Consider the following 466,380-nt stretch of genomic DNA (forward strand, 5'->3'; position numbering starts at 1 on the left):
TAAAAAAATAGTAAAAGTCAATCGAATTGATTCAAATTTGAAACTAATGTTTATTGATAGATAAAGTATGATTGCATGTATTAAAAATTAATAAATCGTTATAATTAGACCCTCATTCCCAATTACAAATTTTCATTTACATTTTTTTAACGATCTAACCGGCCGATTTTTTCCAAGTGGTAATTAAAAAAAAAAATTATAAATAGTGTTAATGAAAAAAAATTCTTATTTAAATTTCAAATTTGTTCTAGGTAATAATTTTAAATGACTACCCATGCTCGCCACAACAGCAGGGAGTTGTTCTTCAGATTTGTTAATTTTTTGTAATTTGTAATGGCGCCATGCGGTTTCTTGAGGGTGACGAGGTGCTGATGATTATTTATTGCGATAAGAATATTTTGAGTATCAAGTGTTATTTTAAGTAGTTTCGATGAGTTATTCGAAAACAGGGATCCCTGAGGGTAATAACTTTCTTCATTGAATAACGAGTGAATGAGTGAATTTTAAATATTTATTATCCCTGTATTTCATGTTACAACTAATACAGATGCAATAATAACAGCTGTTTTACGTGATTTTTATAGCTGATTAATATATGTTTTCTCTATCTAAGACCACTCTACGACCTACGAAGTAAAGACGGAAATCCCTATAACTCTCTCTAGGCGATGCTTGAGCTTGCCGCTAGGGCGCAGGTCCATAGAGTTGGAGAATGTTTTTAGATATTTTGATTATTTTCTTCTAAAGATCCAAGAAAAAGGACGAAATAGGGTATTTTTTAAAGTAACCCTGAAGTTCTTCAAATATTATGAAATGATTCACGGGTCATCGTGAAGGGCAATGAATAATAATGGTGTAATTTTCAAAAAATTGTACCTAATAGAACATTCGCAAATCCCGTGTGTGTGAAGCACGTATTCAGTAGGGAAACGGGGAAAATACCTAAAAACATTCTCCAACTCTATGGACCTGCGCCCTAGCGGCAAGCTCAAGAATCGCCCAAGCTGTTCCTCTCAGGTTTATGGGACCGATTTCAGTCTTTAAATTCTTAGTCTCTGCTAAGACTATGACATAATGTGTAAACCACCAAACATGGAACAGTTGATTAGAGATGGATTCCTATATTATTTCATTTTAAAATAAGATATTAAATCATTCATGTTTTCTTTCAGCAAAACAGTTTGTCTTTTTTGGGCCTTAAACGTTTGACAGATTTTAGGCTAATCTCAATAGCGAAAATGAGAATCGATCCGACGACTCCTATTCCCAGCAAATAGAACGCTCCTTGCAAGCTATCCAACGAAAAGGAAATGAGATCGTTGCTGGCTTTCTTCGGGTTCCACTTGCCCAGTTTTTTGGCGAACATCGTCGTGTGGTGGTCGATCAAGCCGGATTCGATCAAACGCTGGATGCCCTTGTCAAAGTGCGGTTTCAGCTGAGAGTTCTTCTGCAAACCAAAAGCCACCCAGGCCGGCATGATATTCTCCTTGATGAGGTGAACTCTTGGTCCGGCGGCCGTCGTCGGGTACATGGTGGCCGCCATGTAGAGAAGATTATTCAAATTGGACTGGACGGCCGAGGAGCCGGACCCGAGTGACACGAACATCCCCGTCAGGTTGTAGTTGGGAATCAGGTCCTCTCCTATCTTCCTCTCCAGCTCCTTGGTCGAATTGAGGAGAATAGACTTGAGGAAACCGCCAAAAACCAGTTTCTTTAACGAGCTGTCGACCAATTGTTGGAGGGTGTCGATGCTCGGCGGCGTGAACGGAAACGTCATGTAGGAAATGAGTCCCGAACGGTAGCCGGTCGTCAGGATGAGAGCACCGAACAGCCACCAGATGATGAACATCCGGTTGGCGTTTGATGTGATGTTCTGCGGCTGGACCTGCATGTTGGACAAGTTTCCGATGACGTAGAGGCAGCAGAACTGGAAATCAGCAAAGACGTTATTTCTCGTCGTCGAAGGAGAACTTTGTGACGAGTAATTTGCCACCAGGTAGAGCATGATGACCACGACGACGGCGGAGGCGATGGTGGCCATCCAAGTGGGCCAGGTGAAGGAATAAAACAGGGCCGTCCATTTGGCGTAGGGCTGTGTAGCCGGAACGAGAAACGTTTCGTAGCCAATGTTGTAGACTTCGGTGTAGCTGATGAAGGGTGCCCGGATGCTGGAAATGTAGAGTCCTCCAACGGCGAGGTCGACTTCCTTCCGGGCCAGCATGCCCAGCAATCCGGTAAAAGAGAAATGGCCTTCGGAACCGAATATTTCGCCCCACATTTCGTTGGGCGACGTCTGGACAAAGTCGTAGGTAAAGTGCAAATGATCGGCCAAGGATTCCATGACGGACGGCTCGATTCCTCGAATCCTTCCGTCGACATCGATCACGACGGATGGCGGATAGGACAGCGTGGCAATCAGCAAATGTCTGCCCAGTAACTTGACCGATTGATTTTTACCCATTTCCGTGCTCACTTTGGAATGGCTTCTGATTGTCGTCAAACTCGTTTGATTGTTGACCGCCCAGGAATAAAGTTCCAGGTCTCTGCCGATTTTCTCCAGCAAAACGAACAGTTTCTCGTTCTGAATGGCAAACAGGAGACGGCGAGTTTCCTCGGCGGAAAATTTGGCCACAACGACCAATTTGTTGACGTAGAAATTGCTCTTGATTTGTCGGTAAATTGAAATTACCTTTTCAATTTGCCGACTGAAAATCACGACATTTTGGCACAATGGCTCGGAGATGTTCCAGCTAAAGTTCTTCAGGGATGAAATTTCCAGGAGGATAACAGAATTTGATTGCTGATTAATTTCAATGAATTTGTTCACCAATACATCTTCTTCGACAGCCTCTTCTCCGATTGAAGGACCGAATTGGTGGACGACTATAGTTGCCGGACATTTGGAGTCGATCATCAGCAGCTCGGAAATGACTTGGATGGTTCTCTGGTCATCGCGAGAAACGGCCAGCGGGATCGGCAGGATCAGCAGCAAAACCGTGTGAATTGGAGACAACATTCTCGGTGCTGAACCAAGTGCCGATTGCGAACGAGTTGGCGTCGGGCACAAGATATAAATCCCTTTCCTTTTTGGCGTCGGCTTGCACAAACCACATTCTCTATTTTCTGTTTATGACAGACAGCAATGACGGTCTAATGAGAAATCCCAACTACTAGTTAACATTGGCCAAGTTTGATCGGTTGAGATAGTATGTGGGCAACTTTGGTGCGGGTAATCTCGAGAGATGAGAAAGGGGGGAATAGGAGCAACTGACAACTTCAAAAATTCAGACAGACAGGTTATCAAAACTTCCGATCAACAACTTTCAGCAAACGGAAATTCACTGAAATTAAGTCAACTGCTGCAAAGTGTGGCACCCGTCTGTCAGTGTCGCTTTTACAAAAAAAGGAAATCATTGTTGAAATCGGTGGCAATTTTCTCTGTTTCCTTGTTTGTCGTCATGATAACGGAAAGTTAAAAAGACAATTTGAAATTGAATTTCTTTAGGAACGCCTCTAGACCAATCATCAGTTACAAAAGAAAGGGGGGATAACAATTACTGCGCTAAAATCGTTAACGACGAGTATTTATAGCCAACTAGTCATGGCTTTTTTTAAGCAATCCAATGATCGATCCGCGCGCGTTCCAAAGGCTAAATCTGTGATGAGATCTACGATTGGTAAGTTTGATCGGCCGAGTTCGTACATCGTGAGCAACTTTGGCGTGGGGTAACATCGAGAAATATGAAAGGGGGAATAAGGGCAACTGACAGTCAAATTGAGACAGTAAAGGTTATCAAAACTTCCAGGAAACGGGGATTCACTATAAAGTCATCTGTAAAGTGTGGTATCTGTCTATCAGAGTGTCGCTTTCAAAAGGGAAGTAAATTGAAACTGATGCGACTACTGTGTTTATACCTTGTATCGCCATGGTAACGGAAATATTGAAAGGGATTTTTAATTGAATTTCTCTATAGAGCAATCGTCGCAGCAAAAGAAGGGGAATAGGGGGAGAGGGGGGCTAGTTGGCAGGGTCACTTTTTGTGAATTTATTTGAATTTTTTGACCACACGTTTTGCAAATTGAATGATTGAATCAGATTCAGATTTCAATTCTTTATGAATTGATCGTATTCGTTTACAATGTTCATTTACACGAAATTGTTAAACTGCAAAAAAAAGTCTGCCAACTTGCCCCACCTACGGGGTAAGTTGGCAAGTGACGATTCTCCATTGCTTCAAAATTTCTAGGTCGAATTTTGAAAACTTGCAACCAGCATCTCGTGAGAAATCTGTATGCCAACATGCCCCTCAAAATTTCTGCCAACTAACCCTTTCGGTGCTTTTCGAACAAATAAATTGATAACTAAATAACTTTTTCAATGTAACTAAATGTCGGGTTTATTTTAAAAATAAGAGAAACATTAATTCTTGTTTGCTTGGGTTTTCTGACACTCTTAGAGTTTTATACTATGAGAAAAATGAAAAGTGCTGAGAGGCCCAAAAAAAACTTTTTGCCGTTTTTTTTTCTTTTTGCTATAACTCCTGTTGGGGAAGTCGTATACTTTTGAAATTGTGTATGAGTAATCTGGGTGTCGTCTTACATATTTGGTGTAAAAGGCTTGATTTGTTTTGGTCTGTAAGGGGTCTAACTAGCAAAATGCCAACTTACCCCACCTGCCAACTAGCCCCCCTCTTCCCTAACAGTTATTGCGCTAACGTCGTTAAAGACGAGTATATTTATAGCTAACAACGCAATGAATTTTAATAAACAATTCGCAGATCGATCCGCGTTCGAAAGGTAAAAAAATGATTGACGACTATAATTGAAAAATAAAAGTCCGATAGGAGTTTTAACAATGAGTCAACCACTCAATGAGGCCGGATTTGGGGGATTTGGAGGTTTTTGACATCAGTTTTCTTGCAAACCAGACCGTTAAAAAAAAACTATTTTCTCAGAATGAAAGATTTTGCCCCCTCTACAGATATCTCGCCCCGTTTTTCGATCTGACCTTTATTATTAGAGATATAAACGTTAAAAAATGTAGAAAATTTTACGCCATTTTCTAAAGATTTTCGCCATAAAAAACTTAATTTTGCCACGCCATCTAGCGGCCGATTTTAAATATGCAAGGAAAATTCTTCTCGGCTATTTAGAATTCTTTCAAAAATAATTTAATTTAACAATTACAAAGTTGTACAAAGTTGGTATTTATTTTGTTGATTTATATTTTCTTTCCCTCGCATTTTTTAAATCAGCCGCTAGATAGCATGGAAAATGAAGTTTGTGATGGCAAAAATCTTAGAAAATGGCGTAAAATTTCCAAGATTTTCAATCGTTTATACCTCTGCTAATAAAGCTCAGATAGAAAAACGGGGCGAGATATCATCATATCTTTAGAGGGGGCAAAATCTTTTAAATTAGTTTTTTTTAATGGTAAAAATTTTCAAGAAAACTGATGTCAAAAATTCGAAAAAACTGTACAATTTCTGGTGGGCCTCTTTCGGCCCCTTTAGTTTTTCTTAAATCGTTAAAAAACTACGACAGCTAGAAAATTGCGGATTTCAGCATTTGGTTTTCCACAAAATTCCAAATAAATTGGTTTATTTGGGGATTGGCTGCGATGCCTCAGTCACCGTTTCCCAAAAAATGAAAACCCAAAAAACCCCCAAACCGCAGCCTCATTGAGTGGTAGACTCATTGTTAAATTAATCGCATTTCAAGAAAATTAGCAAAGCAGAAGTTGAACTCAGCAAAAGGATCGTCTAATTTATAATTATTAAATATAATTATTAATTTAGGGAATTTTAGATTCGGCGCATTTTCATTCGGTTTGACAACAGTTCTCCGGCGAAAGTCATCACGGAGATGAGGACGCCAACCACTAGCAAAAGGAAGCCGCCCTGGAGATTATCCAGGGAAAAGGAGATCAAATTGTTATTATTTGTCTTCGGATTCCATTTGTCCATGTTCTTGGCGAACTGCAGCCGGTGATAGTCGACCAGGCCGGTCTCAATCAAGCGCTGGATTTCCTTGTCAACGTACTTCTTCAACTGGGAATTCTTCTGCAGGCCCAGGGCCACTCCGCTCGGCATGATCGAGTCCCTCATCAAGTGAACTTTGGGTCCGGCCGCCGTCGTCGGGTACATGGTGGCCGCCATGTAGAGAATATTCTCGACGTTAGACTCGGCGGCCCACAGGCCGGAGTCCACCTGCACGAACATGGCCGTGAAATTGTAGCTGGCGATGATCTCCTCTCCCAGGATTCTCTCCGTCTCCGAGGTGGCGTTCAGCAGGTTCTCCTTCATGAAATCGCCAAAACTCGTTTTCTTCAGCGGACTGTCCACCAGCTGCTGGAACGTGTCGATCGGAGGAGGCGTGAAGGGAAAGGTCATGTGAGATATCAGTCCCGAACGGTAGCCGGTCGTCAGGATGAGCGTCCCGAACAGCCACCAGATGAGGAAAATTCGATTGGCGTTGGAGTTGATGGTCTGCGGCTGCACCTGGACGTTCATCAAATTGCCAATGACGTAAAGGCAACAGAATGGCAAACTGGCAAAAACGTAATTTTCACGCGACGACGAAATCGACTGCTGCCAGCCGGCCACGAAGCGCAGCATGACGGTTATCGTGACGGTGGAGACGATAGTGGCCGTCCAGGTGGCCACAGTGAACGGGTAGAAGAGGGCCGTCCATTTGGGGTAGGGCTTTGGAGCCGGGACGAGAAACGATTCGTAACTGAACTTGTAGATGGTCGAGTAATCGATGAACTCTTTTCTTTTGAGGAGGAGATAGAAATTGCCGACGGCCATGTCGGCCTCTTTTCGCCCCAGAATGCCCAGGAGTCCGGTTAAAATTAAAGTGCCGTTGTCCAGGGTGACCACGTCGCCCCACATCTCGTTGGGCAGGGCCTGTATGTAGTCGTAGGTGAAACCCAAATGTTGCGACATGAGTTGGACGAGGGCCGGCTCCACTCCGGTGATGGCCGAGGTTTGGTCGTCGATGATAGCAGCCGGGCGGCTATCGATGGCGGCAACTTTCAACTTCCGACCCCTCAATTTCCCTTTGAAGTTGAGCAACAGATCATTCCGGTTAACAGTCTGACGAGGTTTCAACACGATTGAATGGACGACATCGTCGACCGTCCAAAAACGAATCTCGACCATCCGCCCGGGTCTCTCCAAAACGGCGAATAGATTTTCATTCTTGGCGTCGACTACGACGGCGTCTATCTCCCGAGTTGTTCCCTGTGTAAGGACGACCAGCGCAGTGTGAACATAATAAAGATCTTTGACTTGGCGATAAAGCGATTGCAATTTCCTGGGTTGGTCGGAAACGATGACGACGTTAGAGCACACCGGTTCACTTTTCGGCCTAAGGTCGAGACTGCCGCTGGACGAGGTCTCCAACAGCGTCAGAGGATGCGGGTAGTCTTTGACGAGCATGTCGACCAGGAAATCGTTGGCATCGGCGTCCTCCGGTTGGGCGGAAGAGTCCAAAACGACGACAATCGCCGGACACTTGGGTTCTTTGAGGGCCGAAATGACTTCCATCACTTTTCGGCGTTCGTCCAGCCGCCAAGACGCGGCGACACGGCCAAGCTGCAACAGCGAAAAGAAGACCAGAACCTGCAGGAGCGCTTTCAAATTCGACATGTTGACTCGGTTCCAATCGACGGTTGAATGTTTGCGGCCTGTGAGGATATGTTGGTGAAAGACTCACTTATATACTGTAGTTGTAGTTGGCAGAACGTAGACGGGAATACGTTAAAATGTTTCGTATACTGTTTCAACTGACTTGATTGGTTTATTCCAGGTGAGTCTATTTATCGAATATTTAGAGGGGCAACGAAACCGGATTTGTGTACGTTAGATCTGTGTGAAAGTGAAATGTTTTTATCAGATAACAATGGGACCAACATTGTCCATTTTCTGTTGTATAGAACTGCGCTACATCTCAATTTGAATACGGTATAAATGAGCAATGAAATCAATGGATAGATTGTCTTTGTTCCGCTGGATGTATAATAGCCTAGTCTGTATTGCGCGTTATACTACGTACTACGTATATGCGCATTACACTATAATACTATGGAGATTAGTTTTTAAATATCAATTGGTTCTCCAGGAACTTGACGCATGCAAATGAGCTGCTCTCCCATTTCTTTTCTTATATCGCAAATGCCAATTATATACTGTGTACGTGTACGTGCGGATAGTCTGGATTTGGAAACTTGTCGAATTGTTGAACTGGAAAGCCGTCCTTGTACATTTAAGGACAAAATAACGAGATATCTGTAAATTCCCATTTTTGGCTGCGAAATTAATTTATCCGTCGAAATCTATCGCTGCCCTAAACTTCCATCTGAGTAGGAGAAACGGGATATGAAATGGTGCGTGCTGGACACAGTAAACTATGTATAATATTCCCCGCTGGTCGGCTATATACTAAATATAGAAAGCGGAAGAGATTCCTGGATTATCCAATCATATAGCCATCCAGCGAACGACAGCAATCTGCTATATAAAATATAGTCTCGATTTCCTGCTTTTCACTTTTATTGTTGGCAATTGCTGCGTATACAGCGTGTGTATATGTATACATACGCAGGCCTATATAACGTCCACTTCTTGGCGGAGTGAAATGGCCGGATGTGTGGGTAAAGCAACAATTGTTCGCCTCCGCTTCGACCGCTATAAACGGGAGAAAACCCACAATTATGTATAGTTTTCACGCACTGAAATATAAAATTGCATAGGCTCTCGCAATTGTATAGCAGTTCGCTTAATAATTTACTTGTTTTCCATTTGACGTTGTGCGCCAATGATATAGTCCAAGATCCTATACAAATTCCGTCCCTATATCCGCACAATTTTGCGAAATAATGATTATACATTTGACGAATGAAAAAGGCTAAAGTGCAAATAATTCAGTGGCGGGTTTATGTGTCATATATACTCGTATCATCAACACGGAAGCCCAGAGCGCTGTAAGCAGGGTGTCAATTTTATTATATTTACATTTTGTCATTATGGTTTATTTGTTTGTTGCGCTAGACGGATGATTCACCTGTCATCTGTGTGAGTCAGCTGCGTGTACACAGTAGCTGTATAATCTGGCAGACATAATGCGGTTAATAATTATGTTTTTGGTCATGGTCCGCTGGCGCAATTATTCCTATTATGTGTCGGGAGAAAGTTCCTTTTTTTTTAATGATTCACTTTCCCTGTTGAAGAAGTTATTTTTACAAAAAAAAACATTAAACCCTATTTTGGAGCTTTTATATCTTCTTCCTGGCTATCCCTATAATAATTGTCTAGCTTTTGTATAGCCTATATTTTATTATTCCCACCATTTTAAAAACTTTCACTTCGGATGAGAAAGAATCGGTGAAAAGGCAACGGAGTAATTCGCTCTTACAACTGAATTTGTTAAGAATTCTACTAGTTTTAAATCACTTTTCTTTTTCTCTGACATTCCCTACGATAGGTCCCTATACAGATCGATACGTTTGACTTGTGTTTTATACATTGTCCAGCGTATACGCTCTCCCAATTACAATGAAATGCGTCAACCGTGACCGAAATTTAACGAGAAGTTATGAAAGATTCACGAAGGAGATCCCTCCTACCAGATTATTATTATTGTATGGGAATTGGGTATAAAATGACTCAGCATTCTCTATAGGCACTGCGCTGTCTCTCTGTCTTATATTCGGCCATCGATCGTGTTGCGTTCGTCGTTTTGTTTCACTGCACGGAATAACCAACAACTATTGAACGAAACGGAAAACAAAAAATGCGTCCTTGTTTATTCCGCATTCTGCATATGACCTTATTTACCGACTTGTGTAGCCTACGCAGTTGATAAATAATTCACGATAAGTTCTTATTACGCCTTTTACTCAATTGCCATTTCTTCTTCACGCATGTCCAGCAAACAATGGCCTGACATTTACTCCATCCAAGATATGCGCAGCTCAGAAAGCTATAAAACGGACGTGTTAGTCCACTCGGTCGACCATTAATTAACACGGACCTGTTTCCTGAATTTTTGTTATTATTCGCCATGATTTTAATTCGCTGGTTATTTATTTTGGCCGTCAACCCGTCGACGATGGCCCAGCAACTCGTTGAGGTGATACTCGACATTTCCGAAAATTCCACTTGTCCAGGAATAGTTTTAGCCCTTCCTGGCCAAGAATGGACAGAGAGGGAAGAATCTGTGCTGGACGAGTTGCTGAAAAACAGGTTGAATCGACCCGTCACTCTGTTACCTCATCGTGAAAATTGCTGTCCAGAATTGAGAGAAATCGTCTGCAGCGACGCTGTTGTTGTTCTCCTCCGAAACCGGACGGCCGAGCTCCCGTCAATCTACCGCCAACTGCGCAACTGTTTTCACCTCAACAAATTGATCGTGGCCATCAGCAATTCCACGCGTCAGTCCGGCGACAAATTCTTACAAGAGCTGAGGAACGAGCGAATCTTTTTATTAATCGAGTCCAGCAACTTGACACAAATTCTCAAATGGTCTGTCAGTCGTGATGGGGTCGTCATTCAACAGCATCCGAAAATCGACCAAAGTTATTCGGTCGATTCGTTTAAATTATCCGGGCGGCATCTCAAAGTGGCGACGCTTCACCATCCGCCGGCCGTCGTGATCCGCCCGTCCAACATCAGTTCAGAGGTCACCTTATCGGTGGACGGAATCGAGCCGTCCGTTATGAAACTGATAGCCGACGCATTGAATTTCACATTCGACTACGTCGTAGCGCCGGCCAACGAAATGTGGGGCGAAATACTGACGGACCAACAGCCAAAAGCCAGCGAGAATCAAACGGTCCGTTTCACCGGAATCAGAGGCATGTTGGTGCGACGAGAGGTCGATTTGGCCTTTGGCGACTTGTACGTCATACGAAATTGGCTACCTCACATAAGCTACAGTCAAATTTACAAGATGGACTACGACTGTTTTGTCGTGCCGGGCCCCAAGCCGCTGGCCAGCTGGATGGCCGTCGTTCTGCCGTTCTCCGTCAAGACCTGGCTGGCCACTTTGGCTTCGCTGGCCCTCGTCACTGTCGGACTGGCGGCCATTTTCTTTCAGCCCAATCGATCCGCCAGCCTCGGCTCCTCGTTCCTCTTCGCTCTGGGCCAGCTGCTTTGGATCCAGCAGCCTCGATTTCCGGACGGAAAGGCCTCGTCGGCCAGCCTCTTTCTCATCTGGTCGTGGCTCTTCGCCGCCACCATCCTGTCGACCGTCTACCGCTCGGGCCTGATTTCATTCCTGACCCATCCGTTCGCCCAGCAGCCCGTCAACACCATCCAGCAGCTGGTGGAGAGTCCGCTCAACAAAATGATGTTCTCCGATTTCTACAGAACGGTCCTGCTCAATTCGACGGACCCGTTTCGTCGCCAGCTGGGCCACCAGCTGCGGACGACCGACAACATGAGTCAAATGCTGGACTTGCTGCAGACCGGCCACTGGGCCGTCGATTCGTCGCTGGACAGTTTGAATTATTTGATGAACAACCAGCAGACGACGCTGGGCTTGCACGTCATGCAGGAAAGACTTTTCCCCACACGTTCGTCGTTCGGCCTCCAAAGGGATTCGCCATTAAAGCCCAGAGTCGATTCGGTGCTGCAGCGGCTCATCGAAGCCGGGCTGGTCGACTACCACCGCTCCTATTCGAATCAACCGTCGGCCGGCAGACGCTCCGTGCTGATGGATGGGAAAAATAACAAGACGGCCTTGGCCAGTTTCTCGCTGACGAATCTGCAAGGTCCATTCTACCTGCTGGGCATCGGCATCTTCGTCTCGACGCTGGCCTTCGCTTCCGAGTTTTTCGTTTCCTTATTATTCACCGGAAGAAAGAAATGAATAGACGAATTAAAAATGGCTTATAATGGCTTGTTCTTATGATTTAATTCTCTTAATTCTTTTATCTATAAACGGGCGAAATTTTAAAAATGCTTATCGTCGCACACGAGCAGTCAACGCGCATTTATTATGGCCGCCAAGGTTGGAATCTATTGTGTGTTGTGTTGTTTGGCTGGGAGATATAAACAACGACATTTGTTTATTTTAAAAGATAACACGGATAAGGCAGATGGTTCAGCAATGTCGAAAGTTCAATTGTCCTTTTTATTTTTATTGTTTAAAATTTAAAAAAAAACCAAAGTAAACGTCTCGGATAACATTGTGTGAAAAATAACTGATTTCCCTCTCCTTTCTAGTTATTTTAAAATAAATAAAACTATTACCATAACACATTCCGGCTATTTGCCATCGCAGTCTGGGCCAAGGACGTTGGCTATGAACACAATAGAAAACGAAATACGAATTTTTTTATTATTTTTCCGAACACAAAAAGAACCTGACCTGTCCTAATCGTTGGGAGATTTTCTTTATTTTTTCTTCTATTATTTTCTTTGGTTATTTAATATCCTCATCCCACTCACCTACGCACACGCGAGACCAGCCCCCCCTGAGCACCCCCCTTTGCAAAGTAGTATATCTCGTCCCCTTCACTGATGTTGTGGGACCTGTGGGGACCGTAGAGTGGACCACCTTGAGATCGCCTTATATGCCAAGGCGGATCTGTTGTAGAGCTCTGCATTTTTTGAAAAATCGAAATGGGGAAGTCCATTTTATTTGCAAGACAAGGTTACTTATGTGCGTGCATACCGAAATGATCAGTTGACCCTGCGCTGCTGGGTGACCAACAGTCCAACCTTGAGCTCTACATCCGTTTCCATTGAGGCCGCTGACCAGTTTCAGATGACCGAGAAACGGTTAACTGGAAACCCTTTTTTTTGTTTTAATTTCAAATCGCCAATTTTCTCTTGGCGGTTTTTTTAGAAATGCGATTTGAAAAAAAGCGGGAAATTTGAATTGGTTAAAAAAATTGGAAATGATGAGAAAATTGTCAAATTATACCATCAGGCGATATATCATCTCGCCAGATGCAAATCATATGCGAAAAAAGTTTGGACGATTTCACTCTTAGCGGTTCGACTGGAAACATTTTGAAACCGAAAATTTCAGCCGTGTGCTGCTGGTTATTGTTCCTGATGCTTTCGACTGTAGTATTGCTGCACGTGTTCCACATATGTGTGCGTGTGTAAGAGCAGCAAGGGCGGCCTTGATCGACATAATACCCACCCACCTTCCCCGGCTGGCTAAGGAAAAATGAAATAAAATATAACAAAACTGGAAACCGCTAATCACGTTCACGTTGTGGACTGCGAAAAACCGCTGGCTCGTGAGCGTTACACGCGTAAACCTGATTTCACTCTCTCGACGCAAGTGTGGAAGTTTGTTCTTTCCTTTTTTCCACATTTGTGTTTGTATTTCATATCGATGGCTGGCTGGCTGCAATGCAGCCCCATTAACTTTGTTAGTTGTTGTTGTTGTTGTTGGTTGTGTCAATTATTAGTTTTGAGCGCTTATATACTCTCTACTGGACAAAACCGATATATGCTGGCCGGCTGCGTGTCATCACGTCCCCAAGGAAAGTGAAACTCGGCCGATGATGGAAATGGCACACAATAATGACCGGTATGTCCTATTACGCTATTATAATGGGCAGGGATAAATGATGACGCAAAAAAAAATTGGTAGACGTTGAAAAATATGGAGAAATAAATACAAAGGAGGAATTAATGATCACCTTGAATTATAAGCTGTCATAGTTATAGGCATGTATAATACCCCACGATCTCATTTGGGAATGGCAGTGCCAGGAACAGGTCTCCCAACTGGGTAATACGGCGGCATTCATTTTTAATCTGATAGATAATACGTATGCACAACTGTCCTACCTATCTAGTCTGTATGCAGGTATGATTTTGCACGTATGTACACATAGACTATACAGAGTCAAAAAAAAGAAATAAAAAAATCGTGGATGAGAAAGTGACCGACCTCGCCCTCAATTCCCTCGCCGTCATTCAGTCCGAAGTGCTTACTGCTTATAGTCAAAAAGAGCTCAAACAAAAATAATAATATCCTTCGCTGATTGTTACGTGTGTTACATCCTGCTGTGTGACGTTTTCCCTCTAACCCCCGAAAAAGGACAAGACAGAAATAAAAATAAATGAGGTTGTTGTGTCAGAAAATAACAACTCTATTGAGAATTAGTCAGCGCTTTTGATGGTAAAAATTAAATGCTGTTTGGGGTTAGAAGAAAGCAGATTTAATGTATAATAATAATAAGTATAGGAAAAGCAATGCAAGTCAATTTCGCAACCAACTTGGCGATGTGAGAATTATCATACCTGCAGGGAAAAGTTATTAGAAAGAGATGCGCGTTCTGGTTTAGTATAACCAACGTCGAAATCATTCGGTTTCCCAATTTTAAATTTTGCTTTTTTTTTTATTTTTTACGTGTGGCATGAAAAAGATACGGGCAACAATAGACAGTGTATGTATATACATGCAGCAATAATAATAATCCGAGAGAGTGAAAGTTTCCTTTTTTTTTATTTTATTTTATTTTTCTGGGCTTTTTATATTCTACATTCGTCGTCGTGTCCGACGTCGTCGCGTATCGGTCTTACTGGTTTATTCATTTCTCTCGTTCTCTCTCTCCATGACCGCCCGTTCCGCTTTTCTGCATTCTTCATCATCAATTTGCTTAGTTTCTTTGTTTCTCCTCTCCGATTTCTGTCCATAAAACAATCGAGGCGGACGCCTTGTTGAAATATTACCTCATTTCTCGATTTGTATGAAGATTTCATTTTTTTAAATTTCCCACCCTTTTCCGTATACCCTTTTTTAATTCCCACAAGTGTTGCGTTAACTATAATATCGATCTACAATTTTTTTAAATCCTAAAAATTAAAAAAAATTATAAATTTCAAGTTTTTAGTTGAGCTCTACACTAGGGATACCTGCTCACCTGTGTGCACAAGCGCAAGTAATATGGACTCGACCAGACAACCGAATTTTGATTTGGACTTGTCGCCGAGTCTGCTTTCGTGTGGATACGCACGTCTATAAGAAAAGAAGGAGAATGAGAGACACGTCGGATGATGGAACGAAGAAAAGGAGATCGAATAAGAGAGAGAGAGAGAACTGGGTTCCCCGTGTCGAGTGGTGCTCGGCATTTCATCGCCATTCAGTTGGAGAATTTCAGTCGAGTCGGTCGGTCGGTGTAGTTATAGCACACGCCCAGTCTCTCTCCCGCGACTCTCTCTTTCCACTACGTGCGACTACCACCTTGCCCAGCATTGAGTCACCCGTCGTCATTTCTTGTGTTATCAGCTGGCCAACAGCACCTCGTGTGTTAAAATTCACTATACATTGTGCTTGTATAGTTTTAATTGCATTACGTCGAGTTGCCAAAGAGTTTGCCAACAACCAACGGTCGACTGATTTTCTCGTCCATCTCAGCACACACAGCAGACGGCAACAACAACTGTACAGCAGTGTCAAAAGGGTTAGTTAATACGTTCACGTTGACAGCACCCAATCCAATTTTTCGAACTCGTACAAGTGCTGGCTATTATTATCGTTTATAATCTAATCTCTTTATATTTTCTCTCCCGAACGAGTTGCTATTGTTGTAAGTTTCTTTGGAAAATTTTTGGTTTGGCCCATTGGCCAACAGCTGAGCTATTGCAGAGATTGGCTCATCTTTTATCTTTTGGTTATTTCTCATTTGATTCGGTTGGATGAGATTTACAATCTAACGTGAGAAGAAGTTGGTTAATAGATTACGGAGTTGCCAACACGAAAGAAACTAACAAATTTTGATGAATAAATCAGCAAACAATCGAAAATTTAAAAAAACCGGCTTTCACTTGATTGTGCTCTCGCTGGACCCTCATCTATCGATTGCATTGTCGATTGTTTTTTTCCCCCATCAAAAAATGTGTGTCCAGCTCTCCCGTTTCCAGATTTTTTTGACATTTTCTACTTATGCTAACACTGAAACATTTCTCATGTCATTTAAGAAAAAAATAACTAACTTTCGTTCTTTCACGTGATTCTGTTGACAGGGCGAATCGACCAACAACATTTCGGAATAATAATTTATCTCAAACGTCATCAGCAGCGCAGTTTCATTTCAACTTTGACGCTGTGTACGTCCGTGTTTGTTTGGTTGTTTGTCTCATTATCGGATAGCGATACGAGACGAGAAGTGGTTGACCCCGCAAGTTCGCAATGCGACCTCGTAGTGGATTCGTCTGCCAGCAGCCGTAGCCGTTATTACTGAGAACCCGTTCGATCAAATTTATCATCCGCGGAATAATCATCGTTTTACAACACATAAGTGCGCGCGCCAAATTTGAAATCGAATCGAATCGAACGGACGTCATGGAACACTCGGCTCTTCAACCGTCTGCCCATTTGGCGTTGGTGGAATTGGCCGCCGGCGCTGCGGGATCTTCATCGTCATCGTTCGCCGACAGGCCATCCAAAGTCAAACTCGATGGTAACAAGCAACTTTTTTTATTTAATGTTCACGTGTTCACATATTTCACGTTCTTGCGTCATGTGGGCAAAAAAGTGATGTGCTTCGCCCTCTGGTGGTTTTTTGTTTCTATTTTCGGGACTGCGGCGCGTGACGTCAATCGAAATCGACCTTCAAGGCTGAGTTGCAAGTTGCATCAAACTGTTTTCCCTAACCCACCAACCCAAAAAAAATTGAATTTTTCGATTTCTTCTTCTCAGCGGGAATTTCAAATGTTTTAAAAAAAGCGAAATTATTCATTTGTTTTTTTTAAGACTTTGCCTATCTGGGCCGGACTAGACACATATGATCTAGTTACACGACCGATTTAACGGTCAAAGACACTTTAAAAAAAAAAAAGAAATGCTGACGTTATCAATACAACATGTCCGACCTAGCGGATGTATTTTATAGACTCACGCGACGCGTGTTGTTCTCATGGCCTTTTTTTTTGTATTTTGTTTCATTTTATTTTATTTTATTTCTTTCTTCGGGATTTTCCAGACGCTGCCGCTATTCATCTGGGCGTGAACGGCAGCGGCGGCGACGACCCTTTCTTCACCAGCACCGCCTCAAGGTTAGACCTGGAGCCAACAACAGCCGGGCCTCACGAACTCAGTCCAGGTAAATATCTCTTTTTCTTATTCTTCTTCTTTTTACTATTTCTTCACACATCTCTTTGGAGGCCCTCCGTGTCTTTTACTAGAAGTAGAAGGTGCGCTTCTTCTTGATTATTTTTCATCCGGACGGATGGATATGACCGCAGCACGGCACTCTCTCTCTCCCTTTCGGCCGACCTTGAACACGGAGAGGGCCGCCGAGAGAGTTTGTTTCTAGTTTCCAGGGGGTTGAGAGCGGCTCTTGTGTGCGCGCCAGGTTCAAAAACAAAAAAAAAAAGCAGATGGGAAAAACAGAAATTTCAGAAAGGCGAATGGTAGTGGAATGGCGGAACGAAAGAAGAAGAAGAAGAAAAGGGAACTACAAACATGGATGGCCCTCCCTTATATGCGTTTAAGTGGATATTCGAATAGAGGAGAGAGAATACAAGAGTGGTGCACGACTGGACTGTATAGAAATACGTTCAAACAATTCAAAAAGTAGCAAAAGAAAGAGAGAGAGATAGGTGCTGACCTACTTTAGGTTATATACTCCCTGAAAGTGATTTTACCTTTTTGGTTGTTAGTTGGTTAACTCTGTCCATTTCAATCCGGGGGGGATGTTCGAGGAGAAGAAGAAAAATGGGGCCGTTTGGTTTAATTTGTGCTAAATCAGCTGACACTTCTTCCGTTTCAATTCAATGGTGAAACAAGTGCAGAACACGCGGGGTCCCGCGTGATAAAGTGTCCTATTATTCCCGTTATATATTTAGTACGTGTCGACTTTCTCCTTATCAATTCTTGGGTTGGAAAAAATAAATAAATAACAAAATGAATGGAAAAGACTTTGTCGCTTAAAATGTTTTAAGTGGAACGACTGAAAATATTTTTAAAATAAATTTTTATTATTTTTCAAAAAAATTTGATGGTGACGCAGTTGAATTGGCCGGAGTCATCGTAGCGGCGGCGCTCATCACGGCGGCTCTCATCGGCTTCGGCATCTGGATGCACTTCCGGCGGAAGAAATCCAAGAGCCAAGAGCTCAACTCGGCCAGCGGACGGATGAACGGCGGACCCAATCACCACCCAGTGGCTCCTCAAGTGTCAGTCATCAGCATGGAAACGGACGTCCGACCTGCCGGTGAGTTTGCCAGCCCAAAATCCTCCAACTCCTCCAACTCCTCCACCATGCTGGCCAGCAACTTGTTCCGTTCCCGTATCATCGGTTAGTTCATTTAGTTTATCAATTTGATTTGGTCGGAGGCCGTTCGTCCGCGCTCGGGACTACCACGGAAGTGTAAGATGATTTCAAAAGGCTCAGCTGTTATTCACCAAGGTCAGAAGGAAACATAAACAAGACGATATAGCTGCAAGGTCAACAATCAAATAAGAAAAAGAACTGGACATCTATCCGTTTTTTTTTTTCTTCTTCTGGCCTTTGTTAAAGAATAACAAGAGCTGCTGGCCTTGGGACAACGGCTGCTTTGGTCCATCCAGTTCAACAACAACAGCTCAGGTAAAAAAAAAAAAAAAAGGTGCCCGACAGGCTGATGCAAGGGCTGCTGGCCAGGAGTTGAGCCAAAGTGAAAGGGGAATTGATTTCAAATACGGAACAGGGTCCAAGGACGAAAAACGTTGACCCCGCACACAAATTATATTACCTGAGCCTCTGGTACACATCGATATAATAGCGGTTAAACTTTAAAAACAATAAAATAAGAAATTTGACATTGAAAGTCTACTCACAAGAGAATCAAATTAATTCTGGGGTCACCTTGGTACTGGAGGGAAACCGGTTGCACCGGTTCCGCCAATTTATTAATTCTGTAACATTTCGTGATGTAAATTTTTTTTTGAATTTTTTTACAGTTATAGAACGAATAAGTGTTTAACCTTGTTGCAGGCTAAACCATGATATAATTTCAAATGTAATTATAATGTGTAAATTTGGGTTTTTTTTTAATTCTTTAGCCGTTCGACAAAATAGTTACGGCAGCACGGGATACATCGGGTCCCTGGGCCCTTACCGCTCGGACGGCGTTGGCCAGTCGGAAGAAGATGAAATGGGATCGTTCACCGATTACGGATCGATCGTCGGCTCGTTCCCGCCGTCGCCGGCTGGATCCTTCCGCTCGGCCATCGATGCTCCGGGATTTTCCAGGTGAATTTTTAAAAAATCTCAAATGTCAAAATTTGAAAATGTTTAATTCATTTTTGAATTAATTTGATGACAGATCTAGAGCGGGAACGGGGACGTCGTTTGCCACCGTCATGTCGTTCGGTTCGTATCGTTCGAGGGCCAGCAACACGGCGTCGTTCCACACTTGCGTCGAAGAGGAATTCTCGTGAAATCGACGATGTTCTAACCGTTCGTAAATTGAATTTTCCCGCGCGGAAATAGTGGCGGGAAAAATTCGAAAATTCGAATAGAGAGTTCACATCGCGTTTGTCTAGTGGAAGGAATGATTCTGCTATACGGAGATTCAATCAGTGTGTCGTCGCGCGTGCCTAATAATTTATAACTAGTGTCCTTCAAATATTGAATTAATTATTATTATTATGAAACTATGGGGGGGTTTAATATTTCTATCATCGAAAAATAAGTCTTCCAAAAGCTCAGTGGCTCTTTCATGATATTTCGTGGGTTAATTCTCCTCCATTCCGACTCGACCGCTGTCGTGTGCCAAAAGTTATCAGACAATCATCAAAATCATCGACTGTTTTCTTCTCTTTGCTATTCCTTGAATTCCCTGCGATTCGAATTTAAAGATATTATTCATTTTAGTGGCTTGAAAGTGACGTGCAGTTAAAGCAAACTGGTGTAATGTGAATCGGTACAAGGGAATCGGGTGAAGTAGAACACAAGAAAAGAAAAAGAACAAAAACAAAAGCCAAACGGACCCGCGACTAATTTTCATTTGGCCGCTGGTGGTGACCGCAGAACGGCCGTGACTGGTTTGATCTAAAAATAAGACTCGGGGCGAGAGTGTGTGTGTGTTCGTGTTACACACACACACAAACTAAATAAGTAACTGGGAAAGTTTCGTGTATTTTCTTGTTCAAACCGAATGCTGGACACTTTTTCTTTCTCTCTCTCTCTGGTTGGTCCGTTTTTCTTTTGTTTTTCGCTCCTTTTTTTTAAATTGTGATGAAATGATTGTCCTTATTCTCCCACATTAATGAGATCGTTCCTCTCTATTGTTTTTTTTTTTAAACCTTATTACATCTTTCTCCCAACTCCACACCATCGACTGTTAACTATTTTTCTCGGGTTCGTCCTTCACGTATGACCAATTTTCTTTTTTTTTTGCTCAAAGTTTTGTTTCTTTCATTGGAGTTTATTTTTATCCATCATCAACATCATTTTTTTTTTCGCCTTGAATTATATTCCTATATACTGTCATTCCCCTCCCCCCCCCCCCCCATCATTCCGGTACGGATGAAAAATAATGGACGATGCCATCGTGTGTCAAAGTCTCCTGCGCCCCCCTTACCCATTTTTGCGTGTGTGTTTTGATATCGCCGCTGGCTAGTTCCCGCAGAGCACAATACAAATATAAAGCAAATGATAATAAATATCTATAGGGCCTACCGATTAATTAGATATCCATTTTTATTATACTGATTGGAAATTGACGATACAGACGCACACGAATTTAAAAGTGTAATGTGTAAGGGGGAAATCACGTGTAAATTGATTGGTTTTGGGGTATTTATACTTGGGTTTGAAATTAAAAAATTGAAATTAATTATTGTTCAGAATTGAATGAAAAAATTTAAACGGCCGAAACCAAAGACGGTTTGCTGGAAGACCTGCTCATTTTCTGCGGATCGACTCCGTACTGATCCATTGACATGTGGCTGGAACGGTGGTCATCCGCATATCCAGCATCCGAATTATACACTATTCACAGAAATAAATTGAATTAATTCAACCATTCCAAAAAATAAAAAAATAAACTGTCTATAAATAAACACTCACTTCGAGGGATATTAGGTGGCGGTAGAGTTGGCAAAGCTGGCGGAAGACCGACTTGGTTGGCCGGATGCAACTGGGGGTCAAAGCTGCTCTGACCGTTGGATTGACCTTTTTGTTTTGTCAATTAAAAATTTTAGAATTTCATCATGTTGTCATTAATTTGTATTACAACTCTGCTAGCGTTATCAGAGCTAGTAGGGTGTGGAAAATGAAATCAAATAACTGATGACGCCATCCGTTTGATAAAAAAACAAAAATAAGCCAATCTGGTTAGAGTTTTCAAAGCTGATATCGTATCAGCCTTTTTTCCAGACAAACAACAACAACAACCCTCCGCAGCTTTCACGACCGGTTGTACCATACAGTTTTCGGCTGGAAAATTAATTTAAAAAAAAATATCGCCGAGTCGGGTGAACAAATCTGTACTGCGACATTTCCACGAACTGTTTTTTATTTACATTTGGCGACTCGTATTTTTCCCCTGGCTCTTGTTTAGACTTCCATGAAGGAAGTGAAAGTTGGCCGGAGATGTTTTAAGAGCTTTGGCGAACCGTATATACACACACAGGCATCGTTAAATAGATAGCTGGGGAAAGAAACAATCTGCGATAAAGCTGCGCTGTATGGATGAGACTATGCGCATAGATCGTCGTCCGTCTAGCCGGGCGTGCATATAATTTTCGTTGCCAAAAAAGGGAAGGAAATATCACAGTGGTATTATAGCCTCAAGACAGTTTTACCTGGTTTTTTTCCTGATAATTATTTAAACAAGATGCGTCTGATAGCTTTCACTTTTGACCGGCGGTTAAAATTTTGCCCATTTTTCTATTTGGTGGAAAATGGAAAAAGTAAATTTCATACCGTCGTAACGAGGATCGGTGTAGACGAAACTGTTGGAATCCCGCCACTCTTCGTTGACTCTCAGGCCGGCTCGCAGGGTGTTGGCCAGACTGGACTGGGCAGACGACGGCTGATGGACCCCATCGGCCCTCTGCTGTTAAGTTGAAGCGACAAAAACGTTCAAATAACGAATGAATTTGACAATTTGAATTTGAACTCACATCGGCGAAGACGGACAGGTACGAATTGGTGGGCGACGACTTGGTCGACGGGCCTACCGGCGGACGGAGGGTCACGTCGGTGTAATAGTACAAATTGGTTTCGGATTGCGACAGCGGCTTGTTGTTCGGACCGTGAATGTACGAGAAACCTTTGCTAGTCACTTGGCTGCTGACCGGCCGGCTGGACACCGGATTGGGCTTGTACGGTCGCTCGTAAACTCTCGGCTTTGCGGCTCCATCCGACCTGCGAAAAATACCCGCGAAAATAGTTTGAATTTAAATTTATTCAAATGTTAATTTGGTTTTCTTTATCTTTACTCGTCGTAATTGTCTTCCAGTCCGGCCCGCTCGATCGACATGTTGCTGCTGTTCAACCTCAAAATGGTGGCCAGTTGTAAGTCCATCGAAGGTGCCCGTTTGATCATCTCATCCGTGCCTCTTAAAATTTAAATAATCGCAAATGAAAATCTTCGCCTGGAATTAAATTCAAAACTACATTTTTTTTTACCTTTCGGAATAAGTTTCGCTGCGCTGGCCAGTCGTCATTCTATCAATGTCCTCTCGACCGAAGTAGATACGCTCCGAGCCTTGAATGGACCCCGGCGCTGGATTGGCCTTTTTCTGCCGGACTTCCACTTGCGGCTGTTGTTGCGGGCGGACTTTGTCGGAGGAAGATGACGACGAGTGACTTTCCCGTCTGACGGCCGGCGGGTCTCCACCGTCACGGTGCATGTCCGACGATGTCCACGACTTGACGGGTGGTGGCGGCGATTGGTACCTGGTGACCGGAGTGTCTTCCGCCCGTCTGGTCGCCGTGTCGTTGGACGAGAACAGATTGCGCATCTTGCGCTGGGCCTGTCGCTTTCTGCGCTTGGCTTCGACTGGGCAGCAACAGCGGATGAGAACAATGATGAGGATGATGACAACCAGGGCGATGAAAGTGCCGATGATGGCCCACAGTCCAGCCGTGGATAACCCGCCGGTCGAAGGAGTTGGGCCGGCCAACGAGACGACGTTGGAAACTTCGCCGTAATTGACCAAAGCGTCCCGGCCTTGTACCCGGTACTTGACGTACTCGCCCTCGTTGACGGAAGGCACCTCGACCGTAACATTAACTGTTCCGTCCACTATGGCCAGAGATGGATAGTCCGTCGTTACGGTCTCTCGTGTGCCGATGGATCGTTCCAGCCGGTAATATGTAACTGGATAGAAAAAATCAATCGGGTGTAATTATTAGGGAAAATTAATCAGGAGAGAAATTTAACACGGACCGAAATCGCCCGTTCCGTAATTGTCTTTGGAGGCGGTCCAGCCGAGGACGGCCGTCCTGCTGGACGAATCGTAGGAGAGGATGGTCAGATCGGTGATGCGCTGCGGTGGAATCAGGTCGACTCCGTTGGTTGGCACCGTCGTCAACTGAAAGCTCGGCCCGTATTCGAAACGGTTGAATTGGATGGCGGCCGGAACAGGATCCGACATGGGTATAACACTTCCGGTCGTCGGTTGTCGGCTGTACACTCCTACAAAAAGACAAGTTTGAAATTAAGTTTTCAGTTTGAATAGTAATTAATTGGGTTAGGTTACCGTTGTCGACCTCGGCCAGGCTGTTGACGCCGTAGGCCCAGTAGTAGACGGAATAGGTGAGAGACGTATTCGACGGCTTTGTCATGAAACCGGAATATATTCCGTCACCGGACGTCACATCTAATAAGTAATAATTATGGGTATAAATTGTTTAACAATTCAGATCTGCTGAAATGTTTGGGGTTGTACCTGAAATTCCCTCGTCCATCAAAGGGATTTCGGCCAGCAAACTGGAAGTCGATCCGGCACTGTCGCTGACGTAGACAAAGGCCGTGACATTGGCTCCTCGAATGGGCTTACTGTCCTGCGTCAGCTGGGCGTAGAGGCCGACCGGTGCTTTAGTGAAATCTAACGGCTGATTATCCAGGGCGCTGTTCCACGTCCGCATCTGGATTTGAGACGAATTGGCAGATTCAGCCCAGATGTCCAGTCGTTTATCCGACAGCTTGTCAGAAGTGTCTTGAAAAAGGATTTCAAAACGCCACAGGCCCTGCGAAAAAAGAATGAATGAGAAAAACGAAATAATTTCCCCGCGAATTTTGTTATAGTTTTCGAATTCAATTTTGTAATAATACCTGCGGAAATGGTTCGAGCGCAGATACCAGAGTAAATGTATACATATTTCCGTAATCGTAGTAGTCTGTTGCTGGGATTCGCAGTCCGTCCGGTTGAATGAGGGAAAACGAATCGATGTTGAGAGCATTTTTATTTGCGTCGAGGTTATAGAGCGAAACCAGCAACCTGGACGCTGGGCTGTCCAGGTAAAATGTACCCGTCTTGTTTAAGTCTAATTTGGACGAATTCTGAATGACGGACTGCTCAAAAAGCTATTCGAATAAAACAAAAATTACTTGTATTCTTTTAAATTTTGTAATTTACTTCTAGGGAAATTGATTTTACTTTGGCTCGATGAGTTCTCGTTTTGCCGTAAATGGACTGAAGGATATTGACCGCCCATGAGTAGGCGCTCTGTACGCGGTTGTTGATGACATTCGGCACGAAATTCGAACTGCCGTAACGAGTCAGCTGGGCGATGTCCACCTTGGTCGTCGACACTCCGAAATGAACGAGATGGGCGTTGACTTTGTTATCTTCGTACGACTTGACCCAAGTGCTCAGACTTGAAAATGTCTGAACGGCCGTTAAAATGATGACGTCCTGCCCGCTATAGGCTCTCTGTTACACAATCGAATGAATTATTTACCAACCCATTACAAATTGACAATTATATCTATACCGATTGAGCTCTCGACAGAGCATCGCCAAATTTATCGGAACTGCTAGCAGTATATTCCCAATCCCCGATTTTGGATAGCAAGTCGTTTTTGATGACACTGTCCAGCACAACCGGCGGCTGTAACTCGGTTACGCTATCACCATTATGGACGTCGATGGACAGCCAAATGGGGTCCAAAAAGAAGCTGACGAATTGCATCAGAGACGATTTGGCTGTCTCGAACTAACGCAAACCACAAATGTAATAAGTTCACTTGCTTAAAGTTACATCAAGTAAATTCAATTACCGATTTCGCGTCCTTGAATGAAACCATATCGAGGACGACGTGGTAGCCGCTGAACGGGTTCTGGATAACGTTGAACGTGATGTCGGCCGAAGCGTTAGCCGGCGTGACTCCGGGACTGAATTTAAATCATTCAAAAAATTGTCACAAAATTCTAGATTTAATTTGACAGAGTTTAAAAAGTTGTTTTTTCTTACTTGAAATCAGAGTGCTTGTAAATGACTTCGGAGGCGCTGAGACGGCCGCAGTGATAACTGAGTTTGCTCGGCACGCTGTCGTCGTGATTTTCCTTGGTACAGAACTTCTCCATCTACAGGCAGACAAAAGAACTTCAACTTTTTTTTACAGCATTCAAAATAAATGGTTTCTCCCGCTTGTAAAAATTATTACGTGATCCAAATCCGGGCGATACATCAGCGAAGACCGGATGTCCGGATTGTTGACATCAGCGACGAATTCGCAAGTGGAATCGGCAGTTGAAGTCGATTGACAATTTTCACTGCAACAAATATTTGATTTCCATTTTTTTATCGCCATCCATTATAACGAATATTGCATGAATATATACCTGCTCCAGCTTCCGGAGGGCGTTTTGAGATCTGAGCAAGTATTGGGGCGCAAAATCTTGTCGGAATTTTCCGTTTGGTACGTCAAATAACCTGACGGGTGACGTTGGTCGCTTGGCATTCCGCCCTCGTCGAACACGCCGTAACGATAATGAGCCCATTCTCGTGCCATTCTCATTCCTATAAATTACGTAATCTTAAATTTTTAACTCATTCAACACCATGGGGAATTTCGGGGAAATAAATTTGATTTAATTTTTTTACCTTTGGCTAAAACGGTGTCGCTAGTGACAAACGACGATGGCACGTTGATGGGGAGGCCGGACTGTTGGCAGAGGCCATACTGGAACGAGTGCGGCTGCCATCCGAAGACCGGGTGATCGGGCGTTATCCGGATGTCGGCCCGATGACTCCTGGCCCACGGCAAGTCGCTGACATTGGCCGACGTCATCAGTGGGCTACAAAGAGGATCGGCCGCCCAGGAATCGGGAAAGATGATGGTGACATTGCCAAAGTAAGCCGGCCGTTCCAGGGCTTGAGCGAAGCTCTTGGAAGTGCTTCGAACCATTTCCTGCTCATGTAACGCACGAGGGTTGGCAATGCTGTTTAATGTATGCTATACCCTTATCATTCTGCTATACCCCGCATTTTTTACCTTGACGGTGTCGAGTCCTTCCTGGCAGCTGGCAAATCCGGAGTTTTCTTCGATGGAAACGACAACGTTTTGGTAGCCATCCCTGGTCAGAGTGACGTAAGATGACGTCACATCCGACGTGGCGGGTAGGACTAAAGCCAGGGCCAGAATAACGAGTAAACCTAATCCAGTATTCCGCTCGTCCATTTTCCTCCGCAGCGAATCAGTTTAACACTTGATGAAATGGCGCTTGTACTAAATGAATCAAATGAATCAATTATATTCGACCAATTTTTAGATGGGAATCGAACGTTTCGATCAATGAGGATTTAGTGGAGAGACAGACACAAAACCCAACTGCCGTTTGAATATTTCTAGATCAACTTACGTGCTGGACGCCACTCGTCTTATCGCCTGATCGGGTATTTTTTATCTCGTTCACATTGTGAGCTGTCTCTTAATCACGAATTCTCAAACTGATAAGGATTTTGACCAACACGCCAGAGAGCTCTCCCTCACTGATTAATACACCGCGGTACAATTGTTTTCCTTATACAATAAGATATCAACTCTCGCTTTATAGGGTCAGTAGGCATGAAAGAGAAGCGGATGTTACGGGAACCTTAATAAGTTAAACGTGAAATGACCAAATTGCCATAATGATTGTGTGCTAGCTGGTATAGGATAAATCAATTCAGCAAGGATTCCCCCGCTACTGAAATGAGCAAATAAAAGGAGAAAAAAAAATTTAAAAAAGGAAACAATTATTCACTGCGAGCTTAAGTAGTATAGTATAGTTTTAAAATAATGTTATAAGTAAATACTTACTACATCTGTGCCAAAAGTTGTGATTTGTAACACTTTAACAAAACTCTCCTATTTCTGTAGCCCGGTTAGCTCAGTTGGTAGAGCGCGGGACTTTTAATCCTGAGGTCAAGGGTTCAAGTCCCTTATCGGGCGGTTACTTTTTATAAAGTTACAATTAAAGAAAATGCTAGAAGGTGCTATGAAGATCTGAAAGAAACGAATTTGCTATTTTTCTTCTTGTTTGCAAAGAAAACATATGAGAAGAAATGTTGATCGAAGGTAGAAGAGTGATTTAGGGCCGTCTAGCGATCATTGAAAAAAACTTAGTTGATTCTTGCTTGCAAAATCGTGTATTCAAATGACTCCAAGTCTGAAATTTTTTACATCGAAAAAAAGATCGGTAGCGATTGAAATTATTCCTACAAAAAGAGAATGGGATTTCACTGGGAATTGGGATGATGATGGGCAGAGTATAGTTTACAGGAGTCCGCGAGCTCTCAAGTCTGCGAGCATCTTGACGACGTGTTCGGGCATCGGAGGAGGAGTTGGCAGGTGATCGCCAGCGGCCTGGAATCCGTTTTCATCGGCGGTCCAGTTGATGGAGAGGACAACACCGTCCGGAGAAGTGTAAGAGTAAGAGCCCCTGGAAACGGTGCCGATATCCTCGGGTTTAGGTCCGACTTTCTTTTGGTTTCCGCTCTCCTGGACTCTGGTGCCATCAGCAGACTCGAAACTATCAAAGTTGAATTCATTATTGGATAATTTCAGACAGATGTGATGTAGTTGGTAATAAACATTAAATAATATTACTCGAAAGAGTAGCTGCCATCGGCGTTCATTTCGCTGTTGGATGAGATAATGGCGATGGGTTCTCCCTCCGGAGTTTTGATTCCTGGACGCTGGGCTTGGGGTGAAGCTTGAGGACGGCGTGGGGCAGTCAAAGTGCTCTGGGGGCGACGCTGGGGTGCGGCCAAAGCCACGGCCAAAAAGGCGAATAGAACAATCTAGAATGAAAAGTGTAGAAAAATAGCTGACTGTCAAATTTTGAACCGATGCGAAATATTGCTTTATATAGTTAAATCAACTTACGAATTTCATTTTTGATGAGGATTGAAGTTGTCTTGGAGAGGAGACAGGAGATTGTGATACCATTGGCTCATCTTCCTCGGTCTTTTTATACCGCGCGCCTGTCGATTCCATTGGGAGATTGTTCGTGATCTTCAGGATCACGACTATAGATCGAGTCATCTTCTCATCCCCATGGAGGCCAAACACACCCCGTGACTCTGTTCCGTATATTACAGACGCGAGTGAAAGTACTACTAAAAAAAAAAACGGGTTTACTTGTACACACGTTATGGGAATCACATGCACATTTCCATCAAGTGTCTTGCGCGCACAAGGCGGATGAGCGGTTTTGAGAACTCAGTTCCTGATTCTCGGAATCTTTATAGTTTTGTTTTTATTTGATTACACGCTTAAACTATATACGGGAGGATGCAATCGCTTGACTTTCTCTTTTGACTGTGCGCATCCTTGAGTTTTTTTAAGGTCTCATTTTGTCTCAGTGCATAGCAGGAATAGATATTATAACTTGATGTGAAAATGTCATCAAAGCGCTTCCTTATTCGGTGAAACAGCTGGGAAACAATAAGCGCTGGCTTTGTATGAGAACTTGCCGTATAGTCAATACAGCTGATTCTTTCTTATGACTATAAAGAAGCTCGTCGTTGAAAGTGAAAGGAAATTCACGAGGGCAAGTTTTCTTTTGGAAATTGATGCGAAGCACCTGGTGGTCAGGAAATATTCCTGGGAACAGCATCATAGTCATTTGAAGTTGAGATAATGAAAAATATTCACACCCAACCCCGATTTCAAAGTGAAGGGTTTAATGACGACATTATACTGCATGCAGGTATTACTATCTTCGGAGAGTGGGGTGTAGGAAGCAATTTCTGTGCATAAGGGCTTTGCGCTTGCTTTAGATTTCACTCTCTCTCCTTCTGTATGTTCTTTAGACGTGAAACTATCCTTAGTTACTCAACTCAAACGCCTCAAACGTCCAAAAAAGGAATTTATAAGATCTGTGAATTAAATTGTTTAATAATTGATCATTACGAAACGCAACAATGTGAAACTGCATATTTCGTAAGGGCTAGCAGCTAGCTTGTTGCCATTCCGGTTTCAGCTAGACCTTTCAGGTGAATCTATACCCGTGAATTTCCTGTCAAGTATAAATAGTGGTAAAAATGGCTTCGAATTAAGGTTGCCAATCAGCAAATGGCTGGAAGAGAAAACAAAGGATATGCGTAAATGGAATTATTATACTGATCCAATATAATGGCCATCATTCAAATTCTACCAAACCGATTGGCTCGTTCATTTAGCGTGAAAACCAGCAATATGGTCGTGAAATAGTTGAGAAACAGGTTTGACAGCGTATATTATCCGATATGGCATCACCGTGAACGAAAGGAAAAGGCAGAAAGTGAAAAAAAGAGAATGCATGTTGTTTGTGTGTATTATTACGCGCATAAGGCCAATGCCACTCAATGCCAATAACTTGGAGAGAGATCCGGTCACTGACAATCGAAAGTAAAAACCTACATGCGCGATTGAATTGACTATTTTTCCAGCCGAGAACATATACCGACCATTAGCTTTATCGCCGGCCCATTTGTAGTTTTAGAACTTTTACCAGCCGACAAAGAAACATGTATAATTCGTGACGACGACACTAAGCCACTAGGAGAATAACTTGACTAAATATAGATTGAACAAGTTAACTGTTGTAGGGTGTATACGTTTAGGTGACTTAACTGCACATACGTATACATGAGTAATAAGAGTTACGCAATGCGCATTCTAATATTCAGAGGCACGCTGTCACACTTTCTATGATTAATTGCACACGTGTTGGGTTTTCTTTATAAGTTAAATTTTCTAAGAATAGTACATATGTAAGGCTGTATCATACGATCAATCAACATACGGTAAATTATTCCATTAACAAGGTAATCCCTTATCTATGCCTATAAATAAATTCGCAGACAATAATATTTACAAGACAGGTTTACGTAATAGAATTTAATCAGCGCAATCAACACATTTTATGCTTTGTCAATTCAATAATTTGCTTTTGGATGACTAAATACGAGAATAGCTGGTTGATCGCAATTTCCAGAAAAGAAATTATAAGTGAAAAATTTCAGATTTTGATGTAATCTTGTTATAGAATGTGTATAATTTGTAATTAAAAATAAATTCAACTGGAAATTGTGCCCTACATGTCAGTCGATTGGTGAAATCCGTTCACAGCAAATTTTCTATCACTCTGGAAAAAGTTCCTGTCCTACTACGAAACCTGCCCAGCGAACGGGTTCCTTTTCCTGTCGAAATTTCAGGTTAAGAAAAATCTCCGTCTTCCTTCTAGGAGATTTGAAATAATTATCAATGTCATACTAGTATTACATTAAAATTCCTGTTTTCAAAATTTGCCATTAATTTCCCGTTTCGTAGAGTTCGAATAATTTACCTATCAGCAGCCACTTCGCTATATTTAGTCTTGTACGTATGTCTTGTATATGTCTAGACTGAGACGTGGTCACGTGGGTTATTTATTCCTGTTTTATAGGAGACAAAATAATCCTTTCACTTACCAGTCATCACATTCCGTAAAGCACACAAAGAGAATAATGTAAATTCATGCTGCGTATAGCCTCGAGAAGAAGATATAGGTTGCATAGCAGAAACTCCCGAATAAAAGATGGTATATACACTGGCCAGTACAATCTCTTTAGCTAATCGGCTCATATAAAAAGACACTCGAGGATGAGCCAGAGCCATCACAATCCTTTCACCCATCTCCTCGAGCACAGTTATAACTTTCAAAAAATTCAAAATGAAATTCGTAAGTTTTGATTTCATTCATTTTCATTGATGACGATATCTATGGCAGCTTCATTTCAATAATGTTGTCGCTGATTTTATACAGATCATCGCACTCGCTTTCTTGGCAGTGGCTTTGGCCACACCCCAGCGTCGCCCTCAACCCCAAGGGCTTTCCGTTGTTAAACCTCCGGCCGGATTCAAAGCTTCGCTGGGCAATCCCATCCTGATTGTTTCATCCAACAGCGAAATGAACGCCGATGGCAGCTACTCTTTCGAGTCAGTAATTTTCAATTTTTCTTTCTATTTCTATCATCACTAATAATAGCGCTCATTCAATTTTGACAATTTGCGAATTTGGCAGTTTCGAATCCGCCGATGGCACCAAAGTTGAGGAAAGCGGAAACCAAAAGAAAGTTGGACCTAAACCCGAGGATATCGGCACCGTTTCCAGGGGCTCTTACTCTTACACTTCTCCGGACGGTGTTATCATCAGCGTCAACTGGACCGCCGATGAAAATGGATTCCAGGCCACCGGCGATCATCTGCCCACTCCTCCTCCGATGCCCGAACACGTCGTCAAGATGCTCGCAGACTTGAAGGCTGCCGGTGTTCTGTAAACGTGCCTATTTATAGCATGTTGAATACCACTTTGTTACCTTATTCCACTTGGCAAAATCCAATTAAATGTTTACGGCTTTGTATCTTCATATTTTTTTGTATCGGCTGACTGTAAATAATAAATGCTTTTCAAGTAAAAAAAAACAAAGTTCTGGTATTTTCACTGTTCACACAATCGTATTTTCTGCAATTTATTTCGTTTGTATTTTTTATATAAGCTCAATATTTGTCCCATGATTTATTTTTCCAATCGATGCGTCTTGGAGAGTTTTGTTTATCATCATCAGACTCTCTGGGTTTAGCTAATGAAACCAAAACAATTATCATTATTGCATGAAAAGTTTATGAAATTTCAAAGTCTCTACGTACGTGGAGAAAAAGAAGCAAAAAGAAGTTTCTCAATGTTGAGGAAGGAGGCCTCGACGGTAATGGAAACCACAAAGGCCAGTCCGAAGACTGTGACGACGATGCCCAAATATGTCGTCAGTTGGCTGTTGAAAGTGTAGTAAACGAGCTTGCGATTGGAGGCGTAGAATGCGTCAAGATAAGCGAAATGAATGAGATAGACGCAATAACTCAGTCGGCTCAAAGGTAGAAATCCTTTCCACGACAGCAGTCGGTTGATGATGCCTAGCGATAAAGATTTGTATATATTTATTGGCGCCATATTGTTGCGATAGCTCAATGCATTAGTTTAAAAGATTCAAAATTTAAAGTAAAAAAATTTAAAATTTAAAGATTTAAAAGATTAAATCGATTGAAAAATGTTACCTCCGTAACCTTTCGTGCAGGCATAGACGATCCAGGCTACAGCTGCGGCCCATGCCGTTCTGTGCAGAGATCCGTAAAACAAACTAACTGTCGGGTCGATTGCCGGCACAGCGGTTTCATCCAAGTAAGGAATCAAACCGTAAATGACGGCCAAGATGATGGCCGACGACATTGTCCAGAAGATGACTAATATTATCTAATAGTCATGCAAATAAAATGTCAATTAATGCCATTAAGCCGTATTAATTATTACCAGTGCGTGTTTATACCTTGGATGTCCGCTTCTGTGAGTCTTTGGTGACGTACAAGAACCAGCCAAGCCAGACTCCAACGATGTAGGGTGGAGCCCGAGTCCATGGCTTGGTGTAATAATACTCGGCGTCCAGACCCATTGCGATCGTATCCATTCTGAAAATTGTAAAAATAATCAAAAGTTGTGTAAAGATTCTATGTCCGTTAGTGGGAATATTATTTACGTCCGGGTGGGCATCACCGTAGGCATCAAATCAAACACGGCGAAAATGGCGAAATTGGCAGCGATGGTTCCGATAAATAAAAACCCGAGTAGAGGCAGTCCAATTTTCTTCCATCGCCACATCAAGTAGATGACAAGAGGTGAGACGATAAAGAGTTGCATGTCGAGCGCCAAATACCACGTCTGTTCCATACACTGTCCGAGAAAAAAATACATTTAGTCAAACGAGTTTAATCAAATAAAACCACAAATAATAATATAACTCACCTGAACGTTTATGTCGGTCGGGAAGAGATTGTTGACTGCATTGACAGCACAAAATATTATTGCGAGTTTAGTCCATCAACTTTACAGTAGCGTTGAGAGTTATGCATAGAAGAGTTGGACTCACTATAGAGAAGATGCCACCACCAGTTGATGCGACAACCGTAAGCCGATGTTTCGATGTTGTACCAGTTGGGCCCAGTCCCCATGTACACGATCAAAGTGGCAATGAAGCCAAGAACGATGGCGTACACAGGCGTCAATCTGAATGAATTCAAAAATAAAAGTATTATGGGAAATGGTCGAGGAATATTGTTTAAAAAATTAAAGAGCGCAAACCTGAGATATCGGTGAAGATAAAACCATCCAAAATTGAATTTTCCTTTTTTCTTGTCCAGCTCGGCCAGCAAAAGGAACGAGACCAGCAGGCCAGCCATCAATAGAAAAGTATCAACCGATATGGTGGCGTTTGAAATACCTTGAAACCACCATTTCATAGCGTCCTAAAAAACGCAGGAAATTCAAACAATTTTTTTGTTATTCATTTCAATTTGATCCATTTCTATCGACTCACGTCTTTGACCATGCTTGGATTGACTGAAAAAGATGCCGGGCCAATAACCCAAGTGTGACCAATGACCACCCACAGAGTGGAGAGAACGCGGATGCCGTGAACGCACGACAAATTCGTCGGAGATTTCGAGACTTTCATCGACAGCAATTTGCGTCCGTTGGTCAGCGCCGAGAAGCAGTGCAGGTAACTGACGATCGGTCCGTCCTTCTGGGACTCGAAAGGTTCATCCGCCAACATGCGCCAAGCGTCGTGAATCGTAGCGGCGACAACCACCAGGCCCAAAAGACTCAAAACGACTCTGTTGATAAAATAGAAAATTAAAACATTTGCCAAATTATAACCGGAAATGGATTGATTTTTACATGACAGTGATGTCGGGGCCGTCAAAAGACGGCGGATCCTTGTTGTCTTTGAAGCAGTATCGCTCGTCAGTCACGGTCACGATGGAGTAATTAGCAATGATGTAACTGCCGACCAGTTCGGCGACGGCCTGTCCCAAATCGTCGGCGCTGCAGGACGATGGCAGACAGAAACTGATACTGGGGAAAACGTAAGTGATGACGTCCGCCGTCGCCACTTTGGGCTCCACTCGTCCGGCATTTGGCGACAGGAAACCAAGCAACTGCAGAATTGTTACCAAGTTGGCGCTTCGCCCTTCGACGTCTCCTGATGCGGATGGAGACCATTCCGACAGGAGAATTTCCGATTCGTTCACCGGAGCCGCTTTAAAGTAAGCGGTGCAATACTGGCCGTCGAAATCTGGCGCTCGAACGGCCAGGCACTCGTCGAACAATCCGTCCGCATGCACATTACCAGCTCCGTACAAACCAAGTGGGACTTTGCCGGACGATTCCTTCACTGATTGGAAAAGAAAAATGTCAAAAAATTAGTCAAATTCAAATGATTCTAAGCCGCTAGAACTTACTCTGCATAGCCCATGCACGCCGGTAGAGATTGTGAACGTATTCGATGCTGTCGTTCTTGCACTGCTGACTGATGTTGCTGGCCACGGCCGTTGGGTAAGAGGTTGAAACCAAATTGACCACCAAGTCGTGCAGCCATTGCTGGATGAGGCTCAATTTGCTATCACCTTCTTCGGCCTGGAGCTCGTCTATTTCAGCTGATGTCAGTTTCAACCACGTCCGGAATTCCTCCTGTCTAGCGATGCCTTCGAATCGACTCGAAGTCTGGCCAGCAACAGACGTGCCAACGGCGAGAACAGCTATCAAAAGCCAACAATTTTTCATTGTGGATTTCGGTCTTGAGCTGAGAGCCGAGCTAAAATGCACAAAAATCAGCAATGATCAATTGTTTTTGCGTAGATATTAATCCCGTTCTATAATACGTCAATCTGATGTCGGCTGCAGAACACTTTCACCGCAAACTGGCCATGAGACAATGATTGATATAGCGTCTCATTGTCGATACCTATATTGCAGATAAGAATAGTTATAGTCGTTCAAGTACACTTTAGACGTGCACTGATAAATCGTGTCCGAGGCGGTTTGGGTCATTTCGAACACATAGGGCATGCACTTTGCGTTAAAAAATAGTTGGAGATATCGCTTCGACCCTTCTCACCAAAAACAAACACGACCAAACACATTTGGCGGTCAAACCCGCTCTTGAAAAACCCAACGTATAGTCAGTTGTACGTGATTGAAAATAGTTCCATAATTTTATTTTCTAAACGACCGTGGTTTCACCACCACTAAACGCTTTGAACGACGAGATAACGCGTGATTGCGCGTGATTCAATTCAAACAATAAAGAATCATGACGATGTGTGTTAGCTGCCTAATTTCAAAAATACCGATAATCTTTTTTAAGCCATGACAGCAGCAATCTACCAAATGTTTAAAGGTCCAACTACATTACCAGGAAGGAGATTTCCTAATTGTACGCTTTCAGAGGTTACAGTTAAAAGATAATTGCAATCTAAGTTGTGAAACAAATAAGTGGTTACAGGCTAGTTGGCAAATCATTCCAATGTTGGTAAGAAAATCTAAGCATTTAAATTACAAACAATGGTATATGTTTGCAAAGTAGCTGTTGAAACTACATTCATTAATTCACTCATCTTGCTCTTCAACTTGCAAGAATATGAACATTTTAATGTTTTCCATTTGTAAAATCAACACGATTGTTTTCCACAAAAATTGTGATATTTTCCTGCCAACACTGGAATTATTTGCTGACAAACAACTAAAATGTTGGTTTCACAACTTAAATCATTTGATGATTTTCAAAAATTAAAAAATTTTGGAACTTAGGTAAAGAGAAAAAATTAGGAAATTTTGTGCTAAGACGACGATGTCGAAGGTTATGGGGTGCCGTTGTACCTTTTTAACAACAAACCTATCATTTAACATCAATCTATAATTAAACAAACTACATTATATAAACACTTATCTACACAAACATCAAAGGGTAACATAGCGTCAAACCTGGAATATTAGATTTATCAAATCTAACTTGCAATCAAACCTAACCTTAAAATCAAATGTAAAATAATAGCTCCGTAAACCTGCATCAAACCTATTATCTATTATTCAATCGGGCAAATTAAAAAATAAAACAACAATTCAGATCGAGATTCAGATATAATGTAGCCTATACTAACCCCGGAGCATTAACAACTCATATGGGATATGGCAAATGGTTTTGCCTCCATTCTTTTCTCCCCGCCCCTTTTTTAAACTTTGTCATCTAGCGGTCAGAATCACGCAACACAAAACACCAATTGTGATGCTGTTGCACTTCTAATTTTGTAATTTAATTTCTGTACTTGATTTTCATTATATTTCATGCCATTACGTTATATCTAGAATGGCGATCTACCATCATTCCCATTCGCCCCCATCATTTTTACGAAAAATTATTTCAGATCGTATACATGTACCAGAAATAAGGAATCGGGAAATTGACTGGCTTCAGGCCGAGATCAGGGACAACTTTTTAAGTAGCAAACAAGGTGCGTCAGTCATATCAAACAAATTTTTTTTATTTTTGAAAATGCACTGGTGGAACGTTTCCCGGGATTCGCGCGTGTTGGTTCACATTCTTTTTAATGTGAAAATTATTTTCTGATAACGAATAAAAATTTTAAATCCACGTTCCCAAATATATTTTGTATCAGAAAATGAGCGTGATATAAAAACGAATAAATGCAACCAATATGCGCAACTGTGATGGGACAATTTCTCCAGATTTCCGATGATAGCTTTCGATATCGGCACGGCAAAAATGCATGAATGCATTTTCCTACAATTTTGTGGAATTATCTAGAAATCCTGCCATGTTCGTTCGTTTTTTGTTTTTGTTGGAGTCCTCTCGCTGAGTTTCCACGTTTATTTTAATTCGCCCTATACATGAGCGGGACAAATTTTGCTTGTTGCGGACGGTTGCGTAATATATAATATGAGTAGGCTACTACGTGCGCATGAGTACTTCTGCGGACTTCTGTTATTTTATGATGCCTCTAGTGGCCTGACAGAGAAGTATTCTACAAAGCCAATGCGTCTATTACCCAACAAATAAACGCTTTTCTGATTCCTTAATTGTTTTTCAAACTTCAATTACATTACAATTTTAATGATTCTTTATTTCTAATTTTTAGCTTAGCCTCTACACTTCATTTGTTAATTGATTGATTCAAGGAATAGAATTAAATATTCATTTTCAAAATGTTAACCATATCCATTTCCTTTAAATTGTTATTAAAATAAACTGTTTGATTACATGATTGATTAATTTATCGCAATTAATTTATCTGTTAGATTGCGAATGATGTTTGATTTAATGTTAAGTTTGCCAATACATGGTTTATTAAATAATAGCTTACCTGATAGATTGATTGTTTTCTCTAATGTTAATCGATAGATGGTTTGATTAATTTTACATTTCATTTTGTATGTTTTATTTGAATTAAAAGAGTGTTACCTCGGCGTTATTGGTGTTTAATGAATGTTAAATGAATGTTAGAATTGTGTAATGAATGTTAGATTTCTGTTAGAATATAAGGTCACGATTGATTTAAGTTATTATAATGTTTAATTTATTGTTTAATATTTCTTTGTTGGTAAAAAGGTACAACGGCACCCCATAGAAGGTGTTGACGATGGTTGACGACAACGAAGATGTTTTCGCAAATGAACGCGATTACTTCTCAGATTGGTTTTAACATTTAAAAAATTCTTCAACAATACATTTAATCCCTTCAAATTGAATTATACATTAAACAGCTGAATTTCGAATGTCATCATTGTTGTTTGGCTTCAACTTCAAACAAAAAAAAGCAGACGATACTACTGCTAAACATCAAACATGATTTTGGCTCTCTATTTTGATTTTTGAACTTGAGATGTTATTTTTTTAAATCGGCAATCGCACCATAACACGAGATACGTAGCACGACTTGTGTGTCAATCAAGGATATCTCAAACGACATACGATGATAGATAAGTGTCTCAAACTTTTAACCGTTTTTGCTTTTACCGGTAAAATTCGTCATTTTGAAAATATTTTCACGGGGTTGCTGTGTGACGCGACATTATGACTCATTTGGGGGGTTAAAGTATACAGCGTCATTTTTATTCGATTAAAATTACATTCATACACAATTCTCAAACATTCTAAATTGCACGTCCATTAAATATTCATTTCCAAATGGATTTTTGAGCCGGGGCTGTCTGCTGCTGATAGCTGTCGCTCTCGTATTTGGACGTGCTGTAATAATTGGAATTGTCGCTGTAAGAGTTCTCGGCCGGCTCGTAGGAGACATCAGCCCGGTAGCCGTTGTGGTCGGCCTCGTAGGTGACGATCTGTTTGCGTCCGTCCGGCAAGTTGACGGTGTACTTTCCGCGAGTCTGTTGGTTCTCGTGGGTCTCGCTGCGGGATTGCTCGTTGCCATAGTAATCGTTGACGTTGAACTTGAACGCGTAGTTGTACCATCCCTAATTTTATTTTAAATCAATTAGTTTAATAATTATGTCAGACAGTAAAATGTAATTTGATTCACTTACATTGTCATCTCCCTCGTAGTTCTCGGGGTAGTACGACGGAGTGGTGTAGCCTGTGGTGTAGCTCGGCTGCTGGTAATAGGTCGGCTGGGTGGTGTAACTAGGCTGCACGTAAGGCTTGCTGGTGGTGTAAACAGGGGCTTCGGAGTAGTAAGGTTTCGGGGTAGTGTAGTAAGGTGCCGCAGTGGTGTAGTAAGCCGCCGGAGTAGTGTAGTAAGCTTTCGTTGTGGTGTAATAAGGCGCCGCAGTGGTGTAGTATGGTTTGGCCGTGGTGTAGTAAGGTGCCGGAGTGGTGTAGTAAGGTGCTGGAGTGGTGTAGTAAGCTGCCGGGGTGGTGTAGTAAGGTTTGGCCGTGGTGTAGTATACTGAAGGTGGGGCGTAATACGGTTTAGCTGTTGTGTAATAGTTCTGCGGCTGCTGCGGTTGCATGTAGCCGTAGGAGCCGGACACCGGTCGGATGGCCCACAAGGCGGCAAAGTAAACCTTAAATAATTAATTTCAAAAATTAATAACCTATAAGAAACAACAAATATTAAACAATAAATAAAAATACACACCAAAGCAGGTAAATACATGTTGTTCAAAAAGTAAATCAAGAATCAAAATGAGGAGAGCACTTGATAGTTGCAACTCTGAAGCGGAGAGCTGAATGATGATCTCACCAACTCACTCGTTCTTTTTATATCCATCATGAAACAAGTGAGCAACGCTGAAATAAGGTAAAACCATATTTTAGAAATCCTTGAACTTCAACAGGTCAAATCTTGTGTTATATTCTTCTGTAGTTCTAAATGCAACATCATCCCATATGTCCATGTTGAATGTTTAAACTTAATTGGGTGGCTGTCGAGACCATTTTCCATTGTACACCGAAGTTGTGTCTGACACCATCCGGGGGGATTTCAACCACATACAACACGTACCAAAATGTCCTCGTTATTTATATTAACCCTGACCAGCTTAAGCGGTTAAACCCTTATATTGTCCCTCATAAAGCCTTACCGTAACACGCGCTAGTCGTGTCCTTAGAGACGATCTGAAATTGTATTTTCCCCTTATCGATAAATATCGACCAGTCACAAGGTATTACTTCTTAGCAGAGTTAATTGGATCCCTAGATAACTAGATTCAACTCCGTCATTTTTTGTTCTGCGTCTTGTGTATATTAAACTAAATCAAGAATATCGCCAAGTTATATTATTACAAGATTCAGACGTGTTGGACGTTTCATTATTGCTTTCAGGACGGAGGTTTACATCTTCTTCTGGATGAGTTGCGGGTGAGTTGTCGATGGTTGAGTGAACTACAAACGAGCTTCGATTAACGTCGAAAACGAAGCTATTAAATTGGTTGTTCTTCGATCGATTTCACCTTGCGACTCTTCGGACTCTCCTTTTTATATTCAACGAAGTTAAATATCCAATAAAATATTTAGTAACAACATGTGTCCATCAACTGCCGTATAATGTAAAATTAGTTTTTACTTTTGGGTTTCGGTGAAGAAAACAGCAACTTTTCCAAATTCAAAAATGACGCCTCGATTGCGACGGACGCCAGAAACGCCAGGGCGAAGCAGAAAACCAGGACGCCGAAACAAGTGACGACCGTTCCGAACAGGGTGTAGTAGTATTGCTTCCGCATGGCGGAAGTGAAGACGGTCAGGAAATCGTAGTGGACGAGGTAAACGCAATAAGTCAGCCGGCCGAACGGCATGAAACCCTTCCACGACAGAAACCGATTGACAAAACCTGAAAAATTGACAGGAATTAAAATCTTCTTTTCACATTTTTAAATTAATTAAGTATTCACCTCCGTAGCCGCGGGAGCAGGCGAAGATGATCCAGCCAATGACGAAAGCCCAAGCGGTTCGATGAAGAGGCCCGTAAGTCATGCTGACGGCAGAACTAATTTCGGGAACTTTAGACTCGTCGACGTAGGGCGTCATGCCGTAAACGATCGCTAGGCCAGCAGCTGTCGACAGTGTCCATGCCAAGGCTACCACCGGCTTAAAATTTAAAAAAGGAAATTTTTTTAATGAATTGTTTTTTAAAATTATAAATAATCTGCTTGTATACTTTTGATAGTCGAATCGATGATTCTTTAGTGACGTGCAAATACCAGCCGAACCAAATGCCCACCAGGTAGACGGGCGCTCTAGCCCACGGATCGACGTAATAGTGTTCGAAATAATCATTTGAAGAGGCCAAATCTCCGCTATATAGTATAACATCAATCGAAAATCAATTCGATTATTTGGTTGGCCAATAATCAATTTAGTAAATATAGCAAAAATTACAGGCGCGAGAAAAATATGGTTGGCGGGAGGTCGTAAATGGCGTAAAGGGCGAAAACAGCTGCCTGACAGGCCAATCCAACGAAGGCCAATCCGGCAAGCCCAAATTTCTTCCAGCGCCAGAGCGGATAAATGAAAAGCGGAGCGACGATAAAGAGTTGCATGTCCACGTCCAGGTACCAAGTCTGGCCCATACACTATTAAACCAAGAAAATGAAATAGTCTTATTCTATAATCAGAAAAGAAATAGTTGTCTGAATTTAATTTTTGTATACCTGAATTTCAGGGTCCATAGGGAAAAAATTGTTGACTATTAAAATCAAATGAAAAATAATTGTTTAGATTTTTACAAAATTAATTAGCAGTCTTGGTAATCGGAACTTACTGTAAAGAAAGTGTCTCCACCAAGTGATGCGACATCCTTGTGATACGAGAGTGACGCTGTACCAATTGGGTCCGGTCCCGGAGTAGACCATCAGCGTCGCAATGTAGCCGAGGATGAATGCGTACACGGGCGTCAATCTCAGATAGCGGTGCAGGTAGTAGAGGCCGATGTTGAATTTGCCTTTGGTGCGGTCCAGCTCGCGGAGCAGGAGGAACGACACGAGTAATCCGCTCATCAAGAAAAAGGTGTCGACGGAAACTGTGCCGTTGGCGATGGATTGCATACCCCAACTGTAAGAATCCTGTGAAAAAATCATCAAATCAATTCTAGACATTAATTCAATTTTCTTCAAGATCTAACCGTTTTAACTGCTCGGGGATTCATCGTTTTGTAAGCGCAGAGAATCCAGGTGTGGCCGACGACGACCCACACGGTGGAGAAGAGACGAATTCCGTGAATGCATCCGAAATTATCGCCCGACGACGACGTCACTTTCATTGACAGGATTTTACGACCATTGCTCAGCGCCGAAAAACAGTGCAGGGCGTTGAAAGCTTGGCCGTCCGTCTTGGCGTCGAATCCCGTCCCGCAGTACATCCGCCAGGCTTCGTGAATGGTGGCCGACATGACCAGCAGTCCGATGGAACTCAAGACGACACTGAGAAAATCGAAAGTTGAATTATTGCGAAATTAATTAAGATTGAAATTATTTCGGTCTTTACATGACGGTGATGTCCGGGCCGTCGAAAGATGGCGGATCGACGTGATCAGTGAAACAGTACTGCTCATCCGTCACGGTCGCGATGGAATAGTTGCCGATGACGTAACTGCCGACCAGTTGGGCGACGGCTTGGCCGAGATCACCTGAGCTGCACGACGACGGTAGGCAGAAACTGATGCTGGGCAAGATGTAAGTGCCGGAATTGATGCCGGCCAACTTGGGTTCAACTCGACCCGCTCCCGATAGCTGTCCCAATATCCCAAGGATTTGGAAAATCGTGATGAAATTGCCACGCCCTTGCTCCTCGTAGGATGGTGGAGGAGGCGGAATGATTTCAGATTGGTCAACCAGTTCCGGCTTGAAATAGACGCTGCAGTATTTCCCGCTAAAGACCGGAGCGCGAACGGCCTGGCATTCGTCGAACAATCCGTCCGCGTGAACATTGCCGGCTCCAAACAATCCCGGTGGAAGTTGGCCCGTCGATTCAAACACTGATGAACAATCAATTAAATGTATAGTAACTTTGGTGTCACTTATTTCTTTAATCTTACAAATAAAAGCAATAAGAGATAATAGAGGCTATCGTTTGGTATGTATATGGAAAAAAAGGTCGTTGTGCATTTTGCTTTAATTGGGACATCACGCCAGGACTTGTCGGGACATGTTGACCGATAAAACGGCAGGTATTAGGGTCGAATGCCTCAAACGATTTTGAACGAACATTATCGCATCAATTAGCCAGCAATTCTTATCATTCACCTTAAACTAAATCTGCTGGACATTTCTTAATTAGACTCTAATATTATACTGTCAGATCGCTTCAATTATTTAGTTTTTAGCTATCAAACTATATAAGGTATCACAGTTAATTAATGACGATAAAAGGCTCTTACTCTGCAATGCCCAGAGGCTCCGATTGGCGTAGAGGTTGCGGACGTAGAGCTGGCTGTCTTCTAGACATTGCTGGCTGATGTTTCTGGCCACGGCGGTCGGGAAAGCGGAAGCCTTGAGGGCCGAAAAAATTGTTTGAACGGCCGACAGTGCGTCGTATCGAACGCCGGACTGGTCGTCCAGTTTCTCGGCGATGGTCTGACTCAAAATCTGCCAAATGCTGTGGTGGTGATCAGCTCCGAGTGAATCGACAGGACTCAGATTTATTAACTGCTGGGATCGGCCTTTTCCTGCCCAGAGCAGGAGGCAGCTGGAAATCATGATCATCCAAAAGGAGTTCATGGCGGAAGAATAACGATTGATGGTTCTCGGTGCGCTATTAAATCTTCCGCTCTGTGAGACTACAATTTCCAGCAAGGGTATTTATAAGCCGCCGGTGTCTGTGGACGGACTTATTTTTACCCGATTATCTTTCATTCAGATCTAAATGGGAGCACAGTTATATCAGTCAAAAAATGCATTGCACCAGCTCGCGCAATATATTTTCCCAAATCTGTGTTTGTTGTTTTCATTTTTTATCTGATGAAATAGAGTGTTCTCTACAAGACGTCCAGTCCAGTCCAAACTACAAGGGTTAAGCTTGTATTTCATTATTGCAACTTGGGAACGAAATCTCCCAGTCGAGTCTAAGAATAACTGAAAATAATAAGGTTGTGACGTCACAATGTTTGCTGTAAAACCCGGATGCAGAGATTCCCTGTTATTTAATTAGAAATTAATTCATAAGATGGTCTTTACCGACTGTTCCGGTCTAGTGAACCACAAGAAAAAGAGTCGAGAACCCCTTGGTAGTTCTTTTTGCCATGAAGTAAAAAATTTAATATTTCAATAAGATATATAATATTTTCTAAACCACAATTTCACATGCCTCTATGGCGCAATTGGCTAGCGCGTTCGGCTGTTAACCGGAAGGCTGGTGGTTCGAGCCCACCTAGGGGCGATTTCTTTTTTGGCCTTTTTTGTGCGCCCTAATAGTGTTAATATCACTCCTTAAAAAAATTATTAAAAAAAACAACGTAATCATATAGTTTACTTTATCGAGCATACATTGTATGCATATTACTGTAAAATTTACAAATTTCGAAAGACGTTAAAAATGTCTAGCGTCTTTTACACATTTTACAGCACCTGAAAATTTTGATTTGATGATAGCCGCCGAAAAACTAAAACATCACCCTAGATATCTACAACGCCAACGCCTCCTTCAAATAGCCGAGATTACGACCGAAGTGATCAAACCGACCATCGGAGTACACGGCGGCAACCCCAGCAACGGGCAGAAGGTGATGAAAATCACCAATTGAATGTGCATTTCACCAGCTATTTATTTTCCGCAATCTGGAGTGAAAACCTTAATTATATGTTTACAGTATGTTTTCAAACAGAAATAATCAACTTTAATGAATCAAGTGCAATACAATAACCAACCCTGCAATGCCTGAATTATGTATTATTTTTAAATATAAAGAGCGTAACAAAATCAGAAAATTAGCTAATCTCTTCCAGAAAAAAACGGCCGTATGCAGTTCTCATTCTCATCGAGTTTCTCTCCTACAGTACAATGGGTTTAAATGCAGTCGACTGAAGATCCCGAATTCGTTTCTTCTTCTTCAACAGTCGGTTTTTTTAATCCGGTTGGTTCAGTCTATTTGCCTAATTCATTTGAGGCGATTTCGACGACTGATGACGAACGGCTTCCGTGTCGGTGCTCAACTCCGGCGACGTAACGATCGAGTTGTTGCTGTTCAAAATACACACAAATTATGCTGGTTAAAATTGTGCAAAATTTAAAAGTTGTTGTGTTATACCTTTGCTCGCTAGAAGGATTCGTTCCAGCGCTCGACTCCGACGGCATTGCAAAACCCACAGTGTCTTTCAGTTTGATTGAGACGTCTCTGTTGCCGCAAAATAGAATGCAGGTCACAAAAATATGCAAAATCTGAAAGTTAATCATGTTCATACCTCATAGCCCGCTCCATGCTGGATAGACGGGTAGAAAGATTTACTTCAGATCCTGAAAATGATCCTCTTTCTTGCTCAATTCCAGCTACTGAAACAATAAAAAATATATACAATTAGTGCACTTATTAGGGAGTCGAATATTATTTGGGTTTACCTTGCTGTTGTTTCCTCGGGGAATCATTTTCTTTCTTGAAGTCTCCAAAAGTTGTTATTGTACCGTCGGTTAAATGCGGATATTCAGAAGTTATTCCAATATAGTAACGATGTCGCAGCTCCTCTTGATCCAGCAAAGAATTCGATTGCGCTTCTGCGGAAAATTTCTGTAATTCTTCTCTAATTTTTTGGAGGCGCTCTTTGTCAGCTGAAAGTACCGGAAGGACCGGAAGAGGGGCACTTATTGCCGAAGGATTACCAATATATGCATAAATGGACTCAATTAGTGGAACTGGATAGAATTCGGCTCTCAACACAAACACTTTGGCTCGATTTCGTTTGTTGGTTGCCGTAAGCATCACGATCTCTGCCATATCCAACATTTTCAATTGGATGCCTTCGATTAGCCAAAAAATCTTCTCCATTTCAGAACTTCGATGAATCTGCCAATCCATCATACCATGAAGTAAGTCGGTGATTTGTCTGGCTTCAAGTGTTCGCTCGGGAGTAGTCTCGTGAAATTTCTTAATTTTCTGCCTTAGGGGCTCCAGCAAATAACAGAACTGGTACATAACGTCTTGGAATTGAGGAAATATTTTAAGATGGGCAACTTTCAATGCGCCATTTCCATTCAAGATCCGTTCAAGCTTGATGTCATGCATTTTCCTTATCATCTTGGCATCAATATCCCTCTCTATCCGAAGTCGAGATTCCATTTGTTCCGGGATGCTTCGTAAAGTAATTTCAATAGGTTTCCAATGACCGTCTTCCTTATAAAAACTCTTCGCATCCATGAGATATTGAATGAATTGTTGGAAAGATCCCTCTAAAACGAGGCCAGGATTGAGGCTGCTTAGGATTTCACATTGAACCTTGTCTAATGCTGCAGGTAAATCTGGACTAGCGTTATTAAGACCAAATACTTGATTGAAGTATTCTTTGGCTGCCAAGTAAAGATTTCGTTCCGCGTTCTCCTTCGTTTCGTGCTGGCGGTCGATGGTTCTTTGTAGGCAACAGATAAATTCGGCCCCGTAGACAACCTGCTCCACCAAATGAGTTGCTACACCACCACTTTCCATCTGGTATTCGTTGAGTTTCGAGTCGATGAATTTTGGACAAAGAGCTTCGATTCGTCGGCAGACTCGGAAAAAGAAAGTGACTTGAGCTACGAAGCGAGCTTGAGTGACGCGAACATTTTCTTTACTTAAATCCAATTCAACATAATCGCCGAACCAAAGTTGACCCAAGTTCGCAGACTTTTTGTTACGAATGCTGATCCACAGGTGCGCATTGATACCTAGGGCTTCGTACTCCAAACTGATCGATTGAGGCAGGTGAAACCACTCTGTTTCGGGTGTCAATTTCTTGGTGATTAATATGGATTCCTGGGGCACTCGGACATTGCCTGTTGAAAATCGAACAAACAAATTTTGTTAATTGTGAAATGTGTAGCTAAAAATCCACGCATGATCACTTACTACTTTGTATAGTACACTGTACTTAATTAATATACCGTAAGAGGCGTAATAGTTTCGAATACGATAAGTCAGACAACAAATTAAGACAAGCAGACAGAATAAGATCTGCTGAACACTCCTAGATAAAAAATCAATACTTGATATATTTATACGAGAACTTACAAATGGAAATGGCGTCGGAATGGTAGTTGTAAAGGTTTCCGACTTTCACGTCGCGACCAAGAGCAGATAACCGAATTCGTTGGGAATCCATTGACTCAGACTGTCAGACTACACACCGTAAATAAATTTCGACTCAACTGGGCACCAACAACGTGCGGAATGGCGATAGCAAAATTTTAGTTGTGTATTTGAGCGGCAAATTAGACAATAGATGTGTGCTGGAATAAAAATTAAAGCAAATAGTAAGCGTTGCCAACTATCACGAAACTATAGCCGTAACATTGATTTTTTTAAATTGAACCAATTTTACACAACTTTATTATTTTTTCGTAGGTGATTATAGCCAGCAAAAACTGTTTCTCGTCGTAACGGAAAAAGAAGGCGATTTCACATTTTTACTGAAATAAAGGATAAATTATGAAAATAAAATAAGAAATAAAAATTTACGGAAAAAAGAAACAATGATAAAAGAACATATCATATCAGATTCGGCTGTATAGGCTGTATAGTGTATACCGAATTAAACAGCTCAAATTAGGCTATAACGGTTCCGCCCTTTTTATTGCGTAGACCACATCAAGAGACCGGCAAGACAAACTTTATTTTATTGAAGAGCAATACTGAATTACTGATATACAATAAGAGCCTAAAGTTGCTGTAGACTCTCTGTACTTTTCAAAAGTTTTCTTTTTTTATTTATACTACATGATCTCGTCAAACATTGTCCAGGCTGCATATACTGGAATGGAAAATTAAATTGAGTTCTTAAAACTTTCGTCAAACGTCGAACTCTGCGAACGATTTTGTTGTAGCGCGGAATACTGCTGCCGGAGGGAAGTCCGCAAGGGGTTTGTCAAAATCGATTCAATAAACAAACTTGAAACTTCTATAATTCGTCTGCTGGGAATAGGATTTTGACAACAGCGTAGAGACTACATATAACAAAGATTCATCGATCCAGTTACACGGAAGTTTAATTTTAAAGAGCGAACCTTCTCCTTTTTTATTTTTACAGCAGCAACTGCGCCGCTGTGTATTCTGTTATTAAATCACGAGCCCATATTATAAGATGTTACGCAACCTGTTGGAATATTGAGCAAACATTCAACTGCGCCTGTCTCGTTGCGGATGCTGCTGCACTGGGAGCTGAATTAAATTGCGCATTGTCTGCATTCAGTTACGTATCGAAGGCTCGACCAATTCCAAGGAATCAAAATGTTGACTCGATTTCAAAGCGGATCTCAGTCTCCATCCAGCGTCAGATCCGCTTACGAGCTCTATAGCTGCGGTATTACATCAATTTGAGTTCATTTGAGTGGTCACCCATAGCGATGGTCCCTGCGAATAATTTGAAGACAACACGTCAACTCGTCATCAGTTATCCCGGAATGAAGAAGTTATCCATCAAGATCTTTTCGGCGGCCATCCTCATCTGTGGCATGGCTTCCATCGGCATACAAGTATAGGCAAAACGCCAAAGCGATTTTGCATATTAATTTTGTCTATAATTAATTCATTATTTTATATTTGCACGTTGAATTCAAGACCGTCACCTTGGTGATATTCTTGGAGACGTTTGATCGCTATTACGTCTATTTTCCATCGGACGTCGTCGGCCACGGCATTTGGGGCGGTATGCTCTACTTGACGGCTGGCAGTTTTGGATTCGCTGTCGCCTTCATGAGGAAGAAAACGTTGTAAAATTTCAATTTAAAAATATCTGATCAAACTTGTGGTTTGAATCAAATTGTCAATTTGTTTTACAGGCTGGTGGGAACCGTCGTGACTTCGTCTTTATCGATTTTCGCTTCGTTCTTGACGTCTTTGCTCTCAGCTGGAGCGGCTTCGTCGGGCGTTTACAGCTCTTGCTACCGGAAATTCGGATACTCCAATTCGATATGTTTGTTTGATGATTAAAATTTTTGATTAGAATTATCTATTGATTATAAATTGTACATTTTGATTGATATAGGTGACACTTGGCTGGGATTGGAATGGGCGTTGATGATGTGCGGGATTGTGGCGTTTATCAGCTCGACCAGTCTGACCATCCTGGCATCCGGCTCTCTCTGCACTTGCTGCCGGAAGCACAACACTATCGCGGACATGGTAATGAAGTTATTTCCGTTTCAAATGAGTACGCGGTCTATTGATTTACTTGGCAATTCGGCCATTTCTTTCACAACTGTTTTAACAATTTGGGAAAACGGACGGACACATCCACTGCCCACAACTTGACATAAATGATGCAGCAAGAATCGGTGGTGACTTTACAGGGTGTCTACGTCGATCAGCAGGTTCCGGCCCAACAACAAGTTTAACACAATATACCAGTCAGAAGTCTTAACTCAAAGAGTCTTAATCACCGGAAGAAGATGGACAGTACTGAGCAACACTCTTCAGATAATTTTTAATCCATTGAATTTTGCTATTGTATTAGTGGTATGAGCCTATGTTTGTAGAGTGTAGATTGCTTATTCAAGCCTGATTATAACTTTATAATTAAAATAGCTTTTTAGAGCCGGCTGTTAAATACTTTAGGCTAGATTTTGTGTGTGTTTTGTGACGATTCAAATTTTTCAGGTGAATCGGAATAAAGAAATTCGGTATGAAATTTGAAAAGTCGTTTTTAACTTGACATACTTTTCGTTGATGGCACTGCAACCACAGTGACACAATTTCTGACTTTGTGCCTAATAAGCCCTAATTGAGCGGATGTTCGCGGATGTTCAAAGCGATAAGGAATGATACATTAATGGAATAAGCGAGGCTCTTCTGTTGTGATAAAACCTGACCTTAGACAAACCTGAGCGCCTTTAAGAGTTAATAAGTCATATTTTCAAGGCCGCATTCTTACGACATTAAGAAAATCATTTGGACACTCTCCTATAAAAGTCCTGAAACCCTAGTTGGGTTTGAACCATCGACGCTTGCAGTCGCCTTGCGGTCTTATAAATTACATTTAACTCAAATAAATTGAGCAGCTGTAACCTGAACCAAATTTTAAATTGTCAATAAAAAAATGGACAAAACTAAAGTTGAAATTGTGTCTCCGGTCAATCCGGAAGGAGGTAATATTCTATGGCAGCCAGTGGTGATGGTTCCTGTGGACACGCCCGACCGTCCAGCGCTCAATTATCCCGGAATGAAGGTGACAGCCATCAGGATCTTTTCTGCTCTTTGCATCTTCTTGGGAATTGCATCCATCGGAGTGCAGGTAATAATTAATTAATCAGAGTTTGAATTCAAATTTTTGTGAATGGCTTTTCTATATAGATAGCGGCCTTGGTGATTTACGCAACTTCATTATTCAATCATTGCGTCGTAACGCAAATGGATGTTGTGGGACACGGGATCTGGGCTGGTGCATTGTACTTGACTTCCGGCAGTTTGGCAATAGCGGCCTCTTATAAACGGACCCAATCGATGTAAAAAAAACCTTTTTCTCCTTTTTTTATTGTTAAATTTAATTTTATATTAGCAAATTGGGAATGTCATTTCTATACAGCATGTTGGGCACTGTGGTGTTGGCGCTGCTATCGATTTGCGCCTCGATAATTGCTTCGACGCTCTCCGGAATCGCTGCCGCTCACGGAATTTACAAGTCCTGCTATTATCACTCTTCATCTTTGAGCTCGTTATGTAAGCTCTGTGATTCTCAGATTATTTTGATTGGAGAAATTCAAGGAATTTAATTAAAAAAATTTTTTTTTGGGGGGGGCGGGGGTTGGAAGGCGATTCTTGGATTTATTTGGAGTGGACTCTTGTGTCCATCAGCGTTCTGGCTTTCTTCAGCGCACTGACTTTAGTTTTCTTAATGACACTGGCACTCTTCAACAAACGTAAAGGCTCTACAAATGCGGTAACATTAAGTTAATTTTTCCCTGCTATTTTATTTGATTATTATTACATGTTTTTTATGTTATCTTCCGATTTCCAGGACGCTAACGTTGTACGGCCTGCTAATGGCACCAATCAGACAATCTATTTAAAAGCGCAAGCGACAAACCAGCCATCACAACAACATTACCGGCCTGTAGCGTCAAATTTACAAGTCGTTTACGTCGGTCAGGAGAACCCTAAACAACTGGAATCGGTGCAGCTGGTCCCGATCTCCGTTCCAGCTCGGCCAGCATCGATGAACGACGAAACCGTGAATAATAAGCCAGCATCAACCAAAGATCAGAAGAAAACTATTAAAATAACCAGCAGCACTGCGCAAACTAACAAATAAATTATGTGGGCGCGACTAATAGGAAGACTATAATAGAAACATAACTATAACAATATGTAAAACAGCATTCGCTTAAATACTAATAATATTCAAAGGAAATCATTGCACTAATATGACAACTCTTCATGTCGTCATGCACATTATTATACATTACGTCAGTCATACACCGATAAAAAGCTGATTGAATATATTGGAGTTGCACCTAGTCATCCGACAGTCTCAAACTTTGCTCGTAGGCTACTTGATCAGTAATTGCAGCTATTGGTGGCATTACTTAATCATGCATCAGCTAATAGGCTAGATATCTGTATCAGTCCTTTGGCTTTGGGTATCTATACTTATTTTCCCCTTGGCTCTACTTTGAACTCGATCCAATCAAGGTGTCGAGTGATCAGCCCAAATCAAAAGTGGGAAAAAAAAATAAATCTTTTTCATTTGTGAAAAATGAGCGACGCCAGCAGGAATCGTGAAGCGTTCTCGCAACAGCATCAGGTGGTGAAAATAAACAACCAACTCTTTCCTGTCGCTTACTGTCTCTGCTTCTTATTGGGTTTTGCGTCCATCTTGATACAGGTAATATACGTGATTGGTAGATAGTTTAAAGCATTAAACAAATTTCATTCTTCAACATTTGTTTGGTATAAAATGAAAATTAAATGAATTAATCTGAAAATATTATGCTGTGTGTCAAGATAGCCGTGCTGGTGATCTCAGGTTCACTGCACTCGTATGTCCCCCATGGCCTCCACGACCTCGGCTTCGCAATCTGGAGTGGCGTCTTCGTCTTGTTAGCTGGCTGTTTCGGATTAGCTTCGACTTTCACACGAAATAATATGCGGTAGGCCAATAGTCCAATACATACAAGCTGGTTTTCCCATCATTTATTCAGGATGATATAAGGCGTGAGTGACTGAATAATGAACTCATTTAACAAATTTTTGCGGTGTACGTGTAAAATAAATTTTAGTTGGATCAAGTTTACTCTCCTGATGTCGACGTTTTCAATCGAAGCTTCGATCTTCGCCGCAACTCTGTCCGGAATGGCGGCTTCCAATGGCGTTTCCACTGGCTGCTACGATTCAACACACGGGGAATTATGTAATAAGACCCTCAATAAGGCAGTTATATAATAATGAATCTTTTTTTCGTTCAAATTGAAAAAACACACATTTAGCATAACTGAGAGTGATGTGATATTAATTATATTTGATTTTATGATATGTACAGGCTCAACGTGGATAAATTTGGAATGGAGCCTGATGGCAGTATGCGTATTGGCTGCGATCGATTCAATAGTTTTGATCGCTTTGACGTCGGATGTCTTTTGTTGCAGTAATGATAACAACGCAACCGCGACCACTGTCGGTCATCAGGTATAGCATTACATTCATTTACTTAAAAACAAACTCATAATCCATGATCTATTACCTCTTTATCTCGTTCCTATTTTTAAATATGTTCATTTTTGAAAATTGAGCAAACTATAATAATGCTATAATGTATAATTGTAGTCTACTGACCGCTTTATTTCATGATCCATTTCAGGTAGTCATTGGGACAGGGGACATTGAGAATGGAAACAGCCAACAACCGGTTGATGTCAAACAACCGCCGACGATGCAATTAAATGCGCAACAGCTGGTGTCAACACTTCAATTACCCTGATATCCGTCTCACAGCTGATTCAGAGTCGACAGACAACACAACCGGTTTCAGCAACGGGTCCCTCAGCTCTACCGCAAGCGCAACAGCACGTAGGCCTACTAGCGAGCACTATATAGTCACTAGTCATAATGGTTTTATAATTAAATAATCTATATAAATAATATCCGAATTTCATGCTGCTTGAATAAACGCTAATTATACAACGTGACTGCTGTTATGCATACGAGTGTATTTTATTATATAAATTATATTCTATGGACGTGGCTCGAAAAAATGACAAAATAAGGTTTTTTTTACTTAGATAGACCGGCTATGCTAAAATTCGACAACTCTTAATAATTTCGTCCATCAGCAATCAATATACACTGATAAAAAGAAACTGATTAAATATTGGAGTTGTGCACGTAGCCATCCAACAGTCTCAAACTTTGCTCGTATTTTATCTAATTGCAGCCATATTGTTGGTATTACTTAATCAGGAAAAATATCTGTATCAGTCTTTTTGTATCCATGTAATTTAGTGTTTCCGCACTTGGTTCGACTTTGAACTCAAAAATATAATAACGATGTCAAAATAAAGACGAACCGTTTTTTTATTTTGTTTTTCATTTGTGAAAAATTGAACGACACCATAGTAATATATAAATCATCAGCATTTGTAATAGTCTGCGATTTTTTAAAAGTAAGTAGTAAAGTCGTCAAGGAGAACAGCTGGAATAGCGTGCAGTGGTCCCTATTATCTCCACACACAGCAAAAATTCAATATAAAATAAATAAAAAACAGCCACCGTGAACTACGAAATCACGAATTTTCAGTTGCAGATGAGTAATAATTCGACAGCCAAAGCTCAGAGGAAAATCAAAGTCGTCATTGATGCGTAAGCTCCGCAAAATATACATTCAGTAAAATTGACTCATATTAACCGACAAATGTTATCGTAATAACATCTCTCTCAAACGGACATAGTTCTTAATTTCGTCATATATTCCATGATACGCAATTGCTCTCATTGCTCACAAAAATCCATCGATAAGCTAATTAAATATCGTGTCAAACTTTATCAGCAGTGTGTCAATACATTATCTATAAGCGGTATGTAGATATATACTTAATCGGGTCTCTTGGCCCAGCACTTTGTATATGACCGCTATACCCCGTGTTTCTATGCACTAAGTTCAATTCAATACAAAGGAGTCTGAACGTCCAAACAGCTTTATAGGCTACTAGTTCTATATTTGTGAAAATGAACAACGCCAACACAATCCACGTCATGTTTTCCCCAAAGGAATTAAAAAACAGCAAAATCTTTAACGCTACCTGCAAGATCAATGTGCCTTTGGGTCTTGCGTCCATCTTCATTCAGGTATATATATTGCGTAGTAACTAAATATCAAACGTGAATTTTACTACACTTAATAAGAGCTAAAAAAAAATTAATTCGTCTATCCATCGGTTTGTCAATCATAATGATGAGTGCAGTTATCCGCCTTGGTGATCTCAATTTTTCTGGACTCTTACATCCCTTACGGCTTTGACGACATCGGCTTCGGAATCTGGGCAGGTGTTTCCTATTTCATGGCTGGCTCATTCGGAATGGCTGCCAGTTCCAAACAGAGAAAATGGCGGTATGATATGGAAACTGCTATTGGTATAATAGCCTAGCACTTCAACGCATTATTTTGTCAATCAAATTGTGATTATCGATTTGACATAACATATTAGGTTGACGACGACCATCCTAGTGTCGGCGTTTGCATTGGGCGCTTCCATCGTCTCCGCTACTCTGTCCGGAATGGCGGCTTCTATGGGCGTTCTACCCGGTTGCGAGAACTCAGAATACGGGAAAACATGTAAGGTGGCATGTTTATAATATGTTAATTGTTATATAATACTCATCAATTTAGCCATGCAAAAGATGTTATATTATAGACTTTTTCTTGAATTATTGTCGTAATTCTTGTATGTGATTTTGTCAAGGATTTTGTGTTGATTATACAGGCGGGCCGTGGGTAGGTTTGGAATGGAGTCTGATGGCAGTCAGCGTATTGGCTGCGATCAGTTCAGTCGTTTTGATCCTTTGCGCATCGGATGTCCTTTGTTGCGGTTATTATAGCAGGCATAATATCGCCACGACAACTGTCAGTCGCCAACAGGTAGCATTGCATTTACGTTCATTATAATACTGCTAACATTTTTTTTTAACTGGCCATTTTATTTCATGGTTCATTTCAGGTTGTACACTTTGGAAGTCAGCACCCACAACGATCGGGACACTTCAAGCCAGCAGCACATCAGCCTGTGTCATTGAATGTGCAACAGCTACCAACATTTCAAGTATCCTACGTCCCCCAGATAACCCAGCATAGTCAACCGCAACCGCAACAGATTTTGGTAACGGCTCCAGCAGTGGCTCCAGCAATCGCACCAGCAACGATTCCAGCTCTACAGGAAGTGCAAGTTCATCAGTAAAAATCGCAACATAAAATATGATTATTCAATATTTTTTTTTGTTGCGGAATAAACTTACGTAATGAATGAATCGTATAGCTACTATGCGGAAATTGGTTGGCATTATCAGTTTCTGATTTTTTAGAAATTAAGACGACGACCGTCAGGGGCTAATCGTATGACGAGCGGACACAACTTCGGAGAGTGAGACCAACCAGTCGAGAATACCGGGGTTACGATAACCGTCGTCTGATAGACTGTGAGACGGTGTCCTACCAAGTGTCCTACACTATATACTATAGGAAAAGAAAATAGATTCAAAAGAAATAAAAGTATTTTAATTAACCCTAAAAGGGAAGGTTTTGGGAATGATATCTGACTTGAGGTCACGCTCTTACTTCATTGGCTGCCTACTGGGCCTTAATTCGACCGTCTAGTGTTACCGAGTGAACGACAACCGTCGACTATCGTCAGGGGCTAAGCGTAAGACTAACAGACACAACTTCAGATTGTGACCAGCATGTCGAGAAACCGGGGTTTAATGGGTTACAATCCTTATGATAGACGTCCTTTATAGCAACAGGCCGTCTAATAGATCGGGAGATGAATTTAGAAGTGAGACATTTATTTTGATTTATTCTTCTGTGTTTGATTGTATATTATTGATGACTGTATATTGATTTGGCATATAGTTCAGACATACATATATAGTAGGAGTATTACAGACACAGGGAATCGAACCCGGGACTATTTGATGCGATGCGAAGATGATGACCGTTGATCGTTGAGTGCACATCTCGATGTGAATTTAATCGAGCCAGAATTTCTTCATCAACTTAAGTCTATTAAGTTTTCTTTACTTTCACTTTCAGTTTTCAACAAGCCTCTATGGCGCAATTGGCTAGCGCGTTCGGCTGTTAACCGGAAGGCTGGTGGTTCGAGCCCACCTAGGGGCGGATTCTTTTTCACTTTCCTATTCGCGAAAGAATTGTTCTTAAAAATTTATTCGATGCTGCATTTTACGCTATCTAATAAATCCAAACATTTATTTGTTCCAAAGACTTAGTTTCACAGAACTAGCATTTATTGCAAGCAGCCTTTGCATAACTATAACACCAGTTGCTGGCATATGGGCAAGCCCGTTGTATTCGGCGTCTTATACACTATTAAGAATTTAATTATTTTTTTCTTGTCATATTCCTCCTCTCCGGCACCACAGGACAGCTCGTCATCAACCTAGAAGTTCGCATGTCATTTTTATTTTCATTATCGTGTTCACTAGCATGTGATCGTATTTCTCATTTATAGCCCAAAACGATTGGGAAATTCAAACGGAAAGATCTAGACTGTTGTTATCAATATGAAATCGATAAAGAAAATAGTATTCGTTTCATGTGTCGCTAGATGAACCCTGATGTATTGATAATCCGTAATTTCGACGCCACGCATATGCAGAGCGCACACAAGATAAGATAGAGCTGATTGAACATAGTGCACTCTACCTCCGCTCTACCTTTATCACCGCCAAACAAAAGCTCTTACTCATTTTCATTTTCAAACATTTTCTTTTCCCCCCAGATATAGCGAAGCCATTATTGACGACGGCGAACGGTTTTCACCGTATCAAGGCTCTCAATTTCAACGTAATTCAACTGAAGGTCACTCTCAGTTGTTGATCAAAACGAAAGTTTGTTTCCATACAGTCGACATACTTTTATTTGAATTGCGTCTTCCCATAGTGCGCAAAGTTATTCCTCCAAATTTGTGTCAGTAATTTCTGTGTTTTCTTCTAAACGCTTTGTTAACGGACATATTTAAAATAGAAAATGAAGAAGCCCGTAATGGTGGTCATCTTTTCCGTGTTCGGAATCATCTTCGGAATGGCATCTGTTGGCGTACAGGTACAACAACACACAAACCCAATCACAGTCAACTATTGAATCAAAATAATAATAATTCCATTTTTTTTTCTTATTTATTTGAAAGTTGGCAGCTCTGATATTGTACACGAGAATCAGTGAGTACGTTGAAGTTGGTTACGATGTCGTCGCTTGCGGAATCTGGTGCGGGTTTCTCTACATCGGAGCCGGAGCCCAGGGCCTCTACTCTTCATACAATCGTCCGAAAGCGTAAGTATAATGTTTCAAAAATGCCGCTTTTTATATTTGAATATCTAATAATACTAATTTAGATAATTTAAATTCGGACAGTTTGATGTTGACGGTGTTCACGGCAGGCATTGCAGTATGCGGGGCCCTTGTGGCCTCCACTCTGTCCGGCTTGACGGCCGCTTCCGGTTATACGTCCGGCTGCAGCGCTTACCATTATACTTCCTCTTGTAATTTCAAAATATTATTACATAATTCCCACTTTTCCTAGAAATTTAACGATACAAATCCAAACGCGATTTTCACAGGTGTACCTTGGAGAGAGCTGGAATGGTCGCTAATGACAATCAGCATTTTATCGGGATTAAACAATATTACTTTGATGTATTTCGCTTATGCAGCTCGCAAGTCGAGCAAGTGCCAACCAAGATCATTTCAAACTAGAATAAATACTATTGCTGTGAGTACATTATCATTTTTATAGATAAAGATTTTTTTTTAGCTATTTTAAAAGTAAATTCGATTGCTGATGAGAACATTTACTTTTGGGCATTTTAGGTCGAAGGAGAACCGCCGGGTCCTTATTCCGATTCCAGGAGAAATACTAGCAGGCCTCAATCTGGTGGCAATAGAGAACCTGTCATTCAGTATGCTGACATTTAACAGCGCTGATTTTCAATTCACATTTTGTTTTTTATTCGCAAAAATTTCACGGGCGTAGTGTAAATATATACGACATCACATTATTCACCAGCGTTTAACCGCGAAACAAAACCGACGACATAAAAATGGTTTCCGGTTTTTTCTTGTTTCAATTTGACGCTAGATTTAAATTACAATATGATGCAGACTGTTTGGAATAAATATTGAACTAAATAGTCCGAATAAATATCTTATTTGTATAGAAAACGACATTTTTCTTTTATAAATTATTTCCCTTGTCCAGTTGTCCCTCACGAAAGCAAGATTTAGATAGATAAATAAAAAAAATATAGCTATACAGAAACAAATGCGTATCAAGGAAAATATAGTTATCGAGCTGTCCACAGAGTTAATGTTTTTTTTTCTTATCGGCCAATCCTGACGCAGCACTAATATTTGTCGCGCCGGTCAAATCATGTATTGATATTATTTAGTCATGCACATTTTTAACGTCTGTGTTATCTCTGATGTAGACTCTATTAGGTTGATTGGAGAGTGTCAAGGCGTATGTAACCGAGCGTAATTTTGATTTCTTATACGACGCTCATGACGCAGTTCTAATGAAAATCCTGATGCGCGTCACGCGGGATGACATTCAATTTGTGTGATGATTCATAGAAATAAAATGGACGTCATACCAAAAGGTATGGAATATTTGCTATTACTGAATATTCTGAATAAACGGCAGTAAAAAATAATTTGTAATTTACATAGCAAGAATTTTTAAAAAGTTCTTCAACTTATTTGAAATGTTTTTAAATGTCTGTGTTTTAAATATGACGATATAGGCTAGTAGACCGAAATAGAAATCAATTAGTACCAACGTTCACAACAGGAGATAAGAGATTTCACAACTAAATTGTTGCATGGAAACGGACGGAGAAGCTGCGATAATGGGGTTTGACGCAACCTGGAGAAGGTGTAGACTCTATATATTTGAACCATATGGGCTATAGCTTAGTCTTTGTGTCACATTATTATCTAGACTCTGCTGTAGGCGTGTAGTCGCGTTCTTTTTTCTGTCAATTGCCCTGCTGCTTAACCTTCGGTTTTATCGTTTGAATTTAAAACTTAACTTGAGAAATCCATTCGAGCTAAACCAGAAATTCATTTTGGTGTAAAATGAACAGACCCAACGAATTTGTGAGTGCCGGCTACCCCTCAGGTGATGGCGCAATCGTTTGACAGCCGGTAACGATGGGTCCTAATGGTCATCCTAATAATAATGTGGTAACGGACGGCCGCAAACCAGCAAGGTATCCCGGCATGCCGACCATTGCCATCAACATTTTTTCGGCTTGCTGCATCTTACTGGGCGTTGCTTCCATCGGCGTACAGGTAAAACCGGGTAATACAACATTTTTGTAAAAAATCAAAATTTACTTTTATTATTTTTTCACCGTGTCATTTTAAGATTGCGGCGTTGGTGATCTATGCCGAGTATGTGTACAACTACATTTATTTCTCTGCCGACGTCGCCGGAACCGGAATCCTGTCCGGTTCCTTCTGCGTGATAGCCGGAAGTTTAGGAATCGCTTCCACCAAGAAACGGACTAAATCGCTGTATACTCATAATTTGATTTCCAATTTAACGCCAACCCTTGGCCAATCGTATCAATATTTTAATATGAATTTAAAACAAATTGATTTGATTGAAGTCATATAATTTGGTTTCAATTTCAATTGACAGTTTGGTGTGGGCGGTGGTGATGTCGGGGCTTTCGGTTGCCTTTTCCGTTGCTGCCTCAATCCTGTTTGGAATAGCGGCTTCTGAATGGAATTACTGCTACTATTACGTGTACCTATGTAAGGCTTCTTATTTATTTCCACTTGTCAGATAATATACCTTCATATGTACCTTTTTTCTCGAGACAGGTAACACTTGGGTTTCTTTGGAATGGAGTCTCATGGGGATCAACATAGCGGTTTCGATCGATTCAATTGTTTTGCTCGTTCTGACGTCCGTGTCCGTTTGTTGCGGCAGACGCAGTAACAGCACCGCCAGGAACAATCAGCAGGTAGCTAATGGTTGATATTTGCGCAATAAAATGTTACATCTGTCATGATTCTATATATTCTAGGGAATGTTCTATGGAACGGCAATGGGCCAGCAGCCGGTCTACTTCCAGCCGCAACCAATGCAGCAGCAGCAACCGAATTACCAAATGGCCTACGTCCCTCAACAGATTCCACAACAGCCTCCTCAAATGCATTTAGTTGCGGCCCCAACGGCTCATCAGCAGCCAATGCATGAGAAACAAGCTCCAGTTGTACAGCAGCAGTCAAAAGCAGACTAAAATCCGGATGTTATGGTGCATCCAGCCAAATGAGCGGATTAGATTATTGACGAGTTTCTCTTGCTGTGCGCTTCACAAATCATCATAACAAAATAAAACACCGTCGTGTATTCGCAATCATTTTTCTTCGTGATCGCCCTCTTTCGCATGTATAGAGGATACACCCAAATTTATGAGCAACTCAGACGATTTAATTCATTCATCTCCAAATATTCGAAATTTGATTATGAGTGTATTTAGTGCAGTCGATCGAAATATTGAAAAATATTCAAATGACGTTTCACACAAGGAGAGATAAAGGGATTGCACCGATACATTGCTGCATATCGAATCGGACGAATAAGATAAGCTAAGTTTGCGATAAATATGGGTTTGGACGCAACCCGGAGAAGGTGCGTTATGTGAACGCTAAGATGCTTGTCGCTATCTGATGGGCTCTGTGATCTTAGACTTGTCCAACTGATTCCCTAGTTTGTAGTTGACGGTCAACTAAGCTTGGAGAAAATCGAAACGAAAACAGCTCAACAAGAAATTCATTTTTGGGACAAATAAAATGAATAGACCCAACGAATTCACCAGTGCCGGCCATCCTTCGGGTGATGGCGCAAATGTTTGGCAGCCGGCGACGATGCTGGACCCTATTCATGCTGTGAAAACGGACGACGGCCGTGTCAAGTATCCCGACATTCAGACAACTATTATCAAGGCTTTCTCAGTTATTTGCATCATAATGGGCGCTGCTTCCGTCGTTGTGCAGGTAAAACATTTTTGGAAAAATAAAAACGAGTGTAAATAAGTCTAATACAATTTGAATTCAAATAGCTGAATTGAATATTATTATTATTTTTTTTTTTTTCACCACCCGACTCACAAGATTGTGGCGTTAGTGTTGTATGTTGCAAAGATGGACGGCCTCGTTTATTTCGCTGGAGACGTTGCCGGCGCCGGAATCTGGGCTGGCTCCTTCCACGTGACAGCCGGAAGTTTAGGAATAGCCTCCACCCAAAAACGGACTAAATCGCTGTATAATTCATTATTGATTCCCTTATATTAGACACCAGCACCGAAATGTTTGGGCTGATATTCATTTTCAACAAAATTGATAAAATTTTTTTTAAAAATTATTATTACACTAATGTGGGTTTCTGGAATGACAATTGATACAGTTTGACGTGGACCGTGGTGATGTCGGGGATTGCGATTTTCTCTTCTCTAATTGCATCAACGCTGGCTGGAATAGCTGCGATTGGTGGAGTTGATTATTATGCCTGCTACTACAATCCCGGAGGGAAGATCAGTGACACATGTAATGCTAATCAGATTTATCCAAAACCTGGTGTAAAAGATACGTCCCAAGATGATGATTCTATTTTTATTCTCGAGACAGGTGACGCTTGGATTTCTTTGGAATGGGCCCTGGTGGGTATCAGCGTAGCGGCTTCGGTTAGTACCATCGTTTTGATCGTTTTGACGGCTGTACCCCTTTGTTGTAGCAGCCAGCGCCATAACAGCGCCATCAAAAACAACCAGGTAATCTTTTTTATTTTCTCTCAGATTTTAAAAAGCTGAGCTTGTTTAATAAAAACGGGTGGTGCTGTGATCCATATCTTCTAGGAAATGTCTGATGGAACGGCAATGGGCCAGCAACCAGTCTACTCCAGCCGGCAACAGCAGCATCAACCGCAGCAGCAGCAGCAACCTCAGCAGCAGCAACCGCAGCAAGCTAATAAAAATTACCAAACGGCCTACGTCTCGCAGCAACAGCCTCAAACGCATTCAGTGTCGATCCCAAGAGCCCAGACAATGCGAGAGCAAATGAGGGCTCCTGCTTCAGTTGCCCAGCCGCAGCAGCAGCAGCAGCAACCAAAAGGCGAATATAAATTAAACTCTGCTGGATATTTTTAATAAGGTTTTAGTCCTATAAGCGAAATATTTCATTGTGTCCTTATATAATATCTATCAAAATAACGGAAACAAAATAAAACGCCACCGTGTATTCGAAATCAGTGTTAACTTCAAATTCGTTTCGATGCTGCTGTCATTGCGATTGATTTCATCATCTTCCACGATGAGCTGGGCATTTTATACGAACTTCATTTTATCAACTATTATTTTGTATCCATTTATAACCTCTTATGATTGATTAATAACACAATTGGCAGTTTCATTTGTATGGCAGCATCCCCCCTATTATTAGCGCATAGGTTTGATTCAATTGGCCTCTTTTTATCAAATTGTTATCGATTCATGAGTGGAATCATGACCGGTTCCGAGCCGGCAATCGGCGCCATCCGCTTGCTCCGGCCGTGCTCGGCTTGTTGGTGCTCGTCGTGTTCCTCACCTTCCGGCACTTCCCACGACAACTCGTCGTCAAACAGCCGATGACGGGGCACTTGGTCGAAAATGGGCAACTTCAGCAGAATTCCTAATTAAATTTAAATTTCAAAAAACCGCTGAGTAAATTATTGATTTAAAAGTTGAGATTGTTGTACCAGTGAGAAGGCCACCGACAATGGCTAGGGCCAGGGTTGTCAGAAGGGCGTAGATTTGATAGGCCGCCTGAGTGGTAGCCGACCGGCCCAGTCCCGGCTCCATGTCGGGAAATTGGCTTTTCAGTTGGTCAAAGTCCGTCGAGTTCAATTCGGGCACTCTGGCCGGAAACTGACGGAACAAACTGTGGCCGTACTCCTCCTGAGTGGCCATCGCGGCCGTGATAGCACCGACGATGCCGGCCATCACGCCCGGCATCCCGTGTAAATTGTGGACGCCGCAAGTGTCGTGAATGGCCAACTTCTTGTTCATAGCAGGCTGGTGATCAAATTAAAATGTGAATTAATTATAATATTTTTATTTTTTAAAAGAGTTTAAATATACCGTAAGGAACCGATAGCCGAGAACGGAAATAGCTCCGGCAACACTTCCGACCACCATCGCTCCCCACGGATGGATCATCATGTCGGCCGCTGTTCCGATGGCCACTCCTCCCGCCAAAGTCGAATTTTGAATGTGAACCTAAATAAGGTTAAATTTAAAACATTTTGGTAATTTTTGAAATTTATATTTTGATTATTATTACAGATAATCATACCATGTCGAATTTATTATCTTTGCTGACCAAAGAGGAGAGGGCAAAGGCCGTGACGCAACAGGCGGCCAGCGAGTAATACGTGTTGATGACGGCTCGGTGCTGGGCGTCGCCTTCGGCCAATCCAGAGTTGAAGCTGGGCCAAAACAACCACAAGAAAATGGTTCCTGAAAAAAGGCGGGAAATTCAAATTCAAAAATTTGTTTTTCGATTCATTCGAAGTGCCAATATTATACCGATCATGGCGAACGTGTCCGACGTGTAAGTGGGTCCTTCCTTGTCCGAGCTGTGGTCCCTCCTCAACACGAAACTGACGGCCAGTCCGAAATAGGCGCCAAAAACGTGAACGAGCATCGACGCTCCGATATCCGAAACCTAATCGAATTAATAAATTAAATGAAAACAATTGGCCAATCAAGTCGAATTTCAACGAATGAACCTGGTAGATCTCCAGTCCGAGATGTTCATTTCCAGCGAAGATGATGATCTCGATCAGGGACATGACGACCAGTTGGAAAGGCGTCGTGACGCCGAGGACGGCGCCGAACGAAATCAAAACGGTGGCCGAGGCGAAATCGGCGTTCAACAAACTGATGCGTCAATCAAATCATCTTTTAAAATGTCTAGCATATTATTCCTGATTATTTACTTGGTGATGCTGACGTGGATCGAGCCGGCGCCTTCCAGCCCGTGGAAGAATCCTTGGCAGAGCGTCGCCCATTGCAGAGTGATGGCGGCGATCAGGAAATTAAGTGCCACGGCGCTGTAGCCGTACTTCTTCAAAAAGGTCATCAAGAAGCCGAAGCCGATGAAGATCATGACGTGAACATCCTGGAACACTGACCAACCAAATCCACAAGCAAATCAAACGAATTACGTCATAGTCTAAATTTAGGCCCACGCCAAATCAGTCAGCAGCCCCAACTGGCAACCGATTGTGACAAAATAAGCGATTTGCAACTAACGACTTACTGGGATAGTAGTGGCCTAGGGTGTTGACGTCATTGTCCGAGCTAGCGTGATGGCCGCTGGCACCTTCCGCTGTCTTTTTGCCAGCCGCGCTGCTATTCCCGGCGCCTTCCTGGGAGACGGGGGTCTTGTGACCGCCAACGGCCGGCTCAGCCGGCGAGTCGTACTCGACGAAAAAGCCGAACAGGACGATCAGGACGGCCTGCAAGAAGAGCAGGCACGGGAAATGCATCAATCGCCTGCGCCGTGAATGCTGGCCGTCGTCCATTGACATGTCCAGTTGATTTCTTTTGAATTATTTTAGCGCCCAGCAGCCAACGACGACACACTTCCAGCAACAGCCGAGTCTGGCGGACTACTGAAACCCCGCCAGGGGTATATTAGATGCTGGGCGGGCGACTCGGACAGCAGGGGCGACCTCTAAACAACATAACCGGTTGCTGATTGTTGTTTTATGTCATTTCTTACAATAAAAGGCGTCGATATCATATCCAGTCTAGTCCATGATTACCGTTGGGTCTGTTGTTCTTTTGGATTTGTCGTGTTCGAACGACTCCAGGTCCGCCATTTCCTTGTTTTCTATCCAGCGTCCAGCGCTACACATATACGCCCGCCCGGCCCGCATTGCTTAAACACGCGCTAGACTGGAGCTGCCGGTGTGTTTATCACACGGTATATATCTCATTCAGGCGCGCTCAGGTTCGATCCGGATAATCAGATAGTTGCCTATTATGTTACACAGACACACCAATAATTGAATAGATTTATGCAAGGGCGCGTGACTATGTATCCCGCACGGCCGACGCATTCTTGATGACCTTCCTGTTTAATACACGCAAGTCCACACACACACATATACTCAGGAATGTATACACACCAACCAAAAAATAACGAGCTGAAGTTGAGATTGATATCAGATATTACGAACGGTCCGGAATAAATAACGACAGGGGGGGGGGATGGAGTCGTGCCTTTGGCGACTAATGAACTTCTGCATCCGGCATATCTCGTGAGTTTTGAGTTTTTTTCTTGCTCTGGAAAGCGGTTCGTGCTGCGCACTACTGAACTGAACATTCCTGAAAGTTGAAAGTTTTGGGAAAGATTTCGGATGGTCATCGACCGGATTGTATTATTTAGTGTAGTGTCCGGCATCTAAAGAAACGGTCAACAAACCGCGTAGAGGGTCTGCAAGGGTAGTTGATTGGCCCTTAAATGGTTCTTTCCTGTTGATTTCAGTCCCAGATTAAATGGGCGTGTCTTTTTGTTTTTCTTTGGTCCCATCAGTGGCCCGATCGGCGCTTGGTATTATAGAAAGCGTCACGTGAATGAGTAGCTATTCTCGATCTAGCCTGTTTGTTATTTGTTTGTTATTGTTTTCGAGCCCAGCTAATAAAAACGGCTGCTAGGAATGATCAATTGTGGCGATTCTCATCTCGAGTTGAAATATCCTCATACTTTGTTTCTATCGAATTTGTTTCGTCTTTCCTTGAATCGAATTTGTTGGTTTGTCCCTCATCGAATTAAAAAAAAAAATTCATTTCAATTTTTTCATTTCTACGTTTCTACTAGTGGATAGGTAAAAATCAGAAGTGATAACAAAAGGGTGATAATAGAGTAAATCTGAGTAAATCATATTTTGGAGCAGCATTCAAAGGGGAGTCTCTCCTAAACTTTTGGCGCGGTGAACCATCGGCGTCGACGACGCCGTGCGGTTCTGATGATGATCAGCCTCGGGCACTTCCCACGATAACTCGTCGTCGAACAAGTGATCCCAAGGAACTTTGCCAAATATTGGCAAGCGTAAAATAAACCCTAATTTGAATTTAGAAAAAAATAATAATCAAAGTGATTGTGAAATTATTTGAGTATTTAAATTATTGAATTACCTGTCACGAGTCCACCACTAATGGCTACGGCCATCGTCACAAAAAGGGTGGCTATTTGGTAGCCTCCTTGCATGGAAGCCGAACGGTCCAGTCCCGCGTGAAGGTGTTCGACGTGATGCTCCAATTCAATGAACTCGGGGGTGCCGGCCAGAGGTGCCCGGGCCGAGAATTGCCGGTACAAACTAATTTAAAAAATGACAGAATATTAAATCATCATTTGTTGGAAAGATGGGAAATTAAAATTTCCTACCTGTAACCGTATTCCTCTTGGGTGGCAACAGAGGCCGTAATGGCCCCGACTATTCCGGCGATCACGCCCGGCATCCCGTGCAAATTGTGGACGCCGCAAGTGTCGTGAATGCCAAGTTTCTTGTTGATCACCGGCTGCGCGGATTCATAATTTATTGATGACAATAAAACGTGAAGATGGATGCGGCATTAATTAGGCTAGAATTCAAGTGACTTTGGCTAAAAATTATGACTGAATTTATACCGTAAGATATCGATAACCCAGAACGGATACCGTTCCGGAGATGCTACCGACAATCATGGCACCAAATGGGTGGATCATCATGTCGGCCGAGGTACCGATGGCTACGCCTCCAGCCAGAGTTGAATTTTGAATGTGAACCTGGCAGAATGACAAATTCATTTCTGATTTGTCAAATCAATTTAGCGAATCACCGCCCTCCGTCACGCTTATATACCATGTCAAATTTTTGCTCTTTGCTGACTAAAGCGGATACGGCGAAGGCCGTCACGCAACAGGCAGCCAACGAGTAATACGTGTTGATGACGGCACGGTGCTGGGCATCGCCTTCGGCCAATCCAGCATTGAAACTGGGCCAGAACAGCCACAAGAAAATGGTTCCTACAATTGAAAGAAAACCAAAAAGAATTCAATAAAGGTGCAATTACAGATGAAAACTGATCCGGAATTTTACCAATCATAGCAAAAATATCCGAATTGTATGTGGCGCCTTCCTTCTCCGAGGAGACGTCCCTCCTCAATACGCAACTGACGGCCAGGCCAAAATAGGCGCCAAAGACGTGGACCAGCATCGACGCCCCAACATCTGAAATCTGTAAAATTCATTCGAACGACATTCACATAGACGTGATTGAATCATAAAATAAGAAACTAGTCGATCTGTACCCTCAAGACTTCTAATCCCAGATGTTCGTTGCTAGCGAAAATGGCGATCTCGCAAACGGCCATGACGGCCAGCTGGAGCGGCGTCGTGACGCCGATAACGGCGCCGAACGAAATCAAAACGGTGGCCGAAGCGAAATCAGCGTTCAACAAACTAAATTAAGAAAAAAAAAGTGCTGGTGCGTTACGTCATCCATAGCCTACAAGAACTAAAATACTAGTGTTAAATGAGCTTGCTGATATAACGTGTCGTTTGCATTATTATCACGCAATTTGTGCCATAAAGTTTTTAATACTTTTACCCCAACAAAGTATAATGCACAATTGCACATATGATATCACCATCACAAATGCGAGATATTCACTGGGTAGAACTAGAACGGTACGCTCAAACTACACCAATCTGGTTGAGCGGAATGGATACCTAGTTATGGAGACGTAAATCTTCTGTCCGTCGAAAGTGTGGTAAAATCCTTGGCAGAGAGTGGCCCACTGGAGGACGATGGCGGCAATTAAGAAATTAAGAGCCACGGCGCTGTAGCCGTACTTCTTCAAAAAGGTCATCAGGAAGCCGAAACCAATGAACATCATGACGTGGACATCCTGGAACACTTCGAGGCGATAAATTAAGCTAATAAATATCTGACTCGATTGAATAAAAGCTATAATAATAATACTAATAATTCTTACTGGGGTAGTAGTGGCCGAGATTGTTTCCCTCGTTGGTGGTGGCGTTGGCGTCAAACGCCCTGGCACTGTGCGCCATGGGGTCGTACTCAACAAAGACGCCAAACAGGATGATGAAGACGACCTGGAGGCCCAGCAGAAACGGAATGTGGCGTCCGTGCGTCAAGAAACGCTCGTTATTCCACGACATAATTCTTTTTCTCGGCGGCCGACTGATTGATTAATTATTTGAAAGCAACACAATGATCTAATACCGATGCCAATGATCTACTCCTGTCACGATCAAACACTCACTATCCACTGCTCCTGCGAAACTAAATAAAACTACCGAGTTAGTTTACAACGAAGGTAATTATTACCTAGCGGACCCGGTCACTCGGTCCTCCATTTTCTGGTGGTGTGAAATTAAAAAACGTAGATAATAACATTACGCGATAACTCGAACTACATTTTAGTGTGTGGTAAAATGTTGAAAAAATTTTTAGACTTTCAAATGCGACCAGAATGCGACTAAAACAAAAAGAAAACCAACTTTTTTGACTTTACGACAGCGAAAGGACGTGTAGTACAACATTTACAGCTGTCAAAAAATTTAGCATTTAGCACCTACGCTGTTGAGATAAGACAGGTCTTAACGTGACGTCATTCAAAAGCGTGAATGAGTTTGCACAGCAAATATAGTCACGCTATCGCCATTCGTTCGTGACAGGTATAATGGTACATCCGTCGGAAACAGTTCGAACATAAATTCTCAATGTCCCCCAGTCGAATATTAAATACCTGGAGCAATCAGCCTAGTGTGGTATATACATATATGTAGTTTGCAGTCGACTTGAGTTTCGTTCTAAAAATTGTTGATTTGTCTGTGCGCAAATTTTAATTTCGCTTCTTTATTAACTGCGGTGGAAATGATTACATAATAGTGCTGGTGGAAGGTGTCGCGCATGCGTTTAGTGAATTAGTGTGCGGTGTTTTTGTATTCGACTTACAGATTAATTGCGGTATTGAATTGCGACGCGCTGTCTGCCGTCGAGCGGAAGACAAATGAAACATGAAATTGAACGAGAACTGCAACTGGGAAAAATGGCAACCGCAAATTTCTTTTCCCTTTCTAAAAATTGCCAGTCCGAGTACGGATTTCATTTTTCAATTGAACTGTTGTGAATGAATATAATTAGCGATTAAAGTATTCTCATCTCATGTCCCAAAAGGCCTAGAAAGAATACAAAAGGCAGTAGACTTTTCTTTTCTTAAAGAATAATCTGGTTGGTTTCCTTCCTCCCCATAACTAGACAATTAAAATAACCACAATCACGAAGATTACACGCATTGTAAATCACATGGTAGAACATTATAAACAGATCGACACGACGTTTAGATTTCTCACACGTTTTTTTTTTTTTTTTTTTTTTTACTTTTCTCGTGACAAATATACAAGTTAAAAACTCAACGTAAAACAAGCCGGGTGAAGGCGAAATAATTTTTGAAGGTATTCAGATGTGGGTGTCTTCCACACCTTTTCCGTGTTGAACCATCGGCGACGACGAAGTGTTGTGATTCGCAGTCTTGACCATTTGCAGATGATGCTCAGAATCGGGCACTTCCCACGATAACTCGTCGTCGAACAAGTGATCCCTGGGCACCTTGCCAAATATTGGCAAGCGCAAAATAAGCCCTAATTGAATTTAAAAAGAAAATTCCAAGTTATTGCAAATTATTTGAATATTTGAATTATTGAATTACCTGTGACTAGTCCGCCACTAATGGCTACGGCCATCGTCACAAAGAGGGTGGCTATTTGGTAGCCTCCTTGCATGGAAGCCGAACGGCCCAGTCCCGGGTGAAGGTGTCCGATGTGATGCTCCAATTCAATTAATTCGGGGGTGCCGGGCAGAGGTGCCCGGGCAGAGAATTGCCGGTACAAACTAACCAAAATTAAAGACAGTATATTAAATCATCATGTGTTTGAAAGAAGATGGGAAATTAAAATTCCTCACCTGTAACCGTATTCCTCTTGGGTGGCAACAGAGGCCGTGATGGCACCGACTATTCCAGCGATCACGCCCGGCATCCCGTGCAAATTGTGGACGCCGCAAGTGTCGTGAATGCCAAGCTTTCTGTTAATCACAGGCTGAAATTCACAAATAAATTTTGTTTAAAGAAAAACGTTGACATTTGTCCATGAATGAAATAGAATTAAATCATACTGTTAGGTATCGATAACCGAGAACGGACACGGTTCCGGCAATACTTCCGACGATCATGGCTCCGAATGGATTGATCATCATGTCGGCCGCCGTTCCAATGGCCACACCTCCAGCAAGAGTTGAATTTTGAATGTGAACCTGGCGGGAAAAAAAATTTCATTTCTAAAACAAACAAAAAATTATATCACTCAACTTGGAAATTACCATATCGAATTTGTGTTCTTTGCTGACTAATGCGGAGATGGCAAAGGCTGTGACGCAACAGGCGGCCAGCGAGTAATAGGTATTGATGACGGCCCGGTGTTGGGCGTCGCCTTCGGCCAATCCGGCATTGAAACTGGGCCAGAACAGCCACAAGAAAATGGTTCCTACAATTGAAAGAAAACCAAAAAGAATTCAATAAAGGTGCAATTACAGATGAAAACCGATACGGAATTTTACCAATCATAGCAAAAATATCCGAATTGTAGTTGGCGCCTTCCTTCTCCGAGGAGACGTCCCTCCTCAATACGCAACTGACGGCCAGGCCAAAATAGGCGCCAAAGACGTGGACCAGCATCGACGCCCCAACATCTGAAATCTGTAAAATTCATTCGAACGACATTCACATAGACGTGATTGAATCATAAAATAAGAAACTAGTCGATCTGTACCCTCAAGACTTCTAATCCCAGATGTTCGTTGCTAGCGAAAATGGCGATCTCGCAAACGGCCATGACGGCCAGCTGGAGCGGCGTCGTGACGCCGATAACGGCGCCGAACGAAATCAAAACGGTGGCCGAAGCGAAATCGGCGTTCAACAAACTGAATTAAGAACAAAAAAAGTGCTGAATTTACACTTCCACTTTCAACTTCAATTTTTATTGCTTACCTGGTAATGGTGATGTGAATCTTCTGTCCGTCGAAAGTGTGGTAAAATCCTTGGCAGAGAGTGGCCCATTGGAGGACGATGGCGGCGATCAGGAAGTTGACAGCCACTGCGCTGTAGCCGTACTTCTTCAAAAAGGTCATCAGGAAGCCGAAACCAATGAACATCATGACGTGGACATCCTGGAACACTGCAGAAAAACAATCGATAAATCAATCCATTTCCTTCTCTCTCTCGATTGAATAACACGGTGCCTAACAACAATGATCTAACTTATTAATTCCTAATGATTCGTACTTGGATAGTAGTGGCCGAGGCTGTTGCCCTCGTTTTTGGTGGCATTGGCGTCCTTGTCAAAGGCCCGGCCGCTGTGGGCCTCTTTGTCGTACTCGACGAAGACGCCAAACAGGACGATAAAAGCGATTTGGATGCCCAGTAAAAATGGAATGTGACGCCCGTGCATCAAGAAATGCTTCAACGACATTTTTGCTTTTTTTGTTTTTTGGCGGTCGATTTGAAAATGTTTAAACGCTCTTTTTTAAAAAAATCGAGAGACGGTCGCTCAATGCAATCAATTAAAAATCGAATCAATCAATGGCTGCAAGCATCCGAGTACTAAATCCCCGGCGATCAATGGCGGCCCTTTCACTGCGTCCGGACTGGCGGTCTGATCGCGGCTGTAGACCGTTTCTCGTCCGGCAGTCCTTTTTATAGTGGGTAACACGATGACAGATCAAGCCAATATATATACACACACACACACAGTTACACACACGCACCACACCCAACCCCTACCTCTATGCCGTATTCAAGCGATTGGATGCTGGCAACCTGGGGGAAATTCCGATTAAATTCGGTTACTACGCAACCCGTCATGTCGCATGAGCTAATAAATAAATCAAAGTCGACCAGAATGATATACTACCCACTAAAAGTAGGGAGAGCAGCTGGAATGTTTTTTTTGTTTTTTTTTTAAGATTTCAAACGTAATGCGTCACGATTATTGATCGCATCAAATGACACGGCACGACGTGTAGGAGAGCGGATAGGCTAAAAAATTTGGAAACTTCAAACTTGTTCCTAATCGCCTAATCGGACACAATAATGGCGTTTGTAGTTAGATCAAACTTTGCAACAGACTGTCAGTCTGGGGACAACGAAACAAATGTGCGACAAAAGAATCAAAAGCGAATTTTTAAAAGAGCCGTGGAGGTAAGGAGAGAAAAATCAAACAATCAGGTGGGCGAACAGGTTCATTTGCCAAAGAGGAAGAGTCAAAAACCGTGAAACAACCAAATCGGCCATTATAGTTTAGTTTATTTTTTTTTCCCTTGGCCTTGAGCAGTTTCATATTTTTACGTCATTTCTTAAACAATGTCAAAGTTGGTTGTAGGGTGGTTGCTGCGCGGGATAAGAAGGAATGTTGTCGATCTGTGCCTGTGCATGTCATTAGACGCTAGCCAGCCCCCCCCCCCTCCAGACGTCCATTAGTTGAAAGCCGATCCAAACAAAGTTGTCTGTCGTCGAGCGGAAAATTAAAAAACAAGAAAGTTGGCTGTTTTGTTCGGCTCGAGCGGAACGCACAGATGTGATTATTCAAAACTCGACGGTCCTGAATTGCTGATTTTTTTTTTGTTTGTTTGTTTTTTCTTTCTTTCTGACGCGGACGTTGACCGTTTTGCATCGAATAAATTTGGTGTGAGAACCGAGACCCAGCTGGGCTCAGCTGGGTGAGTATAGGGACCTCCCGCGTTCATTGATCAATTATTATGTAGACGACGACGTTGCAATCTGAAATATCAAAACAGACAACAACAACAACAAAGAAAAAACACGTCACAAGTTGCCAATTAAAAGCAGGATGTCTTGTTATCGTTGGAGATAATAATCAGCGGGGATATTACACTGGCTGGGTAGCGCATTCATTAATGAAGCTATAAAATAGCACTGCCGTCAGCAGTTTCGGTCAGTTATTTATAGGACGTGTGGGAATATCAGCGCGAAATTACGGAATCTGATCACTGATAGCGCGTGACGACAGGACACAATCCTATAACTAATTTGCGGTTAAATTTATTTGGTTTTGGGAAGATCGTACCACAGTTCAATCAGGCGGTCGCTCTAATTTATTGTTAACAACTCGTTGATTTCTCCCAGACCGGACGACAATTTTTCTGAGATAATTTTTTCACGTAGACTCTATGAACTTGTGAACTACTAAATTTAAAAAAAAAATCAGCTAATGAATTCCGAGATAATGCGTCACTGTATGCGACATCACACAATATGCTCCTGATTAAAAACTGATCGCATGATCTGGGCCGTGCGCTTTTTATCCAATTAAATTAACATATGCCGTTCGATGGATTTCCCAACACTTTTTCCACTGGGATCCCTTATTCCGTTTAGAATTCTGTCAACAACAACAACAACCAAAATAAAAAAAAAAGACTGAAAATCAAAACAACCAGTATGAAACATTCATATTTCTCCAATGGCCGTCAAGAAAAAAATCTGTCAGCGGTTTGCGACTGCTGTGCGGTTCGAACCGCTTCCGCTTTTAATGATGGCACCCGAGCGTCTGCTGCGGGTGCCAACCGGTTGCGTGAACGTCAAATAATGACACAATATATATACTTATTAGCATCTGAATCGCGTTCGTTACCATTTGGGCCGTCCGAAAACCAAAACATTTGGAAAAATAGAAATCAAAAGCGGTTGGCATACAAATGATATGCCCAACAACTGGAATTCCCTTGATTTGTGATCGAGTCACCTGACTAGGAAGTCGCATCAGAATTGCCGTCATTTTCCTCGAGCCGTCAGACTAAGAAGAATAGATATATTGAGCGGCAACTAAATTCTGGATGAATACGTTGCTGAATCCAACTATATGTATGTGTCGTATGTATTTTAATAAGAAAGTTATATATTTTCGTTTAAAATTTAGTAAAGTTACGTCATTTGAAAAAATGGCGAAACAAAAGCGCGCAATTTAGATATTAGATCTAGTCAAACGACCGTTTTGGGTTTGATTTTTTTATGTTATTTATTTTTTGTATTCGATCGACCTTGAATGCGATGAAGATTGTGATACAAATCGAACCAGGAAATTCAAATTGGCGCTGCTGTTTTCGTTTTCCAGCGCGCTGAACCGAGGAAACTATTGTGTAATCAACGATCGATCGATTCTCAATGGAACGTGAGTGATTTGATCTGAACGTTTTGAGCGGCATTTGAAATAAATACTGAACGTGCCGGGTAGCAATAGAATTATAGAAAAATTGTTGATCGTGAAATTGACGTTATATAAGAGTTTTTTTTTTCAAATCTGCGCGCCACATCGTCTCCGCGCTTCGGCAATCCGAACTAAACGGAACAGGTAGACAAAGAGAGCGATCTCTCTTCACTAGATGGCAGCTACAGAAAATTTGAGTTTGAAAGAAATACTAAGTTATTTGTTACGGCACCGCGCAATCATGTGCTTTGATAAGAATAAATTATTAAATTTGAGCTCTAATCTGCATTCGCTAATCAATTTCTCCTTCCTAAACCAATGCTAAACCAATGTCATTTAACCAGGGACCTCGCAAACCAAAATTTCCTCTTAGAAATTTGATTAAATTCAGATGCCTATAATAATGATTCGGTTAAATATGATGGACTTTAAGTCAAGTATTTGTTGCCCAATTTTTTTCGAAAGATAACGGGGAAAATATAATGCCCCTAGAGTCCCATCTTTATCACGGTAAGATGTGCCATCCGGAACTGTATCGCTTAGATTTTCTAACTGTTCAAACAATTTCTTATTTACTCGCACTGTACATGACAAACTGAACAGTTGGATGTTATTTGATTGTTAGGTGTGCCACGTGCAGCACGTTTAGGCCACAGCAAATAACAAAGTTCTGATTGAGTGAAACTTCACGAACGTGTATAATGAGGGCATTTGTGATAGCGCTCGCCAAGAGCCTTATGCGCATCATATCAGACGAATGCTAACGGAATGCTATTCTGACACCAGGTTGATAGAGTCTGACAGGAGCGTTGGGAATTATTGAGATTAAGATTCAAGGCTTGACCGCAAGAGCCCTTCTTCTCTGCTATACTTTCTTGACAATCAACATGTTGGTTTAATTTTCGAATACAAGACGTTTAGGTTTACGTCAGGAATTATAGTGCAACATATTCATGCAGACAAAAAATGAAATTAGATTGACTTACCTATATATTCCTATCGTCAGTGATTTCAGTTTGTCTTATATTTTTATCGATGAGCTCAACATGAGAGTCGGTGGTCTGCCAGCATTTCCATTACAGGCCCTTATCACATTGTGTAGCCAGCAAACAATAAAACCTGAAGCATCCGTTTCTAATCAACGTATCAATCAAATCTGATTATCAAACTCGATGCGTTCATCTCGTTAGTCAATCATCCGTCTTTGGCGATAAGTTCATGTCAGTTCTCTTCTTTGCATCTTGCATTGACCCCAAAATGAAAATACAATTTTAAATCAAGATTTGGCAACTGCAACTGATGAAATTCAATTCTATTGATATATCTACTGTATGCAGTGCGCTATATTCGGGAATCGGGATAACACAATAAGAGGGACTTGCATGTATTATTCGGTTCAACATTGGCATATGCAAAGGTATATATGCGAAAGTGACTCCAAAAGTTTAGGTTAAAAAGCAAAGTGAAAAGGGGAAAAGATCGATACACATTGGAATGAAATCCATCAGCAAAGACTTGGTAATAATAAACATCTGCCAATACTCTCGGGTCCGTTGTTTAAGGCGTTTAAGGGGTGGTGTACACCTGTTCTCCGGCGGTCCTGTAGAGCCAGGCGTAGTAGACGGAGAGGCGAGTAAAGACGCTCGAATCAGCTGAATCACATATTGGGCTGTACTTGGACAAAACACCGACAACAATAGTGGTTTCAGCATTAGCCCCATTATATGTTTGCACCAATGGAGAACCATCGTCCAAAGCGCAAGGGGTCGGTTCAGCAGGTCCGGATGGTAGAGTCTCATCTTAAAATAAATTAATCAGTTGTTAATGATGGAAGGAGAGATTAACAAAAAGGTCTCTTATTAGTCTATTACATCACTTGCTGTGCATAGCATCTGTTACTTAAGTACCTGGTATAGTTGCGGCACAAATCATCGAAGAAATGGTAAATTCTTCTGAATTATAAGGATTGCAAACTGGATTGTTTTCAACCATTTTAACATCTGCATAACGAAGTCTGGGTGAAAAACCTCCGCCCAACTTTATCAAATGTTGTCAGATGGATGCATAAATTGTATAGTAAAGGAGAAAATTAAACATATGATACCACTGTTGCTCCCCATCCTATGAAAGTTCCAGTGGGAGTATAACCCTCATCAGTGAAGACTTCGTTGAACTTAATTAAATCCCTGGCTTGTGTGTCAAGCGTAAATGCATTCGATAGCTGAAAGAATAATGAACGTAAGTTACTGAACTGCTAACTAATCAGAACGATATCAACGGATCAAGTGAATATCGGTTGTTTAATAACGAACCTCAATGAGAGCGATGTCGTCTTTTCTTGTGACATTATTGTAAGTACTATAAGGAATAACTTTGAAAACTGATTGCCTCTCTTCGGTTTTTTCTGGATCGATCAAGTTCATCTGTCCGGCAACCACTGTCAGTCTGCTTATAACCTTACTAAAAGAAAATAAGTTGCAATAGAAACAAACGTGATAAGGGGAGAATCAATCAATTACAAAAAATATGCTCACTTCTCCATACAAGATGCGCTTGTGACAACCCATTTAGGGTTGTAGATGAAGCCTCCACAAAAGTGATTGAAATCATCCTCAATGGAAACCACGTAGGGAAACTGAGTTACTATACCATCGGGATCTGGTGTAACAGGGGTTCCTCCGATGATGCGTCCGTTGAAACCAGGGGCTCCTAAATTTCCCAGCATTATTCATTGATTGAAACAAAACAAAATTAAGCAATATACTCAAAATTCAAATTGATGAATAACGTACCAGCAACGAAACCAATAATAACGAGAAGGAAACACGCGATAGGCTGTTGCATCATGATGGCTATACCGCTATACTGTTCTCAGATCGCGTTGGCAACTGATTCCTGTCCCCAACTGACGGTTCCTCTAACATAAAAACAAACAACCGGCCAACTCCAAAGGTCCCACATTTTGAACGAAAGTGATAAAACAACAAAACAAATAAATGGTGAACCTGGCTGGAAGTAAACGTTGCGAGCCTGTGAGTTTCATAACGAATAACGTGCGAGCGATAAGCGGTATCTCTTCGATAGCCTGATTGACATCTGTTGCCCAACTCATATGAGAAATGGACTTGGAAATGGAATTTTCCAAATGGGAAATATGGGGAAAAAAGAAAACCCTCGGCTCCAAAATTTCAAGTTTGAAAAATTCCCCTTAATCGTTCACGGATTGATCTTTGAAATCAAACACATTGAGTACTTGCTGACCCTCTCAAGTATATGAGGACAGGACAAATACAGGTTATGCAGCCCAGATACGACGCGGGCTTGTAAATATATCGGACAAGACAAAAAAAATGTTTTAGAGCTTTTAATTAAATATTCGAGTCAAATAAATAAATGCATTTTTACCAGTTGCAGGTCAGTCGATAGAGATAAGGAGGAGATACTGGCTCCATCAATCCACCTAGTACATCCCTATACAAAGTCCTCTGACTGACATTATTACTGCTGCACAGTTCAGTACGTTTTGGTGACGTGATAAAAAGATGAATCTGCATTGATTGATGGACATACGGATTTTGAATAAATTTACCTTAAATCCGCATAAATCCCGCCAATTAAAAAAGGGACGATATAACGGTATCTCGCTGAGCTCTTCTTGGAAATTTTAAATTTCCAAATCTTTATCTTGCTTATGCCATCCATGCACTTATCAATGATTCGATTTCTTGCTCCTTTTTTAAATTTCATGTTTGGACTTATAACGTTCGAAAAACAGACAAAGCAAAATTTCAACTTTGAATTTTGAATTATTTCCGGGTCCAATCAAATTTTCTGTTTTAGATTCTAGCGTTGCATAGGACTCATTCAAATACAAGAATGCATGCAAAACAGTGTATACAATCTCAGGCTGAAATTAATTCATTTAAAAATAGTCAGTGGGAATCGTCGATATATTTATACTTGAAGGTGACAAGGGGTTTGAAATATAATTGATAATTAAAAATAAGTCTAATTCATTGCATATTATTAGCCTTGATTATATTAGGCACCTATTTCTATTCTATGGAGTTGGCCGAATTGGCTGTTGACCGGCTGTGTTGACCAGCCACGAGTAGAAGACGGAAATCCGGGTGTAAATGCCATAGGAATCCGTCGAGCATCCGTCAGTTCTGGACAAGATGCCAACTGCGGTGGCAACTCCGCCCACATCTTGAACCATCGGGGACCCCTCGTCGTATTGACCAGGAGAACCAGCAATATCGACTCCAGAAGGAGGAGCTATAATGTACGAAAGACACCAAGCTTTTATACTTTTCTACTAATACTATACTAATCACAAAAATAATTGAAACTAACCTATGGTGGTGGCGACGGGATTATTCGAAGAGCAGATCATGGTCGCAAAATTAAACTGAGGACTTGCGTATTCGCCACAAGGTGAATCCTTCGTCATCAGGTTCACGCTGACCTCTCCGGAGCGAAGGTTAACTGATTCCAATCCTCCGTCCTTTGTCCGTTATGTTCAATTAGTTAATAAGAACACAAATATTTAGCTCTAACTTTTAACTTGATGAGCTTACAAAAGTTGCTCCCCATCCCATGACCACCACAGGTAAACTGTTGTCCAGTTCGTTGTAGGCGACGAAATCGACATTGACGTAATCGAATACAATGTCGGCTGTAAGCTATTGGAAATAATGCAATTTTTTAAAAGATATTTTCCATACTAGCGAAATGTTTTCATATACCTTGAGGAGAGCGATGTCGTTCGTCTTGAGCGTGCTGTTGTAATTTGGCCCAGGTGTGATGGTGTAAACACTCATTTTTTGTTCATTAGGATCGAGGTTGATGGCGCTTACCTGACCGACGACCACTTTCAATTTGCTGGCCGTTTTCCTTTGAATCAAATTAACATGAATTTATATAGTTTCAGGTTAGCGCAATATTATTTGATTTGAATTTATTATAGAACTTCGCTCCTACATATATAGTGCGCTTACCCGACAACGCAGAAAGCTGTGGTGACGATCCACCTAGTGCTGTAAATAAATCCGCCGCAGAAGTGGCGATCATTTTCCGTGATGGAAACTACGTAAGGGAAATCTCCGGAGGCAGCCACTTCTCCGCCAAAGATGCGCTCGTTATCGTGCAGAGCTGCTGGCAGTCCTTTACAATCAAAAAATGAATAATTAGAATTTTGGATATTTAGGATATTTAATACCTGTAACAGAGCAAACGACAGCAGCGATTAAGAGGAGGACAGGCTTCATGGTTGTCGTTGTATGCAAACAGCGTTTGTAAATGACTATATAGCCCTGTTTGGCTTAGCTCTTATCCCTATTAAATAATGTTGCTTATCCCGAACTGTCAACGGAACCGATTATCCCCAACTTATGGCTCCTTTATAACGCTAAGACAAAACATTGTCAAACAGAAGAAAAACCCCAAAAAACAGGGACCTTGGGGAAAAAAAAACTTAAATTGACATAGGCTATATTGCCCAACTCTTATAGGAAATGGGAAAATAAGAAATTGGATTTTCCAAACTTGTAATATGGGAAAACATAATCCGAGTTATGAAAACAGCCCTCAATCATTTACGGATTTACCTTTTAAAAAATAAAAGGCACCGAGTCCATGCAAGATCTTGTCAAGCGTACGTGCAGCTTAAATAAGCCTAGATACCATGGGCTTTTCATTTATGGGCGTGAACCTCTCTCCAATATTTCCTTTAGGGGAGATACAGCAAGTTGAAAACCAAACAATCGGTGAAACGTGATATTTCTAAATGTTTATTGACGTCTTAAGTAAAAATTTCGAGCCCATTTGACTACTATATAGAACATTGTCCATGGTAGACATCGACTTGTATCAGACGGACACGGGCTGTTGACCGGCGGTTGCTTGTAGCCACGAATAGAAATTCGACAGTCGGGTGTAGACACTGACAGAGTCCAACGAGCAGCTTTTAGCTTTGGACATGACGCCCACCGCTATGTGCTGGGTGCCGATAACTTGAACCAGAGGAGACCCTTCGTCGTACTGGCAAGGAGACCCAGCGGAAACTTATTGAAATAATTGAAAAAAATGAAATAAAACAAAATAGATTCGTCGTTATAAAATTATAGCCTATACTTGGTGGATCGGTAGTAGTATCAGGACTAGCGCAAATCATAGAAAAAAGTTTAAATTCCGGTTCGGAGTAATCACCACATTCGGTCGTTTCCGTGATGTAGACTTCTCCGCAGCGAAGTTCAGTAGTTACATTGCCTTCTTCCTGTTATGTTTTTCAAATTAATATTAAAGCCGATGGTATAATCTACAGAGCATATAAAAAAACATATACATTTGTTGCACCCCATCCGATGACGGCAGCTCTCAGATCGTCCGTATTTACTTCGCTATATTTCACGAAATTGGCATTGGAGTCAAAAACGATATCTTTCGTCAGCTAACAAATTGTAAAAAAAAAAAAATATTGATTATAGTTGACTTTAATCGCGTGATTCCCCATGAATGTATAACCTTTAGTAGGGCGATATCATTGAGCTGGAAAGTGCTGTTGTACCCGTCAAAAACATAGACGTTGTAAACGGGAACACTTTGGACATCGGGCTCTTGATTCCAACCCAAACTTCCGGCCGCAATTCTCAGGGCACTCGGTAATTTACTGAAACCAAAAAATGGCCGAGTCTTTATGATTTTTGTGGTTGTATTATTGGCCATTGCTGCTTGAATCATACCCCGCAACACAGGACGCTGTGGTGACGATCCACCGGTTGCTGTAAATGAATCCGCCGCAGAAATGGCGGTCGTTTTCAATGATGGAAACGACATAAGGAAATTGTCCAGTTGTGGCCAAATCTCCTCCGACAATGCGCTGATTTAGGACCGACAGTCCTATATAGGATAGTCATTTACAGAAATATAATTAGAATAAATTCAAATTTTAAAATGAAAGGAAATATTTCTCTAGCGGAATAAAGACTTATACCTGTTACTGAGCAGGCGATGGAGATAAGGAGGAGAACGTGCTTCATGACTCCAATCAGTTAGTAACGGCGTTGATTAATGCTGGAGATTTATCGACCCACATAGCTACAAAGTCCCCTGATATTACAACTGCTGCAGCACTAATTTTAAGTAACGCGATAAGACGATAAATCCGGTATTGATTGACTGATGTATATTGATTTTGTAAATGATGAAATAACCTTAATTCCTCAATAAAAAAATTTTAAAAAAATCTTAGTTAAAGGCATCTCAGCTCCCTATAAGCTTGATATTTCGAAATCTTTATCTTTTTGGTGTCGTCTATCTAAGACTAGTAACCGTCGAAAGTAAAAAAAAAAAACAAAGAAATCAAATTTAACTTTGAAATTTTGATCTGATAAACTCTCATGTGTCGATTTTATAGTGTTGCACACCTAGGTGGCGCATTCTTTCAAACTGGGATTAATATATTTTTTAATAAGTGATGTCAACAGAAATCTTTAGCATAACTAATCCAGGTCAATCAAGGTAATAGTCAATGGGAATCAGCGACGTTTCATTTATTGGTGCAAAAAAAAAAAAGTTGTCAAAGGGTTTGAAATGATTGCCCATGTCCGTGTATAGATTAATGTTACATAAGGGAGAAGATTTTTTTCTTCACATTTATTGTACATTATTAGCGTGTTGGCCTTATACTGGCTCTGTTGGCTCTTCCGTTGTTGGAGCTGGCGTTGGCCGGATTGGTTGTGGACCGGCCGTGTTGAACAGCCACGAGTAGAAGATGGAGACGCGGGTGTAAACGCCATAAGATTCCGCCGAGCATCCGTCAGTCTTGGACAAGATGCCAACAACGGTGGGAACTTCGTTCATGACTTGAACCAGCGGTGAGCCCTCGTCGTATTGGCAGGGAGATCCAAGAGGACTTTCAGTCGCATCAGGAACAGGAGCTATATTTGATATAACACAGAAAATATTACGAATGTACTATGACAAAGCTTTGGAAATCAAATTCGTTGGTTTAAAAAATAGCGAAAACTCGCCTAGGGTGCTGGCGGCGGGATTATTCGAAGCGCAAATCATGGTCGCCAAATTAAATTCAGCCTCGTTTACTGCATAACTTCCACAAGGTGATGTCGCAGTCACAAGATTAAGGGTAACCTCTCCGTAGTGAAGATTAACCGATTCCAATCCTCCGTCCTGTACATTACAAGTTCATTGTTTCAACATTATTTTCCAAGAAATTAGCCAATCCGACTCGGTAACATAGCTTCAATGTAAACTTACGAAAGTTGAACCCCATCCCATGACAACTGCAGGCAAATTATTGTCTAATTCGTTGTATGCGACGAAATCAACATTGACGTAATCGAAATCAATGTCTGCTGTAAGCTGGAATTTATAATAAATTTGATTACGACCGATTTCTAAACCTTTAGTACACGCATATTTGGTATACCTTAAGGAGAGCGATGTCATTATACTTGTTTGTGCTGTTGTACTGTGGCACAGGTGTGACGGTGTAAACAGCCAACGTTTGCTCATTGGGATCGGCGTTGATGGCGCTCACCTGGCCGACGACCACTTTCAATTTGCTGGCGGTTTTCCTTTAAAATAAATAAGTGGCCATGCATAAGTTTCGTTCAGGTCTTAGCATAATATCCGATAACATCATTTTAGAATTATTATTAATTTTCTACATATAGTGCCTACCCAGTAACACAGGAAGCTGTGGTGATGATCCACCTGGCGCTGTAAATGAATCCGCCGCAGAAGTGGCGATCATTTTCAGTGATGGAAACCACGTACGGGAATTGTGCGGATGTAGCCGTACCTCCTCCAATGATGCGCCCGTTATCATACAGGGCTGGCAGCCCTTCACAACAAAAAATAATTAAAAAGAAAATACAAAATGGATAAATTTTTTTATGTTGAACTATGGAAAACTAAACTCTATGTTGAACATGTAGTGATGCAGCCTATACGTGTAGAATGGGCTTAAACGCTTACCTGTAACAGAGCAAACGACAGCGACGAGAAGGAGAACAGACTTCATGTTGGTTCTTGTTGAATGCAAACAGCGTCTGCAAATGACAATAAGAGTCCTGTTTGGTCGAGCTCTTATCCCCAAATAATATGTTACTTATCCTAAACTTTGAACAGCTCTCTGATTATAGTGATGTGATCCTGATAGCGAGGCATCGATGGCAGTTAAGCATTTTCTGTATTTGCTTGATTTCTGTATTTTCCCAGTTTTTCAGGTATTTCCAAATTTCTTGTAGTTCGACCATCAATGAAACACAAGGGCTACATAAGCCAATATTGTTGAATAAAACGTCATCTCACAAAAAATCCAAGATATTTATTATGATGGCGCCTATATACAGTATACATAATCGTCTATAGGAAGTTCTCTGGGTTAGTCTGTGCTGGCGACCATATCATGCAGCCGATCCTTTTCGAATTCATTCAATGATGTATCGAAACCGACTATGTTATTTAGTTAGCGTTGTGAATTTGTTATATATCTTCAGCTAAAGCGAAAACTGTCTTTATTGTCATTTCTACTTATATGGTATACAGTATACAGGCTATTGATTTTAATTACTAACATTTTTGTTAATTTTAAATTCCACTTCCTTTATTGTCGCGAGTCCATAATAATCAATCGTTTATTTGTGTATTTATATTCAAGTACATAGTATTATTCTGCATGGCTACTTTGTCATGTGTCTTGGCTCTTTGTTTTTCCCTGTGTGTCGCGGTTATATAATAAATGCACGTTGATACTTTAAGGTCGTGTCGGCTGAAGACCTGCCGTGTTTTTGAACCAATCGTAATACACCGACAATCGGGTGAAAACACTTTTACCAGACGAAATAGCACAGCTCTCCGTCTTGGAGAAAATGCCGACAGCGGTTGTGGTTGTCGGTAGTGACAAATCATTGGGATCATCAGGAATCTCTTGAACTAGCGGAGATCCTTCGTCGTATTGACAAGGGGATCCACTAGGTTCTGCACAATGAGAGAAAATAATCAAGTTATGTTAGGAATGAACAAGGATGAAAGCAAATTAAAATTTTTTAAACTAATTGTTTAAAATGCTACGGTAGGTTTTTTTTAGTTTTTCCTTTTTAATTACCTTCGAGAAACACACCAGTGCACATCATGGTCAAATAATTAAATTCCGTATTGGAATAGTCTCCACAAATCGCTTCCGCCGTCATTGGATAGTCAACAGCTGTGGCGTAGCGAAGGTTAACACTTTCGGCACCACCATCCTGTTTTTAGATTTGAATTACTGTTACTCATTTTCCGTATAATAAGCGCTCCTTTTCTGAGTGAACAATGTTTAAGTTTCATTTGATTAAATGTTGAGGTTTATACATACAAAACTCGCTCCCCATCCCATAAATATTCCGTTTCTTGGCTTAGCTAAATCCTGAAGTTCTGTACCATAGGGAATGAAATCAACATTGTCATTGTCAAACAAAATATCTGCGGTAAGCTGTTTAATAAATAAGATTTATGGACGATGAGAAGAAATAATTTCACTTATTCTGTTTTGATGGGCATATGTTTACCCAAAGGAGAGCGACGTCATTCAGCTTATTCGTGCTGTTATACTCTGGAAAAATCGTAATGGTGTAGACGGCCATTTTCTGCTCATTGATATCTGGATTTATTAAACTCACTTGACCGGCAACGACATTCAATTTAGTATACGATTTCCTAGACATTGAATAACGAGAGAATAATTTTAGAAATTTGCAAAAATGTGCTGGGATATGGTGTGGAAAATCTATCGGAACTAATATAAATTAAAATACCCGTCGACGCAACTAGCAGCCGTGACGATCCAGCGTGAGCTGTAAATGAATCCGCCACAGATATGACGATCATTTTCAGTGATTGAAACCACGTACGGAAATTGTCCTGGTGAAGCTGTGCCACCTCCAGTGATCCGGCCACTCAACGAGGCGGAAAGACCTTAAAAACAAACTCATTTAACACTTATTTTACGCCACTCATATAACTTTGCCCCTTTTAATTGTAATAGTTTAAAATTCTTCCATTTTTCTTTGCTGTGGTTATACCTTACCTGTAGCCGAGCAAATAGCTGCACTGAGCACAACGAAAATGAGCTTCATGCTTCCATCGATAACAAACATCATATTTGTAAATGACATTCGTCCGGCTTGGTGGGTCTCTCATTCCTAAATAATATCGTTTACGCTGGACTTTGAACAGCAAAATCTGATGGTTCAGATAACGAGCAATGCCACTTATCCTCAGAAATTCTTTAAAATAATTCATTAAAATTTACTTTTTGATTAAAACGCTAACCAGTCTTACTAACTACCGCTAACTACGGTGATCTGGGCACTGTAGGCCGGCTCATTAAAGTTACCAGCCATCGTGTTAAAAAGCAAAGTAAAACTCAAACTGTCAACCTTCATCTGGATTTTCCGAATTTTTGCTCCACACGCAGATCTATTTTCGGATCGTGTGTATTGGGCGAAACAATTAAATATGCTAGGTATAAGATAGAGTTCCATACAGTTCAATTGAGCAATTTTTCTTCATGTGGAATTTTTAAAAAAATAATAAAACAAACTGAGTATAAGCTACTATATATTCTTCTACTAATTAGATACGGGGACATGATGGGCAGCATATGTTTATTATTCTTCTTGAGTTATCCAGCGCCTGTCTATATAGTTATCTCACATTCACTACGCATTTGGGAGAAGGACGAGATACGTTCCGAATGTTCAAAATTTTTTTTTGCGTCTCCTCTCCCTTTGTTTTAATCAGCGGGACGAAGCCAGAAGGCCCTATACCCAAAACTGTCGAAACAATCAAAACGAATATTGATTTTTGAACCATTAACTCCAAGTGTGTTAATACGTAAAATGTGGGATCTTGTTACATGAAATTATTTTTGTCATTTGATGGATCGCTTAATATTTGTTTGGATTGATTATACTTTTGAATGATAAGGATATTTATACCGTTATTGATATTCGTTTATAATTATACTGTATACGTGGTTGCTTTGCGGTAAACGCCCACCCTAACTGTAGGTAATACAATGCAGTCACTGACAAGTCTAGGTTATAATATAGTTAAGATAATATAGAGTTTTGTTTCCCACAGATTATTTAAGTGAAGACCGCAATAAATATCATAGAAGATTTTAAACATTTGTCATTATGTAATGGACCACGGACGGCATTCCCTTATTAATTAACGTGTATTAAAAACTCCAAAATATTTTTATCGGATACCCTGAGAGCGGACTGCGCTGTTCGCCTGCCGTGTCCAATAACCAAGAGCTAAATTCGGATGTCATAACTTGCAGCGCAATTAAAAAAAATTTTGGGCAGATAAACCCGAAAGCCTGGACGATCGAGTTTGCATATTCTCTACACAAAAGATCAGGAATATATTTTTTAAAAAAATTGACTGAGATATTATGTGTTGCATGCGGTTGAAAGGTTGTCGTGATGGAGAATTTTTTTTTTTTTTTTGCTCTCTAACCAAAGATCGAAAATCTTACACGCTTGTTAGGTTGGATTTGTTATCAATGTGAATGATAAGGAAATTTATATAAGTAATTTGTTTACACATATGTCATTTGTTGATAACTACAATCTCTTATAAGCGGTCTAAATCATGCAGTATAATATTTCTGAAAGTATCTCTACAACGTAAAAATGACACAATTTCAGAACTGAATAGCATCATAACCCGGGTTTACAATAAACAACATATTTCAAAAGACACTTAATCCAATATTTATAAGCTGGCAGCGAGCAATAAGTCTAGAAAATGTTACGTAATACCAATTTTTTGTTTCTTAAAATCTAGTTTGACTTCTTCAGGGCTTTTCTTATCTGAAGGGGCGGTCTGGTGAAAATGGGGGCCTTTGTCGTCGTGGGCGGAAGAGTAAAATCTGGTGGCAAGGTAATGGGCTCCCTAGTCGTTGGTGTCGGAGTCAAAGTAGGCCGGCCCGTCGTCGTACTGGCTTCCGTCGTCGTACTACTCATTCCGGTCGTCGTGCTACTCATTCCGGTCGTCGTGCTACTCATTCCGGTTGTCGTACTCGCTCCCGAAGTTGTGCTGATGGCCGCTGTCGTACTGGTACTGCCCGTATTAGGGTCAGTGGGTCCAGCCGAGGTTGTTGTGAGGCTATCCACCGGTTGCTGGCCGGCCACCTGCAAAAACCAGGCGTAGTAAACGGACAGACGGGTGTAAACGCTGGGCAAGTCGACGGAGCAGCCCCTGTTTTTCGACATGATCCCCACGGCAACGGGTTTACCATAAAATGTTTGAATCATCGGCGATCCTTCGTCGTACTGACACGGAGCACCGGCGTCAGCTGTCAAAATAAAAAACAATCAATTGATAATCGATTAAAAAATTGAAAAGATTTTCCTTAAAAAAATTACGGGTGGCAGCGCTATTGTCTGCGCAGAACATAATTCCAGTCTGGAATTCTTGTTCGGTGTAATCACCGCAAGTCTTTGCATTGGAAATACTCATGGAAGCGTAGCGAAGTTTCGTAGATTCGAATCCCCCTTCCTGTTTTTGCAATCAAATCATTTGGCATCAATCGTTAAAATGACTATAATATTTCTCAAATGAAATGAGACTCTAACTAAATACCTGAGTGGCACCCCATCCGATCGTAGTTCCCTCCGGTTGAGTTGCATCCATCTCGTCGTAATTGATAAAGTAAACTTGATCAGGGGTACTGAAACTAATGTTCTGCATCAGCTGTGTAATAAAATGTTACAAGAAATAGTAATAATTTAAACGAACAAATGGAAACTATAGATTATTTGCAAATTGGATTTTTACCTGAAGAAGGGCGACGTCGTTCATCTGAGTGGTGCTGTTGTACCGATCGATGACGTGAATCTGGTAGAGGGAAATGGTTTCCTCGTAAGGATCGACCACGGTGAGTTCCTGCTGGCCAACGACCACTTTCAGTTTACTCGCAGATTTCCTAATTAATAAAACGACGTACAATTTTATATTTATTTCCTAAGTTATTTATTGTTTAATTTTACCCTGAGACGCACGAGGCTGTTGTTACGATCCATCCCTGGCTGTAAATAAATCCTCCGCAAAAATGACGGCCATCCTCCGTGACGGAAACGACGTAAGGGAATTGTCCAGGTGAGGCCAGCCCTCCGCCAGTGATTCGCCCATTATTATTCGCTGGAAAGCCTTGAATCAAACGCAATTTTATTTGATAATTTCAATGATGTAATTAAATAAAAAATTTTCATATAAAATATAGCCATACCCGTGGCAGAGCAAATAAAGACAGCAAGGAGGAGAACGTAATAATTACTCATGATTGTGCTCTCACGAACTACACTATGAGGCGTATTTAGTTGTTGCCTGAGCCTCAAATAGTTTGGCTTTTTGTCTCCCGTCTATAAATATAACAATCATTATTAGCTCGTGGGACGTCATTTAGTAAGCTGATAGGCCGTGATTGATGTATTTGAGCGTCTCGAAGTCCCAACTCCACAAGTTCGTTCAGAGCTACACAATTGTGTTGCAGCTTATAGGATTTTTGCCCCGTTAATAAACAAATAAGCAACAGTCTGATAATGATCAGTTAACCGTTTAAAAATCCAGTTTCCTTGTCACGGGTTCACAGCATCAGAACCTGAATCTACAAGTCAATAAATGTGTTTGTAAATATTGGAATAAGAATGTCAGATAGTTGGAGTCCAATATTGAAGAATCTTTCTATAATGTTTGCTATATCTTTATTGTGTCGCTACCGCAACCCTTTATAAATTTGGATTTCCGAATCATCATTAAAATTCTACGTTTTAATAACAAACGGTGAATTTCTTCATTTGAATTAATTTACCACGTGACAATTTCGATAGTCGATTTGGTCCATTAATCGACTGACAAATTGTCTGAAATGTTTCGAGTTTTACGTAACCGTTGCATCACAGATTCACAGGTCTAACATGCGTATAGACTTATTGCACCGGGCCTGTCAGAAAGTGTGTACGTGATCGTCTTATCCTTCAACCATGAAAACATAATCTCCGTTCGAACCAAGTGATTGCATCTCTGTCGACAAAAAGATATACCATAAGATCTTTGTTGTGTTACGTCACTAACATGTATAGCATTATTTACCTTGCAATCGTTGATATCGATAATATTTACCTGCTGGACGTTCACTCAAATACATTCAACAATATTCACCATGACCTAGTGCATCTTGTAAATAGACTATGCCTATAGAGAACCTTCCTTGACTTAAATGTAACTTTTGAATTATTATCGCATAAAATAAATACTCTAATCCGATTTAATTAGATTTTCTATTGTGCATAACTGCATATACAGCGCAAATAATTTAAATAAAAGGAGCAATTGCTTCTTCTGTTGGAACAATAACTTCTTCAGTCACGAGTTCAGTCGTGATCTCAACCGCCTCAGTCGTAATAATCACCTCCTCGGTCGTAATGGGGGCCTCTGTTTGGGGTTCAGTAGGGACGGTGGTTTCATCCACCGATTGCTGGCCAGCCGTCTGCAGGAACCACGAGTAGTACACCGACAGACGGGTGTAAACGCTGGGCAGGTCGACGGAGCAGCCTTTGTTTTTGGACATGATCCCCACGGCCGTCGATTTGCCCTGGACGATTTGTACCAACGGTGAGCCCTCGTCGTATTGGCACGGAGCTCCACCAACGGCTGATTGGTCGATCCAAAGGCACAAAAATGAGTTATCTAACAATTTGAGCATAATCAATTGTCTCAAAAATGATTTACCGCTTGTGGCACTGCTCTGTGCGCATAGCATGGTGGCCAGCTGGAATTCAGAGCCGGTGGCGTAATCGCCGCAAGACGTTCCCGTTTGGATATCCATTGCGGCGTAGTGAAGTCTCGTCGATTCAAATCCACCATCCTATTTTTAAAAACACCATTTGTGATATTTCTGAGTGAGTATGCATTTAATTTAATTAGACCTGATTGGCTCCCCAGCCCATAACGGTAGCCTCAGGATAGTTGGGGTCAACTTCGTTGTAATTAATGAAATAAACTCCGTTCGGAGTGCTGAACGTAATATTTTTAGTCAACTGTATCAAATTAAAAAAGATTTTAAAAAATAATTATAATTAGATAACAGAAACAGCTGAGATAAAATGAAATAATTGTAGGTTACAGCCTATACCTGAATGAGGGCAATGTCGTTGGCCTGATTGACGGCGTCGTATAGATTGAAAATTTTAATCTGGTAAATCGAGATGATTTCTTCATTGGCATCCGGCTTGGTTAAATCTTGCTGTCCGACGACGGCCCTCAGGGCGCTGGGAATTTTACCGGAGACGCAGGAGGCCGTCGTGACGACCCACCTCTCGCTGTAGATGAACCCGCTGCAAAAGTGGCGGTTGTTTTCCGTCAAAGAAACGACGTACGAAAACTGGCCGGCCGAAGCGATGTCACCACCTACTATGCGCTCATCGTAAGTCGGCGCTCCTTTTTTGATTCGAACGAAATTAAATTTTTAAAAATTAAATTTGATTAAATTAAATTAATTATTGAATGCAAATTATTTTTGGGACTATAAAGAAATGAATTAGAGTCTTTTTATTATTACCTGCGACGCAGTAAAAGATGGCGAGAAGTACGGCAGTAGTTTTCTGCATCATATTGCTCCGGGTGTGTAATGTGACTTGTCAGATGTGAGAGTGACTGGTGCACTTTGACGTTAAACTTCCGCTATTTATCGTCTCTTGTTACGTGCGTCTCTAAAGCCACTAATTAATTTTTTTTTAAGATAACAAGGGGAAACAAACAAGATGAGTTCACGGTTCACGATTGACGTAACGGACATTGTGACATCATGATTTGGATAACTCTGATATAGGCAGTATGTGTATGCCAACGAATGGTGCAATTGAATTGTGGCCCCCAAAAACAACAATGTAATGTAACACTTTCCAACCGCTCCTGATAGAATATCTCGTTGCGATAAAGGTTTAACATGGGATGGGTAAAATATCAGACTCACATTTTATGGTCTCCGAATTGCGCATTTCTCACTATTATACTTAAAATTTGGGGTCAAAAAGGAACAAATAGTTAAGAGAAATTTCCACTGGATTCGGTTTTTGTGCATGGCCAGCACAGAACAAACTAATATCGTTTTTTTTTAACACATTGAATTGTCGAACTTGTGTAAATTGATCGTTCGACCAATTAGTCAGCACGTCTTTGTGCGTGTTGCAACACGACTTCGGCTATAGATGACGTTGTAGCCTGCCATACGACCCTGCCGGAGGGTTTCAGATTAATAAACGTTTCATTTGCGAAGATGGCGACTTGAACTGCTGGTGACGAATGGGAGGGAGAAGGGAGAAACGAAGAACAATTCGATTTCAGACATGGATCGAGGTGGACGCTTCAATAAAGCTCGTAAGCCGGTTGGCAACAACAAATCTAGATCGGATGAAAGTAATTGGCGTCGTCCAGCAGTTAGAGAAGATGGAAAAAAGAATGACCAGCAACAGCCTATTATTAGGTAAGTATTATCACAATAATTCAATTTAAAGAAAATGGGTGAATCTTTTTAAGAATTTGAACGATTCAAATTAGCGTAGTCCTATCTTTAACTTATTTGTCGTCTGATGTTATAACGAGCTAAATTATTACGTATCAAAATTTTATTCAGATACAATTCAGATGATTACAGAGTTAGCAGTAATGTTAATAGCTATTAAGACAACATTCACACACACCTTATGAATTTTGATTCTGGTAATAGTTCGGGATTTTCGGGGGAATTCGTACGAATCGACCCGGAGGCCAAATTCCACGAAAACGAGCAAGTGGAAGGCGTCCGTTTGGTGACGGATTTCGATTTGGTCCGTCAATTGCACGTCCGTTTGGGAGAATTCGCCAAGGGACCGACTGACTTTTTCCCGGCTCTGTGGCCGGTCACATTGTCCAATGAGAACATACATTTTCTCGCTTCGGAATCGTACGACGTCGTGCCCAGAGCCAACGGCACGCGCTACCTTCTCTACGTCGACTTGGCCGGTCAGATTTACTTGGAGAACATGAGCCAGCACATCTTCCGGTTGGATGACGATCGCTCCTTTCAAATAATCTCGTCCGACGGTCGCCCAGTCACCGACACCGTCCTCGACGGAATAATCACCCAAGAAAAATGTACTGATAACGGAAAGTTAACTTTTCTAATTCACGATGCCTTCAGATGTAACGGGGTGGACTTGGTAGATTTAAATATTCGCGCCAGAATTAATGTCATCCAGGTAAATAAATAAAAATTGTGTCGCTATTACGTCGTTAAAATTAATTATTTTTTTCCAAAGGAGGAGATAATGAAGCAGCGATTGGATAAACCAATGGAATTGGACGATAAGGAACCTTTTAATTTGGATATTGTCGACTGCAGAGACGCCCGTTCGGCTGAGGATTTTTTGTCCGAAGGATTCGAGGATCTTTTCAAATATTCCTTCCGCTGTTTGGTCTTCTTTCCGAGAGAGAAGGTCAGTTTTTGGACGTTTTAAACTTTATCCACTTTTTATTTCTTAAATTTTTTTGCCATTTTGATCTTCGAATCGCCAGGGCTATAAATGCGGCACTTGCTACGACGTGTTTCAGTGGTCAGAAAAAAGTAGCCACACTTGTACTTTCCGTTTGAAATTTCCCGAATATTGGCGCTCCGGAGAGTAAAAAAAGAATAATTATTATTTGCATTTGATTAATTAATTTTATGTTTTTTTTTATCACTGGATTCAGCAGTTTGAAAAGAGCTGAACTGCATGCGGTGGGTGCGCACAGGAGTGAAATTTATTTCGCTACCATCGAGCTGACGAAAGAGCTCCGGAATTTGGACGGCCGGATAATCGAGTGTCGATTCGCAGATCGCCAATGGATTTTTGTGAGGCAGCGCAACGATCGCCATCATCCGAACGGAAGGAATGCGATATTCAGTGAGTTGATTTTGGTTGGATATACTTTTTAAAAAATCCGCCGAAACGGCGAACTAATTAAAAGTTATTTAAATTTGCATGTGGCGTTATTTAGACAAATTGAAAGTGTTGAAGAGCCCAATAACTCGACAGCGTTTGGTTGCGGCCTTGGAAGAGTTCAAGTAATTTTCATAATCAAAATCCGGAATATTAATTTGTGTTACGTATACTTGCTTACACCATTTCCTATGAATATTGTGATGAGTGTAAGTTATGGAATTAAAATAAAAAAATGTAATCGTGAGTCGCAAGTGAATGTTAGAATAAGACATCTCAGATTACGTTGTTGGCTATAAGCGCCTAGCGGTAAAGAGTACGAATTGAAACCATTTTCAATAGTACAGCCTATTAATTAATTCGAGAACAATTGTCTTTTAACTTTAAAATTTTTCCATTAGCTACTATAACAATCAAATAACAGAAAGAAAAAAGAAGATTGATGTTTGCGCTAGAATTACTTTTTTTCCTGGCTATAATTCTAACCCAAATATTACTAAACCTTTAACGGTTAAACAGACACCAAAAACGTTAAACAGATAATGAGATAAAAAAAAAACGAATACTCCACCATAGGTGACGAACTCGTCAAGCTACGCTAGTTCAATTAAAATAACTAAAAAACAGGACATTAGAAAACTACATTTGACTTAGTAAAGGTGGCTTTGATTAGTCCGGCGTCACAATATTATTAAAATCTCGTCTGGAGGGTGACACATTGGTCCGTCTTCAGCATTAATCATCCGGACGGTGCGGCTTTCATCCCTTGGCGCAACCAAAATAAAAATGTTGAACAATCTCTAGTACTAGACAGCAAAGATACGAGGTGATAAAGTGCGGGTCCGTCGCCATGGAGACAGTAAAAGCGGCGCATCAATCAAAACATTTTACAACTAAAAATACCAAGTTGCCAAAACTCACTAGATCGCTCCAACTCCCATAACATTTTATCAGCTTTCCTGACTCGGAGATTAGCTTTATTGCCAATTAGCATTCTCGTTACACGCGTATACTGGAGTATTGCGGTTGGCTAAACGATTTTATTATCACGGGGGAATTAGATTATTTATTATACACGGCAATGACATTTAAAGACACTGAAAATAAAAATCTAGTTTTGTGGTCCACTTACATCAGATTCTGCCACAGCAATCGAATAGCGAGGAGGTCTTTCTTCTTCTTCCTGGCGTCGAGAAAATAAAGCCAATCGGGATAATATTTCCATTTTCGGTCGGTGCGAGGAAAAGAGGTGGATGCCCGTGGACGAAATCTGTTGAAATGAAATTCAAAATTTTACTCATATTTGCCGTTAATTGTACTAATTTTACGATTCTGGTCCTCATTACCACTGTTCTAGTTCCGGTTGAAAGATCCGGTGTATCTGCTGGCATGTCGATCGTAGAAATGCGGATGGTGGAAGAATGAAGATTTTGCGTTGCCGACTGATTGGCACAGCAAAGCGGATTCGAAACTAATGCCACAACGAAACTGCTGATGACGATGGCGACAATGTTGACAATCATCAGAGCCAATTGAGAGGCCGGCCTGGGGCAATCTCCCACAATGTATACCCCGTCTTTGTGATTTTCGTATGAATAGTACGGGTCACAATATGTGTAGCCGGCCCAAGACAAACCACTGACTATGAAGCCGAACAAGATGGACAGACAAGAAAATGCCATAACAAATGACAACCTGAAATATTGTCAAATCAAATTATCTTTTGCCATTACATAGTATTATGCCTCGGATAGTTTGAAGGTTGATTTCATCAGGTTACCTTGTGCGCGTCGGGCGATAGGATGCACCGAATCCCAACAATCCTGAAACCATGTGAATGCTCGAACCCCAGATGCCTTGGCCGAGGTACGGATAAACCACCTGCATTACGTAATATATGGTAAATTATTATCTGTCACTTTACTCACTTGAAATCAGATTTTTTTAATTTTCGTCAGTTACCTCTAAGCCAATGCAAACGTTGTAGAGCAGGATGTTGAAGACGGAAAACAAGCGAAGTAGCCCCTCGTTGATTTTCAGATTCTTATTTCCATTATTATCCGCCGATTCGTTGTTATTTCTTTGACGATATCTACCTGCGGAACTATTGACAGGCCGCATTTGGTGTTTTTCTTTGGGGAACTAGAATGGAAACAGAATAATTAATTAAGGTAACCACAACACGTTCTTACTCGTATACTTTCACTACAAAGTTGAAATCTAATACCGTATGGGTCGTGTCCGGACAGCGAATGAAAATGTTGCTCGGTGGACTATTTTTCGCTCCCGCTAGTTAACCTTGCGCACAGGCCGATGCGCACAATCGGGTTTCCACAGTTACCATTCATACAATGTCACAAGTTTTTCCCTAAGCTAGTTGTGAACTGTAAATCCCTGTAATTCTCTGACACATGATATAAATTTTATGGCTAGAGTTATTAAGATCCCGTGGAAAGATAACACGGATGTGGGTTGATTGTGGGTGGAGGTGGGACAATAGATGCAATTCCAACATTACTTCATTAATTAATAGCAAATCGAGTTATTATGATTGTTAAAGCTTATGAATTTCCTCTATTTCTCTATCTACAATTTCTCTATTTACTCTATTTCTTGGGCGGTGGGGCAAAAAACGAGGTTTTTCCTCTCCAACAGCCGAAAGGGAAGAAACAGATTAAGAATAAGAAATGAACTCGCGCACCGACTTTAACTAGAAAAATATCTTTCATGCGAAATCTAAGACAACAAAGTTCGAAAGCATTCCTGCACCATTCTTTTCGAAAAATATTCAATCTAATTTCACGATTCTTACAATATTACGTCGATTAATTTGTAGTTTCAAAATAGTTGAAGGGCAGGGCACATTTATTTTTTAAATTTTGAGTCACGAAAATTCAGCAAATTTCGAGTTTTAAGATTCCGAAAGAGTTAAAAACAACAACAACTGAAGTTTTTAAATATGAAACGCGCTGATAAAATAGAATTCCACAAAAAAACAAAGGACAGGGCACTTAACGTCCATATTTTAGGAATTCCCATTTGGTATTATCCAGTGGGCATGCATGACGAGTAGTCAGCCAGCGAGAAATACAGTGGAAGTGGTAGGCATGCTGAAATATTTGTAAATCAAAAGAATTTTTTGAACATGCTTTTTATCCTTATAGAACTAAAAGAAATAAAAATCAATATTCACATACGTTGCAGGCACCCCAGGCAACTGTGCATTGTTCACGCGTAGCAGAATCCTGATTGGCTTGACATTCAATGCAGAGGTCCATAATGTGATTACGACAGATAGCACAGTTTTCGACAAGAATATCTAAGAATAGAGAGTAGAAGGTGTCTGAAGCTTAAACCAATTCAAATAAAAGTAGTCAATAGGAATCAGCGGTCTATTTCATTTATTCGCATTTATTGGGCCACGAAAAATATTGTCAACGGTTTTGCAATTATTGCACATGTCATTGTAGATATTGATGTTGAATTAGGCATGAAGAGAATGATTTCTCCTTCACGGCTAGTGCAGATTACTAGCCTTATTTACGCCTCATCCTCATACCCTCTGCTGTCGTTGTCGTTGTTGGGGCTGGCGTTGTTGGCCGGATTGGCTGCGGACCGGCCGTGTTGAGCAGCCACGAGTAGAAGATGGAGACGCGGGTGTAAACACCATAAGACTCCGCCGAGCAACCATCAGTCTTGGACAAGATGCCAACAACGGTCGGAACGTTGTCCTTGACTTGAACCAACGGGGAGCCCTCGTCGTAGTGGCAGGGAGATCCAACAGGACTTGAAGTTGCAGTAGGAGGAGGAGCTATACATAATAGGTAGACCACAGAGAATATTACGAATGTGACAATCAATCTTTTAATAAAGGTGATTCATTGGTTCGCATATAGTTTGATGCAACTAAAAACAAAATTGTGGAAACTCACCTAGGGTGGTTGCGGCGGGATTGTTCGAAGCGCAAATCATGGTCGCGAAGTTAAACTCAGTTGTGTTGTAAATTCCGCAAGATGAGGTCGAAGTCATCAGATTAAGGGCAACCTCTCCGTAATGGAGATTAACGGATTCTAATCCTCCTTCCTGTATCCATTAAAAGCTCATATAGGTTCAACATTCTCAAAGTAAATATAAATCAGCAGGTTCAGCAGCTTCGCTTATTTAAAGTTAACTTACGAAAGTTGCGCCCCATCCCATGACTACCGCAGGTAAATTGTTGTCTAATTCGTTGTATGCGACGAAATCGACATTGACGTAATCGAAATCAATGTCGGCTGTAAGCTGTAAGTATTTATTAGAAATTTGATTACGACCGATTTCTATAAACCATAGTAAGCGCATTTTTGTTATACCTTAAGGAGAGCGATGTCACCAGACTGATTCGTGCTGCTGTACTGTGGCACAGGTGTGATGGTGTAAACAGCCAACGTTTGCTCGTTGGTATCGGCGGCGATGGCGCTCACCTGACCGACGACCACTTTCAATTTGCTGGCGGTTTTCCTTTATAATAAATGATTGTCCATGCATAAATTTCGTTCAGGTAATAACATAATATCATCGGTGTGTTATTATTAATTTAGTGTTATTATAAATGTAGACTGCCTACCCAGCAACACAGGAAGCTGTTGTGATGATCCACCTGGCGCTGTAAATGAATCCGCCACAGAAATGGCGATCATTTTCAGTGATGGAAACCACGTACGGGAATTGTCCGGCTACAGCCAAACCATCTTTGGAGTTGCGCTCGTTATCATACAGGGCTGGCAGGCCTTCACGACAAGAAAACAACCAATGAAAAATAAAAAAATGGGCAAATGTTTTTAAGATGAGCTATGGAAAAGTAAATCTATGCTGGACAAATATTAATGCAGCTCAATAAGTGCTGTAGAATGGGCTACCTGTAACAGAGCAAATGACAGCTACGAGAAGAATAACCGATTTCATGTTGGTTCTTGTTGATTGCAAACAGCGTATTCGTAAATGACAATATAGTCCTGTTTGGTCGAACTCTTATCCCTAAATAATGTTGCTTATCCTAAACTTTTGATTTGATCCTGATAGCAGCAAGGGATCGATGGCAGTTAAGCTGGGTTTTCTGTATTTACCGGTTTTAATAAGGGTGTTTCCAAATTTAAACAGTTTAAACTTCACTGAGAAACAATGTTGGATGATTGACTAACAGGACTGTGTAACGTTTAAAAACTACAAAAAGTGCAGAATATTACGGAATATCGTTACACTGGGGTTGAGGTGTAACACGAGTGTATTAGGACGTCCACACTTGAGGATGTCAAGTAAGAGAGAGATACTACAAGAGACATTACACGCCTATTTATGGTAGGTGAACAGCAAGGTTGAATCATCGAGTGATTTCGCCCTTGCTGCTTCTATGAATAATGAAGATAATAACCCTTATGACTTGACTTATTACTGAGCAAGGCCGGTTGTATGAGTACATCCGCCCTTGCTTGTTTCTACGAAAGAGAAGATACACTTAACCTTAACCATTAATTTACTACAAAGCAAGGCCGAAAGTTTGAGTACATTTGCCCTTACTTGTTTCTTAGAAAGAGATGAGTGCGGGGTGTGTCTCACTCGTATGTCACGTAATCTCCACGTTAATTTTATCCAACTTTCCGCATATACGTTCGTCTCTGTTCGGATCTTCACAAACAATTTCTTTTTGTTCTTTTTAAAATTTATTCACATGTTTTAATACAAAACTAAAAAAAAACACAGTCTATGCCAATCCTTCTAAACCAACAGCGCACATGATGTCGGCGTAAATGATTAATTTTCAAAAGAACTTTTTGAGTCAAAAAATACGACCACGAGTCCACGTATTTACCACTTATTTAGAATTCATTATTATTTATTTATTTTTATTTTAGCTTTTGTCGGCTTTTGTATCGGTAGCAATTTAATATTAGGCTAATAGCTTGCGGTAGCAGACGAACCGCGTCGGATACCAACTGCATACATGAAGCGGAATGAATTTTTTCTTCGACGTTCCAATTTGACAGCGTTTTTAATCTTGATGCTTCAATTTTGATCGTTTTGTCTATTGCCTTTAAAACTGACTGGCTGTTGGCCTGCCCTGGCGAGCAACCAAGAGTAAAATGCGGACAGGCGAGTGTAAATGCGGATTTTGCTTCAGGGATACCATTTCCGCAGATTTGTCGTCGTATCAGGATCAACAAAATCATGAACAAGTGGGGAACCTTCGTCGTACTGACAAGGTGAACCGCCTGGATCTGAAAAGAATTTTCAAACAATGAAACCTATTAAGGAATAACTAAATCATTTAAGAAATTCACAAACACTCAATTATAATTCTATACCGGTTCTAATAATAATAGGCTATTATGCTGGTGGCCTACAAAATCATTTTGGATAAACCTGAAATAGAGAAGCCTACTTTTTTTTGAAATTATAATTTTGGTTGGTGAAATTTGTTTCTTTAATGTAGGCCTACCTATTTTAGACGTTAATTCTATAATATAATAATATACGTATTCTAATTAAATTCTATACAATATTATCATGCTCGTTATACAATAAAATTAGCCTATGCTGATTAAAGAAACAAGGGATTGGCAACTAAACTCGGGCCTTTTACTTTTTCTTTTACCTCTTTGGTGTCATCAAGGGATATATATGGGATTACCGCATTCTGCTTCTCCGTATTTCTCATAGAAAAAGGCTTAGTTGTTGAGCAAATTTAGGCAAGGTGGGCTATTAAAATTGAGCTGTTAATGCCAACCCCTTAATAAAACTAAAGCATTAAACATTTGTTTACATGGTGCTGCAGTGGGTGTGCCCCCAGCGCATATCGTGGTCGTTAAATTAAATTCCGTGATAAGAAATTAACCTCCACATGACGTTGAAATATTCATCGCTATTGGTATATAACCGCTCCGTAATTGAAGGATTCCAATCCCCCTTCCTGTTCGAAATTGTTAATAATAAATATAACTCAATAAGAAAACGTGAAATTGATTAAATGTATAGTTTTGTTATTAAATTTTTTTTTTACATATGAGAAACTTGCGAAAGTTGCGCACCACCCCATGACTAGCTATAGGCCAAACTTCGTGCCGGCTTCTTGGTATACGATGAAATCAACATTGACGTTATCAGCAAATTGAATATCCGCAGTTAACTAAGTTGAAAATAAAACCATCGATGAAAAGTCGAAATTAGGCCTATTAACCCCAACATGTAAACATTTTCGAGATTTACTCTGATGAGAGCGATATCATTCAGTTTGTCCGTACTGTTGTATTCTGGGAAAGTAGTGACGGTATCGACGCCAACTATCTGCTCGTTTACATCCGGGACTGTGGTGCTCCACTGTCCGACATAGATTTTCAATGCGCTTACTGATTTCCTGGTAACGTAAAACACGCTTAATATTTAAAAAGTGGAAGAAAAGTTATTTTTTAAGTAAAACATTTACCGTTCAAGACAGGAAGCTGCTGTGACGACCCACTGTGAGCTGTAAATGAATCATCCACCGCAGAAATGAACATCATTTTCTGTGATCGAGACAACGTACAGGAATTGTCCCTTTGAGGCCAAACCTCCACTGGCAATGCGTATTGATTCTAAGTGTAGAGCCCTATATTAAAATAAACTTCAATTTACATTTGTAAAAGCTGACGATCACTATTTCAATACCGTATGTGGACCATCAATTAATGTCGTCCTTGCTAACACCTAGAATTACCTGTAACAGACACAGAGCTGCAGCAAGTAGAACTAAAATGAACTTTATTCTTCCCATGATTCCATCGGGCGTAAGCAGCGTATAATTTACAAATGACATTCGTCTCTCCTCGGTTTCTTATTCCCAATAACATTTTTTTTTTTTACGCTGAACTTTGTGCAGTTAAATTGATAGTTGAGATATGATCGAGAGGTGATTGAGTTTATATCTTACAAAATATATCACATGTTATTACGTAAAGAACTTATTGTGAGACTTTCTCGAAGGATTTTTGGCTCATACAGATCCATCACCATTGTGGATCTGAGCCTGAAGGTTCAGTCGAAAGAAATATCTCTCGCCTGAGCTAATATAACCTCACGCTTGCTGTAATTTGTTAGTTTCAAAACATGTTTATATGGATAACAAGAGTCTCGAAAGTAAATCTCGCACGCTTGTTTTGTTAGGATTTATTATCTATGCGTATGATAAAGATTTTATACCTTTATCAGTATATTCATTTTACACACACGTCATGTTGCAATTGTCTATCTCTTAAGCAGCGTAAACAATGCGTTACAATGCTTCGGCAAGAACGAAATATAAAAAAAAACAATGCAATTCCGAAACTCAATAACATCAAAATCCAGTAATTTTTTTATCAATAACGTATACAACAAAATCCAATATTTATACGGTAAACTGGTAGAGGGCATGCAATAACTCTAGAAATTTTTTTTAATACGTTCAACACCACTTTCTAGTTTTTAATCTAATTTGACTTTTCTAATGGTTGAATAACTTTATTAAGAGCTTTAATCTGAAGAGGTGGTCGGGGGAAAATGGGGGCCTTTGTAGTCGTGGGCGGAAGAGTAAAATCCGGTGGCAAGGTAATGGGCTCCCTAGTCGTTGGCGTCGGAGTTAAAGTGGGCCGGCCCGTCGTCGTACTGGCTTCCGTCGTCGTTGAAGTGGCTTCCGTTGTTGTAGCTAGTTGTAGCTTCCGTAGTCGTCGTACTACTCATTCCGGTTGTTGTGCTACTCTTTCCGGTCGTCGTACTCGCTCCCGAAGTTGTACTAATGGCCGCCGTCGTACTGGTACTGCCCGTATTTGGATTAGTGGGTCCAGCCGACGTTGTTGTAAGGCTATCCACCGGTTGCTGGCCGGCCACCTGCGAAAACCAGGAGTAGTAAACGGACAGGCGGGTGTAAACGCTGGGCAAGTCGACGGAGCAGCCTCGGTTTTTGCATTTTGGACATGATCCCCACAGCAACGGGTTTACCATAAAATGTTTGAATCATCGGCGATCCTTCGTCGTACTGACACGGAGCACCGGCGTCAGCTGTCAAAAAAAAACAATCAATTGATAATCGATTAAAAGTTGATGTGATTTTCCTTAAAAAAATAATTATTACGTGTGGCAGCGCTGGTGTCTGCACAGATCATAGTTCCAGTTTGGAATTCTTGTTCGGTGTAATCACCGCAAGTCTTTGCATAGGAAATACTCATGGAAGCGTAGTGAAGTTTCGTAGATTCGAATCCTCCTTCCTGTTTTTGTAATTCAATCATTTGGCATCAATCGTTAAAATGACCATTATTTTTCAAATAAAATGAGACTCTATTATACCTGAGTGGCGCCCCATCCAATCGTAGTTCCCTCCGATTGAGAAAAAATTTTAAATTAAATACGTATTCAAATCCACCGTCCTATTAAAAAAATTCCATTTGTGATATTTCTGAGTGAGTATGCATTTAATTTAACTATACCTGATTGGCTCCCCAGCCTGTAACGGTAGCCTCAAGATTGTTGGTCAACTTCGTTGTAATTAATGAAGTAAACTCCGTTCGGAGTGCTGAACGTAATATTTTTAGTTAACTGTATCAAATTAAAAAAATAAAAAATAAATTAATTATTAAATAACAGAAAACAGCTGAGATAAAAATAAATAATTGTAGGTTACAGCCTACCTGAATGAGGGCAATGTCGTTGGCCTGATTGACGGCGTCGTATAGATTGAAAATTTTAATTTGGTAAATCGAGATGATTTCTAAATTGGCATCCGGCTTATTTGAATCCTGCTGTCCGACGACGGATTTTGTCGCTATTACATCGTTAAAGTTAATTATTATTTTCTTTTTTTTCAGAAAATTATGAAGCAGCGATTGGATAAACCAATGGAATTGGACGATAAGGAAGCGTTTAATTTGGATATTGTCGATTGTAGAGACGCCCGTTCGGCTGAGGATTTTTTGTCCGAAGGATTCGAGGATCTTTTTAAATATTCCTTCCGCTGTTTGGTATTCTTTCCGATAGACAAGGTCAGTTTTTGGCGTTTTAAACGTTATCCAATTTTTATTTCTTAAATTTTTTTGCCATTTGTTCTTCAAATCGTCAGGGTTATAAATGCGGCACTTGCTACGACGTGTTTCAATAGTCGGAAACAAGTAGCCACACGTGTACTTTCCGTTTGAAATTTCCTGAATATTGGCGCTCCGGAGAGTAAAACGAAAAAATTATATTTGCGTTGAATTAATTATTTTAAGTTTTCTTTTATGTTCATTTTAAATCACTGGATGTACTAGGAGTTTGAAAAAAGCTGAACTGCACGCGGTGGGTCCGCACAGGACTGAAACTTATTTTGCTACCATCGCTCTGACGAAAGAGATCCGGGATTTGGACGGCCAGATCATAGAATGCAAATTTGCCGATCGCCAATGGATTTTCGTGAGACAGCGTAACGATCGTCACCATCCGAACGGAAGGAATGCAATATTCAGTGAGTTGATTTTGGTTGGATATACTTTTTTAAAAATCCGCCGAAACGGTGAACTAATTAAAAGTTATTTATATTTGCACGTGGCGCATATTTAGACAAATTGAAAGTGTTGAAAAATCCAATTACGCGGGAGCGTTTGGTTGCCGCCTTGGAGGAGTTCAAGTGAGCTTATAATCAAAATCCGGAATGTTAATTTGTGTTACGTATACTTGCTTACAATATTTCCCATCAATAATCTGAGGAGTGTAAGTTATGGAACTAAAATAAAAAAGTGTAATCGTGAGTCGTATAGGTGAATGTCAGATTACGTTGTTTGCTATAAGCGCCTAGCGGTAAAGAGTACGAATTGAAAACATTTTCAATAGTACAGCCTATTAATTAATTCGAGAAAAATTGTCTTTTAAATTTAAAATTTTGCCATTAGCGACTATAACACTCAAATAACGGAAAGAGAAAAGAAGATTGATGTTTGTGTTCGAATTACTTAATTTTCCTGGCTATAATTCTAACCCAAAATTTACTAAACCGTTAACGGTTTTAACGGACAACAATCCCGCTAACGAGGGGTTGTCAACTCGATCCGAAGGTGTACGGATCTTAAATCCAAAAATCAATTTTTCAGATTTTTTGGATTTTTTCAGATTTTTTCAGATTTTTCAGATTTTTTCAGATTTTTTGATTTTTTCAGATTTTCTACGATTTTTTGGATTTTTCGGGGGATTTTTAGATTTTCTTAAGATTTTTTCGACTTTTAAAGATTTTCGTGATTTTTCAGGATTTTTAAGATATTTTGCAAAATTTTTTTAAATTATGTAATAAACAAGTTAAAGACAGAATCCTTTTATTAAGTTTTTCATTTCCATAACACTGATATCGGAAGAAAACAAAAGTTGGGACTCATTATTTATCACAGGGGGAGGCAAACTACATATATAATTACTACAGCAATGATACCCGTGCGCAAACATTGGCTGCTCGATAAGTCTTCCTGTTAATTGCTGGTTGACATGATCAAAACAATACCAATCACATTGAGCACCCACATTTTTCTCTCCGTCCCAGTTATAAATGATTTGCTTCATCTCATTTTTCCCCCCGGACATCAACATAAAAGAAAGTACACGTCCCACCAAAACTCTTTGTTTCTTTTTTTTACCTTTACCAGTTACATCACTCTTAAACATACACCAATCCCCAATACGAATTTTCCTTTTTTCCGGAAAATTTATAATCAATTTTTGTGCAAGTAAGAAATTTGAGCTCTGAGTAACTCTTTTGAGGCGATCGTTACTCTGTTTTTTAACTCCATTTTCACAAAGCCATACTATTGTCTGCTTTTTAAAAGTTACTACGGCCCCATCTTCTCTTGTTATTACGATAAAAGGACTAGACAAAATCTCTTGGTCAGTATCACGAACTGGCTTTTCCTTTTCGCAATATTTTATCAGTCTGCTTTCTAACAAGGAACTGTAATCTGTAAGCTGCGCGCCTTCAATTGATTTCAATAAACTCTTTTCATAGGAATCAATGAAATTAAAAGTATCCTCTCCTTCGCAAGCAACTTCTTCACATTCATCAAATTCAAAAGCGTCATCATCAGTAGGGGCTGGCGCTTCCAACGACTCGCTTAATTTAAAGGCTAAACGCGCGTCAAAATTGAAAATTTTGTCATCTGAGTCGCCTAAACAAACCCCCAGTGCTTCCAATTCCATTTTGGCGTCGACCCTAGCCTTTTCCATCGTATTTTTAATTTCATCCAAAGAAGGAAGTGTGTCGCACAGGTATGTTTCCTCCGACAGGCTGCCATAACGTTCTTGGTTTTTAATATGCCTCGGATACACAATGTTATCAGCTGAACCGAGGGATGTTAAACGAATGTGGGCATCAGCCTTCCTACATCGGTGAATTAAAAAATCGAGCAATGTAAACGTCAATTGGGTGCTCCCAACCGGTGAAAAAGAGCGACAAGCCTTGAAATATGACTCGCATGGCTGACTAGAAAAAAACCAAGGTTTGAACAGCTGTGGTGTGTTGTCTTTTCCTAGCCTGACTATTAACATAATTAACCCATGAGCATTGAGTTCAGAACATAGATATGCATTGGGGGTAACAAAATGTTTACCTTTTCTCGTTTTTTATTGTTTATGTTTACCTCACATTTTTTAAAACAAAATCTGAATTTGTTTTCTTTGGCAAGGACTTAGAAAAAAAAACAAATTCAGATTTTGTTTTAAAAAATGTGAAAAAACTCGCATTTTTTACAGAATCTAGGCATTCCATCTAATTCCCTTTAAAAGTAAAGAAAAAACAAGGAAAAATAATGAAAGATTTATTATGATTTACATAGATTTGAACCTCATACTTCTCTTGTGGGAGTCCACCGCTTTAACCACTAGACTATCAATCGCTTATTTCCAACTGATTCTGACCATGGCGCAATGCAAGTCAGACGCACAGGCATCCAAACGGTGGAAAGATGGTTTGGAAAATGGAACATCTCAAGATAACTTTTGGCCCTCTGGCTATGAAAAGTAGGGGATGGGAAGGGGTAGGGGCTGGGAATCATTCGGCAACACAGGGATAGCCAGCCTATAGGCCGTTACTAGAGTAGGCCATGATTTCGACTTTTCGAGTTTTCGACTTTTCGTTTTCTCTTCCAAGTACAGCGTTGCAAGCTAGATGCAACGCTGAGATCAATTAAGAAAATAGAAACATTATTTCTGTTTATTTGGCAATTTGCATAATTATAGAGTGAATTTTAAAATATAATTGTATATATTGAATTATCCGAGTTCGATTCCCCAGGTGATCAAAATTAATAAATTTATTAAATTACCATTTCCATTCGGCATTTCCCAATACCAAGATGGCGGAGATGTAGGACATCATATTTCTTTGACTTTGAGCATGGTCATGTCATTTTATTTTCTCGTTTCCGTGCTGTTTTAAACGCTTGAACCCCAGATGCCTTGGCCGAAGTACGGTTGAAACGCCTGCGTTACTTATGGGTGAATTACTATCAGTCACTTTATTACTCACTTAAATTAGGATTTTTTATATTATTTTGCTTCCACTTAAAACTTGTGCACATGCCGATGCGCACTTAATCAGGTTACCTTCACACACCTTAACACATTTATTCTTATGCTTTATGTAAATCCCTTTAATTTTATGACTCACGAAATATTTTTATGGTTCTTCTTTGATTCCGTGGAACAAAGAGCATACGAGGAACAACATATAGCATGTGAGTATGTAATTACCCCTTTCAACTTTACGCAATCAATACTCGTGGCACGTTCGAAACAAATTTTTTGCGTGTAAACTTGAATTTAAATATTTTTCAAAATAATAACACTGCTGTCAAACTTCCGCAAACTTCCTTCGAAATTTTTTGAATTTCTGTTAACTATTTCATTGTCAATGTGTATCGATCGATTTCTTTCATTTTACACGGGGGGAGGAAGGCGACTTGGCATAATTCAAAAGGGTGGGGGCGGATAACTGACCCGTTACCGATTTCCCGGGTTCTTGCTTTGTTTTCCAGACTTAATTTGAGAGTTGATTATTTTACTTTGCTTTGGTTGAATTGCTTTTCTTTCAGTTTTGTGGTAGCTCCGAGACAGGGTGGCTGCTGGACGAGGACTTCACAGAAATTCGGCTGAGTAAATTCATTCACTTACGAACTCGACACAAATTGCAGAGGTATGGTTACGTAATTCCCGCTATAGCAACAACAGAAAGAGTAAAGTTGAATTACATTTGACAGAGAGCCATAAGTGAAGCCATGGGTCGTCGTATAGCCAAAATGGCAGCCCTAGGGCGTCATTTCGAAGTGGGCAACTTGTACAACTACCGCAACGACATTGTCATACCAGGTAAAATTTTGATTACATTCATTGTGATTGATTATGTAAACTTGTTGCATCAATAACTTACACTCACTGGGTCTTGGTGTTTTTAAATCTAGATTAATTCGAATGTTATTTTTAAATATTTGCCAAATTGTAGTTTATTAGTTATTGCTAACTTGATTGCGTACTTAAGTTATTTTAACATTTTAGCAGAATGGTTACATCTTTGGCTAACGAAGGTTTTATTGTGTCATAGATCAATGGACGAACGAAAAGTCTTTGGATTCGAAATTAGCCATTCAAGTCTATTCGAATTTCAAATCCAAGTTCATTTGTTTCGACTCGGAATCATCCGTCAGCCAAAAATGGGAGCACATGATGGGCATCGACGAGCATCTCCAGGCCAGCGTCCTCTCCGGCGTCATCGACAAATTCCGCGGCGCCAGCAACTACCTGAACGACCGACCGCAACAACCAGCGCCAGCCACCCGCACTCTCGTCTGCCGTGTCAAATCCCGCAAAGATTGTTTGGACCTGCAGGCTCTTATGAACAACCAGGAGGATCTCGCAGCTCATTTCAAAAGTGAATCCATCTCCCGCGCTACTCATCTGGTGGTGGGTGTCACCTACGGGGCCGAAGCTTATTGCATCCTGACTCACGACAAGAAAGAAAATGAGAATGTTGACCGAGAAATAGCCGAAGAAATCCTGTTCGAGATGGCGTCTAAAATGAGAAACGCTTTAGGAGATGATCAAGATTTAGAACATTTTAAGAAATTGTTTGACGATGAAGAAATGCGACAGCTGGACGGCGTCAAATGTCGACTCTACGCTGATTTTCAATCGCAATCGGTTCGCGAATGTTGTGTCTTTGACGCCTACAAATTTTGCTTCAAACTGGTCCGTCAAGCACAAAATGGCGTAGCCGTTCCGGTCGCTGTCCGCCTCTTTCCTCTCAAATTCATCGCTGGGCGAGGAATTCAGCCGCTGGATTACCGAGACGTCGACGCCGATCTGGTGGTTCACTGCCGCCGCATCCTGGAGAATCTGGAGAGAATCGTCGTAACGGCGGATGCGATTCGCTCGACTAGTAAAATAATCCGCCGGGCATCTTTGCGATATTTTCGCGAGGCCGTCGCTCTATATCAACAACTTTTGAGGGCCAGTTTGAAGAACGGGATTTTGAAGGCCCGTGAAATTGGCGAAGGTGACGACGAAGAAGTTGAAAAAGTGATTGGAATCGCCCAGAGTCATCCGCTTTTCAAGCCTTGCCGACTGGAACGGTGGATTGGCTACAAACAATCCGAGTCAGAGATGGTCGAAATGATGGCCAGCGTGAAGGGTGTGGTCTTCTTTGCCAGCCGAAATCAACTGGAGAGAGAAATGGCCGACTCCTTTGGCAAGAATTTCACCCTGGTGTTGAGAGTTCCTCCGCTGGATGAGAAGACGGGCAAGATGCTGGAAGCCATGCGGAATTATTTGGACGGTTGTACGGAATTGATGCCGGCCGGTCGTGACGATGAAGACACGGACGAAGAGGAAGATCATCAGCTGGAAGAAGACGGAATTCCGTGGCACATGATTCAACGGAAGCGGAAGCAGGTGGTGGACAAGATCCGGGAATTGGCCAGTCACGTCGAAAATAACAAACATTTGGAGGATCAGGTCCAGTTCTGCATCACTTCCGGAGAGCCTGGCAAAGGAGGTTGTCGCTATTCCATCTACGAAGGTGACCATCTAGTCCAGGACAATCTTATTCACTTGCCCAGTCCACCCACGGATTTACGAGTCCAACTTGTAACATCCGGCGGCGGAAAAGTTTCTCAAAAATCACCATCCTTCAGCATCGAGTGGAACTGCAAAGATCCTGGTTATCCGTGTCAATTTCTAGTCGAGTTCCGGCCAAAAGGAAGTTGTGACGAGTCGTGGATGCAGCGGAAGACCACCCTTCCGGGCGAAAATCAAACGACCGTCAGCTTCCAAAGCGGATCGGCTATGGAAATTCGAGTGGCGGCAGAGACTTGCATCGGCCGCAGTCAATTCTCCAACGTCATTCACACGGAATCTGTTCATGCGGATGAAAATGATGAATTCCAGAGCATCAGCGGTTCAACTAGTCTGCGGAGTGGTGATTGGTCGAACAATTTAATGCAAGACGCCAATCCTTTTTTCTCATCAAGTCCTCGACGTCAGGAGCAGCAGCGAAGAAAATCCTCGTCTACTCCGCGGATCGCTCAACTATTTGCGGAAGAGTGCAGCAAACAGAGTCAACTCATCAAACAAGGAAGCCCGAACGTTTACCTGTTGAACGCCAAGGAAAATTCGACGGTCGCCGATTTCCGATGGTTCGACGTTGGCCGGACGGGATTGACTCCGCCACCGATGGATCACCACGATCACAAAGTAATTATCCTGATGGGCGCCGCCGGAAGCGGTAAGAGCACGCTCATCAACGGGATGATCAACTACATCCTGGGCGTCGAGTGGAAAGATCCTTTCCGGTTCCAGTGCGTCCGCCAAGACGATTTGAGAGTCCATCACAGTCAGCCGGGATCCGTGACGGCCTACACTCTTCGCCACCAGGACGGAATGGCCGTTCCGTATTCCATCACGATCGTCGAAACGCCCGGCTACGGTAACACGAAAGGCGCTCGACGGGACAAGGAGGTGACCCGCAAGATCCAGCGATTCCTGACGCAGGAGAAAATCCGAGTGGATCAAATTCACGCCGTCTGCTTCGTGGCCGCTTCCAACGACATCCGGTCGACGTCGATGCATCCCTACATCCTCGACTCGGTTCTCTCGCTGTTTGGCAGAGACGTCAAGGATAACATCCGCCTGCTGGTGACATTCGCCGACATGGCCCATCCACCGGTGGTCGAGGCCTGCGCATCCGCCAAATTTCCCGTGACGTCGGCCGGCGGAATCGCCTACAGCAAATTCGACAATTCCGTTCTCTACGCTTCCAACGAGCAGCAGGACGAGGACGATTTCTCCTTCGACGAGCTCTTCTGGCAAATGGGCCAGGAGAATTACCAGAAATTCTTCGCCGTCCTGGAGAAGATGAGCGGACGGGATTTGGCGTCCACCCGGGAAGTCATCCAGAGGCGCCTCCTGCTGGACCAATCGCTGAAAGACATCGAAAGAGGATTGGAAGTCTACCTGGTCAACGTGGAGAACGTCCAAATGTTCCGCCGGAAGATCAAAGAGTACGGCGACAAGATGGAAGCCAACCGGAATTTCGTTCTGGAAACAAAAGAAGTGCGTCGGGTGAAGGTGGACTGCGACCGGGGATTCGTGGCTTACAACTGCCGCCATTGCCAGAGGACCTGTGAGGATCCTGTCCGCTCCATCAACTTCGATTACTTCCGCAAGAGCAAAAAGCAGTGCTCACACATTTTCTGCCCTTGCCCGGCCTTTGAACACGAGTACCAGCAATTCCAATGGCGACAGGTGTCGGAGAAAGTGAGCACGATCCTGCCGGAAATGAAGGCCGAATACGAGTCGAATGGCAACGACAAATTGACGACCGAGAAGCTCCTGATGGGCTGCCTGCACGAATTGAAGATGACTAAAGCGAAATTGTTTTGTCTTTTGGCTCGGGTGGGTTCCAGTTGTCTTTTGCTGGAGGCGACAGCCCTCCGATCCAACACTCTCAGTCTGGCCGACTACCTGAGTCTGATGAGGAGCCGAGTCGCCGAGGAGCTGGCGCCCGGCTACTTGACTCGCTTGGAGATTTTGAAGGAGCTGCAGCAAAGTCTGGCCAGAAGAGCGTCCGAGAGCAACGCTCTTGAGCTACACGCCGACAGTCCAATCAACCGCAATCGGAGGAAGGCGAGCTGCCAATTTGGGGAATGGCAATCCGTGGAGACTTTTGCCAATTCTTTCGCCATTGACGAATGCTGGTCGTAGGGCTATTTTTCGTTTTGTTTGCTTGTTTTTCTCTTCTTATTTGTGTGTTGTTATGCGGGAGAAAAATAGCTTATAGGTTGCAATTTAGCTTGTCAACTTATTGTACTGATTGTCTATAATTTCAAGTTAATAATATAATGAGATTATGTTGCAAAGGTGATTTGATTTATTATTGCGGGAATCATTTTTGAAATGTGATCCCTTGAAATACTACTTAATAAAACTAATTGGCGACAATCTAATAAACAGCGATTATATTCTCAAAGTTTTCATATCACGTCCATTTCATTGATGTCTTAGAGAAAAATAATTGAATGCAGTTTGTAAATCAACGGTTATGGATACGAAACAGATAGATTGCATGTTACTTCGTAAGTTATCACATACGTGATAGGTTGAATATCTCAGACAAGGAAAACTTTATTGCGTCACCACATACAATGTTCAAACACAAAAAAGGATAATTTAGAAAAAAATTTAGGTATTGAATTAATTGGAAGCGCGTTTTCCTGTGCTATATAAGATATAGACTCGAACTCGTCTTGTCGTACGGGATAGAGTACGCGTGAGATTTGACCCGCACGTCAATAACGATTCCGCAGGCGAACGCGCTAACCACCACACCAAGCGTGTCTGTGTTCCACTGATATGTATAAGGATAACTATTCAATCAGCATTGGGTTGATTTATTTAGTTTTCGCTTCTGATTAATCTGATTAATTTTATCAAAACACACTTATTTTTCATACTATTGCCCCAACTACCTTTTAAAAAATATAAGCAGATGAAACAAATATTTGAGTAAAGCAATTAAATGTATTTTTCGTCATCTTTAATTTTGTACCGGAACTACACCGGAAAAATAAATTAATTGCATTTTCAAATAACAAATATCCCAAAACAAGAAAAAAATTTACTTAATGGAACTATGGTTATAAAAAAGTTTTACAAGAACCATGATTTGAACCACTTTCACTTTGCAGCAAAATGGTTTGCCCCATTCATTTTTTTTGCCATTTTGTGTTGAATTTGGGCAAACCGAATAAATTAATCATACTCGCAATAAATAAATCAAATAATTAAGTATGATGTTATCAAATTGAAAGTGAAGTTGACGATAAATGTAAAAACGGTTAAGCGATTATCGAATCATACACCGATATAAACTTTTGCAAGGTAGTCTGGTAGTGTCGACTGCTGACTCTGCTCGCGTGGCTCTTGTAGTTGTAGTCTTGTTTAAATGTTTATGCTTAACTTGCTGAAAATTCAAAGAGGAAAGTGAAAACCACGAAATTCATTCTAGTTTCTTGATAAGTACAAAATAATTAACTAATAAATGACAAGCAAAAGTCATCTCGCACGTATCGAATCAGTGATTGGCATCACTCGCATGGGCATTTGGTGTGGAATATTCCACAAAATTGAATTAGTCTTAAACAGAACGATGCAATATTTTTTGGTGTTGAAAGGTAATGTTCCAAAGATAACATTTTCTATGCCTTAATTGAATCCCCTTTTGCCCATGAAAAGAATCAATCAGAATCAATCATGTTCTTCGGGTGAACCTTCAACTTTGGGTTTACAAAAAAAAAGTCGCTTGCTTGAAATTTATTAAAAGTAATGAATCTGACATTCCAGTCATCATCATATTTTTGTTGAAGGTGAAAAAGACACTATCCACCTTCTGTGGATGTTTTTAGCAACACAGATTGATCCCGTTTGTAAACAACTTTGAATATTCTTATTCTTGCAGTAAAAAAATAGATTTAGGTTTTCAACTTTCAACAACTCTATAGGTGTTAACGTAAAATGCTAGAAACCATGGTGTTATAGGTTGAGAGGTACCTCCACTGGGTCCTTCCCCGTTGTGCCCAATTATACCATTCTAGAAACTATTTAACTGCTTCCATTTATCTCTTCTCATTTCTCTATTTTGATGAGAGGAATTATGTTACTGGCTATCTAAATAGGCCTACCTGTAGCAGTCTTTAAGCATTTTCCCCCCTATCCCTTTGCCTGTGTTAGTTTATCATGCTTGCGTATTCGTTAATTATTTCATTGTTCTTCCCTACCGTCATTTACACGGCCAGTAGAATGTGCCGACATGCACTTGTCGAGAAATATCAGTTGAAGACCTTCATGCCTTAAAAGGAATACAAGAGATAATATTCAATTCGAGTATTGAGATAATCATGACAACTGGAGTGTAATAACTAAAATTCTGATTGTTTCACCCTGTTTACAGTCATTTCATCAACTACGGCGGAGGCCAACGGAAGATTCCACAGCTGTGCATCGATTGTGAGAAAATAGGCGGGTTGAGGGTGAGAAAATCCATTGGAGCCGGCTGTAATCCTACCAGTGTCAAGGTTAATATTTTGATGACTTAATATAATAAGTTAATAACTGTTTTCTGGCCTCATCTGCAGTTCCCATTGCAAGCACGTAAAATTAGTTTGATTTTCCAACTCATTGATTGACTCTTGAAAGAAGATGGCATTTAATTTTTTGTTAACAAATATTATTTTTAAATCTGAACGGACAGCTGCATGGCTCGCCGATCCTTTCACCGGTTATCGACGCGCCTTGTTGTGTTAGTAACTCTGATCTAAATTTTCCTGTAAGGATTGCAACATTTTATTCAACAGTTCGTATCATCTGCTAGTCTCACACATTTTATTGGTTTCCCTCTTCAGTTCTCTTCCTTTGACGCCTTCGCTTTTATTAGACGTGACAACCTTCGTCGACATGCAAGTGGCCGGGCGTGTCCTAAACTCCTATTAACTTGCCCGTCAAAAGAACTGATTTAGCCTACTGACAACACTGACCAAATCAGCATCGCTTCCATTATTCTGATCAAGGTACTTGTTCTATATTTCTTTATAGTTTTCTTCTTGCTAATTACCATAAGTTTAACCGGAGTGATGCGTTGCTCAGTTTATTACAGTATGAAATTATGAATAAAGAAAATTAAGGTTTATCTAGTGATACAACCATGGAGTTTAACCGCAGATCAGGGGTACTTCTTGTTCTGATACACCAGTTGTGTTTAGTTTAATCTTTTTGTTGTAATGAAATGAAATTAGAAAGGTAAAGTATATCGGCGTTGTGCAACAGTGCATCCGTATTTTTTAATTGCGTACGAGAAAGAACTCAAAGCATGATACATAATTGATTGCTTTGTTCAACACATAAAACACCAGCGAAAAAGGGTTGCCTTCGCTTATCTTTGCCACTGCGTTTTCAAACGATTGGTTGTGAGTAGGATCGACTTCGGGGGCTTCGATGAGACTAATTTCACTTGCCGAGACATTCGTATTCTATAACAGAGACCCGCCCAACCATCTTAAATCTTTAACCTTATTACCCACCGGTATCTCGACATGAGTGGTCCTCTATCCTTTGCCGTCGTTCCACACGGTCGACCCAAGGCCACCCCCTTCTCCATTATAGTTTAAAATTGCACGCTTAAATGAAATGTTTTTTTTTTTTTTTTTTTTTTTTCATTTAGTCACATTGTCCAATCTCCTTATAAAAATCGGGGTTTATTAACAGTAGGAACATCCAATTTTGTTACCAGTTTAATTGTTTTTCTTTTTTCAAAGAAAATTAATGTCACATTTTTATTTTTCTCTCTCTTCTTTGAAATGTCACTCGTTTCGTTTTGAAATAAAACGCCCTTCAGTTGCTTCTTTTGTTAGCCAAAAACCTGTGGGACTAATTCGACTTCTAAATTATCGAAGCGTTTGCAATTCTCGTGTTGGAACCAGGAAAATTTTGACAATTGTGTGCCAACTGTCTATCCCAGGCAGCAGTTGCTGTAGCCCAGACCCCAAAATGAGCATAAGCATCGTTTCCATCGTGTTTTGAAAACAAAAACTGCGCACTTAGTTTAGTGTATCCGCAAAAAGGCAAAACAATAAAACCCCTTTAATATGTGGGGGTACAAAGCCCTTCGTATCTATACATACGATTACTACATAGTTCCCTCTAAGTGCTATTCTCTAAAACACTACTAAAAAAGGGTCCTTAGTAGCACTTTAGTAGTACCTTAAAATTTCGAGTCTTGCAAATGGGAAACCTTTCCACCAATGGGAGCGAGACTTTTTTCGACTACGTGACACGACACGTCGATCAAACGGGTGACTATTCAAACGGGTTCTGCTTCTTCTCTTGAATCGATAGAAAACTGGGCGCTAGTTTAATTATCGATATAGAAAATCGTGATGGGTATGAAAGGCGACCCTTTTGGCGTTCAAATCCAACACTCGAAAATCTTCTGTCGAAAATGAAATCGTTTCCAATTTTCTTCCTTCTACTTGTCTCATTCGGCTGTCGCCGCGGTAAGTTGTCTCACAACTGTCATTTTATTTTAAGCTTCTAAGCTCTTTTTTAAATAAATGTATTCCGACCAATTTAATTGTTTCGAACAGGAGGCCCAACTTACCAAGCAACGACCGTCCAGAACGGGCATGTCGAATAATCCTTCAACAAGCCACAACTTTGCCGTCATTTTAAAAGCGGAAATGGCCATTCGATCGCTTCCATCCAGCGGCAAGGGTAAGTTGAATTCAGTTTATTAGACAGTTGTGATTTTTTAAAGGCTACTTTTAATGTACAACTTCATTTGAACGTGAATTTTGGCGGAACATTTGGACGTTCTCCACGTTGACCAGGTAGACTTCCAATCCTCTTTCGATGTCATTCAGCGATTGGTCCAGCAGGAGGCGCCTCTGGATGACTTCCCGGGTGGACGCCAAATCCCGTCCGTTTATCTTCTCCAGGACGGCGAAGATTTTCTGGTAATTCTCCTGGCCCATTTGCCAGAAGAGCTCGTCGAAGGAGAAATCGTCCTCGTCCTGCTGCTCGTTGGAAGCGTAGAGAACGGAATTGTCGAATTTGCTGTAGGCGATTCCGCCGGCCGACGTCACGGGAAATTTGGCGGATGCGCAGGCCTCAACCACTGGCGGATGGGCCATGTCGGCGAATGTCACCAGCAGGCGGATGTTATCCTTGACGTCTCTGCCAAACAGCGAGAGAACCGAGTCGAGGATGTAGGGATGCATCGACGTCGACCGGATGTCGTTGAATGCGGCCACGAAGTAGACGGCGTGAATTTGATCGACTCCGAACTGTTACTGGAAAACTGAAACTTAACTCAACTGAAGACTTATTGGCACTTCGCCGCCCGTAAATATATAAGGGGACTGGACCTTTCTGCCCACATGCCGCCCACTTTCTTTCATCTATTATATATTCAACTCGTGCGGACTCATCCTTTATTTTATAACTGGGCGTACTATGTGTGCGGGCTTTGAGCGACGTTTGACTGAAATCATACGGTGGTTCAGAGCGAATTGAATACGAGGCCGCGCTGTCCGAGACCAAGTCGGCGATGGTAAACTGTTGGCAGCCATCCGGATGGCGCGCTGCGAATGTGATCTATGATCCCCCACCATATAGAACTTCTCCGTCGTCCATCCAGCGCCCAATGCCACCACGTCCGCAATCGTGTAGACTGCTGTAGAGAGTAATTGTATGCGCATCTTGTATTGAATTCGAAAAGCGTTTGATTGTAACATCTTTTTTTCTGAAATGTTGATGTTTGTGAAAATTTCCGGTTTTGTTGTTGTTGAGGATTATTTGACTCATCACTCTATCAAGTATCAACTCGGCTTTTTTCCCCATCATCGGCGACCGTAAAAATCGGCCAACGGCAGATATCCCGCGGAGCCGATCCGCACATATCTGATAAAACAGCAGAAAAAATCCAATAAAACAAAAAAACAAAAACAGTGTGTGTGTGTGTGTGTGTGTGTGTGTGTGTGTGTGTGTGTGTGTGTGTGTGTGTGTGTGTGTGTGTGTGTGTGTGTGTGTGTGTGTGTGTGTGTGTGTGTGTGTGTGTGTGTGTGTGTGTGTGTGTGTGTGTGTGTGTGTGTGTGTGTGTGTAATGGTGAAAGGTGGGCGCGTGTCAACTGTTTGGACGCAGTTTGAACGTGATATAATTATTATTTATTGATCTAAAAATATCGATTGACTTGTTGCTTGTTGGACGGTTTTATTTAGGTGAAATTTATTTTCTCCCTTATTTTGATGAATTGAAATTTGTGTGTGTGCTTATGGCACTGCTCACATTTAGAAAGTGATATACTCTGACCGATTTCCAATCAAAGTTACCTTCGTTATTACTTATTAGATAATTCCAAAATTTCGATCCTAACTTAATAGGTAGAATTATTATTATTTATATGAGTAATTTTTACCTTGCGGCATCATTATATTGCGGTATTATTAGTCCGTCGCAGATTAATCCAAGAACCCTTTCAAAAATAAAAAACCCTAGAATAATTCGAATCGTAATTCCGCGCCCTTGATGTAAGTCATTGGATGCCGACCGCTAGATGGTGTACTGACTCGTTGTGTCGTTGTCAAGCGCATCCTCTGCCCTCTAGTGTACGCGTGGGAAAAAATACGATAAATTTATTTTTCATCGCCATTGTTGTTTGTTGATTCTTGACTTGATTGTTCTGCATGCGAACTGTGAAACAAACACAAAATTATAGCTAAAATGTTGACTTCTGTAAAACGTGGCATAACTGAAGTTATTCCTATAAATTACCCTTTTGGAAATACCCGAAGTCGAAATGTGTTGCAAGACTTCAATTGTGAACCAGGTGGTTTTAACCCATGCGATTCATCCTTGAAGGTATTAAACTGGTAACTGCCAGCAGAGTAATCAATCTGTTTGATTGATAACTGATTACTGAGTTTTACCATTTGCATTTAGGTTCTCTTTCTGGGCAGTGGTGACCTGAGGAACACTCTTCAGATTGCAGAAAACGAAAATTTCAATCACATGCAAATCCATTTAAATGACCTAAATCCATCAGTGGTAGCTCGGAACATCATTATTTTGAAAATAATATCAGCCCCTGATTTCAACCCTGAAGATGATGAAGACTTTGCTTTCCTTTGGGATGTTTGGTATAATCTTGAATGGCCAGAAGTCACCCGTAAGCGATTTCAAGGAATTTTGAAGGACCTGTTGAATGGTGTGTTCCCTGAAAATGTCTCAGTCCCCAAAACTAGTCAGTCTGAAATATTAAAGAAAGTGTGGAGTACTTGGCTTTCTGTTTCGTCAAAAACTGAATTTGAAGCTATTATTTTTATGAAAAAAGTTGGCTTAGAAAGGTAAACATTTTGGTTCAAGTTTATGACTAGATTGATGTACTAAATTATATTTTCTTTTATTTTCCAGGGAACTGTATATCTGTAAAATATGGGGCCTCAAGAATGAAGGAGAAATAGAAAACGCGATGAACGTTGATAGCTTTTCAACGGTCATTGATGAATTAGCTTCTAACCTGGAAAGAAGTATTGGGATTGAATGGTTGAGCGATTCAGCGAGGCAGAATATCCGTGAAGAAGCTAAGCGCTATTTTGAAAAAGGTAGCTGTCGACTTGAAAACGATATCAAGATCGTTTGTCTTAATCCAACAATGCTTGACCACGCAACACTCCGCTGGACACTCCATTATTCCCTTTGCCCATTTGACGGATACTTGCCGCTACTGAACGAAGAATTGGACACTTCAAACAAGAGAAAGATGATGATAATTTCCTGCCAGAAAATACTCAAAAACCATCTTTCTTTCTATCGAAAGCGCCTCGTCGACGGACAAACCTTTGAATTATTCTTCTACTTGGAGGATGCCATAGAGTTCTGCTATTCTGAAAACGTCAACAAGTTCGACGTCATTGACTGCTCTGACATTGCAGATTATGTTGGATTAGTGAATTTGATCCTCGCATGCAGCGGGAAGTTGTCAGATCACCCATCTGCAATGTTGTTCACCGAAACTTTAAATTGGTTCCCACTTGGAAAGGGATCTGTGAAGTTATACGTCGAGAAAGCCCTTTGTTGTCCGTTGAGCATGATTCCAACTATATATGGATTGCGTCTCAAAAGCCGCATCGAACTAGGATTGCCTGAATTTGTTGACTTGCGACGTCCGATGTCGCCCCCTGTTTACCTTTGCTGGCTAAAAGCACGTCCTTTTCATAATGTTGCCATGTCATCATCTTCAGCACTCAACGGATTCCTGGATCAGTTAGCGAACGTTTGTTTTGTTTCGAAATTCCCTTTTCGAATCACAGGTTGCCCTCCTGAATTCCTAAGTGGATGTGGCATGGTGCTGTATACCCCGCAAACATTCAGCTACGTAGTGAACTCGATGATTCAACGGCTTGGAGGAGACCATTGGCTGAAGAAAGATGTCAGGCCGGAGGAGATGCATCCCAATTTTGAGCTCGCTAGACGAACACTTGATGCTTGGAAAGATGGCCAGAAGATTCTTAAGTTATCCGCAAAGATTCCTACTTCGTCCTCCAACAAATTCTTGCTTCGTGCTTCTGTACGAGCTGCTGTATCAGGAGTTCCAATACCTCGATTGATACTCCTGCCGAAAGCGAAGCAAGGGAACTGTTCTGACTTTTCTGGACCAGATGTCCATTTCATCGACAACTTTCAATTGGAACTGGAAAATTCCTCAACCGGATTCCAAGACGTTTCAATTTCCTTTCTCCTAATTCCTCATCACGGGCTCGAAAAAACTCATCGTGCTATCATCGTGGATATACCGAACGGTTCAGAATTTGTCGTCTTTGAGTCGTTTGAATCAGTGCAGATCGAGGACTGGAATTTTCCTTATCCGTTTATGCCTTCGAAAACCGAACTTGAGCTTCACTCTCCTGAAGAATTGAGCATGAAGGTCGACAGTTGCGTCGAGACAGAAGATCAGTTCCGTCTGAAAATTAACATTACCTCATCCAAAAATGTCTCGGGTGGGTTTTTGAACTTATTTGCCATTTCGTCTGTTAATTTTGTTATTTTATTTATTTTAGGGTTAAAAGTAGCAACAAATCATCAGGCGCCTTGTGAATCCTGTCACGAGATTACTTTGTCACTGAACCAGCCGGAAAAGTACAAGCCGTTGTCGCTGTCATTTCCGTATCCGATCCTTGTCGATGACATCCACGCTACCCTTCATCACAAAAGCCGCCATGTTGATTTAGTGTTAACGAAAGCATTGTGGGAACCATGGCCGTGTGAATACGAACCTGCTGCCGATTTGCACAACGTCTTAGATCTAGATCAACTAAAACCTTGGAAAGAAGAAGAATCACTCCGACCGTCCTTGGAAAATCACATTAGAAGCCAGTTCAACATTAATCATCTAGAGAATATTTCGCTGATGGAAAGATCTCCTTTGAATGCCGTTCGTTACGTTATGAGAGTTTTGTTTTTGGATCCCTCTCGTTCTCGTTATGTCATCATCCAACGAATGAATGCACCAGCACCCGACTGGTTCTTTCTAGTCCATGATCCTGTTTCAACAACTCCGACGGGCAGACCAGTCCTTTTGCTTTCGGCTTTTGATTTCCGATTGGCAGCAAAACTCATTGCAGACGGCAAATGGACCCAGAAAAAGACTGAAGAGAATTTTATTCGAGTTTTCCCTGGCGGCGAGGAAGCATTGATCATTCCGATCCAAACGACTGAAGATTCGCAGCTTTTGAGATTCGTCTTGCGGCTCAACAGATCCAAGATCACACCCAGCAAATGGCAGAAAAAAAACCTTACACTGGGAAAAGGCAGTCTGTGGATGGCTACATTCGTCTCACCACTTTACAGCGACAACCCACACATGGATCTCCGTTCTTCTGATGCTTCAAATAGATCGACTCTAGGAGGATCCGTGAATGACAACAACTGCTGCGCCGCGTGCAAGAAAGTTTCCCAAAGTCTAAAACGCTGCAGCCGTTGTCGAAGCACTGTTTATTGCTGCGTGGAATGCCAACGTCAGCACTGGGCTCAGCATAAAATGGATTGCAAGAAAGTTTAATTTTGGATTCAATGGATGGACTGTCCCACTAGTTATCTTTAATGTTAGTCTTTCTTGAGTTTCCTGTTTAATTCGTTTTCCTCCCCAAAACTAAGAGCTGTTTTTTCATGCTGTCTAATGTTTGGTTGTATTTTCGAATACAGAAAAGAAAACAGTTTTATCGTTTCTTAAGGAAGGATCCTCTCTGTTGCCGTCTCATAATTTTTTTTTTGTATTTTCCAACGAACAAGAGATTTTCGGTCCGTTTGGGTCCATTTCTCTCCTAGTGTTCTATTCAGGATTTTTTTCCTTTTCGACAGAGCCGCTACTGCGCTGAGGTGAAACATTCTCTCATCTCCTTTTCCCTGCATAGGGAGCAAGGATTTCTCTTTCTCGACTGAACAAACATAAAGATCTTAATAATCAACTCAGTCACCTTTCGTAATTAATGAATATGTAATTACCTGTTGGTTTCGGTCCAGTATAGGGTTCCCAGTAATGAGTTTCAGTGCGGCGATCAAACGATCCAATTTCTTCTGAGGATACTCCTGGAGAAAACTCTTCTTCATAAAAGTCGATTATCCGTTTTCATCCTTGCTAGCTCTCTGGAACGTGTACAGCGACGATTTCAAGGAATCGTACAATTGGTGAGTTGGACGAATTTTTTCCGAGCTCCAACAACTAAAAACAGCGAACACATTCGTAATCAGAGACCGGATCTTTGCCATGTGTTTGAAAAGTCTGACACTTGGTCGAATTACCCTTGGGATCTATATATACATATGAGCGTGGAAAAATATGAAATTATATAAGTTGAAATAAAAAAAACACTAAATTAATAATTGGCACCGACGACGTTTGTGATTTGTGTTGGCATCAATTGAAAGAAGAAATTTAAAACAAAACTATTTAACCTCAATGGTAATTGTTTATGTTTATTCTCTGATTTGTCGACAGTCAATTTCTGAATTTACATTCGATTTTTAACTTAAACAATCAAGATTTGTAACTGCCTTTCTTCATTAGAGGTTCCGAGGCAGCCGCAGTCAAATAAGGTGGCGGAGATGGATTGGCAAGGCTCACCGGATCGGTGCTGGATGCTGTGGGGAAATTCGACGGTGCGGATGGATGTTGATCCGCCTGCCATTGCTGCTGCCCTTGTTGGGTCACCGGTTGCTGTTGGTATGGTATAATAAGCCTTTGATACTTATTTTTTATATTATTATGTTTCAATTTCTGCATACCCCTGCCTGGAGAGGAGTTTACTTGGGCATAGCCTCCTTTTGAGAATTAATTTCCTTTTCAACAGATCCGCTACTGCGCTGAGGTGAAACATTCTCTCTTCTCCTTTTCCCTGCCAAGGATTTCTCTTTTTCGACTAAACAAATACAAATTCTGATTTAAATCATTAATCGTCATTAATTTGCAGTAACCTTTAGTAACTAATGAATCGTTAGTTACCTGTTGGTTTCGGTCCAGTGTAGGGTCCCGGGTCCCCAGTAATGGGTAGGCCATTTAGTTTGAGTGCTGCAATCAAAGTGGAAAAAAGAAATCTGAGGAAAAAAGAAATTTAATACGGACCGCCTGTTCCGTAATTTTCTTTGGGGGCTGTTCAAAATAACAAACTGACTGAATTGTTGCGTTGTCGCACAGCCGCAAAGGTCCGTAGAGGGAGGCGTATACGTTACTAACTTACTATACGTATAACAATAATTTGCTACGCCAGAAAGAACAAAGAAAAGAAAATATAAAAAAGGAAAGGGTTAAGTAAGTAGGATAAAGTGTGGCAAAAAGGGTGAGAGTCTGAAAACTACCAGACATTACAAATTTTTTTTAAAGACGCAATAACACCAAATTAAAAAACGACACTAAACTTATTTATATTTTTAAAAAATGTGTGGCATTCAAGATTTCTATAAACTTTCAGCTTGTTTTAATTGCGGCTTAAGAATAAAATATTTTGAAAAATTGTTTGTTTATGTTACGATATGTTCTGCTTCCAACCGCATAAATTTCGTTAAGTAATACTCAGTCCAAATGACCCTTCTGTTTTATCGTCCACCGAATGCTGTACTGTAATCACACGAACCCAAATAGCAAACGCAATTGCAAAACTTTGGAAAAACCCAAATCGAATGAGCGTGGAATCATATTTCTTTATGAATAAATACGCAATAAATTGCAGTTTATTCCAAGATTTTCCCAATCAATTGTGCGGCGCAGTCGTGTCTCAATAAAGCTTCCGGTCTAAACATACTGATTTCTCAATATTGCAATCTCTTCAGTTAGGAATTGTGTCTGTCGATAAATTATTTGTTCGCAAATCTCTCTAGATTTTATTTCCCATAAAAGAAAAGTTTTGACCGGTTTTGACTTGGGTTTTGAATCCTCAAAATGCTACGATTCCAATCAAATGCAAACTCGCCATCTTTATGGCTTTTGCGGTTTGCTACTGCCATTGCCAATGGATCATCAATCCTGACATTCTTTCTTCTTGGGCGAAACTATAAATTTCACCGCATACGTTTAGTTCTGTCGAGTATGGAAAATTTCTCATCGAAATTGACGAACACGTCAATAATCAGAAGCCAGTATCGACGACTGCCAACGAGAAAAAATATTTCTACTCTCTAAAGTCTCTAATGATACTCTCCGGAACTCCCGCTTTGCCGCATCCGATTCTCCAACTGACGATTCCAGCCTGAATCGCCCGAATCATTGGGGATCTTGCAAGCGACTTGCTGACGAGCATTGGTCCGCCACTACCACCCTGCAAATTTATAACCGCGAACGTGCCATTTCCTTGGTCTAACATTTGATGTGTTTTTACACTGCAAGAATCTTTGCCGGTCCAGCTTGAAACTTGTTTTGACGGGCAACACACTCCGTAAACCTGGAAAACAAAATTGATCGATCAGACCGCAATTGCATTATACTTTTATACGTCATACGAATATTTTTCGGTCGTCATCGGTTGGTGTCTCAATCAAAGAAAAGAATAGAAGCTATTTGTACGTAATCGCCACCCGTTTGCCATTTGTTCGACATATTAATAAAATCGTATACGTTACGTCATCCGAATATATACGTAGGCCTACAGGTAATCGACTAGGCTTTTCTCTATTGCTCGAAACAATTTCTTTTAATAGTCTCTAGTATAAACAGTCATCAGCTGTTTTCCATTTGTTTCGACGTAATGGCAAGTAGCTACCGCGCGTATACTGGTAGCCTATGATATCAGGTTTATTCGGCTGGAATAAACTGTGAACAGGTGCCAGCAGGAATAAACTGTCAGCCCTTTCATTCCGGAGAGCGTGCATGCTCTGAAAGAGTTTCAGGTCTACTAGAATTTGTGAATGGGTGTGTTGTGATTAGCCTATTTATATTTTATTGAAAATACATTTTATCTGATATCGATAACAAAAGTTACAAGGAGTTTGTTCAACTGCAAATTTATTTTGTATTAATCGGTAGGCCTACCGTAACGATCAGAGTCTCGCAAAGTAGGTATTTGGGGCACAGCACGCTTTTATTGTTATTGTCAAATGCAAATTATCATTGCCTTTGCCAGGCGCAGACTATGTCAGAATAAAGGGTCAACGTTCTACTTATAGTCCCAATCCAACTTTTTCAGATTCCAACAGGCTTTAGGAGGTTCAATTTGTATGTGTCAGATGTCGGAAAATTCCTGATTGTTGTGTCGTCGCACAGTAGCCGCGAGGGTCTGTAGACGCAAATTTGATGCGCCAGAAAAAAAAACAAAAAACAAAAAACAAAGAAAAGAAACGGTTAAATTGAAAGGGTTAAGTAAGTAAAGTGTGGCAAAAAGGGTGAGAGTCTGAAAACTACCAGACTATTTTTTTATTTACTCAAAAGACACAAAGACAAAAGACTCAATAACACCAAACTTTCAAACGATAAACTGAATTTAGTTTTTTTTTATGTGTAGCATTCGAAATAACTGATGGCTGATCGAATAAAAGTGTAATGAGGTAAGAGATGGATATATGTATTATTTACACTTCGACACGCATAAATTTCATCAACAAACGGCAGGCCGGCCGTCTGCGCGCCTGCCGGACTATCAAATGACTTTTCTGTTTTATCGTCCACTGCCGGATGCTGGACTTTAACACGCAAACCCAAATACCATATGCGATGCCGAAACTTTGGAAAAACCCAAATTAAAGGAAGTTGGAATCATATTTCTGTTAAAACCTGTGACGCAGTAAACTGCGAGTCCCCATTCAGTTTCAAACATACGTTACAATCAGTTGATTCGATAAGACTACACATAGTAAAACTGACATCTCTCAATATTTCAATCCCTTCGGTTTATTGTGTCTGTTCCCGCATATTACATAAATAAGGTAAGCCATTTTTTTAATGAAATTGATTCGCATTCTTTTATGGTTAATCAGTTAAATTATCTTTGCAAATCTCTCTATTTCCCACAAAATCAAAGTTTCGATTGGAAATGGCTACGATTCCAATCAAATGCATCTTCACCATATTTTTGCTGGCCGTTTGCTGCTGTGATTGCCAAACGGACAGTATTTCTTCTTCTTGGGCGAAATCAAAAATCTCACCGGAAGCGCTAAGTTCTGTGGAGTATGGCAACTTTCTCATCGAAATTTACGAACACGTCAATAATCACAAGGCAACGACGACTGCCAACGAGAAAAAATATTTCTATTCTCCAATTGCTCTTTTGGACCACAAAAGTGCCACTAGTACGTACAGCAGGCTTGCTAAACAACAAGAGATTAGATTTCGTGTGGTTATGTGGAACGACAAGGTTCAAAATGAAGTTCTGAAACACTTGAATAAAATCACCGGTCAAGAAATACAATCCGATAAAGTGAGAATTCTTCCGTTGGAGAAGGTCATTCTTACTAGCAAAAGGCCAACATTTTTCATCACAGACGTCGCAAACCAAACAGGCAAACATCAGCTTCGATTGCGTCACTTCCGGTCAAATAGTCACACATCTTTTGCAGAAATTTGCGGAGAAAAAAGAAGTTTTCTTGACGGCCAATGACGAGAAGATGATGCTGGTGGAAACGGCCACCAACATCCGAATGGAAACATTTGATGACTCCGAGGTCGGGTCTCCGGACACGGAGTCTCAAATTTATAATATTCTAAAGGATTTAATGGTCACGTCCAGGACGACCATTAAGGATCAAAGCGACAAGTTGTGGGACTCTGTTTTCTGGCGTGAGGAAAATTACCGACCGGACAGGACGACGAAAACTTTGATTGAAATTTTCGACATACTGGACGCGGAAACTCAAAAGAAACTGGTGGATATGTTTCAAAAAGCGGAGACTTCGATTAGTAAATACGATAAAAGAAGAGGGGAACATTTACGTCGTGAAAATAGTAAATCAAACGAAAATGAAAGAAGATCACAGGCAATGGATCAAGAGGTATCCAGCCGCAATCAAACCGAAAAATGGGAACTTGCAATAGGCCTAAGTCAGTCGACTGAACAAAATAGAAATGCAGAGAATAAAGAAAGAATTCAACACAATTATGACTCCGACAGTTGGGCTGACGTGGACAGAATCAGTTCAGCCATTTCAGGGAAAATGGCAAACGATTCCGATAGTTCCCGATGGGTCGAAATGTGGAAAGAAGACGTGGAAAAATTATTACAAGAAAGTAGAAACTACGTCCGATGGAACGGAGAGAAGTTCGTGCCCAAACCCATGCAACTGAGCAAAATCAATTTGGACAAATTTCGTGACTCCCAATCGTTTCAGGATCGTACCGTCCGTGTCCGTTACACCAACGCAGAACTGTCGGTACCGATCAAATTTATGGAACACGCTGAATTGGTCGTCACTGACGAATGGAACAATATGAAGGATGAAATCAAAGGTAGCAAACTCAAATTTCAAGACATTTGCTTAGGCATTCCCGAACTATTTGTCTTAATTTTATTTTTATTTTTTCATTTCATTGCAGCCACTACAGCTCTCTTAAAAGCAAATGTGATGAACCTGGTAAAAACAAATACTGAACTGGGGAATGTGAAGAATAATTTAAATGACACGAGCATTTATTTAACTAATAAATTCGACGGTTTATAAAATTACTTAAAAATTGGCAGAATCTGACTGTGAATTAGACCAAAAATGGTTTGCAGGAACTATCCAGGAATTGGAGAAAACGAGGGCCAATGTCAATGATTTATCAACAAAATTAAACAGTATTATATTATTCTTTCGTATTACTAGCCCCTAATAGCTATTTATTAAGAACAGAAAAAGAACAAAATGTTATTATATCCTTGTTTTCGATAAATTTAGCGACAGAAAAAGAGATGAAAATCATGACCGGAAATTTGCCAACGGAACTCAAAGGTAAATCAGATATTGAATTTAATATAAAGCAGAGGAGAAGAAAATAAATAAAAATAAATCTTTTTTAAAATATCTATGAAATAAAAATAATTAATAATTCCTTGTTATACATGTAGCCTAATAGATAAAACTAACATAATATTCGTTAATTTTCTGAATTTGTTTGTTTCACAGCAATTACTAATCAACTCAAAACCACCGAAGACAAGTTGAGAAACGAACTGAGAGGTATTTTTTTTTCTGCAAATAAATAAAATTCTTTTAGTGTGATCCAATGAAATTGTTCAGCAACTTCAAGTCATTTGGAAACTACAATAACAACCAATTTGAACACAACGAGGACGGAACTGAGAAGCACGGCGAATAATGTCATTATGGATCTGACAACAAAATTAAATAGTAAAATTATAAATGAGAAGTTTCTTTTATACGAGAGGAATAAAAATATTTTTATTTTTTATCAATAGCCAGGACGAGTGAAATCGTTGACATTGGTAGAAGGCCAACTTCCTGTTCGGATGTGCAGCGAATGGGGCATAAAATTAGTGGATTCTTTTTAGTGGAAGGATCGAAGAAAATGGAAATGGTTTTCTGTAACTTTTATCCTGATCGAAATGGTACGACTTGTTAACGTTTACTGGTTATTAGCTAATTGTCTATTTAATTATTATTTTTTATTTACAGAAACACAAAAATGGATCGGATACGCCGACGTCAAATCAGCGCCCGTCCATTTCTACGTCCAAAGAAATTCTTCGTTCTCCACGAAAAACACTCCAATTCCATTTGAGTTGGTGCGGGTGAACGAGGGAAATGCCATGAATTTGCTAACGGGGAAATTCACGGCACCGCGAACGGGAATTTATTTCTTTTCATTCACGGGAACAGGAGATTTTTTTAGCATTGCCCAAATAGGAATTGGTCTTTATGTGAACGGGATTCAAATGGGGTCAGGTAGAATTCAAAAACAGAATACCAATGGTCATCAAATGGCTCCGTTGAGCATACAGTCGACGCTGAACTTGAAGACGGGCGATCAAGTCTGGGTGCAGAATTATCATACGCCAACATCATCATTAGTTAATTTTTTGCAGGACAACAGTGTTGAGCACCTCACACATTTCACTGGTTTCATGTTGGAGGAGGAAATTGCCGCGTCCCTCTGATGATGAGATTTGTGTTCATCCGAAATGCGCAAAATGATAATCGACTGACAAATGCGGACAAATGACAATTGCAAATGAATTTTCCGTTGGGTAATAGGAGAGGGAATGGAAGAAAACGAAAAAAAAAAAAATAGATTCTAATTCATTGAGGGATGGAATTCGTTTTTTTAAGGGCTTTTACTTTGTATGCAAATAGGCAATCGGAATACACACAAAAAGAGTTCTGTCTATGAAAATAAAGATGCATAAAGTAAAAAACTGATTCGCAAATTGATCAAAACAAATAGAGGTGTAAAATATCAACTATCAAATTCATTACTCAAAGCTATATAATCGAGTTATCTCTCATCTGCTAAGCTTTCATCAATGCTTATAAAAATTTATTTTGTAGCGATTTCTCATATTTCAAAAAGGTTGCCGCAGTTAACTTATAAAAGTTAACATCTACATAATTTTTAGAGGTTATTCTTAATTGCTTTAAGTGCGATTTTTCCGTGCTATATCACACAATGGACCCATTTAAAAGTCACAATCGTATAGGACATATGGACTTATTCGTATCAAGATTTAAGTTGTATAATTTGTAGTTGCAGTGCAGTGATCTCTATATGGAATGTCAATGCAGTCCGAATTGCAGTGGTTATAACCTGCCGTAATTGAAATAACTTTCTCCGCAGGGGTCCTTTTCAGTAAGAAAGCAAATTTACTACGCCAGAAAGAACAAAGAAAGCAGTCAGGTAATGGGTGTTAAAAATTAAAATAAACCCCATAAAAAAGAAAAGGGAAAAAGGAAAGGGCTAAGTAAGAAAAATGTAGCTAGAAAATTATTTTCAAAAATGAACCTGGTTGAAAAACTAACAAAACAGAAGTATAGTGCTGTAATAACGCGTGTTCAAATTGATAAGCCAATAATATAGAATATGATTTAACATTCGAAAGTGAAAAAAGTCGTTCCGCTTATCCCCTACCACCCCCTGATGCGTTTCACTGGCCTTCTGGAGATGTTATCTGATTTCCTGAAGTCTTCAGACGGTGTTTTTCCCGATCCAGTTCATAAAAGACGTCACTCTGGTGTACACTCCGGGATATTTCGCTTGGGCGCATCCGATTCCCCAACTGACGATTCCAGCCTGGATCCAAGGGGATCCTGGGGACGACTGGACGAGAAGTGGACCGCCACTGTCACCCTGCAAATTTACAGCCGCAAACGTGTCATTTCATTGCTGGTCTAGTCGTGGCAGTAACATTATTAATTTATCCTTACACTGCAAGCATCTTTGCCGGGATAAGCAGCGCACAGCATGTGATCGACGATCCCTCCAGGAGCGTCACTCCCGTAGCTGCTTTTGCATTTTGAATTGGCAATGATCTGAACGGTGACTTGCTGCAGCGCATTTGGCTGAGATCCACCTGTGGAGAGAAATCGATTTCATTAAAAATCATTCAAACTCGATATTAGTTCGTTGGCAGGTATTATGTAGCTACCTTCTTTCAGGGCTCCCCATCCTATTACCGCTGCATCTTTGTCGGTGTATTGGTCAGTTGATCCTGCTGGTGGCAAGCAGACAGGTGAAATCTTGGACGTGAATAACACGGGAGACTCCATCGTCAAAATGGCAATGTCGTTGTACTGCGAATTTTAATCGGAGTTCAAAATTCAATTAATTCATAAGATGGTTTTTATTACTCACCAAGGTCCTCGAATCGAATCCTTTGTGTCGGGTCACGCGACGGACTTTCTTCGACACTTGGGCGTCACTGATCGGTTTGAGAACGTGCATGCCCAGCTCCACGGTCAATCGTGAAACGTCCCACGAAGACATACTGAACGATCATTCCATAAATATTCAATTTTTAAAAAATTATTGAATTAATGTGCTGTCCTTACTGAGCTACGCAATGAGCCGCTGTCAGGATGTGAGTCGGAGACATCAACGATCCACCACAGAATTGACGGCCGTTGTTCTTCAGTGCCACCTGTATAGATTAATTAATATAGATTAAGAACAATTATATTTTTCGTGATGGATTTCAGGAATTCAATTTTGATAGAAACTGACTATGCCAGGCCAGGAATTCTTAATGGCTTCGGTACCACCAACGATCTTCTGTTCGTTAGTGTTCAATGATCTGAATGGGCCTGCACCGCAGCCGGTTTGTCTGTCCATAATAATCATAGTAGTTTCGGCTTCCGGAGATACTCCTTCATTTTTTCGATCGATCAGACTGTCAATGACTACCGAGTCGATATTTCGAGGTTGCATTCTTGAGGCTGCTGGCTGTGATGGGCAACACACTCCATAGACCTGGAAAACAAAATTTATTGATATAGTAAAATCACAATGGCAAAAATTGCATGAAATTTATGTTAGGTTTAAGTCATCCGAATCTTCCGTAATCGACTATTAGACTATATTTATACTCTGTTGCTCTTAACAATTTTGTGTAATAGTCCAATATAGTCATCACCTGTTTGCCATTTGTTTGGACGTAATGGCAAGTACCGCGTGTACTGGCAGCCCACAATTTCGAATTTCTCAATTCGGACAACTTTAATTCCGGGTAACAGGAGCGGACCGATGTGCATTTGCCAATTTCACCATCCGTCGTATAGCAGGAATTTTCAGCTGCCAAGTCCGTGTTGGAGTTGTGCAGAAAATTCTGCGCCTTCTTTAAATAAGTAAAAAAATGAATAATTATTTTAAATTGAAGAGTGAAATAAAATCCTTGTTAAAACCAAATAACAAATAAATTTAAGACTGAATCCAAGCATTAGAGAGAAAATAAAAGATTTTAACTTACGGCGACTGCGGCATAGCAAACTGCAATCCAAATGATGGAAACTGTGAGTCCTTTCATTCCGGAGAGCGTGCTCTGAAAGAGTTTCAGGTACACTATGAATTTGTGAATGCGAGCTGGCATTCTTATATTGCCCCAAATATAATTTATCCATCGATAACAAAGAATTGTTGTTGCCAAGAATTTGAGTTTGTTCAACTGGATGCCAACTGCCTGGCGCAAGTGGCAACGATCAGAGTCAACAAAGTATTTGGGGCAAAAGCTTTTATTATTTATGCAAATTGTAATTGCCTTTGCCAGACGACAACTACGTCAGAATAAAGAGTCAATGATCCACTTACATTCCCAACCTTTTCAGATTCGTAACCAACAGGCGCCCATATAATTAAGGTTCAGGTGTGTATTACTTATATATATGCGCCAGATGTCTGGCGTTATTTACAAATAAGCGATTTCTCCGTGATAGTCACCAACAAATGGGATCTTTATGATCCATGAATCCGGGTGGATGTTGATGTTGATCCGTCTGCCATTGCTGCTGCTCTTGTTGGGGTACCGGTTGCAGTTGGTATGGCGAGTAGACCACCGTCGGGTGAGACTGAAGTTGTGGCTGCTGTCCATCCGGGGGAATGACCCACATGGGCGTCGGTTGCGGCGGATTCTGAACTACCAACTGAACTGGGACTGACGAGTCGGCGGACAGGCAACATTTACAGACGAAGACTCTACTCAACAAAACAATGACGATAACATTGTTAACGAAAGAGACGAGGTTGACGATGGCCAAGACTAGCTGTTTAACTTGAAAGTAACAAACTCCTGCAATCAAGAAATTTCTCATCTTTATTGAATGTCAATATTTCCAAATACCTAAAAATCTTATGGATTAATAATACCATTATTCCCAGAAGGACTCGGAAAGTAAGTCGTTGGGCACTGACTGAAGCCTTGAGCCAAAGTTATACATCCGGAAATGAGAGCGAAGCAGATTGATAAAGAAGAAAAAACCGTCGTCGAAATAATTCTAGAATATCACAAGCAAAATTAATTAAAAACAATTTATTACTAGTCGATTTTGTTGTAACGAAATCAAAATGTTGTTTAGAACTGTCTTTTAATGAGCCTCACATTGGTCTTGTTGGCTTGTAGGAAGCGCTGAAGCCGAGTAATCCCGCCACGATATACGTGATCGATCCCCACTTATTTTGGCCGATCAATGGTCTCCAACTATCCTATTTATGAATGAGATAATTCAATTATTGCATAAATTGTTCAAAAAAGTTGAAACTTAAAAAAATCAAGAATAACCAAATTCAAAATATAATTACGGAGGCAACACGCATACCTCCAGAAAAAAACGTTCGCAAAGCGAAGAAATCAAAATGTTGATGATGGAACAGGTCAGAAGAAAATTCGATCGGATTTTGCCCTGGGATTTGGGTGCAGATTCTGGGTCTGACTCCATTTCTGTTGATCAATTTCCAAAGTGCTTGGACTTGGACAATTTGGGAATTAAGTAAAACGCTTCCTGTTTACGTATTTATCCAGGTAATTGGCGATAATAAACAGAATATGGCTGATTATGGCTATACACAACTAAATATCTTCAAGTCTTTACACTTTCTAAATTTTCACTTTCCTTATGGCTGAGGGCGTACAACTGTAGACGACAGCAGTTGACTATGCAAATGTTGTGCAGTCGACAACGGTTGTGATAAACAGAATGGGTGAACTGGTGCGTTGCCGCACAGACCGCAATGTAAGGGTTCGTCGACTTCTTAATAAGGCGAAATTTGATACGCCAGAAGAAACTAAAAAAAGCACCATGAAAAGGTAAGGGGTGTTGAAATAAAATAAGAAAAGAAAAATTGAAAATTGAAAAAGGCTAAGTAAGAAAAAATGACAAAAGGGGTAAGAGTCGGAAAACAACCAAATTGTATACTTTTTTTTAAGGGCGTATTAATTTCGAGTAGTTTCGTTTATCATTTCTCACCACCAAACAACAAAAAACAAAGAAACAAAGAAACAAAGAAAACACGGCTATGAAACCTCAAAACCCAAATAAAAAACAAAAATGCGTTGTTGCATTCACGCGTGCGCAAATTGGTAGGCAAATAATAGCGAATGATTCGACATTCAAAAGTGAAACGAGTCGATCCGCCAGAACCGCGCATCTCCCCCACTACCCCCTGCTGCGTTTTACTGGACTTCTGAAGTTCTGATTGAATTCCGTTGCACTTTCCATCGAATAGCGTATAGTTGAATTCAAATAATAATTTATGCCATTTGACACTGAATAAGAGCATTAGAATTTCAAACCATAAGCTTAACCGCAGCTAAGGCATAGCAGGCGATAGCAGGCTGCAATAATCCCCACAATAATCCAGAAATTAATTGTGAATCCTGTGTTTAACGAGTAAAATCAGCGAGCAAATTCGTATCCTAGGACCCCTGACTCATACCTAGGTACCAGATGTGTGACAAGTCTGGCCCTTGGTGGAATTTACTCTGGAATCAGCATGTTTCATGCAAGTGTAGAAGAAAATTACGTTGTTTAAGTTGAAATAAAAACATTAATTTAATAACTGGGGTCAACGACGTTTAGGATTTGTGTTCATGGCATCAATTGAAATAAGATATTTGAAAAATCTAATAACCTTATTGGTATAACTTTTTATTCTGATTTGTCGACAGTCCATTTCTGAATTTACATCCGATTTTTAACTTATACAATCAAGATTTTTATTCTTTAGAGGTTCCAATAATGCAGCCGCAGTCGAATAAGGTGGCGGAGATGGATTGGCAAGGCTCACCGGATCGGTGCTGGATGCTGTGGGGAGATTCGACGGTGCGGATGGATGTTGATCCGCCTGCCATTGCTGCTGCCCTTGTTGGGGCACCGGTTGCTGTTGGTATGGCGAGTAGACCACCATCGGGTAAGACTGAAATTGTGGCTGCTGTCCATCCGGGGGAATGACCCACATCGGCGTCGGTTGCGGTGGATTGTGAACTACCAACGGAACTGGGACTGACGAGTCAGAGGACGCGCAACATTTGCAGACGAGTTTACTCAACACAACAGTGATTAAAATGTTGTTCACAAAAGAGACGAGGTTTGCGAATGTCAAGACTAACGGGTTTACTCTGAAGAAACAAACTCCTGCAATCAAGAGAATTTCTCATGCTAATTAAATGTAAATATTTTCAAATACCTTCAAATCAAATGTATTAATACCATACAATTGGCCTACCAGGATAATTCTGAAAGTAAATGCAGTCCCTGAAGGCTCCAGCCCAAGTTATACATCCGGAAATGAGAGCGAAGCAGATTGATAGAGAGGAAAAAACCGTCGTCGAAATAATCCTGAAATAAGTTAAGCAGAGTCAAACGATCGGTTATTGCTAGCCGGTTTTATTTGATTGAAAATGTCTATGTAATCAAAATGCTGTCTTTTCATTCGTCTTACATTGGTTTTGTTGGCTTGTAGGAAGCGCTAAAGCCGAGCAATCCCGCCACGAAAAACGTGATCGATCCCCACACACCTTGGCCTGCAACTAGTCTCCCTGCCTTTAAATGCAATATTCCAATTATTACATAAATATAGTCAGGCACATGAAACACACTTGCAATGAAAGAAGTGAAAAATAACCAGTCAAATACGGTATAATTACGAAGATTTACCTCCAGACCAACGCACAGTGGAAATATTAAAATGTTGACGATGGAACAGATCAGAAGAAAATTGGATTGGGATTTGACCCGTGATTTAGGTGAAGATTCTGGGTCTGGCTGCATTTTTGTCTAGCCTTTTTAAGTCGATTTCAATCAATATATAAATAATGCGCTTTCTACTATGAATCTATATTCGGCAGTGAAATTTAAGACAGATGAAAACCTAACAAAAAATACGCCACTGTGGTGAAATATTTACGAATTCTCAACGTGTCGTATGGCTCAATCGCTGTATAGATTTAACTGAGTGTAGACGACTCTAGCACTCTAACGACAACGGACAACGGTTGTGATAAACAGAAACCTAATTGTTGCATCTAATCGCACAGCCGCAAGGGTCCTTTTATTCGTCGCAACGCAATTTGGCATCGCCAGAACAAAGAAAGCCTCGTGAAAAGGTAAGGGGTGTGTTGAAATCAACAAAGAAAAGAAAAGTTATAAAAATGAAATGGTTAAGTAAGACAAATCTGAAAACAGGGTAAGAGTAAGAAAACAGCAACCAGATCAAATCCAATGTATTGCTCAAGGACGAATATTATTGTAAGACACGCGCATTATTTCGTATCCAATCGATCCCATCTAAAAAGTCACGTCGCCATCGCCGCTCAATTGTCTGCCCATGTCCGGGTGGACGGACCAGTCGAGCGGGACCCGATGAAGTTCAGATGAATTTCTCGGTGAGATCGTTAACCTTTTGCTGCTGTCCGAGCATTCCATTTCTTCGTCTTCGCTCGAGTCGTTTTTCTGGACTTCCAACGAGTCCGCTCTCGACATTGAGCTGTAATCCGTTTCCCGCAAAATGAATTCATTCATTCAAATCCGCTTTAAATATATCAAATTAGAAGATGAAATAATGGAGTTACGATATTTACCTATCTCCTGTTACCGGTTCATCGCTATGATTGCTGGCGGGGGTATTGAACATCTGGCCATCCGATTGAAGATCGACGGCCGAATGGGGAATGTTCAATTTGATTGGCCGGACACGGGACAAGTCGAAATCGATTCGCTGCTGATGGACGGGCCCGAAAATGAGAGCGACGCTGTAGAGGACGTCGGCCGACCAGTGTCGAGGAATACGTGGGTAGATAGAAGGCTGGTAGGAGTCGGGGAAAAGTCCGACGCGGTGGAGAAGATGAAGAAACTGCTGGGAACGAAGGGCGGAGTCTTCCAGTTCCGTCCACGGAACAATCGGGCACGGAACGTTCATTTTCAAGCTGAGGCAAATGATGGCATGGCGGAATTCCTGGCCAGCATAGGTGTCCAGACGGGCCGAACATGAGGTTAATAGACACGATTGGATCCAATCCAGTTGTTTCTGGAATCCTATATTCATAAAATAATTAAGTGAAATAACCATCAAGAATGATTCGAATATTTTTTTTTCTAACCGGATTTGACGAGCTGATCCCGGAGTGATTCAATTTTGCTGCGAGGTTGTAATGATGAGGCAGGATTGTTATAGATGTTTCCTGGTTTAGCCCGGGAAGTTTCCGCTTTCTCCGATGACATCACCACTGGTTCCGGCGATTCCATGGCCTGGCAGCCGTTGGCTTCATAATGGCGCATGAATTTGTTGACGATTAATTCAATCAAATCATTCCACTCTTGGCAAATCTGAAAAACAAATCATAATAATGGGTAAAACAAGTGAAGTGGCAATGGAATGAACAAACGTTGAATCCCTCTTCCCATATCTTGCCGAGCGGACGCAAAATGGCCGGATCGCACAACAGGTCGGCCCGACCGCGATAGACGCCAACGTGACGCAACAACGGGAAGACGCAATCGTTCAAAAACGGGTCGTTGGTCCTGAAATCATCTAGGGCCGATCCATCCTGTCGTCCGTCCGTCTCGTCCTGCTGCTCGTTGGAAGCGTAGAGAACGGAATTGTCGAATTTGTTGTAGGCAAGGTTGTAGGCGATTCCGCCGGCCGACGTCACGGGAAATTTGGCGGATGCGTAGGCCTCGACCACCGGTGGATGGGCCATGTCGGCGAATGTCACCAGCAGGCGGATGTTATCCTTGACGTCTCTGCTGAACAGCGAGAGAACCGAGTCGAGGATGTAGGGATGCATCGACGTCGACCGGATGTCGTTGAATGCGGCCACGAAGTAGAATGCGTGAATTTGATTGACTCCGAACTGTTACTGGAAAACTGAAACTTAACTCAACTGAAGACTTATTGGCACTTCGCCGCCCGTAAATATATAAGGGGACTGGACCTTTCTGCCCACATGCCGCCCACTTTCTTTCATCTATTATATATTCAACTCGTGCGGACTCATCCTTTATTTTATAACTGGGCGTACTATGTGTGCGGGCTTTGAGCGACGTTTGACTGAAATCATACGGTGGTTCAGAGCGAATTGAATACGAGGCCGCGCTGTCCGAGACCGAGTCGGCGATGGTAAACTGTTGGCAGCCATCCGGATGGCGCGCTGCGAATGTGATATATGATCCCCATTGATCCCCCGCCATATAGCTCTTCTCCGTCGTCCATCCAGCGCCCAATGCCACCACGTCCGCAATCGTGTACACTGCTGTAGAGAGTAATTGTATACGCATCTTGTATTGAATTCGAAAAGCGTTTGATTGTAACATCTTTTTTCTGAAATGTTGATGTTTGTGAAAATTTCCGGTTTTGTTGTTGTTGAGGATTATTTGACTCATCACTCTATCAAGTATCAACTCGGCTTTTTTCCCCATCATCGGCGGCCGTAAAAATCGGCCAACGGCAGATATCCCGCGGAGCCGATCCGCACATATCTGATAAAACAGCAGGACAAATCCAATCAAACAAAAAAACAAAAACAGTGTGTGTGTGTAATGATGAAAGGTGAGCGCGTGTCAACTGTTTGGACGCAGTTTGGACGTGATATAATTATTATTTATTGATCTTAAAATATCGATTGACTTGTTGCTTGTTGGACGGTTTTATTTAGTTGAAATTTATTTGTCTCCCTTATTTTGATGAATTGAAATTTGTGTGTGTGCTTATGACACTGCTCGCATTTAGAAAGTGATATACTCTGACCGATTTCCAATCAAAGTAACCTTCGTTATTACTTATTAGATAATTCCAAAATTTCGATCCTAACTTAATAGGTAGAATTATTATTATTTATATGAGTAATTTTCACCTTGCAGCATCATTATATTGCGGTATTATTAGTCCGTCGCAGATTAATCCAAGAACCCTTTCAAAAATAAAAACCCTAGAATAATTCGAATCGTAATTCCGCGCCCTTGATGTAAGTCATTGGATGCCGACCGCTAGATGGTGTACTGACTCGTTGTGTCGTCGTCAAGCGTATCCTCTGCCCTCTAGTGTACGCGTGGGAAAAAATACGATAAATTTATTTTTCATCGCCATTGTTGATTCTTGACTTGATTGTTCTGCAATCTGCATGCGAACTGTGAAACAAACACAAAATTATAGCTAAAATGTTGACTTCTGTACAACGTGGGATAACTGAAGTTATTCCTATAAATTACCCTTTTGGAAATACCCGAAGTCGAAATGTGTTGCAAGACTTCAATTGTGAACCAGGTGGTTTTAACCCATGCGATTCATCCTTGAAGGTATTAAACTGGTAACTGCCAGCAGAGTAATCAATCTGTTTGATTGATAACTGATTACTGAGTTTTACCATTTGCATTTAGGTTCTCTTTCTGGGCAGTGGTGACCTGAGGAACATTCTTCAGATTGCAGAAAACGAAAATTTCAATCACATGCAAATCCATTTAAATGACCTAAATCCATCAGTGGTAGCTCGGAACATCATTATTTTGAAAATAATATCAGCCCCTGATTTCAACCCTGAAGATGATGAAGACTTTGCTTTCCTTTGGGATGTTTGGTATAATCTTGAATGGCCAGAAGTCACCCGTAAGCGGTTTCAAGGAATTTTGAAGGACCTGTTGAATGGTGTGTTCCCTGAAAATGTCTCAGTCCCCAAAACTAGTCAGTCTGAAATATTAAAGAAAGTGTGGAGTACTTGGCTTTCTGTTTCGTCAAAAACTGAATTTGAAGCTATTATTTTTATGAAAAAAGTTGGCTTAGAAAGGTAAACATTTTGGTTCAAGTTTATGACTAGATTGATGTACTAAATTATATTTTCTTTTATTTTCCAGGGAACTGTATATCTGTAAAATATGGGGCCTCAAGAATGAAGGAGAAATAGAAAACGCGATGAACGTTGATAGCTTTTCAACGGTCATTGATGAATTAGCTTCTAACCTGGAAAGAAGTATTGGGATTGAATGGTTGAGCGATTCAGCGAGGCAGAATATCCGTGAAGAAGCTAAGCGCTATTTTGAAAAAGGTAGCTGTCGACTTGAAAACGATATCAAGATCGTTTGTCTTAATCCAACAATGCTTGACCACGCAACACTCCGCTGGACACTCCATTATTCCCTTTGCCCATTTGACGGATACTTGCCGCTACTGAACGAAGAATTGGACACTTCAAACAAGAGAAAGATGATGATAATTTCCTGCCAGAAAATACTCAAAAACCATCTTTCTTTCTATCGAAAGCGCCTCGTCGACGGACAAACCTTTGAATTATTCTTCTACTTGGAGGATGCCATAGAGTTCTGCTATTCTGAAAACGTCAACAAGTTCGACGTCATTGACTGCTCTGACATTGCAGATTATGTTGGATTAGTGAATTTGATCCTCGCATGCAGCGGGAAGTTGTCAGATCACCCATCTGCAATGTTGTTCACCGAAACTTTAAATTGGTTCCCACTTGGAAAGGGATCTGTGAAGTTATACGTCGAGAAAGCCCTTTGTTGTCCGTTGAGCATGATTCCAACTATATATGGATTGCGTCTCAAAAGCCGCATCGAACTAGGATTGCCTGAATTTGTTGACTTGCGACGTCCGATGTCGCCCCCTGTTTACCTTTGCTGGCTAAAAGCACGTCCTTTTCATAATGTTGCCATGTCATCATCTTCAGCACTCAACGGATTCCTGGATCAGTTAGCGAACGTTTGTTTTGTTTCGAAATTCCCTTTTCGAATCACAGGTTGCCCTCCTGAATTCCTAAGTGGATGTGGCATGGTGCTGTATACCCCGCAAACATTCAGCTACGTAGTGAACTCGATGATTCAACGGCTTGGAGGAGACCATTGGCTGAAGAAAGATGTCAGGCCGGCGGAGATGCATCCCAATTTTGAGCTCGCTAGACGAACACTTGATGCTTGGAAAGATGGCCAGAAGATTCTGAAGTTATCCGCAAAGATTCCTACTTCGTCCTCCAACAAATTCTTGCTTCGTGCTTCTGTACGAGCTGCTGTATCAGGAGTTCCAATACCTCGATTGATACTCCTGCCGAAAGCGAAGCAAGGGAACTGTTCTGACTTTTCTGGACCAGATGTCCATTTCATCGACAACTTTCAATTGGAACTGGAAAATTCCTCAACCGGATTCCAAGACGTTTCAATTTCCTTTCTCCTAATTCCTCATCACGGGCTCGAAAAAACTCATCGTGCTATCATCGTGGATATACCGAACGGTTCAGAATTTGTCGTCTTTGAGTCGTTTGAATCAGTGCAGATCGAGGACTGGAATTTTCCTTATCCGTTTATGCCTTCGAAAACCGAACTTGAGCTTCACTCTCCTGAAGAATTGAGCATGAAGGTCGACAGTTGCGTCGAGACAGAAGATCAGTTCCGTCTGAAAATTAACATTACCTCATCCAAAAATGTCTCGGGTGGGTTTTTGAACTTATTTGCCATTTCGTCTGTTAATTTTGTTATTTTATTTATTTTAGGGTTAAAAGTAGCAACAAATCATCAGGCGCCTTGTGAATCCTGTCACGAGATTACTTTGTCACTGAACCAGCCGGATAAGTGCAAGCCGTTGTCGCTGTCATTTCCGTATCCGATCCTTGTCGATGACATCCACGCTACCCTTCATCACAAAAGCCGCCATGTTGATTTAGTGTTAACGAAAGCATTGTGGGAACCATGGCCGTGTGAATACGAACTTGCTGCCGATTTGCACAACGTCTTAGATCTAGATCAACTAAAACCTTGGAAAGAAGAAGAATCACTCCGACCGTCCTTGGAAAATCACATTAGAAGCCAGTTCAACATTAATCATCTAGAGAATATTTCGCTGATGGAAAGATCTCCTTTGAATGCCGTTCGTTACGTTATGAGAGTTTTGTTTTTGGATCCCTCTCGTTCTCGTTATGTCATCATCCAACGAATGAATGCACCAGCACCCGACTGGTTCTTTCTAGTCCATGATCCTGTTTCAACAACTCCGACGGGCAGACCAGTCCTTTTGCTTTCGGCACTTGATTTCCGATTGGCAGCAAAACTCATTGCAGACGGCAAATGGACCCAGAAAAAGACTGAAGAGAATTTTATTCGAGTTTTCCCTGGCGGCGAGGAAGCATTGATCATTCCGATCCAAACGACTGAAGATTCGCAGCTTTTGAGATTCGTCTTGCGGCTCAACAGATCCAAGATCACACCCAGCAAATGGCAGAAAAAAAACCTTACACTGGGAAAAGGCAGTCTGTGGATGGCTACATTCGTCTCACCACTTTACAGCGACAACCCACACATGGATCTCCGTTCTTCTGATGCTTCAAATAGATCGACTCTAGGAGGATCCGTGAATGACAACAACTGCTGCGCCGCGTGCAAGAAAGTTTCCCAAAGTCTAAAACGCTGCAGCCGTTGTCGAAGCACTGTTTATTGCTGCGTGGAATGCCAACGTCAGCACTGGGCTCAGCATAAAATGGATTGCAAGAAAGTTTAATTTTGGATTCAATGGATGGACTGTCCAACTAGTTATCTTTAATGTTAGTCTTTCTTGAGTTGCCTGTTTAATTCGTTTTCCTCCCCAAAACTAAGAGCTATTTTTTCATGCTGTCTAATGTTTGGTTGTATTTTCGAATACAGAAAAGAAAACAGTTTTATCGTTTCTTAAGGAAGGATCCTCTCTGTTGCCGTCTCATAATTTTTTTTTGTATTTTCCAACGAACAAGAGATTTTCGGTCCGTTTGGGTCCATTTCTCTCCTAGTGTTCTATTCAGGATTTTTTTCCTTTTCGACAGAGCCGCTACTGCGCTGAGGTGAAACATTCTCTCATCTCCTTTTCCCTGCATAGGGAGCAAGGATTTCTCTTTCTCGACTGAACAAACATAAAGATCTTAATAATCAACTCAGTCACCTTTCGTAATTAATGAATCTGTAATTACCTGTTGGTTTCGGTCCAGTATAGGGTTCCCAGTAATGAGTTTCAGTGCGGCGATCAAACGATCCAATTTCTTCTGAGGATACTCCTGGAGAAAACTCTTCTTCATAAAAGTCGATTATCCGTTTTTATCCTTGCTAGCTCTCTGGAACGTGTACAGCGACGATTTCAAGGAATCGTACAATTGGTGAGTTGGACGAATTTTTTCCGAGCTCCAACAACTAAAAACAGCGAACACATTCGTAATCAGAGACCGGATCTTTGCCATGTGTTTGAAAAGTCTGACACTTGGTCGAATTACCCTTGGGATCTATATATACATATGAGCGTGGAAAAATATGAAATTATATAAGTTGAAATAAAAAAAACACTAAATTAATAATTGGCACCGACGACGTTTGTGATTTGTGTTGGCATCAATTGAAAGAAGAAATTTAAAACAAAACTATTTAACCTCAATGGTAATTGTTTATTCTCTGATTTGTCGACAGTCAATTTCTGAATTTACATTCGATTTTTAACTAATACAATCAAGATTTGTATTCTTTAGAGGTTCCAATAATGCAGCCGCAGTCGAATAAGGTGGCGGAGATGGATTGGCAAGGCTCACCGGATCGGTGCTGGATGCTGTGGGGAGATTCGACGGTGCGGATGGATGTTGATCCGCCTGCCATTGCTGCTGCCCTTGTTGGGGCACCGGTTGCTGTTGGTATGGCGAGTAGACCACCATCGGGTAAGACTGAAATTGTGGCTGCTGTCCATCCGGGGGAATGACCCACATCGGCGTCGGTTGCGGTGGATTGTGAACTACCAACGGAACTGGGACTGACGAATCGGCGGACGGGCAACATTTGCAGACGAGTTTACTCAACACAACAGTGATGAAAATGTTGTTCACAAAAGAGACGAGGTTTGCGAATGTCAAGACTAACGGGTTTACTCTGAAGAAACAAACTCCTGCAATCAAGAGAATTTCTCATGCTAATTAAATGTAAATATTTTCAAATACCTTCAAATCAAATGTATTAATACCATACAATTGGCCTACCAGGATAATTCTGAAAGTAAATGCAGTCCCTGAAGGCTCCAGCCCAAGTTATACATCCGGAAATGAGAGCGAAGCAGATTGATAGAGAGGAAAAAACCGTCGTCGAAATAATCCTGAAATATGATAAGTTAAGCAGAGCCAAACGATCGGTTATTGCTAGCCGGTTTTATTTGATTGAAAATGTCTATGTAGGCTAATCAAAATGCTGTCTTTTCATTCGTCTTACATTGGTCTTGTTGGCTTGTAGGAAGCGCTAAAGCCGAGCAATCCCGCCACGAAGAACGTGATCGATCCCCACACACCTTGGCCTGCAACTAGTCTCCCTGCCTTTAAATGCAATATTCCAATTATTACATAAATATAGTCAGGAACGTGAAACACTTGCAATGAAAGAAGTCAAAAATAACCAGTCAAATACGGTATAATTACGAAGATTTACCTCCAGACCAACGCACAGTGGAAATATTAAAATGTTGACGATGGAACAGATCAGAAGAAATTTGGATTGGGATTTGACCCGTGATTTAGGTGAAGATTCTGGGTCTGGCTGCATTTTTGTCTAGCCTTTTTAAGTCGATTTCAATCAATATATAAATAATGCGCTTTCTACTATGAATCTATATTCGGCAGTGAAATTTAAGACAGATGAATACCTAACAAAAATACGCCACTGTGTTGAAATATTTACGAATTCTCAATGTGTCGTATGTCTCAATCGCTGTGTAGATTTAACTGAGTGTAGACGAAAACGGACAAGGGTTGTGATAAACAGAAACCTAATTGTTGCATCTAAGCGCACAGCGGCAAGGGTCCTTTTATTCGTCGCAACGCAATTTGGCATCGCCAGAACAAAGAAAGCCTCGTGAAAAGGTAAGGGGGGTGTTGAAATCAACAAAGAAAAGAAAAGTTATAAAAATGAAATGGTTAAGTAAGACAAATCTGAAAACAGGGTAAGAGTAAGAAAACAGCAACCAGATCAAATCCAATGTATTGCTCAAGGACGAATATTATTGTAAGACACGCGCATTATTTCGTATCCAATCGATCCCATCTAAAAAGTCACGTCGCCATCGCCGCTCAATTGTCTGCCCATGTCCGGGTGGACGGACCAGTCGAGCGGGACCCGATGAAGTTCAGATGAATTTCTCGGTGAGATCGTTAACCTTTTGCTGCTGTCCGAGCATTCCATTTCTTCGTCTTCGCTCGAGTCGTTTTTCTGGACTTCCAACGAGTCCGCTCTCGACATTGAGCTGTAATCCGTTTCCCGCAAAATGAATTCATTCATTCAAATCCGCTTTAAATATATAAAATTAGAAGATGAAATAATGGAGTTACGATATTTACCTATCTCCTGTTACCGGTTCATCGCTATGATTGCTGGCGGGGGTATTGAACATCTGGCCATCCGATTGAAGATCGACGGCCGAATGGGGAATGTTCAATTTGATTTGCCGGACACGGGACAAGTCGAAATCGATTCGCTGCTGATGGACGGGCCCGAAGATGAGAGCGACGCTGTAGAGGACGTCGGCCGACCAGTGTCGAGGAATACGCGGATAGAGGGATGGCTGGTAGGAGTCGGGGAAAAGTCCGACGCGGTGGAGAAGATGAAGAAACTGCTGGGAACGAAGGGCGGAGTCTTCCAGTTCCGTCCACGGAACAATCGGGCACGGAACGTTCATTTTCAAGCTGAGGCAAATGATGGCATGGCGGAATTCCTGGCCAGCATAGGTGTCCAGACGGGCCGAACATGAGGTTAATAGACACGATTGGATCCAATCCAGTTGTTTCTGGAATCCTATATTCATAAAATAATTAAGTGAAATGACCATCAAGAATGATTCGAATATTTTTTTTTCTAACCGGATTTGACGAGCTGATCCCGGAGTGATTCAATTTTGCTGCGAGGTTGTAATGATGAGGCAGGATTGTTATAGATGTTTCCTGGTTTAGCCTGGGGAGTTTCCGCTTTCTCCGATGACGTCACCACTCGATCCGGCGATTCCATGGCCTGGCAGCCATTGGCTTAATAATGGCGCATGAATTTGTTGACAATTAATTCAATCAAATCATTCCACTCTTGGCAAATCTGAAAAACAAATCATAATAATGGGTTTTAAACAAGTGAAGTGGCAATGGAATGAACTAACGTTGAATCCCTCTTCCCATATCTTGCCGAGCGGACGCAAAATGGCCGGATCGCACAACAGGTCGGCCCGACCGCGGTAGACGCCAACGTGACGCAACAACGTGAAGACGCAATCGTTCAAAAACGGGTCGTTGGTCCTGAAATCATTCAGGACCAATCCGTAGCGATTGAGGATAACCTTCGAGCAAAATTGTTCAAAATGCCCGCCGAAATCCAAGTTGCAATTGTACGTCGACGGCTGCCCGGCTGCCCGTTCCAGTGTTTTCAAAAGGACGTGGTTGGTTGTGATGACGTCGCCCAGGTATTTTTTATTCTGAATTGCCGGATCGAATTGGCGGAGTTGAAGCAACGGCAGTTGGCGGAGATCGTTGGCGTTTGCCAAAGAAGCGCGAAATTTGAAAATATTCATTTGCTCTTGGCAATAAGATCCGTCGGCTTTTCCCACGTAAGAAGAACGCGCTTCCAGCGCCAGAAGGCATTCGCGGATGGCTTTCACGCCGAGTTGCATCCGCCGCAGACCCGGCTGCAAGTCGGCGGAGTTGAGCGAGTTGATTTCGAATTCTTCCGACTCGCTGGCGGATTCCCAGATCAAGTAGGAAATGATGTCAACGCAAACGACGTCTTTCAGGTGCTTGAAGATGTCCAGTTCTAGATGGGAAGCGATGGGTAGAAAGTAGGAAATGAGCCAAAGGAAATAAGATTTATCGAACATTGGCAGCTGAGCTCCTTGTTCCAGCAGACGTTGATAAAGTTGACTCACTAGAGCGTTGTAACCTGTTTAGGAGATTTTAAAATGACCGAAAAATGGATTTCTTTTGTTATCAAGGTTTTAAAAAAATAATCAATATTATACCATTCGGTAGAAAATTGATGGTAAATTCCTTTAAGAGTTGGGAAATTTCGTCTTCTGAGGGCGTGTAATTCGGGATTTTAGACTTGGTTTGAATGTGGCGGGCTATTGCCCGACTGCGCCGGCTGGTCAGAATTTTCTTCCGCCTCTGGTATCCGGATTGAAAATCCGGAATTTCTTCTTTATCAGCAGTCTTCATGGTAGCCATCAAATGCCTATAATAATTTGAATTTAGAATTATTAACAACACAAATGCTATCTGTCCGACCCACTTCTTTTTTGAGCGGAACGTTCCCGTAGTCGTCGGTTTACGAGTCCAATAAAATTTGCCGGAAGTTTTGTTCATTTTGTTCGCCGTCTCCGTTGCGGAATTGCACGATGAAGTTTGAGAGCAGTTGCCTGAGTCAGTCTGTTGAATTCGGAAATTCAATAAAATTTATAGCTATAGGCCTACTTAGTAACTAAATTAATTGTTATTAGTTAGCGATAATGATTAAAATTACGTCGTCATCCGAAGGAGATGGAAGCGGAGTTTCGCTTGGCATCTGCTCGCTCGACACAAGTTTCTGGATCTTCTCCGGCGTGTGGTCTTTGAAGATGAGTGTAATCAGTTGGGCGATTGTCACGATCCATTCGTCCTGCGTAAATTGCCAAAAATCGCATGTGACGTCCAGTCAGACACCGCCCCCACACCAACTAGAATTTCTAGTTATCGGTACATAACCAAGTTTGACACCCCAAAAGTTATTTTAAAAAATAAAAAATTCAAAAAAAAAAAAAAAAAAAAACAAGCGGAAAAATTATGAAAACTAATTTTCTGAGAAACGGCACACAAAATACGGGTAGAAATAGAGCTGGAAATAATACCCGAGATATTTTTTCATAATTAAAAAAAAATGAATAACCGTAAATTTGATGACTGAAATAATATCGATATTGAAATTGATAGAAATTTATGTTTCGACTATTTCATCGACACTGAACACTTTTAGAGTGTCAGAACTGCTTGGCTCATGGAATAATACACAATAATAAAGATAAAGTCAATTTCAACCAATACCTTTTGAAAGCAGGTCAGCAAATCAATGAGAAGTAGATCCAAGCCTTGGGTGAGTAGGTCGGACAGAAGGCGCCGCTGTTGCCAATGGCCGGGCGAGGCTGCTGCTGCAAAATAAGTAGCGCTATCGCCAACTGAAGCTGATTGGTTAGCACGAACACCTTCTGGGGCGTGTACGATGTTGCGAATGAGCAATAGGAAATAACTGACCGATTCGCAATCGTCCTTCGACATCGCTTGCTGTGGAACCTATAATAAAACATCAAACAGCAATTGAAAAAGCTACTGCTGATCATCGGTTCGGTCTGAAATAATTTTACATTTGCTAGTAGACAGTTGAGATGTTCGAAAATGGATCGAGTAGCCAACGGATTCAACACGAAAGTTTCCTTGGCGACATAAAGGAAATTGGTTAGTTCGTGGACAAAGTGTTTAGACATCGATGTCTCATTTGGTTGCTGGACGATGCTTTCCCCGCTTACTAAACATCCAACGGGTAAAGTCATCTGAACCAACAGTCTGCAATTTTTAAATAAAAAAACCATTTTACATTTTCCTTCCGATATTGTTGTCAAGCTATTTGACTTATAATACTTGATTGTTGAACGGATAATGTTTGGCTGATTAACATGGATCAGAATAGGGATCAGATCCTGCAGGAAAAGTATGAATTTAGTTATCTCCCAATCCAGTTGGAAATAATAATGAATACTATTACCGTACCTTATTGAAAAAGTCCATAAAGATTAGAGCGCGTCGGAGTGGATAGGTGTGTGGACCTTTATCGTTCAGTTTGGCATTGATTTCATTAAGGCAATCTGTCCACCAGCAACAAAAACATGAGAATGTGTGTCTATGATTATTCTGTATAGCTTTGCGACTGTCAAATAATTAGGTTCAAATTAGCATCGCACGTGACCCTTATTGATGTCGGAGTGTGTGTCCTGTGGCGGACGTGACTTGCAGAGCGTAAAAACGTGATTGGCGTGAATAATAAGTGGTTGGACTCGGTGATTGGAGAGTTGGAGACAAATAAGGACGAAGGAATACGGCTTGCGTGATTTCCACTCTCTTTTAACACAATACTATATCGCCATATTTTTTTTCCAAACTCTACCCGACTGTAGGTCTATCTTACTATATATTCTATACATATCTTATTTTTTCGGCCAACGAAAGGAAATAAATTTTAAGGTCGACCGCTGTTGATTAGAAACAGGGTCAATGACAATCAAAGTATGGCGAGGAAATCTGTAACAACGCTCAATGAGCTTTCAGATTTCATCAGGATTTTATTTCTCCAATTAAACTGTTGTTTGTACTCACCCAAACATTCGTTGCTGGCGTAGTATTTGCTGTTGTGGAAGGCCCCGAGTGAGACGAGGGACAACGACGGAACATTTCCGCTCAACTTCACCCATTCGTCCATTTCGAAGTCGACGCAAGATTGACGATATGCTGTAGGCTTTGTATATCGATGGTGATTGACTGCGAGCACGTAGGATTATAGCCACGTAGTTCGTTCTGTGTATAACCACGACGAGGACGAGGACTGAAAATGAGAAAGAGGGAAACTTGAGAAACTCCCTATTAGCTCCTCCCGCTTGGGCCACTGCGCACAGGTTACAGTGTACAAAAATAGACAAAAAAAAAATGACAGAAAACCAGTTTGTCTTTATGCGTACCCATCCAGCCTACGAACGAGTTCCTTGAGCTGGCGGACTTGTTTGATATCCCATATAGAAGAAAGACATTGTCATGTATACCTACCTGCATGGTTTACCAAACAAAGAAGTTCTTGGGCTGTCCTCGTTTGAATTTTCGAAATTTCAATTCATTAATCTATTTCAATGAAATATGTAGATGTTCGACGCAATTGAATGGATCAAATAAATTACCTAGTAGTCCCTGTGGGCTTTTCCAAACTTTCCCGTTGCATCAGTCACCCGCGCCAGGTCTTTACCGTTTAAGGTATTTTTGTGAAAGTCTATTATAACCGATTTATTATAATCTTGCTGGTTGAAGTTATTTTAAAATACCAATGTTTTCTTAACGATTGACCGGATTGAAATTCGCATAGAATATTATTATAAGTCGCCTGAACGCGTCTTCAAAGTGAAACCGCTGGCTTATAAAGCGAAATTATTCCGAATTTTAATTGTCAGTTTTCTACGAAAATAACGGTGAATGTTGAACAGCAGCGAGTTTGCAATTAGTTTGCTTTTGTAAGAGCGCGGTTCCATAAAGAAAAGAGGACCTTGTTAAGGGGACTTAAAAAACAACTTCAATGACAAATGATGTCAAACAAACACACAGTTGAGAAGGAACTGGAACGAGCGAATCGGAGGAAACCGTGAAAGGTTTTTCAATCGAAAACTTTTGAATTCCACGTAGAGCTGTGTCTAAATTCATGAGAAAGACAACAGCTTATATAAATCATTTAAAATTATTATTTCAAAGTTCATATCAGTGCATACAAGCAGTCGATTAGTATTAAACCGTCGATTAAAACGCAGGCCTATCATCTAATGTTCAAACAAAAATTCACAAATGGCGGACTATAATGTTGTCGTTCGATTTCCATTTCTCTAAAAGAATTGCGTACTTTTTTCTCTTACCTCGGGAATAACATAAAACAGTTTGATAGAAATGTAAATTCGGTGTGTTCAATCCAGTTGGGCCGAACCAAAATGGAAGAAAAAGGAAGCTCAATTGTTAAAAGTCGACAATTAGCAACAGTAAAGTGTAAACCTAACCAACTTTTAAAAGGCTAGATTATTGGTCTTATATTAAGCAGTTATTCCTGTTGTCAACTGCATTACATCAGACAATGTTTTATTCAGACTTATATGGCGTTAGATAACCAACCCTTCCTTACATCGGTATCCCATATATGCCCTTCTACTTTTATGTAATAACGGCTGGAATTCTAGAGTCGTCAGTCCAGAGGGGTCGTCTCAATTAGTTACGTACGTGAACTTGGAGGTCGATCCTGCTCAATACAATGAAATGCAGATGCAGAGAAACCTGCTAAAATCAGAGATAACACCTCCCTTTCCAAGGCCATTTCTTAGTCGCTTATGAAACAGGTTCACACAGAAATTTTACGTCATATCTAAAAATAAATGTTGGTTTCTTTTAGTTCCAAACAAAAAATTTATCGTGTGTAAACAATCAAATGGTGCACAACTAGGCATTAGGCTATAAAAAAAGCAAAAGAAACTGCATAGAATCGTTTATCCTCAACGATATGCATGCGTGACCTACGTTACAAATAAGCTTATCCATTTAAAGTTCTTTTTATGAGACAATTCAAATTGAATTTGCGCCGCAAATGAAAATAAGGGTTTCTAAATTTTATATTTATATTGCTTCCTTACTTTTTAAAAATTCGCGGCAACGTTCGACTTAGGTCACGTCCAGGACGACCATTAAGGATCAAAGCGACAAGTTGTGGGACTCTGTTTTCTGGCGTGAGGAAAATTACCGACCGGACAGGACGACGACAACTTTGAATGAAATTTTCGACATACTGGACGCGGAAACTCAAAAGAAACTGGTGGATATGTTTCAAAAAGCGGAGACTTCGATTAATAAATACGATAAAAGAAGAGGGGAACATTTACGTCGTGAAAATAGTAAATCGAACGAAAATGAAAGAAGATCACAGGCAATGGATCAAGAGGTATCCAGCCGCAATCAAACCGAGAAATGGGAACTTGCAATAGGCCTAAGTCAGTCGACTGAACAAAATAGAAATGCAGAGAATAAAGAAAGAATTCAACACAATTATGACTCCGACAGTTGGGCTGACGTGGACAGAATCAGTTCAGCCATTTCAGGGAAAATGGCAAACGATTCCGATAGTTCCCGATGGGTCGAAATGTGGAAAGAAGACGTGGAAAAATTATTACAAGAAAGTAGAAACTACGTCCGATGGAACGGAGAGAAGTTCGTGCCCAAACCCATGCAACTGAGCAAAATCAATTTGGGCAAATTTCGTGACTCCCAATCGTTTCAGGATCGTACCGTCCGTGTCCGTTACACCAACGCAGAACTGTCGGTACCGATCAAATTTATGGAACACGCTGAATTGGTCGTCACTGACGAATGGAACAATATGAAGGATGAAATCAAAGGTAGCAAACTCAAATTTCAAGACATTTGCTTAGGCATTCCCGAACTATTTGTCTTAATTTTATTTTTTCATTTCATTGCAGCCACTACAGCTCTCTTAAAAGCAAATGTGATGAACCTGGTAAAAACAAATACCGAACTGGGGAATGTGAAGAATAATTTAAATGACACGAGCATTTATTTAACTAATAAATTAGACGGTATATAAAATTACTTAAAAATTGGCAGAATCTGACTGTGAATTAGACAAAAAATGGTTTGCAGGAACTATCCAGGAATTGGAGAAAACGAGGGCCAATGTCAATGATTTATCAACAAAATTAAACAGTATTTTATTATTCTTTCGTATAACTATAGCCCCTAATAGCTATTTAAGAACAGAAACAGAACCAAATGTTAAATTATATCCTTGTTTTCGATAAATTTAGCGACAGAAAAAGAGATTAAAATCATGACCGGAAATTTGCCAACGGAACTCAAAGGTAAATCAGAGGAGAAGAAAATAAATAAAAACAAATCTTTTAAAAATATCTATGAAATAAAAATAATTAATAATTCCTTGTTATACATATAGCCTAATAGATAAAACTAACATAATATTCGTTAATTTTCTGAATTTGTTTGTTTCACAGCAATTACTAATCAACTCAAAACCACCGAAGACAAGTTGAGAAACGAACTGTGAGGTATTTTTTTTCTGCAAATAAATAAAATTCTTTTAGTGTGATCCAATGAAATTGTTCAGCAACTTCAAGTCATTTGGAAACTACAATAACAACCAATTTGAACACAACGAGGACGGAACTGAGAAGCACGGCGAATAATGTCATTATGGATCTGACAACAAAATTAAATAGTAAAATTATAAATGAGAAGTTTCTTTTATACGAGAGGAATAAAAATATTTTTATTTTTTATCAATAGCCAGGACGAGTGAAATCGTTGACATTGGTAGAAGGCCAACTTCCTGTTCGGATGTGCAGCGAATGGGACATAAAATTAGTGGATTCTTTTTAGTGGAAGGATCGAAGAAAATGGAAATGGTTTTCTGTAACTTTTATCCTGATCGAAATGGTACGACTTGTTAACGTTTACTGGTTATTAGCTAATTGTCTATTTAATTATTATTTTTTATTGACAGAAACACAAAAATGGATCGGATACGCCGACGTCAAATCAGCGCCCGTCCATTTCTACGTCCAAAGAAATTCTTCGTTCTCCACGAAAAACATTCCGATTCCATTTGAGTTGGTGCGGGTGAACGAGGGAAATGCCATGAATTTGCCAACGGGGAAATTCACGGCACCGCGAACGGGAATTTATTTCTTTTCATTCACGGGAACAGGAGATTTTTATAGCATTGCCCAAATAGGAATTGGTCTTTATGTGAACGGGATTCAAATGGGGTCAGGTAGAATTCAAAAAGAGAATTCCAATGGTCATAAAATGGCTCCGTTGAGCATACAGTCGACGCTGAACTTGAAGACGGGCGATCAAGTCTGGGTGCAGAATTATCATACGTCAACATCATCATTATATAATTTTTTGCAGGACAACAGTGTTGAGCACCTCACACATTTCACTGGTTTCATGTTGGAGGAGGAAATTGCCGCGTCCCTCTGATGATGAGATTTGTGTTCATCCGAAATGCGCAAAATGATAATCGACTGACAAATGCGGACAAATGACAATTGCAAATGAATTTTCCGTTGGGTAATAGGAGAGGGAATGGAAGAAAACGAAAAAAAAAAAATAGATTCTAATTCATTGAGGGATGGAATTCGTTTTTTTAAGGGCTTTTACTTTGTATGCAAATAGGCAATCGGAATACACACAAAAAGAGTTCTGTCTATGAAAATGAAGATGCATCGAGATGCATAAAGTAAAAAACTGATTCGCAAATTGATCAAAACAAATAGAGGTGTAAAATATCAACTATCAAATTCATTACTCAAAGCTAATCGAGTTATCTCTCATCTGCTAAGCTTTCATCAATGCTTACAAAAATTTATTTTGTAGCGATTTCTCATATTTCAAAAAGGTTGCCGCAGTTAACTTATAAAAGTTAACATCTACATAATTTTTAGAGGTTATTCTTAATTGCTTTAAGTGCGATTTTTCCGTGCTATATCACGCAATAGACCCATTTAAAAGTCACAATCGTATAGGACATATGGACTTATTCGTATCAAGATTTAAGTTATATAATTTGTAGCTGCAGTGAAGTGATCTCCATATGGAATGTCAATGCAGTCCAAATTGCAGTGGTTATAACCTGCCGTAATTGAAATAACTTTCTCCGCAGGGGTCCTTTTCAGTAAGAAAGCAAATATTTACTACGCCAGAAAGAACAAAGAAAGCAGTCAGGTAATGGTGTTAAAATAAACCCCATAAAAAAGAAAAGGGAAAAAGGAAAGGGCTAAGTAAGAAAAATGTAGCAAAAGGACGTAAGACTGTAATGCAACCAGACAAAACCAAATTTTATTTTTTTGAAGGACGCATTAACTTTGAGAGGAAATCCGTTTATTGTCTTGATTATTATTTTCAAAACTGAACCTGGTTGAAAAACTAACAAAACAAAAGTATAGTGCTGTAATCACGCGTGTTCAAATCGGTAAGCCAATAATAGCGAATGATTTAACATTCGAAAGTGAAAAAAGTCGTTCCGCTTATCCCCTACCACCCCCTGATGCGTTTCACTGGCCTTCTGGAGATGTTATCTGATTTCCTAAAGTCTTCAGACGGTGTTTTTCCCGATCCAGTTCATAAAAGACGTCACTCTGGTGTACACTCCGGGATATTTCGCTTGGGCGCATCCGATTCCCCAACTGACGATTCCAGCCTGGATCCAAGGGGATCCTGGGGACGACTGGACGAGAAGTGGACCGCCACTGTCACCCTGCAAATTTACAACCGCAAACGTGTCATTTCATTGCTGGTCTAGTCGTGACAGGATTATTTTATTTATCCTTACACTGCAAGAATCCTTGCCGGGATAAGCAGCGCACAGCATGTGATCGACGATCCCTCCAGGTGCGTCACTCCCGTAGCTGCTTTTGCATTTTGAATTGGCAATGATCTGAACGGTGACTTGCTGCAGCGCATTCGGCTGAGATCCACCTGTGGAGAGAAATCGGTTTCATTAAAAATCATTCAAACTCCATATTAGTTCGTTGGCAGGTATTATGTAGCTACCTTCTTTCAGGGCTCCCCATCCTATTACCGCTGCATCTTTGTCGGTGTATTGGTCGTTTGATCCTATCGGTGACAAGCAGACAGGTGAAATCTTGGACGTGAATAACACGGGAGACTCCAACGTCAAAATGGCAATGTCGTTGTACTGCGAATTTTAAACGGAGTGAAAATTCAATTCAATTGATTCAAGACAATTATTACTATACTCACTAAGGTCCTCGAATCGAATCCTTTGTGTCGGGTCACGCGACGGACTTTCTTCGACACTTGGGCGTCACTGATCGGTTTGAGAACGTGCATGCCCAGCTCCACGGTCAATCGTGAAACGTCCCACGAAGACATACTAAACAATCACTCCATAAATATTCAATTTTTAAAAAATTATTGAAATAATGTGCTGTCCTTACTGAGCTACGCAATGAGCCACTGTCAGGATGTGAGTCGGAGACATCAACGATCCACCACAGAATTGACGGCCGTTGTTCTTCAGTGCCACCTATGGATTAATTAATATAGATTAAGAACAATTATATTTTTCGTGATGGACTTAAGGAATTCAATTTTGATAGAAACTGACTATGCCAGGCCAGGAATTCTTAATGGCTTCGGTACCACCGACGATCTTCTGTTCGTTAGTGTTCAATGATCTGAATGGGCCTGCACCGCAGCCGGTTTGTCTGTCCATAATAATCATAGTAATTTCGGCTTCCGGAGATACTCCTTCATTTTTTCAATCGATGAGACTGTCAATGACTACTGAGTCGACATTTTGAGGTTGCATTCTTGAGGCTGCTGGCTGTGATGGGCAACACACTCCATAGACCTGGAAAACAAAATTTATTGATATAGTAAAATCACAATGGCAAAAATTGCATGAAATTTATGTTAGGTTTAAGTCATCCGAATCTTCCGTAATCGACTATTAGACTATATATATACTCTGTTGCTCTTAACAATTTTGTGTAATAGTCCAATATAGTCATCACCTGTTTGCCATTTGTTTGGACGTAATGGCAAGTACCGCGTGTACTGGCAGCCCACAATTTCGAATTTCTCAATTCGGACAACTTTAATTCCGGGTAACAGGAGCGGACCGATGTGCATTTGCCAATTTCACCATCCGTCGTATAGCAGGAATTTTCAGCTGCCAAGTCCGTGTTGGAGTTGTGCAGAAAATTCTGCGCCTTCTTTAAGTAAGTAAAAAAATTAATAATTATTATAAATTGAAGAGTGAAATAAAATCCCTGTTAAAAACCAAATAACAAATAAATTGAAGATTGAATCCGAGCATTATAGAGAAAAGAAAAAAATTAACTTACGACGACTGCGGCATAGCAAACTGCAATCCAAATGATGGAAACTGTGAGTCCTTTCATTCCGGAGAGCGCGTGCTCTGAAAGAGTTTCAGGTACACTATGAATCTGTGAATGCGAGCTGGCATTCTTATATTGCCCAAAATATAATTAATCCATCGACAACAAATGTTGCGAAGAATTTGAGTTTGTTCAACTGGATGCCGACTGCCTGGCGCAAGTGGCAACGATCAGAGTCAACAAAGTATTTGGGGCAAAAGCTTTTATTATTTATACAAATTGTAATTGCCTTTGCCAGACGACAACTACGTCAGAATAAAGAGTCAATGATCCACTTACAGTCCCAACCTTTTCAGATTCGTAACCAACAGGTGCCCATATAATTAAGGTTCAGGTGTGTATTACTTATATATGCGCCAGATGTCTGGCGTTATTTACAAATAAGCGATTTCTCCGTGATAGTCACCGACAAATGGGATCTTTATGATCCATGAATCCGGGTGGATGTTGATGTTGATCCGTCTGCCATTGCTGCTGCTCTTGTTGGGGTACCGGTTGCAGTTGGTATGGCGAGTAGACCACCGTCGGGTGAGACTGAAGTTGTGGCTGCTGTCCATCCGGGGGAATGACCCACATGGGCGTCGGTTGCGGCGGATTCTGAACTACCAACTGAACTGGGACTGACGAGTCGGCGGACAGGCAACATTTACAGACGAAGACTCTACTCAACAAAACAATGACGATAACATTGTTAACGAAAGAGACGAGGTTGACGATGGCCAAGACTAGCTGTTTAACTCGAAAGTAACAAACTCCTGCAATCAAGAAATTTCTCATTGAATGTCAATATTTCCAAATACCTAAAAATCTTATGGATTAATAATACCATTATTCCCAGAAGGACTCGGAAAGTAAGTCGTTGGGCACTGACTGAAGCCTTGAGCCAAAGTTATACATCCGGAAATGAGAGCGAAGCAGATTGATAAAGAAGAAAAAACCATCGTCGAAATAATTCTAGAATATCACAAGCAAAATTAATTAATTACTAGTCGATTTTGTTTTAACAAAATCAAAATGTTGTTTAGAACTGTCTTTTAATGAGCCTCACATTGGTCTTGTTGGCTTGTAGGAAGCGCTAAAGCCGAGTAATCCCGCCACGATATACGTGATCGATCCCCACTTATTTTGGCCAATCAATGGTCTCCAACTATCCTATTTATGAATGAGATAATTCAATTTGTTGTGATTTCCTTCCAACTCAAGCGCACCCAAGTGGTGTTGCTTAACCTTAGTGTTGCTTAACCCCATTCCCGTTAGATGTCTCATGGAAGATATAGTTGACGTCTGCTACCTGTCCATGTGACAGTCCCTTCACTCTCTTAAGAACCGGTCATAGGGTAAGACTTATCTAAATTATATTATGTGTCATCCATGGTATCTGTAATACAATATCTTGTCAAATCACGCTCGTTGTCTAATGTTCAGTCACAAAACTCAACAGGTTATGGGCCCAGAGTTACGTTGCTGAACACTGACTGACAATGGCCGAGAACGAGATCCAAGATAACCAACCTTTAAGGGCAATTGCCCACCTGCCAAAATTCGATGGCACCAACCACCGAGAGTGGAATTTTGAAATTGATTTAGTCTTCCAACACCATGACTTGAAAGACGTAGTGTTGGGTAATGAAGTACTCCCAGAAGAGGTAACAATCTCACTCATTCTATTGCTTTTGTAAATATTTCAGCTGTATCGTTCTATCAGCACATGTCTTATTAAATGTTCAATGCAGTTTGAGGAGTGTGATTGTCGTATGGACAATCCACTTAATCAGAACAAACAGCACTTTGCATTCAGCCTTAACGCTGCCTTTTTAAATATTTCTCACTTGAAAAACTGATATTAGTCAGCCTCCATGCTGCTCATTTTTCCAATACTGCACTGCAGTCACTGAGAAGACAAGACAGTCAGCCTTAACGCTGTTTATTTTTTACTGCTCTTTGCAAACTTAAATCAGTCAGCCTTCATGCTGCTCACTGCTCAGCCTGCTCGATTGCTCTGTAATTATTCAGAGACTTTGTCAATCAGCCCTAACGCTGCTTACTCTATTGTTCAATGTGTAGTCACATCAACAAGCTTGCATGGTATCCATTCCATTGCCTTTTTTTTTACACAGAACAATCTAATCAGCCTTAACGCTGCAGTTGATCTCTACACATATATGTATAATTGCATTCAATATGTATACTTTGTTAATACTCTTATGTTCATCATATTAACCTCATATTTCCTCTATTGTAGGATCGAAATGAAGCTGGTGAATTGCTGAATGATGCAGCCATAAGGCTATGGACGAGGAAAAACATCACCGCTATTAACTTCATATTTGCCTCAATTACAAAAAAAATGAAAGAAAACTTATACACTCCTGGCCTCAATGCGGCACAAATATGGGCGAAGTTAAATCTACAATATCAGCTCCAAACCGAAGAACAGCTGCATCTTCTATGGCAACAATACTACGACTTCAAACATACAACTGGTACCTTTTCTTATATCATTCATTTTTTTCCCTACTGATCAAGTTTCTCTCCTTAACAGGAGACGATATGAGAACCATGATTCAGAAACTCTCAAACATAGCTGATCAGCTAAGAGAAAGAGAACAGATCTTGCCTGAAGTCCAACTTGTCTCCAAGGCCCTTGCAACACTTCCGGAAAACTTCCGAATCGTCAGGACTGTTTGGACCAGTCTCCCAGCGAATGACCGGACTCTTGACCATCTACTGCAGCGACTCATAACTGAAGAAAGCGTTCTGAAGTCTTACCAAACAAAAACGGAACACAACAATGAAGCTGCATTCACCAGCCGCCAAAGATTTAACTCTGGTCGCGGAGGATCTGGAAGAGAACGTCATGGGGTGCAAGGTGGCTTTGTGGACAAACGGCCACGTTGTGGCCACTGCAACAGCCCAACCCATGAAGAAAAGGTCTGTTTCCAAAAACACGGCTACCCCCCAAACTGGAACACCACGAAAAGAGGACGAGGTAGAGGCAGAGGTGGGGGCAACCCATCCAATTCATCCAACGCCCTATTGTCTTTATCAAATCTGGATCCGAGAAGTATACTGACATTCCTCGTGGACTCAGGTGCTTCCAAACACATGAGTGACCAAAGAAGCTTTTTCACAACCTTCAAACCAATCAAAGCCGGCACTTGGTCTGTTAAAGGTAAATAATCAAGTTTTTTTTTGGCCAAAAGGAACGAGCTTCTCATCTCAAACCTTTTCTCTCTCATCCCAGGCATCGGAGACTCTGAACTGGACGCTCTAGGCGTCGGCAACATTGACGTTATTGTAGAAGTTGATCAGACAACAACATCCAAGACATTAACGGAAGTTCTATATGTCCCTGGACTTGGCTCAAACCTCTTCTCCGTGAGTGCAGCAACTGCCAATGGTCTAATAGTCACATTTGACGATAACAAGGTATCATATTATCCTCAGAACCAGTTACAAAACAAACCATTCACAATTTTTTTTTGATCTTTCCCCAGGTTCTCTTTAAGAGAAACGGCGAAACAGTCCTCACCGGGGAGAAACAAAACGAGACTTTATTCCAACTCCACATGAAACCTGACATTCATTCGACCCAGAGTGACAACATCCAACCTCTCACTCTCGTCGCGCTTGGAGCAGATCTTCGAGCATCAATCATCACGTGGCATCGCCGCTTAGGTCACTTAGGCTACCACACACTCCTGAAGATGGTAAAAGAAGATCTGACCATTGGATTAAACATCAATGGAGACCGTGACATCCCAGCGACACTCTGTTCCAACTGCGAGCTTGGCAAATTTTCCAGAATACCTCTGAAAACGGGAAGGAACAGAGCAACAAGGATCGGTGAACTGACCCACTCAGACGTATGGGGTCCCATTGCCACCACAAGCATCGGAGGAGCCCGTTACTTTGTCACATTCAAGGACGACTATAGCGGATACACGACAGTCTACTTCATGAAAAGGAAGAATGAAGTTCCGGCCTTGATTCGACTTTACCACGCTCTTCTCTTAAACGAAACCGGCTTCTACATGCTCACACTTCGTTCGGACAATGGCAAAGGAGAATATGTCAACAAAGAAAACGCCGAGTGGCTCGCCCAACATGGGATTCGTCATGAAACCAGCGCTCCTCACACACCAGAACAAAACGGCTCAGCAGAACGTCTCAACCGGACCCTCTTAGAACCAGTCCGATGTATGATAATTGAAAGTGGCCTACCCGCCTGCTTGTGGGCAGAAGCCATCTCATACACCACCTACATAAAGAATCGGGTCCTATCAAGAACTGCCCAACTCACCCCCTACGAGTACTGGAATGAAAAGAAACCCGACATGACTCACATCAGGATATTTGGATCAAAAGCCTTTGTCAGAAACCCAACCGTCTCATCAAAACTAGAACCTCGTAGTCAAGAAGGTTTTTTTTGTCGGTCGCTGCTCAACTCAAAACGCATCTAGAATCTACATTCCTACAACTGGAAAAATTGTCGTAAGCAAAGACGTCAAAATCGATGAAACCATTCTTTACCGTGACCATATAGCAAAGGATCTACTACCATCAAAGGTTCGTTCACATACATATTTCCTCTTATATTTCCATATATACATATATATTCTATGTATATTCATATGTACTGCTATATATATTTCTATACATGTTTCCATGTTTTGTACATATAGTACATATATATACATATATATATATATATATATATATGAATATATGAATATATCTTTATTTCTACTTATATACATACTCCTTATTATTCATGTAAAATAAAATTTTTTTCTCTTTCTTCCCTTCAAAGGAGCAATTACAGCTCGCTGAAAGCAACGAAGAAGCATCAATGGACACAAGAGAAACTGACGTCCCGATCACCGTAGAAACTCCCAACGAAGAAGAAGCTTGCCCAGTATCTGCAATCGAAGACGAAATTCCCCTCATCACAGACGAAACACTTCGCGAAGGGTCAAACCTTCCAACTGATCCCCTGATTCACAACGAAGTCACTCAGGAACCTGGAATGATCATAGATCAAGATGCTCACGATGCCACTCCAATTGCAGCAGAAGTTCCACAAGCCAACAGCGTCGATCAACCACGCCGGTCAACGCGCATTAGAGAAAGACAGATCCAGTCATTCGCCAAAGAAGCCGTTCTTTCTAATGACGCAGCCAACCAAAATCCAACGGAGCCTGAAACCTATCGTGAGGCAATTAACTGTCCGGAGGCTGAACTATGGATTGAGGCGATGAATGAAGAATACAACTCTCTAATCAAAAACAACACCTGGACACTATGCCGACTGCCACCCGACCGAAAGGCAATCGAAGGCAAATGGGTCTGCAAGTACAAGCCCGGTTTCAAAACGACTTCCCCACGATACAAGGCAAGGTTCGTAATCAAAGGATTTTCTCAAATTCACGGCATCGACTACACCGAGACTTATGCCCCAGTTGCAAAGACCTTCTCCTTCCGAATGATCATGGCCATTGCAGCAGAAAAAGATCTTGAAATGATCCAACTCGATGTAAAAACCGCATTTCTCTATGGAACACTGGAAGAAGAAATCTACATGAAACAACCCGAAGGTTTCATCATCCCTGGAAAAGAAGAGGAGGTGTGTCGTCTCGTCAAAAGCCTCTATGGCTTAAAGCAGGCCTCCCGCGTTTGGAACGTAAAATTCAATGAATTCATTGTAGCCTTTGGTCTTGAAAGATCTAAATGTGATCCCTGCATTTACTACCGCCACCTCCGTCCGGGGGAGCCAGATGAGGAAATAACATTCTTCATCCTGTACGTAGATGACGGCCTGATCCTGAGCAACCAAAATGCAGTTCTGCTGAAAATGATTGAATTCCTTGGCAAAGAATTCGAAATACGCTCTCTTCCAGCAGACCGATTCATTGGTGTCAACATCGAACGCGACCGCACTCATCGGACTATTCACCTCTCTCAACCAGACTACGTGAAAACCATTCTAGCAAGATTCGGCATGACAAACTGCAGCTCCATCACCGTTCCAGCTGACCCTTGCGTTAAACTGTCGCCATCCATGTGCCCTCGCACTGAAGAAGAAAAAGCCCCAATGATCAATGTTCCTTATTTGGAGGGGGTCGGCTCCCTAATGCATCTTGCTAATCTGACACGACCAGACATCTCATTTGCCGTTGGACAGGTTTCACGTTTTTCCCAAAACCCTGGCATGGAGCACTGGAAGGGACTGAAAAGAATCCTGGCCTACCTGCGCAAAACCGTCAACCATGGACTTTTATTTGGTGGTGGCAGCAACGAACTCTGTGGTTACGTCGACGCGGATTATGCCGGAGATCTGGAGAATAGGCGGTCAACATCTGGAGCAGTATTTATCCTCAATAATGGTCCCATCTCCTGGCACAGCCGTCGCCAAACCTGTGTTGCTCTGTCCACCACAGAATCAGAATTCATCGCAGCCTCTGATGGAACAAAGGAGGCAATATGGCTAAGACGTCTGTACGCTGAACTAGGTGGTGCCGATCTAACCGTTCCTTTACGTTGCGACAATCAAGGCGCCATTGCTCTAATTCTCAACCCAATATTCCATCAACGCACAAAACATATGGACGTACGCTTCTTCTTTGTACGCGATGCTCAACAGGAGGGCAAAATTGATGTCACTTACATCGAGACAGAACTCCAGTTAGCCGACATCTTTACAAAGGCCCTGCCGACTCCGAGATTCGAGATAATGCGCCACAACTTGGGTGTTAAAGAGCTTAATATTCAGAATGCCTAAATTAAGGGACGATCAAGTTTCCTCATTTGTCATGAAGTTTCATATTATTCAAATGCCTTTGAACTGCATCCTTATTTACAAACCCATTGAGGGACGTTTCTTCTTCCTTGCCTTTGAATTCCAATATTCTTGTTTGGGGTGCGCTTAACTTGAGGGACGTGTTGTGATTTCCTTCCAACTCAAGCGCACCCAAGTGGTGTTGCTTAACCTTAGTGTTGCTTAACCCCATTCCCGTTAGATGTCTCATGGAAGATATAGTTGACGTCTGCTACCTGTCCATGTGACAGTCCCTTCACTCTCTTAAGAACCGGTCATAGGGTAAGACTTATCTAAATTATATTATGTGTCATCCATGGTATCTGTAATACAATATCTTGTCAAATCACGCTCGTTGTCTAATGTTCAGTCACAAAACTCAACACAATTATTGCATAAATTGTTCAAAAAAGTTGAAACATAAAAAAATCCAGAATAACCAAATTCAAAATATAATTACGGAGGCAACACGCATACCTCCAGAAAAAAACGTTCGCAAAGCGAAGAAATCAAAATGTTGATGATGGAACAGGTCAGAAGAAAATTCGATCGGATTTTGCCCTGGGATTTGGGTGCAGATTCTGGGTCTGACTCCATTTCTGCCGATCAATTTCCAAAGTGCTTGGACTTGGACAATTTGGGAATTAAGTAAAACACTTCCTGTTTACGTATTTATCCAGGTAATCGGTGATAATAAACAGAATATGGCTGATTATTGCTATACACAACTAAATATCTTCAAGTCTTTACACTTTCTAAATTTTCACTTTCCTTATGGCTGAGGGCGTACAACTGTAGACGACAGTTGACTGAGTCGACAACGGTTGTGATAAACAGAATGAGTGAACTGGTGCGTTGCCGCACAGACCGCAATGTAAGGGTTCGTCGACTTCTTAATAAGGCGAAATTTGATACGCCAGAAGAAACTAAAAAAAGCACCATGAAAAGGTAAGGGGTGTTGAAATAAAATAAGAAAAGAAAAATTGAAAATTGAAAAAGGCTAAGTAAGAAAAAATGACAAAAGGGGTAAGAGTCGGAAAACAACCAAATTGTATACTTTTTTTTAAGGGCGTATTAATTTCGAGTAGTTTCGTTTATCATTTCTCACCACCAAACAACAAAAAACAAAGAAACAAAGAAAACACGGCTATGAAACCTCAAAACCCAAATAAAAAACAAAAATGCGTTGTTGCATTCACGCGTGCGCAAATTGGTAGGCAAATAATAGCGAATGATTCGACATTCAAAAGTGAAACGAGTCGATCCGCCAGAACCGCGCATCTCCCCCACTACCCCCTGCTGCGTTTTACTGGACTTCTGAAGTTCTGATTGAATTCCGTTGCACTTTCCATCGAATAGCGTATAGTTGAATTCAAATAATAATTTATGCCATTTGACACTGAATAAGAGCATTAGAATTTCAAACCATAAGCTTAACCGCAGCTAAGGCATAGCAGGCGATAGCAGGCTGCAATAATCCCCACAATAATCCAGAAATTAATTGTGAATCCTGTGTTTAACGAGTAAAATCAGCGAGCAAATTCGTATCCTAGGACCCCTGACTCATACCTAGGTACCAGATGTGTGACAAGTCTGGCCCTTGGTGGAATTTACTCTGGAATCAGCATGTTTCATGCAAGTGTAGAAGAAAATTACGTTGTTTAAGTTGAAATAAAAACATTAATTTAATAACTGGGGTCAACGACGTTTAGGATTTGTGTTCATGGCATCAATTGAAATAAGATATTTGAAAAATCTAATAACCTTATTGGTATAACTTTTTATTCTGATTTGTCGACAGTCCATTTCTGAATTTACATCCGATTTTTAACTTATACAATCAAGATTTTTATTCTTTAGAGGTTCCAATAATGCAGCCGCAGTCGAATAAGGTGGCGGAGATGGATTGGCAAGGCTCACCGGATCGGTGCTGGATGCTGTGGGGAGATTCGACGGTGCGGATGGATGTTGATCCGCCTGCCATTGCTGCTGCCCTTGTTGGGGCACCGGTTGCTGTTGGTATGGCGAGTAGACCACCATCGGGTAAGACTGAAATTGTGGCTGCTGTCCATCCGGGGGAATGACCCACATCGGCGTCGGTTGCGGTGGATTGTGAACTACCAACGGAACTGGGACTGACGAGTCAGAGGACGCGCAACATTTGCAGACGAGTTTACTCAACACAACAGTGATTAAAATGTTGTTCACAAAAGAGACGAGGTTTGCGAATGTCAAGACTAACGGGTTTACTCTGAAGAAACAAACTCCTGCAATCAAGAGAATTTCTCATGCTAATTAAATGTTAATATTTTCAAATACCTTCAAATCAAATGTATTAATACCATACAATTGGCCTACCAGGATAATTCTGAAAGTAAATGCAGTCCCTGAAGGCTCCAGCCCAAGTTATACATCCGGAAATGAGAGCGAAGCAGATTGATAGAGAGGAAAAAACCGTCGTCGAAATAATCCTGAAATAAGTTAAGCAGAGTCAAACGATCGGTTATTGCTAGCCGGTTTTATTTGATTGAAAATGTCTATGTAATCAAAATGCTGTCTTTTCATTCGTCTTACATTGGTTTTGTTGGCTTGTAGGAAGCGCTAAAGCCGAGCAATCCCGCCACGAAAAACGTGATCGATCCCCACACACCTTGGCCTGCAACTAGTCTCCCTACCTTTAAATGCAATATTCCAATTATTACATAAATATAGTCAGGCACATGAAACACACTTGCAATGAAAGAAGTGAAAAATAACCAGTCAAATACGGTATAATTACGAAGATTTACCTCCAGACCAACGCACAGTGGAAATATTAAAATGTTGACGATGGAACAGATCAGAAGAAAATTGGATTGGGATTTGACCCGTGATTTAGGTGAAGATTCTGGGTCTGGCTGCATTTTTGTCTAGCCTTTTTAAGTCGATTTCAATCAACCTATAAATAATACGCTTTCTACTATGAATCTATATTCGGCAGTAAAATTTAAGACAGATGAATACCTAACAAAAAATACGCCACAGTGGTGAAATATTTACGAATTCTCAACGTGTCGTATGTCTCAATCGCTGTATAGATTTAACTGAGTGTAGACGACATCACGACAACGGACAAAGGTTGTGATAAACAGAAACCTAATTGTTGCATCTAAGCGCACAGCGGCAAGGGTCCTTTTATTCGTCGCAACGCAATTTGGCCATGGTTGAATTTGGCATCGCCAGAACAAAGAAAGCCTCGTGAAAAGGTAAGGGGTGTGTTGAAATCAACAAAGAAAAGAAAAGTTATAAAAATGAAATGGTTAAGTAAGACAAATCTGAAAACAGGGTAAGAGTAAGAAAACAGCAACCAGATCAAATCCAATGTATTGCTCAAGGACGAATATTATTGTAAGACACGCGCATTATTTCGTATCCAATCGATCCCATCTAAAAAGTCACGTCGCCATCGCCGCTCAATTGTCTGCCCATGTCCGGGTGGACGGACCAGTCGAGCGGGACCCGATGAAGTTCAGATGAATTTCTCGGTGAGATCGTTAACCTGTTGCTGCTGTCCGAGCATTCCATTTCTTCGTCTTCGCTCGAGTCGTTTTTCTGGACTTCCAACGAGTCCGCTCTCGACATTGAGCTGTAATCCGTTTCCCGCAAAATGAATTCATTCATTCAAATCCGCTTTAAATATATCAAATTAGAAGATGAAATAATGGAGTTACGATATTTACCTATCTCCTGTTACCGGTTCATCGCTATGATTGCTGGCGGGGGTATTGAACATCTGGTCATTCGATTGAAGATCGACGGCCGAATGGGGAATGTTCAATTTGATTTGCCGGACACGGGACAAGTCGAAATCGATTCGCTGCTGATGGACGGGCCCGAAGATGAGAGCGACGCTGTAGAGGACGTCGGCCGACCAGTGTCGAGGAATACGCGGATAGAGGGATGGCTGGTAGGAGTCGGGGAAAAGTCCGACGCGGTGGAGAAGATGAAGAAACTGCTGGGAACGAAGGGCGGAGTCTTCCAGTTCCGTCCACGGAACAATCGGGCACGGAACATTCATATTCAAGCTGAGGCAAATAATGGCATGGCGGAATTCCTGGCCAGCATAGGTGTCCAGACGGGCCGAACATGAGGTTAATAGACACGATTGGATCCAATCCAGTTGTTTCTGGAATCCTATATTCATAAAATAATTAAGTGAAATGACCATCAAGAATGATTCGAATATTTTTTTACTAACCGAATTTGATGAGCTGATCCCGGAGTGATTCAATTTTGCTGCGAGGTTGTAATGATGAGGCAGGATTGTTATAGATGTTTCCTGGTTTAGCCTGGGGAGTTTCCGCTTTCTCCGATGACGTCACCACTCGATCCGGCGATTCCATGGCCTGGCAGCCGTTGGCTTCATAATGACGCATGAATTTGTTGACGATTAATTCAATCAAATCATTCCACTCTTGGCAAATCTGAAAAACGTGAAGTGGCAATGGAATGAACTAACGTTGAATCCCTCTTCCCATATCTTGCCGAGCGGACGCAAAATGGCTGGATCGCACAACAGGTCGGCCCGACCGCGGTAGACGCCAACGTGACGCAACAACCTGAAGACGTAATCGCGTTCAAAAACGGGTCGTTGGTCCTGAAATCATCTAGGGCCGATCCATCCTGTCGTCCGTCCGTCTCGTCCTGCTGCTCGTTGGAAGCGTAGAGAACGGAATTGTCGAATTTGTTGTAGGCAAGGTTGTAGGCGATTCCGCCGGCCGACGTCACGGGAAATTTGGCGGATGCGTAGGCCTCGACCACCGGTGGATGGGCCATGTCGGCGAATGTCACCAGCAGGCGGATGTTATCCTTGACGTCTCTGCTGAACAGCGAGAGAACCGAGTCGAGGATGTAGGGATGCATCGACGTCGACCGGATGTCGTTGAATGCGGCCACGAAGTAGAATGCGTGAATTTGATTGACTCCGAACTGTTACTGGAAAACTGAAACTTAACTCAACTGAAGACTTATTGGCACTTCGCCGCCCGTAAATATATAAGGGGACTGGACCTTTCTGCCCACATGCCGCCCACTTTCTTTCATCTATTATATATTCAACTCGTGCGGACTCATCCTTTATTTTATAACTGGGCGTACTATGTGTGCGGGCTTTGAGCGACGTTTGACTGAAATCATACGGTGGTTCAGAGCGAATTGAATACGAGGCCGCGCTGTCCGAGACCGAGTCGGCGATGGTAAACTGTTGGCAGCCATCCGGATGGCGCGCTGCGAATGTGATATATGATCCCCATTGATCCCCCGCCATATAGCTCTTCTCCGTCGTCCATCCAGCGCCCAATGCCACCACGTCCGCAATCGTGTACACTGCTGTAGAGAGTAATTGTATACGCATCTTGTATTGAATTCGAAAAGCGTTTGATTGTAACATCTTTTTTCTGAAATGTTGATGTTTGTGAAAATTTCCGGTTTTGTTGTTGTTGAGGATTATTTGACTCATCACTCTATCAAGTATCAACTCGGCTTTTTTCCCCATCATCGGCGGCCGTAAAAATCGGCCAACGGCAGATATCCCGCGGAGCCGATCCGCACATATCTGATAAAACAGCAGGACAAATCCAATCAAACAAAAAAACAAAAACAGTGTGTGTGTGTAATGATGAAAGGTGAGCGCGTGTCAACTGTTTGGACGCAGTTTGGACGTGATATAATTATTATTTATTGATCTTAAAATATCGATTGACTTGTTGCTTGTTGGACGGTTTTATTTAGTTGAAATTTATTTGTCTCCCTTATTTTGATGAATTGAAATTTGTGTGTGTGCTTATGACACTGCTCGCATTTAGAAAGTGATATACTCTGACCGATTTCCAATCAAAGTAACCTTCGTTATTACTTATTAGATAATTCCAAAATTTCGATCCTAACTTAATAGGTAGAATTATTATTATTTATATGAGTAATTTTCACCTTGCAGCATCATTATATTGCGGTATTATTAGTCCGTCGCAGATTAATCCAAGAACCCTTTCAAAAATAAAAACCCTAGAATAATTCGAATCGTAATTCCGCGCCCTTGATGTAAGTCATTGGATGCCGACCGCTAGATGGTGTACTGACTCGTTGTGTCGTCGTCAAGCGCATCCTCTGCCCTCTAGTGTACGCGTGGGAAAAAATACGATAAATTTATTTTTCATCGCCATTGTTGTTTGTTGATTCTTGACTTGATTGTTCTGCATGCGAACTGTGAAACAAACACAAAATTATAGCTAAAATGTTGACTTCTGTAAAACGTGGCATAACTGAAGTTATTCCTATAAATTACCCTTTTGGAAATACCCGAAGTCGAAATGTGTTGCAAGACTTTAATTGTGAAGTAGGTGGTTTTAACACATGCGATTCATCCTTGAAGGTAACTACCAGCAGAGAAATCTGTTTGATTGAAACTAATTTCTGAGTTGCACCATTTGCATTTAGGTTCTCTTTCTGGGTAGTGGGGACCTGAGAAACGCTCTTCAGGTTGCAAAAAACGAAAGTTTTAATGACATGCAAATCCACCTAAATGACCTAAATCCATCAGTCGTAGCTCGCAACATCACTATTTTGAAAATAATATCAGCACCAGATTTCAATCCAGAAGATGATGAAGACATAGCTTTCCTTTGGGATGTTTGGTATAATCTTGAATGGCCAGAATTCACCCGTAAGCGATTTCAAGGAATTTTGAAGGACCTGTTGAATGGTGTGTTCCCTGAAAATGTCTCAGTCCCCAAAACTAGTCAGTCTGAAATGTTAAAGAAAGTGTGGAGTGCTTGGCTTTCTATTTTATCACAAACTGAATCTGAAGCTAGTTTTTTAATGAAAAAAGTAAGCTCTGAAAGGTAAACATTTTTGTTCAAGTTTATGACTAGATTGATGTACTAAACTATCTTCTTTTATTTTCCAGGAAACTGTATATCTTTAAAATCTGGGGCCTCGGGGATGAAGTAGAAATAGAAAACGCGATGAAAGTTGATAGCTTTTCAACGGTCATTGATGAATTAGCTTTTAACCTGGAAAGAAGTATTGGGATTGAATGGTTGAGCGATTCAGCGAGGCAGAATATCCGTGAAGAAGCTAAGCGCTATTTTGAAAAAGGTAGCTGTCGACTTGAAAACGATATCAAGATCGTTTGTCTTAATCCAACAATGCTTGACCACGCAACACTCCGCTGGACACTCCATTATTCCCTGTGCCCATTTGACGGATACTTGCCGCTACTGAACGAAGAATTGGACACTTCAAACAAGAGCAAGATGATGATAATTTCCTGCCAGAAAATACTCAAAAACCTTCTTTCTTTCTATCGAAAGCGCCTCGTCGACGGACAAACCTTTGAATTATTCTTCTACTTGGAGGATGCCCTGGAGTTCTGCTATTCTGAAAACGTCAACAAGTTCGACGTCATTGACTGCTCTGACATTGCAGATCATGTTGGATTAGTGAATTTGATCCTCGCATGCAGCAGGAAGTTGTCAGATCACCCATCTGCAATGTTGTTCACCGAAACTTTAAATTGGTTCCCATTTGGAAAGGGATCTGTGAAGTTATACGTCGAGAAAGCCCTTTGTTGTCCGTTGAGCATGATCCCAACTATATATGGATTGCGTCTCAAAAGCCGCATCGAACTAGGATTGCCTGAATTTGTTGACTTGCGACGTCCGATCGGGTCGCCCCCTGTTTACCTTTGCTGGCTAAAAGCACGTCCTTTTCATAATGTTGCCATGTCATCATCTTCAGCACTCAACGGATTCCTGGATCAGTTAGCCAACGTTTGTTTTGTTTCGAAATTCCCTTTTCGAATCACAGGTGTCCCTCCTGAATTCCGAAGTGGATGTGGCATGGTGCTGTATACCCCGCAAACATTCAGCTACGTAGTGAACTCGATGATTCAACGGCTTGGAGGAGACCACTGGCTGAAGAAAGATGTCAGGCCGGCGGAGATGCATCCCAATTTTGAGCTCGCTAGACGAACACTTGATGCTTGGAAAGATGGCCAGAAGATTCTGAAGTTATCCGCAAAGATTCCTACTTCGTCCTCCAACAAATTCTTGCTTCGTGCTTCTGTACGAGCTGCTGTATCAGGATTTCCAATACCTCGATTGATACTCCTGCCGAAAGCGAAGCAAGGGAACTGTTCCGACTTTTCTGGACCAGATGTCCATTTCATCGACAACTTTCAATTGGAACTGGAAAATTCCTCAACCGGATTCGAAGACGTTTCAATTTCCTTTCTCCTGATACCTCATCACGGGCTCGAAAAAACTCATCGTGCTATCATCGTGGATATACCGAATGGTTCAGAATTTGCCGTCTTTGAGTCGTTTGAGTCAGTGCAGATCGAGGACTGGAATTTTCCTTATCCGTTTATGCCTTCGAAAACCGAACTTGAGCTTCCCTCTCCTGAAGAATTTAGCATGATGGTCGACAGCTGCGTCGAGACAGAAGATCAGTTCCGTCTGAAAATTAATATTACCTCATCCAAAAATGTCTCAGGTGGGTTTGTGAACTTATTTGCCCTTTTTCGTCTGTTAATTTTGTTATTTTTTTTATTTTAGGGTTAAAAGTAGCAACAAATCATCAGGCGCCTTGTGAATCCTGCCACAAGATTACTTTGTCACTGAACCGGCCGGAAAAGTTCAAGCCGTTGTCGCTGTCATTTCCGTATCCGATCCTTGTCGATGACATCCACGCTACCCTTCATCACAAAAGCCGCCATGTTGATTTAGTGTTAACGAAAGCATTGTGGGAACCATGGCCGTGTGAATGCCGACCTGCTACCGATTTGCACAACGTCTTAGATCTAGATCAACTGAAACCTTGGAAAGAAGAAGAATCACTCCGACCGTCCTTGGAAAATCACATTAGAAGCCAGTTCAACATTAATCATCTAGAGAATATTTCGCTGATGGAAAAATCCCCTTTGAATGTTGTTCGATACGTTATGAATGTTCTGTTTTTGCATCCCTCTCGTCCTCGTTATGTCACCATCCAACGGATGAATGCACCAGCACCCGACTGGTTCTTTCTAGTCCATGATCCTGTTTCAACAACTCCGACGGGCAGACCAGTCCTTTTGCTTTCGGCTTTTGATTTTCGATTGGCAGTAAAACTTTCTGCAGACGGCAAATGGACCGTGAAAAAGACTGAAGAGAATTTTATTCGAGTTTTCCCTGGCGACGAGGAAGCATTAAACATTCCGATCCAAACGACTGAAGAGTCGCAGCTTTTGAGATTCGTCTTGCGGCTCAACAGATTCAGGATCACGCCCAGCAAATGGCAGAAAAAAAACATTACGCTAGGAAAAGACAGTCCGTGGATGGCTACATTCGTCTCACCACTTTACAGCGACAACCCACACATGGATCTCCGTTCTTCTGATGCTTCAAATAGATCGACTCTAGGAGGATCCGTGAATGACAACAACTGCTGCGCCGCGTGCAAGAAAGTTTCCCAAAGTCTAAAACGCTGCAGCCGTTGTCGAAGCACTGTTTATTGCTGCGTGGAATGCCAACGTCAGCACTGGGCTCAGCATAAAATGGTTTGCAAGAAAGTTTAATGGGATTCAATGAATGGACTGTTCAACTAGTTATCTTAATGTTTGTCTTTCTCGAATTGCCTGTTTAATTGTTTTCCTTCTTAAAACTAAGAGCTGTTTTTTCATGCTGTCTAATGTTTTTGTTTAAGTTAATATAAACAAGATAATGTTCGGTGTATTTTCGAATACAGAAAAGAAAACAGTTTTATCGTTTCTTAAGGAAGGATCCTCTCTGTTGCCGTCTCATCATTTTTTTTGTGTGTTTTCCAACGAACAAGAGATTTTTTGTCCGTTTGGGTCCTTGTCCATTTCTCTCCTAGTGTTCTTTTGAGGATTCATTTCCTTTTCAACAGAGCCGCTACTGCGCTGAGGTGAAACATTCTCTCTTCTCCTTTTCCCTGTAGGGAGCAAGGATTTCTCTTTCTCGACTGAACAAACATAAAGATCTTAATAATCAACTCAGTCTTCTTTCGTAATTAATGAATCTGTAATTACCTGTTGGTTTCGGTCCAGTATAGGGTTCCCAGTAATGAGTTTCAGTGCGGCGATCAAACGATCCAATTTCTTCTGAGGATACTCCTGGAGAAAACTCTTCTTCATAAAAGTCTATTATCCGTTTTCATCCTTGCTAGCTCTCTGGAACGTGAACAGCGACGATTTCAAGGAATCGTACAATTGGTGAGTTGGACGAATTTTTTCCGAGCTCCAACAACTAAAAACAGCGAACACATTCGTAATCAGAGACCGGATCTTTGCCATGTGTTTGAAAAGTCTGACACTTGGTCGAATTACCCTTGGGATCTATATATACATATGAGCGTGGAAAAATATGAAATTATATAAGTTGAAATAAAAAAAAACACTAAATTAATAATTGGCACCGACGACGTTTGTGATTTGTGTTGGCATCAATTGAAAGAAGTTTTAATCAAAACTATTTAACCTCAATGGTAATTGTTTATTCTCTGATTTGTCGACAGTCCATTTCTGAATTTACATTCGATTTATAACTTATACAATCAATATTTTTATTCTTTAAAGGTTCCAATAATGCAGCCGCAGTCGAATAAGGTGGCGGAGATGGATTGGCAAGGCTCACCGGATCGGTGCTGGATGCTGTGGGGAGATTCGACGGTGCGGATGGATATTGATCCGCCTGCCATTGCTGCTGCCCTTGTTGGGGCACCGGTTGCTGTTGGTATGGCGAGTAGACCACCATCGGGTAAGACTGAAATTGTGGCTGCTGCCCATCCGGGGGAATGACCCACATCGGCGTCGGTTGCGGTGGATTGTGAACTACCAACGGAACTGGGACTGACGAATCGGCGGACGGGCAACATTTGCAGACGAGTTTACTCAACACAACAGTGACGATAATGTTGTTCACAAAAGAGACGAGGTTTGCGAATGTCAAGACTAACGGGTTTACTCTGAAGAAACAAACTCCTGCAATCAAGAAAATTTCTCATGCTAATTAAATGTAAATATTTTCAAATACCTTCAAATCAAATGGATTAATACCATACAATTGGCCTACCAGGATAATTCTGAAAGTAAATGCAGTCCCTGAAGGCTCCAGCCCAAGTTATACATCCGGAAATGAGAGCGAAGCAGATTGATAGAGAGGAAAAAACCGTCGTCGAAATAATCCTGAAATAAGTTAAGCAAAGTCAAACGATCGGTTATTGCTAGCCGGTTTTATTTGATTGAAAATGTCTTTGTAATCAAAATGCTGTCTTTTCATTCGTTTTACATTGGTCTTGTTGGCTTGTAGGAAGCGCTAAAGCCGAGCAATCCCGCCACGAAAAACGTGATCGATCCCCACACACCTTGGCCTGCAACTACTCTCCCTACCTTTAAATGCAATATTCCAATTATTACATAAATATAGTCAGGAACGTGAAACACTTGCAATGAAAGAAGTGAAAAATAACCAGTCAAATACGGTATAATTACGAAGATTTACCTCCAGACCAACGCACAGTGGAAATATTAAAATGTTGACGATGGAACAGATCAGAAGAAATTTGGATTGGGATTTGACCCGTGATTTAGGTGAAGATTCTGGGTCTGGCTGCATTTTTGTCTAGCCTTTTTAAGTCGATTTCAATCAATATATAAATAATGCGCTTTCTACTATGAATCTATATTCGGCAGTGAAATTTAAGACAGATGAATACCTAACAAAAATACGCCACTGTGTTGAAATATTTACGAATTCTCAATGTGTCGTATGTCTCAATCGCTGTGTAGATTTAACTGAGTGTAGACGAAAACGGACAAGGGTTGTGATAAACAGAAACCTAATTGTTGCATCTAAGCGCACAGCGGCAAGGGTCCTTTTATTCGTCGCAACGCAATTTGGCATCGCCAGAACAAAGAAAGCCTCGTGAAAAGGTAAGGGGGGTGTTGAAATCAACAAAGAAAAGAAAAGTTATAAAAATGAAATGGTTAAGTAAGACAAATCTGAAAACAGGGTAAGAGTAAGAAAACAGCAACCAGATCAAATCCAATGTATTGCTCAAGGACGAATATTATTGTAAGACACGCGCATTATTTCGTATCCAATCGATCCCATCTAAAAAGTCACGTCGCCATCGCCGCTCAATTGTCTGCCCATGTCCGGGTGGACGGACCAGTCGAGCGGGACCCGATGAAGTTCAGATGAATTTCTCGGTGAGATCGTTAACCTGTTGCTGCTGTCCGAGCATTCCATTTCTTCGTCTTCGCTCGAGTCGTTTTTCTGGACTTCCAACGAGTCCGCTCTCGACATTGAGCTGTAATCCGTTTCCCGCAAAATGAATTCATTCATTCAAATCCGCTTTAAATATATCAAATTAGAAGATGAAATAATGGAGTTACGATATTTACCTATCTCCTGTTACCGGTTCATCGCTATGATTGCTGGCGGGGGTATTGAACATCTGGCCATCCGATTGAAGATCGACGGCCGAATGGGGAATGTTCAATTTGATTTGCCGGACACGGGACAAGTCGAAATCGATTCGCTGCTGATGGACGGGCCCGAAGATGAGAGCGACGCTGTAGAGGACGTCGGCCGACCAGTGTCGAGGAATACGCGGATAGAGGGATGGCTGGTAGGAGTCGGGGAAAAGTCCGACGCGGTGGAGAAGATGAAGAAACTGCTGGGAACGAAGGGCGGAGTCTTCCAGTTCCGTCCACGGAACAATCGGGCACGGAACGTTCATTTTCAAGCTGAGGCAAATGATGGCATGGCGGAATTCCTGGCCAGCATAGGTGTCCAGACGGGCCGAACATGAGGTTAATAGACACGATTGGATCCAATCCAGTTGTTTCTGGAATCCTATATTCATAAAATAATTAAGTGAAATGACCATCAAGAATGATTCGAATATTTTTTTTTCTAACCGGATTTGACGAGCTGATCCCGGAGTGATTCAATTTTGCTGCGAGGTTGTAATGATGAGGCAGGATTGTTATAGATGTTTCCTGGTTTAGCCTGGGGAGTTTCCGCTTTCTCCGATGACGTCACCACTCGATCCGGCGATTCCATGGCCTGGCAGCCATTGGCTTAATAATGGCGCATGAATTTGTTGACAATTAATTCAATCAAATCATTCCACTCTTGGCAAATCTGAAAAACAAATCATAATAATGGGTTTTAAACAAGTGAAGTGGCAATGGAATGAACTAACGTTGAATCCCTCTTCCCATATCTTGCCGAGCGGACGCAAAATGGCCGGATCGCACAACAGGTCGGCCCGACCGCGGTAGACGCCAACGTGACGCAACAACGTGAAGACGCAATCGTTCAAAAACGGGTCGTTGGTCCTGAAATCATTCAGGACCAATCCGTAGCGATTGAGGATAACCTTCGAGCAAAATTGTTCAAAATGCCCGCCGAAATCCAAGTTGCAATTGTACGTCGACGGCTGCCCGGCTGCCCGTTCCAGTGTTTTCAAAAGGACGTGGTTGGTTGTGATGACGTCGCCCAGGTATTTTTTATTCTGAATTGCCGGATCGAATTGGCGGAGTTGAAGCAACGGCAGTTGGCGGAGATCGTTGGCGTTTGCCAAAGAAGCGCGAAATTTGAAAATATTCATTTGCTCTTGGCAATAAGATCCGTCGGCTTTTCCCACGTAAGAAGAACGCGCTTCCAGCGCCAGAAGGCATTCGCGGATGGCTTTCACGCCGAGTTGCATCCGCCGCAGACCCGGCTGCAAGTCGGCGGAGTTGAGCGAGTTGATTTCGAATTCTTCCGACTCGCTGGCGGATTCCCAGATCAAGTAGGAAATGATGTCAACGCAAACGACGTCTTTCAGGTGCTTGAAGATGTCCAGTTCTAGATGGGAAGCGATGGGTAGAAAGTAGGAAATGAGCCAAAGGAAATAAGATTTATCGAACATTGGCAGCTGAGCTCCTTGTTCCAGCAGACGTTGATAAAGTTGACTCACTAGAGCGTTGTAACCTGTTTAGGAGATTTTAAAATGACCGAAAAATGGATTTCTTTTGTTATCAAGGTTTTAAAAAAATAATCAATATTATACCATTCGGTAGAAAATTGATGGTAAATTCCTTTAAGAGTTGGGAAATTTCGTCTTCTGAGGGCGTGTAATTCGGGATTTTAGACTTGGTTTGAATGTGGCGGGCTATTGCCCGACTGCGCCGGCTGGTCAGAATTTTCTTCCGCCTCTGGTATCCGGATTGAAAATCCGGAATTTCTTCTTTATCAGCAGTCTTCATGGTAGCCATCAAATGCCTATAATAATTTGAATTTAGAATTATTAACAACACAAATGCTATCTGTCCGACCCACTTCTTTTTTGAGCGGAACGTTCCCGTAGTCGTCGGTTTACGAGTCCAATAAAATTTGCCGGAAGTTTTGTTCATTTTGTTCGCCGTCTCCGTTGCGGAATTGCACGATGAAGTTTGAGAGCAGTTGCCTGAGTCAGTCTGTTGAATTCGGAAATTCAATAAAATTTATAGCTATAGGCCTACTTAGTAACTAAATTAATTGTTATTAGTTAGCGATAATGATTAAAATTACGTCGTCATCCGAAGGAGATGGAAGCGGAGTTTCGCTTGGCATCTGCTCGCTCGACACAAGTTTCTGGATCTTCTCCGGCGTGTGGTCTTTGAAGATGAGTGTAATCAGTTGGGCGATTGTCACGATCCATTCGTCCTGCGTAAATTGCCAAAAATCGCATGTGACGTCCAGTCAGACACCGCCCCCACACCAACTAGAATTTCTAGTTATCGGTACATAACCAAGTTTGACACCCCAAAAGTTATTTTAAAAAATAAAAAATTCAAAAAAAAAAAAAAAAAAAACAAGCGGAAAAATTATGAAAACTAATTTTCTGAGAAACGGCACACAAAATACGGGTAGAAATAGAGCTGGAAATAATACCCGAGATATTTTTTCATAATTAAAAAAAAATGAATAACCGTAAATTTGATGACTGAAATAATATCGATATTGAAATTGATAGAAATTTATGTTTCGACTATTTCATCGACACTGAACACTTTTAGAGTGTCAGAACTGCTTGGCTCATGGAATAATACACAATAATAAAGATAAAGTCAATTTCAACCAATACCTTTTGAAAGCAGGTCAGCAAATCAATGAGAAGTAGATCCAAGCCTTGGGTGAGTAGGTCGGACAGAAGGCGCCGCTGTTGCCAATGGCCGGGCGAGGCTGCTGCTGCAAAATAAGTAGCGCTATCGCCAACTGAAGCTGATTGGTTAGCACGAACACCTTCTGGGGCGTGTACGATGTTGCGAATGAGCAATAGGAAATAACTGACCGATTCGCAATCGTCCTTCGACATCGCTTGCTGTGGAACCTATAATAAAACATCAAACAGCAATTGAAAAAGCTACTGCTGATCATCGGTTCGGTCTGAAATAATTTTACATTTGCTAGTAGACAGTTGAGATGTTCGAAAATGGATCGAGTAGCCAACGGATTCAACACGAAAGTTTCCTTGGCGACATAAAGGAAATTGGTTAGTTCGTGGACAAAGTGTTTAGACATCGATGTCTCATTTGGTTGCTGGACGATGCTTTCCCCGCTTACTAAACATCCAACGGGTAAAGTCATCTGAACCAACAGTCTGCAATTTTTAAATAAAAAAACCATTTTACATTTTCCTTCCGATATTGTTGTCAAGCTATTTGACTTATAATACTTGATTGTTGAACGGATAATGTTTGGCTGATTAACATGGATCAGAATAGGGATCAGATCCTGCAGGAAAAGTATGAATTTAGTTATCTCCCAATCCAGTTGGAAATAATAATGAATACTATTACCGTACCTTATTGAAAAAGTCCATAAAGATTAGAGCGCGTCGGAGTGGATAGGTGTGTGGACCTTTATCGTTCAGTTTGGCATTGATTTCATTAAGGCAATCTGTCCACCAGCAACAAAAACATGAGAATGTGTGTCTATGATTATTCTGTATAGCTTTGCGACTGTCAAATAATTAGGTTCAAATTAGCATCGCACGTGACCCTTATTGATGTCGGAGTGTGTGTCCTGTGGCGGACGTGACTTGCAGAGCGTAAAAACGTGATTGGCGTGAATAATAAGTGGTTGGACTCGGTGATTGGAGAGTTGGAGACAAATAAGGACGAAGGAATACGGCTTGCGTGATTTCCACTCTCTTTTAACACAATACTATATCGCCATATTTTTTTTCCAAACTCTACCCGACTGTAGGTCTATCTTACTATATATTCTATACATATCTTATTTTTTCGGCCAACGAAAGGAAATAAATTTTAAGGTCGACCGCTGTTGATTAGAAACAGGGTCAATGACAATCAAAGTATGGCGAGGAAATCTGTAACAACGCTCAATGAGCTTTCAGATTTCATCAGGATTTTATTTCTCCAATTAAACTGTTGTTTGTACTCACCCAAACATTCGTTGCTGGCGTAGTATTTGCTGTTGTGGAAGGCCCCGAGTGAGACGAGGGACAACGACGGAACATTTCCGCTCAACTTCACCCATTCGTCCATTTCGAAGTCGACGCAAGATTGACGATATGCTGTAGGCTTTGTATATCGATGGTGATTGACTGCGAGCACGTAGGATTATAGCCACGTAGTTCGTTCTGTGTATAACCACGACGAGGACGAGGACTGAAAATGAGAAAGAGGGAAACTTGAGAAACTCCCTATTAGCTCCTCCCGCTTGGGCCACTGCGCACAGGTTACAGTGTACAAAAATAGACAAAAAAAAAATGACAGAAAACCAGTTTGTCTTTATGCGTACCCATCCAGCCTACGAACGAGTTCCTTGAGCTGGCGGACTTGTTTGATATCCCATATAGAAGAAAGACATTGTCATGTATACCTACCTGCATGGTTTACCAAACAAAGAAGTTCTTGGGCTGTCCTCGTTTGAATTTTCGAAATTTCAATTCATTAATCTATTTCAATGAAATATGTAGATGTTCGACGCAATTGAATGGATCAAATAAATTACCTAGTAGTCCCTGTGGGCTTTTCCAAACTTTCCCGTTGCATCAGTCACCCGCGCCAGGTCTTTACCGTTTAAGGTATTTTTGTGAAAGTCTATTATAACCGATTTATTATAATCTTGCTGGTTGAAGTTATTTTAAAATACCAATGTTTTCTTAACGATTGACCGGATTGAAATTCGCATAGAATATTATTATAAGTCGCCTGAACGCGTCTTCAAAGTGAAACCGCTGGCTTATAAAGCGAAATTATTCCGAATTTTAATTGTCAGTTTTCTACGAAAATAACGGTGAATGTTGAACAGCAGCGAGTTTGCAATTAGTTTGCTTTTGTAAGAGCGCGGTTCCATAAAGAAAAGAGGACCTTGTTAAGGGGACTTAAAAAACAACTTCAATGACAAATGATGTCAAACAAACACACAGTTGAGAAGGAACTGGAACGAGCGAATCGGAGGAAACCGTGAAAGGTTTTTCAATCGAAAACTTTTGAATTCCACGTAGAGCTGTGTCTAAATTCATGAGAAAGACAACAGCTTATATAAATCATTTAAAATTATTATTTCAAAGTTCATATCAGTGCATACAAGCAGTCGATTAGTATTAAACCGTCGATTAAAACGCAGGCCTATCATCTAATGTTCAAACAAAAATTCACAAATGGCGGACTATAATGTTGTCGTTCGATTTCCATTTCTCTAAAAGAATTGCGTACTTTTTTCTCTTACCTCGGGAATAACATAAAACAGTTTGATAGAAATGTAAATTCGGTGTGTTCAATCCAGTTGGGCCGAACCAAAATGGAAGAAAAAGGAAGCTCAATTGTTAAAAGTCGACAATTAGCAACAGTAAAGTGTAAACCTAACCAACTTTTAAAAGGCTAGATTATTGGTCTTATATTAAGCAGTTATTCCTGTTGTCAACTGCATTACATCAGACAATGTTTTATTCAGACTTATATGGCGTTAGATAACCAACCCTTCCTTACATCGGTATCCCATATATGCCCTTCTACTTTTATGTAATAACGGCTGGAATTCTAGAGTCGTCAGTCCAGAGGGGTCGTCTCAATTAGTTACGTACGTGAACTTGGAGGTCGATCCTGCTCAATACAATGAAATGCAGATGCAGAGAAACCTGCTAAAATCAGAGATAACACCTCCCTTTCCAAGGCCATTTCTTAGTCGCTTATGAAACAGGTTCACACAGAAATTTTACGTCATATCTAAAAATAAATGTTGGTTTCTTTTAGTTCCAAACAAAAAATTTATCGTGTGTAAACAATCAAATGGTGCACAACTAGGCATTAGGCTATAAAAAAAGCAAAAGAAACTGCATAGAATCGTTTATCCTCAACGATATGCATGCGTGACCTACGTTACAAATAAGCTTATCCATTTAAAGTTCTTTTTATGAGACAATTCAAATTGAATTTGCGCCGCAAATGAAAATAAGGGTTTCTAAATTTTATATTTATATTGCTTCCTTACTTTTTAAAAATTCGCGGCAACGTTCGACTTAGGTCACGTCCAGGACGACCATTAAGGATCAAAGCGACAAGTTGTGGGACTCTGTTTTCTGGCGTGAGGAAAATTACCGACCGGACAGGACGACGACAACTTTGAATGAAATTTTCGACATACTGGACGCGGAAACTCAAAAGAAACTGGTGGATATGTTTCAAAAAGCGGAGACTTCGATTAATAAATACGATAAAAGAAGAGGGGAACATTTACGTCGTGAAAATAGTAAATCGAACGAAAATGAAAGAAGATCACAGGCAATGGATCAAGAGGTATCCAGCCGCAATCAAACCGAGAAATGGGAACTTGCAATAGGCCTAAGTCAGTCGACTGAACAAAATAGAAATGCAGAGAATAAAGAAAGAATTCAACACAATTATGACTCCGACAGTTGGGCTGACGTGGACAGAATCAGTTCAGCCATTTCAGGGAAAATGGCAAACGATTCCGATAGTTCCCGATGGGTCGAAATGTGGAAAGAAGACGTGGAAAAATTATTACAAGAAAGTAGAAACTACGTCCGATGGAACGGAGAGAAGTTCGTGCCCAAACCCATGCAACTGAGCAAAATCAATTTGGGCAAATTTCGTGACTCCCAATCGTTTCAGGATCGTACCGTCCGTGTCCGTTACACCAACGCAGAACTGTCGGTACCGATCAAATTTATGGGACACGCTGAATTGGTCGTCACTGACGAATGGAACAATATGAAGGATGAAATCAAAGGTAGCAAACTCAAATTTCAAGACATTTGCTTAGGCATTCCCGAACTATTTGTCTTAATTTTATTTTTATTTTTTCATTTCATTGCAGCCACTACAGCTCTCTTAAAAGCAAATGTGATGAACCTGGTAAAAACAAATACCGAACTGGGGAATGTGAAGAATAATTTAAATGACACGAGCATTTATTTAACTAATAAATTAGACGGTATATAAAATTACTTAAAAATTGGCAGAATCTGACTGTGAATTAGACAAAAAATGGTTTGCAGGAACTATCCAGGAATTGGAGAAAACGAGGGCCAATGTCAATGATTTATCAACAAAATTAAACAGTATTTTATTATTCTTTCGTATAACTATAGCCCCTAATAGCTATTTAAGAACAGAAACAGAACCAAATGTTAAATTATATCCTTGTTTTCGATAAATTTAGCGACAGAAAAAGAGATTAAAATCATGACCGGAAATTTGCCAACGGAACTCAAAGGTAAATCAGAGGAGAAGAAAATAAATAAAAACAAATCTTTTAAAAATATCTATGAAATAAAAATAATTAATAATTCCTTGTTATACATATAGCCTAATAGATAAAACTAACATAATATTCGTTAATTTTCTGAATTTGTTTGTTTCACAGCAATTACTAATCAACTCAAAACCACCGAAGACAAGTTGAGAAACGAACTGTGAGGTATTTTTTTTCTGCAAATAAATAAAATTCTTTTAGTGTGATCCAATGAAATTGTTCAGCAACTTCAAGTCATTTGGAAACTACAATAACAACCAATTTGAACACAACGAGGACGGAACTGAGAAGCACGGCGAATAATGTCATTATGGATCTGACAACAAAATTAAATAGTAAAATTATAAATGAGAAGTTTCTTTTATACGAGAGGAATAAAAATATTTTTATTTTTTATCAATAGCCAGGACGAGTGAAATCGTTGACATTGGTAGAAGGCCAACTTCCTGTTCGGATGTGCAGCGAATGGGACATAAAATTAGTGGATTCTTTTTAGTGGAAGGATCGAAGAAAATGGAAATGGTTTTCTGTAACTTTTATCCTGATCGAAATGGTACGACTTGTTAACGTTTACTGGTTATTAGCTAATTGTCTATTTAATTATTATTTTTTATTGACAGAAACACAAAAATGGATCGGATACGCCGACGTCAAATCAGCGCCCGTCCATTTCTACGTCCAAAGAAATTCTTCGTTCTCCACGAAAAACATTCCGATTCCATTTGAGTTGGTGCGGGTGAACGAGGGAAATGCCATGAATTTGCCAACGGGGAAATTCACGGCACCGCGAACGGGAATTTATTTCTTTTCATTCACGGGAACAGGAGATTTTTATAGCATTGCCCAAATAGGAATTGGTCTTTATGTGAACGGGATTCAAATGGGGTCAGGTAGAATTCAAAAAGAGAATTCCAATGGTCATAAAATGGCTCCGTTGAGCATACAGTCGACGCTGAACTTGAAGACGGGCGATCAAGTCTGGGTGCAGAATTATCATACGTCAACATCATCATTATATAATTTTTTGCAGGACAACAGTGTTGAGCACCTCACACATTTCACTGGTTTCATGTTGGAGGAGGAAATTGCCGCGTCCCTCTGATGATGAGATTTGTGTTCATCCGAAATGCGCAAAATGATAATCGACTGACAAATGCGGACAAATGACAATTGCAAATGAATTTTCCGTTGGGTAATAGGAGAGGGAATGGAAGAAAACGAAAAAAAAAAAATAGATTCTAATTCATTGAGGGATGGAATTCGTTTTTTTAAGGGCTTTTACTTTGTATGCAAATAGGCAATCGGAATACACACAAAAAGAGTTCTGTCTATGAAAATGAAGATGCATCGAGATGCATAAAGTAAAAAACTGATTCGCAAATTGATCAAAACAAATAGAGGTGTAAAATATCAACTATCAAATTCATTACTCAAAGCTAATCGAGTTATCTCTCATCTGCTAAGCTTTCATCAATGCTTACAAAAATTTATTTTGTAGCGATTTCTCATATTTCAAAAAGGTTGCCGCAGTTAACTTATAAAAGTTAACATCTACATAATTTTTAGAGGTTATTCTTAATTGCTTTAAGTGCGATTTTTCCGTGCTATATCACGCAATAGACCCATTTAAAAGTCACAATCGTATAGGACATATGGACTTATTCGTATCAAGATTTAAGTTATATAATTTGTAGCTGCAGTGAAGTGATCTCCATATGGAATGTCAATGCAGTCCAAATTGCAGTGGTTATAACCTGCCGTAATTGAAATAACTTTCTCCGCAGGGGTCCTTTTCAGTAAGAAAGCAAATATTTACTACGCCAGAAAGAACAAAGAAAGCAGTCAGGTAATGGTGTTAAAATAAACCCCATAAAAAAGAAAAGGGAAAAAGGAAAGGGCTAAGTAAGAAAAATGTAGCAAAAGGACGTAAGACTGTAATGCAACCAGACAAAACCAAATTTTATTTTTTTGAAGGACGCATTAACTTTGAGAGGAAATCCGTTTATTGTCTTGATTATTATTTTCAAAACTGAACCTGGTTGAAAAACTAACAAAACAAAAGTATAGTGCTGTAATCACGCGTGTTCAAATCGGTAAGCCAATAATAGCGAATGATTTAACATTCGAAAGTGAAAAAAGTCGTTCCGCTTATCCCCTACCACCCCCTGATGCGTTTCACTGGCCTTCTGGAGATGTTATCTGATTTCCTAAAGTCTTCAGACGGTGTTTTTCCCGATCCAGTTCATAAAAGACGTCACTCTGGTGTACACTCCGGGATATTTCGCTTGGGCGCATCCGATTCCCCAACTGACGATTCCAGCCTGGATCCAAGGGGATCCTGGGGACGACTGGACGAGAAGTGGACCGCCACTGTCACCCTGCAAATTTACAACCGCAAACGTGTCATTTCATTGCTGGTCTAGTCGTGACAGGATTATTTTATTTATCCTTACACTGCAAGAATCCTTGCCGGGATAAGCAGCGCACAGCATGTGATCGACGATCCCTCCAGGTGCGTCACTCCCGTAGCTGCTTTTGCATTTTGAATTGGCAATGATCTGAACGGTGACTTGCTGCAGCGCATTCGGCTGAGATCCACCTGTGGAGAGAAATCGGTTTCATTAAAAATCATTCAAACTCCATATTAGTTCGTTGGCAGGTATTATGTAGCTACCTTCTTTCAGGGCTCCCCATCCTATTACCGCTGCATCTTTGTCGGTGTATTGGTCGTTTGATCCTATCGGTGACAAGCAGACAGGTGAAATCTTGGACGTGAATAACACGGGAGACTCCAACGTCAAAATGGCAATGTCGTTGTACTGCGAATTTTAAACGGAGTGAAAATTCAATTCAATTGATTCAAGACAATTATTACTATACTCACTAAGGTCCTCGAATCGAATCCTTTGTGTCGGGTCACGCGACGGACTTTCTTCGACACTTGGGCGTCACTGATCGGTTTGAGAACGTGCATGCCCAGCTCCACGGTCAATCGTGAAACGTCCCACGAAGACATACTAAACAATCACTCCATAAATATTCAATTTTTAAAAAATTATTGAAATAATGTGCTGTCCTTACTGAGCTACGCAATGAGCCACTGTCAGGATGTGAGTCGGAGACATCAACGATCCACCACAGAATTGACGGCCGTTGTTCTTCAGTGCCACCTATGGATTAATTAATATAGATTAAGAACAATTATATTTTTCGTGATGGACTTAAGGAATTCAATTTTGATAGAAACTGACTATGCCAGGCCAGGAATTCTTAATGGCTTCGGTACCACCGACGATCTTCTGTTCGTTAGTGTTCAATGATCTGAATGGGCCTGCACCGCAGCCGGTTTGTCTGTCCATAATAATCATAGTAATTTCGGCTTCCGGAGATACTCCTTCATTTTTTCAATCGATGAGACTGTCAATGACTACTGAGTCGACATTTTGAGGTTGCATTCTTGAGGCTGCTGGCTGTGATGGGCAACACACTCCATAGACCTGGAAAACAAAATTTATTGATATAGTAAAATCACAATGGCAAAAATTGCATGAAATTTATGTTAGGTTTAAGTCATCCGAATCTTCCGTAATCGACTATTAGACTATATATATACTCTGTTGCTCTTAACAATTTTGTGTAATAGTCCAATATAGTCATCACCTGTTTGCCATTTGTTTGGACGTAATGGCAAGTACCGCGTGTACTGGCAGCCCACAATTTCGAATTTCTCAATTCGGACAACTTTAATTCCGGGTAACAGGAGCGGACCGATGTGCATTTGCCAATTTCACCATCCGTCGTATAGCAGGAATTTTCAGCTGCCAAGTCCGTGTTGGAGTTGTGCAGAAAATTCTGCGCCTTCTTTAAGTAAGTAAAAAAATTAATAATTATTATAAATTGAAGAGTGAAATAAAATCCCTGTTAAAAACCAAATAACAAATAAATTGAAGATTGAATCCGAGCATTATAGAGAAAAGAAAAAAATTAACTTACGACGACTGCGGCATAGCAAACTGCAATCCAAATGATGGAAACTGTGAGTCCTTTCATTCCGGAGAGCGCGTGCTCTGAAAGAGTTTCAGGTACACTATGAATCTGTGAATGCGAGCTGGCATTCTTATATTGCCCAAAATATAATTAATCCATCGACAACAAATGTTGCGAAGAATTTGAGTTTGTTCAACTGGATGCCAACTGCCTGGCGCAAGTGGCAACGATCAGAGTCAACAAAGTATTTGGGGCAAAAGCTTTTATTATTTATACAAATTGTAATTGCCTTTGCCAGACGACAACTACGTCAGAATAAAGAGTCAATGATCCACTTACAGTCCCAACCTTTTCAGATTCGTAACCAACAGGTGCCCATATAATTAAGGTTCAGGTGTGTATTACTTATATATGCGCCAGATGTCTGGCGTTATTTACAAATAAGCGATTTCTCCGTGATAGTCACCGACAAATGGGATCTTTATGATCCATGAATCCGGGTGGATGTTGATGTTGATCCGTCTGCCATTGCTGCTGCTCTTGTTGGGGTACCGGTTGCAGTTGGTATGGCGAGTAGACCACCGTCGGGTGAGACTGAAGTTGTGGCTGCTGTCCATCCGGGGGAATGACCCACATGGGCGTCGGTTGCGGCGGATTCTGAACTACCAACTGAACTGGGACTGACGAGTCGGCGGACAGGCAACATTTACAGACGAAGACTCTACTCAACAAAACAATGACGATAACATTGTTAACGAAAGAGACGAGGTTGACGATGGCCAAGACTAGCTGTTTAACTTGAAAGTAACAAACTCCTGCAATCAAGAAATTTCTCATCTTTATTGAATGTCAATATTTCCAAATACCTAAAAATCTTATGGATTAATAATACCATTATTCCCAGAAGGACTCGGAAAGTAAGTCGTTGGGCACTGACTGAAGCCTTGAGCCAAAGTTATACATCCGGAAATGAGAGCGAAGCAGATTGATAAAGAAGAAAAAACCGTCGTCGAAATAATTCTAGAATATCACAAGCAAAATTAATTAAAAACAATTTATTACTAGTCGATTTTGTTGTAACGAAATCAAAATGTTGTTTAGAACTGTCTTTTAATGAGCCTCACATTGGTCTTGTTGGCTTGTAGGAAGCGCTGAAGCCGAGTAATCCCGCCACGATATACGTGATCGATCCCCACTTATTTTGGCCGATCAATGGTCTCCAACTATCCTATTTATGAATGAGATAATTCAATTATTGCATAAATTGTTCAAAAAAGTTGAAACTTAAAAAAATCAAGAATAACCAAATTCAAAATATAATTACGGAGGCAACACGCATACCTCCAGAAAAAAACGTTCGCAAAGCGAAGAAATCAAAATGTTGATGATGGAACAGGTCAGAAGAAAATTCGATCGGATTTTGCCCTGGGATTTGGGTGCAGATTCTGGGTCTGACTCCATTTCTGCCGATCAATTTCCAAAGTGCTTGGACTTGGACAATTTGGGAATTAAGTAAAACACTTCCTGTTTACGTATTTATCCAGGTAATCGGTGATAATAAACAGAATATGGCTGATTATTGCTATACACAACTAAATATCTTCAAGTCTTTACACTTTCTAAATTTTCACTTTCCTTATGGCTGAGGGCGTACAACTGTAGACGACAGTTGACTGAGTCGACAACGGTTGTGATAAACAGAATGAGTGAACTGGTGCGTTGCCGCACAGACCGCAATGTAAGGGTTCGTCGACTTCTTAATAAGGCGAAATTTGATACGCCAGAAGAAACTAAAAAAAGCACCATGAAAAGGTAAGGGGTGTTGAAATAAAATAAGAAAAGAAAAATTGAAAATTGAAAAAGGCTAAGTAAGAAAAAATGACAAAAGGGGTAAGAGTCGGAAAACAACCAAATTGTATACTTTTTTTTAAGGGCGTATTAATTTCGAGTAGTTTCGTTTATCATTTCTCACCACCAAACAACAAAAAACAAAGAAACAAAGAAACAAAGAAAACACGGCTATGAAACCTCAAAACCCAAATAAAAAACAAAAATGCGTTGTTGCATTCACGCGTGCGCAAATTGGTAGGCAAATAATAGCGAATGATTCGACATTCAAAAGTGAAACGAGTCGATCCGCCAGAACCGCGCATCTCCCCCACTACCCCCTGCTGCGTTTTACTGGACTTCTGAAGTTCTGATTGAATTCCGTTGCACTTTCCATCGAATAGCGTATAGTTGAATTCAAATAATAATTTATGCCATTTGACACTGAATAAGAGCATTAGAATTTCAAACCATAAGCTTAACCGCAGCTAAGGCATAGCAGGCGATAGCAGGCTGCAATAATCCCCACAATAATCCAGAAATTAATTGTGAATCCTGTGTTTAACGAGTAAAATCAGCGAGCAAATTCGTATCCTAGGACCTCTGACTCATACCTAGGTACCAGATGTGTGACAAGTCTGGCCCTTGGTGGAATTTACTCTGGAATCAGCATGTTTCATGCAAGTGTAGAAGAAAATTACGTTGTTTAAGTTGAAATAAAAACATTAATTTAATAACTGGGGTCAACGACGTTTAGGATTTGTGTTCATGGCATCAATTGAAATAAGATATTTGAAAAATCTAATAACCTTATTGGTATAACTTTTTATTCTGATTTGTCGACAGTCCATTTCTGAATTTACATCCGATTTTTAACTTATACAATCAAGATTTTTATTCTTTAGAGGTTCCAATAATGCAGCCGCAGTCGAATAAGGTGGCGGAGATGGATTGGCAAGGCTCACCGGATCGGTGCTGGATGCTGTGGGGAGATTCGACGGTGCGGATGGATGTTGATCCGCCTGCCATTGCTGCTGCCCTTGTTGGGGCACCGGTTGCTGTTGGTATGGCGAGTAGACCACCATCGGGTAAGACTGAAATTGTGGCTGCTGTCCATCCGGGGGAATGACCCACATCGGCGTCGGTTGCGGTGGATTGTGAACTACCAACGGAACTGGGACTGACGAGTCAGAGGACGCGCAACATTTGCAGACGAGTTTACTCAACACAACAGTGACGATAATGTTGTTCACAAAAGAGACGAGGTTTGCGAATGTCAAGACTAACGGGTTTACTCTGAAGAAACAAACTCCTGCAATCAAGAGAATTTCTCATGCTAATTAAATGTAAATATTTTCAAATACCTTCAAATCAAATGTATTAATACCATACAATTGGCCTACCAGGATAATTCTGAAAGTAAATGCAGTCCCTGAAGGCTCCAGCCCAAGTTATACATCCGGAAATGAGAGCGAAGCAGATTGATAGAGAGGAAAAAACCGTCGTCGAAATAATCCTGAAATAAGTTAAGCAGAGTCAAACGATCGGTTATTGCTAGCCGGTTTTATTTGATTGAAAATGTCTATGTAATCAAAATGCTGTCTTTTCATTCGTCTTACATTGGTTTTGTTGGCTTGTAGGAAGCGCTAAAGCCGAGCAATCCCGCCACGAAAAACGTGATCGATCCCCACACACCTTGGCCTGCAACTAGTCTCCCTGCCTTTAAATGCAATATTCCAATTATTACATAAATATAGTCAGGCACATGAAACACACTTGCAATGAAAGAAGTGAAAAATAACCAGTCAAATACGGTATAATTACGAAGATTTACCTCCAGACCAACGCACAGTGGAAATATTAAAATGTTGACGATGGAACAGATCAGAAGAAAATTGGATTGGGATTTGACCCGTGATTTAGGTGAAGATTCTGGGTCTGGCTGCATTTTTGTCTAGCCTTTTTAAGTCGATTTCAATCAACCTATAAATAATACGCTTTCTACTATGAATCTATATTCGGCAGTAAAATTTAAGACAGATGAATACCTAACAAAAAATACGCCACAGTGGTGAAATATTTACGAATTCTCAACGTGTCGTATGTCTCAATCGCTGTATAGATTTAACTGAGTGTAGACGACATCACGACAACGGACAAGGGTTGTGATAAACAGAAACCTAATTGTTGCATCTAAGCGCACAGCGGCAAGGGTCCTTTTATTCGTCGCAACGCAATTTGGCATCGCCAGAACAAAGAAAGCCTCGTGAAAAGGTAAGGGGTGTGTTGAAATCAACAAAGAAAAGAAAAGTTATAAAAATGAAATGGTTAAGTAAGACAAATCTGAAAACAGGGTAAGAGTAAGAAAACAGCAACCAGATCAAATCCAATGTATTGCTCAAGGACGAATATTATTGTAAGACACGCGCATTATTTCGTATCCAATCGATCCCATCTAAAAAGTCACGTCGCCATCGCCGCTCAATTGTCTGCCCATGTCCGGGTGGACGGACCAGTCGAGCGGGACCCGATGAAGTTCAGATGAATTTCTCGGTGAGATCGTTAACCTGTTGCTGCTGTCCGAGCATTCCATTTCTTCGTCTTCGCTCGAGTCGTTTTTCTGGACTTCCAACGAGTCCGCTCTCGACATTGAGCTGTAATCCGTTTCCCGCAAAATGAATTCATTCATTCAAATCCGCTTTAAATATATCAAATTAGAAGATGAAATAATGGAGTTACGATATTTACCTATCTCCTGTTACCGGTTCATCGCTATGATTGCTGGCGGGGGTATTGAACATCTGGTCATTCGATTGAAGATCGACGGCCGAATGGGGAATGTTCAATTTGATTTGCCGGACACGGGACAAGTCGAAATCGATTCGCTGCTGATGGACGGGCCCGAAGATGAGAGCGACGCTGTAGAGGACGTCGGCCGACCAGTGTCGAGGAATACGCGGATAGAGGGATGGCTGGTAGGAGTCGGGGAAAAGTCCGACGCGGTGGAGAAGATGAAGAAACTGCTGGGAACGAAGGGCGGAGTCTTCCAGTTCCGTCCACGGAACAATCGGGCACGGAACATTCATATTCAAGCTGAGGCAAATAATGGCATGGCGGAATTCCTGGCCAGCATAGGTGTCCAGACGGGCCGAACATGAGGTTAATAGACACGATTGGATCCAATCCAGTTGTTTCTGGAATCCTATATTCATAAAATAATTAAGTGAAATGACCATCAAGAATGATTCGAATATTTTTTTACTAACCGAATTTGATGAGCTGATCCCGGAGTGATTCAATTTTGCTGCGAGGTTGTAATGATGAGGCAGGATTGTTATAGATGTTTCCTGGTTTAGCCTGGGGAGTTTCCGCTTTCTCCGATGACGTCACCACTCGATCCGGCGATTCCATGGCCTGGCAGCCGTTGGCTTCATAATGACGCATGAATTTGTTGACGATTAATTCAATCAAATCATTCCACTCTTGGCAAATCTGAAAAACGTGAAGTGGCAATGGAATGAACTAACGTTGAATCCCTCTTCCCATATCTTGCCGAGCGGACGCAAAATGGCTGGATCGCACAACAGGTCGGCCCGACCGCGGTAGACGCCAACGTGACGCAACAACCTGAAGACGTAATCGCGTTCAAAAACGGGTCGTTGGTCCTGAAATCATCTAGGGCCGATCCATCCTGTCGTCCGTCCGTCTCGTCCTGCTGCTCGTTGGAAGCGTAGAGAACGGAATTGTCAAATTTGTTGTAGGCAAGGTTGTAGGCGATTCCGCCGGCCGACGTCACGGGAAATTTGGCGGATGCGTAGGCCTCGACCACCGGTGGATGGGCCATGTCGGCGAATGTCACCAGCAGGCGGATGTTATCCTTGACGTCTCTGCTGAACAGCGAGAGAACCGAGTCGAGGATGTAGGGATGCATCGACGTCGACCGGATGTCGTTGAATGCGGCCACGAAGTAGAATGCGTGAATTTGATTGACTCCGAACTGTTACTGGAAAACTGAAACTTAACTCAACTGAAGACTTATTGGCACTTCGCCGCCCGTAAATATATAAGGGGACTGGACCTTTCTGCCCACATGCCGCCCACTTTCTTTCATCTATTATATATTCAACTCGTGCGGACTCATCCTTTATTTTATAACTGGGCGTACTATGTGTGCGGGCTTTGAGCGACGTTTGACTGAAATCATACCGTGGTTCAGAGCGAATTGAATACGAGGCCGCGCTGTCCGAGACCGAGTCGGCGATGGTAAACTGTTGGCAGCCATCCGGATGGCGCGCTGCGAATGTGATATATGATCCCCATTGATCCCCCGCCATATAGCTCTTCTCCGTCGTCCATCCAGCGCCCAATGCCACCACGTCCGCAATCGTGTACACTGCTGTAGAGAGTAATTGTATACGCATCTTGTATTGAATTCGAAAAGCGTTTGATTGTAACATCTTTTTTCTGAAATGTTGATGTTTGTGAAAATTTCCGGTTTTGTTGTTGTTGAGGATTATTTGACTCATCACTCTATCAAGTATCAACTCGGCTTTTTTCCCCATCATCGGCGGCCGTAAAAATCGGCCAACGGCAGATATCCCGCGGAGCCGATCCGCACATATCTGATAAAACAGCAGGACAAATCCAATCAAACAAAAAAACAAAAACAGTGTGTGTGTGTAATGATGAAAGGTGAGCGCGTGTCAACTGTTTGGACGCAGTTTGGACGTGATATAATTATTATTTATTGATCTTAAAATATCGATTGACTTGTTGCTTGTTGGACGGTTTTATTTAGTTGAAATTTATTTGTCTCCCTTATTTTGATGAATTGAAATTTGTGTGTGTGCTTATGACACTGCTCGCATTTAGAAAGTGATATACTCTGACCGATTTCCAATCAAAGTAACCTTCGTTATTACTTATTAGATAATTCCAAAATTTCGATCCTAACTTAATAGGTAGAATTATTATTATTTATATGAGTAATTTTCACCTTGCAGCATCATTATATTGCGGTATTATTAGTCCGTCGCAGATTAATCCAAGAACCCTTTCAAAAATAAAAACCCTAGAATAATTCGAATCGTAATTCCGCGCCCTTGATGTAAGTCATTGGATGCCGACCGCTAGATGGTGTACTGACTCGTTGTGTCGTCGTCAAGCGCATCCTCTGCCCTCTAGTGTACGCGTGGGAAAAAATACGATAAATTTATTTTTCATCGCCATTGTTGTTTGTTGATTCTTGACTTGATTGTTCTGCATGCGAACTGTGAAACAAACACAAAATTATAGCTAAAATGTTGACTTCTGTAAAACGTGGCATAACTGAAGTTATTCCTATAAATTACCCTTTTGGAAATACCCGAAGTCGAAATGTGTTGCAAGACTTTAATTGTGAAGTAGGTGGTTTTAACACATGCGATTCATCCTTGAAGGTAACTACCAGCAGAGAAATCTGTTTGATTGAAACTAATTTCTGAGTTGCACCATTTGCATTTAGGTTCTCTTTCTGGGTAGTGGGGACCTGAGAAACGCTCTTCAGGTTGCAAAAAACGAAAGTTTTAATGACATGCAAATCCACCTAAATGACCTAAATCCATCAGTCGTAGCTCGCAACATCACTATTTTGAAAATAATATCAGCACCAGATTTCAATCCAGAAGATGATGAAGACATAGCTTTCCTTTGGGATGTTTGGTATAATCTTGAATGGCCAGAATTCACCCGTAAGCGATTTCAAGGAATTTTGAAGGACCTGTTGAATGGTGTGTTCCTTGAAAATGTCTCAGTCCCCAAAACTAGTCAGTCTGAAATGTTAAAGAAAGTGTGGAGTGCTTGGCTTTCTATTTTATCACAAACTGAATCTGAAGCTAGTTTTTTAATGAAAAAAGTAAGCTCTGAAAGGTAAACATTTTTGTTCAAGTTTATGACTAGATTGATGTACTAAACTATCTTCTTTTATTTTCCAGGAAACTGTATATCTTTAAAATCTGGGGCCTCGGGGATGAAGTAGAAATAGAAAACGCGATGAAAGTTGATAGCTTTTCAACGGTCATTGATGAATTAGCTTTTAACCTGGAAAGAAGTATTGGGATTGAATGGTTGAGCGATTCAGCGAGGCAGAATATCCGTGAAGAAGCTAAGCGCTATTTTGAAAAAGGTAGCTGTCGACTTGAAAACGATATCAAGATCGTTTGTCTTAATCCAACAATGCTTGACCACGCAACACTCCGCTGGACACTCCATTATTCCCTGTGCCCATTTGACGGATACTTGCCGCTACTGAACGAAGAATTGGACACTTCAAACAAGAGCAAGATGATGATAATTTCCTGCCAGAAAATACTCAAAAACCTTCTTTCTTTCTATCGAAAGCGCCTCGTCGACGGAAAAACCTTTGAATTATTCTTCTACTTGGAGGATGCCCTGGAGTTCTGCTATTCTGAAAACGTCAACAAGTTCGACGTCATTGACTGCTCTGACATTGCAGATCATGTTGGATTAGTGAATTTGATCCTCGCATGCAGCAGGAAGTTGTCAGATCACCCATCTGCAATGTTGTTCACCGAAACTTTAAATTGGTTCCCATTTGGAAAGGGATCTGTGAAGTTATACGTCGAGAAAGCCCTTTGTTGTCCGTTGAGCATGATCCCAACTATATATGGATTGCGTCTCAAAAGCCGCATCGAACTAGGATTGCCTGAATTTGTTGACTTGCGACGTCCGATCGGGTCGCCCCCTGTTTACCTTTGCTGGCTAAAAGCACGTCCTTTTCATAATGTTGCCATGTCATCATCTTCAGCACTCAACGGATTCCTGGATCAGTTAGCCAACGTTTGTTTTGTTTCGAAATTCCCTTTTCGAATCACAGGTGTCCCTCCTGAATTCCGAAGTGGATGTGGCATGGTGCTGTATACCCCGCAAACATTCAGCTACGTAGTGAACTCGATGATTCAACGGCTTGGAGGAGACCACTGGCTGAAGAAAGATGTCAGGCCGGCGGAGATGCATCCCAATTTTGAGCTCGCTAGACGAACACTTGATGCTTGGAAAGATGGCCAGAAGATTCTGAAGTTATCCGCAAAGATTCCTACTTCGTCCTCCAACAAATTCTTGCTTCGTGCTTCTGTACGAGCTGCTGTATCAGGATTTCCAATACCTCGATTGATACTCCTGCCGAAAGCGAAGCAAGGGAACTGTTCCGACTTTTCTGGACCAGATGTCCATTTCATCGACAACTTTCAATTGGAACTGGAAAATTCCTCAACCGGATTCGAAGACGTTTCAATTTCCTTTCTCCTGATACCTCATCACGGGCTCGAAAAAACTCATCGTGCTATCATCGTGGATATACCGAATGGTTCAGAATTTGCCGTCTTTGAGTCGTTTGAGTCAGTGCAGATCGAGGACTGGAATTTTCCTTATCCGTTTATGCCTTCGAAAACCGAACTTGAGCTTCCCTCTCCTGAAGAATTTAGCATGATGGTCGACAGCTGCGTCGAGACAGAAGATCAGTTCCGTCTGAAAATTAATATTACCTCATCCAAAAATGTCTCAGGTGGGTTTGTGAACTTATTTGCCCTTTTTCGTCTGTTAATTTTGTTATTTTATTTATTTTAGGGTTAAAAGTAGCAACAAATCATCAGGCGCCTTGTGAATCCTGCCACAAGATTACTTTGTCACTGAACCGGCCGGAAAAGTTCAAGCCGTTGTCGCTGTCATTTCCGTATCCGATCCTTGTCGATGACATCCACGCTACCCTTCATCACAAAAGCCGCCATGTTGATTTAGTGTTAACGAAAGCATTGTGGGAACCATGGCCGTGTGAATGCCGACCTGCTACCGATTTGCACAACGTCTTAGATCTAGATCAACTGAAACCTTGGAAAGAAGAAGAATCACTCCGACCGTCCTTGGAAAATCACATTAGAAGCCAGTTCAACATTAATCATCTAGAGAATATTTCGCTGATGGAAAAATCCCCTTTGAATGTTGTTCGATACGTTATGAATGTTCTGTTTTTGCATCCCTCTCGTCCTCGTTATGTCACCATCCAACGGATGAATGCACCAGCACCCGACTGGTTCTTTCTAGTCCATGATCCTGTTTCAACAACTCCGACGGGCAGACCAGTCCTTTTGCTTTCGGCTTTTGATTTTCGATTGGCAGTAAAACTTTCTGCAGACGGCAAATGGACCGTGAAAAAGACTGAAGAGAATTTTATTCGAGTTTTCCCTGGCGACGAGGAAGCATTAAACATTCCGATCCAAACGACTGAAGAGTCGCAGCTTTTGAGATTCGTCTTGCGGCTCAACAGATTCAGGATCACGCCCAGCAAATGGCAGAAAAAAAACATTACGCTAGGAAAAGACAGTCCGTGGATGGCTACATTCGTCTCACCACTTTACAGCGACAACCCACACATGGATCTCCGTTCTTCTGATGCTTCAAATAGATCGACTCTAGGAGGATCCGTGAATGACAACAACTGCTGCGCCGCGTGCAAGAAAGTTTCCCAAAGTCTAAAACGCTGCAGCCGTTGTCGAAGCACTGTTTATTGCTGCGTGGAATGCCAACGTCAGCACTGGGCTCAGCATAAAATGGTTTGCAAGAAAGTTTAATGGGATTCAATGAATGGACTGTTCAACTAGTTATCTTAATGTTTGTCTTTCTCGAATTGCCTGTTTAATTGTTTTCCTTCTTAAAACTAAGAGCTGTTTTTTCATGCTGTCTAATGTTTTTGTTTAAGTTAATATAAACAAGATAATGTTCGGTGTATTTTCGAATACAGAAAAGAAAACAGTTTTATCGTTTCTTAAGGAAGGATCCTCTCTGTTGCCGTCTCATCATTTTTTTTGTGTGTTTTCCAACGAACAAGAGATTTTTTGTCCGTTTGGGTCCTTGTCCATTTCTCTCCTAGTGTTCTTTTGAGGATTCATTTCCTTTTCAACAGAGCCGCTACTGCGCTGAGGTGAAACATTCTCTCTTCTCCTTTTCCCTGTAGGGAGCAAGGATTTCTCTTTCTCGACTGAACAAACATAAAGATCTTAATAATCAACTCAGTCTTCTTTCGTAATTAATGAATCTGTAATTACCTGTTGGTTTCGGTCCAGTATAGGGTTCCCAGTAATGAGTTTCAGTGCGGCGATCAAACGATCCAATTTCTTCTGAGGATACTCCTGGAGAAAACTCTTCTTCATAAAAGTCTATTATCCGTTTTCATCCTTGCTAGCTCTCTGGAACGTGAACAGCGACGATTTCAAGGAATCGTACAATTGGTGAGTTGGACGAATTTTTTCCGAGCTCCAACAACTAAAAACAGCGAACACATTCGTAATCAGAGACCGGATCTTTGCCATGTGTTTGAAAAGTCTGACACTTGGTCGAATTACCCTTGGGATCTATATATACATATGAGCGTGGAAAAATATGAAATTATATAAGTTGAAATAAAAAAAAACACTAAATTAATAATTGGCACCGACGACGTTTGTGATTTGTGTTGGCATCAATTGAAAGAAGTTTTAATCAAAACTATTTAACCTCAATGGTAATTGTTTATTCTCTGATTTGTCGACAGTCCATTTCTGAATTTACATTCGATTTATAACTTATACAATCAATATTTTTATTCTTTAAAGGTTCCAATAATGCAGCCGCAGTCGAATAAGGTGGCGGAGATGGATTGGCAAGGCTCACCGGATCGGTGCTGGATGCTGTGGGGAGATTCGACGGTGCGGATGGATATTGATCCGCCTGCCATTGCTGCTGCCCTTGTTGGGGCACCGGTTGCTGTTGGTATGGCGAGTAGACCACCATCGGGTAAGACTGAAATTGTGGCTGCTGCCCATCCGGGGGAATGACCCACATCGGCGTCGGTTGCGGTGGATTGTGAACTACCAACGGAACTGGGACTGACGAATCGGCGGACGGGCAACATTTGCAGACGAGTTTACTCAACACAACAGTGACGATAATGTTGTTCACAAAAGAGACGAGGTTTGCGAATGTCAAGACTAACGGGTTTACTCTGAAGAAACAAACTCCTGCAATCAAGAAAATTTCTCATGCTAATTAAATGTAAATATTTTCAAATACCTTCAAATCAAATGTATTAATACCATACAATTGGCCTACCAGGATAATTCTGAAAGTAAATGCAGTCCCTGAAGGCTCCAGCCCAAGTTATACATCCGGAAATGAGAGCGAAGCAGATTGATAGAGAGGAAAAAACCGTCGTCGAAATAATCCTGAAATAAGTTAAGCAAAGTCAAACGATCGGTTATTGCTAGCCGGTTTTATTTGATTGAAAATGTCTTTGTAATCAAAATGCTGTCTTTTCATTCGTTTTACATTGGTCTTGTTGGCTTGTAGGAAGCGCTAAAGCCGAGCAATCCCGCCACGAAAAACGTGATCGATCCCCACACACCTTGGCCTGCAACTACTCTCCCTACCTTTAAATGCAATATTCCAATTATTACATAAATATAGTCAGGAACGTGAAACACTTGCAATGAAAGAAGTGAAAAATAACCAGTCAAATACGGTATAATTACGAAGATTTACCTCCAGACCAACGCACAGTGGAAATATTAAAATGTTGACGATGGAACAGATCAGAAGAAAATTGGATTGGGATTTGACCCGTGATTTAGGTGAAGATTCTGGGTCTGGCTGCATTTTTGTCTAGCCTTTTTAAGTCGATTTCAATCAATATATAAATGCGCTTTCTACTATGAATCTATATTCGGCAGTGAAATTTAAGACAGATGAATACCTAACAAAAAATACGCCACAGTGGTGAAATATTTACGAATTCTCAACGTGTCGTATGGCTCAATCGTCGTATGGCCGAATCGGGAATGTTAAATTTGATTGGCCGGACACGGGACAAGTCGAAATCGATTCGCTGCTGATGGACCGGCCCGAAGATGAGAGCGACGCTGTAGAGGACGTCGGCCGACCAGTGTCGAGGAATACTTGGGGTGATAGAAGGCTGATAGGAGTCGGGGAAAAGTCCGACGCGGTGGAGAAGATTGAGAAACTGCTGGGAACGAAGGGCGGAAACTTCCAGTTCCGTCCACGGAACAATCGGGCACGGAACATTCATATTCAAGCTGAGGCAAATAATGGCATGGCGGAATTCCTGGTTAGCATAGGTACCCAGACGGGCCGAACATGAGGTTAATAGACACGATTGGATCCAATCCAGTTGTTTCTGGAATCCTATGTTCATAAAATAATTAAGTGAAATGACCATCAAGAATTATTCGAATATTTTTTTTTCTAACCGGATTTGACGAGCTGATCCCGGAGTGATTCAATTTTGCTGCGAGGTTGTAATGATGAGGCAGGATTGTTATAGATGTTTCCTGGTTTAGCCTGGGAAGTTTCCGCTTTCTCCGATGACATCACCACTGGTTCCGGCGATTCCATGGCCTGGCAGCCATTGGCTTCATAATGGCGCATGAATTTGTTGACGATTAATTCAATCAAATCATTCCACTCTTGGCAAATCTGAAAAACAAATCATAATAATGGGTTTTAAACCAGTGAAGCGGCAATGGAATGAACTAACGTTGAATCCCTCTTCCCATATCTTGCCGAACGGACGCAAAATGGCCGGATTCCACAACAGGTCGGCCCGACCGCGGTAGACGCCAACGTGACGCAACAACGGGAAGACGCAATCGTTCAAAAACGGGTCGTTGGTCCTGAAATCATCTAGGGCCGATCCATCCTGTCGTCCGTCCGTCGGTCTCGTCCTGCTGCTCGTTGGAAGCGTAGAGAACGGAATTGTCGAATTTGCTGTAGGCGATTACGCCGGCCGACGTCGCGGGAAATTTGGCGGATGCGCAGGCCTCGACCACTGGCGGATTGGCCATGTCGGCGAATGTCACCAGCAGGCGGATGTTATCCTTGACGTCTCTGCAAAACAGCGAGAGAACCGAATCGAGGATGTAGGGATGCATCGACGTCGACCGGATGTCGTTGAATGCGGCCACGAAGTAGACGGCGTGAATTTGATCGACTCCGAACTGTTACTGGAAAACTGAAACTTAACTCAACTGAAGACTTATTGGCACTTCGCCGCCCGTAAATATATAGGGGGACTGGACCTTTCTGCCCACATGTCGCCCACTTTCTTTCATCTGTTATATATTCAACTCGTGCGGACTCATCCTTTATTTTATAACTGGGCATACTATGATGTGTGCGGGCTTTGAGCGACGTTTGACTGAAATCATACGGTGGTTCAGAGCGAATTGAATACGAGGCCGTGCTGTCCGAGACCGAGTCGGCGATGGTAAACTGTTGGCAGCCATGCATCCGGATGGCGCGCTGCGAATGTGATCTTATAATCCCCCACCATATAGAACTTCTCCGTCGTCCATCCAGCGCCCAATGCCACCACATCCGCAATCGTGTAGACTGCTGTAGAGAGTAATTGTATACGTATCTTGCATCGAATTCGGAAAGCGTTTGATTGCAACGTCTTTTTTCGTAAATTTGATGTTTGTGAAAATATCTGGTTCGTTGTTGTTGGGGACTATTTGACTCATCATTCTTGTCAACTCGGCTTTTTTCCCACCCATCGACGGCCGTAACAATCGGTCAAAGGCAGATATCCCGCGAAATCGCACATATCTGATAAAACAGCAGAAAAAATCAAATAAAACAACAACAACAAAAAAAACAGTGTTTGTGATGGCGAAAGCCTGAAAGGTGAGCGCGTGTCAACTGTTTGGACGTGATGATATAATGGATTCTAGACTTCGTCAGGATAATTCCCTCGACTCTTTTCTTAACTTCTTTTTTTCTCTCTCTCTCTCTCTCTTGCCTTATTTTTGTTTATTTCTTTCATCCTTTTGCAGATATAATTCGATTTCGGAATTTTACAGACACACAAAAAAAACCCCCAAAAAACAAACAAACAAAATTTTAGTTTTTTCCCTTTCTTTAATTTTCTTCTTAATTGTTATTTTTCTGTTTTTATGGTCTTCCGTCTTCCCATAAAAAGCATGTAAACACTAAACAGTAACTGGTTACTGGTCTATTTGATAGAAGTTAGATGTCGCTAAAATCGCATTGTTTTCGTCATGAAACATGGATGGTAGAGAGGTATGATAAAGTTGAATGTTGTGCATGCGAACTGTAAAAAAAACACAAAATTATAGTGAAAATGTTGACTTCTGTACAACGCGTTATTACTGAAGTTATTCCTATAAATTACCCTTTTGGAAATACCCGAAGTCGACATGTGTTGCAAGACTTTCATCGTGAAGCAGGTGGTTTTAATAACCCATGCGATTCATCCTTGAAAGTAACCGCCAGCAGAGTAATCTGTTTGATTGATAACTAATTTCAGATCCCTAATTTCTGAGTTGCACCACTTGCATTTAGGTTCTCTTTCTGGATTTTGGTGACCTGAGAAACGATCTTCAGATTGCAAAAAAACGAAAGTTTTAATGGCATGCAAATCCACCTAAATGACCTGAATCCATCGGTGGTAGCTCGTAACATCACTAATTTGAAAATAATATCAGCACCTGATTTCCCCGAAGATGACGAGGACTTTTCTTTTCTTTAGGATGTTTGGTAGGCCTATAATCTTGAATGGCCAGAAGTCACCTCTGTAAGCGATTTCAAGGAATTTTGAAGGACCTGTTGAATGGTGTGTTCCCTGAAAATGTCTCAGTCCCCAAAACTAGTCAGTGTAAGGGTTATGAGATGCGCCTTTCTATTTTGATTTCGGTCAAAGTTGATCCAAGTGCCTTTCTCTTTTGTGACCTGTTGTGACCTAGCCTACCTATTTCCTTTTCTCTTGACCTATTATTTCTCACTTTCCCTTGACTTGTTTTCGGTATAAAACCAGACGTAGAGTCTCATTCTTTAGTTCAGTCTTTCTGCACCCGTCGTAGAATGTCACTGTGTAGCCCAGTGTCTCACTACTGGCTCACTTGTCGCACCTCTTGGGTTTATTCTTCATTTCATTATTGTTTCCAGCATATTCATGTATTCGCCCGTCTCATGCTAGAGAAGCCTTGCGCTTCGCAGGTAGGCACGTAAAGCTAATGTTAACAATACAATTCTTTTCACCTTTAAATTAATCTTTAATTTGACGATTGATCGGAAACAGCCACACGGCCTATCCATTCAATTTGTTACATCAGTCTGAAATGTTAAAGAAAGTGTGGAATGCTTGGCTTTCTGTTTTGTCAAAAACTGAATCTGAAGCTAGTTTTAGGTAAAATTTGTGTTCAAGTTTATAACTAGATTGATGTACTAAACTATCTTCTTTTATTTTCCAGGAACTTGTATATCTGTAAACTCTGCGGGCCACAGCAATGTAGGAGGAACGGAAAACGTGATAGGCCTAAACGTTGATATCTTTTCGCCCAGGTGTCCACTGAAAAACCACCGACTGAGTTTGAAGAATTTTCCATTTTATCTTCTGTAAAAACGGAAATCTATTTCGATAAAATCGTCGTCACAGGAATATCGAATAATGATTGCGGGCGAGTTGTCGGGCGTCATGGGAGCAACGCCAAAAGGATTGAAGAGCAATATTGGGTTAGTGTAAGTTTTATCAACGGTAAACTATTCATCAGCGGAGGAGATACTGAGAGCCGACTAGCAGTTTGTAGCGACGTGATTGACAATTTATCAGTCTCCATCGAATGCCCTATAATCAATTTAAGAAGAAACATCTTTTCCGACGGATATCCGTTGAGAGAATTAGCTTTTAACAATGATGTTACATATATTTATCGTCCGTGTCGAGAAAATAAGTACGTCACGATCTGGGGTACGCTAGCCAATTGCCGAAGAGTGTACAAAATTCTTCAAAACGGAACTCGCTAGTTTTTTATTTTTTTTTTAATTATTGAAGTTGATTCTGTTTACAGAATTGAAATCGCAGTCTGATTACATGAAAGCCCCAGATTTTCATGTCATATTTTATGTAACTTGATTCTATTTGATATTCTCTAAATTTTAAGCTTATTTCTAGATTTTATTCTTATGGGGTAAATTTCCACAAAAATCGATCATTTTTTCGATTTTTGATCCCTTCCCCCACCCAAACGCCCCATCGCCCATCGTCAAGACAAAGTTTTTTTGACTTGACTTTGTGGTGCCTTTCATTTTAAGAACCTAAAAAAAGTTATGCTTATGGGGTAAATCTGTGTCATTGTGGCTCCCGGACTATAACTGGCACGCTAGGGACTGCAACTGGCCCAGTGAGGAGCAACATGGTTTTCTGGCTGGTAAATCTACTGAAACTGCTACCCATTCACTTACTTCTTTTGTTGAAAATGGTTTCTCGATCAATCACTTCTCTGTTGCCGCTTTCCTTGATATTAAGAGTGCCTTCGATTCTGCTTGGCACCCTGCCATTATTGCTGCTCTGTCTAAAAGATCTTGCCCCCAATACCTCTTTAAAAAAGTAAGCAGCTTCCTAGCCGACCGCTGTGCAATTCTATCTCATAATGGTTCGTCATTTGAAAATAGAGTGGAAGTTGGAAGCCCGCGCGGTGTCCTTTCGCCGTTCCTATGGAACGAAAGATCTCGTTGATTTTACAGAAATCGAAAGAGCTCAACGAGATCTTTCAATTCCTGTAAAAATAAAAACTTTCTGACTTCAATTGAAGGAGTTATTAATGATTCAATTTTTTACATTATTAGAGGGGGGGAGACAAGCTTACACACTGAGACTTTGGGCTCTTCGTTTCGTGATCCTTGTGTCACAAAGAATGCTTTGATGCGAAGAAATGGATTTTATAACGTTTTTTTTTTATGTTTAATTTGTAAATGTCTATTGACCAATCCTCGACGAGCATGGCGACGGCCATTTTTTTACGCGGTTTTTACAAAGAGATATGAAACTTAGGGCTAGGTTATGTTTTAATTAATATTTTTGATTAATTTATCAATCATCTATTCATAAAAGGAAATAAAATGTACGTTAGTATCAAACTAACCAAAATCGCGACCTTTATTAATGGTGAACTTGAACTTGTTTTCTTGTGTCTGCAATCATCTATTGTTAATCAATCATCTACTTGTAACAACCCATCTGTTCAGTACGTTATGCCCGAATAATTAAACGCAATTAAACAAATACACAAAATTGGTGAAATTTATTTTTATTTCAGTGTACAATAATTGATTGTACAAATTTTAAGCCGTCTCAGTTGAACAATTTTGATTTTGGTGTTCTTGTTGACTTCCGCTGTGTCTGTTTCGTTGAGGCAACATTTTTTGAAATAGCGCGTTTTTTTCGTACTTGTTTTACTTTCGATACACTGCTTCCGCTTTTGTTCATTGAAAATGGAAGCGGATGCAGAATCCGACGACGTCAATACTGCATTGAAAAGGATCATAGATTATGATACAAGAATAAGGTTATAAAATACTACTTATAAAAAAATACTAATATAATAATACTTATAAAAAGACTAAATTAAACTTGCTTTACCTCCATTTTCCGTTCCTCATTGTCCAGTTTCAGGGGTTGGTAGTTCGGGTGTTTCACTGCGAATAGTGACAACTGAAACGGGCGGACTAGTAGAAGACATAAGAACTTGCGTTTCACTCAAAGTTACAGGAAGGAACGACGAAGGATTCGAAGTGGTGTAAAAAAAAGAAAAAGAAAAAAACGGCAAAATTTCTCGTCTCTGAACAAGAAGTTGCTATGCCTACCACTAGAGAGACTCATCATTCGGAGAAAATTTTGCCGTTTTTTTCTTTTTCTTTTTTTTTACACCCCAAAACTTTAACAAAAAAATAAATTGAATAACTTAAAATTTAGATAAACTTAGTCTTCATCTTTTAGTAAAAGCTAGAAGTGCGTAAGTATAGCGGTTATTTTTTAATGATTTTTTAAAAACAGGGCCCTTTTTTTGGTAGCGCCATAAGAAAAGCACGGCAACTGCCCAAAGTTTCGCTCGGCGAAGCGGTTACGCATGGCGCCAGTTCCAGCGGGTGGGGAAATGTACATAAAGGGGGGGGGGCGTATTTTTTATCATGTTAACAGTTATATAGTGACCCCCCTCCCCAAAAATCTTAACACTACAGCAACTAGGTTGCTAATACAAAAATAAAAACTAAAGTCGCGTAGTGCCATAAGACGCCATGTAAAAACGGGCGTAGGTAGCCGGTAGGTACTGTAAGAAATCCAATTTTTCTAGGGGATACTAAATTGTGTTACCTGTTGCAATTTCAAGTAACAGCTGTCCTGATGATGGTGGGGTAAGTGTATTAATTGTGAGTGAAGGTGACACACCCAATTCCCAGGCATCTAGTAGATCTATAAATAATTGTCAAGTTTGTTATAGGCTATTTACTTAACTTAATCAACAATTTATGCATAATACCAATGAGATGTGGTGGTGGGAAATATGTGCCATGTTCACTTTGTGTGAGTGTAACGGTAACAGTACTGGACGTTTGCTGTGTTCCTGGAATCAAGTGTGATGAAAAATGTTGTTGCTCAGGTTCAAAGGACTCTTTGTTCGATGACTCCACACCACCAGCTTCTGACTCTTTGTTCGTTGGCTCCACACTTTCACCTTCTGAACCTGTGTGTGATACATGAACACCGACAACTTCTTTTTCTTTGTTTAACTCAACATTTTCAGTTTGTGGTTCTTCATTTTCAACATCAACATTGGCCTTGGCTGGATTTTGACGTATATCTAGGAGAAATAGTTCTATTATCTCTCTATAATTGAATAACAAATTTGTCACCATGTACCTTCTTTTAATGAAAATACTTTTCCCAATGTTTAAGAAAAGATTGGGTTGTTGGTTTCGTTTCACTATTTTTAGTCTCTTCACCAAATGCTCATGTTGCACAACTTCCCACAGTAACATTTGGGAAATACCCAAAAATGAGTAATTCAACACCGGCGTCTCTGGCAAGCTGGTTAACCTAGATTTTTAAAGTAGATTATTTCGTATTATGTAAACTCTATTTTGTTCCAGCTTTTATTTAATTACAAGAAACATGATTCGAATCATTTTGTGCTTGTTGTTGTTGTAATTCTTGATGATCAGTGCAGAGTTGCCAAAGTTTAAAGTCCGTCAATGGTTTTTTCCAAGAGCAACGGAAAGGGGTTATTATAGAATTATTGAATTAACATAAATTTATAATATTACAAAATATTATAAAAAATATTCCGTATTTATTTAGTTTAAAAGTTTGTAATAATAATGATTAACAATTAACCGAATACAAACTAGTCCATAAGCATCGACTAGTCCATAAGCATTGACTACTTCATAAGCATCGACTAGTCGATAAGAGTCGATTACCACATTGTCCATTGGTTAGCGAGCAATTTTTCGCACAATCTAGATTAAATTAGATCTAAATATTTATTAACAAATGCTGTTTACGTTTTAATTAAATAAAGCTTCAGTTATGTCTATTCCTGTACCACTTTTATAAATGTATCCTAATCCTAAGCATCACTATTGTCCAGCAACCAGCACCAAGTGAGAGTATCGCCTTTTTTAAAATTTACCTTTAAAATCAAGCGTTCATCAACAATACACACGAGAATTAAAAATTAATTTATTCTGCACATTCAAACCCTAGATTCAAACGATTAAATACAATAATCATTACAATAAAAATACAAGCTAGCATTCAAAAAGGCACACTCTAATGAACAAGTCGGCTCTTATAGAAACTAGTCGATAAGAGTCGACTTTCCTCAGTAGAAAAAGCAAAAATACAAGCTAGCATTCAAAAAGGCACACTCTAATGGAGAAGTCGACTCTTAAAGACAGTCGATAAGAGTCGACTTTCCTCAGTAGAAAAAGTGACGGCGCGATTCGTCGCTAAGCATAGACGAGATAGTGCGAGACCATGTTGAACCTATCTTGGATTTTTTATTGATGCCCAGTTAAACTGGCAACAACATATAATTCAAAAATGTGCTTCGGCGAAGAGGGCTCTGTTCTCTGTTAACAATTGCTTGCGACTGACATGGGGTGTCGATAGAAAGAGGATTCTCTTTCTTTACGAAACAGTGGTTGAACAGGTTCTTTTATATGGCTGTAGCATCTGGATTTCTGCTCTGCGTAAGAAAAGTTTGATTAAGAAACTGCGCTCCTTCCAACGCTCAGTGGCGCTTCTCGCCACACGAGCGTTCAAAACTGCATCTACGCTCCCCCTTCTAATTTTGTCCAATCTACGACCTGTAGAGGCAAAGGCTTTTGAGTAAGCCTCTGTTGCTTTGCTGAGTCAGTCTCATGCCACAAATTTTTCACCTTCTTCTCGCCGTGTCATTAATAAAAGGCTACCCTTGCTTGTATGCTCTCCAAGAACTGAGCTGATTACGTACCCCCACCTCTCTAGTCATCCTCCTTGGAATATTGAACTTAGTCGCATAGCCATTCCGTCTGATGGTACAGTCTCTCTCTATCCTGTTCATAACAGGGTGCTCCGTTTTTATGTGGTTGCTTTCCGCGACGTCAAGCACTGTAGTTTCGGTGTGGTCTGTTTCAATGTCGACGGTTTGGTTTTCTCAAGCTATGGTCATCTTTCACTAGAATGCTCTTTACGTAGAGTTAGCGCTTACGCTCTTAACTCAGCCTTACTTTTTGCTCATGAAGTCGTTGGCTCTTCGTCTGACAAAATCTTTCAATTCTTTGTTCCTACAGCTCCTTTCTTTTCCTACCCTAACAGGAGGCTTCACTGGCTTCATGATATGGAAATCAAGAATTTCTCATTGCTTGTTTCTATTCAATCTTTATCTACAGTGTTCACTGGCCTGCGCTCGGAGTCCGACAGATTCAAGGCAGCAGTCTTGCTTGCCAGACAAATGCCAGTGAGACTAACTTTTCCGAATTTTCACACGGTGGCTAAAGCCAGGTCTCAAATCACTCAATCTCTAAGCTCTGAGTGGGATGAGGAATGGTTATCATCCGCGCCAACTTGCACTAAATTGTTCTTTTCTGATGTGGCATCCGCACATGTAATTGGGGATTTAGACTTGAAACCTTGGATGGTGCAAATCATCACTGGTCACTGCGCCTTAAATGCGCATCAATATCGCTTCGGCTTTCTTGCTGATCCTGCTTGTCGTTGTGGTGATCAGTCAGAGTCCGTGGAACACTTCCTTTTCGTCTGTCTCCTTTATGATCGAGCTGGTTTCAAAACACAGTCCTTGGCTGAGCTTTCCTAGTGGCCGCCTCCACTGCATTCCATTCCTCAGAGTCCTATCTTGTGGGATGAATTCACGCGTTTTATTTCTCGTAGCAAAAGGCTTCTTTTTAGCCGTGCTCGCGTTAGGCCACTTGAGTCTTTGAGCTGATTTCAGCAACTAGAAATACTGCTTCTTATATTTTTCACGAAAGTAATTATGCCCTCCATGTCAATAATTCCCAATAATGTCTTTCTTTCTTCTTTCTCCTATTTTATTTACACTCCTCATTCAATGTCAGATTCCCCGCGACCCCCATGGGACTTCGCGTCTTAGGAGATGACGCAAAAAAAGAGAGGGGACTTGCTAAAAATTCTTAGACGCGAAGTCCCATGGGGGTCGCGGCTTCTGTTATCCTCGAGTCTCATGATCTGAAATTATTTTCCCGTGTTAACGGATACGGCCGAACTGGAAAATTTTAAAAAATTATAACTAATTCACGCACACTTTGCCCACGCTGAAAATTTTTATGCTTATACAGACTATAGGTCCCTATATGAGTATTAAATTTCAGGCCTCTGCCTTGTCCGAGATTTTTGCTAGGGCCTTGAAAAGTTTTAACCTTTAACTTAACTTAATGGTAACAAATTAAAACAAAATAAAAGTTTGAAATACACCATTCGAAAGAGCGAATTTTTTCCTGTTTTTTCGTTGATTTTGTTTTTCCTTGCCGTGAAAGGAAACGGTAAAAAAAGGTGAAAATCACGATTTTGGTACAAAATTTTATTGCTAAACCAGAAACTTTGAATTTGATTTTCAGCTTCCGGTTTGTTTAAAAAAATCTGATATTTTACACAGTGCATGATTGATGTAAAAGGAACACACTGTAAAAAAATCAGACATTTCTATTTTTCCGCGACGAAAAAATTCGAGTTGGGATGGAATGACCCAATAACTATTTTTTTAAAAAAATCAGCTGCTGGAATTTTAGGGTGTTACCTGAAATTCCTTCGTCTATTATAGAGATTTCTGCCAGCAAACTGGAAGTCGATCCACCACTGTCGCTGGCGTAGATGAAGGCCTTGACATTGGCTACAATTTCAGGAAGTATGAACCTCTCTTTAACGTTTCAAAACATGGTTCAATTTCAATGGACAATAAGAACTCCAATAATTTTGAGTTCTACTTCTACTGTTGGTCATGAAAATATAATTAAAAAATTATTTGAGTTCTATTGTTGCGTAGTGGAGTTCTATTGTCGGGTATTTATAATAATATTTAAAAGGAATAAGGAGAAATAATATTTAAAAAAGGAATTCTTATGTCTTTGGAGTTCCACTGTCGTTGGAGTTCTACTTTCGCATACAAAGAAATTTTTAAAAATTATTTACAATTTTGGGGTTCTACTTTCGGTTTGGTAGTACATCGGAAGAACAAAGGCACTGTGTAAATAAGGTAAGGGGTGTTGAAATGAATAAAGACAAAGAAAAGAATATAAGAATCAAAGGGCTAAATAAGAAAAAAAAAATTTGACAAAAAGGGGTAAGAGTCGGAAAGTAATTAGATCAAACCAAATTGTAAACTTTGTTGAAGGACGTACTAACTTGGATTAATGTTGTTTATTATTCGAAAAAAAGAAGAAAAAACCAAAAACAAATAAACAACTCGGCTGTGAAACCACTAAAACCAAAATAGGGTGCTGCATTCACGCGTGTGAAAATTGATAAGCCAATAATAGTAAGTATGATTTAAATTCGAAGGTGGAAAAAAGCCGTTCCGCCAGTGTTCCGCGCATCCCCTACCAGCCTCTGCTGCGTTTTAACACTGGCCTTCTGAAATTGTGGTCCGATTGTCTATAAGGTCTTTACACGGTGTTTTTCCCGATCCAGTTCGTGAATGACGTCACTCTGGTGTACACGCCGGGATATTTCGCTTGGACGCATCCGATTCCCCCACTAACGATTCCAGCCTGGATCCAAGGGGATCCTGGAGACGACTGGACGAGAAGTGGCCCGCCACTGTCACCCTGCAAATTTACAACCGCAAACGTGTCATTTCATTGCTGACAGGATTATTTTATTTATCCTTACACTGCAAGCATCTTTGCCGGGATAAGCAGTGCACAGCATGTGATCGACGATCCCTCCACGTGCGTCACTCCCGTAGCTGCTTTTGCATTTTGAATTGGCAATGATCTGAACAGTGACTTGTTGCAGAGCATTCGGCTGAGATCCCCCTGTGGAGAAAAATCGTTTTCATGAAATCATTCAAACTCGATATTAGTTCGTTGGTAGCTATTATGTACCTTCTTTCAGGGCTCCCCATCCTATCACCGCTGCATCTTTATCTGTGTACTGGTCATTCGATCCTAACGGTGGCAAGCAGACAGGTGAAATTACAGACGTGAAAAACACGGGAGACTCCATCGTCAAAACGGCAATGTCGTTGTACTGCGAAATGTTTAATGCATGAAAATTCAATTCCATTCATTTAAGATAGTTTTTATTACTCACCAAGGTCCTCGAATCGAATCCTTTGTGACGGATCACACGACGGACTTTCTTCGACACTTGGCCGTCACTGATCAGTTTGAGAAAGTGTATGCCCAGCTCCACGGTCAATCGTGAAACGTCCCTCGAAGACATACTAAACAATCACTCCACAAATATTCAATTTAAAAATAAAATTATTGAAATAATGTGCTGTCCTTACTGAGCTACGCAATGAGCCGATGTCAGGATGTGAGTCGGAGATATCAATGATCCACCACAGAATTGACGGCCGTTGTTCTTCAGGGCAACCTGTGAATTATTAATTAATATAGATTAAGAATCAATCATTTTTACCGTAATGGATTTCAGGAATTCGATTTTGATAGAAACTGACTATGCCAGGCCAGGAATTCTTAATGGCTTCAGTAACACCGACGACCTTCTGTTGGTTAGTGTTAAATGGTCTGAATGGGCCGGAACCGCAGCCGATTTTTCTGTCCATAATCATAGTAGTTTTGGCTTCCGGAGATACTCCTTCATCTTTTCGATTTAGACTGTCAATGACTACCGAGTCGACATTTCGAGGTTGCATTTTTGAGGCTGCCGGCTGTGATGGGCAACACACTCCATAAATCTAGGAAACAAAATTAATTTATATAGTATGATCGCAATGGCAAAAAATGCATGAAATTTATGTTAGTTTACGTCATCCGAATCTTCAAATACGTAATCAACTATCTAGTTGATCGTAACAATTATGTGTAATAGTTCAAAAGTCATCACCTGTTTGCCATTTGTTTGGACGTAATGGCAAGTACCGCGTGTACTGGCAGCCCACAATTTCGAATTTCTCAATTCAGACAACTTTAATTCCGGGTAACAGGAACGGACCGATGTGCATTTGCCAATTTCACCTTCTGTCGTATAGCAGGATTTTTCAGCCGCCAAGTCCGTATTGGAGTTGTATGGCTGCGCTACTCTGTTTAAATTCAGCGCCTGCACCTTCTTTTTTTTAAAGACTCATTTGAAACTCAAGTTGGAATTAAATAATAAAAATATTTTGACGTAGAATACGAGCATCAAAATTAATTTTAAAAAAAGAAACATTACCATCGCTATGGGATAGCAAATTGAAATCAAAACGAAAATTTTGAACCATTTCATTTCGGAGCGTTCCAAATGCCAGCCAAAGGCAACTACGTCCCAATAAGGAATACACCGTTCGGCTGTGTCTTAGCGCTGTTTTTATTCCATAAAAACATCAAGCAGCTTCGTAACTATGGGCCCCCAGTTAAGGTCTATGACCCTACCTACGTGCCAGATGTCTGAAAAGTCTGGCACTTAGTTGCATTTATCCAAGGACCTTTATGACTCTTTGCAAGTGTGAAAAATATTGAATTTAATGTTGAAATAAGTGAAAAATAAAAAAATAACGTTAATAATCGGCGCCGTTTGGTGATTTATGTTGTCATTAATTGCGAATTAAAGAAACTAACCTCAAAGATAATTGTTCACTTATTCATTTTAGTTTGATCTTTCATTTGCAACAATCGAGCAGCGAGCAGCAGATTCGAGACTAGAAACCCAGTTTAAGGTCTATGACCCTAAGGTCGATGTGCACATCGACAAAGTGCCAGACTTTTCAGACATCTGGCACTTAGTTGATATGTTTCATGAAAGAATGGCCAAATGTAAAATTCAATAAAAAAAAACTTTAAATGAATAACTGGGGTCAATGACATTCAGGATTTGTGGTGGCGGCCATTGGCAGCATCATTTTGGAAATTTAAAAACTAACGTAGTAGGTAGTTGTTTATTCCCTCTTGGCTTCCAAGAGGGTCGGGGTGTTATTAGGGCGGGTTTTGGGTGGGTTTTGGGACAATTTGCGGGTTTCGTGCAAATTGTCCCTTGGATCCTGTCCGTGGTGGGCAGGTGAAGTCAGGCTTGATGAGACGGACAAGTTGACACTAAAATAATCCCGATCCGTTCAGCGGATCGTGACCGCTGTCAATTAAACCGTTTTTTTCGTTTTTGCGGTTTGGATTGGGGGAAGGGGCCAATTTTTGTGGTGGAGGGTGGGTGGGAAGGGGGCTGGTTTTCTTTGAGGGTGAACCGCTTTTTTCGGTTTTGCGTTTCGGATTGGGGGAAGGGGTCGATTTTTGTGGCGGGGGGTTGGTTTTCTTTTAGGGTAGTGGATGGGAAGGAGCTCTTTTTTGCGGGGGGTTGTTTTTTTTGGAGGGCGGGATAAGACGAGGAGGCGATTTTTCTACTGCCCCCCCCCCTTTTAGTTAAAGTGTCGTACTGTCGTCTGCTTTCGATTTGTTTTGTTTCAATCCGTGAAATCTATTGCCATGCCGGTCCGACAGGGCAATAGCCATAGAGAGCTAATGGTAATACTTTTAGATTTATGTTTAAATCAGATGCATAGGGTAAAATTACAAACAAATTTATGACAAAAGCTTTTATCCCTGAGGGTAGTACTTGTACTACTAAATGCTACTAAATGCGGGTGTGTGTGTGTGGAGGGGGGGTGTGGGGGAGTGTACGCTGTTCTGGGCCAGGCTTCCAGAACCTTTATTCAAAATCAGAATAAATTTATAGAAATCTAAACTACCCTACTAACACAGCGATGTACCATGGATATGACTGAAGCGTACTCCCAAGGATAAGGGAGATACAAACAGCATATCCATGGAATACTTCATGTTTATCCTTATTTCCCCTTCCCCGCACGTACCATTTGTATGTCCCTTGAATATACCGGTTTGTGTATACACAGTATCCTTAAATAACATCCATCTTTGGATATGATTTCTGTCAGAAATCCATATATAATAAAAGAACAAGCTTTTGGGGGAGGAGCCTGTGTCTGTCACGGATAATGTGTCAACACAGGCTCCTCCCCCAAAATGGAACATGCCCAAACAAGCAATCTTTGATGACGCAACTACCAGCATCACCACCAGATGTCTATAGCATCGCCGTGATGACGAAATCTTCAAGTAAGGTACTGAGCAGATTTCCCACGATAAAATCTATTACGGGCAGATGATTAAGCTACAGAAAAGCGAATAGCAAAACAGTCCGACTTTACGCTAGACAAAAGTTCCCCGGATTTGACCGGGGCTCAGGTTACTCGTTAAAAGATAAAAGTCTACCCCGAGACTTGAACTACTGACCTTCAATTCCGTAGCTCACCTCTCTAACCATTTGACCAACTGTTCGTACAATTTAGGAACAAACGTTTGGTAGTAATAGAAATTGAGATATTTTTTAGCTTTTTCGTCCACTGTGTACCTAATATGGTTATACTGTGATGCACATTCTGTGTATGTACCAAATGGTATCACAACAAAATCATACCCCCGAGTATATTACTTTTATGTACAATCAGTATGTTAATGAATATACGCTGGTGGATCTACGATGAATATTCTTTATTTGATCCCATCCTAGATCCGAATAAATTTATACCTACGCTATACTACCGCCCCACAATTGCGACCTGGATCTATCCATCCCATATTTATCTACATCTTACATAAAGAGGATGGGCCGTGTTAGTAGGGTACTGCTTCGATTTTCTTCAAACTTTTTGTGTAAACTTATATTAATTTATCTCAGCGTTTATTAGGTAAGTTTCAATTCAATTGGTAATACTAAATTTTATTTAATTTTCTGCGGATTCAGTCATTAGCTTTTTGTGACTTAGGACAACCACAACATCAATTCGATTGTCTGTTTTTTTTTTTTTTTTTTTTTGTTGTCTGATTTACCAGTTACCGAACGTCGTCATCATGTTGACATGGTTAGCTTGCAATTTGTAATTATTAAAGTAACGCATAATTTCAACATTCCTGTTTCGATTCTTAGGCAAAAGACTATACTATGGATTACCTTATTCATGATTGTCATTGTAATTGTTTCGCATAGCTAAATGCTTCATGAAGGGTAAATCAACGCAATATCATTTTTTATTTTGAGTTTTCTTACATATTTTGTTTGCCTAATTAATTTTGTTGTGACGCCCAGGAAAATGACCATAAAATGGGTTTGCTTGATTTTCATGGTAGTGCACTAAACCATTTCTGTGAGTGATATCAATACCATATGATGAGTAGTCATCATGCATGGTAAGCACTGAAATAATTTACCATATTTGTAATGCCCTAACGATAAATTTTATTTTGACTGTTAGGCTAATGATTAGACGAAAACATGGATATGTATCGTCCTCACCTAAATTTCGATGTGCACATGTCTGTTTCAGAAAGAAAGTTAAGGACAGGAGAAGATGAGCGCATTTAGCTCAGGCATACCAGTGATTTTATATCTACGTTGATTGCATCTGTTGGAAAAAATGGAAATTTATTTAACATTTGATTTTAACTGAATAGTCGTATGCGTAATATTTTTCAAATGCAATCATTGATGTCATAAAATCTTCGAGAGCTGTGCTGTATCACGACAGAATTGTTTACCTAAACCACATTTTGACTTGGCATTGTTGTAATCATTGTAAATTTTTTCATTTTTTTATATACCACCGTTTTAACTCTTCGTGTACTCGCTTTTCCGATTGCATAATACTTAGCACAAAAACAATTCTGTAGCGGTAAGATCCTCTTTTTTCGGGCTTTTTTTGGGGGGTGAAGGGGGTATAGGGGGTAGATATTTATGGACTTCAGTGTAGTTATAGCTTGACTCGCCCCGGAAGTATTCGTTCCGTGCTGTCTGTCAAACAGGTTGATTTACTTCGAATTTTGCTAAAAGATGCCACCAAAATCAAAAGAGTGTTTTTCAAGTCCAAAGGATAAAAAGCGGAGTAAAAAACGTCAGCAGCTTAAAGCTACCAATTGTGAACAGAATAACATTATGGATAATAATCTTAGAATTGCTCAACAAAATTCTTCCGCACTACAGATTCAGACGATTAGTTAAATGGAAAATTACCTTAAAGTCAAGTTAAGGTCCTTAATAAGGGATAAATTTTCCCCCTTTTCTTCTTTCGCCTTTCGGCCCTAAGGGCAAAAGAGGGGGTATAGGCAGCACGAAAAAGGGGGGAAATTTATATATTTTTTTTTTATTTATTTTTAAGGACCGCCCACCAAAAATGGCGTGGGGTCCGTTTTAAAATGAGGGGAGCCTAACTCCACTTTGAAGTGAGATTAAGGGGGAAATTATTATTTAAAAGATAAACAAAAAATACCATGAGAATCAACGTGAAAAACTGATTCTAATGATATTTTTTTCAAGGGAACCCCTTATTCATGCATCAACCCTATTGCTGCATACAAGCGCACAGCCGCAACCCGTGGAGGTAAAATCTGTTCAGGAATGCATTTTTACTCCATTTAAAACGCGTGCAATTTGGCGGGAACGCGTTTCAGAACTGAAAGTAGATGCTACAAATCATAGTTCAAGAACGCAGTATATATGACCCAATTCTCTATTTCTGAGCTGGATTTGGAGTCATTTTTTGAATCCGTTCAAAAGTGTTCACTGAACACAAGAGTTAAGAAGAATACTTAACACAAAATAGGTTGTCTTTGTATTAAAATTGCTATTCTGACATAGAGGACTCGAACTCAATGGTAATTTCAAGAGATTTAATTATTACAACGGGTGGGTAGGGTCGTAGGGACTCGAACCTAAGACCTTTGGTACACCATCTCAACACCTTACCCATTACACCAACAGTTAATTGAACTTAATCGAGATTCCTCTTTACTTATTTTTCGTATATTTCGTGGTCTAAAGTAAAAGTACAATTGATAGACAGAACTAAACGTAATATATATACATAATGGTAATAGGCTATAGTTTTAATTATCGCTAATGCTATATGCAGCAACAGTTAACCCTTATTCCCCATGTATGCGAGATTGACTCGCTGTTTATTAAGAGAGAGATAGAGGGCAAGATAGAGGGGAATTTGGAGTTAGTCGTCTTACTTTGGAGTCATCTGAAGAAAAAGTAAATTCCCATGCTTCTCCTAGGCGATGATCGCACTGATGGTTGGCAGTAGACACGGCAGCCATTTGTAATAGAATTAATATCCATTTTTGAATGTAAATTTTTAACTAAAGCCAAAGAAAACTTTGGCGCCGAGCTCTTTTGTCGTTTTCCTTACCCTTTCATCTAAGTTTTGAAACTATGTTAATGGAACGATTTTTAACGATTTTGAATTGGATTTCATTTCTGTTCACATAAACGGAGTATGATGTCGGACAGATTCTTCCTCCACGGGAAGGGTCCTTAACGCAATTTAGCTTCGCCATAGAAAGAACATACATAGAAAGCCTCGTGAAAAGGTAAGGGTGTTGAAATCAACAAAGAAAAGAAAATGTATAAAAATGATGGGGTAAAGTAAGAAAAATGGGACATAAAATAAAAGGGTAAGAGTAAGAAAAGAGCAACCAGATCAAACCCAATGTATTGCTCAAGGGTGAATATTATTGCAAGACAAGCGCGATATTTCGTATCCAATCGATCCCATCTGAAAAGTCGCTTCGCCATCGGCGCTCAACTGTCTGCCCATGTCCGGGTGGACGGACCAGTCGAGCGGGAACCGAAGTTCCGATGAATTCCTCGGCGAGATCGTTAACCTGCTGCTGCTGCTGTCCGAGCATTCCATTTCTTCGTCTTCGCTCGAGTCGTGTTTCTGGACTTCCAACGAGTCCGCCCTCGACATTGAGCTGTAATCAGTTTCCCGCAAAATGAATTCATTTATTCAAATCCGCTTTAAATATATCAAATTAGAAGATGAAATAATGGAGTTACGATATTTACCTATCTCCTGTTACCGGTTCATCGCTATGATTGCTGGCGGGGGTATTGAACATCTGGCCATCCGATTGAAGATCGACGGCCGAATCGGGAATGTTCAATTTGATTGGCCGGACGCGGGACAAGTCGAAATCGATTCCCTGCTGATGGACCGGCCCGAAAATGAGAGCGACGCTGTAGAGGACGTCGGCCGACCAGTGTCGAGGAATACGTGGATATAGGGAAGGCTGGTAGGAGTCGGGGAAAAGTCCGACGCGGTAGAGAAGATGAAGAAAATGCTGGGAACGAAGGGCGGAGTCTTCCAGTTCCGTCCACGGAACAATCGGGCACGGAACGTTCATTTTCAAGCTGAGGCAAATGATGGCATGGCGGAATTCCTGGCCAGCATAGGTGCCCAGACGGGCCGAACATGAGGTTAATAGACACGATTGGATCCAATCCAGTTGTTTCTGGAATCCTATGTTCATAAAATAATTAAGTGAAATGACCATCAACACTCTCGTCCTTTTTGGGCGTACAAAGGGTGTACATACTTGGTGTTAAATGAAAGTGGGTACAAGCTTGTACACCCGGGTGTACATAAGGTGTACATATTTTTTTTGTACACCTTTTGTATACCCGGCACGAGGTCATAACGTCTTTGTTTTATCAAATTCGCGCGACCACCGTTTTTCTCACCCATCCCCCACTTTCAAGAATGAAAGGAAAAAATTTTTGCTTCCCTCTATTTTATCTCTATTAACCTTTACTTCATTTAATCTGATATTTTCCTCCTTCTCGTTCTGTAATTTATGGCTTTCTATTGTCTTTCACCAATTGCCATTAACGTATCTGCTTTTATCGGGAGTCGAACCCGGAACCTCAGATTTACAAGCCAGTATTTATCCGCTGTGCCACCAGCTATTGATATCAAGTTGGGAAGCTTGTAATACCAATTAATTCTTAGGGCAGAGAAAGAAACTTCTAATTTCAAGATTTCAATTGATTGCAATCATTGTTGAATTAAAGAGCTTGCTAACAATATATTAAGCCAACAACTTATCGAGTTTTCATCTAAAAGCACCATTGAATTTCGGTGATGGGACTTAGAAACATTTTTCGTTTTTAGCCGCCATTATGGATTTCCATCGCGCGGCTTTTCAAGAAAGAACTTGAGATTAGGGCGGTTAGGGATGGGAGAGAAACGAAGAAACGAAGAGAGAAAAAAAGATTTTTGGGTCTCTTCCTTTCGCTTAAAGAGTGAAAAACTCGAAAAAACCTAATTTGCATACTTGTAAAGGAGGCGTACAAATCGTTTTTTCCTTTACAGTATATACAAAAGGTGTACAAAAGGTGTACAAAGACGAATTTGTACACCAGCTACAAATATGTAGCCTAAAAAAGGACGAGAGTGAAGAATTATTCGAATATTTTTTTACTAACCGGATTTGACGAGCTGATCCCGGAGTGATCCAATTTTGCTGCGAGGTTGTAATGATGAGGCAGGATTGCTATAGATGTTTCCTGGTTTAGCCTGGGGAGTTTTCGCTTTCTCCGATGACGTCACCACTCGTTCCGGCGATTCCATGGCCTGGCAGCCATTGGCTTCATAATGGCGCATGAATTTGTTGACGATTAATTCAATCAAATCATTCCACTCTTGGCAAATCTGAAAAACAAATCATAATAATGGGTTTTAAACCAGTGAAGCGGCAATGGAATGAACTAACGTTGAATCCCTCTTCCCATATCTTGCCGAACGGACGCAAAATGGCCGGATCGCACAACAGGTCGGCCCGACCGCGGTAGACGCCAACGTGACGCAACAGTGTGAAGACGCAATTGTTCAAAAACGGGTCGTTGGTCCTGAAATCATTCAGGGCCAATCCGTAGCGATTGAGGATAACCTTCGAGCAAAATTGTTCAAAATGTCCGTCGAAATCCAAGTTGCAATTGTACGTCGACGGCTGCCCGGCTGCCCATTCCAGCGTTTTCAAAAGGACGTGGTTAGTTGTGATGACGTCGCCCAGGTATTTTTTATTCTGAATTGCCGGATCGAATTGGCGGAGCTGAAGCAACGGCACCTGGCGGAGATCGTTGGCCTTCGCCAAAGAAGCGCGAAATTTGAAAATATTCATTTGCTCTTGGCAATAAGATCCGTCGGCTTTTTCCACGTTAGAAGAACGCGCTTCCAGCGCCAGAAGGCATTCGCGGATGGCTTTCACGCCGAGTTGCATCCGCCGCAGACCCGGCTGCAGGTCGGCGGAGTTGAGCGAGTTGATTTCGAATTCTTCCGACTCGCTGGCGGATTCCCAGATCAAGTAGGAAATGATATCAACGCAAACGACGTCTTTCAGGTGCTTGAAGATGTCCAGTTCTAGATGGGAAGCGATGGGTAGAAAGTAGGAAATGAGCCAAAGGAAATAAGATTTATCGAACATTGGCAGAGCTCCTTGTTCCAGCAGACGTTGATAAAGTTGACTCACTAGAGCGTTGTAACCTGTTTAGGAGATTTGAAAAATGACCAAAAAATGGATTTCTTTTGTTATCAATAAGGTTTGAAAATAATGGCAATGATCATATCAAGTATTGTACCATTCGGTAGAAAATTGACGGTAAATTCCTTCAAGAGTTGGGAAATTTCGTCTTCCGAGGGCGTGTAATTCGGGATTTTAGACTTGGTTTGAATGTGGCGGGCTATTGCCCGACTGCGCCGGCTGGTCAGAATTTTCTTCCGCCTCTGGTATCCGTATTGAGAATCCGGAATTTCTTCTTTATCAGCAGTCTTCATGGTAGCCATCAAATGCCTAAAATAATTTTGAATTTCGAATTATTAACAACACAAATGCTATCTGTCCGACCCACTTCTTTTTTGAGCGGAACGTTCCCGTAGTCGTCGGTTTACGAGTCCAATAAAATTTGCCGGAAGTTTTGTTCATTTTGTTCGCCGTCTCCGTTGCGGAATTACACGATGAAGTTTGAGAGCAGTTGCCTGAGTCAGTCTGTTGAATTCGGAAATTCAATAAAATTTATAGCTATACTATATGAAACTAAATTAATTGTTGTTAGTTAGTGATAATGTTTTTATGTTTATAATTACGTCGTCATCCGAAGAAGATGGAAGCGGAGTTTCGCTTAGCATCTGCTCGCTCGACACAAGTTTCTGGATCTTCTCCGGCGTGTGGTCTTTGAAGATGAGTGTAATCAGTTGGGCGATTGTCACGATCCATTCGTCCTGCGTAAATTGCCAAAAATCGCATGTGACGTCCAGTCAGACACCGCCCCCACACCAACTAGAATTTCTAGTTATCGGTACATAACCAAGTTTGACACCCCAAAAGTTATTTTTAAAAATAAAAAATTCAAAAAAAAAAAAAAAAAACAAGCGGAAAAATTATGAAAACTAATTTTCTGAGAAACGGCACACAAAATACGGGTAGAAATAGAGCTGGAAATAATACCCGAGATATTTTTTCATAATTTAAAAAAAAAAAGAATAACCGTAAATTTGATGACTGAAATAATATCGATATTGAAATTGATAGAAATATGTTTTCATCGACATTGAACACTTTTAGAGTGTCAGAACTGCTTGGCTCATGGAATAATACACAATAATAAAGATAAAGTCAATTTCAACCAATACCTTTTGAGAGCAGGTCAGCAAATCAATGAGAAGTAGATCCAAGCCTTGGGTGAGTAGGTCGGACAGAAGGCGCCGCTGTTGCCAATGGCCGGGCGAGGCTGCTGCTGCAAAATAAGTAGCGCTATCACCAACTGAAGCTGATGGGTTAGCACGAACACCTTCTGGGGCGTGTACGATGTTGCGAATGAGCAATAGGAAATAACTGACCGATTCGCAATCGTCCTTCGACATCGCTTGCTGTGGAACCTATAATAAAACATCAAACAGCAATTGAAAAAGCTACTGCTGATCATCGGTTCGATCTGAAATAATTTTACATTTGCTAGTAGACAGTTGAGATGTTCGAAAATGGATCGAGTAGCCAACGGATTCAACACGAAAGTTTCCTTGGCGACATAAAGGAAATTGGTTAGTTCGTGGACAAAGAGTTTAGACATCGTTGACTCATTTGGCTGCTGGATGCTTTCCCCGCTTACTAAACATCCAACGGGTAAAGTCATCTGAACCATCAGTCTACAATTGAAAAATTAAACATAGAAAACCATTGTACATTTTTTACAACCCCGGTACCGTTATCAAGCTATTTAATTTGAGTTATAATACTTGATTGTTGAACGGATAATGTTTGGCTGATTGACATGGATCAGAATAGGGATCAGATCCTGCAGGAAAAGTATGAATTTAGTTATCTCCCAATCCAGTTGGAAATAATAATGAATACTATTACCCTCGCTATTACCGTACCTTATTGAAAATGTCCATGAAGATTAGAGCGCGTCGGAGTGGATAGGTGTGTGGACCTTTATCGTTCAGTTTGGCATTGATTTCATTAAGGCAATCTGTCCACCAGCAACAAAAACATGAGAATGTGTGTCTATGATTATTCTGTATAGTTTGGCGACTGTCAAATAATGAGGTTCAAATTAGCATCGCACGTGACCCTTGTTGATGTCGGAGTGCGGACGTGACTTGCAGAGCGTAAAAACGTGATTGGCGTGAATAATAAGTTGTTGGACTCGGTGATTGGAGAGTTGGAGACAAATAAGGACGAAGGAATACGGCTTGCGTGATTTCCACTCTCTTTTAACACAATACTAGGCCTATATCGCCATATTTTTTTTCCAAACTCTACCCGACTGTAGGTCTATCTTACTATACTATATTCTATACATATCTTATTGTTTCGGCCAACGAAAGGAAATAAATTTTAAGGTTGACTGCTGTTGATTAGAAACAGGGTCAATGACAATCAAAGTATGGCGAGGGAATCTGTAACAACGCTCAATGAGCTTTCAGATTTCATCAGGATTTTATTTCTCCAATTAAACTGTTGTTTTGTACTCACCCAAACATTCGTTGCTGGCGTGGTAGTTGCTGTTGTGGAAGGTCCCGAGTGAGATGAGGGACAACGACGGAACATTTCCGCTCAACTTTACCCACTCGTCCATTTCGAAGTTGACGCAAGATTGACGATATGCTGTAGGCTTTGTATATAGATGATGAGGAACGCGACTGCGAGCACGTATAGAATTATATAGCCGCCTTGTTCGTCCTGTAATAACACGAGAATGAGGACTGGAAATGAGAAAGAGGGAAACTTGAGAAACCCCCTATTAGCTCCTCCCGTTTGGGCCACTGCGCACAGGTTACATTGCACAAAAGTAGACAACAACAAAAAATGACATAAAACCAGTTTCTCCTTATACGCGTATCACTGGCCTACGAATGAGTTCCTTGAGCTGGCGGACTTGTTTGATATCCCATATAGAAGAAAGACATTGTCATCTATTATACCTACCTGGTTTACCAAAAAAAGAAGTTCTTGGGCTGTACTCGTTTTAATTTTCGAAATTTCAATCCATTAATCTATTTCAATGAAATATGTATTAGATGTTCGACGCAATTGAATGTATACAATAAATTATAGTCACTTTGGGCTTTTCCAAGCTTTCCCGTTGCAGTACCCCGCGCCAGGTCTTTACCGTTTAAGGTAATTTTGTGAAAGTCTATATTATAACAATCTTGCTGAGTGAAGTTATTTTAAAATACCAATGTTTTCTTAACGATTGACAGGATTGGAAATTCGCATAGGATATTATTATAAGTCGCCTGAACGCGTGTTCAAAGTGAAACCGCTTGCTTATAAAGCGAAATTATTCCGAATTTTAATTGTCAGTTTTCTACGAAAACAACGGTGAATGTTGAGAAGCAGCGAGTTTGCAATAAGTTTATGCTTTTTTGTAAGAGCGCGGTTCCATAAAGAAAAGAGTACCTTGTTAAGGGGATTTAAAAAACAACTTCAATGACAAATGATGTCAAACAAACACACAGTTGAGAAGGAACTGGAACGGGCGAATCGGAGGAAACCGTGAAAGGATTTTTCAAGCGAAAAGTTTTGAATTCCACGTAGAGCTGTGTCTAAATTCATGAGAAAGACAACAGCTTATAAATAATTTAAAATTATTATTTCAAAGTTCATAGTGCATACAAGGGATTACAAGCAGTCGATTAGTATTAAACCGTCGATTATAAGACGCAGGCCTATCATCCGATAATCAAATGAAAATTCGCAAATGGAAATACTTTTTTTCTCTTATACCTCGGGAATAACATAAAACAGTTTGATAGAAATGTAAATTTGGTGTGGTCAATCCAGTTGCTTGGGCCGAACCAAAATGGAAAAAAAAAAGGAAGCTCAATTGTTAAAAGTCGACAGTTAGCAACAGCAGCCTAACCAACTTTTAAAAGGCCGAAATGTAGGTTATTGGTCTTACATTAAGCAGTTATTCCTGTTGTCAACTGCATTACATCAGAAATGTTTTATTCAGACTTATATGGCGTTAGATAACCAACCCTTTCTTACATCGGTATCCCATATATGCCCTTCTACTTTTATGTAATAACGGCTGGAATTCTAGAGTCGTCAGTCCAGAGGGGTCGTCTCAATTAGTTACGTACGTGAACTTGGAGGTCGATCCTGCTCAATACAATGAAATGCAGATGCAGAGAAACCTGCTAAAATCAGAGATAACACCTCCCTTTCCAAGGCCATTTCTTAGTCGCTTATGAAACAGGTTCACACAGAAATTTTACGTCATATCTAAAAATAAAAGTTGGTTTCTTTTAGTTCCAAACAAAAAATTAATCGTGTGTAAACAATCAAATGGTGCACAACTAGGCATTATAATAAAGCAAAAGAAACTGTATAGAATCGTTTATCCTCATCGATATGCATGCGTGACCTACGTTACAAATAAGCTTATCAATTTAAAGTTCTTCTTATGAGACAATTCAAATTGAATTTGCGCCGCAAATGAAGATAAGGGTTTCTAAATTTTCTATTTATATTCCTTCCTTACTTTTTAAAAATTCGCGGCAACGTTCGACTGGTTTTTCTGATGTTCACCGCCATCTATGGTTAATATTATGTAACAAACCCAGCAGACGCCTTTTTGAAAACGCCAAGTCAGAAGTTACGACCAGTCAGCTTGAAGTCAGACTCAGAACCGTCGAGTTAGAAACACAGAACTTCAGTGAATTACACTGTTAAAAATCAAACCATCTCTTAATAACAGTTCAGTCATGGCAGATGTGAAGATCGAAAAAACTGACTCCACCACCGAAAAGCCAAAAGTAGATTTAGGTCTGCTCGAGGAAGACGATGAATTCGAAGAGTTTCCAGCTGATGGTAACATTTCTTACTACCTAGCGAACTTAAAATTGCATTTAAACTTAATTGCCTGTACTTAAAACACATGTTCATAGTTACATGTACCCATTGAATATTGCAGATTGGACTGGCAAAGAAGAAGATGCTGACGATGTCAATGTCTGGGAAGACAACTGGGATGATGACAACGTTGAAGATGATTTCAGCCAGCAATTGAGGTTTGAATACTTGTAGAAATTATTAATGACTTAATTTGGTGTAACCATAAAATCTTTTTATTTATTTCATAGGGCTGCTCTGGAGAAACAAGGCGTTAAAATGGAACAGTGATCATTAAAATAACACACCCATTTTATTGTACCACTGTTCACTTAAAAATTGAATACAATACTGTCTCTTTTGTATTTAATTATCTTGGCATTTCTTTTAGAAATGTTCTAGAATTGGATTTGCCAGTCAATTAGTTCCTTTTAAGTTATAATGGAATCCTTCCTAAATTTTTCTAACAAGTTTCTAATTGAATCCTGTCCCAGACAAAGTTGCTCAATCTGTAAATATCTTCCTCTAAAATGGGACTCCCCAGCATCATATTCCATACCAATGAACCATTCCCAAACCCAAATTTATTTTTTAATTATCAACAGTTTCACAACATTCAAAGCAGATTGGCCCTATGGCAGTCCTAACCGCTACCGCTAGGGTTCTGATTTATTTATTTTTATTATTGTCATACTGTCATTTATTAATTTTAAAACTAACATTACCACAGATTGACAGATTTTATTCAATTCAAGTAATTACTAGATTATATGATTACAACGTTGTCCTTATGTCAAATCTGTTTGATTGTTTCGTAATCGTAAGTTCGTAACGATTAGTAGCTAGCAGACATACATTGAATTTTATCCGTTTTCCTCACCAGATCAAGACGGCATTTGAAAAGTGTAAACAAACTGCCAAGGCCTAAATGGTTTCAATTTTTGACGATAGCTAGAGAAAAAGGGTAAACAATTAAAATAATAATATGGTGAATCAATCCAACATAAGTATATTTTAGTGTTAAAAGGACAATGGATGGGATTTGCATTGCAACTGCAACTGATGCCAATGAACTCCAATCAGAATTGGATGATGATGGAAGGCCTAAAAGTACCAGTAGTGATACATCCATCCCACTGTAAGTTACATCTTTATAGCAATTTGCAGTAGACAGGGACTTCAATTAATTGTAACCATATTTTTCTAGTGAAGATGATACCTTGGCTGACACTGTCAGTAATAAAAAACTAGTTTTAGTTCCCAGCACAATGTTTGAATACATTGGACCTGTCCCAGGAAAAGACATGTCTCACTTCAAATGCTTACTGGGCTGTTTACCTACATACAATACCAACGGTTCTCTGAAGTACATCTCTTGCTCGAACAGCTCAAGATTCAATATTCGTAGGCATGTGAAGGTAGATGCTATTGTAAACATGTTAAGAGTTTCAATTTCAATATAAACTAATTTAAAAAAAAACTTGTTACCTTTTAGTTAAAACACAAGGCTAAGCTGAATCAGTTTGATAATGAAACAGCAAATTTACATGGATATGCAACTGCCAATGAACACCAATCAGGATTGGATGATGATGGAAGGCCTAAAAGTACCAGTAGTGATACATCCATCCCACTGTAAGTTATATCTTTATGGCAATTTGCAGTAGACAGGGACTTTATCTAATTGTAACCATATTTCTCTAGTGAAGATGATACCTTGGGGGACACTGTCAGTAATAAAAAACCAGTTGTAGTTCCCAGCACAATGTTTGAATATATTGGACCTGTCACAGGAACCGACATGTCCCACTTCAAATGCTTAATGGGCTGTTTACCTACATACAATACCAACGGTTCTCCGAAGTACATATCTTGCTCGAACAACTCTAGATTCAATATTCGCAGGCATGTGAAGGTAGATATATAAATAGATAACAAAATGTATTTTATTATACATCTTAGAGTTTCAATTTTTAATAAAACAAATAATTCAAACAATTTGTTGCCTTTTAGTCAAAGCACGAAGCTAAACTGAAGCAGTTTGATAATGAAACCAAAAATTTGCATGGAGAACCAACAAAAAAGAGGAGTAAATCATCATCTCAGAATCTGAAACAGAATTGTCAAAAGAATGATGACATTCCTAGTAAAACTGTGTCCTGCCAAACAGAATTTGGTGGTTTGGGATCTAATGATACCACCACCAATCCACTGTAAGTATGCAAACATATAGCTACCGAGTACCGACTTAATTTTAACTGCTAAATAATTCTTTAATGTTGATACTGTATAGCAAAGACAAAGATCACTCTACCAAATCCATCGGATTCAAGAAACCTATTAAAGTTCCAAGAACAATGTTTCAGTACATTGGCCCTGGAAAAGGAACAGAAATGTCTCTATTTAAATGTTTGCTTGGATGTTTACCAATGTACAACTCCAATGGCACAGAAAAATATATTTCTTGTGCCAACAGTTCACGGTTCAATCTCCGCAGGCACGTCAAGGTTGATGCTCTCTCTTTAGTCTTTAATCTACAGCTCATTTGAAGTTTTATGGACAAGGTTAAAAAAGTTTGATTCATTTTTTATTTTATTTTTTTTCAGTTCAAACACAAATCCAAACTGCATCTGTTCAATGAAAAGTCCAAGCGGCAGCGTTCTTTGAAAGAAGATCTCACAGACAAACAGAGCGAATCTGCACGGTTTCAACTCAGACAAATGCTCAACCAGCAAGAAAATCCGCTTCGAGACAAAACAGTCGGGGTACGTGTCGTTCAACTATATACTAAAGACGTTAATTATGCATATGTTTGGTATTCTAACCGTCTATCATAAGAGATTTATTAATTCAAGTATTTTTTTTTTTTACTTTAGGAAACTCCCCATAAGTCTTTAAGTATAACGGAAGATTCGACATCTTCCGCTAATTCACTGGTAAGTTGTCGACGCTCTTAAAAGAATCTGTTTCAGGTTATTATTATGTACTCTTTGATATTGCAGGTTGAAACAACCAGAGATAAAAACCACTCCGTTATCGAAAATTCGCCTTTACCTTTTGTTGATGTCACGGATGTAAGTTTCACAATCATCCCGCTCTTCGTTGTCCTATTTTTTAAAATTTATGCGCTGGTTTGCGATTAACAAGTGCTGTCTCAGTATCTTCAGATGACCCTTGATGTTCAGCCATCTTCGGCGAGAGGTGGAAGTGTACCTTCTTTTCCTAGTCAACAGGAGGCTGTAGATCAAAGCGACTCCGCTTCAGAAAACCTATCGATCTCATCGAATCTTGTACGCCGAATGTACTCTTCTTCTTCTTCGTCGAAAGTATGAATAGTGTTCGTTTTTTATCGATCAAGATGTCAGTAAATTCAATTGTGTGATTGACAGGAAAAATCCACCGGGACAATAGCCAACAAAGATAGTAGTGGTGTTTCGAGGTTAAGTCGATCCTTGTCGACACCAGAAAACGAAAATGTAAGAAATTTTATAAGTGACTTTATAGTAGATACATAGTCCAATGTTAAACATTAAGATCAAAATTTTATGTAGCCTTTGCAGTCCTGTCAAGAAGCCAAACAGACAGATTCACCTTCGAGTGTTGATATTGACTATTTGCATTTTCCTCGTGCAATAACGGTAAATAATCGCTTAAGTCGTCGCGCCGCCTTCTTTATGAATATCAGCATTAATTTTCCACTTTGGCTCATAGGTAGATCCAGTTTTCCAAGATGGTATAGATGAACCAGACCCACCAGTGAATACACCGACAGCACTTTTTCGCCATTCGTCTAGGTCCTCGCAAGCCATTACAAAACAAGCTGTAAGTTGTTCCATGACTGAATTAAATTCCTACGTAAAGTTTCACGGTGTAATACATTTTTAATTATTAGATAACTACGAAAGAACTTTCAAAAACAGTAGAAGGCAGAAGTATAAAAGATGGTGCACAGTTGAACCCTCATCTAATAAAACCTTCTGCGCTCCCTCTGAAAGAGTACGTGATAATTTTAACTTTTTGAATTTCAATTATTTCGAGGTGGTCTAAATGAAACTAAAATCAAAATTTGTTTCCTTTCTATTGACAGGTTGAAATTATCGCCAAACGAATCCACTGCCTTTCAAGATAAATTTGGTAATCATGTCTACTGGCTTCAGCTGATCAAGCGGCCTAGACTTGTTGGCAACTCTGTTCTGTGGAACGATGTGTACCAGGAGCTTCAGCCAACGCGAATCGATACCGTTCCGGGCAAATGCGAAATCAAGTTTCGAACATTTTTAAATGGAAATGTCATCACCAAGTACTACAAACCAGTCAAGTTGAGTCAAAAAGCGAGTGACGCCATCGATAACTACCCGTTTGCCGCCTGGACACCGCTGATCACAGTCTCAACCGAAACGATTCACGTTTTAAAGCTCGCTCGCATCACGGGGATCGACGATCCAATGCTGCCGCTCATTCCAGAACTGATTATTTCTTGACAGTTGTTCTTAATATCTCACCCGGTTGTAAAAATGTGGATATTAAACGGATGATTTCGTTAAATTAAATACGAATTCGCCCAACTCTGCCCTCGGCGGGGTAACGCAATCTTTTTTTTTTTTTAACTATTCTTAATTTGTATCCGGTGCGGATTAAAGGTAATTTTGTCCCAATTATTTTTCTCAATTTTTTATCTAAGTTTAACTCATTAATACTTGGGTAATTTTCCTTGAATCCTCAGTTTAACGCCTGTACCTAATCTTAATCTGTCATCCTTTCAAGAAACAGGCTCTGAGATCAGTCGACAAAATCTTGCGCACCTGCTTCCATCAATACCCATTCAATCATTTTCTTCTCTGGCCACATCATTTTAGCTAAAGCCTCGCAATTGCAAATAGATTTTTACCTGTAATTAGTAAAATCCCTCGTCCTCATTAAGCAGCATAGTATGGGCGTGGCTTTTAAGACAGCTTATCACCTTTCAAACTTCCAGCCCTACGCCCCCACTGCACACGGATCATTTTCGACTGGCTTGTTCTACTAAACTAACACAGTAAGTTGCAACTTGTAGGAAAACTTGTCCGTCTCTCCAGACCAATTAAATGGGACAAACTAAAGAAATTATTTTCTTCTTTACTCTTAATTGTTTCTACCTTTTTGAATAGCCACGCTCTCATTACCATAGCTTGAATTCTTGAACCGGACCTGTTCTTCCGTGCCTTGAGGTGATTTTGTTAGGGGCTGCGTGTTAGTGCGGCGATCTTGTAGCGGTTCGCTTGAACTGATTTCAATGGATGGACGGAATTCGCTGAACACGTGTTCTCCATTTCCTTCCAGGTCTTCCAGCCCACTATATAGACGCGTCCAGGCAGAAGCGGTACGTACCTGAAACAGCGAAACAAATTCGGTTTCATTCAAGTGAAATGCAATTTATAGATCCCTAGGGTAGGGTCCAACCATCTTTCCTTTTTTTATCACTTTATTGTTAACTGAATTGGGGGGATGAAAGTTCCCCCTACTGAATTCTGTCCAACCCCCCGCTTGTTTTTCTTTCACAGGCTGTTCCGACCCCCAACTGGCCCCCACCTGAAAAAACACAAAACAAAACAGGATGGAAACAATTCTGAAAGGCTGAGCAGCTGCTATCGAGTTACAATCTCCTGGAGAAGGTCAGACCCCATACTCTTATTGAACCTTCGCCATTAAAAAACCGAGTTTCAATTTTCAATTTTCAAAATTTGAAGGACGCCATTCAGACGGGCAAACATTTGTCATTTTTTGAAAATCTTTTTGACAACTCCTTTATTTCATTAGTTTTCGCAAACTTTTGGGCCATTTTGGGTTAACTGAATTTTGTCTTTTATTTTCCCTTCTATGAGATTTCGTTTCTTATTGGTTCAGCCTGTAGTATAGACATTTTATAAGCCCCATACGGGGTCGACGAGCCGACAGTCCCATAGCTACCGTAAAGAAACCCAAAGCATTCCTTTTTTCTAGGGGGGTACGACCCCTAGTCTACCTCGCTTCCCGGCAGTTGAAAGTGTGTCCGATTTCAGTCGTAGTGCAGACGTCCAACGTTCAACTGCGTCGCTACATGTCTCAGGATTCGTTAACTACTCACTTTGGATGGATTTCCAGTTTTGGTGCCTGTAGATAACGGAAAAATTTGTGATTTCATCATTGTTCTATCTAGTAAGTGAAAATCCTAGTTTCCTTAATTACCGTAGTGGCCATGTGTGTTAGATAAAACAAAGCGTGTTGCAATAAATAAGCGATCCATCATACAACACGATGACAGCAAAGACAAAAGAAAATTCTTTGTGGATGCTGCAAGACGTCCGTCATTTTTGACAGTTGCCGATTTTGTGTTTAGTAGAGAATAGCTTTTCTTCTCTACACTGTAATTTTTTTTTAAGTTAAGTAATCTTATACTTTGAAGGCCTTTGTTTTCTAAAATAATTGCATTGTTTAGTGTCCTCATTAGCAGCATAGTTTGGGCGTGGCAGCTTTCAAACTCTCAGCCCTACGCCCCCACTGCACTCGGATCATTTTTAACTGGCTTGTTCTACTATAACTAACACAGTAAGTTGCAACTTGCAACTTGAACTTTGCAACTTGCTTGAATTGAAAAACGAAAAGTGAATTTTCTAGATTGTGGATAAAAAACGTTTTTTTTTTTATTGTTGTGTGATCACAGATTCCGGACATTCCGATTCGAGATGGAAAATATGTGCATCATCAAGATTGCGGATGAGAAGCGTAGGACGCGAACTTTGATCCAAGGGTCGGTCAAGAGCACGCTGGAGAAGCATTTCCAGATGGAACAGAGGCCGTCGCTGGAAACCATCGCCAAACTGGCGGCGTGTTTACGAATTAAAAAGAAAATCGTCCGCATTTGGTTCTGCAATCGGCGATACAGGGAGAGATACATGAAACCGCTCACACCATCAAATACTACATCGGTCTCACCGATTCCGGCCGAGATTGTGGATCCTCTCGATTCCGCCAACTTGTCGCCAGTTCAATCAACAGGTCCTTATCATCACCAAAATCACTAAATATGAACATTGTACTCAATTTCTTTTACTTGCAGCTGAATTGTCTCCGAGTGTCCAGGACTCGCTTCGGCCGAGTGTCCAGGACTCGCTTCGGCCGAGCGTCCAGGACTCGACTGTTTCGTCTGGCACTCCCAACAAAAGGGCGGTGCTGGAAGGATCGCCAAAGGATGCTCTGGAGAAACACTTTGCAATGGAACCCAAGCCGTCACTGGCGACCATCGCTTGGTTGGCCGATTCTCTGCGGATGAAAGCGGAAGTAGTGCGCACCTGGTTCGGCAACCGACGCTGCAAGGAAAAACGAATGAAGAAGTTTACCACTTTAATGACGCCCATGAGACAAACTCGACTGTCAGCTTCACGAGTTTTGAGGAGCGGCGACATTGCGGATGAAACAGCAGAGACGTCTCAATTTGTCAATGGAAATAACTCGGCAGGTTAGTCATTCACAATCTCAGCTTCGTCATTGAAATAATTCTAATTATCTTTTGAATGTTTAGCAGATTTGAGCGGTATTGGTGTGGATCCTTTGGAACGTCCTTCATTAGACAACGTTGAAAATGAAATTTCTTTAGTTGGTACGTGGAAACGATCCTTCTCACAACTGTGACGTAATATTACAATTATTTTAACAAAAATTCCAATAGAAGATCAAACATCTGGACAAGCAACTGCCGAAACCAATTCAATAAGTGAGGAGACAAACAATGAGCTGCCTGAAATGGAATACTCTGTCGAATCGCCGGAGCAGGAGGATTCGACTGTACCGTCTGACGTTCGTTTCACCAGCTGTCAGCCCCGTCAGTTCAAGACGTCCAGGAAGAGGACGTTGATCGAAGGATCGCTCAAGGATGCGCTGGAGAAACACTTTGACCAAGACCCCAAGCCTTCGCTCAAGGCGATCGTCTCGCTGGCCCGTTCTCTCCGTTTGAAAGCGAAAGTGGTGCGCGTCTGGTTCGCCAACCGACGACACAAGCAAAAGTACTTGAATCCAATCGCCAAATCAAATAGGCCAGGAAATCGGGCAGCTTCACAGCAAGCTCCGGTCCCTTGCCCAATCGCGGATGAAACCGCCGACACTGCTATGAGGGATCACGATGGGTCTGTTAACGAAAACAATTCTTCGACAGTCGAACAAATAACTGGTAAGTTGATTTTCATCAAAGCGATCCTCAAAGATTCTCCTGAGAGTAGTTTCTAAATATTTTTGAAATTTTCGATAGATTCTGATCAAAATGACGAATCTATTCCAGCAAGTAAGCCTGAAACTGCAATGCCTGAAATTATCAGCCGTTCTTCAAATTCAACTGCTCCATCTGAAACCGCCGCTATTAAAAGAACTTCTGGTACGTTTTGGATGACACATCACACGATTTTCGCTTAAACATTAAATATTTCTTTCAATTAGGAGGTTCGTTCAAAAACGGTAGACCGTGGGGTCCTCTTTCACGTCGTCGACCAGTGATTGAAGATCAAACTGAACAAGATGAAATTGAAATTACGGAAACACTTTTGGAGTCGACGAGAAAACTTTGTTTCGCCGAGAGGCTAATCAAAAGATGCAAGAAGATTGGCAACCAGAACGAGATGGATGTGTACGCCATCCCACTCATCAGATCGACCGAGTCTGATTCCACTTTCGAGCGGTTCTCTTTCGGCCTTGCCGATGAGCTGGCAGAGCACCGGACGGTCCTGGTGCTGGGCGCCGACGGATCGAATCGGTCGAAATTCATCAACGGGATCGTCAACTTTATCTTTGGTGTCGAGCAGGACGACAGTTTCCGTTTCCAGCTCATCGACGAAGAAGAAACGAACGGCGTCAAGGTCTACGACATCCACCACACCTTTAGCTTCCGCGTATCGTATTCCATCACTATCGTCGCCGCGCCAAGTTACGACACCGTCACCAACGACTCGCAATATTTCAGGGACCAGAATGTTGCGAAAATGTTGCTGGGCGCGATGGAGAAGGACGGAGGCATCCAGCAGCTGGACATGATTTGTAATGTTGTCACAGAAGCCGTCGTCGACCAATCATTCATGTCCATTTTCGGCAAGGACATGGCCGGAAGCATCTACAACTGGCAGCCGTTTAACCACCTGGGTGACACCTGCTCATGGCTGGAGGTGATCCAGCGCTTCTGCACGGCCCTGGCCGACAATACCAATCCCAAATCGCTGTCGCTGACCAAACAGGTGCTGCAAGAGCGGAAGCAGATGGAAGCGGTGACGGACGGACTGGAGTCGCTGGTCAAAATCGGCCACGGCAAGATGAAGGAGGTGGACAAGGCGAAGCAGATGATCGTCTTTTGCGACTCGCAGATCCAGTCGACGGACGAAGAGGAAGACGAGTGTTTCGTGGTGGAAATGAAGAAGAAGGTCGAGCTTCCGGCCGGAGAGTGGGTCTACAACTGCAACCGCTGCTACGTCACCTGTCACGACGCGTTCTTCAAGGAGGAACCGGTCGAGGACGGACATTTGAATTCGGAGGATCTTTACGAGTCGACCGTCACCGGCTACTGCTCCGTCTGCCCGGATCAGTGCAATTTGATTATGCACTCGAACCAGCCCTACCGCTGGGTGTCGGTCGAGAAGGTGACCAAGGTCTCGCCGGATCTCGGCAAAATCCAAAGGAACGAAGCCGAAATCAAGTGGAAGGACATCAAGTCCAAGGGTCGGGATCTCATCAAAGTGCTGGAAAAGGATCTGGCCGCAAACGGCAAGGTCGTTCTGGAACATTTCGCAGCCACCTGGCGGTGCATCCAGCGGCTCAACAGGATCGCTCTCCGCGGTAACTCGTTCCTGACTCGGAAAGTCTTTGACGTTCTCTACGACGCCGAACAGCTGATAAAAGAACTCGGCTTCCAGGACGGACTAGCAAGTTTGAAGAACTAGACGTTATGTAATTATTTGTTGTCTAATTTTCCGTGTATTAATTGTACAACTTGTAATAATGATGTTGGCAACTTGATCAACCATTCAGAAATCATCGGTCTCTCTGTATTTTTAAATTTTTATTATTTTTTCAAAAGAAAATGAGCGCATCAAAGAATAAACTCTGCATCTCCATGTTGCCAAATGTATTTTTTGATCAATTTCTAATAATAACTGGTACAAGTTTTTGGTATCCCTTTTGGAGACCAAATATAAATTAACAATATGATAATCTATTATAGCAATTAGAAACCAATGGTGCGGACTAAATTTAACCTCCAGGCACTCCGGGCACTCCTGGACTTCCGGGAACTCCATTTTGACCTGCCGGTCCGGCCTCTCCCGGTATTCCATTCTCACCCGGCAAACCTGAAATTCAAATTGGTATTCAACATTGACAAAATGTGACGAAATTTCAGCTCGACTAATAATTATTGAGCTTACCTGGACTACCGGGCGATCCCGGTGATCCTGGACTGCCAGGGGTACCTCCTGTGCCTGGCGTTCCTCCAGTGCCAGGAGTTCCTTCCGGACCAACCGCTCCTGGAATTCCGGGCTCGCCAGATTCGCCAGGAAGTCCAGGAGTGCCTGGATCTCCGTTATCGCCGGCCGTTCCATGTAGGCCGTGAAGTCCCGGATCTCCGCCTTTAATTTTTTTAATGGTTTAAGTAAAATTTAAAAAATTGACTACCATATCATAAAAGAGTATTTAGATTTACCTTTTCCGTCCGTTCCGTCTTTACCGGACGTGCCACTTGGCCCAACAGGACCTTGACATCAAAATCTTATATGTAGACCAATATTATTTACTGTCATCTTATTAATCTATACCTTGAGCTCCTGTTTGTCCATCTTGGCCTTCTTGTCCATCCGTACCATCTTGACCAAATTGGCCGGCTGTGCCGTCACTGCCGTCCTTTCCGTCTTGCCCCGGTGGCCCTAAATCAAATTTCCGATTATTTAAGTTGTCTGCTAGTGAATGAACATCAATTAATATCCTTTACCTGGCGGTCCCGGAGCTCCGTCCTGTCCATCTTTTCCGTTTTGGCCATCTCTGCCATCCTGGCCGTCCTTGCCGTTTTCGCCCGACTGTCCCGGTGGACCTTGAGCTCCATCTTGCCCGTCTCGCCCATCTTTTCCATCCTGCCCATTTGTTCCAGACAATCCTGTTTCGTAATTTTTGTTTAAATTTTAACAGCTGTGATGGAATTCTGATTAAAATTATAAATGATATTACCTGTCAGGCCGGGAGCTCCGTCTTGTCCATCTTTGCCATCCTTGCCTTCAACTCCATCTCGCCCGTCTTTTCCATCAGTTCCGTCTCTCCCTTTTATCCAAATTTTAAAATTAAAAAATTGACTGGAACAAACTAACAGAGTCGCGAATACCTGAAACGCCGGGAACACCCGGCGGGCCTTGTGATCCTTGCACTCCTGGCGGACCCTGAACGCCCTGAACGCCGGAAGAACCCTGAACCCCTTGCAATCCTTGAGGCCCTTGCACGCCAGGAGGTCCTAGCGTGCCGGACATTCCATCTCGTCCGTCTTTCCCTGGTGGCCCTATAATTAATATTCAATTGATGCGCTTTTACAGCAACCGTCAATGAAAATTAATTTTGACTTTTACCTGGTGGCCCCATTAAGTTGAAGAACCACGGCAACCCAGAGCCACTGGATTGTTTCTTTTTGTGATAATAATGCTGCTGATGATGATCCTCCTCATCGTCTTCATCCCGAACGATACCGGAAGGTTTGCGATTTTTCGGATTGGGCTTTCTTCTTCTTTTAGTTTGGTTATTAGCCACCGGCCAGACGGGCCTCCTGGCTTCGGCTACTCCGCCAGCATTGAACGAATTCAAATCTTGGCGCTCCAATTTGCTATCGTCGTCGTGTCCTATTAGCGGATAATTAATGCGCAATCCGGCGACGCTGCTCTTCTTTAAAGCCACCAGACCCGTTTGACCCATGGACGACAGTATCCTCGACCATTCTCCTTTACTTTTGGATTGTTCACGGCTGGAAACGGGACGGCGATGGCCTAATCAACTGAGAACAAATTAGGCCCAGCCAAAATTTAATAACTTTGGTGTATCCACACATTGCGCAGCCATGTTGGAACTCCTACCGTAATTGACGATGACCCGCGATGGATGGTCCCACATTTCGTAATGAGACCGGACTGGTGGCGGCCAAGAGTGAAGCGATGGATATCCATCATCGTGAAAATAATTCGGATATCTGTAAACTCGTCTGGATTGTAATTGCTGTCTGTAATAGTGTCCCCTATGTTGCTGCTGGTAAGGGAAATAAGAGCGACTGGACCGAGTCAAATGAATTGCCCGGCTGTCAATAACTGTCGAGTTGCCCGTCGGGAACGCCAAATAAGCCGCTACCAAGTACACTAAAGGTCCAACAACAAACTGCAACACGAAAAAATAACACAAAGGTAATCAACTAGACATTCATTGATGATAAATGTACTCAAGGGGAGGAAAATAATGTCGATTTACCAGAAACTTCATGTTGTTGGCGATCACTTGAGCAGCGAAAATAAAAGATATTCGTCCAAGATGTTTTCGATCAAGTCCAGCAGATTTATCACGTTGCAAACGCCATCACTACTACTGGCGCCCAGCTCAGTTCGGGGACTGATGTGAGCGCACTCACGTCGAGTTCAAATAGAAAGCGCTAGACTAAAGCGTTCACCTTTATTATTTTCTTTTTTTCTTAACAATAAGAATCCCGTAGGTATTTTTGTTATTTTTTTACTTCTTCTGAGCTTTCGTAAGTCCCCGAAGGCGGGATGCAAAGTGGGTTAGGTCAGCATATACAACAACGTCTCTCTCCCGCTGCACTGTTCACAATTTTCAGCTTTGGGCGTGAACTTTTTTTACAAACTCAAAGCACGGACCAACTACCTGGCGTGTAGCCGCATAACCTTTAACCGTTAAGTGAACGCAAGTCCTAATCGACATACAGCAAAAACTCAAGTGCGCGTTTCTTATATTTGACACGAAATCATTTTTTCTTTCAAGTGACATTTGAATTCCCGCGCGCAACTGGTCGTCGGACCCAAAATTGGGATTCTTTTCTTTTACAATTTTGTTATTTCCCGATTTTAAGAATTATCTTTCCGCAAGAGCGTAATAAAATGCCATTTGAGTGTTTCCGCGATTGCGGAAGATCTGATACCTTGCAGTTTGTATTTTCATCCACGTTTGGTCAGAAAAGGAGAAGCTCGGAGAGACTCTTAAATAATTTGCAGACTCTTAACATTGGGCGGGGACAACGCAATAAATATAAATGCAATGGCGATTTGGCTGCGATTTTGCGATTGTGGACACGCGACCGAACACGACAATTTCATTTTTAACGAGCGGAGGAAAAAAGGATGCGCGTGAGACGCCTCTCGTATTTCATCGAAAATTCCGAATGTTACACGAATTACATTTTTACTTTTATGTCTATGCAACACGTAAAATCGCGATTTTTTGTTCAGCTATTCTGTCCTGTTTATCCATGTCCTATTTCAGAAGGATGCGCATTTTTGAAGGAAAACAGGATAAGGGGGAAACAAAAATGTTGAAGGTTCACTCACCGTCCCCCGCTGAGCCCCAAAAGCGAATGCCGTCACAACCGAGAATAGGAAGACAAAAAAAAAAAAAAAATAGTCGTACCGTATATTATTATTATAGTGAATGATTACAGGTGAAATAGAGTTGGATATACACACGCAGGTAAACTGTATAGACCAAATATAGCTTGTTGCGGTTCAAATTTTAAATATCGTTGCCTACATATTATAGCGCTCAGAAGAAGCGAGTAAATAAATATAGTGTTTAATTTTTATACGTTTAATAATAAATTGTGAATTATGTTCTACTAATAAGCGAACTTGGCGTACCCAGCGAACCCGGTGAACCTAAACTGTTTATTCCCTTTTTAGTTTTAGAATTTCTTTTTCCGTGTTTGGCTATTTTTATTATACATCGTTGCCGATAGAATCTGCATGTAAATCGTCAATTTTGATTTACTTTTAGCTTGTATGCCCATACACCTGCACACACAAGAACATTGGGCGGGTTGAAGTTAGTATATAGAGTCTAGACAAATAATTGTCGGAGAGAATATTAATGTAGGGGGCAAGGCAAAAGGTATTTTTGTAATCAAGTTATGGCACGGGAGACACAGTCGGATGAGAGCAAAGCTCGCCGCTATTAATTCATTCAAACAATCATACCGAATTTTTGTCGAAAGATCTGGCTGATTGTAGACTATACTCTTTGCATAGCAACTGTGATGCCCACCCAGCAACCGGTATTTGATTGTTTATACCAGTTCCCGGATTGGAATCAGAATCTGCATATAGTTGTATACCCGTAATTTAATTCTGAGCTCATCCCGCTTGGAATATGGAATAAAGCTGTATATTAAATTGCAGATTCAAATCGGGCTGTATAAGAGGTTTTATTAGCGCAGGCATATCAATTGCATTGCAAATTTACGAAAAAGGAAATACACAAATTTCCCCGCTGCTGTGACCTGAAATTGACACACCTCTGCTATACGCAACGTTAGTCCCTAATAATAAAGAAAGAGGAACCGTCTAGCCGGTAGCATCAGTTTTATTAGATAACGTAAAATTATAGTATACAATCGCTATATAATACCCCAAGCGCAAGAAGGTCTTTCAATCTATCTTTTATTTGGCGCAGGCCACACATGAGAATGGAGAAGAACATGTATTATAAAATATCTTCAAAGGCAAAGTAATATTAGTACTAGAGTATATAGCTATATAGCATAGACAACTTCATACGGGTGAATGATTCCAGGAAGCGCTAGAGTGTAGCATTACAAGCGTAATGTCTCATGCAAATTTTATTTTATATTTTTTGAAAATACCAGACGCTATATAAACTCATTGACTATATACAGAAGAACTATAAAGCTGTAAATGTGAATAGCCCCCCCGAAACTTATATAATATGTATAGGTTTAGACCAAATCTGCACTATGTGTGCTCAGTGCTGCATCGTCACCATTAAAATGCGCACATTTTACACAAATGACAGTTAGACGAATTGACAAGAGCGGGAAAATTCCCGCGGGATATTTGTTTCACCCAATGCTCCCATTCATCAAGATATATTCTAGAGATAAACACAGCACGCAAAGCTCTCGCAATTTGTTCGAGTCACCGGAGCTTGTCCGAAATTGACTACAGGCGATTAATATCAGACGTATGGGTGTGTTATAATTTATTTTATTTTTTGAGTGGGGTTTCAGGAAAAAAGAAACAGCCTGAAATATTTCACGGTTTTCCTCTTCAATCTAAATGTCATCCTCCCTTTTTTAGAGTGACTGATGATCGAGGCTTTTCTGCATGGGATAACTGTAATGCGTTATACATAGTGCTGCGCTATCGCTATATAGAAGTAGCCTTTTAGAAGCAACCAGCACAGTCCATTTATTCTTCTATACAGCGATTTGATTTTTTGGGTGGCTCAAAAATAGAACCTTATCTATCGGCATTCCGATTGGTTTGACATTTCTTCTCGGATCTCGGATTTTTTTTGGTGAATAGTTCACGTCGAACGCCGCATTGTGGCTTCTTTTTAGAAAGATGCTGCTGGGTGCTGCTGTATAGGGTTAGATAACATTTTCCAGATGGCGACAAAAAACATACTGCACATCTGAAATTCCAATCGCTTTATAATAACTCTTCCGAGCTCTGTAATAAATCGAATTATTCCCAATAAATTTATGGACTCTGATAGCAACTTGGGCGTTTGATTTTGAGACTGGATATTATTAGTCTATAGGCGGATTTATATAAGAGCATGCTATGCATAGCTGGATCTAGGCACAGCAGATAATGATGATACCAGCATCTCCACGATCTTGGAATAAGATTAAAATAGCAATTTGTTACAAGCTCAACGAGCCCCCCGTCGAAGATGACGCAGGATAATTATTATTATGATTCTCCCGCGTGATTCCCCGAACTCAAAAGGCATTGAGCGTAATTATCTCTCTAGTCTAAATCGGGTATAGAGACCCATTTTTGGTCGCTGATGGGGGGTCGATGGCCTCATTTATTATACAACATTTATTTTCACATGTCTGTGTAATTTTCGTGCGTTTGGCACAGGCCAACGACTTTGAGCGCGTAATACGTAATATAGCCCAGTGACTGCTCTCAGGTGCTGTCTAGAGTAGTCTAGACATGGTTTAACACAGTGCTGCTGCTGCAGTCAGAAAAATGTGAAGAAACTGTGCTAAGGTGTGATTGCCAATCTATTACACAAAATGTATAAGGAGAATGTGTGCGTGAGAAAAAACTGGGTCTTATCATTTTTATTATTCAAATTCCGTGTGTGTGGATGCTCCCGGCCGCGCCCGGCCCCACATAATAAAAAAAATTGAGTGAAATTGTTTTTTCTACCTCTTTTCCTTGGCTAAACTGTTTTTTGTTTTGTTTTTTTTTTGTTTTTTTTTTTTTAAATTCTTGGTTCTGTACATTTCTATTTTCTGTGCGCAAGTTATGTTTGTCTACTCACCATACACAGTTGAAGGGGATTTGCTGGAATTTTATACTTATTTTGCATTCCAGGTGGTACGCCTCTCTCCAACAAATCACGAGAAAATAATTAAAAACTGCTGCCATACGTCCAGTAAAATGTAAATAAAGAGGATGCAGGAATCAAAGAAAAAAATTAATTATGTGTACCGAGTTGAACCGAGAAATGAAATAATCGCAATAGCTGACGTAATATATATAACGCTACTTGAGAAAAAGTGAATTTAAATCTAGCGAGTTAAATGAGCTATTAAGTTGTCTGCCAGCAGTATGAATAGTTACGTAATAAAATGTGTAGTAAATGTCAAGCGTAAATACAGAATTTATTATGACATTACAAAATGGTAAACCGGGTGCGGCCAAAATAAGGATTTTCGAATGGCCGCGTAACGTGTATATCGCGTTTACGGTCACGCCATTAACTTTCATAATAGTCTCCCATTACGTATAGATTATTGCCAAGCTTATGGCTATAGACCTATTGAAAATTGCCCGTGAAATTTTGGTTTTCTTTCCTTTCTCTTCTTTATTTTATATTCACGTCACGTTTCATATTTTGACGTTGAAAACCTCATCCGAACATCCGATCGGCTCCAGACGGACCATCACTTCTATAGACAGACTATATTATTATACATGCATGCGTCTATATTAGCTATATTACCATGAGATACGCGTGATTTTTTTTTCACAGTCAACGGGACTTTTGAAAGGGTCGGATACTGCCGTTTACTTTTCGCACCACTTTGTGCAAAGCAAATATATTTTTCACACTAAAATGCGCATGTCTTTTTCTATTCAAGAATTGGCTATACATATGTGGGTAATATAGGCCCTACCTAATATAATATACGTAGTATTGTATAACTCCCGCGGCGATATATAGTCGAAAGAATGACAGCTCGCGGCAGACGGAGTCAGAGTGAATAATTCTATTTGATCCATCATCACTATTGCCGCAATTGATATCACGCTGGTCTAAAAGCTATATAGGAGCTTTGTATAGCTAATAATAGAGCTCAAGAAGTTCTCACAGAAAATTGATTGGGTTGAGTTGTTAAGTCGATTTCGTCCTACCACAGGGGGGTAGTCAATTCAGACTGTTCAATTTTCAGCCACAGTTTGGTTCTTATTCTTATAAGTAAAAATATCTGATTGAAATCGTCCACTGACGAACACAATTTCAAAATCGTTTCGTGGTTCGGGTCGAACACTGACTCACGCTAGGCGACCCTTCCCTATTCCGAAAGGAAATGAATACGTAAAAAAAAAGTTTAACATTCCCAGAAAGTAGAAAAAAAACAAAATAAATGTTTCCGTTATTTATTTATTTCTTTTTTGCAAGCAAATCTGATCAAATAATGTATACTACGATTATCCACAATGACTTGCTATCCGTTTTGGATTTTATTTTCACATCTCCATCTTAGTCAGAGCGATCAATTACCTACACATAAATATTGATACTCCCGGGCAATCAACCGCAGGTGTCCGCTTATATAGAAGAGTCTCTTTATACAGAATGTTGATTTTTAATAAAATTCAAAGACAGCAAGCGAAAAAACTTGAACTTCGTCCAATAGTGCTGACAATCTTCTATTCCTCACAGAAAAATAAATAGAAAAAATAAAACCAGGTTGGTCAAGGGGTCGGGCAATTCAAGGCATTTTGAAAAAAATAAAATAAATTAAAAATAAAAAAAGATATCAACAAAGGAGTTCCCCTTTTTGCCCTTTGAGCTGGAGAACTTGCCAGAAAAATATGCAATGCTCCACTGATGCTGCCCATAGCCCATTGGGTTTGGTCGAAAGACAAATGCTGTAAGAACCGTCAGGTCATCATCTGCTGTATCACGTTCTGTACATGGTACAGTGCAAATATCATTGAACATTCAGTTTATTATGAAGTCCGGTGGCCTCATACATGACGGCATGAATGTCCGCAAGACATATTCAGGACCTTGTTATTTTTTGAAACACGATTTGTCTGGTTGGATGACGAATCGTCACAGCTAGCATTCCCCCGCAACATTCTTTATTAACCACGTCACATTCCTGAAAATTCCTCAGATCTTTATTGCATTTGGTATTATACTTCAGACATCACTTTTGAGTCCGAGTTTTTTTTTTCTTTTAAAAATCAATTTCGCTCGCATTTAGATTTGACTTCCGTGCTGTGTCTATATATGTTGACCAGCACTTGGCTCACGATGACTTGGACAGATTGAGTGGCTTTCGAAGGTTCAAAGTGCCTCCTGGAAAGCTAATACGAATATGTGCTACCGTAACCAGATAATATAACCCCAAAAGTGTTATCAAATATAGTTTGCACGTTCAAACTTCCCGCTCACGCACACACTCCGAGTCCCTATATAGACTGGTGGTTAGTATATAAGAGCTAATATAACTGCTATAATAGGAAAGCGGAGAAGATAAGCCGGAATGCGGAATAAGACCGACCGAAGAATAATAATGCATTATTTGGAAAAGAAATATATAAAAGAAACGATATAATAAACTTGAAAAGGATTAATATTATGCACGACGTTATAAAGTGATTCTATTTAGTGACGGAATAATGACGGATTAGTCTGGGAAATTTAGAAGAATATAATATAACTCGTATTTATACACAAATATCATTACAGCAGATTGTAAATGCGCATATGTTTTCGCTAGACGTGATGAGATGAACTGATGCGTGATTAGCATATCATTTTGGAATTGTGCTGGTATATTATCAAATTCATTCGAAAAGCGATAAGTGATTCCAAAAATTTAGAAGAGCACTTTAAATTCCTTGTGTTCCTTTATTATCAATGTTTCGGAAAACATATATATAGGCTCATTTAAGAATTTTTCCGTTTATTCCTGGATAACTGTAATAAAACATCACGGGGAAATTATATGCAAAAATCTCATAACAATAATTCTCCGTTGTTATTGTGAACGCAAATTCCATATTAGATTTGTCTCCTCGACTAGACTAAAGCAAAATTCATGTAATCATTCATCATATTCTTCTGTTTCGCATACCCAACGGTATATTCGCAATTCGCATTGCATTTTTATAGAAGCCAAAAGTCTTCCATCAGAAGAATCGCCTGTGCCTGTGTTATACGCCGTGGATCTTCATTTTTTTCCCACGTTCAAAACCACCGTCAGTTACATTCGTGCAGGTGTTGGCGGACTCTTGTGATGACGTATGAAAATCGTTCACAGCCAACTCGGAATCGCGCTGATTAGCATCTCGTTTTGGACTGGATTTATTTGTCCGTTAATTATATTCTGTATCCAGTGTAAGGCAGGTCAGCTATGTAACATTTAATATCAAAACGGGTATACACATCAGCATTTAGCGAGGTTTCATCGCTGTCCGTTTATGGTCCAAGGCAAAAGGGCAACATCCGAGCGTGAACTCTCCGGGAAAAAAAAAAGAAAACGCCGAGTGTGCGCCGGTTTGGATTTCTCTGTTTTTATTTTTCGGTTTTTTCATGCTACATATACGTGAGAAAGCAGTCTGTCTGTCTAGCAAGGTCGCATAAATTAACATAAAGGATTATATCTCTCTCTCCCTCTCTCTGCGGGCCCGACCGCTGCTGAATAACGATCAAACACGCATCGCTAGACGAGTCCGCAAAACATATCACTCACAGTTTCACTATATAATATCGGGAAGGCCGATCTTTTCGGATCTTTTTTCATTCGCCCAACTGATTGGGCCATCAAACCGATTCCGTTTCATTTCCATGCAAGTCCGGAGCAGAGAGCTAGTCCAACGGTCAAAGTAATGCCAGCCGCACCCATCGCCATGAGAGAGAAACACACAAGTTGGATGGTGTCATGACATCGGTTTGACGTTCGGATACTTAATTTCTTGAGGTGTACAAAGAAGCGACCGCGCCTGAGATGTGACCCCGCGCCGTATTTAATATAGCCCGCGTGTGTAGATTTTTTTTCTTTTTTGGGGGGCGCTGTTGTTGGTCCCCGATGAAGCAATGCCTTGCGCAAACGTCGCCAATGCGTACGTGGTCGTTAAAATGTGCGCACTCTTTCACGGTCAAAAGTTGAACGTCAGTTTGGTTGGATTTTGGCCAGTGTATATATATTCCATTTGTATTTCCTTTCAATTATTATCAGCACATTCACATCTTTCAAATAAGTGATGGTACGAGTATTAATAGACAAGTCTTAAAAAATCATGTTATGTGTTTGGAAGGTTGAATTGCTATCTATAAGATTATGGTCCTTGGGCTATTCTTTTGAAATGCCACTTACTTATTTTATTGGAGGTGATAAGACATTTCAAAATTGGCGGGTGAAATCAAAGCGCGAAAGAACATGAATTTCAATTTGTATTACATGGTTGGAATAGATCATAGAACATATATAATGAAAACATCAAATTGACACTGCCCCCCGTAAAATTATCATCTCCCAACATCGCCCGTAACCGAATAAAACAAATCGACATTTTCTTTAAATGCGCGAAATTATTAACTGAAATAAGTTGTTGAATTTTTTATTTGAATAAAAATCTTCCGACAATTTATCTTCCCGTTGCTCCAGGTACTCCCGGTACTCCGGCTGCCCCAGCAGCTCCCGGCGTTCCGGGAACTCCAGGCGTTCCAGCTGAATTTGGGTAAATATATATTTTTTTATAATCAAAATCTTTTTTAAGTAATATAATGTCGAATTGATTTTTACCTGGTCCACCGGCGCCAGAAGATCCAGCCGCTCCAGCTGCGCCCGGCGCTCCCGCAACTCCTCCTGGCCCAGCCGCACCGCCTGTTCCATCTTGCCCGTCTAATATATTATGAAAGAAAAATAAATGTGTAAATTAAATAACACTTGACAAGGACATCGATAACAATTTATACCTTGCCCAGCTTGGCCGAATGTTCCTGGAGTTCCGTCTTGACCGTCCTTACCCGGAGGACCTATAACAATAATATTCATGTCAATAAAAACGAATTAAACTATAAGAGCATCCCAATAAATCAATAAATATTATTACCTGCGGGTCCAGGAAGTCCAGGCGTACCGTCCTGCCCATCTTTGCCATCGACTCCATCCTTTCCGTTTTGTCCAGGCGTACCGGCAGGACCTTCATTAATTTATAAAAATATATATATTTCAAATTAAAATTCGAATTAAATTCAAATTTTACCGGGTGGGCCGGATGGGCCAATCACTCCATCTCTTCCATCCTGTCCGTTTTGTCCGGGAGTCCCTGGAGGGCCTAATATATTAAAGCAGTGCTTTGATTAAGTCTTATTTGTTAAATGCAGCAAGAAAATGAAATTTTTTTTTAAATGTCTCAGCACCTGCCGACCCAGCAGTGCCAGGAGTCCCGTCCTTTCCATTGACTCCATTCGTTCCATCTTTTCCTCCCTCTCCTGCATCGCCTTATTATTTGAAAAAAAATTAAAAAAAAAAAAAAAAAAATAGTTACAAGGTATATTAGTCACATATACGTATTTAGTAAGCCTACCTTTGGGACCTTGAATGCCTTGTGGCCCAACAGCTCCTTGAATTCCCTGGACGCCTTGGGCACCCGGCGTTCCGGTAGCTCCCTGTGTTCCCTGGGCACCATTAACGCCATTGACTCCCGGTGGCCCTAAACATTTCCAAAGATAACAGAACTATAATTTCAACGAACTACATTTTTAAACATACCAATCGGCCCTTGCGGTCCCGTTTGACCGATTGGACCCTGCGCTCCGTCCGTGCCGTCTTTCCCGTCGACGCCGTTGATTCCGTTAATGCCATTCAGTCCGTCTTTGCCTAAAGCGAAAAAAAAACCCAAAAGTTATATCTTGGGAATAATAAAACAATCAACAGGGACGATAAATATTTGAAATATAAGACAAACCTTGCGGCCCGATGGGGCCGGGCGGACCCGGAGGACCGATTAGATCATACATCCAAGCCGCTGGCACTTTGTCCTTCTTTCCAGGCTTAGGATACCCGTAATAGATTTGTCCAGGTTTTTCACGATGCTGTCCTCTTCGCGATTGGACGTCTATAAATAATAGCGAAAAAAAAAATCTCATTGAAATCACCAATCAAAATTGAATAGCAAAATAAGTTCGTTGTTTATATTATACTCAAGTCTTCGGTTGCGTCATTTTTACGACCGCCGATTTCCTTGGTCGGAATAGCCACCAGACCCATTCTCGCCAGAGACAACAAGTTGCTCTGTAGATGGTCAGGTAAATCGAACCTGTTGTACGCATCCCTTAACCTGTCTGGACGTTCGTAATGTCTGCCTTGGTAATAAGGAGGAAGTTCTTCTGGGTCAAACTCCCAAGAGTCTTGGGCTGGGGATGGCCAATAAGATGAACGCCACTGCTGGTGAAATGCTGGCCTGCTGAACGACGGGTTAAGTAATTCGTCCATTCTGTCGGATTCAAGGAGCTCTTGAAAGTCTCTTTGCGTGGCGGGTTTTAGGATGACGGCAACCGGCTTGTACCAGCTCAATTCGTCGTCGCTAGTCGCATTGATGGCGGACTCTTCCGGATTAACATTTTGTATCAGATCCGTCGGGTAAGAAAGAGACGTAGCGGCCCACAAAGCGAGAACAACCGGCACCTAAAATTGTGATTAAAATTTTCATTTTAATTCAAGAATAACACATTTTAATAACAAATAATAAGATGAACGAAGAAAATTTGTTGACCAATGTGTTCATGGTTAACTGGTAGATCTGATCGGAACACACTTTAAAACTGAAAAGAAAACCCAACCGAGTGGATGGTCGGTCGACTGCCCGAATGCTGAATTTGAATTGCTTTTTTCTTATCTCAGCAGGGAGAAGCCGCAAGAGAATAGGGCGGGACTCTGTTTTGTCTGTAGGCGGGACATTTCGAAAAACATCCGAACCATCTTCCACCGTTGCGTCGCCCAACATTCGCGGGCTATAAAGCTATTTATAATTTTGTTGTAAAAAGAACAGACGACCAATGAATCTCCTTTTTTTTAAGTTTTGATAGACAAGAATTTATTTGTCAGTTAAAAATGACAATTTTTGGCACAAAAATAAATTTCCGAGAAATTATACATGTCGACTTTACAGGTTAATAAAGTTTGAAATGTTTCTGATTCATGACTGAGCAAAAATTTGACGTGTAAGGTTTGTCAGGATGACTATGCGTTATATTGATTTATTGTAGAATATCAAATAAAGTCGTAGAATGACACGAGTTATTTGTACCAATATCCTTTTATATCCTCGAAATTTGATTATTGTTAACGCTAACCTTGCTTATAAGAATCCACAAAGTTTTATTCATCGAATGTTTCATGTTTATACGCAGGTGTATATATGTCACTGTTATCGTGCTGTTCATTTGTTTCAACAGAGTTTTTTATTCAGATAAATATAAGTTGAGTAATATTTCCAATCATCGTCTCTGCTTTGCAATACAAAAATCAACAATGAAACAAGGATTAAGACATTTATTTATTCAACGACGTCCTGCGGCTCCGGGGGCTCCCGGTGCCCCTGGAGATCCAGGTGCACCACCTGTACCTGTGAGTTTCGAATACAAAATTTCAGTTGAGTTGAATGTCGCCTAAAACCTTCAAATCATCGCTAACCTGCAGTTCCAGCTGCTCCTGCCGCTCCAGCTGGCCCAGCCGGGCCAGCGGCGCCTGGATCACCCGGTTCTCCTTGCAATCCAGGTATTCCAGGAAAACCTGGAATTCCACTAGTTCCAGCCGTGCCCGGAAGACCAGGAATGCCTCCTAATATGACGCAAAATAAATAAACCCGATTTCCCGTTTCATTCAAAATAATTTCAATGGAATATTATACCTGATCCATCTTGACCTGGAGTGCCACCAGTGCCAGGAGTGCCTCCTGGACCGACAGCGCCTTGAGAACCAGCTTGCCCGTCTTGTCCGTCTTGTCCATACTTCCCAGATTGCCCAGCAGTTCCAGAGGTGCCATCTTTTCCGTCCTTTCCTGGAGTACCTGCACGCCATATAAAAATGATTTATGTTATGACTCGAAATAATAAATTTTTATTGTTTTCAGCTAGTAAATGGTTACCAGGTGGCCCAGGTAATCCTGGTTGGCCATCTTTGCCATTTTGGCCGTCTTCGCCGTCTTTTCCGTCCTTTCCGTCCTGCCCAGCAGGTCCTTTTAAAAATAGAAGAAAACGTTTCCCTCAATTTGTATTGGCCAATATATATGGTCTGTAAAATTAGAGAGCTATTATACCTATAGGTCCTGCAACTCCTGGTTGTCCATCCTGTCCATCTTTTCCGTTCTGTCCAGCGGTTCCAGGCGGACCTTTTTCAAAAATAATTTGAATTTTGTCATTTTGGTTTCTCGAATTTTTAAATTTACCCGCGGGACCAGGCCCTCCATTTGTGCCATCCTTTCCATCAGTTCCGTCAGACCCGTCTCGTCCGTCCTTGCCGTCTTCACCCTTTTCCCCTAGTTGAAATTGTTAATGGTGCAAGCGAAAAAAAGAAATCTGTCATAAAAATCTTAATCACCGATTACCTGGTACTCCTGGTGGTCCTAGCGGCCCATGCAATCCTTGAATTCCTTGTTGTCCCGGTGGACCAATGGGGCCAATACCTCCTGGTTGCCCAGTAAATCCATCACGCCCATCTTTTCCGGGTATACCTTAATTTTTTTTTTGCAATACCATTTTATAGTGTTGAATTCACTCACGAATTTGTTATGTTGACATAACTAACCGGGATCTCCTTTAGTTCCCGGTGGACCAGCCGCACCAGCTGTTCCGTCTTTGCCGTCCTTTCCGTCTCTCCCGTCGACTCCGTCAAGCCCATCAGTACCTTGAAGCGTTAACATCGAACAATATATTCATTTTTATATTTGGTCTTTATTATTCAATCATTTTTGTTATACCTGGCACTCCCGGTGGCCCTGCTAGATTGATCAACCAAGGAATAATAGGGCTTTGTTTCTTATTCTTATCCACAGTTTGGGGCGTTCTCGATTGAGCTATGCCACCTGTAAACGTGTCGAAAAAAAAAATCCACAATGAATAATAAAAGTTATCTATAGGCAATCGTTTATTGTCTGATGCTGTATACCAACCTGACGCAATCGGTCGCCCGTTTATTGAATTGGAAACTGCATTTAAATTTCTGACGGCTTTCTTTGGCAAGTAAACGGCTCCTGTCTTCATTAACGACCACATCATTCGCGACCATTGGTACTCGTGAGAATCGTAGTGGTAAGGTCGACCGGAAAGAGCGGATGAAAACCGTCGATTGCCTTTATATATATACTTTCAGCTGAATAACTCAACTCTATCGACTATTTAGCTGGAAAGTTTCGCATTTTACCGTAATGAGCCGTGTAATAATTCCGCGAATTCGACGACGACCAGCGGGGCGGAGAGCGATGCCATCCAGATGCTGGCCCGTAATGCGGAAGTAAATCAATCTGCTGGTGCTGAATGTTACCGACTGCTCTGCTTTTAGTCGGTAACGGGGCGAGTATCATTGCGATGGGAGCGTACCAACCGAAATTGTCCTCGTCTGTCTTGTTGTTTAACAGCAGTCTCTTCTCTTGTCCGTTTTGGAACGGTCTCGGGTAGGCGGAGGTGACCACAAAGATCGCCAGTAGTCCGGAAGGCGAAACCAGTGCCTGTGTTGATGGAAAACATCGGCAACAAACAATTTTTCAACAATTCTGAAAATGTATATCGATAATTAATTCACCGTGAATTTCATAACTGCGTTTCTACCCGTGCGCCAGCCAGCAGGGAACTGGCACCAAGAGCGGCTAGGACAGGGAATACTCAAACTCTTACTTTCTTCTTTCGTATATACTTCAGGGCATAAAAATGGGTGGGACTAAGAAACACGACTATACGGCTACCAACCGTTGCCTCATGAAATCTTTCGTTGAAATTCAAACACGAATATTTTGGGTAACTTACATGAAGCTGCATCTAGCGGTTGTAAAGGACATTTGTCCTACCTTGGAAGCAAATAAGCAAAGCATACCCACATTTATAATAAATAGTACTTAAATTTGTTTTTACATATTTGCTAGGTGTTAATTATTTACGATTTTAGGGAGGAGAGGGGCTAGTTGGCAGGTGGGGTAAGTTGGCGTTTTGCTAGTTAGATCCCTTACAGACCAAAACAAATAAATCTTTTTTCACCAAATATGAAAGACAACACCCAGATTGCTCATACAAAATTTCAAAAGTATACGACTTCTCCAACAGGAGTTATAACAAAAAGAAAAAAAAAAAACGGCAAAAAGTTTTTTTGGGCCTCTCAGCAATCAGCACTTTTTATTTTTCTCAAAGTATAAAACTCTAAGAGTGTCAAAAAACCCATTAGCAAAAAAGAATTGATGTTTGTCTTATTTTTAAAAGAAACCCGACATTTCTAGATTAAAAAGTTATTTAGTTATCAATTTATTTGTTTGAAAAGCACCCTGTGGGGTTAGTTGTCAGAATTTCTGAGGGGCATGTTGTCATAAAGATTTCTCCCCAGATGCTGAGTTGCAAGTTTTCAAAAAACGACCCAGAAATTTTGGAGCAATGCAGAATCGTCAGCAGCCAACTTACCCCGTAGTTGGGGAAAGTTGGCAGGCTTTTTTTTAATAGTTTTTCTCAATTTCACAATTTCGTGTAAATGAACATTGTTAACAAATACGATCAATTCATAGAGAATTGAAATCTGAATCTGATAAATTCATTCATTTTACCAGTAGTGTACTCAAAAAATTTAAAAAAAATTCAGAAAAATGCACCTGACAACTAGCCCCCCTCTCCCCTACTGAATTCTCTTGTTTATGTTAACGGAACCGTCTAGATATAAAAATTCTGGGTTACGGTAGACTCATTTATAACTTTTTTTTCAAAAATCTTGTAAGAAATAAATGTTTTGTAATAGTGAAACAATCAATAAAGCACCTTCAAATTGATGGAAGTGGTGTTTTTCGGCACCTGAAGGAGTTTCTATCAACCCTTGGTTCCATTTCTATTCCTACATGAATTCTGTTATGAAATCGTTGCTTCACTTGAAGGTGAATCATCAATTAACATATCTTGTAAGGAATAAACGTTTTGTATTAGCGAAACAATAAAAGTTGCAATTTCAAACTCATTGTAGTTGTGTTTCACAGCTCCTGGGAAGAGTTTCTATCTTCCCTATGGTTTGTACACCTACCGAAAATTTGGGAACGCGCGAGAGAACCTTATGGAAAAAGGCGTTTTTCTCGGCGTTCCTAAAAATCCAATTTTGATCGGATTGCGACGAATTTGTTTTTGGCCGTAGCCATTATGAGTAGCATTAAGCTGATTTTTTTTTTAGAATTTTCCTATCAAAGGAAGGGTAGGTTTTTAATCGCGCCCTAAGTTTGAGAACGCTCCGTAGAGCTACATGCAAATTAGGGTACTTTGATTGGGAATAACTACAGAATGGGTTAAGGTAGGAAGACGCGGAAAAATGTTAAATGAAGAGCTTCTCAAGCTGAACAACAGTCTCCATTTTCAGATTTTTCGCGTCATATTTAATGTAGTCAATTGTAAATTGAAAACAGTTTTTATTTTTTGGCCCGTTCCCTTTCCCCCCCCCCCGTATTTCCACCCCGCGCGCCTTTTTCTCGGTTAAACAGAGAAAACGCGCGCTTATGAGGGGACAAGAAATAGTTTTAGAAAAATGGTTCATAGAAAATCTATGGCACGGTATTTGGCTCACACCTATTTGATCGAAAATATCGAAAATATTTTTAAAAATATCAGTATTTTTAAAAATCAGACCATAGAAGAAATCAAAAATCTTTTGAAAATCTTTTCAGATGGGGAGTGAAAGACAAAGTAAAAAGTTAAAAAAAAAAAAAAAATTAAAGTCAAAAGTTAAAAATCAAATCAAAAATCAAATTCACTTTAAAATTCATATTCAGGTTTGGTTTGGTATGGGATGTCTTGTCTCGACATCTGGTGGAAGGCAGGCGAGTGTTGCCTTTCCCGCAGAATGATCGTCTGCCAAAACTGCCGGTTAGCAACTCGCCACTCGCCTGCCTTCCACCAGATGTCGAGACAAGACATCCCATACCAAACCAAACCTGAATATGAATTTTAATGCACCTTCAATAGACATTTCAAGTCTATTGAATCAATAAATTCATAAAGCAATTCATGAAGAAATAGTTTAAGAAAAATGGTGCATAGAAAATCTTCAAGGAACTGGGAAACAACACTTTTATTACTTTGAAGTTGCTATAATGATGATTTTACTTGTTATGACCATTTCTTTATTACAGGATGTGTAAATCGATGTCCAATAGTCATAGGTTGCATTGGCGTTGAAGAAAAACAACAAAACAAAACTGCTCAAAAAATTACCATCAAAATTTTTCAAATCGTGCTGGATACCTTCCCTATTTTTTTTTAAAGGATTTATCGATCTGAATCGGTGTGGAATACCCTATTCTAAAATAAAACCACAACATAACTCTTTATAAATTATAGGTTGCATTGGCGTTGAGGAAAAACAAAAACTGCTCAACATTTTTCAAATCGTGCTGGATATCTTTCCTATCACTTATAAAGGTAATTATCGTTCTGAATCGGTCTAGAATGACTTATTCTAAAAAAAACCACAAGATAACTCGTTATAATTCATAGGTTTCATTGGCGTTGAAGAAAAACCAAAAAAAAAACTGCTCAAAAGTTTACCCTCAAAATTTTTCAAATCTTGCTGGATGCCTTTTTATTCACTTACAGTACCCACCAAGCTATAAGCTGGTACACCCCCCTTTTTTCAGTGCATTTTTATGGCACTACGTGTATTAGAAAAAGTGCAAATACTCACCGAATGGCTTTGGCTAGATTTGTTTCTTTTTTTCCTGAGTAGATTTAATGATGATCTACATTATTTACACACACAATATTGTCGTAGGATTAACCCCCATGGCGCTACTGTATCCTTCACTTTATTAAGTACACCCCGTTTTCCCTCATATTCGCTGTGTTAAATACGGCGTTTTCGAAAATATACAAAATTTACTAAAAATCAAGCTAAAATCTGTTTCTTAGTGCCAAAAGATGCACAATTCTTCATTCTATACGAATATAAGAAGGATTTACAATAAAATCAACTCCGAAATTTTTGAATTTTCTTCCCTAGTTTCTTTTTCTATAGAGTTGGCTAACGTCCGAAGTTGCCAGTTCGTTGGACGTTGACGATTGGTCGGTTCACGTCCAAAATCCAAATTTTGGACGTCAACCGTCCAATCGTCAACGTCCATTCGTCCAAGTCGAACTGGCAACTTCGGACGTTAGCCAACTCTATTCCAACAAGAATTCCCTTGGAATTCATTCGATTAACACATCCTGTAAAAAAGGAATATTTTGGATTAGTGAAACCAAAATAGCAAATTCATGTTCAGCAAAAATGGTGTGACCCAGCTACTGAACTTATTTCTATCTTCCCTAGTTTCTATTTATTTATTTATTTCTTATCTTATTTTTTTCTTATTATTCTTATTTTTTTCTGAACATTCACTTGGGATGAGGGACGTCACCATCCCGTTGTACATACCTGGGATATCGCTTGGATAACGCGTCTTAGTAGGGTTAATTCGATGTCCAATTCACTATATGAATGATTGATTTTAAACTTTTGAAATAGTGTATTTGACATCGAATTAACATATTCTGTAACAAAAAAATTGTTTAAACTTGTAAAACAATTTATATCGTCATTTCAAATTCATTCAAGTTGTGTTTCCACTTCCTGGAAGATTTTCTATCAACTCTTATTTCTATTTCTTTTCCTTCGTGAGTGTCTTAATAGATTCATTGATTTTATTGGCTTTTTATAGTGTATTGGACATGGAATTAACATATCGTGTAACAAGAAATTTGTTTAAACTTGTAAAACACTTTATATCGTCATTTCAAATTCATTGAAGTTGTGTTTTCACTTCCTGGAAGATTTTCTATCAACTCTTATTTCTTTTTCTTTTCCTTCATGAGTGTCTTAATAGATTCATTGATATTTAAGACTTTCAATAGTGTATTGGACATCGAATTAACATATCGTGTAACAAGAAATTCGTTTGAAGTTGTGTTTTCACTTCCTGGAAGATTTTCTATCAACTCTTATTCCTTTTTCTTTTAAGCAATTCATGAAAAAATAGTTTTAGAAAAATGGTTCAAACAAAATCTTCCAGGAACTGCGAAAAAACACTTTTATGAGATTGAAGTTGCTATAATATTTTTTCACTTGTTTAAACCATTTCTTTATTACAGAATGTGTTAATCGATGTCCAATACACCATTTCAAGTGTATTGAATCAATAAATTCATAAAGCAATTCATGAAGAAATAGTTTTAGAAAAATGGAAAATAGAAAATCTTCCAGGAACAGCGAAAAAACACTTTGATGAGATTGAAGTTGCTATAATATTTTTTCACTTGTTTAAACCATTTCTTTATTACAGAATGTGTTAATCGATGTCCAATACACCATTTCAAGTGTATTGAATCAATAAGTTCATAAAGCAATTCATGAAGAAATAGTTTTAGAAAAATGTTTCATAGAAAATCTTCTAGGAACTGCGAAAAAAAACACTTTTATTAGATTGAAATTAATATAATATTTTTTTTCAGTTGTTAAAACCATTTCTTTATTACAGGATGTGTTAATCGATGTCCAATACACCATTTCAAGTGTATTGAATCAATAAACTCTTAAAGCAATTCATGAAGAAATAGTTTTAGAAAAATGGTTCATAGAAAATCTTCGAGGAACTGCGAAAAAACAATTCTATGAGATTGAAGTTGCTATAATATTTATTTCACTTGTTAAAACCATTTCTTTATTACAGGATGTGTTAATTGATGTCCAATACATCATTTCAAGTGTATTGAATCAATAAATTCATAAAGCAATTCATGAAGAAATAGTTTTAGAAATATGGTTCATAGAAAATCTTCCTGGAACTGCAAAAAAACATTTTTATCAGATTGAAGTTGCTATAATATTTATTTCACTTGTTAAAACCATTTCTTTATTACAGGATGTGTTAATCGATGTCCAATACACCATTTCAAGTGTATTAAATCAATAAATACATAAAGCAATTCATGAAGAAATAGTTTTAGAAAAATGGTTCATAGAAAATCTTCCAGGAACTGCGAAAAAACACTTTAATGAGATTGAAGTTGCTATAATATTTATTTCACTTGTTAAAACCATTTTTTTCTTACAGGATATATATATCGATCGATACACCATTTCAAGTCCATTGAATCAATGAATTCATAATACAAATGGTGAAGGAATAGTTTTAGAAAAAAGTGTTCATGGAAACTCTTCCAAGAACTCCGAAACACTACTTCAATGAGTTTGAAGATGCTAAATTGATTGTTTCAAGAATACAAAACATTTCGTTCTTACACGATATGTTAATCGATGTCTAAGACACCATTTCAAGTCCATTTAATCAATGAATTCATAATACAAATGATGAAGGAATAGTTTAAGAAAAGAGGGTTCATGGAATTTCTTCCAGGAACTGAGAAAATCCTACTTCAATGAGTTTGAAGATCCTATATTGATTGTTTCACGAATACAAAACATTTGTTTCTTACAGGATATGTTAATCGATGTCTAATACACCATTTCAAGTCGCTTGAATCAATGATTTCATAAAACAAATGATGAAGGAATAGTTTTAGAAAAAGTGTGTTAATGGAAACTCTTCCAGGAATTGTGAAACACTACTTCAATGAGTTTGAAGATGTTATATTGATGTCCAATACACCATTTCAAGTGTATTGAATCAATAAATTCATAAAGCAATTCATGAAGAAATAGTTTTAGAAAAATGGTTCATAGAAAATCTTCCAGGAACTGCGAAAAAACACTTTTATGAGATTGAAGTTGCTATAATATTTATTTCACTTGTTAAAACCATTTCTTTATTACAGGACGGCCGGAAAATTAGTGTCGTTTCTATACGCCCCTTAAGGAAAAAAGGAAGCAGAGCGCCAGTGGTGTATAGAAACGAAACTAATTTTCCGGCCTACGCCAGCTGATAGAGGTTGTAAACCGTAAATGAAGTCTTCTGCAGTCTCTTATTTCAGAAACTCGGGAAACGAGTAAATCTGGGAAAATTCGAAAATAATTCATATCATCATGAAAAACTGACAGTAAATTTATGAAAGGGTATTGTATACACGGTTTGAAAATAAAATTTCTTCTAGAAAATTAAATATATAAAAAGCAATATGAAAAGCCCATTTGCGCCATAAGACAACACGGGCGGCGTCGGAGTGATCCGATACTTTGTGCGCCACTTTTCTAGGCATAAAAAATAAGGGACCATGTCCGGGACTCACTTGCCACGCTCGAAAAAGGCCAACAAACATCGAACTCCAAACTAGACAGGCTTGTCTTCCAAGCTCCTTCCGGATACAGACACCGAGGACATGGACACAAGCCAACCAGAAGAGACAAGACCAGTAGCCACTGGCACAAGACCGGCCGTCACCAGCAAGAGCACAAGAAGTGAACCTGCACCTGATCCAGCAACCAAAAAACTTAGAAGTGGCACAAGCACCCTACAAACAGCCAAAAAATGATGAACCTTAAACTAATTCAATACAACGCAAGAAGTCTCACAAAGTCTAATTTAATAGAATTCAAAGCACATTTGCACCTTCACAAACCCCACATAGTCACACTATGCGAAACGTTCTGGAGAGATTCATTCAGCGTAAAATTCAAACAATACTATGCAGTAAATAAAAATCGCGTTGGCCAGGTAGGAGGAGGCGTGGCAATATTAATTCACTAATCCCTCCAGTTCAAACAACTTCAGCTGCCAGACCTGCAAACAATCGAATCAATAGGGGTATCAATAACCACAGAAAACAACGGCAGAAATGAAATGTTAGACATCATATCAATCTACATACCAAATGGCCAGGCGTGCGACGAGGATGAATTGACCCAATTGCATAGATTGACCAGCAACAACACCATATTCTGCGGCGACTACAACGCAAGACATGGCCTATGGGACACAAGAAGCACCCATCCCAACCGCAGCGGAAGAATATTAGCCAACCTCCTAGAAAAAGAAAACAATATTATGTTAGCCACTCCACCCAACCTTGGCACAAGACAATGCCCCAGCACACTAAAATTCACCACAATAGACCTCGCAATAATGTCCCCTCACCTAGCCGCCACAGCAGAATTGAAACGAGGACCCTTTATAGGCAGCGACCACCTCCCAATTCACATCCAATTAGTTACCAAAGCAATGCAATCTTCTAATCGACCACCCAGCTGGAACTTCAGCGAAGCCAACTGGGAAAACTGGGACACGAGTATAAGGCAAACCATCGAATTGACGGATTTTCATAGAACAGGAGACCCCTCACGCAAGTATCAAATATTCATTAGTGCCCTCCACTCAGCAAACACAGCAAACAATATTAAAATGAAAAAAACATCCAACCAAATGAAAGCGGAACCACAAAGGGCGTGGTGGACCAAAGAATGCAAAAAGGCAGTAGCCCAATCAAGAAAAGCAAGAAATGCATACGATCCTGCAAGAGGGGGAGTCTCATGTGAATCAAATAAAGCAGTATGGAGAGAAAAAGAAATTCAAAAAAAGAAAACCATCATCAAAGCAAAAGAAGAAGCACTGAATAAACAAATCAACAGCCTAAACCCCAAAAGCTCCCCAACAAAAACCTGGGCCTTCACAAAAGCCTGGACAAGAGGAACAACTCCTCCCGACCTCTTCTCTTCCCCCATAAAAGACCCCAAAACACGCCGACTTTAAAGAAAAAGCCAGAATACTAGCATGCCAATATGACCACAGCGACGGAATCCTCCCCGATAACCCAAGATTCGAGCAGTACATCAGGAAGCAAGAATCAAAAACGGACTCAAACGGCCTAAACACACCAATCACAGAACGAGAGCTAAAGTACGGCATGGGCAACCTGAAAAGCAACGCAATGGGTCAAGACAAAGTGCATAATCTAATGCTTAAAAACCTATCAGAAGACAACAAGAAGTACCTACTAGACCTCCTGAATTGCATGCTCGAATCAGCCTATGTCCCAGAGGACTGGAAGAAAGCAACAATAATCCCGATTAGAAAACCCGAAAAACCAGCAGAAGAACCCGAATCTTATCGACCAATATCACTAACCTCCTGTCTAGGCAAAGTAATGGAGAGAATCATCAATAGAAGAATGGTGTGGCTACTGGAAAGCAAAGGCCTAAGGCTAAAAACACAGTCAGGATTCAGGAAAGGAAGAAGTACCATGGACAACATCATCGGGCTACAGCACTATATCAGAAAAGGATTCAACAAAATAAACCCTATGAACACCTACGCAGTATTCCTAGACATCTCAAAGGCTTTTGACACTACCTGGATACAAGGCCTACTGTACAAACTAAGCGCAAAAGGAATAACTGGAAAAACACTAGCATGGTTAAAAAACTTCCTGACAAACAGAACATTCAATGTCCAGATAGGACAGACCGTCTCAGAGGACCGAGAGCTCAAAATCGGTGTCCCACAAGGATCCCCCCTTAGCCCGCTACTCTTCTCAGTTATGCTTTTGATTTTGGATTTTTTCATAATTTTTTATTCATCCTATCCCTCTTTTAATACCCTGTCTAACATGGTACAGGCGTCTGTCCAATATTACCCCGGCCTGGTAAAAAAACACGAAAAAATTCAAACCTCAATAACTTTTATACTTTTAAAGGTACGTAACTGAAAAAAAAATCATGGGTGTGCGTGTTTTTGTAAAAAAAATTCTCTTTCGCGTAAGGGGATGGGAGATATGGAGGAAAAACGGGAACTGTCCAATATGGGTCCGGTCTCCCCTACTTAATAACTACCAAGGCCGAAAATGGATCCGGGCTAAACCCAAAGAGAAGTAGGCTACACCCCCTTTCAAGGGCAAGATGTGGGGGAAACCGGTGAAAAGCCGGAAAACGGTTTGCGTTTGAAGAATTATTACACCTCTCAAGTGCAACCACGCCGACTTCGGGAGTGTCTTTCGGCGTGATTGCACCATTTGCCAGGCGCCAGACTTAGATATTCATAGGCGTAGGGGAGACTGGAGTAAAACGGGACACCGGGTCAAAAGGGACAGTGGGGGGAAAAATAGTAGATGTTAATAAAACTGTAAAAATTTTTAGTATGTTATGTAAATCTGTATAATCTAATTTGGCATGAAATTTGGTTGGTTTTTGTCAATAACTGCATGAGTTATTGACAAAACAAAAAAAACGGTTTTTTTTTAGAAATTTTTGTCTCCGCCATTTTATGTTTGAAGAAACAAATAAACGCTAATGGCATGTAAATTTAATATGGAAATGAAGCTGATTCATTTCTTGATCGTTTAAAACAGAAATTATAATTTTAGATCGATTAGTTTAGACAGTATGAACTTTAAAAAAAAAGTGTCTAAACCGGGAAATCGGGACAGCTGTTTTTGGCTAATTTGGGACAGTTACGGACCAATCAGCGTACAGCATTTTTAAGAGGCTCGATTTCGTTACCTAGCAACGCAGGATGTCCTACTGCTCCATAAGGGTTTTTGTATTTATAAGAAAAAAGGTTCATTAACACAATAATCAATTTGAAACATTTATAAACTCAAAGAGTATATGCAGTGGAACACTTTTTCAATTTTTTTTAATTTTATTGATGAATTTTAAGGCGAAAACGGAGGACGTCCCTCATCACCCACCCCAGTGTCCTCAATTACCCCCCAAAATAGGCCCCTCCCACAAATCTGAGGAAACTTTAAAGGTATTTTATGGGGAAATGGTTCATTATAAAATTATATAAAAAATATGGGGGGTTCATTACAATATGGAATACATAAAAACAAAATTTTAAAGAAATTCAATAATTAGTTTGGGAGATATAGGGGGGAAACAAAAACCGTCCCGTTTTACTCCAGTCTCCCCTAGACACCGTAGGGGCGGTGGGGGCGACCGCCCTCACCGGGAAATCCTCCAAACATTGTATTTTTTTAATCAAGTTAAAATAATTACGCTTTTTCGTCTTATTAAAACATAAATATTAAAGTAGACGTGTTGGCTATAACAAATTTAAACTGGCAACCCTGGGACACCTATTGTTTACTTATTTACTTCTCTTCTGCTCTTTCAAATTTCTAGAGTTGAATAGCACAATGCACGTGAAAACTACGTTGTGTTTCAGTAAATTTGTGGCTGGCCCCCGCTCCACCCGGGATTTAGAGAACTCTACGCCAATGTGGATATTCGGACTCCCCGTATCATAATTAATCACCATCAGTATTCCAATCGTAGAATACTCGATTGTGCACGACGACCCCGCTGTCTCTCGTAGGCCTACTAATGTGGAAGATAGTAGATAGCTTTTCCGCTTCGGCTGCTCATAGTGCTCAAAATGTCTACCAGAAGGTAGCAAATGCGCAACAACGCAACTGTTGATCGTTGCTTGACTTTAGCAAAATACTCATTACAGAATAAAGATTGAAAATTATTGGTCACTGCTAATCTAAAATATGAATCATAAAAATCTAATGCTTGTAACTGTGTAGGCGTGTACACTGTAACTGCAATGTAAACAAAACAACCAATTTATTAGCACTCTTCTTTTAATATTCACATTTTCAGTTTTTCACGAAGCAGTGGATTTCGGCATAATTTAGTACATATAAAATAAATTGATTATTAAAATGAACAGCTTTGCAGTTGCATAGCATCACTTTCCCTAACTCACTTTTACATTCTCAAAATATTAAATGTATCCCATTTCAAAGAGCAAATACAAACTTTTTTAGATTGCTATGAGGCTAATAAGCCAATGAACAAACAAATCATTAAAGTTATAACAGCATATAATAGATAATTGAGAAGACATTCTATTTCAGATTTATATTTTCTTATCTTTCAAACCATAAAATCTGATATGTTTTAAGGCAACAGAAATTTCTAAATGGATCTAGTCTTCATAAACCCAAACTTTAGCAGCTGGCTGCCATGAAACAAGTTCTTCATCCTTGAACCACAAGGCAATTTCCTTGTTTGCACTCTCAACAGAGTCAGATCCATGCATGATGTTCCTAATCAAAAGTCAAATGTAAAGTATAGTCTTATCAAGTATCACTCAGAACTAGCCTTACCTGCCAACTTGAACACAGAAATCTCCTCTGATGGTACCAGGCTTGGAGTCAGCAGGGTTGGTCTCTCCCAACATTTGACGGCCAGTCTTAACAATGTTCAATCCCTCCCAGACCTGAGACGTACATTGCATGTATTAAAATTGACTGCTAATTGAAGTAACAAAAGTTTACCATTGCAACAACTGGTCCAGATGCCATATACTTCACCAAACCAGCAAAGAAAGGGCGGCCAGACAAGTCAGCATAGTGTTTCTGCAATAGCTCCTCAGTAGGCTATAGTGACATACACACAAAGATAAAACACAATTCAGAACAAATGACACATTTTCTTGACATACAGAACATAACTACTTTACAATCATACCTGCAGAAACTTGAGTGCGACCAATTTGAAACCTTTCTGTTCGAATCTTTTGATGATTTCACCAACGAGTCCTCGTTGAACACCATCAGGCTTGATCATCAAGTAGGTACGTTCTTGATTTCCAGACATATTATTGCAATGGCCTGAGACTTGAAAGAAAGAAAGAACTGACTTATCTTAATGTCACAAGGTGAATGAACGTGACTGCAAAAAGCAGACGTGTAAGTAAACTTTTTACATTCTTCGCCTCCCGCGGTCCCGCCCAGCGGCTGCTCTCCCGCGAATTTCCGACATCTATTGGGCAAGAAATCAACTCCATTATCATTTGACAGAAGGTGTTTACTTCGTGTAACGTGTAACCTTGAATTTCTGCTTCGGGCGGTCACTTGAAGTCGTTTGATTGTTGTAGAATGTCTTTGTAAAATAGTCGATGTAGTCATCCAAGTCGTGACAAGAGCTGTTTATCGAACTCGCTTTTGTCTATTCCAGTTTTGAGCTTATTGATAGGCTTCATTTATTTGGAACATGGAGGTATATTTCCGTTGTGTTATTCAGTTATTTTGTGTTAATTCCATTGAAATCAGCGATTATCGATTAAACACGTACATCTCCCCTGAGACTTTTGTTGCACATCTAAATTAATTGTATAGTACCGATGATCTTATTTACTTTTTCAGGGTATTGCTGATGTGTTTAGGTGCTTTATTTGCATGGACAAATTGAGGGATGCAAGATTATGTCCACATTGCTCAAAACTTTGTTGCTTTGCCTGCATTCGTCGGTGGCTTGTAGAACAGCGCTCACAATGTCCTCACTGCAGACTTCCACTCAGACCTCATGAGCTTGTCAACTGTCGATGGGTTGGAGATGTTACTCAGCAATTAGAGAGCCTCCAGCTACAAAGTGCTCCTTCAGTTACACCATCCAGTTCAGTGTCAAACAGTGCCAGCACCACTGATTTGTAATTTTTTATCTTACATGAAAAATTAGAATCAACATGTTAATAATTAATGAATTAATATTTAAAGGTGTGATATGCACAGTGAAAAACTCTCAGTCTATTGTGTCACTTGCAAGAGCTGTATTTGCCATAAATGTGCACTTTGGGAAGGTACTCATTCAGGCCATATGTTTCAGGTAATTACAATTTTGTAGGATAAAAATTAGATTTGAAATTTCAAAATAATATAATTTCTTCTCTTATCAGCCTTTAGATGGAATGTACGAAACTCACGCAACTAAAATTCGGGACGGAATTGCCCAGCTAAGGAGAAGACTTTTAGAAATAAGCATGATCGTTCAAGATGTGGTAAAACATTAGTTTTCATAACATTGCCAGTATATCAATCTTTTTTTTTTTTTATGTTCCTCATTCATTAAAGGAGCGTAACGTCGAAAGTGTCCGAACAGCGAAAGATGAAAAAGTGAGTGAAATACGTCATGCGGTAGAATTGATAGTATCTCGTCTAGATTCTCAGCTACGAAGCAAACTCTTGTCCTTGGTGGGGCAAAAGAATGTTCTGACTCAAGAAACTGACCATTTGGAAGCATTGTTGCAGGTAGATTTCTTTACACTAATGTCTTTAAAATTTTAAAAAATGTTTTTATCACTTTGCATTTAAGGAAACTGAAGCAACACTGCAGAATGAATCCAAGAGTCAATTGATAGCTAAAAGTGGCGAAATCATGTCTGCAATGGACAGAGCCCAGCGTCGAGCCTTGAGCTCTTTCACTTTACACCACGTCCCAGCAGATTTCCAAAGCGAAATCGTTCCAGCTTACAGCACTAGCATCTTTACAATTGAAGATTTCAGTAGAATGAGGAATAATGCGGATCCTATTTACTCACCACCACTAGTCGTCGATGGCCTCAAGTGGAGACTTAAGGTTGAATCATTTTCCGACTTTCTCTTTGTCAACTTACTACATTTTATAGCTCTTTTGCTCAAGGTTTACCCCGACGGAAATGGAATCGTTCGCGGCAATTACTTGTCTGTTTTTCTCGAACTCACGAGCGGCGTATCGGAGCCAGCCAAGTAATCAAGGGCGTAATTCAACCAGCAACTATTAACGAAACTTAAACCACCCTTTTACAATAGATACGAGTATAGAGTAGAGCTGATTTATCAAGGGCCGAATAATGCGAGTGGTGGTCTCTCCACAAACCGTAATATTGTACGGGAATTTGCCAGCGAATTCGATGCCGGCGAATGTTGGGGCTATAATCGTTTCTTTCGCCTCGACCTCCTTGCTTCCGAAGGCTATCTAAGACCGGAAAGTAATTCTCTCATTCTACGGTGAGTAACTTTTCTTATTCTTTCGGAATAGATCTTTTAATTCATTCCAGTTTGAAATTCAATTGTTCTGCAGATTTCACGTCCGTCCACCAACGTATTATCAGAAATGTCGTGACCTTCAGCGATATCTTTCCAGCATGTTGCAAAAACATGCTCGTTATCTAAACATCATAAAAGATTTCACCGAGGTATTGCGTGTTCCCTTTTTCGTTTTTTCTGTTGACTTGAAAATTTTATTATGGACTACAGGGTAGACAAGACCAAGAGCTTGTGCAAAGCGAAGGGGAAGAAAATGGTGATGTGCGCAATCAAACCAGTTCTGTGACCTCGTCAGTCCCAGATCGTGGAGCCACAGTTTGTCTATCAACGCAAACCTCCACACTGAACACGTCAATAACAGAAAACGACGAAGTTTTATTAACCGACGAAGTTTTTGAGAGTACCTCACCCTCTCAACGCTTGCTCAATTTGACCGATAGCGTCCGTCGATTGGCTGGCGGGTTCCAAAGCACTAGCGTGCAGCCAGATGACGAATGGGTTTCTACTAGCAGCGAAAGCGGGACCCCGGTATTTTATCTTTTTTTCTCTTTTTACCCTTCCCATTTACAGTATACTCGATCCTTTCCTACATGGTCATATAAAGTCACGCCCTTTGCATAAATAACTTGTTTTTATATGAATTGTTCTGTTTGTTTGTTTGTTTTTTGTATATTCTAGAGCCTTGGCAACGACAATGTTGTCGATGAAAACAACCTCAGCGAGGGTGAATTAGAACTCAGCGAAGCTGTAATTAGCGTGAACCAGTACATAATGCAGCCCCGCTTTGCTGGCGCAAACCATTTCGATCGCAATGTCTCGACGTCCAGTAAAGACTTAATTTTCGAGACGGGAATGAAAGGATTTTTAAAAAATAATTTGATCTATAACCCTGCCAGGTATTCGGGATGGAGACTTGACTTACCCTTTGATGGATCAAACGTTCAGAGAATTGAACAACGCCACCATGAACGGGATAGCGTCCAACGTTTCAGTGTACGATTTCCTTTCGCAATAGATTATTCAGTGTATATAGTTATCATGGATAAAGAGATTTATAACAAACAATATACCTCACCAACAATTGTTGGTTTTAACTAAAACAGGCATTCATTTGCCGAGCGTGATTGGGATCAAGAAACCTTGGAAATGTCTTCTATCGTCCCGGAAACGGAACAACCAGTGAGGACGCCAGTTCGAACGACCAGGTTGAGGAGTCCCCAGTCTCACCAGCGGAAGAATCGACGAGCTCGTGACAACACATTTCTGCTACCAAGATTAGGTACCAGTCGTAGGCGCTCAATCTCACCGCCCCGTAGCCGTGCACCGATTCCCAGTCCAGCTCCTGCCCCACAAGCAGCAGCCAATTTCTCTGCCAAAAGTAAACAAGTTCGAACAAAAATTAGCGATTGTGGTTAAAGACTTATTCCTATCGTTTTAGGCAGTGCCGCTGAAGAATAAATAACTTCACTCATCAGTGCAGCAGAAGAAAGAACAAATTAAACCCATCCACACTTCTGATTTTAACCGACTGTGCTTATGCACCTTATTTGTTATCCCTCTTATTAATTATTATTAATTAGATATGCGAATCTGAAAATATACACCTTCAAATTCTATAGCTTAAAATAATATGACGTATAGTTAGTTTTTCTCTTATTTACCTCACAAAGATGGTTTCACGGCACGGAGCCGCTTCCAGTCGACTGCCGACCTTTAAGGTGAAATGCGATTTCGAAACAACAGCAGTCACAGGGTTGACAATCGATCGGTTGTGATGTGTCTCTGCAGCCTTTGAAAAAAATACAGGAAGTGGTCGTGCCCTATACGAGAAGGTTCAAGAGGCTTAACTTTGCAAACTTAATTATATCGGCGGAGAAACGCCCCAAATGAAAAGTAACATAATACCGCATTGCAGCAATTCATCATAGGCGGGCTGCAACAGTTGATTCCTGAGTTGCCGCAGCAGACATTGGTTGAATTGAAACAATTTGAACAAATATCACAGAAGCAGTTTGTCGTTGACTCACTCGTCGAACAACAAATCCTTACAAGCCACTTTTGCAGAACTATTCCTGTATACGCACAAGGGTGAATCCAATCAGCGGCTAATCTCCGCACGCCAAAGCAGGGCAAAGAATCGATACTTACCAACGAGGACGACAACAACATAAGATGTTATGGCTAGCGAAATGACGGCGGCTAAGGGTAGCGCAAGATCGGTCCGGTTTGCGTCGGTAAGATGATTACTACGGGTAGAGGTAGGTGAGTTCATGTCCTCTTCGGGTCCAATCGGCGGAATCCTGATCCACCGACTAGCTTTAACACCATCGGGTTAAATGGTTTTAAAAGCAGGGCTTGGACGAAGCCGTGGCGACACGGGCGATACTGAAAATATATATAGTCGACCGAATCGCTGCTGTTTCCTTCCTGGTTGCCATGCCACCATATAGCCCTGGTAAACATCAGTGCGGGCTACGCATGTCTGGTACCTGGTACCTATATACTGTTTCCAAGTGGCTTTACATGCACATGCATGATCAGCCGTGATCATTCAGACGATCACAGGATTGCATGAACCCTAAAGTTCTTTATTTTCTTTTTCTTGCCAGGTTAGTGAGAAAGAAAACCAATACCATTAACACTGCAACTTGACACGAAAGTAGTAGCCAGTAAGTCAAATGTCAGGTATCCAAATAACGAAGATTGTGGTATATTAGACCATTCTCCCTTATTCAGAATCTGTATTTTTATCCCAAGTTAATTTCTGGCATTGAACAATTCAACCAAGGCTTTCGCCTCTTTTAATTGTATCTGACAACGCTCCTTCAGCGCTTGGCCAGTTGCTTTTCTTAGTTTCACTTCCAAGTCAGCTGCGGCAATCTTGAAACCAGGGACGTTATGAAAAACGCGGACGTACTTGTCGCCGGTCGTCAAGATAAATCGCGAAGTTGAGTCGAAGCGCAGTCGAGTAATAGGAGCTAAAAATACAAATTATAAAAATGAAATACAAGAGTATCAAATGACACGACAAGATTTAAAGTTTAAACTGCGAAATTGGGTTATTACCCGCATGAATGTCTGGAATGTGAGCCAATAACTCGGCGTTGGCCGTGGAATAAATGTAGAGAGAACAGTTGGAGCCAATTGCCACGACTCTGCCATCTGGGGCAAGGGCGACGCGTGCTGGTTCATTTCCCTCGCTCTTCCATTTGCCGGAAACCACTAAAGTAGCGAGTTGTCCTTGACGATAATCAACTAGTGAAAGGGGAGTATATGGTGTTAATAACGCGCAAAGAGTAAAACTGTAAAAGGGGAAATAGCAATCGCTTTATTACTGTTGGTGTTGTAGAGACGCCCTGTTCCCAGACGACAACGGCGAAAACATTAAAGAGCAAAGTTAATAATTTGTGTGCAAATTTAATAGATTAATGGATTAAACAAGTCCTTACATGTTCCGTCCTTAGAAATGGTCACCATACGTCCGGAATCGGGGCTATAATCAAAGCTGTAAATACCGGAGGTGTGACCAGACAATTCAAAAGCACGATTCAACTTTTCGAATTCACCAGATCGGGAGAAAACAACCTCCCATACTTTGACTTCCGGCGTGAATCCTGCAAGGGAGAGACGATTAAAATAAAGGCACGATGCAATTCACATCAGAAAGGGGCTTGCGAACCGGATGTGGCAACAAATCGGCCGTCAGGAGAGATCTTAGCCGAGTAGGTTTCCATTTGATTGGTTATCACAGAAGCCAATAAATTCCCTTTCAAATCAAGAACGTCCAGTTCATTTTTCGGTGTACACGTCATGATGAAACGCCCCGTGCTGGCGACGTCAATGGCCAAAAGGTCAGCTTCCCGAGTCTATTAAAAATAGAAAAAAACCCAATGTTAGTTGCAAAATGAAAAGTGAAAGGGAGCCAGCCATCAATTACGTACCTTTTCAAATGCGTGTGAGACTTGAACAGAAGGCAGTCCTCCGGCCTCGGGCTTTTTCAGCACCTTGTAGATTTCGATATTGTTACCCAAAGCGCGGACCGTCAGTAAAGCCTTGGAGTCTGGGCTCCAGCGAATCAGTGTGGCGGAATCATATTGCACGTGAGCACGAACCGTCCGGATATCCTTCATATTGAGTTCCATCACGGTAGAGTCCAGTCTGCCAAAGTTCAGTTTCCATAGCATCAGCGAACGGTCTACACGAAGAAATGGAGGGTAAATAAATTATCACTAACCAGAAAGCATAGCAGACAACAGATTATACAAGAAATTAATTATTAGTTAGTATACTTAAATACTATGGGGAATAATAATAATCGAAAACGTCCAAGAATAATTCACGATTGGAAAATCACGAGTGTATTTTGAGCATTTGCGCTTAGCTTGGTTGGTTTAAAAAGAGACAATTAACAAGATTAAGACAATGAATCAATGATAAAGAATAGTATAAATACGAAGATAAATACGAGGACAAATGCGATTGGCAATTAAAGAACATTTCAGCGCAAATGCATGAATGTAGAACACTTTGACTTTGAGTAAAGGAGTGTAGATACATGATTGAATCAATTATAAAACGACAAGGAAAAAAATTGTGCCATTTTGAGAACTTTGATTCTTAAGGCATGTGTTCAGATCTATGCCGCGGTCGCAATTGACAGGCGGCCTTCCATAAAACGAGCTCTGCGCATGCCCGTGCATCTTCGAAGCTATCGTGGCCGTTATGGCCTACCTGTATGTGTCGCTGAAGGTAGGTGGCAACGAGCGACTTGAGCGAGCGGCGAAAAGGGAAACCGAAATAGTGAGGGAAAAGGACGGCAGTATCGATTATAACAGAGTGGAGGATACGCAAAGCACGAAGGTCATTTTCGAGTCCGTGTCCGATGAGAATGGTTTGAGAATAAATGAAGCCAAGCAGATCCCGTTGAACGTCACTGATTGTCTTTGTGGCCTTCTTGAGGTCTTGTTCGCATAGGCCGGAAAAACGCGTGTTGTAATCAATCACCCGGTGGTGTGGTTTCACCAAAGCTTCGTAAACCAGACAGCCGTCGATACTAATAACTGAAACTTTGCATACTTCCAGGCCACGGCCAGTGTAGCACATCTCGCAGTCCAAGGCGTATATTGAATGACATTTGGGTCCGATTCCGGGTGTGGTGCGGACGTAGTCTGTAAATGGTCCATTCATTCCAGGGCTAACGCCATTCCAGACGTGGAGATCGCCGGATGTACACCCAATAGAACCTTCATGTCCAGGACAGCAGGTATAGCCGTGGCTTTCACCTGGAGAACAAGGGCGCTTCCATTGACCCCAATGATATATGCATCTTTCCTCCGTTAGGTATTCACCGTCCAATGTGACAAAGAAGCCCTTTTTACATCGAACGCAGCGTTTTTCAAGGCTAGGACTCAGCGGTGGTTTCTCTTCGTACGGATCGCTGTGCTCGGAACTGTAAAGATGTTCAGCCATTTCAATTATTTCCGGTTGATGTCTAAATGCACGCTTCACGTCACTCCGATAATACGTGACGTTCGCTTCAGGAGTCTTGTAAATGATTGCTCGATTGGGGTAAAATGAACTTTCAACTGGATAACCCAAATTGAGCAGCTGGTCATCTAGCAAGACATACTGATATAAAAAGGAATAAATTTCAGAATTCTTCATTTGCAGTCTGGTGTAGTATTTCAGGGGAGTGGCTCTTCTCATTCTCTGCTTGCTTTCAACAGTTTTGGTCGGATGTTCTTTCTTCTTGTTCCCAGCTTGAGTTTTCTTCATCCGATTTCTTTTCTGTCTTCGACTGAGTACACAGCCAGAGTCTGTCTCACTAGGGGTTGGAGTCTCAACCATTGGTTGGGAGACAAATACTTCATCTAGTTCTAACTAACATTACACTTTGCTCAAACAACACTGCAAAAATAAAAAATTACCTTCAGCACAAGTGGCAAGATGTTTCCCATTGGCACTGAAGTCCATATCAGTGATAGCACCAGTATGGCCTTTAAGTGATGTCAGCAGCCATGAGTGAGTGAACGTAGATTTGGAATCCTTGGAAATAGCAACAGCTGGTTTCTTTTTCGCTGGTTTCGATTGGGCCCCTGATGATTTCTTTCCATCTTTTTTACCTCCAGCAGCTTTTTCACTTTTCCCTGTTGAAAGAAAAATAAATCAAGTTAATAAAAAATTCTCAACCTCAAACCATGAACAAGTTTATTGACCTTTAGTGCTGGATTCGGAGGACTTCTTAGTCAGAGACCACACTAAAACGGCTATCAGGGCGCCGATAACTAACGTCAAAATAACAATTCCAAAATCAAATGCCATCTCATTGCTTTTTAATTCTCTCAATATCCTGGTCTAAAATAAATTCTTTACACCGGTAATGAAGAAGCCTTTTACAATCACACGTGTACTCATACACGTCTCTGAGCAACTACAGACGAAAATTATCGGAATAGCGGGAATACATAGGAATGTGAATACATTATGACACCAAGGTTAAAACAAGGAGGAACTTAGCTGGTAGACAGCGCCTCTGCAGACATCCCCAAAGGGCTTCACGCGATTAGTTCGCTTAATCCTCGCGTGCACAGAGTTATGGCGCTGCCGTGCTTCAAACTTAGACATTTCGAAATTGTTCTCCTTGACTTTGCTTCCGTGTTTGACAGCAGTGCATACGTCACTGGAAAAATAGTTGCCGGTTTCTTTGAAAACAAGCGTGAGTCATTGAACACAAGCCACAACATATTAAAATGTTGGTGGAATTCCCAAGAAAGATAACAAATTTTTTTTAAGGATGCTGTATTAGTTTCTATAGTAGCGAAATCGTACATTATTATATTCATTTATATCGGATTAAATTGGATAACACCTGCGGAGGCAACAGTAGGCTAGTTCTATATGACTGTTACTCGCTGCTCTTAAATAAGGCAGGGCCATTGATAAAGATGTTTTGAAAATAAAGATTTTTCTTATTATTCATCTACGTCGTCCAATTTCATGCGATCCAAGTCTTGACCAGCGTCGTCAACAGAGTTGCTTCCGAATGTTTCGAAAGCAACGCTATCCATACGGGGCAACTTCTTGGGATTTGGCTGAAAACGAGAAATAATCATGTTAGCAAATTTAACATAACTTAAACTAGAAATTGATGTAATACCTTCGGGTGCATCATGATAATCGGAAGCTCACCAACCAATTCACCAGCCAGAGCACCAAGGAACAGCCTGACTTTAATCAAGTAAGTTACGATGATGCCAAATCCATCGCGATCGTCAGGGTTAGCCATCCTGTTAAATGGAAATTAAACGGGTTATAACAAAGAAACTAAAGATTTAAAAAAGAAATCTGTAGTACAGAGTAGTCGAGGCAAGTTCGGTATCTTCATCACGAAGACGGCCACCGAGAGCGACACCATGTCGGTCCGCAACGGCCGCACCGAGACGTGGAGTCAAGGTGTAAGTGCGATGCAAAGTTCCACCTGGGGGGATTGGGCAGCCCTCACTGTGCAAAGGAAATGATTAACGATTTTATTATGCAAATGTCTAAAATGTTAAGTGATTTCTTACGAAGTATCGAGAGTGACTACGGGTGTTTTGTATGACCCGTGTTCAAAGAGACACACGTCAATGCATTGGAGAACTTGGGCACGGAGTTTCTTCACAGTTTTATTGCTGCGATTCTGAATGACGACATTCACCGCAATAGGGTCTCCATGGTGATACAGCTGTTGAATAAGAAAAGTAAAACCGTGAAAGTTCAATAACATTGGTATACCAATTTATTTCAATTACCTGTTTGTCCAAGTTGATTTCCATCTCCAAGTCTCCTGGACTAAGGACGAAATCACGACGTACAACCGTGCACGGTTGACGACCCTGTTGACCCTGAGACGGGGCAAATTGGATTACCCGGATACCCATCGAGATGGAGCTCCTGTAAATGGAAACTTGGATTTAAAATTGTTTTAGGTAAATCGATTTGTTTTTTCAAGTAAACCTTTTGTGAGCTCTATCATCCATTGACTCTCCGACAAAGATCCGCAGAAAGTATTCAACTCCGCATGGTTTTCCAGAAGCTTCTGGTCCTGGTTGGAGAGTAACCGAAGGTGGAGCATTTTTCGGCAGTTCAAAAATGAATGGAAAAGCATTGCTGCCTAATTTTTTGATCAAACGCTCCTGTAAAATATTTTTCAAGGTAAAAATCATTTCGAAATACACCCAGTGCTTTGTATACATTTTACCTGCATTTTGGTGAGGTCACTCTTTTGGCTGGCTCGAATCTCACCCGAAGCCATGAGCAAGTCCTTTTGGAACTCCAAACCCATGACTTCATCTTCCTCACGACCATAACGGAAACTGCAGACGATCTGGCCAAACAATTTCCGGCCTTTCAAGTACTCGGGATCAATCAAGGCGACGCCATCTGCACAGTAAGAAATAGGATTAATTCCGCTCGTTTTTTCCGACACGATGGGTAAATGCTTACCAACAGATTCGATTTTGGTGATGTTATCGATGTAATCACGCTTGCCCAGGTAAACTGTGACCTTGCTGTTGGGCGAAGTCTTCTTGAAAACTTTCAGAGCGTACACCATTTTTGCTTAGGATGGAGTTTTTTTGCAGGAGCGAATGATGAAACAATGGAGCGGGATGTGAGTATTTATACTAGGCTGTGCCCAGCGCTAGGTAAATTGGATCAGGTTCAGTTGGTTCGGTAGTAATGGGATTACTTTGATCATCTCATGTAAATACAAAGCAGTCCACTGCGTCGTGAGCAGGTCCTCACAATAAATACTGCAAAGTTCAAATTTTGTAAGGTTATTTGTTTTGAAAGTGAAAATATCACGCGCTGAACAGGAGCACAGCAATTTGTTTCCTGAAAGAAAAATCATTAACACATTAACATTATGTTTCAAAATTTTAAATTTAAAAGGTATTGAAGTGGTAATTAAATGGATGCAACGTTGCAGTCTGCTTTAGGATTTACAAATTATAAACACGCCTCGTTGGAACTTGAAAAGGCTTCTTCAACTTCCACGTGACTATGTAAATCGATTAAAGTACTTTAGGCGCAGTTCCGTAGTAAGTCGGGGCAAAGGTGGTCAATGTGGCTTCGTTACAGCGCAGCATGCAAATGCTAAAAATCAACACGGAATAAAACTATGCTTTGCATCGGACGTAAACCATTCCTTGAGAATCAAAAACTTATAGTACGCAATATCACTTCTATGATTCGATTACCTTCATGTAAACCATATTTACTTCGTGCAAAAACTTTAGAAGTGCAAAACCCTAAGCGAGTCAGAGTTTGGTATTCACTTTAAGCAGATTTGTATGTACCGCCACGGCATTTTTGGAGAACGACATGAAGTTTAGTTTCATTAAATGTCCGAACGCCAAACAAAAACTAAAATAATTACAAAAATAGTTATTCATCAATATCAGTATGATTAATTTAAAGTAAAATAATTATTTTTCTATTTTTGTTTATCTGTCAAAAAAACAGGCTGGAAGTTTTGAGTATCGATCAGTAAAAGTGTGTTTAGGGACGTACTAGTATAAACCAACAAACGCTGCCTCACTCGCTTTCTTCCTTCAGAAATTTTTTTCTCGTATTCTGCCATTTTCCTTTCATCAGCGTGAGAATGGTAACATTTACGACGATTTCTCCTTTATATCATAGATAATTATTGAAAAAAGTCAATTCCTAGTACAAATATTCATAGAATAAGTTACATTTTAATTATTTCAATCGCTTGTAATTGAAAATTTTTGATAGACCCATGTTCTTTCGAGTCATCCACGTTTGTTAGGCCGGTCATGTGAAGGTTCTAAACATATTTTTTCTCTCTTTTAGACAAGCAAACGCCGCAACAGTGGACGCTCCAAGCATGGCCGTGGCCACGTTAGTGCTGTTCGTTGCACTAACTGTGCCCGTTGTGTCGCCAAGGATAAGGCCATCAAGAAATTTGTTATTCGTAACATTGTAGAGGCTGCTGCAGTTCGTGACATCACTGATGCCAGTGCTTTTGCCTGTAAGCATTTTATTGCATATGGCTACATACCTCTTAATGTTACGTTGACTGATGATCTGTTTCTTTTACAGCAATTGCTTTGCCCAAGCTGTACGCAAAGCTTCACTACTGTGTTTCCTGTGCTATCCACTCCAAGGTAGTGCGCAATCGCTCACGCGAAGACCGTAAGATCAGGACTCCTCCACCAAGGTTCCCCAACCGACCTGTAAGATATTACAAAATATTGATTTGTTATTGCAAAGTGGTTCATTGTTATACTTTTGCATTACAGGATAACAGACCAGGACAGGGAAATAACGCCGTCCAACGTCGTTAAATTTTCTAAATGTGGTCAGATGACTGAATACATTGCATTCTGATCATGTCTTTTGTTTTAAACCACTGTCTTTACTTTGGGTATCCAGATTAATTATATATTTAATTTTTTCAAGGTTGTTAATTCAACACTTCTTCAATTAGAAATTTTGCGTTTAGAACACGTATAAATTAAGTCAACTTAAGACTTTGTACTTAAGAACATTCTCATGAAATTTCATTGTTTTGTTTAACAGGTAAAAAAAAACATGCTAGTTTAACATTGTTTTACGGTGTTTAACAGTGAATCATTTTAGTTCTAAGAGCAAATTTTGCAGTAGCGTCAATTACGCTGAACCCGAAGTAAATGGTGAAGTGTAGCTGTGTAGGCAAGCAAGCAAGAGCAAATGTTTCACCCATGAAAAAATGAAACGGTTACCATTGACCTTGAACTGAATTTTGTCTCAGCACTCCCTTCCGACATAAAATGGATAGTTATGGTGTAGAGTATGGTAACATTACATAGTAAACAATAGGAAATCTTCCTAATAGTAAATTTAAATTACAAGTAAAACTATCTAACAAGATATTTCACCAATAAGAAAAGCGCATTGTTTTTACAACAGCGAATGTGTCACAGCTTGCAAACCTCTGTTTGACCTCTAGAAATTGCCCAGGCTTGACAGTGAACGCCTCTTGCACGATTCCGCTATCCACCCAAGACCGCTCAATCCGCCCATACCTGCAAATAGTTGAATTGAGAAGGTTAATAGGTTTGAAATTGCGAAATAGAGGGTGGTATCTCAAGAGAATTAAAATATTTCTAAACCAAATACGCTGTTCTCTTCGATTTGTAGTTGCCCCTTTACCCCTATAATAAATTTTAAGATGAAAAATTATGAGAAAATAAAACTTAAGGTACAACAGGGTATTTCACAGAACAGTCATATGAAGCAGGATATGCGTTAATCAGTAAGACAAAAAGATAACACAACAATTTAGAATAAAGACGGCATCAACGAGCGTTAAACAATAAGTAAAAACAGAAAGCATGATTCTTGATTACGCAACAAAGGGCAGCTGGTAGATGGTTTAATTTCTTTCATCCAATAAGAATTACACGTTTTCGCGCCTAACTTCATTCTAGAATAAAGGCCTCAACACACTTCATTTCCGTTTCCGTTTTCACTATTTAGAATTGATCGAACTGTCGTCTTCCGTAGAAAAATTACTAAAAAATTTTATAACATTAAAATTTGTCATTTCTTACGGTATATTACGGCGATTTTTAGCAAAATTGGCGATAAAAATTATCGAAATAAGATGGAATAGGGGGCGTTTTAGACACTGAATAGCCGAAAAGAGCTGCCTGGCCTTCAGTACAGATCCTCAAAGGTATAAAACACATTTTCGGCGCCAAAATGTTGTTAGTCTTCGAAGCAACTCCGACTCGCGAGTACTTACTTTTAGTCACTCTTTTAAAGAACGATTTTGATAAAAACTTACTGAAATGTCTTTCCTTTCTCAACGATTCGACAATCTAAGAACATCTGACAACAAGGAAAACCGTACTAATAGTTCTGGTCAAAAGATTTTAAAGCCACATGACGAAAACGTGTCGCCTACCAAACTGACCACTGTTGAGGTAATTAGATTTTAACATCATGCATTGTACTCTACTTAACTCTGAATAAAATTTCTTTAGAAATCTGTGCAAGTGAGAGATAATGACCAGAATGAACCCCTGCTTCGCCCTAACCCCAGCCGATTTGTGCTATTCCCCATCCAGTACCGTGATATCTGGCAAATGTACAAAAAAGCAGAAGCTTCGTTTTGGACTGCTGAAGAAGTTGATCTTTCAAAGGTATCAAATGTGGATGTAAAATGAGAAAATCTGTAAGAAATTGTAACAACGTTAATTATTCCAGGATCTGAAAGATTGGGATAATCTCCAGCCTAATGAGAGACACTTTGTGTCTCATGTACTTGCCTTTTTTGCTGCTTCTGATGGTATTGTCAATGAAAATCTTGTTGAGAGGTTTGCTCAAGAAGTCCAGGTAGGCAGCTTTAAAAATCCTTTGCAAGTTGAATGTGTCTTAAAGAACATTTTCTCTACAGGTTCCTGAAGCTCGCTGTTTCTACGGTTTCCAAATTGCCATGGAAAATATCCACTCAGAAATGTACAGCCTGCTCATTGAAACTTACATCAAGGATTCCGCTGAGAGGACAAGGCTTTTCAATGCTGTAGAGACAATGCCTTGCATTGCTAAGAAAGCTGAATGGGCAATGAAGTGGATTGGCAATAAAGATGCACCTTACAGTGAAAGAATTGTTGCTTTTGCCGCAGTGGAAGGAATTTTCTTCTCTGGATCCTTTGCAGCTATCTTTTGGCTTAAAAAACGAGGGTTGATGCCTGGCTTGACCTTCTCAAATGAACTGATCTCAAGAGATGAGGGTTTGCATACTGATTTCGCGTGCGTCATGTTCAAACACTTGGGTAAACACAATTAGCCAATTATGATTTAGTAACTTGTTGCTTAAACGTGTTCTTCTTTTACAGTCAACAAGCCTCCAAAGGAACGTATCATAGAGATCATCAACAATGCCGTCAAGATCGAACAAGAATTCCTCACAGACGCACTTCCCGTTGAGATGATCGGAATGAACTGCCGATTAATGCGACAGTACATTGAATTCGTCGCTGATCGTCTGCTGTTGGAATTAGGATGCACGAAGGTAAAACATTTACTTAGATGACTTATCGCAAATACTTAAATTTTTTGTCTTTAGATGTACAACGTGGAAAATCCCTTCGATTTTATGGAGCACATTTCGCTGGAGGGTAAAACAAATTTCTTCGAGAAAAAAGTAGGTGAATACCAGAAGGCTGGAGTGATGAACAGCAAGGGTAATAGTGCACACGTTTTCACCCTCGATGAAGACTTTTGATTCTGGCGGCAATATCGACCAAGGATAATTTACACAAATAGATTTTTTTTTTTTAACGAAATGCATTACATCCCCGTTCCAAATTTTACTTTAAATATCCGCTCTCAATCTCGCCGAGTTCAGTAGCATTTTGGAAAATCATACTGTGGTGCTGCCAATTGTTCATGTCTGTTTCTAATAATACAATTTTGACGTATTAAACAAAATTTGTGGAAGTGTTTGTAATTTATCCAACATAATGGAAAATGTGTCAGCGTCATAATACGCCCGTCGTCCAATATCAACACAATTTTACAAATAACATCACATTACTCGTTTTAAAGTAACAACTTAATTGATAGCAGTTATAGCATTAAAATCCCATCGATGTGACCGAATGTCACTGGCACATGAGCCATTATTTTTCTTCAAAAGAGGCTGGAACTTATTTGCCTTTGGTCGGGAAACTAGCCAAAGATTGTCATGGCATTCTGGTGTGCCAAGCACAACCAGAGGTTGCACAGTTGAAATTATTTACCTAATTCAAACTTTGGGAAATGTATCGCTGTCTTCCTCGTCGGATGCCGAGAGTAATTTGTCGAACCCAGTTTCATGGTCTTCTTCGGGAATCGATAACGGAACTCGCGAATAGTTTTTAGTAATACGTGATCTCACCTAAGACAACCATAATTGTTAATAAAAATGACAAAAGTTATTCGTAGATAAAAAATAATACCTGAACTGCCAGCACAACAATTATTCCAGCAATAAAACTAGCAGCCATTCCAAATAACCAATGAGAAGCACTGAGGAAGCGGCCTGGTTCGACATTGTCCTTGGCTCGTGTTCCCCGTCCTTCAGATTCTTTGACGAATTCGACCAATGGGATTTCCACTATTCTCGAACTAGATACAAAAAGCCCAGTTAAATAATGCTATATACATTAAAGTCAAAACAAAGAAAATTACTCGAAAGAAGTGAGGATGCAGGTGTTGTTGTTCCAGACAAATCCGTCCGAACAGGCTAGACAGTTGAGCGCACTTCCTTCGCACATTTGACAAGAGGCGTGGCAACGGGCACAGAGGAACTGGTTCATCTTGGCAGGCGTTTGATATTCCGTTGCGATTAAGGAGCCCAATGATATGTTGTAGTGCCCCAAATGACACTGAGAGAGGCAGTGATGCTGCAACCAAGAGAAGCCATTCGCGCAGTGCGTGCAATCAGTGGCCAGCGGTCCGCTGCAGGATGCGCAACTTCCATGACAGCGCACACAGACTCCACGATCGCTATAATACCTGTACAGAACAATTGAACCGTTTAGTGCGAGTGCAAATAACATTGGGAGCGGATTTTAATCATTACCCGTCTTCGCAAGAAGCAAGACATTTTCCGTTTTGTAGTTGAAGTGTTCCTAAGCATTCAGTGCAATGATCCATACTGTCGCACTGAGCGCAAGCCTGCGGACATGGCCGACAGAATTGGATGTGTTTCGAGTCCTCAGATCCGGCCTCGTCGAAAGTGCCTTGGGGACAGACCTCCAAGCAGGAGCCGAGATGCATGGTACGGTTGGAACAGTGAGTACACTGAGTGCTGGATGAACCACTGCATTCACTACATGATCCATGGCAGGGGTAGCACTTGCCATCAACAACGTATTCCCCTGCAAAAAACAAAAAGATGAAATTTTATATTTCATTCAATTATTAGTTCATTTGAAAATACCTTCGGGGCAGACATTAGTCGATGGATTAAGACAAAGAAGGGTGGACGAGTCCAGGACCCACTGGTCAGCACATTCGCTACAAACAAGACCAAAGTCGTTCTCCTTCAGCGAACAGGCTTCACAACCGGGAGGGCACGGGAGACATTGTTTGCTTCCGGGTGCTCCATGGCTCCAGAAACCGGCCGGACAATGTTGAACACATGATCCATTAAATTCCGAGAAAGATTCGGCACAAGTGACGCAATGGTCATCATGGGGACCCCGACATGTGGAGCAACTAGTATCACATGGTGCACAAGCATAGTCGTCGGTCTCGTAGTAGCCGGGCAGACAAGACGGCAGGCATTGGCCATCGTGAATAACGAAGCGGAATTCGCAACTAGAACATTCCAGGGCGTTGTTGCACGTATTGCACTGCGGCTGGCAAGGAATGCACGTCATCTTTGCTTCATCTGTACAAAACAAATAACCCATCCAAATTAATCACCCACATTTTTATCTAGAAATAAAGAAAACAAATACTGTACCTAAGTGGTAGCCATCAAGGCAGTGTTCCACGCAAAGGTTCTTGTCTATCATTTGATTGAATGTCGGTGCGCATGATAAGCACTGATGGGGTTCCGGTCCAGTGCAGTTATTACAGGATGCGTGGCAAGCCAGACATACCATTTCGGGTGAGATGTAATATCCTGTAAGTGGGCAGGCATCAACGCAATTCCTGTCAAAAGGGAAACTTTGTGTAATCAAATCTCTTAATGACTCGAGGCTTTTGAACAAGTTTGCGTACCCGTCGTGACTAAACTTTGGGCAATTGTTTTTGCTCGCCGCGTTGGAAGAAGGCGTGGCCTCCATCGCAGCGCTATAAGTGACAGGTTGGCTTCCAGCAAACTGGAGGAAATCTGGATAGCCCGTGTTGGGGAAGTATGACGGGCGGAATCCCGGGTTGCCTGGGAAGAATAACTGGCTACCAGGTGCGTTCGGAGCTCGGCCGACGCTTTTAAAAGTAGGAGCCAAAGGTGTGGCCACCGAAGGCGGGGCCGACAGTCCGTGAACGTCTCGACCGATGGTCGCTGCCCCGCCGTTAAGGTTTGGGAAAGTAGGACGAGGCGTTTGAAGTGAACGTAGGCGAATAGGATTCGTGTCTGTTCCGTAAAACACAAGTTGCCATTTTTTCAAAATTCCTGAAAAACGAAAGGGGAAATTTTTTTTAGGACTTTACGTCATCCAACAAAAATAAATTGAGAAACTGCGATTCTTACCAGCTTTGTTCACTCGTTTAACTCCGGCATTCAAAATCTCAAGTTTCCATCTTCCAGAAGCCCTTTCACCCCAAAAATGGACGCTCATAAATGGCCAATCGTCAAAAGATGAATCCAACACGTCTCGAGGTCGTTCAAATAAAAGCACCGACTGGGTTCCAGACGGCGAAGTCAATCTATGGAAAAGAAAAGGCCATTCAAATTAATTATTCAGCACGTACGACAGACACCAAGGGTCACTCTTACCGAATCCTCAGATTTCCACGGGGAGCGAACCGGAGAGAAATTCTGCACTGGACGTGTTCCAAAAAACGGATCTCGTGAGCGGATCCAGCGCAGGCATCAGTTTCTACCACAACTTCTAATTTTTGTCCAAAACCGCTCGGAATGAGACGGTCACTTTGATCAGCTGGCGTCTGACAGACGTGCTGTGGGGGCACATTGGTCCACTGTTCGGCCAACGTCACCATGGCTGAAGCATCCATCAGACCGTAACCGAATTTATGGCTCACTGTCGTAAAAATATAAATCAGAATCTGTAAAAAGAAAATTCACTACAAGCCATCAATTATCTAACCTTTCTTGCCAATGCCATTAGTAACCCAGCCGTTATCATGGAGCGGATCTGGCCTGGACGTAAAGACGACCAGGTGCTGCATATCTCTCCAGGTAAGGTTGGAATTAGCTTCGAGGGCCAAGGCACAAATACCAGCTGCTAGAGGAGCCGAAGCAGAAGTGCCAGTGTGGTCTGAAGTGCAGAGAAATTCGGGTCTTAGTGAGCCATCCATATCGACCGTAGCGATGGATCGATCCACATCGGGACGTCCCGAGCTGTAAGTAGTTGCCAAAGTAGATGAGCACTCTTCCAGATACCAAGGCTTGAACCTGTGTTGTTGAAAAGTCTGTTTGTTAACAAAACTACTCGGAATAATTAAACGCGGGGGGGAGGGCGAATAGGAACCTACCCTCCTTGAGTTGCGCTCGATATCGACAAAGTAAAGATAGAGTTTGTGTATCCGTCGCAGTTACAGGAATCATCATGTCGACCTCCGTTACCCGAAGCCCACACAAAGATGGATCCTCTACCTTTCCGTCCCTGGGAAATGTCAATTCATATGCGATTAAATTTCCATTTTCTAAAAAAAGAGCTGAAAGGATAGTAGATTTAATTACCTTCATGATCCCGTTGATGAAGGCACGTTTGGCAAGCGGTCCAGGGCCATCGACCGTCTTGCCATCATCTTCGGGTCCCCACGATGCGCTGTAAATGTCGATATGATCAGGATTAAGGCTGAGTGCTCGTGCTTCGACGGCGTCATTAACGGTGCCGTCAAGCATCCGGACGCCACCAATGCTGGCATTAAAGGCTATGCCAACGCCGCAGTAGGAATTAAAAGCGACGGCGGCTACTTCGCCGGCGCATCTCGTCCCGTGCTTATTGTCGCCATTATCTCTAGGCATCGGGTCGTTATCGTTGTCGTTGATGTCTGAGCTGGCCAATGGATCCTAGCGATTTAACCAGAAAAAATTACTAATTACAATTTCCAAGAAACTAGCGGCAAATTGCTATATAATTACATAGTTCTGGGCCAGATCAGGGTGATTGGTTTGAATGCCGTCATCCAGGATGGAAACGACGATTCCTTTGCCTGAATAACCTTTGCGCCAGGCGGGTATGACGTTCATGTCGAATCCTTCCTGGCTTCCACCATGCTATATATTTAAGAGAAGGGGGGAAATTTAAAATACAAAACAAATAAAACAGATAAGTGGTTGTGTCCAATGATGAAATAGCGATAATCAACTAGACAAAAAAGAATCGAATCGAGTTTCTGCTCTATTTGCCGTCCTTGAAGGTGTTCCGCTTCGAGAACCTTGAACACCATTTTAGTGTCATGCAAACATTCAATGATGTGTCCTTCTGCTTGTATAAATAAAAAAACGTTTCTGCCAGATCAGCTTTCCCGCACTCGATCCGTGTAATTTCCCGGTGCTGTTTCCCCCCATCCCGTCCTCAAATGTTCAATTTGATTGAAGCTCCTGCGACGACTATAGAAATTGGAAGACCCAAGAAAACCGATGGCTATTGGAAACCTCCCCTCCACCGTGAGCTTGCGTGTTTCCTGCCCTTTGCAGGCATTGGACGTTACGTAAACTCAAGATCGGCAGCGGGTGGACCTTTCGACATTTCATGGCGTCCATGAATAAACATAACACAACTACAGCTACTCATGCCAGAATGGTTTGTATGCATGCCCAAGGTGGGCCGACCTTGGTGGCAACCAGTACGAGGAAAACCAACACACACACACACACAAAAAAGACGCCATGAAAATTTAAAAAAAAAGTTATAATTATGATGATTTAAATGGCGACTTACCAGATACCATTGTTCTCGATAAAATGGATCGGGAAACTCGCTGCCTTTACCCAAGGCGAAATTGCTGATACTCGAACGTGAAGCGAAATCACGCTTGTACCGTCTCCTCTCGTGCTGCTGTGCTACCCATACAACCTGCAATGGATAAAACAATTTGAATGGACCAATTAGAATTCACCAAGTTTCTAGGCCGGTTGTTGTATATCTAAAGAAAGTGGGGCTGTGTCACACATACCCCCGGTTCGTTGACGAGCTTTTCGTGGTGAAGGCCGCTCGGGTCGGCCGACCGCTTGTGGACATGATCGTGTTCGAATAAAAAGTACCCATCCAGAGAACCAACCTGTGTGTATATGGTAGAAAGGAATATTAAGTATATTCAGGTAGTTGAGAGCCAGACTACTGCTGCTATATGAATTAAACAGGCTTTCAAGGACCCCCCAAAAGGAGATCTGGTTTACAAGATATAGAAAAACTTGTTGTAGGACCAGTGTTAGGTTGAAATTTAGAAAATGACAGTGGATGGACTTTCTCCTTTCCAATGATGAATACTTCAAATGAAAGTCTTTATATGTAAAAGAAGACAAAAAAAAAAAACCCATTCAGAGAGAGCTCCAGTCTGAGCACAAGACTTTCCCCACTTAAAAGCAAAAACTTGGAAATTCAAGAACAGCAGTTTCTATATGCTTGGCGTGAGTTATTACCTGGCCCAGGCTTCTAAAGCCATGTTTCTCTGCAATGAGCTGGACTAGCACTTCAGAAGCATTTGGAATGTTCACTGCAAATTGATTATTGTACACCAAGTCATTTGATGAGTTTTCCACGATTGAACTAGCACTGCAGTAGGAGAAGTACACGATAACCAGCAAAATCATTTGTTCGATCACAGACATCACTGTTGTATCACAAGTTCTCTTGCAGTTGAGTCTGGAAGACATATTCCCTCCAACTGAGATTTTGTGGTCAGTCCCACCGAGAAGTAGAGTCCATTGGTAGCCTGAAACGACACAAAATGGAGGGCAGCATTTAGAGAAATTGGATCAAGCAGATTTCAATAGTTCCAGGGAACTTTTTTTCTATACTAAAAGGCAGCTCAAGGCTATAGGATACAATTATGTTTTTTGTAACAGGGCACTTGTGTGTGTATTGAGCACGAGAAACTTTCACTTTTCTCCCTGGAATGGATAACCCCCCAGCTGCCAACATCCTACACAATGATCGACACACAAATGTATCATCATCTGTCAGCCAACAATCAGTTTCCTAATCTGTTATGACAACATTAGGAAGTGTCAACATCTCAGCAGTTAGTTAGCAACGGCGTCGTTTTTAGACTCGATCTAATTGTTTCAAATGTTTTTTCGACGGCAAATTGCTGGCGGTTAGTCAATAAAATAGTTTACCTTCTTCGCTGACGAGAAGATGTAGTAGTAATTTCGGCAGCCAAAGAATCGAAAAATCCTTTACACTGCTCTAGTTGTGTTGGTGGTGGTGCTCTGTTGTTTTGACGTGTACCTTCAACTCTACAGCGGGAGTAGAAAGTTTTCCAGAACTCGTCGAACACAGATCTCAGCATGGACTGAGAAGAGAGAGAGAGACTTTATTATTATTCGTTTCTCTCTTCTTTCGTCCACCAAAAACTGAAGGGGAAAAAAAAAACAGGAGAACCCTGCAGCTAAAGTAGACCTTCACTTTCCCAGTGTATAGCAGACAGCAGCAGAGCTCGATGATGTTGAAATTGCATATACACAACACGCACAGTTTACACACACAGACGTGGTTTTTTTTCTTTCTCCCCCCCACCGTTAAAAGCGCCAACTGCTGGCCACTTTCACATGACGTCACAACCCCCTTTAACAAAAAATAAATCCGTTCACCCACTTATTCATTTATGTATTTATATTCACCACACATTTTGTTATTATTATTATTACAAGGAAACTGCCCGACTGTGGAAATCGAATTGGCGTTAAAAAGTAGTTTATTATGTCGACATAAACAGATATTAGTAGGTCAATTTCAAATGTTCTGCTCGACGGTCATTATATGAAGGTATATACCCAATGGCACAGAACCTACTTTCACGCGCCACTAGAAAAGCAAGTGGCGATATTAATGATTGCCATTTGTTACGGCTGAGAACGCACAAGTCATGTTTTAAAAAAAAAATGTTTATTATAACTCTTTTGTTATGGCAGCACGTATTGACACTTGTGCAACCCGAATGTCGTCACCACCAGGCGCCAGTGTCTTACCCTTTCGTCATTTTTGTTTATGGACAACCACACACAAATATGGACTGTATAGCCTACACCACTAAATTAAGAAAAGCTCTTGTATCTGCTGCTGTCGAAAGAATCTTCTGAAAAAATATATGTCGTGTCATGAAACTGGATTACTATATCCAGTCCCGACGAAGCTCGCCTTGTAATTCTAAACGTTTGTCCTTTCATCTACATAGACTATAGAGGCTATTATAATGTATAAATATATCTGCTGGAGTTTTTCCTTCGTTATATACATTACTAAAAGGATACTGTGGATATGTGTGTACTCGAACGTGTCATTCTCAACTTTTATTGGTATTATTTACAGTGGCATTATTATGGCTTTATTTCCTGGCGTCTTCCAGGGTTTTTCCCAGGCACTCTCGTGCTAAAAACTATCAAAAAGCCATGGAAAAATCGCTCTCTCCGTTTCACTGTGCAGTAGTATATATTTACACAGTTGTATTATATATCGTCCGACAAGCAGTATATATCCATATCAACTATAAACTAGAAGCTGCTGGATATTATTCGTAATATAAGAATGATTCACGGTGTTCTTTTTTGGGGACGTTGGATTAATCCGATCGTTAGAAATCAAAGGAGGTTCTAGAGATGATAATCTTCTTTGATCGATTGTTAGCATTCCCCCCCAGTCTCTTTTTTGGCAATAGACACGAATTAAGAACGCCGGAACGTTGATGAAACAATCGGCAAACAGCCGTCGTCTATCTATCTGTTCAGTAGAGCAAAGGAATAAAACAAACGAAATAAATACAAAACTCTATATACACACAAAGAAAGCTGACTTTTTTAAAAGTTGTGTTGTCTTTTCTCTTGGCTTGTCAGAGCGTGACAACACGACAGGGAATTTCATATAATGGATATATATATACAGTGATAGAAACATTCGGCTGTCGCAGTATAGTGTCGCCCTATTCTTCTACATGCCTAACCGACTAGAACTCGATATTTCTCTTCTCTCTCTAGTTGAGTTATTTGCTGCTATTTTCATATCTCGAAAGAGACGGGGGGAAAAATCATATCGAGAGCTAAAAATTATGCGCAGGGCCTTGGGCACATATCAGAAAGGTTTGTCCGCCCTTTTATTCCATCATCACGCTCGCCGGGAGCTGCTGCAAGAAGCGGATATCCTCGTCTATATACGCGGGAGGATGGCATCAAACAAAAGAGAGAATGCAAAATACAAAAGAAAGAAAAAGAAGAATACATACACATAGAGGACAGTGTCTATGTACAAGCAAAAGAGTCAATCAGATTCCGGTCACGCGTTCGTTTTCTCCCGCTATTCCGAATGCCAACACGTAGATACATAAAAGAAGTCAAACTTCCCCCAAAGGCATATAGATATCAGCCAATATAATCTTGTATAGGGCAACGATGAGACCTTCTTTTATATATATGTCATCATTTTCTCTTCTTATTTTGAAATTCTTTCCAAGCGATTCCCGTCGAGCTGCTTGAAATTCTCAAACCGTAGAAATGGTGTGACGAAATAGCTCGTGCTGCTGAATGTACATATCGAAACGCTTCGTTAAATTCTTCACGTTTTCCAACCTTTTATTTATTATTTCACGTGCAGATTTTTATTTTTTTTTTTTTTTTTCGGGAGGGAAATCACGATGCGCTCCATTCGGCCGCCACAGACATTTCTTCTGGTATACGTAATAAAATGAAGGGCATTTTCATGTCGGTTTCATTAGTACACACGATCAAGGACGCAACTTTCTCTCTAGACTCTCTCCCTTATTATTATATGTACTAGGGTACATACATTTTCATTCTCTCTTCTTTGTAATTTAAAACCTGAGAAACTAGTGAGAATATGCCCGTCCGGTTATATTACGTAATTGCATTAGGACAAGGACAAACGTGATGATGGCACATACAAGCCCAGGCACTCACTCTTCCTTTTTATATTTCTATTTCTTGTATATGCCTCATCAAGCTACACGCTCGGATTTATTTCTTTCCAGCTGCGGTTTTTAGATTGTCAGAATATCAAGACGGTGTATCAATAACTTGGTAATCCTCGCATGGATCCCATCTAATCCTTCCTGGTTTTGTTTGTGGCCGGGGAGGAGGGTTCTCAGTTTTTCTTTCCCCGCAGATGTCTATAACCACACACGTCACATTTTCCTTTCAGGGCTTTTTTTCTCTTTTAAAAATGTATAAAAATAGACGTCGCGGGTGTTTATAACGCCGGCACAGATCGATATTACGTTGTGTGTGTGTGTATACCAAGGATATATAGCTAGGAGATACGTTTAGACTCGAGAGGGAGAGCCCTTGTCTGATACATTCTCCTCAGCAGTGTAATAACATTTTCCATCCGGCACAGTCTCTCTCCTATTATTATATACTATGGGAGCTGTCGGCGCGCATCTGTCTAATGCAGAACCCCCTCCCTCTCAGCTTCTTTAATACCATTCCCAATCATCCCCTTTGATTATGTCTGTGCTCGTCGGCTTTCGGCTTGGCTGATTGCTACTGTCAAACGCTCATTTACGAGAGATCTTTTTATTCGCTCGTCTTTCTCTAGTGACGACAGAGAATTTGTATGGGGGGTAGTTACATATAGTGTCCAAGAACATTGGAAATCAATAAATCATGGCTAGTTGTTGGTTTGAATGATTTACACTATAACGTTTTTGAAAAAAACAAGCAGCATCTGCTAATAATAAAAGTTGAAGACTTTTGGGTGCTGGAACCGACCGGAAAGATCAATACGGTCTGGCCTGTGCCGAAACTTGAAAGGAAATGAAAGTCTGAAAAAGAAAAGGGTGGGGGGAAAATTATATAAAGAACCGTCGGTGGGAGCGAGATATAATGCCATATATACTAGTAGTAGTAGTAGTATATGTCGTCGTCAGCAGACGAAGTAGATCCTACGGAGTGAGTCACCCAGGCCCCCCCCGTCACAGTTTGTGGCGCGCAGGATCGCCCTTTTCCTCCCTCCTACACCTCCCACCCTCTTCATGGGTGGGATTCCTCTCACCCTCTCTATATATAGTGGGGGGTAGGGGGGGAGGCAAGATGGACGTATTGATCGGCGTCGACTCCCGTTATATACCATCGACTGGTCCCGTCTGTGCTGTCAGGATAAGGTGGGAGGAGCTTCCCAGTGGTGAGGAGGGGGGAGTCCTACGATGATTCACCCCATGAGGGAGTCCAGGTATCGGCGGACCAAAGTCCAACGTGTGTTTTACTTCTTCCATTCTCCCATCATAGCGGGTCGTGTTCCCGGCCGTGGCGGAAGCCGCAGTTTTGACATCGCCACTTTTTCGGACGATCCTCATCATTCATTCACTCGGTCCGCAGTAAGAATTATTCATTTTGTCCTTGTTTCACTGGAACTGTACTAAACAAAAGGATCGTTTTGGTTGTTCTCAGAAATTTTTGTTCCGCTTCCGGCCGAGGATTTTGGTGTGTACAAAAGTGAGAAACAACAGGAGGAGTTGAGGATTGCGAAAAAAGCGGATGGCTTCCGCCGTAAGGATCCGCTATGTTTACGAGACGTCGTTTTTTGACGGACGCAACGCCGATTGGACGTCCCAGCAGCCGGAGGAGGACCCTAATCCATCGGAACAAGTTGATTCTGCAATAAATCATCCGATCGTGCGGAAGATCCAGCAGGCCGTCATCAGAGCCAGGAAAGCGGTAGTGGCTTCTTCTTCTTCGTCCAGCAGCAATCCAAATATTGACATGACTGCCGGCCACTCGTCGCTGATGGAGGAAAGAGAACAGCAGCGATCGCCCAGCATTTCCAGCTTGCAGACCAGCAGCATGTGCAGTTCGGAAGAAGCCGATCCGGACGGCCGGATTCTCCTCAATCGTTCCCGATCCCTCCAGCAAACGCATCATCTTTTTCATCATTCGGTTGATTCGCATCATCATCATCACCGAGGATTCTCGCTCCACCTGTCGCCAAAACAAAGGACCAAAATTAGCGAGGCCGTCCTGTCGCCCATCTCCGACAAATCGGAAAACGAAACATGTCAAATGCTCACGACATCAACAACAACAACGCCGACAACAACCACACAAGTTCCTGCAACCACGTCGGCAGTTGCGTCGTCGTTCGAGTTCAATTCGGTTCTCAGCCATCGACGACGCCCCCCTCAATCACTTTTCCCGAGCATCATCAGCAGTCGGCCCGTCGGCGGAAGTGCCGGCGGCGGTTTCAACAGCTCCGACAGCGGGATCTCAATCTCGGCCAACTCTTTGGTAACCAACGACTCTCACGAAGCTCTGCAACCGCTCCACAAGCCGCCGCTCCACCTCTCGCTCGACAATAGTCACGGTAAAAAGTCAAATCCGTTTATCTTCTCTTATTCCTTAGTCTATCCTTGGGGCGCACGTAACACACAAAATATCGATTTGCCGCTCCAGTGAAACGCGGGAATTTTAAATTTTTCTTTGCCTAAATTAAAATTCAAATTTTTGAAAATTCGATTAGAATTTCTTTCTTCAACGTCGTCCGATCCGCCGGAAGAGAGTCTTCCGTTTCTCATGCCTAAATTACGTCGTGGAACCAACGACATCCAGAACGGCAGCAGCGTGTTGAAGCCGCAATTCACGGGCGGTACGGGCGGCGGCGGCCAGCGTCAGCTTTCACTCACGCTGCCTTTCCCTACGCTGCAGAGCCTTGCGTTCGTTGCGCCTGCCGTCGGCTTCAAGGACTTGGTCGACGACACCATTCCCCTCAACATTCAAAGGTAAAATAGAATTTAAAAAAATATCACAAACAATGAGCGCGGAAAAATAAGAAATCTGATTTTTTCCACACGACCCCCCGTGCGGGCAATTGAATAAAAAAAATTCCATCCGTCATGCCATTTTTGGTTAAATTTCGCTAATGGTTCGTGACGAATTTCATTCCTTTCTTATTTTTTTGTGTACTTACAACAATATGCAGTTGGTATCACGGTTCCATCACGAGACGAGATGCTGAAAAACGGCTAAGACCTGCGCCGGCGGGTTCGTTTCTTGTCCGCGACTCGATGGCCAGTCATGACGACTACTTTCTAGCTGCCAGGTACGTAATTAGGACACGGGATAACAACAACAAAAATAAAAAAATAAAAAAATAATAATAAATAAGCTTGGTCATTGGAAAATAGCAGTTTCGGCAACTCTCACCTATTTGATATTCTGACGTGATTATTTTCGGCAGAGGTGAAAATGGTTTCCTACACGTCCGTATCTGCTGTCACAACTTGAGGCCTGGTGAAGAAGTAGAAGAAAACGATCCCGTTTCAACTGGTCAACATTTCACGCTGGCCACACTGCCGGACCGTCGTTTCGACTCGGTGGCAGCGGCCGTCAATCATTGTGCCAATATCGGTGTCTACTCCAGGCACCTTCCGCCCGTCATTCTCAAATATCCTTTGACCGAAGAGTCCGTTTAGATGAGTGCTATATTTTTTATTGATATTCATCATTAGACGACAACACAAAACACACACACACACACGGAATGACAGGGCCCCCTAAAAAGTAAACTGATGGGAAAAGAAATAGTTTTTAAAAACGACATAACGTAATTCGTAACATATCAAAAACACGGAGAATGTATTATTAGGGCGTGTCTGCGGTATATACCTGTTGTGTTGGTTTCCCCCTCGTCAATTTTCCCTTTATTTTTTACGGGTCACACACATTTTTTCGAACGTGAACCTATTCAATGTAAACCACTTTTATTTTTATCGGTTGTTTTGTTTGGAGGAGAGAACCAGTAAATAAAAATTTGAAAACTACAAAACAAAATATAGAATGGGAAAAACCGGGCCTGTCCAATCATGTCGTCGTCCGTGCCCCACCCTTATCCGGTCTATAGTTGATGTTGTTAATGACGCAAAATGTTGATTAGAATATAAGAAATAAAAACAAAACAAAACAAAAAATTATTTCAAATGAAATTTGCCTCAATTTTCTTCGTCCGAATACGAATGGCGAGTTAACTTTAATCCAATCAAATCCTTCCACGAAAAGTTGGGGTTTTCGGAGCGAAGTTGGTTAATGTCGACGGCCTCGTCGCTATCGTCCAGCTGGTTGCTGCCACTCATTGTTGCTTTTTCGTGCTGACATGTGCGGAAATAAAAAATAAAAAACGAGTGGGAGGTTTAAACATCGGTCGATGATTTTGTGGGATCGATCTAGCATACGGCCTAAATGACCCTGTTGTGCTACGTCTATTATAGTGGAATATATATACGTACCGAGCGGGAAGAAAGCCGGTTGAATGCATCGTCATAAATCCTGGCGCCATTCTTCCGGTATTCCGGCATAGCGGAAGTGCCGTGCAGGACTAACGTGGCGTTAACGATGCGTCCTGACAATAGGCTCGAATTCTGGCTCGACTGCAACAACAACATAATAATAATGAATCGCTGCTGCTGCTGCTGGGCTGTGCCGTTTGGCCTCCGAAGGGAGAAATAACAAAAAAATATTCACCAGGTCGGTCACGATCAATTTCCAGCGACCTTTTGACATCTCTCCCCAGGTGTGCACAGACATGAAGGGCCAATTGACGTAGCCCTGTTTTGATTTATCCTTGGGGCGCTGCTTCACCAATTGCGTCGAAGTGCCTGTTGTTACATCGCAACATTGAAAATTAACATATTCTAAAAATTAGGCCATTGATTTTGACAAATTTGGGCTGACCTGAAGGTGAGATTAGATCGATTTCCAGTTGACCTCGAACTGGATACTCGATGCTGACAATCACTTCCACATGTTCAAGGTAATTAACCTCGTCTAGCGTGCCGGAACACCCGTCGCTCTCGAATTCGACGGTACCCCATTCTTTGTTGGTAAACAGCACGGGCAAATTCCTGCGGGTGAACGAAAATAAGAAAATAAAAATTCATCTGAGAGAATTGGCAATTTTTTACCCGTTGAACGAAGGAGTAACGCAAATCGATTTTTCTGGAACAGTGCTCCAGTTGATGGCCGCCCTGACGTATTTGGCTGCGTTCATCAACCCAAATCCGAAGCGGGGGTTTACACGAAAACCGGCCGAATTCTCTTGCCAGTCAATATTATCCTATTTTTCAAAAGATTTAATGGTAATAAAAGTTAATTCAGATTTCCAACTTCATTTGTTTGTTTTTTTACCGACCTTTAACGGCCCGTACTCACTCGTCCATGGAACCAAATGCTGGACATCTCTCCACGTTAAATTTGAACTAAAAAAAGAAGTGACGGATGATTTATGAGCGCAGTTTTTATCGCTAACATAATAAAAAATGAAAAAAATGTTACAAAACAAATTACTTGGCCTCCAAGGCTAACGCCACGATTCCGGACGCCAATGGCGCTGCTGCCGACGTTCCTGTGTGATCCATCGTGCACGTGTCGTTCAGATCGACGGTAGCCTGTCAATTTACCATTGAGATGTCAACAATTCCCGCGGCGGATAACACGTAATAAATCTTGGTCGCGGAATACGTGTACAAATCAAATTTACGATTTTCTGGTCGGTGTAAGCGCCGCTCGAGTATGTGACTGCCATGGTAGAGGCGCATTGTTCTCCGTACCACGGGAAGTCGCCTTGCTCCGATACACTTCCAATGGATAACGTGTAAATGGACGAAACATATCCGTCGCAGTTGCAATTATCTTTGACTCGACCGCCGTTTCCGGAAGCCCAAATGTAAATCGCCCCTTTACCTTTCCTACCCTGCGTTGAATGAAATACGGTTATATATGATTACGGTCAATGTCTGGGGCTTTTCGTTACTTCTTTCACTCCGCGGTAGAAAGCTTGACGGACGAGTTTTCCCGGTCCTTCGACCGTTTTGCCGTCATCGCTGGGACCCCACGAGGCGCTATAAATGTCGACCATTTCCAGTGCGTAAATGAGCGACGAAGCCTCGACTCGGTCGCTGACTGGGCCGTCCAACATGCGAACGCCGCCGATGCTGACGTTAAAAGCTACTCCCACACCGCATTTGGCGTTATTGGCCTCCATGGCAATTTCACCGGCACATCTCGTCCCGTGGCTATTGAAATAGCCTCGGCCGTAACGCGGACTAGGATCCGGATCGTCGTCATTCATGTCGAAGCTTACTTTGGAATTCTATATGCATAAAAGAAAATGAAATAAATTTCCACTCCGAAAATTTTCAAACAAATTGTTCCTACGTAATTATTGCGGATGTCAGTGTGGGTGCCCTCTAGGCCGTCGTCCAGTACAACAACCGTGACTCCGCGACCGGTGTAACCCATATCGTAAACAGGCAAAATGTTGAGATCCAGCCTGGGTAGAGCGGCATTAGTTCGGGTATCGTGCTGTATATATTAAACCAAATTGAGTTTACTCATCATTTCATTAAATCAATTTAACGTACCATATACCACTGATGATCCCAAAGTTCATCATTAAATCGATGACTGGACTTTGATGGCGCTTCCATGTCGGATCGCTTTTGTCGAATGTGGGGCTCATCTGCATCTAATTTTTTGGAAAATCAATTGAAATAAAATTAAGATTCGATCGCAATGTTAATAAATTATTGCGTACTTTCGTCGGATTCCCGTTTGACGCGAACGAGTGGTCGATCTTCTTCATTTGTCACCGATTCCTCAGCCGTTTCAAAAAGACGATCATCGGGAATGTAACCGCGTTTCTGCCTCCTCTTTGCGTATTGCTGCTCGGCCCACATGACGCGCACGTCATCCGCCAGCTGTCGGGACACATGGGATGACTGTGCCCGTCCCCGTCTCGGGTGATCTGATTTGTGCAATCGGTACAAGTCGGGGAAACTCTGGACCTGTACGGAATGACGCATTACTTTGACGAAACGTACAGGAATTCTTTAGACATTACCATTCCATGGATTTCGAAACCCATTTCTTCTGCCAATTTGGCAGCGGACTTGGCGCCTCCAGTTATTTTAACTACCCATTCGTTCGTGTAGCGGGAAGTGCCAATCAAATCTTCGTCGTCGTGGCCCGTGTGTCCATGGTCGTCAAACTCGTCCCCCGTACTCCGGTGGTAACGATCGATTCGGTTGATGAGGGAAACGGAACTAGCTTCGTCGTAGATGTGACAATGGACGGACACAATGTCAACGAAAAGCACGAAAAGTATCAACATGATGTTCGGCCCGATGACATTCAAGTTCTGAATAAATTTCATCTTGGCAAAACTGAATTCGGGTGACGAAGGACGGGGTAAAAGTATTGGGCACTCACGTCACGCAACACCTGTTGTAGACATTTGGGTAAATAATGGAAAACAAATAAAACAGACGTCGACGTACATGCAGCTGACGTGACGTCGAGTCTCTTACCACTTTGTCGCAAGTTGTTTGCAAGTCCCCCATATTGTACAATTCTGAAAAATAAGTTGCAGACTGCAACTATAAAATTGGACAAATGACCGAGCGACCCCATTCGATAAGACTGCTGCGACGATGACCCCCACACGTTGAACTTGTAAAGACGATGACTATAGGGAAAATTCAATGAAATCTGTAAATGCTTATTTTTCATGTATAAATCACGTCTCCGATTTCCTGGAGCAGCTTGATTTTAAGAGCAAATCCATAACATTTAGATCACAATGACAAGGGACATTTGTTGTTACAACAAAGAAGGAGAAGGATCTTTTCAGTAGACGTGCCTATTACTAGTCTTACCTCTGGTTATTGTGAAGTTTCGGCAGACGATGTAGATCAATATCAACAACCAGATCTTGAACTTTTGTTGTGGGGGAGTATTAGAATTTGTTAGATTTTAATCTTACCACTGACAACTGAAAAACAAAAAATTTATAAAAATTATCTTAAACATTTTTTGGTTGACAGAAATAGCAATATAGCTGAGAAAGAATAAAGTAAAGTAAATCCCATACAAAAGTACAGAAGAAACCAACTTTTTTATTCATACTGATCAAGTAAACATGGGTCACCGAATATCTTCTTTTTTTTAATTACTAAATCCTACTATAATTACATCCTAATAACGTTAGAATTGATATAGCAGGAAACAATTAAGAGATTTGCTTCTCTATGACTAATCTTTGTGGTTCAAACATGTCTCCAATGATCACCTGAATGAAAAAAAAGATTATTTCATTATTATTAGTAAACATTTCAGATATCTTATTTTCGTCGCAGGGACATACAGCTTTATAGTTAGTAGTAAAAATTTTGCAAATTAATCATACTTGTCTTTTGATGGTAGCCAGGTTCTTGTATCCATCAGCTACTTGCTTCTTTACAGCTGTGGCATCTGTTAAGTTTTTATTTTCATGAAAAGCATCTCTTACACGCATGAGGGCATATTGCCTATTTCAGATTAGATTTTTTTAAAGGTTAAGGAACTCTATAGAATATAAAGACTTCAAATACCTAAAGTTATAGGAAGAAAACTTTGAAGATTCTCTTAGAAGTTGCTTATATAACTTTAAAATTTCCATTCTGGTCGCTGCCATTGACAATCGTCGTAAATAAAGTAGAGAGCTAGAGACCAACTGTTCCCTCACATGTAAACCATGTGTTTACGATTTTTCTCAAAAGAAACTAGTACTGAGAGCATGGTCTCCTCACTAGATGGCGTTTAAGCAGCAGTTGTCAAAATTGTTTACTGTTTTCCACTCTATTTGAACAATATCTATTTAACTGTTTAAATAAACCTTTTCGTTTTTAGAAAACGAGAATATGTGCTTGTGTGTTTTTTAAATAAGAAACCCGTGTTGAATTACTTACTAGAAATGGGAAGAAAATGCGTGGCGATTGGTTGCAACTCATCAATGAATGGGAAAACCTCCATCATGTTTCACAAGTGATTTTGTTATTATAAAGAACATTAAGAAATAAACTTACGAATTTTATTTCTCGTTGCATAGGTTTCCTTACAGCGACCCTAGTAGAATGCTCAAATGGCTTGAATTATGTCCACCAGACTTGACAACTGACAAAGGTAGAATTCTTCTTTGTTCTAGGCACTTTCGACGGGACCAGTACCTCAATATCAATGCTAAAAAACCAAAACTAGTACATGATGCAGTTCCATTCAAGAAACGAAATCTCACCGATCCCCATCTTCCAAAAAGAACAGAAAAATCCGGGAAGTCTACTACTATCAATTCAAAAGAACTAAGTGGCATACAGCCTTTAGGAGTGAATCCATTGAAAAAAGACAGTATAGAAGAAGTGGGAAATGATGAACTGTCATCTGAAGAAAGTATAGAGGAAATTTCTCAGGAAGAAATGGAAGAATCACTCACAACAGTAGAAGTTGAAATGAAGGATACTGACTCTAATGATTCCTTTGACTATGTAAAAGATGACCTTGTTAAAAATATCCTTCCACCAAATCAAGCAGTTATTTTGGAGAATATTCGCCTAAAATTGGATAATGGAGAGCTTCAAACAGAACTGGAAAGTTCCAAACAGCGCTTGGCCTTTCTAGAAAAACAAGTGCACAGTTTAAGCAGATTAACTGGAGAGTGTGAATGTGTTTGCAGTTCTTGCACCAACAGCAATTGATCGACTCGTCTGAGAGCTTTTGAGGCCTTTTTATTGAAACTCAAAACGTCAAATTTTGTAAATTTCTCTATCTGAAGAAAGTCAGTGAAAATGAAATATATGAAACTACAGAAATTAATTTGTTGTGTGTGTTTCGTCCTTTTTCATTAAATTTATATATTGCAAATTCAATTGTAACAATCTAAACCAAGCAATTGAGGCAGATCTTGCATGCTATTAATTTATCACACTTTAAATTCAACGGCGTTACTAGTCAAACCTGGATACATGGCCAGAACGGGGGCGACTTCCTCTTGCAAAAATTCATCTACTTGCTGCGGAGCCCTACCGATGAAAGTGGCCGGGTCTAGCAAACCCTGTATTTGATCATGGATCGGTTGAAAGTAACTGCACTGAGCGATACGTTGAACTAAATCATTATCGCCTCCTTCCTGTTTCACCACGTTTCCGGCTTGCTGGCTTAAAACTCGGATTTGCTCGTGACATTCCTGTTTTGTTAATCGTGAATATTACAAAGTTGAGTTACCTTCATCATCTAAAAAATGTTCAATTGGGAGTACCTGACGATCTCCGCCCGCTTTGACCATCGCCACGATTACATTTTCCGTAGCCATGAACGGAAGTTCTTGTTTGATGTATCGCTCGATTACCTGTAAATAGTTAACACCCCTTTTAATGTTCTGAAAAGTAGTATTAAATGTGGATGGTAACTTATAAATTACCTTAGGATAAACGACAAGTCCTTCGGAAATGTTCTGGACCATTTGTAACAGAGCATCAGCAGTTAAGAAGGCCTCTGCCAATGTAATTCTTCTATTGGCGCTATCGTCCAAAGTACGCTCCATCCACTGGTTAGCCGCCGTATGGAACGGATTGGCCGCAAGCGTAATTAAATGCCGGGCAAGAGAGCAACAACGCTCTGATCTCATAGGGTTTCTTTTGTAAGGCTGTCATAAATAATTATCGTTTTAATAAAGCAAAATTTATAACTTAAAAATCATGTTAAAGAAATTAACGAACCATGGCAGTTGAACCAACTTGTGACTTCTCAAAAGGCTCTTCCATTTCTTTCCTCGAAGCTAACAGGCGTATATCAGTGCACATCTAAATAATGGAGTTCAATTTCATAACGTTGAAAATTGATATTATTGAGAAATCAAGACTCAAATACCTTGTGAATGGACGCAGCCAAACTGCTCAAAGCAGAGACGCATTCTATATCAAGTTTCCTTGTGTATGTCTGCCCACAAATGATAAACGACCGGTTGAATCCGGCCATTTCTGTCACTAATCGATCGAGCCGTTTAACTTTTTGATGGTCCCCTACGATTTATTATGAAATGATCTATTATCTATATATTATATCTGGTCTATTAACTAAAGGATATGGGTTGAAGATAATACCTTGAAATAACTGAAGGAAAGACGCTTGCGTTCCGGTTGTTCCCTTGACTCCACGAAATCTGAGATTGTCTCGTACACCACGAATGGCCTTTTCGTCCATGAGTAGATCTTGAATCCAGAGACATGACCTTTTCCCAACAGTAGTCAGCTGTGCTGCCCTAAGAAAAACATTAATTTAATATGATTTTTATTTCAAATAGATGGAAATTCAAAAGAATATTTTATACTGAAGATGTGTAAATCCTAGCGTAGGCATTGATTTGTATTCTTCAGCAAATTTTGACAATCTGCTAATGCTCTGGGCTATTTTAGGGAGGAGAATATCAAGTCCATCCTTGATGACAATTAAATCCTATACAAATCATTTTGAAAGGGTCAGAATTTGGTACAATTCATACAAGGTAAATTTCTTACTGTATTGTCTCCCACATAGCATGAAGTCGCACCCAAATGGATGATTGGGCTTGCTGTGGGGCACTGCAATGCATAGACATTAAGATGAGCCATGACATCATGCTTTATCTTTCTTTCTTCCGCATCTGCAGCTTTGATGTCAACATCATCGACGTGGGATTCCATTTCAGCCACCTGAACATCAGTAACTTCTAAACCTAAATCCTAAACATAGACTATCATTAAAATCAAATGTTCCAAACTGACTTAAACCTGAAATAAAAAGATTGGCATACTTTGGAAGCTTTGGCGAGATAGACCCACAGTTTCCTCCAAGTGGCGAACTTTTTCCTGTCGCTAAAATTGTACGACATTTGGTCGGAGGCATAGCGAGATGACAGAGGGTTTCGGAACGTTGCATACTCATCCATTTCACTCTTAATAAAATTGGGAAACTGAGTCGGATAGAAACTACTTTCCAAATTTCGTGCACTGCCAGTACGAATAACTCGAAAAGTTATAATAAGTTTAACACACTTGCCTGCACGAAAGGATCAAAGAAAAGACTGTTTTCGACTTTTCGTTTTCGTCTACTTCTCGACAGGGGTGTCAAGTCGAACGAATCTTTTTTAATTGCTAAATTTCTAGCACATGCAATTTTGCCAAGTTTGTTTTATAAATTTTATTTATGCTTTATAGCTTTTATATTTTTATTTAAATTGATTAAACAGCGTAGACGGAAACCCAAGCAAGAATGGCTATTTTGAATAAAATGAATCAAGTATTCAAGTTGTAGTCAACGGGGGCTACTGTTACTGGCATAATCAGTTCCTTCGGTTCTTGGATTAGATCATTGATCATTTTCCCAAGTGTCCCACGAAGCAGAATTTGGATGAATGGTTTCCACAATATTGGTCCCCGTTTCCGCAGCAATCGTCACTAAAGCCACACCTGTTTTGGGGACGACGGCCAAAAGTTCTCCGACGCAATTTCCAATGGCTGCTGTGGAATTGTTGGCTGTTGTCATGGCTTCGTTCCCACCTTTAGGATCATCACAGGCGTAATGCACCAGTCCTTTGGCGTGGCCGACAACAGGAATAGAATTGGTAATGTGATTCAAATTCTTGTTGCTGTTGCTCCACAACTGAGAGGCAGCTTCATCTTCTCCACACAGTTTGACGACTCCAGCTGCTGCGTGAGAGATGACCGGTGTCGAAACAACAAGGTCCTTGGTCGTTTCATTAGCACCTGAGAAATTGCCAGTAGCCACTTGACAAGTGATTTTAACGGGACTCGTAATCCACTTGACGGCCAAGTCCATTCTAGAAAGCTATTTGAATTTATTGGTTAAATTTTTCACGAAAAATTAGATCGTGTATTAGAGACCAACCTATATGGATCAAGCTCCAGCAGAAAATGTTTTTCTAATCATAAAGTAACTTGATGACATATTATCGAAACATCGTTTTGTTTATCCAAACATCTCATTGTTATCTGAGATCTCTTTCAGCCTTAAAATGCGCACGTATCTAATCAGCAAGAGCGACAAGGAGGACAATGTCGCATTGAAACGTTTCATGTTCATACGGGAGATAATAGAAAGTTAAATAACAACCTAAAAGTAGTTCCTTTTTCGTTCAACTCCATAGTAACACAATCACAATGATATCGCTAGTTCTCTTTTCAACCGCTAGTTTCAAACTCAAACTGTTATGATTTTAAGAATTCCTCAGTCAAACATTATTTCAAACTTCGTTTAAAATTAAAGTATATCACTTTAATTAAATGTCTCTTCTGAAAAATATTGGAATAAACAAAATGAATCGATTTAAGTTAAATAAATGTCTGAATTAATAATAAAATTTGGGTAAAACCACTTTAAATCACGCGCAATGAGGTCTGCCAACGGAAACACGCTGCACGAAAGCAATATAAAGGGTGCTGTTCTGGAGTAAGAATCAAAAAAGCTTTCGTTAACATCAAAATGGAAGGTCACACTTTAAACCCTGCAAGATGTGTTGCCTTTGTTTCATCTCTAGTTCTGCTAGGCTGCTTGACAGGCTTGATAGTGATGTTGGCCACTATGCATCAATGTACATCGTTATGCCCAACCAGCCCAGACAGCATCAAACAACCTGATGTATTGGGAAATGTGGTTGCCCCAGAGCAACCGAACCCGAATCAACCGGAGCAACCAATCCCTGTCGACGGTACCACCAACAACGTCATTGAAGTCTCGATAACCTCAATAACAACTTCTGAAATTTACAAACAAGAGAAATCCCCCGACGGTAAAAATGTCGCCTCAGATTCTAACGCACTAATTGTGTTCGATCCATCGCCGGTCAACTCCGGAACGACCAAGAAGTGAGCGCAGCCTCGGCTTGATTGATGCTAACTTGATTGAACAACGCATAATTTAAATTTCTGATATGATGTCAAATTTCGTCCAATAAAAAATATTAAAAAACCAAAATGTTTTCAAAGAATCTTTTTATTATTATTGTTGTTCTGAACGATAGGTGCGAATTTTAATTGTCTGGCCTGCAAAATTTGAGTTCATCCTTTCCATATAATAATCATTTCAGGCCTATACACGCGGTCAAACATCATTCAAATAATTCACAATCAATATTATACCTAAAATTATGTACACTTACACACACGGTATATAATTCTGGATTGACGTGGGACAATTTTTTCCAAATTAAAAAAAACTCACGAACTTATCATTTTGAGTCACGATATTATTTTCCCTTTTTAAATCTTTCTAGACGGCCGTGATCCTTCTGAGCGAGCCGTCGTAATTGGTACCGGAAGAATGACTGCGCTGATGCCTCGGGTGAAAAATCACGGCATCTTCATCGTCGTCGTCCAAGTGATCCCTGCTGCGACGATGTTGATGGCTGCTGCTCATGTCCGTCCGAGCCGTGAATTCCTCGTCTCCGGGAGTCGTCACGGCAGCGCTGCAGAGCGTGCTGGTGGTCACGTCCCGCGGGAGAGTGTTGCAGACATAGGGCGGCATCTGTTGGCGGCAATTGTTGTCGGCCGGAATGACGGCCGGCACCGTCACGTGACCGGCCCCGTGACACTGGTAGCAAATTGTCGTCTGCTGTTGGTGTAGCTGTACCGCGTTATTGCCTCCGGACGATCCGGCCGCGACTTTGTAGTTGCTGTTCTCCGAGTCGGTGCTGAACTGGCGCCGATCGTGGACCAGCATCCGGCTGAAGGCCGTTATGTCCGGCATGTCACGCTCTTGACTTTGCTGCTTCTGGTAATTGTGGTGGCGCCGGATGGCCGACAGCGGCGGAGCGGCACCAGTTGCCGGACTGTGAACGGTCACGTAAGACGAACGTTCCGTTGCAAGAAGCTGCTGCTGCTGGTAATGGACGGGGCAATCTCTCGGGTATCCGGACGTAACGGCCGGTGGCGGAGTCGGAATGGAAACGGATTCGTCATCGATGGAAGCCACTCCGCCGCCGATGGAAGAGCAAGGGCACGGGATTTTCACGAAACCGTTACACTGATTCGTCGGCTGGAATAAGGATTCGCTGGGATGATGATGGTAACAATGGGGAAGGCAAGCTGGCGTTAGGGGGTTGGTCATGGGGTGGTGGTGATGGTTCATCTGTGACGGCGGGGGAGGCGGAGGAACAATGGCCAGAAGGTGACCGTGGGCTGCCGTGTAACCCAAATCGACTGGCGTCTGGACCAGAGCTAAAGTCATTTTCCGGTGCATTTCCTTTTTGGCAATTCGATTTCGGTGCCAATAAATGAACAGGAAAATGGCAGAAGTACCGGCTACCTGTTTTATCCCAAATAAATATTTTAAGGTATAATTTAAAAAATCAATTGAAATGTTTAAAATGATGGTTGTGAAAATACCTCGCCAGCTAAGAAACCGGTGACTACCAAATGGAAACTGTAGCCGTAGGTGTAGGTGAACATTGGCGGTTGTAATGATGAGCTGGGCCTTAATTTACTTCCTATTTCAGCCGTGAAAACCGAAACGTAGACAACCAGACCGAGTAAAAGTAACAATCCTGAATAAAAATTAAACAAAAAAATTAGATCTGATCAAAATTAAAAATAATTCCAATCGAAATAAAATACCGGAAAGGATAAAAGTGACGCCGGATAGAAAAGTGCAATAGCGTCTCCTGGGTGCAAAGTGGCCGAGGAAACAGGAAATCTCTCCGACGACCAACAGAGCGGTGGCCATGAAAAAGAACGGAGCCGACCTCAAGACTGCATCTGTTGAAATCAAAATAAATAAGTATTAATGTATCCATTAGGATCGGGAATAATAATAATAATAAAACTTCTCTTACAAGGGATTGAGAGTGTCGAGTCATTGGGATCGGGACTGTACTCTTCCGTTGGGAAATAATCGATGTTGAAACAGTAGCGTTCCGTCTCTCCAGCTGAAAGAAAAGCCCGCGTCATTTGAATTCAATTTGATGGTCTTAAATGATTTAAGCGAAATGTAGTACGATTGGTGTAGCAAAGAGTCCAGAGTCCGCTGACTGTGAATTTGGAGAGGTACTCGAGTTCGGGATCTCCGGTTCGGTTGAATTTCGGGTTGGACATTTTCTCTTCGCTGTAGAGCCAATGGCCGGTGACGAGTCCGATGGCGACGGTGACGAACGCCATGGAGGCCGACAGCGGAGTGAGCAGCCGGAGTAGGCGGATGGCCGCATCCAAATCGACAGTCATGCTGCTGAGACTGGATGCTTGAGAAGATGATCCAATCCAACTCCATCAGCTGTCGACTTCCACCTCATATCCTTTTCTTGTTATGGGAGGAAAGATGCAATTCCTGAACATCAAACACAAAAAATAAAATCTATTGTTCTTTCTTTTTCCTTCCACATCTAATCTATATCGCTATGTGCAGTCTATATATATAATTTGATCCAGCATGTGCGCCTTAAACGCCAGCAAACGGAGGAGAACCGAAGAAGCGTGGGAAGGCGACATCATGCGCATAGAATGAACACGTACACAACCGACCAGCAGCAGCAGCACACCCAAGTAAGAGTTTTCTAAAGATAAATATAGAGAGAAAAGAATAAAGGGAGAAAAAGAGAGAAAAAAGCGATGCTAGCTAAGACCGAATCGAGTGGAATGATTGCAACGAGAAGCAAATCAATCAGTTCGATCGACGACGTAGCTATAAGTCAATCGTCGGCTCATATCCGCTCTCTTCCCTGCACTGGGACACACGCTCGAGCGCATAGAACGAAGAGAAAAAAAAGAAAAAGACTTTTGTGCAATAGCTTACGTAATAATAAGAAAATGTGAAAAAATAACCTTTGATATAGACTGGGTGCTATTTAGGCCCCGGCATTTAAGAACAAAAGTTAATTACTGGAGAAGACAAAAGGGTGTGATATTGTTTGCTCGTTTCCATGGCAACGAGAGAATCAGGATATTCCGACACTTGAAAACAAATAAAACGGACCGTGAATGATGTCGAAATTGAATTTCGAGAAGATTGACGTTGGTTATAAACGCGCTGATCAATTCCTATTTTTCTTTTTTCAAAAGAACCGCCCAAAATATCTGATGGCAGACCCACATCATTTATCACTCTGCGCGTCTTTTGTTATTACATTTATTATATGGTCATCAAAAGTGATGTTGCCGCTATTACACGGGCGGGAACTGCTGATGGCAGTGACGCAAAGTATATCTTATAGTGCGGGAGAAGAAGAAGAAGAGGTTGGAGGTTAAAGCAAAATCAGCGCGGCGGTCGCGTGATTAGATTCGTCGCCAAGAGGCCACGTTTTTTCTGTGTATTTTTCCCTTTTTCTTTTATATTATTTGACCGAATCAGGCACGTAAAAATAAATATCTAAATAAATCCCCCCCTCCCCCAACCCCTCTTGTCCTACGGGCAAACGGCGTTGAATGCGTAAGACGACAGCACACGCGGCTCCCGCACCGCCGAAGCTTCTCGTTAGCTCCAATTACTCGCAAGAGTTTTTCTCTTATTCTTTTTCTTATTATTTAGACTTTTTCTACTGTATTTCCTTTCTTATATAATAGATCACACTAAAATCTAACTCTAATAACAGGCGCATAGAAAATTTAAATGAATCAACTTACCCAACATCGGCTAGCTCGCTTGTGTGTCCTGTGTGCAGAGATATGATGGATTCCAGTGGCTCCTGTATTATTCACGACTCAATAGAATGCCGGGATGGGTGGTATAAGAAAAAGGGGGCGCGGTCACTAGTAGAGCACGTCTGATCACGACGACGGCTAGCGACTGAATGCCTCGGTCAAATCGGGATGAGGGGTAACTCTCTGTTATAGGCCTATCCAGCACGGGGTGGTGCCGAATAGCTCGGAATCATTCTTTTTTTTCTATATATAATCCCGAAAACTATAATGAGAGTCAGACGAGTCATTGTCAAAGTGATGGTAATTACATGACCGCCGGATGACAGGACATGACTGCAACTCTTAGGAGCCGAGCGCTCACATCATTTTCTCGCCTCCCCCTCTACACATGGAAGGAGCTAGTGAGGCCATAATAAATAGCTCTCAGGAGCAGCAGGAGCAGCAGCAGGAGAATTTTTTAGCCTTTCAAAGTTGTCAGACTTCAACCGGATTCGTTGCTCGTTGATTCGATCTAGTCTCGGGGAGCGGCGGGCGTCTAGTCCCGGCGGCGACGTGGACGCCATTCATCACGCTGGAAAATGCAGGCTGGGGTGTGGCTGGGAGATGGGGATATGACATTGTTTCAACTCCCATCAGTTGATTCAATCCTTCCCTTAAGGCCATGAACAAAATGGAGAGAAGAGAGAATCCTGTGTATAGTGTCTAATATTAACTCAAATTGTTGAATAATAAATCAAAACGACGAGAGAGCTAGTATATACTATTATACCCTCCGGAGTTTCATTACATCTTTTTGGACGATGGAGTTGTAACTGCATCAGAAAATTGTATACGAGGAGCATTTTCTTATGTGGCGTACCAAAGGATCGATCCTTAATCCTTGTATTTATTCCGGGAAAGATTGCGGAGACCATGGACTTATTTTTCTTTTATCTGATACTTATTATAATCGACACGATTGGGTGTTAAATGAAATTGGGTACAAATCTGGGGGAGGGGTGTACAATTTTCGAAGGTCGAAATGGTTTTGTTTGATCAAATTTGCATTATAAGAACAACCTTGATTTTATTTTTCTCACCCATTCCCCTGTTTCGAAAATGGAAATAGAAAACAATCGGTTATGAATCCAAGCCTTTTTTAAATTTTTATTCTAATTTTTAGCGGCCATCATGGATTTCCATAGTTAAGGGATGGGAGAGAAAAATATTCGATTTCTTCTTTTCGTAAAAAGATGTACAAAATCTGCAATTTGCATATTTTTTACAGGGGCGTAATACTAGTCATTATTTGGTACTACAAAGGTGTGTACAAAATTACACCACCACCAGAAAAGGAGGTGTAAACTGAGATGCGTAAACCAAACAGTTTCGTCTTTGGCGATTCTTTTGACACGTGGATAAATCACTCGGCTCGTAAACTTTCTATAGTAGACTGACTATATGGTATATTGTACACACAGAAGAGTATTGACACAGTTGTTCTCCCTTACTGCGTGCTGTTTACCCATATAACAAGAGCAAGTTGAGTGGACGGAATGACACGAACGAAAACATAAAAGAGGGATCCCATTTCTCGGCTATCATAAAATCAAATGTTATCATTTGATTTGATTGTTTTTTTCCCCCCAGTAATAAACAATCTAACGAGGTTATCGAATAAGTTTAGAGTTGATGTCTCCCACCATGTTTTCAATGAACGTTTATTACACTTGGCCGATAGAGATTTCGGATTTATATGATGCGGCCAGCAGTTTCTCTCTATTTATAGCGACGACTTTGATTCTATTCTTCGCTTGATATTCGCCAACTTTCGAATCTTTTCTCTTCTTTATCCTCGGTCGTCAATGGATGGAATATAAAGGGTGGACAAAAAAAAATAGGCGATTGCTGGGACACGGCCAGAGATTTGCCTCTACACAGTAGAGCCTCTAATGCTCTTTTTTTCTTTTTTGGGGGAGCTTGTTATGTCAACGGCTACACACAGAGACTCTCTCTCTATAGAGAAGAGATTGTATGTCTAACATATTGATCAGCTGGTGCCAATCTTTTGAGAGAAAAAAGCTTTTGTTGCTTTTAGCCCGGCCGAGGAAAATGATCAGGATTCTTAAATCCCTTCTTTGGAATATAACGAGTCATTATGCAAATGATGCCAACAGTATATACTATACATCTATATACGTCAAAGGGATTAGAAGTTTCAATCAAGTCACTTAGATATTGCTTAGGGGATTAATCAAATCGATCAAAGATCTTTTGTGCGTTGCTGCAGAGAGCTGGAAGAGTAGTAGTATTGTACATCTCCCTATTCCGTCCGACTGTATATTCATCGATCGGCACACACAAAACGGACTGCAACAAAAAAAAAGAAGAACCATCACACGAGTTTTATAGGTTTACACAAAAAGATAGAGGAGGAAAAAATCCCGGATTTTCCACAGATAGTAGGAACAGCAGCAGCAGTCATCATCGAAAGTTGCCACCATTGAAGCCAGGCCAGAATCTTGAACGAGTACAACTCCCGAGGGCTTTTTCACGCACACAAGGGGAGAAAGAAGATTTTTCTTTTATTATTTTTACTTGATCGATGGATCCTCTTCTTCTTCTTTTTCCAGTCTTTTAGCCACTCAACAAGCTTTTTCCTGTCTAAAAGTTGTTACGGTTTATATTCTTGTCTCCTTTTTCTTCTTATTTCTTCGACAAATTCCGAACCTAATCAAATGCGTGCGGATCAATTCATTCGATCGAAATTTTTTTATTTTGAAGCGAAAGAAAAGGATCGGCTGGATACATACATCGCTCTCTATAGGATCATTTTCTCCATTCCGATCGGATGGTTCTCCCTCTCCTGGATATATCATCACGCTCCTTTCAATCTGGATTCCGTGATGTGAAACAAGTTCCCCCGGTCGATATTTTGCGGGATTTTCCGCTAATTAGCATAGCACATTATCTGTTCAAGGTAATTGGAAATTCGATCGACCACGTCTATTTATTTCATCAGCCCTTTTATAGCTGAGATATATACACATTCAGGTATATCTAATAATCTATTTAGGAAAATGAATAATAACTCTATATTACTTAAAAAGGAAAAGCGATCCTGGTGGAACTAGGCAACACGTAATCGGCTTGAGCTCTGATGTGTGTATGGTCCGGGTTTAGCAGAGGACGATGTATATACATGCATGGTATAAATCTCAACAGAAATATACGTTCGATAAAAATAGATATCAAACGGAAATCAAAGTTAAGTGCCGTACCATAAGCCGCTCAGCGCCGTATATTTATAGAGCCTATGTATAGCGCTAGGGATCAATGCGATTTTCTCTCTCTTGTATAATACACACACACACGCACTAATGATGCTCCTGGTGATGCATCAACGGATTACAGTTGCACCGGACCCTCTAATTGGACGACTCTAAACCGCAACCTTTTTCCTTATTTATTCCAAATCGTGAAAGAGAAATACATACAAACAGCAGCCAAAAGTTGCTATTTAGCCTGTATGAATATAAGATTTTGATATTCCAAATTGAGTTGCTAATGAAAGTCAACAAATTTCCGCACTGGGTTTTATCACGACTAGACACATGCACGGGAGGGTATAAAATCGATGGATCGATGTGTGTGTGTGCTGTTCAATCGCCTGTGCAACATTCGATGGGACAGTAAATTAAATTTCATCCCGTGCTGGATATTAACTTTGGCCCCAAAAAAGGATTTGAGATCTATTAAATGTCGAATCGAATCCATTCACACAGCTAGTCGAGTCTCTCCGGCAGATAAAAACGTCCATCCTGTTGTGCTGCTGTCTAAGGACCCTGGAAAGAATATTCCATAAATCACAAAGTGAGCTAGAGCTAGCCCCATACATATAACAGATAGGACTTTGCTGGCTGGCTGGCTGGCTGGAGGAGGGTCTAGTGAACTCTATTCCCGGTTTTTGATAATAGAGAATCTAAGAGAGGGAAACTCCCGCCGTCACTTTTATACAACGGAGACTCTTGAGAGAATATACGCCCCAGCCATTTTTGGGTTACCAGAAGAGCTGCTGGGTAGTAGGCCAAGGCAGGCCAAGGTTGTGATGATGCTGCTGTATCTTTCCTTTTTATTTCTTCTTTCTTCAAGAAGAGGTGGACACACAGCTTAAGGAATAACTATATAACCGTAAGAGAAAAGAAGACAAAAACAGTTTCCGTGAGCAGAGAGGGAAGTATAAAAAGAGAAGAAATATACGAGATGATGGGAAAAGAAAAGGAGGAAATGATTGGATCGGTCGACTTTTTTCCCGTTTTTTTTTTATCACGCTCAACGATCGATGCTGCTGGTCGGCGATGGATGACCTCCAAAACGGCCCAGCGTCAAATAGCCATTTTATATTTAGAAATATACAGTTATTTGAAAGGAAAAAAAACGCTTGACTCGGCGCAAAATATATCTTTTGAATTTTAAAATTCGCGCCCACGCGCCTCTCCTCCACACTCTCTTCACCACTCGTAACACACATAGTACTCGTCGGTCAATTTTTGTGTGTATAGGTATACAGGAGAAACCAATCAGCGTTGAGAGAGCCGGCCACTTTCGTGACGTGGTCCATTTGCTGTGATGAGATTCTCCACTTTCTCTCAATCACCAACGCCGCCCTTTTAACATTTCTCCCTTTTTTGGCTTTTTTCCATTTCGCCCCAGTTCTTTTTTTATTATTATTATCGGACTCACGAAAATCTTAAATAGTTCAACTTCTAGTCCTCCACACGATTTTTTCTCTTTTTCTAAAAGAAACGCGTCAATAGTTTCACATATCAGATCCCGGAGGGAAGAGACGAGTTACGGCAGTTGTGAAATGTAAAATAAACTTTTGATATCTGATTTTTTTTTCTGTCGGTCACGCGTGACTGTTACGCTATACGGCCTCTTTCAAGTGAATTGGATCAATCAATATTGGAACTGGCTATTCCCCCCCCCCCCGGCCTTTTTTACATAACTGTTGGAGGGGAAAAGAAACTCATCATCTACCACTCCAATCGAAATGAAAAGTTCTCCTGGAGAAAATAAAATAAAAAAACGAAAGAAATGTAAGTCAATAACATCAGTCGAAGAGAGATCAATCACTTACTGTACATTACATATCGATATGCATAAATAATATCCTACAAACACCATCAGGCACGTGTGCTGTGATATGCTGCTGTGTTGTCCAAACTCTTGACGAAAATTTCGAATAACGCGCGCGCCGGAGGGGAAGTAATAATAGCGTGACTTCCGCCGGATGTCAAACGCGGACGGCTTATATTCATAGGAAGTTCAACCGTTTTCTTTTCCAATATAAGATAGCTACATCCAGCAGTATATAGACAAACTCTGATCAAATATTATTTGATGGATAAATGATTAAAAAAGACCCGCCAATTTTCAAAAGTTTTGTGACAGTTGACGTCAAGTTCAAATGTTGCCACACATCAACTTTTGGCAGACGAGGGGGGGAAATAATTTCAGACAAAGTTTGTGCGAACTCGGAAGAGTTTTTCCTTCATCTGCTGGAGACTTTTGTCGGAAAAGTTAGACCCTCCGGTTTTGAGACTCTTCAGCAGCTCTTCTCTTTTCCCTCCTGTGAGAGACAACAACTCAAACCCCTCCTTTAACCATCTTACGTAATATAATGTTTCTTTCACGCCAGAAACAACCAGTTGCCGTTGACATCAGCAAAATATAGCCCAGATATCATCATCGATTGATTTTAATAACATTTAACTTAAATCGCGTACAATATGAAAATTCAGTAGACCGCGTTCATTTCAAATTTTGGCGGGCTCCATTGAATCCCCCGGGCCATAGAATTTAATGGCTTTATATATAGTTTTGTTTATAGAAAGGAGGAGGCGTGGCTTGGAGATTATTTAATGCATGATAATCTCGTAAATCAAAATTATAGCGTCAAATCATCAACTCAATTTCAAAATGTGTATACAGTACGAGCGCGCGCGGGGGAGAGAAGATGAAGATAATTTATGCACGTCACGAGATATTTCCAACGTCCGGGACATGCAGAGCTGTTGGGCTAAAAAGGCGGGGGTGGGCGTGGTTAAGTCAACACCCATCCTATTATATCAGATGCCAGTTTAAGAAGGAAAGAAAAAGATGGGGCCGTGATTGGACTCGATTTATACATTTCATAGTGGACGCGGGAACCCGCAAGAGAGATGTATGATCCAGCATACACGCGGGATTCTCATATCCGCTCGGGATTTTGGGGGGGACCGACGCTATAGAGCGTCTTGTACATAATAATCGATGCGACCACACCAAACATCTGCTCTGCTCATAGAAATCCCCCACACGTCGCTGTGTGTTGTGTTTCCCTTCAACCGGTTCTGATGTTGTTGGACGTAGGACAATTTGTCGAGTCTATCAATGAACGACGCCATCGGCTTTTTTGGCTGTTGATGATTTTTCAAATAAAAATTCTGCTTAAGTTACTGTATGGAAATGAGGATGATGAAGTTTCTTCATCGACATACTGGCAAGATGATAAAATAAAGACATGCCAAAGCCCTTTAGCGTCTAAAAAACGCAAGGGGGGAGGCGTGAGTGGGTGACGATTTGAATATTTTAATTCTTGCGAACCGCGCAGCACGTGAAGAGCACGTTCAGAGTCTACCTCATATTTACTCTTGAAAATATTAAGTTTATAACTGGGTCTATTGTCTTTAACACGCTGTCAATTTCACGCCGTCGGTCGACATGGAAGGATCGACGCTGCCTTGGGAATCGCTGGATCCCGATCATTATTTCGGTTTGAATCGATTGTCGTGCCATCTGGTGGGCTGCTGCTTTTGTCGTCTGCATTTGGCCATTTTCCATTTCCGTCTGCTCTCGGTTGAAAACATGTTGTGGGACGATGTCATTTATTTATTTCTTTTGCTAGCCACCATCGGTTTGGGTGAAGTACTTCGACGTTTCGACAATGCAAATATTAAACAAAGTATTTCTACTGCCATTGGTTTCGCCATAGTCTTCATAGTTTCAGGTTTTCACACCTTGCACTGCGTGCTGACAGCTGCTGTCAATGCCTTAATTATTCGTTACGTCTCACCAAAGTAATACGTTTTGTTTTCGAAAGTTAATGAGTATTAGATTTTCTCTTAATTTTGTGCATATCTTAGATTCTGTCATGGACTCAGCTTTGGGTTTTCGTTCACTTACATTCTCTTTTTTCGGTTCACAACTGTTTTTGGTCTTCCTGAAGTCCCCAGTCACACCAATGCAATTCAAATGCTCCTCACACTTAGAGTAGGCTTATTTGTTCAATGATTTTATTTTTCAAAGATCTATTACGTTTAATTTGATAATTAATTTTTACCTCAATTATGCTCTTCAGATGGTTGGCCTTGCACTAGAAGTTCACGAGACAGCAAAAAACAGGAGATTATTGAAAGAATCAAATTCAGCTGATAAAAAACAAGACAGCATCACTGATGTCAAACAAGTTGAACTTGTGCTGGAGTATCAGGGAGTCAATCCCAGCTTTCTTGACGTGTTCCACTATGCTTTCTGTTATATTGGAGTCCTCACAGGTAACAACCGTCCTGCATTATTTTTTTTTTTGTAACATGATTTCATAATGAATGTGGTAGGTCCGTATTACAAGTACAGAACATACTGGGACATGCTGCATGCCAATGACACTCAAATTTCTTTCTTCAATCACGCTCGCCATCGGCTACGATATGTGCCGGTCTATGTCTTCTTTTTCATCCTCTCTAGCTACTATTTCCCCCTTTCGGTAACAAACACTTAGTTTTTTCTCCTATGCTTGTTGAATATTATTCAAACAGTTTTTAAAATTTTTAGTATGCGACCACAGAAGAGTTTTTTGCAGAACACTCTACCTTCTACCGCATATGGTACATGACACCGCTCTTTTTCAACTTCCGAATGCGTTTCTATTCTGGATTCATTCTCTCTGAAGTGGCATGCATTATGGCTGGATTGGGAGCTTATCCAGAGGAATCGCAGCCGAAACCAGGAAATGGGCCTACCGCTTTGCAGAGTTTGTGAGTACTGTTATACTCCCTCGTGATTGGATATCATTTACGGATTTATCTTATTCAGGAGCAAAAAGGATCGATCCTTGACGACGTACAATTTTGAGACCGTTCATAATATTGATGAGTATTCGGCCGAGACGTGTGACGTAAGAGGAAGTATGAGAGCCTGGAACATGACGGTGCAATGGTGGCTCGTTGTCAACGTTCACCGGCGTTTCCCTGTCAAACCGCTGAGGACTGTTGTTACAATGTTGATTTCCGCCTTTTGGCATGGCGTTCACTCTGGCTATTACCTGTCGATGTTGACTGTTCCTTTCATCTTAGTGGCCGAAGATGCCATCAAAAAGAAACTTCGACCCATTGTGGTGAGTTATTTCTATCGCATTTTTTGGTTAGTAGCTTCTAATGAGTTTTCCTTTTTTTTTCTTTTCCAGAGCCCAAAGATCTTCAACTTCGGAATGGGATTCATGAAAATACAATGGTTCTCCTACATGGTATGACTGCAATATGCACTTATTGACATATCTTATTAATAATTCTTTTGATTAATTGATTGTATATTAGGGAGTGGCATTCTCCTTGCTAGCCATGGACGTGACACTCGCTTATTGGAAGTCAATCTATTTCATTGGTCATCTACTCGTCCCGGTGTTTTACTTAGCGTGCTTAACGATACCTACTGCCAAACCCGTCAAATCAACCGAATAGATTGTGCAGTATTAAAGCTAAAACATTGATTGATTTTTGTTAAGTTTTTCGATCAAATTGGCCTGCCTAAAATTGAGTGCAAGGAAACGAAACTGTTGCTTCCCCCCATGCAGTCCAATCAATGTTTAGGAAATATATACACGGTTACATGAATACGCTGAGACTTTGTTCCTAGTATCGCTCCGTTGTTTGGCACTCGGACTGGGCGCTAGTTGCGCCACCCCCGAAAGATCTTTTATTAGCTCCTGAGCGAGGTGAACTCAACTGTCTTTAAGACTGAGGACTCAGTTGCAACTGGCACGCTCTAGACTCCGGCCGCCGATCTTTTTTTCCCTTTCTGTTGTTGTCATCAGTTTCTGTTTATCCATTTTGTTTAATCTAATTCGTTTCAAAGGAAAACATCACAGCCATGCCGCACACTGACGGGGCAGGTCAGAAGCACAAGCAGCAGCCACACCACCACCACGGGCAGCAAAAACATTTAGTCCCCCGAAGACGGAACACGGACATTGAGAACGCAGCGCTGTCCAAACGGCAGAAGGAATTGATGCGCGAACGACGAATTCTCATTTTCATCACTTTTCTCTGCTTCCTGGCCTCGATTGTGAGTATTTTTTCCCCTCCATCCATCAAACTATAATTAATCCGCATTTCTCTTTTGGCAGTTGTGGATCGTATCCCTGTCAACCGATTTCTGGATTATTGTCGATTCAGTGCCCAAGAATAACACGAATTCAACGGGCGTTTTGAAGAGTCATTTGGGTGTGTGGCGTGGTTGCATCACAAACAGACAGCAGAGATTCAACGAGTCAGCAGCAGCTACCGGTAAGTCGCAATATAGGATCCTAGTTGAGAAATCATTTCAGACAACGGGGGACGACCCGCTCTGTGTCTCTCCCTCCTGGCAGTTCAGCTATGTCTAAGGAAACCTCTGCCAACAAGACTCAAAGACAAACAAAAGTTTTCTTTTTTCCTCCCCCCAACCGACAGAGTGGAGGGGCAGAGGAATGAAAAGCCTGCAGTTCTGCAGACTCCTGGATGCGTCATTCCTTCTAAGTAGCACAGTCGACATTTAGACTCTCTTGTTTGTCCAGGACATCTGCACCGTATTTTTTCTGGTTGGGTGTAACACAGTGCGACAGGCGTCGTAATGAAAGACACAAAAAAGTATTGAAAGATAGTGACTTATTGTTGTTAACACGGGACTGACTTTGTCGACTCCTTCCGGTTTTCCTTGCATCTCCACCCCTCCGGTCCCGGTTTCCTAGTTCTTTTCTATTTATAAAAAAAGACAGAGTCTCTCCTGTTTTTCTTCTTTTTTTCTCGACTTTTAATGTTTGCCTTTTCACACTGCCAGTTGCTGCGAGTGTTTGCACAAGAAAACACAAGTTGTCTGCCTCGTTTACATTAACTGGAACGCGTCGAGAACAATTTTGACAGTTGGCCGATCCTAATAGTTATTCTCCTGTCAGAAATGTTGATTTCAGCGAAAGAGACTTTTGATGGATGTTTTTCGTACATTTTAGTTGGTCTCCCTTTGTTTCTGTTGGACCCCTTATCGACAGATTAAGCCGTTGTTCATATAAATCACGGGACGCTTCCATAATGCGCTCTAGTTGCATCCATTCCAGCGTTCCAGCGTGTCATTTCCAGGCAGGGAAGGGGGGAAGAAAAAAACGTGTAGCGCAGTTGTATGATCGAGTCGTAGCGACTGGGCATTTTGCCAAGAACTTCTACCTATGTATATCTAACTCGCTATTATGAACGATGTGTTTCTTTTCACAGATGGCTGCTCGTATCACAATCTGGAACAGGACGATCATGAACTCAGGGCTAAGCCTTCCGTCGCTAGAACAATCATCGGTATTTCTGTAACCATTTCCTAATTCGCATTCTTCACTTTTTTTTATTTCTGTCCTCTCGTTAAATCCAAGTTGTTCTCTATTCAGTTTATTCCGAATTTTTTTCACTTTTTAAAACGTGTCTAATCCGCTGCGGAATTGTTGAATCCCTGCAGATTACCGGCGGACTATCGTAGCGCTGGCTGGACTATCACTTTTGTGTCACATCATGTCCATCTCGTTCTCCATGTACACGTTTCGGAATCCGCGCTACACTTTCAAACGACTGGCTGGCTGCATGCATTTGATTACAGGTTCGTGATATTTATTTAGTTTCTCTTTCTTTTTCTTCTTCTCCTGGCGTGGAACCAATTCTTTTGTGTTGTGTTGATAGCGGCCACGACGTTTGTGCTGATTGAAGTGGTGTCCAACGGGGCGGACTTTTCGAGGGCTCATCTGCTCAGTATTTTCCCGGAAGCTTCGGTCTGGTATCACGGGTTCTCCTTCTACCTGGCCTGGTACGTTTGCTTTCAATACGGCGTAGCCGGCCTGACTTTCCTGATCTGTTCGCGCAAGCGAAAAAGTCTCAACATCATGAACGAAGATGGGACAATGTTGGCCGATGACGAATATCAAGTCATGGGGAGGATGTAGAAGAACGTGGGGGAAACTAAACTGCTGCTTCATCCGTCGCCGAAATCATTCTATTTAAAAATTGATCATTTTGCAATAACTTTGGAAAGATTTTGTTTTTAACCCGAAATGTTTCTTATTCATATTACTATACCCTAATTTCATCTATGTGGAATGGAAAAATTGTTATTTTTAAAAACCCCGCCTGTTGTGTGCGGGATTTGCGTTTTTATTGCCTAAATATTTCGTTGGTTGCGAGTTCAATTTTGGCGAGTTGCAACATTTTTTTTTTTTTAAATAAGAAATTGAATTTGATTCAAAGTTGAAAACGGTGTGACTTATCGGGTGTTTCTTGGCGAGTTATAAATATTTATGATCAGGCGGTTGTGCCTGTCACCAAGTAATCTCGGGGATTCACTCCAGTGCCGCCTAATTTAATTGCTCTGCCATTATCGTGTCCGCTGATGTATCACAGCTCGCCGCTGCTAGCCAATAAAATTCTATATAAAGACATCCTCGTGACGTCACTCTTTTTTTGGAATTTCTCGACTGAGTCATTAAAAAAATAGATTCTTTTTAAAAAAAGGAAATAATTTTTTTTTTTTCCAACTCGGTGCCCAATAACTGCTGCATCATCAGTGTGAAACGTAGTGGTCTCGTTACTAACACACTCGGCATTCCAAAGGGTTCAGTCTTGGTATTTTCTCAGATCCGACAGCTTTTCACTTCTTCGCGTTAATAAAAGCCCCAAAAAATCCTAAAGTACACAGTTAAAATCGCGCCGTTGATGGCTAAATGTTTCAGTCGGGCCATCGTTATTTTGGTATACAAGCAATATTGTTGGCCGCAAAAGTTGATTAACATTCACAGCCACATTAATTTGTAATTGAATTAAACCGTTGCCAGAACACGTCTCTTTTCGTTAAAATTGTTCTCGTTTCTGTTGGAAGCCGTGTCTCCGGTTTCTGTCAATACAGGACGACTAACAAAGTCAATAATTGAAAAAAAAAAAAGTGACAAGTAAATTAAATAAAAAGAATGAAAAACTCGTTCTAATGTAGTTGCGGTCTAGTAGACGCATAATATCTTAACATCCAGCGGTCATGACTTGCTTTTTCAGGAAATTTTTTTAGAACAATTTTGTCTGCCGGCTGAGATTGTGTGGATTGTCGCCCTAGAGCATAACCCCAAAACCTGTTTTTGGGGCCAGATTCAATGGGTCACTGAAACATGGCGCAGCAACCCAAATGTTTTTCGAAAGGCTCAGTGCCTAGCTAGAGTTGTCAGTAATTCAACGTGGATTAGGAGAAAGCTCCGTGTGTGTCGTGCGTGATACTTTTGTTACGTAGCGGGATATATTGCTGTTATCTCAAGTCATCCGGTCTTTGGTCGAAAAATTCACGGTGCCAGCAGAATAAAAATAGTACTACTGCACACAGTGGATAACCAAATAGTAATGCTGTCGGTAATTAGTTACCTCGTTGTATCCGCGGCAGTAGGATGGATAGTTTACTGGTACACTTTGATCCGCACTCCTGCCAACTATCCGCCAGGTTTGTTTTTTGTGATCATGCCACAATGTTAACCTTTCATTTGAATTAATGTGTTCTTTGTTAATGCTTATAGGTCCACCTGGAACACTGAGTTTCTTTTCCCTTTACAAAGACAAGGAGCCTTCCTTAGCTAAAGCAATAATAAAAATGGCTGGAGAATATGGTTCTGTGATCGGTCTCCTCCTCTGGCATAGAAAGTTTGTTTGCATCTCTGGCCATCAAGCAGTTGCTGATGCATTAAGCAATCCAGCGCTATCAGGAAGACCACTCTCTTTTGATTTCCTCCTCCGAACCAAAGGATTGAGTCGCGGTGATTTTTCGCATTCAATTTTGCGTTCATTTCCTTATCTTTAATTACGTTTTTGTTACTTTACAGGAGTGTTGATGACGGAAGGCGAACTGTGGAAGGAGCAGAGACGCTTCACTATCAAACACTTGAAAGATGTTGGCGTTGGGAAATCCTCTCTTGAAGGCATCATTTTAGATGAAATCCGAGATCTTGTAACTGATATCAATGTAATTTGATTACTTTCCCAGTTATCGTTCCAGCCGTCTGAGCCATTATTCCGTTTTTGGGTGTGTTCCAGGGTGTTGTGGAGTGTTCCAAAGATGGGAACATCATGTTGGACGATGTTTTTACCACTTCAGTTATCAACATCTTGTGGGTTATGGTCTCCGGTACAAGGTTCAAGAGGGGCGATCCGCAGATGGATCGACTTACGTCATGCATGAACGGTTTCATGCGTTACAGTAACGGCGGTCCGAATTTGTTGACTGTCGTGCCGTTTATCCGCTACATTGCGCCTGAATTGAGCGGATACAATAGGCTCATGCAGTACATTGGACCCATTCGATCCTACATAGAAGTGAGTGCTGACAGGATACATGCCTATAATAAGACATAAAGAAATTACTATTTTAATCGATTTAAAATTTTCATTTTAGGAATTAGTCTCGGAACACCGGAAAACACTCCAAATCAATTCACCCCGCGATTTCATTGACCTCTATTTGGAAACTCTGATTGAAAAAGAATCATCAAATAACTCATCTTTCCATAGTTTCCACGGTAGGAAATTAGAATTTTTTTAAATCAAAAGATTTAAATTTATTCAAATTATTTTCTTGTAGAGGAAGAGCTGCTAGGTATCATTTTCGATATCTTTGTAGCCGGTTCAGAGACGACAAGTCACACCCTCGGCTTCGCTTTAGTATTCATGATAATGCACCCACATATTCAAAACAAAGTGCAAGAAGAGATTGATGAAGTACTTCATGGTGGAACTCCTTCTTTGACAGATAGGGGAAGGTATTTTTGTCGACACAATTTTTCCCCAGTCAATCCGTACAAATATTCGTGAAACGTAGGTTACCATTTACAGAGGCTACACTTCAAGAAATCCAAAGGCTGGGCGTTGTAGCGCCTCTCACAGTCCCTCATGTCGCATTACAAAACACAAAATGTCAAGGATATCACATTCCTAAGGTCTCAGTTCAGTTGATAAAAATTCCAAAGGTCCAGCAACATCAGTTTAATAAATATGTTATTTTAGGGAACTTTGACGTTCATCAATCTCTGGTCGACTAATATCGACCCACAAGTTTGGCCAGAACCGAATACGTTCTTACCAGAGAGGCATTTAAATGACGCTGGCAAATTTGTCAAATCAGAAAAATTATTAACCTTCGGCCTTGGTGGGTTGTCGAATTTCTAAGTTCATATTTAAATCTCTTATATCTATTTGTTTGATTTTTTCAGGAAAAAGGAGCTGCATAGGTGAAACTTTGGCCAGGAGTACACTTTTCCTCTTCTTCGTTTCTATGATGCAACATTTCCGCTTTGAATCACCATGGAACGATGTAGATTTAGAGTTGCAACCTTCAATTGAACCCATTCCTGGCTTAACTTTGGCTCCTCGTCCTTGCCTTGCCCGCGTAGTCAAAAGAGCTCTTTAAATAGCATATAATTAATTATAGAACAACTAAATTGTGGTTTGCGCAACTCTCAATGTCTATTCCAAAATCTTTGTTTTATTCATTTATACACAATTTTAAAAATAATATCAACAGCATAGATTTCCAAGCAGGTATTAACTCTTAATTGACTTCCAAACAAAGATAATAATCATTTGTAATATTTTAAAATGAATATTTTTATGGACGGATATCAGGTATCAGGGAAACACTTCCGTGGGGTTCTCCATCCGCAAGTAAGAGAATCCTATTTGTCCAGTCGTTAATGGAGATTCTCTTCCTTCGGTCGCTTCGCTGATTGTTGTGATCGGCCCGTCATCAAACACCTCTTCTAGATTGAGTGTATTCTAAACAGACGTGGAGAAACACATCAGTTATCATTAGTAGCCGCGCTATTCTCTAAGTACTTTATTTTGATAATTGTGGCGATCGTACTGCTCGTTCTTCGAGGACTTCATTTGACCAAATGGCACCAATTAACAGCTTTGCGTGTACGATGTTGTAGGCGATTCCGATGACGGTGATTAAACAGAGGACGGCCGAACAAATTGCGTCACTAACACCTGGAACATTCATTCAAGATTTCAATTACATAGGATCAAAGCATTCGGATATTAGTAGCCAAATTACAGGTCGGTCTCTCGCACGATTTGCAGCAAAGTACGAGAAGTGCGCCCACTGAGATAAGTCCCAAGATACCGAGTACGCAATAGCAAACGGCAAGGACAGCTGACGCCTTTAATCTGAATAATAAAATCACGTTACCGTTCAGATAAACAGATGGCAGTATAGTTAACATTTTGTTATTTACAATTTGATACTTCTGTTCTTTTTAGCAGCTTTTGCGATGAATGCTGAGATCTGACAAATACAGATGGATGGAAATAGTCCAAGACATAAAAACAATATGTAGTCTCGGCTGGGATCCATAAAACTTGCCAATATCTTCAATGACAACAACAATTTCATTTTTTTAAAATTATCATTTTCCTCTTAAACTGAGTTTTGTGTGTTACTTGCCGGAATCAGAAGAACGAGCGATGGGAGAGTAATCGCACTGTTGACGGTGTACATGGATTTTAGTATTCTTCTGACTCGATTATCATTGAAGTAAACATCGGTAACTTCTCCATTATTGGTTACATCTTCTTCAGTGAACCGTATCATTTTTACGCTATAAGTAAATTACACGGTGTGCAGTGAATTTTTAAACTGGGTGATACAACAACCAAAAGAAACACACTGGAAGGTTCCACTGAATGGTGCCGACAAACGACGACGACGAATGTTCGTTTTTAATGTTTGTGTTCGTCATATTCGTGCGTATACTGTGTGCAGATAGTAACTTTTTTGAGCGTTTCTCATATAGAACGATAGGAAAGATAGATAAGAAAATAGTGCGATTGGTCAGGTCAATAGGTTTGATGCGCGATCGTTTCTATCAAACCAGCTTTCACTTCAACGTCTACTTTCTAAATGTGATACTTAAAAAAAAAACAATTCTTATCTCAGGCCGGTCAATAAACGTTAGGTTTGGAGATGTTGTTAATGCAGAATTTGTGGTGAATATGTTCAAGCGGTAATTAAGCCATTGGATATCAATTAAAATTGGTTTCGTTAAACAAATTATGGATAGGGCTACTATTTATTTTTAAAACAAATCACGAAACACGGGAATGCGAATCACGTTATCGGATTGCGCACCATTTTGGCAACGCGGGACTTTCCACATGCTTTTACCGTAGTCTGCTTGTCCAGTGGATTTTCATTGCTGACGTAAGAAACGCTGCTGTCCCGGCATCACCTTATTTTTTGGATAATCCCTCACATTCATTCTTTCTTCTTAATACGTTAGGTAATTTAGGAATAGAAAAAAATTCTAGCTTAGAGAACATAATCTTTAACGTGGAGGAAAGCTGTAATTTCGCTATCTAAAATGTCGGTATTGTTCACTATCCACCTAGGCTGCCATCGTGAAAAATGCCCTTATTTTGTCGGTACTACGGTCAAAAATATCCAGAAGTGGATGATGTAGTGATGGTGAATGTGAGATCCATTGCTGAAATGGGAGCTTATGTGCACCTACTAGAGTACAACAATATTGAGGGCATGATCTTGCTCTCTGAGTTGTCCAGGAGGCGTATCCGTTCCATTAACAAGCTCATCAGAGTTGGTAAAACAGAACCAGTTGTAGTTATCAGGGTTGACAAGGAAAAAGGTTTGTTTAATTTACTGTTTGGGTTGTTTCTTTAAATAACCAATTTTCTTCATGTCACCACAGGTTATATTGATCTGTCAAAAAGACGTGTTAGCCCTGAGGATGTAGACAAATGCTTGGAGAAGTATTCCAAGGCCAAGGCAGTAAATTCAATTTTAAGACATGTTGCTGAACTCTTGAAATATCAGACTGATGAAGAGCTTGAGGAACTCTACAGAAAAACAGCTTGGCTTTTTGAGGAGAAATCCAAAAAGCAATCTTCTTCATATGATGTCTTCAAGCAAGCTGTCAAGTAAGTTTTTTTTATTCAACCCCAGTTAGTTTTGTTACATTACTACATTTCACAAATTTGGCACACCTTGTTCCTGTGCAGCTTCTATGCAAATCCCTCCATACGGTTCAATGGCCGGTTCCTAAAATTTCAAGAACATAATATTAGTTTATTTTGAATATAGTGATCCTTCTCTTCTTGACGAATGCGGCTTGGATGACAACACAAAGGAAGTGCTACTGGGAATTATTAGGCGGAAGCTGACTCAGCAAGCTGTGAAAATCCGAGCTGACATCGAGGTGGCCTGTTATGGCTACGAAGGAATTGGTGCCGTTAAGAAAGCTTTGAAAGCTGGAATTGCCTGCTCCACTGAAGAGATTCCTATAAAAATTAACTTGATTGCTCCACCACTTTACGTCATGACTACGCAGACGCCTGAACGTCAAGACGGACTCAAAGGACTAGAATTAGCCATAGAAAAAGTGAAAGAGATAATTGTTGCACTTGGTGGCGTTTTCAACATTCAAATGGCTGTAAGTTCATCTCTCGTCTACAGATCAACAACCTAAGTATAACGCAATTTCTATTTTAACAGCCCAAAGTTGTTACTGCTATGGATGAAGCTGAATTGGCTCGCCAGATGGAGAAGGCTGAGTTGGAGAATGCTGAAATCGCAGGTAAGGATGGAGTCGGATGTATAATTATGAAAAGAATCTATATAGCTGGGCACATTTATCAACAGGTGATGACGATCAATCTGACATGGAAGCTGAGGGAGCAGGAGCCAATGACGCTGGAAGCGGAGAGGAAGGTGGCGAAGAAGGCGAAGCGGAAGAAGAAGAATAAAGATATACCGCACTCTTATTTTTTACAGACGATGGAAATTACTGCGCTTGGCGCAACTCCGCTCCGATTACACAACTTGAGTGAAGATTCTTTTGTATATTTTTTTAGCAGTACCTAAATCGTATGATGATTTTCCCGATGTGGTCACCCTGGGCGGCGTATTGTCCGGCTTGTTCAGCTTGATCAATTTCAAACACGCGCTCAATAACTGGTTGAAGATGTCCTTTGTTGACTAGATTTGAGATTTCATCCAAAATTGAGGTGGATATTACGGTCGAACCACAAATGGAACTCTAAGAACAGGTGGAAGTTAGTCATTTAATGCTTGGAAGCTTTTCAGGAGCTGGGCTGGACTAACCTTGAGAAATACGAGTTTCATTCGAAGCCACATAGAGTAGAGTGATCCGTAAAACAGGCCATATTTGTCAGACGCAGGTGGGGAGGCGACGGTTGAAACTACCAAACCTCCTTCTCGACAGAGGACACGGCACGAGTCGTGCAAAATCGAGCCAACGGTATTGAGCACAAGGTCAAACTTAGGAAGAGACGACAGCAAAGAATCAAAATCCAAATCATGGCCATTATGAAGAATAAGTTCATCTACACCCAATTGCTGGGCGGTAATCATTGCCCGTGAACTGACAGTAGCAGTAACATGCCCACCCCAGGCTTTCAGCAACTGCACGGCGATACATCCTACCGGGTTGTCAACACTGTGTACTAAAACCCTGTTGCAAAGGTTGTTTTTAATAGCTTTTCTATGTTAATAGCTTTGGTGACACTTAAGGAAGTTGTTCATACCGTTTATCCCGTGTCGTAAGCTCGTTGAAGGAAGCCTGATGCACGAGTGCATTCCACACAATCGATGCCGAATACGGCAGTGAAGCGGCAGCTTCATAGGAGAGTTTTCTGGGCTTTTTAGCCACCCATTGGGCAGGTATTAAAGCGCATTCAGACGCAGTTCCACAAGCGTAATAAGGTACAGCGGCATACACCTCGTCTCCAACGTCCAAGTCCTGAACTTTTGAGCCTATCTCGACGACTCTTCCAGAACACTCCCTACCTAAAACAAATGGAAAGAGCAAATTCTTCCCATGTGTCTGAATAATAGTAGTAAATAATAAAATGGTGATAAAGAAATTGTAAAAAGGTTTGAAGTATACTTGATGATAATGATGATATTGGCTCCTAATCACTTTTCCGTATCCAAAGGTGATCTTGATGTCAATGGGATCAATGGAGGATGCTTTAACTTGGATCATGACATCTTCAGCCCCACAGCTATTTGGAGCTACCATGTCATCAATCATAGCAATTGACTCTGGAGCTCCAGCATATGAATTACAAACTAAAGCCCTCATGCGTGTAAGGGGCTTGACATTCTGTTTGATTTGTATCCCAATGATGAATCCAATAGCAATTCCAGACAAGAGAAAGTAAATATGGCTTTGATCAACTGCTGACAAATACTTCTGAATAATCTGAAAACTCAGCATGGATTGCAGATGATAGAGTTTTTGTTGGATATAATCTAAAACACTTTCGAAAAATTGACCCATTCCATTGTACTGAACAGCCAGAGACTGTTTCAAACTATTGATCCAAGAACGGCAATTCTCAAGAAACCAACTCCATTGCCAATTGGCCCAGGTATGGAACGGAATACCTGAATCGCTTGATCCCACTAAATTAGAGAAAGCTGAACTGCTTTGATTTGATACATAGTTTAAGGCATTTTTGGCTAACCGTGTGCTGTTTTCAATATAAGGCGAAATCGTATGCTGCGTTTAAAAAAGAATTCTTTTAATATTTATCTTCAACAACCAATTCAACAACAAGAGAAAATCTTACCTGCAAATAATCGAACCGCTCGCCTATTTGAAAGGTAAGCCTGTCCATTCTTACGCAAATTTCTTTTTGGCTTAATACGAAGAATCCACAATTGAAAAGGATAATTTAATTAACATTTTTCGTAAATCTTTTAAAATCAAAACAAACGAAGAAAAAAATAACGTGAAATAACGTGATACAAAACATATGATGGCTCTAAATATCGATCATTTGTTTTTTCTTGTAAATCGATAAGATTCCGATATGCAAATTTTTTTCCAATTTTAACACTAATAAATTAAAGTGAATGCACGTTTGCACGATTCGGAAAATACAATTGAATCTCAGGAATAAATATGGGTTGAGCTCACGAAAACGCTAGGTTTAAATTGCGCGCGTTTTATAGAGCGGATAGAACCCACTTGACATGTACATTTCTGTATTTAAAAAAAATTCTAAAAGATAAATATTATTTTTCCTTTCTTTATTCTCGAATTAAAAGTCAGAAAGGACGTTACCAATAAACAAGGACCTCCTAGTCCTAGGCATTACATGATATTTCCGGATATTTCGGTGCTAAAACTACTAGCGTTACGGCGGACGATAAATGCGCTACCTGTATTGGAAATCGAATAACTTATCCTTTCCCTTTTTTTCTCGGTATCTTTCTTTTCCACGAACATTTTCTTTGCATTTGGAGAATCTCATTGAAAGGAATACGATGTAAATTATATTGCTTGGGTTATGGGCTGGGGTGCTTAATTTACTCTTTATTGACGGAGAAAACGCTGGCTTAGCACAATCTCGAAGGCCAACAAATAAAGAAAGCTATAACAAATGTTTTAGTCTATTAAATTACAACCTATTTTCGTTTCCTATAGAATTCGTGTAAGTCGGTGCAATAGAGATACATCCGTGGGTGTTATCAGTCTCTCGGAAATAGACAGGTGGATCAATAAATGGATCAATATTTTAAGATATAGCAACTAGCAAGCAGCTAACTTGCGGTACATGCATGAAAATAGATGCAAGGGAGGGGAGTACGAAGTACGACGAGAGAGGAGGCCTATATCCGTAGATGGTTTCAAAAGCGAATTGGCAGCGTCGCACTCGCAGAGTTAACAAAAGTGTACGACGGCTTTTGTGATTCATCGTGTAGACTACTCGCAGGTACGGCCTCGATTTTAACTTTGGAATTTGTTTAAAAACATTTTGTGAATTAACACTTCGGTTGTGATTTGTCGTAGTGGAAAGGGAAATAAGGTTGTTAGATGAGCATTTATAGTTTTCGGTCCAACAGTAAATATATCTCGTGTCTTGCATCCAACGAGGGTTTCACAAGGGGCTTATGGAAACGGGCGCGGGCGATGATTGTTGCCGGCGTCCCCCCCTTCTTTTTCTTTGAGCAAAGATGGCGTCTCTGAGCCACATGGCCTATCCTTTGTATTGTTCTTGATGTCGAAACTGCGATTTCAGAACATTGCTCAACGTCTTGCTGAAGCCTTTTAATTGCAATCCATTTTAATTTTCATTGTGCTTTTTATTATTTGGTGAGGAATTCGGGTATTCACACCATCAATTACAACGTTTATAACTCACGTCGTAGTTGATTCTGAATGATTTGTGTCGTTGAATTATTTGAAGTGTAGAACATTTTCGTAACTGGGTAGTAGATAGGTTCATCAGTTGTGTGGTTTATTGATGTTACCTGTAATTTAATGTAATTTTGTCTTTGCAGAATTTCTGTACATAGTTGTGTGTACATACAAATCGGTAATTGGTTTGGGGCACAACAGTACTAAACCAGTGGCAATCTTGTACGAATGAGAATGAGTTCAACAGCTAAGAAAGGGGATAAAGGCAAGTCCTCCACCAATGCTTCTCAGACTTTATCCAAGGACACAGCATCCCATTCTTCCTCAAAGATGGCAAATTCCAAAACTGGAGAGTCAAAAAATGATTCCAGCAAAGCAGTTGATCAAATCAATCCTAAGCTTCTGGTAAGTTCGATGCCTACAGTTTTCATTTAAAATCTGTAACTGGTGCAAATTTTTTTTAAATGTTTAGCCTACTGCTGAGCAACTTCGTATTGCTCAGATGATCAGTGACAGCAGAAAGGATGATCCAGAACTTCCAGAAAAAGTCAACAAGGTGTGCAGTTACATTGAAGAATGTATTTTGTATTTTCTAACTCAGTTCTTTGTGTATTTTTAGCTGGTGGAGTTGACCAACTGCAGTCCTGATGCAGCAATCATTGCTCTCCATGATTCAAATAATGATTTGGAACATGCCATTGCAGTCCTCCTTGATGGAGAAACTGAGGTAGTTACTTTTGTGAAAAATAAATTAGTGAATATGTACCAATTTGATCAATTTTAGGGTGACTGGGAAGTGTCAGGGAAGAAGAAGAAACCCAAGCAGTCAGCTCAGCAACCAGTAGGTGGTGATGGAACGGAGGGTGGCAGTGGAACAGGAGCCGGACGTGGAAGGGATCGCGAGAGGGACAGGCCAAGAAGCAGTCGTGGTGGCCCACCTAGGCTGCGAGGACGCGGCCGTGGTCGAGATAACAAGGAAAATGTGGAAGAAGGTGATGGGGAATTTGGCGGATCTCGTGGAAGAGGATCTCGTAGCGGCCCACGTATGTCAAATGGACCTGGAAGAGAAGGATCTAGTGGTCGAGGTAGTGGTGGTGGTGGTCGAGGTGGTCGAGGAGGTTTCCGCCGAGGACAACGTGGCCCTGCCCCAGTCGCTGATACATGGGAGGAAGGTGCCGAGTACTCAGCCATGACAAACGTTGAGCCTTGGGGAGTCGACTTTCCATCGGCAGAAGATTGGGATAACGAAGAATACATCGGTTCATTGGTTGAAACAAAGGTGTTTACACCGTCCCAATCGGCTGCAGCAAATGTTCCAGCACCAACACCCGTTATTCCCGAACCTACGCCGCTGACGAACGGTTCAACATCAATTTCTAACGGCGGCGGTAGCAGCAGCAGTAGCCATGTCGAACCTGTTGTTCCTGTTCCTGCTCCTCCACCTCAGGTTCAATATTCCACCATCAACAACAGCGCGCAACAAGGCATCGACTTGAATGCACTGCTCCAAAAGACGTCTGGCGTCACAGTGGCTGGATCGTCGATGCAGCAACAATTCCTACAATATAGCCAAGCAACTGATGCACTAAAAGCTGCTATGGGTGTTGGCGGAGTTCCTTCATCCAACATGAAATCCGCGAAGCCTTTGCGAGCTAAAATCCCTCCACCTTCTAAAGTATGTTTAATTCCCATTAAGTAAATTTGTAATTGAACTAACGGCTGCTTTATTGTTCCTTGTGCAGATTCCTCTCTCTGCAGTTGAAATGCCGGACGATCCAATTGTTTCCGGACTGGATGTGAAATTTGGAACCCTTGATTTTGGTATCGAACCTTCCGGTTTCGATATGAACATCGACGTTTCGATGATTCCTTCATCCACAGCGAACATGAATATGTCGAAGCAGCCAGATCATCATCAGCAACAACAACAACAGCAGCAGCAGCAACATCATCATCATCAACAGCAGCAGCAACAACAACATCAACAGCAGCAGCAACAACATCAACAGCAGCAACAACAACAGCAGCAGCAATCGAAACATGGACTTATGTCGAAGATGGAACAGCAGTACGCCAGTAATGCTTCTGCTCCACAGCCGCCTGCACCTTCAACATTGCCCAAACCCGATTCTTCTCTAGGTGGTTTTTCCGCGTCGTCAGCATCGGCTTCTCAACAATCGATGGCGACGACATCCACTCAAGTAAAATCGACCAATAGTCCAGCGTCGTATCCATACGGCACGTCTTACGCGCCTCCCGGCGTGAATAGTGCTTCTACTCAGGCAACGACTACGGGTGTCTCTCAGCCGGCTGGTGCTTATCCCTCCAGCAGTCAGACAAGTATGTGCCTACCTGAAAATGAATTCCTGTATTTGCTTGGCCAACATTATTTTAATCCGCATATCTACTTTCAAGGCGGTGTGTACAGTAACAATTCATCCAACTCGGGATATCAAGGTGCTAGCAGTCAAACCGCTTACGGTTCTTATGCCCAGCAACAGCCACAACAGCAACCTCAGCAACAACAGCAGCAGCAACAACAACAACAATCTAGTTACCAGACGTACAACAACAAATTGAGCGCTGCCAGTAGCTTGAATGATGCATCGAGCTCCGTCTCTTCGCTAAGAGGAGACATGCCCAGTGCTACGGCTGCGTCGGCTTCTTCTAGGCAACCCAGCGCTGTAACGTCTGCAGCTACTGCGGCAAACAAGCAATCGGGCACGACGCTTGCTGCTAGTGGTTCGGGACTTCCCAACATGCCTCCTGGTGTGCCAATGCTTGGTCCTGGCAGTTTCATCATGGGCCAGGCTCCCGGTCTGCCCTATTATGCCGCCGCCGCTGCTGCTGGTATCCAGCATCAACAAGTGTACAGTCTTGAAGACATGCAGTATCGGTATCCCCACCTAGCTGCTGGGTACTATGATATGGGCTATCAATCGCCTACCAGTTTGGGCGGAGGACGCGATGGAACTCTTGCTTCGTTGGCTTATGCCACTGGAACCGACGCTAAGTTCTCGCGCAATGAAAATAACTCTCCAGTTCCTACCTCGCTATCTCAGGTTAGTTGTTAGTAGTGTATAAATTTTTTTATGAACTTTGATACTTATTCCCATCTTGGTATGAACAGAATGCTGCTCAAAGTCATGGCGGAGCGTTTATTACACCGGCCGCCGCAGCTGCAACTCCACTTACTCCGGCCTATGCTTATTACTACAGTGGTGGCGTAATGCCTGGTGGTTACCAGTTCAGTGCTCCTGCCTTGTATCCGGTTTCAGCTGCCACATCGGGTCACGCTGCTAGCAACGCAGCTCAATATGGCAAAGGTGGTTTAAGCGGCAGTGGTACTGGTGGTGCCCAGTCTGGTCAAACGTCTGGGGGAGCCACTGCTGGGGGTCCGTCAAACGCTACTGCATCTGGATACGCTAGCTATGGTTCGACTTATGACGATTTTTCCAAGGCAGTGTACAATTCAGTAGGCGTTGGTAGCGCTGCTGGACAAGCGGGGAAGATTGGCGGAGTCGGTGCTTCGACTGGCCCCTCCGTAGGTGCCACTGGATCTGCCGATTTGGGACCTAACGTTTACGGCAAGACCCACAATCAACTCGGCAAGATAAATGTAAGTTGAAGATTGATTTGCTTTTTTCGCTTGCAACTCATGACATTGACCTCTCGCTTCTTTCTCCTTTTTTTTTGCCAGACGTACGATAAAACGGGGGGATTCCATACGGGTACTCCGCCTCCTTATGGTATGGCCGGAAATGCTAGTGCAGCTCCCTTGGGAGTAGGCGTGAGTGTGGGTGTTGGAGGTCCATCTCCGTATGGAGCCCAGCATATGTTCATCCCAACCCTTGCGCCTCATCAATCTCAGCATTCGCACATGATGCATCAGCAACTCCATCAGGTAGTTATTCTCCTGTCCGTTTCGCTCACGTTCCCTTTATACCGCATATGGAGTGTTGTGAATATAAGTGGGCTTACTTTTCTTTTTTTGATTCTTTTTGAAGGACTCAACCAGTGGACCCGGACAGCGTTCTCAAAGCGGCGGCCAACAGAACAAACAAGGATCGAAACCGAGCTACGGAGGATCATATTGGGGCTCGAACTAAAACGCATTTTAAAACCGAGAGAAAATCATGGGAGAAAACAAAGTATTATCGACTCTCTAAATGCTTAAGTTTCATGTCGAGATTACAGACTCCCTTCTCTTCTGTCCTTTTTCTTCAAGGGTTACGATTGCACCAGTTGATTTGGGATGAATTTGAGCCCACTTGGAGGAATACTTTTTTATGTTTTTTTTTTGTTTTAGGTTAGTGAACCAATTTGATGTCGTTTTCTTCCTTTCCCTCCGCTCGTAAAGTAAATATCGTGCGAAATCCCCACGAAGGAGAAAAAAATAAAAAATGTTCTTTTCCAAATCGAAATCTATTTCTTTTCTTAAGAATTCTTTTTTTAAGACTGACGTTTATTTCTTGATTCACTTGGAAGGAGCTACTCTTTACGGTGTCCTTCTTGATCATCTTTTCCCGTCGTCTCCAATTTTTCTACTCGACAACTGTAGAGCCTGGAAACGTCTTGTCCTCATTTATGTTCCATGTAAGATGGCGGTATATTCAAACTAAAAGATTTTCGATTTCGCTGCTCTCTCATGTTGTGTAATTCCCTAATATCACACAAATAAAGAGCCAGGTGGCCACAATCCGTCTGATGGAAATTGTTTCAACGAGGTGTGGTCAGTGAGTGGTGGACGTATTTGCAGCTCTCTGACACTATTTCTTTCAAAGCATCTTTAAGTGAGAAGAAGCATACAATTTTCATTTGATTTTTATTGTTCCTCTTCAACACTTGTATGAGCTCAGGAAGAAAAACGAGGGGAAACGGTGCGAGAAATCTTTTTACACGGGGGTTATCCCACTTTTTCGAAATAGAATGAGAAACAGATGTATTTACAATTTTGAATGGTCACACCATGGACTGTGCCCATTTTTTTTGCTGTACACTCAATCAGGACGACATTGCTGAAAAAAGAAAAAAAAAGAACGAATATCAAGAGCCACGACTCGGTCAAAGAGGTTGAGAAAGAACAGCCCAAGACTCGGAACGATCACCCAATGGAATAACAAGCCTCCTGGTATGGCAGTCGTCGAACGGATCATTCAAAGTCATGGCAGGTCTATGATGAGTGATGTTTGTTTTAAATAAAAAGTCGAATGATTCGAACTTCATTCACAGACTCGGTCACAGGCCAGTCGATCACACAATTTTGTGCCACTGTTATAGTTTGTAATGTTTTTATTTTGTTGTTGTTTTACTCCATCTCTACTCTCAGTCGGAGTCCGACCCGACCGTGGCTTTCCTTCTCTTCTTGGCCGTCCGCTGCTTAATGATGATCTCTTCTTCGCTGCTCTCGTCTTCGCTCTCCTCCTTGTTCGATTGCTTGCTGTTGCGGTTCGAATTATTGGTCGTCACTCGATTGCCAGTTCGTTTATTTCCTCGTCCGGCGGGTCGCCGACTACCACTACTCACTTCCGGCTCGTCGTTTGTGTCCAGCAGCGAGAAAAGGTCACTGAACTTTTTCTTTTGCGAGTCGTTACATACTTGTTGCACCTGTTGTAGCGCCTGCTGCATGCTCTCGTGAGCAAAGACTTTGATCTCTGCCGGCTGCTGTTTGCCATCTAAGTAAAGAGAAAGCAAGTGTCAGTACCACCAACCAACATAAATTCAAATCAATTCAGCGTGCTGTGTTTTACGAAATTCAGGAAAAAAGAAACTTACTTTTCGTCAGCAAATTGGCCGTCAGGCATGTTCTCAGTATTTCCATGTGCGTCATCATCAATTCAATAGAAGAATCAATGCCAGAACCAGGGGTTGGTGTAACTTTGAAACCAGTTGCAGCAGAAAGCGAGTTCATCGTTGTCCTCTTCCGCTTTCCCGGCGAATTGCTCGACGAAAGACCCCCGGGAAGTGAATTCATGTTGAGCGCCGAGTTGAACTGATTGGCCAATATCTGTGCCAGTAGTGTTGACGATTCCATCGACCAATGAGATAGCAACGCAGAGATGAAGCTCTCGATTGGACAACTCAGCAGTGCCTTCATAAGGTCGTTATTGGGGCGCTCGTGTTTGATCATCGCCATGAGCGCTGTGAGTGCTTCGCAATGCTGGTCTTCCTTAAGCTTGGGAAGCAGAGAGAGTAACATTGATAGAGGTATGCTGTGGGCCGCCACCAGCTGCCATAAGGCCATCTGTTCAAATGTCTCCCACTCAAGGCTAGATACTGTTGATAACAAATACATCCATTTTAAGCAAGACTGTAAACCGTTTCAAATGGAATTCGCTGATTTTCGACTTACCCAGCAACTCGATGACGGAAGGATCTTTATCAAAAAGAACCAGGGCACCAAGTAAGCACTGAACCACGAGTTGGTAGAGCTGCGTCCCGTCAATGTTTGATACGTATAGATGTAAAAGCTCACTATTGTTGCGACTCTCGTCTGGGAACTTTTGAAACACGTCCACTGCCATGTAGCAGAGTAGATTGACGTCATCATCAGCACAGATCTTCAAATCTTCCAGCAAACAATGAGCTACTTCCATATCCCGAGCTTGGCAGACTTCTCGATAGGAAGCAAACTTGGATTCGCTGGCTTTACTGTAAATTCGCAATGATAAAAAGCATTACAAATACAGCACTGGAACATCCGTTGAAGAAAACAAAACCAATTGTTTTTACCTTGCTCGTAAAAAGTATAAGAGAAAATAACCCGTCTTAGGCTGGAGCTTGTACAACTCCACTAGCAACTCCGTTATTGGAGACCGACTCTTTGAATCATCATCAACCATCTCTGCGAAGCAACGGAGTAGGACGAACATGGGGCGTGATATGCTTTCTTCCATGGCTCTACAAAACACGTACAATTAATAACAGTATTATGGAATAAATTGTGAAAAATAAGCCAAACTCACTCTGAGTTGATCTGAGACCCTGTGAGTAACGGCGTTGTACTCAGGTCATGCAGGAATATGGCATGCAGACATTGAACCAACATTTGAGCTTGGTCGCTTTCAAGAGGATCTTGAGAAATCGACTGGACCAGATTCTCCACAGCAGAGCAACTGCAAATGTTTGAGTAAAAGTGATGAATAAAGCTTGAAATTTCTTGGCATAAGCGTTAGCAAAGTGATTACCGTGCTTCAATATCCGATTCAGAGACGAGCATTTCAACGTAGACCCGTACATCCCCGTCGAGTTGGGCCACAGTGTTGGAAATTTCAAGTAATTGAGGAGGAATTGTTCGCACAGAATTGGTGGTCATCTTGCCTCTCATCTTTATCTTGGTGGCTAAACAGGTATGCAAAGAAACCATTAGAACAGTAATAGGAAGGGGAAAAAAAATATGTTGCCATAGTGAAAACATGACACTTACCAATAGGAATGTCATCCTGGTCCTCTTCCTCGCTGAAGACTGGTTCGTCACTGAGATGCGTATCGGAAGCCGGAATGAGGGAAGGAGGAGCCAGTACAGATTCACTACTGCTACTGACAATCATACTGTCGCCGTCCAACTCTTTAAAATCCTCCGTTTTAACCCCGTCAGCTGTTGGCGGACTGCTGTTCTGCGTTGCTCGGCAGAACTCGGGAAACGATTCTTGAATGAGTAGCTGGAGTTCCTTGTCCAGCTTTGGGTTGTTCATAAGTGGGGAGAGAGAGGGTAACACTCGTTTTTCCAATATCTGGCGCAGCGACGTCAGAATACCCAACCGGACTTGATTAGCCATTGGCGGGTAGAAATTTGGAATTATCTAAAGAAGAATGGTTTCAATTTTGAGTATTGTTCAACAAACGAATTTCGTACTTTCAAGTAAACTTACCCTACAAAGAAAATCCAGCAATGTGGCAGTAATAGCAGGGTGAGGCCTCATCGAATGGTACATGACTAATATGGCGGGCTCTGTAAATTACAAAGAGGGATTGTTAAAATAAGACATTTCGGTGTTTTCAAGAAAAGCTTTTGTGGTGTTTACCTATATTCATAATGTTATCACGTTCACCATCGTAAAACAGCCAATCGTAAAACAAAGCCATTTTGGCGTGGGCTGCAGCAACCGGGTGTGTGCAAGTGGTGAGGAGCCAACCGAGGACGGCCCATCGGGGTATTATTTCCGAACAGAGGACTTCGTTGGACGGGTGAATAACTCCCACGATGAACCGAATTAGATCGCATCGAAGTGATTGCGACTCGGGTGTCGACAGGTACTGGCGTTGAAACCAATCCTGGTAGCGTTTCTGATTACCAAAGCGAACAGATGACGTCAAAAAGATTATCTTTTTCTCCATGTCGGGAGTGAGGCGGAGATATAGGAAACGACGCGACGTTCGAATCTGCATAAGCTGAGACAGACCAGTAAAAGTTGGTAAAAGGGCTTTAGGGTTGTGCAGAATGTCCCTCCATAATAGCTCAAACTCGGGGACGCGGGCAACATGCTGAAGAAGTCGGACCAAGTCTCTTCCAATGGCCATACAATCACTAAATTTTTCTCTCAATAAGGAGATGCAAAAGTTTATTTCCTTTTGCCGGATGAATGCATGGGTTGGGTTAATATGATCTTCAATCAATCTGAGGTAAGTGTAGACCACAGAGGCAATGAGAAATGGAAACTTGTCAAGCCATACTCTGAAATGAATAAACACAATCAGTAAATATATTTTGAAAATGTTTGGTAACAAAACCTTTTACCTCTGGTCAATCAATAACTCCATCAAAGTGTCAGCAAGCCAAATGTTTTTTGCTGCCACATCACCACCTGCAATCTGCCTCATTAGATTCCAGATCACCATGTCAGTCCCAGTGACATTCGCCCTTACTAGCTCCTTGATGAGCCAAATTAATTGACTGCGTACTGAATCCAGTAGTCTGGGAAACCTTTCAACCACTAGTTGAGTCAAATGAGTCAAAACAAGGGCTAAACCATCCCTTGAGACAAATGACAGGTCACGGTAGCTCTGTTAAAAAAAGGTGATTGGTTTTGTTTTGTGTACTTACATTTTATAGAGACTGATTAATAAACTTACCCTTGCAGCATTTTGTTGGTCAGTGAGAATCACATAAACTAGACCAACACACACATCTTCATGAGTTTTGGCATCCTTGCACACAGCACTAGTGAGAGCATCATGAGCTTCTTTCTCTGATAAATCATTTATCAGATTTTGCACAACTCCATATGTACGATCGCATTTCTAGAAAAGAGAAAAACAAAATGGGTTAGTAAAAAAAACCTGGACAAGATAACACAAGACCTTAAGGCCAAATTAAATAGTACCAATCATACAGGGAAAACAGCGCTACAAGACTATGATACTAAGAAAGGTTTTACTGGAGTTAAATTAAATAAGGCGATTGTTTTCCGCTGCATCTAAACATGATTCAAATTCAGCGGTTTCGTGACAACAGCGCCATCTAGCGGCAGATCAATAAAGCTATGCATGTTTCCGCCCAAGATGGCGGCCACCTAAGTTGGACCAACAAGAGGAGGCGACAAGACGACGTCAATTGAATTAATTTTTACCTCATCCCAATCATCTCGGCCTTCGACAGAAGTTATGTTGAAGATTCTCGATGCACTGGACCGAACCTGGTCCATCACTATGGGGTACCCGACAACGGGGCAAAAAAATAAGCGAAATCAGTCTGGAGCCCCCCTTGTGTACTCGTCCACGGCCATAGGCATTATGCGAGTTCTCTCGGCTTACAAGAGAGTAGGCGACTTTGTCGGTTGGGGGAAAAGAAAAAAGTAGAAACGAGCAGAGAGAGAAGAGGGTGGGCTATAGGGGTTGGGAAGAGCGCTCGTCGTCTCAAGCTCCGCCCCTTCAATGGCTGCTGCGCCAGTGGTGGGTCTGCGACGGCTCCGAGAACGAACCTACACGGTTGAATACTTATATTAAGGCCCACTTCGCCACTTCAATAGAGACATCTATAACAAATTATAAAGAAAATTACTATATTTTGATTGTCTTAATTACATATTACGTTTTAGATGTGTTATCTGTTATCTTTGATTGTGGTAGTAATTTACAAATGACTCTTTTGAGCAATTGAACGAAAGAGAACAGAATGTGTCTGTCCGTTCGTAAATTGGTGGCGCTCGTTGACACACTCTTATTAAAGCAAGCCGATGAAAAGACTTTCTTTGCTTGTTTCAAATATCTTGGTGAAAGAAGACTAAATGCTCTTTCTTCAACAGCAGAGTAAAAGGCACAAAAGTTAAGAAGTAGGCAGGTAGTACTTGCTGATAGTGGCACGGCTGCACCGTAATAAAAAAAGTGCACGAAAAGAGGAAACTCGCCGAGAGAACTTATGACAAAAAGAAAACGAAAACCAGATCGCATGAATTTGTAAATGACCCTAAGGCTACCATGATGTGTATGTTGTTGTTTTTTACGCTAGATTGCATATTTGCAATTTCTGATTAAAGAATTCGTCAATTATTCCAGAGCTTAGTATTTGTTAATCCAAGTGGTTGAAAAAACCAAGCTCTTTATACGGTCGTTAGCTTAATGGATTTTTTAAGACAAAGGCAGGAAAAGACTGTCATTAGTTTCGAACTGATAAAAATAAAATAATTATATTTTTTTTCGTTGAAAATATGTGTTGACAGTAGCACAGAGGGCCGGATCTAAGCGCTATTGCTTTCACTCAGTGTGAGCATTAGATCTATTAAGGTCGCAGTTGAACCGAGTGAGTAGGTTTGTTAACTCGGACATACCTATTTACTGAAAGGTAAGTAACCACATGTATACCAATGACGTGCCACGTAGTGTATTTCTGGACCAATAGAGAGCACGGCTGAGGGTGCATTTGAGCAGATAGTTTATCATATCTTATTTTTCAATCTAAGAAAATAATATTAAAAAAATACACAAAGAAACTTACCACTAGGATTTATGAAATATTATTCAACATTAAAATGATACGCTTGGAATTTATTACCCCTTAATTGCAAATCATTGCGCCACATTTCATCAGCACTTTTAGAGCAACTTTATAAATACAGGGACTACATACTCCATGTCGTCAGTTTTCCCTTCCTCTTGTCCCGGTCGCACGTTTTTACCAATTCCTATTTAATAAACCCTTTTGAGTTAAACTGCCAATATTCATACTACTACAAGCATGGCTGAAGTTGTCGAAGATATGAAGGGACTTGCTATCGGTACGATAACGTCTAAGAGTGCATGGCGTTCATTTAAAGACTGACAGCTAGTCGTTGTTGATTCTTCAACTTCTTCATCGTACATTTTTGGCGTAGGTCCTGGAGAAACTTATACTTCCGAGAAGCACGGCAGTGACGAAAATGGTGAGGGCACACAGGAAAAACCCTATAAAACGGTCCTTGAAGCTTTACGCCGTGCTGGACAAGAACCTTTCCCGGCAATTTTTGTTGATGGCAAAACAGAAGATAAGGTATGCATGAATAATGTTACTTGATGGAAATAGATTTTGTTTACTTTCGTAAAAGTTTAAATGGTGATGTATGAACTTAATATTTAATAATCACATGTTTTGACAGAAATACGAGCCAGCATCTGCATCATCTATGAAGAAGATGATTAAGGTGTTCAAGATAGAGCAAAAGAAAACCAATGAAAAGGCAAAGAAGGAGGCTGAAGATGCAGAGAAAAGAGGAAAGAACTTGGAAGAGGCAAAGAAGATTGTAATTAAAGAAGATGCCTCTTTACCACCTGCCCAGTTGGCAAAGATTTCAAAATTGGAGCCGTTTAGAGGGCAACGCGTCAAAGTATTTGGCTGGGTCCACAGGCTACGACGCCAGGGTATTCATTGTCTTAAAATAATTTTTTAGTTATTAATCTGATCGCTTATTACAATTTTCTATACAGGAAAAGCTTTGATGTTTATTACACTGCGAGACGGAACTGGACTCCTGCAATGCGTTCTTTCGGATCAGCTCTGCCAGACCTACGATGCGGTTACTCTAAGCACTGGTACACGGCTTTGTTGGTAAATGCAATACCTAGTGCATGTTAATCTATACGTATGTGATGTTGTGAACAGAGTCGTCCGTGCAGCTATTCGGCACATTGAAACTCGTGCCGGAGGGTAAAAGCGCTCCGGGAGGTCATGAGTTGAATGTTGACTACTGGAAGCTTATAGGATCGGCACCCCCTGGAGGAGCTGAAGCTTTACTAAACGAAGATGCCCATCCGGATGTTCAGCTCGATCAGAGACATATGATGATTCGCGGTGAAAATGTAACCGCACTTTTTATACCATGAAAAATGCTATTAAATAATATTGCAACATTACTTTATTTTTAGACTTCTAAAGTGTTAAGGCTTCGTTCTGTAATTACGCAAGCCTTTAGAGACCACTACAGTTCCCGCGGCTACAACGAAGTAGCTCCGCCCACGTTTGTGCAAACTCAAGTTGAAGGTGGCTCCACTTTGTTCGAGTTAAACTATTTTGGGTATGAAAGAATCAACACTTTATGTGCTATTCCTGCATTGTTCATTCTCATTGTCTTGCATTTCATTAGTGAGAAGGCGTACTTGACCCAGAGTTCTCAGCTGTACTTGGAGACGGCAATTCCAGCTTTAGGAGATGTTTACTGCATCGCCCAGTCTTATCGTGCGGAGCAGAGTCGGACACGTCGTCATCTTTCAGAGTAAAAAATTGTGTTTAATCCACACAGCAAGGTCAAATATTAAAATATTTTTATCACTTTTTTAGGTATTCACATGTTGAAGCTGAATGTCCCTTTATCTCATTTGACGACCTCCTTGATCGACTTGAAGACTTGGTTGTTGACGTCAGTGAGCGCGTCATGGCATCGCCGTATGCCAACCTCGTTCTCGAGTTGAATCCCACATTCGTCGTTCCTAAGAAACCTTTCCGACGCATGAACTACTCGGAAGCTATTGTGTACTTGAAAGAAAATGGCATCACCAAGGAAGACGGCTCCTTTTACGAATTTGGAGAGGTATAACAAGTTATTTCTAGACCATAATTTAGCCATGAGAAATTATTGCGAATTTGTTATTAGGATATTCCTGAAATGCCTGAGCGCAAAATGACGGATAAAATCAACGAGCCAATTATGCTCTGTCGTTTCCCTGCTGGGATAAAAGCTTTTTACATGAAACGTTGCCCTGAAGATCGCCAACTTACTGAATCGGTATGGCCTAATTTTTTTAAAATTCCCATCTGAATTAGGGATTTGAAATGAAAATTGTTTATTTTTAGGTGGATCTGCTAATGCCAGGAGTGGGTGAAATTATCGGCGGCTCCATGCGTACCGACGACCACGATGAGCTAGTCGAAGCCTTCAAAGCGGCTGATATTGATCCTACTCCATACTACTGGTACATTGATCAGGTATGTTGACGTTTATTTATATCTTGTAACCCAAGAATGTTTACATTTAATGACTCATTTTTATTTATTTATTATAGCGGAGATTTGGAACATGCCCCCACGGTGGATACGGTCTGGGCTTGGAGCGTTTTCTCTGTTGGATGCTGAACCGTTACCACATCCGCGAAGTCTGCTTGTATCCTCGTTTCTTGGAGCGCTGCAAGCCATAAAGTAATGTTCATCACGCTCTGATAAAAGGAGTTGGGGAGAGGGGACATCAACCCAGGCATAAGCTGAATATAAACAATGAGTAAGAAACGACTCATTCTTTATAAATGATCAGAAATGGGGGGAATACATTATTTGGATTTGTTGGTGCGGGAAATACACACTCGTTCAGCAGAAGCAGCCGCACGACTCTTCAGCTTTATGTCTTAAGGGAGTGATGGCGAGACATTGTTGGATTGCTCGGGTGAGTTGTTGTCTTTAGGAGACGGTTCCGCGCGGTCTTTTGATCTCTTGGCTTTCCTTTCCATCCCTTCACAAACACTTTTTCGCTTCCCCGAACTGTAACAAGCAATTTATTGTAGTTATTCTCCTAGTTAAGACTTTTAATTAACGAAATTTAATTTACCTTGTTCTTGAACTGACGTCTCTGCCGCTTGTTAGATCGATGCCACACTCGACGGATACGTTTTGCTCCTCGGTTGCATTTCGCATTTGAACTAGCCCTTTTAACAGTCCGCTAAAAAATCCTGGTGGGGTCAAGTGCGGATAGTAAAAATAAAGCGGTGTTGCTAAGAGTAGACTTTGCACGAAGCGGACATCAGTCATCGAAGACGGTATGGCAGTAGGTGCTTCACCTCGTCTGACTAATTTTTTCGTCGAATTCTCCATCTTTTCAAAAATTGGAACTGGTTGGAAACTTTGTTGAAATGGATGATGTCTCATAGGCAACACCAACTTTCAACTGAGCTCAAATTGAGTCCGTTCTATAGAGCATATGTCCCTGATGTAGAGCGCGCGCAATCTCTTCTGATAGATCCTTCGTCACTCACTACCAGCCTTGTTCTCCCCTTTCTTTTGTGGGGCGCAATTAATTGTTCAACTAGGGAGTCGTATAGAATACGGATCTTGAGAAGGAACACGGGTTTGTAACGTAAAGATCCCTTGCTTATATCACAATGCTATATTTTCAGTATATTTTTAGTTAAATTTAATGTCTTTTTCTTAGGTAAAATTACTAGAAATACGCATAAGAAAAATTGATATGCCAAGTCTGTAAATGTGGCGAATCGAAACATTTGTGGATGATTTAACAAAAGTTGGTTGGTTCCATGCGGGCTGGCTCGAATCTCCTTTGTGTGCGATAGAGAGGCAGTGGGTTCTTTTCAAATCCCCTTCTCTCAACCCCTTGCGTGAAAGCGGCCGAATGAGGCAATTGAAAATTAATCCGTCATTTTCTAGCTGCAAGGATTTACTCCCCCCTTTGCTTCTTCCACCAGCAGTACAATAAAGCTCCTTTCTTGTGCGCAACGGATTCATTAGAAATTTTTCTTTGGAGTGATTACACCGACTGTGAGCATTCCCTTTAGATTACCACAAGTTAAAATCGATGATGGAAAATCACGAATAACCTGTTTAACGTTTATTTATAACTTGATTAATTTTGCACAGCGTCATATACATATTGGCAATGATGAAGCAAAAATGTTTTGCACGAAAATATTATGAGAAGTAAGGTATGGATACAAATCCGATACAAATCACGCTAGGAATTGAGCACGTCAAAAAGATACGTATCACTGTTCAAAACCTTACTATATCGACACAATAGTTCTGCACTTACGGACGAAAAGTCAAGGAGATTAATTGTTGAACGAAAATGAAAACAAAATTTAACTGGTGACAGCATAGTCAAAATCATTTCATCATCCTCGTGGCAAATATTAAGGAATCGTCAAAGATGCTCTTGACTTGATGAGGGAACAAAGTTGGCAGTGGTTGAATCTACATTACTGCGCACGATTGAAGACTCTTTCTGTTGGGCATGGTGGCGCCAACAGAAGAAACACGGTGAAGCTAGCAAAAGTAACGGCGATGTCACGAGAAACAATACACCGAGGCCCAAAAACGCGGATACCACCTATCAGAATGAAAAGATTGGCCTTAAAAGATACGTCCTTCATAAAGTAACTTTGAAAAAACATTTTTTACAACTCCTACCTGTGTTCTATGCCAAACGACTGAAATTCTGGAATGGCCCAAACGACTCCGACACGGACCTAAATTGGAAGTAGGTATAAACTTTCTACTGCAAACAGATGGAAGAGTAATAAAGTTTACATACCTGAGTCATAGTGTCGCAACATAAAATCGTCGTCGAGAGAAGCTAAGCAGAACCAGCAGAAAACGTGTCGGCAATTTTTGCACATCATCTGAGCGCAACCATCGTCTCTTTCGATGGGAACCTATAACGAATAATGGTGTCCAAAGGTTAACAAGCTGAACACAAAACAATTTTCGAATAGTTTAACCTGGCAAAATGGGCATCGCTTAATGTGGCCATCACGTTCAAGCAATACGATCGGGTCGTCCTGCAATCACAATTAAATTGTCAGTCAAATCAAGGACATACCAATTAAATCTTTTGTATATAATTACCGGATCGTGCACGTTTTTGTTCGGATCTGAGAGTAATCGGCTTAGGGACGGACAAGGTGAGTCAATGTGCCAAGGAGTTTTGCATTGCGAGCAGAAAGAAAATTGACAGGAGGAGCACACCACCGCTTGATTGCGTTGATTGCGGGAGATAGGTAACAAGCCGAAAAACTTTCTCTTCGTCTTTTTATGAGAAACTTCTTCTGTTAAAGTACATACAGTTTCACAACCGGGGCGTGGGCACCACATCAATCTGGGATCGACTGCAACCTCTGAAATTATAAAGGATATTGTTAATGAGTTGAATTCTTCAAGGAACATTTAGCCAATTTACCTGTGTTGAGTTGCAGCCTCAAGTAAAGGGGAAACACATCACTGGGTACCAATTGTCTCACCTTAGATATAAAAGGTATTGAAAATTTAACACCCCTAACAGAGCTTGATCAATTTCCAACACCTACTTCATTGCGAGTGAGTTGACTGGACCCTCCTTGTTTATATTTTCCTTGTTCGTTTAGAGAACAGTGGGCATCTGGGCAACTTATAGGGACATTTCCACTCCTAATACTGCAGTGAGCATACATCTCCATGCACTAAAATATGAACAGTAATAACATTAAGCTTTCCACTGCAGAACTTAAAATCAATAAAAACCTACCTGCTGACAAAATCTACAACCACAGGATTCTAAGGTAAACCACTCATTAGGGACCTGCAGACAAAGAAGACAAACCAGATCGTCTTGAAGGATATCTTCCATAGTCTCCATCTGATCCTGACTTTGTTGATTGATGACTAAGCCTGTGTGATAGAAATAGCCCATATTAAGCAAAGCTTACAGTAAGATATCAAAATTGTGTTATTACCTCCTTGTGAATGACTAGGCATGCCTTCTTCATACTCACGAGGCACAACATTGCTTACATTTGGTACTAACTGGTTTGAACTTCGAGCTGGCTTCCTTTTTTTTAACCATCCTGGCCAATGCCATTTTTCTGATTTCTCAGTTTTACTGGAATTTAAGGACTGGTGATGTCCAATGATTTTGTTAAGCCCTGGCATTTTGTTACTCATGCAGGTTACTTCTTGATAGTTCTGGGCACTCCTACAGTCTCTTCTATTTGGTTTTATATAAAAGCCAAGGTCAAATAGAACGCAGTAATTTTCCTCGCGTGGTTTCACAGGATTCACAAACACGAGAAAACAATCGCGTGATTGGGGGATGTTTAACGAATCAGCAAGTCGTCCTTGGGGAGATAAAATGGCTCAGAATCTGTCAATTCTGAGGAAACAGAAAAAATGGGTATGTGCACACTGCACAAAAGGTACATCACGTATTAGCAACCACACAGCAAAATGTTTTTTTGACACGAAAATAAAAAATGTTTAAAATTGCTTACTAGAAATGCTCGTCATTAGGACGCGTGTGTCAAAAAAATTTAACTTTCCCCTCTAACTACATTCGGTACTGCGACTGGTAACCACCTCTGACTAAGTAAGATTTCGTTTTCCAACTGAACTGCTAGTGGGTAGTGCTGACTTTATGCGCGGCCAGCTTTACTTCAGGGCAACTCCGCGATACGAGCATCGATTCAAGGAAAGTATCGATTAAAACGCCCACTGTTTGTCTGTTATGTATTCCCGGTTTTTGAGTCGTACTAGGCTAGCCTGCTTTAACATTTGATATTAGTTTTCTTCATACAGATGATGCGATTCCAACGATTCCCCTTTCCGGTTATGCAATCAGTGAATAATTTTTATTTTCTCAACTTGACGATCTCAGTTGAACAAAAAGGCATGATTCACGTGATCAATGCATGGTAAAGTCGCGGACTTTTGCGGTGTAAATCGTTCAAATTTCAACAACGGCCTCTTGAGGTGCAACAAAAAGTATCCAGTAACAAAGTTTATCATTCTCTTCTTTCTAATTTTTTTATTTTACGCAATCGAGGTGTGTGACACTTATTAAAAATGGGTGGATCAAAATGAATGAACGTTGAAAATGCGGAAAAAAGTAATTCGGAGCGATTCGCAAATTTCATTTGGCATTGGGGGCACTGGCATCTGGATAGTGTTTCTGGTAGGCTCGGGCAATGTCTGGATCAAGCAGATGGACACCATCGAGTTGATTTCCCAGGGTAATCCTAAATATCATGTAACAATGTCATTTACTTGCACGTGATAAAATTCTCATTTCCTTACTAGCGTCCATGAAAAGCTAACCACAAAATATTAGAAGGAAAAGAGCAAAAATACTACGTCGGGCGTCAAATAGGCAGAACGGAATTGAAGGACAGTGAGTACGTAATGCATGAAGGTCAAGTAAATGAACACACCAATTTGGCTGTACGTTGTGAGGCCTTCCAAACAACTCGATTTTGCGCGTTCCGGGCGAGAGACGTTCAATAATGCCATACATTTCGTCTGGTTTGTGGCTGGTTGCCCGCACTTCGGCCACGATGACGTCACAATCCAGTCCGCGGTTCAGCATTCTGGGATTACCCTTCATACCTACCTATAACCAAACAAAAAACCAGATACGCATGTATTGGAAAGTACGTTCGTAGAATATATACGTAGCTACTAACTAGCTTAGTAGAGTGATTAAAACGCAAGGTGTAGTAGGGTGAGAAAATACGTCAATACCAAGCAGTGTTCTTTCCCATGGTTTAACCAGTGTCCTGTTCGACCTGTTCGAATAATCCTTTGTAGCTGGTTTGTCTTGACCCAAATGATTTCATCGACCCGTTCGTAGCCCCATAGCTGAAGGCACTAGAGAGAGAGAGAACATGCGTGAGTCACTTGGTTGATTTTGCTACATGTTGAACAACTATTTTAAAAATGTAATGATACCTCTCGGCCCAATTCCATGGCTCGACCAGTAACCCAGAGGAATATCAATCCTTCATCTTGAAGGATAGGAATGCTCAGTTGTCTCATCTCGTCATCAGAAAGGGTTCCATATGGAAGTTCCATGTGAATATCCCACGGTGGATCAGCCATGATAACCGAAAACTTACCTGAATCATAAATGTAAAAAAGAGAGTATTAAAAAAAACCATGGGACCTGTACATAAGGTTGCATATACCTAAAATGGCCATATCCAATGACCGTAAATCACACTGAATCCACTGAGCTGGGTACAGGACAGTGCTTTCACCTCGCGAGACCACTGCCTGACCGAGCAAGGAGCCGGGTTCAAAATCATCCTTTGTTTTAATGGCTTGGTCAACCTCGTAATGAACCTAACATTTTCCAGAAAATGAATTTAAATGAGAAGGTCTAGGGGGAATGCACATTGCGCAACAAGCTCACGTATTTGCACGTTTCCATATGAAAACAGGTATTCAAGAAAGAACAATCTCCAAGTGACTCGTCTGTGTGTGACTGTATAATTTTACGAAAATGAAGCCGATGGCAATTCCATTTGCTTTCGAGACCGTCATCTGATTCAGACATCCAAACTTTACGGCATTCATCTTTAGTTCCGTGGGCGCAAAACTCTTTAACCTGAGCCCCTAAAGAAAATTACTAATAATCAAAGTAACAAAAAAAAATTTGTCGCGTAAGGGTCAACTAACCTCCTTGTGAACGGAATCTTTCTGCTAAGGATTTTTCTTTGACAGTTGGTTTCGACAAAAGATCCAGAATTTCTTCACCCATTTTCTTGTTTTCTTTTTCTCGTGTCGACGGAAGTGATAACAAGTTCTAAGGAAACAACAGTTATATAAGTATTAAAACAGTGAACATATGTATTTTACCATGACATCATCATTTTTGGAATCTTTTTTCTCTCTTTTGGACTTTGATAGATCTTCTTTCACTGTTACAGTTTGTGCTGGTAAAGCTGACTCTTCAGCTTCCACTTCATTTTCTGTTTTGATGCAATGATTAGATTGCAAAGAGTGGAAAGTAGTATAAATTAACAGAATATTACGCTTTCGTTTCAAGGATATGGAATTTCCTAGCTGATCTTCAGTAACCATAGCAACAAGACGAGCATGCTCAGCATGCGTGATGGTAAGTACTGGCTGATTTTCCTGTATGCCATCTACAAGTCTTTGAAATGGAATAATACTTAATATGGATTCTCAATCAAATGTGTACACACAACACAAACCTAATAAGTTCTTGAGCAGCAAATTTTTGGAGAAGATTACTGACAATTGTGTGTGAAACTATATATCCAATTTGAGTGGAAACATTGTGGCAAATGATTCTGGAATCTGAAGGTAAGGAAAGTGTGGCATCGGTTAATATCCTGAGAACACAATTTTCAATATCTTTGTTGGCTTCTTTGCTGGAACTTGACAGATTTATCTCACATGCTTCATCTAGAAAGAAAAGAAATGTTGACATATCAGAATCATTGTTCTAGAACCTCATTTACCTGAAAATTTTTGATTGCTATCTGTTTTAACAGTTGAAGTTGAATCGCCTCCTCCAAGGAGATCTTCTCTTTCTTTTCTTCTCTTTTGTAACCGTTCTCTAAGTTCATTTCTTTTTGATTTGACAGCTTGAATCTCCTCCCACGCGTCAGACATTTTGGAACAAATCAAAATAAATGTGAGGGATTATAAGAACAACAAAACTTCTCAAACAAACCGGCATATGAAAGAAAATGTCAGACAAGCAGCCAGATTGTTTTCATTCTGCTTTCAGTGTATATTATTTTAGACGGCCGCTAGATGGCCTTTTCTGGAAATTGGCAAGGGCAGCAAATATAAGTACAAAAACGGATTAAAGATCCATGTAATTAAAAAAAATTAACATTACCATTCACTAGGTAACGTAAACCGATCCAATTTGCATATCATATTTTTATAAATAAAAAGGTGGCACTAGTGTCGGTTCGGGAACTTTCGTTTCGTTCACGTTGGTTAGAAGTCGTCTGCTAGGACGTCCTTCCTCGTGTCGTGTTGGAACTTTCAAGTCACTAGTCACATCCAGTACGTCAGCCGGTCTTCTCCTTTAATTTCAGTCCCGATCAAAAGTAAGTTTCAACAAAATGTCTGGAAACCAAGAACGTACCTACTTGATGATCAAGCCCGATGGTGTCCAGCGAGGACTCGTCGGTGAAATCATCAAAAGATTCGAACAGAAAGGCTTCAAATTGGTCGCACTGAAATTTGTCCAGGTATGTGTGAATCACTTCTTAATTATAAGGAATTGGATCTGCCATTAATTCTGATTGTTCTTTAACTTGTTTGTGTCACTAGCCTACTGAGGAGATGTTGCAGAAACACTATGCTGACCTGTCTGGCCGCCCATTCTTTGCTGGTTTGGTGAAGTACATGGCATCTGGACCAGTTGTTGCAATGGTAAAGAAATAATTTTTTTAGCTGCAATTAACTGTTAGTTTAATACATGTAATGTACTTTCAGGTCTGGGAGGGTTTGAACATTGTCAAGACTGGCCGTCAAATGTTGGGTGAGACCAACCCTGCTGACTCCAAGCCTGGTACCATCAGAGGAGATTTCTGTATTCAAGTTGGCAGGTAAGACTAGTTTTGAATGATAACTTTACACCACATATTAAATTTTTCTTTTAATTAGGAACATCATGCATGGATCTGACTCTGTTGAGAGTGCCAACAAGGAAATTGCCTTGTGGTTCAAGGATGAAGAACTTGTTTCATGGCAGCCAGCTGATAAAGTTTGGGTTTATGAAGACTAGATCAATTGAAATATTTAATGGGGGCTGAACATATCAGTGTTTATTATTTTAACTGAGATATGAAAATATTAAACTGAAAATATTGTCCTAATAAATTTCCATCAAGATTGTCATTAAATTGAATTTATTCTCAATATCATTTCTTTAACCTGAGGCCCTAAAGAAAATTACTAATAATAGTAACAAAAAAATGTGAGCAACTACAGTACCCACCAAACTATTAGGTACACCCCCCTATTTTCAATGCATTCTTATGGCACTACGTGTCCTAGAAAAAATGCTATAACTCTTGAACCGCTTGGGCCAGATTTTTTTCCTTTTGGCCCTGAGTAGATCTAATGATGATCTACATTTTTTCTACACATGAAGTTGTCGTAGGATTAACCCCCACGGCGCTACGGTATCGTTCAGTTTATTAGGTACACCCGTTTTCCCCCCATATGCGCCGTGTTAAATACGGCGTTTTCCAAAATTTACAAAAAATACTAAAAATCAAGCTAAAATCTTTTTCTTTGTGCCAAAAGATGCAGAATTCTTCACTATACGAATGTAAAGAATAATTTACAATCAAATCAACTCAGAGAACCCTTCCCTATGCCTCAAAGTTTTCCACTTCAAAATTTGTACTTTTTTCAACAAACTTGCACTTTCGCCAGCAGAGGGCGCCCAATTTCGCCCAATTTTGAAGTGGAAAACTTTGAGGTATAGGGAAGGGTTCTCTGAGTTGGTTTGATTGTAAATTATTCTTTATATTCGCATAGAGTGAAGAATTCTGCATCTTTTGGCACAAAGAAAAAGATTTTAGCTTGATTTTTAGTATTTTTTGTAAATTTTGGAAAACGCCGTATTTAACACGGCGCATATGGGGGGGAAAACGGGTGTACCTAATAAACTGAACGATACCGTAGCGCCGTGGGGGTTAATCCTACGACAACTTCATGTGTAGAAAAAATGTAGATCATCATTAGATCTACTCAGGGCCAAAAGGAAAAAAATCTAGCCCAAGCGGTTCAAGAGTTATTGCATTTTTCTAGGACACGTAGTGCCATAAGAATGCATTGAAAATAGGGGGGTGTACCTAATAGTTTGGTGGGTACTGTATGAACTGCAGAGAGATTTGACTTTATGCGCGGCCAGTTTTTCAAACTAAAACAAGCAATAATTATAAACTGTTTTTAATTAATATGTATAATTTATTTTTATTGATAAACTCTTTTTATATTATAAATATTTGTTAATGTCGAAATTGACTGATGAAGAATTACGACCAATTGATCGAAAATATTTTAAAATAACAGTATTTTTTTTAAATCAGACCATCAACGAAATCAAAATCATTTTGAAAATCTTTCCAGATGGGGGTGAAAGGTACAAGTCAAAAGTAAAAAAAAAAATCAAAATTTTAAAGTCAAAAGTTAAAAATCAAATAAAAAAACAAATTCACTTTAAAATTCATATTCAGGTTTGGTATAGGATAGGGCTGTTCGACATCTTTTTTAACATTTGTTGCCATTGTGGCAACGCAGCAACTCATGTATTTTTTGTCTGCTCCGAGTGACTTGTGTAGTTCTGCAAAATATGAATTTTTTTGAAAAATAGTGATAGAAAAGGGGGTTGTTTTGAAGTTCTGATATGTTTTCTTTATATATTAGTTCGTTATAGTGTTAGTGTTTAATTATGTCTCAGTCTAATTATGCCAGTGGTTTTAGTATTGAGGCAAAAACACGTTATTTAGAAAAGATACAAATGTTTAACAGTGATTGTCCATATTGTATTCCTAATTCTCTGTGGAAACACGGCATCAAATGCATCAAAGGTGGTTTCATTTGTTATGATATTTTGATCATCTGCAGAACTTTATCTACTTGTTGTTACATCATTCAAGGATGGGATTGGATGAGAATCACTTACAAATGTATCTTCAATTAATGCCACTTCTTCATCTAAATTGTTTGAGGTATCTTCAGTTGCAGTTTCTACATCTATCAATGGAGGTGTATCAGCCTTGTCAACTCAAAAGCAACATTGTTACGTACTTGCTGATCACCATCTGTAATGACAAAATAGTTCATTCATTAAAACAACATATAGGAATGTTTCTTACACATAAAATGAATAATGCAATTCCTAGAAATTGTTTCGTGTTATTTGATCCCAAATTTATAGAGGGTGCCCGATCAACATGTTTTTTTGTAGAATTCTCCACTCGGCTTTCCTGTAAGCATTTCACAAATGACAAATTGTAAGATAATAATCAATAATTGTTAGTATTAACCTACAAATACCTGTAACGAACACACATACAGATTTTTCAAGTTGGTGTCGATGATATAATTCATTCTCTCCAACCACAAGTCTCGCCTTACACCCTCCTTTGGTAAACTATACAGTTTTACACTTGCACTTTTCAGGTTACGGCAATTTGACACTTTGCACCTTCTACTCACAGAACCTTTTTTAGTATTCATTATGCAGAATACCTATCAATCAGATAATTAAAAATTTGGTGATTGTTTTAATCTAAATACAAACTTTCATATTTCACAGAATAAACAAGTCACTCGTAGCAGACAAAAAATACATGAGTTGCTGCGTTGCCACGATGGCAACAAATGTTAAAAAAGATGTCGAACAGCCCTATAGGATGTCTTGTCTCGACATCTAGTTGAAGGCAGGCGTGACTGAGGCAATCAATTAAATATTTTGAAAAAAAGCAGATTGGAAAACGAGATTTTCCTGCGTACCGAAAATGATCAATGGGACCTGCGTTTTCCATTTTTTCCCTCAATTTCAGCATAAATTTCGATAATTTATTTTACATTGATCAGTAAATTTTGTTAAAGATGAAAAAATGACACTTTAATGTTTAACATCCACTTTTCTTCCTTGACCTTTTGAGATTTTCATCCGACCCACTGGCCACTAGTACTGCTTCACTTTGGGTGCGTTTACTTGAAGACACTTCATTCCAGGGTAAGGAAGCCAGGGCAAATTTAGTGGCCGCAATTTTTGTCGATTTGAATGTTGGCCCGGTTCCTTTGAAAGATTGTATTCCGATTTTCATCGAAACATATGCAGATTCTTCCATCCGCCAGTGATTTTTCGGTGCTGTTGTGAAAAATGGAACATATTTAAATTAATATTACATTTTATAAATGATATATATAAACTTTTAATTCATTGCGCTTACGTGTAGATTATTTGTTCGCCGCGAGCATTTATAAAACATAGGCTTATTGGACATCTGGGATTGTGAGTCGTGAAATTATCTAAAAGGGACATTAAATTCATAATATATTTGAAGTTAATGTGAATATCACTTTAACGACATAAAAATATTTACCTATTGTTAGTTTCATTATTGGAAAAAAGACACGGCGAAAAGAGTCAAAGTGTTCATCGCAGTCAACATAAACAGCCGCTGCAAGCGCCACGAAAAGATCCGCATAAACCTTCGGGTATTCGATTCCAATAGCAATCCTTTCACCTGGAATAGCTGTTGGGACCAGGATTGGAATCTAAAAACATACGTATTAAAATCAATTAATTTTTAATCATGGGACACATTTTATACATATATGTCAAGTAAAATATCTATAAATATGATTACAAAATGTTAAAATATCATACCCGCTAAAAATTCAAAATTTCTTACGTATTCGTGCGGGTATAGGTGTCCGTTTAGGTCTTGCAGTCTCAAGAATTCCTTTAAAGCCAGTACATTCGTCTTATTCATGTTGTGGTTCAGATGGACATGCAGTCCCATTCTTACTGCTAGCACCGCGAAAGTATCGTTGCAGGAGGTGATCATGGAAGTTAGGTTAGCCAATTCACCTGCTCCATAAGTAGGGCATGTTGTGTAGCATATTGCCATCACCAAGGCGCCTAGTATTTAAAAAAAAAGAAAAAAAACAATGCAGTAAAATACTATTTCGGGTGGAACAGAAAACAACAACAAATTTTTAATTACCCAGTAATTTGTCCCCCAGCGTCTCCAACCGGTCACTGTCTTCACTTGGAACCTTGTTTGGTTTTGTAGAAATGTGAGTCAGAGCCAGTTTTAGATGTTCCTTTTGTCTGAACTCGTAACCAAGGGTGTTTTCAATGACTGCCAGCGCGGCATCAGATTCTGTTACAGGATTTTCTGCATCAGTGGCCAGGATCTCGGGGTCCGGAATCGGAACGGCTCTGTTTCTTGTTGGCTCTGATTTCAAAGGTTTTCATTCCTTTTGCTGCTTGGAGTTTGAATTCATTGTCCCCGTCTTTAATCGTTATTTCAATCGTATCATCTTCAGGCTCAGATTCTTCAGTTGGTTATCGGATGTAGGAGAGGGAATTTTTCTGAGGTTTAGCGGTTTACTAAATATGTCCTTGATTTTTGGACTGAATTGATTTCTGGCTCTTGGGGACCTTGATCTTTCTCTTTCTTGGCTAGACGATGGTACTGGGTTGGTCTCGATGTCCTTTTCTGATTCGGATGAGCTGTCGACTACTGTCCATTCGGATTTCCACAAATCTGGTTTTGCTACTTCAGCATTTGAGTTTGGGAAGGGTGTTTGTTCCAGTGAAGCTCTTTTAGATGCCGTCTCTATGGATTTCTGGATGGAGTCAACCATGGATTCGATGGTTTGTTCGATGATTTCAGGGGTGGGGATACCTTTGGATTTCAGTTTCTTGATGGCAGCCTCTACAATCTTTGTTCCAGGCCGCTTCTTCTCGGATTGCCCATTTGACATAGAGTAATCCGATTTCAGGCATAGTTGGTCCGTCCGAGTTGCATTTTTGGGGGTCTCCGAGTGTGTTGTGTGAATGTTGTTCGTCTTCATGGTCTGGTTTGGCAATGCTCCTCGTCAGACATTTCTGTGCTCGCTGTTGTGCGATATCCGTCCAGCGAATCTTCTTTGGTCGTGTTAAGGAAAGGAAACTGTTGGAGAGAAAAAAATATATGTAAGAATCTAGACTAAACAAAAGAACCTCGACTTCTCTCTCCTCCGCTCACCGGTAGGAGGAAAAAAGATGCAATAGGAAATTCGATTACTCCTGGCGAGGAGAAACAACTAGGAAAATCAAAATCTAATATCTACAAAATCTAAAATCTACGGGTGGCGCTGGATATTTATAGAAATCGATCAACTCCTTTGAGTTTTCTCTCTCGGTGGCCGGCCGGCGTGTAACATCCCAATTTGTTTCTTTTTAAAAAGTCGTCGTCGTCGTTGTCGGTGGTGCTAAATAACTAGATAAATATAGCGCCTCTAGCCATTGCCTATAAGGTGTGATGACCAATCACTCACGGAGCCGAGAGCTTCTTTCTTCTTTCCCTGCAAAAATCTAACTAGAAGTAGAAGAATCTTTTTCTTTCTTTTTGTTGTTGGTTGATCAATGCCATTTAGTTAGTGTGGCTCTTTTGGCCGAAAGTGTAATCATCGTGTCCCGGGGAATTGTCAGCTGAGCGACCTCGGCTGCTGCTGCTGCTGCTGCTGCAAGCAAAAGGAAAAAATCGGCAAAGAACTAAAAGTGAGCCTCAAGGCGAAACAGGCGGGGAATCATATGAAAAAACACATAAACGACTCAAAACCGGAAAGTAGATATGTTGCGAATTCCGATCTAAATTGAAACTTAAGTTTCGCACACTAAAAATCCTTCACAAGAAGGAGTGTATGTTTCATATGGAATTGTAATGATAATTTAAAAATGTGTTGCCGTCAGAACGGGCCTCCGCCTCCATCTGTTGCTGCAACATCAACTGCCACAGAAACAAATGGAAGAACTCCAAATTTTTGTGGCCCACCAAATGAACAATAAACATATATTTACACACGAAAAAGTAACTAAATTAGCTTTAATTTAAAAAAAATAATCTAACAAATTTGTGTCATTATTTTAGGAACTCGTAATCATCTCTTCAGCTGAAGGAGGCCGAGCCTTCGACATCGATTTCGATTGTCCAAAGATTTACGCCGATGCGTTTGAGGCGCTGATTGGGGCGTTAGCGTTACAAATTGATTACGAACGAGAGGACACCTCCCATTCTCTTCTCCCCGTTCTCGCGCTACAAAAGTCTACAGCCATACTGCGTTGCCAGATAAAACGGCAAAAGAAAACAGATCCGAAAGAGCCCCATATTATTTTAGACCATGGTGTATTAGTATGGTGGGGGAACTTTTGTTGGAATCGGCTATCTCGAATGAAACCAGTTTCCGGACAAGAGGCGGAGCTTAGTGAAAAGTAAAAATTCTTAACAGCCAATTGCAGGGCTGGTCACCTATTGTCGGTGCCCTCTATGAACCAAAATACTAATCTTTTGTAAAATAATTCGTCTGTAAAATAGTATATATATTTACATTTTCGTGTGCAGACAGAAACCGATTGTCGGAGTGGTTAGCGTCACGAGCTACAACTCTTAGGAAGAAAGGTTCGAACCCTAATTACATCATTTCTTTTTTTCATATTTGTTGTCTATTAATTTTGAAATAATTTAAGCTGGAAAAATAATACTTAATTACTGTTATTGACTCATTTTTTACGATTTTATAGCTTTATTAAGTACATAAGCAAAGTGCAATCGGACTTAGAAAATTTTCAAACCGTTTATAGCTCATAGTTCATCCAATTGTCCACCAGGCAGCGCTGATCATAGGCGACCACTGGCTTCAGCCGAGATAGCCGATTCCAACCATAAGTTCCCCCACCATACTAATACACCATGTTTTAGACGGTCGCTAGATGGCCTTTTCTGGAAATTGGCAAGGGCAGCAAAGTACAAAAACGGATCAAGGATCCATGTAATTAAAAAAAATTAACATTACCATTCACTAGGTAACGTAAACCGATCCAATTTGCAAATCATATTTTTATAAATAAAAAGGTGGCACTAGTGTCGGTTCGGGAACTTTCGTTTCGTTCACGTTGGTTAGAAGTCGTCTGCTAGGACGTCCTTCCTCGTGTCGTGTTGGAACTTTCAAGTCACTAGTCACATCCAGTACGTCAGCCGGTCTTCTCCTTTAATTTCAGTCCCGATCAAAAGTAAGTTTCAACAAAATGTCTGGAAACCAAGAACGTACCTACTTGATGATCAAGCCCGATGGTGTCCAGCGAGGACTCGTCGGTGAAATCATCAAAAGATTCGAACAGAAAGGCTTCAAATTGGTCGCACTGAAATTTGTCCAGGTATGTGTGAATCACTTCTTAATTATAAGGAATTGGATCTGCCATTAATTCTGATTGTTCTTTAACTTGTTTGTGTCACTAGCCTACTGAGGAGATGTTGCAGAAACACTATGCTGACCTGTCTGGCCGCCCATTCTTTGCTGGTTTGGTGAAGTACATGGCATCTGGACCAGTTGTTGCAATGGTAAAGAAATAATTTTTTAGCTGCAATTAACTGTTAGTTTAATACATGTAATGTACTTTCAGGTCTGGGAGGGTTTGAACATTGTCAAGACTGGCCGTCAAATGTTGGGTGAGACCAACCCTGCTGACTCCAAGCCTGGTACCATCAGAGGAGATTTCTGTATTCAAGTTGGCAGGTAAGACTAGTTTTGAATGATAACTTTACACCACATATTAAATTTTTCTTTTAATTAGGAACATCATGCATGGATCTGACTCTGTTGAGAGTGCCAACAAGGAAATTGCCTTGTGGTTCAAGGATGAAGAACTTGTTTCATGGCAGCCAGCTGACAAAGTTTGGGTTTATGAAGACTAGTTCAATTGAAATATTTAATGGGGGCTGAACATATCAGTGTTTATTATTTTAACTGAGATATGAAAATATTACACTGGAAATATTGTCTTATTAAATTTCCATCAAGATTGTTATTAAGTTGAATTTATTGCTAAAGTTACATTATTAGATATGGGTGCTAGTCCTTCTGGTGTAATGTGATTATCTACGAACACCCATTTATATGTATCGAATTTTAAGACGTCAATTAGATTAGATGGGGAAAGTGAGAAAACATTCAAGTAGGCCGATCGTTGATGTACAGAAATGATTCGATTCCTGTGATCCGTGCAAACATATTAACAACCACAAGATGGCTGAACTACCCAACTTTTCCCTGTAAATGATTATCTTCGTGCAAAGGGTATTAACTCCTAGGTACTTTTGCTCAGATTCGTACAAGCCGATAGACGCACGAAGGGCATAATCTAATTAATATTCTTGTAATCGATGGTCACAAGAGAAACGAAGGTAGTGCGTCGAGATCAATGCCCTCCCGCTTGTTTACGATAGACCCTTCCGAATAGCGTCGATGACACGGATATTATGGTATGACTTGACTTCTAATCGACTTCTCTCACTTCAAGACTACTTTTTCTTTTGAACACGCGTCACAAGAATTTTTTAAAGCTGATTTGACGCTGTTTTTCCTTGTAAATTTGACCTCATTTTCAAAATTGGTGTAGTTAGTTACGCGTTCACAGATGGCGTCGAACGGGACATTTCTTTTTCGCCACCACCATGACAGTAGTTATTCTAAAAAGAAAATCTACTAGATGAACTTTAGTTGATTAATGAATATGCCTTATACGGGTGAACACGGTTGGCGGAGTAGTCGAAAGTCGAGCAATAGAAAACGCCCGTTCACGAAAAGAAAGGGCGATTGTGCGGTCCGCGTCATTCTCCCCTCTCCATAACTGGTTTTCCCGACTCAACGGTCAAATATTTTTCTAAGCCAAACTAGTTATTATTATTCCGTAGGCCGGTTCTGGTAAAGACTGTTTTGACTGTTTAGAAGAAAACACAAATGGAAATTGGAAAACAGAAAATCTAAATTAATAATAAAAAAGTAAAGCAACAAAGTTGACTATTAATTGAGCTACTTTAAATCATAGCGTTCACAAGTCACGCGAGAATGGAAATAGGGAATCGTGTAGTAATCATAATCTATCACCGATAGCATTTCAGAAAAAAATAAAAAGTGCCGAGAGGAAGTGGGTAGAAGGAGGGTTGATGAAAACGAGGACAAAGGAAAATAACCGGGGAGAGTAACCCGCCATTTTGGAATGAGGGAGGGGACACATCGGAATAGAGAGGAGGTTTAAATAAAACAAAGATCAGTCACTATCGAGTTCTGTTAAATTATTCATTCCCAGCGCCACAAGTGTCGGTTCTGCGAACCAACCCGTAGAAAAGAGTAAGCAGACCGGTTCGTGGCTAACGGATATTTGCAGTTGCGCTGGTCGGCCGCTAGACATGAGCGTTGGCTTGAGAACGGTCATCTCTATTTTAATTCTCCCATCCCCGTTGATCTCGCACAGAAAAGCTTTCTTCTACTCCTGTGTCTGGTAGAGAACTGTTGAAGAGTAAAAGAAGAAAACGAAGAAGAGAAAGAGAAAGAAGAGAGAGAAGGGGAAGAAGAACAGCGTCAAAAGTCAGAGAATCAGTGTGTGTGTGTGTGTGTGTGTATATGTGTGCGTGTAAGGTCTTGTTACCCTTACGAAATATCCCGGCCGACAGATTCTCACACAAGTCGGATATTTTTCAGTAAAAAAATAAAAATAAAAAAAAAAACCTTCCGTTCTCTTTGACTGGACACGATAAGCGTCGCTTTGCCATTTTGGATTTTTTTGTGTGTTGTTGATCCGTTTTTCCAGCTGCTTTACCTCTCGGTTCGGCGTCGTCCGTTCTGTGTGTGTGTGTGTGGCCCCAATTTCTGGATAATCCTCCATTTTTTAATTACGGATAACTCGATTGACATAACGAACGAGGTGAACTATTTTCGGGTTCTTTATCATAACTTTTTTCACCTTTTGGCAGGTGTGTCTGATGTCAAGTGTTGGTTGGGGAGAGGGTAGAATGGAGTGAAAGAAAGAGATGAAGAGGAAGAAGAAGAAGAAGAATGAGGGGATGGGGATGTTGTGAATTGTACAAAAGATAAAAGTTGATAATTGTGTGTTGTGTCAGTTTCTCCTTTCTTATATGTAAACTCTTGTGTTTTCCTCTTTGCAGATGGCTTTGGGTATAGGGGACCAGTTTTGTTTGAGATGGAACAATTACCACTGCAATATGACGTCAGTGATAAACCAGCTACTGGCTGAAGAGGCCTTTGTCGATGTCACTTTGGCCTGTGATGGTGCCAGAATCAAAGCTCACAGAGTATATTGCCCTCATACATTTCCAATTTATCGCTCAAGGTTTACTTATTCGTTGGCTTGTTGCTCAGGTTGTTCTGTCAGCCTGTTCCCCCTATTTTCAGCGTGTGCTGTTGGACAATCCTTGCAAACACCCTGTGCTGATTCTTCCTGTGGGTGTGGGCCATGCTGATTTGAGAGCCATTGTTGAATTCATCTATAGAGGTGAAACCTACGTAACCAGGGACCAGCTCTCTTCAATAGTTCGAGTGGCAGAACTTTTGAAAATCAAAGGTATGCAACGTGAAATCATTTCATGGCTATTTTTTAAATTAAAACTCAAATGTCATTTATTATTTAGGGTTATGTGAAGTGTCACAGCAACAGAATGAAACTCAAACAGTGGGTTCTGTGATGTCACACACACTGCCACTCCCACCTGTGGCAGATCACCAGTCTGGCCCAGGCCCGGGAAACAATGGCAACTATACTAATGTGGTCAACGATTCCTCAATGACTACTGTGGCAGCTTCCCTAGGAGTACCCAACAACACAGTTGTCTCAATGGCAACAATGACCCAGCCCATCAATCAGTTAATTTCGCCGGGACAGAACAGTGGTCAGGGCCAGAGGCCTTCGTACTCGCCGTCCTACAGGGGTAGGCCTAGAGGAAGGAGACCTTCCGGTTCTTCTGGTTCCGGTCGTGGAGGATGGACTGGAAATAGTGGAGAGAAAAGGAATGCAACAGCTGCCGGGCTTAACTCGGGTGGTGGCGTACGACGTCCAACTCGAGGAACCTATCGAGGCTCCTGGCCCAGTCGATCGCCTTCCAAAACGTCACCCACAGGTTCCAATCAGAGTACTGTACAGGGCAGCAGTAGCCAAGGTAACGATCGCATTTGCCTAGCGTAGTTTCAGTAGTTAAAATCAAACCATATTTGTGTCATTGTGTTTTTCTAATTGGGTCAGATTCGGTCGATTTAGTCCAAGACAACGACTCGATGATGGTGCAAACGCCACAATCACTACAGGGTAATCCGGGCGGAGGAGGAGGGGGAGGTGGGGGCGATGTGGGCGGCTATCACGCCAATCCTTCAGCATCGAATACCCCCGTACATTCTGCACCCTCATCACTTGATTCACAACCGCAAACGACAAATCTCTACGACACGAGAGGTTACAACAGTCCAGTGGCACTTGACCATTTGCCCAGTCCATGGCAGCATCACCTGAGTCAACATGCATCTCACGCTCACAACTTCAGTCCGGGGAACGCCGGCGGCAATTCATCGGGTCAACAACAGCAGCAACAACAACAACAACAGGACCGTTCGTTTAAAACGGAGCCTGGTGGAGGCCACGGCGGAGGGGAATTTCCTCACGCATCCGCCGTTCGGAGTGAAGCGTCGGTCAATGACTCTGATAGGGTAAATTCATTAGCTAATTCGATCTAAACTTTCGGTAATCTAATCGAGTTTCCCGTCCTGTTTAGAACGGCCATGACGATGGAGGAGGGTTGACGGTGACGCCGGAAATTTTGGGCTTAATTCCGTCGCACATTACCATGCACGGCCATCACCCACATTCGCATCAGCAGCAACACCAGGGACACCATTCAGGTGGCAGCGGTCAGAACACGACCGACGGGCCCATCGGCAATAACAATGGAGACGCTGCGAGTGTTGCTGGCGGTGGTAGCGACGGCGGAGCGTCGATGAATGCGGTCAACGATGCTCCGACTAAGAAAATGTACACACCGGAAGCCATGGAAGCAGCCCTGGACGCTTTACGTAACGGCAGTATGAGTTTGACGCGGGCGGCCGCCGCCTTTGGGATTCCATCCACAACACTATGGCAACGAGCCCACCGGCTCGGCATTGACACACCCATGAAGAAAGATCCTTCCAGCAGACATTGGTCCGAAGATGATCTCCGGCTAGCGCTGGATGCACTCAGAGCTGGCAGAATATCAGCCAATAGAGCTTCCAAGGAGTACGGAATTCCTAGCTCTACCCTGTACAAAATAGCCCGAAAGGTAATTGAATTCTAATTGCATTTTACTTATTCAATATGATATTTTCATTTGCAATCGTCGATCAATAGGAGGGAATTAAATTAGCAGCTCCATTTAATGCCTCGCCGACGACTTGGAGTCCTGATGACTTGGGTGTGTTCCAGCTGTTTCATCAAAAATTTAGATTCTTACTTTATTCATGGGCTTTTTATTGATTAAAAAGGTCGAGCACTTGAAGCAATTCGAGGTGGCATGTCCGTCCAAAGAGCAGCTACACAATTTGGCATTCCGTCCGGGACGCTTTACGGCCGTTGTAAGCGGGAAGGCATCGAACTAGTTCATAAGGTAAAGAGCCTTTTTTGTCGTTTATTAGCTTTATCGATTTATTTTTCGTGGGAATTCATTTCTTTTTTATTCTATTGCAGCAAAGTTATAGCGGGGATCGACCGTGGTCCGACACGAACATGACGGACGCTATGGAAGCGGTGCGGCAGGGGGAAATGTCCATTAATCAGGCAGCCATCCACTTTAATGTCCCTTATTCGTCACTGTACAATCGCATCAAGAGGATAAAAGCGGCAGAAGAGGCCGGCGAAAGTTACGAAGCAGCTCTGGCCGAAAGTGGGCCGCCTCCTGACGATGGTGATGTGTAAGTGGCTCCTGAAATTGATTTTTTCCCTCCTTCATTATGATACATGTCCCTTGTTAATTCAACAGGTACGACGACGATTTGGACGAGGACGATCCTATGATGATTGCGGCCGGCAGTGGCGGAGGAGCCAGTGGTGGAGTGACTCCTTCGCCGACATCACAGGGTCACGCTCCTCAGCACCAGCAGCAACAGGGAATGGGTGGCGAGCCGTCGCCTTCTCCGTCGTCCTACAACCCGGGCGGTCATGTTTCTCATACACCTTACCTGACGAGCCACGTACCTGGTCACGTGACGATGACTTTGCCCGTCATGTCGACCGGGCCCGTCCCGCTCACAATGGACTATCAAGCCTACGCCCACAGCCAGTCTCACGCCACTAACTCGTCGAGCCAATCGTCCGGTGCTGTCACCTATCCGCAGTAAATTGAAATTCGAGTCTCCCGATCAGGGCGGGGTCACCAACAATTTCTTTTTTTTTATTTTTTACGTTTCTCTACCCCCCACCTACACACACTATATTTTTTTAATACCAGGTGAATGGTTCCAAACAAATGTTGTGCATGTGTTGCATCTACGTATATCATTTCCGCTCCTTTTTCCCTTTTTTTAAAAAAACAACCACACACACGACACATTCGCTTCCGAAATTTAAGAAAAATTTATTATTTTTGGAGGGTTACACTGGAACTTGTGTCGATCGAGTTTATATATAATATAATATATAAATAATCGAGATGTGAGTATGGGTTCAATCACGTCTTGGTCGATTTTTCGCCTCTAATCGATTGATTTAAAAAAGAAAAAACGAAAACAAAATTATTTTTTTTCCACCATTTTGGACGAGAAAAAAAGCAATTATTTGTTTTCCGTTTTATTTTATCGGAATTTATTCACCTTTTTTTTACCGCCATGCGGAAAAATGGATTTACTTTAGTTTTCTTTTCAATTGGATCTGAAGAAAAAAAAAGAGAAAAATATTTGAAGAGTCGAGAAAAAACTTGTTTTGAGTGTGTGTGTGTGTGTGTGTGAGTTTGTACATGTGTGTGCGTGTTTGATGAATCTCCTATAAAAGAAAATAAGAAAGCAATCATTTCTACTCCCGGACCCAGTTCCCACCCCAATCCCCTCCACATTTTAATTTCAATATTCAAAACACACACACACCTTATCCTCCTTTCTCTTTCCCGTGAACAAAATAAAAATAAAAAACACAAAAAAAATTATGTTTCCGTACAAGAAAAGGATGAAATTTAATAACGCGCGCGATTGATTGATTATAGTGAAAATACACACAACTATTTTTCTGTTGAAAATGTAGATGGCGTCCAAAGAAAGTCTTTTTCAAACGGTCAAGGCGAAATAACAAATTTAAATTTAATTCTAATTGGTCCTGGAGGCTTAATCGTGGCGGATTTCGTTATTGAAGTAATTATCTGTGGGTTTCATGCAAATGTTTACTTTCATCTTGTCTAAGTAGGTGAGACGAACAATTTGATACTAAAATAATTCTGATCCGTTCAGCGGATGTCAAACGCGGACGAGAAAACCGCTTTGATCGTTTTTGCAATTTAGATTAAGGGGGAAGGGTTTGATTTTGAATAGTTAAAATTGAGAAAAGTGTCGTCTGCATTTATTTACAAAGTTTAAGATAAGGTTCAAAACGGATGATTCAATATTCAGCTAAAGGTAAAATTTAATTTGAAATGATTAAATGTATTGCTAGTTGTCACAAGCTTTATGTAAGTCAATCTGGAAAGTATTTGTGCTGAAATGTGAAAACATTTTGGTAAACCAATCTAAGTTGTGAAAGAACATAATGAAAGTTGTTTGTCAGCAAATCATTTCAAGTTTATTAGGAAAACAATCATGTAGATATTAGAAAACATGGTAAACATCATATTTCATTCATATTTTCACAAGTTTTCTTGGAACTGTACATCATGCTGCAGTATTAATCATTGTTATTTAACATAAAGTAAATAAGTCAACAAGTTTCACTTTGCAAATGCAATTTTAAACATTTTGCATTTCTTGGATGAAGAATGACTTGCCGACAAACAACTTGTGTTTCACAAATCAGATTATAAAATGATTATAAAATCAAAAAAATGTTTAAACTTTAATTTCTATCAAAGCAAAAGTGCAACTAGAAAATGTTATATGAGGGACCTACCGCGGCACCTCCTCGTATTAATTTTTCTTCCCCTTGGAATTCTTTAAGTCTCAAATGACCGGACAAGCTTTCGTCTAAATAACTCAAGGCGTGTAGTACAACCTTGATTTCGACTGACGGTTGAGTGATTCCTCGTAGGCAGTTTTAATTACAAATGCAGATCGACTTTCATGCATCATCCGACCGTCATCTGTCATTTCCGTTGCGTAGTCCGTACAGAGAGAGAGAGAGAGAGTGTTATTAGATGGTGCATATGGTCGGAGGAAAAGCTTTTTCAGGGGGGGGGTTTATATATATGTGTGTGTAAAAGGGGGGAGGGTGATGGGGTGTATAATATTATATCACCCCTCGACAACCACGAAACCCCGCCCACCAGTTAATAAAGTGTGTGTGTGTAATCAAACAGCAGCAGTTTCTAACCGTTTCCGTTTAATATATCGGGCGTCTTCTCATATGGTTTCCAGATTCCTCCGACCAGCCTGGTTTGATCCGTCTGCACACACACGCAGCTTTTTTGTCATCATGTGTCAAAAAATTGATAAAAGAAAGAAGAACAAAAGAGAAGAAATGTATACACATATATAAAGATAAGGCACTTGACAAGCTTCGGATCAATAAGAAAACTTTTCCACTATATACGTGGTGTGCGGAGGCTATAGAAATAACAATAAATAAATATCTACTGTATATACACACACACCCTCCGCCCCCCCCCCCCCCTCCAAGTCTGTTCACGTAAACACGTCTGGAATATAAAGAAAAAAAAAAAAAAGTTTCGAATGAATTGCGCATGCGTTTATATCTCCCCCTCTCTCTCGTTTTCTTCTGTCATTGCCGAGACAACAGCCATTCTCATTTGAATATCCCAATTCTTTATTCCAACGCGCCAAGCCGGAGCAGAGAGCTTGGCTTGGCCGATCTTCTTTAATGCGAATGGTGCTGGGCCCTGCCCGTGTGTCAGCTGATGAATCACCTGTCGACTGTAAGAGTCTCAAACATATACACACTAGACGTATATAGCCTATGGCCATACGTCTCTCACATGTATAGTGGCTAGCCTCGCACAGTTTTTAATCAACTTGATTACACCAGCTGGATGTGCCATACAGTTTGGGGGAAGAAGAAGTTTCTTTTGTTGTACGCTGCGTTCATAAATCAAACGTCACGCTCGCATGAATTTAAATCCTCTTGGCAGCCTGTGGGACGAGACCCAATGACGCGCTATTTATATAATACACCAACGACGAGAGATGTGACAAAAGACGGGCTAAATGTCCTATAAGACAACATTCGTCTTCTCTTTATGATTGTTATAAGAAGAAGAAGATGAATCGCAATCACGCCGCGTGTAACAAAAAAAGTCTTTGTGCAATGACTGCAATCATTCACGTTGGGGTGTTATCGTCCAACTGGGGGACTGACGCGCTGTCTACCACCGCAGCGAAACTTTTTCTTTGTCCCAGCAGATCAAAAGAGATGAGGGGAAAATGTTTTTTCGACGTCTATAACTTAGACAAAGTATAGAGCCGATACTACTAGACTGGGGCTGCCAGCAGAAGAAGTTGCTGGTTCTCCGCCATTTTGAACTACGTGATTTCAAGTTAAAGAAGAAGAAGAAAAAGCCACAAAAGGAGAGACGGGAGTTTTTGTTTATTATCGCACTCGATACGACGGTTTTGACAAAAACAGGTAGCGCTTCTTTCACTCACGTAAATAATAAACAAACGGCAGCGGGGGGGGAGAGAGAATTCATTTTCACTATTTCAAACCGAGCCCCCAATGCTGATGATGGAAATGTTGTACACACACACACATACAGACACAACAGACACACACACACACGTACAGACATGAAATTATTATTATTATTACAACGACGCAGATTCGTATACTTATTTTTTTGTCGATTTGTTTTTGCATAATTAATTCATAAGCGCTATGTAAAATATAGAAAATATAAATATCAACAAATGGCGCACACACTTGGACACGGTGAAAATAAAAAATGTTGTTGTTGTTGTTGTCTACCTGGTCCAAAAATGTTTTCCAAAAAATTTAAAAGAAGGGGATTGCGTGACTAGAACTGAGGAGGCAAGAAGAAGAAGAAAGATTACAAGGAGCCACAAGATAATATTTATATAGACAATCAAGTTAAAAAATATTTATATTATGTTATAGTTTAAGTTTACTATTTATATATATATATGTATATAAGGTCGTTGAGTTCAGCGTTATATTGTCCATCTGTGTGTGTGTGTGTGTTGAGAGAGTTTTGAAGGGGTTGTCCAAAAGTGTTGACATAGCCTGCGCATCCTCACACACACACACACACACAAACAAAACGCATCTCCGATTTCTTTTCTCTCTCTCTAGCTGGCCACCACAAAATATTAACCAGAATTGTATGTGTGTGTGCAGTCGACGAAGAGAGTTGACTCCCCTGTTGATGACCGGATCATCTTCACCTTTTTTCCACCGAAAAAAATGTTTTTTTTTTTGGTTATAAAAGAGGAGAAGCTTTTGAGTTAATCCGTCATTAATGATTGGACTTGAACTTGAAAAAAGATTAAGGACACAACTTCTTCGATTCTCTTTTTTCTGCTTAAAAAGAAGAAGAGTTGTGGTGGTGTGGGCTTTATAAGCTTTAGCTTTACGTTTCTCGACGTCCCTTGGCTGTGGCTGACACACAGGGATGGATTGTGAGAGGATGGGGAGGAGGACCGGAGGGGAATCCGCACGATCAATACGCGACCCCTACTACTTCTCTCTCTCTCTCTCTTGTTGGTTCAATGGTAGAGGGAGAGAAGGGAAAAAGAGGATGAAAAGAGAGAATAGAGGGGAGAAAAACTTGGTCCCCTAGCAACGTTAAACTTGATGAGATAATGTTTGAATTCAAGTTATTCAGATTGGAATGGGGAGGGGGATTCCTTGCGTGCACAGGGCGGAGGCTGTGGCGGATGAAAAAATTAAATTTGGGTTTTTTTTTCAAACGTGACTCAACGGTGGCGCTTTGTACGTGCTGCCTAGATGACTCTGAACGCTCTGCATCAATGGCTGTTTGATCAGACTGGACGATTTGTTACTCATCGGGTAGGGGTGGTGATGATGCTGGCCGGGCAAGGGCGGAACGGTGGGAGCCCCCATCAGTTGGCACTGCTGCTGTTGCTGCTGCTGAAATTGTTGTTGTTGTTGCTGTAGGGACTGCTGTTGTTGATGATGATGATGGTGCAGCTGTTGCGGCTGTTGTTGTGGATGCTGGACCGACGACTTGGGTCGAGAGTGACACAGACGCCGGTAGAATTTGCGCCAAGAGTCCAGCGTCTTGTGCGACCAGATCCAAAATCCGGACGTGATGCCCACGACCAAAGTCATGAAATACCTGGAAAAAAAAAGGAAAAGAAAACAAATATGACGTTTGGCCCAGTCACAGAAACGAACAATTTCACTTACTTGAGCATAAAGATGGAAAAGTCAGGACGTGATTGATAGGATGGCAATGGTGTCGCGTCCGGAGAAGATGGACATCCGGAACAGGTGAGTGTCCGACCCCATTCGACATGAAAGGCCACTTCGTAGGCGTAACAGCCCAGCAAAATGGCGGCTGGAACCGAGTAGAGAACGCTAAAGATTCCGATGCGGATCATCAATTTTTCCAGCTTTTCGGCTTTGGGCCGGCCCTGCTCTTTAAGTACGCGCCTGATGCGGGCCAAACCAGCCAATCCGGCCAGCAGGAATCCACCGCCTAGGAGCAAGTGGAGGCCTAGAGGGAAGAGGACCAACCAGCGGAGTAACGCCGTCTGCTGGACGCCGACGTGGCAAACGCCGGCCAAAGAATCTCCATCGACAGCGGCCATCAGGAGTGCAGCGGCCGTTTGGACAGCCGGAATAGTCCAGGCCACTAGGTGGAAGTAGGGAGAGCATCTAGCGATGGCCTCACTTCCCCATTTGCGTCCAGCAGCCAAGAACCAGGTCAGAGACAGGATCACCCACCTGGACAAACCGTAAACGTCAATTTGATGGAAAACTTTTTAAAATAAAAAACCAGTTCCGTCACACGTACCACAATCCGGCGGCCTGTCCGAAAAAGTAGACGAGTAAGAAGGTGACGACGCAGGCCGGACTGGAAGTGGAGCTGCTGACGCCTATAAAACTGGCTCCGGTTCCAGTGGTGATGAGCGACGGAGCGGCGCCGTAACGGATGGCGTTGCCTTCGCAGGCAACCACGTCCCGGCCACCGACGACGATCCTCACCAGATAGCCGAGACTCAGACCGACGTAACAAGCCGACAGAAAGATCAATGGTCTTTCTGGATACCTACACACACACACACACACAATGGAAAAGGAAAATTAATAAATTATTCATTCCAGTTCATTATTATTAATAGCCAAGGGCGGCGACAGACACGCCAACAACCAAACAAAAAACAGATCCGATTCCGCCGACATGGGCGGATTCTCTCCGTGCTGCCACCCGATCACATTTTTAAAAAATTCATTGTGTAACAAACGCCGGCCTCTCGCGCTCATTTTCACAGTTCTACTGTTTCACACAGGCCACCTTCTTTGTCTTCCGTTTACTGATTTGAATAACAAAACAGAAAGGGATTTTTTTTCGATCCGGTTTCCATTGGCGACCGAATTATAACGAGACAGCAGTCTGCGGGTGGGTTACATAACGATCCTGATGACGACGTACCTGAATCGAGGGCGATCGATGAGAAATGTGGCGAAGGTGAGGGCGGATGAGAGGGCGGCGATGGCGGCCCAGAGTGCGATCCACAAGGATGCGAACCATTGCTCATCTTCGGAGAAGAATGGACTGGAACAAGGTAGCAGACAGTTGGGGATGCCTCCGACGCTCAAACTGGAACTGCGGTTGTAGCGGCCGTCGTTGGGTCCCAGCCGGATGAGAGGCGGACGGCATTGGCACTCGCAGGAAGTGGATGAACTGCCGGAATTCATCAGCAATTCATCCGGCGAGCAAAGACGTTTGTTGGGTCCTTTGCAGTTGGTTTTGGGATGCGGAATCAATCCTGGCCGCTGTTTAGGCCTGTCCAACGGCTCCACCGATTCCGGCGGAAGCGGTAAAAGCTGCGACGGAGGAGGGGCGACTGTCGGCGGAGGTAAACTTCCGTTGCGGGCGTCCATGCAGAGATTCTGCGGGTCGCCAAAGTTTGGGAATTTGTCGCATTGCATCCGGTCTGGCCAGGCGAATCCGTATTTGCGCATTAAGGGAGCACATCCGGATTCAGCCCGCAGACAAACGGATTTGCATGCCGGGATCGATGTCGGGTAGTCCTGGATGCAAATGGGAGCGTAGATGGAGCACAGGAAGAACCGCATGTCGGGCGAGCACTGGATCTCCACCAAAGGCCAGAATTGATGCACTTCCAGTCCTGCCTCTTCTTGGGTTTCTGTTGAACGAACGAAAACGATAAAAATATATAAAAAGAAAAAGAGAAGCATGTCGTCATCAGATTACATCCACGGCTTTCCAAGGAATTCTCTCTTGTCCCCCCCCCCCCCCCCACCCAAAAGGATCAAAGAGATTTCCTTCCAGTCCAAAGATAAAAGACTCTGTCTCGGAAGGGGCCCCAAAAAAAGATTTATAATGAACTTGTCTCGGAACAGAGAGAGAGAGAGACGTGGTCGTGATTTATTCATTCACGATAGGAGAAGAGAAAAAGTGAACATGTATATATATATTTACCGTGATGCAGGGAGTTGGGCATGGACGTCCAGTTGTAGCCGATCCCTCGGCACATGGGGATGGTAATCTCTTCGCAACGGGCGTCTTTCTTGACGGCCAACACTGGACTGCTGCTGCCACTATTCCCGCTGTTACTTCCACCGCTGATGGCACTGCCCAGTTGGCCGGTCGCAGCACCCGGTCCCGATGTTAATCCATCAACCGACCAAACGGTCCAACAGCACAGCGTCAACATCGCACCCAACCACAACACGCCGATGGCCATGGCTCAGAGTCTTTGGACGGGATTACCTCCCGAAAGATGAACGATCCGAAACAAACAAACCAACAAAATCGAACGATAATCGAAAGTGTTCGATTTTTTCCAGCTCACACGGGATTCACTTGGCTCTGCATTGACGTGAATCGTCGACTTCCCTTTTTTGATTATTCTAATTCAATTGGCATTTGATGCGTTTTTTATTTTCACTCACGCACACTGGACACACACTAACACACACACACACGAAAAACACTTTTGATGTGTGGAAATTGTTTTGTTAAAATACAAGTGAATGTGTTCAACTAAGGTCTCTGCTGGACCAAGACGTTTCAACGACTGTCGACGATTTGTTATCCTCACACGGCGTGTGTGTGTGTGTGAGGGGAGTGAAAAGGGGCGGAGCTGTCGACACGCTAGTGACATCTGGCGGCGAGATTTTTTAGCGCTGGCGCAGTCGACACACGAGGCGTTCGTGTGTGTGTGTCACACTTTGTGTGTTCATTTTTCTTTATTTTTTATTCTCCCTCCCCTTCTGGAAAAATTTTCCAAGTGTTCACAGATGTGGAAGAGATGAAAATGATATTCCCGTATAATTTAATATGAAAATGGTGTGACAGAGATGGGGGGAGGGGGAGACTCCAGCAGCAGCAATTTGTCTGCAGCAGACGACGTTCTCTCCAATTACCAGACTCATCATCAAGGTATGAAATAAGAAAAAGAAAACAAAAGGTAAAAAGAAACAACACACACACGGAAGGGACTTTTTTGGAGCTGTTGGGGACTGCATTCATCCGGATTCACTTACTCCGCCCACCTTTTTTTGAAGTAGTTTGACACGTCGAACGAAGGAAAACGAGTCCCCCTTGGATGGTACACATAAAGGTAAAAAAGCTTTTGTTTTTCTTCTTCTTCTTTGCTATTCCATTTGTGTCACTGTGGTCAATTTAGTCGAGATCAAAATCGGGGGGTGGGACGACCTCTCCACCTGACCTCTTCCTTGTGATGTTGATGAATCAAAGGTGGAAAAAAGAAAGAAGTTCAAAAGAGAAATGAGAGTTGGGGGAGGAAGCTCCTTATATTTCCAAAAAGGGCTTTTTTTCTCAATGTAGCACCTGTGCTGCTATGGATTACGGACAATACCTGTCGAATTTTTGTTAAGGACACGAAATGATTATTCCCTTCGAGACTCGTCAGTTTTGATTGTCATTTTCTTCTGCAGAGAGATTATTCTCGGCCATTAGTTGCGAGAGTGACTGGACACTATGAAAAGTGACGAAGGGAAAAAAATGTAGAAAAATTTATTTTTATTTTTGAGCTTCTGTGGTTTTGAGTGAAAAAAGAGGCTTGACCTCAAAAATGGGACTCTCTCTCTCGCAACGGGGAAGCTGGGCAGCATTTTTATAAATACCCATGTCCACCCAGAGAGTATGTATGTATGTGTATATATACGTTGTCTCTCCGAGGGTGAGTAAACAATTTTTCTTTCCTGTGAGAGATGGGCGAGTTATTTGTTTGAGGTGGGCCCCCCCTGTTTACACAATGGGCAAAACAGACAGACAGCAGGGCCAGCAGCTATAGGTTAGCAGCTCCACGAAAAAAGTTGGACACAAAAGGTGTCTTGTGGCCAGCAGCTTCCGTTTTGATTTGAATCTAACCACACAGTTCTCAGTGCAGCTTTATTTTTAGTTTTTCCCTAATGATGAGATGGGGGGAAATATATATTTTTAAGCTGGCTCATGATTATTTGACTGGGTTTTCTCTGGAAAGGATCACTCAGAATACAGTCGAGAGAAGATGTATACATAACAAACAGGGGGCCAGAGTCCTCAGACTCGCGCATTATAAACATATACAATTCTATATAGGCAGCAACAGCTTGTGGAATGTACTTTATATATTTTTTCGGATGAAATTTTCTAAAGTCTAACGAAACTCGTTTATATGTTTGTGTTGGGGCCGATCAACAACAACTTGTCCGACATGGAAGCGTCTGTGTATATCAGTGTCGATCGATTTATCTTATCGGCTTTGACCGAAAACTTTTTTTTTTACAAAAAGTAAAAAAATTAAAATTTTTCTTTTTTCCTTCTGTATTCTTTTGACCCGATAAAATGTCTGTGTGTAAAGATGTACACACAGACACACACATCGGGTGTGTCGCTTTTTGACAGCTAGCTGCCTGGGAGCCTTTGATGGGTTGTCATGTTCACGAACTGATATATTTCCTCGGCTCACATGTGTGTGGACATGGGCGCGATGGCGTTGCTCTTAATTCAATCCCAGTGTGCGCATGTGCCTTATCGCAGAGTTGAAATTGAGTGTTGACAGGTCCGGAACAACGCCCCATAATGTCTAGAGCTGCTAGCTATACAACACTAGCTGAATAAAGAAAATGTACATAAGAAGAACTTGAAATTGAATAAAGAAAAAGAAGATAGGAACGATGTTGGTTTTTCTTTTAAGGAAATAAATCTTGGGTCATAGCACAGTGATGTTGTTACTTGTATCAACATTATGGTGGAACCTCCTTATATGCAAAGCTGGGTTGCCTTTAGAAAAAATGTCTTGTTGGTCTTGTTGAGAGACTCAACAGCTCCCAAATTGGGTAGGAAACTCTGGCAACACACATTTCGTTTTTTTAATGCAAAACAGAAGAAAAGAGCTGCTGAGAAGCTTTACGTGTTTCTAGGCACTAAAGTGAGTCACGTCTTTACACCAGCATTTTTCATTCGAGCTCCGATCCCGTCTATTTTTATTTTAAAATCCCGATAAATAAAAATAAAATCAGAGAATATAAATAATGAAAATGAATTAGTTTTATATTGGCTGTCTAAAAAGTGTGTAAAAAGTCTCTTTCTTTATTTATTGAATGAGAAGGGGGGATTGAATTTATCTTTTTATTTATTTGAGTACTCCCGAAATGTTATCAGTCGTATATTGAAGAAACTCATCACCTTGTTTATGGCTTCTATCATTTCCGATTTACGAGATGTAAAAAAGATTTCTTTATTTTTTAACACACATTTTCGTGTGTTTTACAGTCAATCAACTTCAGCAGGCTCTAAAGATTGAGCGTTAAAAGTTATTGATCGATCTAAACTTAGCCACGGACTCTGTACCCCTCGTCAGCCACCCAAAGCAGGTAGAGAGAGAGGCTTTCAGTTTCGTAATTATTCAAAGGGAAAATCTAGTCTCTAATGAGCTCTTTATCTTATATAGCTCCAAGACTGGTTGGGAATAAAAATTCACGAGCTCGTGAATTTTTGATTGGCCATCATCGGCGACGATCAAAAACACGGAAAAGTCATCACCTCGTTAATGGGATTATTCTTTCAATCGTGTGAATACGACCAAGGGAGAAAAGTCCACATAAAATTAACTTGTTTCTTTTTTTTTTTCTTTTTGAACAGTCGATCAATTCCCGGGATCGCAGACGACAACAACGTTCCTCGTTGACTTTTTTCCTCGGACAAGAAATTCGCGTGACCATCAAGTCTCTTTGAGCCAAAGGACATGAAACCCTCCAAGTTTCATCGCATACAATTTCTTTGGATTTATGTCAAATTCATATTTCGGAGTAGTTTGGTATGCAAAACTAGAGCTAGCGCATTACCTGTTTGTTGCACGTCAAACTTTCCTAGTCTTTCTTAGCTCATACTCTTTTTTTGTTCAAAAGTTTTCGATTGCATTTCCGTAGGGATTCAATGGCGAGTGGCAATTCAGAATTTTATTTTCACTTGATGACTGTCAATCTATTCTACGAACGATTAGAATATTTATCTGACGTTGATATCAGCGATAAAATGAGACCATTTCTACTCTCCTGACTATTAAGTTGCATAATAGGTCCATGAAGGTAATTTGAAATCGTTTCATCATCTTAAACATTAGTTGACAGGCAATTCCTCGAATGGAACCGGGTCGATGGATGAAATAGAACGAGAGAATCGACCAATTCAGGCCGTCCCTCAGTGACTGTTATTCAATTGAGGCAATACGTACTCGATGCACTCCCGAATTTCATCACGAACGCGCCTTTTTGGAGCCTACAAATCCAAATAAAATTAGAACTTTGAACGAAACGCAGAGACACTTGTGATGGTGACTCACATTATCTCATTTCCACAGCCGATTTAGCCCCTATTCTATTTTTATTAAATGGAATAAGTGAACTATACAACAATAAAGGGGGGATGTGGAAAATGAATAGTTGTCTGTCCGAAATAAAAGCTCTTTTTGATATTGGATGCGGATTCAGCAGCTAGCTATTCTTTTCTTCTTCCTTTTCATCCACAACTTCTCTCCCCACCCTTGTTCCTATTTTTCCGTGAGCGTTAATGGTTCCTCCGGGATTTATACCGAGCGGCCGTGCTTCGCTCGCCCTGCCTTCGGTTTATTTTATCAAAAGATGTATTGCGTGGCAAGAGCAGCATAAGGAGAGAAAAGAGGAGGAGAGAAAAATGGTTCGATCCAATGGTCTGTATAGTATAGTTTTTTTCCCCCTCTTGTCTAGCCAGGGGGTTTTGTGGTGTCTATAAAGGAATCAATAACCGTTAACACGCGTGAGCTTGGATATGTGTGTGTACAGTGTGTGAGTGAGAAAGATGAAAGAAAAGAAATCGACCGATTGGAAAAAGATCTACGATCAGCGCCGTCTAACGGTAGAGTCGCACACCATTGGGCTTTATTTTTCCCAACTGTCAAAAACGCTTGAAAAGGGCCCCAAGATTCATGGGCCGCTTGTGTTTTGGTTGAGAGTTTGTTTTTTTCGCGGCGCCTAAAAGAAGAAGAAAACATCATGTCGTACTCGCCAATGAATGATGCCGTCCTGGCCGGAGTCCCGCGTCTACTGGATGATTTACAGAAACTATTGGAGACTCACGATCATGCAGACATTCTCTTTCTAGTAGGTCGCGAGGAGACGGCGTTCTACGCTCACCGCCTGTTGCTCAACGCTCGGTATGTGATTGTGATGGTTTATCTGTCATTGATTTCAAACATTAACACTTGATGCATGATTTGTAGGTGCAGGACGGCCACTTTCCTCAAAAGAGCTGTGCTCCCAGGCTCATCTACGCAGACCATAAGGTTGCCCAACCACAAGCCAGACAATTTCAAGACAGCTCTGATCTATCTCTACACAGGCAAAGTCCTGCTGGATGACCAAAATGTTTTTGAGATGTGGACGCTGTGCCAGGACTTGAATCTCGAGGAACTCAGACTCTTCTGCGAGGACCACATCACCAGGAGCCTCAATGTGGACAATGCTTGTGCATTGTTGGCGTCAGCCTTGGTCAAAGAAGACCAGCTCACTCTGAGAAACAATACTTCAGGCCCCAGTTTTGTGGAACGCTGTGTCCATTTCATTGGTGACAATGCCAGCGAGTGCTTCCAGACTTCTGGTTTTCTCAGACTATCCAAAGACGCTCTGATTCGACTCGTTTCGTCTGACCATTTGGCCTTGGAAGAGGTAGAAATCTGGCGAGCAGTGTTAAACTGGGCGAGGCATCAGGTATAAAAATCTAATAATATATCTTGAATAGAAGAAGCTGTGGCATGTATCATTAACACGTCTTCTCTTCTTTTTTTCCCCCAGGCTAATGTATCTCAATCTAATACTCAAATGTGGAATGAAGATGAACGTCAACGCGTCTGTCAGTCGTTGGGAGGTGTCATCAATCACGTCCGTCTGCTGTTGATCGACAGCCAAGTGTTTGCCGAAGAAGTTGAACCAACCGGAGCTGTCCCAATGGAGGTCTCCCTTGAACGGTACCGATTAGCTGCCTTGCCGGCCAAATTCCGCGAGCAGCAGCAGCAACAACAGCAACATCAACTTCCCCAACAACAGCAGCAGCAGCCCATCAGCCACGAAGACAAACGACTCCAGCCGCGCGTGCCCACCAAAGCCTTTGCTAATTCGCAAATCCTCAACCGGGATCGCGTTTCGTTGCAGAACGTGCTCAATCAATGGTACTCGAGCACGGCGTTGACGACCCTATCGAGTGTCACATGGAAACTTGTCTTCCGTGCCTCTCAGTACGATTTCTCGGCTTCGGAATTCCACCGCATCTGTGACGGATTGGCTCCCTTGTACATCATCATTCTCGGTCCGAAAGGCGAGGTATTATATATAGAGGTGCCACTATTGGTAATTGAAAACCTTAAAGAAATTGAAATTTTTGTCTATTCCAAAGGTTTGCGGAGGATTTACTGACGTTCCCTGGACGCTCCCACCCGCCAGCCAACCCGTCGTGAGTAATAAGGGTCGTTACATCGCCTCCGATCGAGCCTTCCTTTTCAATCTGGTGGATGGGCACGGTCAGGTGTCTCCGCGTCGATACGACATCACCAAAAAGACGTTTGGCATCTGTTACCATCTCGAATGCGGGCCAATCTTCGGGGCCGGCGCTGATCTCTACATCTCGGATCAGTGTCACGCCAACATGGACTCTTATTCCAACTTGCCTCACTCGTATGACGGCGAAGACGCTTCACCCGACTCCCTCATGGGCGATTACAATTTCTCCGTTCTCGAATACGAAGTCTACACGCCTTCCATGAAATGATAATTTTTAAAATTAGGCCTTATACTTAAGCCAAAATTTAATTCCGTCCGAATTTGCGATAATTTGTCCTCCGCGTCTGTTATATTTTGCGACTCTTTTTTTGCTGGGAAATAAGAAATAATAATATACTGTACCGTTTTTCATTTTTGGTAAGTTTTCTTTTGTGCCCTCTTGACCTGCCGTCTTGTGTTTTCGAGGGGAAAACAAGCACATCCGTCATCTTTGGCTTGTGGGAAACTGTCGGACATGCTAGGCGGACTGTATTGAATCACGATATGTCCATCTGTTGCCGAGTGATCGATCAGCTGTTTTATTTTCCTTGTATGTCTATCCTGGTGGTGGGGGAGAGAAAATCTTTTTTTCTTCTAAAATTCGAGTCGACGACTGTTATTTATGTGTTGTGTGTTATGTGCGGGCGCGCGCGTTCGCTCCGGGGGGATGTTGACAAGCCTTGCGTGACGCATAGCGAGGCGGGTTAATGGGCAAAGCAGTCCAGCTGCCTTGCCTGCCTCTCAGTGTACGCAGCCCTGCTCATTATACACCAACATTTGGTTTCTGTTTCTGTTTCTTTTTTTTTTTTTTTTTTTTATTTTTTTGGGAAATTTGTGTAAGCCCCAGAAATTATTTCTATGCCAGACGCCCATTTTTATTTTCTGTTTTTGTTTTCACGTCATCACAGTCTCAGGCTAGACGACTCCTTTAGCTCTTGTTGACCGAAATAGCTGCTGTTGAACTCGTCGTAAAATACCGATCAGACTCTCACTTCTAGAGTCGTGCTTTACATCCAGCAGTCGGATTACCGACTCGTAATAATCACGTACTGGTTATACATAGCACTGCAGTGCGGTATTATATATATATATGCGTATGCAGGGAAGAAATGTCTAAGAAGGAATCTAATATTCCCGGCCTGTTTGCGGATGACTTGGAACATTTTTTATGACCACTTTGGAGCTCCATGTTTGTTTATTTACGAGCGTGCCGTGGCTTAGGGAGTCGTGTTTATTTTAATGATCTCTTTTTATTGGCTTCTCATGGTGATTTACGAGGGCTATTAAGTGGGACACTGATCCTCTAATCAGTGCGCCCGAGAGTTTCCAGCAGGATATCCCCGTCGAGGATGTGTAAAAGGGATGGATAAAAATTTTTATTTTTTTATTTTTTTAAAGGAAAGATGAAAGCAGGTTAAAATGTGTTTTTTTTTAATTTTTTTAAGGTAATTAATTGTGATTTTGAAAAGGACGATTCGATTTCACGTTCTCTTTATTTATTGAAATATTGACAAATTAATTAAATGTTATTTAATTAATTGTTTTTAATTACTAAAATTAATTAAAATTATTTTACTCATTAAAAAAAAATCAAGTGTTTTAGAAATAAATTTGGCAATGCCAAAAGAGGCCTAATTCTGAAAATGTTGAATTGTTGCAAATTATTCAAATGAGTTCTTTTAAATTTTCTTTTGTATTTTCGTGTGTCTGCAAGTTTCCAGCTAGCGAGGTCGTGAACACATCAAGATAGTGACTTAAACTTTAACAGGATATAAGTGCCCAAATGTGAGCAAACAACGCTGAAAAAGGTAAGGCACACAACAACTTTATTAGCGTGAATCAGACAGGACGATGTAATCTGTGGATGTAGCCATTTTTATTGCACTTGCAAATGTGGTAGACGTATCTGAAATAACTCTCCCGGGGAATAGGGCTCATGAAATTCAGCTCTTTTTGATATTTTGCTACGTTTTTCCTCCATCAGACCACATGTGAGCATGTAAATTGACTAGGATTTCTATTCCTAGAAGTTTATACTCGTCGAGTTTATCTGTGAGAGAGCTCAGGAAAATGGGCCCCACACACGTTTTGTTATTTCTGGGAATGGCCGTGCTGGTCGACACGTCGAGTCCATATCGTCTCGCAGCAAGTCGTTAAACGTTGTGTAGATAGTCGTCTTTTTGGGGAAAAAGCTAATGGACCACATGTTTGTTTCTTTTAAGAAAATCTTTCTCTCTAGTCTCTACCCCCCAACTAATAGCCCCAACCGATTTCGATTGCCAGCTGGAACGATCCCAAGCCCATGAGGTCATTACTGTATAGCGAATTCTATCGATCTGCAATGTCATGCATTTTCTGATTAAAATCTACGATGATTATCTTCTTTTTTTGGTAAAAAGGCAAGACAGTCCTTTTGTGGTTTTCGTAAAATAAAATGTTGTGTGACCTTGACAGCGAAATTGCGTTCACTCCCATTTTTACAAGGGCCCACGGTCTTATCTGTTTCTCGTCAATTACAGACAGATGTTGCATAGAAAAAGACGCAACAGCCAACAGGATGACTTGTTGATTTAACTGAAGAGATAAGACTCTATATACTTTGGGAAACTATGGCGTCTTGTATAAAATTTTCTAAACTTTAAAACGAGATTGAAATCTGTAGAAAACAACTTTTGATTGTCGACTGTGTGTGTGTGTATTTTGATGCCGCATTTCAAACGTTTTAGTGAGGAATTTTTAATTAATCAAGAAAGTCGGAGGTTGGGAATGGCGACACACTTTCGACGGGTTTAATGACTCAAGTAACTGTAGACTGCAGGAAGAAAGATGAACGTCGAGAAGACATTACCCCAGACTTTGATGGATAGCCCTTGACTAGTTGATGGAATTATACAGCAGCTATTTTACTTTGGCAAATTCTTCTTCCTGTTGTGCTATAGCTCTTCAAGTGAATGGGATTTTTGAACATCATTTGCTTCTCTTATTTTCCTTTCTTTTTGTAAAGTTTTATAATATATCTCCATAAACAATTGGTCGCTCATCTTGGCGTCATCTTGTTGGTCATAGTCGTCGATGGAATGTTGTTGGTCTTTGGGTGGAGGAACTTCGGGTTCGTTAGTGGGGCTTGTTGGCTGAGTGTCAGGCGCCTTATTGATTGAACGATCGGCAGCAGACATCGATGCTCGACCCGTTATCTCTTCCAGTGGTTTCAATTGATTAATTTGCATCTCTTCAGTCAGGTTTTCCTGGTTCCTCTGCAGCAACGGCCTGGAGTCGATGCTATCGAGCTGCATCAACAAAACAATCGAAATGACACAGATGGTCTTGGGTGACAATGAGTAAGTGATTTTCATTTTTGTTGGTTCTATCCAAGGTTTCATTCAGGTTATATTATATTCACCTGCTTGTTGAGAAAGCTAGTTTCATTCTTATATAACGGAGAGAGCGTTACAAATGTGTCTGGCGGTTCGGGGAAAATGCTAATTTGACTACTTTCTTATTGTTTCTTCGACCCACTTCATTTGCACTTGCCATTTGACTCGTTAACACGCTTTTTCCACACAATGTACATCTACTTTCGAAACGAAATCAGTGAACTGGAATTTATTTCCAACTAAATTTGCTACCCCCTTTTTTTAAATCAGCTGATTGACCAAGTTTTGAAATTCATTGGAATTATTCAAATTGCTCAGGAAACATTTTTTGGAAAATTTCTTTAAATAAGTCGCTAGATCCTTTACCTTGTTATTACGAATTGACATGATTGGACAAAAGTAGGTATCACAGAGATGCCAGGCTTTAAAGTAAGTCGGAAATAACGGGGTATAATGCCAAGAAAGGCTTATGCACTATATCATGTGACTGTTTTACTAATGAGCATTTGAAGTAAGCTGCTCTCGAATGTATGTGTATAGGTATTTGGGTTATCAGTTGAATATCCATTTTCGTGAATTGAACGTCGCAGTACTAACACACATTGCTGAGGAAGACTTGATCTGGTTTTTCCTTGGCATTCCAGTCTTTACCTTTTATTGAGATTTGAAAAAAAAAGTTAATTTCAGGCTGTCGCGACTCGATCCTTTTCCGCCAGTTTGATTGGTTGGTTTTGCCCAAATTCGTAGTAAGATATTTTGTGAATGGGTAATTACCGTCATTATCGCTGTGGATGTAACGCGATTAACATGCTGCAAGTGTCTATTCAAACAAGGCAGATTCTGGCTGGACGTCTGGTATACGTACTCGGTATGTTGTACAGGCTCCGTGAAACGGCGATTGCAGCATGTAACTACGGGGTATGTTATATTGATCGTTAAATCGTGACTTGTTCCTATTCACGGCGTCTATCCCAATGTTTAGTCGTGTGTTTAATGGTCGGCATGTCTTGAGAAAAAGGAAAAGATTATTTTTATTGATGCCAAAAAAGCTCTCCCTTTCGTGATGCCAAAAACTACCAGTAGTCGAATCCCAGCAATTCAAAAAGTCAAGGATATTGTAATGTACGACCTATTTATGACTGATGCAATCCAGCGCGCATTTCCGAGAATTCTGTCGGAATTCTATACTACTTGTTGTGCATGGCGGCGGGACAGATAGCGCAATCGAATTCCTCAATCGATATAACTATGACGCATTTCGTGCCCGATTGTGGTAATCCTTTTTGGATGTATCCGCGTTCAATTCTCAGTGGAATGTCTCCCTTTCATTTATTGTGGAAATATTTTTTTGATACAAAATTTCCGTGTGAATCGTGACCAATTTTCCTAGTCGTAAAAATTCATTTGAAATGCGCGCGGTTTTTTTGAAACTTTTTTTACGGTTGGAACTTCTTTCTATTGCGCCTTTTTCTCCAGGAAATGCTAAATTTGGATTCAGGGAATATGTCTTTTCTGCTTTGTCCAATTGATTGTTGAATCTACAATGATCGTGAGCCAGGTTACGCTCACGAACGAGCAGAGAGGATGCAACCTTAACATTTTTTCCTTGCCATCACATTTTGGCCAATTTCAAAAGGCATTATTATTTTACAACCAATTTTTTTACGGCTCTCCGTTTCCTGTTTTTAAGGCATGTCGTTTCCGATTTTTACGAGCGACTAGAATTTCACGATTTTTCAGACCTTTTTCTATTTTACCCCGACGACGTGATGCTGAAAGACAAGCGTTAAAAATAGACGTCTTATATACCAGCTCAAGAGAGTATCGATCAAAACGATTGTGTGTACAGCCAGAGAGAAGACGATCGATCGGGTTATATAAACGCTCTGTTGACTTTAAATGTGCTTGAAATCCACTATCCGTCGTTTCCAGGCAACGACTTGAGTCTAATAACGGATGGCCGCACACTTGTGTGTGTAATTCAGATAAATTGCTTTCGTCGTTGCTAGCGTGATAAGTCGTGTGCCGATCATCTTCTCTCGGCGCTTTATGTGTAGACTGTCTCTGCTGTGGAAAAAAATTATGACCCATTCTTAATGGTCATAAAATGTAATTGCGAGTGTACAATGTTGTTGTTATTTTTTTTCCCCCTTCGATACTGTACAACAACAACAACTGTACGGTCTTGTCTACTTTGATGTCCATTCTTTTTTTTTACGATGTCAAAATAATGTGCAGGTTTACGGCTTCCGCCAGTGTTTATACTTCACACGTCTATGTTATACGTTATCTTTGAATAAGTCGTGTGCTACGTTGTGTATATGCTGGTGTAAGCCGGATTAGTATGTTCTCTCATTGATAGCATCGCCGTGTCTCTTTATACACGGTAGCCACGCCGGATTGTGTTAAAGATAATGTACACAAAAACTTGTTTTTCAAAAGACAAAGGAAAGTAAAAACGCAGCGCAGAATCTCATCCATTATTATAAATAAAAAAAGAGTTTGTCTTTGAGATAAAAATCGTTGCGATAGAACACGTCACGAGGATATATAGGGACGTATTCACATGTTCGTTCAAGGGACACACACGAGATAATATTTAGGGCGTCTTGTATTATAAATCCCGGCGCGCAATTGTGAAAGAAAAGGGAAAAAAGTTGAGGCGTTATAACAACGACTTCCGCTTCCATCCGAGCTCAGAAGCCGTTGGAGTGGGCGATTATTTAAAAGGGGTCGGCGAAACTAAAGTGAGAAAGGCGTTGATGTTCATCTTGTTAAACATGCAGGACATAATCTCGCCTTTCCCCTACTATTTTTCTGAGGTTATGTCGGCGTTGGAGCGTGAAATGCGATTGTTTTGACACATTCTCGGGTTTCTTTTCAAGTATCCGTTTTTTTTTTCAGGGTCCTTTGATCAAACACACCCAAGATTTAATTCGAAAATTAAATACGAATTTTTTTATTATGTTTTGATTTAATTATCTTTTTATTTTTCTTTTGAAATCGAATGGAAATTTTAATTCAGATTGATGAGAATATTTGCGACATATCAGTTGAAAGATTCTTTGACAGTTGGACGACGACAGCAGCATGCTGAGATCAAAATGCATATAAAGTTGAGTACGGTGAAGCCCCAAATCCACAAGGAAAGCATCATGATGATTTCAGTGTCGTTGGCCTCTGGCATCGAACGTTTCACCCATCCAATAATCCTCTTCACGTCGTACGAGTAGTAAAATGCTACCCTTTTCGTCTGCTGATTGTTCGACGAGTCGGTTGGCGTCGGTGCGATTGTCTGGTCGCCCCTTGATTGAGCTGCAGCATTTGGCGATCTGGTATTCATGGAAACTTGGCCAGGCTCATTAGTAATGGGGTTCTGTTGTGTGTATGCTGAAGCCTGAATTATGATCGCGATCAAAGCGAATATAGTCAGTGCTTGATTCATTTTTCTCATTGTACTTTTAGAATCAAGAGATGTTGGATTATTATACAGAAATGGGGGACCTTTATGCTCTTTGGGGTAGCAATTTTTCTACGGCAAGCTGTCGTTCATCGATTTTATAGAGAATAAAAATTAATTTCGCAATTCAATTTAATTTTTATCATAGTTTTAGTTAAATTTGACTTTTTTCCCATGTTGTTCAAAAGGATTTAAATAGTTATTTAATTCCTTTTCCCTATTAAATTCAAAGAATTCGGAGTACTACGTGTGTAGTGTTGAATATTCTTTGAGTTGAATTAAATTCAAATAAGGATTTAGTCGATGGCGCCTCTAGTAACGTCGAAACTTTGCACCAACATTTAAAAAAAAATTATAACTGCCGTAAAATTGATTTAGTTTTTGTCGGGTGGAGTAAATCGACGGGAAAAATAATGTGGATCGGGCAAGTTCTTGCTGCCCGGATGTTAAGTCTAGTATCTCATCGTATCGTCTGGCGATCTAAACCGGTTCTATACTGCTGTTTAATGGTGTGAAAGTCCGTTTGACGTTCGGATAAGTCCGTGATTTACTACACTCGACTAGACCTTTGCCAATTATAAAAGTTATTTTTATGTTTTATCCCTTTTCCTCAGCTCTTTAAAAAAAATTCAATTGCAACTTATGTTTTTGATTTATCAACTTTTATTTGAAATCTCAGACTCGTGAAAGAAACAAAGACGAAAGATCAGAATTTTGATTATTGCAGCGCTAAGAATTATTACATGGCATAGCGACAGCAGCACAAGAGAACTGTGAGGATGACATTCAGCATAGAGAAACCCCAGATCCACAGTGAGAGCATGATGAGAATTTCATTGTCGGTAGCATTTGGTAGCGATCCTCTGACTATTCCCAAGATTTTCATGACGATTTCGTTGGAATAGAACGTGGCTGCTGGGTCTGAATTTGACGTTATTATCGGGTCTTCTGTTAAAGCGGCTGCGATTGGTCCTTTATTCTCTTGATCGAAACCTCCGGTGCTCTGCTGGGCGTCTGTGGGTGACGCCAACATCACCAGCGCGCAAATAATTATAGCTCCCAACATGAGGGTCGTTTTGGAAAGGCGGGATGAAGCCATTAGATTATGAATTCTCTGCTGCTTTTATTATCCAAGTCGATGAAAGAAAGTTCATGAATATTAATCGCAGCCGACTGTTTATAATGTCTTTGACGACCCAACTTGTCAAGCGCAGCCCGTCATTCCGCCCCTTTATGCGGAATTGATGTTTATCCGCAATTGCGGCGAGATAATATTTTGTCATTTTCTCATAAATCATCAATTTTCACATGTTGTTCAAAAGAAATTGGGTGATTTGTACAATGTCAAGTCTGAAAAAATTCGTTGTTAGTCAGCAGATTGGGTGGGACTACAAGATCGAATCATGAATGAAGCCATCGCCGCAATCGATGGAGATGGACTAGAAAATAACGATGGCAATCACCAACGTGCTGGGCGAACCGAAAGAATGATTGTTAACCAAACGGGACGGGAATGGTGTTTTTTATCTGGCACGGGTGTCACGGGGTGTCATTATTGGATAACCCCGTCCGGTTAGTTTTGTTTTTCACGTGGTCTTTGTGTGTTTATTTCTAGTTTTCTTCGTGTTGTCGTCGTTACAGCTGGAGTTGCGTTCCTTTTTTATTATTCTGTTCGTGCTACTCGGTTATCTAGTTAATATTCAATGACCGTGCTGACGTGGCTGTCGTCTTACAGTGCAAAAGAACCGGATTGCCCAGCGAGATCTTAATCACGTAACAAGGCACCGCTTGTATATAGCGAGAGGGACTCGAATACAATCAGAAAATGTGTCATAATATCCATTTAAAGGCAAACCGTTACTTTACGAACCTCTTTGGCTTTTTGTTGTTGGACTAGAAATGGACAATTTGAGATGGAAGTGACTATAAAGTAAGTCAACTTTCTGCCCTTTGTAATCAGATGCTGCTGACAAATTTGGCTTTTTAAGTTCAATAACGAGTGTATTAAGGCGGGGTGAACTACATTGTTGTAATTGTTTTTGTTATATAATAAGAGAAGGGAAGTTCTAAGAAAGTTAATTACTTGTTGTCAGCGTGTATAGATTTAATATCTGTGTCGTAAAACAGATTGGCGTAGTTGGGAATTTTTAAGGCTATAAGCTTTTATTAAGGGCGGGTAGCTGCCAATTCCAATCGAATAGCTTCGTGAAGGTCCATCAAAGGTGGTCTGCATCGGACAAGAGTAGAATGTTAATTTATTTGGCGAAATCAGTTCAGTTGGGAGAAATCGATACTCACGATTGACCGACGAAAACTTTGTCTTGGAGCGCTTTAATGTCAAATCTGAGGTCTGCGAGTAGAAGGAGAAGGTGTTCGAAATTTCCGGGTTCGCCCTTTTCACCTCTCGATCCCGGCTCACCACGAAAGCCACGCTCTCCAATCTGTCCGATCGGTCCGGCAGGTCCCTGAGTTTCAATAAAAATTTTGTTGAGGTTTCTATTCATTTTGTCAAAGCCTGGGGGAAGTTTGATTTAATTACAATTGGTCCTCTTTTGCAGCGACAGAATTTACTGGGAGGCCCTTGATCTTTAGCTCCACTAGGGATTAATGTATAGGAATCTAAAGGCAAATCGTCCTGTTCTAAAGCCTGTGATTGGGTTGCCCCAGATTTGCCAGGTCTTCCGATTGGTCCAGGACTTCCAGGTGCGCCGTTGGGTCCGGGAAACCTTAAAATTTTTTTTATTCTGTCGATTAAATATTCAATTGATTTAATAGCCATCCAATTGTAACACACACCCTCTTGGTCCAGGTGGTCCTTCTGGTCCCGGAGGCCCTTAAAGACGAAAGGTTTTAATATCAAATGGTTTTTGGTTGAATAGTTCAAATGTAATTTTACCTTCTGGACCCGGGGGTCCGGAAGCGAAGCTGTATAATTTGATAGCTGTGCTCATGGCTGTAATTTTTTCTTCCAAACGTTTCATTTTCTGTTCCATTTTGGTGACGTGCTCGCAAGAAGCTTGACACCGCAAAGTCGTTGTTTCGTTAACAGTTTCGTTGTTGTTGTTTGCGGTCAATTGCGTCGTTACGGTCGAGTTGGCGTCGACCACAGAGGCGGCGGCTGAGGTATCGCTTTCAGGTTGGCAAGTCCGACCGTCCTCACGTAATTGAAACCCGCTTCCACAGCGGCACTGAAACGAGCCGGGAGTGTTGAGACATTCTTGCTCACAGTTCCCGTTATCTTCGTCGCATTCGTCAATGTCTATAACGAGGAAAAGAAAAAGAGAAAATTTGTCGCAAAGTATTTCACGAATGTTTAGCATTTTTTGGTATTATTACCGATACAGTAAGGTCGTATTCCATTTTTCTGGTTTTCGCCATTAAATTTGTACCCAACGAAACAAGTGCAGATGACCCGACCGAAGAAAACGGAACATTTTTGTTCTGAATTTGTTTCCAAATTAAATTTTTACAAAAGTTGAAATTTGAATTGTTTTTAAAATTTAATTTTTTTTACCGCACAAGTCGAGCGTACAGGGATCCTTGTCGGCCGCTACGCAACGTCCGGCAATAAAAGTGTAATTTTGGCAGCAGCTACGCTGGAAACAATCTTTCCAGCCATCGGATTCCTTATCTGAAACGATTATCGAAAGTGAGTTATTACTCATTAGACCATTACTTGTTTGCTTAGTATGGAAACATGTATACCGTGACATCGGTAGCGTTGGACGATAACATCTTCCGATGGGCACTCGATGGGGCTCGGCCTGTAATCAATTTTCATTTAGGAATAACGGTGAACAAATTTCTTTGGCGTTTTTTAAAACAAATCAATCAATTTCGATGTAAATTCCAGTGCACCTAACAGCCTGCAGGGTTTCGGAATCGGACAAATCTTCGGTTAAATAGAATCCATCATCGTTAACAAATCCACAGCTGGTCCACTGAGCGACTAGCAGGAGGATGATCGTGACGAGAAACCTGCAGAGAATCGAATTAGTCGTGAAAACACTAGTTTTTTGTGTGTTTGAAACGAGGTTACAGTTGGCTGCTATGCATGCTGCTGACTGGCGGTGCATTCGTGCTCAACTGCCGTTCCGACGAATTATAAAATGCTGCTTCACCCCATCAAACATGTTTGATGTTTACACAATCTGGCCATGTGGTTAGTGTATAGCTAGATCGTCGAAAAAATGTTAGACACTTTTCAATGGCGAAATTCTTTCGAGTCGAAATATTGAGCAACTTTTAATAGAGTTTGAGATTGTCAATTTCATGATTTGGTGTAATTCTTGTTTGTGGGGTTCATTTTTTGTTTTAAACAACATTGATTGAGACGTGGGAATATTATAATAACAACACGGTACTATTTACAAGACAAAATTGGCACTGGCAATCAAAAAATTATACATATGGAGGCACTTGAATTCATCATTGAAGACAATGGTGGGTGCGTTACACAATTATTTAAATATTTTTAAGTATAGGCTGTATAGTGTGTGTGTGTGAATGGATGGGGGCCGTGCACAGAGTATCAGGAGGGAGGGGGGGGGGGGTCTGTTGGATGCATCTGGTGGTCGTGAAATGTTTTAATTTTTAGGAGATAACAAAACAAAATTCAAGTTTCACTTCGTTCCTTCTAATGACATCATAAGCCTGGCGTTTCACAATTTTTCATTTGACTAGGCTTTCATGTCATTGATTTTTTCGGTCACAATGTGATGCTCGAAACATTTCCTCTCGTCAAAATAATAATATCTGTACAATTTCTGGGGTCCGATTGTATTAGACCAAGGTTGAAAGCTCGAGCATGTGACTGCTGACGTTGCCATTCAGGGCACTTAAATCTAAAGTGGCTGTTGGCATTTGAGCAGGTGACATGATCCTTCCGTGCGTTGCGTCCGGATGCTTTTCTATCCCCGACAGATCGGGTAGCATCGAGCCCGAATTTGAGCCCTTGTACTACAAATTGGCAAAGTGAAACAGTTTCTAAATCAATAATTCCCCCTTTTATGTTAGTTAGCACTTAATTGAAATTTGCACTTACCCTCTGCCAGACGACGATGTTGTGGAGCATGGCGCATCCGCAGAGGACGATTCCCACGCTGATCACTATACTTGTAGTAATGGCAGGAGTCGATGGGAACTGGATGATGGTGTACAAAACGATATCTGAAGTGGGCGACAATCGAAAAGAAACGGCCTGTATTAGTGACACAAAGAAAAATCGAGCGGAAGTCGGAAACTAAAAAATTTGAAACGCACCCGTGAGAAAAACCGGAATGGAGACAAAGAATCCGGCCACGGCGCAAATACGAGTGACGGCCGAATCTCTCAAGAATTTTTTGATTCTAAAATAAACAAAACGTCGAAAAAGTTGAACAGCAAAACGAGTGAGTAGAACCAGATGTGCTTATTTAATTTTAAATTTAGAAATTGTGGGTTATCGCTGTATATACTGACCGATCTCTACTTGAATTTGAAGATGAGCAGGTCGAGGCCGTTATCAGCCGGGCGGCAAAGAGGAGTTGGGTGGCACAGACGAGACAGCAGCAGACGTCCAACGTCATGGCCAAGGAGCAAAGTGCCAAACTGACTTCGTAGACGGAATGAGCTTCGTCGGGCGAAACGATGCGCACCTGGTCGAGAAAGTGGATGGCGTCTGGCGGCGGGCTCATTTTGAGCAAAAAGATGAGACCCAGCAGGGCCATCATCAGCGAGAGGAGACAGAGCAGGCCGAGCGAAGTCAACATCTCGCGCACTCCGATGACGCTGGCGGAAACCTGACGCGTTGCAGCTGCCAACCTCGTCACGGACGTCGGTAGAGGACTTCCGCGCCGGATGTGCATTCCACCGTTGGCCGTAACGCCTTTATTTAACCCTCCTCCACTGCAGGCACATATGAAAAAATGTGTGTATAGATGAATGACACACATAGGGGGGAGAAAAAAGAGCCCCAAGAATTTTATTAAACCCCACAAATATTCTACACACTCACCCATTGGTGGACAGGAAGGTGTGGTCTCCGATGGGGAGTGAGCGGTCCGTGATGAAAATGGAAGAGGACAGTGGTCCGGCGCTGAAATTGAAAGGCAGAGACTCGTCCCTGGAGTGGTCCAAATTGGTCAGCGTCGTTTTGGTCTGGTTGGCCCCGGTGCCTGGACTGATGTTGCTGGTGGTGGGACTCAAAGAATGTTTGGACGTGTTGTGCATGGACATGTTGTGCAACTGGGGCTGTTGTTGTTGTTTGCCGCTCGATCCGGCCGTCGAGTAGCGCCCCGGCGACGAGTAGCCGTTGGCCAATTGATGGTGGTGCGACGGATGAGGAGCCATGACGACGACGTTGTTGTTTGACGTAAGGAGGCGGCGAGGTGGAGGAGGCGGTTCGACGATGGGATCCGACTGGCCCGATTCTGAAAGTCCGTTGGATGGAGTACGAAAATGATCGGTTGGCTGACGTGTACTTAGGTGTTTCAACATGCCGGATGATGGGCTCCAACTACTATTACAACTACCGGACGAGCTACTGCTTAATCGATCAAAAAAAATATCGGCAACAACAAAAAAGAAAAAGAAAATGAAACATTTTTATCAAAGAAAAATGGATGGAAAACCGGTCTCTACTATAAAAGTAAAAAATCGTGCAGCGATCATTACTAATCACATTGTTCTTTAATGCTTTTCGCTTGTAATTTTTAAGGACACGGGCAACTACTACCGGATCAATCAAAAAGATTGTAACATATAGGGGAAACCAGTCTTTCTTTTTTAGGGTGGGTAACATTTTTAAAAAGGTTCGAAAAATCGTGCAGCCATTGATTATTAATCGGGAATATTTTTCATCTACCTTTTTTGTAAAGAAAAAAAATTATTATTATTATTTGGGTTCCCCATTTTGATTCGCTTCTTGTTTCAACACTACCTGGGTAATGAACTAGCGGGTCGGCTTGTTCTTTATTAAGGTAAGAAAAAAAACCACATATTGACTCTTATTTTTTTTGGTGGTGGGGGAGAAGATGATGGCGTGAAAGTGCTCGTTAAATGTATGGACCTTCTTGTTCAAAGCTCTCTATTCTCTCGTGTCTCGGGTGATTATAGGCTGGCTGTAAGTGGTCGAACGCTCAGGTGATGGGCTTAGTCTCTCCTCCGAATGAAAGGCAATAAATTCCGCCCCGTGGGATGAAGAAGGAACCCCCCTGGAAAAAAAAAAAGCCCTTGAGGTATATAAATGACTGTGTACCCACCATCATCATCTCCTAAATGCACTTTCATCTCAATTTCTATTTTTAGGAGTTCCCTAAATGAACCGGCCGATTGTTTTTTTTATTTCCCACATTCTTTCAGGTGTGGTTTTTCTACCTGAGATTTTCGCCAAGTCCCCATGGTCTATCGGAATAATTGTTGACGGATTTAAAGAAGAAGAAAAGGAAAAACCGGCTCTTGATCTCTTTAAATATCTTGGTATAGTTTATATTTTTTTTACCGTAAACTAGAGCTGCCGGAAGACTAGCAGGTCCGCGTGGAGTGAAAAGTAGACCCCCGAAAACAGGTAGATGAAAAATATGAAGTCAAAGAATAACTACAAGAAGAAGAAGAAGAAGGCGGTGTTGGTGAGAAGAATTAGTTGACCGATGGGATGGAGACAATGCCCTGTGACACGTTGCCCGAAGCGGAGCGGATGGGTGTCCGAATGAACATGGAGCTGAGCGCCATCTTGTTGGCCACTGACCTTTTTATCATCCGGCTCCGATGCTGCCGCCGCCCGCTGCTGCTGGTAGTGCTGGTGGCGAATGGTATTTATTTTTATTTATTTTCTTTTTTTTCTCCGACAAAATAAAAATAAAAGGTGATGGGCCAAGTTTTTCTTCTTTTCAGCTCCTCTTCCCTTTTTTTTTATTATTTTCAATGCCACGGGCCGAACTGAACGCGCGTACAACAGTCAGGGCGGCGGTTAATCTGTCTGAACGATCTCGGACGATCTGGCAGCGGGAGTACGAGTAATATAACAAGACGACGGAGCCATCAAGTTGTTGTTGCGGATCTCAGTCCGCCCCGCGTTATAGCAGTCCCTCCGGATCGGATTTTGTTATTCGATCGTCAGCAGCAGCGGCAGGACCCTCGGCTGGCGCTTTAGAAAATGAAAGGTGATTCGCAGGAGTTTCAAATGGCCGCTCAGCCGGAAGGTAAGACCCTCCTTCTCCTTTTACCTTTTTTTTCTATTTATTCCGTTTTATTTTTTATTTCTCCCCCCTCTCTCCCTCTCCCGCTGTGCGGCTGTTGTTTTTGTTGTCTGTCGAATGGCGGGAAAAAATCGGCCGTTTGACACAACCTTTGGCTTGTTCAAAGAATCAACACACTCGGAAGAAGAAGATAATAATCCGCGGTTTTTTCTTCTTTTTTAAAAAATTCTTTTCCTTTTCTTATCTCAGCAGCTGAACTTTAGCGCTGGCCAGCAGCAACAGTCGTTCGTCCTTCAAGTGAAAGTGTGTCGCTGAATCCCCAAAACACGACACACCACGTCTATACTTTTGGGTGTTTTGTCTTGCACAAACTTTCCAACGGTTCAAACACGCACACGCACACAACGGCCGCCACGGGTACTTGAATCAACTGAAAGATGTGAGGGGGTCCTCCTCCGGAGCACAACACACACGAATCTCTTGTTTGTTGTTTTAGGTGCGCTTGTAAAATTGGCCCTGGCTTGCGAAACACTTTTTTTCGTTTTCGGCGGTACTATTAAATCTAACCGTCGGTATTTTTTCGTTTGCAACACGTGAGCAATGTTGCAACCGTCTCGTCCGGCTGGAACTTTCAAACTAAAAGTCTACTACGTAGGTTCGTACCTCCCCTCTTGCTGCAACGGTCCCTTCTATCTCTCTCTCTCTTATTCTTTTTCTCTCTCTCTCTTTCATTCCCTTATATTCTCTTTCAAAGAAAAACAGGGCCCCTTTTATTGTCCCTCTCTCTTCAGGTCTTCAAACAGAGAAAAGAAAAAAGGAGAGCCTGGGCTCTTACATGCTATTTCTCTTTCCGCTTCCCAAAATATTTTGTACATTTGTGTGTTCGGTCTGTGTGTGTGTGTCCGACGTTTTGTTTGCTCTTTCCTCTACAACCCAACAGCGAAGAAATGAAATTCCTGTTGTATTTTCCACATTTTAATTTACCTGACAAAAGTGAAACACAGTAGGGGAAATCTATAGAAAAGAGATGGGATGAGGAGGAAGTCCCACTGCACCTTAATTCTTATTATGGCGGGTCTTTTTTTTATTTTATTTTTCAAGAAGAAAATGAAAAATAAGAAATCTCATCCTCCTGGAGAGTTTGGTTACGCGCTGGCCCCGCGGCAAGGGCGACTGCGACTTGGCAACTCCAAATCAGAAGAAATATTCAAGAAAAAACAAAACAAAACAAGAAGAAAAATCTTTTTTTGAAAATAATAATAAAAAAAAAAAAAAAATCATGAGAGAAAAAAGTAACCGTCAAATCTATGTGTATACGTGCCTCGTATGCGGACTGTCCGTCGATTCCAGCTGCCTTTTTCTCCACCCAATGATACGCCGCCTCTTGTTTAGCTCGTTTGTCTCTATAGACAAATAACGAATTGCTTTATCGTGGATGCAATCTAAAATTCTATGCGGTTGAGGTGCGCGGCTATTGCATTAACATATTTCTGGCTGCTTGCTTTTTTTTTGTTTAACACGTTTAATGTATGTCCCGGCTCGATCTCTGCCATTCAACGGCATTCATAAATTAATCCACAGGTGAAAACATGGGAGCTACATTTAAAAAAGGATGCTGTGTTTTAACGAGCGTGGAACGCGATGAATCAGTAGCCGGCCACCGTACGAGAGGGAAGCAAACGTCCAGGAATCGGCGCTGGACCAGGCTACCGAATACACGGAATCTTCGTGCTCTTCGTAAGCGGTTATCACGCCGTCCGCCAGAGGACTCCGAACATCGTCATCTGAAAAAAAATAATTCAATCATTTTCAGTATCTTATTCTAAATGTCGGTTTGTTTTTACTTGTTTATTTTAAATTAGCATATTTTATGTAAATGAAGTCACCTTCGTCGTTGTCCTTATCGTCAGACATAAGTTTGCCAAAGGGCTCGGATGACAAGGACGCTGCTGAAGTTAAAACCACCCGAGCGTCGCTTCCTGCTGTTAACACCAATTGATCGTGGAATACGTTATACCGTACCTGCCATACCCTGCCGTAAAAAGTGAAATCATTATGTGTTCTACCACTCTCTCTTTTGAACTTTATTTCAGCATTTGTCACGGAATCCTGGGACTGTCTCCGTGTGTACTTACCAATGATAGTGGTCGTGACGGCTGAGGACGGGACTGCTGATGTTGCGCACGTCCCAGAATTTGGTACATCCGTCGTCGCCGCATGTGGCCATGTAGTATTGACGATTCGGATTGAAATCTAAATCTCTGATAGGCTCAATGTGAGCATTTTCTAGGTTATAAATCGACCCCTTGTTGATCGAGCGAAGGTCCACCACTTGCAAGTTCGTCTCCATGGCTACTGCGATTTGATTGGTGCCGTGGTGCGGAGACCAATTGGCGGCCGTCACTTGATTGTGTGTCTTGACTAGGGGTTCTGAATGCAATTCATTCTAGGTACTCAAAATTTGATTTACTTTTAAATTGTACAAGATATCTAAAGCTGAGTACCTGAACTCTGCATTCGCTACTAAAGTCCCAAACGTTAATTCTGCTATCTGTGTTCACTGTCACCACTTTGTTGCCATCGTTTGGTTGCCACAAAAATTTTGCTACTTCTTGATCTTCTGCTCCCAAACTTGCTAGGACTTCTAATTGCCCATGAGATGTTGAATCCAAGGAATCGATTGACTGTCCAATACTCGGCACAGGGCTCATTTTATAGATAGTTGCTAACATCTTTTGATTTGAACCTTCTTTAAATAAAAAAAAAAAGTTAAAGAACATAATTATGGTACAAGGAAAATGTGAAACAACTTATAGAAATTAAAATGAGTACTGTGAACAGTTCCGACTATGTCTGCCTGGTTAGGGTGGGCATTTGTCTGCCATATCTCTCCAAGTGGATGAGGGTAAACAAATTTGCTCACCAAAACAGATTCTTCATCATATTCAACACAGTGTATGGAATTTTCTGATTTCAGTGACTGTGTACCAATCAAAAATCGAACCATTTCGGTTTCTCCATACTGAGCGCACAATGACCGGGCCTGAAGTAAACCGAGAACAAATAACTAGTGAGAATTAATCATCAGCGTAACAACGTACCTGAAAATCAAGACCATAAATGATTGGTGCTTCCTCTTCCATTCGATATATTAGATTATATGATTAATTCTCTAAACTGATTTGTATACATGTCAGATCAGAAGTAAACACAGAATGAACGCCATCTATTGCCGGGGCACCTAACACTATCGATAATACTGGTGCCTGGTGGCGTTGTAATGGGCGCGGAGGATGTACTGACTGACTGTGCAACTAACTTAAGATTCAAAACTTATTACTAGATGTCGCCAGTGTCGCCGATGTTGTTCTGGTGAAACGAGGCGAAATGAGCGAAACAAATTGTTGCTAATTTATACTTATATTCCTGTGATTTCAAATACCAAATTGAACTTTGGTATCATACGTAGGTTTATCTAGACCTATTTTCCTTATTTTTATACTGTACCAACTTATTTCTTCAAATTCTAGATGCATAAGCTGTGAGTCATTCCAACAAGTTGACTTAGCGCTCAGTCAATTTCCATCCATTAGATCCTCATGCTGTCAAAAGCCTAAAACTCATGTTTGAAGCACACATATAGTGGAATACAAATGTGCCGAGATAAGGTATTTCCCCATTACTGCTACCAGACCATTACAATTCAGATTTTCATGTAACATAATAGGTATTCTTGCTCATGATGAACCATAGGATCTTTTCTGAATCTCGCAATTTTGGTGGTGTACCCTAGCTGCAACATCATGTTGGTTTTTATGGCTGTTTCTACTTCTGTTTAGAACGCAACCATAGGTAGAGTTTTATTTCTCATAGGTAAATTCATGTAAATTTGTAAATAATGAAGATAATTTACTTGTCCCATTGCTACTTAGAGTTTCAGAGACATGAAGAGTGTGAAGTGACCTCCCATGTATGCACCAGATCTGCTTGATGAAATTCAAATGCCTTACTAAATTCATCACCCATATGACAAAGGTAAGCATCAATTGATCAATACCACCTATCACCACGCTATACTGGAATACTTCATGACACTTTCTTTAGTATCAGGAAATTTATTTCAACATGCGGAGTTATGCTGAATTGGTTGCTGTGAATTCCATTTTTACGGTTTTTCATCATAAACATGTTATTGTGCTTCTTAGAAAAGGTAAAGATTGATATGCTTTATTCATTGTTATATTTTCATTAATGTAAAACATTTTTTTTTTTCAGAGCACGCAGTTTCTTTATGGAATCGTGTGGTCCTGGCACGGAGATTCTTGTGCCAATGCTGACCTTTGTCCATGACGGAAGAGGGACGTTATTCTGCATCCTTATCTTCGCGACGCACGCTCATCTAGCTTCACTGCTTCTAAACACCATTTGTTTTACTTCACTGGCGTCTTGGCGAGTTTTTGGACCACTTCAGTGATCGCTTCCGTCCGCTGTTACACACCTGTCATCATTCACCACGGGATTATGCCCAGGTACCCAACAATTGACTTATTTTCGTAGGTTATCTTCTAATAGTCTAATTGCGTTAGACTCTGTCTGTGTAATAGTTTCCAAAATCAGGCCCTTCTTACGCGCAAACGAAGTTTTACTTGGACGTTTCTTTTTTCTAACGCTAGATGGCTTTTTGATAATTTGCAGCTGTCAAAACAGTCAGTTTCAGTTACTTTGAACATCTCTTTTTATATTTATTGGCATTTATTTTGTTGAAATATTTAGTGAAAACTGACGATTACTATTCCAGCAACAAAGCTCACTTGTTAAATTTTCGATAATTGCTTTTTTTTTCTACTTCCGGTTTGCTCATTTCAGTCTGTAGTTCAGTAAATATTCATTTGAGGAGCAAAAGAACCACATATTCGTGATCCTCGTAAAATTTGTGGTAAAGCTCATGTTATCTTTTTTACGTTTTCGTACTTCCGGTTTCGAAAATTTTCCTGAACTATAGTTCAGGAAAATTCTCGATTTTGGCCAAATTTTGGATTTCGTTTAAATCACATCTAATCGACCCCAAAGTTCATGGGGATCACGAAAATGTGGTTTAATTTGATGACAGCTCAATGGTTGAGGCGCTGTTGTTACTTCCGGTCTACTTCCGGAATTTTTTTTTTAGACTAGCAAGTGAGCTTTGTTATGTGAAGAGTTCTCAACATTGTTAGGTAGATTTTAAGCAATTTAAAGCGCGCCTTTGAAGATTTGAGCAAAAAAACCATATCAATGAATTTATATGTATTATGTGACTGTTATGTAACTTGTATTGGCATGTCACTTAATAAGAATTGTTTTATTTTTATTCAGGTAATGCAGAGGAGACGTCGAGAAGATGGATTTTCTCATATTTAAAAATCGTCACCGGTCTCCGTCGGATGTTGCCCCTGCTCCTGGTGCGAACGAAACTCGGTGGAATCGCGACCGACACCGAGACTCGTCATCAACGTGGATCATCGTACTGTTGCTATTATTGCATTTGTGTTTGTGTTAGTTAACCCGTTGGCTGCCACACCTTTGTTCTCCACTGCACGGGCCGCGCTGTTCGGTCTCGTGGTTTAAAAGCCGCGGGGTCGGGGAGTCGCCAAGCCCAAACTATGCCGCAAGGCAAGCCTGTTAAAAGGCAATGCACCTTAGTCCCCCCCCCCCCCTTGTCAGCACGGACTTGTCAGCAATGGCAAGTCCCACTTGGTCATGGATCCTTCAGACGTGGCGCGTAGACTAGTAGAGAGCAACCTACGGGTTGTATGGCGTGGCAGCCAACGGGTTAACTTAAGTGTATGTATGTATGTATGTGACTATAAAATGTGGTGGAATTGTGGGTGGAGGTGGGACAATATAACACAATTCTTTTTATCATTTTTTTGTTCATTGTCTCTTAATTTATACCAAGTTTTTTTTGAGTTTTTTCAACTCCTAAGTCTTTCATTATACAAAGTTCAGCCAATTGCCTTTTACTTATAAGATTTGCAAAAATCAACAGTTACAAGTTTCTTTCGTAACTTACCCTTGAAACTTCATCGTCGAACCACTAAAACAAATCCGTATGCAGAGCGATTAAGGCAGTAATCACTTCCAAGACATAACAGATAAATCACAACGTAGGATACTAGATTTGAAGAATTCCAACACCAATAGACACCTGCCGCAACGTTGACAGGCTTGAAGTTACTACCAAGTCTTACAAAAGAATTACCGGCATTAGAAATTTTATTTTCTCAATCAAGATCAACAATTAATTCCCAATGACCAATGACCATGAATACAACCGACCTGTCTAAATAAAATCAAACAGAAATTTCGGATCTAGCATTTAGGAATCTCCATATAGTAAGTTGCGGAAGCGTTTGTGGTGTAATGTTCGGCTTCCTTAATGGTGTGGTAACTCAGCACAGAGTAAAACTTCGGAGCTTCGGTGTAGTAGGTGGTAGCAGCGTAAGAAGTGGTGTACTACTCCGCTGCCTTGGTGGTTTAACTCGGGACTGAGTTTAACTTTGAAGCTTCGGTGTAGAAGTTCGGGACATTATAAGTTATGGTGTAATACTCTAGGGCCTTGGGGGTGTAGTATCCGGTTGCTGCGTATGTTGTGTGGTAAGACGCCGGCGTTGCGGTTTGGTATCCGCCATACCCAGGAGACATCGGTACACCAGTGGTCAACCCACCGATCAAGGATAATACAACCAACAGCAGTACGACGCCATAGTTTACTAGACGGTAAAACATTTGAACATCAATTTTCAATATGAAATGTCATATTAACAAAGAGAAAAAAATAATAGTGATACAAAACTCCATGTAGAAAAAATATTTACCGTTTGGTTGTATTGTAATACTCGGTGGCCTTGGTGTAGCAAACAGGAGCCTCAGTTTGGTAGAAGCTTGGAGCAGAGTAATACTTGGGTTCCTCGGTGTAGTAAACTGGGGCACTGTACGTTGTGTAACATGTGGCCTCTTCGGTGTAGTAGTTTGGGGCTTCGTCATAGTAGCTAGGTGTAGCGTAGGTTGTGGTGTAGTTAACTGCAGCCTTGGTGTAGTTTTTCAGTTCAACGTAGTATGAAGGAGTAGCTGCAGTGTTGTAAGCCTGGACTACGTAGTACTTCGCCGCCTCAGTTGTAGTGCCTCGGTGATGTAGTACTCAGGCGCTTTGGTGATGTGACTCTGGGCAGCGTAATTTGTAGCGTAACTCTTGAGCATTGGTGGTGTGCACTTGGGGGGGGGGGGCCTCGGTGTTGTAAGTAGATGTTGCGTATGTTGACTTTGTTGCGTAGTAAGGCGGCGGCGTAGTGTAGTATTCTTTCGCTGCTGTTGCTTGGTCTCCACCATGACCAGAAGACATCAGTAAACCCGTGGTCGACCCAACCTTCAACGATACAACACCAAACAGCAGCACGGCGCCAGAGTTAACTAAACAATTTAAACATTATCGAATATAAACTCGTAACTACTAATATAAACTGAAAACAAGACGAAATTGATTTACGACTCCAAATAAAGATGAATTTTTACCCAGCATGATTGCGAACTGGTTGTACAATGAAGAAGGCAGTTGGTGACAAATAGTGGGCTGCAGTTATTGCCGTGATGGAGGTATTCACTCGACTGATCCTTCTTCGACTTTTCTCTCTCCTTTTATACGACTTTTTCTAACCCTGACCCACATCTTATACCTTGCGGCTATTTTACCTACTTGATAATGATGTTACACGTGTCGTCCTCACCCAACCTCTACACCACCGCATTGACAGTTTTACGTAATGATCTCCGTGACCTTCGAAAGTGAAGGAAATGCAAACTGGCCTTTCCTTCTTTAGGTTGACGTTGCTGGGGATGGGTCTACAAAAACCAATATCAAAATGAATACCAAATGGTTATGGATTAAAACTCACTTTATACCAATTGACGTTTGAGTCATTTGACTCGTTTCTTCGGTGAATGAATAAATCTTTGATTTCGAACCGTTTGAAGGAAGCCGCTTTTTTGAAAATATTCCTCTGCAACCTTATCTAAGTTTCAAACACATGATCAATCCATATTCATTTCATGATGTAACACAGTTGAGGCTGTTTAGAAACCACTTTTCTCGGTCAATAAGTTCTCAAAAGCTGCAAAAATGTTACACACTTGAACAATCCTTGTACTCAGTCTCATGAGATGTTGCTTCCCACTCTTCCTATGTTTGTGTATAATGTAAACTAACACAACTACTAACTAAATCTCGCAAAGTGGGGCTTCATAATAAAAAATTAATCTACCCACGAAATCGAGAATTTTTTAAATAATATTACTTGGTTGAGTTTGATTAGGATTGAAACAAAAAGACAAAATCCTTAAGAGCATCAACCTGAGCCATAGACTACGAAGTAAAGACGGCGATCGGCTCCATAAGCCCGAGAGGAATCGTCCGAAGCGATGCTTCTGCATGCCGGTAGAGGTCAGGTGGGACCGTTTTCAGTGGATATCGGTCATTTTCCTTTTCCCTACCGATTACGTGCTTCACACACACGCATTTTCGGGTACATGTAATTTATATGGATTTTTAGATTTCATACTATAATTTTATATAGCCCTTCCCCGTGTCCCTTGAATTTTTACTTAATTTTGCTTACAAATTCGGGTGTAGGAAAAAAAAGTTTTATGTGACACCCTTTTCCCTATGAATAAAGCCCTCACTACAGTGTTGCACGAATAAATTAAACAAATCGCGCAACACTGTTGTGAGGGCTCTTTTCATACGAAAAAGGGTGTCACATAAAATTTATTTTTTCTACACCCGAATTTGTAAGTAAAATTAATTAAAAATTGAAGGGACACGGGGAAGGGCTATATTAAATTATAGTATAAAATCTAAAAATCCATATGAATTACATGTACCCGAAAATGCGTGTGTGTGAAGCACGTAATCGGTAGGGAAAAGGAAAATGACCGATATCCACTGAAAACGGTCCCACCTGACCTCTACCGGCATGCAGAAGCATCGCCTGTGGAGGGTTATAGGGGAGTTCAGTCTTTCCTTTGTAGTCTATGCCTGAGCTGAAAAACGAGTTATTTTTCCCAACTAATAATTATTGATTTCTTGGGCAAAATTATTTTAAATCATGGTGTGAAAATGATTAGCCTACTGAGTAGTAGTTCACTGAAATTTGCAAAGCTTGATACACTGTGTTTTTGAAACATAAAAAAAAAATTATCTTATATATTTAGTTGACTATTTAGAGTAACTGCAAGAATAAATAAAGTGTTGTGTATTCACCTCAACATGGTCTCCATGGTGGGTTGTTTCACCTGGGTGTTTTTGAAGAATGTAGATGATAATGCTTAATGGTCGGCCAAGAAATTGTTTTTAAGGAAAAAAAAATCATGCATTAGTCACTACAAGGCTGTAATATCGAGTTTTTGGTTTCACTAAACCACACACAGACTACTAATTAATCAGTAAATTTTGAATGAGCTAATTTTTGTGCGATTTAGGCCTTGGCTACTTGATTATTTTTTATTGCAGACGAACTTCTGCCTGCAAAGTCCCCCTGGTGGCAACTGTACAGTATCCTGCACGGAAACTTGGACAGCCGCTAGGGGTTCTACGCAGGATGGCAGGATACTCGTAAGAACCACATAGCGGCTGTCCCAGTTTCCGTGCAGGATAGTGTACATTGTAAGCAATTCGATGAATTTTTATTATTTTAATTTAAAAAAAACTAATAAATTATTTAGTAGTTAGATTAATAATATAAATCTAACACCCTTGTTAAATGATAGTTTTGCTAATGAATTCCGGTGTTGCATCTGTGCAATTCGTGACTCGTGAGGAAGCTACTATCTACACTCACCAGACACTCACTCACTCAGTTGCTCCAGCAAATGTCTCAAGGGGCCGATGTCAGTCAACTACATAAAACGCGAAAACATCTATGCTTATAGAAATTTGCTTAAATTGTCGGCTATCAATTACCTGCTAGTTGCTACCGATGAAAACTATATCATGCTCTATGACTTCCTTAATGAATAATAAGAATGACAAGGAACTTTTCAGTTGACATCTGGGTCAGCTGATCCCATTTTTAAATGTTTAAATCTATTGCCACGAAATGGGCCACGGTCAAATATGACTATTGCCACGAAATGGGCGACGGTCAAATATGACTATTGCCACGACATATTTCGTGGCAATTAGGTCGAAAATGTCTATTACCACGAAATGTTGCTAATTCAGCCGTAGGCCTACATTGCGCGGATGTACTACCCTGGTAGCACGCCTCTATCTATAGGATGTACGTCGCCCATCTTTTGCAGCCGAGTGAGATGTCTTAACCCGGCGTCCATAGGATTGCCTATATCTATACTAATGTCGCGTTGTAAGACATCTAAATGGGTACGGCTTACAGCCGTCTTCAAAAGACTTAAATTTAAGCAAAAAGAAAAAAAAAAGAAACGTTTCTCGATGGGCGCGAAACCACGTTCTTTGGAGTGGTACTCCAGTGCTCTACCCACTACACCACACTATTTTACTATTTAACAGTGTTTTGTTCAACGGCTTTAAATTAATACTAGCAGTTAAAATTATGAAAATGTAAAGTCCTTGTCTTCCTAAGCTATCCTGTGGACAGATAATTTGGACATCTCACAGACGTCATGATACGTCTGTCTGTTAAGCGTCTAATTTCTAGACACAAATGGATGTCCGTGATCGTATGAGAAACGTAGATCTATAGGACATCTATACGAAGATAGCATAAGGCCGTAGTAAATTGAGTATCTATGTGATATCCAATTTAGGTTGCAGATAGATCAGATTTGATTTAGACATTAAGACATCTATATGATAGACGATGGATGTAAGTGTGCTACCAGGGTACGTATTACGTAATGTAAACAATTAGTAACAACATATTAAATCAAATAGTTTTGATTGTTTGAAATATGTAATAAGTTAGAAAAAGGTCTGAACAATTAATCGCCTTTGGTCTTTCGTTTGAATGGAGCGATGTTTTTATTTAAAATCAAATTACATTCATAGGGGAGACCGGACCCATCTTGGACAGTCGCGGTTTTTCCCGCATATCTCCCGATCCCCTTAGGCAAAAGAGTTCTTTTTTGGCTAAGGTCATTCGTTAGCCTTGCCCCCACCCCCTTGATTTTTTTAAAATGTGTAACTTTAAAATTTAAGAACTTACATTGATTTCCATTTTTCGGTGTTTTTTTACCGATCCGGGGTGACATTAGACAGGGGCCTGTACCAAGTGGGACAGGGTATTAAAAGAGGGATAGTATGAATTTAAAATTATGAAAAAATCAGGAAATGTAGATGGTAATGTAGTTTAACCCCAAACAAATTTTGGAAATTATATCTTTAAAACTGAAAAAGTTTTCTTAAAGGGAAAGAATTACAACTTTTAAATGGGGCGAGATGGGGAAAAATGCAGGTGGCGCTGAAGTCCATATATTACCCATTGTCCAATATTACCCCTTGGAACTGTCCAAAATGGCCTCAAAATCATGCCCCCCGCAAATTCATTAATTGTAGGTACACCAAAGCACCTAAAAATAATTTTCTTACCCACAATTGTAAAGGATAAACTGTTTTACACACTGATGTGTTTAAAAAAAATTTTACTCAAACAAACTTGGAGAAAGATCAATAATTCGGGTGAAAAATTTTGCAATAATTTATCGTGTTTTTTTCTTCCTCCTATAACTCCCGTTCCACTGTCGGGAAATTAATTAAACTACACAGGATCCAGCATCATCACATCTAGAACAATTCGTGTGAAATCTAGAATTTTAAAGCAATTTTTGCTATATTTTAAGACACTGTCCAACTTGGAACTGTGTCCAACATGGGTCCGGTCTCCCCTACATTGGTTCATCGTATAATCAAACGATAGCAACTTGTGATTACAACTGACATTAATGGCAAGACAAGATAGAAACCTATGAAGATTTTAATTGTTCTTCCGGCAAGTCTTGCATGTGTACTTGCTAGCAGTGATGTGCACGTCATACGTTGACTTATTCGAAAATTTGACGTTACGTCGTACGTTACGTCAATTTTCCTTGTTTTTGAAGTTTACGGTGACTTCTACGTATGTGAAAAAAAATACTGACTTTTTACGTATACTTTTGACGTGTAAAAAAGTCCAGTTATGAGTTATTACCGTAAAAGTCAAGAAACAATTTTAAAAATTTGGCAACATTTGCTTTGCGAAAATTCGTCTGCCATGTGAAAATTTATGACAGTCGATTAGAAATTTCTGCCAACGCGACATGGATACTACTACTGCTGAGGAGGAAATAGCTTGGTATAACAGAGGTATTTTTAAATGGTTCTCGTTTACACCAGAAATGGTGCAAAAATTTTCTATCGATCCGAAAAGTAGTTGTATAGTTCGCAAAGAATTAAAAATGAAACTTGCACTGGAGAATGTATCAGGGGTGTGTAAAACGTGTGGGTGGAAATCAAAAGTTGCCTTTGGCAATCCCTCGAATTGGGTGCGTCATCTCTTGGTAAGTTAGCATTCAGTGATAACTTCGTGTTTTTTTTTAACTCTTTTTAATAATAGAAACATCCCGATGTTCATACGAAATATAAGCAATCAGTAGCCAACAAAAGGAAACGAGACCGATCCCCTACATCTACTTTTTTCCCTAATAGACAAGCTAAGAAATCTAAACAAGAAGGTATTGTGAGTGCTTTTCAGCCATCTAATATTGCCAAGAAGAAAGAATTAAGTACAGAGAAAAAGAAACTTCCTCACGATATTCAAGAAAATATCAATCTAAAAATCTTACATTACATTGTTGCTGAAGCCCGACCTCTTATCACCGTTGAGAGTGTTCATTTTATCAATCTTCTTAAAGAGATTGACCCCAGAGTAGAAGTGTTTTGCGTTAGAACTTTGAAAAAATTAATCGCAAAAAAATTTTTCGAATTTAAAGAAAATTTGAAAAAAGAGTTTGGTGTTGCCAGTTCCGTGTGCTTAACAGCCGACTTGTGGGGCTCAAACAACAGAAGTTTTCTGGGAGTCACAGCCCACTGGCTAGTTTCCGACGAACATGGAGCTATGATACGCAAGTCAGCTGCTATTTCTTGTAGAAGATTCTCAGGTATGATATTGTTGTTTTGTTTGTATAGGCTGCAACACTATTAAATTTCGTCATAATATAGGAACTCACAATTTTGAGAACATAGCAAAAAACCTGGATGATATTATCGAGGAATTTGCCTTGCATGGCAAAGTATCTCATATAGTTACGGACAATGGCTCAAACTTCGTTAAAGCCTTTAAAGAATTCTCAGTAATTTTCAAAATTGTTCAATAGTTGTACCTTTTGCTTTTAACGTAAAACGTTTAACATTTTTTTTCTATAGGCCGAGATGGCAAATATTAGTGCTCAAAATACTTCTATATTAAATGAAGAAGATTCAAGTATTAGCAACCTAATGGAACTTCTTGCCGAGGAAGACGATGATTTAAGAGAAATTGACGAAGCGGCACATTTTGATAAATCAACCTATGACGTGATTTCAGCCGATTTATTAGACTCGTCCATTATCCTCCCTTCTCATCTGAGGTTTAATCATTACATTTCAATTTAATCACTGTAAATTACTAATAGTATCTTCTCTCATTGATAGATGTGCCTCACATACTCTGAATTTGATTGCCAGTGTCGATATCGAACTCTCTAAGTTTGACAACAAGACATTTCCGAAACGAAATGCCCTGCGACAAGCACTTTCAAAAATGCAGGCTCTTTGGAATAAAATTGGTCGTTCTATAATTGCAGCAGAGAAATGCAAAGAAGAGTTTGGCGTGTCACTTCAAACACCGTGTCCAACGCGGTGGAATTCGTTGTATGATAGTCTTTCGTCTTTTCTTAAGCACTACAAAAGTCTGGATACGGCCAACACAGTATTCCGTTCACTTGGCATTACAGCTCTAACGAAAGACGACTTGGAATTGTTGCTTGAGTACATGCACTGCGTAAAACCGTTAGCTGCCATTCTAGACATCTTTCAGGGAGAAAAAGGGTGTTTTCTTGGTATTGGCGTTGTCTTGCCTTTGCTTACGAAGCTAAAAAAGCAACTGAAGCAGCGTGTTTTTCTTAATGTAGGACCGTTACGTGACAAAATACTAGCAAGAATTGAAGATAGGTATAATATTATTGAAGTTAACGTTAAAAATAGTAGGTGAAATAACTTAACGATAACTTTTAAATTTACAGGTTCGGTCATCTTTTTATCGACAACACGTACTTAATAGCTGCTTACACGCATCCATTTTTTAAATTGAATTGGGTAGAAGACTCTAAAGATAAGGAGGATGCTGTCAGCAAATTGAAATTATTGTTAAGCGATGCAGAATCACCTCTCTCAGAAAAAAGTGCATGCTCAACAGAAGACTTTCTTAGTTTTACTCCAAGTAAAAATTCGGTAAAACCTAACGAGGTTGACTACTTTTTAGCAGACAATGAAGTGAGTATAGAGATGCTTAATCGATATCCCCAAATTAAAAATCTTTTCATGAAACACAACACCTCAATTCCAACTAGTGCTCCAGTGGAACGTCTTTTTAGTCAGGCTGCACTTGTTCTAACTGTTAGAAGGAACAAACTGTCTGATAGTTTTCTTGAAATTTTAATTCTTCTAAAAATAGCCCTCCATGTTTAATTTTCATTTTTATTTTTTCCAAATGCAATCTGTGTATATTAAGGGCAATAGCAATAAATAAAGGATTGATGTATGTGTGACGTAACGTCATACGTTTGAAGTATGAAAAAATTTACGTTACGTTGACGTTTTTTTTTTGACTTATTACGTAGTACTTTTAAAATACGTATGACTTTTACGTTTTTTGGGTACGTCAATTTTTCCGTTGACGTGCACATCACTGCTTGCTAGAAGTGGGAAATGTTGAGTTGTTCACACTTTATATGAGTCCTTGTTGGCAAGAGTCACAGGCAATACAAGACGAGTTTCCTTTGATAGTTTTCTTGCAAAGAATGCAAGCAAAAACCAACTCATCTTTTTCTTTAGCAGATTTCTTTGCATCAACTAAAAAAATTGAAGTTGTAAACATGCTTATACCATATAATACTGTTTTAGAAATACTTGATCTTACTCAATTGATTGACAGCAACCCAAGCATCAGCAGTGAAAAGTTGCATGAACAGTGGGAGTTCTTTTAAGACAGCTTCTTCAACAACAGCATTATTGACTTCATCCGGGATAACCAGAAGGTCTTCCTCTTCTACCTTTTTCTTGTTTCCAGGAGTGATGTATGCGTTTGCTCGTTCAACTCCCAGTACCCATTTTAAGAACACTACACAATAATGTATAATAAAAATTAATTGATCAATAATAACTTAGGTAACAGAGCAAACAATATACAGCAGCTCCAAACTCACTTGTTTGTTTTTCAAATTCAGTCTTTTGTGAGAATAGCTTTGGTACAAGAGAATATCTTGCAAACTCACTTTCGTTCTTTTTTCTTGGATGACCTGCAGGACGTTGATTGTACGGTAGAATCAAGTTTTTTAATTGACTAGTCTTCTGTTTCTTAGCTGGCGACTTTGGAATTTTGGAGAGAGTTTTCAATTCATCTTCCATCGAGTTTTGTTGACCCTTGCTGTACGTTCGTTTTTTTCTAGGAGTCGTCGAAGGGGTAAAAGATGCTTGCACTGGGTTTTCTTTGCGGCTACCATAAGTTACGACTGAGCTAGCCCTGCTGCTAGTAGGTGTCTTATTAGGGGTCGTCGAAGGGGTAAAAGATGCTTGCTCTGGGTTTTCTTTGCAGCTACCATAATTTGCGACTGAGCTAGCCATCGGCCTCAATTCACGGTCAGGAGTCTCTTCGACAGTATCAATAGTTCCATTTATATTAGGTAGATCTTTATTATAAAAATTAGAAGAAAAATTGATAACGTAAATTCTTAGATAGAATAAAATTTAAAAATAAGTTACCGAAAACAACAACTTCGTTTTTCTTTGCGCCTTCGATCATTCTCTTCAATAAATTGATTTGGCCGTTAAATGCAGGAAGAGATAGGTTTTGAATTGCGTCGCACCATTGTTTCGCCAGCTGATTACCAATATTCCACATATCATCACTTGTGATTATTTTACGAGGTCGTCTTGAGTTTTCAATGGCTTTTGGAGACACATCACGACCTTCGCTTACGCTATCCTTTTTATTCTTTGCAACACAACAACAATTTTTTTAAACAGATACTAAAATCAAGAAACTAAAAAAACTTTACCTTTTGCAATTCGTCATCAACTTTATCTTCGTTCCAGCAAGGATCGTACTTGTCGATAGGTAACATGACATCATGTATGTTTCCCACAAACAGTATATGTCGACAAGGTAAATGGTACGTAGCGAAGAAGCTGCAAGAACATTTTGTCAAATCGCTTTCTACTTCGTAAGTACGCAAACTGGTAGTAATAACAAATCCAAATGTTCCAGTCTAGAGATATAAAATCATTTGTTATTGCATATTTAAAGAAAATTCATTATCAAACGAACTATCCATACGTTAGTTATGCTGTAACCTGAAGTTTTCAACTTCATCTGGTTGTTCACTAATCCATAGGCGTACGTTGTAACTTGCTTTGCAAAGTCTTTCAGTATGGGAGGAATAGTTTCTGTAGTAAATTTGACCGTCGTGTCAACTGCTTTCTGATTTCGATCCCTCACACGAAGACAAATAATGTCTAATAAAATTTGTATGAGCTCTGAAAACATTAGCTTTCTGTGTCCAACATTTTTCATTGTACTGTGAAATCTATATAAATAGCATAAGAGATAATTCTTAAAGTAAGTTGCTTGAAATATTTTTTATTCAATTACTTTTCCAGACGATTGGTTGTGTTGTTTCCTTTAGTAAAGTAGTGAGTTCTATGTGTAGTTGACCATAACTCTGGACGTTTAAACCAAAAATTTTCGAAGTATTCTCCAAGGTTATCATGTTCTGTGTACATTTATAAAAGCAAAGTAAGGTTTACTGAATAACTCGTTTCTAACGATAAATTTAGGCTATGCATGCTCGTCAACTATACCTAGTGATGAAAGATATCCAGCTGCCTCTGCAAGATCGTCTTCACTTTGGGCATAAACAGCTTTTCGAAACTGCTGAAATATTTCTTCTCTTTCGTCGTCGCCAAGCTTAGCAATTTTTAATCTCCTGTCTACAGCAGCCAAAACGTGAAATTGGCATAGAAGCTGGGTTGCCAGTGGAAAAACTTCCGTAAATGCAGCTAGCTCCGCGCAATCCTTATCAGTTATTACAACTTCGGTAACTTCGACGTTATTGCACTAGAAAAAAAAATACAAATAAACTTTTCATGAAGAAAATGCTAATTTAGAAAAGAACTCAAGATTTACAAACGACTCACCTTGGCGAACATCTCAAGAGCCAACTTGATTGAACTTGATGTTTCCTCTCTCATAAAACAGTAAGCAATTGGTTGACCAACTCCATAGTTATCTTCTATCAAGAGGGTGTACAGCGGCATGCCACATTTGTTAGTTCGGTAAGTACCGTCATACTGAATCAGTTGACCAAAACTTTTGTAGAGCTCTTTTTGGACAGACAGTTGGATGAATATGTGCGTAATTACATCATTTTGGTCATGCAAAACTTGAATAGTATTTTCCTTATTTTTTATTGCGTAGGAATTAAGCAATTCAGCCGCATTTTTCCATTCATCTTTGGGCAGCCCTATGTATAAAAAAATAAAAATTATATAAATGCAAAGAAATTTACTGTCTCAAAGTTGCTTTATCGTATTTAAATTCGATTAGAATTCCTACACTATAAGAGGAGTGCAACAATGTGTTACTTGCCTGTAATTTCCTGTCGCATATTTTGAATGTGCTTTGCAGGAAGGTCCTTTCCAAATTGAAGAAGTGCCCTTTGCCTAATGCGGGTTGGTTGTCCACCCGCCCCGATTGTACTTTTTATAATATCGACCATCTCATTAGGTAATCTCCTGTTCAAAGAATTTAATTTATTATACAGAATTTGTCAATAGCAATCACAACAAAGCAAATTGTATGATATAAGACTTACTCTTTAACGCGGAAAGTTTTGATTGTAGATTCCGACATCGGATGATTTTGGTGTTCCCGACATACATCGCTGATTCGAAAATTTTTTGAGCCGCGTTGATAGACCACTTTGAAATAAAAGCTGCATTTGCATGCCCGGACATTCTGGGTTGTTCGTTTTCCTTTCGAACGATCACGGTGATTCCCGAAATGCGAGCACACAAATGTAGCATGGTGAAATCTCAATTTGGGATTCAGATAGTAATCGACGTTCTTCAGCGAATCGTTATACTTTTCGATGGTTTTGCTATCCTTAATTCTACATGGCATGAAAAGTTCACTCGCAAGTCTCTCCACAAACCGTTCAATCTCTTCAAAACTTTGAAATGTTTCGTTTACAACTAAACGGTCAAGTAACGCAGACATTTTAAAATGAAATCACATCGCTATTATTGATGTAAAGCAAGGCATATTTGCACAGCCACAACAAACGCAATACATTTAAGTCTCTGAGCAGAATATAACGCAGCGAGCACATGTTCGTTCATACTGGCAGATTTAAGTTTAGCTGATGGTGGAAGGTGCTGAAGGTGGCTAGCGACTAGCGACTACCAGTGCTAGCTAGCGACTACCATTACCATAGCTAGCCACTACACACTTGTGCAACTGCATTGTCTCTAGGAACACACTCCCCCCACCCAAGCCTTCATCCTTTCTCCTTCTTTTGCTTCTTCCTTTAAACCCCTTCAGACCACATGTGTATGTAAATAGTCATATTCGAACTTATTGGCACGACAGGACTGAATTTGCAACATTTCGTGGCAATAGACATTTTCGATCTAATTGCCATGAAATATGTCGTATTGCCACGACAGCAGAGAACCTATAGGAATTCGTGGCAATAGACAATTTCCTCTTTATTGCCACGAAAGATGTCGTGGCAATAGACAGTTAGACCGTCGCGCCATGAAAAATATTTCGTGGCAATAAACATTTTCCTCCTTATTGCCACGAAAGATGTCGTGGCAATATACAGTTTAGACCATCGCGCCACGACATATTTCGTGGCAATAAAGAGAAAATTGTCTATTGCCACGATCGCCTATACTTCCTAAATGCTAAAACTGACTTAAACTGCCTTGGCAGAAAAAAAAAATAACCCTTCCCAACTTCTAAAAATATTGATCTAAAAACGCCAAAACAGGGTAGCCTATGTAGACTAAAGACTTTGAAAAGGAAAATTTACCTACTGCCGCCACTGGCCTGAAAGGATTGTGGCTTTCAGCAGGGTGCATCTCACAGTGACGGAATCGCACTAGTAAAGGTGGCCATAAATAACAGCTTTTTTTTTTTTTGCTCATAAATATATAGTGTTGAAAGTAAAGTGTTTCATTAGTAAAATATATCACTAATAATTTCATTGTTTAGTAACTCGAAACAGTACCCATTAATAACTAGTTCTTTAAGTAAAATGTCTCATAAGAACGAAGTTCTTGTGGTTCTTGTATCATAAGAACTTCGTTGCATTGATAAATTGTCTCACTAGTATTTCTGTTCACAAGTAACATCAGGTTAGGTTAGGTTAGGTTAGGTTAGGTTAGGTTTGGTTAGGTTAGGTTAGGTTATAAAATTGGTAATTCCCGAATCACAATCACGGCGAAGCCGTGAACATCATATTATTATCATCCACGGCGAAGCCGTGAACGTAAAGTTATTATCAATCACGGCGAAGCCGTGAACATAATTTTATTATTATCCACGGCGAAGCCGTGAATATCATACTGGATCATAGGGGGTGTTACTGTTGATGCCTGTTACTAACGAGACGTTGTCGTTATACTACAAAATACTACTGCATCACTTTCCCTTTTCACACGAAATTTTGAAAAAGAATTATGACAATTTATTTACTATTGACCATTTGTTGGTATGAAATAAATAAATTATTTAGAAAATTTTGATTTTCTAGGCGAACGGTATTATTTGAGATACGTTTTACTAGTGATGCACTGTAGCCATTTTCAATTTTACTAGTGATACAAATTACTATAGTACGATACTTAAGCGCCTTTTTACTACTGCGATTCCGTCATAGTGCTACGCACCGTTTCAGCAGGCCAGGGGCCGGGGACTTTCAGGCCTGAACGTCGCTGGCTTGAATGTCCGGCACCCACCCTGCGCAATAGAGCTCGACAAATTGTCCACCTAGTGTCAACTAAATAAAATACTTCAATAAGTGTAAACATGTATAAAAATGTCAAGTCATGATTAGAAATACAAATGTTTACCACAAAAAGATTCTAGAAAGTAGTTCTCTTGTCTCTTGTCAGATAAGTGTAGTGTGTACTATATTAATCGCCCTTAGTTCGTCCAAAGTCACTGTAGAATCTCCTGCCGGTTCCGATTGGTATACACATTCACAATTACTTGTTAATTGTTCTATCCTTCTGCCGCTGACAAGTGTCTAAATACTGTAAAATGACACAAGGATTGATCATTCACACGGGTAACATTTTACAGCTTCCAGATCTGAAAAGAAAACCCGGCCACACACCTGCTGACGAGGTTTGATTTACCAAGCAAATAAATAAAATTTCATACTTCGTATTTTTTTACATTTTTCTTCCTTTTACTAGCTTAATGATACTTTGAAAATTCAACTGTCTAAAACATTGGCTGAGGGAAGTCATGAGGTAATTTGATTAATTTGTGATCTGATCTTCAGAATTCTTAACCAAATATTTTGATCACAAGATATTTGCCCCATCCGAGTTGTCATCCCTACTAAATCCAGAGGAACGTAATTCACAGAAAATTACTGTCAAACTATTTTTTCTTTCCACACCTCAACCAGAATATGTGAAAACTGCCTTAGATGCAGGTATATTAAATTAAAATAAATTTTTTTCTCATTCAAAACATATATGTTTCAACCATTTTAGCTCTGCAAGAACTTGGAGCAACTTATGCAGACCTATTTTTAATCTCTTGGCCTTCTGGGATCAACTTGAAGGACAGTGAAACTTTGTGGAATGCCATGGAGAATGTCTTTGATCAAGAAAAAGCACATTCATTAGGAGTAAGTGATGTTGACACCCAAGGATTTGTGGAGCTGCATAATTCTGCAAGAATCAAACCTGAGGCTATTCAGATAAACTTGGAAAGTTGTTGTGTTGTGCCACCTGAATTGGTGACCTTTACCAGGGAGAACAACATTCAACTGCTAACTCACAATGACCCTCAAAATATTCTACCAACTGAGACTTTGAAGAACATTTTACCATCCCTTGAAGAAGTATTGTGGACTGTAAGATATCAAACACTTTTGCGCTGCAGAGGGATCATAAAAAACAAGGGATATGTTATTAGTACCCATGTTGATTGAATTCATTAGGTAGCTGGCATTTATCAGCTTGTGTTTACCCCTCCTTTTTTTGTTAAAGACCTTATGAGGTGCCATTTTGCATTTGATTCTGTTTCAGTAGTTTTAAGTATTTAGTTAAATTGCATTTATTTGTACACTAAATAATGAAGAAAATTTACTTGATTATGGGGTTAATTATCCTACTTTATATGTTCATTTATTTACATTAGTTACGCAAGATCACTATTTCAATTTCTTTCTACGAAAGTGAGTTTTTAATTCAACGATAGAATAATATATTATTTTAGAAATCAAAATTACTCTACCTGTTGTTTTGAAATATAAGGAAAACAAATATTGTTGAAAGTACTGATTTGTACCCTGTACTTAAAAAACTCTCAGTCTGATAGATAGTACATTATATTTGACATGATACTGTACTGTGAACCAAGACCAAGAGACAGTACGTTACGATTCTTAATGAACGGGTAAGAAAAACAAGATTGCGTATGAAAATATAATAACATACCTTGAAAATTCACAATGATGAATTCACAGCCTGTGACAAAGTAATTTGCAAGCTTGATTCAAATTCAAAAAAGTCAAATCAAAACTTCAAATGCTTTAAATGTTAAATTCTAATCACTGTCATCATCTTTGGAAGTAAGGTTGATAGTAAGTGGTTTCCGACCGTCGTCATCCGATCCATAAACAACATCTTCGTCGCTATCGTTGACCATAGAGAAGGCCGGATTGTCTTTCATGACACTATGTTCTACGATATTTAAAATACTTTTACTAGTGTCAGAATAAAGAATGTTGAAATTATGCTGTACCTAAAACTGCGTTGCTTGTCGGCGAATAAACGTAGGCCATTGTGTAGATGTAAAAGTTGAGTAGTCCGTACAGAGCCACTGAAAAAAAAAATCCCGGAAATTCCGTAAGAACCGAAATACAGATTATTCTGTGAAAAGAAAAATTACGGAATTCGCTTGAATTGCGGTAGTTGGTGCTGAGCTGAGCTATGAAATTATCTTGAAGAACACCAATGCCGTAGCGGAGAAACGTCACCGAGATACTGATGCTAAGCACGAATAGCACAAGTAGAGTCAAAAATTTCAATCGCATATCTGTAGAAAAAAAAAGATCAGATTTATCGCCGAAAATTATAAAAAAAATTTATGGTACCAAAGAAAGGCATCGATCTGAGTTCACTGTATGCCTTGATCATTAACAAAACCAAATAGGCCAGATATATGGCTGAGGCTACAATGAGGAATACCTTAAATCCCTATAGGATATTTAAAAAATGAAATTAAATACAAGTCCCTTTTACTGTGAAATCAAATTTGATTACGTAAAAATGTTCCGTATCTAGTTTGTAGCTGAAAGTAGGGTCGTTGACTTCTTCGATTTCTTGCCATACAGCTACTATAATCATTGAAAGCCAGATGGAACCGACAAGAAGTATTTTCGGTAGGTAAAAGATTAAACGCCGATCATTTTGTCGAAGTCCGTGATAAACACATAGCCAAAAAAGGAGCAGTGCACTTATGAAGGTAATTTGGAATACGGCGTCAAGAGCTCCTGGAAACCACGAATCGATCAAGAAGCTCAATGAGAATAAGGGATCTATGAAAAGCATGGGGAATAATTAGTAAATAAAATATCTATATTAACAATATTAGTACCATTGTAAAGAATAAGCAGCGGCATCAAAACTGACATCCATCTCTGTTCCAGGGACCAATTGACGACCGAATATTTTTTCATGCAGAGAAAATACCAGCACTGAAAATACAAATTAAAACTGCGTTTAAAAAAAAGGAATTTTTTTTCTATCGAAACAAAATTTTACTCACCGTAACTATGAATGTGCTCAGCAAGAAAACGAATCGGAACCAAATTTCAAGACGCGTGAATGCCGGGTTGTAGCTTCGAAACTGAAGAAATCATGACGAGATAAAACAGATTTTTGGTTAGCTGGGGGACCCTAAGGATTCTCTCCGATTTCGTCCAATTCCGGTTGCCCGTCGAGATGGCCGAGCCATCCCTCGAGCAACCAATAATTATGGTTTCGTTTTCAGAAATAGCAGACTCACGAAAAAGATGACATCTCTGATGACGTATCTGTTATGGATGCTCTCCAATCCGTAAAAACGTATTGTCAAGGCGTAATGGGAGTAGTCAAAGTAACCCATGTGCAAAATTAGAATTTCACTGCAGTTTTGCCGTTCACATTGCAAATCCCTCGTCCTTTCAAGCAAAACAAAACAAAAAAATAATAAGAAACGGCATAAGTTAGTGTTGTTACCAATAAATTAAATTTTGATACCGGTTGTGCGTGTGATCGTTAGAGACCATCTTGATGACTTGATCGTCTTCAATGATTCCGTCCATTGCAATGCTCACGTGAAATTTTTTTTCGAAACTTTCGTCTATTCGTCGTAATGGGAAAAAAAATTATATCGATCAATTCAGGAAAATGAATTAAAATGAAGGCAAGAGTACCATCTTTATTTTCAGTCACGATCTGAGCAATCACCCAGAACTGTTGATGGTAAGATGTTAGCAAAGGGGTGGCGAGATAGTACGGTCCGGTAGCCATATCGCTCCCGTTGGGATGACCATTGACCTGAGAAATGCTCTGGTTGGTGGTGGACGTGATGGGAGGACCTATTTAAAAATAATTAAAAGTAAGGTGGAAGATTTTGGTTGATTGCGTTTCTGTATTGCTAGACCTACCTGCTAGACCGATGAAAACGCACATGCCAAAACAGGCAAAAAAGGCCAAGAAAACCAATCCAAATTCTCGTTTGTGCATCGAATACAATCGCATTTGAACGGACCTAAAAAGACGGTTGTAAAAATGTGAACAATATTCCTTAGGTTTTTGATACACTATACCTTTCGCATCGGTCGTGATGATAGGCTGGAGCAATGAATCGACTGAATTCGCTGCAAAGGTCACAAAATTGTGACATTTGATTTCGTGCTTTACCAAAAGATCCCCAAACGGAAAAACTTAAATCAGGATCCGAATCCATTTTCATGTTTTTCTTTTACACACCGAAAATTTAAACTAAGGCCTGCTTTAGACAGAATGCAATGAAAGGCAGGCGATACAATCTAAAGAACATCGCCAAGCCATTCCGCCGACTACACTCGTCGGCAACTGGGGGGGAACAGTAGTATTGATTTTACGCTTGTCGATGCGCCTGCGCAGGGTTTAACGCCAGCGCAAAAGCACCCCCACAAGTCCATTCACATTTTAAATTTGCTCATGGGTATACCAAGTATTAAAAAGCACAGAATAAATATACTGATTTGATATATACAGGAATTTGAAAGAAAGTTAAAAAATATTGTAATTGCTGAATTAAAAATTATAGAATTTGTCTTACTGGAAACGTGGAACAGAAGCTGGTAAAAACGTCACCAACGCCAAAAAACTAGGGGGAAATTTTTTTATTAAGTCAGTATTTATACACGAGAAACAAAAGTCAAAAACATTTTTTTTCTTTTGCAAATCGACGATGTCAAATTATTCCTGTAATGCAAAATAATGGAACTAAGAAAGCAACATTATTTTTTTATGGTCATTTTTCTCATCGCCAAATTCTTTAGTTTAGGTTTGACACCCTTCAGTCTAGCAATCTTGACTTTCTTTGCAACCCTCTTGGCAAAATGCTTCTTGATGCGCAATTGAGCCGCCTTCTCGGGACGAATCACGCTATCCGCCTTGCGGACTGCCTGCCTATCTCTTCGGCGAACAGCCAAAACTTTGTTAGCAGCCACCACGGCTTCACTATACATTTCCGTACCAACCAATCCTTAAAATTGAATCAATTAAATGCAATGGTTATTAAAATTTAAAGTTAAACAAACAAGAAATGATTGTACCTTTTATAAGCTCTGAAACTTCATGCGCTAAGTCCTTGACTTCCTTAGGGGATCCATCGTCGTTGATGTCGCGCGTAAGTGGCGAAACGAAAAACTTTAAGACCGTCTCAAGTCCTTCTTTTCCAGCAACTTGATTCAAGTCCACAGCTACAGCCGCCATCCATTTGAACACGGCAAGACGCTGAAAACAGTCAAGATTAACCAATAAGGTATGTATACCAACTCTTGTATACACTAGCATTCTTAGTAAGAAGTAGTAAGAAATGTTACCTTGGTAGGTGTTTTGGGATGAAGAACAACTTCAGCGTTAACTTCTCGTCTCAATTTACCGGTCAACCAAGCAAGCGTTGGAGCCTTGATCTTGGATTCTTCTTCGGATTCTTCCGATACTGGAATGCGGTTTGCAACTTTGCCGATGAACACCAAGTTCTTGATGACTTGATCTGCCAACTGATTGTCTAGCATCTCGGACTGCAGTTGCATAACTAAATCTCTTGCAAGTGATCGAAGTCGTTTGGATATTTCGCCACAGAAAAAATAACTACGAGTCACTTCTTCAGAAGGTTTCACTACGTATGCGGCTAATTCTTCAGGCTTATGCCATCCGAGTAAAGTGCCTACGAGTCTGGAGCTCAGCGTGCGGATCCAAAGATGAGGATGCGATAAATGGTGAATGATCTTTTCCCATATTTGTTCTGAAAAATCTTTGTTGTCTTCACTTTGGAAGCCGGCAGCGCAATGTTGAGTCATTTTGATAATTGTGTAAAGCGTCTGGATGAGTAGCAGGTCAGATTCACGATCTTCCCGACCATCAGAATCGCTGTGGGTTTGATCCAACAGTTTAACTATTTCCGGTAGGATCTCTTTCATGCGGAATTCAAAGCCAGACTTTTCAGCTGCCACAAATATACCACAAAGCTGAACGGCTAAGCGTTTGTGCGAAGTGTTTTGACCTCTTAGCCAAGCAAGGCAAATCTAAAAATAAATTTAGATTATAAGAAATTTCTCAATAGATAAAAAAGAGCGATAAATACCTCGAAGAGCGTGGTTGCAGTGGGAGTATTAAGCCTCTCAATCAGAATCCTGATTGCAGCAGCCACAGCTTTAACACAACTGGATGAGGTTTCGTTTATCAAGTATGGACTCATGGTGACCAAAAAGAATGTGCTTTGTTGACTGAGAAAATTTTTCGGGAAAGAATTGAAGACGGAGACCAGGAACTCAATGGCAGATAATCTTCCAGATTCTTTTTCGTAGTCCAGTTGTTTGAGGAAGAACTCCACATAACGCATCAACTTTTTTCCAAGTGGATAGTCAACCATGTACTGCAAAACAACCTAACAACGATAAAGGCGATATTAAAATTTGAAGGTTATGTCGGCAAACACGGACGCAGGTTAAACTCAAAAAAGAATTTTCCCCAAAAATACAGTTCAGTTTGTCATTACAATTTACCACTCTTGCCAGCGATTACGTTTCTTAGCGAACGTAATCGCCTGAATTCGTGGATCACCCAAAATTAATAAAAACTTATTCAAACACGTACTTTTCGACTTTGTACACGGACGGGTACGGCTTCAGCTTTGACGCTAAGCTCAGCGACTCGTAACATCACATCAGGCAATTCTTCTAGAGTCATTTTCCTCTTCACAATTGCCTTCAACATACCAAACGCAATCGACTGCTGTTTGGGGTCGAACAAGGCCTGTTCACAATACACCAGTAAAACTCTCAACTGATCTGTATCAATGCTGTGGCTTGTAACGTGTCGAACCAAGATGGAAATCGCCTAAAACAAATCACAATGTTTTGTTAAAAAGGGCAACAGATGGTAGTCCGATAAATAAAAATAATAAAAACTATGTTGCCGAACATTTGACGTAAATCGAGCCAAAATGGCTTTCGACTCATACACAAAATGCAATCTGCTATTTTAATTTCCCACTCTTGCCAGCGATAAAGCTTCTTAGCGAGCTTGATCGCCTGAATTTGTGGATTTTTCTCAAGAAAACTAATGCTAGAGAATACGTAATTTTTACCTTGAACGCGGTTTGCACCATTTCTAAATTTTCACCTGCTGTGCTACCAGCATACCTATGTAGAAGACCAAAAATAGATGTAGACATCTTGGGCGCATATTCGTTTATGCTAGGTAGTGGTATCCGGAGCAAAGTGCAAATACATCTCAAAGATAACGCCACCAGCTGTCAACACAATTAAGACAAAAATTAAATATGTTTTGATAATTATTTGTTCAATGAATCACCTTGGAATGAGGGTCATTTAGGTTATTGTAGACTATTGGCACAATGGGGTCAAGCATGGGGATGACTTTGGTGCTGGCGTTTTCATGGCATTTTTCGCGTTTCAAGATGAGACTGAAGATGAGAAGGCCGAATTCAATCACAATGTGGCTGTTGATTATGTAAGCAGACTTTGACGCTCCAGTGACGGACGGAAGCGCCGCAGCAGCAACTTTTCTTTTAGGAACAGGAGCAAGTACTAGTGAATCTGTTCTCATAGGTCGACCCGAAGCCGTCATATTTGGATCTTGTTGCACACGTTGGACTGGGAGTCTCAACTCCGGGATAGACAATGAAATCACACCATGAATAAAAATTAGCAATGGCTCAATCGACAGCCCGGAATTAGCAGCAAGCCCTAAGGCAACATTGTGAAGGCATTCCTCGACCTTTTTGGTCATTTTCAACGACTTTGTCGAAGCTAGGATCTGCAAGAATACAAATTTTTGATTACTATGAAATATATTTAAAAAATAAACTTACTAGAAACCCAAATTAACTTACGTCTTTGAAAGGGACAATCAATCGCAAAAGAGATGACTGAGAGACGTTCTTCGCAATGATCTGCAGTGTGTTAAAGGCTTTCACTCCTTTGGCTTCTTTAAGCTTGCTGACAATCTTATCAACTTCTTTTTCATCTGCCGTGTCACCATAGAGTTCTTTTTTACACAACTGTAAAAACGGAAAACGATTGCAATATTTAATAATTTTTAAAATGGAAAATAAAGTCAATCATGAATCGTAGAAAATTTCTAGTTACCTCTGTTAGTGGGTATACAACTGCATCTAGAGATCCAGCTTTCAATTGGCCTATTTCACCCAACTTGGCCAGTATAGCGTGCATTGTGAAAATATAAACGTGAACTTGATATCCCCGTTGAAGAATGGGATAGGCAGCATCCATGAGCGCACTGAGGCATTCCGGGCCAAGGGAAATCACCATCTCGATCAAAGTTTCGCGGGCGGTTTCACGCACACTATTGCAGCGTGATTTGAGGAAGGTACAAACCTTTGAAAACATTCTATCAAATAAAAGTGTAAGTAGTTGGAGCTCTAAAATACAATGTGATAAATTAATACCCAGGCAAACTACGTTCCAACGTTCCTGGTGGAAGATTTTTTAGGAGATTAACAAGGGCCAATGCAATCGGAACTCGCAAGATTTCATCATCCTCTGGGTAGTGATCCTTAACAGTCTTGTGTTGCTTCTCTCGAGTTGAACGTGCGGTGAGAATGGCATTCAGTTCAGGAAGAAGTTGTTGTGAAATGACTGAATGAATTTTTGTTGCCATAGCGTCATTGAGCGAAGATTTTTCTTCTGCTTCTGGTACCATCTCCGGTAGTTCAGCATCTGGGTGATCGGCGCTCTCATTCTCAATAATCGGTGGCACCACGCCATCTTCGACAACAGCAGCAACGGAAGATTCTTCTGAAGTGTCAGGAACATTAGGCACTTCGGGAACAGAAGCTTGAACTTCAGATGTTTGGGCGGCTATAGCTTTGGCAGCATAGTAGGATTTAAATTTTGAGTTCTTCAAGTCAAAATGAAACGCGTTTAGAATCGCAACAACAGCTTTAACAGCTTGTTTCTGGTATTCAATTTGGCGAGTCATGTTGGACAAATAAAAGCGCAAAAGACTTTCATAATTCTGCCAAGAAAGACACCGAGCGATGGCCTGCAGACACTCAAGTGCAGCATCTATCAAGTGATTATGCTTGGCATATTCTTCATTGAAGAGATAACAGGAAGCCAACGGTAAAAGATACTGAGTGATGGTTTCGCCATTTATGCACGTCTTATCTTTTTTTAAAAGACCTGACAATCTAATTAAGAAACAAAACAAATTAGATTTGACTAGAGTAAGAACATTTAAAAACGTTTACCTAAGTAAGGCACGTGAGCGTCGATGAGTCTGCAAATGACGACAGTTTTCGAAAAAATCAACTTCAACATCTCCCTCTTTCCTAATTTTTCGCAAACTATTAAGCGATGCATTCATTGAACCGCAATTTGAAACCGCTTTGCTTAAGATTGAGACACCTTCGTGTCGCACTGTTTCCTTGGGGGAGCGGATGAGTAAACGCAGCTGAGGTATAAAATGCTCATTCAGTAAAGTCTTGCCAAAATTCCAACGGTCAAAGGCACTTGTCATAATTTGAAGAGTCAACGAAGCATTGTCGATCAACGAGGAATCAGGTTCCTATAAATAAAAATGAGGAAACTGTGGTAATTTTTGCTTGCTATAAGAAGAGGATAATTGTCAGTTGCCAACGTATGTCAGTTGCTTAACATCAATGAGTGGAAGCTATTTAAGTTTTCCGTTCGAATTTGAAATGCAACAATTAATATACCACTAATGCCAGCGATCCCACTAACATAAGAAGTAGGGACCGCCTGAATTTCGTGATAAAGAAACGTACGCCTTCTAAAAAATTGGACTACATACCGTTCTGATGAAGTTGAACGAATTATACAATGCCAAGGCTGCCCATTCGAAGGAGGGTGTTCCAGTCTCGAGAACAACATTGATTTCTTTGTGTGTTTTCAGACGATGCGTGTAATCGGGCTCTTCAAGACGTTGAGGATCCCACTTATTCATCGACGACACCAATTCACCAAGAGATCCTTGTGAAGAATCTCGTACACATATGACTTCCATAACTTTACACAAACTGTGTCGGACATTTCTTCCTTCGATAGTCCCAAATAACGCAGATAACGCCCTAAATTTAAAAAAAAACAAAAACATCACTGTAAACTTTATTTCCGCTGAATTAAAAATTTCCCTTACCCTATAAACTCCTGTGGGTTGTTGGCAGTCTTTACTAAATTAGCTAAAGTACCCAGATATCGAAGAAGTTTCTCCTCAAGATTTGAACTGTTGCGATTGCGATTTACGGCGACTTTGATAGCTGGAATAATCATCCGTGCGAGCTCAGTGCTCAGTTGGGGTTCATTGACGTATTCGGATATTCGCATAAGTACATTCAAATCTCTTCCATTTAACCCGTGAGTGATAAACTTGCGGAGATAAACCAGCACTAAAGACATGTGGGGAATAAGGAGCTTCGAACCGTGATTAGGCTTCGTCTCCTCGCCGACGTCATCCACCACCATCGAATCCAACGGAGAATCCCATTCCACTGAAAAAGCGGGTTTAATGTAAATTGGCTCTTCCTTTTCATCGTCGTCCTCTTCAACCACTGTCCCATAATCCGCTGTTGTGACCAACTTGTCGACCATGTCCATAAGAAAGGAGCAAACCAAGGTCACCGCTTTGCCACCAGAAAGTAATGTCAGCATAGGTTGTAGAACGGTAAGTTCCGGGCGTTCTGGGTGAGCTTTACCGAAGAGAACAAAGTATCTGTGAGGGGAAAAAACAATCAATAAACTATACAATAAAGAAAAAATTGATCAAATAATTCAAAATGCAAACCTCGGATTTTCAGACCACACTTGAAATAAGCGAAGCATTGGAGTAACACCAGAAAAAGCTTGATCGGACAACATTTCTAGTTGAGGCCAAATATACACGTGGAAAACGGCTTCAATTTCGGCTGATGACCAAGGATACCGTTCAAACTTCTTGAAAAACTGTGTGATTCGCTGCCATCCAATCGTTCGTAAATTCTTCAACTGTGCGATATGCCTCGCTTCCACTTCATTTCGTTTATCGAGCATTCCCATAATGTGAGCACTGATGTTCAGTAACATATGTAGCAGTTTCGGCAAAGTGGATTTCATAATATTTCCCAATTTGGAGAAAATGGTGCCCATAAGAACTAGAGCTCCTTGAATTCGTTTGAGGGGCAGTGCAAGTTTGGGATCAGCTTCTCGCATCGTTCGGACGACATGCTGATAGACGTCTTCCGTTCGCGTAAACTCACTAAACAGTTGGAAAGCCAAATCGAGGAATACATCGATTTCAGAATCGGCGAGGCCGGCAACGTAGCGAAGAATAACAGCTTGTCTGAGTTGGATGTTATCTTTACCAGTTGATCCGGATCCAGCTTTGAACATCATTTTACCATATAAAATCCTGATGAGAATGGATGTCAAACCGGCACGATGTTCGGACTTGATGGACGAACTGAGAGTGTCGATAGAAAAAGAAGTAATTTCATTTCGAAACGATTTGTCGTCAAGCACTCGGTATAAATTGTCCTTGTATGGCATCAAGTAGGGATATCCGTACGCCACCAAACAGTCCAGGGCTTGCTTTTGAATGTCACCCGAACGATGGGAAAGCAAACGGAGAAGAATTTTGGTTACTTCCGGTTCACTAGTCATATTCTGAGGTTGCTGAAATGACGCCAGAACGGAGAGATACGAAGACAGTAGCTTAATAATATTGCCTCGTTCTCCTTTAGTTGATTCCACTTGAACTCCATCAGTAAGATCTTGGGTTTGCGCGATGTTCCCATCGTTTACACAATATTCAGTGTTCCAAAAATGCAAGAACAAAGGGACGATTATCGCGTGCTCTTTTTCGGCCACGTTCCCGATTCTTGAAAGACCAGACCATGCCAGTGATCGAGTATTGGTGAAATCAATTCGCTCAACGGTAACTGCAAGATTCAAATATTCCATTTGAGCCGAGGGATCACGAATTTCTTCTGCCTGGCATCGACGAACTCGCTCCAAGAAAGGTAAATACACAGACCAAAACTTGGGAGAATCCATGTTGAAAGCGTGAGACTCTACGAGTTTAAGGACCGGCTCCCAGAGTGGTCGGAAGTTGATGTAAAGTTGGCTCAACAAGTATTGTAAGGGAGCTTTCGCGAAGTGACCACCAGCAGGCAAGCTGTAAATCACACGTTCGGCCTCCAGATTTTGTAGATGTACAAGTTTTTCACGCTGTTCTCGCACGCCGGCAGAAATCAATTCTGCATTGAGACAGGTTTGGAAAACCGGTGTGGGATTTACATTTTCCGGGGGAGCTGCCATAGGGGGCGAAAAGAGCGACAAGATGTGAAGCGTCAGCAACCTAACCTATAATTTAAACAAATCTAGTGGTATAAAAAAGTTCAATTGAATTCATTCAAAATGTTTATTACCTCGTGATAGGGAGATCCAAGATTTTGGCCAATGACGTCATAGACCTGGCAAAGGACTTGCAACGAAAAAGTATCTTCGTTGCCGCTTTCGTGAAGGCTTGTTAAATAAAAATCTGCTGCACGTAGATAAAATAAGCTAGTAGACATAGTCTCGTTGAGGAAGGCGGATTTGATCATCTGCCAAGGGACATCCTTTTCCAAATTCGATGAAAAATGTCGGATGCCTAGAATGGCAAGACTCAATACCAGACCCAGTCTCTCGGAATAATCCACTGGGCGGGTAGTTTTCGCCCGTTTAGTATGGGGTTCTTCAGCATTGCTTTCAACCGTATCGGCTATCTCTTTGACAATCTTTTTTAAAACTTTGATAGCTTTGACGGAATCAATCGGTCGAAGATGGGGAAGACAGACCAGCGCATTAACATACGTTTGAAAATCTTCGTTGATCATTACTTCTAAATTTTCCTCTAGAATAGTTTGAATAAGATGAGGAACACTGTCCGTATCCGATGATTTTCTCATGGCAAAAGTAAATTCGAGCGGGTAGATCTTGAAGTTGTCCATGTCGTTGCCATTTTTCGGGAGGGAAGCTTTGATGGAGATCAAACTTGCCAGGTTTTTCAATAACTGCGAGCGTGTTTCTCGATCTTTCTTGCCAAGTGAGTGACAAAAAGTGATGTAGTGTGGGAGCAAATGGGATTCGAAGAAGCCGTACGTCGACACTTGTAGAGTAAATTCCAAAACAATTTCAGGTTTCCAATGATAAGCGAAAACCAGATGACCAAGTTTCGATGTCTGTTCAATTGGTAAACTGACCTTAGTTGACTTCATTAGTTCCGCAACAGTTACCGACACGCTTTGTTGCTCTGTTTCATCCAGTTGTTGGTCGTTCAAGAGAGCCACAAGAGTCTTCGATACAGCAAGCGTGTCTGTAATAAGTTCACCTTCTCTAAATTCTACCCATTGCTGGAATAGAAGTAACAAACCGAGAGCTCCCGGTCTCTTAGAACTATCAATCGCTGCCTGCAATATAAAAAAAATGACATAGTAACGTAATCAGAAAAAAAAAATGATGAATTTTACCAAAAGAAGAATCCAGACTCTGGCACAGTGTTGCTGAGAAGTGTGCCTTGCCATTAGAAGGAAGCAATGATTGACAGCAATGAAAACAGGATCATTGCAAACATTTTGTTCAATAGAAAGTAGAGATTTGAAGTATATGGGAAGGAACAATTCCAATGAAGTGTGGAACTGATTCTTTATACCCTTTACAATTTGGAACAAAAGTTGACCAACACCCAAGCTGTCACCAGCATTTTCTCGAAGCTTTGTGAAAATTAATTCCACAAATCCAGCTCGGTCTCCAACTTTTCGTCCAATAAACGCGAAGCTTTCAGTGGCAAACTGCTGAACATGTTCTGGTTGATTGGAGGCCAAAAGTGGAAGTAGAAGCCCATATACATTGTCAATGTCTTTAATTAACAATCTCCACAAGTTCTTGTACAAATAAGCTAGAGCGGTGAAAGTCCACTCTGTTATTTCAGGTTCTCGTACTTGAAGAAGATCAATTAACTTGCTGAAAAAGTTTGGAAACTTTGGGTAGAAATCTGATTGTAGATCTTTGGCAACAGCAACCACCAAGCTAAAATATCAAACATATCCATTCAAATCATGTTTGGTTATGAAACTATTAATCTGACTTACTCTAAAATTGGCTCCAGAAAAAGAACATTTTCTTTGTCAATATGCTCCAAGAGCAAATTTAGGATTCTATCTTCATGTAAAAGAAGTTGACCTAAGCTTTGAACATCTCTTCCTACACGCTTACAGAAAATGGTAAATCCTTCTGTACAGTTTAGATCTGTCCATTTTTCTAAAGCTTCGAAAAAGAAAGTCTCTGTCTCATCAGGGACAACATTTCGTTTGAGGTTGACTCGATGGATGACATCAACATTCACTGAAGAGAGCCGCTCAGCAAATGTTTTAAACTAGAGACAAAATATAAATTTATAATAAAAAGTAGTGTGAATCTAAAATTTTGGGTAGCAATTAAATTTTAAAACTAAGTGTCAGGAAACAGGTAGAAATTTGAAACACTTTAATTTGAAAAAAAAAACTCTGTCTAACCTTGAACGTATTGTCTTCCTTGTGTTTTGTAGGTTTTGTTTTCACCATGATGAATAGTTATTTCTTAGTACGGCATTAAATACATTCACTCATGAAACTTGTCGGATTTTCGCAACTGATTCAGCAAAGTAACAAGCAACGACTGGGAAAGCTCAAGTGCTGAACTTCAATTTCACACACGAGGTTAGCAGACGAAACAAAATGTTGTAGATAGACCGGATGCTGAGTTGCAAGACTTAAAAATTCTGCCTGCTGGAGGAAATTTAACTGATTTAACATTGATGAAAATGAATGGGCGAAATTTTCTGCTAATAAATGAGCTAATTCTGCTAATTCAATATCCACAGTGCAAATCTATAATTCATAATAGATTGTTTTTCTTATGTGACTTTTCATTAGATGGAATATAATTTCGAATTCATTAGATGAAACTTATCTTTTTATTTTCAACCAACTAACCAAGTTTTTCAATACATTTTACGATAATTGCCAAAGGTAAAGATTAAAATTTCCGTTGGTAGTTTGGCGTTACTTTACCTCCTCCCTACGGTTTCAAGAATTATGCTATACCTGCAAATTCACGGTTAAAATTTAAAATAAATCGCGGCGTTTAGTTCGCATATCTCACGAACGCCATCGTTTGTCCAATTGTTGAACTAACTCTTTTTGACTGCTGTAGTTTGGTGCAGATGGGTGCAGAATGAAAAAAGTGAGAGGGTAGGCCTATTGATGAAAATAGGCCTATTGATGAAAATTGAAAGTGCTTATGCTCATGTTACGATTTTTCGAATCCTTCCTTCCAATGGTCTTTTCGACTTTTCCAGAAAGAAAATAATCTTTCAAAACAATGTGCTCGCTGGAATGGATTTGGAATCCCACAAGAATAATGTAGAAATATCATTTTTATATAACCCTCAAATTCGTTAAATTTTTTGATGAATCACCATTTTATTATTCGATCGTTCTCAGGAAACAGGAAAAAACCCGGAAAGAACTTCAATGGAATCTGGTTGCCATGCCACTGTCACTATAACCAGGTAGGAAACTGTTAAATTATCTCTCTATATAGATCTCGTCAAGTTTGTCGCACCGAAAGCAGCTATTCTTAATTTTTAAGTGGGTGAATGATCAAGTTGCTTGTAGCCTACACATGTATTCCTGGTTGTGTTGTTGATGCTGAATATGGTGATGTTTTGGCAGGTTGAAAAGAAGATTATTAGGCTCTACCTGCAATTCCTGGAAAAACATCCACAGCAGTCACGTAGTATTTTTGAATCAAACATATATATCTGATGTCGTCAGATATATCGGAGAGCATTTGAACGAGTTAGAAAACCTTTTCTACAAAACTCTTTGTGTTATTGTCTTGACTTTTGGTCAAGTTATAGTACCTTGAAGCCACAAAGCAATCATCCAAAGTGTTTGGTGCTTCTAAACAAACGAGTGCGTTGTCGGTGGAGAGATATCCAACGAGTTGATTGATGGTGGCCGATGCCACACACAAACAAAGACATTCGTAGGGCTACTACCACCTCTGACTCCTCTGAAACGAAGAAATCAGGAGAGATTGCGTGAAGGACCAGTCCATAAATCCTTGGCCGTCGTGTCGATTCTCCCACGAGCCCAGCAACGGCTGCGAATTTCGTCTCTGCTGCTGCATCCCGTTTTGCTTTGGGCCGCCCCTACACCGCCCAGCATCTCGAGTGGCTCATTTGTAGTTGTTTCTGCGACACTCTTTTAACGAGCTAGGCCCGTCCATCCGTCTAGCAGCACTCTGTATACCCACACTTGTGTCCGTTTGTGTGTGTGCGTCGTCGTCGTCTAGCCCCTGCGAGAAAACACAGTCGGTGTCTGTGTGATTCACTCAATCGCCTGGCTGGATTCTCTTCTGCGACAGAGTTGGGTTGTCTAATCAATTTACATGGAGCAACACATCTCCACAGGGCAATGAGGATCGCAAGCGCCGCCCACCCCCTAGATTGATGAGCTCCGTATTTGCTCCAGCAGCAGCACAAACTGCTATGGAACAAGAAGAACTGCGCTCCTAAATTGCCAATTAAAAGGATCCCACCCACCCACTGTTTATTCTTTTTCTGGCCGACTCCCTTAAACCCTGTCATGCCAGTGGATTGATGGAATGGCAGCGCCCAGAAAATAGATTTCTCAGATTAGAAATATAAAATAGCCGACGATCCCATTTCTTTCTTTCTTAGACTTGTATAGATAACCAAATTGACTTTATGGTTGTCTAATAAACCAAGAAAAAGAATGCGATGATGAGAAAGCCGCTCGGCTGTGTGTTTCATTTTGTTCTAGACTCGGGTCTCTTCTTCGACTTTTTCTTGGGGGGGAAATTATGATACAACAACAGAGAGCGCAGGATTTACAAACTTGACGACGGAGGCCGAAGGGACTTGAGTCAATCAGTGCTAGATAGGAGGGACCCCTTCTTCTTCTTCTTAGCATATAAAGTATAGTGAGAGAGAGGAGCTGCTATTGAAATGAAAAAGAGAAAGTGAGAGAAAAAGCCGCGTCGATTTATCAGGATCCGAGTGGGGGCCGTTTGAATAAGTTTCTTTAAGGGAGCGGGAAATCATATTTCTTGTCAGACCGACGTCGGTGGCCGCTGGTTGGTGGAGTTTTTCGCGGCGAAGAAAGTGTGTTGGCACGTATTTTCGAGGGCTCTATTCAAGCGGCTTCACTGCTTACATCTATACGTAGTCCACGAATGGCTATCAATTCTGATTCTTTGGATGTTCCTGTATATACTCGACTATTACGACGTCGCCCACCATCATCATCGGCCGGGCTGGCGCGCAGTTTGGCCTTCCCTGCTTCCAGCGTCTATATATTAAGCCCATGAAAACCGTCCAGGGTTCTTGGTTCTATAGAGCTCGTCGTCAAAATCGCTTGGCCAATGTGTTGAGTCTACATGTATAGAGTAGTGGTAGTGGTAGGGACTTGCGTAGTCGAGTCTATATCGACCCGAAAGGAAAACGAGAGTCGGGATCCTGTTTCTGCCCAGGCGGTATCTCTCCACAGAGATGCTGCTACTGCTACTGCTCTCTCTCTCTCTCTCTCTACATGCAAACACAAAGGTCTTACACTCGATGAACTTTTGTATTATCCTCTTTAATGACCAGCAATCTCCCAAAGGTCTCCGTCCAAGTTGCCAAACGTGTTGGCCAGGACTTCCTCCTGGATCTGCTGGCAACAACTCTGTTGGCCAGAGTTTGGAATCATCAAATGATTCTAATTTTGTCCTTGTATTATCCTATAGCGATTACATTCATTATGCACGTTAATTGGAGATTGTCTTGCCGTTTTTGGCTCTTTCTCTGGAAGCCACTTTCGTCGTCAAGATTCTACCAGCGTTTTTCTTGTTAACGCGATCGATGCGGATCCACTTGATTTATTGAAACGAAAAATAAATATTTCGCTTATTTTTCGTGACAGCACAATTAGTTTTGTCGCGTTTTTAAATGGGTGCGACTCGTTGAGCAAAGCCGAGGGGCTTTTCCAACAAATATCCGCCAACTTGATCGTCTTTTCTTTTTTTTTCTTTTCTCCTCTTGACGTCTTATTGCTCTCGGCTTTATCGGGTGTCCGTTACCGAGATCAATAGCTAAGCGCCGAGTGGGTGGGGTGCAGCCGGACGCTTGATGTGCAGACTCTATTGTGACCAGTCCTTTATACAATAATAAAAAAAAGGAGCTGATACACAATGTGATAAATATCTGAGGAATCGTTTCTCGTTTGATGGATGAACAGCCACGGCCCTCTGCTGCTGCTGCTGCTGCTCTCGTTTGTTCCTCCTCTTGTTTTTCCTCTTGTCTTTTTGAAAAGCTTATTCCCACTTGACGACATACGTTATTTAAACTTCATTTATTATTTCACACGAGCTTTTTCGCCTTTGACTTTATTTACCGTAGTATCCAGCGTGCAATCAAACATTCCAACAGCAGTATTTTAAGGTGCTAGTAGTACAAGATTCAGGTGGGCAGCATTTTCTCGAGCACAGCAGTGTTTTGACTTTTTTAACATTACGTTGGCTTCTAACTGTTTTGCGAAAAGTTCGAAAGCCTCGATTATTTAACGAGCAAGAAACACATCTAGCTGTTTGGTTATGCATTTGTGCACTCTGGAACTTAATTTTAATCTCGACTATTTGAACGCAAGAAATCGGGTCGATAGCAAAAGTCCACCACCCGCTATCCGAAGCATTTCTCCGAATTTCACGAACGAATTATTTGTTGGGGATTTTATTTTTTCACTTTGAAACGCACTTTGAAGTGGGCGAATCTCTTAGACATGAGCAATATCGTCGCCCGAGGTTGGATCCGACAGCCTCTTCTTTGGCCGTCATTGACAATAGTCGCTCTCGTGCAATATTAATCAAGCGCCGTATACAAGTAGCCCATCTATCCGCGTCCACGCCCCTGTTTTTCTTTTTTCCCTCTCTCTTTCCCATTCCGTCGCTCTATGAAAATCTGCGCACTTGTGTACTATAGGGTGGGGTGGGCGCTTGTTGGCTGTTGCTGGGGCTAAATGAATGATCAGTCGGATTGTAACATGCCATAAATAAGACGCAGTCTTTCATGACTGCGCCACACCAGAGGAGCACGGCGAAGTGAATAAGGAGAACATTAGTGTACATCATTTATTGATGAGATGTGCCGCGCTCTTTCCAAAGACAAAAAAAGAATTAATCTCATTGACGTCCCTCTCCAGCAGCAGCAGCAGAAGATAATCAAATAAAAACCAACCCTGTTCGTATTATGTGTATCTAGTAAGTCCGGAATGAATCAACTTTGAGATTACGCAGTGTATACTATATATAGTCGCTCCGACGATTAGTGCGTCCTCCTCCTCACTATACACACGGCCATTAATAAACATGGGGGGGGGGATGTGGGTGGGCGTGTGATATGAGTATTCCGTGTGAGCAGTGGAAATCCATACTCGAGAGTAAATTGCCGTAATCCGTCAATCAGTCCGACTACATATTAATCCATTCCCAACAGCTATAATACCGTTTAAAGATGTATTAGCCCGCAGTTTACATTATGTGATCCCCCCCTTCAGTATTTGGATTCATTACAAAAGCTCCCAGGATTCTACAGTTTGTATGATTATTTATCATCAGCCTAAATTGCGATTGTGTGTAGGCCGGGTGGAATATTATTCTCTTTTCTTTTAAAACAAATCAAAAGGAAAGACAAAAGGATAGGCGGGGCAGCGATGCGTGTATCTTAGATGTATATTTATGCAAGCGGCGCCTATTATTTATTGCCTTGGCAACATCATTCCATCATTCTTCCAGTCCACTTGAAAAATCCTGGCCGTCTCTCAGTCTCTCTCTTGACTTGTCTTGTTGTTGTTTCATTTCAAAGGGGCCCGGAATCTGTTGGTGGGGTGGAAGAAAGTGCTGCCGGCGATGATGATGTTGTTCAGTAATACACACACACACACGCAGATATAATAGCGGACGTTGAGAAAGAGTCGAGATATGTACAGCAGCAAAGCCGTGAATGATGTGTTGTGCGAAAACAATAAAGAACTCACGGGCACAACAAAGAAAATGGGACTCACCAAACTTCAATTAACATCATAACTGGGATGTGTTGAGAGCTGCTGCGTGTGATCAAGTCGAGCGTAACGAGCTTCAGATTGTCTTTTGCCATTTTGGCAACTGTGTGCTGTTGGAAAAGGAGCCGAGAGAGAAATGTCACGTCATATTTCTCTCTCAGCTTCTTTTTTCCCCATTCTTTTCCTCTTGACTGATGCCGTGTTTCCGAATCGGGATTCCTCGGTTGCCTCGGCAGCTCCAGCTATCCATCTATCTATAGTAGTAGTAGTAGTGCTGCTGCTGCTGCTGGTTCTGGCCCAGTAGTCGTATCGTTTCGCTATTACACATGACGAAAGATGGATGACGACCTCCACCACCACTCGATCCTTACGGGGAACAAAAAAGAAGCTCTCGACTATAAATATCTAATTGAAAGTAGCCTTGGATCCCATTCGCTTTTACGTCAGAACAGTAGGGCCCGAAAAAATGCGCTCATCAATGCATCGCGGAATCACGTCGCCCAATCATTCCGACCGTGAAACATCGCAACCGCTATTTAACTCGAATGTTCATTAGTTAGTTACACAGTTGTGTTGCGGCCGCTAATGGTAATGGCGATTGCCATTCGTTGTGTATTTGGAGACATTCCAGCCGCGCGGGTTGAAATTGTCCTCCGCGTGTGACCGCAGCCGTTGAATCATTTTTGAATGAACCGCGCCCCCCCTCGCCTTTAGCTGTGGCGTGGCGTTTAGAATTACAGTTATGTGCGTCTCGCTCGGTTATGATTACAGGAAGGAAGGCCAAACTTTGCTGGGTTGACGGTTGAGGAAATGATACGAGTTGCGGTTCGAGTCTCGAGCATCAGCTTATATTATAGGCCAGCAGCCAGCAGTCTGCTGGGCGTCTGTTGATTTATTGACCGTTGCCCAGTCAACTGCACTTGCCGACTTGCCTTATGTGCTGCTGCTGCTTTGTGTCATAGACGAATGAATTCCCCACTGGCGGACGGGTCAAGTTCAAGGTTGGAAATTTCGGTCCCAAAAAACGAATGGACGTCGGCGAAATCTGCTGGCCATCGTCGTCCTGCTGGACACAATTCAGCAGCAGCAGCAGCAGCAATAAAGATAACGTTTGGCGCAGCAGCGCGATGGGTTTTATTTGCACAAAAGCTCTTTTCGAATCCAGCTAGTGACTCCGGCGGAAGAGATATTCAGGATCGAAAAAGAAGTGCTCACTGTTCAGCGCCGCTCGCTTCAATTGTCTATACACACGACGGGTGATAAATCCGTTTAACTTGACGTTTCTACAATTGGGGGAACAACAAGCAGACGGGAATCGCCCCTGTTGTCGTTGTCGTCGTTTGTTTAAACTCCAACCCCCCCATTGTTTCAGACTCTTAAACATCCAGCCGGAGCAGCAGCTGGATTCAATTCAGTTGATGGCACAACATGTCAATGCTTTCGCCACTCTGCGACGCCCTCTCGTCTTCCGATGGACTGCGCCCCCCGTGTACACGCCAACGGTCCCGCACGATTTTTTTTATTTTGAAGAGTTGCCCGTCGTCCGTCTGAGCTTCTTTTGTGATCCAGCAGCAGCACTTGACGGCGTATAAATCCATTCTTGCTTGGCTAAACAGTCGAGAGATGGATCTAGAATATACATCCAAGGCCTTCTTGGCTTCTTCTTCTTCTTCTTCTTCTGTCCGGATGCACGGGGATCTCAGTGCAAACTGCACAAACCAATCAAATACTTGCTCCTTCCCATCCACTCCACGGACGGGGGATCTGTTTATATAGCCTGGGGGGAAGGGGGGGGGGGACTATATAGGTCTAGTATAGACGTGCTCTTTCCCCAACAACGGCACGTCAGCCCATGTGTACACACATACATTCAGAGAGCTCATATTAGATATACATGTCTACAGCCCGCACATGCCCTAAAGATATTATTATTATCTGGAAACAATGGATCGAATCAGATCGAAATCAATGAAAATGTCTCTTATTGCTCCAGCCACAAAGAAAATCTGCGGCGGCCTCGGTGGATTGGATGGGTGGTATATATCAGTCGAGGCTGTTGGAACAAGTCCCGCCGGAGTCGTTATCTCTCTGGTGGATTCTCTTTCTCTTTCTCTCGATCCTGTTTTCTTTTTTATTTTATTTTTCTACGCAATAGCAGCAGCCCTTCTCTTTTGTGCGATCTGCATAGTAATGTGTTAACACACACATAGGCCATTACCATAATCATGCCGATTGTGTGTGTGTGTGCATTGTGGGACTTGTTCTTATTATCCTCCTCCACTCTGCGAAAAAGATTGTGTGGTTTTCCCAACATGAAAAGGGAATCTGCTGTTGCTGTGCGGGAATCCGCCGGAATCTTCCATCCGGAATTCTTTCCCGCAACAATTTAAAAGGTTTTGATCTTCATCGTCGTTGTACATTTTTGGGTGGGGTGGGTGGGCGACGACGTCTTTAGCGCGTACTTTTTTTTTTTTACACGGGTATAGTCGTTGTATTTCTATTTCCCGGCTGCAGCACTGCAGCAGCAGTAGCAGCACGCTGGTGGCGGTGGTGTTCTATTCTTAAAACGGGCGCTCTCTCCACTCTACGGCGTTTTCTTCTTCTTTTTGTCGTGAGCAACTTGGGCCCCACCGAACAAGGGCCCCGAACCCCACGCGCTTATACAGTACACACACTGTGGCGTGGGTATTCTCAGAGAAAAGCCCACGGCCAGCCAGCCAGCTAGATAGATGGAAAACACAACCGGTCGGAGAGAGAGAGAGAAGCTCGAACGTAACAAACTTTTACAAACAAATAACAATGGTTCAAAATTCTCAGCGTTACAGCAGCAGCAGCAGCAGCAGCTCGCCCGTTTTCAGGGTGAAACTATTGACAACGCAGCAACTAGAAGGAGGGAGAAAGGTGAGCTGGATGAGTGGGTGGGGGGAAAGAGAAAACCAGCCGCTATAACATCCGAGTCAACAACAAATTGAGGCAGCCGTGCAGACAGTGAAACAGCCGGACGCGGGAGGTCTGCTGCTGGTATGTGTGGCCGTGTGTGTTGAGGGGGGGGGGAGGGAAGCGGGACATTCAAAAAATTCCTTTTTCCTTATAAATTCTCTCGTCGTTTGAACTTTTTTTCAAAAGGAAACAAAACTCTTCTTCTTCTTCCTCCTATGGATCTCCGCTTCTTCCTGGGGGAAATGGGAGGAGGATCCCATTTGATGCCCAAATTGAAGTTGAAATGTTGACAGGAAATCGATAAGTTTCGCGGACGGCCGGACGGCCGGCACACACCCACACGAATGCTGTGTCTACATAATCTGCAACTTTTCTATTTTGTTATTCAAAGGGCCGCGGTCCTCCATTTAAATCGATTTGGCCCGTTTGTTTGTCTTCCATTATTCGATTGAAATAGCCGAGCTGCAATACATTATACGGCCGTGCCGCAATGAAGTCGACGCCATATAATAATCGTGGCTCTTATATAATAATCAGCCTGCTGGCGGAAGAATGCAAAGTTTTTTTGCGCGCCCATCACTAAATATAAAAATAGGAGAAAAACAGCAAAAGGGACGATGGAGAGAAATAGAGGCCCTGGGAGAGCTAGGAGAGTCGGTGGGGTGTGGAGCGGAACGACGGGAAGATGCGCAGCCGAGACACATAAAACCCAATAAAAACTCACAACGTATGCGTATAAGAATAAAAAAGAGAGAAATAGAAAAAAGAAAGATTCGGTTGCTGGAAGAGAGAATATATATACGGCCGCCCGCTATTTCCCAGTCAAAATGGCAAAAGGTTTTTTTTTTATTTTATTTTTCTGCGGGAAGAGGTGCGCGGTGGGAGTCAAGTCAGACAGTGTAGGGACGGGGGGCGTCAGTGCCGTCGTCGACGTCGAGCCAACCGGTCGCTTTTCTTTCTCTCTCTCTTAACCTCACGTCTCTTTGAAATTGTTTCCAAGTTGCTTTTTTTGCGCCAAACATTTTTTAAAAACAAAGTTGCCCAGTTTGGTTGATCTGCTTTTGATCGTTTTTTTAGACATTTCCGTCTGTTGGTTATCGAGTGGACAAAACAGGATCCCGCCAATTGTTTGATTTGAACGGGACTTTTGCTACAGTCTCGAGTGCGTGACGGATCATCATGTGAAAGGACTTTTGGTGGCCTCCCATCGATTGACAACAGGTCAGATCTTGTTATTATGATAATTTGCTGGTGTAGTAGTAGTTGTCGAGTCGATTCAATCATTTCTCGTCATCCGACTAGACACGGAGCACAGCCAATGTAATCGGCAATTACACACGCCGAGCCGTGTTTCATTTCAGCAAGAGGCCAGCAATTGGCCATTAGGTAAATGACGGCGAATTAGAATACAACTGTACAACTGCAACTCATGTCTCACTCATTAACTTGCCAGTCTCAAATGTGCATACTAGAGAGAATATAACTTTTTGGCTGGCCAAGTTTTTATTGCCACAACTTCCGAGCTGGAAGGTTTTGTATGTTTTTGACAATTTTTTTTGTCTTTTGTTCGTCGCCTTTTTTGGGTGATTCATTTTTTTGTTTCCACAAACTCTGGTCGAGGTTTTTATGGACGAAACATTTTGTATTATCGTCCTCCACACACGGACGGACGGACGGACGGACGGACGGGACGGGGGGTTCTATTTTGTTTTTGACGATAGATATCAAGTCCCTTGCAGCTCATGGGCCGGGATGTAAACGTCTATACTATATGCGGCTTCTTTTTATGATCCCGCCAAAAAATAACCGTTTTCGGCTTTTTTCATGGTTCATTCTTCGCAACACGAGTTCGCGGGTCGTTTGTTGCCGCCGGGGGTATAAACCGTTGCGGCCAAAATGATATGGCCACCTTTTTCTTCCGTCTCTCGTCCAGAACCGTGTTTGCCTTTGTTTTTTATTTATTCGCCCATTTTCTTATAGCATAGCAGCTGCGCAATTTCGCTCGTTTATTATTAGTAGAAGAAGAAGAAATTTGGTTTTTCCCCTCGAGGAAATGTGCCGTCGTCGTGAGATGAAATTGGATTTGGATTTCTCCGCTCATCATTTTTATTTCGGGTGTGGCAGCTTAGATATTGGATTGAGTATCCGTCGTGTCATATTGGCTGTCAGTTGTTGGCTGTGCTCACCGTGTCGTCGCCCTGTTGAGATTTCGCAGATTATTCCGTCCCCGGGAGATTTCAATATTTTTTTTTCCCGATTCCACCGGTCATCTACGGCTGGGAAAAGAGAAGAAAAAAAAAAAAAACCCCAGCGGTTAGTAGATGCGCATCAAACGGACGTATTCGACAGTCGACCACGACGACATTCTCGCGTGACAATTTTTCTGATATTATTAAAAGACATTTTTCACGAGAGGTGACAGGAAAAGAGTCGCCGTGATGGGAATGGATGGGCTGCAAGGAAGAAGCTGATCCTCTTGTCGACATGGCAGCACTAGACGAAAAGAAAATCACATGCGAATTTGATCGCGGCATCGCGCCTTATTGAGCGCACCGGAGCGTGTCGGATAGATTCGTGTTCTTCTTCTTCTTCTTCGGTGAAATGATGTGACTCTCCACAAGGTGTGGGATGCTGCTGCGATCCCATTTCTTCTTTTCCTTCCGCCGGATCGATACGCCGGCCCAACACTCGACGAGGCCATAAATAATATCATAGGGGGGGCCAAGGCAAAAAGGGGAAAACGCACAGCCTTCGATAGAGACACCACAGCCGGACACAAAATGGCGCGCGCGAAATCTAAAGGAATGTTGATTTGCCCGTCTGCTGATTGAGTGGCTTCATCGTCGTCGTGTGCGCATCAAATACCCGCCTGTCGCAATATCTAAGGCGACACACACATCAACTTTGTGTGTACCGTCGTCCAGCACAAGACGCCACATTTGAAAATGGGGCACGGCAATACCAGAGCACTGCTCCTGGAAATTCCTTTGGCTTTCGCCTGGAATGTCAACATTGCTGGGAATTTCTTCTCTACTTGATATTGGATTTTTTTTTTCTTAAGGGTGGGGAGGGTGGTATGCTCGTTGAATGTATTCCGGAAGAAGAAATGTTGCCACTTTGAAGTGAGTCGCCCAGCAAGAGATGATGGCGCACACACACACACAGTGTGGACCGTTCAAATCGTGAAAAGGGGGGTCGGGAGTGAATATGTTTGCACGTCTTGTTGGGGTTGGTAGGAGGATGGAATCGGAGCAGAAAGAATGAGAAATCTATGAGACGGATATCTATCTCTATTCCAGCTGTGCCGCACAGTCTAGTAAAAGCAGCCGAGTATAGGGTGGGGTGTTCATCGTGCCGGATGGGCGACGGATCATGTCTTTCAGTTGTCTAGAGAATAGCTCGGCCATCCGTCATTGTTTTTCCTCTTTTTTCTTTTTTTTTTATACCCCCACTGGATGCGGTCCCTTCTGTTCTTCCGGATGCTTCATCTTTTTTCCCTTTATTCTCCTATATTCCGGGGCAGCTTGGCGTGCCCCGCTGTCATGGCAATTCCTTTCGGACATTTGTTTGATCTCCTCTTTTCTCTCTTCATCCGTCTGCCCGTCTCTCTCATAATCTCATATTCTTCTGATGCTCACCTACTGCTGCTGGACTGTAATGGACGGACGTCTCTCGATTCTATATAAATCGCCGACGATTGCAGTTATGCTCGGGATTTTTTTGCCTCCTGATTATTCCGGCGGACGGGATGTGATGGATTTCTTGTTTTCTTCTTTCCTGTCATCATTGCCAGCGCCAATGGGGAAAAAAGAAAGAAAAAGTTGGGCCAACAGTAGTTTAGTTGATCCTGTCTATATCATCATCAACATATCCGGCAAAAGCCTCGCTTCCCCTAGCCCTCAGGAGCTGGGTCTATTGTCTCGGTTCTCCCGTCTGATGCTGGGTGGAAGATTCTATTTGTATTGCATTTCCCCGACTGGATCCCGATATCATTAGCGAGATTTCTTTTTCCTTTCTTTTTCTTTGGAATCTAAAACAATAAGGGGCAACGGCACTTGTTGCCAACGGGGGGGATCGGCACACACAATTTTCCACGAGTCTCTCCAATCACGACGACTTTCACATGTCTCCACTTAATTGTCTTCATTTTCTTTCCGTTTTGTCTATCCGATATCAAAAACGGAGGGAAAAAGAACAAGTTTCTCTCGGTTGCCTAGTCGACGTCGCTGGCGTCGCTGGCGTTTGCCTGATGAAGTTAATCAACGGCCCGCCAGCAGCACTTCCATCCTCCTACCTCCCTCCCCGTGTGTCTCTGTAGAGAGGACAGGGAAGCCATTTTCTGATCAGAGCATCTTAGGGGCGATGCTTTAGATAAATCCTTCATCTTGTGCGAGCAGTAGAGAGTCGACGGCCGGCTTCACACAGCGGAATGTTTGCTGGCCAGCAGCAGCAGCAGCAGCTGCGGTAGATTTCACTTTGAACCTCGGATTTCGCCTCGTTGATTTCACGTTGCCATGGCAAAAGAAAAACAAAACAAAAAAGTACCCGGTCACTCTCTCTCTCCCGGCTCCTAAAGCTCCTAGGAGAGATTGACGGAGCGTATCCATTTCGTCTGCCCAACCGAAAAGGATGTGTCGATATAGAATAGCGTGCGCGTCCAGCACAGCACAACCGGACTCCTTGCACAATGTAATCCACGGTAGTGGGTGGGTGGATCAAGGAGAAGAATATCAGGATCTCTTGTTGGTTACCCAGTATTTTTCTCTTCTCGTTCCTGCTCAATATAGACATTTCCACCCCCTGCCTACCAATCTCTCTCTCTTTCAGCTTGGTCCGTCCGTCTGTCTGCTTTTCTTTGAGCTGGATATGAATGTCGTATGATATCCCAGTCAATATTTAGCTCGGCTTTTCCACGGACCCTTTGATCCTTCCACCGAGTCTCGGGCCACACACAATTTCCAGGGGCGGTGGCGGGTTTCTTGTCCGGCAGGATCGGCCACGGTGCAATAAGAGATGGGAGCAATTGAATTGCTCTGATATAGAAGGAGCAGCAGCAGCCAGAGATATTGATACACAGCCACCGCCGCCGTGTTTTGACATTCATCGAGTCCAGTTTGAGATGATTGCCAAGTCCTGGCCAAATCCCGCCCACTCACCTTTCTTGCGTAACGACTGCCCCTGATTATCTGCCGCTCACGTCCATCCCTCGACCAGCCCACGGCCAGTTCATCACCTCATTCGTCGCTTTGCCTTCAATCGCCGTGATGAACCCCCCAAAAGATGATGAAGTCGTCGTCGAACCATTTCACGGAGGAAAATTCAAACAGGAGGGACGCAATCATCTCGCGTGTGGCTCTCCGCACGACCGCCAAGCTAATTACACGCTAGATCCCTCGCCCGCCCATTTCTACATTCCTATTCCCCTTTATACTGGATTGTGTCTGTCCCGCAGGCGTCCAGTCGTCTGTGTTTGGGCTGCTGCTGCTGCGGGAACGCCGATAGGTGTGTCCTGGCCGTAATATAGGCCGTCATCTCAATTTTTGATTCTAATTCCGTCGTCGACTCTATAGACAGGGCCGTCAAATATTGACACAATAGAAAATCCTGGATGGAGGTGCTAGTGGTGGTGGTGGGAGGGGCTCATTATCGGGACTGCCGAGCGCCAGCAGACACAATTTGTTTTTCCATGAGGAAACACACGGGTGGAAGAGGGTTCTCTTTTTTTGTGTGTTGAGATGGATGGCCGGGAGGCGATCGCTGAATGCAAATTCAATTAGCTGTTGTGCAAAGATAGCGGGCGCCCGCTTTCTTCTTTTCATCTCTAAGCGACTTTGTCTCGACTCCTTTTCACTTTGTGGAGAGTAAAAGGGGGGGGGGCGACTCTTCTTCTCTCAACTCTGAAAAAGAAGAAGAAGAAGAAGACGAACTTTGGTTGAATTGATAACCGAGAGAGCTAACAGGTTCAACTTGCGGCCCCCACGAGGGATCTAGAGAGAGTAGTAGTAGTAGTATTAAGACTGCCATAAGTCCGAGATGTACTATCTCGACTCTCTCTCTCTCTACATCACAAGTCGCTTTTGCATCCGCCGGGGGAGCATTACAACTGTCAGTCATTCTCTACTTTATTATTATTATTATTCTGATGATTATTTTTAATAAATCCTCTTGGCATATTAGACGGCAACAGCTGCGCTACACCAGACCCGGAGGCAGGCCCCCCGGCAGACTTTTCTAATCAATTTGGGTGGGGTTGGGAGGTCGATGATTCCAATCAGCCGTGAAACAAAAGTCTGGCGGGCCGGAAGAGAATAATGAGCGACGATCGATGTTGCACACAAGTTTGTGTGTGCATTTGATTATCGATTTAAGCCATGAAGAGTTGTAGTGTGTAATATTTCTCCTCTCTCGGTGGGAAATAATGCGAGGCGCGCCGTCATTCGATTACACTTCAGATTTGTTATTCCACCCCCACCACAGCGTCACAACGCGACGTCGTGTTCAATAACGTCGCCAGATCCGTCACATCCCCACCCACTCCCGAATATTTATGTGTTTGAGGTTTCGGTTGGCAAACGACCAGGATGTCGTCCTCGTCTTGTTGTTGTTGTTGTTTCCTTTATCTTTCGCCAATCGATCCTTAATTTCGCTCCTTTTGACTTTTCTTGATTCTTTGACTCGTCGTGTCTTGTTGTGTCGCCGTCGTGATTGTTGTGCTCCTTTGTCATCTTTTTGGGGCTTGGGGCAAGAACAAAGAGAGTGGCGTGAATCACTTTGTTGTCGTCGTGATCCTGTCGTGAGGCGTCGCTGACAATGAGTTGGCCGCGGCTGATGACGAGATGAAAGCCGACCGACACTGGACACATGCCGACGCGCGCACACAAACACACACGAGAAGAAAAATACTTGTTGTTGTTGTTGTTCTTTTTGCCAATTTGTTTTGGTTGGGTGTCGCTCAGTTTTTGACGAGTTGTGACAGCCGATTGGCGTCTGCCAACAGGAGCGTCGAGTTTCTTTTTTTTTCTTTTCAACGCGCCCACAGTTGCAATAACAACAACAACAACAATAATAAGCGTCGAGTTGTCAGTTCTGGTTAAGGTAACAACACACAAGTTGTTGTGTTTTGACAAAAGAAAATAACTCGTCGAATACCTGGAATCGGTAGACTGACGCCGTTCCAAGGCGTAGGCGTCGTTGTCGTTGTGAATGTCGTGGCTGCGTGTAACAAGTGAACGGCGGGGATTTTCCCTAGTCCCGCCGTTTTGGACGTGCGTGTTGCAACCGACACACACGACGGGGCCTGACGTGGGTGGGTGTTGCCTCCTCAATCGATCGAGTCTCCGTTTCTCTTTTTTGTCACGAATGAATAATGATAATAAGCGGCGGCGGCGTCGTTGGCTCTGTGCGGTGCTCCTGTCGACTGGAACAAACCGAAAAAAGTTGGGCCACCTCGTCACTCACTCACGGCATTTTTCTCTTTCTCTTTCTGAGCTGTTCCGTTGTCTATTTCAGACTGACAGACGTCGTGACTTGTGTGCGCTAGCGGAAGTAGGACAACATTGCAGGGGGAGAATCCATTTTCTCAAATCCCGTCCGACGGCATATTTCAGATCTCTAATCCTCCGGCGTGCGGCCTCTTATACAACTCCCGGTTCCATTTCCATAATACACCCCGCTAAACTGCAGTACAGTGCAGTACAGTACAGTACAGAGTAATGGCAGAAAAGAGTCTAAATAGGACCGAGCGCCTATACTATTTATCGATCTGTGTTTTGATGTCTGGTGGCATTTCACGTCATTTCACGAGAGTATCAAATCAGTTCACCGGGGCCTTTTGGGGCTGGAAAGATTGGCCCAGGATTCTCTTTCTTCTCTCTTCTCTCTGTGACACTGGGCAGAGTGAAACGCGCAATGTCGATGACACAAGGGAAAGGAGAGGGTTCTTCTCTGTCGATAGAAGAAATGTGCAAAAATGAACAAAGTGCCGTGACGCAGAAAGAAATTCGGGACTTGTGCCTGGGGGGGGGGGGGTAAAGAATGAGATTCAACTTGAACACGGGGAACACATCAACTCTGATAAGAGGATCGGATTGGCGACGCAACAGCACCAGCACCCTATTGTCCGTCCACGGGAAAATAAATCCAACACAAATAAAGTGCATGGGGATAGGAGAAAACTTTTTTCCTCGACGACATTCCACCTGACTGCTGGAAGAATTGCCCGTCCGTCGTCGGAATGGATTTCCTTTTTCTTTTTCCCCCTCGACGCCTATATCTTTTTTTAAAAAGCATCGAAAGAGAATAATAATAATAACAACAATAAGAATATACTCCACTATAGACCCAAGTTTGTTTGGGTGAGGAGGAGAGAGAGGAAAATCCTGGCCGGCTGCTGGCAAAAGTGCCGGTGATGATATAAAGCTTATTGCAGCAGCAGCTGAGATGGCACGCCCAGCAACTGTGTCGTTTCTACCATCACAAAGTGAAGAAGAAGTAGGGAGGATTATCTAATATTTTCACACACCCCCAACGACTTTGCACTCGAGTCGAGTCTGCCGGCCGATTGTCAAAATGTTTTCCCACATTTCTCGACTTTTTTTTTCTTTCTTTGGTAAAGAGCCAAATAGCTGCAGCAGGAGCAAACTGGGGAATCCTGACAATGTCAGTCGGGGGTATACAAGTCAAAACTCAAACTTTTTGGGCTCGGCCACTGCTGGGACCGCCCGCCTACCCCGGCAGGTTGGGATAAATCCAGTCGAAGTGATGGTCGTTCATCCGCCAGCCCAGGAAATGAAACGCTCCTTCCCTTTCAACTGGACTGTGTGCTGTGCTGGATCGCATTTTGGGGCTTTTGTCTTGAGCTGCACTGCGGCTGGCCCAACCCCCTGCTGCTGCTGCTGGAATTGCTTTAGCGCTATTGTCGTATCTCAGACGGGCAGGGGGGATTGCAAGTCGCGGCGGCCGTTATTATGGTGGCAGCCACTAAAATCCGCACAATAGTGTCGTCATATCATCCAAGAGTTCACGCCAACAAATCCCCCCCAAAAAAGGCCCGACGTGGCCACTTTTGGGAATATCCAGCTGCCGGCCGCGTTGCAGTGTAGCCTCTAAAAAAATAACTTGAGAAAAATGATGACTAGTGAACGAAAACTGTTGACTCCCGCCGGACCAGTAAAAAAAGATTCCCGGCGTGTTTTTCTTTTGTTTTTTCCATAATTTTTTGGGTTCCTCTCCCGGCGAACATGGAGGATATTGGGAATGGGCATGAAATGAAAGAGTTTGGTGCCTAAGTAAATCTAATACGCAAGTTGTAGTATTAGACGTCAGGCCACAAGGGCTATGGGCGACGCGTGTTGAGTTTGGCCAGGGCCAGCATCATCATATCGTCCGCTTGTTGTTTCTCCCTCTCTCTCTCGACGCCGGCAATATATAATATCGAGTTTGCTTTTGCCCTTGTACAATCAGAGAGAGAGAGTTTGCTTGCGATGGGATATATGGGTATAGAGAGGCCCTTGTGGCGCCGGGCGTTGCCGGGGGAACGTTTGTCGGCGGGACGCGAGATTGTTCAAACTGTTTGCGATGCGCTCAGCTCAGCCAGAGTGAAAAAATAAAGGAAAAAAGAGTCGACCGACGACGAGAGTTCTAATACGTTCGTGTACAGAGAGAGAGAGAGATGAAAGCCCGGGGCGGATAAATAGACGGCCAGGCTATTGTTTGCTGGGATAGGCGGAAAAAAAAACACAAAAGTTCCTCTGCTGATGCTGTAGATGATGATGATGGCATCACTCGTCTGACGGACGAAACAACAGAAAAGAGAAAAAAAAAGTTCTTTTTTCTCTTATCCCATTAAGTGGTTCCATTTCAGCCCAGTCAGCTCAGTGTGTGCACACACTTTGGCCCGTTTCTCTTCTTTTTTGATTACCATCTTCTTTTCGTAGAGAGACCAGCAGCAGAGTTTCGCCCAACTTGTTCATCTTAGTCCTGTGAGATGATTCCCACAGCCATTCTTAGGGCCGGAAATCATTTTTTTTTAAAATTGTCATTTCTAGTTAAATAATAGACGAGGGAGAGATAGGTCGATTATTGATGAAAAATCAAAAAATTTCTGGCTGGCCAAGACAAGGAAAAGAAAGAAGAAAACGAGTCGAGTGATGCTCTTGAATGATCGTCACGGTCCAGCAATTCTCCTCTTCTCTTTTCCTTTCCTTTTTTGGGTTTCGTACGGATCGAGTAGAAGGTACTTGACCCGAACAGCACAAGCAATAAGATTTTGAGTTGTCTATATAGAGCCGGCCGAGGAGTCGATGGGGGGCCAGCAACTATAACAACGACGAATAAACAGAGGCATCAAATAAATACAATATAAGCCAAAGATTTCGCCCTTTTCTCTTTCATCTGTGCCACCGTCTGCGCAAATGTCCGTCGTATAAACTGATAAGAGAGAGAGAGAAAGTCAACCTTATCTATAATAATAAAAATGCTGGGCATAAAATAGAACAAAGGGCAAACGAATCGACGGGGCTGCCTGTATATTATATTGAGCTCCTGCTTTATTTATTTCCAGGGTGGGAGGACGAGGAAAACAAGAAAGTGCCAAAGTACTTTTTTTCCCCTGGAATTCTAGCTGCTTTTATTCTTCTTTCACCGTTGCCATTTTTAAAATGATTCCCGCCAAGTCTTTTGACTTTTTTGAAAAAAAAAGTAATCCAAGCGCTTGGCATTGGAGAAAGAGAAATGTCGTGGCGTGTCGTGATGGTGCGTTTGAGATTATTGCGGGACATTTGAAACCGACAAATCGAATCCGGTCGACGGCGGTGGTGGCCAGTCTCTTCTTTTTCTTTTTCTCTCTATCAAAGAATCGACACAAATGGACGGAATGGCTTCGAAAATAAAACCGGCCAGCATTTGATATTTATTTAAGGAGATATAAGAGAGAGAGAGAGAAAAGGGCCAGGCTGCCACTGTACTGTTACATCGATAGATATAAAAGAGAAAGTGGCTTTTATTTTATTTCTTTGCGTTCGTCGTTGCCTTTTGTGCCTTTGTCACCGTGCCAAAACATCAACTTTGTTGGGATTTTTCTCAAAAGGCTGGAGAGGAGCCCAGCAGAGCCGAGTCTATAGCCGAGTACAGACTACGTGTGTCGAGTACTTTATATATGTTACTATCTAGACTTTCGTCTTTTTCCTTCTTCTTCTTGTGTCTTTTTTTGTTGGTTATTGCGTGTGCTGTCGCGGTCATGCCCGCCTTTCTTCCTTGTTTCTAATTCGACCGTCATCGGCCATTGCCCAGGGTGTGCTGCAGTATTACTGCAACTGCCTAAAACGAGGCATCGGCACGAATGAATAATCAGACTCACCCGATCCTCCCTAACTCTAACGGCAGAAGAACAGAACCCCCCAAAAATGCGGGTCCTCCAGCCAGAATCAAAAGAAGAAAAGAAGAAGATGTGCATCAAACTGGAAACGGGCGGATCCGCGTGATCGTGACGAGTTTAAAAAGAAAAAAAAAAAGTTTGGCCAGGATCGAAAAGAAAAAAGACAAGATCCCCCGCACGCGATCCTGAAAATTCAACTGGAGATAGAGCCAAGTTGCTTTTTCAAATGGGACCCGATGGCTTATTTTCTGCCGGTAGGTTCATTTCGTACGAGGGCGTTAATTACCGTAATGGAAGACAAAAAGGAAAAGGACCCCCGGTCCCGAACGACCGAGAAAAGATGTTGCCACTGACTCGGAGAGACGAACGTTAGAGCCTCTTTTTCTTTCCTATTTTTGGCTCCAGTTGTTGTTGTTGTTGTTGTTTCTTGTAGTTGAACGCTACACCAGTTCAGCGGTTCTAATAATATGAACAAACCCGCAGAAAGAGGAAGATTTTTTGACGTCACTGCGTGTCGTCCCCTCGCACAGGGACAAACGACACGCATCCACCCAAGAGTTGGAAATAGCTGCTGGCCCACCACCCCCCAGCTGCTCCGTTTTTCTTCTTCCCAATGAGTTATTGTGTCTATAGTTGATGTCCAACTGTGTGTGTGCTCTTTCTCTTCTCTATTATTATTATTATTCCGGCCCAGCAGAGTTGTGCTGTTATGTTTAGCCCCGGACACATAACTCGTTTAAAAAATATAAAAGGAGAGATAATATATGTGTATATGCCCGGCCCGTCGCTTATCATATGGCTCCTGGGCGCTCTCGATCCTTCGAGTTCTGAACGGGTGATTAAAAAAGTGAATCATGTCGGCGATTGTTGGATCATTACAGGCTTCGTTTCCTCTCGCCCAGTCGCCGTATTTTATTTCATTTTTTAAAACCAATTATTTATTTGCATTTCCCCCCTTCTCCGTTATGATGACGACGACGCTTAAAACAATTGGAAAAAATATTTCAAAAACAATAAAAACGTGCGTGTTGTTGCTACTGTTGTCTCTATAATAAATCTTGTCGTGTCGTTTTGTTGTTTGTCTATTTGCAGATTGCGGGACGGTATAATCTCGAACGGAAAAGTCGTCCCGACGGTGTGGTGGAGAAAAGTTGCTCATTTGCTTTGAATCTTTGCCTAAAAGAGTTCCCGTTGGCTCCCGCTCCTGGGGGATCATCAAAGCGAAAATGAAGAAAATGAGGGAAGCGACAACAACGACAGCGACTAGAATAGCGCCGCTCTGCGTTTATTATTTCCTCATTTTCCAGACGAGTCTCCTCTTCCTCCTCTCAGGTACGCCAGAATTTTCGAGACTTTTATTTTGGTTTTTTGGGGGGGTCTGGAATTCTATTCACGCGGCAACATTTTGCGTGAATCGACTGCCGTGCTGCACAAACTTATCGATCGCTCCGGCTGCAAACTTTTAGCCTCCCCATTGCACATCAAAGTCGAACTCCTGCATGGGTATAAATTGTCCGTTTCCCTGTCTTGATTTCGGTCGGGGACAAACTTTTGTGTTTGTTTCTCTTTTGATTTTTCTATTTGAGGCCTCGTCGTCGTGTAAGATGGCGGGCGGTTGGAATGATGATGGCAACGGCACTCGAATTGGAATGGCGCCATTCTTCTTGTACTACTACGACCCAGATCGATGGCCATCGATTTCCTTTCGGTCGACTGGCGGCTTTGATGTTTATTCAACGCGTTGCACGGGGCTTGTTTTTTTGTTTCTTATTTTTTTTTGTTTTATGTTTTTTTTATTATTATTGTGCAATGGCACTGGTGGTGGTGGTAAGGGGTAAGGAGAAGGCGAAGAAGAATTGCTGGGCGGAAGGGAAAGGCGTCGGCCGGTGAAAATGAACCACGTCCAGCAGAGAAAGAATAAGAGTCGCGTCGGCGGTGGCTGCGTGCTGCGGCTCATTGGATTCATACGATTGATTGACTATTGTCCTCTGATGCGCAAAACTTTGGCCCGGAGGTGGGAGGCCAAATCAGGAGCACCGCCACCACCGCACTGCCAGGATGTGATGTGTGATGATGTGCCGGGTGGATGCAACTTTTGGCATTTTAGAGCTGGCCAGAAAGAGATAGCGAAATATAGACTTTAGCCTCAAGTTGTCGGTGGAGGGGTTGATCCCGAAATGAAATGGTCACATGCACAATTATTTCCCTAATCAAGTCCCAAACTCCCGAACCCAGCCCAGCAGGGCTTGCTTGATTATGTTGCCAGCAGCAGCAGCTCGACATGATGAAAATGTCGATTCACGTCGTCACGTGCTGAGCAGCACCAGTCCAGCCCGAACTATTAGATGATGACCTTTCTATAATATCTACAGTACGTAGTCTCGACTCTAAAGTTTCAAGCTTTTGTTGCCTTAGATTCACCCTGTTCCTCCGGCTCGTATTCCTTTGATGAGAGACTCAACTTGGCCAGCAGCAGCAGCAGCCGGATGCCCAGTTTCTAATTCTCTTGTAGGCAATATGTAGTTCATGTGTCTCTCTGTTTGTGTGTTTCGTGTATGTATAAGTCGCAAGCGGATGGAGAGATGGGGCGCCCAACTGTCATTTCAAACTCTGAGTCACACACAACAACGTCAGATTGTTCTTCTTGTTCTGGCTGCTGCTCGTGATGACGTACAACGACGACGGCGGGAGATGAGCTGCTGTCCGTCGTCCATTAGGATGAAACGAGAGATGAGATACAATTTCAATGGATTCACCATGGAAGCGACGAGAGTTACGACCAGAGACAATGTCAACTTGCCCGTCGGTTGCAACTCGCTGCTCCTACTCCTCCTGCTGAATTCAAAAGTTGCTTAACATTTCCACCCCACATCATGTCCAGCAGGCCATCGATTCGTGTGAAATTAACTTTTTGGCCTCTCCACCATCCGTTTGTCCGTTTCGTCGTCGCCGAGGATTGATGGGCATCAAAACAAAGAGTGCGGGGTGTTAATCGGGAGTGAGATGTGCACTCGGATGCTTCAGATGGTTGTCCACTCCCGTCGTCCAATAAGAAGAAGAAGTAGAAGATCAAAAGAAAAATTCGGGAAAATGACGACAGTGGCATCTGGTATAGGAGCCCTTTGATTCTCAATGGTGGATCGCTTTACCAATTAACCAAGTTTGTAACCCGTACAGACCTTCCATAGAATGGGACCAAAATAATGAGATGGAAAGGGGAAAAAAGAAGAAGATACACGGCCGATACTCTTGTTTGTGATACCGCGAATAAGAATATTGATTTGATCATTTTCCCCAGCAGTTCCTTTTTTTACTTTTCCCGTGAAAAAGGAAAAAACTTTTTCCCTTTTTTCTCTCCGGTCGGATTTTCTTGGGAGCGGTAGGAGATCAAATGTCTCTAGAGAGAAACTCCACTCGAAGAAAATCTTTTTGCTTCTTAGCACTTTGGGCTGGATGGGCTGGATGGGCTGGATGGATGGCATCAACTATGGATGCGATGAGAGAGGCCCAGCTCCCAGCTCAGCAGCAAGAGATGACAGCAGCCGGCCGCTTATCAAAGTGGCTGGTGGTGGTGGTCCAGCGATCAAGAAGAAACGCACGACGACGTGAATGACGGGGGGAGACGGGCCGCGCCGCGATTGAGAGATGAGGTGAACAACCCGCAGCACTTGGCAATCCGGCGACTCTCTTCTCCTATTTCTTGTGTCCCGGACCAAAGGATAAAAGAGCCTGTCACCCAGAGAGACACCAAATGAACGGGCCCAGTTCTTACGTACACTACTATATCACGGGCAGGGGGGAACAGACAAAAAAAGTCCAGTCATGTTCTTCCGGTACGTGATGAAATCAAGTTGGGTTACTCAAAGGAGTAGAAGAAGAGATAAACATTATAAGGCGACGGCACGAAATGAGAGATGGCACGGCCTTTCTTTAGATATTCGCCGGCCCGAGTAGTTTCCAGAAAATAAGGGCCGGTAACTAATTGAATAGGAATCACATCTGATAGGCCCACTCTACTTCTCGTCTAATGCGCCCACGTGAAATCATTCAAAAGAAGCTTTTAGAGACTGTCTACATTTTCCGAGTTAGCGTCAATCAGCCGGCAGTGATGACGAAACTGGGCCTTTTGATTCATTGGCCCCCAAAAGGCCAGTGCTTGGCCGCCGCCTGTCTGTGTGATCACGTCACCCGACGACGGCCATAAAAAAAAGGTGAAAGTGAGGAGGAGGAATCGAATCAACTCGTGTGTCGCCGTGTCAAACGCGCGACGTGCATAAATATCAAAAGTCAATGCGCTTACCACCCCAAACGTCGTCTGCTAGAGAGAAAAAAGTGTTGGGCCAGACATACACATTGCATGCACCACCACCTCCCCAAAAAAAGTCACACAAATTCAATTGACGTTTTCTTTCTTCCCCCCTTGATGTTTTTCCTGGGCGTCAAGGTCTTCTTTTCTTCTTCTTCTTCTTGTCCAGGGGGAGTCCAGTGTCAAAGGGGTCAGACTTTTATCGGGTCTCTCGGCTGGCGCACGCACCGCCGTTAAATTTAAGCCTTTCACGGCGGGTCGGGCGCTGGATGGCTGCTCGGTTCACTTGTCGGGATTCCCGACAACGCGACGATCCTACTGTTTATACATGTGTGTGTATATTCGGATTATTTATTATGAGAATTGAAGCCTGGGCTAAACACACAGACACACACAGGCCTCTCTTTTTCTCGTATTATTTTTCCACTTCCGCCTCGATATTATTCGGATCGAGTTATTGGCACAAGGGAAAATCGGTGACTGTTTGTGTGCACATTTGTGTTGTTGTTATTATTATGGCGTCGGCGGGAGAAGTAATGCTTTCGATATTGGATCACGCCCGCTTGATGGATTGGGGCGTGTGTTTGCAGTGCACATTATATTATTATTATCTTTTGATTGATTCGTCTGAACTCCCCAAAACAAATAGGAACAGTTGCAGCATCTGCGGCGGAGGCCACCGGAGCTATCGAGAAAATGGAATCCGGCGAATCCTCTTCTTTTCCGTCTCATCCACTGCTGGACCCGGACGTCCAGGCCGACGAGCCCTGGAGCAACAACAACAACCCGAACCAACAACAGCCCGTCGTCAACGGAGACGGGGTGGCCACTCCGTCACTGATGGACCTGTCGACCGGATTGATGGGACTCGACTCGACGGGACTACTGGCCGGCAACGGCGACGAGCAGCAGCCGGGCGGCAGCAGTTCGGGCGGTGGCAGCGAATCCGGTCCGCTTTTCGACCCGACCACCGAGCGAAATGTCACCGTCCTGGTCGGACGGACGGCCAATTTGCATTGCCGCGTCCGTTACCTTGGCAACCGAACGGTGAGTCTAACACACGAGTCTGTCGCTTAGCGACCGGACAAGAATTCCCTTTGTCCACTTATGATATGAGTTTCGACACTTTTGATTGGCCATTCCTCATGCCCATCAGACTGGCGTTTTGTTTCTGATATTGGCCAATTTTGATTGACGTCGTCGCCCATCTGGTTATTTAAAAGAGTTGCCCGGCTGTAGTAGTAGTAGTAGTGGCTGCAGTGGAGCGTGAGAAAGAGGAGCCGAGATGCGGCAATGTACACGCCGAGATATCGACACGTTCCTTGTTTGTTTCGGAGCTCGGAGAAGCGGATCAGGTTCGATCCAATTAAGAAGACGAGACCATCACGACCAGCCCAGCAGCGCTGGAGGCCAGGCGCCTCTGAAATCTCCTCCTCGGTGGTTGTCTCGCCCAGCACAACCGCCATTCTTATTCTTCTTTTCTTTTGTTGTTATCCACCTGGCTGCGCTCAGCGCACAACTCACGCTCCAACGGATCCGCCCGTTACCCGGTGTCAACCCCTGGGACATGGATCACATCCATCCGTCCAGAGTCGAAGAGTCTAAAAGTCCAGGGTCCAGAGTTGCATGTTGCCTCGGGAGTTTGAAATGCCAACGACGAGGCGGACAACAAGGCGGACAACACAATGTGTGATGCGCGCACATTTCTCCTCCCGCTCGAGTGGGGGAACAGCCAATCCGCCACTTTAGCCGGGGCCGGCGACACACACAATGTCGTCGGACGTACGGACGGGATCCGATCGGCGTTGGTTCCAGGAAGAATGACAATTCGGGTCACTTGGAAAAAAAAGGACTGGCACTTTTTCTCTTGTCGAAAGGAGTTTGGCCATTGATCACATCCGTCGCTATAACGAGAAAACAGCAACTTGTTTAGTTTGGCCCAGTCATTCGCCCCATGTATATCCTAGCCGGAAAAAAAGCTACTCCCTATACACTTGTACAGCTGCTGGCTGCTGGATGGAGATGCCCATTTGATTCGATTTCTTTTTCGATTCATTTTCTGCATTCAAAGCGGCCATCTTTTTTGTCAGCATCAGTCAACTTGATTTGACAAACTGTTTGGCGCCCCGCTAGACTCTTTTTTTTTCTTTTTTCTTTTCTATTCCCGACACAACACACGGAGAGTCCCGCATTGATGTCAGACTAGCCAATTGAATCACGAGGAAAACAGACTTTTGCGTCTGCTGGCTCTTTCTCTCACACGCCTTACAGAGATGAGAGACGTGTGTGTGTTTGGCCTATGAATAATGAAGGGCCGGCTAGATAGATAGCTAGCTGCTAGCTACCCTGGGCGGGGCCCCATAGTCCCGAAATGATTTTTTCTCCCTTTCTTCTTTTCTTTTCTTTTCTTTTCTTTCTTGTTGGTGAAGGTGAGCTGGATCCGGCACCGTGACGTGCACATCCTGACTGTGGGTCGATACACGTACGCATCCGACCAGAGGTTCACTATCGTCAAGTCGCGACCCACCGAGGACTGGACGCTGCAGATCAAATTCACGCAGGCCAGGGACGCGGGATTGTACGAGTGCCAGGTCTCCACTCAACCCCACCGCAGCCAATTCATCCGCCTCAATGTCGTCGGTTAGTCAACCTACCCAAATAATAATATCTGAAAATCAAAACCAAGAAAAAATCAATCGTCGCTCATTCCAATCGATGGGCGCCGTCTCGTCTCAGACTCACGGCCTTGCCATTTCGACGGGGGGGAGGGGCGTGCCCGATAATGAAGTGCTCAAAGAAAAAAGAAAAGAAAAACGTCGAAACATGTGGACTCGATCGCATCCGGCGTGTCTTTTTCCCTTGTGCCTTTGTTCCGTCAATAACTAAGAAAGAGAGAGAGAGAGACAAAGAACACTCACGAAAACTGTCGCCCTCGGCTGTTGCCCATAGATCCCGGCCCGTTTCTGTGTTGGTGACGTTCAAATTTACGTCACGTCCGTCTACTACATGGCCGACGCCGTTGCTGCTGCTGGCAATCCGCACCGCCCGTTTTGCTCTGAGAGCTGCCCGGCAAAAATATCAAAGTCAAGAACAATGTTTTATTATATGGAATTTATTCCAAACAGACGGACGGCACTTGACCGTCGTATAGTGTGCGGAATTCCTCCAGCAGTGACCGCAATTTTCATACATACGGGATTCAATTTTTTCGAGAATTTTTTACTTTTGATCAACGTCCAATAGTTATTGCTGGGGAAAAAACGGGAGTGGGTGGGTTGAACTTCGGGACCGGTCGCAGGATTTTGAAGATTTTTTATGTCCATAAGTCGTGCGAAAAGTGACGGTTAGGAAACAATAAAAAGGAATGTGATTTATCCCTGGGCAAAAACAACAAAAAAAGTCGAGGCGATACAATTCGGCCGGTCCCATATAAAAAGACGAGACCCCCAAAAACAAACAAAAATCCATATCGTCACCAGCTGCTGCTGCTGCGTATGTTTATGCACTCGGAAAAAGATATAGAGGGGGTTATTATTATTATTATGATTATTTCTTTTCCCTCCGCAATATTCTCTTTTTTTGATTTATGTTTATAGCTCGTCGGTCGTTACGGCCTTGTTAATGTCGACTCTCTTTTTTGCCTCCTCTTCCAGCACGAGTGTTGTGTGCGTGAAGTTGATCTTCTTTTTATTTTCTCTTTCCGTTCGCCATAGACTTGGGTGCGCTCGTTATTTCCAATTCTTTTTTGATAAACTTGAGCGTCTTTTTTATTTATTCTTGTTTCATATTTTGCCTCTCTCTGCCGTGTGTCAACTTGTTTTCTATTTTTATTTTATTCGTTTTTTCTTTTTCGGTTATTTTTTTTCTTTTTCTGTTTTCTGGTTTTCTCCCGCGCTTCTTCTCCGTCGTGTGCAGATGACAGTCCCGTCGGTGATCAGGGTCACGCGGCCAGCACCGGATCAAAGTCATCCAAACTAGGCAAAAAGAATCTCGCCCAGTACCGTAATTTGAGTTCATTGAGTTACATTTTGTTACTACTATCGCTGCTGTTGTTTATGAATTGAAATAGTATATTTTTGACTATTATTATTTGCGCTTGGCATTACGTACTCTGTCTCTTTCTCGCCTGATATCAATTGATTGAAGTACATCATCTGACTTCTCTCATTTCAATTCTCTTAATTATTCATCAAATAATAATATTAAAAATATCCGAATTTCAAATTGACTACCAAATCTGACGCGTTTGTGTATCTCTTTTTTTTTTGGCCATTGCTTTTTCTTTCGTGTTTCTTGTCCCGTTTTTTTTTTTTATCGTGTGCCGTTGTGAAACCAAAAAAATCTTCTGAACGCTTCCAGCTCCCAAGGCGGTGATTCTGGGCGGCCCCGAGTTCCACGTCGACGTGGGCAGTCACGTCAATCTGACTTGTATCGTCCAGTTCAGTCCCGAACCTCCAGAGTACGTCTTTTGGCATCATCACGATCAAGTAAGAACAAAAAAAAAAAATGTTGTCTCCCTTCAATCATCGTCACATTTTTATTTGATTTTGAAAAATATTTTTTTGGCGGGCATTTTTCAAATGTCGAGAATTTGTGTCAAAATTCGTAATGTCGACATATTTTTGGTGGGGGGCTAATAATTCAAACACGACCAGATGCTTTGCATAGTGAAAGGTACTCGGTCATTTTCACTCGGCCGCCCGACATGCGTCCAAAAAGTCGCATCGCCAAAATTTGAAAATTTCAAAAAATCTTTTTTATTTTCCACCCAATTTTTTGGGTTTGCCACCCGAAACTTGTTTTTGCATTTCCGTGTGCTGCATGCACGTCGTTTGTAATTTAGCAAAAAAGAAATGTGAGAGATGGTATCACATGACTGGATGCTGATGTCGTGCGTATTCATTTCACACCGACCTAACGAGAGAAGTTGAGCTGAAAATATTTTTCATCTTTTTCTGGATGGGAAAAAAGGAGCTGAGACACGATTCGTCGCGTGGAGGCGTCGCCATCGTGACGGATAAGACAAATCCAGTCACTTCGACTTCCCTGCTGCTCCGCCAAGTGCGGCTCTCCGATTCCGGCAAATATTCGTGCACGCCGTCCAACGCTGACCCGGCGTCCGTTACCCTTCACGTCCTACAAGGTAATCCCCCTATTTATATAACACGTTGATTCATTCAAAAAATTGAAAACCTTCAGGTGAGAGACCAGCTGCCATGCAGAGCAACGGAGCATCACCTTGTTCAATCCACTGGATTCTCCTCCTGTTCCTTCCGCTGCTCTGCTGCCGGTTCGATCATCGTCTCGTCGCCTGGATCACGTGATCACCCAGCGCCACCCCGTGACCAGTTTCTTCAACTTTGTGCAGGATCGAAAAACAAACAAACAAACAAACAAACAAACTAAAAGTTGGGAAAGATGAGAAGAGGCTTTAATGATTTTATTATTCGTCAATGTGAATGAGCGCAGCAGAAGCACCCAATCAGTTTATTTTTCCATTTGTTAACTTATATTTCAGTTGTTTCCCTCGGTCATTTTGGTAGGAAATGTTTAGCGGAAATGTGGAGAAGAGAAAACGAGTCGAGTTCAATGGGAGCGATCCTGTTGGGGGAGGAGAAATGGTGGTGCAAACCCACCCAGAAGAAATGGAACTTTTATTTTTTTATTTTATTTTTGACCTGTACACATGGAAATGATGTCCAATTTACCAACTATTCATTCATGTCTGAACCCGTTCAAAACCCACCCAACCCAACTATATCTATATTTATATACTATTATATCCTATAGTGCACGCGCGCGTCTAGGCCGTTTTCCGTGCGTGAAACCATTGTGTACGCATCGATCCCCCCCTCCTCCTCCTCCCGATGATTATCGTGACACACATACTCATGATACAACCGCCTCGGATGTGAGACACTCTCGCATCCAGCAACAGTTGATGATTGTGCGCGTTGGTTTCAATTTTGATTCGTTTTTCTTCTTCTTTCTTCTTATGATTGTCGCCCGATAAAAACCAACAAAACCACACGCGGTCATCTTTGATTCGTTTAGAATTTTTTCCCTCCTTCATTTTGATTGTGTTATTGACAAAAGTTGTCTATATCTACGAATGGCGCCGTTTTTTTCACGTTTCTACAACAAAATTGTTCGTGACGGCGGCGGACGCCCGGCGATTGGGTTGTCAGACTAGGTGGGCGTGGTTACACGGAAGGAGGTTTCAGTGCGGGAAAGAGCGTGATCCTGTAGGACGTAGTGTTTTAGAGGCAGCGAGTATGAAAAAAACAAGATGCATCATCGTTCTTTTTGATCCAGCAAAATCAATCAACAGGCGGCCATTTTTCTTTAGGGGATATTGTAATTCCATTTGATCCACCGATGGAAAAAAAAATTTAAAATATAAAATCATTTTGCAAATATTTCTAGAAAATAATCGAAGAAAAAGAAAGAAGAAACAAAAATTTGATGACGTGTTTTTTTAATTCACTGCTTCACACCCTTTTCGATATTCAAATAAGAAATTTCAGATAATTAATATCAGAGCCCTCACCAATCATCATTTCTCGTGTAAATACGTTATTATTGTCACTCCTATAATACAGGTGTCCAACAGTTGAAAGCAGCCCACCATTTGGAAAAAAAAAAGGTTAAAAATTATATTTACCCAGTCTGATTTATGTTCGATTCCACTTATAATTATTACCGCCCTCGTGTTGATTTCTCTCTCCTCTGATCCACCCGAGTCTCAGATTTTGTCGAAAAACCTCCTCCAAAACGATGATGACATATTTATGAATGATGTTGTGTTCTTCAATACATACCATTTCGAATCGAATTTTCGTTGGGTTTTAATCAGACACCAGGTGGCACTGGAAAACGTTTGATGAAAAATGTCGTCTGCTAGACTAGACAGAGATCAATGATTCAATGCTGTCATTGACTCATTGTGAGTGACACGTTTTACACACACACGACGGAGACCCTGCAATTTAATGGAAATCCAGCAAACTTGTCACTTGAAACAGAAGAAAAGACGAAAAGAAGTTCCTTTGGAAATGGGTAAGTTTGGAAAACCTTTTCTTTTCCCCGTTTGTTTATTCCCTCGTGTCTGTCGTCTGACAAAGAAAGCTGCCGGGAGAGAACTTTTTCGTTCGTTCTTTTACTGCCCGACGTTTTATTTCATTATCGTTCTTTTTTTTTCTCCTTTTGGACTTGTTTCGATGTATTGCTGCAACCCGGTTTCGAATCACTTTAGACCATTGTCATTCTTGTTTGAAACATATTCTCTGAATGATCTTCTTTTACGTGATTCTTCTCAATGGAGCTCAATAGGAGGAATCTAATTTGATTCACAATGTCTCTGGTCCCAGAAAGTTGCCTCGTGAAACTAATTAAGTTTGAAAAAAAGTTGAAACACAATCTCTTCTCCCTCCCAGGCAAAATACCTGACTCTTATTTTGTAGATTTAGTTTCATCATTTCGTAAGAGGATCGTTCCTATGAAAGACGAACAACTTTTCCCCGAGAGAAAAGAAACAGGTAAACTTTGGCGCCGACAACGTCGAAATCCGTCGAAACTTTGACCTTATAATTCTGTGTAAATGTCAAACTTGACATATCAGGCAACTTATTGACAGAAACTCGAGCTAAACATTTGATACCTGTTTCAACTTGAATGTTTGACACCGGTGCTGGGTGGAGTTTCATCCATCCGAATCGATACGTTCGTGTGTCGACTGATTGCAACCAAACGTCCCCATTTGTTTCCTCTGCTTGTGTGAAATAATACGGCAATTTACTAGCGTCGCTCCCTTCCCAGTAGTTTCCTGAATGGGATCCCGACCGACGTGTGTGCGTATACTGGGCGGTAACGAGGTGAACGGGGGGAGGGGGGCACCGTTTAGGAATATCCATCATCAGGATCCTGAAACGTCTCCCCGCCCAGGGTAAATTGGGGAGATTTGGGCCGAGTGTCCAGTGCGGTCGTTGATATAAAGAAAGGGGTGCTGCTGCTGCTACTGCTGTTGGCCGCGTGATGTCGACGTTCAGCTCTCTGTAATAATCGCATTAACCCCCCGCCAGTCCACACATCCGTTCCACTCAACCTCCCACATTGTATAGATAGTACGTCACCAATTATCGACTTATTTCGGGTCAAAAGAGCCCTGGACTTGTTCGTGGATTTTCCTATTATTTTCTTTTCAGTCTGGATCGTTTTCTGCCAATGGCCAAAACCTTTTTTTTTGCTTTTATCTCAAACTCAATAGACTTTGCAGTAACCAGCAACCGGCCATCCATTGATTGCTATGGACAGTGTATATAAAGAGATTGGAAGAAGAAGAAGAAGAGCTGGCCGGAATAAGCCGCCGGACAATACAAAAGGGCGGCCAGACAGACAGAGAAAAAGAGAAAGTCTAAAATTAAGTCTTAAAGTATATAGGATAGTAGTGGGGGAGGCAAGTAATCTTCAATTACTTGTAGACGAGAGAGAGAGAGAAGGGGCAGCGCAAGGTTTCGTGCGTGAGCTGAATGACTTTTTCAGACGCTGCCGACTGACCCGTCGCCTCAGCTCGGGCCCCATACATCAACGACCTAATGAGTTGACATGTCGTCCCTTTTTCTCTCTTTTCGGCCCTTTTTCACTCGATCTACACAACACGAAAAAGGAGAAAGAAAAGAGGGGAACGAACGAACCAACGAAAAAAAGGAAGCTGTTGTTTTATTGATTTCTCTCTTTCTCTCGCTTCGCTTCGTGACTGGGCGGGAGTAGCGCGCCAGCAAAACAATCAACTCTTTTTCCAAGGGGGGAAGATCCTAATATTGTAGAGCTATTGGCAGCAGCCTTTCATTCCTTTTTTCTCCCCCCATCGTCTTTGATGCTGGCGACCGAGCTAACTTCAAACATTGCGTAAAGGCAACCTATTTTGGACAAGGCAATGCCTCGTTCCGTAACATTTTCCCTTTTTGTTTTATTTTGTTTTGAAAAGGAAAGACGCTGATGGCTGAGTCGAATTACATAATGAGGTGCATATTATTTAGAAAATGAATCGTGCCCATCTCCGAGCAGCTGCTATTAGGAATATTTCAAGTCGTCGTCGTCTTCGTAGAAGCTTTTCCTCGAATGCAGAGTGCCGACTGATTCACTTTGAACGTGTAGTATATAGCAGCATATAGGAGTCTGAGCCCTTTTTTGAAAATTATACAACCGGGTTGGGTCTCTAGAATCGGGATTAGATTGGCTTGATTCATTTACACGGAAGTACGCCTCTGCTGCTGCTGTTAAACTCTTGCTCTCTTATTTTGGCGTTACCTCGACGACCGATGCATTTGATGTTTTTTCTCCTAGCTGCCTGGCCATTGGAAATGGCGTGTGGGACCAAGTCAAATACTCGCGCGTAACATTTGCATGGGCACGAAATTCCCCGTAGTCTTCTACTAATTTCTGTTACTTTTTCTCTCCTCTTCTGTACATTTGCTGGTGTACCGCGGCATCAAAGAGATTTCCACGGACTTTCCTGGGCTGTGCGCATACATGAAAAGAAGAGTCTTATATCTTTGCTTTTCGATTCGCGTCGGTTTATTTTTTTTACTCCTCTCCTCGACCCATTTATTCCGGCGGAGGAGGAGGAAAAAGAAACGAAAAAATTCAATTGCAAGTTGCGCTAGCATTTCTGCATGCGAGAGACGTCCTCCCGTCCCTCCTCTCTCGGGCTCATAAATAAACCGTTAGAGACTAGCGAGTGGGAAGGAAACGGCAAAGAGCTGCTGCTGCTGCCGTATAACGAACTGAGACAGAGACTGACTCTAGAGCGACTTCTTCTTCTTTCCGTTTCCTCTCATCTTTCATTAACGAGTCGTGCGAGCAGAGCCGTCCCGGAGCATTTGAAGTTGATTTTCTTCAAATGGAGAAAGAGAGATCTATTTCTCCCTGCTGCTGCTGTTGCATCTTTCTTTTAGATATTTTTGTGAGACAAACATTTCTCTGTTGGCGTGACTGCATACAACAACTTGAAACTGATGCTGTCCGTTTTCTTATTCAAGTTTCTCTCTTGTCTTGTAGTTTGTCTTCACTTAAAGCGTCGCTCCAGTCGCTGCGTCGTCCCTGGTGGTGTCTAACAACTCGATGGATGGGTGGATGGATGGGTAGGTGGGTGGGGTTTGTGTATACGCGCTCCGCTCATTAAACCTCCATTATAGCCCCGGTGTGTACGCACAAGGAGCAGAGGGGAATCGTGGAAATGGGATTTCTGCGAACTTCTTGCATCACATCAGCAGAGTGACAGTTGAAGTCCCGCCCGCCCCTTTCTCATCCGCTCTATTTTCTCCTTCCTGCGGATGGTAGACGCACGTAAAATACTTTGGCGTTTTCTTGTCAACGTCCGTCTACCAGGAACTCGTTTACATTGTGACTCTGCCGTTGTAAAAGAGAGCCCGCCCGTCCGACAGGAGAGCCAAGAAATATTTTATCGCCGTGCATTGATGCAAACAGCGTCGGAGAAGCAGAGCCCGTTGCAGTTTGCAACAACAACAGATGCAATAGAATAGAAATGGAATAGAAATGCGGAACAACAGTGTGTCGTGCGTCACGACGGCCGGGCCCACTGCCGCCGGCCAACAACAAATTACAATCTCGAAAGAATTTTTCTTTGGCCGCTTATTCCTTTTCGTAGATTCCAAGTGGGCCGTGTGCCGCCATCTTACATATCTTAGTGGCCTGGATAATGACCTTCTCTCTCTTTTACTTTCTGGCGCCAATAGATATAATTCAAAAAGTCGTGCAGCACGAGCCGCTCTTCAATTGATTCGCCATTTTCTCTCTCTCTCTCGCTGGCCCCCAGTCTTTTCTTTAACAATTTATCGTTCTCTGTGTCATTAGTTATGGCTGATGCGTTTATATTTACCGCCGTTTTTCACTCGGCATCGCCGTCTAGCGCTTCCGCTTTCCGCTCAATTGCGCAGCGCTGCACCGACGCCCATCGCCTGCTGGTGGGGATTCGCTCCCGCCAATGGACCTTGCATGAATTTCGTGTAATATTTACATACAAGTCGGGCCGAGAGCAATGACGACGATTCATTTCGTATTTTTTCTGCGCGTTTCGCCGATGAAGACTCGACTAGATGATTCGATTACAGCCGGGCGGGGGCCATCATCGCCGATGCAAAAACCAGCAAGAAGGCAGGAAGAAAAGCCAAGATATGGATATATAGTACCAGGGCCTGGCTCCTCTATATAACCCCCCCACCCAAGCCCATACAGTCGTCGTGAATAATTCACGAAGCCGGAATCGTCTTCTTCTTCTTCTTCTTTTGGCCAAGGCGTTCTCGTTATTGTAGTCGTCGTCTACATGTTGTTGCCCGGAGACAGTTGTGATGTGCGTTGGGTGTGTGTGTGTGTGTGCGGGTAGGAGGCTGACAAGTGTATTGTTCGAGCCGGGCAGATGTCGTCGTCGAGTGTTGCGCAGGGAAAAAAGCATTTCCTCCTCTTCTTCTCTTTCTCCGCCAGCAGCAACAAAAATACAACAAAAGGAAAGGAAATCGAAACGGTGAGAGACTGTTTCACTCATGTAAATTCTAAATTGATTCACTTGCTCTCGTTACATTTTCATCTGAAACGTCAAGGCGATGCAAATGAACAGCCGGCAGCGTCAGTTTGGTTTTCATAAGGAGCTCCGCTAGCTCCCAGTCTGGTCAAATCAGCCGGTGAATAATTGACAAACAGAGTGCAGCTGCACGATGCACGACACACACACGTGTCTGCAGCACGTGAATCGTGCATGAATCATCAAGCCGATTATTGTCGACTCTTTTGCTCACCTAATGGTCCAAGTGATGTCGCCCAAATATTCGATGAATTGCGTTAGAAATTATTTCGACGACGGGATATGGCGCACTGAAATTTCACTTTCCCGGAAGTCTAAACTGCAGAGGCCGGAAGTAAGAAAACATCCGCTAGGGGGGGGGGGTTCTCTCAATTATTCCCGTTTTACGGAAGTTGAAGACGTTGGGAGGAGGCTTTCGATAGTTTTGGGGGGCTGGATTCTCGGTAACTTGCGTTTTAATTGAAATGGGGAAAGTTTAATTTTCTTTTTCTTTTTTTTTGGGCTGAGCCGTGGTGATGTTGTAAAGCGGAAAAAAAGGAACCAAAAGTTGATGGCGTAGAGGAGTCTGAGCGCCCAACTGAAAGAACATTGCTGCGAGGAATAAATGCTGGAAATTGGGGCTGGCGTTGGAACTAATTGGGCAAACTATAAATAGCCGGGGCGATAGAGCGGCCAAGCCAGGCCAGACTAGGCTAGGCTAGGCTAGGCTAGGCTAGGCTATATAGGCTTGGAATTCATTGTTAATTCGTCGGACGCGTTGATTGCCCCTTTCTTTTTCTCTCTCTCTCTGTGTGTTTCGCTGGCCTCGACTACTACTGCGGTTATATCGTGTGCGGAAGACGAGTGGAAATGGCTAATCGTTGCCTTTATTTTGTACGGGAGAAAAGAAAAAGGGACGGCGATCGATCGACAGCACGAGAAACTCTTTTTCTTCTTTCTTTCTCTCTTCCAGCAAGTCTTTTAACCGGAATGGTGGACTTGGTTTAAGCCAGCCGGCGTGGAAATAAAACACACACACGCCGTAACAGCATCGCTTGGTTGAGTCGAGTTGGCAGATCGATGGCTGCCAATTCAGCAGGGCCGGGCAGGCGATGGGGAGAAAACCCTTTTCAAACGGGAGATTGGCCATGTGCTTTGCGGGCAGGGAGACGGCCAGAGTGAGCGGTTGTATATGGCAGTTGCACTCACGGGATGGCCAGTCGGTGAATGATGTTATATTGTTCCAATTCGATGATTTGGCGCTATAGGGAGAAGAAGAAAAAAAAGGTCGCCGAATAAATAGCAGGAGGAGGACGGACAGACAGACAGGGCCAGGCAGCCCAGCGTTTATGTGGTGGCTCTTTCTTTAGCTGCTGCCCTCAATATCTGTAATATACGAGCCTCTCCGCTCGACTATTATGTCAATGACGACGGTTGAGGAATAGCCAAAAACTGCCGAACCGACTCCTTTTGTTGTTGGCCGGCAGAACAAAAGAATATAGCGACGGCCAGTCGGCTTTTTTCATTAGCTCTTTAATGTATACGACGATTTCAAACTGGCTCTTATCAAAGCTCTTGAGAAGAAGCCAATGACCAGCATCTTGGCTTCATGTTGTTGTTGTTGTGTGTGGTTGCACCCCGTGCCACTCTATATTTTGCCCCCGTGGGTTGGAATTCGCATTCCGTAAGTCCTTGTCCAATTTCTTGATGTCGTTTCGGGTTCGTTGGCGATTCAAGCCTCGTCGTCTCATCTCTCGATCGTTCGTTTCTTTTCGCTCTTTTGATGCGGCGGCGGCGGCTGTGCGCATCCATCATCAACAACCCGCCCAGTGGAATGTAACTCGGTGCTGAGCCCAGCAGCAGCAGCCCGGCGTTGTATGGACGGGCAAACATAGACTGCTGCTCCCAGAGTCTATTCCATATTTGGGGGAAAATCATCCATCATTTCACTCAGCATGCGATGCTCTATAACTGATTGTACAGCAGCAGCAGCGAGGACTCTTCTCTAACTGTGTGTGCACTGGCAAAAGAGTTCGCAAACATCCGACTATCCTGGAGTTGCAGGCAGGCCCATCAGTAATTTCTCTCTTTCTCTTTGCTCAGCTCTCGTCCCCAGACTATTCATCATCATTTCTATACACACAAACTCGATGGCAACCGTTCGAACTTTGCCGATTTTCTTTTTCTTTTCATCTCCTCCTCTAAATGATGATGATGAAGCTCTTGTCAAAAAGCCCAGAATTTCTATAGACCTACAAACATCAAACCCCTTTTCCTGTGTCAATCCAATGGCAAAAGTTTATTTATAACTGACATTATTGGCATATTGAATGGGGGGCGACAACACAACCAACACACAAAAAAGAAAACGAACTCAATTGCTGCCAATAGTCGACTCTTCTCCGTATTTTTCTTAAGGGAATTTTTCCTGAATATCTCATTAAAACAATTCTTGTCGATACATTTTTTTCCTGGGCATTTCCTTTTATAAACGCTCACCTTTTTCAAACCAGTGGGGAATCTCGGAAGTCATAATCGTCTACGTGGTATAATCGCGGTACCTTTATTCTGCTGTTTGAATGACGTGCGTCGTCGACAGAAGGCAATTAATTCCTATTTGCTTTTTCTTTTTTTCTTTTTTCTCCTGACTGGCACAAAAGTTTCGTTACTAGGCAAAAGTAAATGGAGCAATAAAAATAGAGCTGGAAGCTTCTTTATTATTATTATTATCAAGTTGATGGTTGTATCAAAGATACTGTATTCTCTGGCGAGTTTAAGTTCTTTTGTGCTGCTACAACAACTACACAGCAGGCTGCTGCGCTATCTAACCTTTTGCTTCCGGCAAGATAAGGAAATTATACGCTTGGTCTATCATCAAGAGAGAGAGAGTGCAGCAGCACACGTAACCGCCTGTATAGCCTGTATGAAATGCATTTCAAGTTTGGAAATAATCGAATGTTGCAATGCTCAGCCGAGCGCGGCCTAATGCTGTAGAACTGTTTGACTTCAATGGCAAAAGAAAATGCGATTTTCCACAGTCAAGAATCGCTGGAGAAAGGGGAAAAAAATGGGAGAGCCAAACAGCATCGACAGGAAACGTTATGGATATGTACCGTAGTAATGCTATCAACATAGGGCGCAAGTCATGCACACACAAAAACGCGTAACATGGCGACGACGAGCGTGGGGAAACAATTTCCCGAAAAGCGTTTTGGTTTTTTCAAGAGCATCTCAAATTTTCGAATGGCAAGAAACAAGGAACAGATGAATGCGCAGAGCCATCTACTTTACGGCGGCGAGAGTCGTTTGTTAGGCCGCCCCGAATTATCCTATAGGCAGGGATGCCAGGGAAACAGCTTTTGTAGTTCAAGCCGCAACTTAAACGGCCACAAATAGACGTGCGTAATAATATGGCTGAATCGTAAGGTTTACAAATCCCAAACAGTTTGAGCACATTTTACGGGTGGTCGCTTTTATCGTTGGCAGTTTCGCGTCGTGTTCCTGGTGTCGTTGCTGCACGCAGTCATGAGCCATTTCCAGAAGAAGAAGAAAAAG

The 466,380-nt window shown here is 41.3% G+C and overlaps 100 protein-coding genes, 14 long non-coding RNA genes, 3 other non-coding genes and 2 pseudogenes across 180 annotated transcripts; 48 read left to right on the top strand and 71 right to left on the bottom strand.

The window, feature by feature from the left end:
- Positions 1–1,168: 1,168 nt before the first annotated feature.
- Positions 1,169–3,016, bottom strand: LOC124348785 (probable glutamate receptor). The gene has a single exon (XM_046799060.1). It carries the CDS (start codon positions 3,014–3,016, stop codon positions 1,169–1,171), a length of 1,848 nt encoding a protein of 615 aa, XP_046655016.1.
- A 7,027-nt stretch (positions 3,017–10,043) lies between these two features.
- Positions 10,044–11,890, top strand: LOC124351132. Its single transcript, XM_046801891.1, has one exon. It carries the CDS (start codon positions 10,066–10,068, stop codon positions 11,872–11,874), a length of 1,809 nt encoding a protein of 602 aa, XP_046657847.1. The 5' UTR covers positions 10,044–10,065; the 3' UTR covers positions 11,875–11,890.
- Positions 11,891–15,101: 3,211 nt separating this feature from the next.
- LOC124350935 lies at positions 15,102–20,077 on the top strand. 2 transcript variants are annotated; one of them, XM_046801669.1, is made up of 6 exons: positions 15,102–15,436; positions 15,999–16,435; positions 16,958–17,077; positions 17,975–18,190; positions 19,021–19,210; positions 19,284–20,077. In XM_046801669.1, the coding sequence occupies exons 2-6, from the start codon at positions 16,318–16,320 to the stop codon at positions 19,396–19,398; spliced, it is 759 nt and encodes a 252-aa protein (XP_046657625.1). In that variant the 5' UTR covers positions 15,102–15,436; positions 15,999–16,317; the 3' UTR covers positions 19,399–20,077. The 2 variants fall into 2 exon arrangements, with proteins under 2 accessions (XP_046657625.1, XP_046657626.1); XM_046801670.1 differs by having other exon boundaries at positions 17,987–18,190.
- Positions 20,078–20,190: 113 nt separating this feature from the next.
- Positions 20,191–26,820, bottom strand: LOC124348786 (calcium-activated chloride channel regulator 1-like). Its single transcript, XM_046799061.1, has 18 exons — positions 26,415–26,820; positions 26,024–26,330; positions 25,762–25,939; positions 25,584–25,692; positions 25,391–25,503; positions 25,197–25,311; positions 24,911–25,132; positions 24,574–24,849; positions 24,292–24,500; positions 23,863–24,248; positions 23,674–23,793; positions 23,361–23,609; positions 22,598–23,291; positions 22,408–22,527; positions 22,090–22,333; positions 21,890–22,022; positions 21,032–21,136; positions 20,191–20,953 (listed from the first exon to the last, which is right to left on the bottom strand). The coding sequence occupies exons 1-18, from the start codon at positions 26,598–26,600 to the stop codon at positions 20,826–20,828; spliced, it is 3,894 nt and encodes a 1,297-aa protein (XP_046655017.1). The 5' UTR covers positions 26,601–26,820; the 3' UTR covers positions 20,191–20,825.
- Positions 26,821–27,280: 460 nt separating this feature from the next.
- On the top strand, positions 27,281–27,353 carry Trnak-uuu. Its single transcript has one exon. It is a non-coding gene; the product is annotated as a tRNA-Lys (tRNA).
- Positions 27,354–27,531: 178 nt separating this feature from the next.
- On the bottom strand, positions 27,532–28,379 carry LOC124351131 (endocuticle structural glycoprotein SgAbd-3-like). Its single transcript, XM_046801890.1, has 3 exons — positions 28,290–28,379; positions 28,011–28,204; positions 27,532–27,933 (listed from the first exon to the last, which is right to left on the bottom strand). The coding sequence occupies exons 1-3, from the start codon at positions 28,350–28,352 to the stop codon at positions 27,678–27,680; spliced, it is 513 nt and encodes a 170-aa protein (XP_046657846.1). The 5' UTR covers positions 28,353–28,379; the 3' UTR covers positions 27,532–27,677.
- A 2,669-nt stretch (positions 28,380–31,048) lies between these two features.
- On the top strand, positions 31,049–31,853 carry LOC124348461 (endocuticle structural glycoprotein SgAbd-3-like). Its single transcript, XM_046798682.1, has 3 exons — positions 31,049–31,110; positions 31,195–31,367; positions 31,453–31,853. Exons 1-3 carry the CDS (start codon positions 31,102–31,104, stop codon positions 31,706–31,708), a joined length of 438 nt encoding a protein of 145 aa, XP_046654638.1. The 5' UTR covers positions 31,049–31,101; the 3' UTR covers positions 31,709–31,853.
- Positions 31,854–31,859: 6 nt separating this feature from the next.
- LOC124348460 (nose resistant to fluoxetine protein 6-like) lies at positions 31,860–35,227 on the bottom strand. The gene is made up of 12 exons (XM_046798681.1): positions 35,139–35,227; positions 34,719–35,071; positions 34,156–34,651; positions 33,794–34,091; positions 33,559–33,722; positions 33,347–33,483; positions 33,223–33,257; positions 32,957–33,150; positions 32,750–32,888; positions 32,481–32,676; positions 32,079–32,339; positions 31,860–32,011 (listed from the first exon to the last, which is right to left on the bottom strand). The coding sequence occupies exons 2-12, from the start codon at positions 35,038–35,040 to the stop codon at positions 31,929–31,931; spliced, it is 2,325 nt and encodes a 774-aa protein (XP_046654637.1). The 5' UTR covers positions 35,041–35,071; positions 35,139–35,227; the 3' UTR covers positions 31,860–31,928.
- Positions 35,228–38,370: 3,143 nt separating this feature from the next.
- Positions 38,371–39,476, bottom strand: LOC124348361 (extensin-1-like). Its single transcript, XM_046798553.1, has 3 exons — positions 39,372–39,476; positions 38,818–39,297; positions 38,371–38,748 (listed from the first exon to the last, which is right to left on the bottom strand). The coding sequence occupies exons 1-3, from the start codon at positions 39,387–39,389 to the stop codon at positions 38,452–38,454; spliced, it is 795 nt and encodes a 264-aa protein (XP_046654509.1). The 5' UTR covers positions 39,390–39,476; the 3' UTR covers positions 38,371–38,451.
- A 377-nt stretch (positions 39,477–39,853) lies between these two features.
- Positions 39,854–43,488, bottom strand: LOC124350975 (nose resistant to fluoxetine protein 6-like). Its single transcript, XM_046801704.1, has 10 exons — positions 43,107–43,488; positions 42,215–42,704; positions 41,853–42,150; positions 41,493–41,793; positions 41,383–41,417; positions 41,111–41,304; positions 40,890–41,028; positions 40,624–40,819; positions 40,299–40,562; positions 39,854–40,206 (listed from the first exon to the last, which is right to left on the bottom strand). The coding sequence occupies exons 1-10, from the start codon at positions 43,444–43,446 to the stop codon at positions 40,118–40,120; spliced, it is 2,346 nt and encodes a 781-aa protein (XP_046657660.1). The 5' UTR covers positions 43,447–43,488; the 3' UTR covers positions 39,854–40,117.
- A 542-nt stretch (positions 43,489–44,030) lies between these two features.
- On the top strand, positions 44,031–44,104 carry Trnan-guu. Its single transcript has one exon. It is a non-coding gene; the product is annotated as a tRNA-Asn (tRNA).
- Positions 44,105–44,594: 490 nt separating this feature from the next.
- LOC124350976 lies at positions 44,595–47,138 on the bottom strand. 2 transcript variants are annotated; one of them, XM_046801706.1, is made up of 5 exons: positions 46,920–47,138; positions 45,281–46,684; positions 45,127–45,211; positions 44,973–45,059; positions 44,595–44,905 (listed from the first exon to the last, which is right to left on the bottom strand). In XM_046801706.1, the coding sequence occupies exons 1-5, from the start codon at positions 47,008–47,010 to the stop codon at positions 44,818–44,820; spliced, it is 1,755 nt and encodes a 584-aa protein (XP_046657662.1). In that variant the 5' UTR covers positions 47,011–47,138; the 3' UTR covers positions 44,595–44,817. The 2 variants fall into 2 exon arrangements, with proteins under 2 accessions (XP_046657662.1, XP_046657661.1); XM_046801705.1 differs by having other exon boundaries at positions 45,127–45,214; positions 46,920–47,136.
- A 1,048-nt stretch (positions 47,139–48,186) lies between these two features.
- LOC124350980 lies at positions 48,187–49,520 on the top strand. Of its 2 annotated transcripts, none has more exons than XM_046801711.1 (5): positions 48,187–48,379; positions 48,465–48,616; positions 48,686–48,819; positions 48,892–49,028; positions 49,172–49,520. In XM_046801711.1, exons 1-5 carry the CDS (start codon positions 48,251–48,253, stop codon positions 49,238–49,240), a joined length of 621 nt encoding a protein of 206 aa, XP_046657667.1. In that variant the 5' UTR covers positions 48,187–48,250; the 3' UTR covers positions 49,241–49,520. The 2 variants fall into 2 exon arrangements, with proteins under 2 accessions (XP_046657667.1, XP_046657668.1); XM_046801712.1 differs by having other exon boundaries at positions 48,465–48,613.
- A 1,884-nt stretch (positions 49,521–51,404) lies between these two features.
- Positions 51,405–55,358, top strand: LOC124350977. 3 transcript variants are annotated; one of them, XM_046801709.1, is made up of 5 exons: positions 51,405–51,726; positions 51,846–51,991; positions 52,121–52,251; positions 52,381–52,526; positions 52,699–53,112. In XM_046801709.1, exons 1-5 carry the CDS (start codon positions 51,598–51,600, stop codon positions 52,816–52,818), a joined length of 672 nt encoding a protein of 223 aa, XP_046657665.1. In that variant the 5' UTR covers positions 51,405–51,597; the 3' UTR covers positions 52,819–53,112. The 3 variants fall into 3 exon arrangements, with proteins under 3 accessions (XP_046657665.1, XP_046657663.1, XP_046657664.1); XM_046801707.1 differs by lacking the exons at positions 51,846–51,991; positions 52,121–52,251; positions 52,381–52,526; positions 52,699–53,112 and adding exons at positions 54,299–54,444; positions 54,542–54,669; positions 54,818–54,972; positions 55,052–55,358 and having other exon boundaries at positions 51,438–51,726; XM_046801708.1 differs by lacking the exons at positions 51,405–51,726; positions 51,846–51,991; positions 52,121–52,251; positions 52,381–52,526; positions 52,699–53,112 and adding exons at positions 53,955–54,182; positions 54,299–54,444; positions 54,542–54,669; positions 54,818–54,972; positions 55,052–55,358.
- A 791-nt stretch (positions 55,359–56,149) lies between these two features.
- Positions 56,150–56,223, top strand: Trnan-guu. Its single transcript has one exon. It is a non-coding gene; the product is annotated as a tRNA-Asn (tRNA).
- A 587-nt stretch (positions 56,224–56,810) lies between these two features.
- Positions 56,811–58,128, top strand: LOC124350981. The gene is made up of 5 exons (XM_046801713.1): positions 56,811–57,168; positions 57,254–57,396; positions 57,478–57,605; positions 57,684–57,835; positions 57,934–58,128. Exons 1-5 carry the CDS (start codon positions 57,094–57,096, stop codon positions 58,036–58,038), a joined length of 603 nt encoding a protein of 200 aa, XP_046657669.1. The 5' UTR covers positions 56,811–57,093; the 3' UTR covers positions 58,039–58,128.
- An 899-nt stretch (positions 58,129–59,027) lies between these two features.
- On the top strand, positions 59,028–60,494 carry LOC124350979. Its single transcript, XM_046801710.1, has 5 exons — positions 59,028–59,415; positions 59,492–59,640; positions 59,768–59,883; positions 59,953–60,095; positions 60,159–60,494. Exons 1-5 carry the CDS (start codon positions 59,275–59,277, stop codon positions 60,372–60,374), a joined length of 765 nt encoding a protein of 254 aa, XP_046657666.1. The 5' UTR covers positions 59,028–59,274; the 3' UTR covers positions 60,375–60,494.
- Positions 60,495–60,768: 274 nt separating this feature from the next.
- On the top strand, positions 60,769–62,541 carry LOC124350941. The gene is made up of 5 exons (XM_046801677.1): positions 60,769–61,131; positions 61,249–61,397; positions 61,541–61,680; positions 61,762–61,904; positions 61,989–62,541. The coding sequence occupies exons 1-5, from the start codon at positions 60,928–60,930 to the stop codon at positions 62,277–62,279; spliced, it is 927 nt and encodes a 308-aa protein (XP_046657633.1). The 5' UTR covers positions 60,769–60,927; the 3' UTR covers positions 62,280–62,541.
- LOC124350939 (ammonium transporter Rh type A-like) lies at positions 62,407–65,002 on the bottom strand. The gene is made up of 8 exons (XM_046801675.1): positions 64,432–65,002; positions 64,109–64,298; positions 63,899–64,049; positions 63,696–63,834; positions 63,463–63,626; positions 63,249–63,386; positions 62,867–63,182; positions 62,407–62,799 (listed from the first exon to the last, which is right to left on the bottom strand). The coding sequence occupies exons 1-8, from the start codon at positions 64,700–64,702 to the stop codon at positions 62,612–62,614; spliced, it is 1,557 nt and encodes a 518-aa protein (XP_046657631.1). The 5' UTR covers positions 64,703–65,002; the 3' UTR covers positions 62,407–62,611.
- A 1,007-nt stretch (positions 65,003–66,009) lies between these two features.
- Positions 66,010–68,364, bottom strand: LOC124350942 (ammonium transporter Rh type A-like). Its single transcript, XM_046801678.1, has 9 exons — positions 68,158–68,364; positions 67,892–68,078; positions 67,471–67,621; positions 67,259–67,397; positions 67,022–67,185; positions 66,808–66,945; positions 66,565–66,698; positions 66,315–66,496; positions 66,010–66,240 (listed from the first exon to the last, which is right to left on the bottom strand). Exons 1-9 carry the CDS (start codon positions 68,342–68,344, stop codon positions 66,077–66,079), a joined length of 1,446 nt encoding a protein of 481 aa, XP_046657634.1. The 5' UTR covers positions 68,345–68,364; the 3' UTR covers positions 66,010–66,076.
- Positions 68,365–69,381: 1,017 nt separating this feature from the next.
- Positions 69,382–72,382, bottom strand: LOC124350940 (ammonium transporter Rh type A-like). The gene is made up of 9 exons (XM_046801676.1): positions 71,527–72,382; positions 71,233–71,419; positions 71,015–71,165; positions 70,803–70,941; positions 70,566–70,729; positions 70,362–70,499; positions 70,152–70,285; positions 69,898–70,079; positions 69,382–69,829 (listed from the first exon to the last, which is right to left on the bottom strand). The coding sequence occupies exons 1-9, from the start codon at positions 71,711–71,713 to the stop codon at positions 69,648–69,650; spliced, it is 1,464 nt and encodes a 487-aa protein (XP_046657632.1). The 5' UTR covers positions 71,714–72,382; the 3' UTR covers positions 69,382–69,647.
- A 3,379-nt stretch (positions 72,383–75,761) lies between these two features.
- Positions 75,762–77,420, bottom strand: LOC124348562 (coagulation factor IX-like). Of its 2 annotated transcripts, none has more exons than XM_046798789.1 (6): positions 77,260–77,420; positions 77,002–77,176; positions 76,780–76,927; positions 76,572–76,688; positions 76,375–76,504; positions 75,762–76,263 (listed from the first exon to the last, which is right to left on the bottom strand). In XM_046798789.1, the coding sequence occupies exons 1-6, from the start codon at positions 77,312–77,314 to the stop codon at positions 76,034–76,036; spliced, it is 855 nt and encodes a 284-aa protein (XP_046654745.1). In that variant the 5' UTR covers positions 77,315–77,420; the 3' UTR covers positions 75,762–76,033. The 2 variants fall into 2 exon arrangements, with proteins under 2 accessions (XP_046654745.1, XP_046654746.1); XM_046798790.1 differs by having other exon boundaries at positions 75,762–76,266.
- Positions 77,421–78,399: 979 nt separating this feature from the next.
- Positions 78,400–83,604, bottom strand: LOC124349329 (trypsin alpha-like). 7 transcript variants are annotated; one of them, XM_046799811.1, is made up of 7 exons: positions 83,468–83,604; positions 83,204–83,333; positions 79,468–79,500; positions 79,216–79,363; positions 79,048–79,152; positions 78,824–78,974; positions 78,400–78,745 (listed from the first exon to the last, which is right to left on the bottom strand). In XM_046799811.1, exons 1-7 carry the CDS (start codon positions 83,511–83,513, stop codon positions 78,528–78,530), a joined length of 831 nt encoding a protein of 276 aa, XP_046655767.1. In that variant the 5' UTR covers positions 83,514–83,604; the 3' UTR covers positions 78,400–78,527. The 7 variants fall into 7 exon arrangements, with proteins under 7 accessions (XP_046655767.1, XP_046655764.1, XP_046655765.1 ...); XM_046799808.1 differs by lacking the exon at positions 79,468–79,500 and adding an exon at positions 82,959–83,064 and having other exon boundaries at positions 79,216–79,257; positions 83,171–83,333; XM_046799809.1 differs by lacking the exon at positions 79,468–79,500 and adding an exon at positions 82,954–83,064 and having other exon boundaries at positions 79,216–79,252; positions 83,171–83,333.
- LOC124349332 (trypsin alpha-like) lies at positions 80,244–81,563 on the bottom strand. Its single transcript, XM_046799813.1, has 6 exons — positions 81,462–81,563; positions 81,211–81,367; positions 80,993–81,137; positions 80,814–80,918; positions 80,603–80,744; positions 80,244–80,532 (listed from the first exon to the last, which is right to left on the bottom strand). The coding sequence occupies exons 1-6, from the start codon at positions 81,505–81,507 to the stop codon at positions 80,339–80,341; spliced, it is 789 nt and encodes a 262-aa protein (XP_046655769.1). The 5' UTR covers positions 81,508–81,563; the 3' UTR covers positions 80,244–80,338.
- Positions 83,605–84,114: 510 nt separating the features above from the next.
- Positions 84,115–85,653, bottom strand: LOC124349330 (trypsin-1-like). The gene is made up of 6 exons (XM_046799812.1): positions 85,560–85,653; positions 85,288–85,447; positions 85,042–85,189; positions 84,849–84,965; positions 84,600–84,738; positions 84,115–84,472 (listed from the first exon to the last, which is right to left on the bottom strand). Exons 1-6 carry the CDS (start codon positions 85,645–85,647, stop codon positions 84,249–84,251), a joined length of 876 nt encoding a protein of 291 aa, XP_046655768.1. The 5' UTR covers positions 85,648–85,653; the 3' UTR covers positions 84,115–84,248.
- A 1,424-nt stretch (positions 85,654–87,077) lies between these two features.
- LOC124349327 (transmembrane protease serine 9-like) lies at positions 87,078–89,779 on the bottom strand. Its single transcript, XM_046799802.1, has 7 exons — positions 89,639–89,779; positions 88,776–89,569; positions 88,537–88,696; positions 88,325–88,472; positions 88,130–88,240; positions 87,913–88,045; positions 87,078–87,842 (listed from the first exon to the last, which is right to left on the bottom strand). Exons 2-7 carry the CDS (start codon positions 88,825–88,827, stop codon positions 87,328–87,330), a joined length of 1,119 nt encoding a protein of 372 aa, XP_046655758.1. The 5' UTR covers positions 88,828–89,569; positions 89,639–89,779; the 3' UTR covers positions 87,078–87,327.
- Positions 89,780–89,807: 28 nt separating this feature from the next.
- Positions 89,808–91,236, bottom strand: LOC124349328 (trypsin alpha-like). The gene is made up of 5 exons (XM_046799804.1): positions 91,107–91,236; positions 90,681–90,985; positions 90,475–90,585; positions 90,278–90,413; positions 89,808–90,199 (listed from the first exon to the last, which is right to left on the bottom strand). The coding sequence occupies exons 1-5, from the start codon at positions 91,156–91,158 to the stop codon at positions 89,862–89,864; spliced, it is 942 nt and encodes a 313-aa protein (XP_046655760.1). The 5' UTR covers positions 91,159–91,236; the 3' UTR covers positions 89,808–89,861.
- LOC124349333 lies at positions 91,185–95,776 on the bottom strand. The gene is made up of 6 exons (XM_046799814.1): positions 95,705–95,776; positions 95,467–95,646; positions 95,285–95,385; positions 94,851–95,199; positions 94,637–94,774; positions 91,185–91,266 (listed from the first exon to the last, which is right to left on the bottom strand). The coding sequence occupies exons 2-6, from the start codon at positions 95,623–95,625 to the stop codon at positions 91,258–91,260; spliced, it is 756 nt and encodes a 251-aa protein (XP_046655770.1). The 5' UTR covers positions 95,626–95,646; positions 95,705–95,776; the 3' UTR covers positions 91,185–91,257.
- LOC124349325 (mRNA-capping enzyme-like) lies at positions 91,342–93,751 on the top strand. 3 transcript variants are annotated; one of them, XM_046799801.1, is made up of 6 exons: positions 91,342–92,024; positions 92,271–92,784; positions 92,845–93,021; positions 93,101–93,204; positions 93,275–93,468; positions 93,563–93,751. In XM_046799801.1, the coding sequence occupies exons 1-6, from the start codon at positions 91,894–91,896 to the stop codon at positions 93,631–93,633; spliced, it is 1,191 nt and encodes a 396-aa protein (XP_046655757.1). In that variant the 5' UTR covers positions 91,342–91,893; the 3' UTR covers positions 93,634–93,751. The 3 variants fall into 3 exon arrangements, with proteins under 3 accessions (XP_046655757.1, XP_046655756.1, XP_046655755.1); XM_046799800.1 differs by having other exon boundaries at positions 91,343–92,030; positions 92,274–92,784; positions 93,278–93,468; XM_046799799.1 differs by having other exon boundaries at positions 91,346–92,030; positions 92,274–92,784.
- A 343-nt stretch (positions 95,777–96,119) lies between the features above and the next one.
- LOC124349335 lies at positions 96,120–96,824 on the bottom strand. The gene is made up of 2 exons (XR_006920278.1): positions 96,702–96,824; positions 96,120–96,614 (listed from the first exon to the last, which is right to left on the bottom strand). It is a non-coding gene; the product is annotated as an uncharacterized LOC124349335 (long non-coding RNA).
- A 216-nt stretch (positions 96,825–97,040) lies between these two features.
- Positions 97,041–98,183, bottom strand: LOC124348787 (coagulation factor X-like). The gene is made up of 5 exons (XM_046799062.1): positions 98,104–98,183; positions 97,857–98,004; positions 97,681–97,785; positions 97,437–97,587; positions 97,041–97,315 (listed from the first exon to the last, which is right to left on the bottom strand). The coding sequence occupies exons 1-5, from the start codon at positions 98,181–98,183 to the stop codon at positions 97,041–97,043; spliced, it is 759 nt and encodes a 252-aa protein (XP_046655018.1).
- Positions 98,184–98,413: 230 nt separating this feature from the next.
- Positions 98,414–100,882, bottom strand: LOC124349334. Its single transcript, XR_006920277.1, has 3 exons — positions 100,747–100,882; positions 100,596–100,666; positions 98,414–98,423 (listed from the first exon to the last, which is right to left on the bottom strand). It is a non-coding gene; the product is annotated as an uncharacterized LOC124349334 (long non-coding RNA).
- A 6,274-nt stretch (positions 100,883–107,156) lies between these two features.
- Positions 107,157–111,908, top strand: LOC124351061. The gene is made up of 4 exons (XM_046801827.1): positions 107,157–107,234; positions 107,592–107,692; positions 107,757–107,865; positions 108,098–111,908. The coding sequence occupies exons 3-4, from the start codon at positions 107,775–107,777 to the stop codon at positions 111,751–111,753; spliced, it is 3,747 nt and encodes a 1,248-aa protein (XP_046657783.1). The 5' UTR covers positions 107,157–107,234; positions 107,592–107,692; positions 107,757–107,774; the 3' UTR covers positions 111,754–111,908.
- Positions 111,909–112,950: 1,042 nt separating this feature from the next.
- On the top strand, positions 112,951–117,576 carry LOC124351026. Of its 7 annotated transcripts, none has more exons than XR_006921324.1 (6): positions 112,951–113,222; positions 113,999–114,122; positions 114,299–114,373; positions 114,450–114,614; positions 116,187–116,313; positions 116,430–117,576. XR_006921324.1 is itself a non-coding variant. In XM_046801779.1 (2 exons), exons 1-2 carry the CDS (start codon positions 116,154–116,156, stop codon positions 116,901–116,903), a joined length of 630 nt encoding a protein of 209 aa, XP_046657735.1. In that variant the 5' UTR covers positions 115,855–116,153; the 3' UTR covers positions 116,904–117,576. The 7 variants fall into 7 exon arrangements, 1 of the variants encoding a protein (XP_046657735.1); XR_006921326.1 differs by having other exon boundaries at positions 114,482–114,614; XR_006921325.1 differs by lacking the exon at positions 112,951–113,222 and adding an exon at positions 113,235–113,931.
- A 662-nt stretch (positions 117,577–118,238) lies between these two features.
- LOC124348606 lies at positions 118,239–121,813 on the top strand. Its single transcript, XM_046798825.1, has 4 exons — positions 118,239–118,459; positions 118,541–118,944; positions 119,012–120,597; positions 120,658–121,813. Exons 1-4 carry the CDS (start codon positions 118,322–118,324, stop codon positions 121,656–121,658), a joined length of 3,129 nt encoding a protein of 1,042 aa, XP_046654781.1. The 5' UTR covers positions 118,239–118,321; the 3' UTR covers positions 121,659–121,813.
- Positions 121,814–122,563: 750 nt separating this feature from the next.
- Positions 122,564–123,284, bottom strand: LOC124348619. The gene is made up of 3 exons (XR_006920062.1): positions 123,099–123,284; positions 122,882–123,015; positions 122,564–122,813 (listed from the first exon to the last, which is right to left on the bottom strand). It is a non-coding gene; the product is annotated as an uncharacterized LOC124348619 (long non-coding RNA).
- A 2,622-nt stretch (positions 123,285–125,906) lies between these two features.
- On the top strand, positions 125,907–129,439 carry LOC124348608. The gene is made up of 9 exons (XM_046798828.1): positions 125,907–126,007; positions 126,103–127,523; positions 127,611–127,727; positions 127,792–127,854; positions 127,955–128,008; positions 128,183–128,236; positions 128,297–128,407; positions 128,476–128,625; positions 128,693–129,439. The coding sequence occupies exons 2-9, from the start codon at positions 126,686–126,688 to the stop codon at positions 129,172–129,174; spliced, it is 1,869 nt and encodes a 622-aa protein (XP_046654784.1). The 5' UTR covers positions 125,907–126,007; positions 126,103–126,685; the 3' UTR covers positions 129,175–129,439.
- A 598-nt stretch (positions 129,440–130,037) lies between these two features.
- LOC124348610 (trypsin-1-like) lies at positions 130,038–132,063 on the bottom strand. 2 transcript variants are annotated; one of them, XM_046798831.1, is made up of 8 exons: positions 131,977–132,063; positions 131,644–131,844; positions 131,235–131,480; positions 131,063–131,151; positions 130,866–130,998; positions 130,660–130,804; positions 130,439–130,584; positions 130,038–130,361 (listed from the first exon to the last, which is right to left on the bottom strand). In XM_046798831.1, exons 1-8 carry the CDS (start codon positions 132,031–132,033, stop codon positions 130,200–130,202), a joined length of 1,179 nt encoding a protein of 392 aa, XP_046654787.1. In that variant the 5' UTR covers positions 132,034–132,063; the 3' UTR covers positions 130,038–130,199. The 2 variants fall into 2 exon arrangements, with proteins under 2 accessions (XP_046654787.1, XP_046654788.1); XM_046798832.1 differs by having other exon boundaries at positions 131,644–131,841; positions 131,977–132,056.
- A 162-nt stretch (positions 132,064–132,225) lies between these two features.
- Positions 132,226–133,741, bottom strand: LOC124348616. Its single transcript, XM_046798840.1, has 5 exons — positions 133,609–133,741; positions 133,319–133,497; positions 133,102–133,205; positions 132,870–132,997; positions 132,226–132,792 (listed from the first exon to the last, which is right to left on the bottom strand). Exons 2-5 carry the CDS (start codon positions 133,436–133,438, stop codon positions 132,440–132,442), a joined length of 705 nt encoding a protein of 234 aa, XP_046654796.1. The 5' UTR covers positions 133,439–133,497; positions 133,609–133,741; the 3' UTR covers positions 132,226–132,439.
- An 890-nt stretch (positions 133,742–134,631) lies between these two features.
- On the bottom strand, positions 134,632–136,031 carry LOC124348613. Its single transcript, XM_046798837.1, has 5 exons — positions 135,870–136,031; positions 135,656–135,780; positions 135,441–135,541; positions 135,225–135,337; positions 134,632–135,133 (listed from the first exon to the last, which is right to left on the bottom strand). The coding sequence occupies exons 2-5, from the start codon at positions 135,767–135,769 to the stop codon at positions 134,694–134,696; spliced, it is 768 nt and encodes a 255-aa protein (XP_046654793.1). The 5' UTR covers positions 135,770–135,780; positions 135,870–136,031; the 3' UTR covers positions 134,632–134,693.
- A 254-nt stretch (positions 136,032–136,285) lies between these two features.
- LOC124348788 (protein timeless-like) lies at positions 136,286–137,784 on the bottom strand. The gene is made up of 4 exons (XM_046799063.1): positions 137,383–137,784; positions 137,098–137,323; positions 136,579–137,032; positions 136,286–136,484 (listed from the first exon to the last, which is right to left on the bottom strand). The coding sequence occupies exons 1-4, from the start codon at positions 137,782–137,784 to the stop codon at positions 136,286–136,288; spliced, it is 1,281 nt and encodes a 426-aa protein (XP_046655019.1).
- A 1,289-nt stretch (positions 137,785–139,073) lies between these two features.
- Positions 139,074–142,641, top strand: LOC124348607. The gene is made up of 4 exons (XM_046798827.1): positions 139,074–139,291; positions 139,373–139,776; positions 139,844–141,429; positions 141,490–142,641. Exons 1-4 carry the CDS (start codon positions 139,154–139,156, stop codon positions 142,488–142,490), a joined length of 3,129 nt encoding a protein of 1,042 aa, XP_046654783.1. The 5' UTR covers positions 139,074–139,153; the 3' UTR covers positions 142,491–142,641.
- A 735-nt stretch (positions 142,642–143,376) lies between these two features.
- On the bottom strand, positions 143,377–144,648 carry LOC124348612. Of its 2 annotated transcripts, XM_046798836.1 has the most exons (5): positions 144,630–144,648; positions 144,416–144,540; positions 144,203–144,303; positions 143,977–144,089; positions 143,377–143,885 (listed from the first exon to the last, which is right to left on the bottom strand). In XM_046798836.1, the coding sequence occupies exons 2-5, from the start codon at positions 144,527–144,529 to the stop codon at positions 143,446–143,448; spliced, it is 768 nt and encodes a 255-aa protein (XP_046654792.1). In that variant the 5' UTR covers positions 144,530–144,540; positions 144,630–144,648; the 3' UTR covers positions 143,377–143,445. The 2 variants fall into 2 exon arrangements, with proteins under 2 accessions (XP_046654792.1, XP_046654791.1); XM_046798835.1 differs by lacking the exon at positions 144,630–144,648 and having other exon boundaries at positions 144,416–144,614.
- A 685-nt stretch (positions 144,649–145,333) lies between these two features.
- Positions 145,334–147,702, bottom strand: LOC124348609 (protein timeless-like). 2 transcript variants are annotated; one of them, XM_046798830.1, is made up of 6 exons: positions 147,479–147,702; positions 147,248–147,384; positions 146,979–147,190; positions 146,127–146,899; positions 145,840–146,065; positions 145,334–145,774 (listed from the first exon to the last, which is right to left on the bottom strand). In XM_046798830.1, the coding sequence occupies exons 1-5, from the start codon at positions 147,518–147,520 to the stop codon at positions 146,003–146,005; spliced, it is 1,227 nt and encodes a 408-aa protein (XP_046654786.1). In that variant the 5' UTR covers positions 147,521–147,702; the 3' UTR covers positions 145,334–145,774; positions 145,840–146,002. The 2 variants fall into 2 exon arrangements, with proteins under 2 accessions (XP_046654786.1, XP_046654785.1); XM_046798829.1 differs by having other exon boundaries at positions 145,840–146,899.
- Positions 147,703–147,928: 226 nt separating this feature from the next.
- Positions 147,929–149,564, bottom strand: LOC124348789 (protein timeless-like). Its single transcript, XM_046799064.1, has 6 exons — positions 149,359–149,564; positions 148,756–148,850; positions 148,627–148,685; positions 148,353–148,551; positions 148,036–148,281; positions 147,929–147,985 (listed from the first exon to the last, which is right to left on the bottom strand). Exons 1-6 carry the CDS (start codon positions 149,459–149,461, stop codon positions 147,929–147,931), a joined length of 759 nt encoding a protein of 252 aa, XP_046655020.1. The 5' UTR covers positions 149,462–149,564.
- Positions 149,565–150,722: 1,158 nt separating this feature from the next.
- On the top strand, positions 150,723–152,854 carry LOC124348791. The gene is made up of 6 exons (XM_046799065.1): positions 150,723–150,770; positions 151,445–152,171; positions 152,253–152,369; positions 152,434–152,496; positions 152,598–152,651; positions 152,802–152,854. Exons 1-6 carry the CDS (start codon positions 150,723–150,725, stop codon positions 152,852–152,854), a joined length of 1,062 nt encoding a protein of 353 aa, XP_046655021.1.
- Positions 152,855–152,916: 62 nt separating this feature from the next.
- LOC124348617 (complement C1q and tumor necrosis factor-related protein 9B-like) lies at positions 152,917–154,013 on the top strand. Its single transcript, XM_046798841.1, has 3 exons — positions 152,917–153,025; positions 153,094–153,243; positions 153,311–154,013. Exons 1-3 carry the CDS (start codon positions 153,001–153,003, stop codon positions 153,790–153,792), a joined length of 657 nt encoding a protein of 218 aa, XP_046654797.1. The 5' UTR covers positions 152,917–153,000; the 3' UTR covers positions 153,793–154,013.
- A 673-nt stretch (positions 154,014–154,686) lies between these two features.
- LOC124348611 (trypsin alpha-3-like) lies at positions 154,687–156,545 on the bottom strand. The gene is made up of 7 exons (XM_046798833.1): positions 156,351–156,545; positions 155,942–156,187; positions 155,772–155,860; positions 155,575–155,707; positions 155,365–155,509; positions 155,144–155,289; positions 154,687–155,068 (listed from the first exon to the last, which is right to left on the bottom strand). The coding sequence occupies exons 2-7, from the start codon at positions 156,056–156,058 to the stop codon at positions 154,907–154,909; spliced, it is 792 nt and encodes a 263-aa protein (XP_046654789.1). The 5' UTR covers positions 156,059–156,187; positions 156,351–156,545; the 3' UTR covers positions 154,687–154,906.
- Positions 156,546–157,060: 515 nt separating this feature from the next.
- On the bottom strand, positions 157,061–164,228 carry LOC124348615. Its single transcript, XM_046798839.1, has 4 exons — positions 164,032–164,228; positions 157,786–157,889; positions 157,564–157,691; positions 157,061–157,492 (listed from the first exon to the last, which is right to left on the bottom strand). Exons 1-4 carry the CDS (start codon positions 164,149–164,151, stop codon positions 157,140–157,142), a joined length of 705 nt encoding a protein of 234 aa, XP_046654795.1. The 5' UTR covers positions 164,152–164,228; the 3' UTR covers positions 157,061–157,139.
- Positions 164,229–165,314: 1,086 nt separating this feature from the next.
- On the bottom strand, positions 165,315–166,529 carry LOC124348614. Its single transcript, XM_046798838.1, has 4 exons — positions 166,344–166,529; positions 166,129–166,229; positions 165,913–166,025; positions 165,315–165,821 (listed from the first exon to the last, which is right to left on the bottom strand). Exons 1-4 carry the CDS (start codon positions 166,455–166,457, stop codon positions 165,382–165,384), a joined length of 768 nt encoding a protein of 255 aa, XP_046654794.1. The 5' UTR covers positions 166,458–166,529; the 3' UTR covers positions 165,315–165,381.
- Positions 166,530–166,845: 316 nt separating this feature from the next.
- LOC124348618 (protein timeless-like) lies at positions 166,846–167,716 on the bottom strand. The gene is made up of 2 exons (XM_046798843.1): positions 167,274–167,716; positions 166,846–167,179 (listed from the first exon to the last, which is right to left on the bottom strand). The coding sequence occupies exons 1-2, from the start codon at positions 167,609–167,611 to the stop codon at positions 166,981–166,983; spliced, it is 537 nt and encodes a 178-aa protein (XP_046654799.1). The 5' UTR covers positions 167,612–167,716; the 3' UTR covers positions 166,846–166,980.
- Positions 167,717–169,738: 2,022 nt separating this feature from the next.
- LOC124348605 lies at positions 169,739–173,326 on the top strand. Its single transcript, XM_046798824.1, has 4 exons — positions 169,739–169,963; positions 170,029–170,432; positions 170,498–172,086; positions 172,149–173,326. Exons 1-4 carry the CDS (start codon positions 169,826–169,828, stop codon positions 173,147–173,149), a joined length of 3,132 nt encoding a protein of 1,043 aa, XP_046654780.1. The 5' UTR covers positions 169,739–169,825; the 3' UTR covers positions 173,150–173,326.
- A 760-nt stretch (positions 173,327–174,086) lies between these two features.
- Positions 174,087–175,326, bottom strand: LOC124348792. The gene is made up of 5 exons (XM_046799066.1): positions 175,307–175,326; positions 175,095–175,241; positions 174,882–174,982; positions 174,666–174,778; positions 174,087–174,574 (listed from the first exon to the last, which is right to left on the bottom strand). Exons 2-5 carry the CDS (start codon positions 175,206–175,208, stop codon positions 174,087–174,089), a joined length of 816 nt encoding a protein of 271 aa, XP_046655022.1. The 5' UTR covers positions 175,209–175,241; positions 175,307–175,326.
- Positions 175,327–175,649: 323 nt separating this feature from the next.
- Positions 175,650–180,486, bottom strand: LOC124348793 (annotated as a pseudogene).
- A 3,114-nt stretch (positions 180,487–183,600) lies between these two features.
- LOC124349353 (complement C1q and tumor necrosis factor-related protein 9B-like) lies at positions 183,601–184,696 on the top strand. Its single transcript, XM_046799843.1, has 3 exons — positions 183,601–183,709; positions 183,778–183,927; positions 183,995–184,696. Exons 1-3 carry the CDS (start codon positions 183,685–183,687, stop codon positions 184,474–184,476), a joined length of 657 nt encoding a protein of 218 aa, XP_046655799.1. The 5' UTR covers positions 183,601–183,684; the 3' UTR covers positions 184,477–184,696.
- A 674-nt stretch (positions 184,697–185,370) lies between these two features.
- LOC124349350 (trypsin alpha-3-like) lies at positions 185,371–187,229 on the bottom strand. The gene is made up of 7 exons (XM_046799837.1): positions 187,035–187,229; positions 186,626–186,871; positions 186,456–186,544; positions 186,259–186,391; positions 186,049–186,193; positions 185,828–185,973; positions 185,371–185,752 (listed from the first exon to the last, which is right to left on the bottom strand). The coding sequence occupies exons 2-7, from the start codon at positions 186,740–186,742 to the stop codon at positions 185,591–185,593; spliced, it is 792 nt and encodes a 263-aa protein (XP_046655793.1). The 5' UTR covers positions 186,743–186,871; positions 187,035–187,229; the 3' UTR covers positions 185,371–185,590.
- A 515-nt stretch (positions 187,230–187,744) lies between these two features.
- On the bottom strand, positions 187,745–189,056 carry LOC124349352. The gene is made up of 4 exons (XM_046799842.1): positions 188,703–189,056; positions 188,486–188,589; positions 188,254–188,381; positions 187,745–188,176 (listed from the first exon to the last, which is right to left on the bottom strand). The coding sequence occupies exons 1-4, from the start codon at positions 188,820–188,822 to the stop codon at positions 187,824–187,826; spliced, it is 705 nt and encodes a 234-aa protein (XP_046655798.1). The 5' UTR covers positions 188,823–189,056; the 3' UTR covers positions 187,745–187,823.
- Positions 189,057–189,993: 937 nt separating this feature from the next.
- On the bottom strand, positions 189,994–191,332 carry LOC124349351. 3 transcript variants are annotated; one of them, XM_046799841.1, is made up of 5 exons: positions 191,237–191,332; positions 191,023–191,147; positions 190,808–190,908; positions 190,592–190,704; positions 189,994–190,500 (listed from the first exon to the last, which is right to left on the bottom strand). In XM_046799841.1, the coding sequence occupies exons 2-5, from the start codon at positions 191,134–191,136 to the stop codon at positions 190,061–190,063; spliced, it is 768 nt and encodes a 255-aa protein (XP_046655797.1). In that variant the 5' UTR covers positions 191,137–191,147; positions 191,237–191,332; the 3' UTR covers positions 189,994–190,060. The 3 variants fall into 3 exon arrangements, with proteins under 3 accessions (XP_046655797.1, XP_046655795.1, XP_046655794.1); XM_046799839.1 differs by having other exon boundaries at positions 191,023–191,171; positions 191,237–191,325; XM_046799838.1 differs by lacking the exon at positions 191,237–191,332 and having other exon boundaries at positions 191,023–191,207.
- Positions 191,333–194,399: 3,067 nt separating this feature from the next.
- Positions 194,400–197,989, top strand: LOC124349348. Its single transcript, XM_046799836.1, has 4 exons — positions 194,400–194,626; positions 194,692–195,095; positions 195,161–196,749; positions 196,812–197,989. Exons 1-4 carry the CDS (start codon positions 194,489–194,491, stop codon positions 197,810–197,812), a joined length of 3,132 nt encoding a protein of 1,043 aa, XP_046655792.1. The 5' UTR covers positions 194,400–194,488; the 3' UTR covers positions 197,813–197,989.
- Positions 197,990–198,749: 760 nt separating this feature from the next.
- On the bottom strand, positions 198,750–200,029 carry LOC124348794. The gene is made up of 4 exons (XM_046799068.1): positions 199,758–200,029; positions 199,545–199,645; positions 199,329–199,441; positions 198,750–199,237 (listed from the first exon to the last, which is right to left on the bottom strand). The coding sequence occupies exons 1-4, from the start codon at positions 199,869–199,871 to the stop codon at positions 198,750–198,752; spliced, it is 816 nt and encodes a 271-aa protein (XP_046655024.1). The 5' UTR covers positions 199,872–200,029.
- Positions 200,030–205,322: 5,293 nt separating this feature from the next.
- On the bottom strand, positions 205,323–205,822 carry LOC124349355. Its single transcript, XR_006920280.1, has 2 exons — positions 205,672–205,822; positions 205,323–205,557 (listed from the first exon to the last, which is right to left on the bottom strand). It is a non-coding gene; the product is annotated as an uncharacterized LOC124349355 (long non-coding RNA).
- Positions 205,823–206,368: 546 nt separating this feature from the next.
- On the bottom strand, positions 206,369–207,832 carry LOC124349354. Its single transcript, XR_006920279.1, has 3 exons — positions 206,950–207,832; positions 206,570–206,890; positions 206,369–206,502 (listed from the first exon to the last, which is right to left on the bottom strand). It is a non-coding gene; the product is annotated as an uncharacterized LOC124349354 (long non-coding RNA).
- A 3,379-nt stretch (positions 207,833–211,211) lies between these two features.
- LOC124348795 (trypsin alpha-3-like) lies at positions 211,212–212,431 on the bottom strand. The gene is made up of 6 exons (XM_046799069.1): positions 212,234–212,431; positions 212,060–212,148; positions 211,861–211,993; positions 211,653–211,797; positions 211,438–211,583; positions 211,212–211,373 (listed from the first exon to the last, which is right to left on the bottom strand). Exons 1-6 carry the CDS (start codon positions 212,429–212,431, stop codon positions 211,212–211,214), a joined length of 873 nt encoding a protein of 290 aa, XP_046655025.1.
- A 3,175-nt stretch (positions 212,432–215,606) lies between these two features.
- LOC124349356 lies at positions 215,607–215,925 on the top strand. Its single transcript, XR_006920281.1, has 3 exons — positions 215,607–215,647; positions 215,713–215,790; positions 215,872–215,925. It is a non-coding gene; the product is annotated as an uncharacterized LOC124349356 (long non-coding RNA).
- A 2,331-nt stretch (positions 215,926–218,256) lies between these two features.
- LOC124348796 lies at positions 218,257–224,032 on the bottom strand (annotated as a pseudogene).
- Positions 224,033–225,703: 1,671 nt separating this feature from the next.
- On the top strand, positions 225,704–226,332 carry LOC124351043 (26S proteasome complex subunit SEM1-like). The gene is made up of 3 exons (XM_046801801.1): positions 225,704–225,941; positions 226,045–226,141; positions 226,214–226,332. The coding sequence occupies exons 1-3, from the start codon at positions 225,836–225,838 to the stop codon at positions 226,251–226,253; spliced, it is 243 nt and encodes an 80-aa protein (XP_046657757.1). The 5' UTR covers positions 225,704–225,835; the 3' UTR covers positions 226,254–226,332.
- A 436-nt stretch (positions 226,333–226,768) lies between these two features.
- On the top strand, positions 226,769–230,502 carry LOC124350992. Of its 3 annotated transcripts, none has more exons than XM_046801736.1 (16): positions 226,769–226,926; positions 226,981–227,100; positions 227,170–227,380; positions 227,458–227,597; positions 227,667–227,877; positions 227,976–228,175; positions 228,256–228,469; positions 228,569–228,727; positions 228,839–228,898; positions 228,965–229,036; positions 229,121–229,288; positions 229,352–229,438; positions 229,514–229,600; positions 229,674–229,784; positions 229,855–229,958; positions 230,050–230,502. In XM_046801736.1, the coding sequence occupies exons 2-16, from the start codon at positions 226,994–226,996 to the stop codon at positions 230,441–230,443; spliced, it is 2,325 nt and encodes a 774-aa protein (XP_046657692.1). In that variant the 5' UTR covers positions 226,769–226,926; positions 226,981–226,993; the 3' UTR covers positions 230,444–230,502. The 3 variants fall into 3 exon arrangements, with proteins under 3 accessions (XP_046657692.1, XP_046657694.1, XP_046657693.1); XM_046801737.1 differs by having other exon boundaries at positions 226,795–226,926; positions 226,990–227,100; XM_046801738.1 differs by lacking the exons at positions 227,170–227,380; positions 227,458–227,597.
- Positions 230,464–236,068, top strand: LOC124350990. 12 transcript variants are annotated; one of them, XM_046801728.1, is made up of 12 exons: positions 230,464–230,543; positions 230,733–230,997; positions 231,110–231,321; positions 231,503–231,613; positions 231,942–232,136; positions 232,417–232,526; positions 232,642–232,976; positions 233,038–233,436; positions 233,500–233,577; positions 233,647–234,144; positions 234,223–234,345; positions 234,408–236,068. In XM_046801728.1, exons 7-12 carry the CDS (start codon positions 232,664–232,666, stop codon positions 235,892–235,894), a joined length of 2,898 nt encoding a protein of 965 aa, XP_046657684.1. In that variant the 5' UTR covers positions 230,464–230,543; positions 230,733–230,997; positions 231,110–231,321; positions 231,503–231,613; positions 231,942–232,136; positions 232,417–232,526; positions 232,642–232,663; the 3' UTR covers positions 235,895–236,068. The 12 variants fall into 12 exon arrangements, with proteins under 12 accessions (XP_046657684.1, XP_046657681.1, XP_046657685.1 ...); XM_046801725.1 differs by having other exon boundaries at positions 230,507–230,602; XM_046801729.1 differs by lacking the exon at positions 230,464–230,543 and having other exon boundaries at positions 230,596–230,997; positions 231,110–231,169; positions 231,282–231,389.
- On the bottom strand, positions 236,057–238,721 carry LOC124350995 (collagen alpha-1(III) chain-like). Of its 2 annotated transcripts, XM_046801739.1 has the most exons (10): positions 238,443–238,721; positions 238,058–238,352; positions 237,560–237,970; positions 237,322–237,492; positions 237,171–237,260; positions 236,938–237,099; positions 236,765–236,872; positions 236,653–236,703; positions 236,378–236,578; positions 236,057–236,302 (listed from the first exon to the last, which is right to left on the bottom strand). In XM_046801739.1, the coding sequence occupies exons 1-10, from the start codon at positions 238,452–238,454 to the stop codon at positions 236,205–236,207; spliced, it is 1,599 nt and encodes a 532-aa protein (XP_046657695.1). In that variant the 5' UTR covers positions 238,455–238,721; the 3' UTR covers positions 236,057–236,204. The 2 variants fall into 2 exon arrangements, with proteins under 2 accessions (XP_046657695.1, XP_046657696.1); XM_046801740.1 differs by lacking the exon at positions 238,443–238,721 and having other exon boundaries at positions 237,560–237,978; positions 238,058–238,174.
- Positions 238,722–246,856: 8,135 nt separating this feature from the next.
- On the bottom strand, positions 246,857–249,313 carry LOC124350996 (collagen alpha-1(XI) chain-like). The gene is made up of 11 exons (XM_046801741.1): positions 249,197–249,313; positions 248,625–249,108; positions 248,390–248,539; positions 248,194–248,301; positions 248,009–248,134; positions 247,842–247,922; positions 247,685–247,756; positions 247,532–247,621; positions 247,395–247,454; positions 247,222–247,320; positions 246,857–247,146 (listed from the first exon to the last, which is right to left on the bottom strand). The coding sequence occupies exons 1-11, from the start codon at positions 249,206–249,208 to the stop codon at positions 247,064–247,066; spliced, it is 1,365 nt and encodes a 454-aa protein (XP_046657697.1). The 5' UTR covers positions 249,209–249,313; the 3' UTR covers positions 246,857–247,063.
- A 648-nt stretch (positions 249,314–249,961) lies between these two features.
- LOC124351013 (collagen alpha-1(III) chain-like) lies at positions 249,962–252,304 on the bottom strand. The gene is made up of 12 exons (XM_046801763.1): positions 252,223–252,304; positions 251,845–252,148; positions 251,594–251,773; positions 251,402–251,506; positions 251,230–251,328; positions 251,030–251,155; positions 250,871–250,960; positions 250,742–250,813; positions 250,571–250,660; positions 250,334–250,492; positions 250,117–250,263; positions 249,962–250,048 (listed from the first exon to the last, which is right to left on the bottom strand). Exons 1-12 carry the CDS (start codon positions 252,232–252,234, stop codon positions 249,984–249,986), a joined length of 1,449 nt encoding a protein of 482 aa, XP_046657719.1. The 5' UTR covers positions 252,235–252,304; the 3' UTR covers positions 249,962–249,983.
- Positions 252,305–259,149: 6,845 nt separating this feature from the next.
- Positions 259,150–259,792, bottom strand: LOC124351038. Its single transcript, XR_006921337.1, has 2 exons — positions 259,452–259,792; positions 259,150–259,363 (listed from the first exon to the last, which is right to left on the bottom strand). It is a non-coding gene; the product is annotated as an uncharacterized LOC124351038 (long non-coding RNA).
- Positions 259,793–263,430: 3,638 nt separating this feature from the next.
- Positions 263,431–264,273, bottom strand: LOC124348390 (nucleoside diphosphate kinase-like). The gene is made up of 4 exons (XM_046798593.1): positions 264,058–264,273; positions 263,865–263,966; positions 263,694–263,806; positions 263,431–263,633 (listed from the first exon to the last, which is right to left on the bottom strand). The coding sequence occupies exons 1-4, from the start codon at positions 264,184–264,186 to the stop codon at positions 263,513–263,515; spliced, it is 465 nt and encodes a 154-aa protein (XP_046654549.1). The 5' UTR covers positions 264,187–264,273; the 3' UTR covers positions 263,431–263,512.
- A 135-nt stretch (positions 264,274–264,408) lies between these two features.
- LOC124348387 (E3 ubiquitin-protein ligase TRIM37-like) lies at positions 264,409–268,009 on the top strand. Its single transcript, XM_046798587.1, has 14 exons — positions 264,409–264,588; positions 264,735–265,018; positions 265,086–265,194; positions 265,265–265,366; positions 265,440–265,616; positions 265,681–265,944; positions 266,008–266,093; positions 266,157–266,354; positions 266,428–266,542; positions 266,604–266,921; positions 267,072–267,219; positions 267,290–267,386; positions 267,497–267,771; positions 267,832–268,009. Exons 1-14 carry the CDS (start codon positions 264,583–264,585, stop codon positions 267,849–267,851), a joined length of 2,199 nt encoding a protein of 732 aa, XP_046654543.1. The 5' UTR covers positions 264,409–264,582; the 3' UTR covers positions 267,852–268,009.
- LOC124348391 lies at positions 267,398–268,765 on the bottom strand. The gene is made up of 4 exons (XR_006919965.1): positions 268,542–268,765; positions 268,299–268,465; positions 268,055–268,213; positions 267,398–267,762 (listed from the first exon to the last, which is right to left on the bottom strand). It is a non-coding gene; the product is annotated as an uncharacterized LOC124348391 (long non-coding RNA).
- Positions 268,766–269,067: 302 nt separating this feature from the next.
- On the bottom strand, positions 269,068–272,838 carry LOC124348388 (transducin beta-like protein 2). 3 transcript variants are annotated; one of them, XM_046798590.1, is made up of 8 exons: positions 272,609–272,838; positions 272,321–272,539; positions 270,335–270,588; positions 270,073–270,259; positions 269,843–270,007; positions 269,729–269,749; positions 269,460–269,648; positions 269,068–269,371 (listed from the first exon to the last, which is right to left on the bottom strand). In XM_046798590.1, the coding sequence occupies exons 1-8, from the start codon at positions 272,712–272,714 to the stop codon at positions 269,151–269,153; spliced, it is 1,362 nt and encodes a 453-aa protein (XP_046654546.1). In that variant the 5' UTR covers positions 272,715–272,838; the 3' UTR covers positions 269,068–269,150. The 3 variants fall into 3 exon arrangements, with proteins under 3 accessions (XP_046654546.1, XP_046654545.1, XP_046654544.1); XM_046798589.1 differs by lacking the exons at positions 269,068–269,371; positions 269,460–269,648; positions 269,729–269,749; ... (1 more) ...; positions 270,073–270,259; positions 270,335–270,588 and adding an exon at positions 270,729–272,263; XM_046798588.1 differs by lacking the exons at positions 269,068–269,371; positions 269,460–269,648; positions 269,729–269,749; ... (1 more) ...; positions 270,073–270,259; positions 270,335–270,588 and adding an exon at positions 270,729–272,269.
- Positions 272,709–275,038, bottom strand: LOC124348389 (phosrestin-2-like). The gene is made up of 8 exons (XM_046798591.1): positions 274,878–275,038; positions 274,633–274,814; positions 274,389–274,567; positions 274,184–274,325; positions 273,959–274,116; positions 273,747–273,893; positions 273,550–273,679; positions 272,709–273,484 (listed from the first exon to the last, which is right to left on the bottom strand). The coding sequence occupies exons 1-8, from the start codon at positions 274,984–274,986 to the stop codon at positions 273,365–273,367; spliced, it is 1,167 nt and encodes a 388-aa protein (XP_046654547.1). The 5' UTR covers positions 274,987–275,038; the 3' UTR covers positions 272,709–273,364.
- Positions 275,039–275,898: 860 nt separating this feature from the next.
- LOC124348394 (40S ribosomal protein S26-like) lies at positions 275,899–276,790 on the top strand. The gene is made up of 4 exons (XM_046798596.1): positions 275,899–276,039; positions 276,249–276,426; positions 276,498–276,631; positions 276,698–276,790. Exons 1-4 carry the CDS (start codon positions 276,037–276,039, stop codon positions 276,740–276,742), a joined length of 360 nt encoding a protein of 119 aa, XP_046654552.1. The 5' UTR covers positions 275,899–276,036; the 3' UTR covers positions 276,743–276,790.
- A 1,345-nt stretch (positions 276,791–278,135) lies between these two features.
- LOC124348393 (ribonucleoside-diphosphate reductase subunit M2-like) lies at positions 278,136–279,875 on the top strand. The gene is made up of 6 exons (XM_046798595.1): positions 278,136–278,365; positions 278,426–278,584; positions 278,649–278,777; positions 278,839–279,217; positions 279,281–279,456; positions 279,511–279,875. Exons 1-6 carry the CDS (start codon positions 278,231–278,233, stop codon positions 279,667–279,669), a joined length of 1,137 nt encoding a protein of 378 aa, XP_046654551.1. The 5' UTR covers positions 278,136–278,230; the 3' UTR covers positions 279,670–279,875.
- Positions 279,876–286,723, bottom strand: LOC124348392 (furin-like protease 2). Its single transcript, XM_046798594.1, has 17 exons — positions 286,411–286,723; positions 285,712–286,004; positions 285,246–285,350; positions 285,011–285,145; positions 284,209–284,343; positions 283,804–284,136; positions 283,596–283,726; positions 283,208–283,515; positions 282,877–283,141; positions 282,631–282,806; positions 282,159–282,552; positions 281,899–282,089; positions 281,371–281,823; positions 281,011–281,308; positions 280,617–280,943; positions 280,385–280,553; positions 279,876–280,323 (listed from the first exon to the last, which is right to left on the bottom strand). The coding sequence occupies exons 2-17, from the start codon at positions 285,943–285,945 to the stop codon at positions 280,192–280,194; spliced, it is 3,786 nt and encodes a 1,261-aa protein (XP_046654550.1). The 5' UTR covers positions 285,946–286,004; positions 286,411–286,723; the 3' UTR covers positions 279,876–280,191.
- A 2,745-nt stretch (positions 286,724–289,468) lies between these two features.
- LOC124349265 lies at positions 289,469–293,045 on the top strand. 3 transcript variants are annotated; one of them, XM_046799732.1, is made up of 5 exons: positions 289,469–290,615; positions 290,689–291,598; positions 291,755–292,013; positions 292,214–292,333; positions 292,472–293,045. In XM_046799732.1, exons 2-5 carry the CDS (start codon positions 290,776–290,778, stop codon positions 292,704–292,706), a joined length of 1,437 nt encoding a protein of 478 aa, XP_046655688.1. In that variant the 5' UTR covers positions 289,469–290,615; positions 290,689–290,775; the 3' UTR covers positions 292,707–293,045. The 3 variants fall into 3 exon arrangements, with proteins under 3 accessions (XP_046655688.1, XP_046655690.1, XP_046655689.1); XM_046799734.1 differs by having other exon boundaries at positions 289,469–290,608; XM_046799733.1 differs by having other exon boundaries at positions 289,469–291,598.
- On the bottom strand, positions 292,708–296,713 carry LOC124349263 (neuroendocrine convertase 1-like). Of its 3 annotated transcripts, none has more exons than XR_006920259.1 (14): positions 296,129–296,612; positions 295,823–296,072; positions 295,650–295,753; positions 295,444–295,590; positions 295,040–295,378; positions 294,767–294,979; positions 294,574–294,674; positions 294,419–294,485; positions 294,192–294,343; positions 293,962–294,131; positions 293,752–293,885; positions 293,517–293,657; positions 292,900–293,378; positions 292,708–292,799 (listed from the first exon to the last, which is right to left on the bottom strand). XR_006920259.1 is itself a non-coding variant. In XM_046799729.1 (14 exons), the coding sequence occupies exons 2-14, from the start codon at positions 296,438–296,440 to the stop codon at positions 293,223–293,225; spliced, it is 2,286 nt and encodes a 761-aa protein (XP_046655685.1). In that variant the 5' UTR covers positions 296,441–296,508; positions 296,595–296,713; the 3' UTR covers positions 292,708–293,222. The 3 variants fall into 3 exon arrangements, 2 of the variants coding, with proteins under 2 accessions (XP_046655685.1, XP_046655686.1); XM_046799729.1 differs by having other exon boundaries at positions 292,708–293,378; positions 296,129–296,508; positions 296,595–296,713; XM_046799730.1 differs by having other exon boundaries at positions 292,708–293,128; positions 293,222–293,378.
- A 449-nt stretch (positions 296,714–297,162) lies between these two features.
- LOC124349269 (LYR motif-containing protein 4-like) lies at positions 297,163–297,825 on the bottom strand. Its single transcript, XM_046799737.1, has 3 exons — positions 297,657–297,825; positions 297,473–297,593; positions 297,163–297,355 (listed from the first exon to the last, which is right to left on the bottom strand). The coding sequence occupies exons 1-3, from the start codon at positions 297,737–297,739 to the stop codon at positions 297,296–297,298; spliced, it is 264 nt and encodes an 87-aa protein (XP_046655693.1). The 5' UTR covers positions 297,740–297,825; the 3' UTR covers positions 297,163–297,295.
- A 48-nt stretch (positions 297,826–297,873) lies between these two features.
- Positions 297,874–298,914, top strand: LOC124349267 (peroxynitrite isomerase THAP4-like). Its single transcript, XM_046799735.1, has 2 exons — positions 297,874–298,089; positions 298,154–298,914. The coding sequence occupies exons 1-2, from the start codon at positions 298,019–298,021 to the stop codon at positions 298,794–298,796; spliced, it is 714 nt and encodes a 237-aa protein (XP_046655691.1). The 5' UTR covers positions 297,874–298,018; the 3' UTR covers positions 298,797–298,914.
- LOC124349264 (adenylosuccinate lyase-like) lies at positions 298,810–301,173 on the bottom strand. Its single transcript, XM_046799731.1, has 9 exons — positions 300,890–301,173; positions 300,615–300,818; positions 300,428–300,552; positions 300,201–300,358; positions 299,968–300,119; positions 299,817–299,900; positions 299,519–299,743; positions 299,357–299,446; positions 298,810–299,284 (listed from the first exon to the last, which is right to left on the bottom strand). The coding sequence occupies exons 1-9, from the start codon at positions 301,022–301,024 to the stop codon at positions 299,021–299,023; spliced, it is 1,437 nt and encodes a 478-aa protein (XP_046655687.1). The 5' UTR covers positions 301,025–301,173; the 3' UTR covers positions 298,810–299,020.
- A 258-nt stretch (positions 301,174–301,431) lies between these two features.
- LOC124349268 lies at positions 301,432–302,086 on the bottom strand. Its single transcript, XM_046799736.1, has 2 exons — positions 301,984–302,086; positions 301,432–301,923 (listed from the first exon to the last, which is right to left on the bottom strand). Exon 2 carries the CDS (start codon positions 301,912–301,914, stop codon positions 301,444–301,446), a length of 471 nt encoding a protein of 156 aa, XP_046655692.1. The 5' UTR covers positions 301,915–301,923; positions 301,984–302,086; the 3' UTR covers positions 301,432–301,443.
- A 1,098-nt stretch (positions 302,087–303,184) lies between these two features.
- On the bottom strand, positions 303,185–306,849 carry LOC124351129. The gene is made up of 6 exons (XM_046801889.1): positions 306,705–306,849; positions 305,087–305,412; positions 304,925–305,017; positions 304,707–304,847; positions 304,479–304,636; positions 303,185–304,398 (listed from the first exon to the last, which is right to left on the bottom strand). Exons 2-6 carry the CDS (start codon positions 305,307–305,309, stop codon positions 303,364–303,366), a joined length of 1,650 nt encoding a protein of 549 aa, XP_046657845.1. The 5' UTR covers positions 305,310–305,412; positions 306,705–306,849; the 3' UTR covers positions 303,185–303,363.
- A 6,617-nt stretch (positions 306,850–313,466) lies between these two features.
- Positions 313,467–315,632, top strand: LOC124348343 (lysophospholipid acyltransferase 7-like). The gene is made up of 8 exons (XM_046798525.1): positions 313,467–313,822; positions 313,889–314,015; positions 314,104–314,299; positions 314,360–314,508; positions 314,577–314,779; positions 314,838–315,138; positions 315,208–315,267; positions 315,338–315,632. Exons 1-8 carry the CDS (start codon positions 313,467–313,469, stop codon positions 315,479–315,481), a joined length of 1,536 nt encoding a protein of 511 aa, XP_046654481.1. The 3' UTR covers positions 315,482–315,632.
- Positions 315,633–315,719: 87 nt separating this feature from the next.
- LOC124348344 lies at positions 315,720–318,468 on the top strand. Its single transcript, XM_046798526.1, has 5 exons — positions 315,720–316,085; positions 316,147–316,306; positions 317,267–317,344; positions 317,499–317,636; positions 317,717–318,468. Exons 1-5 carry the CDS (start codon positions 315,891–315,893, stop codon positions 317,974–317,976), a joined length of 831 nt encoding a protein of 276 aa, XP_046654482.1. The 5' UTR covers positions 315,720–315,890; the 3' UTR covers positions 317,977–318,468.
- A 256-nt stretch (positions 318,469–318,724) lies between these two features.
- On the top strand, positions 318,725–321,571 carry LOC124350998 (methyl farnesoate epoxidase-like). Its single transcript, XM_046801743.1, has 9 exons — positions 318,725–319,508; positions 319,582–319,818; positions 319,885–320,024; positions 320,096–320,374; positions 320,454–320,577; positions 320,640–320,817; positions 320,877–320,994; positions 321,062–321,203; positions 321,268–321,571. Exons 1-9 carry the CDS (start codon positions 319,412–319,414, stop codon positions 321,462–321,464), a joined length of 1,512 nt encoding a protein of 503 aa, XP_046657699.1. The 5' UTR covers positions 318,725–319,411; the 3' UTR covers positions 321,465–321,571.
- Positions 321,566–322,927, bottom strand: LOC124351000. 2 transcript variants are annotated; one of them, XM_046801746.1, is made up of 5 exons: positions 322,503–322,927; positions 322,294–322,427; positions 322,113–322,225; positions 321,890–322,045; positions 321,566–321,829 (listed from the first exon to the last, which is right to left on the bottom strand). In XM_046801746.1, exons 1-4 carry the CDS (start codon positions 322,647–322,649, stop codon positions 321,891–321,893), a joined length of 549 nt encoding a protein of 182 aa, XP_046657702.1. In that variant the 5' UTR covers positions 322,650–322,927; the 3' UTR covers positions 321,566–321,829; position 321,890. The 2 variants fall into 2 exon arrangements, with proteins under 2 accessions (XP_046657702.1, XP_046657701.1); XM_046801745.1 differs by having other exon boundaries at positions 321,918–322,045; positions 322,503–322,925.
- A 275-nt stretch (positions 322,928–323,202) lies between these two features.
- LOC124350999 (eukaryotic translation initiation factor 2 subunit 1-like) lies at positions 323,203–324,902 on the top strand. Its single transcript, XM_046801744.1, has 6 exons — positions 323,203–323,337; positions 323,447–323,700; positions 323,764–323,992; positions 324,156–324,504; positions 324,567–324,648; positions 324,714–324,902. Exons 2-6 carry the CDS (start codon positions 323,463–323,465, stop codon positions 324,815–324,817), a joined length of 1,002 nt encoding a protein of 333 aa, XP_046657700.1. The 5' UTR covers positions 323,203–323,337; positions 323,447–323,462; the 3' UTR covers positions 324,818–324,902.
- Positions 323,987–326,897, bottom strand: LOC124350997 (reticulon-4-interacting protein 1 homolog, mitochondrial-like). Its single transcript, XM_046801742.1, has 6 exons — positions 326,669–326,897; positions 325,981–326,598; positions 325,619–325,917; positions 325,176–325,545; positions 324,932–325,110; positions 323,987–324,113 (listed from the first exon to the last, which is right to left on the bottom strand). The coding sequence occupies exons 1-6, from the start codon at positions 326,714–326,716 to the stop codon at positions 324,077–324,079; spliced, it is 1,551 nt and encodes a 516-aa protein (XP_046657698.1). The 5' UTR covers positions 326,717–326,897; the 3' UTR covers positions 323,987–324,076.
- An 815-nt stretch (positions 326,898–327,712) lies between these two features.
- On the top strand, positions 327,713–332,660 carry LOC124349225 (protein lingerer-like). Of its 5 annotated transcripts, none has more exons than XM_046799659.1 (11): positions 327,713–327,817; positions 328,386–328,647; positions 328,715–328,798; positions 328,862–328,969; positions 329,027–329,917; positions 329,985–330,582; positions 330,658–331,304; positions 331,373–331,861; positions 331,943–332,146; positions 332,250–332,393; positions 332,471–332,660. In XM_046799659.1, exons 2-10 carry the CDS (start codon positions 328,471–328,473, stop codon positions 332,349–332,351), a joined length of 3,300 nt encoding a protein of 1,099 aa, XP_046655615.1. In that variant the 5' UTR covers positions 327,713–327,817; positions 328,386–328,470; the 3' UTR covers positions 332,352–332,393; positions 332,471–332,660. The 5 variants fall into 5 exon arrangements, with proteins under 5 accessions (XP_046655615.1, XP_046655620.1, XP_046655618.1 ...); XM_046799664.1 differs by having other exon boundaries at positions 332,552–332,660; XM_046799661.1 differs by lacking the exon at positions 327,713–327,817 and adding an exon at positions 327,824–327,910.
- A 390-nt stretch (positions 332,661–333,050) lies between these two features.
- LOC124349226 (integrator complex subunit 3-like) lies at positions 333,051–338,043 on the bottom strand. Its single transcript, XM_046799665.1, has 12 exons — positions 337,812–338,043; positions 337,315–337,482; positions 336,980–337,245; positions 336,267–336,916; positions 336,114–336,193; positions 335,669–336,044; positions 335,430–335,583; positions 335,208–335,357; positions 334,975–335,142; positions 334,595–334,893; positions 334,018–334,518; positions 333,051–333,917 (listed from the first exon to the last, which is right to left on the bottom strand). The coding sequence occupies exons 1-12, from the start codon at positions 337,884–337,886 to the stop codon at positions 333,568–333,570; spliced, it is 3,237 nt and encodes a 1,078-aa protein (XP_046655621.1). The 5' UTR covers positions 337,887–338,043; the 3' UTR covers positions 333,051–333,567.
- Positions 338,044–339,295: 1,252 nt separating this feature from the next.
- Positions 339,296–342,019, top strand: LOC124348942 (asparagine--tRNA ligase, cytoplasmic-like). Its single transcript, XM_046799358.1, has 11 exons — positions 339,296–339,455; positions 339,552–339,706; positions 339,813–340,074; positions 340,141–340,245; positions 340,316–340,512; positions 340,579–340,727; positions 340,797–340,925; positions 340,991–341,240; positions 341,304–341,435; positions 341,504–341,635; positions 341,713–342,019. Exons 1-11 carry the CDS (start codon positions 339,416–339,418, stop codon positions 341,842–341,844), a joined length of 1,683 nt encoding a protein of 560 aa, XP_046655314.1. The 5' UTR covers positions 339,296–339,415; the 3' UTR covers positions 341,845–342,019.
- Positions 342,020–343,247: 1,228 nt separating this feature from the next.
- On the bottom strand, positions 343,248–345,815 carry LOC124349009 (probable E3 ubiquitin-protein ligase RNF144A). 2 transcript variants are annotated; one of them, XM_046799470.1, is made up of 10 exons: positions 345,676–345,815; positions 345,142–345,589; positions 344,934–345,076; positions 344,737–344,868; positions 344,610–344,670; positions 344,279–344,547; positions 344,152–344,211; positions 343,965–344,085; positions 343,841–343,899; positions 343,248–343,760 (listed from the first exon to the last, which is right to left on the bottom strand). In XM_046799470.1, the coding sequence occupies exons 2-10, from the start codon at positions 345,347–345,349 to the stop codon at positions 343,575–343,577; spliced, it is 1,239 nt and encodes a 412-aa protein (XP_046655426.1). In that variant the 5' UTR covers positions 345,350–345,589; positions 345,676–345,815; the 3' UTR covers positions 343,248–343,574. The 2 variants fall into 2 exon arrangements, with proteins under 2 accessions (XP_046655426.1, XP_046655428.1); XM_046799472.1 differs by having other exon boundaries at positions 345,142–345,557; positions 345,676–345,786.
- A 73-nt stretch (positions 345,816–345,888) lies between these two features.
- LOC124349199 lies at positions 345,889–346,620 on the top strand. The gene is made up of 3 exons (XR_006920216.1): positions 345,889–346,165; positions 346,227–346,413; positions 346,481–346,620. It is a non-coding gene; the product is annotated as an uncharacterized LOC124349199 (long non-coding RNA).
- LOC124348947 (N6-adenosine-methyltransferase catalytic subunit-like) lies at positions 346,192–348,946 on the bottom strand. Its single transcript, XM_046799362.1, has 11 exons — positions 348,667–348,946; positions 348,397–348,610; positions 348,214–348,335; positions 348,038–348,150; positions 347,858–347,984; positions 347,592–347,794; positions 347,365–347,521; positions 347,129–347,295; positions 346,922–347,047; positions 346,612–346,790; positions 346,192–346,419 (listed from the first exon to the last, which is right to left on the bottom strand). The coding sequence occupies exons 1-11, from the start codon at positions 348,818–348,820 to the stop codon at positions 346,314–346,316; spliced, it is 1,668 nt and encodes a 555-aa protein (XP_046655318.1). The 5' UTR covers positions 348,821–348,946; the 3' UTR covers positions 346,192–346,313.
- Positions 348,947–349,184: 238 nt separating this feature from the next.
- Positions 349,185–350,070, top strand: LOC124349112 (nucleoside diphosphate kinase-like). Its single transcript, XM_046799626.1, has 4 exons — positions 349,185–349,413; positions 349,496–349,597; positions 349,661–349,773; positions 349,832–350,070. The coding sequence occupies exons 1-4, from the start codon at positions 349,285–349,287 to the stop codon at positions 349,950–349,952; spliced, it is 465 nt and encodes a 154-aa protein (XP_046655582.1). The 5' UTR covers positions 349,185–349,284; the 3' UTR covers positions 349,953–350,070.
- A 2,010-nt stretch (positions 350,071–352,080) lies between these two features.
- On the bottom strand, positions 352,081–354,778 carry LOC124348797 (endoribonuclease Dcr-1-like). Its single transcript, XM_046799070.1, has 7 exons — positions 354,313–354,778; positions 353,923–354,156; positions 353,608–353,837; positions 353,296–353,470; positions 353,143–353,221; positions 352,238–353,060; positions 352,081–352,167 (listed from the first exon to the last, which is right to left on the bottom strand). Exons 1-6 carry the CDS (start codon positions 354,776–354,778, stop codon positions 352,946–352,948), a joined length of 1,299 nt encoding a protein of 432 aa, XP_046655026.1. The 3' UTR covers positions 352,081–352,167; positions 352,238–352,945.
- A 2,111-nt stretch (positions 354,779–356,889) lies between these two features.
- Positions 356,890–357,758, top strand: LOC124349111 (nucleoside diphosphate kinase-like). Its single transcript, XM_046799625.1, has 4 exons — positions 356,890–357,119; positions 357,202–357,303; positions 357,366–357,478; positions 357,537–357,758. Exons 1-4 carry the CDS (start codon positions 356,991–356,993, stop codon positions 357,655–357,657), a joined length of 465 nt encoding a protein of 154 aa, XP_046655581.1. The 5' UTR covers positions 356,890–356,990; the 3' UTR covers positions 357,658–357,758.
- A 1,424-nt stretch (positions 357,759–359,182) lies between these two features.
- LOC124348870 (protein bric-a-brac 2-like) lies at positions 359,183–364,012 on the top strand. Its single transcript, XM_046799231.1, has 10 exons — positions 359,183–359,666; positions 359,908–360,054; positions 360,122–360,323; positions 360,391–360,915; positions 360,999–361,456; positions 361,522–362,064; positions 362,133–362,196; positions 362,267–362,388; positions 362,469–362,692; positions 362,761–364,012. Exons 2-10 carry the CDS (start codon positions 359,908–359,910, stop codon positions 363,116–363,118), a joined length of 2,643 nt encoding a protein of 880 aa, XP_046655187.1. The 5' UTR covers positions 359,183–359,666; the 3' UTR covers positions 363,119–364,012.
- Positions 364,013–366,501: 2,489 nt separating this feature from the next.
- Positions 366,502–371,191, bottom strand: LOC124348891 (frizzled-5-like). Its single transcript, XM_046799271.1, has 5 exons — positions 370,582–371,191; positions 369,568–370,285; positions 368,929–369,183; positions 368,319–368,858; positions 366,502–368,247 (listed from the first exon to the last, which is right to left on the bottom strand). The coding sequence occupies exons 1-5, from the start codon at positions 370,844–370,846 to the stop codon at positions 367,854–367,856; spliced, it is 2,172 nt and encodes a 723-aa protein (XP_046655227.1). The 5' UTR covers positions 370,847–371,191; the 3' UTR covers positions 366,502–367,853.
- A 233-nt stretch (positions 371,192–371,424) lies between these two features.
- Positions 371,425–377,552, top strand: LOC124348971. 2 transcript variants are annotated; one of them, XM_046799402.1, is made up of 7 exons: positions 371,425–371,725; positions 373,885–373,985; positions 374,063–374,181; positions 374,254–375,802; positions 375,869–376,355; positions 376,440–376,964; positions 377,038–377,552. In XM_046799402.1, exons 4-7 carry the CDS (start codon positions 375,642–375,644, stop codon positions 377,407–377,409), a joined length of 1,545 nt encoding a protein of 514 aa, XP_046655358.1. In that variant the 5' UTR covers positions 371,425–371,725; positions 373,885–373,985; positions 374,063–374,181; positions 374,254–375,641; the 3' UTR covers positions 377,410–377,552. The 2 variants fall into 2 exon arrangements, with proteins under 2 accessions (XP_046655358.1, XP_046655359.1); XM_046799403.1 differs by lacking the exons at positions 373,885–373,985; positions 374,063–374,181.
- Positions 377,553–385,994: 8,442 nt separating this feature from the next.
- Positions 385,995–388,155, bottom strand: LOC124349010 (collagen and calcium-binding EGF domain-containing protein 1-like). Its single transcript, XM_046799473.1, has 10 exons — positions 388,054–388,155; positions 387,873–387,992; positions 387,720–387,778; positions 387,529–387,645; positions 387,351–387,455; positions 386,911–387,273; positions 386,811–386,847; positions 386,554–386,740; positions 386,313–386,479; positions 385,995–386,241 (listed from the first exon to the last, which is right to left on the bottom strand). Exons 1-10 carry the CDS (start codon positions 388,068–388,070, stop codon positions 386,181–386,183), a joined length of 1,233 nt encoding a protein of 410 aa, XP_046655429.1. The 5' UTR covers positions 388,071–388,155; the 3' UTR covers positions 385,995–386,180.
- A 120-nt stretch (positions 388,156–388,275) lies between these two features.
- LOC124348997 lies at positions 388,276–392,094 on the bottom strand. 4 transcript variants are annotated; one of them, XM_046799455.1, is made up of 6 exons: positions 391,741–392,094; positions 390,010–390,537; positions 389,475–389,900; positions 389,277–389,362; positions 389,059–389,183; positions 388,276–388,973 (listed from the first exon to the last, which is right to left on the bottom strand). In XM_046799455.1, exons 1-6 carry the CDS (start codon positions 391,749–391,751, stop codon positions 388,797–388,799), a joined length of 1,353 nt encoding a protein of 450 aa, XP_046655411.1. In that variant the 5' UTR covers positions 391,752–392,094; the 3' UTR covers positions 388,276–388,796. The 4 variants fall into 4 exon arrangements, with proteins under 4 accessions (XP_046655411.1, XP_046655410.1, XP_046655412.1 ...); XM_046799454.1 differs by having other exon boundaries at positions 390,010–390,540; XM_046799456.1 differs by having other exon boundaries at positions 391,495–392,094.
- On the top strand, positions 390,516–391,396 carry LOC124349203. Its single transcript, XR_006920221.1, has 5 exons — positions 390,516–390,642; positions 390,712–390,784; positions 390,872–390,973; positions 391,110–391,231; positions 391,302–391,396. It is a non-coding gene; the product is annotated as an uncharacterized LOC124349203 (long non-coding RNA).
- Positions 392,095–392,107: 13 nt separating the features above from the next.
- Positions 392,108–394,600, top strand: LOC124349171. Of its 3 annotated transcripts, none has more exons than XR_006920174.1 (6): positions 392,108–392,194; positions 392,441–393,654; positions 393,773–394,023; positions 394,102–394,228; positions 394,285–394,418; positions 394,482–394,600. It is a non-coding gene; the product is annotated as an uncharacterized LOC124349171 (long non-coding RNA). The 3 variants fall into 3 exon arrangements; XR_006920173.1 differs by having other exon boundaries at positions 394,102–394,209; XR_006920175.1 differs by having other exon boundaries at positions 393,773–394,019; positions 394,102–394,209.
- LOC124349020 (EARP-interacting protein homolog) lies at positions 393,694–395,427 on the bottom strand. The gene is made up of 6 exons (XM_046799500.1): positions 395,293–395,427; positions 395,024–395,234; positions 394,696–394,940; positions 394,327–394,637; positions 394,078–394,223; positions 393,694–393,975 (listed from the first exon to the last, which is right to left on the bottom strand). The coding sequence occupies exons 1-6, from the start codon at positions 395,332–395,334 to the stop codon at positions 393,794–393,796; spliced, it is 1,137 nt and encodes a 378-aa protein (XP_046655456.1). The 5' UTR covers positions 395,335–395,427; the 3' UTR covers positions 393,694–393,793.
- Positions 395,428–395,818: 391 nt separating this feature from the next.
- On the top strand, positions 395,819–396,395 carry LOC124349185. Of its 2 annotated transcripts, none has more exons than XR_006920199.1 (4): positions 395,819–395,859; positions 395,945–396,064; positions 396,124–396,226; positions 396,296–396,395. It is a non-coding gene; the product is annotated as an uncharacterized LOC124349185 (long non-coding RNA). The 2 variants fall into 2 exon arrangements; XR_006920200.1 differs by having other exon boundaries at positions 395,945–396,043.
- A 2,030-nt stretch (positions 396,396–398,425) lies between these two features.
- LOC124349146 lies at positions 398,426–399,638 on the bottom strand. Its single transcript, XR_006920117.1, has 2 exons — positions 399,046–399,638; positions 398,426–398,940 (listed from the first exon to the last, which is right to left on the bottom strand). It is a non-coding gene; the product is annotated as an uncharacterized LOC124349146 (long non-coding RNA).
- Positions 399,639–399,745: 107 nt separating this feature from the next.
- Positions 399,746–401,737, bottom strand: LOC124349209. Its single transcript, XR_006920229.1, has 3 exons — positions 401,484–401,737; positions 400,120–400,236; positions 399,746–400,066 (listed from the first exon to the last, which is right to left on the bottom strand). It is a non-coding gene; the product is annotated as an uncharacterized LOC124349209 (long non-coding RNA).
- Positions 401,738–403,358: 1,621 nt separating this feature from the next.
- On the bottom strand, positions 403,359–411,566 carry LOC124348867 (protein FAR1-RELATED SEQUENCE 11-like). Of its 2 annotated transcripts, none has more exons than XM_046799227.1 (12): positions 410,306–411,566; positions 410,080–410,225; positions 409,629–409,954; positions 409,293–409,548; positions 409,084–409,204; positions 408,769–409,018; positions 408,491–408,700; positions 408,195–408,426; positions 407,708–408,121; positions 407,353–407,553; positions 407,125–407,285; positions 403,359–404,205 (listed from the first exon to the last, which is right to left on the bottom strand). In XM_046799227.1, exons 1-11 carry the CDS (start codon positions 410,707–410,709, stop codon positions 407,161–407,163), a joined length of 2,685 nt encoding a protein of 894 aa, XP_046655183.1. In that variant the 5' UTR covers positions 410,710–411,566; the 3' UTR covers positions 403,359–404,205; positions 407,125–407,160. The 2 variants fall into 2 exon arrangements, with proteins under 2 accessions (XP_046655183.1, XP_046655182.1); XM_046799226.1 differs by having other exon boundaries at positions 403,359–404,213; positions 407,133–407,285; positions 407,639–408,121.
- Positions 404,485–405,550, top strand: LOC124348798. Its single transcript, XM_046799071.1, has 3 exons — positions 404,485–404,734; positions 404,791–405,334; positions 405,396–405,550. Exons 1-3 carry the CDS (start codon positions 404,495–404,497, stop codon positions 405,548–405,550), a joined length of 939 nt encoding a protein of 312 aa, XP_046655027.1. The 5' UTR covers positions 404,485–404,494.
- A 957-nt stretch (positions 411,567–412,523) lies between the features above and the next one.
- Positions 412,524–413,842, top strand: LOC124349066 (glutamate--cysteine ligase regulatory subunit-like). The gene is made up of 4 exons (XM_046799567.1): positions 412,524–412,848; positions 412,920–412,976; positions 413,038–413,164; positions 413,226–413,842. The coding sequence occupies exons 1-4, from the start codon at positions 412,762–412,764 to the stop codon at positions 413,666–413,668; spliced, it is 714 nt and encodes a 237-aa protein (XP_046655523.1). The 5' UTR covers positions 412,524–412,761; the 3' UTR covers positions 413,669–413,842.
- Positions 413,843–414,049: 207 nt separating this feature from the next.
- LOC124348964 (transmembrane protein 181-like) lies at positions 414,050–416,901 on the bottom strand. The gene is made up of 12 exons (XM_046799386.1): positions 416,555–416,901; positions 416,393–416,496; positions 416,159–416,323; positions 415,983–416,085; positions 415,750–415,903; positions 415,510–415,590; positions 415,339–415,438; positions 415,005–415,279; positions 414,836–414,938; positions 414,631–414,777; positions 414,484–414,561; positions 414,050–414,422 (listed from the first exon to the last, which is right to left on the bottom strand). Exons 1-12 carry the CDS (start codon positions 416,698–416,700, stop codon positions 414,286–414,288), a joined length of 1,593 nt encoding a protein of 530 aa, XP_046655342.1. The 5' UTR covers positions 416,701–416,901; the 3' UTR covers positions 414,050–414,285.
- Positions 416,902–417,100: 199 nt separating this feature from the next.
- LOC124348821 (small subunit processome component 20 homolog) lies at positions 417,101–427,236 on the bottom strand. The gene is made up of 18 exons (XM_046799109.1): positions 427,039–427,236; positions 426,616–426,899; positions 425,995–426,553; positions 424,912–425,934; positions 423,291–424,846; positions 422,646–423,218; positions 422,301–422,577; positions 421,738–422,054; positions 420,934–421,677; positions 420,614–420,875; positions 420,358–420,525; positions 419,817–420,281; positions 419,590–419,754; positions 419,097–419,339; positions 418,585–418,887; positions 417,821–418,525; positions 417,551–417,731; positions 417,101–417,480 (listed from the first exon to the last, which is right to left on the bottom strand). The coding sequence occupies exons 1-18, from the start codon at positions 427,084–427,086 to the stop codon at positions 417,233–417,235; spliced, it is 8,121 nt and encodes a 2,706-aa protein (XP_046655065.1). The 5' UTR covers positions 427,087–427,236; the 3' UTR covers positions 417,101–417,232.
- Positions 427,237–436,511: 9,275 nt separating this feature from the next.
- Positions 436,512–458,082, top strand: LOC124349012. 5 transcript variants are annotated; one of them, XM_046799477.1, is made up of 9 exons: positions 436,514–436,788; positions 436,870–436,953; positions 448,034–448,273; positions 451,897–452,294; positions 453,677–453,887; positions 455,163–455,249; positions 455,607–455,734; positions 456,219–456,390; positions 456,447–458,082. In XM_046799477.1, the coding sequence occupies exons 3-9, from the start codon at positions 448,168–448,170 to the stop codon at positions 456,569–456,571; spliced, it is 1,227 nt and encodes a 408-aa protein (XP_046655433.1). In that variant the 5' UTR covers positions 436,514–436,788; positions 436,870–436,953; positions 448,034–448,167; the 3' UTR covers positions 456,572–458,082. The 5 variants fall into 5 exon arrangements, with proteins under 5 accessions (XP_046655434.1, XP_046655433.1, XP_046655432.1 ...); XM_046799478.1 differs by lacking the exon at positions 436,870–436,953 and having other exon boundaries at positions 436,512–436,788; positions 451,903–452,294; XM_046799476.1 differs by lacking the exon at positions 436,870–436,953.
- Positions 458,083–466,380: the final 8,298 nt, after the last annotated feature.

The sequence above is a fragment of the Daphnia pulicaria genome, chromosome 7, assembly GCF_021234035.1.
Source record: "Daphnia pulicaria isolate SC F1-1A chromosome 7, SC_F0-13Bv2, whole genome shotgun sequence".
NCBI classification, from domain to species: domain Eukaryota; kingdom Metazoa; phylum Arthropoda; class Branchiopoda; order Diplostraca; family Daphniidae; genus Daphnia; species Daphnia pulicaria.

What these genes read in the sequence shown, in the direction of transcription:
- LOC124348785 (XM_046799060.1), bottom strand. Translation starts at nt 3,016, where the DNA reads ATGTTGTCTCCAATTCACACGGTTTTGCTGCTGATCCTGCCGATCCCG.
- LOC124351132 (XM_046801891.1), top strand. Translation starts at nt 10,066, where the DNA reads ATGATTTTAATTCGCTGGTTATTTATTTTGGCCGTCAACCCGTCGACG.
- LOC124350935 (XM_046801669.1), top strand. Translation starts at nt 16,318, where the DNA reads ATGGAACACTCGGCTCTTCAACCGTCTGCCCATTTGGCGTTGGTGGAA. An exon ending in ATCCAAAGTCAAACTCGATG is followed by an intron (nt 16,436 to 16,957) that starts GTAACAAGCAAC and finishes GGGATTTTCCAG; the next exon opens with ACGCTGCCGCTATTCATCTG. An exon ending in AACGGACGTCCGACCTGCCG is followed by an intron (nt 18,191 to 19,020) that starts GTGAGTTTGCCA and finishes TTAATTCTTTAG; the next exon opens with CCGTTCGACAAAATAGTTAC.
- LOC124348786 (XM_046799061.1), bottom strand. Translation starts at nt 26,600, where the DNA reads ATGGACGAGCGGAATACTGGATTAGGTTTACTCGTTATTCTGGCCCTG. An exon ending in TACAAGCACTCTGATTTCAA is followed by an intron (nt 25,312 to 25,390) that starts GTAAGAAAAAAC and finishes ATTTAAATTCAG; the next exon opens with TCCCGGAGTCACGCCGGCTA. An exon ending in CTCTGTCGAGAGCTCAATCG is followed by an intron (nt 24,850 to 24,910) that starts GTATAGATATAA and finishes ATTGTGTAACAG; the next exon opens with AGAGCCTATAGCGGGCAGGA.
- LOC124351131 (XM_046801890.1), bottom strand. Translation starts at nt 28,352, where the DNA reads ATGGTATCACAATCTCCTGTCTCCTCTCCAAGACAACTTCAATCCTCA. An exon ending in CCTCATCAAAAATGAAATTC is followed by an intron (nt 28,205 to 28,289) that starts GTAAGTTGATTT and finishes TTTTCATTCTAG; the next exon opens with ATTGTTCTATTCGCCTTTTT. An exon ending in GATGGCAGCTACTCTTTCGA is followed by an intron (nt 27,934 to 28,010) that starts GTAATATTATTT and finishes CAACTTTGATAG; the next exon opens with TTTCGAGTCTGCTGATGGCA.
- LOC124348461 (XM_046798682.1), top strand. An exon ending in GATGGCAGCTACTCTTTCGA is followed by an intron (nt 31,368 to 31,452) that starts GTCAGTAATTTT and finishes CGAATTTGGCAG; the next exon opens with TTTCGAATCCGCCGATGGCA.
- LOC124348460 (XM_046798681.1), bottom strand. Translation starts at nt 35,040, where the DNA reads ATGAAAAATTGTTGGCTTTTGATAGCTGTTCTCGCCGTTGGCACGTCT. An exon ending in CACAGAAGCGGACATCCAAG is followed by an intron (nt 32,677 to 32,749) that starts GTATAAACACGC and finishes CATGACTATTAG; the next exon opens with ATAATATTAGTCATCTTCTG. An exon ending in CTGCACGAAAGGTTACGGAG is followed by an intron (nt 32,340 to 32,480) that starts GTAACATTTTTC and finishes CTTTATCGCTAG; the next exon opens with GCATCATCAACCGACTGCTG.
- LOC124348361 (XM_046798553.1), bottom strand. An exon ending in ACTACGAGGGAGATGACAAT is followed by an intron (nt 38,749 to 38,817) that starts GTAAGTGAATCA and finishes AAATAAAATTAG; the next exon opens with GGATGGTACAACTACGCGTT.
- LOC124350975 (XM_046801704.1), bottom strand. Translation starts at nt 43,446, where the DNA reads ATGAACTCCTTTTGGATGATCATGATTTCCAGCTGCCTCCTGCTCTGG. An exon ending in GAGCCTCTGGGCATTGCAGA is followed by an intron (nt 42,705 to 43,106) that starts GTAAGAGCCTTT and finishes ATTGTTCATCAG; the next exon opens with TGTTTGAATCGACGGGCCAA. An exon ending in ACCATATTTTTCTCGCGCCT is followed by an intron (nt 41,029 to 41,110) that starts GTAATTTTTGCT and finishes TATACTATATAG; the next exon opens with CGGAGATTTGGCCTCTTCAA.
- LOC124350976 (XM_046801705.1), bottom strand. Translation starts at nt 47,010, where the DNA reads ATGGATTCCCAACGAATTCGGTTATCTGCTCTTGGTCGCGACGTGAAA. An exon ending in CCCGAGGAAACAACAGCAAG is followed by an intron (nt 45,215 to 45,280) that starts GTAAACCCAAAT and finishes TTATTGTTTCAG; the next exon opens with TAGCTGGAATTGAGCAAGAA. An exon ending in AGCATGGAGCGGGCTATGAG is followed by an intron (nt 45,060 to 45,126) that starts GTATGAACATGA and finishes TTGCGGCAACAG; the next exon opens with AGACGTCTCAATCAAACTGA.
- LOC124350980 (XM_046801711.1), top strand. Translation starts at nt 48,251, where the DNA reads ATGGTCCCTGCGAATAATTTGAAGACAACACGTCAACTCGTCATCAGT. An exon ending in TGGCTTCCATCGGCATACAA is followed by an intron (nt 48,380 to 48,464) that starts GTATAGGCAAAA and finishes GTTGAATTCAAG; the next exon opens with ACCGTCACCTTGGTGATATT. An exon ending in TTCATGAGGAAGAAAACGTT is followed by an intron (nt 48,617 to 48,685) that starts GTAAAATTTCAA and finishes TTTGTTTTACAG; the next exon opens with GCTGGTGGGAACCGTCGTGA.
- LOC124350977 (XM_046801707.1), top strand. Translation starts at nt 51,598, where the DNA reads ATGAGCGACGCCAGCAGGAATCGTGAAGCGTTCTCGCAACAGCATCAG. An exon ending in TCCAAACAGAGAAAATGGCG is followed by an intron (nt 54,445 to 54,541) that starts GTATGATATGGA and finishes ATAACATATTAG; the next exon opens with GTTGACGACGACCATCCTAG. An exon ending in CAACTGTCAGTCGCCAACAG is followed by an intron (nt 54,973 to 55,051) that starts GTAGCATTGCAT and finishes GGTTCATTTCAG; the next exon opens with GTTGTACACTTTGGAAGTCA.
- LOC124350981 (XM_046801713.1), top strand. Translation starts at nt 57,094, where the DNA reads ATGAAGAAGCCCGTAATGGTGGTCATCTTTTCCGTGTTCGGAATCATC. An exon ending in TCATACAATCGTCCGAAAGC is followed by an intron (nt 57,397 to 57,477) that starts GTAAGTATAATG and finishes AAATTCGGACAG; the next exon opens with TTTGATGTTGACGGTGTTCA. An exon ending in TTACCATTATACTTCCTCTT is followed by an intron (nt 57,606 to 57,683) that starts GTAATTTCAAAA and finishes CGATTTTCACAG; the next exon opens with GTGTACCTTGGAGAGAGCTG.
- LOC124350979 (XM_046801710.1), top strand. Translation starts at nt 59,275, where the DNA reads ATGGGTCCTAATGGTCATCCTAATAATAATGTGGTAACGGACGGCCGC. An exon ending in AAGAAACGGACTAAATCGCT is followed by an intron (nt 59,641 to 59,767) that starts GTATACTCATAA and finishes TTCAATTGACAG; the next exon opens with TTTGGTGTGGGCGGTGGTGA. An exon ending in CTACTATTACGTGTACCTAT is followed by an intron (nt 59,884 to 59,952) that starts GTAAGGCTTCTT and finishes TTCTCGAGACAG; the next exon opens with GTAACACTTGGGTTTCTTTG.
- LOC124350941 (XM_046801677.1), top strand. Translation starts at nt 60,928, where the DNA reads ATGAATAGACCCAACGAATTCACCAGTGCCGGCCATCCTTCGGGTGAT. An exon ending in CTGCTTCCGTCGTTGTGCAG is followed by an intron (nt 61,132 to 61,248) that starts GTAAAACATTTT and finishes CCGACTCACAAG; the next exon opens with ATTGTGGCGTTAGTGTTGTA. An exon ending in CAAAAACGGACTAAATCGCT is followed by an intron (nt 61,398 to 61,540) that starts GTATAATTCATT and finishes CAATTGATACAG; the next exon opens with TTTGACGTGGACCGTGGTGA.
- LOC124350939 (XM_046801675.1), bottom strand. Translation starts at nt 64,702, where the DNA reads ATGTCAATGGACGACGGCCAGCATTCACGGCGCAGGCGATTGATGCAT. An exon ending in GGACACGTTCGCCATGATCG is followed by an intron (nt 63,627 to 63,695) that starts GTATAATATTGG and finishes GCCTTTTTTCAG; the next exon opens with GAACCATTTTCTTGTGGTTG. An exon ending in TGTCGGTGGCCTTCTCACTG is followed by an intron (nt 62,800 to 62,866) that starts GTACAACAATCT and finishes AAATTTAATTAG; the next exon opens with GAATTCTGCTGAAGTTGCCC.
- LOC124350942 (XM_046801678.1), bottom strand. Translation starts at nt 68,344, where the DNA reads ATGTCGTGGAATAACGAGCGTTTCTTGACGCACGGACGCCACATTCCG. An exon ending in TCTCGGCCACTACTACCCCA is followed by an intron (nt 68,079 to 68,157) that starts GTAAGAATTATT and finishes ATCGCCTCGAAG; the next exon opens with TGTTCCAGGATGTCCACGTC. An exon ending in GGATATTTTTGCTATGATTG is followed by an intron (nt 67,186 to 67,258) that starts GTAAAATTCCGG and finishes TTTCAATTGTAG; the next exon opens with GAACCATTTTCTTGTGGCTG.
- LOC124350940 (XM_046801676.1), bottom strand. Translation starts at nt 71,713, where the DNA reads ATGTCGTTGAAGCATTTCTTGATGCACGGGCGTCACATTCCATTTTTA. An exon ending in TGGGATTAGAAGTCTTGAGG is followed by an intron (nt 70,942 to 71,014) that starts GTACAGATCGAC and finishes TGAATTTTACAG; the next exon opens with ATTTCAGATGTTGGGGCGTC. An exon ending in TAGTGGCGGACTAGTCACAG is followed by an intron (nt 69,830 to 69,897) that starts GTAATTCAATAA and finishes AAATTCAATTAG; the next exon opens with GGCTTATTTTGCGCTTGCCA.
- LOC124348562 (XM_046798790.1), bottom strand. Translation starts at nt 77,314, where the DNA reads ATGATGCAACAGCCTATCGCGTGTTTCCTTCTCGTTATTATTGGTTTC. An exon ending in TAGGATGGGGAGCAACAGTG is followed by an intron (nt 76,505 to 76,571) that starts GTATCATATGTT and finishes CATTTGATAAAG; the next exon opens with TTGGGCGGAGGTTTTTCACC. An exon ending in TTGTGCCGCAACTATACCAG is followed by an intron (nt 76,267 to 76,374) that starts GTACTTAAGTAA and finishes ATTTATTTTAAG; the next exon opens with ATGAGACTCTACCATCCGGA.
- LOC124349332 (XM_046799813.1), bottom strand. Translation starts at nt 81,507, where the DNA reads ATGAAGCACGTTCTCCTCCTTATCTCCATCGCCTGCTCAGTAACAG. An exon ending in ACAGCGTCCTGTGTTGCGGG is followed by an intron (nt 81,138 to 81,210) that starts GTATGATTCAAG and finishes TTTTGGTTTCAG; the next exon opens with TAAATTACCGAGTGCCCTGA. An exon ending in TCGGATGGGGTGCAACAAAT is followed by an intron (nt 80,745 to 80,813) that starts GTATATGTTTTT and finishes AAAACATAACAG; the next exon opens with GAAGAAGGCAATGTAACTAC.
- LOC124349329 (XM_046799805.1), bottom strand. Translation starts at nt 83,513, where the DNA reads ATGAAGTCTGTTCTCCTTCTCGTCGCTGTCGTTTGCTCTGTTACAG. An exon ending in ATGACATCGCTCTCCTTAAG is followed by an intron (nt 82,850 to 82,916) that starts GTATACCAAATA and finishes TATAAATTCCAG; the next exon opens with CTTACAGCAGACATTGATTT. An exon ending in TCCCGCCGCCAGCACCCTAG is followed by an intron (nt 82,408 to 82,500) that starts GCGAGTTTTCGC and finishes TATCAAATATAG; the next exon opens with CTCCTGTTCCTGATGCGACT.
- LOC124349330 (XM_046799812.1), bottom strand. Translation starts at nt 85,647, where the DNA reads ATGTCATTTACAAATATGATGTTTGTTATCGATGGAAGCATGAAGCTC. An exon ending in GCTGCTAGTTGCGTCGACGG is followed by an intron (nt 85,190 to 85,287) that starts GTATTTTAATTT and finishes TTCAATGTCTAG; the next exon opens with GAAATCGTATACTAAATTGA. An exon ending in CACTGGTGTGTTTCTCGAAG is followed by an intron (nt 84,473 to 84,599) that starts GTAATTAAAAAG and finishes CTCATTGTGCAG; the next exon opens with AACCTAGTGGATCCCCTTGT.
- LOC124349327 (XM_046799802.1), bottom strand. Translation starts at nt 88,827, where the DNA reads ATGAGTAATTATTACGTTCTCCTCCTTGCTGTCTTTATTTGCTCTGCC. An exon ending in CTTTATTTGCTCTGCCACGG is followed by an intron (nt 88,697 to 88,775) that starts GTATGGCTATAT and finishes GTTTGATTCAAG; the next exon opens with GCTTTCCAGCGAATAATAAT. An exon ending in ACAGCCTCGTGCGTCTCAGG is followed by an intron (nt 88,473 to 88,536) that starts GTAAAATTAAAC and finishes TTTATTAATTAG; the next exon opens with GAAATCTGCGAGTAAACTGA.
- LOC124349328 (XM_046799804.1), bottom strand. Translation starts at nt 91,158, where the DNA reads ATGATGCAGAAAACTACTGCCGTACTTCTCGCCATCTTTTACTGCGTC. An exon ending in CATCTTTTACTGCGTCGCAG is followed by an intron (nt 90,986 to 91,106) that starts GTAATAATAAAA and finishes GAATCAAAAAAG; the next exon opens with GAGCGCCGACTTACGATGAG. An exon ending in ACGACATTGCCCTCATTCAG is followed by an intron (nt 90,586 to 90,680) that starts GTATAGGCTGTA and finishes AATTTGATACAG; the next exon opens with TTGACTAAAAATATTACGTT.
- LOC124349325 (XM_046799799.1), top strand. Translation starts at nt 91,894, where the DNA reads ATGGATCGAGGTGGACGCTTCAATAAAGCTCGTAAGCCGGTTGGCAAC. An exon ending in TCTTCTTTCCGAGAGAGAAG is followed by an intron (nt 93,022 to 93,100) that starts GTCAGTTTTTGG and finishes TCGAATCGCCAG; the next exon opens with GGCTATAAATGCGGCACTTG. An exon ending in GAATATTGGCGCTCCGGAGA is followed by an intron (nt 93,205 to 93,274) that starts GTAAAAAAAGAA and finishes CACTGGATTCAG; the next exon opens with CAGTTTGAAAAGAGCTGAAC.
- LOC124349333 (XM_046799814.1), bottom strand. Translation starts at nt 95,625, where the DNA reads ATGCGGCCTGTCAATAGTTCCGCAGGTAGATATCGTCAAAGAAATAAC. An exon ending in ACGTTTGCATTGGCTTAGAG is followed by an intron (nt 95,386 to 95,466) that starts GTAACTGACGAA and finishes TACGTAATGCAG; the next exon opens with GTGGTTTATCCGTACCTCGG. An exon ending in CAACCGGAACTAGAACAGTG is followed by an intron (nt 94,775 to 94,850) that starts GTAATGAGGACC and finishes TCATTTCAACAG; the next exon opens with ATTTCGTCCACGGGCATCCA.
- LOC124348787 (XM_046799062.1), bottom strand. Translation starts at nt 98,183, where the DNA reads ATGATCGCCATTTCTGTGGCGGATTCATTTACAGCGCCAGGTGGATCA. An exon ending in CCTGTGTTGCTGGGTAGGCA is followed by an intron (nt 98,005 to 98,103) that starts GTCTACATTTAT and finishes TTTATTATAAAG; the next exon opens with GAAAACCGCCAGCAAATTGA. An exon ending in TGGGATGGGGCGCAACTTTC is followed by an intron (nt 97,588 to 97,680) that starts GTAAGTTAACTT and finishes TAATGGATACAG; the next exon opens with GAAGGAGGATTAGAATCCGT.
- LOC124351061 (XM_046801827.1), top strand. Translation starts at nt 107,775, where the DNA reads ATGGGTCGTCGTATAGCCAAAATGGCAGCCCTAGGGCGTCATTTCGAA. An exon ending in CAACGACATTGTCATACCAG is followed by an intron (nt 107,866 to 108,097) that starts GTAAAATTTTGA and finishes ATTGTGTCATAG; the next exon opens with ATCAATGGACGAACGAAAAG.
- LOC124351026 (XM_046801779.1), top strand. Translation starts at nt 116,154, where the DNA reads ATGTATTCCGACCAATTTAATTGTTTCGAACAGGAGGCCCAACTTACC. An exon ending in GCTTCCATCCAGCGGCAAGG is followed by an intron (nt 116,314 to 116,433) that starts GTAAGTTGAATT and finishes TTGACCAGGTAG; the next exon opens with ACTTCCAATCCTCTTTCGAT.
- LOC124348606 (XM_046798825.1), top strand. Translation starts at nt 118,322, where the DNA reads ATGTTGACTTCTGTAAAACGTGGCATAACTGAAGTTATTCCTATAAAT. An exon ending in CATGCGATTCATCCTTGAAG is followed by an intron (nt 118,460 to 118,540) that starts GTATTAAACTGG and finishes ATTTGCATTTAG; the next exon opens with GTTCTCTTTCTGGGCAGTGG. An exon ending in CTCATCCAAAAATGTCTCGG is followed by an intron (nt 120,598 to 120,657) that starts GTGGGTTTTTGA and finishes TATTTATTTTAG; the next exon opens with GGTTAAAAGTAGCAACAAAT.
- LOC124348608 (XM_046798828.1), top strand. Translation starts at nt 126,686, where the DNA reads ATGATGCTGGTGGAAACGGCCACCAACATCCGAATGGAAACATTTGAT. An exon ending in TTTATCAACAAAATTAAACA is followed by an intron (nt 127,855 to 127,954) that starts GTATTATATTAT and finishes CGATAAATTTAG; the next exon opens with CGACAGAAAAAGAGATGAAA. An exon ending in CTTTTATCCTGATCGAAATG is followed by an intron (nt 128,626 to 128,692) that starts GTACGACTTGTT and finishes TTTTATTTACAG; the next exon opens with AAACACAAAAATGGATCGGA.
- LOC124348610 (XM_046798831.1), bottom strand. Translation starts at nt 132,033, where the DNA reads ATGAAAGGACTCACAGTTTCCATCATTTGGATTGCAGTTTGCTATGCC. An exon ending in GCGGCTCATTGCGTAGCTCA is followed by an intron (nt 130,999 to 131,062) that starts GTAAGGACAGCA and finishes ATGATCGTTCAG; the next exon opens with TATGTCTTCGTGGGACGTTT. An exon ending in ATGGGGAGCCCTGAAAGAAG is followed by an intron (nt 130,585 to 130,659) that starts GTAGCTACATAA and finishes TTCTCTCCACAG; the next exon opens with GTGGATCTCAGCCAAATGCG.
- LOC124348616 (XM_046798840.1), bottom strand. Translation starts at nt 133,438, where the DNA reads ATGGAGTCAGACCCAGAATCTGCACCCAAATCCCAGGGCAAAATCCGA. An exon ending in TACAAGCCAACAAGACCAAT is followed by an intron (nt 132,998 to 133,101) that starts GTGAGGCTCATT and finishes GTGATATTCTAG; the next exon opens with AATTATTTCGACGACGGTTT. An exon ending in GAGTCCTTCTGGGAATAATG is followed by an intron (nt 132,793 to 132,869) that starts GTATTATTAATC and finishes TCTTGATTGCAG; the next exon opens with GAGTTTGTTACTTTCAAGTT.
- LOC124348613 (XM_046798837.1), bottom strand. Translation starts at nt 135,769, where the DNA reads ATGCAGCCAGACCCAGAATCTTCACCTAAATCACGGGTCAAATCCCAA. An exon ending in CACTGTGCGTTGGTCTGGAG is followed by an intron (nt 135,542 to 135,655) that starts GTAAATCTTCGT and finishes TTGCATTTAAAG; the next exon opens with GCAGGGAGACTAGTTGCAGG. An exon ending in TACAAGCCAACAAAACCAAT is followed by an intron (nt 135,338 to 135,440) that starts GTAAGACGAATG and finishes AACTTATTTCAG; the next exon opens with GATTATTTCGACGACGGTTT.
- LOC124348788 (XM_046799063.1), bottom strand. Translation starts at nt 137,784, where the DNA reads ATGCATCCCTACATCCTCGACTCGGTTCTCTCGCTGTTCAGCAGAGAC. An exon ending in TATGGGAAGAGGGATTCAAC is followed by an intron (nt 137,324 to 137,382) that starts GTTTGTTCATTC and finishes TTTGTTTTTCAG; the next exon opens with ATTTGCCAAGAGTGGAATGA. An exon ending in GGATCAGCTCGTCAAATCCG is followed by an intron (nt 137,033 to 137,097) that starts GTTAGAAAAAAA and finishes TTATGAATATAG; the next exon opens with GATTCCAGAAACAACTGGAT.
- LOC124348607 (XM_046798827.1), top strand. Translation starts at nt 139,154, where the DNA reads ATGTTGACTTCTGTACAACGTGGGATAACTGAAGTTATTCCTATAAAT. An exon ending in CATGCGATTCATCCTTGAAG is followed by an intron (nt 139,292 to 139,372) that starts GTATTAAACTGG and finishes ATTTGCATTTAG; the next exon opens with GTTCTCTTTCTGGGCAGTGG. An exon ending in CTCATCCAAAAATGTCTCGG is followed by an intron (nt 141,430 to 141,489) that starts GTGGGTTTTTGA and finishes TATTTATTTTAG; the next exon opens with GGTTAAAAGTAGCAACAAAT.
- LOC124348612 (XM_046798836.1), bottom strand. Translation starts at nt 144,529, where the DNA reads ATGCAGCCAGACCCAGAATCTTCACCTAAATCACGGGTCAAATCCCAA. An exon ending in CACTGTGCGTTGGTCTGGAG is followed by an intron (nt 144,304 to 144,415) that starts GTAAATCTTCGT and finishes TTGCATTTAAAG; the next exon opens with GCAGGGAGACTAGTTGCAGG. An exon ending in TACAAGCCAACAAGACCAAT is followed by an intron (nt 144,090 to 144,202) that starts GTAAGACGAATG and finishes ATCATATTTCAG; the next exon opens with GATTATTTCGACGACGGTTT.
- LOC124348609 (XM_046798829.1), bottom strand. Translation starts at nt 147,520, where the DNA reads ATGCCAAGCGAAACTCCGCTTCCATCTCCTTCGGATGACGAC. An exon ending in ACGTTCCGCTCAAAAAAGAA is followed by an intron (nt 147,191 to 147,247) that starts GTGGGTCGGACA and finishes AAATTATTATAG; the next exon opens with GCATTTGATGGCTACCATGA. An exon ending in CATCAATTTTCTACCGAATG is followed by an intron (nt 146,900 to 146,978) that starts GTATAATATTGA and finishes TCTCCTAAACAG; the next exon opens with GTTACAACGCTCTAGTGAGT.
- LOC124348789 (XM_046799064.1), bottom strand. Translation starts at nt 149,461, where the DNA reads ATGGACGAATGGGTGAAGTTGAGCGGAAATGTTCCGTCGTTGTCCCTC. An exon ending in ATTATCCGTTCAACAATCAA is followed by an intron (nt 148,552 to 148,626) that starts GTATTATAAGTC and finishes TAAAAATTGCAG; the next exon opens with ACTGTTGGTTCAGATGACTT. An exon ending in TGCTGACCTGCTTTCAAAAG is followed by an intron (nt 147,986 to 148,035) that starts GTATTGGTTGAA and finishes TTATTCCATGAG; the next exon opens with CCAAGCAGTTCTGACACTCT.
- LOC124348791 (XM_046799065.1), top strand. Translation starts at nt 150,723, where the DNA reads ATGGAAGAAAAAGGAAGCTCAATTGTTAAAAGTCGACAATTAGCAACA. An exon ending in TATGAAGGATGAAATCAAAG is followed by an intron (nt 152,172 to 152,252) that starts GTAGCAAACTCA and finishes ATTTCATTGCAG; the next exon opens with CCACTACAGCTCTCTTAAAA. An exon ending in TTTATCAACAAAATTAAACA is followed by an intron (nt 152,497 to 152,597) that starts GTATTTTATTAT and finishes CGATAAATTTAG; the next exon opens with CGACAGAAAAAGAGATTAAA.
- LOC124348617 (XM_046798841.1), top strand. Translation starts at nt 153,001, where the DNA reads ATGGATCTGACAACAAAATTAAATA. An exon ending in TCTGACAACAAAATTAAATA is followed by an intron (nt 153,026 to 153,093) that starts GTAAAATTATAA and finishes TTTTATCAATAG; the next exon opens with CCAGGACGAGTGAAATCGTT. An exon ending in CTTTTATCCTGATCGAAATG is followed by an intron (nt 153,244 to 153,310) that starts GTACGACTTGTT and finishes TTTTATTGACAG; the next exon opens with AAACACAAAAATGGATCGGA.
- LOC124348611 (XM_046798833.1), bottom strand. Translation starts at nt 156,058, where the DNA reads ATGATTATTATGGACAGACAAACCGGCTGCGGTGCAGGCCCATTCAGA. An exon ending in AGAATTCCTGGCCTGGCATA is followed by an intron (nt 155,861 to 155,941) that starts GTCAGTTTCTAT and finishes ATTAATCCATAG; the next exon opens with GTGGCACTGAAGAACAACGG. An exon ending in GTGGCTCATTGCGTAGCTCA is followed by an intron (nt 155,708 to 155,771) that starts GTAAGGACAGCA and finishes GTGATTGTTTAG; the next exon opens with TATGTCTTCGTGGGACGTTT.
- LOC124348615 (XM_046798839.1), bottom strand. Translation starts at nt 164,151, where the DNA reads ATGGAGTCAGACCCAGAATCTGCACCCAAATCCCAGGGCAAAATCCGA. An exon ending in TACAAGCCAACAAGACCAAT is followed by an intron (nt 157,692 to 157,785) that starts GTGAGGCTCATT and finishes GTGATATTCTAG; the next exon opens with AATTATTTCGACGATGGTTT. An exon ending in GAGTCCTTCTGGGAATAATG is followed by an intron (nt 157,493 to 157,563) that starts GTATTATTAATC and finishes TCTTGATTGCAG; the next exon opens with GAGTTTGTTACTTTCGAGTT.
- LOC124348614 (XM_046798838.1), bottom strand. Translation starts at nt 166,457, where the DNA reads ATGCAGCCAGACCCAGAATCTTCACCTAAATCACGGGTCAAATCCCAA. An exon ending in TACAAGCCAACAAAACCAAT is followed by an intron (nt 166,026 to 166,128) that starts GTAAGACGAATG and finishes AACTTATTTCAG; the next exon opens with GATTATTTCGACGACGGTTT. An exon ending in TTACTTTCAGAATTATCCTG is followed by an intron (nt 165,822 to 165,912) that starts GTAGGCCAATTG and finishes TCTTGATTGCAG; the next exon opens with GAGTTTGTTTCTTCAGAGTA.
- LOC124348618 (XM_046798843.1), bottom strand. Translation starts at nt 167,611, where the DNA reads ATGAATGTTCCGTGCCCGATTGTTCCGTGGACGGAACTGGAAGACTCC. An exon ending in GAACCGGTAACAGGAGATAG is followed by an intron (nt 167,180 to 167,273) that starts GTAAATATCGTA and finishes AACGGATTACAG; the next exon opens with CTCAATGTCGAGAGCGGACT.
- LOC124348605 (XM_046798824.1), top strand. Translation starts at nt 169,826, where the DNA reads ATGTTGACTTCTGTAAAACGTGGCATAACTGAAGTTATTCCTATAAAT. An exon ending in CATGCGATTCATCCTTGAAG is followed by an intron (nt 169,964 to 170,028) that starts GTAACTACCAGC and finishes ATTTGCATTTAG; the next exon opens with GTTCTCTTTCTGGGTAGTGG. An exon ending in AAAAAAGTAAGCTCTGAAAG is followed by an intron (nt 170,433 to 170,497) that starts GTAAACATTTTT and finishes TTTATTTTCCAG; the next exon opens with GAAACTGTATATCTTTAAAA.
- LOC124348792 (XM_046799066.1), bottom strand. Translation starts at nt 175,208, where the DNA reads ATGCAGCCAGACCCAGAATCTTCACCTAAATCACGGGTCAAATCCCAA. An exon ending in CACTGTGCGTTGGTCTGGAG is followed by an intron (nt 174,983 to 175,094) that starts GTAAATCTTCGT and finishes TTGCATTTAAAG; the next exon opens with GTAGGGAGAGTAGTTGCAGG. An exon ending in TTACTTTCAGAATTATCCTG is followed by an intron (nt 174,575 to 174,665) that starts GTAGGCCAATTG and finishes TCTTGATTGCAG; the next exon opens with GAGTTTGTTTCTTCAGAGTA.
- LOC124349353 (XM_046799843.1), top strand. Translation starts at nt 183,685, where the DNA reads ATGGATCTGACAACAAAATTAAATA. An exon ending in TCTGACAACAAAATTAAATA is followed by an intron (nt 183,710 to 183,777) that starts GTAAAATTATAA and finishes TTTTATCAATAG; the next exon opens with CCAGGACGAGTGAAATCGTT. An exon ending in CTTTTATCCTGATCGAAATG is followed by an intron (nt 183,928 to 183,994) that starts GTACGACTTGTT and finishes TTTTATTGACAG; the next exon opens with AAACACAAAAATGGATCGGA.
- LOC124349350 (XM_046799837.1), bottom strand. Translation starts at nt 186,742, where the DNA reads ATGATTATTATGGACAGACAAACCGGCTGCGGTGCAGGCCCATTCAGA. An exon ending in AGAATTCCTGGCCTGGCATA is followed by an intron (nt 186,545 to 186,625) that starts GTCAGTTTCTAT and finishes ATTAATCCATAG; the next exon opens with GTGGCACTGAAGAACAACGG. An exon ending in CCGGCAAGGATTCTTGCAGT is followed by an intron (nt 185,753 to 185,827) that starts GTAAGGATAAAT and finishes GTAAATTTGCAG; the next exon opens with GGTGACAGTGGCGGTCCACT.
- LOC124349352 (XM_046799842.1), bottom strand. Translation starts at nt 188,822, where the DNA reads ATGGAGTCAGACCCAGAATCTGCACCCAAATCCCAGGGCAAAATCCGA. An exon ending in GCGAACGTTTTTTTCTGGAG is followed by an intron (nt 188,590 to 188,702) that starts GTATGCGTGTTG and finishes ATTCATAAATAG; the next exon opens with GATAGTTGGAGACCATTGAT. An exon ending in GAGTCCTTCTGGGAATAATG is followed by an intron (nt 188,177 to 188,253) that starts GTATTATTAATC and finishes TCTTGATTGCAG; the next exon opens with GAGTTTGTTACTTTCAAGTT.
- LOC124349351 (XM_046799841.1), bottom strand. Translation starts at nt 191,136, where the DNA reads ATGCAGCCAGACCCAGAATCTTCACCTAAATCACGGGTCAAATCCCAA. An exon ending in CACTGTGCGTTGGTCTGGAG is followed by an intron (nt 190,909 to 191,022) that starts GTAAATCTTCGT and finishes TTGCATTTAAAG; the next exon opens with GCAGGGAGACTAGTTGCAGG. An exon ending in TACAAGCCAACAAAACCAAT is followed by an intron (nt 190,705 to 190,807) that starts GTAAGACGAATG and finishes AACTTATTTCAG; the next exon opens with GATTATTTCGACGACGGTTT.
- LOC124349348 (XM_046799836.1), top strand. Translation starts at nt 194,489, where the DNA reads ATGTTGACTTCTGTAAAACGTGGCATAACTGAAGTTATTCCTATAAAT. An exon ending in CATGCGATTCATCCTTGAAG is followed by an intron (nt 194,627 to 194,691) that starts GTAACTACCAGC and finishes ATTTGCATTTAG; the next exon opens with GTTCTCTTTCTGGGTAGTGG. An exon ending in CTCATCCAAAAATGTCTCAG is followed by an intron (nt 196,750 to 196,811) that starts GTGGGTTTGTGA and finishes TATTTATTTTAG; the next exon opens with GGTTAAAAGTAGCAACAAAT.
- LOC124348794 (XM_046799068.1), bottom strand. Translation starts at nt 199,871, where the DNA reads ATGCAGCCAGACCCAGAATCTTCACCTAAATCACGGGTCAAATCCCAA. An exon ending in CACTGTGCGTTGGTCTGGAG is followed by an intron (nt 199,646 to 199,757) that starts GTAAATCTTCGT and finishes TTGCATTTAAAG; the next exon opens with GTAGGGAGAGTAGTTGCAGG. An exon ending in TTACTTTCAGAATTATCCTG is followed by an intron (nt 199,238 to 199,328) that starts GTAGGCCAATTG and finishes TCTTGATTGCAG; the next exon opens with GAGTTTGTTTCTTCAGAGTA.
- LOC124348795 (XM_046799069.1), bottom strand. Translation starts at nt 212,431, where the DNA reads ATGCAACCTCGAAATGTCGACTCGGTAGTCATTGACAGTCTAAATCGA. An exon ending in AGAATTCCTGGCCTGGCATA is followed by an intron (nt 212,149 to 212,233) that starts GTCAGTTTCTAT and finishes AATAATTCACAG; the next exon opens with GTTGCCCTGAAGAACAACGG. An exon ending in ATGGGGAGCCCTGAAAGAAG is followed by an intron (nt 211,584 to 211,652) that starts GTACATAATAGC and finishes TTTTCTCCACAG; the next exon opens with GGGGATCTCAGCCGAATGCT.
- LOC124351043 (XM_046801801.1), top strand. Translation starts at nt 225,836, where the DNA reads ATGGCAGATGTGAAGATCGAAAAAACTGACTCCACCACCGAAAAGCCA. An exon ending in CGAAGAGTTTCCAGCTGATG is followed by an intron (nt 225,942 to 226,044) that starts GTAACATTTCTT and finishes TGAATATTGCAG; the next exon opens with ATTGGACTGGCAAAGAAGAA. An exon ending in GATTTCAGCCAGCAATTGAG is followed by an intron (nt 226,142 to 226,213) that starts GTTTGAATACTT and finishes TTTATTTCATAG; the next exon opens with GGCTGCTCTGGAGAAACAAG.
- LOC124350992 (XM_046801736.1), top strand. Translation starts at nt 226,994, where the DNA reads ATGGATGGGATTTGCATTGCAACTGCAACTGATGCCAATGAACTCCAA. An exon ending in GATACCACCACCAATCCACT is followed by an intron (nt 228,176 to 228,255) that starts GTAAGTATGCAA and finishes GATACTGTATAG; the next exon opens with CAAAGACAAAGATCACTCTA. An exon ending in CTTTTGTTGATGTCACGGAT is followed by an intron (nt 229,037 to 229,120) that starts GTAAGTTTCACA and finishes GTGCTGTCTCAG; the next exon opens with TATCTTCAGATGACCCTTGA.
- LOC124350990 (XM_046801728.1), top strand. Translation starts at nt 232,664, where the DNA reads ATGGAAAATATGTGCATCATCAAGATTGCGGATGAGAAGCGTAGGACG. An exon ending in AAATGAAATTTCTTTAGTTG is followed by an intron (nt 233,578 to 233,646) that starts GTACGTGGAAAC and finishes AAATTCCAATAG; the next exon opens with AAGATCAAACATCTGGACAA. An exon ending in CGCTATTAAAAGAACTTCTG is followed by an intron (nt 234,346 to 234,407) that starts GTACGTTTTGGA and finishes TCTTTCAATTAG; the next exon opens with GAGGTTCGTTCAAAAACGGT.
- LOC124350995 (XM_046801739.1), bottom strand. An exon ending in GCGGGTCATCGTCAATTACG is followed by an intron (nt 237,971 to 238,057) that starts GTAGGAGTTCCA and finishes TCAGTTGATTAG; the next exon opens with GCCATCGCCGTCCCGTTTCC. An exon ending in CGGAGCTCCGGGACCGCCAG is followed by an intron (nt 236,873 to 236,937) that starts GTAAAGGATATT and finishes AATTTGATTTAG; the next exon opens with GGCCACCGGGGCAAGACGGA.
- LOC124350996 (XM_046801741.1), bottom strand. An exon ending in GGGACCGCAAGGGCCGATTG is followed by an intron (nt 248,135 to 248,193) that starts GTATGTTTAAAA and finishes GGAAATGTTTAG; the next exon opens with GGCCACCGGGAGTCAATGGC. An exon ending in ATTCGGCCAAGCTGGGCAAG is followed by an intron (nt 247,321 to 247,394) that starts GTATAAATTGTT and finishes ATAATATATTAG; the next exon opens with ACGGGCAAGATGGAACAGGC.
- LOC124351013 (XM_046801763.1), bottom strand. An exon ending in AGGGCCACCGGGAGTGCCAG is followed by an intron (nt 251,329 to 251,401) that starts GTATAACAAAAA and finishes TAACGCTTCAAG; the next exon opens with GTACTGATGGGCTTGACGGA. An exon ending in AGGAGCAGCTGGAACTGCAG is followed by an intron (nt 250,049 to 250,116) that starts GTTAGCGATGAT and finishes CGAAACTCACAG; the next exon opens with GTACAGGTGGTGCACCTGGA.
- LOC124348390 (XM_046798593.1), bottom strand. Translation starts at nt 264,186, where the DNA reads ATGTCTGGAAATCAAGAACGTACCTACTTGATGATCAAGCCTGATGGT. An exon ending in CTGGACCAGTTGTTGCAATG is followed by an intron (nt 263,807 to 263,864) that starts GTAAACTTTTGT and finishes TGTACGTCTCAG; the next exon opens with GTCTGGGAGGGATTGAACAT. An exon ending in TTCTGTGTTCAAGTTGGCAG is followed by an intron (nt 263,634 to 263,693) that starts GTAAGGCTAGTT and finishes ACTTTTGATTAG; the next exon opens with GAACATCATGCATGGATCTG.
- LOC124348387 (XM_046798587.1), top strand. An exon ending in TCATAAAAGATTTCACCGAG is followed by an intron (nt 266,543 to 266,603) that starts GTATTGCGTGTT and finishes TATGGACTACAG; the next exon opens with GGTAGACAAGACCAAGAGCT. An exon ending in AGCCAATTTCTCTGCCAAAA is followed by an intron (nt 267,772 to 267,831) that starts GTAAACAAGTTC and finishes CTATCGTTTTAG; the next exon opens with GCAGTGCCGCTGAAGAATAA.
- LOC124348388 (XM_046798588.1), bottom strand. Translation starts at nt 272,714, where the DNA reads ATGGCATTTGATTTTGGAATTGTTATTTTGACGTTAGTTATCGGCGCC. An exon ending in CTCCGAATCCAGCACTAAAG is followed by an intron (nt 272,540 to 272,608) that starts GTCAATAAACTT and finishes TTCTTTCAACAG; the next exon opens with GGAAAAGTGAAAAAGCTGCT. An exon ending in TCTTGCCACTTGTGCTGAAG is followed by an intron (nt 272,270 to 272,320) that starts GTAATTTTTTAT and finishes AATGTTAGTTAG; the next exon opens with AACTAGATGAAGTATTTGTC.
- LOC124348389 (XM_046798591.1), bottom strand. Translation starts at nt 274,986, where the DNA reads ATGGTGTACGCTCTGAAAGTTTTCAAGAAGACTTCGCCCAACAGCAAG. An exon ending in GTGACCTCACCAAAATGCAG is followed by an intron (nt 274,568 to 274,632) that starts GTAAAATGTATA and finishes AATATTTTACAG; the next exon opens with GAGCGTTTGATCAAAAAATT. An exon ending in AAATCAACTTGGACAAACAG is followed by an intron (nt 274,117 to 274,183) that starts GTAATTGAAATA and finishes CTTATTCAACAG; the next exon opens with CTGTATCACCATGGAGACCC.
- LOC124348394 (XM_046798596.1), top strand. An exon ending in TGATGCCAGTGCTTTTGCCT is followed by an intron (nt 276,427 to 276,497) that starts GTAAGCATTTTA and finishes TTTCTTTTACAG; the next exon opens with CAATTGCTTTGCCCAAGCTG. An exon ending in CAAGGTTCCCCAACCGACCT is followed by an intron (nt 276,632 to 276,697) that starts GTAAGATATTAC and finishes TTTGCATTACAG; the next exon opens with GATAACAGACCAGGACAGGG.
- LOC124348393 (XM_046798595.1), top strand. Translation starts at nt 278,231, where the DNA reads ATGTCTTTCCTTTCTCAACGATTCGACAATCTAAGAACATCTGACAAC. An exon ending in CCAAACTGACCACTGTTGAG is followed by an intron (nt 278,366 to 278,425) that starts GTAATTAGATTT and finishes AAATTTCTTTAG; the next exon opens with AAATCTGTGCAAGTGAGAGA. An exon ending in TGGAATTAGGATGCACGAAG is followed by an intron (nt 279,457 to 279,510) that starts GTAAAACATTTA and finishes TTTTGTCTTTAG; the next exon opens with ATGTACAACGTGGAAAATCC.
- LOC124348392 (XM_046798594.1), bottom strand. Translation starts at nt 285,945, where the DNA reads ATGTCTTCCAGACTCAACTGCAAGAGAACTTGTGATACAACAGTGATG. An exon ending in CTGATCTGGCCCAGAACTAT is followed by an intron (nt 284,137 to 284,208) that starts GTAATTATATAG and finishes TTAAATCGCTAG; the next exon opens with GATCCATTGGCCAGCTCAGA. An exon ending in TTGTTGTGCTGGCAGTTCAG is followed by an intron (nt 280,324 to 280,384) that starts GTATTATTTTTT and finishes TGGTTGTCTTAG; the next exon opens with GTGAGATCACGTATTACTAA.
- LOC124349265 (XM_046799733.1), top strand. Translation starts at nt 290,776, where the DNA reads ATGGCTTCCGCCGTAAGGATCCGCTATGTTTACGAGACGTCGTTTTTT. An exon ending in CTCGCTCGACAATAGTCACG is followed by an intron (nt 291,599 to 291,754) that starts GTAAAAAGTCAA and finishes AAATTCGATTAG; the next exon opens with AATTTCTTTCTTCAACGTCG. An exon ending in ATTCCCCTCAACATTCAAAG is followed by an intron (nt 292,014 to 292,213) that starts GTAAAATAGAAT and finishes AACAATATGCAG; the next exon opens with TTGGTATCACGGTTCCATCA.
- LOC124349263 (XM_046799729.1), bottom strand. Translation starts at nt 296,440, where the DNA reads ATGAAATTTATTCAGAACTTGAATGTCATCGGGCCGAACATCATGTTG. An exon ending in CTTACACCGACCAGAAAATC is followed by an intron (nt 294,675 to 294,766) that starts GTAAATTTGATT and finishes GTAAATTGACAG; the next exon opens with GCTACCGTCGATCTGAACGA. An exon ending in GTGAGTACGGGCCGTTAAAG is followed by an intron (nt 294,344 to 294,418) that starts GTCGGTAAAAAA and finishes TTTGAAAAATAG; the next exon opens with GATAATATTGACTGGCAAGA.
- LOC124349269 (XM_046799737.1), bottom strand. Translation starts at nt 297,739, where the DNA reads ATGGCAGCGACCAGAATGGAAATTTTAAAGTTATATAAGCAACTTCTA. An exon ending in TTTTCTTCCTATAACTTTAG is followed by an intron (nt 297,594 to 297,656) that starts GTATTTGAAGTC and finishes AATCTGAAATAG; the next exon opens with GCAATATGCCCTCATGCGTG. An exon ending in TGGCTACCATCAAAAGACAA is followed by an intron (nt 297,356 to 297,472) that starts GTATGATTAATT and finishes TTTTTCATTCAG; the next exon opens with GTGATCATTGGAGACATGTT.
- LOC124349267 (XM_046799735.1), top strand. Translation starts at nt 298,019, where the DNA reads ATGGGAAGAAAATGCGTGGCGATTGGTTGCAACTCATCAATGAATGGG. An exon ending in ACCTCCATCATGTTTCACAA is followed by an intron (nt 298,090 to 298,153) that starts GTGATTTTGTTA and finishes CTCGTTGCATAG; the next exon opens with GTTTCCTTACAGCGACCCTA.
- LOC124349264 (XM_046799731.1), bottom strand. Translation starts at nt 301,024, where the DNA reads ATGGATGAGTATGCAACGTTCCGAAACCCTCTGTCATCTCGCTATGCC. An exon ending in ATCTCGCCAAAGCTTCCAAA is followed by an intron (nt 300,819 to 300,889) that starts GTATGCCAATCT and finishes GTCTATGTTTAG; the next exon opens with GATTTAGGTTTAGAAGTTAC. An exon ending in AAGCGGGCGGAGATCGTCAG is followed by an intron (nt 299,285 to 299,356) that starts GTACTCCCAATT and finishes TTAACAAAACAG; the next exon opens with GAATGTCACGAGCAAATCCG.
- LOC124349268 (XM_046799736.1), bottom strand. Translation starts at nt 301,914, where the DNA reads ATGGACTTGGCCGTCAAGTGGATTACGAGTCCCGTTAAAATCACTTGT.
- LOC124351129 (XM_046801889.1), bottom strand. Translation starts at nt 305,309, where the DNA reads ATGACTGTCGATTTGGATGCGGCCATCCGCCTACTCCGGCTGCTCACT. An exon ending in CTCGACACTCTCAATCCCTT is followed by an intron (nt 304,848 to 304,924) that starts GTAAGAGAAGTT and finishes TGATTTCAACAG; the next exon opens with ATGCAGTCTTGAGGTCGGCT. An exon ending in CCGGTTTCTTAGCTGGCGAG is followed by an intron (nt 304,399 to 304,478) that starts GTATTTTCACAA and finishes GGGATAAAACAG; the next exon opens with GTAGCCGGTACTTCTGCCAT.
- LOC124348343 (XM_046798525.1), top strand. Translation starts at nt 313,467, where the DNA reads ATGGAAGGATCGACGCTGCCTTGGGAATCGCTGGATCCCGATCATTAT. An exon ending in ATTCGTTACGTCTCACCAAA is followed by an intron (nt 313,823 to 313,888) that starts GTAATACGTTTT and finishes TGCATATCTTAG; the next exon opens with ATTCTGTCATGGACTCAGCT. An exon ending in TACAATGGTTCTCCTACATG is followed by an intron (nt 315,268 to 315,337) that starts GTATGACTGCAA and finishes ATTGTATATTAG; the next exon opens with GGAGTGGCATTCTCCTTGCT.
- LOC124348344 (XM_046798526.1), top strand. Translation starts at nt 315,891, where the DNA reads ATGCCGCACACTGACGGGGCAGGTCAGAAGCACAAGCAGCAGCCACAC. An exon ending in TCTGCTTCCTGGCCTCGATT is followed by an intron (nt 316,086 to 316,146) that starts GTGAGTATTTTT and finishes CTCTTTTGGCAG; the next exon opens with TTGTGGATCGTATCCCTGTC. An exon ending in CGAGTCAGCAGCAGCTACCG is followed by an intron (nt 316,307 to 317,266) that starts GTAAGTCGCAAT and finishes TTCTTTTCACAG; the next exon opens with ATGGCTGCTCGTATCACAAT.
- LOC124350998 (XM_046801743.1), top strand. Translation starts at nt 319,412, where the DNA reads ATGCTGTCGGTAATTAGTTACCTCGTTGTATCCGCGGCAGTAGGATGG. An exon ending in AAGGATATCACATTCCTAAG is followed by an intron (nt 320,995 to 321,061) that starts GTCTCAGTTCAG and finishes ATGTTATTTTAG; the next exon opens with GGAACTTTGACGTTCATCAA. An exon ending in ATTATTAACCTTCGGCCTTG is followed by an intron (nt 321,204 to 321,267) that starts GTGGGTTGTCGA and finishes TGATTTTTTCAG; the next exon opens with GAAAAAGGAGCTGCATAGGT.
- LOC124351000 (XM_046801745.1), bottom strand. Translation starts at nt 322,649, where the DNA reads ATGATACGGTTCACTGAAGAAGATGTAACCAATAATGGAGAAGTTACC. An exon ending in CGCTCGTTCTTCTGATTCCG is followed by an intron (nt 322,428 to 322,502) that starts GCAAGTAACACA and finishes TTGTCATTGAAG; the next exon opens with ATATTGGCAAGTTTTATGGA. An exon ending in ATCGTGCGAGAGACCGACCT is followed by an intron (nt 322,046 to 322,112) that starts GTAATTTGGCTA and finishes TGAATGTTCCAG; the next exon opens with GTGTTAGTGACGCAATTTGT.
- LOC124350999 (XM_046801744.1), top strand. Translation starts at nt 323,463, where the DNA reads ATGCCCTTATTTTGTCGGTACTACGGTCAAAAATATCCAGAAGTGGAT. An exon ending in TTTTCAACATTCAAATGGCT is followed by an intron (nt 324,505 to 324,566) that starts GTAAGTTCATCT and finishes CTATTTTAACAG; the next exon opens with CCCAAAGTTGTTACTGCTAT. An exon ending in GGAGAATGCTGAAATCGCAG is followed by an intron (nt 324,649 to 324,713) that starts GTAAGGATGGAG and finishes ATTTATCAACAG; the next exon opens with GTGATGACGATCAATCTGAC.
- LOC124350997 (XM_046801742.1), bottom strand. Translation starts at nt 326,716, where the DNA reads ATGGACAGGCTTACCTTTCAAATAGGCGAGCGGTTCGATTATTTGCAG. An exon ending in AGCGGTTCGATTATTTGCAG is followed by an intron (nt 326,599 to 326,668) that starts GTAAGATTTTCT and finishes TTTTAAACGCAG; the next exon opens with CATACGATTTCGCCTTATAT. An exon ending in TGAAACTCGTATTTCTCAAG is followed by an intron (nt 325,111 to 325,175) that starts GTTAGTCCAGCC and finishes ACCTGTTCTTAG; the next exon opens with AGTTCCATTTGTGGTTCGAC.
- LOC124349225 (XM_046799662.1), top strand. Translation starts at nt 328,471, where the DNA reads ATGAGAATGAGTTCAACAGCTAAGAAAGGGGATAAAGGCAAGTCCTCC. An exon ending in AAATCAATCCTAAGCTTCTG is followed by an intron (nt 328,648 to 328,714) that starts GTAAGTTCGATG and finishes TTAAATGTTTAG; the next exon opens with CCTACTGCTGAGCAACTTCG. An exon ending in TTCCTACCTCGCTATCTCAG is followed by an intron (nt 331,305 to 331,372) that starts GTTAGTTGTTAG and finishes TGGTATGAACAG; the next exon opens with AATGCTGCTCAAAGTCATGG.
- LOC124349226 (XM_046799665.1), bottom strand. Translation starts at nt 337,886, where the DNA reads ATGGACCAGGTTCGGTCCAGTGCATCGAGAATCTTCAACATAACTTCT. An exon ending in GCCGAGATGATTGGGATGAG is followed by an intron (nt 337,483 to 337,811) that starts GTAAAAATTAAT and finishes TCTCTTTTCTAG; the next exon opens with AAATGCGATCGTACATATGG. An exon ending in GAATCGGATATTGAAGCACG is followed by an intron (nt 335,358 to 335,429) that starts GTAATCACTTTG and finishes AAACATTTGCAG; the next exon opens with TTGCTCTGCTGTGGAGAATC.
- LOC124348942 (XM_046799358.1), top strand. Translation starts at nt 339,416, where the DNA reads ATGGCTGAAGTTGTCGAAGATATGAAGGGACTTGCTATCG. An exon ending in TATGAAGGGACTTGCTATCG is followed by an intron (nt 339,456 to 339,551) that starts GTACGATAACGT and finishes TTTTTGGCGTAG; the next exon opens with GTCCTGGAGAAACTTATACT. An exon ending in ATCGCCAACTTACTGAATCG is followed by an intron (nt 341,436 to 341,503) that starts GTATGGCCTAAT and finishes GTTTATTTTTAG; the next exon opens with GTGGATCTGCTAATGCCAGG.
- LOC124349009 (XM_046799470.1), bottom strand. Translation starts at nt 345,349, where the DNA reads ATGAGTAACAAAATGCCAGGGCTTAACAAAATCATTGGACATCACCAG. An exon ending in ACAAAAACGTGCACGATCCG is followed by an intron (nt 344,212 to 344,278) that starts GTAATTATATAC and finishes TTGTGATTGCAG; the next exon opens with GACGACCCGATCGTATTGCT. An exon ending in AGCGATGCCCATTTTGCCAG is followed by an intron (nt 344,086 to 344,151) that starts GTTAAACTATTC and finishes TATTCGTTATAG; the next exon opens with GTTCCCATCGAAAGAGACGA.
- LOC124348947 (XM_046799362.1), bottom strand. Translation starts at nt 348,820, where the DNA reads ATGTCTGACGCGTGGGAGGAGATTCAAGCTGTCAAATCAAAAAGAAAT. An exon ending in CCAAAAATGATGATGTCATG is followed by an intron (nt 347,985 to 348,037) that starts GTAAAATACATA and finishes TTGTTTCCTTAG; the next exon opens with AACTTGTTATCACTTCCGTC. An exon ending in ATATGGAAACGTGCAAATAC is followed by an intron (nt 347,522 to 347,591) that starts GTGAGCTTGTTG and finishes GGAAAATGTTAG; the next exon opens with GTTCATTACGAGGTTGACCA.
- LOC124349112 (XM_046799626.1), top strand. Translation starts at nt 349,285, where the DNA reads ATGTCTGGAAACCAAGAACGTACCTACTTGATGATCAAGCCCGATGGT. An exon ending in TCGCACTGAAATTTGTCCAG is followed by an intron (nt 349,414 to 349,495) that starts GTATGTGTGAAT and finishes TTGTGTCACTAG; the next exon opens with CCTACTGAGGAGATGTTGCA. An exon ending in CTGGACCAGTTGTTGCAATG is followed by an intron (nt 349,598 to 349,660) that starts GTAAAGAAATAA and finishes ATGTACTTTCAG; the next exon opens with GTCTGGGAGGGTTTGAACAT.
- LOC124348797 (XM_046799070.1), bottom strand. Translation starts at nt 354,778, where the DNA reads ATGAAGACGAACAACATTCACACAACACACTCGGAGACCCCCAAAAAT. An exon ending in AAAAATCAAGGACATATTTA is followed by an intron (nt 354,157 to 354,312) that starts GTAAACCGCTAA and finishes CTTTGAAATCAG; the next exon opens with AGCCAACAAGAAACAGAGCC. An exon ending in GCTGGGGGACAAATTACTGG is followed by an intron (nt 353,838 to 353,922) that starts GTAATTAAAAAT and finishes TTTAAATACTAG; the next exon opens with GCGCCTTGGTGATGGCAATA.
- LOC124349111 (XM_046799625.1), top strand. Translation starts at nt 356,991, where the DNA reads ATGTCTGGAAACCAAGAACGTACCTACTTGATGATCAAGCCCGATGGT. An exon ending in TCGCACTGAAATTTGTCCAG is followed by an intron (nt 357,120 to 357,201) that starts GTATGTGTGAAT and finishes TTGTGTCACTAG; the next exon opens with CCTACTGAGGAGATGTTGCA. An exon ending in CTGGACCAGTTGTTGCAATG is followed by an intron (nt 357,304 to 357,365) that starts GTAAAGAAATAA and finishes ATGTACTTTCAG; the next exon opens with GTCTGGGAGGGTTTGAACAT.
- LOC124348870 (XM_046799231.1), top strand. Translation starts at nt 359,908, where the DNA reads ATGGCTTTGGGTATAGGGGACCAGTTTTGTTTGAGATGGAACAATTAC. An exon ending in ACAGGGCAGCAGTAGCCAAG is followed by an intron (nt 360,916 to 360,998) that starts GTAACGATCGCA and finishes TAATTGGGTCAG; the next exon opens with ATTCGGTCGATTTAGTCCAA. An exon ending in CCTCCTGACGATGGTGATGT is followed by an intron (nt 362,693 to 362,760) that starts GTAAGTGGCTCC and finishes TTAATTCAACAG; the next exon opens with GTACGACGACGATTTGGACG.
- LOC124348891 (XM_046799271.1), bottom strand. Translation starts at nt 370,846, where the DNA reads ATGGCCATCGGCGTGTTGTGGTTGGGTGCGATGTTGACGCTGTGCTGT. An exon ending in GCCCAACTCCCTGCATCACG is followed by an intron (nt 370,286 to 370,581) that starts GTAAATATATAT and finishes TTCGTTCAACAG; the next exon opens with AAACCCAAGAAGAGGCAGGA. An exon ending in ATCGATCGCCCTCGATTCAG is followed by an intron (nt 369,184 to 369,567) that starts GTACGTCGTCAT and finishes GTGTGTGTGTAG; the next exon opens with GTATCCAGAAAGACCATTGA.
- LOC124348971 (XM_046799402.1), top strand. Translation starts at nt 375,642, where the DNA reads ATGTCGTACTCGCCAATGAATGATGCCGTCCTGGCCGGAGTCCCGCGT. An exon ending in TAAACTGGGCGAGGCATCAG is followed by an intron (nt 376,356 to 376,439) that starts GTATAAAAATCT and finishes TTTTTCCCCCAG; the next exon opens with GCTAATGTATCTCAATCTAA. An exon ending in TTCTCGGTCCGAAAGGCGAG is followed by an intron (nt 376,965 to 377,037) that starts GTATTATATATA and finishes TCTATTCCAAAG; the next exon opens with GTTTGCGGAGGATTTACTGA.
- LOC124349010 (XM_046799473.1), bottom strand. An exon ending in GAAACCCTGCAGGCTGTTAG is followed by an intron (nt 387,779 to 387,872) that starts GTGCACTGGAAT and finishes AATTGATTACAG; the next exon opens with GCCGAGCCCCATCGAGTGCC. An exon ending in CCAACGCTACCGATGTCACG is followed by an intron (nt 387,646 to 387,719) that starts GTATACATGTTT and finishes TAATCGTTTCAG; the next exon opens with ATAAGGAATCCGATGGCTGG.
- LOC124348997 (XM_046799454.1), bottom strand. An exon ending in TCAAATTCAAGTAGAGATCG is followed by an intron (nt 389,363 to 389,474) that starts GTCAGTATATAC and finishes TGTTTATTTTAG; the next exon opens with AATCAAAAAATTCTTGAGAG. An exon ending in ACATCGTCGTCTGGCAGAGG is followed by an intron (nt 388,974 to 389,058) that starts GTAAGTGCAAAT and finishes GCCAATTTGTAG; the next exon opens with TACAAGGGCTCAAATTCGGG.
- LOC124349020 (XM_046799500.1), bottom strand. Translation starts at nt 395,334, where the DNA reads ATGGAAGAGGAAGCACCAATCATTTATGGTCTTGATTTTCAG. An exon ending in CGTCACGACCACTATCATTG is followed by an intron (nt 394,224 to 394,326) that starts GTAAGTACACAC and finishes TTTTTACGGCAG; the next exon opens with GGTATGGCAGGTACGGTATA. An exon ending in CGATAAGGACAACGACGAAG is followed by an intron (nt 393,976 to 394,077) that starts GTGACTTCATTT and finishes ATTTTTTTTCAG; the next exon opens with ATGACGATGTTCGGAGTCCT.
- LOC124348798 (XM_046799071.1), top strand. Translation starts at nt 404,495, where the DNA reads ATGGATACTACTACTGCTGAGGAGGAAATAGCTTGGTATAACAGAGGT. An exon ending in ATTGGGTGCGTCATCTCTTG is followed by an intron (nt 404,735 to 404,790) that starts GTAAGTTAGCAT and finishes TTTTAATAATAG; the next exon opens with AAACATCCCGATGTTCATAC. An exon ending in TTCTTGTAGAAGATTCTCAG is followed by an intron (nt 405,335 to 405,395) that starts GTATGATATTGT and finishes GTCATAATATAG; the next exon opens with GAACTCACAATTTTGAGAAC.
- LOC124348867 (XM_046799226.1), bottom strand. Translation starts at nt 410,709, where the DNA reads ATGTCTGCGTTACTTGACCGTTTAGTTGTAAACGAAACATTTCAAAGT. An exon ending in AAAACTTTCCGCGTTAAAGA is followed by an intron (nt 410,226 to 410,305) that starts GTAAGTCTTATA and finishes TTCTTTGAACAG; the next exon opens with GAGATTACCTAATGAGATGG. An exon ending in CTCTTGAGATGTTCGCCAAG is followed by an intron (nt 409,549 to 409,628) that starts GTGAGTCGTTTG and finishes TTTTTTTTCTAG; the next exon opens with TGCAATAACGTCGAAGTTAC.
- LOC124349066 (XM_046799567.1), top strand. Translation starts at nt 412,762, where the DNA reads ATGACACAAGGATTGATCATTCACACGGGTAACATTTTACAGCTTCCA. An exon ending in GCCACACACCTGCTGACGAG is followed by an intron (nt 412,849 to 412,919) that starts GTTTGATTTACC and finishes TCCTTTTACTAG; the next exon opens with CTTAATGATACTTTGAAAAT. An exon ending in TGGCTGAGGGAAGTCATGAG is followed by an intron (nt 412,977 to 413,037) that starts GTAATTTGATTA and finishes TTTGATCACAAG; the next exon opens with ATATTTGCCCCATCCGAGTT.
- LOC124348964 (XM_046799386.1), bottom strand. Translation starts at nt 416,700, where the DNA reads ATGAAAATGGATTCGGATCCTGATTTAAGTTTTTCCGTTTGGGGATCT. An exon ending in TCAGAGATGTCATCTTTTTC is followed by an intron (nt 415,591 to 415,749) that starts GTGAGTCTGCTA and finishes TGATTTCTTCAG; the next exon opens with TTTCGAAGCTACAACCCGGC. An exon ending in TGAGCACATTCATAGTTACG is followed by an intron (nt 415,439 to 415,509) that starts GTGAGTAAAATT and finishes TTGTATTTTCAG; the next exon opens with TGCTGGTATTTTCTCTGCAT.
- LOC124348821 (XM_046799109.1), bottom strand. Translation starts at nt 427,086, where the DNA reads ATGGTGAAAACAAAACCTACAAAACACAAGGAAGACAATACGTTCAAG. An exon ending in GAGTCTGGATTCTTCTTTTG is followed by an intron (nt 425,935 to 425,994) that starts GTAAAATTCATC and finishes TTTATATTGCAG; the next exon opens with GCAGCGATTGATAGTTCTAA. An exon ending in CGTTCAACTTCATCAGAACG is followed by an intron (nt 422,055 to 422,300) that starts GTATGTAGTCCA and finishes TTTTATTTATAG; the next exon opens with GAACCTGATTCCTCGTTGAT.
- LOC124349012 (XM_046799477.1), top strand. Translation starts at nt 448,168, where the DNA reads ATGAAGAAAATGAGGGAAGCGACAACAACGACAGCGACTAGAATAGCG. An exon ending in AAAGAATCTCGCCCAGTACC is followed by an intron (nt 455,250 to 455,606) that starts GTAATTTGAGTT and finishes GAACGCTTCCAG; the next exon opens with CTCCCAAGGCGGTGATTCTG. An exon ending in TACCCTTCACGTCCTACAAG is followed by an intron (nt 456,391 to 456,446) that starts GTAATCCCCCTA and finishes GAAAACCTTCAG; the next exon opens with GTGAGAGACCAGCTGCCATG.